We start from the raw sequence: 547,241 nt of genomic DNA, 5'->3' as shown, positions 1-547,241 counted from the left end.
GTTCTTGTACCGTGACTATCTCCTAGAACTTCACATTGCACCTCCATCTCAGTTGGACTTGGATGAGAAGGAAATTCAGCCCCACTCCAGCAGAAAATCCCCATTTTCCCTCCATGCCCAGGAACAGGAAAGTTTCAGACAATATAGTAAAGCCAGAGGTAAAAATGATCTTCCATATCATTTACACCATCAATTTATTGGGGTTTGGAGAGCGGCAGTGATGAAAATAAAGGGTGGTAGCCTCTAGACCTTTGTCCTGGTCATAAGCGATCCCTGGTTTCATCTGCGTTATCATCCACATGAAGAGAAGTGAAGACAGACCATCGTGTCCGTCATGAACAAAACCGTCTTAAACTGAAGAGGCTCCCTGAAATGGAAAGAGTGGGAAACACCTGGTAAAGGGAGTCTTCTGGATCTTTCTGGAAGGAAATTATCCAACACCAAGAGCAGTAAAAACTGATGGTGTGAGCTTTACGATTTGACCATGATGGGTTCTAGAAGCAACGCTGCACTCTTCTCCCCTCCCCCGCCATCACCACGTAGTAAGGTTTGGGCAGTAATGAGGAAGCAGCTTTCTCCCATAATCTATATCACAGAGTGCCATGTGTTTTCAGTCATTAGTTACAAGGATTCAGTTAAACTCAGTAGGTTTAGGTGATCCTGCTTGAGAAATGTAATATGCGTTCCTAAGTACTTTGAACAAACTCCAAATACGTTCAAAGAGGAGGGTTTTCAAACTGTGTGTAGTAGCTAATGGAATTGTATTTAGTTGGATAGGAAGATCTGTCGTTTGGGGTATTTACTGTGCTCTCAGGTTACTCTTAAACATAGAAGCGAGTGAGTCTTATGTGCACGGTTACATGCAAACAGAGCTTGAGAGGAATCCACAGACACTGCCCATCACCTACACAAGACCCGTCGCCATCGCCTTTATCCCACTGAGCCCTGATTTTTGTTCACATTCACCCTAAATTCCAGGGCAGGCTGAGCCTTCCTCCTGCTGCAGGGGTCAGTGCTGACTGATCCAAGCTAACTAGGGTTATTCCGTTTCCTGGACCTCTGATTCACCAAGGGATGGACCCAGTGCACAATTCTGGCCAGTAAGTAAAGTCTGGAACTTCTGGGAAAGTTTTCTTTGCCCTTAAGAAAATGGAAATATGAAAGATACCTATTTTCCTATCTCTGAAGGTCACTCAGATGTGATACTGGGTTCAGTCAACTTGTGACCTTGAAGAAGAAAAATCCCAGATTATTGCAAAAGAGCTGACATCATTGAGCTACTGAATGAACTTCCCTGGGATTACCCAGTGCCCAGACTTCCTGTGAAGTGAGATCATACACCTCGTTATTTGTTAAGTCACTTTTAACTCGGTCATTTGTTACTTGCAGCTGAATGTGTCCTAAGTAATAACAACAATCATCCCCAGAGGCACAGAATCTTGAGATGCTTTGGGGTGGAGAAAGAGTAACTCAGACTCACAGAGAAGATGTGGCTTGCCTTAGTTATAGAAGCCAGATCTGCTCATGGGACTATGTGTTTTCCACTCTACCATGCTGTCATATAGGGAGTTGCTTGTTAAATTAAATCCGCTGGCATTCAATTTCATTTGAATGATTTTCTTATTACGATTTTGATGTCATTTCAAATAAAATATTTAGCTTGCCTAACCAGGGAATGGGAAATCTTTAGCCAGAGGGTTAGAAACTAGACTCAGGGACTTCCCTGGTGGTGCAGTTGTTAAGAATCCACCTGCCGATGCAGGGGACATGGATTCAAGCCCTGATCCAGGAAGATCCCACATGCCGTGGAGCAACTAAGTCCGTGTGCCACAACTACTGACCCTGCGCTCTAGAGCCTGCGAGCCACAGCTACTGAGCCCACGCGCCACAACTACTGAAGCCCGTGTGCCTAGAGCCTGTGCTCCCCTACAAGAGAAGCCACCACAACAAGAAGCCCGCGCACTGCAACGAAGACCCAACACGGACAAAAATTAAAATAAATAAATAAATTTATTTAAAAAAAAAGAAACTAGACTCAGCCTTAGAATTTATTGCCTACCACTATGAATCAAGCAAATGTCAGAAAACTGAGAAAAAGAATAAACAGTGAGACAGCTGCCTCCTGATCTGTCACCAATATATGGCAAGGCTAGACATGCCCAACGGTTACAACCAAGCCATAAATATATATTCTATACTTAACCCCACGATCTTAAAAGTTGTTTGATTTTCATTATTGATGTTTGCACACCCTCCGGGTCTTACATTCTAAGTCCATTATCTTGTACCGTCATGGTATTAGAAAAAAGGAAAAGTGCTTTTAAAAAAATTCCATTTTGCGTAGGTTCACAGACCCTTGGCCCACTACCATTTGCCTCCTGAGTGTAAGGGAATTAACGCATTTATAATACAACTGAAGACGCCCAGCACGAAGGTACTCCAGAGGAGACAGGACCGAGTTTATGAGTGCTGGGAGGGCTGTGTGTCTGGTGAGAATGGGGGCAGATAAGGGGAGTTGTTTAAATAGTACAGCTTCAGAGTCTAGCAACAAGTGCTTTAAAATATCTGTTATAAATAAGTTGCAAACTCATAACATATCCTTTATAATGCCAGATCCACCATCTCTGCCAAAAAGACTTTTTGGGCAGAGAATTCTCTCTCTCCTTTAGCAGCCTGAGCTCTACCTAAGAAGCTAACGTATATTGATGCCTCACCACCGTTATAGGAGGCTGGGAGTGATTTCCATTCACCTCCTGCAAATAACCCTCCCTCCGACCTAAGATGTGGAAAGCCAAACCGAAAGGTCCTCTGTGTTTGGAAAAGTTGCTGTATTTGGATCATGGCAGGCTTTTTGTGGCAAAGATGAGAGCTGGTGAACCCAGGAGAATGTCTGATGAAATGCTGACAGCTACGTTATCACTGTTCACATCTTCCACTGTAATGTTGCCAAATTAGCAACCAAAGCCACACAGAGTTAATATTCTGCTTGGAAAATAGTCTCTCCTCAAGTACTAGCAATACTTGCTTTTTCACAACTCTCTAGAGCACAGGGTCTTCTGGGAACTTCCCTAAGGACCTCTGTGGGCCGTGCATAGTGGCTGCGACCTCCGTCTTAGAGACCTCAGTGATTCGTCCTAGAGAATTGCCAACAGGAGGTTTCTCTAGTTTTAAAGTCCCGTTCCTCTAATTAGCTGTTTCCCAGATTTTTCCATGGAAGGATATTTCTCCAGTAGCCCACCAGTTTATTTCTAGACTTTAAAAGACCCCTCTCAAAGAAGTCACATGGGAATGAAAATAAAACTGAAGGTCAGGGATCCGTGGCAGACATGCATTTAGGAAGCCCATCTTGTTTCTTAGACAAGAGAATTTCCTTTCTACTTTCAGTATGTGCTGAGTGGAAAGGAAAGAAGCGTGTCTGGGAAGGCACATCCTCATTTAGTCACTTATAAGATCTCATCTTATTTTAGTGACGTTTACATGCATGACTGGTAATTAAGTCTTATTAAATCAGAATTTCTTTTGCATTTAAATATGAGCTTTAATTATATAAAACCACCATTGCTGTAAAAATGATGGTAGGCATTTCTTTGAGCTTTGAGTGCCCTCTACTGGAACAAGAAAAAAGTGAAAAATCAATAGCACAGAGGTCTCGGTAGGGTTTTGTCCTAACGACTAAAATGGTATTATTATTGGGGAAATAATAAGAACTGCGAGAACTCAACCTATCTCATTCACAGTGACCTGATCGTGATCAAAATTTTTTCTAAAAATGACTTATTTAATGGAGCTCATGGTGCACATCTTGCGGGTTTTACATTTACAAAAACTCCTGAAAGTATGGACAAGAAGCACCTTGGTAGCTGGTTGGCCTGCTGTCTTAGTTCCAGTGACTCCAAGTCTCCATGCCATTAGTTTTTGGTTTACAGCCGTGGCCTCTGAAGTGGAGTTAGCGCCTGGACCAGTTTTCTTTATTAAACTTTTTTCTTCCAAAACCTTGCATGATTTCAACTTCATTTGGTTGCCACATTTCCTAAGTCAGCCTCACAGGCCTTTCACCCTTTCTGCTCTTCCCACTTTCTCCCTGCTCTCTTCTTTCTTTCATATGTAACCACCCCTTGACCTGTCTGCTCCGCTCTGACCTCCGAAATGGCCCCTGTGCACCACAAAGTTCCTCTTTTCATCGCCACCCACCGAACATCGTCACGCCCACTGTCAACAAGACCAAGCCTGGACTCCCTCCCTGGTCTCTGTTTAATCAGACTCTCCACCCCTCCCTATTCCAATTTATGTGCTAACATGTCTGGACTTCATGGTTTATTATTTCAACCACATTGTCATCAACCCACTCATTTCCACCAACCCTTTGATCGTCTGCTGTATAAGCTTTGCAAGTAATCTATTCTACAAAAGCCTGATGATTCATTCTAACTGACTCCAATTTCTAAGCTTTGAAGCACTGCTGAAGAAAATCATATTGCTTTGTTCATGGGCTGATGATGAATTCTTTGGGCTAATCTCAGGTGAGACCTCAGGAATGCTCAACCATGTTCTTTCTTATCTGTAGTTTGCTTACTTTTCTAATCCTTTAAGGATCACTCAAACCTTGCCTTCTCCCATCATTCTAAACACTCAATTTGCTTCTTAATTTTCAGAAAGAAACTGAGGCTGCTGGACCTTAAATTCCCATATCCTGCACTTCCTGGTTTCTTTATATCTGCATCCTTCCTCCCTTCTGCAATGGGAGATTAGCATTTTCTCCATTTGCTTTGGATTCTACCCCCTCTCAACCCCCTTTTTCTTTTCTCTCTTTTTTGTTTTTTTGCTTTTGCAATGATCTGTTCAGTTTTTCTCTCTCCCCAAGGTACTTCTTCCTTAGACTCAGACTATAAACATTCCAGATTCTCCACCGTTCCGCTTCCCCCACCCAAAATGTATGACCCTTTCCCAACCTTGACTCTCCCACAGATGACGGCCCCGTATTTCCCCGGCTTCACTGCGAAGCTTTTGCAAAGAGTAGCTTGTATTCCTTGCTTCTACTTTCCATTAAACACTCACTCCTCTATACAACCCACTTTAGTTTTATTTTTCTATCACAAATCAGGAACTGCTCTCTCAAAGGCAATGAAAGGCCTTTGTAACGTGAGGTTCCCAGGATTACCTACCTTGTTCTCAGTCATCCTTAGCTGATGTGCCAGAGCCCAAGACTGGTTATGCTCTAATCCACTGCCCAGCCATTAGGAAGAAGGAAATGATACAGAAAGAGGCATCCCTTCCCCTGAAGGACGTTTACCAGAAGTTGTGCACACCAGTGTGACTTAACTTCAATTCAATGGCTTGAATGCGGTCACACGTCTAGACCTGGATGCAAGGGAATATTCTGGCTGGCCAAATATCCAACCAAAATTGGAGGTTCTATGACTAAGGAAGAAGGAAAAAACTAATATTGGGGCATTTTGAAATCTGTGTACTAGATGCTAAACAAAGGTACAAAGAAATTAATGAGAGTGGGGCTTAAAAATACAATGAAATGCACTTATTTTTTTTAACTTCATGGAATTTTGATCTGATATTTTGTGTAATCTCTGTTGTTTGAAAATGAGTGAAGTTTTGTATCTTAATCTATGCTTCATGTTTTCTAAATGTTTTATGAATATATAAAAAGAGGACATACTTTTATTCTTTTAAATTAAAAATAAATAGATACATATTAATTTATCCTTATGGATATTATATACATTTCACATGCCAAAGATTTTTTTAAAAAATAATTTTCTTTAACAGACACTGTATTAATGACTACAGCACTCTGACATTTTCCTAACTTTTTTCCTATATTTGAGATTTTTTTTTTTTTTTTGCAATATGAAAGTGATTTTTTTTTTTTTTTCAGATCACAAGGACTCGACAATTATATCGACGGCAAGGGTTTTACTTTCTATTCTGTAGGAATTTTCAAGCTGTAATTTTTTTTTTAATTCCACTTTGGTCATAGTAGAGTATCAAGTTACATATTTAAACTTATACATCTCTCATTCTCAGTAATTTTGGAACCTGATACTATTCATAAGGAATTTGGTGCATTTTACTTCATGTACTCTTCCCTTGTTCTACTTCTTAATTGCTATTAATTGACCTGGGATAACAGATCCATTGTGTTGTTACATGATGAATTACATGATACGCCATTATATTTTAAAGAACTGTTTTGCCTTGTGCATTATGTTTCTAATTTATATATACATGTATAAATTACGTGTAATGTAATCACTCTATATGCTCTATTGGTTTTAACGTCTACTTTGAGTCCTTTTACGTTTAACTTTTCCATTCTTGAATAGTTGCTCTTATTTAAAATCTCCATCTTCATCATTTGAAGTACATCTTTACGTTTATTTTGTTCTGCTTTGTGTTAGTAAAGGCATGCAGAGTTCCATTTTATGAGTGCATTTTGAGAATTTTTGTATTGCTTCGTACATACTACTACTCAATTGGGGTATGATATTCTTGTAATGTGTCCCAGATACATTACTCAGAAAACTTAAACAAATCAGCTGTAATATTATTAGAACGAACACGGAAGTTTGGCAACATGGTCGGTTGTGATATGTGTGCATCAGTGGTCTTTCCTAAACCACAGGAACTGGTTTGTTGAGATGTGTCAACTTAAAGCACTACAAATAAGAAATGTGTTTTATTCATTTTTTCTTAATCTCCCCTTAAACTTTGTCTTCAAAGTTTACACTGTGGTAAATTTCCCATCTATATCTCTTAACAATATCTTGGGCAGATTCCATAATATTTTCATTACTAAAATGCATCCAGATTAAAGATTCAATCATAAAGTTGATTTAAACAACTGTATCTTCTTCCTAACATAAGTTTGATCCATAACACTAAGACTCTGAAGTGTAAATTAAGATCTGGTTATCTTTTTAAATTACACTCTCCCCTCTGCTCTATGGAGAACTTTGTAGGCTTGGAGACAGCTATGTTAAAACTGCAGAGGGTGATCCCAGGCTTAAGGGATTAACACATAAAATAAATAATAAGATAAAATAAATTAAAATGTTCTCATGAAGTAAAGAGTTTGATGTGTTCTAGGAACTATTAAAGGCCAAAGTGACTTGGGGTTGGTCAAAGAAAAGTCCAAAGGCATGAGATGTGGTTGAAGACCTAGGCAGAGGCCAGATCCTGGAGGACTATGAAAGCCATAAAGAGACTTGAGATTTTATTCTAGCCTCAGTGGGAAACCATCAGAAACTTTTGGACAAAGGAGATAGGTGCTCTGATTTATACCTTTAAAAGGCATCTCTGACCACTGTGGGGAGAATAGTCTGTGGGAGGCAAGAGTAGAAGAAGGAAGACCAGTTAAGGAAGGATGGTAGTGGTCCAGGCAAGACATGCCCACGACCTGAATCAGGGTGGTGTCCAGAAAGATGTTGAGAAGACTCCAGATTGTGCATATATTTTGAATATTCAGACAACAGGATGTGCTGATGGACTTGACATGGTGTGGGAAAGAAAGAGAGAGTGAAGGATGACTTCATATATTTGACCTGAGCAGTTGATGAATGGAGGTGCCATTGACAGAGGATATGGTACAGGAAGAGACACTATGATGAAAATAAGGAATCAAGAATTCAGTTTTAGACGTGTTTGCTTAAGAAGCCTATTGCATTGGAGTGGAAACGTTAGGTGGGTCTGGAGTTCCCAGAGGAGCTCTGGGCTGTAGATATAAAGGCATAACCATCAGATATATATGTATATAGTATATAAAGCCATGGGAATGGAAGAAATCACCAAGCAAGCATATATTTAGGAGAGAAGAGATCCAAAGACTAAGCCTTGTGGGATCCCAACATTTCGATGTTGGGAAGGTGAGGGGGAAGACGCAAAGGAGATTGAGAAGGAAGGACCAGTCCAACAGGAAAACTGGGGTGGTGGCCTCGAAGCAGAGTTAGAGACATTTTAGAGTATATTTCAAGAATTGTGTTCAATCACTAATCATTAGAGAAATGTAAATCAAAACTACAATGCAGGGCTTCCCTGGTGGCGTAGTGGTTGAGAGTCCGCCTGCCGATGCGGGGGACACGGGTTCGTGCCCTGGTCCGGGAGGATCCCACATGCCGCAGAGCGGCTGTGCCCGTGGGCCATGGCCACTGAGCCTGCGCGTCCAGAGCCTGTGCTCTGCAACGGGAGAGGCCACAACAGTGAGAGGCCCGCGTACCGCAAAAAACAAACAAACAAACAAACAAAAAAAACTACAATACGGTATCACCTCACCAGTGGCCATCATCAAAAATTCTACAAACAATAAATGCTGGAGAGGGTGTGGAGAAAAGGGAACCCTCTTGCACTGTTGGTGGGAATGTAAATGGATACAGCCACTATGGAGAACAGTATGGAGGTTCCTCAAAAACTAAAACAAGAACTACCATATGACCCAGCAATCGCACTACTGGGCATATACCCTGAGAAAACCATAATTCAAAAAGAGTCATGTACCAAAATGTTCATTGCAGCTCTGCTTACAACAGCCAGGACATGGAAGCAACCTAAATGTCTATCAACAGATGAATGGGTAAAGAAGATGTGGCACATATCTACAATGGAATATTACTCAGCCATAAAAAGAAACGAAATTGAGTTATTTGTAGTGAGGTGGATGGACCTAGAGTCTGTCATACAGAGTGAAGTAAGTCAGAAAGAAAAAGACAAATACCGTATGCTAACACATATATATGGAATCTAAGAAAAAAAATGGTTCTGAAGAACCCAGGGGCAGGACAGGAATAAAGACACAGATGTAGAGAATGGACTTGAGGACACGGGGAGGGGGAAGGGTAAGCTGTGACAAAGTGAGAGAGTGGCAGGGACATATGTACGCTACCAAACGTAAAATAGATAGCTAGTGGGAAGCAGCCTCATAGCACAGGGAGATCAGCTCGGTGCTTTGTGACCACCTAGAGGGGTGGGATAGGTGGGGTGGGAGGGAGATACAAGAGGGAGGAGATATGGGGATATATGTATATGTATAGCCGATTCACTTTGTTATACAGCAGAAACTAACACACCATTGTAAAGCAATTGTACTCCAATAAAGATGTTTAAAAAAAAAAGAATTGTGTTCATATCTTCTTTAGTAGCCTTGGTTTCATCTCAGGCTAACAGCTTACTGAGAACAGGAAAAAAATTTTCCTGTTTCCACATCAAAATTATTTTAGAAGTAGGCTTTTCCTTGCACTTCCTGGACAATAATTGCTTTTCCCTGTGTGATGTTATTTTCTCAAGACCTCGCATGTATATGGCTCCCTTTCCCACTTACAGGGCAGTCACGTCATATCCAAATTTAACTCGTGCGATTTGAATTCCTTGAAGTGGAAGGAAAGAGGGTACATAACAGTGTTGTGGGTGATTCTACCTGCCACTCTACTCTATGCATATGCCCAAGATTAGGGGAAGTGGATGTGAATCTCATGTTCTTCAGGGGGTATACTCACAAAGCAATACGTTATGAACCTTTGGGTGGACAGTGGAATTTTTCAATATAATTTCATTGTACATAATATGAGCCCTATGTTCGATGTGATCTCGCCCTGCCTGAACCAGAGTGGGATGCAGACTGTCCAGGTTAAGTCTGTCAACAGAAAAGGTGTGTGGAATACTCTTAGCTTGAGTCCTGGCAGGTCACCCTCACGTCCTTCTCTACATTGTGCAGCCATTAGGCATCCTCTGTGTGACTGAAGTGGAGTTTTCTTCATCCAACACTCAGGTTTTCTGGCTACGTTAGATTCAACACACTTTCCTTTCTTTTTTTTGCGGTACGCGGGCCTCTCACTGCTGTGGCCTCTCCCGTTGTGGAGCACAGGCTCCGGACGCGCAGCCTCAGTGGCCATGGCTCACGGGCCCAGCCGCTCCGCGGCATGTGGGATCTTCCCGGACCGGGGCACAAACCCGCGTCCCCTGCATCGGCAGGCGGACTCTCAACCACTGCGCCACCAGGGAAGCCCTCCTTGTTTTTTCTGAAGTACAGTTAATTTACAATGTTGTGTTAGTTTCTGGTGTGCAGCAAAGTGATTCAGTTATACATATATATATTCTTTTTCATATTTTTTTCCATTATGGTTTATTACAGGATATTGAATATAGTTCCCTGTGCTATACGGTAGGACTTTGCTGTTTACCTATTATATATATATATTAGTATGTATATGTTAATCCCAAACTCCTAATTTATCTCTACCTCCCCTCACCCCGCTCTCCCCTTTGGTAACCATAAGTTTGTTTTCTACATCTGTGAATTTATTTCTGTTTTGTAAATAAGTTCATCTGTATCTTTTTTTTTTTTAGATTCCACATGTAAGTGATATCATATTGGTATTTGTCTTTCTCTGTTTGACTTACATCACTTAGTATGTCCATCCATGTCGCTGCAACGGGCAGTTTCATTCCTTTTTATCAACCAGTCAGAATGGCCATCATCAAAAATTCTAATAATAAATGCTGGAGAGAGTGTGGAGAAAAGGGAACCCTCCTACACTGTTGGTGGGAATGTAAATTAGTGCAGCCACTATGGAGAACAGTATGGAGGTTCCTTAAAAAACAAAAAATAGGGTTGCCATGTGATCTTGCAATCCCACTCCTGGGCATATATCCAGAGAAAACTCTAATTGGAAAAGATACATGCACCCCAATGTTCATAGCAGCACTATTCACAGTAGCCAAGACATGGAAGCAACCTAAATGTCCATCGATAGATAAATGGATAAAGAAGATGTGCTGTGTGTGTGTGTGTATATATATATATATATATATATATATACACACACACACAATGGAATACTGTTCAGTCAACGCACTTTCTCTTGATCCCTGACATACTCAGAACATCTATGTTGGTGGTTACTTTCTCAGTTTTCTCAGAAATAGTCCGTCTTCTTCCTCAACAACAGCGCCTCTACTGCTTCTATTGAGGTGACTACATCACTCACAGCAGTACTGTTCAGGGGGGTGAATCTTTTGGTTTGTTTACTTTGTTTTATTTATTTATTTATTTTAGAAAACTTACATTAAACAGCACATTGCACTAGTCATTTCTCATTTTGGCAGCATAACAGTCCTCTGTGTTTGTTCAAGGAAAAAATAAGCAGTCACTTTAAATATGTCAAGTGAGACAAGCACATAGGGGTTTGGTTGTTGGCAAGGCAAGCTGTCAGCATCACCTCTATGGATGGATAAAGCTGGGCTTTTCCCTCTCCTCTGCATCAGTAGATTCATACCGAGGCCAAATAGCCATCTTGAAGAGGACAAAATGAAGCTTTGAGGTTCCAAGTTCTTAGAGGATGTCTGATGGCCTGGGGTGGCCCTGAGTAAGACCAACAGATGACAAAAAGGGGCTCCCAGGAGAGTTGGATTTAAAGTCAGACTCAGGGCCCGTGTTGATGGGAAGAGCTTCACCTGGCTGCAGAAGTTCTATGACCCATATGGACCCGTGTCTGGGTACCACAGTGTGCCCTGGGGAGACCATCTGTGCATGAGTGCAAAGTGATAGGATTACGTCTTGCAGTTTGGACTGGCTTGGTGTGAAGCAACCCTGGATGAGAAGAATCCTTCCTGTGGGGAAGCAATTTCCCTCATACCTTGGATGCAGAGGTGGGGTCGGGGTGGGCTTCAGTGCCTTGGAGCTCTAGGAGTAGTGGAGGCCTTGCCCTGGAAAGCTTGTCTTCCTGTCTTGGTGGTAACACCATGCATTGGCGACCGCACTAGAGAAAGAGTCTCCCTCAGGGGAAATGGCCAAACTTTCCCATTTCCTCCTCTGTAAGGGTTATTAATTGCTACCGGTCCCCTTCCAATGAGAAAGCATTGGTTGGGTACCTCCAGAGGGCAAGCCTTAGTAGAACAGAGATAGGGAGTCATATGATTTGGACATAAGGAGGAATGAGACCTTATTTTGCACAAGCTGGGAAGTGGGTCATATCCTCCTAAGAACTTTTATGTAGAGTTTGGATATCTCCTCAAAGAAAGATACCTGTGACCCCAAAGGCGGTGACATTGTCTTTACCAATGAGGAGGTAGAGTTTCTGGGAAGCAGAATGCAACTAAAAGTCAGATCCAATTGTCTGCTGCTCAACTGATGTCATTAAAAATGTGTGTCTGTGGCCAAGGAAGTAGGAGTTGCACTCTCAGCTCTCAGGCAGAGAAAAGAGTGTGGTGCCCGGATCTATCCCGAAAGCCCTGCTCACTCAGATCCCTGGTCCATGGGGAGGGAGTCGCTTCCATCCTCTTCCCACATGACAATCAAAATCACACCCCAGACTTCACTTTTCTCACTTCTCCTACACAAGGGCTCATGCTTGGGCATAAGATAATGAGGACAGGCTCTGTCACCCACAATGTGGCAAGATAAGATGTAGCATAGTCAGAAGAAATTATTTTAAGGCCCCTCCCCCAGAGTTTGCGCTGGTGACTCAATTCATCCCCTTTATGGCTAAATGGCTGAGAGCAGATCCGGGATCCTCAGATGTCCTAAGTTTTAATTCTGGCTCTACCACTGACTTCATTTCTGTAGTAGGTGTACTATAAACGTCTCCAGGCATGTGGCTCCTGGAAGATGATATTCAACTCTAACTCACCTTACCACATTAGGAAGAACACCAAATCTTATTGTGAAGTCCCCTGGGAAGTTGAGTCTACATCTGCGTCCTCCTCCAGGCTGCCAGACATCAGCCCCTCCCCCAGCCCCTCCACAGCCCTCCACCACCTCGATGCTTTGTGAACGTTCACTCTCCACAAACGGAGATTTCCCCAAACATAATTGCGGCATTGTTTTTTAAATCTGACACTTTTTTAGTAATGTTTTTAAAACATGACTACTAGATCTTTCTCAGCGTTAATCCTATGAAAATCGCACCGGCTCTGTCAAGTAATGGGTTTCTTACATTGGCCTATGAAACCCATCCTCTGCCTCATACAGTTTTCAGTCCTTCATTCTGTCTCCGAGAAGGTAATCATGGATCCCAAAGACATGGTGGATGTTCCACCAAGGAAATGAAAAACATTGAGTGTCAATGAAGAGAAGAGAAACTCTAATTTAAACAAGAATAAACAGTGGACTTATGGCATTGAACTTGCCGCATGAGAAGGAGGAAAAACAGGAGGGGAAGAATGTCGTACCGGAACGAATGAGCTATTATCTGAGCCAACAGTAAACTTAAAGGTCGAGGAAGAACATTTTTTTATTCTTGTGCCTCAGTTTGTTAATCTGGTAAATAGGGGTAACAAATCAGCCTCCCTTAGTAGAGATTTATATTTTTGCCCAGTTTATAACTATAATTAGTTAGTAGTCACTCACTAACTACAGAACTATAAACGCCCACCAGGCACATTATACATAGCTTCCCATAGAGAATAAAATACTTTTATTGGTCCCTGAATGACTTTACCTATAGATTAAATGTGTCTGAAGGTTGTATTTTCTTTGCTTGTTTGTTTCCAGTGAGGTGAGTAATGTACATTACTGCAGTAATGTCATATTTTTAAAGCAGTGACCTATTTAACCTCTTTATTGTAATATTTATATGTAGGATTACTGACTCCATAAAACTCTAATAAATTCTGAGCAACTGGTTGCTAAAGGTTTGAGACTTAAACATTAAAATTCCACGCATTCACTAAATATTCCCAAAGACATAGAAATACCTGGAAGTATATAACCATTTTTTTGACATTTATTTGAATATAAAAGAAAGAGATGGCTTATATATCCATCTAATTTCATTCCCTGAGTTTCTGTATGAATCAGATGATAACTGATTATACATTGGGTAATGCAAATTGTTTCCCAAAATGAGTATTAATATTGGATCACAATTCTTGAACCACAACCCCTGCAGGCCAGACTTCAGAATTCGTTGTATATATTTTCAGAAAGGCAACGTGAGCACGTAGTGTATATTGTGCAGCACCCCCCATTGGGGCCTGGGAGAGGTACTCGAACATATTAACTTTTATACAGTGAAATAAACATGTAAAGCTTCAAGCTAAGTGGGAGTTTCTAAGTTCAAGCTACTACCACCAAGTAGTCTCAAATCAGTTCAGATAATTTACCTCAAATAATAAGTTTCCAGAGTTGCCCCTGACGCAGAATTATGTGTGATTGTGGATCTGTACTCTTGAAAGCATTTGGGACACTCTGCAGCCACCCACAGGAAAGTCTTTGAAAATTTAATGGACACCCAGGGACGATACAATATCACACGTATGTTAACAACCGTGGGCTCACGTTTTCAGGAACTCACCAAATACGTAAGCCAAGGACGTTTCCTGCCTTGGGCCCCATGATTGAAAATAAGTAAATTCATGATACTGCCCAGATGGAGTTGGAAGAAAGGCAGGAAGACAGCCTTAAAGGAGAGAGAAGAGGACCTGCCAGAGAGGGAGGGGAGAAACCATGCGAGTATGTGTTGACCTCAGGAAACACCTTGTTTTTTTTGTTTTTGTTTTTGTTTTACATCTTTATTGGAGTATAATTGCTTTACAATGGTGTGTTAGTTTCTGCTTTATAACAAAGTGAATCAGTTATACATATACATATGTTCCCATATCTCTTCCCTCTTGCGTCTCCCTCCCTCCCACCCTCCCTATCCCACCCCTCCAGGCGGTCACAAAGCACCGAGCTGATCTCCCTGTGCTATGCGACTGCTTCCCACTAGCTATCTGCCTTACGTTTGGTAGTATATATATGTCCATGCCTCTCTCTCGCTTTGTCACAGCTTACCCTTCTCCCTCCCCATATCCTCAAGTCCATTCTCTAGTAGGTCTGTGTCTTTATATTCCTGTCTGTCTGTCATACAGAGTGAAGTAAGTCAGAAAGAGAAAGACTAATACCGTATGCTAACACATATATATGGAATTTAAGAAAAAAAATGTCATGAAGAACCTAGGGGTAAGACAGGAATAAAGACGCAGACCTACTGGAGAACGGACTTGAGGATATGGGGAGGGAGAAGGGTAAGCTGTGACAAAGCGAGAGAGAGGCATGGACATATATATACTACCAAATGTAAAATAGATAGCTAGTGGGAAGCAGCCGCGTAGCACAGGGAGATCAGCTCGGTGCTTTGTGACCACCTAGAGGGGTGGGATAGGGAGGGTGGGAGGGAGGGAGACGCAAGAGGGAAGAGATATGGGAACATATGTATATGTATAACTGATTCACTTTGTTATAAAGCAGAAACTAACACACCATTGTAAAGCAATTATACTCCAATAAGGATGTAAAAAAAAAAAAAAGAGGAAATGTGCAGTTTAGAGGATAATGAGAAACTGTAGTTTCTTATTGCCAAAATGATCAGGAACTCAAAAATATGTCCATAAAATTTTTCCCTTACATAGTGGAGAATGTGGACATCAATTAGCAGATAATGACCCCAAAAAGAGAGGCTCCCAAGAATTCTTTGAGGGTTCACAGAATTGCTGAAGTAAAGAAAAGGTCAATTGTAAAGAGAAAGTATCTAGGGAGCTATGGATGGAGGTGTTATTTGGAATAAACTAGAAAGGTTTCCTTTCATTGGAAAGCACTGGTGGGAAAATGAAACACTGGCAATGAGAATGAGGGCAATAAAGAAGTAGGAGGGGGAAATCACCAGAAAAGGGAAAGAAGTTCAGTTATGACGTTAGAAGAGATATAAATAAGGGAAATATAAATAATCGTGTGAATGGGCAGTTATCATCCTAAGATTTGCTTCCTTAAAATATGTTTAAAACAATGTCAGGGCTTCCCTGGTGGCACAGTGGTTAAGAATCTGCCTGCCAATGCAGGGGACACGGGTTCGAGCCTTAGTCTGGGAAGATCCCACATGCCATGGAGCAACTAAGCCCGTGCGCCACAACTACTGAGCCCATGCACCACAACTACTGAAGGCCACGCGCCTAGAGGCTGTGCAGAGAAGCCATGGCAGTGAGAAGCCTGCGAACCACAACGAAGAGTAGGCCCCGCTCGCCACAACTGAAGAAAGCCTGAGCGCAGCAACGAAGACCCAAGGCAGTCAAAAATAAATAAATAGAAATAATTTTTTTTTTAAATGAGAGAAACAGGGCTTCCCTGGTGGCACAGTGGTTGAGAGTCCGCCTGCCGATGCAGGGGACACGGGTTCGTGCCCTGGTCCGGGAAGATCCCACATGCCGCGGAACGGCTGGGCCCGTGAGCCATGGCCGCTGAGCCTGCATGTCCGGAGCCTGTGCTCCGCAAAGGGAGAGGCCACAGCAGTGAGAGGCCCACGTACCGCAAAAAAAAACCCCCAAAAAACCCCGAGAGAAACATTAGTGAAGTCTTTTTTTAACGGAATCAGGAATTCCCTGCCATTGACTGTGGTCATGGAAGAACAGGCACTGAAATCCTTCTTTGGGATGAAAGTACTTAACTGAGACATGAACATGAAATTTATCTAAGCTCTTTATTCTCATGTGGAAAGCCAACTTGAGCTGAGAAGGGAGGAGACTGAAGACTGATATTGACAAGTTGCAAATCTCCAGATGGAATTATGAATAAGATGATGTAGCCAATAGACCTCCTAGTCGTTAGAGATGTTAAGAGAGAGCAGTCCCAAGCGTTCAATTTGCTACACTTTAGATTCACACAAACAGCCACCTCTACAGAACACTGACCTACTTCCAGAAGATCTGTTTAGGAACATGCTCCAAAACCTTTTCTCTGAGGGAGCCAGACCCCCATTTGCCTTTGACAAATGTTTTCTTTTGGAGTCTGGTTTGCAGGGAGCGGAGCGGTCCTCACTTGAAGAACCATTGTGACCCATTCAGACGCTACTCTGCAGCAGCACTGCATCTGAGGAACTGTAACACCAAGAGCCAGAACCTCTTCTCCCTTCCTCACTCTCACTACACACTGAGTGATTACTGCAAAACCAACAGTGGCATCTCAAGGGTGGCAAGGAATCACATCAGACTAGGCAGGACCATTTGTGTTCAACAATGATACTAAGTCATAGTGACAGAAGAAAGAACAGCAGAAAATAGGCTAGTAGATTTTTCAGATTCTCAGTTATCTCTCAGAGAGGTTGCAACATCTTACTGGTTTCCTCATTAATTAGTGAATTAAATAATGTCATTGGTGAATTCAGTAAAGTTGCAGGTTACAAGATTAATTTACAGAAATCTGTTGCATTTCTATACACTAATAATGAACTATCAGAAAGAGAAGTCAAGAAAACAATCCCATTTGCAATGACATCAAAAAGAATGAAATACCTAGGAATAAATTTAACCAAAAAAGTAGAGAACTGTACTCTGAAAACTCTAAGACATCAGTGAAAGAAGTTGAAGGCAATACAAATAAATGGAAAGATATACTGTGTTCATGAATTAGAAGAATTAATAATGTTAAAATATTCATGCTACCAGTCTCTGGATACAAACCATCTTTTTCTTTGTGTTATTAAAATGATTTGGTTTATGGAGATGGGTTAAAGGATCTCATCTTTCCTATTATTTAGTGCCGGGCCCTTTATTTTGCTAAATAAATTTGACGTAATGTAAAATAAACTGAAATAAAGCAGAGATTTCTATTGCCAGCAATACAGAGGACAGGAACCCGGAGTGGTTCTCTTGCTACACATTCTATAGTAAAAGAAAATTGGTAATGTGAGACTGACAGATTGTAAAGATATCTCTAAGAGAAAAATAAAACAGAACAAAACACCTTACGCTGGAAACCGGCTTTTGGCTCTGAAGCACTTGTGAAGCCTGGGACCCACAAGGAGGTGACAACTGTCCCAGAATAACAGTTCCCTGGCTGAATTAAACACAAATGCTCTCTAGAAAAAAGAATTCTCAGCTTAGGCCTCCAGTTAAGATCAACCAAATGCACAAGTGAAAAAACTTCAGGCAGGAGAGTTGGCAGAAAACATATACAACACCAAGAGATTTAAATGTTCATGGAGTTTAGATATTGTAATTATAAGACAGAGTACATAAAGTAATTGTACACAATGTTTAAATAAATTAAGGAGAATTGTTGAACTGGAAAACAGATTTTAAGAAACTATTCAAAATGCAGCACACAGAGACAGAGAGGGAAAACATTAAGAGCTTTAGAATGAGAAGTTTGAACATATATCATATTAGAGTCCCAGAAGCAGAGAATAGAGAGAATGGAGGAGAGGCTGCATGGAAAAGATACAGAAAAAGAAATATTCCAGAGAAGATGGAAGAAAGAATCTACACTGAGAAAAATCACAAGGAATCCCAAGAAGTCAAAATAAAATTGATGTAAGTATTGATTTTAAAAACAACATCTAGACACTTTATATTGCAAAACCTCAGAGACTGATGGTAATAATAATAATTATTATAATTAATAATAATAATAGTAGCTGCAGCCAGAGAGAAAAGGTAGTTCATCTACAAAGGAACAACAATTAAACTGGCAGCAGGCTTCTCATCAGCAATAGTGGAAGCCGGAAGCCAAAAGCCAGTGGAATGGTATCTTCAAAGTGCTGGGGACGAGAGGGAGAAGTCCAATCAGAATATCGCATCCAGAATGTCTCTTATACAAGAAAGGCTGAGGGAAAATTAAAGACACCAGCAATGCATGAGAATTCCAATTTCTCCACGCCAATACTCGTTTTCCATTTGTTCGATAATGGACAACCTAGTAGGTGTCATGTAGAGTTTTACAAAAGGCAATTTCTGTCTTCTTTTACATTTATTTACCCTAGGAAAGAATAAATCGAATTTCTTACTTATTCCATTAAGGTTTAGAAAGAAAGAAGAATTGTGGTTTTCTCAGGGTACGTGCCCAGTAATGGGATTGATGGGTCATAGGGTAGTTCTAGTTTTAGTTTTTTTAAGGAACCTCCATACTGTTCTCCACAGGGGGTGGGAGGGCGAAGCTGGGGTGAAGTGAGAGTAACTTTGACATATATATACTACAGAATGTAAAATAATTGGCTGGTGGGAAGCAGCAGCATAGCACAGGGAGATCAGCTCGGTGCTTTGCGAGAACCTAGAGGGGTGGGGTAGGGAGGGTGGGAGGGAGGCTCAAGAGGGAGGGGATATGGGGACACGTGTATGCATATGGCTGATACACTTTGTTGTACAACAGAAACTAACACAGTATTATGAAGCAATTATACTCCAATAAAGATCTAATACAAAGAAATAATGAAAGAACAGTCACTTTTCTTTTTCTTTTCTATTTTTACTTTTTCTTACATTAAAGAAAGTGAATACTTTATCTGTGTATGTTTGTGTGTATACACCCCCACACACACACATACAATCACACTCACATCCCTTGCTATGGATGAATGGCTGTGGTTTTCCAAAATTCATATGTTGAGGCCCTAGTCCACAACGTGATGGTATTTGGAGGTGGGGACCTTAGCAGGTAATTAGATTTAGGTGAGGTCATGAGCATGGATCTCCCATGATGGGATTAGCGCCCTTACAAGAAGAGAAAGAGGGCTTCCCTGGTGGCACAGTTGTTGAGAGTCCGCCTGCCGATGCAGGGGACGTGGGTTCGTGCCCCGGTCCAGGAAGATCCCACATGCCGCGGAGCGGCTAGGCCTGCGAGCCGTGGCCGCTGAGCCTGCGCGTCCGGAGCCTGTGCTCCGCAACAGGAGAGGCCACAACAGTGAGGGGCCCGCGTACGGCAAAAAAAAAAAAAAAAGAGGAAGAGAAAGAGACCAGAGCCCCCTCTCTTTCCACCTTCACACAGGGAAGAAAGACATGTGAGCACAGAGAGAGGTGGCTGTCTACAAGCCCAAAGAGAGCTCTCACCAAATACCAAATCTGTGGCACCTTTATCTTGGACTTTCCAGCCTCCAGTACTGTGAGAAATAAATGTTTGTTGTTTAAGCCACCCCGTCTATAGTATTTTGTTATTGCAGCCAGAACTAAGATATACAAATGAATTATTTTTTGTAAAAAACTACAGCCACCATTGACTCCTATCCAATCTTATTCCCCTTCCAGAAAATAATCCTATTATCACTTTTCTGTATACCCTTCTTGGACTTTTTCTATGTATTTTCATATGCTTACATAGTGACCTTGGGGCATGTTACTTAACCTCTGGGCCACAGTTTCCTCATCTGTAGTGTAGATAATAATACTATACATCTTATGGAACTAGTCTGAGTTTTAAATGAGATAGTATATACAAAGCCATTAGTACAGCGATTGGCACATGGGAAGTTTTCAAACATTCTTATATCTCTAGCTCTATATACAGTTTGGTTTTATGTATTTTTATTTACACAAATAGAATCATCCTTTATGTATCTTTATGAAACTTTCTCATTTAGCAAGATAGCTAAGACATCTTCTGTGTCTAAATATACGATTCTACCTCCTTCATTATAACTATTGTGTAATATTTCATGGAATGAATACATCACAGATAAATTCACCATTGCTGTGTGTTAAGGTTGCTATCAATGATTTAGGGTGAGAGATAATACTTCAGTGAACCCTGTTGTGTAAACATGTGGATTTTTCTCCAGGATAGATACCTACAAGAAAAATTCCCACATGGCAGGCTATAGTCAATACTAATTTTAGTAGATATTGCAGTGTCTTTAAAAAACATGAATTTAATTTGTATAGGAACAAAATATATCTTTCCCAATTATATGAACTTGAGTCTTTCCACTTTTACTTTGGTCAGATCTAAGGATTGAGCTTGTAAAACTTACCGTGAAGCATGCAAACCTAACTGGTGACAGCGTGTATGGCCCATTTGTCACTGAGACTCTCACCCACACCGCTGCATTTACAACAGTTACGTGGGGTCACATTCCTTCCTCTTTGGAGCCATAGGTGTTGGCTCCTCCAAGATTCTCTGTCTCAGAAAGAGGGCACAGTTCCCTATAGAATATAAAATTGGAGATCACGTGGATTGTTGAGAGGATTCCTACAAATTCCCAGGTGTAGAGAACATAGTCATAGTAATCAGTGTTGTTATTATAAGAAAACAGAACAAAATCTGCTGGGAGCACTTGGGCTGCCTTTTTCTGCCTTCTTCTACCCACTCTGCACTTCAGCAACTAATAACGTTTTTAACAGAACTGGGGACAGAAATGAACACAAGCCATCCTTTCCTGCATGCCTTTCACACATGAGCTTGCACCAAGCCAGCGCACTGAGAACGTCCCTCGAACACCAACATCTATGTACAAACTCTCCAGCCTCTGCTGAGAACTCATTCTTATTTTCAGTGGTTCTCAGTGGAAGGAAGCCATTCCTTTTCTAGAAGAAAATTCAATTGCTATGACCAAAGAGACAAAAACCATGACACGTGGGCTTCCCTGGTGGCGCAGTGGTTGAGAGTCCGCCTGCCGATGCAGGGGACGTGGGTTCGTGCCCCGGTCTGGGAAGATCCCACATGCCGCGGAGCGGCTGGGCCCGTGAGCCATGGCCGCTGAGCCTGCGCGTCCGGAGCCTGTGCTCCGCAATGGGAGAGACCACAACAGTGAGAGGCCCGCGTACCACAAAAAAAAAAAAAAAAAAAAAAAAAAAAATGACACGTTATTCCCTAAGTAAAAGCCCTCAGAATCTGTAAAGATACTTATTTTATTGCCAATCAGATTTTCCATCTCTAATGTCATCTTTTCATGTTTTAAACTCAACTCTTCTTTACACTCTTTATACAAGTTCTTTCCAAGTTTTCTTGTATCCCTTTTGGGTGTGCGACTAAGGCTTTTTAAAGCATCCAATCAGAGAGCAGTTTTATAAAAATGTTATCTTTTTTGCTTCGGAATACTTTGGGGGATTCCAACAGCAAGCTTTTAAAATGAAAAATGTGATACCATACTTATTGACTTATTGAAAACTTATTTCTGTTCTAGGTGTTAATTTGCCTTCCCAGTCCTATACTACCTCCTGTTAAGTCATGCTCTCCAAAAATGGGTGACATGACACACAGTAGAGGGAAAGTAGAGAGAGGAATGAAGAAACACAGGCAGTGATAAAGAGGTTTAAATGTTTTTCTTTCCTAAATGTCTCTCTAATTTTAATTAGTGTATAATTAATAAATCATACAGAATAGGCCAACCTATTTGATTATATAAAGCACAGTTTACAAGTTAACTCGCAGGCTGCATCAGGAAGTCTTGCTGTTCAAAGACAGATGTTCTTTGGTATTTTTCTGGCTCGATTTCTCTTTTCAATTGTCAGGGTGTTTGCTGGCACATACTTTAAGATGTTTAGAGGTTAGTTGTGGCCATGCACTCTGCTTAATAACTATGGATCTGTTGGGGTCTTGGGGGAAGAGTTTTGGGGGAGGTATCCTTCTTCCTACCCAACTTAAAATTTGATATCTGGAGAGATAGATGAAGAAGTCAGAAGAGAGCAAACGGCAAGTTTCTCATCTGTAAGTTTGTCTGGACGACATGATTTACATACAGTAGAGTGCTCTTGCTAAGACCTCTTCCCTGAATGAGGCCAACTTAGCCGATCACAGGCCATGCTGGGCAAGAGCAGGTCTCCATCAGGGTGACCCATTCTGATGAGCGTCGTCCTTAGGACAGGTTGATCCCAAAGAGAGAAGGAGGAAGGGACTGAACCAAGACTGAGAGGCCAGAAGAATAACTCAGGAAATTCCTTCACATGATAAGAGAGGTGGAAAATAGGTGTAATTATTTTATCACAACATTTGGCTTTCTGATTTTTTTTAATTGTGGTAAAATACACATGACATAAAATTCACCACTTTATTTTAAAGTGCATAATTCAGTGGCGTTAAGTGCATTCACACAGTTGAGCAACCATCATCACCATCACCAGAACATCTTCATCCCCCCAAAAGGAAATCCCGTACGCTTAAGCGATCACCCCCAATCCTCCCCTCCCGGCCCAGCGCCTAGCAACCACCAATCTATGTTCTGTCTCTGTGGATTGGTCTATTCTGAATATTTCATATAAATGGAATCATATAATACATGGCATTTTGTGTCTGGCTTTTTTCACTGAGCATAATGTCTTCAGGGTTCCCTCTTGTTGTAACATATCAATACTTCATTCCTTTTTATGGCTGATTAATACTCCATTGTATGGCTATACCACATTTTATTTATCCATTCATCTGTTGATGGATGTTTGAATTGTCTCTGTCTTTTGCCTACTATAAATAATAGCGCTATGCACATTTGTGTCCAGGTGTTTGTTTGAATATCTGCTCTCAGTTCTTTCGTGTATATAGAGTGGAATTACTGGGCAATATAGTAATTCTATATTTATCTATTTGTAACATCACGAAACTGTTTTCCGGAGCGGCTGCATGATTTTACACTCCTACCAGCAATGTAAATAAAGGGTTCCAATTTCCCACATCCTCCCCAAACTTGTTTCCTTTCTTTCATCCTTTCTTCCTTCTTTCCTTTCTTCCTCCCTACCTTCCTTCCTTCCTTTCTTTCTTTCTTTCTTTCTTCCTTCCTTCCTTCCTTCCTTCCTTCCTTTCTTTCTTCTTTTTCCCTCTCTTTCTTTCTTTTTGTTATAGCCATCCTAGTGGGTATGAAATAGTATCTTGTGATTTTGATTTACATTTCCCTAATAACTAATGATGTTGAGCATCTTTTCATGTACTTGTTGGCCATTTGGATGTCTTCTTTGGAGAAATGTCTATTCAAGTCCTTTGGCCATTTTTAATCAGATTATCTTTATGTTGTTGAGTTGTAAATTGTTCTTTATATATTCTGGATAAAAATCCTTACCAGATATATGATTTGCAAATATTTCCTTCAGTTCTATAGGTTGTCTTTTCACTCTCTTGATAGTGTTCTTTGAGGCACAAAATTTTTAATTTTGATGAAGTGCAATTGGCCTTGTAGAGTGTTTAGATTTAGAGTAAGAAGGATTTTGTTTGGTTGTTTTGTTGTTGTTGTTTTTATTTCCTCTAATGAGGATGGTCATGCTCTTCTCTCTTCAAAGTTAAGTGAGGACAGTTCCAAGGGAGTCACTGAAGCAGATTGGGGCTGCTTGCAACATGGGGTAACTGGCATAAACTCTCCAGTTGGATGTCTACTTAGGTGGTGAAATTGCTTAACAGACTCTGCCTAATTAGCAAAAGAAATGAACATAAAAGGGAGGGCAGTCTGGCAAGAGGGGGTGTCAGTGGGGCAGCTCGCACCTGCACACTTTGGCATGTCCTGGAGGCATGTGTCTCCTGTGGGGTGAAGTGGAAACCACAGAAGATACCTGGGTCAAGCCTGTCTTGCCCTCCTTCCCACTTAGCAAGGGGATCCCAGGAGGAAAATGTACGTGGCTGTGCATGGTGGCAACTGACAATGAGTATTGGCTCACTGAGCATTGATTCACTACATAAGGAAAGTGTGCAGTTGGGAGGTTTTGTGAAGCTCTTCTGGGAACTCTGAAGAGTCTACATCTGGATGGCCACCCCACAGAGGGCAGTGCTGTCAGTTGGTGTTAGCCATGGCAGCAAAGGCTCCAACAAGGAGAGGACTGGCCATGGCCTGATCCCCCTAGAGGAGCAGAGCTGTCACCTTCCACCTTCTTCAGGCTGACACCTAAGAACCAGGTGACGAAATTGGACCTGAATTTAAGTTTGAAATTTTAAATTGGAGAGTACTTGTAATAACTGAAAGTGACTAGAAATGTATGGAATCTGAAAAGGAAATGGCGATGCAAAGAGCTTAGTGGAAAGAAGTGTGCGGAGGGAACAAAATGTTTCATATTAAAAATAACGATTACACATGCTTATAACACATGGATACTAGTTTTCATAAAAGTGAGATCACACCTCATACTCTCTATGGAATTCAGCTGCATATAATGTACACTGACCCTGTCCATAAACATTTGTCTAAGACATCATTTTAAATAGTGGAATATTATTCCGTTCCATGCAGGTAGCACAATTTACCGTTGGAGACTTAGAGTGTTTTCATTCTTTTCTCATTAATTTACACAGTTATAGAACAAATAGCATTTTCTATTAATATTTGCACACATTCTTAAATAATCCCTCCGGAAACAATCTAGAAATAGATAAGCTGGGTCAAAGTGTATACCTACGTTTGTCTGTTCCTAAAATGCCTACCGAGTAGTGTATTCATTCATGTGGCCACCAGCACTAAGAGAGCCTGACCTTATCTACTTTTTGACTGTCTAGACTTCTTACTGAATTGTTCTTTGACCTTATTTCATTGTACTGTTTGCATTAAGGAAGGTGCTGACTGAAAAGAATATATGGCTTTGCACTTAACTAGCCACATAAAATACCTGCACTCCATGTCTGGTTAGGGAGATATTCTCAAACTCACTGCTGCCCTATGTCTTTCAGAAGCTTGCCCAGATAAACAACAATACACAGAGGGCTTATCTTTTCCTTCTAGGTAGTTTGAAACACATCTCTAATCAGCCAGCTGATTAGAGAGCTGAGTTCCTGGATAGCATAATTCTACCACTCAGTTTCACCCCACGCCCGTGGATTGTTTGGTCAAGTCTAATCTGTATAGTATAGTATAGGATAGTATGTCATCATCCTATACTAAAGGAAATTAGAAGTGACAACGGAAATCTGTCCCATTTACAGAGAGGATGTTGTCATTACTTCGTACAGTCTCCTTCCTATGGGGAGTCCTGGGGGGAAGTTGTTTTAGTGTCACTATAGGAAACGATTGCTCTTTTCCTGAACTGATTTGGGTTAACCTCGTGGACGCTGAAATTTAAAGACATTTCTAGAAAAATCAGATGTTAGCCTACATTGAGCAAAAGGAAAAGATTTCAAGGTACAGCTATTCCATTCTGGCTCTGGGCTACTTTGCTTAGCCTCTCAGGTATTTTATTTCTTATCTTGAAATAGAAACACATCCTTCTTGTCCTCCTTGAGTCTTCTTTTAAGGAAGTTTAGAATGAAAAATAATATAAAATGGCAAAAAGGTAATTCCACTAAAAATAAGAAAAGTGGAGCTCAGGTAGCAGGCACCTGTTTCTAGGAAGATATGCAGAGAGATGGTACCTTGGAGAAGGGGGTTAGCAATCTGGGATAATTAAAGGTATTTCAATGGTGTAACGTTTCAGTCTGGGACTTTTTAACTAGAAAGATGGGTAGCTTTGCTTTGCTACTTTGGTTAAAGAAATCACAGGCTTTGTGATGGGAAAACAGCAGCATAAAAATGCCTTTGTCATCTCAGCCAGAAAAGCCATGGGAAGCCCAAATGAGGCATGACAGAGGGCTGGCTGCTCTGGACTAACTAGCTCTAAATTCCATATTCCAGAAGCAGAGCGATTAGAACCCCTCAGGTTTGGGTCTGTCCTGCTCCGTGGGGATCGGAGAAGAGGGAAGTCAAGATGAGAAACAGCGGGGCAGGCAGGACGCAAAGAGGTGCTGCTCAGGGAAGCTTGTGTCTGTGCCTGGAGCACCCCTGCTCCAAGTTTCCTAGGAAACATGATGGCAAAGGGCAAACTGGAGGGCACAACCCACCAATCTCATGTCCTTTTTTTCTCTTGTTGTTGTTATTCCCGCCATAGATTTTGTTTTAGTCCATTTCTTCAATTGATGAGTGATTTTGGACTTATAATTTATCTTCTAAAAGGATGATTTCAATATTCGATACAAATAAGCTAATTAAAAGAGAAGGAGAGAGAGCAAAGAAAAAACCAGTGCTGGAGTTGGGTGGGAGGTGTGTCTGCGGTCCTGGCTGCATATGTCCAAACACACGCTGCTTATTCACTTTACTCGGGATGGGCTCCTTTTTGATGTGGCAACAGACGACCTCGAATCTCAGAGGCTCAAAACAACAAAGATTTGTTTCTTGCTCATCCACATGTCCAGTGAGAGTTGGGTAGTTTTCTGCTGCCCCATGTTCTCAATCCAGGACCTCAGCTGATGGTGCGGCCACCCCTAGAACATTGCCCAACACGTTGTCAGAGGACACCAAGGCCACGGTGAAGCTCAAACTGGCTGTTAAAGGGCTGGCCAGAATTGGCTTTCACATCTCATTGGCCAAGGGAAATCCTATGGACAAACCTGTCTTCCCGCAGATGAAGGAGATTCCTTGCACCCAGAAGGAGGGTCAGAATACCTGTGAACAGCTCCAATGAATACCATATCCTTTTCTTCCAATTCAAACACAAAACTCCATTATGTATAGCAGCTATGACCTTCAAGGAACTCTTACAAATGTCCCGAATACTGCTTATATGGGAATTTGTCTTACAGAGTTGGACCAAAGAGACGTCTTGCCCACAAAGGGTACCAGATCTAATAAGAGAAATGTTCCAGGTCCTTCATCTTAAAGGACAAGTGGGGGAAGAAGAACGAAGCACATTTGAGGAAAGAAGAATGAGTGAAAATTCATCTGTAATGAAGACAGTCATACCTGCCTGAGTTAGGTCTCCTTAACTGTGAGATTCCTATTGGCTGAGTGTTCGTAAAGCCAGGGTCAGGCAAGAAGATGTGACATGGGCATCCCAGACATACACGGAGGGGAAGGAGAGGGAAACTCCCCCCTGAGAACCACAGAAATTCTGGGATGAGAAATGGAGCAAAAGGCAGGAGAGGCAGGAGTTCGGAAACCAGGGGGGAGCTTTGAAGATCATGGGGAAAACTGAGGTCAGGGTGTGTTTGTTTCAATTGTATTAGACCTTGGAGGAGATCCTCTTGGAAGCTGCTTCTGCAGGACCCTGTAGGGTTCCTGGGCACAAAAACTTTTCTGTACCCCCCATCCCGCACCATTTCTTGGTTACAGGAAGCAGGCTTTATTCATCCTCCATGACCTTCCCTGAGTTCCAACGGTCAGGTTCAAACAGTTGCTAATTAGGGAAAGGAGGGCATGTGGAGACAAGGGAGGGGCAGTCAAGAAACAATAGTGCAGCGTTGCAGCAAGGTCCTGGTTCTGTGTATCAAGGGATTCACAGAACAATATCTTTGAGCTGTTTTGCAGATACTGACACCCACACCAGGTGGGAGAAGTTAACTGCATGCTGCCCATAAGCATGAAGACCCCAGAACGGTTGGAACCAGAAGGTTGATGATGGTGACTCCCGATTGCCTCACCACTAACCTATCAGAAGTATGTCCATGAGCTGATTACGCCCTCGTTGAAACATTGCTATAAAACTCCTCACTAAGCCCTCCAAGTTGGGACACAGAGTTTTGAGGGCCTGCTGTGGCCCCCTTTGCCTGGCAAAGCATTAAAGTTATTCTTTTCTACTTCACCCAAAACTCTGTCTCTGAGATTTAATTCATTACTGGGGTACAGAGGACGGATTCGGCTTCACAAGTGGCATTGGCCCTGAGGGGTTTATGCACTTACATGAGGCAGGCTGGGGCTATGTCAGCCAGGGAGGCTGTCAGACCCTGACCACATCAATGGTGGCCAGGTCATGTTCCACCAGGGACCAGCTCAAGTTGCAAGTGACCAGGAGGACAAAAGATGTCATCCATAGGCCCCAAAGAGAAACCAGCCAGACCAGAGACACAGAAAACTGCTTTCATCCATCCAGATACCATAGCAGGGAACCGAAAGAGGAAGGAGTTTTATGCAAAAGGAACTGAGTTATTTAGAGAATGTTCAACTTCTGGGGTCAGACCAAGATCACTGAATGGAAATAGGGTGCCAGGAGGAAGCTTAGCTCACCTAGAGTGGTGGTTTTCATCACATGTTGGAAGTGCTGGGCCGGGAGCTTTCAGACAAGGCTGTCACCCTGCTCCCACCCCAGTTATTAAGTCAGGATCACTGGTGGGGGCTTGGGTGTGAGTGTAGGTGTGCACATATGCAAAACCACAAATGTATGTAATTTCCCAGTGTCTATAATGTAAAAGTATGAACTATCTAATCAAAATAAATGGTGTTAGGTAAGCAAGCCTCAAGGGTCTACTGTATAGCACAGGGAACTGTATTCAATATCTTATAATACCCTATAATGGGAAAGAATCTGAAAAATTTTATATCTATATAACTGAATCACTTTGCTGTACACCTGAAACTAACACAGCATTGTAAAGCAACTCTACATCAATTAAATAAATAAATAAAAATAAACTAAAATGTGGCTCTTGTAGATAGCAAAAAAATAATAAAAATTAAAATAAAAAATAAACAGTGTTATAGAAGGGCATGCCCCAGCAGACACTCTGGCTCCTAGAACGTTCTCCAGAACTGATGCTGTGGGCTTCCATTATCCCATGGGAGGTGCCTAGCACCTCCACTTCCTGGCTCTGGTATTCGGCTCCAGGCTCTAAATTCAGATCCTTTCTTTCTCTCTTTGTCTCAGTCCATTTGGACTATCAGTAATGCCACATCTGTGCTGTTGGGCCCAGCCCTGCCACCTTCCTCACCTAGTGTGGCCCTCATTGGCAGCTCACCCCAGACCTGGCAGTCCTTTGGGTGGAAAATAGACAGGTGTAGCCAAAAGACCCAGCTGCCCGCAGGACTGGCGATCACCCCCATGACAACAAAGGCCACGTGGGGCCTGGTCAGGGCATGGACGTACCTTCAATGGACCCGCTGATTCTCGCTGCGGCGGGTGCTAAATGTGGGCCCATTGTTGCCAGTTCTTCTGCAGATGGAAAGCTGGAATTCTAGATTCATATCTGAAATGTACTGATATTTAAATATCAGTAACTAATTAATTTGTTAAAACAGTGTATGTGCTGGGGGGGAAAAACGCATAAGCGATGAGCCAGTCCTGGTCAAAGAGAGACGGGTAGCAGATTCTGGCCACAGGGAACCTTCTGGAGTGGAAGGAATTGCTGGAAGAAGGACCTGCAAAGGCCAAGGTTCTGTCTGGCCTCTTCCAGCAGGTGGATCACGATGCAGACAGTTGATGGAGCAGGCTGTGACCACCCTAAAAGTTACGCCTCCCCGGGAACAGTTTTACAATAATGATAATAAAAACCAACAGCAAAAACAGTGATGATGATGATCATTTGTTCTTGCATAACTCCTTTAAGAAGCCCTTAACACTTTATGGAATCCTTTAACCCTTTCACCATCTATAAGGGGGAGGAACATGGCAAGTAATAATTCCGTTTTATAGCTGGAGAAAACAAACGTGGGGAAAAACGTCGCTACTTATGCAACTCCAAATCCCACAGTCTTCTCAGAGGCAGAGAAAAATCTGTGTTTTGGGACAGTACTTCATTTATTATATTGAATCCATGTTTAAAAAAAAACTTTCAACGTGGCACATTTGTTCACTTTATCCTTTGTGACTCTCCTTACCCTTCCCCCCATCCACACTGCACCCATCCTTCTGGACTACGTTCAGGGTCAGCTGCTCTCCATGGAACCTTCCCAGGCTGTTCCAGGCCCTGGCCCTCTCTCCCCACTTCCTCTGCACCGTGGCATTTAGGATGGAGTACAATTCATGTAACAATTACTCATGCCCTGTCTCCACAGAGATCTTATTGCCTTGTGTTTTGATTTAGCTTTTCAAATGCTACGTAACTGCTGGTAACTCCCTCCGGACTGGGATGGAATCTTATCCAATCTAAAGCAATAGGGTTGAGAAAACAGAGCTGGGTGGAAACCCCACTCTTCCCCTTACCAGCTGACAAATCTCCAACTTCTCTGAGCCTCAGTTTGCTCATCTGTAAATTGGGGATAATAATACCTACCTCCTACGGCTGTGATGAGAATGATATGATTGAATGTAAGTAAAGTACTAGAACATTACTGTAGCATACTGTGAGCATCATTTATACATTAGCTGTATTTTTATTATTATAAATTATTATTTTTACATTGATATAAGTAGGTTCTAAGATTCCGTGGTTAAGATGCAGCAGTAAATTTCATCATTTTAAGCCCCATACTAATATACTAATATTGTAGGATGTCCCATTTGATGGCATATGATCTGGTTTGGGCTTATTTTATTCATCCATGCTCTAGATAGATGGATAGATCAAATGTCTATCTATCTATCTATCATCTATCTATCATCTTTTTATATCACATACACATATTTAGTGCCTACTATAGGTACAACACGTGGGGAAACAACAACAGCGGATAAGATGGGCAGGGCTCACGTGCAGACATGGTATATCCAGTCTGGCAGGGAATAAGGATATTAAACTAATTATCACAGGTGGGCTAACTGTGGTGAACAAAGAGCAAATGCTATGCAGGGCATATCAGAGGGACCTAACCTAATCGAAAGGGCCTGGGAAGACCTCCTTTAACCTTCAAAAGGCATCATAAAGCCACATAGCACAGGGAGATCAGCTCGGTGCTTTGTGACCACCTAGAGGGGTGGGATAGGGAGGGTGGGAGGGAGACGCGGAGGGAGGAGATATGGAGATATATGTATATGTATAGCTGATTCACTTTGTTATACAGCAGAAACTAACACAACACTGTAAAGCAATTATACTCCAATAAAGATGTTAAAAAAAAAAAGCATCATAAAATTCCATTCCCATAAATGGCCAATGGATTTTGGTAGAAGTAGAAAAGCTTACCTTTGAAGCTTGAAGCCTTCCATAGTTGAAATAAATCGACCCAAATCAAAAACAGGTAACAATTCCAATATTCTTGCTGGTGAAATTTAGATGCAGCTAGAGAGGGAATTGATGAGAAAACTCCAGCATCACACACGCCAACCATCCTTGGCCATGTCCCTACCAACTGTCCACCCATGGGGTGGCAGGGATATGACATCTGTGTATCAGCCAGAAGCTACCTATAAACATCAGAAGAATTGGGAGTTCGCATCCTAGGTGGCTATCAGGTATAGAGACTTTTGTGGATAGCTGAGCGCCCTCCGGTGCCTGTTCTCACTACCCTCTGAAGCTTAACTCCAGCCACGCTCTCATTAGTTACCTGGCTCCCTCTGGGCTTACCTCCAGGCACTGGCCAGGAGTGAATGAGGATAACATGGAGGTATCAAAACGGCAGCAGGAATAAAGGAGGAGGGCTCTGTTGGGGTACCAAGCAGAAATGACTATAGAACAGCTTTCTGCTCTAGACCCTGGGATCCTCGCGTCTAAGGGGGCTTTGAAACTCCTGGTCCCTGGTGAGTTACGTATCCACCTTTGGATACATCACCAACACCTGACAAACTTGCCTTGACACCTGGGATTGAATCCCAAACTAAATATTTTTTGAGGTTACCAAAACATTCCACTACCTTTTTCTGCTGTATAACATTTCAAAACGTCAGCACTTTTCTAGCTAGACTTTGGCCTTGAGATTGAAGTTCACACATGCTAAGGGAATGGCTGTTGGTTTAATTTCAGTCCTACTAGAAATCCCAACGTTGTTTGGACCTAGTTCAAATCACAATAATACGTTGGGCTTGTTTTTGACATTTCATCTGAGACTCTCCAAAAAATGTCTTTGGAAAATATGAATTCACTAAACATCTCCATGCCCTTAGGGAAAAAAAACAAAAAAGGGAAGTTTTGAATTCTTCTCTCCTGATTATAAGTATAAAAGTAGCTGCAGGAAGGGAAAAGAAACCATTGCTCGGTCAAGGCTTCCTGTTGCTGGGAGGAGGACACTGATGTGTTTGGATGCAGAGGGAGAGGGAGGCAGACGAAGCCAGGCGGATAGGCAGAGCTGTATCCACAGGGCCTGGAGAATCAGCTTAGCAGCCTTGGTCTTAGGACAAGATTAAGGAAGAGATTTAAGCAGAGGCTTGACTGGGAGAAGTTTTTTCCAATTGCATTTTTTTCAGAGATCACTACTCTGTAGAGAAGCAGCTGAGGAGGGAGGCTGAACGTAAGAAGAGAAGCTGGGAGGCTTGTGCGGTACCCTGGGCAACAGGCATTGGTGGCTGTAGATACAGAGAGAAGTGTGAATTTCAGGGGACAAATCCATAAGGCTAGCTGATGGATTGGCTTAGGGAAGAGGGAGAAGATGGTGTCAAGGATGACACTGAATGCCTGGGAGAGAAAGATGTGCACTGAGATGTGAGAGATAGAGGGGGACAACCACAGGGTGTGATGCCTATAGATGTCCAACGTAGAGATGGAATATTCTCCTAGGAGGTTATGATGATATTAAGAAGGCGATTACTTCCTGAATACCCTGTGGATGGTGCCTCGCCACCATGCCCTAGGATTAAATTAACTGAATGTATCAATAAGTTATCTTTATAGATGCCAGGTGTTGTACAGCTGATGTCATCTGCATTACTTAATCCAACATTCTAAAAGACAAACAGCTTCTGCCAGGCCAGTCTGACAATCGCTCACTTTCAGAGGAGTTCCAAGAGCGTACAAGTTGCAAAAAGCCATTCAGCTGGTCACAACAGAGCCTGGATTCTGATCTAGATCTTTCTGACTCCAAAGCCTAAACTCTTAACCACAATGTTTTGCCGCTCCTTCACAGAGAGTCTAAACACGAAATGCCTAGGAGTTTGACTGAAATAAATAATTTAGCTTCACAGAAGGAAAGAAATATTATAAACCATATTTCCCAACCAGCCAGGAACTTTACAAATACGCGTTGTGGCTTACTAGAGGTCTGGGTGATGTACCATACCTGAATCAGCACAATATCGGGTGCTGTTTATCAGAAAAAGAATTCACACCACGTGGCACTGACGGGTGTGTTTGTGGCATCTGAGTTATGAGGGCCAGCATGCACGCTCCCGTCAGCAAATGGGAAAGTAATGATCTGCCTCATCGACAGAGAACAATTTACTTTTCCCCTAAATGAAATATTATTAGATTTCGAAGTGCATTAACGTAAAGAAATGCACTGAGAAAATGCTTTTTGCGGCCTCTACATGTGTTGAACATATGACCGGTACCCCCGGTAGCTCCAGCTCACATTTTGGCCAGTTCCTGAGAAGTTTTGCTCAAGGGAAGAAGAACGCTGAGGTGTTTGCACGGCAACATCACTGAAAGCGCAGACCCGAGAATCAAGTGGGAAAGGGCGGTTAGACAGGACCTTAAAAAGAAAAGGGAGACCAGTTATTCAGGAAGAATCACTAGATTACGGAAAAGTACATGTAACAGGGATGAGAGAGACAGCCTTTTCCCCAGCTTTGCCATCAAACAGGCACTTTAAGCTCCGTGTTACTAAAGGTGGACGGAAGACCCAGAGAAAGGATGCAAGGCTGGGGCTAAGGAATGTCTCCCTTCACTTATTAACAGATTTAAGATGCCTTGTCAGAGAGGGGAACGTGGGAAGGAGACTGAGAACACCAGACGGGGGGGACCATTCTGGGCCTCTCCATATCGGGCTGGAACAGAGAAGAGCGAGACTCTAATAACAAGAGCCTTGATTTTGTTTTTCATTTTGCAAAAGTGTTAAGTCAGTGAAATTAACAGAGCGGGGGTGGCGAGGGAGCGGGGTGGTGGGAACATCTGCAACGTTGCCGTCTAGTCCAGGAAAAGGAAACGACCCCAGGTGTCCCAGGTCCATCTCCCCTGATTAATGAGGCATTGCATCCCCATCTCCAAATTCTTGAACTCAAACGTCTTCCTGTTGCTTTCACGAGTGCCACACTTTTAGTTCAAAGAGGACCCTGTCCTCCTCTTTCGTCCTCGTCTCCTGCGTGGCTTCCTCTCCCACACAGAGGCACATTGGGGTGAAAGAGGTGCTGACAGCGTTCAGCATCCCATCTGGTGGAGCCATTGAACACACTGCCTGCCCAGAAGGAAATAAGCCTCACGCAGCAGAGAGGTGCAAAGATGCTTCTTACCTTGGTCTTGTCTGCTATGTGCAATAGGGTCTCAGCGGCGAAAACTCAGGGAAAGCCTACCGATTCAGGTTGTGTAGATGCCCAGACTTAGAGAATAGATCCTGCACTCTGTCATGAGAATCACAGGCATTTCTCAAGCTATTCAAGATTGATACAGAGCCATTAAAGCTATATGTAGATTACATGTGTATAAATTCATCATATAAAGGAGTAAAGTGAGGCAGAGATTAGTACTTTTCAAAAATAAGGATGCAGTAGTTTCTGACATTTTCCCCTCTGACTGTGTGTATTTTCCCAGTGTTTTTGATTTTTTAGATCTTACATGACGTCAAGCAAGGAAGGCACTGGTTAACACTGTTGGGAGGATTGCAGATGAAAAGAAGCAGGAGGGTATCACAGTTCCAGTTAGAAGGAAGATTCTTAGCTACACTGAAAATGGTGAACACACGCCCGACCTTGGTCCCGTGCCTCAGCTTAGAGGAGGCACAGGAACAGCAATACGTGACAGTGTCTTTGCTAGCCCTGAAGGCAACAGAGGCTTCTTCAGCAAGGATTTCTAATAATGGGTGGAGAACAGCATCCACATCCTTTTTCCTGGAACTGCCTCTGCCTCTAACTGACATTGTTTATGACTTGTTTACTCTATTAATAAGCTCGTTTTAATATTTGTCTCTCCATAAAGTAACGGATATGGCAAGAAAAAGACAACAGCTTTTTGGCAATCAATATTTATTTTTTATTTTAAAAATTATTTTAATGCTTTTTAAAAAAAAATCCACTACTTTTCTGTTTTCATCCTAATTTTCACTGCAGTTAAGTTTTCACAGTTATATCCATAAACTCTAATGGAGATGACAGTGGTTTCTGATATGTCTCCAGTTCCTTTACAGAAAGAGGGATTTGGAATGAGTTCTTATCTGGTCTAGACATTGTGTGTCCTCCATTATTCATAACTGTTGGGCCTGGTATTCTGGGAGGTCCACTTCCTGCTTCAAAGACCGATGACTTAATCTGTTGCTTAAAGAGGAGCCTTTCTCAATGGGCTGCTATGACTGTCTTTGTTGACTTCCATGATACTTTGTCAAGTTTAACAACAACTGTGCTATGGATTTCCACCCATAGCTTGAGACATCTGAGTCTAAATTTCTCTCTGTGCTCGGCGTTCACAGAGAGAACTCTGTGCTTGGAGTCCCTACTGCAAAGAGATCCTTTACTGAAGAGAAACATGGTAGTCAGGCATCCATTGTGTTACAATAAACAGCAGTTCCGTTTCCACTCTGCCTCAGACAGTAGCCCAGTATACAACTGCTCATCACTTCCTGCTCAATATTATATATTACATCATACTAACACCTCCTTCTTGTTTCATCCAAAGATAGTGCAAATGGCAGGAACATTCCATCTTGCCTTCTCATGTGACATCCCCAAGAACATATCACTTTCATTTTAGATGACAAACGAGACTGGTCTCCAAGCTTCTTTGAATGGCAGGCCTGGCATGGTCACTTCACGAGGGAGCTGTCAGCTCTTAACTGAGAATCACTCCTTGAAGTGATTTATAACGTTGCTATAAAAAGCTTTCCTTCCAGCTAAAACTTGTACTTCTTTCAAGTTTTATGACAAACACACATGGGCCAAGACGAGGGTGTACTTATGAGAACATGAACACTTGCACACGTGCATGCGTGTGGACGCGTGCGCGCACGCACACGCACACACACACACACACACACACACACACACACCCCAACACTCCTATCCCCTATTCTCTCATGAAGAAAAGAAAAGGGAAATTTTCAGAATGTTTTAAGACAGTTTAAAGCAGGTGGAGACCATTAAGAGCTGCTTCTTGGCACTAACGTTGACTTTGATCACCGGCACCTCTATTTGGAATGGCATATGCAGGACTGTTCTTTTGAATTCCATGCTATTGCGCTCATTCCTTCATCCCTAACCTTGCTGATGGCGATAAGCAGCAACCAATCCTAATTCCGTTAAAGTACCTCCCTCCCAAAAGCCAACTCCTCAATCTTACCAAAATGTTTAGCCTTGGTGTTCAACCTCCTTTCTGCCACTCTTCCATGTATTTCAACACCCTCCCACATACGGTGAGACACTTTCCTGGTTCCACTGTCCTATGAGGGAGAGCTAACAGGCGAGCTGGCAGGAACCTATTTGGTCTTGCTCTATGATGCTTACAGGAATGAAAAAGAGCTATATTCATCAAGCTAAGAGGCTCAGTCCTCCAAGACTTGCCAGAAGCAGGGCTCTGGCCTCTAAATTGATTTCTGTGTTATTGGGCTTCAATTAGGACCTGCTACATCCTGCAGAGAAGCCAAGAGTTAGATTAAAATCCTCAGTAGAATGCAGAGAGAGATCCCATTAGCCAACCTCCCCAAGTACAGTTCCATCCGGAGACCCTGAACAGCAAAGGCAGAGGGAGAGGCAAGCTTCCTTAAAGGAGACAGGCAAGGCACGAAAGGGAAGGTAACAGTTCTTGTAGGGTGACATCAATTGCAGAGGAACAGTGAGCCACCTTCTCGGGGGCATACTTGCTCCCTGAAAAGTAAGGTGTTTGGTAAACTCAACTAGCTCATTCAGATAACCTGCTTGCCACCACTTGCAGGAAACAATTAAGCCCACTTTGCATTGATGTACCAGGTAATCCACTGAAGGACTTGGACTGATGACAAGCATGTTTGTCATCACAGATTGAAGCACTCATTTCATTATGAAATGGTATACTCCATGCCCTTCTCATATATATATATATATATATATATATATATATGTTTTTTTCGCGGTACACGGGCCTCTCACTGTTGTGGCCTCTCCCATTGCGGAGCACAGGCTCCGGACGCTCAGGCTCAGAGGCCATGGCTCACGGGCCCAGCTGCCCCGCGGCATGTGGGGTCTTCCCGGACCGGGACACGAACCCGTGTCCCCAACATCAGCAGGCGGACTCTCAATCACTGCGCCACCAGGGAAGCCCTATATTTGTTTTCTTAACCACTAAATCACTACTCCAAATCAAAGGTGAGCAGTTCGGGATGGGAACACATCTCCAGGCTGCTGTAGCTATTGCCATCTTATTTGAGAGCGTTATCTTGTAATATGACTTTCACTTCTACCCTGGGAAGAGTATGGTGACAGGGATCTCTCTCACTTAAGGCTCAACAAAATCAAAATATAATGGGTTAAAAGTATGTCCACAGAAATAATATATATCCTATATTTATATAAAATATTTTATATTATATAGATTGATATATATAATTTATATATAATTTTTTCAGATTCTATTCCATTATAGGTTATTACAAGACATTGACTATAGTTCCCTGTGCTATACAGTAGGTCCTTGTTGCGGGGTGCTTTTAATCTTATTGGGTGTCTAACACAGACAAGAGGATGCCCTTAGTCAGTGTCTGTAACATTTTAAGTATATATCTCAATACATATGTATTTATTTATGAATCACATTTACTCATTACTGTTATTAATAATATCTCCAGGCACAATATATTCTTAGAGCCAGATTATCCTCAACAACAGGTCTTGTAAATTTCTATCTAAAAAGTTTTCTTGGTAATTATAATTATTTGGGCCAATTTCCTAACAGATTACAATATGCTGTCATGTTTTTAACTTCCTTATGTGGCAGAAGGGCTTGGAGGAAAGGTCATTGCCCTATCCATTTTTAGGATTTTATTTGGGTTTGCATTATTAGAAATAGCTTCCATTCACGATTTTGCAGAATTTTTAAAAGATACTTGCTATTTAGTTTAAACTCAATAATATAGTAAAATAAAATGCAATAGAATAAGATTATAAATGTAAGTCTTAGTGATAGCAAAAGACTGAGGCCCTGCCTGCTGTCCCTGTGGCCTCATACCCACACTTGGAGAGAGTGCCGTGAGAATCTGACAGGCACACCCAGAGGCTTAATGTTATAAGTTAGTAAAGCTTATTTCTTTTTATTTTTACATGGAAATGGAAACATATCTCCAGGCCTGTCTTCCCAGCCCTCAATGGTAAGTCTTGCATACTTATCAGGAGGCACATCCTTTTAATAACCAACGTAAGTATCTCATTCGCCATAATGATAGATCCCCTATAGTCAGTTAATAAATCTGCACCGGAAGAGAACATGCTGATCGGGAATTGCAAACAATCTGGGCAAAGTGATAGGTCTCTCTTTTACAGTAAAGTATTCCCAGAGGCAAAGGCAAATTTCTAGACCTGAAAAGCAGGCACAGATCCAGGGGCATGGTGAGGAGGTCAAGGGTGTGCCGCCGTCTGCTGGTAACCTACATGCCAACCAGCATCCCCAGGGCCCATTAGGCCATCATGCTCTAAATTGCAACCAGCCACTCTGTCCTTTGCACGTGGCGTGTGACAGGCTTTTCAATCCACTAGCTATAAAATGGGGGCTGTAAAAAGACCACACAGATCTTTATAGTTGGTACACTGTGATGGATTCTCTCCCCCTAATGCTTTATGAGAATTTTTGGAGAGGGCAACAAAGGTGGAAAACCTGTGCTTCAGTCTCATCAGACCAATAACTGTTTCCTGAATTAGCTCCTGTTTCCTTCAGTCCCCCTGCAGTGAGAGCCCTGGGCCTCTTCCCCCGGTTTGACACCCCCAATCACTGGTAGTTCAAAGGGAATCTTAGCCACGAAGAATTTCTTGTCTCCCATGAAATGATCTTTCCTCCTCTCTACTTTTGTGGCACTTTGTCCCCAGTACAGTGTGTATTAGCTTTTTGTGAGTTTCCTTTTCCTCATTCAAAGTTAAACTCCTTGAAATAAAGGTCATGCTTTCTATTCCTCCAAACATGGATTGTGGTGCATTGAAAAGTCGGCACTCAGTGGCACGTGTACAAATGTATTATACTTCATGCTTTGGGGATCCTGGGCACACTTTTCTACTGCTTTCTTCTCAAACAGTAGATTCAACAGCTTATATTTTGGTTCATATTATAAAAGATCATATTGCCAGATGGATAATAAGATATCCGAGATGAGAGTCCACAAAAAACTTAATGAATTATCTGTGAAGAGTTGAATTAGAATGTAAATTCCATCCACATTTGCCAAAAAGACAATTTCAGAACTTCAAAGGAACATTCTTTCAAAATATTCTTTTAAACGTCACCCCAAATACTTTGGCAGCAAAACAGAGCTTGTAAAACAACTATTCTGATGAGTGAAAGATCAGCTAATCAGAACTGTTTGGTAGCCTCTGGAATACAAGGGTCTTACAAACTAAGGAGAAACATTTGCAGTGTGACAAAAACTTAGTTTGAAAAATTCCAGCAAAGTAGAATGTCTTCGTCTTCTCAATTCTTGAACATTCCTGTAATGCTTCTATTACATGTCACTGTTTGATGCTATAGAAACAGTATCTTCCCCATAACAAATAGTGACACATGGTCAACTCCACCAAAGGTCCATGACCATCAGAAGTGCGACATTCTTCTTGCCAAGGCAGGAAGCCCTGGTTGAGAGTCTAAAGCCCAAAGATCAAAGGGTGACTCCACCCTGACCCACAGCAGGACTCTGGGCAAATTTCACTCATGTGTCCTACACTATCTCCATTGTTCAAAGAAGAATCATCACTGCTTCAGATGGAGGTCCTGGACACGGATAGGAAAATACTGGAAAGAAGCTCTGAAGTCTCTAGGAGAAAAGGATGATTAAATGATAATGACACACCAGTAGATTTTCCCAAGGAAATTGTGTTAGCAGGGGAAAATAGTACGGTCAAGAAACACCATCTAATGTCAGTGAGTCTATAACATATTCTAAGTGGAAAACAATGACCCTCAAGTTTTCACATTAATGGGGTAAAGAAATTTTTAAAAAATGTTTCCCAGTCTCAATGCAATATAAATCTTTTGCAAAAGGAGACACTGAGGCATAGGTCAAGAAACAACTCAATGAAGATTGCACCTTGTTCTGCACACAAGGCCTGGACTTAGTTGTATGTCCCATGTAATGTTACTGTAATACTTAGAGGAAAGAGTTTTTTTTTTTTTTTTTTTTTTTTTTTACTTAAATAGGTCTAGATTTATCACTCTTAAGTAGAAGGTCATGTGTTATAAACACCATTGTCAGCAGACAGGGTAGAAGTATGAGGTCATGGTAAGTCAAGGAGGAGTATCAGTGACCCCTTCCCCCAACATAACCACACTTCCTGCTTAACCACAGATGGTCATTCTGGTTGCCCCCCTTATCTACCATATAAAGAGACTATTAGCTTAATGCATGATAATCTTTTCCCTCTTTTCATGGAATTTTTTTAAATTTTAATTTTATTGGAGTATAGTTGATTTACAATGTTGCATTCGTTTCAGGTGTACAGCAGGAAAGGGCAATTACTAAAGAAAATAATAGCTTCCATCTTCCTGAAAACAGTTGTGTAATATACTCATTTCTTTTGCGATTTTTAAGATCAAGAAACCAATGGACATACAGAACTCCTTCAGTAGAAAATAATTACTCCCTCTCGTTAAGCAGTAGATGACTGCGTTCTACATAAGCCACTTGCCTCCCAGCGTGAGTAATTGGTGATGGTCTCCAAGGGTCCTGCACCCTCGCTGTGCTGTCCTTGATCCAACCCTTTGATGTACTAGATATAAATTCACTTTTTCACTGAATCAGCATGTGTTACATGTTGGCTTCTTCTTCCCCAATTGTTTTGGTTTTCTGCACAAGCATGCTTACTTTGGCTAAAATCAAGACGTCCCACCTTCTGGATGGCCTTGTCCGGTCTTCTGGTCCCTGGAAGCCATGATGGAGAAGGAAAGAATCTGGTTCCAAATTGATATTTGTTTGTTATTTTTGGAGCTCTCAAGTAAATTACAGGAAAATTGATTTTCTTTCATGACCTTCTGCACCTACTCAACCCCTTCTGTTGCTCTTACATGCTTTTATTTCCTTCTATGTTTAGGTTTTTATCTATGTGCCATGAAAGATTAATAGAATTGATGGAAATCATATTGCCTAATTAGAGGGAGTTTTTGAAGCTTATACAATGAAACTTCATTTCCTATCTAAGATCTCCAGATAAAAAATTCCATTTCTTGCTGAGACAGCTATTTGGATATATTCACTTGTCAGGAGGACTTGAATTACCTTATGCTATTAAAGGAAGGGAACACTTTCTCCTTGTCTCTGATCTTTAGGGTGGGTGTTCACATACAATGCCTGTTTCTAAATTACGTCTAGTTATTAACCAAACCGACTAACTATATTCCACTGGCTGCTCAAATATTCAGTTTTATCATGCCACGACTTCAAAATTATGGTTGACCTGGAGCTCCAACCTGAAAGAACTTTGTCCTTTCTCACCATGGTGTCATTTTGTGCATAGCTGGACCCCTTTTTTCTCTGCTCCACCCTGCAGCAATCTTTGGATAACCCCTACCCTCTCAAGGAGGTCCACTCTCCTTGAGAAGTGGCCACAGACAGGAGCCCTGACCTCTTGGCCAATTAGCTCCATGGTAACAACCCTCATGTCCCAACAAAGATTAAACCCCAACTTTGAACAATACCTCACCAAAAACTCAGATATTAGAGAAGGAAAGTGCAACCCTGGACTGGACTTGGTGACTTTCAGAGTCCACAGTCCTGAACTGTCTTCAAGGACCCTTATAAGCAGTCTGCCTGTGTCCCCTTCCCACCATCACCAATAGGACTAGCTGGCCTCACAATCCAGACCCAAGTACCCTTAGGCCCAGAGAGGAGCATCCCTTCCCTCACTCAGAGGACGTACATCTCCCCCCTTCTTATTTTTATTTTCCCAGGCTGAACCACCTATTAGACTAACATTAAAAATATTAATTTCCTCCAGAGGAAAACCCCAGCAAGAAAAACTACAACAGAAAATCATAGTTAAGCTTCATTACATGGTGGATTATTCTGACAGAAATAACCCTGTGTGAGACATACCACACGCCTGGTGGAGTTGCCCCTCTTTTCTTAGTCCTTGGGTCTCAGCTCAAGTTCTGGAAAACAACCACCACACACACAAAGCTGCAAGAATACTGTACAGCTTGAAGCCAAGCGCCCTTAGAGTGAGGCAGGCCTAGAAATGCTGGAACATGCACCCCTCCCCCATCCACCCCCCCCCCCCCGCCCCGCCAGACAACTATGTCTCCCAGACAGAAGTCTGACCCAATGCTCCCCCCAAATTTATATCAAATAGAACACTTAACTTCTCAGTCTCAAACAGCTGTGTTTGGGTTAATCCTGACTTCACATTTCCCTCTAGAACGGTGGGTGAATATTTGATTTATATTTTTGTAAATAAATGGCAGACTCAAGTGGTTTTCCCAGACCGAAAGCAACAATTTGCCTCTGAGGTAAAGGCATGTCACTACCCTTAGAGACTGGAAATTGCTTGCAGCTTTACATGTTTCCCTTCTGTTCCCAGCTACTAAAGATCAAGTTTCTAACAATATCCTAGGGTCGTTGCCAGCTAGGGTAACCCATTGCCTGTCTGTGGAATGAGGGCCATGGCTATTTTGGGTTCTCCACTGACTACACAATCATCTACACCAGTGGTTCTCAAAGTGTGGGCCCCAGACAAGCAGCGTCCACTGGGAACTTGTTACACGTGTGAACTGGGGGGTCTTACCCAAGACCTACCTACTGAATGAGAAACTCTGAAGGTGGCCTCCAGCAGACTGCACTTTAGCAAGCCCTGCAGGTGGATCAGACCCCCGGTGTACCCCAACCATAGCACAAAGCTTTAATGGGAATGATCTGTTCAGTGGGCAGATTTACTGGGAAGATGCATGTGATATCCTCCAAGGGCACTTTCTGGGTCCTGGCGCTGCCCTTGGACCTGGTGAAGATGGTCCCTGCCCACTGTGCACCAGAGATCACAAACTCTACAATAAAAGCTCCTTCATGTTCCTTGTCTGTGCCGAGAGATTTTAGGAAGTTTGGTCCCTATTTGAACAAATATGGATTATGGGAGACAATAGTGAGAGCGGAAATGAACTCCGCTCCGAACTTCCTCCGGGGCAGAGGAAGCAGGGTTGAAAATGCTTGTGTGTGTGTGTGTGTATGTGTGTGTGAGAGAGAGAGAGAGAGAGAGAGGAAGGAGAGGGTGTAGGGGTGGGAAGGGTTGGCTATGATTGCAGCCACTGCCTCAGGAGAGCAGAATATGTGCTTTTATTTAAGTTGGCTACCCTCCATCACCCAAAGTAGATGTCTAGCAGACCAGTTCCCCAGATATTTGTTCTCTTGCTGACCTATTCTTAAGATTGTGTGTCTCTAGAAGCCCCTTGGAGCAACCTGTAAGACCCGAGTCAGACAAGTGTAGCCTAAGGGAAATGACCCAGTGCAGCCTGTCTCCCGAGGAAGCTGGGGTAGGTGCTCACCCCAGATTCCCCCAGGACAGCCCAGCACTCTTGAGTTTGGGCCCAGCTTCCCCCTTGCTCTGCCCCGGGAGGTCCATGCAACCTCTCAGGCTGAAGACAGCAGGGCTGGCCCGGGTGAGAGCATTGCCCAAAAAAACAAGTGTGACTCCCAACGAGCAGGCAGTGGGCCCAGGGGTGGAATGACAAGCCAGGCCATAGACATGGTTCAATTTGTGACTTTTTTTTTTAAAATTTTTATTGGAGTATAGTTGATTTACAATGTTGTATTAGTTTCAGGTATACAGCAAAGTGAATCAATTATACATATATCGACTTTTTTTTTTTTTTTTTTTTTGCGGTACGTGGGCTTCTCACCGCTGTGGCCTCTCCCGTTGCGGAGCACAGGCTCTGGACGCGCAGGCCCAGCGGCCATGCGGGCCCAGCCGCTCCGCGGCACGTGGGATCCTCCCGGACCGGGGCACGAACCCGTGTCCCCTGCACTGGCAGGCGGACTCCCAACCACTGCGCCACCAGGGAAGCCCCTATCGACTTTTTTTTTTTTTTTTTAAGATTCTTTTCCCATAGAGGTCATTACATAGTGTTGAGTAGAGTTCCCTGTGCTATACAGTAGGTTCTTGTTAGTTATCTATTTTATATATAGTAGTGTGCATATGTCAGTCCCAATCTCCCAATTTATCTCTACCCCTACTTTCCCCTCTGGTAACCATAAATTTGTTTTCTACATCTGTGACTCTCCTTCTTTTTTTTTTTTTGCGGTACGCGGGCCTCTCACTGTTGTGGCCTCTCCCGCTGCGGAGCACAGGCTCCAGACGTGCAGGCTCAGCGGCCATGGCTCATGGGCCCAGCCGCTCCGCGGCATGTGGGATCTTCCCAGACCGGGGCACGAACCCGTGTCCCCTGCATCGGCAGGCAGACCCCCAACCACTGCGCCACCAGGGAAGCCCTCTACTTCTTTTTGTAAATAAGTTCTTTGTACCTTTTTATTTTTTTTAGATTCCACATATAAGTGATATCGTATGATATTTGTAACTTTTAAACATTGAGCCATGTGGTATATGAGCCTCCCTTTATGTTCTTGTCCTAGGCGATGTTGAAGGTATGCCTAAGATTAAATAGAATTATTGAGAAATTAAACAGAGCTCAATTACTTAAGCTATGAGCCGCCACCATGTGTGAAGCCCAGTGCTTGGCACTTGGAAAGACGATTGAGTCTAACTCTGTCCTCTAGACCCATACCACCTAGGACCTGAAGGCTGATATGTGTACTGCTTACTTACCACGCACCAAAACGTAATAACAGCTCCAAGATGTGTACGGGGAGAGTCCTATGAGAGCACCACAGAGGGAGAGGCAGTCTTGACCTTGAAAAATCTAAGAAGGCTTCTAGGAAGACCTGAGATTTCTGGAGCTTACCAATCTAAATTTCCCTTTGGCCTCAGAAACAACTGTGGGCGAATGCCTCATCCCTGTCCATGCTTGACAAAACCTAGTAAGCATTATAAAGTGGCTTCCAAAACCCCGTGCCTTTCCCTGGACCTAATAGTCTAGCTCAGGCTCCAGAGGGGAGTTGGGAAGGGCCAGCCAATGGTGAGAGCTCACATCCTGGTCACAGCATGGCATCCATGAAGTGGCTTTCTGCTGGTAGAGAAAAGAAAGTTTTCTTCCATGCTGTATTTGACATAAAACTTATCTGCCTAGAATGACATCATATACAAGTCACTTTTTAATAAAAAACTAATATGCCTCCCAAAGCAATTTTTTTTGAAACTGTCAAGGAGACTAACATCTTATTCCCGTACTTTAGGTCATAAATCAAATGAACTAACTCAGAGACTGACAAACTGTAACCCAGGGACCAAATCTGGCCCACCACCTGTTGGTGTAAATAAAGTTTCATTGGGACACATCCACACCCATTAATTTTAAGATCAGCAGAGTTGACAGTTACACCAGAAACTGCATGGTCCACAAAACCTCAAATAATTGCATTTAAAAATTGCCACTCCCTCTCTCATCCAAAGTCAACCAATAAGCAGAAGGAGAAAGCCCGCAAATTCCCCACCAAACCCCGATCTCTGCCCTGAATAGCGACAGTTTATAGTTCAGGGTTGGAGGGTTTTATAACTTCTAATGAATGAAAGCAAAATGTCAAGCAGAAGGCAGACTACAACAGTCATATTTTTGGAAAAAAAACAGAATTCCCCACAGATAGTCTGAATGGAGAGACTTCATGAAAGGTGACCTGCAGAGGAATGGACAAACTTAAAGGAATGGACAAGAGACGCTGAGGCAGCCAGAGGTAGGCAACAGAGGGAAGCTGTTGCCACCCAGGAATGAAGAAACGAGGCAGGAAAGAGTTCCTGCGCCCAAGGAGGAGAATCCCCCTCTGGGAGCTATGGTCATGGAGGGCACAGCTGCCAACAGAAAGGCAGCTTCTAAGTTGGTTGGAATGTTACCCCAGTGTCTTCCTGTGTCCTCCCGTATCCTGCTGGTGATTCCCACTGGCTGAACCCACCTGGAAGCCAGAGAGCACCAGAACTAGGGAGGCAGCCCAAAGTGGTCAACTGTTGGGCTGCAGAGAGGGGCAGACAAGAGATTGGAGTGTAAAAAAAAAAGAGATTGGGGTGTGTGGGGAAGGTGACTGACCAGAACCCAGACCCCAAAAAGCAATGTGATGTGAAGCAAATTAATAAGTATTAGGGTACGTTGATTAGGGTTTCTATTACAAGTGTAGAAACCCAACTCAAAGGAGAACATGTTTTAACTCACATTACAGGAAGAGCAGGAGTTAAAGGGCTTCAGGGAGGGTTGATGTAGTAGCTCTTGGTCATCATCAAGGAGATCTAAGGATCTGCATCTCCCTGCTCTACTTGTCTCAACAAGGTCAATTTATTCTAAGGCTGGTTTCCCAGTAGCAAGGAAGAAAACATCCCTCTCTGTTCATGTCTGAGGTTGCCCAGGGATGCGGAGATGAGGAGGTATTCAGTGGTGTTGGAGGTGTTTCCTCTCCATACCCACCAGTTATGTTTGTGCACATAACCGTATGTGTATGTGTATTCTCTTTCCCTTTCTTGCTCTCCTCTCTCAACTAGATTTTTTAAGCTATCCTGAGCTCTCCTGACATTTCATTGGCCCTGGTTGGCTTAGACTCAACAATTCCTGAACCAAATACCGGCCAGGGGGGAAACTACCTTCAGTGGTTAGACTCATCATGTGAAGGATAGAACAGTTGGGGGAGGGAGGGAGTGTCAACCACGAAGTCTACTATTAAGATATGATGATTATCTTCTTTCAGGTGTGTCTCCTCTGTCTGCATCTCTTCATCAGCAGGTATTTGCTGCCCAGATCTTCATCTGACATAGGAGGCTCCTTCTGGCAATGGGGTAGTTTATACTGGGTACCTGCTTACCCAAGTAGGTATTTCCTTACCCAACCAGAAAAACCAGAAAAGAACTTATGGAAATATCTTTCTTGGTAGGTTCCAGTCTTTTTTTGTTGATGGTTGCTCAGCAGTTAGTTGTGGTTTTGGTGATAGGAGGTGAGCTCATGTCCTTCTACTCCACCATCTTGTCTCCAATCAAAAGAGAACTTACGGGAAAAGAGAAAGTTACCAGGTCTAATTAAAGTTCTAATTAAATTTCCTCCGAAGTCTTTGGGAAATTACCCATCCTTCGTGGCTTAACTTCCTTCTGCATAATTAAGATATATGATGGTTGCAACCCCACAGCAAGAGAAATTACATAATGTGGGTTCGGAAGCTTTAACAGCTGAAATTAATTTGAAGGCGTTTTAAGAGGTGCGAGGTGTTTTTCACACCTTTACCTGCACCTGGTAGGTGTTGGGTCCCATTGGTGAGATCTCCTTTTGGTCCCCGATTGATGAGTTTTACATAGACGTTTCAAGGCAACTTAAAACTTGCCTCCATGAAGATTTCCCAATTCATCAGGAGCACCACTGACCTAATCCTAACCTTCTTCCTATCCAGAAACAGCCTGAGATTTTAATCTAGTTTATACAGGAAACTGTCAACGAAATAACTTACGTATTGTTCCCAGATGTTGAGATATTGAGCAGAGGTGCTCCGAATGCCGATTTCAATTAGGATCTTGGAAGTTACTTTTCACCGGCAGTTGGGTCCCTGTGGCCAGTGGCTATCACAAGGGCAAAGCCCCCTGTTATATTGTAGAATTCCCATGGAATATATAACCAACTAACGTTGGATAAAGCTGCTTTAAAATTGGGAGGCTATTTTTCCTACATATTTCTAATACTTGGCTGGGCTGACCAAATTGTTGACCCTGACATGTGGGCCAGAGCAGATTCCATATTAAATTCAAGGCTTTTAACATCCAAACACCCATTATATGGACAGACACAATGGCAACGTTCTTGGTAGGTGCTGGAATATCCATTTCTAACATTATTTGAAGCACATACACTCAATATTTCTTAGGACATTAGAAACTAACGTCCTGGCCAGTATAAATAAGTCAGGACCTTGGCTACTTCTTTGAAAATCCAAAATTCCCCTTGCTAAACCCAAGTTTATAGTTTCCAAGTCATTTCTCTTACAAAAAAATTAATCTAAAACTTTGATAAACCACAGCACTTTTATGAGTTTCCATAGTGGCTTTTCTGTACACATTGCACTAAATTCCCTATGAAATTATTATTATATTAATCAGCAGTGACTCATTTAAAATTATAGTTTGTGATCTCTTATTTTTAGAAAAGGTCCAATGTCATTTTTATCACTGCCTCAAGTTTATTTTTTACTTAAAATTCACATCACAACTCAAAATAGGAAATGTCACTGAGAGTTGTTTTTCAAACCAAGAATTTTGTTTCCAAAAAGAGAGAATAAGAAAACAAATGAACGTGATAATGCCAACAATTATGTTATGTGATTTTGATAACCAAACAGTTTATTATGACTGCTTTTGTGGGTGGTACCAAATATTTGAACAGGTTTTCAAACCATTTGGTGATTTATTAAATATTAGTGATTGTTACTACAGGTCTAGTTTTATGACCTATGGTGGACTTTTTCTGTATGGAAACCAGGACACCTTACCAGGCTAGCATTCTGCTCTGAAAATGCTACCCAGTACCTGACTCACCTTTGAATTACTTACTAGGTTACTTTAGGGCTCCAAAAGGGAGAAGATACTGAGAAAGAAAATAGAGTTCAAGGAACTAGGAAAGGCCTTTGAATGGTCTTTGCAAAGTTAGTTAGATATCTATTAACAGACAAAAAATTAACAGCCAGTTAATATAAAGGAGAAAACTCAGGCATACCCAGTTATATAGTTTTAGGGGTATCTCACCTAAGTAACCCTAATACATTCTTTAATCAAATAACAAGAAACTCACGTATGATGCTTAAAAGAAACCCCTAGAACCCCAAAATGAGTAGACAATCACTTTCTTCTCCTCGTTTAGTCATATCCCCACAAAAATGGAGAGATGAATCTGATAACGGGTTAGATTAAATTTGTCACTCTAAACATACACGTTACGGTCGTCATCACTATAAGCAGTGAATAGAAAAAGTGTCTTTAGCAACTCATAAAATTATTACCAAGTCTGGAATTTAAGAAAATGCTTGTAAGAACGTGATTAAACAATAGCATGAATTCGTTGATCACTTTCAACTGCCAATTCTTCAAAAAATGACTAATGGCACAAGCTCTGGGTCCCAGTCATACTTTAGAAAGACCAAGCTGATCTGAAACAGACCCAGGCAATATACATCATGTCAAGTCTACTAAGTATCAACTTACATATTTGTCTTTGACTCAAAAAGGAAACCTCTCCTCTCTTTCTGAGAGTCTGCTGGTTCCGTGAGGGCAGGGATGGCAACAATCTTCCCCACACTCAGCAACATCTACACAATAGCTATACAATAAATATTTGTTGAAGACATGACAGAATGAATGAGTGAGCATCAGACTGAAAGTGCCCAAGAGTTCCCTCTGTCTCTCCCTCTGTTTCTGTCTCTCTCTCTCTCCTTAATCACTACAGAAACTTTGACAAGTTTACGAAGCATCTCTCCGATGAAACACAAGGATGCCGTTTACCTTCAGGGTAACGTGGTGCTATGATCTTATAGGACCTGCGTCATAGGCTTGGATTTATGATACCAGCATTCAAGAGCCTATTCCTTCTGGCTACTTTGTCTTTAAAAACGAGAGAGAGAGAGAGAGAGAGAGAGAGAAACAAAAACTAAAACTAAAATAAAACTCAAAATATGAAGATGGTCTTGCGGTTCAAGTAGCCAGCATTTAATTGAGAGAGTAATAAAATCTTTCTTCTACCCAATCACGTTTTTATTTTAACAAGTATAGAAATACTTATTCAGATAGAGTAATATTTAAGCATTAGAATTCATAATTATATTCAAATAGCACAAGAAATCTTGACAGAACTATTTTATTGTTTTTTAATTAAATTTATAAATTTATCAGTAGTTTCTTATCTGATTTTTCTGCCATGTTGAAAAAGGCCTTCCTCCTATGAAGATTAGTTGAAAATTCTCTTCCAGTATTTTTGTAGTTTGCCTATTTTGTATTCATTTTAATGTAAGGAGAGAGATAAGAATCCAGTATGGTATTTTTCCCTAATAAATATCCAAATGTTGAACATCACTAATTTAATAACCCATATTTTCTCACTAATATTCAGTGATGACTTTTTCACATACTAAGTCCCCATATGTCTCTGGATCAGTTTCTGAGCAATAATATTTATCTGTTTGCTTATTTATACTCTCATGCCATGATGTTTTAATTACTGTAGATTTACATCATAAATATACCTAATATCCTCCAATTAATTTTTCTCTTCAGAAATTTCTGGCCTATCCTTTCACAGTTATTTTACTCATGAACTTGAAAATCAGTTTATCGGGCTTCCCTGGTGGCGCAGTGGTTGAGAGTCCGCCTGCCGATGCAGGCGGACGCGGGTTCGTGCCCCGGTCCGGGAAGATCCCACATGCCACGGAGCGGCTAGGCCCGTGAGCCATGGCCGCTGGGCCTGCGCGTCCGGAGCCTGTGCTCCGCAGCGGGAGAGGCCACAGCAGTGACAGGCCTGTGTACCGCAGGAAAAAAAAAAAAAAAAATCAGTTTATCTAGTTCTAAAAATTATCCCAGTAGTATTTCTGTTGGGCTCACATTAAATTTATAGATTGATTGAGGGAGAACTGACCTCATTAAGATATTGAATTTTCCTACCCAAGAATATGATATGCCCTTTTTGTCTGTCAGTGATTTAAAATTTTTTTCACATAGATTTTGCAAAATTTTTTTTTTACAAGTTTATAGATTGTAGTTTTATTTTGTGTCATCCCAACCTTCTAGCTTCCGAAGACTTCTCTTTATAACACATTCAGCGGAGAAAGTGTAGAAACACTTAACAAATTGGTTAATATAAATAAACCAAGACTAATTTGAATGTGTTTTCTTTTTAAATTTTACATTATTTTCATATAATATATGCTGACAAGGTTAAAGAAAAACTTTTACAGGCCTAAAGTTCTCTTCCCATGTAAACTAGGTATCATATAAATAACATTAATCCTTTTTTAGTTCTAGAGTCAGGAAAGAGGATGACTTGTCTTTTTTGTTTTTAGAAGAGTCAAATTTTTTTATGAGAAATAGCCAAACCACTCTTACACTTCTCCCAAATTAAAAAAAAAAAATAGAACAACAATCAAAGCAACAATTTCCAAAGCAACAGCAAACAAACCTAAACATATAGAAGTTAAATTATTATTATTATTTTTCACATCTTTATTAGAGTATAATGGGAGAGAGACTCAAGAGGGAGGAGACACGGGGACATACGCACATGCACGGCTAATTCACCCTGCCACAAAGCAGAAACCAGCACACCACTGCAAAGAGGATGACTTTTTACAAAGATAATGTTTATTGCCAAGGCTTCTTCCTATTTATGGTATGATCTAGGAATTTCAAAGGGATGCCTTTACTGATATTTTGATTCTATTTCCTATGGGAAGAGAAAACACAATTCTGACCTTTATCGTGGTATAGTTTATGTTCACAGCTATTAAATCCATATTCCTACTGAATCATGTGTTTCTCTGCTCCATTTGCAATGCAAAGTGAAGGTTTGTCACTGCCTCATTAGTTTAAATCATCAGTCAAATATGCCTGTGAGAACTAGGTAAAGAAATATAATTTTCATCTGACATGAGCCTACTGGGCTTTTTTCCACTAAAAAAGGGAGCGTATGCCCAGCTTTATCATCAATGTTTTAAAATATGAAGTTCTTGCAATTTAGGGTTGAATGAGTCCTCCATACTTTCAGGCTCTTTTTGTGATGGTTTTTAAACTGCTTGAACCTGCTTTCATTTATGCCACTTTTAATATAGAGAAATAATAGATTTGTCAGTGTCTCCTTTAAGCTGAGGGAGGAAAACCTGTATTTCTTAGAGATATAAGCAGAAACAGGTTTATCTGGATAACCTTATGCTCATCCAGGTAATCCTCTCAGGAAATGCACTGTTCAGTGTTGTGTGCTTAGAACAGTTCTTACCTGAGCCATCCTGTGACTTAGGGGAATAACATTCCATCATCCTCTGATGGCCCTGTGACAGTGGGAATGTTCCTATGATATTTGTTGGCAAACAGGAGTATTGAAACAGCAAACAATTACATCAACAACAGTGTAAGATAGCCAAGCTTCCTGGGCATTTGGATCTTACAAATTGAAGTCCAGAACAGATGTGCAGTAGTTGCTAGGTCAGTAATTACTGAGGGTGTTTTCTAGATGGAGTCTGCGGGAGGCTTAAAATCCACTACCTTGAGAACATCAAAATTTTAATTTTATTCCCAGGCATTTTATCTTTCTTATTACCACTGCAGTTTTTTTTCTGTTGATTTTTCTTTTGGTCTAAAATATATCTCTTTAATTTTAAAAGTAGTTCTATTAGAACTGTGTCCATACCTTTATGCAAGTAATTTGAGATTGTAATTTATTATTTTTAATTTTTTTTATATTTTTAATTTTTATATATTTTTAATTTTTAAGGGAGTATAGTTACGTTACAATATTGTGTTACTGTATACTGTACAGCAAAGTGAATCAGCTGTATGTATACATATATCCCCTCTTTTTTGGATTTCCTTCTCATTTAGGTCACCATGGAGCACTGAGTAGAGTTCCCTGTGCTATACAGTAGGTTCTCACTAGTTATCTACTTTATACATGGTATCAATAGTGTATATATGTCAATCCCAATCTCCCAATTCATCCCTTGGTAACCATCCCTTTCCCCCTTGGTATCCATACATTTGTTCCCTATGTCTGTGTCTCTATTTCTGCTTTGTAAATAAGATCGTCTATACCAATTTTTTCAGATTCCACATATATGCATTAATATACAATATTTGTTTTTCTCTTTCTGACTTACTTCACTCTCTATGACAGTCTCTAAGTCCATCCATGTCTCTCTACAAATGACCCAATTCCATTCTTTTTTATGGTTGAGTAATATTCCATTGTCTATATGTACCACATCTTTATCCTTTTCTCTGTTGATGGATATTTAGGTTGCTTCCACGTCCTGGCTATTGTAATAGTGTTGCAATGAACAAAAGGGAGATGTTGTATTTTTTAAACGTGGCTTTAATCAAAGCCATGTAAACAGAGCTCAGCAGCTTTTAAAATAGAGATATGGAGGGGGTTTGCAACTCACCCAACAGTAGGCATGGAAAAGTTTAAACTGTAAAATGGTGAGATAAAGTCATTACAGTCATCCCTCGGTATCTGTGGCGCATTGGTTCCATGACACCTGGGGATACAAAAATCTGTGGATGCTCAAGCCCCTTACATAAAATTCCGTGAATTGGGAACCCTGCAGATATGGAGGGCCCACTGTACTGAGAAGTTTGCAAATGGGATAAAGAGATGCCATGGACTCCCCTGGCCACTATGAATTTGGGCAGTTTTCCATGTAGAATCAGAACTATTAGGAATCTGGAAACTGCTTTTATCCCACCTGAAAGGGGAAGAGGAAAAAACAGTGAGCTAGAACAGAAGGATGAACTCTTACACAAATAGACAGACTAACGATTTCCTTTATGATAAGCAGCAGCTGCTGGCATTTTCCAGGAAGAAAAGAAGGAGAGAAGCTCTTAAAGTCCACAAGTGCATGGATCTGGGGTAGAGCATGATATAGGCTTTTTATGAAAATAATGCTAAGAAATTGAAAACAAAGCAAAACAAAAGCCCCCTAATATCTAGCTTGATATTAAGAGTTGTAAAGAGGTGACTATCCCAATGCAAATTCACATCAGACACTAAGAAAGGGATCAGCAGAAAATCCAGAATCTGGCCAACGACAACCGCAAAATGAATGGAACTTAGACAAAGACCCTTAACTCTACCATCCTTACATGTCTCACCAATTCTACTAGAAGGAATTAGAAGTTGTAGTCAGAATAAAACTTTGTTACTTGCAGTGTGCTGTATTAATATAATGACTCTTCTCACTATAATTGAGTAGTTTGCATACAGTCTCATTCCATAGCGTGGATTTGGTCATTCTCAACTAATTTTTTGTGGTCTTTATAAAGTTCTGTGCTAAATAATCCCCTTTGTATACTGGTATAGATAGATACTAACTTGTTTGAATCCCATCTGAAAATGTAAGGATTCTGGCTTCTGTACAGTGAATTGGTTAAATGGTAAACCAAACCCATAAAACAGAACACATTTTCATAGAATGCTATTGTACCAGGACATATGTTTCCCTATGTCTCCTAGATATTACATTTTGGTCATATGGAATCTAAATACTACTAAGAAATACAATATAATATTGACCAGTCTTATATCTGGTCAACTTGATGATTCATCTATTTTTTAAAGTAATTTATCCATAGATACATCTGTGTTTTATGTGTACAATGATATTGTTTGTAAATCATGACCCTCTTCTCCAAACATAATGCTTTAATATCTTTTCTTGTATCATTGTGTTAGCTAAGGTCTCCGATATGATGTTGACTATAGAAGTGATAGGGAGGAACATTATCTACTACCTAATTTTAAAGGGAATGGTTCCCTACCAGCAGTTATGCAATAAATACTTCAAAAACATAATTTTAAAAAGATAACATTTATAACAGAAAATTACTATAGAAAAATCTGTCACGTTTCTGAGGATAAATGTAGCAAAATATGTATAAGACCTGTACACAAAATAATCCTTTCTCAAGGGTATTAAAGAAAATCTGAATAAATTGAAAGGAATACTATGTTCATGGTCAGGAAGATTTAGTTCCCTGAAAAGGTCAATTTGACCCTACTTGATCTGTAGATTTCTTACAACCTTGATTAAAATCTCATGAAACTTGATAGGTTGATTTTAAAGTGTCGCTGAGAGAACAAAGGCCTACGAATGGCAAAAACACTTCTGAAGAGAGTGATTATGGAAGACTCATTATAAAGCTGTAGTAACTGGGCAACCTAGAGTTTGTCCAGGAGTAAATAAATTAGCCAGTGGGAGAGAATAAAGAATCCAGAAACAGCTGCACTTGATATTCAAGGGCTTTTGAAATATGACAGAGTGTGGCACGGCAGATTATTATGGAAAGAAAGCTTTCTTACAAATGAATATGGAAAAATTGTCTGCACAATTTATACCTCAACTATAAACAAAAATCAACTCCACGTGAATTAAGTGCCTAAATCTCAAAATCAAGATCTTAAAGTTCTTAGGAAGATATTTAAGTAAAAATCTTCTAGACTTTAGGGTAGGATAGACTTTCTTAAGCAATCACAAAAGCATAACTATAAAAGAAAATATTATTAAATCTAACTCCATTTAAAATTGAGAGCTTTTGTTCATCAAATAATACCATAAAATTGAAAAAGATATTTACAACACATGAGCAAAGAACATATCAGAATATATAAAGAACCTTTATAAGTAAATAAGGGAAGAAAAACAACCTAACAGAAAGATATAAAAATAGATAAGCTAACATTTCATCTAAGTGAAATACAGACAGCTAACAAAACACTTAAGGCGCTCACCTTCACAACTAATCAGCGAAATGCCAAGATTGTGTAAGGATGTGGGAAAAAGTCTACTCTTACGCTGACAGAAAAGTAAATTAATACAACCACTTTGGAAAACAGGTGGGTACTATTTAATGAGCTTGAGGATGTGAATTCCTATGATCCAAGAATTCCACTCCCAGGGATATGTGAGTATTTACAGATGGTTCTTGCATGGCATAATACTGTATTGTGATACTTTTGCATATTAAAACTTTGTCCTCACTTTGCATACTTCCATGGCAACTGAAGTAATGCAGAACCTGCAAAGTAAGGACGCAGTTCTGATATGTACATGTTTTAGTTAACATGGTTCTGTGCAAAGCAAGGACCTCCAATATGTGTACATTTGTGTGTGTGTGCACTCACGTATACAAATTCAAAGGAAAGTTATGCATATGTGCGCCAAGATAAAGAACAAGAACATCAATTACAAATTGCTAATAATATCTAAAACCTGGGGGAAAATCTGTATGTTCATCAAAAGGAGAATGGGTGACTAAATTGTGATCTATTTAGATAGTGGCATATTATACAGCAGAGAAAAGGACTGCATTAAGGCTATACAATAATGTGGATACGTTTTATAGCATAATTTGTACAAAAGAAGCAAGATAAAAGAAATCATACATATAATTCAGTTTATATATAATTCAAAACTAAACTCTTGTTTAGAAATGCTTACACAGGTAGTAAAACTGTAAAGAAAAAAGAGAAAATGATTATCACAGAAGTCAGAATCATGGTTATTTCTCCTAGGGAACGAGGAATTCTGTTTGGGAACACACAGAGAGGTTTCTATGGCTCTGTGATTGTCTCATGTCTTGTCCTAAGTGTTAGTTATATATTGTACTATAAAGTGTGGATGTTTCGGAATTTTTTTCAACCACAGAGTTTTTGAATTTAAGTGAATGGTTTCCCTTGCTGTGCAAAAACTTTCAAGTTTAATTAGGTCCCATTTGTTTATTTTTGCTTTTGTTTCCTTTGCCCGAGGAGACAGATTTTAAAAAAATATTGCTAGGATTTATGTCAAGGAGAGTTTTGCCTATGTTTTCTTCTGGGAGTTTTATGGTTTCCAGTCCTATATTTAGGTCTTTAATCCATTTTAGATTTATTTTTGTATATGGTGTGAGAAAATATTCTAATTTCATTCTTTTGCACATAGCTTTCCAGTTTATTCAGCATCACTTATTGAAGAGACTCTCTTTTCTCCATTGCATATTCTCGCATCCTCTGTCATAGATTAACTGACCATAAGTGCATGGGTTTACTTCTGGGTTCTCCATTCTGTTCCATTGATCTATGCGTCAGTGCTCGTGCCAGTACCATGTTATTTCGATTACTTGGCTTTATAGCATAGTCTGAAGTCAGGAAGCATGATATTTCCATGTTCATTTTTCTCAATATTGCTTTGACTATTCAGGGTCTTTTCTGGTTCCATATAAATTTTAGGATTATTTGTTCTCATTCTGTAGAAAATGTCATGGGGTTGAACTTCTGTGGTTAACAAGGCTACAAAGTAAAGGAAATAATTATCCCCTTGTGATGGACATTGCTTAAGCAATGTCATGTGCCTGGTGTCATAGTTCAAAGAGGGCACCCATCCTGGTTCAAAGTTTGTGTGGGGGGTGTGTGATCTGAGAATCTGCATTCCCATGAATTCCTGAGCTTCTATGCCATAGTGAATAATTTCTGCCCCATAAAAGATCATGGAGAAGCCTTGACCATTTTCTACCTGCATACCACATCACTATTAGAGTCTTAACTCCCTGCGTCTTACAGAGGCAGTTGGCTTTGCACAATACTATTACATGTGGCATGGTAACCTGACTCACAAGAAAGTGTAATCCTAAGAATTTTTCTCACCCAGTTTGCAAAACACTAAATCTGTATCTAACTTAAAACATGCAGCCCATCCTCTTGACTCAAGGCTGAGAGAGAGTAGGGAGAAGGGAAGGATGTTTGCCCTTTAACACTTAAGAGATTAGGTCTTGTTCTGGCTGTTGGCTATATTGTGTATGTATATGAGTGTGTTTAGAAAAGCTCTTCCTATTGAAATCGTGGCTTATAGTTTTATCTCAGGTCAACTGGGATTTTTATGTACGAGGCCAATGCTTGAAATTTTCACGCTCAAAATATTTCCAAAAAAGAACGGTAACTTCTCTTTATTTTTTATTTTTATTTTGTTTGGAGAACTCAGGGGCTTGCATCCTTATACGAAGCTAGTGACAAAGTTCAAAACCACGCAGCAAGTTGTCACTCCTGGTCCCCTGGGAGAGCCACTAGATCATATCAGATCCCTGTCTCCATGCTCAGGCAAGCCCCTCTTTCACATCTTCCCATTGATGTCTTTGGAAAGAGGTTTCCGGGAATGGTAGGGTCGGATGGAGAAATTGGCTGGGAACTTTATGCCTCATTGACAGGAGAGGAGGGTGGGGAAATTCTCCCAAACTGCAATGTTAACTCATTGCCTATTGTGGTTACTTGGGACTGTAGTCAGGAAAGTTTCAACGGGCTGGTAAGGAAGTGGGATTTTTTCAGCTTTCACGCTTGTGCAATGTGACTTCAGAGGAAATAAACAGAGAAAGCTGATATGCGTGTGCATGCGTGTGTGTGTGTGTGTCTGTGTTCACAGAAACAGAAGATCATGTGGAAGTAGATGGGTGTGTAATGAGAAAGTAAGGAAATGGATGAACCATCGTCACAGCTCGTGAACATGACCGTGGGCTTTTTGGACAGTGTACGTCCTCAGCAGCCGGCGTCCAACAGTTAGAACCCAGACTGAAGGCAGGAGCTGCACAGTGACAGGTTGTGGGATAAGGATGCACTGTAGATGAATTTAGAGAGAATGATGCTTTGGTCCATATGGAAAACTGCACTCGGTTGCCACTCCCAGTCTAGGAAATGAAGAAACACTCTGGCGCAGGGACTGATCTAACCCAGCCTTTCCGTTTGCCTCCAAATGACATGTGCACACATGTGCAGACAGAAACTTGAACTGAGCGGAAGTGAGAGGTGACGAAAGTCCTGCTGACTTCTATTGATTCAAAGTGGGAAGAAGAAGAGTGAGTGGACCCGAGTTTGGTTTGGTAACAAAAGTATTTGCCGCCAAAAACTTATGAGGTCTAGGGAAACTCTGGTTACAAATCAATTCAGCGCAAGCTGTCCCTCTAGCAACTCAGGGCATCAACAATGTACTCTAGGTAAATAAGCCATGTGACCCCTCTATTAGCTCTGCAGCCTCTTAAAAACAGCATGCCTGAATGCAGCATCTTTCCAATAAATCAGGGAGAATAATTACCATTATCATGATCATTCTAATGAGGAAAACAGAACAAAGGCATCAAGTAATTTACACCAACCAGACCACCCTGTATCTTCTGGGTTTGCTTATCTTAGAAATCCATTACAGGTGAAATAAATTCAGCTGAAAAGATCTTATGCTTGATTGCATAAAGTCAGTTATACGTTTTTATTTCATTTCATTTTGAGTCACTCTCAGGAAGGCCAAGAGTCGTTCTCTTTTGAGTTAAGAGGACGAAAAATGACGATGAAAATTATCCTTAGGGGCAGGGGGAAGCAAGCAGAAGTAAACTAGTCAAAAGGAGAGAAGAGTTTTTTGTGAGTCCCCTGTCTCCCGGTTTCTAGTTCCTTAAAGTACCCATAAATGCTAGAGTGAAATACAAATGTCATCTGTCTTCGTGGAAATTGAAACATTCTAGGAAGTGTAAAATTAGGAAGTTTAGCAAATCTACATCAACACCCCTCAAACTGAGAGCATGTTGCTTGATTCCTCATGACAATTATTTCATAAAGGGGAAATTCCTATTTTTCAATCTTTCTCAAAGGCGAATAATCTAGTAATTCCCAGAAGCTAGGATCCTAGTCAACCTCTGTCTGAGTCCTGAAGAATTTCCAAGAAAAGGGATTTCTACTAGATAAGACTTCTGTTGGCTTGACCAGCCTACAAAGAGTTTCAGATTTCTTGGAATCCAAGGAGTCTTGAGGACCAACCTATGCCAAGGGCCAGCATATTTCATAAAATCTTTGTGACAGCGTTCTGAACTTTTTTCCAAATTGCAGTAATATGTGTGTTAATTAAGATTCATTTAGTCATAAGCTATAGTTGTTAGCCATGAGTTCCACGTTCAGAAACCAATAATGTATATGAAACAAAATGTCTTTAAACAGAAACACACTTAAAACTGGGTTACATATTGATCAGTTGATGAAAATATTGTGCCCAGAAACTTGCAGGAAGCTAACCTTGCATTTATCCTAGGAGCAATGGCTCAATATTCCCTAATTCAGTGTTTTTAGTACTTTATAGAACGTAACAGCCACAGATAAGGAGAATCAACTATACATACATATAAAGAAAAGAAGAAAGAAGAAAGAGAATGATTACAGGTATCCCTCCCCACTTTTTTCTACAAATTTTTATTATTTTTAATTGCCTTAGGGAAGAAAGGTTAAAGCATGGAAGAAAAGTTGTATCACCAAAGAATATATTTTAATGATTCTACTTAGAAGTAAATTTCAAGCCTTACATGTCTTACAGTTGAGAAGATTTATTTTACATCCATTTCAGTTTCCTTATATTGATAAAGCTCTCTTTCAGGGGGTGCAAAGAACAAGATTTTCCAACCCACCACACAAAAGCCTTGAACTGACTTACTCTACAATTCATACTGAGAACATTGGGTGATTGTGACATTCCTTTGACCTTGACACACTTTGTAAAACATTTCATGAAAGATGCATCTGTGAGTTCTTTTAGTCTGTGAAACAGCCCCTTTTTCATGTCAGCTATTATTTTTTTTCAGAGGGAAATTTCATTAACACCAAACATTCTTTCAAATTAAGTAAGAACTTGTGTTAGAACAACAATTAAGATTCTTGTTGGATAATCATCCGTAGTTAAGCTTACAAGGCTGACCAAGGAAGAAAAATTAAAAAGAGAGAGAGAAGAAAAGAAAGAGAGAAGACATCACCCCCTCCCAGAACTCACTTTTAGCCAGACGTCAGGACCTGCAAGATTGTGAACACTCTTCTATATTTAGTTACCCGATATTTTGCGTAGCTCTGAGATTGCAAAGCAGTGTTTTTCCACAAATTCCCTACAATAATTTTTCCTAAGGAAACTCTAACCAAAGCACTCCCTATTCATTCTATTTTTCCAAGGCTACAGAGAATCACAGAGTTTCTCCTGCTACAATTAGATCCGCCCTTAGAAGGGTGGGGGAGATTGCCAAGCAGGGCAGCTCTAGTCTGGTCAAACCCAGGACTAAATTCATGATGTGTGGATGGACACTATTCAAAGATTCCCACTCCTGAGAGGAAGGGTGAGTCATAGGACTCACCCACCCCACAAAATGCAACAAATTCTGAGAACTTCCATCAGATACAACTGACACCTTTTCCTTGGACTTCCACCTTCCCAGATGGAAACCCACGACATCACCATCACTACATGCCGGGTGACATCTTTGAGCACATTTATTAGCACCACTTGCAAATCCCTCCCCCAATATACTCCAGGAACATAAATGAATAAACCGTTTCTCAGATGTAGTTTTTGATTTAGAAATCTTAAGAGTTAGATTGAGAGTATCCTCAACAGCCGGTTCTGGAATTGCAAGAACTCAAACAGGTGCTCTTGGATTCTACCTCTCCTGCATTCTGGGAAGTGTGTGCCACCGTTGAATCTGCTGTGGATAGGTTTCTTCCACACTTGCTGCCATAGCGCTCCATCATATTTCCCCGTCCATGGCTGGCTCCCAAGCCAGCCGGTCCTACCTGTCTCCCATACCCTCGCACCCTTGAACACAAGTGAAAGGAGTGTATGTCCTTTCTCTTGCTTGTGGGCACTGATGGAAGGTAGCAAAGGAACACTGATAAAGCCAATTACAGAGCTGATAGCATGAAAAAATGATAGGGCAACAGCTTCTTCCAGGAAGTATGCTATCAACCCAGTGACAAGAGCATCTTGAGCTAAGTGGGATGAAGCCATAACATGATCAGGGAGGTTCTGTGAGTGTTGAGAATGTCAGGATGGAGGAAAGCAGATGCCACAAACTGGAAACTTAGGAGCACATATAAGGATATCTAGGAGTTCCCTGATAACAAAGAGAAAATTGTAAGGAGTAGAAGACCAAAAATTTCAGGGGTGTATGTGAAGCCCTTAACTGTTGGGTTTTTTGGTTGTTATTCTTACTGTGAGTTAATGAAAGTCAGAGCTCATCACTCCTCCTCTTCAGGGTGTCCATTGCATCTGGAAGAGAATCTACGCCTCTTACCAATCTCATCTCACTCCCTACACTCAAGCGAAAATGGATCCATTCTGTTCTCAGAACATGCCAAAGCCCTAAGCATCTCAGAGCTCTCCCACCTGGTCCCCTCTGCATGCTGGGGTGCCAGGCACCCCTGGGCTTTCTGCACAGCTGGTTCCTTCCTGTGCTTTAGATATGGCCACCCCTTGTCACCCTATAACACAAGCCTTTCCTACTTCAACTGCCACCTCTTACTCCCTCTAATACCGTTATTTATTCCTAACTAGCCCTTCTCGCAACCAAAAATTATTGTCTTGATTTAGCTCTTAAGTCCGAAGAGTTTGTTACTGAATCCCCATTGGCCAATACATAGTAGAAAATCAACAAATATCTCTTAAATGAATACATGATGAATGGGGACTGAAAGAAATGAATTAAATTATATTAGGCCAGTATGGCCTGGGGAAAAACAAGGGTAAAGCTGAATTCTGAAATAAAACCAAAGAGTATAAGTATTATTCAAGCAGTGTGGAATATTTAAAAAGAGGCATTGTGTGAAATCCTAGAAAACGAGACCATTGTGATACTTCCTTGTCTTTTGGCTCCAAAAGATTTCTTTAGAAACTCACAGATTACAAATTTCTTAGTTCTGAATCTGACTCATCCCCACCCAGATCTGTAGTGCTGTTTTTATGAACTTTACATGTAAACATTGAGCTAAGCAAAATTTTCACCAGCAAATATTTAATGACTTCCCCCAGTAGGTCCATCTGAGTAAAGAGGTCGCTATGAATATGAATTACCCTTCATGACTTTGCACATTGAACTCAACATGGTGCGTGAATGAAAGTTCCACGTAGCTCCAAGGAGTTGGCCTCACCCTTCCTCGAATGGAAAAACGTCTTAGTTATGAGAAAAGTAAAAGAAGTCTGTCCAGTAGACAGGATTTCCCCTCCACCAGTGACCATGCTTGCAAAACTTTGGAAATTCATTTCTTCTGACCATTCTTTTTTAACAAAGCAGTCTTCAGAAAATGTCCTTTTTTAAAGTCCTTTTTTTTTTTTTTTGTTTTGGGGGGTACGCAGGCCTCTCACTGTTGTGGCCTCTCCCGTTGCAGAGCACAGGCTCCGGACGCACAGGCCCAGGGGCCGTGGCTCACAGGCCCAGTCGCTCCCTGACATGTGGGATCTTCCCGGACCGGGGCACAAACCCGTGTCCTCTGCATCGGCAGGCGGACTCTCAACCACTGCGCCACCAGGGAAGCCCTAAAGTCCATTTTTATTTTTATTTATTTTTAAGGCAAAAGGCTAAAATTTTTAGGCCTTTGTGACAGGTTTCTGAAAAAAGTTCCTTGCCTTTAATTAATTTCAAAATAAATGCATTTCCAGTCAGTCCACACACGGGTGTAAAACAGACATTATTTCTACAGAAAGAAAAAGGAGGTGGCTGGCATGAACCATGCTCCTGGCTTTGTCAAAACCTAAATGCAGATGATATTCATGTAAATAATCACAAATATGTATCTCCCAAGTAAGGAAGATCTGTCTGAGACATCAGTACAGAGAAATATAGATGTGTATATACAATTGGAAACGTTCATTTCTGAGGACTTAAATAAAGACATGATTCATTTAAGTCAAAGGAATAGAGAATTTGCAAATATCACTGACTTTACTCCAGGTTCCTGAAGTTTTCATGGTAAAGTGGGTGGCTTTACTTTTTTTAAATGTACAAATGAATAATTTTTAAATTATTTATAATTTTCGTACAACAGCACCCAGATACCTTATAAGCCCCAACAAATAGATATGAAGCTAGTTATAATGCACTTTTGAAAAATGTCCTGTATTTTGGAACTTTTTTTTACAATACAGGAGCTTCCCTAAGAAAGATACAAACTTTCTTGAACCCCTTAAGATGTTACTAGTCAAAGCTCACCATTTGGAATTAAAATTTCCAACTCAACAGCAAAAGCGAGCTTGTAGATTTCATCTCATTTATTGAGATTTAAGGAGCAAGGAAGAAATGATTGTTTTTGCAACTTCAGTTTATTTCCACAAAACGTCCATAAGAATCTTTCCCACCACATGCTCCTTTCCATTATTAGGCGCCTGGCTGGGAGGTGTTTAGTTTGGCAGCTTGCCACGTAATGTTCATTTGGGTCTTGGTGGTACTGAACTTGACAGAAAGCAAAGCACAGCGGGGAAAAGGTATTTTCCAATCACTATTTTCACATCAAAAATACAAAACCAAAAATCTCTCTTGCAAAATGCAGAACTAGACTATGCTTCTTTGCCATTCTTCTATGATGGCAAACCCAGGTATCCTGCCTTCGCTTATACCTCCCAAAGACTGGCTGGGGAAGGAGGGTATTTCCCGTGGCCACAAAAAGGGTCCCCAACCTGGAGGACCTAAATCCTGCAAACTCACAAAGTTTGGTCTGGTAGAGCTCCAAAGCACCGCTCTTTGCCATGCCCCATTTCCACTGCAGGTTTAATATCTGTGAACTTTGACAGATGATTTCAGATGTCTCACCTTACAATGCAGATCCTAAGGGTAGCTGTGTTGTAGACTTATTGAGCAGGTTTAGAGAGATGATCTCTGGAAAGCTAGGGCTGGCACAGTGACCACTGCATAAACACGAGTGTCATTGTTGAGAGTCTTCAGAAATAGGATCTGAGAGCAGTATTAACGATATATGGGTGAATGCACTCCGGGCATCAGCTGTAAGGGAGTGAGGACAAAGGGGATGGGCAGAGAAAGGAGGTGAAGGACAGTGAAGTTGCATCAGGACCACAGATGATTCCACAGTGAGCATGGGAGCTGGGATGGCCCTCCCAAGAGGTCCCAAACTGAGGCAAGGGAGTGAGGCTGTACCTTCACATCTGACCAGTCCTCACCTGGAGGCTGTCCCCAGGGACGAAGGTAATAGCCATGGGCAGGGCTGCTCTCTCAGCCCAGAGCTGTTCCTAGAGAGAGACATGGCTGCGAGCCAAGCCAGGCAGCAGTCCAGCAGCTGGAGGAATGTGTGCCTCAGTCCAGTAGGGGCTGTGTGTCTGGGGTCCACCCCAGCTCCACCCACAATCCACCACTGTGTGATTGGTGCACTTCCTTCATGTGCTTATGTTTACTCCAACTTGGTAAATCTCCTCCAACATCCTGCAAGGCTGCTTCTCCAGGGAAAATTACCCCAGGAAAGTTAGTGGGATGGAAGACAACCTTGCTTCAGTATCTAGTCTCGGGATCTACACTGGTGCTCATTTCACCCTTCTCTGTGCCTACCTACGTTCCCTCGACTCCTGGATGGTACCTTCTACTCCAGTAGTTTTTCCCAGACTCCCAGGCCTGGGAAAGTTGCTGCACTTGTCCATTGACTAACACAATTGGGCAGAAGACTATCAAGAAATGCCTGGAGCTGGGAGTAGAGGGAGACTGCCTGAGAAGGGGCACAAAGAATCTTTTGGGGGTGAAGAGAAGATTCTATATCTTGACTGAGGTGGTGGTTACACAGGTGTGTACATGTGTCAAAACTTTTCCAACTGCACCCTTTACAATGGGTACAAGAGAACTGATTTTTCAAAAACTGACTGCACGAAGCCTCTCTGCCACTTATTCCGGAGACAACTGGAGCTGTGGGTGGGTGACAAGGGGTTACTCTTTTCTTAGCTCCCACAGTGATCCCAGAGTTACACATCAAAGAGCTCCCCGCTCACCACAAAGTGAAAATGACAAGGCTGGCTCCTGCAATGATAGTGACTCCCCAGACTAAAGAAGCCACAAAAGGTCACAAGAACTCTCAACTCCAATATCATCATGTATTTACCCAGGAGACCTCGTGGCCATTTTGACCATGTTACGTTTTCCCACTGCTTCTTCCCATGTGGGTTCATTCACTGAGACACCCAAAAGTCAAGAGTCTTACTCAGTGTTGGTGACAGTGAGTCAATGGCCAACATTCCCCCACCACCTTGCTCCCATTCTCTCTCTTCCTTTCTTCCATATCGCAGAACATCTCAGGATACCCTAAAATTCATTTACTCAGGAAAAGTCAGCAACTACATTTTCATGCAGTAAACAACCGACAGGCTTGGGACCCCAAGAGAGCTGCTGAAATATTTACATGTTTTGTAAATATTTAGAGTAACGTTCACCTGAAAAAAAAGGACGTATTTGCTTATTAACTCACCCTAATAAACTTGACATGGTGAAAAATGCCAGTAGGATCTCTGTGGCATCTTTATTCAAGAAGACGTCTGAATTGCATCTACTGTACAACCAACTGTGTAAATTCCAAAGTTATTAGACAGAATTGGTGATCCAAATGTCAGGAGAAATCATCTCATTCATTATTCATTATTCATTCAACTAAAGAGGTCACTTTAGTTGCCTCTAAAAGACATGCTGAGCTCTGACGGAGGTAGTTTTTTTATGCTAAATTGGTAATCACACTTAGAACATATTCAGTAACTAGAGGCAAGAAACAGAATGTGCTCTAGCCCACTATTCACAATCCTAGTCTAGACGTTAAAAGGATTTCAAAAATACAGATTCCTAGGTCTCAGTACGAAGTTCCTACTTAGTAGTGTTGGGATAAATCCCAAGAGTCTGTATCTTTTAAACGTTCCTAAGGTGATTCTAATGAATTTAACCCAGGCTTCTTGACCTTAACCCAGGTTTCTCTGTAACTTTCCTCTTCCTTAGTGCTGTGCTCGAAGAAACCCCACCATACGTTGTAGTCTACAGGAGTGGTACCCAAATGGTTTGGGTCTTTCACTCCTGTCACTGAGTGCACATCCCTGATTTGGGTATATTTATTTAATTACAAGTGTACGAGTGCATCGTATTTCAAAAGAATCATGTTTAAATCCAGAAACGCTTACCCCAAGAGTAAGCAAGTCATTCAGCTGATCTCTAGACGTGGGCATCGTCAATGAAGAGACTAGGTATACCAGGCTTCGAGCCAATATTACAAATATGTATTTTTCTAGGACAGGACACATTGTTTTCTTGTACTGTGCATCTTTGTCATTTTGAAATGGCCGTGTTTCCTAGTGAATGTCCATATTGCTATTTAAGTGAAAAAAGCAATTTAAGTTTGAGAATTTTTAAACCTCTTCCTTTAAGAGGTTTTCCTAATATTTGTAATCAAACCATAGAATGATAAGTACAAATGTTTACTTTTTTATTACTTAGTGACATTTTCCTAAACAAGCAGGACAAGAATGAAGCAAGAGAAACCACGAAGGCATGCTTTTGTGCAATGCTGGAGAGGTCTAGATCGTTGGCCAGGCAAGGTTGCGAAGCTTCCATCGAAAAAGCCTCCTAAGTACGTGCCCTTGTGTCAGGGTTTAAGTGCCTCAGAGTGCTGCAACCAAAGCAAAGAGTTCCTACGTTTGGCTGACGATGCCTGACAATGTCCTTCCCTGTGGTCAAGGTTCAACCATAGGAGGACAGAGCAGCCCCAGCCCAGCCACAGGCCATTGATCACAGCCTTTCTCTGAGAGGTTCTCAAGATTCAGTGCAGAGCTCCCAAGCTCCACTCTAAATTCCCTTTTGCTTTTCTTCCCCTTTCTGTTACCAAAATACAAGTCCATATTAAAAATAAACAGTGTTGCCTTGCCATGAATCTCTGTTCTCCTTTAAATGGTCTGACTAGTACCAGTGAGTCAGACCTCCTACTGTTCCCCACCCCAGGACAGATCACTGGGCCCTCTCTGTCGTTCCCCTCCCTTCTGGCTGCCTGTTCCGGTTCTCTCCCCTCAAGTCTTTATCCCAATCTAATTACGATCTTTCTGGCTGGTTATCAATCCCTCTCTCCCTCTGGGCACCTCCCTGGGTCTCTCCCAGGAACTCACTTGGCCTCACTTTTCTGTTTCTTTCTGCTTCTCTCTTTTGCCATCACTCTAAGTGGCCCTCTGTTTCCCCAGATAAACACAAAACAAGCATGAAAAGTGAACCACAGGAAGAATAAACCGTTTTATTAGAGCATCGTGCCATACAAACCTGGGAAGAACCCCTGCTCGTTCTGGCCCCGTCAGCATCCTCTGTCATGGGGATGCTTTCGAGCTGCCCTTAGAGACTCACTTCCTCTCCACAGTATTTGCATCCTTAATGCACTTCGAAGACAAGCTCTTGGCATCCATGCAAAAGCAATCTGTGCTGTGTGGAAGATATGGTCTCTAACCTCAGGTTGAACTAAAAAGCACTGGAAATTTTAAGAGGTTGTTTTGACCTTTCAGGGTCACTTAGGATGAGGATGTGCCTGGCAGTAGTTAACGGCAGTTTGATTGGACTCCAATGCTGTTTCTAAGTCTCTCCTTAGAATCTAGCCAAGCTAAACACATATTCTTTTCATCTCTACTCGCAAGTCCAGCCTTCAGCCCCAGGTCTTCAGTTATTCCTCGGTTCCTCTCTGGATTCCCTCCAGTTTGTTGACAAATCCTCCAATCTCCATTCAAAATTACTTCTTAATTTCTCTCTGATAGCATCTCCCAGCGTTTCCTCAAGATCAGCGTTTTATTCTGTTTCTGCCCACACAGAGAAAAGAGCACAAAGCGGCTTGAGGCAGCTCATGGAAGGACCTTTCCAAAAGGCAGATGGATGCTCTCCTGGAGCTGGCAGGATTCTTTGTCTTCTCTTTTTTTTTTTCTTTTGAAAACGAGACCTTTTCTTGATTTTAAAATCCATATCGATCATTGCTGAAAACTTACAAAATACAAATAGGCAGATGAATATGAAAACTCATGGGCGATCCACAAACTACAGATATTTCTGTTAATATTTTTTATGTTTTCTTTCTTTCCTTTGAATAGACATTATTTTTTATTAAAGTATAGTTGCTGTACAATATTATATGTTACAGGTGTACAACAGAGTGATTCACAATTTTTCAAGGTTATACTCCATTGAGAGTTATTATGAAATATTGGCTATAGTCCCCATGTTGTACACTATATCCTTGTAGCTTACTGTATACATTATAGCTTCTACCTCTTAATCCCCTACCTGTATACTGTCCCTTTCCGCCTCTCTCCCCACTGGCAGCACCAGTTTGTTCTCTAGATTTGTGGGTCTGCTTCTTTTTTGTTATATTCACTAGTTTGTTGTATTTTTTTAGAGTCCACATATAAGTGATATTATACAGTATTTGTCATTCTCTGTCTGAATTATTCCCTTAAGCATAATGCCTTCCAAGTCTATCCATTGCTGCAAATGGCAAAATTTAATACTTTTTAATGGCTGAGTAATATTCCATTCTCTCTATATACACCACATCATCCATTCATCTGTTGATGGACACTTAGGTTGATTCCATAGGTTGGCTATTGTAAATAAATGCTGCTATGAAATGGGGGTGCATGTATCTTTTCAAATTAGTGTTTTCTGGATAAATACCCAGGAGTGGAATTGCTGGATCATATGGTAGTTGTAGTTTTAGTTTTTTTTAGAAACCTCCATACTGTTTTCCACAGTGGCTGCACCAATTTACATTCCCACCAACAATGTACTAGGGTTCTCCTCTCTCCACATCCTCTCCAGCATTTGTTATTTGTGTTCTTTTTGATGATAGACCGAGAAGACCAATTTTTTAAAAATTTAATTGCATTTTAAGGACATTTCCCCATGTTGTTAACTCCCATGTTTCCATTTCATTCTTCCAACTATCACCTTATGCATGAGAATCACACTACTTTCTCTGTAATTTTTGAAAGCACAATGCAGATTGTAACTGGTAGGTAAATTCCTAAACAGTTCTCTTTCTTTTTCAACATTTTCTTGACTATTCTTTTATTTGTTTATTTTTCTAGATAAATACTAGGTTTGTTTTGTTGGCATTTGGGATAGAATGTCAAGCTTGTTTCCTACTTCTCTGCGTATGTGTAAAGCAGGCCTAGTGCGTCAAAGAGCTAATGCCCTTAGGAGAGGTTCCTAACCAATGATGGACAGAAGTTAGTGGATGAATACCCCCTCTTCCCCACCCCTCGGATGGGGCAACTATTAATACACTCTGTACAGATTCCCGGGTAAATTCATCCTCAACCCCAGAGAGGTAATCTGATCATTTGGGCAGTCTTTCTTGGCTTCCTTTTTTCTGCCACTTCCCAGGCTTTACCCCTCTATTTCTGTACTCTTCCAAATAAATCACATGCACTCAAAGTCTTATCTTCAGGTCTGCTACTTTGGGAACTCAACTTCAGACATTTCCTCTCCATTCCCACTTGAGTTCAGAAATTTTTTATTTTTCACCTGAACAGTTGCAATAATATCCTAACTTTCCTCATGGCTTCAATCTCTCCCTTCAAATACTTCCTTCAGATAAATATTTCTAAAATATAAATATGATCACAGTTTTCCCTGGCATAAAACTCTTTAGTGGTTCTTATTGTATGTAGGATAAAATATAAACTCTTTAGCATGGTTTATAGGGCCTTCCATGATCCCATGACCTTGCCCATGTTTGCCTTTCCATCCCTACATCCAACCTCTTTCCACTACCACTCTGTGCCAAGGGTGTACAGTGCACCATGTCTTTCCAATCCTCTGGGAATTAACACACACCTAGTATCCTCCACTCAGCCAATGTCCAGCCATTAAATTCTCATTCATTCTCTACTTCTGCCTCAGTGAGTGGTGTTCCGTCTGCAAGTGGGTAGCAGGAAGACCTCCACGTATCTCCATCTGTGTGCTAGTCACACTGTACTCTATCTGTCACAATGACCATCTCCCCTACTACGCTAAGGATTGCTAGAGGGCAGGCACTCATCTCCTGGAACCATGTGGCCCCAGCATCTCCCCATCACTCCACACATGGAAGGTGCTTTAAGAAAGGGTATTGTAGTAATCAATGACTGAGTGTGTGAATGTGCAAACTCCAACAGCTGTCAAAGCTGGAATTCGAGCTTGAGTTTGTCCTACCCCAAAGCTTGTGTTCTTCCTACCACAATGTGCTCTGTGAGGAGCCAGCCTGCACATGACACTGGTGCTGAGACACACAGATGCAATAGATTTGCAATGGTCACGCATTTTAAAGTGTAAGATTCTACCACCCCCCTCAGTGGTCAGGAAGAGTGTGAAAGAATCTGAAGTGCCTTACTCTTAGCAGCTTCACCAGATTTCTTTTCTCTTTTCTCTTGTGTCAAGTCAGAACTCCCTGCATTTTTTGGCCCCATAAAACCCTACTTCTTCTTCTCCCTAATCAAAGGGAGAAGAAAAAGTTGTCTGGGGAGAATAGAGCCAGGAAGTAAGATCATTCTAAGAAAGACATCAGAATTGAGCAGCTCTCTGGAAATGACAGGAAGTGAGGCAGGAAGTTGGGAAGGAAGCCTGGCTTACCTGCTGCTACTCTGGGCAGAGTGAGGATGGAAGGAATTCGGATTAGGATTTTCCTGGTAACTCAGGAAACATTTCCTCTGTACTTCAGTCATTCCCTCGTTGACTTGCCCAGTGTTACCTGAACCAGCAATTAAAACTACTGTTGAAATTGCATCACGAATGTGGAATTCAGACAATGCTTTACTCTCTCAGATTTTGGCAAGACTTCCTTCTTCCGCATTCCCTCTCCTAACGTTGGAAAGGGGAGCAGGAATACAGACAGTTGAGACTTAGCTAACATTTACAGTGGTAATGAGAATATCACTGGTGCTGCCTTGAGGTCCTTCTTTGGGTGAAAGCCATCTGCTTTTTTCCTGAGCTGGTGCTCTATAAATCCAGAGACTTCCCAGTCCCTCAAGACACCTGCTTCCAAGGGGTACCAGGTGGTTCAAACCCCCTTTTCAGTAGGTTTTCTAGTTTCCTTCTTCCTTTACCAGGTGCCCCTCTCCATGTGGTAAACCTTGCTGTTGTCGTGAATGGGTCTTTAATTCGGTTGCCAAAATGGATTTAACTTATATTTGAATATGCACAACTGTCATGGACTTGACATACAATTTAATATTATGTTAATATTGTTATTCATCTGACATTATTTCATTACAATTATTTAAAGAGGTTACCCTCCATTGCCCCTAAATGAAAACTTGAGATGGCCCAAGAATTTTCTGCTTAGAAAATAGACATGCAGTAGATCTTAACTGATAACTATAAACGTCTTGATTCTGAAGTCAGAATGTCCAGACCAAGAATTAATCAAAACACCAAAGTTTTCAATGTCCTTTATTTCCTCCTTAGTCTTGAGAGCTGCAGTCTCAAGGAAGATGGTAAGCACTTCTTTCTTTTCTTACTGACATTTGCCTCTCCGCTGACCCTGCACTTGCTAGATGTTTTCTGATCAGGTCAGAACAGGCAGAGGATTGAATGGAAAGAAGAAATGAAAGCCTTATTGACCTTGTACCCTTGGGTCTGGCAGATGAATAAGGATTATGCTTTCCCTTGTTGACACTTTCCTCATTCTTTGGAGTTTCCACCACCAAGGACTTTATTTATGCTGATTACCTTGATCCTGAAAGAAACATTCCATTCCAAGTGGAAAACCCCTATGCATCTCATGTTAACCTTCAGCTTCCTACTGTTGGGTTCCTTCACTTTCTTATGGACGACTCCCAAGACAGCCACATGCCTGGCCTTGCACTCTCTGTCTCTGTCTCTCTCCCTGCTCTGCTCCATAAGAAATGAACAAGTGTCCCCTGACCCAACAAGTGCTAGGATCACCAGCAAATTTCACTCCAGCAACTTACATCTTGTCATGACAGGCTGACAGTGTTCTAGTTATCAAACTGTTATTTTTATCATATCAGGTTATTATGTTAACATACCTTTATCCTAAAATATCACTTTGTTAATCTAATGTTTTGGTTATACCCTTTTCAGAGTCTATCCTCTCAAAATAAATTCTGCTCTTCGTCTTGAAGACTATAAACTAAATCTCTAAATGAAAACTAAACTTCCAACTGACTAATTGATAATATAGCCCAGCAGGGCAGGAAGCCTTAATGATAAAGAGTCAGGACTAACTTGAACTAGAAAATGGGCTGGTTCTTCTTCTCATCTTCACAGCCCTCCCACCCCTAGCCCCGCACACTCATGCATCACACGCACATACTTCCTACAGTCACTCACTCGTCTGCTAAATGAGTCAATGAGCAACTACTGAATGGCAGGTACCGTGATGAGAGCGATAACCCAAAGATGGATCACACACAGATTCTACAGGGAGCTCACGCTCTAATAGGGAAGAAAAGGCACATATAAAAACATTGGTCATGTAAGGTAGAATGTGAAACCTGTTGTAGATCATCTTTTGAGAGACTACGCTGTGATAATATAACCACAAGCTCTCAGTGGCTCTCATCCGTTCCTGTGTGGGGAAGTCCTTTATGGATCTGCCATGTTTTGGGTCCATAGGCTGCCAACTTTCCTGGAATCAGGCAGAAGGAGCAGCCCCTTCTGAGACATGGTCCCGTGGACACACCATGTGGACGCCTGTAAAGCTTCTGCACAGAAGTGACATGTCACTCTGAGGCAGGAGATAGATGGGCCCCAGGCTGAGCCTCTGGTGTCTGTCCCCTGTGGACAGATGCTCCAAGATGAAGATAATAGCAGGAGGATAACAGGAGAGGCTAGGCCCTGCCCAGATAAAAGATAGAGACCACATAGTCCTCATTGTTGAGGTCAAGGAGACCTTCCCGACTACATATGCACAGCAATGCTCCTTGGAGGTCAAAAGGGAATGATGTCAACCTACCCGTAGGCCTCTTTGCAGGAATCCATCTTGGCTAAGAGATGTGCGTGCACACGTGGGAGGATGCTGAGATAAACCAAATACGGACTCAGAACCAGGCCAAGCAAGATGATTGGCCAGGGGAAACCCAGAAGAAATGCCCCATATAAGTGATTCAAACTACCACAAGGGCGCAACTCTCTCTCTCTGAGCTGGCCCATGTGCGCCTGTTCACACGTACTTTTTCCTCCTAATAAACACTTTACTTGTTTCCCTACTTTCCGTTTCTTTGTGGGAATTCATTTCTACAAAGTCAACGGGCCAGGGGCCTTGTCACTGGCCACTGGTCCCTGGTGGTCTAATAGCTAGGATTCAGCACTCTCACTGCCGTGGCCTGGCTTCAATCTTTGGCCGGGAACCAAAATCCTGCTTCAAGCCGCTGCAGGCCAAGACCTCCTGAGATCAACTCCCTCTCACATTCCAAGGGTCTGAGGAAGTCACCAGCCATATCTCATGTCAATGGGGCACCAGGGAGGGGACACAGGGATGGGTGCAGTTGTGAGAGCAGCGAATATGTGTGAAATAGAACACAACCTATCACACATATCGTGGGAGAGGGTCAGATGAAGTGCTTTGGGAATCTGGAAACCTGAAGAACACCTTTACCGGAAGGAAAGAAAGGAGACTTCCTGAAGGAGGTGATGCCCAGCTGGGTTTTGAAACACTAGCAGTGGGGATGAGAATGGGGAAGGAACGGGTGAACCTGGAGCCATAGAGGCAAAGTCCTGAGCACCAGTCTGCTGATGCAGCAAAGGAGCGGGTGGGGTATGGGTGTAACAGGAATACAACTGAGATGTGATGGTGCGAGGTCTTAAATTCCAGCTGAGGTGTCAGGACTGCACTGCAGAAGCAATGGGTGGCGAGTCAGAGTCAGGGCAGACAGTGATGTTTCACAAGCCGGGGGATGACACGGGTCGAGCCATGCAGCAGCAGGTAGATTAATCTAGTCTGACACAGAGCTTCCAGGAAGGTACATGGATTTAAGAGGCTTGGTTCTCTCTCTCTCTCTCTCTCTCTCTCTCTCTCCCCCTCTTTCTTACACCTGCTCACTTCCTAAGACCAGTTCAAATATTCTTTCATTTGTCCTTGAAGACTGACCTTCTCAAGAAAAATTATGTGATCTTTTTCTCTATAGCCATAGTCCTTTTACATTTATAGTTTATCCTAAGTTGTGTGCACCTGGTTTTTGCAGAAACATGAGTTCTCAAAGACAGAAGTCTGGCCTTTCTTCATTTTCCGATCTTCCATTCCAGCCCTGGGCTATATGCAGATTTGTTTGTCAAAAGTACAGTTTGGCTGAGAAAAGCTATAGAGGCCCAATTTGAAGATTATTGCAATAGTCTATTAATACGGTGAAAACTGGAATAAAAGAGTCCAATGTGAAACATGGATTCGAATTTATGTTTGTTTGTATGTATCCTTCCTTTGCTTCCAGTAAGTTCTGAGGAGATTTATTTATATTTTCATACCCCGCCCTTTGTGTTCCCATGTAACACTGTCTGAATGAAGTCAGACCCTTACCTAAGTCTGAACACACATGCTTAATTTGACATGAACTGAAAAATCCTGTGGAAACAAAATGCTTGGGTGAAAAGAAGCCTGCTTTTCACGTCAAGTCTTGTGCAATCGCTATAGAAGTTGGTCAAGGGGGAAGCTCAAATAGGGAAGTTCCAAATCCTGAAACCCACTTTAATATCCACAAGGTCAAGTCACCAAAAATATTTTCTTGCCTGAACTTGTCAGTTGGCAGAGATTTGCACATTAATGATATCTCTCCAAGGCCTTCTGGATTTTGCAGTTTTCTGCTTCATGAGAACTGGAAACTTATCTCAGGGAAAGCCTGAGTGCTGAGATTCAAGGGGAGAAGATTAGTCTGGACTCCTTGGAAAAGACACCAGAGGTGACCTCATCTCTCAACATTCTCTCTCTGAAGGAAATAACAGGAATGGTGTAGATGACACAAATCCAAGTCCTATATTTGGGCACAAATGAGGATTACTAAGGGAATACAAATCTCACTGGTCCAGTGCAGAGGATGGTCTGCATAATCGTTGCCAAACACCCATGAGTTTGTATGAGCAAGTGTGTTCATTTCCCTGCCGAAACAAATTACCACAAATTGGATGGTTTAAAACCATAGAAATGCATTATTTCATGGTTCTGGAGACTTAAATCTGAAATCGAGGAGTCTGCAAGGCCATGCTCTCTCTGAAGACTTTAGGCGAGGAATCTTTCTTGCACTGCTTGGTGGTTGCCAGCCATCCTTGTCATTCATTCCTTGGCTTATGGCATCATAACTCCAATCTCTGCCTCCACCTTCACATGTGCAATCCTCCTTCTGTGTCTCTGTCTTCTCTTCTTATGCGGACAGAGTCATATTGGATTTAGGTCCAAAACTAATGCAGTATGACCTCATCTTAACTTGACATCTGCAAAGACCCTATTTCCAAATAAGATCTTGAGTGGAAGACACCCTTCAACCCGGTACAGTGGGTATATGAAGGACCAACTAACGTACAGAGAGGTGAATTTGGGCTCTTTGTTCCCCAACATACCTGCAAGCCAACCTCATAAAAGGCCAGCACACAAAGGGCTGGAGATCTGAAGTCGGGTGGCCATGTTGACACAGCCCAAGACAAGTAAAAGTAACTAAATGCATATCTTCAACCAACAATTGTAGAATTCATTCCAGCTCTCTTTGTGTATCAATGAATTTATGCCCTGTTTTATTCAAAAAAGATTTGAAGTAGTCAAGTCATAGATATTAGAAGGATTTTAATATTCCTCAAGGAAACCAGCGTTCGCTGAATACATACTGTGTGCCAGGCACGATTCTAGATGCCTTGCACACATTATCTCATGGAACTCCCATATTGCTCATGACAAATTAAGAATTATTTTCGCCATAATACAGGTAAAGAAACTGAGACTGAACAAAGGGCTTCTTTTTTTCAATGTTAGCCCCACAAATGTTGAATTATTCTTCGTATTCAAGTGGAAGTAAACATAAAACTCTATTTTTTAAAAGTCATTGAGGGCTTCCCTGGTGGCGCAGTGGTTGAGAGTCGGCCTGCTTATGCGGGGAACGTGGGTTTGTGCCCCGGTCCGGGAAGATCCCACATGCTGCAGAGCGGCTGGGCCCGTGAGCCATGGCTGCTAAGCCTGCGCGTCCGGAGCCTGTGCTCCGCAACAGGAGAAGCCACAACAGTGAGCGGCCTGCGTACAGCAAAACAAACAAAAGTCATTGATAACGTTTTATGAAAAATATTTTACTTGAATTGACATTTTCAAAGGGTGATGGATCCTGATATTCATATTGTTATTTAGGTCACACATTATTTAGGGCATAAATTCTGTTACTCTTCTTCCTAACCTCTGTGAGATCTCAGTACAAAGAGAGTACAGACAGCACTTGATGGTGGAATTGTAAATAATTTTTTTAAGTCCTTAAATCAGAATTCATACATTAACCCCAGTCAAACTGGAGAAGACTATTGGCAGTGGGGGAATAAATTAGGAATTTGGGATTAACATATACACACTACTATGTATAAAAAAACCCAACAGGGCCTACTGTATAGCACAGGGAAGTATACTCAATATCTTGTAATAACCTATAAGGGAAAAGAATCTGAAAAAGAATATATATATATATATATATATATATATAATATATATATATATATAAGAATATATATATATATATATATGAATGAATCACTTTACTGTATATGGGAAACTAACGCAACATTGTAAATCAACTATATTTCAATAAAAAATAAAATTAAAAGAATATGGGAAGTCATGAAATCCAATTCAGCTCTGAAATCTGCCATATAACGGTTATGCCATTTTGAAAAATTCATTCTCTAAGTCCTTATCTCTCTCATTTGTGAAACCAGCATTGTGCAGCTATATCTTGAAAGATCCTTTCACCTTATGGTTATAAGATAGTTTTTTTTTAAGATAGTTTTACAATAGATTTTTTTTTTTTTTTTTTTTTTTGCGGTACGCGGGCCTCTCACTGTTGTGGCCTCTCCCGTTGCGGAGCACAGGCTCCGGACGCGCAGGCTCAGCGGCCATGGCTCACGGGCCCAGCCGCTCCGCGGCATGTGGGATCCTCCCGGACCGGGGCACGAACCCGTGTCCCCTAGCATCGGCAGGCGGACTCTCAACCATTGCGCCACCAGGGAAGCCCTACAATAGATATTTTTGAACCATAATATATTTCTTGACCTTCTGTGCAAAAAGTTGTAATTGGTGAGGAACACATTTTAAAGCATTTTAAATTCAAATTCTCATTTGATCACAGAGATCACTTTCTTTCAGACCCAGGTTAATTTGTGGAAGTGTGTGGTCCCATATTGAGAATAGATGAAATATTATTTTACATTATATTATATTATATTATATTGCCTCAATGCTCTCTACCACTAACACATACCTTTATCCTTAATGCTTATTCCCTTAAGAATATCGTCTTCCTAGTTATTTAAAATTTTGAACCTGTGTCCACCTAAGGAGAAGGTGCTTGCTTAAGTCTATGTTTTGCTTCTTATGGGTAAAGTTATTCCCTAGGACTGCCTCTAAGATCTCCTCCTCTTGGGGGGAAACCTTGGATCCATGTGTTTGGCCGATGATTAAAGCAAGCTCTGTTTACAGGTTTTTCTCTTGACCCAGTAAAGTCAGAGAGAAGAGAAAGAATACGTTACTTCTCTGATTTTTCAACCCTAAGAACGTGGACACGATGACTCCCAAGGATGAACACTTTGGAGTCCTGTTAGCAAGCACAACAGAAAAGCCTTTAATAAGGCTGTCTTTTATTTGCAGCCCTTGAATAGATCTGCTTTTTAGATGGAGGATAAGATTTTTTACAAGGACTGAGGTTGCTAGGAGTAAACGTTACCTAGGGAGGCTGGGAAGCCAATGTGACTGATGAGCAGATGCGTGGATTCGCTTGTCTTATAGTCAGGGAGCCTTTTAGAGTCTCTGCATTCTCTCATTACCAACCCTTGAATCTGAGCCTTCAGTATCACTGGCCGCCTGGAAGTCCCAGCAAAAATTTATCACGTTTAAAACGCATGGATTGAAGTCATTCAAAACAGACTATTAATTTTCTATCATCAAATTTTTAGTGGTTCTCATTAATTTTATAAAAATATAAATGTATGGGGCTTCCCTGGTGACACAGTGGTTGAGAGTCCGCCTGCCGATGCAGGGGACGCGGGTTCGTGCCCCGGTCCGGGAAGATCCCACATGCCGCGGAGCGGCTGGGCCTGTGAGCCATGGCCGCTGAGCCTGCGCGTCCGGAGCCTGTGCTCCACAACGAGAGAGGCCACAACAGTGAGAGGCCCGTGTACCGCAAAAAAAAAAAAAAAAAAAAAAAAAAAAAAAAAAAAATATATATATATATATATATATATATATATATATAAATGTATGGCTCTATCTAATTATCTAATAATGATGTGCTAACTTCATGTGCATATACATTTGGGGAAATATACTGATTGATCCAATAATTCAACAGTTGGTTTTGACTGAAAAGTAAATAATTAAAAGAGAAAAACTAACTGATCTGTTTTGAACCAGGCTTCTCAGGCATTGGGGCGTGCTTGTCACTAAGAAAAGTCCAACAATGACAAGCATTTGGACTGGGAGGGAATTTGAAGACTCCAATTGTGCTATAGTGAGGCTTGTTCTTAATGGACAGTGTGAATCAGTTACAGAAGTAGTTTCATCATATTAGGAACCCAAAGTCTCAGGAGAAGCCATGAACAGATTATATACAGAAGGCAATAGCAACTTTTTAATGTTAAATCTGAAGGTGATAATAATATAGTCAATTCTACAGACAAATCATCAATTATAAGAATAACATAATTTTTTAAACCAAAGAACATAGGGAAGCCACAATCTCCATATTGAAGAAAAGAAGAAAAGGAACAAACCAGAGATTAGTCAGCTGGAAGGGTGGTCACTTGCGGAAGGATTAGTTTAGAATAGTACCGCTAGATACCATCTGGGCATCTGCTCGGCTGTATTTCATGTTGTGTGATTTGCCCCGATACCTATAGCCTTGGTGTACGTTCAGGCCACTCAGGATGGCTGTTCTCTTGCTCTCTGTACATCCCCTGCTGGACCAGTCTCTGCCTCACCCACACCCTACTCACGCGAATAGAGCCTAATCAGTAAATGTCTACAGACTTGCCCCTGGCCCAGCTAGTGATCCTTCTAATCCTTAGATCAGAACTAGTGCTACTATGATGGTTTATCAAAGGGGTTTGTCCCTCTGCTGGTTCCCCTGGTAACTGATGAGCCAACCTGGCATAAATGCCCTCTGTACCTGGTAACTTCTCCCTCCCCCAGGTAGCGAAGACGGATGCCACGTCCTGCCCAATGTCTGCCACACCGGTGGGGCATCCCTCCAGGACCTTGCTTCACACATGTAAGATCCCCATAGGAATTAAACCATTGACGTCTCTGTCGCCGTCACTGGGCTCTTTCTTCTGTCTTGAGGCTGGGCAACTACAGGGCTTGCAGGCCTGCAGGGTTCAGCCCAACACCTGGGCTCCTAGCAGCTTCCTTACACTGTCTCTTTGGCCACATCTTAAGGAGCTGCATTTTCAACTTTTCCTTGAATTTCAAGGGAGGCCTGGTATCTTTCCAATACACTTATTTTTAAAAGAGCTCACTAGAATTGATTTCGAACACTTTTGATCAAAAGAAATGTGACAGGAGAGTCAGCTCTAAGCCTGGATCCGTTTCAGGAAGGGTAAAGTCGGCTATGATGCTGCCCATGGTCATGGGTGGGAGCGTCCTTTGGCCACTGTGACAGGCAGCGTACTCACCATGCTGGCCCTTTCCTTCCCGTAGGAGAAAGTCACTCTGGACAGCTTACTACTCCCAGAGAGGACTCATCAGTTGTGACACCTGTTTCTTGAAGCTGTCCTAGAATCAACAAAGTGAGAGTGAGACCACAAGTTACCCTTTGCTAAGCATGAGCGCCGAATCCCAGTCAATGTCACCGGGCTCAGTCTCCTTCACCCTTGCTACTCACTTCCTATTGTGGAAACCACATCATATGGGTAATGGGCAATTGAGCTCAGTACCACTTGGAATTCATTTGGAATTTACGGCTTCCCCCAACTCCTGTTTTCTGGATTCAGGCTCAATTTATGGCTTGGAACACAGTGTTTCCTACAGGAAAAACTTTGAAATGTGCAGAAGTAAAAAGGGCTCTTGGAGAATATTAAATATCTCTTACAAAACACCATGCTGATGAGTAAATGAGAGTGTAAATGAATCCAGATAAAAAGTATTGCGTTTCCATTGAAATACTCAGGGGCTTAAGAGTTAAGGGGGAAAGTTTTGTGGGGAAATGTGTTTTAGGTTATGCTAAATGTAAAACGTGTGCAAAAGCGCTTGAGATGTTTTTCCTAGATTAAGATGCCGTCACATTACTCCTTCTCAGTAATTAGTAAATGGGACAAGTAAAATTTATGTGTAAATTCAACGCAGTTCATGAGCATGAATAATGATCTCAAACTCCAAGCTGCAATTAAGCACAGAATATTTGCAGAATTGCCTTGGAGTAAATTCCAGACTCTAAAGAAGTTGTGAATTAGGCCATGAAGAAAGAGACGACGGCACTGACTTGTGGATTTCAATTTTATTTTTAAGGTGGCTTTCAAATTGTTTTGAATTTAGTCATTTCAGGAATGTTCATGGGAGAATAAAACTGAATAAGCTACCTAAAGTGGGGACACACGGCACATTTTTATCCTCTATAAGCCCAGAAGGGGACAAAAGCAATTGGACTTCGGCACAGTGCAAGGAAGCATCAGATGGTGGGGGGGTGACTCTTGCAAACCTACGATCCACTGTGCCACCTCCTTGCACCCTCTTTTTACGAAAGACCCACGTTAGTACGTGCTTTCACTAACCGAAAGAAATCGGAAGAGGATGTTTCACTTCTACGAAAAAAGGCAAAAAGCAAAAATAGCATCAGGGTTTGTTCTGCATCTAGTCACTATAGAGGCAGCAGACGCTCTGAGCAGTGAGAGCGGCCCTGTCAGGCTCCTCCCCCGGGAACTACACTCAGCATCTCAGCATCAAGCCACCATCACCTTGACCTGTGTCTGTGAGCATCCATGCTTCATCTCAATTTATTTTGTGCAGCCCTTAGCAAGATGTGTCCTAAAGTAATTGCTTCTTCGCTTTATCATTTCGGCTTACGGAAGGTTTCACAGGAACACTCTACTTTCGGATACCGGGGGGAACCTGAATAGCACACTCTCTGATGTCTTGTTTCCTCTTTTATGTTATTAATGTGAGCACTTCTGCCCAGTGTATGTAAGGCATCATGGGTAGTTATCACTTTCTCTTAAAGTAAGGTCCACTGAAATCTCTGTAGCAGACGCTGTGATATCCACTACAGAGATCCGGCGTTGAGCACTACGTCTTCTGTCCCCCAGAAGATGATGATATCAGAGAATGGAGATGACACGTGATAAACCAGTCCAGCTTTGAGGATACCGAACTAGAGAAACAAAGCTACACGAGGGTCTGGAAGAGGGTATGAAGAAACATTGATCTCTTCCTCTTCTTTAATGAAGCATCTATAAGAAATTTACATTTCTATTGTCCTCATTTTCCGAATTCCTCACTTCTCTGCCGCTGAAATAACATCTGTCAACCATTCACTGCCGTATTCTCTCTGAAGGCCTTTTGCCTCTACGCTTCCCCGGGTCCCAATCAAAGTTTCTTGGCGATAATGTAAATTTCCTGTGTTATCCTTCCCTGAATCCCCATCTCTTGTTTGCACATCGTAATATGTAATAATTGTTTGTTATGCTTTCAAATAAACAAAGGGCTATTGTGAACCGTATTCATTAAGTTTCGTAAATTGTTTTATTACGTTAAATGCATAGTCTTCAATGTAATAAATTCAAATTTCAAGAAGACAATTGGGTAGAATTCTCTAAAGGAAAGATAGAAAAGTTTTGCCCGTGTGGAGTGAACTTAATTCTTGTGGGAATCTAAACAGAATTGTGCATGCTTTTATTTGGTTGGTAAGGATAATCCCAACTCAAATTTTCAGCAAAACAGGGTATTCCTCCTGGGAAGACAAACTTTAAACGAAAATTGTACCCCTCACATCTTCATTATGACAGACACCAACTTTGAACATAATTTGCTTGTAGTGTTTCCAAGCAAAACACAATTCTGTGGAGGAATTGCAAAGTGAAGAGGAGGTCCCTGTGAAGTTTTCTGAGGAGCAAAGACTTCACAGTTGGACCATTTTGCTTCAAGTTCTTATTCTAAACATAATCTACTTATTTAGTCAGAGGGGTGGGTAAGGTCAAAACCAGACCAATTTTAGCCTAATACCATCAGCGAGAAGAAAAAGCTACTGGGATCATGTGGGTGGGCTTCCAAATTGCCTTTTCAAATGGTTTCCCTGACAAATGGCTGGAGTCCAAGTGAGTATGCGGAGGAGGTATCAAAATAGTACTTCCAAAAGCTCCCAAATGGGGCCTATTTATGGGGCATTCTGAAATGTTGTAGCTACACCAATCACAAAGAGACCATGATTTCAAGAGCTGGCATAAAAATAGAGTTTTAGGAGCTAAGAAATGAATTTTAGGAGCTAAGAAAAGGGCAATGAGGTAGAAGCTACTTCTCCCGAGGCAGAAGGTACTTTCCAACGTGGCACTGCTGGTTACGCATCATTAGAAAGCAATCCCTTTGAAGTGGAAAAAGTGGAGAGATGCCACTTCCTGGAAACTGGGCAACTTCTTTGAGCTTATCTTTCAGTTGGTCATGTCTAGGAACAAGCCATATCTTTATTTTTCATAATTCCTTAGAGAATGATCACTACTGAATACGTCTGCAATGCATCATTTCTTTCTTCCATTATCCGTTTCATTCAACTCTCATTGAGCATCTGTACATGCCCAACATCGTGAAGGATAATGGGGATGCAAAGATAATTAAGATATAGTCCTTGATGTCAACGAGCTTACTGTCTCATAGAGTAAACAGATGTCCCTAAGGTGACTATCTCAAAAGATGAGACGCTAAACAGTGTTTCTCCACCTTGGCATTATCAATATCTTGCGTCAGATATTTCTTCGTTGTACAGGACTGTCCTGTGTAGCATGGAAGGTTCACCAATATCCCTAACTTCCACCCAGTAGATGCCAGTAGTGTCCTCCCCAGTGTACTGACCAAAAGTGCCTCCAGATGTTATCAACTATTCCTGGGAGGCAAAATCACACCTGGTTGTGAACCACTGCACCAAAAGCACATTCAAGGAATTGTGGACCCACAGAGAATAGACTCCTTATTCCATCCTGGGGAGTCAGAGGAAATGACATTGGAGCTGAATTTTGGAATTCATTCAATAAAAATATTGAACAACAACACTAGATGCTAAGTGTTTGGTTATGCATGAAGGATAATAGGAGTTTCCAGATGGAGGGAAGCGTGTGTCCATGGACCAGCACAATGAGAACAGGGCACTGCAAAGCATTTGATATCTGTGACCTGTGGTATGTGGGATGGGCAGCAGGGAAAAGAAACCAGGGCATGAACGATGACCTATTGCAAGAAAAGCCTTGGGCCTCATGCCAAGGGGTTTAGGAGTCTGGAATTACCCTCTGAGTGTTGAGAGGCTACTGAAAGATTTTAAGCAAGAGATTTTTTTTATGCATAAGTCACATCGTGTGTACAGTTGGCAAAACAGCCTATCGAAAAGTCAAACATCCTGTCAACTACCGTCTTCCCCACACAAATGGCCATTATGTTTGCGCCTCTCTCAATGAATCTCTCAGATGAAGGCTCAGCACGAGGTTCCCAGAGTTTACAGCTCCTGGAGGAAAATTCATTTCTGCCCCTTCCTTTAAGAGTCCTGCCTTTACACTAGCCGTGAGATGAACGATCATCGCTAAAAGCGCTAGGAGCACTGCCATCCGAGCTGGAAAAGAAGGAAAGAGATGGAGGAAAAACCCAAATGGATAAAGGGATTTGTAGAGCTCTGTTTTCCTGATGTTCTGATTTCTAACTTCCAGCATATACGTTTTTTTCTTTTTGAGAAGGAAACTCTGCTGTTTGGATCTAGGTGGTTTGTGGCAGCCTGCCAGGCTCCCAGATTAAGTGAAAGTCATTACAAAATGTTTTACACACATGGGAAGCACAGGATTGTTTGGTGTTAGTTTGGCCCTCCAACATTAATTCTAATTATCTCAAAATGCAAACATGCTCACATTTCCAGCAGATGACATTATTTTCTCCTTGACATCAGACATAAAAGAAAGAAAAATAAACAGAGAACGGTGACAGCATTAAGCTGGTAGTCATTTTTCTTTAATATTTCAAATTCAATTCCAGACCAGATTCTCTGTTTTGTCCTAGAGATTAGGGTAGGGAGATTGCCGTTTTGGTCTGATGAAAGCCTTTCCTTTCCAGTTAGCTTAATTAAGGGAAAAAGGGAGGGAGCCAGGAGGAAAACAGTCTGGTTTAGATCAGGGTTAGAGTTTTCATTTTTTGCAAACACGCCACAGATTTTTGCTGTTTTATGTTTTCAATGTTTTTCTGGATCTTGGTAGGAAATCCAGTTCTGTTTTCTAAATGAACTAACCCTATGGGTCCGGTGACTTGGCACTTTTGGTAAATTTGTGGCATTTCTGATGACAGCAGACCAGAGTCAGAAAGAGTCCGTAGGTTCCAACATGGTCTCATAAACCTGGGTGATGATGGTTAATCACCGTGGCAAACTGATCGACATGGGCATCCTTGCCCTCAAAGTCTATAAATACCACCAGTGATTCAGAATTAGACCACTGATGAAAACACTCTTACACCATTTTAAAAAATCACTTGATGCGTGAATTCTACCTGCTGTGGAAACAATGCTATAGTCAGTTCATAACCTGTGTTTCAAATATTTCAGCTTAATGCTGGGTCTCATTGCATCTTCATTGTTATATAATATGCTGTTTACTATCTATGATATAAAGCATGCTATATGTGTTCAGCTCTATACTTAGGGTAACCAGTTCCTCCTGATTTGTCTGAGACTTTTCAGATTTGCCTAAGACTTTCCTGGTTTCAGCGCTGAAAGCCCCTCATCTGGGAAATCCTTCAGTCCCTGGCAAACCAGGATAGCGGTAGCCTTATTATACATTACATTGCAAATTATAATTTGTGGGGAAAAGATGGTGGTACACGAAGTATACCAAAGCCTCCACTTCCAGAGACGGGGTGTAATTCCTCTTTGACATTGAATATAACAGTTATTTTGTGTTTCCTAAATTTCCCTCATTTGCACACTTTGTGAAACTGACACACTATTCAGTCAGTGTTAGGCTGGGTGAAAGTTTCCATTCGCCATTAGTACTAGACAACAAGCAACAGATGGAGACCAAGGCAATCCTATGTTTCTTATTTCTGATGTCCTACCAATACAATGGAAGACTTCTTTTCTCATGAATAATTTGCATTCATTTCATAAGCACACATGGGACATTTTAAATACCTAGCACCATAGTGGACGTTGCCCTCAGTGAACTTGCCATTTGAATGAGGAGAAACCCACTATCCATCTGAAGGTGGTGCGTTATGAATATATACATTCTGTAGCTGGTGTTGGAGAAGGGCTGATTAATCACGTTTGTCTATTTTCTAATTATTCATTGATTTAAACATTTATTGAATGCCTGCTCTGGGCAAACTGTACATTAAAATAAGAAAGAGATGAGGGAGAGGGTCAGAAGAAGTTAAAATATTTACTTTGCTCATCAGGGAGATCAGCTGATACTGCTTAATTTTTGACACTGGTAATTAGAGGAATCATATTTTATTTTCTTTACTTTATTGAGGTATAGTTGACATATAACATTGTATTAGTTTCAGATGTACGACATAATGATTTGATATTTGTATATATTGCAAAATGATCATCACAGTAAGTCTAGTTAACATCTGTCACCATTATAGTTAAATTGTTTCCTTGTGATTAGACCTTTTAAGAGCTACTCTCTGCAACTTTCAAATACTAAGATCCTGCCTGCCACGCAGTGCAGCCAAAAATTTAAAAATAAAATAAAATCAATGAAATAAAATCAATAAAAATCAATATCAGATAGCTTCAAGGAACGAATAATTTCCTGGCCATTATAAAGAAGAAAAAAGGATGATGAGACCATTCTCAATTAGTTTTCTCAAGTTAGTAATAAAATCTGACAATGGTATGAAAAGGGAGGGGAAGGAGAGACAGACAGACAGACATGATGCCAATCCTGTTTGTCAATTACATGTAAAAATTCTAAATCAAATAGTATCCATTCAATTTGACTGTCTATTAAAAGGATAATACAAAGTGACCTAGGAGGTTTAATTCCAGGAATTACAAAGTTATTTAATATTAGTTAACATATTCGTGTAATATCTGCATCAGTTTGTTAGTTTTACCCCCAAATAATCTATAAACTAAATGCAATTTAAATAAAATATAAATGCAATTTTTTTTCTTGGAATTTGACAAATGAATTCTAAAATCAATCTGGAAACACAAATGGCCAAAGATAGCAAATAAAATATTGGGGGAAAAAACAAATAAGGAAGAACTTGATCTAAAAATGTGATGCTATAGTAATAAGAATAGTTAGTCCTGGTACCATAATAGACAGTCCATGGGACCGAACTGCATGTCCCAAAGGAGACCTACTCGTACACATAGAAGGATGACATCCAGCTGTTTCATGTTCTTTGCATCTAAGGGGGCCCCTGTGACAAGTTCTGGCCAATGGGATGTCAGCAGAAATGAAGGATGTAACTTCCAGGCCTGACGTATAAAAGGACCTATAGGACCTACCATGCTCTCTCTTACTGTAAATGTTCTGAGTAGGGCTGATTTTAGACACATTGTCAGGAGGAGATGCTTGTAGTCAGTTCTCATGAGCCTGAGTGAGCTAGCTCCAGGACACACCACACCTGCCCACATCTAACGGTATCCACACTGGATATGAACGTGCTGGGTTAAAGCTCTGAGACTAGCTAGTATTATTCTAACTAATATGCTATATAAGTAATCTAGTACTTAGAAAACTATAAGAAGCAATCTACTTCATTTTAATGTAGCTGCTATATTAAAATTTGACAATATAATAGAAGATAACATAAACATTCCTTTGTAAACACGGACACTAAATAATTGTCTTACATAATCCTAAACATTTTAAACAAAACCCAGTTAGTCCAAGAACAACCAACAAATAAGTGTTTGTGAGCAAATTGAATTTATTATAAGAATGCAAGATTGGTTTAGGATTAGAAACTCCAAAGTTTATCTCAGTGGGTGCAAAAGGAAAAAATCATATTAGCATTATAGTAGATCCTGAAAATGCATTCTCCAGCATTCAACACCCATTCTTCATGTTAAAACAAAACAAACAAAAACTCTACTAAGAATAAGTGGATGTTTTCATAACACAAAGAAGAATATGGATACTAAGCCAATATCAAAATTCATGCTGAAACATGAGAATTCAGGAACAAGATAAAAATGTCCATTTTTTCTTAATTTAGTTAACACTGTTCTGAAGTCCCAGCCATGCAAATTGGACATGAAATAAAAGTTAACATATAACTCTTGAGAAGGAAGAAGAAAAAAATTCCTTGTACTTAAAAGTGTTCACCCAGAATACCCTAAGATTAATGGAAAATCTACTAGAAAAAATGTATAAGAAAAGAAAGCACAAACAGCTGTTATATCCTGTCTTGTAACTTTCAGGCCTGGATTGGAATTTGGTGATGCAAGATGCTTCCATACACACCTGCCAACAATGTAGTTGGAGAGCAGAATAATTACATGAAGAGGTGCCTCTGACTGATTCTCAATTTCTTTCTAGCCTATGCCTTCTCTTCTCTCTCTCTCTCTCTCTCTCTCTCTCTCTCTCTCTCTGTCACTCACACACACACACACACACACACACACACACACACACACACACACACACACACAGCCCTTGGCCATCTGCTAAATAGCTAAAGAGAAGGATAGAATACATTTTTCTACTTTTTTTTTTTTTTTACTTATGGAGGAGGGTGGAGGTAGAGACCTGCCTAAGTAATTGTTTTTGACTGGAACTATTTTAAGAGAAAAAAAAAAAAGCTAATTTTTAAGCTTCATCTAGATTTTCCTATTTTTAAGGATGGAGCCTTTCCAGGTTTAGCAGGTCAGGCTAAGGAGTATGACACCAGGGTAGAGCATGGTGATCCTGCTGGGTGAGGCAATGCAAAGGCGGGCTTGGAGTCTGATTTGGTATGGAGAACAAAAGTCCTTAGCATTAGAAAAGAACAGATATTTTGGAGGAATAGACCAGAATCTGGGTGAGAGGAGAAGAGAGTGAACAAGTCCTGCAACATAGTGGAAAGTTAAGGAGAAAAGTCCACAAAGCAAAGCAAACTCCTTCCTAGCTCATTCATCTTCTCTCTTTCATAGCTAAGCATTCTTTTTTTTTTTTTTTTTTGGTGTAAAGTAAGAAAAAAATTTTATGCAATTTTTAAAGGTTACTTTCCATTTACAGTTATTACAAAACACTGGCTATATTCCCCTTGTTGCACAATACATCCTGGAGCTTGTCTTACACCCAATGGTTCGTACCTCCCACTCCCACACCCCTGTATTGTCCCTGCCCGCCTCGCCACTGGTAACCGCTAGTTTGTTCTCTGTATCTGTGAGTCTGCTTCTTTTTGGTTGCGTTCACTAGTTTGTTGTATTAAGTTGTCCTCACCGGTGTCTACTTTCTCACCTCCAACTCACTCCTCAAAGAACTCCAATCTCGCTTCCTCCGCAAAGACATATGTGACCTTGCCCTTGTCCAGATGAACAACTACATCCATATCTTCCAACCCAGCATCAATGTTTCTGCCATTTGACTTGACTCTTAGTAGAACTGGGAAGTTAACAAGGCACTTGGCTTCTCACCCTTTCTGCAAATCTTTCTCGCCTGACGTCTCTGCTTTCCTCTCTTTCACAGCATGTTCCCTTTTGGCCCACTTTGCTGGGCATAGATAATCCCTGATGTAGATAAAATATGTGGAGTTACGGGTACAGTAAAAATTATAGAAAAGAATAAATTAAAAATAAGGTGGCATTATATATAAATAGTGGGTCTCAGGTAGTGACCGAAAATGATCCTAGACTTGAGATTGGGCAAACCTCATTTCATAAAAATGTATAATTAAGTAGAGTTTGATTTAAATGATAGTGATGCTAATTATAATAGTATCCCTCCTTGGGGTCACTTGTGTTTATTCTGCATGAGAGAGAGAAAGGGGATGAGAATATAAAGCCCAACACCCACCGTGTTGTTGATCTGCATCCTTATTTGGGTAAAAGGTCGCAGATGGGGGAAAAAAAACTCCCAGTGGGGATGGTGGCAATTCCAGGCTGCCTCATATTATCTGGCCAGATGCACCTAAAGCCAAAGAGTCAGTTTGCTTTTGTTCTGCCACAGACTTCGATTCCCCTGCTGCACTGGACACACAGATAAGTGCCCTTCTCTGCACCCACCTTCACACACAACTGCTCCCCCAGCAAGGATACCTCTCAAGTTCTTGTTTCTGCTGTAGCCTGTTCCCTGCCTCTTTCCTCCAGAGCCCAAGAGTCTATTTTCCACCTAAAGCTAGTCAGTGTGGCCACCTGGAGCCACCTTAAGGTCCAGAGGGTTCAGGGAGCCCCACAGCCTTTCATACAGTTGGTTAATGAAAGTTCTCTGCTAGGCTGGTAGGAAACCAACATGGTATAGATACAACCCTAAGTCGTGGAGAATTTAACCATGTGACTGGAGGAGACCAGCCCGACATCTATAAAAAGGAGAATAGCAGTGCAAGGAAACGTCAATAAAACTTTATGATCTACCAGTATGCAGGGCAGAGAGATGAACAGGGGCACCACGGGGACTTCGGAGACCCAGGAAGTCTTCGTGGAAAGATGGGGATTGAGCTGGACTTGAGGGGTGAGTAGGATTTAGAAATGTGGTGAGGAAGTAAAAGGGTTCGGGTGACAAGGACGGGAACTGAGCTGACTGCTGCTTGCTTTGTTTTATTTTATTTATTTATTTTTTTGCGGTACGCAGGCCTCTCACTGTTGTGGCCTCTCCTGTTGTGGAGCACAGGATCCGGACGCGCAGGCTCAGCGGCCATGGCTCACGGGCCCAGCCGCTCCGCGGCATGTGGGATCCTCCTGGAGCGGGGCACGAACCCGTGTCCCCTGCATCGGCGGGTGGACTCTCAACCACTGCGCCACCAGGGAAGCCCTGCTGCTTGCTTTGAGAAGGGGTCCACAGCTCTCCACATGCAGCAGCCTTCACCCCGGAGAGAAATCTCCTATCTGACTTCACTCGGAATCCAAATCTCAACACGGTTGAATCAGGGATGGTGTACGTCAGAGGGTGGTCTGTAGCTTGTCTCCACTAACTGTGATCAAACTGGATCTCTCTTCTTTACTTCATTGTTTTCTTTTTCCTCGTAACTTCTTCTGCGGTGACTCCTGCCATGTCCTCTGTATAACATTGTTCTGGTGGAAGACACGTGTCTGGACGGAAGTTGCTGGAAGTGGAGCCGCCTGTGGAATTAATCAAAAGAATTCTCTGCTTGTCACTGCATCCCCAAAGATGCTCTCAGAAGCTTATCTATAGGATGGGATTACAAGGTTTAAATCAGAAAAGAAAGCTACAAAATATTGATAATTGACCACTGACTCAGTAGGGGTACTGCCCAATCAGAGTGGACTCCAGCTAGTAACGATGCAGACTGACTGCGTAGCAAACAGGGGCAGATCCAGCCAAGCCCCAGTTTCCACTTGGATTCTGCAAAGAGTGAGCAGAAGGTACTGGTTGTTTGGCACCATTAGAGACACAGTTCCCCAGAGAACACTCAGCAGGACGTTTGCTTCCCCAGCCCTTCCTCGGGTCCTTGAGTCCTTGTCTGCAGCCTTCCCGTAAGTCTAGGCTTCCCGATGTCCAGTTTACACTGCAGTCTGTGTGCAGTTTCCCCTCCCGAGCACAGCAAGATCGGTTAAAATTATTCTCCTCACTCCTCTTACAATGGCCTGGAATGGAAACTCCAGCCCCTGTTTCAATTGTCCACACATCATTTCCACAGTCAGCTCCACTTGCAGGGACTTCCGTCCCCAAAGACCTACTTGCATTCACAGTCCCCACTTCTGCCACCGTGCGGTTTTGTTGGTTATTTCACTGGGATGTGTGTGTGTGAGTGTATGTGTCTAAGGACTTTGCTGAGTTCAGATTTATCAGGAACTGGGATGATTGGATGTGGGATTTTTCAGTCACATTCATGTTCAGGGGTTACCCTAAAGGGCTGAAGTTCTAAAGTCACCTTCTCCAGGCCCCCCTCCTCAACCCACCCTGTAACTGCTGGCCCTCCAGGAGACTCTGCCCTCCAGGCAGAAGCAGTCCCAGTTAAAGTTCTTCCTGGGGCATTCAAGAACCAAGTCCACCCTGAACCACTGCTTCATGGGAGTGAGAAAACACATTTGAGCTCATCTAGCTCTTGAACGCACCCCATGTCATGTTGAAGTTTTTTATAGCCAGCCAAAGGCTACTTCCAGCTTCTAGGAAGAATGTCTTTAAAGTCCTCTGAGAAAGTTCAGAAGACTTCTTGAACATCAAATAAGTCTTACCACGCAAGGTTCCGATGAGTTACTGTAATTGCAAACGAACCAGAAGCAGATTAAATTTCCTCTTAAAATACACAAGGGGGCTTCCCTGGTGGCGCAGTGGTTGGGAATCCGCCTACCGATGCAGGGGACACGGGTTCGTGCCCCGGTCCGGGAAGGTCCCACATGGCACGGAGCGGCTGGGCCCGTGAGCCATGGCCGCTGAGCCTGCGCGTCCGGAGCCTGTGCTCCGCAACGGGAGAGGCCACAACAGTGAGGGGCCTGCATACTGCAAAGAAAAAAAAAGAAAAAAAAAACACAAGGGATTGAAAAATTGAAGAAAAAAAGCGATTGACAAAATATAATTGGGGCTTGTCAAAGGCCAGCCATTTGGAAAAATCGCATGTAGCATGTGCAGAGTGTCGCCAGGTCAGCTAGTAAGAGACTCTGTGGAAGTCCAGTGTTGGATGACAGTTGCAGGTGGGGCTTGGGCCCTGCTGGAGAGATTCTAGAACACCGCTGGAAACTAAGAAGGGAGGATGGAGTGGAAAGACGTGGAGAGGGTGGGGTAGAGCAGGGAAATGCTTTGGAGAAGGTCCCAGAGGCAGCTGAATTTGCAGAAGCATTCGGAGAGTAGAAGTTCCCACCACCCCCAGGCCACAGCGCCCCCTGCCTGCCAGGTGTGAGAAAATCAGATTGGTCTTTGAAAGACGCCCTGGACTAGAGGCGGGCTGGGCATACAGACGTGTGTGTAAAACACAGTGGCTGATCGGTGGTTTGTGGCCATCTAGAGGGGTGGGATAGGGAGGGTGGGAGATACAAGAGGGAAGAGATATGGGGATACATGCATAGGTATAACTGATTCACTTTGTTATAAAGCAGAAACTAACACACCATTGTAAAGCAATTATACTCCAATAAAGATGTGAAAAATAAATAAATAAAAAAAAATAAAAACACAGTGGCTGATTATAAGATGTATGGGAGAGGTGGTTTGCCCTAGAAAGTGGGCAGAATTTTTATTTCTACTCATTGGCTTCATTTTTGAATTCAGATAAAATGAATATCTGATGTACAATATGAAAAAAGTGCTTTGTTTCAAACTTCTCTCCTTCAAGTTCAAAATAAAAAAAACACAATTTGTGGCAAGCAACAAGAGTTAAAGGGAGATGAAATCATCGATTTGACTGAAGACTCTGGCACTGAGTGGTTTAGCCCAAGAGAAAGAAAAACAGGAGGAGCTCGCTCCACCTCTAGAAACAGGAGGAGCTCGCTCCACCTCTAGAAAGAAGCGGCTTAAAGTCCAAGCCAGGTTATTGCAGAAATTGGAAGCAGCAAAAACTTCCCTTTGCCTCTTGGTCAGGCCCCTCCTTCCCTGTGCAGGTACCGCAGGAAGAAATTCTCAGGCTAAGGCCAGCCTGCCTGCTTCTCTCGGGCAACCTCCTCTTGGCCTGTTACTGGCTCTCAACTGATGTGGGCTTCTGGGGACCCAATGAAACCATAGGCCAACAAGCAGCCCTGTGTGTTCAGCATATCTCTTGCTAGGTTAAAGCATCCCTCCCATCTTAACCTCACAGCATGGTGGTGGGCCCATTCCCTCCATCTCCCAGAGACAGTTACTCAATATGTAAATTTAAAGTGTGGCCAGATAGAAGAAGGTGAAAGAACCTCCTCAGCTTTATTCAAAGGAATGATGGATAAATAAGAAACTTATAGAAATGGTCCCTCCTTGAATGTTTTGCAGCAGCTCTGTGCGTCCTTTTTGGCACAGATTGCAGAATCTTTGAGGCCACTTGTATTCGGGGTACACTTAATAATGTCATAACCTCATAATTAACATATCAAATATTCTCTTGCTTTGCTTCTACTCTGCCTTGTTGCAGAGCTTAAACAAGGGAACTACAGATAAGAAACTATTAATTATGTGAAAGAGAAAGAAAGGCTACTTATCTTTGGGGGCAAAATAGATCTGCTGAGCATATCTAAGAGTTATAACTATTTTTGCATAAAATAAATAGTCTCCTTTCTGTGTCCTCTGGAAGGCGTGGTACGTTGTCATTTATCTTACACTCCCAGCCTGCACCCTTGATCCTACTGTAACCCTTATTACTTACAAAAGATGAAAGCAAGATCAGAATTTTCTAGAGCTGAACATCGGATGGCTGTTTTGTTGGAATAACAGTCAATGTCCTTGAAACCATTTCACTCTTGATTACTGGGTGATTATGATTCTCTGGTGTTTATCACTTGGTTTCAAGTCCAACTGGGTGATGCTGTATTGGGGAAATTGTCATCGATCTCATGTCAGTCCTCCAGTGGCCCGAAAGCCCCCATCACCCGGTAGGCATTTAAAGTAAGTCTAGGAGTCCTGGCAACTTCTCAGCCCTGATTGAGCAAGTACACTTCAGGGGTTCCAGCTCCCAACCTGATCTCACTGATAAAACTCTGAACCTGGACAGGAGAAGCCAGGGGCAGCGTTCCTACCTGATTCATTCCTCACGGTCAAGTTGACAGAGCAGTGGTGAACTTCTGCTTGCCTTGAGGACAGGTACATACCATACCAGACCATGTTCTTAGGACTCCTCCTGCAGCTTAACTAAGTAAGATAATATCAGAAACAGCAAATCTGAAGAGCAGATTTATCCACACAGAGTCGCAGCTCTTGGGAGTGAGGAGAGGTATAGCGTTTTGTTTCCCAGATCGGGTAGAGAGACTGGGGTTGAGGGTGGGCTTCAACCAGGCCAGTTGGATATCTGGAAGAAGAGATAAAGTGCATGCATTTGGGGATGCAAAGGAATGTGTTTTCATTTTTCCCCAAAAAGCTAATCACAGGAGAGCTTTGCAAAGTTGTCCAAGGACACACTTAAAGAATGATAGATTTAACATTTGCTTTCTTTGGCCTGGAAGTTTCCCAGAGTCTCCTTATGTCTTTTCTTGATTCCTAGCGTGCCTTCTAAGGGGTTGAGGGTGGGGATTGTAACTTGGCCTAATCTTCCTTACATGTAAATCCCTAAACTAAAGGGAAGATTGGATTATACACTCAGACAGAAGACGAGAAAGGAAATGAAGAGGAGAAAATCACCTGAAATGGCTTCAGTATAACAGCTCTGTGATTAATGAAAGCACCCACTGAATAGGGAAGAAGTGCTTGCCTGAAAAGTCTTTAGTTACCGTGTAAACAATAATCAGCCTTCGCTTTGTCATCATCAGTGTTGCTGCTAATAATACTGCCACCGGAAATCAAAGAGCGTCTACAGCCGCACTTGCTGCTGTGTTTTGTCACATGTGATGTGGACCCTTGAGTCACAAATATAAGCTGACGTCTATTTATAGAAACCATTTTCTCAGCGGACTCATCAAAAGTGGGGAAAATAGTGAGACAACCTTGATAAATGAAGAAGAAAGGAGAAATAAATGACTCTCTCTGGGGTGTTTCCCCAGCTCTGGCTTCGAAAGGAGGAACAAAACGAGAGTGTCAGCAAGTGTGGGTGAGAGGGTGAGAGGGGCAGGAGGGGATCTGAAGGTGCCTGGACCCACACCAGATGGCCACTGCAGCTGGGATGTAGCCTAAGGGGAGACCAGAAGGTCAGAAAGGGAGGAATTCGCATCCCAGTGTTGGGCCACCTTCTGATGGCCCTAGTTTTAAAATGTCCACTTTATTTCATTTAACAGTGAACTGATATCATTTACCTCTAAGGAAGAGAGGGTCCCCAAAACTGATCTGAGTTAGTAAAACACTAACTCTTAAGAAATGTAGTCCAATTTTCTAATTGTCTAGGCATCCCTAGACAAGTGTATTACGAGGCAGAAAAATGGGTACCACTACTCCATTTTACATAAGACGAAAGGGGAGCATCAGTACACTTCAGGAAGTAGTGAATTCACCTGTCCCTTAAAATATGACTATGCAATTGTCACAAAGCCATAGTAAATGGTTTATGAAATGTAGTTGTATTATATTTTATGTTACTCTGCTGTTACAGAAGCCATAACATTTTCACAAGGCTTTTTTTTGGGAACTACTCTCAATGATTACCAGCATACGACAGTGGTCCAGCTCTCATCAGCACCAGGGGTTAAGCTCCTGCTGGAGGCCAGCCAAGGAGCCAGCCCCCAGGGATGTGAGGTGCGCTTCCCACTGGCCGCTGTGCTCTTGCCCTTCAAACAGACCAAGCCCAGCTTCTGTGAAAAAGCCATTTGTGAACACTTCCGGCCCTTCCGGCCACGCCACCCAACTCAAGTCCTGGCAGGTTTCCGACTCACCTGAGTGATCTTCTGCCTCGCTGCTTGGGGAACGACGCATAGAAGTTTATCGAACAAACCAATACTGAAGGAGTTATTGTCATTAGGGGGACCCACGCGGTCAAAGGAGGTGAAGGCCAAACGGGGCAGCATGTTCCAGGAGCCCTGGGCGTGAGGGATCTCCGGTGCCCAGGAGGGGAGGATAGCTTGTGCAGGTTATGAAAAGATGAAAGTCACCCAAGTGTTCACATTACGCAGTCATCACCAGGGCGCACTTCTACTGTAAGAGGACCAACCTGACCACAGTCTGGAGGACAGTCAGTGGCTTCTGAACGTTTTCTGGAGCCTGAAGATTATACAATCGGGGAGCCCTCGTAAAGCCAAAGGATTCAAAACTGAGGATATATAATTAGGTACAAAAGCACACACCTATTTAGAATGAGAATAAACCACAACAAAATACAAATTTTACATTGTGAAAAAACACACCACAAACATGGGTTAAAACATGGCAATTCCAAGAAATCTCTTTTGCATTAAAAGCGAAAAACATGGTATGGTGTCTTTATAACTGTATACATAGCATGATGTATTCTATTCCGGAAAGGAGAGAACTTCTGTTTTGACTGGTTGTTACTGAAAACGAAGTCCTCTGCTTACAATTTTATGTAATGGATGTTTGTACAATCTTTACAGACTGGCCTCCTGCTCTGTGCATCTTAAATTTTGCTTCTCTTTGAAGCTGCACTAACTTTCGGTGTCAGATGCTGTAGGACACACTCAACTTACCTCGTGTCCCAGAGCTGGGTACCTCAGCCCAGGAAGCCAAAGGAGTATTCTTAGAGGTCATTTCTACACCAGAATGGCTAGCTATAACTTCCCTGCAATTGGAAACTACCGCCAATCACAAAAGTATCCCCTACTAAACCCAAACCAAATGTATTCCCAACTCCACTTCTTTTTAGCTGGAGCCCCCAAATGCCTGTGACTACACAAACCCCACCACAGTAGCTAGGTTGGGGAAGTTGGAATGGAAACAGAAAACAGTCTTAACCAACGGTGAGTGCATTTATCTTACTGTTAATACACTTAAAATATATAAGTGACTATGTGAGCACATCGTTAGGGCTACTCTGGCTCTTGGAAGGGGGGCTGTGTAGGGAGAGGCCCTGAGGCTAGTTTATTAGCTACAAGATCCTTCTCTAAGGATGTTGAATGTGGTCTCACTGCAGCTGAGGACACCTGTCTGGAGGAACAGAAATGACCTAAGCAGAGGCAGTGTCCTTGTAGCGAAAGGACAGGTGATTGGTGATGCTTAGAGATGGAAGATGACAGAAAAGAGGGTGTGGCACCATCTGGTCTGATGCTCCCTCCTCTTGATTTGTCCAAACATCCAACACCCAGTGGTGATATGCCAGACAGGGAGTTCGCCAGAGTGGTGCACTGTTAAATTTTTGAAATGATATCCTTTGGGCCTGATTTCCTGCTGTGGACCCCCATGTTAGTAAAAATACAAGCTGGGTACAGACAGAAGGGAGAAAACCCATCTGCTAGCCCGTGGACCTGATCCTGGTCCAATGGGGGGAAAGGGGAAGGCATTTTCCCGTCATTATGGCTACGCTACTGAAGAATCCATGCACCTGAGGACAGGAAAGCCGACGAAAGGGGGAAACCACACTGAACATTTTAGATCGGCTATATGGGGATTACTCGCCCACAGGCAGTCAATCTTTACACTGAATCTTACAGCCAGAATGCTCTTTTCATAAGTTGTTGCTGCCTCTCAAATAATCCCAAAAGGAGAGTTACTGGATGTCCCATAATGAATAAAACTGCTGATAGGAATGGAAAAAGTTTATGAAGGATTTTTCAACCCCAAATACCATATGCGGAGTTAGAACATTTTATTTATACCTTTGCCTGATACTTCGCCCACGCACACAGGATTAAGCAAGAAATATACGGCCGCCTGCTGGTCCGGAATTCTCTTAGGCGTTCCCTCCTGGCCTGAAGGGAGCACCGTTGACCGGGGCCAAACGTTTATCCGTAGCACAAAATTCCTTTTCAAGTTGAAAGGCAAAGTAATAGAGAATAAGGTCCAAAATAGTAAACATAGTCCCACATATTTAGTTTTGTTTCAGTCTACCAATAAAAATAAGCCAAATGGCCCTTTCTGGCATAAGATGATAAGTTAAAAAATAAATCCATAAAGTATTACATAATAATAAGATAAGAACAATTAAGAATAATATATTTCCTTTTAAAAACCTTGATGGATAACCTTTAAGATGTTTGGAGGGTTGTGTTCAGGCCACACACATGATGGGCAATATTTTTTCTTCCTTTTTTTACAGAAAAAGAAAGCTAATTTTGCTTAAAATAGAAGGAGGTCTACGGGTCTCACATTTAAGCATTTTTTTTAATCACACAAAATTATCTTTATTTCAAGGAAATGAGAACAAAAGCCAAAAGCACAGCAGCATATGTGCACATACACCAGCAGTGTCTTCAGACTCAGAGGCCCCTTGCTAGAAATAAAACCTTGCGTTCCGGCCTTTGTGATTCCAGAGCCTGTGTGGAGCCAGAGTCTGGAAGGGGGACTGGGGTACAAAATCTACTAGGAGCAGAATTCCAATTCCGATCTAGCTTTCTCCCATCCTTCCTTTAAGGAGTCTATATGTGACTTTGACCTCAGCAATTTCCATCCCTTCAACCCCCTTTTCCAGAGGGTATGGAAATGGAATGAAGGAATCACACTCGGCCAGCCTCCAGGGACAGGGGAAAGAGAGTAGAGCCTCCTCTCCACTGAGATGGGTGTGGAAAGAGCAGGAAAGGCTGGGCGCTTGGAATCTCTTTTGTCACACGGCCCTTCCTTTGGGGCAAAACATGGTTGGAATAAGGGTGAGGCTTGAAGGCAAGACTACTGTCTACCATGAGTGGGGCAATGTCAAGGCTGCTCATCGGACACGGTCTCCTTTAATTCTATCTAAATCCCTGTGAGGTGGGTGCTACATGATCCCCATTAATGGGAAGCAAACAGAGGCTAGGAGGCATTAAATGACTCACCTGGATCACCTGTGTGAGGGTTCATTTGATGTGTTGACTTAACCAGGCCAAGGTATCCAGATATTTGGTCAAACACCAGTCAAGTTTTTGCCGTGAAGGTATTTGTTGGATGTGATTAACTTCTTCTTCTTTTTTAAAATTTATTTATTTTATGTTTATTTTTGGCTGTGTTGGGTCTTCGTTGCTGTGTGCAGGCTTTCTCTAGTTGCGGCGAGCGGGGGCTACTCTTCATTGTGGTGCACAGGCTTCTCATCGTGGTGGCTTCTCTTGTTGCGGAGCATGGGCTCTAGGTGCATGGGCTTCAGTAGTTGTGGTATGCGGGCTCAGCAGTTGTGGCTCGCGGGCTCTAGAGTGCAGGCTCAGTAGTTGCGGCTCACGGGCTTATCTGCTCCGCGGCATGTGGGATCTTCCCGGACCGGGGCTCAAGCTCGTGTTTCCTGCATTGGCAGGCAGATTCCTAACCACTGTGCCACCAGGGAAGCCCAGTGATTAATTTCTAAATCGGTAGACTTTGAGTAAACAGATGACCTTCCAGATGGGCGAGGGCTTAATGTCCTTGGGCCAGAGAATAAGCAGAACAACTGTACACCAGGTCCTAAGTTGCCACCTGCTAAGTGCAAACGAATGCGTCTCCCAAATCATCAGCCTTTGCTTCTGCGGAAGATTTATTCAGCTGAGGACACATATATTGCACAGAAATACACAAACAGGATCTCCCTTCCTCAGCGTGACCAAGAGTGGTCCCAAACAGGCCCTAAGCGCACTCAGTTCCTTCCTGGGCGTGGCTGAGGGTCAGGACTAAGAAAGCCACCACCTGCAGCACAGATAAGTAAATGGACCCCGCAAGGCCCAGAGGGCTCGGAGCTCGGAGAGAATGAGTATTCCTGACCCAGATGCTTAGGGCTCTCAGCCGCCCTGCCAGCCTCAGCCCACCACCGAGGAGGGAGCTTCACCCCTGGAGTCTGCACTGTGCTCCCAGAAACTCCAGGCTCCCTCCTGACCACCTGAGAGAGGCTTAGGGAACCGCTGAGCCAATGTAGCCATAAAGGATGACTCAGCTCCTTTGTGCAGGCCGGGGGCTGGGCTCCCTCGGAGGCTGGCTAAGTGCTTTCGGCAACACCAAAGGGAAGCTGCGGCTGCAGGCCAGAGTAAGAAGCTACAGCTCCTTAGGAAAAGAGCAACAGCTTCCTGGCGGACCCCGCAAACACAGCGTTTCAACCCGCCTGGGGCACTGTTTTCACTTAACCCATCAGGGTGTGTGTGTGTGCACGTGTGCGTTTTACAAATCTGGGGGGAGGAGGGTGGAGAGGATAAAGTAGGAAAAAACTAGAGAGAGGAAGGGAATCATTTCCTCTTCTCTCCCCTCCACTTTGCATCTCAGCATTGCGTTCAGAGAGCTTCCAGGCAGCAAAGTCATGTTTTTCTAATCGCAAAACCTTGGACACAGAACAGTTCATCCATGTGGCAGGTGCAGAGTCCAGATTGCTCCTGATCTGTTTGCCTTAGCTTCCGAGCGGGGCCCTCCCTTTCCCCGGCTCTCTCTCCGGGGCGCAGCCTCTTCGCCAGCGAGGCGGCCGCCTGAACAGCTAAGCACCCAGGAATGGGGATTGCAGGGCAGGACAGATGGGGTGGATTCCCAAGAGCAGCGCCTGGAAGGCTCACCCGCAGGCCTGCAAGTGGGGCCCTGCCGGGAATAGGCTCCCCAGCGGTGCTGTGATTCCCCAGCAGCCTGGCCAGCTGTCTCAGGCTTAGAAGAACCAGGGGGGCTGGGCTGCTCTACCTCTGACGGCTCCTCAGCAACACTGGTTCACTGTCACTGCAGGCCAGCTTCTGCCCCAGCCCCTGCCCCGCCCCTCTGTAAGCCTATGCTGCCAGCCAATGTCTTTAGGGCGGGAGGCCAGGCTCCCTTACTTCCTCTGCCTTCTCCTGGGTGTAAGGTGACAAAGCAAGGCCTCCATCCGCCTTTGTGTGGCCAGAGAAGCCACAGATCATCCGACTGGTTTTGTTTCCCTGTTCACGCAGTGTAGCGCCAAATGCAGGGTCCGTTCCAGCAAATGCACGGAAACTACAGCATGTACTGGGTGGAGTAACCATGCTTCCAGATTCCTCTTTCTCTCCTATCTTCCCTTTGCCTTATTTCTTCTGTTGCTTTCATTTAATTTTTTTCTTGCTGCTTTGTGTCTTTTTGGCTTCCCTAAATTCTCTTTAACAACAAGACCGGAAATCAGCCCTCCAGGTCATCAGGCAGTCTGGTCTGTGGGCCTCCATGCTCCCTGCTCTCCCAGAAGCTTCTATAAAGCACGACAAGACCTACAAGATGGGTCTCCTCCAAGCTCGCTTCTCCATGCCACGCACTCTGCTGATGCCAGCTGAGAGTAGCAGGTTGAGTTTCAGAAGAAAAATGTGAAGCCTGGAGCTGGTTGACCTTGAGCTGTGACTTTGAGCTTGAAACCTCAGATTAGATTCTCATAGCGTAAGTGGAAAGAGCTACAGACCTGGACTGTCATTAACCATGTCTTTTGCCAAGCTTCTCACTAGTGCTGAAAACTCAGCCTCTGTGCACCTGTGCCGAATCAGATCTCAGAGACAAGAGTTTGAGTAAAGTAGAAGAGTTAGCTTTACTGCTTTATCAGGCAAAGGGGGAAACCACGGGCTCGTGCCCTCAAAAATTGTGTGCCCTCACCCGGGGGGTGAGCAGCTGGGGAGGATTTGTTGAGGAGTTTTATAGCAATGGTTCAAGGGCAGGGTTGTGTGCAGGGCCTGCATTCCATTAATCTGGACTCAGGTGGTTTCCTGATGAGCTTCTGTGGTTCTTGACGTTATCAAACTGTGACCTTCTCTCTGGAATGAAGAATGCTTCATGAAGTAGTTAACACCTTCCACTCGTTGGGGATTTTAGTTCTGCAGAAGAGCTCAAAGATACTGTTATGTGTAGCCCTTGAGTCGGAACCAGGACCCTGCCCCAAGGCTGCACTATTGTTTCTTGACTTGTCCTCCCTTGTCTCTGCATCCCCTCCCTTCCCTGATTAGCAACTGCTTGAACCTGCCCTTTGGAACTCAGGGACGGTCATGGCGGCTGAAGCCTATTACCTACAAACAAGAAACAGGGGACACAGAAAGGCTTATGCGCCCAGGAGCCCCACAGGGTCCTACTTGGTTTCACTACCTTGGCTCCCTGACGTCCTCAGCTGTAACATGGAGACCAACACCGACCTTTCAAGTCGGCTGTGAGGAGAGCTCGCCCACCTCTCCTGACCACGCCTACTCCTGCTTCCCAGCAACACCTGTATCTCCCCACCTGCAAGGCCCTTCCTCACCCCTCTGCCACCTGCCACCCATGCTTCCGGCTCAGGCTTCTGTACCTACCTCCTTTGTGAAGTCTTCTCTAACCAGAGTAAATTACAGTATCTACTGTCGACTGAAAAAAAAAAAAAAGCACAACCAAAGTAAATTACAGTACCTACTATCAACTGAAATAAAAAAGAAAGAACAACCTAAAAATTGAGAGTTATGTTTTATTTGGTGGACAAAACTGAGGACTTGTTCCTGGAACACAGCCTCTGAGGGACAGCTCCCAAGAGGTAAAGGGAGAAGCCAGGATATACAGGACTTTTTGCAACAAATATCAGGTAGACGGAACTTCAAAAGATTACTGTTAATTAAAGAAAATCAGATATCTCAAGTTAAAGAATTTAGCAGTTTTCTATATATGGGAAGATGCAAGACTCTGGGCTTATTGAAGTCATGCCTTTGATATGCAGCTTAACTATCTAGGAGCAGTATCCTGATTTTCCCCATCCTGAATCCCCTCAGGGTGTATAGTTGGGGGTGACTGCAGTGGCTGAGAGCTTGGCAGTGGGCAGCCCATTTGTCCCCATCCTGAGTTCCCACAGGGCTCACCCTCCGGGATTGCTTGATGCCTACGACAACATCTTTTGTTTACTGACATAGCAGGCAATATTTTTCATTTCACACAAATAGGACCTTATAGTTTACAAAGTGCTTTCTATACACAATCTCTTGGGATCTTTATTGGCTTTTCCCGATCAATCCAGATATGTGGGTGGATCTAAGAAAACTCACGTTAGTCACGTTAGTGGATTCCTCCTCTCTTTAGTGCTCTCAAGGAATGTTTGTCTTGTCTCTCCAACAATATTCTGAGCATGCTGGGGGTACAGATCCCATGATTTATTATCTTCCCCGTATCACAACATCCTCACACATATTTCACACTCAGAATAGAATATATGTTGCCAAGGACTTGGTTATCTCCATTTCTAACATCAGGGCTTCTGGTGGATGGTACACCTCTTCTGAGCCATTGATGGGGGGATCAAAGTCTGGAAGAGGCAAGAGAAAGTTTCTTTTGTTAGCTTTCCTGAACTTGAGATTGCTGTCATAACATCTGGAATTAATATACAAAGTGTCATGGATCACCTGTTGTTATAAGTACCTAAGCTGAGAAAACTCACTGTGCTATTTTCCGGAAACAACAAATAATCCTCCTTCCCAAAGTTCCTCTCCTTCTTTTCAGTTTTTTTTCCCCTGCGGGGGCAAAAAAAAACCCACCAAGGCCAAAGGAAAATGCTTACATGTATGTTTTTCCTTTTTTTACACAAACGGTAACATATTTACACAAAATTCTGCACTGTACTTTTTCCATTTAAGAATGTGTCTTGAATACATTTCATACTGATACACAAAGGAGCCCCTATTCTCCTTTATGGCTGCATAGAGTGACTCCATTGCATGAATGCCCCATGGTTTCTTTAACTAGGCCCGCTTATGAGCATTTTCTTGTATCTAGTCTCTTGCTATTCAAACAATGCTTCCATGAGTAACTTTGTGACTACCTCAGTCCCTCTGGAGAAGCCAGCAAAGCTGAGAAGTATAGAGATGACTGGGGACAAGGAAAAAAGGGGCAAGGGTCACTAATATCAGGCAAGAAGCAGGACCAACCCCAGTTCCCAGTGATCTGCTCTGTGGACGACCCCATCAGCTTTCGCCACTGAAGAAACCAATGGCTAGAACAGCCACCATGGACCCCTGCAGATTTCACCAGCTTTTGCCCCACACAGGTATTTGCATTGACAGGCACCAGTCACCTGAGTCCCTTTCCACTTCCTCCCCTACCTGCCGGATCCCGGGATCTGCACTTGCAAGCAGCCAAGGCCTTCGTGGCTACATGAATGCAAAACACCAGCCCGGGCCCCTGCGGCTGACCCTCACTGCTGTGCATGCACTCAGGGCTGATCCCTCCAGCGCAAAGGGATCCCAACATGCGCACCTGCATGTTGCTAACCTGACATCCACCAGGCTCCATGCACCATTCATCACCACTACACATGCCTTATAAGAAATGATGTAATGATTTCTTCAAGCTGAAATAAAGGGAGGCTAACGAGTAACATGAAAACATACAACACCCTGTTAAAAGTAAGCGTATACCCTAAAACTGTAATGTGGTTATGTGCTAACCACTTAACTCAAGCATAAAGGTTAAAGGATAAAAGGATTAAAAATAGCTAAGGTACAATAATGGTTCATGTATATGCAATACAAAAAGATGTAAACTGTGACATCAGAAACGTAAAAGAAGGGAGTAAAAGGGTTGCGTTTTTCAATGTGATTGAAGTTAAATTGTTATCAGCATAAAATAGACTGTTATATCTGAGATGTTATATCTATGAGCTACGGGCGTCATGGTAACCACAAAACCTACAGTAGATTCACAAAAGATAAAGAGAAGAGAATCAAAGCACACCACTGTAGAAAATCATCAGTTCACAAAGGGAGACAGCAAGAGAGGAAGAAAAGAGTAAGAGGAATGTAACAATAAGAGGGCATTAGTAAGTCCTTACCTATCAATTCCTCTAAATGTAATTATATTGAATTCTCCAGTCAAAAGACAAGAAGTATATGGATGAATAAAACAAACAAACAAAAAACAACAACAAAAAAACCAAGACCCCCTTATACGCTGCTTACAGGAGACTCACTTTAGCTTTAAGGGTACATATAGGCTCAAAGGGCAAAGATAGAAAAACGTATCCATGCAAGCGCAAACCAAAAGAGAGTAGATGTAGTTATACTTATGTCAGATAACATAGACTTTAAGCCAAAGATTGTAACAAAAAACAAAGAAGGTCAATATATCATGATAAAAAAGCTCAATTCATCAAGAAAATATAATCATCAAGAAAATATAATCATGTACATATGTGCAGCCAACATTGTAGCACTTGGAGCATCTAAATATATTAAGCAAATGCTGACAGATCTGAAGGGAGAAATAAGCAATACGATAATAGTGGGGGACGTCAATACCCCACCTTCAACAATGGATAGATCAACCAGACAAAAGAAAAAAATCATTCATTCAAGACCCAAGCTTCAGATACTCCTTTCCTGAAGCAAGTATATGCTGTTTCCCAGACAGAAATATACTTGACAATATTCCAGGTCGTAGGGGGCACTGTTAACTCTCCTTTGCTCACTCTCAACCCCAGAATCTCAACTACGATTGTTGGTGGGCTCCACATGACCCCGGGGTTGTAACTCAACCAAACAATGCTCTAGAGGGTTTTAAACTTGTACTTTTGAACAGGAAACATTGACACTTGCGAGTCAAAAAATATATGAAGGATCTTAAATATTGAATCTAAGCAACTTATAGAGAAAAAATATTAAAATACTAGAGTCTTTCTGTCTTAGTTAGATGAGTTATGATTGAGAAGGCTGTGTCAGACATTTCTCCCCCTCTTCCTGAGCCTGCATCCTCTTGTACCGTCATACTGCTCCACATTATACAATGGTGCATTTCTTGGGGGATGTCTTAGGAAATTTACTATTACTTAGACTCTATAATTTTTAATTTCACACTTAAAGGACAAAGACGTGGGCAACTATTCTTGTGTAGGTTTAGCTCTTCCATCTCCTTCTCAACTATGCACAGATCCATGTGTGATGTGGGTGATATTTTTGAGATATTAACCCAGTACTGTTTTATTCCTGCAGTACACTGGTTCCAGTATCTTGAAGTGACCACTCACCTACCCTCCCAATGAGTCCAACGCATTCATTGATTTCCGGAGAGGAAAGAGCCCATCCAAAAATGCAGAGACAGTCTTCTAAGAGGACGCACTTTGCTGCTTGCCATAGGCAGGATTTTGTGCACCATATCCAAGCCTGTGCATTTTAGATCACAGAAACACTCCATAAATCCTCCATCCTTCTTAGCAAGCTTCACACTGACAACAGAATGAAAAGTAACAGTAATAGTCCCTGGAATGGGGCGATTTGAGCCCCACGTATAACTGATTCCCTCTGTTGTACAGCAGAAGCTAACACGACATTGTAAATCAACTATACTTCAATGAAAATTAATTTTAAAAAAGAAAATTACTAACAAAGAAAGAGGGAAGGACTACTTGTTGGTTCTGTTTATTCATAATACCTACCTGGTCTTTTCAATCTTTAAAAAAAAAAAAAGAAGGACCAAAGGATAGATTGTTAGGGGAGAATAGAGGAAGAATAGAGAAAGATACAGAGAGATGACACAGAAGGGAGAAGGAGAAAAAACAGTCACATTCATATGTGAGACATGCCAGCTGGTTCTGACAACTGGTCTCCATGGAGGGCTCTGCAAAGGATGCATAACACAAATGTCTGTGACTCACAGTACCTTTGACTGTCATCTCTTCCATACCTCAAAGGCTGTTTTACTTGTCATTTCATATCATCGATTCATATAGTATGATTCACTGTCAACTGCCATTCATTGCAATTACTTTGGAATGACTCTTTTCCCTGCAAGTCTCTTTCCCATAAACTCAAACATACTATCCTGTTTCCCCAGATGTGTTAGTCTGTGTTTTCCCAAATTCTACCCAGTTATATTTTCCTTGCATTTCTTCCCACAGACTAACGATTACAAACTCTCGCTATGCAAGAGTTGCTGGTAATATCTTTGATAAGCCATATACATACTCCATTAGTCAGTGAGTATTACACTACAAGTGACAGATAACTTCAGCTCAGTCAAGCCTAAAAAGGACTTTAGTTGCTCACACAACAAAGAAGGTCAGGGGTATAGCTGGGGACAAATGGACAGCCACAGCTCTGTCTGTCTCTGCTTTGCTTCTCTGCTTGTGGATTTCAGTCTCTTACTACCAAAGGGCTTTTTGCCATGCGGGGAACATGAAGAAAGCAGTTCTGTTACATACTCACAGGTTTTCGAGCAGAGGGGAAAAGGATCTTTAAATAACCTCCAACCAAAGTGAAAAATTCTGGCGATGGGTTTTAATTGGCTTAGCCTGGGTCCTGGACATGAGGGAATCAGGCGCTGGGGAGGGAAGGAAGGATGATTAGGCTGGAAACTCACAGATGGAAGGGAAGAGGAGAGTGTCGTCAGCTAAAGAGGAGGGAAGAAGGAGTGATATGCAGACAAAAATAATACACGAATGCTATACTAACAATTGTAGTCCAGATCCATAACCGTACAGAACCTATAACAGTGAATTAACATCCACAGAATTAGGGAAAATATTTGCAAAATCTATATCTGACAAGGGTCTAGTATCCAGAATACACACAAAAATCTTATAACTGAAAATAAAAAGAAACAGAACCCGATTTAAAAATGGGCAAATGACTGAAATAGAGGTTTCTCCAAAGAAAATATACGACTGGCCAATAAGTACACAAAAAGATGCTCAATATCGTTAATCACTAGGGAAATGTAACCAAAACTGCAATGAGATACCACTCATGAGATAGCACAAGGAAATAACCACAAGCAAAAAAGTAATAATAAGTGCTGATGAAGAAGTGGAGAAATTGGAATCTTCATACACTGTTGATGGGAATGGAAAATAGTATAGCTGCTGTGCCAGACAGTTGGGCAATTTTTCAAAAAGTTAAACAGAGTGTTACCAGGTGACCCAGCAAGTCTACTCCTAGGTATATACCCAAGAGTAGTGAAAACATATGTCCACGCAAAAACGAGTACACAAATGTGCATAGCAGGATTATTCTTAATAGCCAAAAAAAGGAAGCAAACCAAATGTCCATCAACCAATGAAGGCATAAATAAGTGTGGTCTATCCAACATAATGGAATACGATTCAGCCGTAAAATGGATGAAGTGTTGATACTTGCTACAACAAGGATGAGTCTTGAAAACATGCTAAATAAAAGATGACAGACACAAAAGGCCACCTATTGTTTGGTTTCATTCATAGGAGATGTCCAGTATAGGCAAATTTGTAAAGAAAGAGAAGCAATTGCTAGTTGCCAGAGGCCTTCTTTTTGAGATGATAACAGTGTTCTAGAATTAGATACTGGTGATGGTTATGTAACCTTGTGAATACATTAAAAACTATGGAAGCAATTCATGTTAAAATAGTTAATTGAATACCTTATGAATTAATATTAACAAAAAGGTTAAGTGTATAGTGTATGAAGTAATTCACATTAAAATGTGGATTTTAGGGTGCTTGTATCTTTTCAAATTAGTGTTTTCATTTTTTTTCTGGCTCTACTGATATACTCAGGAGTGGAATTGCTGGATCTATGGTAGTTCTATTTTTAGTGTTTAGAGGAAGCTCCGTATTGTTTTCTACAGTTGCCGCACCAGCTTACATTCCCACCAACAGTTTACAAGGGTTCCCTTTTCTCTACAGCCTCACCAACATTTGTTATTTGTAGACTTTTCGATGATGACCATTCTGACAGGTGTGAAGTGGTATCTCGTGGTTTTGATTTGCATTTCTCTGATGATTAGCAATGTTGAGCATCTTTTCACGTGCCTGTCAGTCATCCCTATGACTTCTTTGGAAAAATGTCTGTTCAGGTCTTCTGCTCATTTTTTTAAATTAATTAATTTATTTATTTACTTTTGGCTGCGTTGGGTCTTTGTTGTGGTGCACGGGCTTCTCATTGCAGTGGCTTCTCTTGTTGCGGAGCACGGGCTCTAGGCACACGTGTTTCAGTAGTTGTGGCACGTGGGCTCAGTAGTTGTGGCGCACGGGCTTAGTTGCTCCACGGCATGTAGGATCTTCCCGGACGAGGGCTCGAACCCTTGTCCCCTGCATTGGCAGGCGGATTCTTAACCACTGCGCCACCAGGGAAGGCCCTTCTGCTCATTTTTTAAATCAGGTTGTTTATGTTTTTGATATTGAGTTGTATGAGATGTTTATATGTTTTAGATATTGACCCCTTGTGGTCATATCATTTGTAAATATTTTCTACCTTTCAGTAGGTTGCCTTTTTGTTTTGTCGATAGTTTCCTTTGCTGTGCAAAAGATTTTAAGTTTAATTACATCCCATTGTTTATTTTTGCTTTTATTTCTTTTGCCTTAGGAGACAGATCCAAAAATAAACATTGCTACGAATCATATCAAAGAGTGTTCTGCCTACTTTTCCTCTAGGAGTTTTATGATTTCAGCTTTTACATTTAGGTCTTTCATTCATTTTTAGTTTATTTTTGTATATATATATATGGTATAATGTATATTAGTCATAAAAAGGATGAAATTCTGCAATTTGCAGCAACATGGATGGACCTATGAATATTATGCTTAGTGAAATAAGTCAGACAGAGAAACATAAATACTGCATGATATCACTTATATGTGGAATCCAACAAATAAAACAAACCAATGTATATAGCGAAATAGAAATAGACTCACAGAGATAGAAAACGAATTAGTGGTTACCAGTGGGGTAAGGGAAGCTGTAGGGGCCAGATAGGGGTATGGGACTAAGAGATACAAACTATTGTGTATAAAATAGATAAGCAGCAAGGATAGATTGTACAGCACAGGGAATTATAGCCATTATTTTATAATAACTTTTAATGGAGTGTAACCTATACAAATACTGAATCACTATATTGTACACCTGAAACTAATACACTGTTGTAAATCAACTATACTTCAATAAAAATAAATAAATAAAATTAATTTACTTTAAAATTGTATACTTATATGAATTAATACCAACAAAAACTAATTAAACAAGTTTTTTGGTCAATTATGACTATCATTTAATTAGGTGTTTATTAGACATGATATTTTTGTGTCTTTCGCAATTTGAATGAAAATTTTAAGTCCCAATACCAAATGATTTTGTTAAATGTACATGTATTAATTGCTTCTTTTTCCTACAAAGAATCAGAAAGAGCCTCTAAGAGCTCTTGTCTTTATATACATATGTGTAATAGATATAATATACATATTACATATGTATACACATTTATACATATGTGTTATATATATTATATATATATATGTATTTTTTCCCCCTTCTTGAATTTATATTTAACCCATCCTGGAAGGATTCTTGTCAACACTTAAACTCACTTAAGGAATTTTAAAAGATTCCTTAATCACCTATGGTCATGAACTCCAGGGTAATTTTTCAAGCTGTAATAGCAGTATTACTCCACCAAAAAGGCTTGCGTTATAATCCTGTTAATAGATTTGCAAAGAGAGTCTCAAATATTTTGCATCATCCAGCATGCTACTAGTAGAGAGGAAACGAGAAATTATAAGTCCTAGGGATTGGGCAGAATAGTCAGGGCTGTTATGCATTGTTCCTGCCTGAAACCAAGAGATACGTAAATATGAGAGGGAAGGAGGCAGAAAGAAGAAAGAACCTCTTGGAAATACTGTTGTATAAATTCCTTTTGATCAGAAAATAAGCCATCATCGAGGCAGGGGTCCAGTTTAACTACATATTTCTTAAAAGTTCAAACTACCATTGCCTTACTCATTTAGAAGAAATTTAATAATCAACATGTAAGTATTAAATTATCAAAATGACCATTTATATTATTTAACCTGGCGCTCCTAGCGTACAAAAGCAGTGATGAGCATTATTTATGTATTTTGCCATGTTTACTGTTGAAGGAGATGGTGGACAGAAATAGCACTGGTCTTGGACTCAGAAACTTAAGGTTGAAGTCTAAGTCCATCATGGGCTAACTATATAATCTTTAGTCACTGAATCTATTTGAGTCTCAATTTTCCTCTCTATGCAGAATGGGTGGCCCTATCCTTGCAGATCTAGCTCCTTATCATTTAGGTCTCAGGCTAAAATGTCCCTGCTCTGAGATCCTTCCTTGACCACCCCATCTGAGGTATCTGCCCAGGCTCTCTATCTCACAGCACCTACGTGTCCCTTGCATTTAAGTAGCACCTATGACTCTTCCATCTTATTTCCTTATTTAATTACTTATTATGTATTCATTCTTTCATTGACTGCCACCCCTGGTAGAATACAAGTTTCCTAAGAGCAAAGAACCTACCTACCTCGTATGCTAGTGCATTGTCAGCGCCTGGCACAAAATAGGCACTCAATACATAGTTGATGGATGAATGAACGGCTAGGAAAAAGACTCATACTAGCAGCCCTGCCAGCGTTCAAACGCTCTCGTGAGGATCAGAGAGAGGAAGTGGGTGTGACCATAGTTTTTGAACGTACACACTCTGCACGTGGAAGATTTTATTACTCTGATGTTAGTTTTCCTTGAAGGTTAATCACAATGTCTACCTATAAGAAGATGAATTATTTTCATATCTAATCAGTTCTACACATGGAAAGTAAGATAGCCCTCCAATTTTCTGAGGCAATTTCACTTAGAAAAAATGAAAACAAAATGAAATTCACAAGTATAATTGCGGCAGGGTCTGTGTCTTTCTGAATTACGGTTTCTTAGCAAGAGTTAGTCTAGACATCTTCATTGGTAGTCAGTGGAACTTCAGGAACTGAGTGTTTTCCCACAGCATTCCATAAGAGGTCACCAATAAAAGGGAAGGCAAAAATATAGCATGCCTGTATGTGTGCATGTGAGTCCTTGATGTTTCCTCTCATGGGCTATTTTACTCAACTGGTCAAGTGATGACAAAGTAGGTGGTCAGTCACAGACCTAACCTGATGATGCAACTCTGGCTTCTGCTGTCTTTTTCCAAGTTGACGACACAAAGTCCCACCTCTTTTCCTCATGATTTATAGAAGGCCATAGAATAACTAGCAGGCTGGAGGCTTGCTCAACATGTCAGTGCCTTAGTATGAGTTCTTTAGCCATTGAGTCCCTTGCTTTTCCTAATGGGACTTGATGATATGGAACAGTTGGAGACGTCAGTGTGGAACCTTCTAAATCCACAGAGCTTCCTGAATATTGTGAAAATATAGTGGTTAAGCCTATAAGCTTTGGAGTCAGCCAGACCTGGGTCAGACACTCAGCTCCTTCACCTAGGAGTTCTGTAACTTTGCCGAGTTCCTTACTTCCCTGAGTCGCAGCTTCCTCGGCTTCGAATGCGATGATAATGTCAACTAGCTTGTAGAACTGTTGTTAGGATTAACAGAGAAAATGCACACGAAGCCCTTCACACAGCGCCTGGAACATCAACTGTGCCTCGTTATTGTTAGCTGTTATATTACAAGGAAGCAAAAAACGCAGATTGAGAGCAAAAACGAAACTCTTGTAAAGTATAAAATCCAGGATCCAGGATGCGTGCAGGAGTGGGAGCTGCTCCTTGATGGAAAGTTAGTCTCTAAAAATCCTTCTTCGGTTGAGAATTTTTCTCAAGTGTATGGGTTTAATGCTCTGTTGAGTAAACAGTAATTAGATATGTAATGTTCATTTCCATTATGTGCAGAATAGATATTAATGTATATTTTTAAAATTTATAAAGTGATAAGGGCCACTGAAATCAGTTCTTTAGCTCTGAGTCTCTCCTCGGAGAAGTCACTTAGCTTTCACAAGCTTCAGTTTACTATTTGTGATACGTAAGGATAAGACTAGATCGTTGGTTCCCAGAATGAATTTTCCAGAACATTAGAACTGTTAGATATAAGTAGTGTTTAAAGGTAAAATTATGTTTGGAAAACCTCAGGTAGCAGGTGTCTTTAGCATAGGACTTCCCAGATGCGTTGGGCTCTAATTTACCCAGGGGAATGTGGTTTTCTATATTCCTTAAACATAATTGATGGGAGGTTTTTTTTTTTCATCATTGAGCATCTTGTGAGACAAGAGTTCTGAGGAATATTTTATGAAATACAAGGCTAGATAACACCCAAGATCCTTTCCAGCTCTAAATTCTAAACCTCTGATTCACTTTTTCCTTCTCCAGGCCCAGACTGGACTTGGTCTGAACCATGCCAATGGCATTCTTCTCCATGCATTTTCACCAAGCTGCCAGACATTTCCTTAACCATCCTGCCCTTCCATTCCTTGCTTCAGAGCTCGTCAATCATCACCACTGCTATGTTGTATCAGGAAAAATGATGCAAGTATTACCTACTTAGAAAGTCTCCTTGCCACATGTCTAACTTCTAAATCCAATCTCTCCTTAAAAGTACAGTTGAGAGTTCCTCCTGGATGTAGACTTTTTCTTCCATGAATCCAGAATTATTTTTGTTCCAAATTCTTACAGCATTTCCTTTTTTTATTTTAACATCTTTATTGGAGTAGAATTGTTTTACAATGGTGTGTTAGTTTCTGCAGTGAATCAGCTATACATATACATATATCCCCACATCTCCTGCCTCTTGCGTCTCCCTCCCTCCCACCCTCCCTATCCCAGCCCTCTAGGTGGTCACAAAGCACTGAGCTAATCTCCCTGTGCTATGCGGCTGCTTCCCACTAGCTATCTATTTTACATTCGGTAGTATATATAAGTCCATGCCACTCTCTCACTTTGTCCCAGCTTACCCTTCCCCCTCCGCATGTCCTCAAGTCCACTCTCTAGTAGGTCTGCGTCTTTATTCCCGTCCTGCCCCTAGGTTCTTCAGAACCCTTTTTTTTTTTTAGATTCCATATATATGTGTTAGCATACGGTATTTGTTTTTCTCTTTCTGACTTACTTCACTGTGTATGACAGACTCTAGGTCCATCCACCTCACTACAAATAACTCAATTTCCTTTCTTTTTATGGCTGAGTAATATTCCATTGTAGATATGTGCCACATCTTCTTTATCCATTCCTCTGTCGATGGGCACTTAGGTTGCTTCCATGTCCTGGCTGTTGTAAATACAGCTGCAATGAACATTGTGGTACAAGACTCTTTTTGAATTATGGTTTTCTCAGGGTATATGCCCAGTAGTGGGATTGCTGGGTCATATGGTAGTTCTACTTTTATTTTTTTAAGCTTCTATCTAAACAAGAATTTCCTCCACAGGCAAAGCTTGGCATTTGGGGAGGGAATAAGTTCCCTTTTGTTCAAGTGTCTCACACAGTAGAGATCTTTAGCATCACCAGCCCTTGCCCATTCAGCCTAAAGCACCTTCCAGTCACAGTGGCAGCCCAGGTCACCCTAATTTCCAAATGCCCTCTAGGAAGGTCTGGCAGGCTGCTTGCTCTTGGGAACCATTGCATCCATTTGTCAATCAGCATCTGTTTGTCAATCAGCACTTATGATCTTTGACCCCTACTAGATCATAAGTCCCTAAAGGGCAGGGATTAAGTCCTCTGAGTATCCTAAAGTGTCACTCACACAGGGCTTCCTCTACAATCGAAATTCAAAGCTGGGCGAACTATAATATCCCAAGATGGTATACTAGAAAAAGCACTGGATTTATAGTTACTTGACCTCCTTGATTCATCATCTATAAAATGGGAGCATCATAGGGTAACATCTGCCCAGAACCTTCCACAACCTGGCACAGACTCTATGCAAGGCCCATGCTAGGTTCCTTCAGTTCCTTCCTTCTCTCCCCTTTTCCTTTATGTCCTTTCACATCATATAAACAAATATTCTTTTTCACCACTAAGCTGGGAAGAGAGGCAAAGGGACCACTCAAGCCCCATTCATATATCTGTCACTGGACCCAAATAGTCAATTCCAAGTCATTTTTCCATAGTACAGGGTATGGTACCACCAGAGGATGCTGAGAATTTCTTTCTCCTAAACTACATTAGTTATGTAAGTTGCTTCTGTTCAGAAAGCTAAAATCCTTACACCATTGGGTTAGGCAGAGTGTTGCTCAGGACTGTGAATAAACATCAGTTCCCACGAGAAGAACGTGTGTTACTCGTATGAGTCACAGACGCTATGGGGGAAACTGACCTGAAAGAGAAGGAAAGCCACACGTCTATGATACATTTTTGGGGAAACTCGGTAGGTTAGGATGCGTGATGCCCATGACCAGAAATTGTCTGACAACACTCATCCCAGATGAGGACCCCCTTCTTGTACACTCAGTGACCACAACTGATATAGATTCCACAGAGTCAAAGGAAGTGGCTTTGGACACAGTTCCCATGACCTGAAATCTCAGATTTCTAAAGAGGTGGATGGGGTGGGCATGGTGCTGGGGGGATTACTGTCAGCCGTGCACTCACACAAGAGTCAAGGCGAGGTGAGGCCTACACTCCTACACTCCTGGGTCCCAGGGAACAGTTTTCCTGGGCACCAGTGCTGGACTTTCTGATATGACATGTAGCTGGGAGGAGTGCACATACAATAGTCTCCTTAATTGTCATAATAACTCAGAGAGGAAATGATTATTATCTCCATACTACAGATGAGGAAAATTATAGTTCGTAGAAGGTATGTAACTTGTACAAGTTCATAATGCCAATATGGAGAGACTGGAAATACCCTTGCTTATTCTGTGTCGTGCTCTTTCTACATCCTGTTAATGATAAAAATGGTCCCTACAGGAATCCTTACAAAACTTACAAGTAGATTGTAAATTTAGAACACAGAAATGAAAATGAAGAACCAGTGTTTTTGCCATGAATAGATTCTGCTAAGATGTTTCCAGAATTTAATTGGAGTGACTCCAACTTTTACCCTGACACAAAATAACTGTTTAGTTAAATTCCCAAACCTTATTGGAGGCACCCAGCTGCTAGAAATCAGTAACCCAGTGAACTAAGGGCTAAATAAATATACCCTTAGTTCTCATCAACATTGAGAAAATGTTGAAATGACAGTAGAAATTGAAAGCAGCACTTGTAATAAACTCTCCCAAGAGCGTATTTTGCTTCTCTCCACTTTATCAGGAGCCCTGGTCTGGGAGTTACGTAAAGTCAATTTTGCCTCCAAGATAGCATTCAAGTTCATCTCCACATACCGCTCCTTCCTTTGGATTAAATTCACTTCTTACTGAACTACAGCCAATAATAGACCTGTGAGTAGTAAATTCTCCCAGGCTTTGTCCAAAAATGTCTCTATTTCACCTTCACTGTTAAATTATAATATCGTGGTGTGTAGAATTCTAAAATGACGGGTTTTTTGCCTCCACGCTTTGAAGATATTTTCTCATTAATTTGTCTCATTTTGCTGTTGAGAACCCTTCTGCTGGTCTAATTTTTGTTCCTTTCAAAAGAATCTGTCTTTTCCTTCTGATTGTTATTAGAATTTTTCTCTTTGGTAATTCTAAAGTTTTGATATAATGTGTGGATGTGCGGATATATTTTTTTTCAACTTTGGGTTTACTTCTTCAAGCCGTGGCTCTTCAATCCTAGATTTATGTATTCCTTCAATCCTGGGAAATTATCAATCATAGCCTCTTCAAATTTGCTCCTATCTCACTCTCTAGTTTATTTCTTTTGAGAATTGCTACTAAAGAAATGTTGAATCCTCTCTTTTCCATAACTCTTAACATCTTATTTCTTCATCTTTTTGTGCCACTTCATCGGTGATTTTTCCTGCTCTGTCCTTCAATTCACTCATTCTCTCTACAATCTCTACCATTTCAACTGTCTATTAAGGGCTTCAGTTCAATGACCATACTTTTCATTTCTAGTACTATACACATACTTTATTTTTTAGTGTCTGTTTTTTAAATATATTTGTATTCCTTCCTTTATTTCTTTAGTAACACTCACTAGATTTATTAATAATCGTGTGTATAACCTATGTCCCTTAGCCTGCTTTGGCCAGACTGTAGGCTGGCTGCATGTGGGGAGCTGTGTGAGATATAGTGGGTCATGGTGGACTCTAGAGGTCAAGGTAAGATATTTTAAGCAGGGTTTTAGTAGCAGACTGGAATGACCAGATATGCGCTTCAGATAAAGTTCTCTGACAGTAAGTAGTAGGTATGATGGCACTGGGGAGGCAGAGGTCAGATTCTGGGAGGCTCTTGTATTGTTCCGGAAAAGACATATCTCTGGCAGTTGTCAATGAGGCTAGCGTGGTGAGAAAGATACTCTATGTCTCTCAGTTTGACCTTCCTTGAGAAAAACATCATTCAGCATCCTGTTTATAACAGTTCAACTATGACTAACTAATATAACTTAGTCACTTTTTTGACTTCTACAGGTTATATACATTTCCAACTCTTTCTTTCTTTCTTTTTCTCCACAGCAATTTTTAAAAATTTTTATTTTATATTGGAGTATAGTTGATTTACAATGTTGTGTTAGTTTCAGGTGCACAGCTAAGTGATTCAGTTATACATATTCATATATCTATTCTTTTTCAGATTCTTTTCTCAGAATATTACACTGTAACATTACAGAGTATTGAGTAGAGTTCCCTGTGTTATGCAATAGGTCCTTGCTGATGACCTATTTTATATATAGTAGTGTGTTTATGTTAATACCAACCTCCTAATATATTCCTCCCCTGCACTTTTTTTTTGCTTTGACACAATTTTACATTAATTCTTGTTTCCTTTCTACAAAACCATTTTAAAGGCATTTTAATGATTGAGAACCTCAGGTTTTATGTGAAGTTGCTCCTGTTGTGAATAAACAGGGAGTTCTTTATTCTGGAATTTTGCTTGTCTTTTCCTCCAGGCCAGTTCTACCTGGTGACAAGATACAATTTGAGGTGAAGTCCAACCAGTCCTCATTTGGCTTAAAAAAGAAAAGAATCTTAGGCTGCCCTGTGGCCAATAGTGCTTGTGACCACAGCTGGCCATCAGAGAACATTTCCAGTATGTAGATCCTCAGGCGTTTCCCGGGTCCACTTTCCCACTCAGTGTCCTGTTTATCTCCAGTCCACGCTGACTCAGGGCCGGCAGCCTTGAGGGATGGATGCAGAGGTGATGATGCTACTCAGCTTGGCTTCTTGAGCCGGAGGCCAATTAGATATGCAACAGGCAACATGGATGTGAGTTTTGGCCGAGATGAGGCCCCGAATGAACTCTCGTGGGTTGAAGATTCCTAGTCAAGAGCAGTCCTTTTTGAGAATTGAGGTAATCTGTTTTTGGCAAAACAGCGTTTCTTTTTTTGAGAGTGAGAAGAAAAATGGTGTGGGAAAAGCTTTGGAAATCTCGCAAGACCTCTTGGACATGAACTATGTGTTACAAAACACATTTTTGACCAGTTGAGTGTTAACCAATCAAAACCAAACAGATTGTCTTTCTCGTGTTGGCTTCAAAATGCAACAGGGGAAGTGTCATTGCTGAATATGACTGGGAACTTGCTGAACTCAAGCGTTTGCAAAAGAGCGTCAGAGTCCATATAATGAGAGGACAGAGCTGGGTTTGCTGGTTCCTCTGTGCAGGATGTGATTGCAACCTCCTGGGAGAAAAAAAAATGAACACTACCAAATCAAAAGCAGCTCCAACTGTCAGTGGAGGGTGGTCCAGAGGAAAATTTAGAAGAAGAAGGAGATTCATTTTAAACCATAATGAATTCTCTTTGTCATTGAAAACTTATCCAAAAAACATTTCATGACAACTTTGACAGGCAATGATCTGCTGGATATACAGAGACTGTTATTTTTTGCCCTCAAATAGCTCTTAAAGTCTCCTTAGAGAAATAGACTTGTAAGTAGAAAATTACAGTATGTTGTGATTTTATAGACTTTGTGGAGCAAGGAGAAAAGTGCTGATTCTGGTGAACTTGGGAATGATCTCACAGAAATGTTGGTTTTGAAGTGGGTCTCAAAAGGTGTTCAGGCATCCCAGGAGAAGGAAATAGCATATACAAAGACTTGAAGTCATGAAGGAACGTTGTGTCTACACAGTTAAAAAGGGAAAGCGTGTGCAAGTTGCAGGAGGTGTGTCTGGAGGCCTTAGGTCAGATTGGAATGGCTCCTTCATGGCATGCTAAAGGGTTACTGGAGCCCATAAGGCAGTGCGATACTTGCTTAAATAAGAGTTTCAGTCTTCAGTTTACAACTTTAGTTGTTCAACAGACATATGTGCTTTATTTTCACATGAAAAACATCACAATCTTAGGTTGCTAATGCCATATAGGGGGACAAGAGCATTGCCCTCTGTATCTAACAGGATTAAGACTAGAACACATCACAGAAAGACACAAAGATTTAAAAAACAGAGCAAGAAAGAAAGTCCAGTTCAGAGACATGGAGGATCATTTAAATACTCAGCTTATGTCTGAAAGGAGTTCCACGAAAAAGAATGAAAGGAATGGTAGGAAAGAAGCAACATTAGAAAAGAATTTTACAGAAATGAGGAATAAGAAAGTCTTGAGATTGAACATAGATACCAAATACCAAGAATAAAGATGGTCTCACACCCAGAAGTATCAATATCATTATAACATACAAAATAAAACAGATAAAGGAAATAAAATCAGATAACGAGAAAATCTTAAAGCCTTTGAGACTGATAAAATAAATGATAAAATAGTTCCTAGAAAGGAATGAAAATTAGACAGCAGCCTTCTCAAAGATGTCTTCCAAGAGTAGAGGAAAAATAACCATTAAGCTTGGAGCTTATACCCAGCTAAACTATTATTGAAGAGTGGGAGGAAAATGATGGCATTTTCAAACTTGTAAAGATTGTGGAAGTTTACCATCCAAAGAGTTCCTCAAAAGAACTTCCAGGGAATATGCTTCTGAAAGAAGAAAAGCAAGGGTAGAGATACAGAATAAAATTTAACAAATAAGAGTGATCACATATTTTCTTAAATATTTATCTTTAAAAGTTTTGTGTTTATTATTTTTTCTTTGTTTTATTTTGTTGTTAATATCAATTTATTGTGATCATTATCTTTTAAATGAAAAATTACTAAATGAATTAATGGGTCTTGGAGATCTGGTAGCCCTAATCGATCTAATATGGAGCATTCTATCCAACAAACATAGAATATGTGTTTTTTATCAGCAATACTTGAACTTTTAAATGACATAGTTTTAAACGAATGTTCCTCAGGATATTTCTTCTTCTGAACATGTGTTTTCTCCTATTTTTCACTCGAATTTACTCTCTATGATGTACATCTTCCATGTGTCTACTGAAGAGTCATCAAGACCGTTAGATGGTGTCTGCTGTGGTTGTGATTTGAGGCTGATGTGTCTCCCGGGAGCTTCCCAACTTGACCAATGTCTTCCTCTTCAGCCTTTGAACAGTCATTAGTAGAAGATTTCATCACCCAGATGTGAATTGAAATTAAACTTGTGGCCTTGAGTTCTGAGGCACTCACATTAGTTTTTTGAAGAAGAAAGTTTCTATCTAGGACCATGCCTACTTTTGGAGTAAGATTCAACAAGTCAGAGAGCAAGATTCTTTGTGCTCTTTGGAAATCTTCCTGAGAGATAGTGCAAGGAATGTAGTGTAAGAACCCCAAAGATGATGGATATTCACCAGTGCCCCTTAATGTCATCACTACCCGGAGTACATTAGCCTTTTATGGTCTTTCCCAAAGAGAACATAATTAAGTTATCATAATGGGTCAGGGTAATGTCTTCTGACTCAAGCCCATCACTCCAGAAGCTGGGATGCTTCCTGTTTTTACTTTCCCAGTGACATAGAACAATGAATATGCTGCCCTTTGTGAGTGACAGTGATCGTACGGTCTTACGCTAGGCTGGCCATTCACTGTGCTGTGATAAGAAGTTTCCATGGAGCCATAACAACCACTTGCAACCTCATACTCCTTCACAATTTACCAAGCCCTTCCCTAAACTGATTTCACGTGCTATAACCCAAAACCTGACGACGTAGGCGAGAGGGGTATTATTATCGCTATTTGAGGAATTTGAAATTAAGAGAAATAAAGGCCTCTGAGGTACATTGCAAGCTGGCTTCTTGGGGGTAGAGTACAGCGTCCACTGCTGTCCAGGAACATATTCCATTCTACCAGGTGGGCTTGATCACACCTGTCTATACTCAGATCATGTACTGGGCTAAGAGCACATACTCTGGGGCCAGACTGCTTAGTCTCAAATTCTAACTCCAGCAAATAGTCTAAGCTTTGTGGCCTTGGGCAAGTCTCTTAACCTCTCTGAACCTCAGTTTCTTCAACAGTAAAATGAGGACTTTTTCTCATTTTACTGAAAATGAGAAACCTTCTAAGGTTACTTACAGAAGTTTCCTTAAGGTTTCTTACAGAAACCTCCTAAGGTTTCTGCAGGATTCATAAGGTAATAGTACATTCAAAGTGCACAGAGTAGTGCCCAGCAAGTAACAAGGGCTCTATAGGTGTTTGCTGTTGTGAGGTTATTAGTAGTAGTAGTAGAGTGACGTTAGTGGTGTTGTTATTAGAGCGTCAGGGCTGTTAGGCTCAGGCAATGAGCTCCGTGTTTAGGCGCTGTGACCTAAACTCCTCAAACATGTCCTGATAGACGGTGAGCTTAAAGGGAAACAACTGCTCTGTTGATGACACTGAGAAGCTCGTGTAGCAAACTCACTAAATAAAGGTGGGTTTTTCATAGATCGAAGGGTTAGACAGGCACACAGGGTCGTCTCAGAGTGGCCACGTTCTCAGACTCTAAGTTCGCCACTGCAGTCAGGGTGATTTTTCTCCGCATTAGATCTTTTATTCATCTCACTAATCTCGTCCCTCCCTCCTTCCACGTGCCTTGGTGTCCCCCCAGCCCCAGCCATTTTGGATTCGTAGTGGAAAGGCTGAACTCAAGTACCTGAAGCTGAGAGCCCCGCCCTGCTGATGAAGGGAGTCAAAGATCAAGCCACTGTGGCCTGTATAGGCTCCCTGTCTTTCCATCACCTGGGTCATTTCAGTCCAGAACACTCTCTGATCCAAGTGCAAAACTCAAGGGTGCCACCATGTGCAGATTGAAGCCAACAGGAAACCCTGGATAGTTTGAACTTTCTCGATTGTCTGGGAAAGATTTTTATTGCCAAACGTCCCTTTCTGATCTTCCCTTGTCTCCACTCCCTTCTGTAACCTGAAAGTTCCCTCCTCTGCTCTTATAGGTTACCTGCATCCTCCAGCCGGAGTCAGTTTTTGCCACTGGCCTGCAATTAGACGGTCAAGGACGCAGATCCTTCACTTCTTGGGTTCTGTGAATAATTCTTGTGGTTTCTCATCAGAACTACCTGCCCTCCAGGCACCTCCCTCCATAACCTCATTCTATTCCTCTTTCAAGAATCCTAACTCTTTGTTCTCTCTCCAGCCCGTGCTCTTAGGCTCTGCTAACAGTCCCTGGGCTGCTGGCTTTCTGCATCTGACTTTCTCTGCCCTTCCTTAGAGAGTGCGTGCGCATCTCTGATCTTGGACTTTGGACCTGCATATCCTATCTGCTCCACTTTCTCACTTGTACTATTTCGCACTCCATTCCAGAGACGTCCCTCCACCTGGCCTTGCAAAAGCAAAGCCTGATTCGGCGTCACCCGGTGTGTCACCGCACATCATCCTGACTATGCCGTCTGCTCCCACCATGAAAAGTCACTTTCCCCCTTCCCACGATATGCAAAATAACAGGAAGCCAAATTTACACTATTCAAGCAAAATTATTTGGCTGTCAAGGGGTTGCTTACCCATCAGTTTTTGGCGTGTTTGAGGACGTGTCATCCTTTGCTGTCCATGAAGTTCAGGTGTGCAGATAGCTCACCCCTCTCACTTTGTACATCAGCCGAGGGATGTACCATTGTTACCCAGAAACTGGGTTCACCTCTTGGTGGGTGTCGAGCCCATAGACACAGCCAAACCAAAGTGCTGGAGAAGGAAGGATGCATTACTTGCAGCAAGTAAGGAGGACGCTGGGTTTTTTCCCCAAAGCAGTGTCTACCCGAACAGCAAAATTGGGGAAATTTTAAGCTAAGGTCACATGCATATTCATGAAGGGGTTTGAGCAGAGGAGAATTCAGCATAGAATTGGGGCAAAGGTCGAGAGAGTCCAAGCCTTAGTGGCTTGAAGTCTGGAGGGTCAACACCATCCTTCCGTCCTCCACTTGGGTGGGGGTCTTAGTTCCTGCAGAACTCCAAGATATATTATTATGTGTATCCCTTGAGGGGGAACTAGAAATCTGCTTTATCTCTGCACTATTGTTTGACCGCCTTTTTTTCTGTTCCTGCATTCCTTTGTTCCCTTAAGATTGTTAATTACTGAGAACTGCTCCAGGGCAAGTACTGTGGCCAGGTTTAAGTACTGTGGCCAGGTTTAGATCACAAAACGTCTTAGGCCAAAATGGCTTCTCTTATGTCAAGAAAGCCATGCTTGGTTCCCTTTCTCCGGGAATGCCCTAACCTATCTGCTTACACCACTCCAGAGAGTTTTCAGTACAGCTCTCTAATATATCTGAAGATTATAACCACACATTCTCAAGCCTTAATTTTTAAGGAAAATATAATTGGTGACAGGCAAATTAAACGTGAGTACATTTCAATTAAACATCACATTTTGGGCTAATACTTCTTTAAAGTAAGTGTATTGGGGAAGAAATAGAAGCCTCATGATAGATATAGTATCATATTTGCTCTGATGTATAGCTAATGTGATATTTAATTAGGTCTCCATTTCAAACCAGGGACTCAGATTCATGGAGAATCCTCTCTTTTCTCTCTACCTACATTTTGCCATCGAAATATTCTGCCGCCGCATCCCATCCGCCACTCCAGATTGCCTTACAGAAGTCCATGCTATAGCCATGTACGTTGCAAAGACATGTACACACTGCTGTATTTAAAATGGATAACCAGCAAGGACCTACTGTATACCACAGGGAACTCTGCTCAATGTTATGTAACAGCCTAAATGGGAAAAGGATTTGAACAAGGATACATGTATGTGTATCACTGAATCACTTTGCTGTATGCCTAAAACTAACACAACATTGTTAATCAACTAGATTCTGATATAAGATTAAAAAGTTAAGAAAAAATCAACTTCATGGATAAGTGCTCATAATGCTTGGTGTTTGCCAATTTGGCAAGGTCAAGGAGTTATGGAAGTTCTGTAACGCCGATGTGCTCAGGAAACATCTTCATGTTCTGGTCTGCTCATATGGGAGGTACTTTCCTTTCTTTATATATTTTTATATCAGCCTATATATAAAATGTGTGTATATATACACATACACATGTATACATATATATATATATATATTTTTTTTTTTTTTTTTGCGGTACGTGGGCCTCTCACTGCTGTGGCCTCTCCCTTTGCGGAGCACAGGCTCTGGACGCGCAGGCTCAGCGGCCATGGCTCACGGGCCCAGCCGCTCCGTGGCATGTGGGATCCTCCCAGACCCGGGCATGAACCCGTGTCCCCTGCCTCAGCAGGCGGACTCTCAACCACTGTGCCACCAGGGAAGCCCAAGATATATATTTTTTATATCAGCCTATATATAAAATATGTGTGTATATATACATACATATGTATACATAGATATAGATAGATATAGATATAGATTTTTTTTTCTTCCAAGTCCTCTATCTCCAAAGGGCATAGAGGGCATAGATTATCTGTTCAGGGCATCTATGCACACATCCTGATACCTCAGACCCTTCAGTTCCAGGACTCATTTCACAAGACTTTCAGGTCCAAGACTGGGTCCACTGGTATTTGGGCATTACGATATGTATTTTTTGACTCTCAGTATTATCATTGCGTCTGGCAGGTTTATTCACACAGCTCTTAGATGCTGAGTGAAAGTTTACATAATTGAAACACTCAACAGCTTAACTGATAGAATAGAAAATTCACTGGAATGGTAACCATCCTCATCCCACTCAGGCAGGGATGTGATCTGCAGAATGAGAAAAAGATAACAGCCCCCAGTGGAGGCGCTGCACAGACACCCTGATCTGAGAGCTGTCCTCCCACCCCCACGTGGGTACCACTGCCCACTGCTGATGCCCGAGGTCCTGCTGTGAAAGACCGAGGCCACATCCACATGTGCCTGACCGAGCACCCCCATCACAGCCAGCTGAGCTCTTCTGAGCCTCTGGCATTTGCCGGAAAGGTGAGTACTAGTCAACAATACGCTGCTCATGAGAGGAAAGGCAGAGATCCCCATATATGACAGTGGCATCCCCCTTAGAGCTTTAGCTGTGTGACTTTGGGCAAGTTAGTAACATGCTCTGTGCCTCATCTTCTCTTCTATAAAATGGGAATCATACTGTTATTGATTGAATCAGTAATGGGGGAATATTTATAATAATAACATTCTTATGGAATAGAGCTATACAGTATGTATGGAATAAGTAATCGTAGGACTTAGAGTTAAATTCTCCAAGCCTCACTTTCTCATCTGCAGAATCATGATAATGATAACACTTATAGAATAGAGTTGTGTGGATTAAATGAGCTGATGTGTGTCGAGTATTTATTTGGTAAACAGTAAGTATTCAGTAAATATTAGCTACAGAATCTTTCTAATATTCTGGGCTTAAGAGGAACAAAATTGGATGGCAAGTAATGGATTCTCACTTGGAATCTTGATCGTGGGTCATAATCAGAGTCCTTGAGTTGGTTGAGAAATATTCCCAATACAGTCAGAAGGAGAACTAACCTCTCCCCCTCTACTTCTTCCCGTGTGAAGTGGAGGCTGGTAGAAGCTGGGAACCACGTCGTCGATGAGGAGAGACCACTCTATTTCAGGAAAACCCATCTCTGGCTTTTTTTTTTTTTTTTTTTTTCCCAGGTGGGGCAGAGCTGTGAGCAAATTCTTCCTGGCTGAATGAAGGGAACACATCCATAAGTTGGAGACACAGACCTATGAGGTGTGCAACTTCCTGTTTCCCTGATGGCTGCTTCAGAAGCATTCATTTGGGAAGTTTTACAGTTTCCACTTCTTGTCACCCTCCATAGCTCACTGAAGGATGGATGGGGTGAGTCAGGGAGCTGCTCTGGGAGAGCCAGCTCCAGGAGGCTCACAGCCGGCCTGGCTTTCTCAGTAACTCACAGAGACCCATGACCTTTGTATCCTGACCCTGCCTCTGGAGAAGGAAACGTGGCGCCTCAAATTCACAGACCCAGAGCAACCGAAAACCATAAGGTATTTCGTGCAGGTCGATGACTAAACCATTCAGGGAAAATGAATACCGATTTTTCTTACAAAAGTATCTCTTGGGATAGTAGCCCACACTGATGGCTCAGCCCCAGGACGTAACTGTGTAATTAACTTGGTCTGGTTTTGACCTCTCCCGACTTCTCTGTGGTCCTTGCTGATACAGACATAGGCGGCATCTGAAGCTTCCCCCCGCCCCCCCCCCCCCCCCCCCCCCCCCCCCCCCCCCCCCCCCCCCCCCCCGGCCCGCCACCGCCCGGGGCTTCAAGCACTCATCCGTCTTGGTCGGTTTCCTTTTTGTCTCATCAGGGCTCCTTAGCCCCTACGGCATCCTCTAGCCTCTTACTCTAGCTGCCCCTAAAATGTCTGGAGCATCAGGGTTTCATATTTGTTGTTTTTCACATTTTAACCTGGGCCAGTGTTTTTTAATCTTTTCTGGTTACAGACCACTTTAAAGAATCCAATAAATTCTATGGATTTTCTCACTGTAAGAATTCATGCTCTCACTCTGAAATGTGGCACATAATTTCAGGGGATCACAAGCCCACCAAAGCATCCCCATAACCTCCCCAGCATCCGTGTGGGAAAGGAGAAAATCAGCCCCTGACATCCAAGAACTGGTCCAGCACTTAAGGGCTGGTAGAGGCTTGTGGGCACTCACAGCTGGTCTGCATTATGCCCCCGGTGGGTGGGTCCCCGGCAGTCTCACCAATGTCAGCCAGCATCGGTGTCAGGTAAGGTCAGTTTTAGAACTTGATAAAGTGAGACAAAGCCAGGCTGCTCCAGACTTTCGTCTAAGCACAGACAAAGCCAAGATCGCTGTGTCAATGACAAAACACTGCAAGTCCCCCTCTTGACAAAAATGAGTGACTTTACCACTTACGTCTTTATCAAGCACAGTTTTATCCTTGTTCTGCTCTTCCCTCTCTAGATAAGATTTACATAGGGCTTCCCTGGTGGTGCAGTGGTTGAGAGTCCGCCTGCCGATGCAGGGGACACGGGTTCGTGCCCCGGTCCGGGAAGATCCCACATGCCGCAGAGGCGGCTGGGCCCGTGAGCTATGGCCGCTGAGCCTGCGCGTCCGGAGCCTGTGCTCCGCAACGGGTGAGGCCACAACAGTGAGAGGCCTGCGTACCGCAAAAAAAAAGAAAAAAAAAAAGATTTATGTAGATACTCAATCATAGAATTGACCCTGCCTTTTTTTTTTTATAGTTTTGTATCTTTATTGCGATATAATTCATATACCATACACTTCACCTATTTAAACTACATAATTCAATTGTTGTATATTCAGAGTTGGTCAGCCATCACAACAACCAATTCTGGAACATTTTCAAATATGTTTCATGGGCAGGAGGGGATTTATGGATCTAAGTGATGTCACTCAGCAGGACAGCAGGGAATCTCTGGGTCAGACAGCAAAGGACAGCGAGGCTTGGGATTTTTTTATAGCCCTGAGGCTTCTCTGTGCTATCAGAGGTTGGGTGTACTTTGGCAGGGTATACAAAGCAAGCAGGCTCTAAGTGGCTAAAATTATTTGAGCTATGTTTAATACAATTGAACGTGTGAAATTTTGAGTTTGACTCCAGTGGGTTTTGAGCTTATCAGTCTCAGCTTGCTGCGAAGAATAAACCATCTAGGGGCTCACATACAGAGGCCATCTCTGGCTCATTGATGTAACAGTTCTTCAGAGTATCACATTGTTCTTTGAGCAGGGCCGTGAGCAGATCAGAACTCCATAACACGTTCAGGCTGCAGTGAAAACCGTCTTTCCGTGTGGGCTATATGACCTCAAAGCACCTATGGCTTCAGTGGGGTCTGGTGTAGAGTTTCTGGCAAGCCCTGATGGGAAAATCGCAGCATGCATCCCTGCGACGGTTCTGGCACAAGGCCATCTCATCTGCAGTAGAGAATTATACACTGTTTGGAAAGTAGCTCCTGTTACTGGGATATCTTAGAGGGCAGAACGATAGGACATCACGTGATCAACTATGGAGCCAGAACGGCCCATCGTGAGCTGGGTTAGATCCATGAGGCCGTAAGGTCAGGTGGGCTCATCAACAATTCACCTTACGTTAGATGTGGCATGTCCAAGACCGGAACAAACAGGGATGGGAAGAGGGTGCAAGTAATTGCAGGGGCGCATGGCCCAGACCCCCATGTCAATGATCACTGCTGTATTGGAATCTCCTCTTCAGCAGTTATGATTGGCAGAAGAGGAGGCAGGCCAAGTTTGGTTCACAGAAGGGTTGGCTAAGTATGTGGGTGCAAGGTGAAAATGGACTATATCCTGAAATACGGCCAGACTCAGATAATGACCCTGAAAGCCAGTGGTGAAGGTGGATCCTCCTGATGGGCAGAGCTTGGGTAATGCACGCGGTCATTCACTTTGTGTGGAAGGAAAAGTGATCTGAGGTGAGACTATAGACAGACTCATGGGCAGTAGTGAATGGTTTGACTGTCGGTCATGGCCATGGGGAAACAGATTAGCAGATCAGGAATAAGGAGTCTGTGGAAGAGGCATGTGTGTCAGCCCATGGAGTGGGCATCATACATGAAGATTTTGTATCACATTTTAATACCCGCCAGAAAGCAGCCCCCACTAAAGAGCCTGTAGACAACTAGACAGACAGAATGACCATAAGACTCAACAACGGCCACCTTCTGTCACTGGCCACCTCACATCTGGTGCAATGAGCTCATGACCAGTGTATTCAGAAGGAGCTTATGCATGGCTCCCACAGCCAGGTTCCCACCCAGCAAGTCTGATTAGCTACTGCTGCTGCCGTACGTACCAGCAACAGACACCAGTGCTGAGCCATGGAATATGGCAGCATTTCTCAAATGCCTACTTGGTTGCAAGGTGATTACACGAGACCGTTTCCATCCTTGAAGGGGTAGAAAGACATCTTGATTGGATACGCAGATATTCTGAGTACAGGTTCGTTTTTCTTGCTTGCAGGCTCCTATCCAAAGGCTTGCAGAGTATTTGACCCACCAACATGGGATTCCGTAGAGCATTGCTTCAAACCAAGCGTGACAAAGGAGCTGTATCAGGATGTCACAGGACCCATGATCCTAGGCATATCACACCACCGGAAGCTGCCAGCCTGAGAGCAATGGAATGATCAGCCTTAGCGCCACCTTGGAGAGGATGCCATGTAAGAATGGGACACGCCCTCCATGTGAAGTGTACACACTAAATCCTACACTATGTTCTTACCCTGACAAGTAGAATACAAAGAGTCCAGGAAGCAAGATTGAAATAGGCAGTGTCTTGCTCACCATTATTCCCAAAGGTCCACTTGGGGAAACTGAGCTTTCCATTCCTAAAACGTGAGGCTCTACATAAGTAGAAATCCTGATTCCCAGACAAGGATCACAAGAAACATTGGAAGGACCCCATTCAACGCTGAGCTCTGTCTGAAGCCTGATAACTTTAGGCTCCTTGTGTCAGGAGTCCATCAGTTCAGAAAGGAATCACCTGACTTGCAGGTTTCATTGGCCCTGACATTTAGAAGGAGGTACGGTTGCTGTTATGCAATGAGGGCAAGAAAGGGTTGACCCCACGTGATCCAGCCATCTCTCGTTACTCTCAGACCGAATTTGGCAAGAAACAGAGAAGCAGCCGTGGTTGGAGAATGTCATGGTACTAAGGGCTCAGATCCCTCAAGGATGTGGGTCTGAGTCACTGACCAGTAAGCCACAAGACCAGCAGAGAAACCTGACCTAGGACAAGTGGGTAAAAGAGTATTCAGAAAAGAGATGATCAAGTCTGCGTAGCTCGACCATCACATTTTCATGGAAAGGAAGTGAAGTTCAGAAAAAGTAAAAGATTTACGTTAAGCTACATGGTTAGTGATTTCAAAAGGGGTGGAATAGGACTCCAGTGTCATGACTCAGATCACTGAGTTTTTCTCTCCTGTCTTTGTGGGCTCTGACACTGTTTCCACTACTTACTTGCTGTGTGACCTTGAGCAAGTTCCTAAACCTCTCTGAGGTTCACTCTCCTTATCTGTAAAATGAGATCTAGTAGCTATCTCTCAGGGTGTTGGAAGACATAGATGAGCTGGTGCACTTGGAGACATTTGCAGAGTAAATAGCTTAACATATAATATCCAAGATACAGGACACCCTAAGTGTGGAGCTACTATTTCTAAATATGAAATGCCTTGATTTCTATCAGCTTTCCCTTCATAGAACTATCCTATCTCTTGCTCTTCTGCCTCCATACACAGAAGCTTTTATGGCAGGAGGTTCTATGGAGGAGAGAGAGAGAAATCAGAGAGAGGACTAGATACCTAGAAATTCCTACCTCTGGCTCCTCTGGGCGGGGAAGTTAGGGCAGGGTGAGGGAACATTCCAGGGTACAGGATGGGGATGTTGGTGGACATGGCTGGGTGTCCCAGTGGAGGTAAGCAATGCCTCCTCAGATACTGTGGGAAATTCACTGCATGTGCCTGCAAGTCCACGGGCAAGAGAGAATGCTTGCTGTTGGTGGAGGTGATTGAACATGGCCAAGTTTAAACTCCAGGTGAAGGGAATCACTAAGAAGGAGTGAGGACACAGGCAAGTGAGTCATGGTCACCTCCCAAATTACGGGCCGTAATGACCACCTCCACACTGTTCCAGACACGTAATCCAAAAGAAGAAGCACGAGAAATAGGAAAACATATCATCTTGTACTCCAAAGCCATGCATGCTCTGCACTGGAGAGTCTGGACCCCTAAATCATTGGGGGAGCCTCTCAAAAATGTCGATCCCTAGCGGCCAGCAGTTTGGATGGGCCAGTGCCCAGGAATTTTTCTGTTCGAGCAGCAGCCCAAGGGATTCTAACGCGAAGGATCTTTGAGGGGCCCTTTAACAAGCCCTGATTTGCTGTCTCCTAGACAGGCAGCAGCCAACATATAGGAAAACTTATGGAACCTGCATGTAAGAAGTAACTCCACGTCCAGTGGAAAAGAGAAAGTCATCTGGTATTTCTCTGTATCTTCTCTCAGCCTCTCTCCATGCAGTGTCTCACTGGTGCGTCCCTCTGCACTTTTGCTCCATTCACTTCTTTGAAGATTGACTTCCTTTGCAAGGCTGTCAATTTCTGATCCACCTTAATTTTGCCTCTCATTGGTACTTCATTTGCTTGGTACTAATTCCACATGGTTTGAAGGTTGACTCCTTCACGCTAACTCACACAAGTGCGTGCTTTTTAACTATCACACAGACCGCCTCCCAGGTGGGGTTGTGCAACCAACTAGTGTGCAAATAAGTGGTAAACACAGAAACTGGTTCTCATCATTGACTGCTGGGATGAACACTTGTAAGAAACACAAAAGACCTAGGAAGGGACTTCCCTGGTGGCGCAGTGGTTGAGAGTCCGCCTGCCGATGCAGGGGACACGGGTTCGTGCCCCGGTCCGGGAAGATCCCACATGCCCGCGGAGCGGCTGGGCTCGTGAGCCATGGCCGGTGAGCCTGCGCGTCCGGATCCTGTGCTCCGCAACAGGAGAGACCGCAGCAGTGAGAGACCCGCCTAAGACCTAGGAAGGAGTTTTGTTAGGTAAGATGAGCCTGGACATCTTGCCGCCCTTCCCGGCCTTTAGAGGTAGCTGACATGCAATAAACGCTGCGGACACCAGGGGGCGATGTGTGACCACCGTTTCTCCCTGGGCTCCCTTCTTCCACACCTCAAAGCAGTTTTATTCCAAAAAAACAGGCCTCCACTTCGCTGGTTCTAAGTCATGGACCTCACTGACTCTCTTTACAGAACTTCTCCGGAGTGATAAAACTGAACTTCCTGACCAAAAAGTCCACAACAGCTGCAGTCTGAGTAATTCTTTTTTTTTTAAAACTTTTCATTTCACACTGGAGTATGGTTGATTCGCAGTACTGTTAGTTTCGGGTGTACAGCAAAGTGGTTCACTTATACGTATACACGTATCTATTCTTTTTTCAAGTTATTTTCCCATTTATGTTGTTACATAATACTGAGGCATTCTTAGTGGCAGGAAAATGTTTCCTTGGTTGCCCAGACAACTCGGAGAAGGGTATAAAGACAAAGAATCATAGATCGATCGTTACCCGTCAATGGGCAAGGAAGGGGTGGCTGACCTTTGCCCCGAAGGTGCTGGGTCCTGTCTGGGACAGTCTATTATGTTTCTTTTCTGTCTTTCTCCTTCCTTTCACCTAGAAGTAAATCATTTCTGTTTTGAGAAATGAACAAGGCCATCAGAGATGAACTCTGAGTATGAGATGCCCACGCACAGGCGCTCCGACTCCCTGACCTCCTGGACGTTTGCACACGATGTCTCCTTGCCCTCAGCATGGCCCCAGGACAGCTAGTCATCCTCGTGCCACTCCCCCCCATCCACGGTCTCCCTTCCCCAGCACCCTGGGTCCGGCAGCCCCCATCTCACCCCGACTGCCCATGACCTTGTTCTGCCCCCTCTCATCTCCTCTCCCTGGCCTTTGCTGCGACACCTCACCTGAAACCCCACCTGCCTCTCACCCACAGATCCAGCTCGCTCTGCACGTCCAGGGTCAAAAGACCCTCCTCCCTCTGAGTCTGTAGCCCTCTCCCCTCATCTGCTGTCCCCAGGGAGGCAGCCCAGTGAACTGGCGGATGCGTGAGCCCTGCCCCCACCCTGGCTGAGCACCCCACCTCGCTCCGTAAGACCAGGTAGGGAACCTTGGGCACTTGCCTTAATCTCTCTTACCTTCTGCTCTTCAAATTCCTTAATTTCCTTATCCATGGGCTTCCTCTAGGGCACCCACGGTCATCACCATGACCTGTGATTGTCACCACGACCTGTACCTGTCCTTTCCTTTGGGAGGGCAGGGTTGCCACATACTTCCGGCTGTACAGACTTCTCTTACATCCGTGTTGGAAAAGATTACCTGGACATGACTATAGGGGTCACAGCCCATTAGTTTAAACAGTCCAGGGAATAAGGGGAAGAGGACCTTGTCAAATGGTCTGGAGTGAGTGCACTAGAGAGAAAACACACCTCCTTTGATCCTTACAACCCGTCTGCTAGATAGAGAGCAGCCCCATTTTACAGATGAGGAAACAGAGGCTCACAGGAGGTTAAATAACTCACTCAGAGTCACCTGCACCTCTGGGGTGCAACTTGAACTCATAGCTGTGTTTCCAGAATTCATCCTCATCCTGTTGCAACTCGTGGTTCCTTGCAAATCTGCTCACACCCCGTTCCATGGAGGCACTGACCGAGGGCGTCCTGTTTATGCCTTCAAAAAACAGAGCCACAGCTGTATAAAGAGAAGGGAAATGATAAATACACGAGGACACTCTAGGAAATACTGGATTGGATCACTCCGGGGACGGGGCAAACAGAGAGGCTGAGAGCTGTCCCAGTCCGCTGGACTGGATGGCTCTATCCAGACTGTACACAGGTGTGGTCAGCAGTGGGGCTACTGCCACCCCACACCCGCCTCCCCAACCCAGGCAGCCCAGGGAAGCTCTGCTCTTTGTATTTAGTAAAAAAACAAAGACAGTGTCTCTGGTTCCGATGAAGGGAAATCACAGTATCAGCGAGAGAGATGTTTCTCTAAATAAGTTATTTTTTTACTTCTTTTTTTTTTAATTCAAGTATAGTTGATTTACAATGTTGTGTTAGTTTCAGGTGGACAGCAAAGTGATTGATATATATACTCTTTTTCAGATTCTTTTCCCTTATAAGTTATTACAAAATATTGAGTATAATTCCCTGTGCTATACAGTAGGTCCTTGTTGGTCATCTATTTTACATTAAATAAGTTTCATTTCATAAAATTTAGAATTCCCAGGCGCATTTGAACTAAGACCCCCCTCTCCCAAGATACTATTTTTTACCTAACGTTCAACCTTTCCATTACACTTTCCGACAGGGAAACATTTCCTATGCGTTGGGTCCACCTGTTCTTTTTCCATCAGCCAGAGGGCAGAGGTAGAGGTGGAGGTGGGCTTGGGGGCTCTTAACCGGGTAGGAGGAGTGGGTGTAATTCCTGATTCCACCACGGGGTGGCAGTAGCAGCTCAGCATGTAGGGGCTGAGACGTTTCAGTTTTGCCCCCTGAGAAGCCACTATTGAACGCCCTCCGGGCTGGCTGTACCCCCGGGGAGCTCTCCGAATGTGGGATGAGGGGAGTGTGCAGGGAGGGAGAAAAGTGGCGGTCAAATTTTAGAAATTGTATCTGATGGCTGAACGTTCTGCACGTGCACTTCACCTTCTTTTCTCTCATCGACCTCGGGAGCTAGAGATGGCAGCAGAGGATCAGGAATTTTTCTCTTGCCATCGCGGTGCAACAGACCCTGCCTTTGGATCCTCAACTCCCAAAGACCAGCCTGTTCTCATTGTACTTGGGGTTTCCTTACTCCCAAAGGGATGGCTTCTAGACTGGGGACCACTGACTTACTCTGCCTTCTAAACGCTCTCCCAAAGCACACCCCCTACTTTACCTGCAGTTTCCCTTCAGTTCTGGTCCTCGGGACCAAGCCCAGGTTCCTTCATCGGGGGTCGTAGCCCTGAGTTTTTGCTCTTGTCAATCCCCTCCCTTCTCTGGCCAGACTTGTCTGTTTCCTGCCCCCAGCCGCGGGGTCCACTTTGCCGTCTCACACCAATTCCTATACCTTCCTCCACCACCCCTGCATCTTCTGAAAGACACCTACCCGTCCCGACCTTCGCTTGTATCCTTAGAGCCCTTCCCTGACGTCCAGAGTATTAACGTGCACTGCTTGCCTGGTGCCACCGGCAGCGTACAAGACTCCGCTCGCCTTGTTTTCACTGACGCTGGCAGCTCTGTCCCTCCTTGACACCCCGGGCCTCTGCTCTCACAACACGTCTCACTGTCTCCAGGAATTATTGCGTGCTTTTCTTTCTTCCCATCTGGACTGTGGGGTCCTTAAGACAGGTCCTTAAAACAAGAACTTATTATGTTCTTTTTGGACACACCGGTAGTAAGTACTCAATAAACACTGTCCTTGACTCTCTGGGGGGCTAGTTCTGGAAGTCCCGAGGCCTCTCTCTGCTTGTCTGTCCCGCTGTCCGGGGAGAAGTGCAAGGAAGCCAAGCCGGGCACTGAACCAATAGCCCCTGCGGGTTAGTATGTTGGACCAAGGGCCACTCAGGCAGCTGTTGGACAACTGCGGGGTTAACGTGCAGACACTGTGCGTGATTCCAAGTAAAGAAAGCAGCAGGTGGCGTGGATGTCATGGAGGGGGGCAGCGGGAAGGGACTGGGTGGGAGACGGCAATGCTGAAATGCACAGGAAGGCACGGGAACGTGGGGGAGGTGTGGCCGGGCACCGCCTCTGCACCAGCATGTTAAAGTTTGGCCGTGGTTCAGGCCATCTCAAAGTGTCTCCATCATAAAAGCCCCCCACCCCGTTCCAAAGTTCCACACCCCCAGGCCACGCTCCCCTGGGTCTCGCTTGTCAGCCGCCTCTGGTCCAAGCTCCGGCCAGAGGGTGATACGGAGGCTCCAGGGGAATCCAACACGCTGCCCTGAGTGACCTAGACTGTAGGCCCCTCAGCCGGTCTGCTCTCCCCCGAAACCTCGGCCGCCGGCTCCCCACACCCCCATTCCTCTACCTCAGCCACCTCCGGGGGCGCAGACCCCTGTCCTGCCAGCGCCTGTGGAAGCATGTGTAGGGTGGTGCCCATGACAGTGACAAGAGGGCAGGCAGCGCGGGCGGGACTGCAGGTGACTCTTTCCAGCCGCTGAGATAACGGGGTCCTTGGCCCTCAGCGTATCCCTAGCCTTTCCTGCGGACGCTGCCAGCAGCCAATGAGGTTTCCGCTGCGGTTTTGCATATGCGCACGTGGCCTGCAGGAGTGAGCGGAGGTTCGGAAAGATTATCAAGGTACCCTGGAACCTTGGTGAGCATTTTCCAGCCTTGCGTGTTGTAGGACCTGGGGTAAGTGGAGAGGCACGGATTACCCATCTCGTCCTCAGCAGCCTGTAGTGTACGTTCCTTTATCTTCTGATCCGGCTTGTCTGCCTCCTGGGGAGCTCAGGGACTGAGCTGCTGTAGCAGCTGGAGAGCTTCACTGGGTCTCAGTGCCAGAGCCCCTGCTCCTGTGACTCCACCTTTAATGAGTGTGCCTCATTTCTTGCCCATTTTTCCAGTAGCCACCAGGCACAGAGCAGCGTTTGTCTGCCTCTTTCGTATCTTAGGCTGAGTGTGAAAATCGTGATGGTATTACAGATACACAAGCTCAAAGAAAGAAAGAATGTGGCCAGCCTGCAGCCGAGAGGTAGGAGGACCTTGGCACAGAAGCAATGGTCCCATCTCCTGACCCCCCGTCACCGGTCTTTCCATTCCCTTGCCCATAGCCACATGTTTTACTATAATTTTTAATGACATGGAAAAATGGTCATCATTGAATGTTACCTGTATAAGGAAGACCCAGAACTAGATCACAAAAAGTTGACAGCAGTGATTTCTGGGTGGTTGACATTTTTTTTCTGATTTTTTTTTCTGTTTTCCACAAAGAGTATGTATTCATTTTATGATAAGAAAATAAATGTTATTTGGAACAAAGAAATGCATCCCCAAAAAGCCTGGGAGAAGACACACCAAAATATTGAGTGGCTGTCTTTGCAAAGAACAGGGATATGTTTCTAATCATCAGACTTAACCACTGGGTCTTATTCTACAGAAGATAATTTATCTTAAATTCTAAATACTTGAAGCATCCAAAGACCAAAATTAGTGATAAAATAAGTGTGAAGAAATGATCCTCCGCTTTCAAAACTACTGCAAGCAACTAGCTGAGGATGAAGTTGGAATGGTGTTTGGTGAGGCTCCATGGGGATTGTCTCTGAGCTCTGATCTTGAGACCAGACGAAGAAGTGTGGATCCTGCTGCCCTGCTGTGGCGGAGGGCAGAGACGGAAAGGGCAGCAGGGTGGATCTGGATTCTGTAAATGTATCTGTGTGTGTGTGTGTGCGTATACATGGTAATAAAATGTCTTATTAAAAAGTCATACTTGGGGAATTCCCTGGCCGTCCAGTGGTTGGGACTCGACACTTTCACTGCCGTGGGCCTGGGTGCAACCCCTAGTCAGGGCACTAAGATTCCCCCAAGCCTCGTGGCATGACCAAAAGAAAACAAACAAACAAATAAATAAATACAGTAAGGTGCGAACTTTCGAAGATGCTAACGTGCATTCACACGTCCAATCGCGTAAGTTAGTTCATGTGTCTGGCGTACATTGTCATGTGCGCGCATCCTCTTCAAGTAGTTGTGCTTTTGTGTACTTTACTGTACGGTACTGTAGAGAGTACCGTAGTACAGTATCTTTATTTCAAGCCCAGGATATCCAGATTAAGTGTAAAAGCAGCAGTATATCGCCGACTGTGTTAGTTGGGTACCTAGGCTAACACTGTTGGACCTACGGACAAATTGAACTTATGAACATGCTCTCGGAACGGAACTCGTTACAAGTCCGCAGAGGACTTGTAAATAAGTCATATTCTTTTGCTCTCCCAGGATTCAAAGATCTAAATTCTAGAGGGCTTCCCTGGTGGCGCAGTGGTTGAGAGTCTGCCTGCTGATGCAGGGGACACGGGTTCAAGCCCTGGTCTGGGAAGATCCCACATGCCGCGGAGCGGCTAGGCACGTGAGCCACAACTACTGAGCCTGCGCTCCGCAACGGGAGAGGCCGCGATAGTGAGAGGCCCGTGCACCGCGATGAAGAGTGGCTCCCGCTTGCCACAACTAGAGAAAGCCCTCGCACAGAAATGAAGACCCAATGCAGCCGAAATAAATTAATTAATTAATAAACTCCTACCCCCAGCATCTTCTTTAAAAAAAAAAAAAGATTAAATTCTAGCACTACTGTTTACCAGGAACCTGTTGCATCTCAGACGTTTGGGTAAAATACCGGCTTCAGTATTTGCTTCTGTGGACCTGTTGATTCCTCTGAGGTCGGTCTAGACGGAAATATCCTTTTAGTGTTCTGTTCTCAGTCTGAGAACTCTGACCCAGGTGCACACGTCTGTTGGCTTTGTGAGTCAAGAGTTGGCAAGCAGTCAGGTTGGCTGGCGGGTAAAGGCGTAAATGCATCCCTTTGTAAGATCCCTGGCTCTGGGGACCTCCATCTTCCTGTACATTGTGGGTCTCCTTTCCTGCACTTCAATCATGTGGAATCATTGCCCGGGTGAGGGAGAAACATGTGCATTGAATGCTCGCTGGTTCCTCCACATGCCAGGCATTTTTCTATCCACCATCTGAAGCCCTCCTCGTGATAACTCTGGGGTAGACAGAAATAACTAAGCCACATTTGCAGATGACACCACTGATGCTCAGAGGATGACATCTAGCTAGCGGAGGAGGTGCTGGCCCTCTGTCCCCATGCCAGCCAGGGCTGGCTCTTCTCTGGTGAGCCAGGACCTCAGAGCTGCCTTTCTAGGCATTTCCAAGGAGCTCTCTGTTGTGTAGTAAAGAATTTGGGGAGACTTAAGCCCTTGGGATCTCCCCAGTGATAACAGTGCTTCTGTTATTCACGAGCCCGTGGGATCACACTTGAGTTTATGTTCATGAGGTGACACTTGGTGTCTCCAAGGTGACTTCAGGGCTGGGGGCTGGTCACCAGAGAAACCAACCATGAAATCAGAGGGTTGGGACTTTGAGCCAGCCTGGCGTCTGGGCAGGGGATGGGGGCTGGAGATTGCTTTTAATCACGTGGCCACTGATTTGATCAATTGTGCCTACGTGATGAAACCTGGATAAAACCTCTGGGCGCCGAGGCTCAGTGGAGCTTCTCCGTGGGGGCCACACTGACGTGCCCAGAAGGTGACAGGCGCTGACTCCACACGTGGAGGAGCACGGAAGCTCTGCATTCAGGGTACCCCCAGAGACCTCAAGCTATACATCCCCTCCTTTGGCTCTTCCTGAGTTGCATCCTTTGTAATAAAACTGTAAACATAGTAGAGCACTTTCCTGAGTCGTGAGTCATTCTGGAGAATTATCGACCCGAGGGGTCACGGGAACGCCTACATTTGTCACTAGTCAGTCAGAAGTGCAAGTGACCTGGGGACCCCCTTGAACCTATGGCGGGCTTTCTGAAATGGGGGCAATTTTGTAGAAGACTGAGGTCTTAACGTATGGGATCTGTGCTAACATCACCATCCAGGGGGAGGGGCCAGCTGGGGGTGGGATCAGAGCAACCCCCTTGCCTGTACCCCTTTTGTACTTCTTCTTTGAAAGGGAAACCCTGTGTCTGAATGAAGCTGGAATCCTGGTGCACAAGGCCAGTAAGGAGGGACTGAAATCAGCTTATTTTCGAAAACCTTCCTTTTGGCTGAAAGTTAAGCCCAGTTGATTTAAGAGAGCCTCAGAACGCCTTTCCAACCAGCTGGAAGGCCGCCGTGTTGGAAGCCGTCGGCCTTTCAGTCGGAACAGTGGAAAGTGATACTAAATCGTCTAAAACTGCACAGCAAGTGAAGACAGCCCAGGTCGAGGCAACCCAAGGAAAGGCTGTTCCTTGACCTTCTGTCTTGAAAGTCAATGGAACATTCTGTTCTTCTCCCAACTGCCTTGGGATTCGGAGACAGTGTTGTTTGTTTGCCCTGCAGGTAGGGCAGAGGTAGTTGAAAAAGGATCACCCTGTTACCTGTTACTTCAATTCAAGGGATGCAGGAAGCTAAGCTGGAAGGGGAGGGAGCTTGGATGGGGTCCTTGGGGTTGCTTCTTTGCGTGAACTTCAGAGGAAATCTTTACCGGGATGGTTCATGACATCATCTGTGTGGGTGTGGATCAAGTGGGAGGTGTCCAGGGGCCTGGGTTCAAGGAGCAGCCAGTTTCTTAAATGTCACAGGGTTAAGAATGACTCTACCATGGATTTGTAACTGGTAGACACCCGGAGAGCCTGAGATAGTCAACGTGCAGGGGAAAGAAATCCTCTATCCGGGAGACTAGACCATCGCTGACCTGTAACGTACACGCTGGGCTTGTTTTGTTTGTTAGCCAATATTATTTTTCTTGCCTAACAAGTTTGATGCTTATTAAAACATTACCTCTGGGCAATGCATCTTGGGGTGTTTCGGATAAACATTTGGGGGCACCCAGAATCATCTTCAAATGAAAATGCAAGGATTTCTTGCCTTGACTCCCTGGGGACATGGCTACAGACCCTTATCTTGGTGGTCAGTGAAGCCAGCCTGGCTCCTTTCCTCTGCCCCCCAAGCCCTGGCCGGCCTCCATCCCCTCGCCTCCGCGGGGGAGGAGGAGAAGTGAGGTAGCTAGCTGCTCATCGCCGTCCAAACAGCAACGGAATTCCTTGGACTGGCTGTTCAGTACTCCTCTGCCAGCTGGCTGCCTCTCTTTCCTCTGGGAACTCAATGAATCACACCTCTGCAGTGCATTTGGCCCTTGCAAGCCCTGAGGGCTGCGGGCCTGCGCCTGCCAAATGGGAGGAGCCAGGGCCCAACTGCTGAGCACGGATCACATGGGCCGAGACTGAACACGGGAGGATTCCCAGCTGCGGGGGAAGATCTCTGATCTGGAGGCCCGCGGGGCTGCTCCAGGGGCAAGCTGACCCTTTCCCGTCTCCTTAGGGGTCCTTGTAGGAGTGCAGGGGCTCCAAGGCAGGCCCAGCAAAGAAGGAGAAGTCTGTGGGGTTCTCTCCTGCCTCCCTCCCCCTGGCCTCAGAGAAGATAAAGTTTCCTAAGCCCTCCAGCTGGTAGTCAGGGAAATTAGTAGACACCAGGGATGCACTGGGTCAAAAATACGACCAAACACATCTCTGGGGGCTTTTAGTTCAATGGTTCAGGCACAGAGAACCCGTGATATCCCTTTACCACTGGCATCAGAAGCCCTCATGCCAACTCCAGAGCTTTTTTCAAAGCAGGGACAGGCTAGGGGTTTAGCTGCTTCTAATTGGGGTGGCTGGGGAATCTTTCTTCAGCTAGAGCTTGACCAAGAAGTCCGATCAGACAGAAGCATCTCGGGAAGAGAGCACAGCCAATCCCCCCGCTTCCCTGCCCTGGCCCGGCAGTGGCTGTGGACCCGGCAGCCGCGGGCCTCTCTCCCGAGGGGCCGGCGCTGGGGCGAGGCTGGCCGGCTCTCCGGGTCTGCCAGTACTTCTTCCAGCTTGCTTGGCCAGCTTTCAGGCCACCTCACACGTACTCACAGAGCCCGGGCCTGGGAAATCTCCAGCAAAAGGGAAATTAGAAGCAAGAAGGAGGTGTGAGCTGAGCCCTGCAGAGCTGCCGTGGCAGGTGGGAAGCAGAGATAAGAGTGGGGAAGCACGCCTGTTACTTTGTTAAAATAGTCTCCTAATATGAAAATGTAAAAAAAAGAACAACCAAACCCTCTATGCACTCTTAACTGGAAATACCACATAAAGTTTCTTGTTCACTTGGTGACGAGCCAGTGGTGGAGAGCTCTGCTGGTCCCTGTTCTCCCTAGCACTCCAGCTCCCTTGGGCTTGCTCTGCCTTTGCAGGGCTGGGCTGGACCCCACCTCCTGGGGAATGGGAGGAAAATGGTGAGGGGCCCTCGCTTGCCCGCTCTCCTGTCTCCCTAAGGCACAGCAGCTCTGGGCTCTTCCTGTCTGAGTCCAAGGGCATTACCTCCACTCCCCCTCCCTTCCACATGCCACCCACCATCACCGCCAAAAGGTATTTAAGTTATTTTCCCCCCAAAGATCACAATCATCTCCCACCTGAGTCTTGTCCCCCGGTCAGTTGGATCTGGATCCTGTAGGCACGGAGCAGGCGGTGTGAACGGGTGAGCCTCACACGACTTCATGCTGTTCCCTCCTACCTTCCACTCCCTTCTTTACTGTCTACTCGTTCTGAAGGCCCAGTTCAAGGTCACTGGTCTTCCTGACACGTGCCAGACCATCCTGTGTCTTCACAGGTCTAAGTCACGGTTGAATTCCCTCAGCCTCGAGGTACCCATACCTCGCTTCTGTCTAAACCTGCCTGCATCCTTCAGTCCTTCCCTCATTTCCCTGGAGAAGCCTCCATCCCACGGTCCAGGTAGTTCCAATGATGCTTGCTTTGTTCACCGCGACATCAAGCACCCCCTCTCCTCTGCCTCTTTCCTATTGGATGATTAACACGGTCAAGCCTTTTGCATGAAAGAAGGAAGGAAGGGAGGGAAGAAAGAAAGAAGGGAAAAAGGAAAAATGGAAGAAAGGAAGGGGAACAACTACAAGAAAAATCCAACTTTCCACCTCTCCAGTCTCTTTCCCTTGGAGTTAATGTATTTCATACTCTCCGAGGTGCCCATGACACCACTGCAATTGTAATCTGTCTCTTAGAGGATAGGAAGCATGATGTCACAGCTTAATTGCATGCTTGCTTTTTTATCAGTATGCGGGCCTCTCACTGCTGTGGCCTCTCCTGTTGCAGAGCACAGGCTCCGGATGCGCAGGCTCAGTGGCCATGGCTTACGGGCCCAGCCGCTCCGCGGCATGTGGGATCCTCCCGGACCGGGGCACGAACCCATGTCCCCTGCATCGGCAGGCGGACTCTCATCCACTGCGCCACCAGGGAAGCCCCTCAGTCTCCCTCTTGTTCAATCCCTGTGCCTGTTAATGGTGCTCTTATCCTTTGCTTCATCTCTCTCCTGTATACCACAGGCTCCCAAGTCTGGGTTGGTACTTAAATCTCTCTTCCGGGCACCTGCCTACAGTATGTGTCTCCTTGTATTTTCACTCCTTAAGCCAGAACTTCTCAATCTGGAATTATTTTCTCTCCAAGGGACATGTAGCTATGTCCAGAGACATTTTTGGATGTTACAACTTGGGGGTAGTGCGTACTGGCTAGGGATGCCACTAAACATCCTACAGTACATGGGACACTCCCCCACCACAAAGAATCCTCTGGCCCCAAATGTCAACAATCCCGAGGTTGAGAAGCCCGGCCATATGCACCTCAGATGGATAACGCCCCAAACGGAACCTGCCCTTGAGTGTCTTCTTGTTATGGCACGCCGTTGTATTCTGTGGTTACATGTCTGTCCCTCTCACTGCGACACAAGCCTACGGATCCGCTGCTTTATTCATCTTCCCGTCTCCAGTCCCTAGCAGGGAATCTGAATGGGATAGTAGACATCAAGGCAGCGCTGCTGAACGAATGGAATGTGTAACTCTTGTCTGTCTAATATCCCCAGATAAACTGTAAGTTCTCTGAAGGCGGAGACCATCATAACCTACCGCTGGGCATTGAGGAAGGTTGGAAGCTCTAAGGGAGGGAGTGGAAGATTCAGGGAAGGGTGAGAAAATTTGGAGAACCTAAGATTCCATGCCTCTGCTGGGTGAGTATGGGCCACAAACCATATGGAAAGAAAGAAAAAAAAAAGCCTAAAACCAGATTCTATTCTAGATTCTATGACTATTCCTAAAAATAGTAAAGAGTTTGAATAACTAGGTAGAGAAGGCATAAACCAGGTTTATGCTGGTAAACTGAAATTTTAAGAAAGCTAACATTAAAGGAGAGATTAGCTCAGGTTGTATTTGGAATAGTGATTATACCATAAAGTAAAACCTGTGAAAATTAATGAAAGGGAAACCTCAAAGAAAACTGGAGTACAGAATACTACCACTCCTTGTCAATTACCCCAAACAGGAAGATGTCAATTACAGACCCCCATAGGAAGAGACAACCTTGTACTCCCAAACAGGAAGTACAACAACTTTACTGCTCCAGTAGGAAGAAGGAAGATTTTCTTCCCGACCATGAACAAATGCAGCTCAGCCAACAAGGGGCCGTCATCATCCCAATGCTCACTTTCCTCCAGTGAACTTTCATTTTTCTCTCGTTAATGACTTTCTTGTCCCACTCTCTTTTCCATAAAAGCCTTCCATTTTGCGCAAACCTAGGCGTCTCTCTCTGCCTCCTAGAGGATATGGTGCTCCACTCATGAGCAGTTTAATAGAGCCAATTAGATCTTCAGATTTACTCAGTTGAATTTTTTTTTTTTTTAACAAACCAAAGGGGGAAAACTGCCAAGAAAATAAAGAGAAAGCCATGGAGGAAAAAAAGGGATGAATAAGATGTTTTGGCACTTGGTTAAAATTTTCCATCTTAATACCGGAATTCTCCTGTCATATTCTTTTCTGGGTAACACATAACATCTTGGAACCAAAATTACTTAATATAAATCTTTATGAAATACCAAATGGATTGCAGCTTTGCCATTTTACCTGACTCTGCCTCCTTCACATCTCCTTTACAGGAGGCATCTTTTAAACAAAGCTGTGAGTCGTACCTGCGGTCTGCTCACATGAACTTACAGGAGTCTGTCATACGCCTCATTCCCAGGAGTGTCCCATTTCATACTTTTTCCTTCTGTTAGCCTCATTTGTCTTATTTATTTTAACTTGCTACCTCGTACGCGTCTTTGTAAGCTGACAATTTATACCTAAGACAGGGCATAAGTTCCTATTTTTTTCTGAACGCATTTGGACACCTTATGGGAAGGATCTAGTTATGAAAGCAAAGAATTTTGGATTTATGGGAGGAAATTCTCCTTCGTGAATGAGAAAAGCATGAAACATCCCTATGACTGGACGATCTCTGCTATAGGACAAGGAGAGAAACATTCACCACCCACGGGACAGGAGGTTCCCTGAGACAGTGCTATTGCACCTGTGTGTGTGTGTGCACCTGTGTATGAGGGCTGCACCCATCTCTGTAGCCCTGTGATAGTGACAACCAGGACCACCTGTCCTTCTCAGAAACAACCAATGCCTTCAGCTGGTGGCTCAAAAGACACCTGATACTACTCAGGAAGAGGAAGGGAACTCTTTTGGAGTCTTTTATAGTGATCTGGAGAAAACTATCGCAAGCTGACAAGAAAAGACAAATGAGAGAAATAGCTTATGTTTCTGTCTGATGTCAGTTATTAAAAACCACATAAAGGTAGGCTTCTACCATGTCAGATTTTCTCTTGACATGTGGTAGGGTATCTCTGAAATGAGAGGATAATATATAAAAGAGGGACAAGTTTTTAGACATTAAACCTATTCATGTCTTTCCTCCTAGAGTTTGGCAGAGAGAAAATTAAGAAAATCAGTCCAGGTTACAACTGGTGTGCCTCCCAGGTCCCCTGTCCTCACACCCTAGCAGGGTGTACTGCCCCATTCTCCATCTTTGGGATGAGGAATCTGGGTCTCAGAGCAAAAGTTCCCTCTGCGTGTGTGTGTGTGTGTGTGTGTGTGTGTGTGTGTCGGGGGTCAGGGGGCCTGGGTCTAAACAGGTTCTGGATTTTTCCAAAGAAAGCCCTTTTCCCATTCAACTGTGAATTAAATAAACCACCTACAAGAAATTTCAGTACAAAGAGTTTTTTATTGACATTGTAAGAAACATTGTTCTTTCTCTTTGTTATAAAAAGACTAAGTGGTTCTGAAAGCAAAAGTAGAGTCCATCTGTGGCGGGGCTGCAGCCCCGGGCTAGAGGTGGGCGCGGGTGGGCATTGCACGGGCTGCAGGCTAATCCGAGGAAGGCCCGGGGCCGGCCACATCCAAACACTATGCCTACAATACTTAAATGTATTTACACGTGTTTCTTTTAAAAAAAGGATTACACATTTTATTTTTTAAAAAATCTAAAAAAGGTGAAAACAATGAACTCGTATTTTATCTTACACGTTTGCAGGATACACAACAGTAACTTGTCAGAAGAGGACATCCTCCTATCAGTTCAAAACAACATGGGAAGCCAGGTTACAAGACAGCTCAGACTCTGCTACAATCGTGTGCTCTTGTCTGGGGAGCACGCAGCCTCGAGCCCTGACTGGGCAACACCACGTGGTCCCTCGCTTCGACAACATTAACATAAAATAAGGCACATACATCGCAAGAATCGAAACTCTGCAGCTCAAGAGGGTGAGCCAGTGAGTGAGGAGCAGGGACAGTCTGATTAGTTCTTTAGAAAACAAAATGGATTCGACATGCTTAACATGGATGCCAAACGGCGGTACCGTGTATAAGCCTGCATTAAAAAGTAGCCAGGGCCCTAGAGAGTTGGCGTTATCTCCCTAAATGCAAGGGACAGGGAAGTGGAGAGAAGACTGGAGGCTGGGGATGGGTTCCATCACAGGAGATGCCAAGTCTACAGAGATCCATGTCCAGACGGGACACTTGTAAGTGGCCCCAGATCTTCCTTACACTATCACAACAGATTGAAAACATACACTTTCCTCTTCCACCTCTCCTTTCCTCCATCTTTCTGAGATTTCCATACTGAGAGAAGCCAAATACTGAGCTGAAGCATGAGTGTCTCCTGCAAATCTGAAGGCGGGAGCAAAGAAAACAAAGTATGAAAAGAAAAAGATAGGGGGTAACCCGGAGAATCACCAGAAACCAAAGGAAAAACAGAGGCACGAGGTGACAACCGTGCTCATCCCAGGCTCCATCCATCCTTCCATGTAGTGGCAAAGGTGACATGGGAAATTATAGCAATTGATAAATGCAGGACACATCTAGGAATGCTACTGGGGAAAGGATTCAGATGGAGGAGAAGGAAGACAGGGATTGGATTAAGCCACAGGGGCGTGCGAGCTCAGACCAGGACCTGGAGATTTTGAGTTCGTGGCAAAAACAAGATTCATGGAATGGATTACTGATTTTGTAACCAGATCATGACCTGTTTGAAGAACACAGAAAATGCCTTGATCTTTCCATTGAAAAGTGGTAGAGACTCAACTCTCCTCGCTCAGATCACTACTTGTCTTTTGATTTTAGACTCTGTTCTGAAGTGGATGTTTCCTTTGATTTAAATGTAGGTGTTGCACGGGGAAGGGAGTGGGGATGGTCGGAGAACCTCAGCATCTCTCTGCTTTCATTTACTTGAAAGCAAACCGACTGTCTTAGCCAAAGTCCCAAAGGGCAATTTTACTTCCACACTGAGATTCTTGGTCCAAATGAGAGAACGTAAACATGAGAAAAATGGACTGCTCCTAGTATTCTTTCTATTTAATACTTTTATTTGATTTTGTCTAATACTCATTTAAATGGCAGGAATAAAGGGAAAAAGCCACATAATGGACTCATGAATCACTTTGGAAAAATCCAACTCCAGGGTCAAGGGGACAGAATACAGCAGGTAGCCTGAGGTGTCGATGTTTTATTTTCATAGCTTACGTAGTTTTAAAAGTAAAATGCTGGATAATCCACATACTCTGTGCACACCTAGTATGTCTTTTATGTGTAGCAACTGCACCTGAGGAGTAGTTGCACTTTTTAAATCTTTAAATGTTTTAATCCAAAAAAGTCCAGATTAAGTCCACATGAAGGACAAACTGCATACAACACTTAACTTCTTAAATGGATGCATCACTTCATAGATAGGGTGCAAAAGAAAGGTATCCACACAGCTACAATACTTCTTCCCCAGTGCTTTTAAATACTAAAAATATTTGAAGCGATTTATTCCAAATATCTTTGTGAGCTTTTTTCTTTTACAACCAAGTTTTATAAATCCCCTAAAATAGGGCACTTAGAATAGAAATACTCCTTCACGATAGTGGAATTAACATATGTTAATGACATAGCCAGTTGTGGGGTCAAGTACCTATATACTCAGAACTAGATATCATCAATTCTCAGTTATCTATGAAAATGGGGCAAGAGATGGAACTATCAACAAATACGCAAACCCACAAATATTCCCCAAACAAATTCTCCACGGTTGCTTGAATCTCCAGTCCACCTACCTTCTTACCAGAACAGATGAAAGTAACAGCATATGTCTGAGTGTCACCCAGCGCCCTTCCCCGTCTCCCTGGAAGAGCACTGAACATTCATGGACAGAAAGAGAGACAGGAGGCAAGGTCGTACAGACGTACCCACCCCAAGCTCACGTATGGACAGGAAGAATTTTAAACCCCAGTGGTGGGCACACCATGTCATGTGCAGGAGTCCCAAATTTCGACCTGTGTGTATCTGTCTAAAGCATGCTCTGAACTGAACTGTGGGCAAGGAGCGCCTCAAAAACCTGTGACCTCTGATACAGTACACTCACAAGAGATTCCCGAACTCCCTCTCCATGTTCTGATTCTCGTGCCCAGTGTGGGAATTAAAAAACAAAAGAAACAAAACACGAAAACAAACGTTGAACACACGTAAAGGAAAATGGAAAAAAGCTGGAAGTGTAACCCCTTGGTCACAAGCACACCAGTTCCTATTTCCTTGGAGTAACAGAGAAACATGTCAAATCCTTTCATCTGCCCTCTCTCCAGAAAGAAAGAAAGAACATGCACATCACACACTTACACCGGTTTACTAAAAAAAAAAGGAGGGGGGCAGGCTTACAGTTTTTAAAAAAAGAGGGTGTTTCGAGTGTAACAATACTGATTCAAAACTGAAATGGAAGACAGTTTCTCCCTAGAATACTTTAGGGTTTTTCAGAGTCCTTTTCCATAAAAGGAATATACTTGAAACACATCCCAGTTAGGTGAGATGAGATTGCTAAAACATATACAGAACTAAAAAAAACAAAAACGAAACAGCCAAAAAAAAAAAAAAAAAGGGTCAATTTAATCTTTTAAACTCCTAAAGTTTCAGGTCTCTTGGCAGTCTTTTTTTTTTTTTTCCCCCTAATGCCTACTGCATAACTGCAAGGAATTTGCTTTCTTCCGCGAGGGAAGTCAGCAGAGAACTCATGTCCCCGATTGCCATGTTGGTGGTGCTCAGAGACAGAGCTGGCAACGGGAGGGCGGCGCGTGGCGTGGTGAGGCGGGACGAGCTATGAGAAAGGTTCTGAATGATACTGGGGCTCAGGGCTCCTGACATCAGGCTGGCGTGGTCCGCGTCATCTATGATAGCATCGAAATCAATCTGCACCCCTTCCAGGTCGTGGCTGTCGAGGCTGTCCACTGTGCTCGTCACCTGGTTAGCACCTGGGGAGAGTAATTCAGAGTTTTCGGCGCTCGCCCCCTGGAGCAGGCAGTTGGCTTCTGACACGGAGAAGGACCCAGTTTTCATGTCTTGCTGACCGAAGCCAATGGTTTGGTCATAGAACTGACCAGAGTAACTCTGCACATTCGAATAGAGCTGATGGGGCTGCCCTGGCATCTCCATCTTGATGCCATTCACCCTGCAGGTCTGACTTGGGTCACTGAGCTGTCCTGGCTGCAGAGCGAGGCCGCCCCTCGGCCCAGCCTGGCGCCGGCTGCCCCCGTAGCTGGCACACGGCTGGTAGCCCCTGACGGCTGCCAGGCTCGACGGCTGGATGCCGGTGCTGGGAGGCCCTGGCAGGCCGCTTTCTGGCCCTTGATAGACGTGGATATGTGAGGTAGCGCTACCGTGCCCCAGCATGTGCTGCCCGGGGCGGCCTGCCCCCTGGGGGTGCATGCCGTCACTGAGGAGCTGATGCGCCAGGTACCCCTGTCCCACCGGGTCTGGGCTGGGCATGCCGTTCACCGTGCTGCCAGCTGACTCGTTCGGTGCCGACAGGCCAAAATCCGGCTGGCTCCCGCTCCCTTGCACGGGGATGCTTTTCAGCTTTGCTGCCTGCATCCCGGCACCGCAGGCCCCGTCGAGCAAGCTGGGCTGCCGGGCCAGGCAGTTCCCATACTGCTGGGCCTTATAGGGCTGTTCGTGGAAGGCGTTCCCGTTGGTGCCCGCAGCTCCGCCGCCGCCGCCGCCGTGGCTCACCAAGTGCTCCGGGCCCCCGAAGGAGCCGCCGTGCTCCCCGGGGGTCGGATACCCCCCAGTCGGGCCAGCCCCGCTCCTCAAGGGATTCTGTGGGTGGACGCCCACGTGGCTGTACAACCCGAAGGCGCGGGCGTGCTGCGCTGTGGACCGCTGGCCGCATTTCAGCTTGGAGGAGGACAGGTCGGCGCTGCCTGAGCTGACTTCGTTCCACTGAATGGGCAGGTCGGATTTACCGGCATCAGTGCAGGGCGGCTCCAGCCCGCGATACTGCTGGCTGGCGTGGCTGCCGGGCAGCCCAAGGGGGTCAAAGTCGCCGGGCCCGCTCCCCAAGCCGGGCCCGTGGGGGACTTTGCTGTCATCAGAGACGGTGCCCGGGAAGTGCTGCCCATACCCGACTGGGTTCTGGGAATTTAAATACTGCACCACGTCGTCGGGCAGGAGATCCTCATCGTTCAGGCCCACATCGGCGTCCATGGCCAGGGACTCCAGGGTGACGTTCTCAGAAATGCTCGGGGGACAGGGAGACGCGTGGAAGTGTCGGGACTGGCCCCCGTCTGGCCGCGTGTAGTTCTGAAGCACTAGATTACGCTTCTCCAGGGATGGAGGCAACACCGGAGGGTTGAAGCTGTTAAGGCTGTTGAACCGCTGCACCCGGGGCAGGGAGAGGCTCTCGGACGCCGTCCGCACCGGGTCGCTGGCTCTTCTCACGCTATTGCCCAGCGCATCCTGGGGCAGCAGCGGGCGCCGGCCGTACCCGTGCGCGCCACCGTCGCTGCATCTCCGGGGAGGATGTACGGGAGGCAGGGTCCCCGCGGGCTCCCTGCCATCGCCCAGCAGGGCCATCCGGGTCTTGAGACTCATTCTCTCCATGTTGGGCAGCGGGGTGGGCGGCGGACCGCCCGTGGCAGCGGCGTACTTGGCCTTCAGGCGGTACTGCTGGGCGGGCGTGAGGCTGAGCAGGCTGGGCAGGCCGTCGCCCTGGCTGGCCTCGCTGGACCTGCGCGAGGCGTCGGTGGAGATGGGGTCGTAGGAGTCGGCCACGCTCACGTTCTGGGGCCGCCCCTCGGCCTGGGACGCCTCGCTGGACCGGCGGCTGGAGAAGCAAGGCGAGATGCCGGAGGAGCGGCGGCTGCTCAGGTAGGCGGAGCTGATGGTGCTGGCGCTGCTGTCTCTCCGGTTGAGCAGGTTCAGCATGGTGATGTCCACCCCAGAAAGGTCGCTTCTGTTCGGGAGAAGGGGCGGGGGCCCGCCCAGACTGCAGCTGGTACTGGGCTGCGTGCCTGCACAGAAAGCCGGGGAGACAGGGGTTCATTTCAGGATGACTTAACACAGGTGTCGGCGAACAGTGACTCTTTTCGGTTTCTGGGGCCGGGCGGCCTCGGCCAAGGTTACCCATCGCTGCCCTGCAGCACCAAAGGGCCTGGGGACAGTAGTAAAGGGGTGGGTGAGGCTGGGTGCCAATAAAACTTTATTTACAAGAGCAGGTGGGAGCTGTACATGGCCCACGCCTGGTTTAAAGAAAACAGGAACAACTCCCTGGATGAGTTAAGCTCCTTCACTGGTGCAGTGTAAGGGCCAAGTGAAGGGTCCCTGGAAGTATATACAGTGCTCAAGTTATAGGAAGTACCAGGGCAGAAGGCATATATGTAAGCTCAGGGCTTCTCCATGACATCCTATGCGGGTGTAGCGCACCTGAGCAGGTAGGGTGGGGGAGGTTCACCCTTGGGCTATGTTGCAGATTTTGAGTGTGATCTCAGAAACACAAACTGACTGGGGGCCGACGGTGACAAAGTGGGCTTGCCTTTCTCTGAACTAGGCCATCAGTCACAGTGGCTGCTGACTTCCTGGCTGCAGACTATGGAAGCCAGAGACAGGTGCTAACCCGGGATGCCTCTGTGGCTGGGATTTCCTTCCCCTGGTCTGAGAGGTATGATTTCACCATCAGAATACGAGTCATGCACAGTCTTACTTTTCATTTCAGGATTAACCTCTTACTGCCTGCTTTTAAAACATGGACTCTCCAGAAAGGCAACACTAATATTTATGGTTCCAGCATCATTTTAGGGCTGGTGGGGAAACAAGCAAATGCAAAAACCAAGGGCCCGGGTCTGCTTAGTGCTCCGGCTGCCCCTGAGAGAACAGAAAACCCTGCGCAGACACGAGGACTGGCCAGAGCTCACCGTTTCCTATGAGAGGAGAGACCGCAGGGGCTTTGGGGGGTAGAATGGGATGCAGTCGCGGAAGCATTCCATTCACTTGTTTGAGTCTCTCTAGCTTGACGTGCTCCATCCATTTGGTCCCTGCCGGGTTCCTCCGGGCTTGCAAAGCGAGGGCTGTGGTTGCAGTGGAAATGGTCGAGTCCATGATTGGGGTTTCGTCAATGGCACTGAGGTCGCCCATACCACCTCCATCGGTTACAGGAAGCTCGAGCCCACTGTTGGAATAGTTGCTGATGGGGGACTGCTGGCTGCTGCATGAAGACTGACCACCAGGGCTTGGCTGAGATGTCTGTGCGGTCAAGAGGAAAGGAAAGAAAGGTCAGCCGAATGATAAAGGCCAGGGAGCGGAGGACGAGAGATCACGCAGACCAAGTCCTGCGGGATTCTCAGTGGGTGGGATGAGGAGAACTACGTTCCGGTGAGTGGAGGTGGCCTCCCTCAGCCTCAGTGACCGCGCCGCCGGCGGACGTGCAGCGGAGGAGATGGACAGCGGGGGTGCCGGATATGATGTATCAGCCATGGAACCCTGCCCCAAATGCCGGCTCTGCATCACACTTCCTTGTTGGTTCCCACCCCACCTCCATGACTTTATCCTTTGGGCAAATTACTTAGCCACTCTAAACGTCAGTTTGCTTATCCAGAAAATGGGGACAACTTATTTATCCTAGGGATTGTTGTGGGAAAGAGGTGTAAAGCCCTGAAAACACACAAAGTTCAAAAAAACCTGGATGACAGTAATTAATTGGCTCGGAGAGCGTTAGCAGTTATTATAATCGCTTTAGTCCTCGGAATATATGTTCCAAGAGCACACGTTAACTCCCCTCCAGCCAGCCCCTCTATACTATTCCAGGCTGTTGTAACCTCTCTACTTTCCTTCTACATTTTCTTGCTTTGTAGAACTCCAAGCAGGGTGTAGGTAAAAGCAGTTGTGAGAGGGAAAACTTCAATCACTTGGCTTCTGCTATAGCCAGAGAGGATCCGCATTGCACTAGGAGAATTGGGCCCGGTTTCCCTAACCCCAACCAAGTGGACTGGGTAAGCCAGTTCTGCAACTCGATGGGAACTTAATCTGGTCCACTGGTTCTCAGGGAGAGAACGCCCTCCACGGGCCCCTGGCCGTGGGGACTGGAAAGCTCACTGTCTCCACATTTGGGAGCCCTCTATAGAATGGCCTGCATTGAGCAGTCCACACAACCTGGAACTGGCCCATCTAAAATTCCAGTGGTGCCCTGGTGGATAAACATTCTAATCCTTTAGGCAGAGATAAGAAAAGTGATGTTCAGAGAAGTTCAGTGACTGCCCAAAGTCACAAAGCGAACATTGTGATGACCTAGACTCCCAGACCGGCCTCCCTTCCATTCTTCTGTAGCACCCTCTCCGGTGTTACCTAAAAACTAAAGCCTGACAGCAGCCCAAGAGCAGGGACAGATAACTATACACACTCCAGTATAGACGGCTGTGGTCTCTGGTGGAACCACAGCGCTGTCAGCAAGGGGTCTGGACACAGTCATTTTCCGTGGAACGGTTTTTCTGAGAACACAGTACATACACCCAAGCAAATGAACACTTTCTAAGCGAGCACCACATGGTACACTAAGCGTGTCCTGGGCAACCAAGCAGAGAAAAATAAGATACACAAATGTGATCGTGAATGCATGAAGCCTGTCTTACGTTTTTGCTTCTGCAGTGTCCTGAACGGCCAGACCACCTGCTCCTTCGCAGAGAACTTAGATCATCCAGGGCTTTGGATGTCTTTTACGCTTGGATTGTCAAATCAGCATGTGTGTGTGTGGATGTGAATCTGTGTGTATGTACACACGCACATGCAGGCTCACACTTCCACAGGGCCTGGAAGAAGGCTCACACGCACCTACAATTAGAAAATGCGTAAAGGAGCGCAGACGTTTCAATATAGATTAAATTGCCCACAAGTGTATTCAGATCTTGCTCTAAGAAGGTGGTGCACGTCTGGTCCAAGCATAAATTTACACTAGTCAATATGACAATTAAATAGTCTTTGAGAACATCTGCTTGGCCGGCCCCAGTGTGATTTATCATGAAAACCTAGACAAATAGAATGATGGATTTCAACATCTAACTCCACATTTCCACATGCTGAATGTTCAAAACACATCACTTCTATGTTGGAAACATATCTGAGTAACGTCCACTACTAAAAATATCACAAAGGACAAAGACGAAAGAAAAGTGAAACAAATAAAAGTTAAATGAAAACAAAACAAAGAGAGCAGAGAAGCCAAAATTCCCTCACCTTATTACCCACTGTCCTTAGGAAGTGAGAAGAAGACATTTAGGAGCATTACACAGAAGAGAAGTTGGAATAATAAGAAAAAAAGGAGAAAGAATTTAATTTATAGCATGATGAGCAAATCAAAGACAAGTTTTTGAAGAAAGAATATTAGAAATGTATTTCTGTACCTTAGTAAATGCCTATGAAGATATCTACTTATATTTACATGTGTGTGTACATATTCATAAAATGGTCTCCCGTGGAAATTTGAGCCTCAGTTTCCACACCGGTAATATAAGGGGTCTAGTCTCAGTCTCTGTGAACTCTTTCCAGCCCTTTGTTTCTATGATTTAATTATTTTACAAAATATTTCACATCTTGGAGAACCTCAGATGTCACTGAGCAAAATCACTGTAAATTTTTTTTTTTTTTTTTTTTTTTTTTGTGGTACGCGGACCTCTCACTGTTGCGGCCTCTCCCGTTGCGGAGCACAGGCTCCGGACGCGCAGGCTCAGCGGCCATGGCTCACGGGCCCAGCCGCTCCGCGGCATGTGGGATCTTCCCAGACCGGGGCATGAACCCGTGTCCCCTGCATCGGCAGGCGGACTCCCAACCACTGCGCCACCAGGGAAGCCCCACTGTAAATTTTTATTTCTACCAATTTTCTTTTTAAAGAATGGGTGTTTGGAGAAGAGATAAGTTTTCTTTTCTTTTCTTTTTTTTAAAACTTTTTTTGCTATGGATGTACATTAAAAGTACAAGGGATTCTGGGTTCCTAGGATGATGTCCTAAAAACATAAATCATTGTCTTTCAATGACATAATCTAGGAGACCACAAATTCACTTTCCTTGTTTCATTAAACACTTGAGGATAAACGGTTGAATCTTTTGCACAATTATTATATAGGTGGACTTTATTTTCGGAAATTGATAAATGCTCCCCCCCAAAAAAAGTACATAAAACACAGTTTACAAATTGATTAATTCAAAAGTATAGTGATCAGTCATAACACGTATATAAACTTCTTACTAAGGTGTTTTTTTAAAAGCAAAGTAGGGCTACCCACTGGGAAATAATGATACATCTGGATAGATTATTTGCATGATTTGGGGCTAGACTTAGTGTCACCTTCTAAGACTCGAAAGAGTTTAAAGACAAACTCAGTAAGTCATTAAATTCCACTCTATCGATTCTGAAGTTTTATGTGCATTAATTCCCGCCCAGACATACCGCTTAGGAATGACATAACTTAGGAATTCATAGGATGTCCATACAATTCTTGGACTTTTCTAATTTTAAGCAAATGCTTCTTTGAACTGAGTAGAAATCTGCCTGTCTGGTCATTTCCATGCATCTGGAAGTCTAAGCCTGTGACTTCTACCTAGTACGTTTCTTCCACATCCCGAGATTGACAGACTAGAACCCAAAGCGCAGAGCTGACCGCATTATACATATGCCAAATACAAATGTACTAAATCTCCTCTGATCGCTACTCTCTTCATTTTTCTCGTTGTCTTTGGAAAAATTTTAGATAGTTCATTCTGGCCCAGGCATAAGGCAAAATCACCAAGTGAAGTTTGAAAGGAGCTGCAACAGTAGCTTAATCCACGTCTCCTATTTGTCATCCAACCATATGATTTTTGCTGATGACATCTTTCAAATCCCTCCCTTGCTTTCCACCTCTCCTCAGTTCAGGCACCACTGCAGATATGGTCTCGAAGTCTATCAACCAGTCTCTAGATTGGCACTGGGGTTGTCTTTTCTAACAACTTAGAAAACCTAAAAAAATCCCTTTATATCCTCCCCCACTTTTTCCTCTAGCACATTCCCCCGGGGCCCCAAGGCTGGGGCCTGGCCGCTCCCGGTCTTGCTCTCCAGCATGCGGTCCTTCGCCTCTCTGAGCACTGAACCTGGCGGCCACCTGCCCCCTGCTTTCCCGTCGTGTCCTCGAGTGCACTAGCTCCGAACTCTGTGACCCGGACTTGTCTTAAAGCCCCATCACACTGAGTTGCGTTTGTTTCTTGGTCTCCCTATCCCACTGGACTACAGACCCATAAAGAATAGGGGCCGTGGCTTATTTATCTTGGGGTCACCAGGGCAAAAAAGTCAGGAAATATGTTTACAGAAGGACTGAACGGAGGATTCTCTGCATTAGAGACCTGCTGAAAAGGTGCACTGTGGTGTCTGTCGACCCGCCGCAAGGTGGGATGCTTCCAGATGGATTTCAAAAACCAGTTAGGAAACCCTGGAACTCTTTTCTGAGCTGAGCTCTGCCGTGCAGATCAACCTGGGGTAGGCCATCCGGCTCAGGGAGCTCTGACCTCCGGAAATCAAACAGTGGGATGCAGTGAGAACGGGGCAGTGAAGTCCGCCCCTCACACCCCTGCCCTCAGCGCCCTACCTGGTCCCTTTAAACACCTGGGAGAACTTTGGGGAAAACCGGAAGGAAAGCGAATGACATACCATGGGCTTCTCCGCCTTGACCGTTTTCACTTGGAGGCATTCTTCCCGCTTTGAGGTAGTGTTGCTGAGGTCCTTTTGCTCCCCGAGGGCTCCCTGAGTCTGCCGGCCGGGTGACCTAGACTGTGAGTGGCCGCCGGAATCTCGTGGCGCCGGGGGCCTGGGATGCACGTCCCCACGCTGCTTCTTGGTGACGTGAGCCTCTGGGCCGTGCACGGTCTTCACGTGTTTCCGGAGGGAGCTGGGGTCTGTGTAGCGCTTGGTGCAGCCGGGGATTTTGCACACGTACGGTTTCTGCCAAATGCCCCCAGGATGAAAGAAGAGGTTGTTATCAAAGCGATTATTCCCCCGCCCGACGGTCTTTTGTGGCTACTCGTTATATTTTTAATTCTTTCAAAGCACGCTCACAAGGCTGTGAGGTGTTCGAAACCCTCTAAGTGGTGCAAAGGTTTAATAAACCTTTAAGAATCCAGCTTGAATACATTATTATTTTAGAGAGTGCTCAGGGTGCGTGGAGAACGTGTAAATTGCGCTTATGTTCTTGGAAGCATTTATCCTGTGAGTAGGAAGAAGTATCGTGGTGTCACGTGGTGCTCAAGGGATAATTTGATGATGAGGATGGTGGTGATGATACTGCTGATGACAACAGAAGAAGGCTAAAAGACACCCATCCTTTAATGAGAAGAACGCTTTGGGGAGAGCTGGTGTGAAGACCTTTCTTACAAATGTCCTGGTTCTCAGACCTAGTATCACTCTACCTCCTTTGAAAATGAGCTCTTTACACATTGACACAGTAAAAAAAAAAAAAAAAAAATTGCCTGCAGCCTCTCCCGGGTTAGATATCACTAAAATACTTTCCTTTGGGTTGTATTACAACTGCGGGGGTTGTTCAGGGCTCAGAATATCCAGGGCCTTTCTCATCTTCGAAGTCGTAAGCCCTGTCCGAGTGTCCACGAATGCTTACTCGTAAACCGATGAGGGCGGATGGATGTCGTCCTGGAGACGAGGATTCCTGCATGAGGCTCTGCTCGCGAGTACTAAGATCTAGAAATTAGGTACTTTTCTTTTCTACGTGGGCCAGTGATAAGCCTACAGATACAGTCATAAAAAATTATATGGACCCTTATAGCTGAGTATTTACTCGCATCACAGAACTCATGGCATTGTATTCATGACCAACGTCAGAACTGTGATTTCGTTTACTTCCCTTGAAATCTAATATATTCAAGGATACTTATATGAGTCTATATTTACCTCTGTGTATACCAGAATATGTGCTATTAGGTAAACAATAGTCATAAAAGTCATGCTTAATATAATGCATCCATTACAGTTATATTAAAAAGATTCCCTGTCTTATAGAATGATGCTTTTTCCCTAAAAGCCCAAGAACAGACTGAGAGCTACCTAAAATGATGAAATGTCCTAAAGGAGTGAAATAAAGATTCCAGAAATTATCTTGAGAGACCTCACCTCCAAATCTGCGATTCTTTTGGGTAGAATTGATTCCCATTAACCACAAATTACTTCTACTCAGGAGCCTGTGTGATTTGCAGCATATATATATAATGAAATGAGCACATCAAATTCTATGCATTAGGGACAGAAGAATGGCTCTGATGATTAGTGCTATTACCGTATAGCATCTGACCTCGGCCCTGTGCTTTGCTCACTCTGCTGCTGTGACAGACAGACAGGAATGCATGGGGTAGGGAGAGGGAACACAAAGCCAGGCCAGTGTTACATGTTTGAAGAGCTACTCTTCCCATAAATATCTGCAGGTACATATCACGGGTTAGCTTGGAAATGGGAACACAGCTAGAGGTGGAATGAATCTGCTAATGTTCATGAGCTCCTGCATTTCCAGGACCAACAGAACATACAAGTACATGTGTGCCCATGTGCCCTCGCATGTGGACATATATAACAGCCACCTACAAAAAAACTCCAAGAACACAGGGTCAGGAAACTTAACTTCACAAGAAAACACATTAACTCAGTTACGTTTCTTGGCCCCCAGATTCTGTTGTGATGAATGACTGAAATGCAATCTAATGGTAGGTAAAGATAAATGTTGTCAGGATTCTGAGTTACCCGTATTTCCTGTCCTGGATACTTAACTTTTGGTACTGTCATTGCCTTCTTGACTCCCTGAACTGAAAGGTATTTTGTGAAAGTGGGGATACTTATTCTACTTGACTGTGTAGAATGGATCCAAATAAAATTTTTGGTAAACATTTAATGGCCCCTACTATAGGCAAGACTCTGAGCACAAAGTTTTATAAGACAGGATCAAATCTCAAGGGGTATAAAATATGGTAGGAAAAATAAGACAGCATGAATTATCTACAGTACAAAGTGTGGATGCTAGAGAAGGATGTGGACAGATGTGGACAGATCACCCTTGGGATGATCGTGGGAGGCATCAATTTCGTTTCTGTATCTGGGTATAACGCCCGGATCATGGGGTCAGGGTACGGGCTAAATCAGACCATGTGCACGTGGTGCTTACCACGATGTGATGTGGGGCACATAATAAGTGCTCAATAAACAGAGATTTGATTAGGAAGAGGCGTCGTAGTTGGGTCCTGAAAGACAAACAAGATGCTGAAGGATAAAAATGAGGGCAAGAGGATGCAAAAAAAAAAAAAAAAAAAAAGTAGCCAGAGCAAAGGTCCAGCAGCAGGACCACTTCAGGCATGCAGGCATGGCTGTCTGGAAGGTGCCATTCATGGTCACCATTGTGAGAGGTCAAGGGAATGGTGAAAGGGAAGGCTTGGGTCCAGTGAGAGCAAATACAAGCCTAAGGAGTCTAAACATTTCCTATGGGAAAAACGGAGCCACTGGAACTTTCTGGAGAGGAAGATACAACCGAATCAGAGCTCCAGGAAACTGGCTTCGTCTGGTTTGGGGAGGAACGGGAGCTCCCTGTTCTGGAGTAGGGAGCCCGGTCAGAGGCCACTGCGATGGTTCAGTGACCCTAAATGGGCAGGGCAGCCATGGGGGCGAGAGGGAGGAGACCTAGATTACCCGAATGGGTATCGCTCCCTTCCTGTTCTATTCCACCCTGCTTGCCTCATCTAGAATAGCAAAGTGCTCGGCAGATAACTAGCTATCAATATTTGTTCAGTGAAAGAACTAAGATACAAATAAAAGAGCAAAGAAATGAAAGAAGACATCTAGATTTGTCTACAATTGCTTGATGATGCAAGTCTGGATTTCCTGGATACACTTAATTTTGGTGTATCTGAAACCGTCCATCATTCATACGCAAGAACGAGGGCTTTCTCTATGTGGAACAGAGAAAAAATGATTTACGTGTTTGTGAATAAAATTATATTTATGTGTTTATGGCCAATGTTAATAATTTATTTTAGGTAAGTTGCTCAACCTTGGTGAAAGATATTGTGGACCAAGGTATGTTTTCATCTCATGATGGATATTAAACTCTCTACAACATTGCACTTTTTACTGCACAGAAGAATTCATGTTTAAATATAATGCACTTAATTAAAGCAAAGAGACATGGGCACACATTTGAAGTCCATAAAAAGATACAAAGCTCTGTCACTATGTTTATATGTAAAGTCCTAACATACCCAGGGACCAAACTGATCCACAGTAACAGGAGAGAATCTACAGGAATGAATGCCCTCTAAGTTTCCAGTCACAATTGTACTTAAATACATGAAATGTAAACATATTAATTAAATTCTAAGTTAATCAAATCCCCTAAAACATTTTAAATTGAGATTTAATTCACATCCCATACAAATAACCCTTTTAAGCTGCACAATTCAGTGGCATTTAGTACGTTCACAATCTTGTGCAATCGTCCCCGGTATCAAATTCCAAAATATCTTCATTATTCCAAGAAGAAACCCTGCACGTATTGGCAGTCACCCCTATTCCCCCTCGCCCGGCCCCTGGCAACTACCAATCTACTTTCTGTCTCTATGGATCTGCCTCTTCTAGACCCCCTAGAAGTTGGTACAAAACAAGTACAGCGGATTATACCGCAACTATCGCACACTGTAAAGCATTTTTGACGTAAAAGATGGAGATGTGGCATCTCCTCTAAAACATCTGCAAACGCTGGATCAATAATGAGATCCTAGAGGACTCAGGCTTCCTTATTCTACTATGAACCATTGAGAAAGCGTCTGTATAAGGGAGCTCATGTGTGTGAGTTTATGTGTGAGTGTGCTTTTTTTTAGTGTGGCTAATCCTCTTAGAGATGTTTTTGCTCTGTCAGTTAGGTTGAAAAGAAACTTGGTGAGGACCATCTCTGCCGCCTTCAAGCCAATGGCCAGTAAGCTGAATGGTCCACTTTTACCAAATTCCCTCTCCCAGCTCTCCATCTGGAAGATCAAGAATGGGCCTAATCGGCACTTTGTAGGGTCAGATGAGAGTCATGCCAAGGTCAAAATGCTCCTCTCACACAATTTCAAGCAAACTGATGACCTACTTTGTGGGGCAGAACTACATCTCATGGGAACAAATTCTGGGTAGCTAGCCTATTTCTACCACAAACGTGGGGAGCCTTTGTGTTAATCTCTGGTACATTCAAGCGAAGACTTCACAGAGGAGGAAGAATCTAAGCTAGATCTTCAAGGAGAAATTGGAGGTCTGCAGGCAGACGTGCATTAAAATGTAAACAAAATGAATTGGAAATCATTTTCGCTCATTCTTACGCTTCTCTGAAATTTGGGGGGATAAATATCTAAAAATAACAACACAACAGGAACCAACTACGACCATGAAGCCTTACTCAATATATTATCTTAAATAACTGACTAGAAACCATTCTGGGTTTCTAGCTTCCAAGATCCTTTGGAATTTAGGATGTCTGGAAGCCCTATTTAGCCAACGTGGGTTACTCTGCAAAAGTCTTTTTTGATATAAGCGCCTTTGAAGATACCACCTGGAGAAAGCAAATAAAAGTGGCTGTCTTAGCAGTAAGCTGTTGGCTGTCAACACCTTGCTTCTGAATCTCTCCTTGGTGCTTACAGGGTCGTCCTTTGAACGCATTCCTGTTCTCCCAGGCAGAGCGAGTGGATGGAATTCCAAGTTAAATGCTCCTGCTGTCTGACCAGTAGGTGGCAGTACCGAACAACGTGAAACTCGTTCCCCCTTCACCCTGCGCGTCTCTCCCATCCGGGCCCAGGTTTCAGGCCTACCTTTGGGGCCCCAAACCCACTCGTGCTGGGAGTGGCCAGAAGCAAATACAACGGAACAGGCTTGCGTTTCCAAGTACATTCCCCAGAGGATTTTTTATTTCCACCACAAGCTCTGGACCCAACACGTGTCTCCTGGAGGGGCCTTACCTCATTGGAATGTGTCCTGTTCTGGTGCTTGGCGCGATCAGAGGCATTCGAGAAAGCCTTGTTGCAACCTTCGTGCTCACAGACGTACGGTTTCTCTCCAGTGTGAGATCTCAAGTGTGTTTTCAAGTTTTCGAGTCTCGAGTAGGCCTTTGTGCAACCTTCAAACTGAGGAGGAAACAGGTAAATCTGGATGATCCCACACGATGACGGCTGATGTATCCCACTCGCTCCGCGTGGATGAAAGACAGGGACGTTTGGGGGACTTGCCTGGTGGCGCAGTGGTTAAGAGTCCGCCTGCCGATGCAGGGGACATGGGTTCGAGCCCCGGTCCGGGAAGATCCCACATGCCGTGGAGCAACTAAGCCCGTGCGCCACAACGACTGAGCCTGCGCTCTAGAGTCCGCGAGCCACAACTACTGAAGCCTGCGCGCCTAGAGCCCGTGCTCCGCAGCAAGAGAAGCCACCGCGATGAGAAGCCCGCGCACTGCAACGAAGAGTAGCCCCCGGAGAGTAGCCCCTGCTCGCCACAACTAGAGAAAGCCTGCGCGCAGCAACGAAGGGCCAACGCGGCCAAAAATTAATTAATTAATTAATTAAAAAAAAAAGACGGGGACGTTTGGAGGGTTGGCGGCTTTTCAAAACCAGTGAACAAAAGTCCAGTGAACTCTGCCTTTACTGGGATTCAGATGGGGCTCAGGGCCGTTCGAGAGAAAGCGTTTTCAGGGCTAAGTAAAAATCCTGGACTTTTTTTTTTTTTTTTTAAAGGCCACTCAGTGTGGACAATGGGTTTCATTATCTGCTCAGGGATCTCCTTGAATTCCCACTGATTTCAGATTCAGCACAAAGTTCATTAATATGGCTTTGTGTGCCTACAAAGGCACGGAATTCGATCCTGTTTGTAAAGGGCCTTTAAGATGTAAAGTACCAGGGCTGAGCCTTGCCTGGCGGGCACCTCAGTGAAAGAAGCCTTAGCCTTGCGGGAATCCCAACCCTTCCTAGGTCTGTACTGGGCCATGGGGACAGACGAGGAGGGCGAGGAAAAACTCTAAAGCCGTTAAGGGTTATAGTTTTAAAAAGTCAACTTAAGCTTTTCAAGTCCAAACTGGCCCCTCTCCGTGCTCCCCAAGGCTCTGGTGTGACAGGCACTGGTGCTGGGTCAGGTCCAGTGGCCCGATGCTCACTCGCAGTGCCAGACGGCACGTCCCCACTGCCACCTGCCTGCCTGCCACTCTGCAGAGCTGGGCTGTCTGACTCAGTTGCTGTTAGCCACGTGGGGCTATCTAAATTTAAAATTTTAAGTTAAAATTTAAAAATCAGTTCTGTGGTTGCTCTAGTCACATCTCAAATGCACATGTGTCTCATGGCCACCGTGTTGGACGGGGCGGGTCTAGATCAGTTCCTGCCAGCATCCCCCAAAGCTGTCAGCATCCTTTCTCCATGTCTCACCTCCCCTCCGTTTTGGAAACCCCTCTCAAAACCCCAGGAGTTTATCACAAACAGCACTCCAACCCTCTTCTCCCACCACTCATCACCTTGCACGGCCCCTGGAGTACAAGGAAGGGCCCACAGGTGCAGGACTCCCCTAAGTGGACAGCTGGTCCCCGCCCCTTCGGTACTCACAGTGCATTTGTGAGGCTTCTCCCCCGTGTGCCTGCGCATGTGCACTACCAACATGTACTGGGCTTTGAAGGGTTTCTGTTCTCTCGAGCAATCTAGCCACCGGCACACGAACTCCTTCTTTTCTCCATGGATATGGTCGTTATTTATATGCTGGAGTTTGGAAAAAGAAAGACAGAAATAAAATGGAAATGTCCTACTCTTTTCTGAAGGCAAAAGAACGGAGTGCCCCAGATCCTCCAACCTTAAGTCCTAAAGACTCCACGGTACCTTTACTACACTGCAAACCTTTACTATATACCTTTACTATATTGAGGATGTTTCTTAAGTAAATTTGCTCTTACTGACTGTGGAGGGATACTTCCTAACTTGTAGGAGTGACCCGGTTTGCAAGAAGCCTGGTGTCCCAGAAAAAGTCCTTCAAGGGCATCAGAAGAGCAGAAACGGGGTGAGACACCCACGTCCTCTCTGGTCCTCCGTTATCTTTCATCGGCCAAGTCGGGGTCAAGGTGAACTGACCACAGAGGTGACTTCCAGCTCTCACTCCCTCCAGGCCTTGGGTAGCACCTTGGGTTAGTGCTGTGGCTCAAGACTGCAGAAAGGGCACACACACACACACACACACACACACACAGTCTGTAACAAGGACCAAGAAAAACCAAAGCACTTTTTCAAACGACACTTTAGTTCCAATTAGTGGGCTCACCCCTTTGATAAGAATCACAGAGAAATGTCCTTGATGCTGAAGATGAAAGCCAGGTGATGGTCAACAAAACGCTTAGTGTCTGAGGGTCTTTGCTGTCCTCATACACAAAATAAAGGAATGGATTCCCTAGTTTCTAAGGTTCTTCCCCGCTCTAGAATTCTGTTAATTTGGTTTTTAAAATGAAGACGAATTTCCCCGAATTCCAATTCAAAGTTTTAGGATCATTTTTTGATAGAGTTCCTTGGATTCATACATCAAATGTCCTACAACTGGGAGACACGTGAACTCTACAGCAGCGCCAGAGGAACAGGTGGTTCTTAATCTGGACCAAATTCAAGTCTACTCCAGGAAGATGAGTCTATGACTTTAATGTCCAGTCACGGATGACGGAGGCAGTGTGCGCCCTAGGTTGATACTGTTGTTTTCATTCTCTGGTCACTCTTATTATTTGCCTTAATTCAAGGCCTTTGTGAGTCCTTTCTCCCACATACGTGGAAACACATCACTAAAAAATATGTGCAATGAGAGAAACCTCCTCTGGGTTCCCTGAGCCCCGTAACAGTGACATGACGTTTAATTACTTTCCTGCGTAGGCTCTGGTTCCTAACTGAGTGGTCTCTGGGGAGCTGGTGGTAAAATTCCACCATCACTCGACCTTTCTCAGTTATTCCACTAGGCAGCTGGCTGCCGCAGGGGGAAAAAAAAAAAAAAAGCAGTCTGTTGTGCTGTTTGGGGAGTTTAAAACTGGATGCGGGCAGAGAAAAGCAATTGCTGTGTACTCTCCTCTCCTAGAACAGCTCTCAGAAAGCCCGAGAAACAGGGGAGAGTGGGTGACACAGCCCAGGGCGCAGGCAGACAACTAGGACTCTTTCAGGAGCTCTGAACACAACGAGGAAACCACACAGAATCACTCAGGTTCACGACCGCATCCCAACCCCTGGCAGACAGATGTGTGTTTCTTATAGAAAGCCAACTGCCTCAGTATGAGTGTTTCTTAAACGTGATGCTGGGAATAAGTTCATCTGTATCACTTTTCTGGGTTCCACATATAAGTGATATTATACAATATTTGTTTTTCTCTTTCTGACTTACTTCACTCTGTCCGACAGCCTAGAGACACAGACATAGAGAACAAACATGGATACCAAGGGGGGAAGGGGGGGTGGGATGAATTGGGAGATTGGGACTGACACACATACACTACTATATATAAAATAGATAACTGATGAGAACCTACTGTATAGCACAGGGAACTCTACTCAATGCTCTGTGGTGACCTAAATGGGAAGGAAATCCAAAAAAAGAGGGGATCTATGTATACGTATAGCTGACTCACTTTGCTGTACAGCAGAAACTAACACAACATTGTAAAGCAACTACACTCCAATAAAAAATTTTTAAAAACGTGGTGCAGGGGCACATACGTGGATGAAGAGAACAGATGTGCCGGCCAGGGGACAACACGCCATCTCTAAATTTATGCTTCGAGAACATGTCTGCATCTGTTCACATCACCCAGGATTGTCCCAGGTGGGTGCTGGAGCCCAGTCTTTAAGCCCACATGATACAGAGAGGTTCTATGAATTCTCCTTTCCAGGGAAAGCAATGAATGATCGCACAAGTCCACTCCATACAAATTGCTCTTGGTTCCGTTTTTTTCCAAGTTATTAGGCATCAAGCTTCCTGGATGAAGAGGCATGAAAAGAAAATGAAGGAAGGAAGGGGGGGAGCGAAGGAGGATGGGAAAAAGGAGGCAGGCAAAGTTAAAACTGGGAAACGGTCTGAGAATCTGGGCTGAACCTGCTCCTTGAGTCGCGATCTACGCCTTTCGGTTTCACATTCTCAGCAACCGACAGTGGCCCGGGTACCTGGCGGGTCCTCCGTAAATATCTGCCGGACTGATCGGCTCATGTGAGAAACTGAACTTTCTCTGGACCAGAGAAATTATACTTGATGCTTTTGCCTAGCTTACTTCAAATGCATTTCATCCAGTATCCGTACAGTAAGGTATTAAGGCAGGTGTTCTATTACTTTAAAATAAGATACCATCAAGAATTCAAAAGGACTTGAACGATTCGAATGATAGCCCAGTGAGAACCCCGTCTTGCCGGGGAGAATAAAACAAATACTCAGCGACTGCCGACATTTCATTCATCGCCCACATATGGACACGTATGTACTGGGTACCACTCCACACCAGGCCCTGTGCTGGGGAATCAGACAGACCTGAGTCCTGCCCTGAGGAAATTACAGGGCAGGGACACGGAATTACTGGAGAGACACGGAATTACTGGAGGGGCACGGATAATGGCTTAAAGGACTATAGTACAATTATAGTTGTGATCAGCGTTTTGAAGGGAAATAAGAGAGTTTTAGAAAAACAATGAACAGGAGGTCCCAAATCCGTGGGGAACACCAGAGACCAGGGTTGGCTTCTCCAATGAAGCGGCGTTTGAAGTAGGACCTGAAGGATGAGTGGAGACTTGGCAGGTGTGCAGGTAAGGGTGTGGGTGGGGAGAAAGATGGACGGAAGCCCCTGGAGGAGGACAGAATTTAGTGCCTTTGAGGAACAGGGTGAGGAACACGCAGGGCAGGTGAGGATGGGCCAGGCTGAGGCAGGAGGCTTCCAGCACTGCCACTGCTTGGTGTAGTACGAAGGCACGCGTTTCCAGGGGTCCAGTGGATACCAGTGAGGTAGCCAAGCTTGGGCCCACCTAAAATGCAGAGTGCTGGGTCAGGTGTCCAGCAGGGAGACTGTAGGATAGACCCCTGCATAGAACTCAAGTGCACCCCACCAGAAAGCCAGCACTTGGACGCCTGCCCCAAGCGACCTGGAGTCACTCAGGGGAACGGGGATGACCGACACGGAAGCACCACCAGCAGCTAGTGAAGCAATGGACCCTGTCTCTTGCCTTCCCCATCATGCTGAAGGGAGCCAGACTCTAGGAGGAGAGGGAAGAGGTCCCCTCCTGGATGGGTGGTGCGGTAGGGGAAGAAGAAACAGCCTGCCAGCCCCCTAGAGCTGTGAGCCTGGCTGGTGTATGGAGGGGAGGCTCTGAGTGGAGAGCAGGTTAGAGGTTTAAATCGGATGGGACTTTAGTAACCAAAAGCGGCTGAGACGTTGTAGAATCTGCCGACCAGGGTGCTGAGGTACCTGCCACCGAGCTGGGAGGGTAGAGCTGACAACAGGCTGGTGAGGCCAGTGACTGCAAAGCGCAAACCATTTCAGATTAAAACCTGGCCAAGCTGCATCGGCCTTGGCCTCTGGGACAATATCTGAAAATCCCAGTGGCGGGAATCCAGTGCCCATCAGTAAACACAGCACCCCGTCTTGTCTCCGTGTGGGGAGGGACAGGCAAGCTTCTCGGGACCGTGGAAGCAATGTCACTTTCAGAAAGGTTAGCACCTTGGGAATTTTCCCTTTCTGCCCCGTAGAGGAGACCTAAGGCCTGTCTAATATGCTTTTGTAATTTTCTGAAACCGCTCTTGAGGGCCAACTTGGATTGAGATTACAAGTTATTTTTCTTTAAATGAGATTCTATGACCTCAGCCAGCAGGGAACAGGTCCACCTTCCTTGTCTTTAGGGTCCAAATACTGAGCACAGACATAATCAATTACTTCAAAGAAACACAGAAATCTTTCTGTTTATTTAGGTTATTTATTTATTCATGAAAATATTTACTTTATATTGGGGTATAGCTGATTAACAATGCTGTGTGAGTTTCAGGTGTCCAGCAAAGTGATTCAGTTATATACATACATGTATCTATTCTTTTTCAAATTCTTTCCCCATTTAGGTTATTACAGAATGTTGAGCAGAGTTCCCTGTGCTATACAGTAGGTCCTTGCTGGTTATCTATTTTAAACATAGTAAGTAGTGTGTATATGTCATTTTGCACCTTTGAGCTTAAAACATTCCCCGAAGCTAGATTTCAGGTGAAATTTAAAATTCTAAGAAATCATAGATTTTACACGTCCAGATGTCCTAAATATTTACTCTGCTAAAACGGCTGCTTTGGCCTCTGCAGTGGGGTGCTCATGGAGGGCTCCTCTTAGGGCAGATCTTATAAAACATGAGCTCGGAGATGTGGGGGTGGGTGCATTGGAAGATGCCCCCCAGACCAAGTTGTGATAAGCTGTGTACCTTTGGACAATTCACCTATTCGGGCCTTAATTTTTCTCGTCTGTAAAATGAGCGTGATGAACTCCATCAGATGTCCACAAACTTTTTCTGTAAAAAGCCAGAGAGTAAATATTTCAGGCCTTTGCAGGCCAAAACGTTTCTGTTGGGGCAGCTCTCATCTGCTGCTGGATCAGGAGAGCAGCATAGACAGCACACGGTGCAGCTGTTTGTTTATGGAGGCTGAAAAGTTCACATATCCTGGGGTATCCGTTACATTTTTTTTTCTAATTATTTAGAACTATAAGAATCATTCTTAGCTCATGGGCTGCACAAACACAAGCAGTAGCTAGATTTGGCCTGTGGGCCATTCATTCGCTCTCCCTGAACGAGATGACTTCAAAGTTTCCTTTCTGGGCTAACAGAGCCCTTGACAGTCTCGGTCAGGCTGGCTCTGAAGCCTGAGGAAGTAAAATTAGAAGGAGGTATGTTTCAGCGCCAGAGCAAAGGGAAGGCAGTAAAAAGGAATAAAAGTCAGGGTCCTGGGATAACACGAGGGGAGGGAGATAGACAGATGTCCCCCTCTGCATCATGGTCCTGGGACTGGATGGAAAAAGCACCCCTTCTTTGCTCACCAAAACCCTAGGCAGTTAAGAAGAGTCGTACGCAGCGAATTCTTAACACTCAACAAACAGGTCGATCCCCTGGGACGCCGGCCTGAAATTTGATGGGCCTGTGTTTATTTGTGGTTTCACTGAAAATTTGCCTTCCTGGCAGTGAAAAGGTTAATCAAATATATAAATAATTTAATTGGAAGGAAAATAATGCATGATTAAATTCCAAACTAATCCAGCACAAAGACATGCAATTTGCCAGAGGCCTGAGCGCCAGAAAGAGATAGATGGTGTAAATTACGGCGGTGGATGCCAACCCTCTCCGCGGGGCCAGTCCGGACGCTCCCTGTCTGAATAAACAGGACGAAGATGCCGGGACCAGGCACCCCCAGAAAGGCTGAATCCAGACTCTGAGCTTTCCGATGAGATGGGATTGTAAGCATTTGCCCCAGGAAACTGATGGCTGATGAAACAAATAAAGCAAATAAAACATCTCAGGAGCCCATAGCCAACCAACCAAGCTGGTATTTGGCCATCGTGATCATGTTTGTAGCCAGATGAGCTAAGACCCAGGATTCCTGTCTCTTGCACTCCCCATGGAGCTTTGGGGGCAGGGAGAAAGGTGGGGGGAATCACTCCAGTTGGCCTGGCCATTGGGGAAGTGGAAGGGACATCTTTGTTTTCAGGGCTTCTCTCTGGGAAGCCCAGCCCGTTGGCGTCAACCTCGGAGGCTGCAATGGTGCAGGAGGGAAACTGAAGCTTTTCTTTTACCAGCAGCAAAATGGAAGCCCACGGTGATTTCACTGGGCTGATCAGGGTCCTTTCTTCTTGTTTCTTATTGCACTCTGAGTTCAGAGCTGACAGTTCGTCCTCAGTCTATTCCTAATCCTTCAGAGGAAACACACACATGCTGTCCATCTATCCCGAATGTTCACTGCTCCCCAAATAAAGCTGCTATTCAAGCAGTTTGTGAACCTTGGAAGCACACTTCTGCTTCCTTTTCTAGCTCCCTCTCGTTTGGCCTGATTCCCCACCGACTCCCACCCAGAAAGCATCGTCCCGTGGATGGGCGAGCATCCTCCATTCTAAGCGGCTTCCTCGGAGAAGAGGCTACAGCGTGGCTCAAAGGTGTGTGTGGAAGGTTTGCACCTCCCCGTGCACACTCGGCCGGGCTAAGGTTAATCAGCAAACACCTTGCTGTTGCTTGCGATTCATTCTCTAAAGAAGCCAGGCTCCTTAACGTCAGGAAGGTAAATTCCTTCCACTGTTGTAATGAAAATATTACGGTTAAACACACCTAAGCACAGCGAAGGCAGGAAATGTAAAGCTTCAGACTCAAACGTCACCATCATTTCCATACGGCTCCCCCGGGCATATACATTACACACCAGTCTTTCTGTCAGTATTTAGTGTTTCTCAAATAACACGGAACTTTTTCACCAACTTAAAAGAGTTGCTACATGGTTAAGTTGCCAAGATTTTCACAGCACAAGGTACATGTAAAAGCAAAGAGTTACGGTCTATAGAAAAATAACGTTCAGGTAACTATGATCTCTCTCCGCACACAAATGTCGTTTAACAGAACTTGATCGTTTGAAACTTCTCAGGATTGGCTCAGGAAGTATGTTAAGAAAGGCTTCTAGTTTGGCGTGGGATGGGGTAGCAACAAGTAAACAATTTTAAGGAAGCTCAATTTTCAGCTGGTTTCCTGATTTTATAATATCAATCTATGACTAGCTCTTGACCTGGTAGCCCAGAGATTTTTCTGCAAAGGAGAGACAGGGAAAAACAATTTAGAATCAAGTACATTCAGACTGATTCAAGGGAGGGGTTGAAATGCTTTGCCTAAAAGAAAACTGTCTCCAAGAATCCCTCAAAACTTTCCATCTGAAAGGTGGCATACACCTTCTTGTTTGGTGTATTTTTTTTTTTTTAAAGTTGAGAGAGTAAGTAGCAGAGCTAGGACTAGAACCCAGGTGTTTTTATTATTAATTAATTAATTTATTTTTAGAAGATGTTGGGGGTAGGAGTTTATTAATCAATTAATTTATTTTTGCTGTGTTGGGTCTTCGTTTCTGTGTGAGGGCCCTCTCCAGCCGTGGCAAGCGGGGGCCATCCCCCATAGCGGGGCGTGGGCCTCCCACTATCGCGGCCCCTCCTGCCGCGGAGCACAGGCTCCAGACGCGCAGGCCCAGCAGTTGTGGCTCATGGGTCCAGCCGCTCCGTGGCATGTGGGATTCCCCCTAAACCAGGGCTCGAACCCGCGTCCCCCACACTAGCAGGCAGACTCCCAACCACTGCGCCACCAGGGAAGCCCTGTTTTGTGTATTCTTTGACACACGTAACATTTGCAGAAGTTTTACAACTGTCATGACATGGATTTTATTAGGGAGAACCTGTGATAGGACTCCTTAAGGCTTTACTAGGCAGAAGTGAAAAAAGCAGGAATCAGAGACTACCAGGGCTGAAACAGGCCTTTTATCTCAATATGCACTTTAATTTTAGATAAATAAAATAATTTAAATGGTTTCAGTGGCACCCATCATTCTTCCTGGCAGAGTATTTAAAAAGCTATAATTGTTTGCTGTGGGAGAGATCTTCATGAAGACCTCACAAAATGACTGTTTCAGTTCACACTGGCTAATAAAAATACCCAAGTATCTTTCAGTTTTTTGATCTAAGTATAAAATTATACAGAAAAACACTCAAAGGACTCAAGAGTTTGGGTACAGAACTGCCCTCTCTTCCTAAAAGTAGAATTTTTTCCTATTTTTGATCTGTGAATATTAGAAATTAGGGTGATATAAAAATTAAAATGTGTTTCTTGGTTGAGAATAAATAAATATATGTGCTTCTTCGTTAACAAGGAGTCCCCCTGACAGTTATTAAAATCTTGTTTCTATCTATAAATTTGTAATGATATTATTTTATTTTATGGGTAAGAAAGGCAGTGTTCTTTAAAAAAGTTAATGTCTGGACAAAGCGCTTTGCAGTGTTGAATTTAGAGAATGGAAACCAACTCTCAAGTTGTAAAAATGAGTAGAAAGATGGAGAAAATGAAACTATGTGCAGAGTTGTAAACAAAACAAAATGAAAACATCGTACGCTAATAGGTAAATTCATATGTACGTTCGAGGAATTTAATGCAAAGTAGCACATGATGGAAAAACTGGTATTTTCCTAATGCATGCGATAGGCTAAGATTCACTAAATGCTCGTGGAAAATTCGAGCACGGGTAATTCAGAATCTCTACGTTTTTACTTTTGTTGTTACACTGAATTAGAAAATAACTAGGTATAAATGGATAATCTGATATAATCTATCTAAGCTGATACCCCCTCCCCCATAAGAAGTGCATGTGTTACTGGTTCAAACTCAAGTACACAGAATAATATACCGGCTTAATATTAAGCCAGTATATTAATTAATGATTAAAATGATCTAATATTAAGGAGATTTCAGTTTTTGAGAAGAATGTTTAAAAAGAAAAATGTATATATTATTGATTCATGTTATTGATTTCACTTAGGTAAAAAGAAAACATTCTCATTCTTGAAAATGGATTAAGGGTCTCCAATTCCTTGTGAGAACCGACGCGCTCTTTCTCTTACAATTCTGCTCTCTGAATTCTAAGTTATTTTCCTAAAACATGGATGTAATTCTCTTTTGAGAGGGTTCTCTTACAGTTTAATAAGGTGGCTTTTGTTGAAGAAGGACTCAGAATTTCTTTTCTTGGAAGAGCTGAGAATCCCATTGAGATTTTAAATAGAGATGTAATGTGGTTTCATCACACCCTCCAAGCTTCTAAGACTCTGTTTACATCATTTCTCAAGTTACTGGGCACATTTAATTATTTATCTTCTTCTTCTAAATATCAACTTTTGTTTCGGCCCAAAAGGCAATAAAAACACAAACTCTCCCTAAGCAAATTGATTGGGGGCCTGGTTAAAAAAAAAAAAAAAAAAGAATCCAAAGAGTGAAGCAGGTAAGGATTGAGTAGTACCCGTTCTAGAAATAGTAAGAATACTACTCATTCCAGACAGGCAAGACAATTTCAACTGTGTAATCATGGAATGAAATAATTTGGAAAACCAGTCTCTCCAAAAGCATCTTCTATTTCATCTCTTTGCAATGAACAAATCCACCAAACAGTAAGTACCAAGCTTTCTGACCAAAAGTGTAGCTCCAAAACAGAAGAGGCCGGAATCTCTGGCAAAGGCCCCCACCTTCTGTTCCTCAACCACCTCCTAGGCTGAGAAGAATGGCAGGGACAAGGGATCCAGGGAAGGTGGTCCTCTCCCAAGGACCAAATGAAATCAGTCACTCACATGTAGGAGTCATTTCTAAGAGTCCCCTGTATCTGGAAAGCACTACCATCCATGGCAACGGCCTTTATTGCCAAGCAAAAGATTTCAGAAGCCGCACTGTGTCCTAGAGCATTAAAATCCTTCCACCTTGTGGGCTTGGATTTCTGCCACAGACAGAAAGGAGGGTTAATGGGTGGTGTCTCCGTGTACTAAGAATTCCAACTAGTATCTGCATAGTAGTTACACTCTGCAACTTATTGTCACAATAATTCTTCTGTTATAAAACCTTGAAAGGTAGGTTAGATAGGTACAATCATATAATTACAACAGCACATCTTGCACTTTTAATGTGAGAAGCTTAATGTTTTCTCACACACACACACACACACACACACACACACTCCGTGACTAGCTGTAAGAAGAAGGAAGACTCATTTTTTTTTAACGTCTCCCTGAATGCAAAGGTAGATACAAACTCTTCCTGTTTGTGATATAAAATATTAAGAGTACCATTATCTAGAGGCATACAAAGTATTAGCCTTTAATTACCTCTTAATTTTTATTTATTTATGTATTTATGTATGTATGTATGTATTTTCTGATCAAATTTCTTTTTAAAATTTTTTTACTGAAGTATAGTTGATTTACAATGTTGTGTCAGTTTCAGGTGTACAGCAAAGTGATTCAGTTACACATGTATATATCTATTATTTCCCAGATTCTTTTCGCTTATAGGTTATAACAAACTATTGGGTACAGTTGCCAACTAAATTTTTATGATCGCAGCAATCACCAGGAACCTGAATATCCAGGCATTGCTCTTTGTAAAGAGCCTAAACACACAGTATGATTATGAGAAAATTCAAAACTCCAGAAAAAATAAAGGTGAATTAAAGATGCGATTTGACTCTGACTCTTCACTACCCTTATAAAAGCAACCGTGTTCCCTCCACTCAAGTCTGATTCTGAACATTCCAGCAATCAGCCCCTGAGCCGGCATCCTGTTTTGTTCATTTCGATGTCATAATTTTAATGGCTAGAATCTTTGTGAAAGTAATAACAAATGCAATAAAACGTATTTGGATTTCAAATCTATTTTTAGTATCTGGAGAAGAGTCGAGTATCTTTTGTTTTAATGAAATCCTTTGAAGATATGGGATAGAAAAGTTATTCTGGGTCCAGCCCAGTCCAAACGACGTCCCTGGCCAGGACCCTACCTGAAGGTCTTCTGCCCATCACCTTGCAAAGGAAGAATCCTCCTGCGTGAAAAGTGGCAGGAGAGTTCCTCGGCAATCAGAAAAAGATTCGGTGTGCGTGTGTGTGCAAAGAAGGCAGTGGTGACTGTTGATGGTACAAACACAGGCAAATCTCAAGAACTATTGGAAGAAACGAAGGAGGCAGGCAACCAGGCAAAATTATCCATTTGGAAATCTGCCCACAGTCCTGCTGGGCTGACTCATTCATTCACTATTAACTCAATGCTTATTTATGATATGACAGTTACCGCGCTAGACGCTGAACAGCCAAGACTGAATAAGACACGTCCACTGGATCTTGTCCAAGACTGGCTGTCAGAACGCAGAAAGGAATACTGCTTAAAAATTAGCTTTCACATCATGGACACCTTTGCAATTAAGTAAGCCACCCAGAAGAATGCACGAGTCCCCACATCATAGAAAACTAGCAGGCCCGTTGCCCAGAGCTTTTCCAGGCCTGTCTTACCAAAGCAAAATAAAAAGGAAACCCCTAGACCTCTCAGCTTTAGCAAGCTTTCAACATGTAGAGCAATTTACCATTTTTCAATCAACTCTTAACTTATTCACATGCTACCCTCCATGAGGCGGGGTGAATGGCTTTAAGCTGCAGACCCCAGGCAACAAAAAGGTTTAAGCAGGTCAGTGATCAGATTCGTGTTTAGAAAAGGTAACTCTAGTAGGTGTCATAGAGGACCTGGACAGCAAACCCATTTAGGGAGCTGCTCTAATTACCCAAGAGAGATCTGTGGCCTTGAACTGAGGGCAGAGGCCATGAGGATGGCGGGAAGGGGCTCCATTTGAAAGACCCTTGGAATAACGTGTGCAGGGTGAATTAGAGAGAGGTATAATAGGTGGTACCAAAGTTTCTAGCTTGAAAGATTCTGAGACAATAACTGGCATGGGAGGTCAAACAGATTTGAGAGAGATTCTGTTCCTGTTTGAGACATGACATATTGGAAGTGCTTCCAGGACATCTCCGATAGAGAAGACAAGTCTAAACATAAAGATTTAAGAAACAAAGAAAGGTTGTAGCTGAAAAACGAGGGCAGCTCCCTTCCCTGCCCCATATTGTCTTTGGTGACCCCAATACCCAGAATTTTAAGGATTTCACAAAGCCCAGTTTGAAAATCCCTGACCTACGGAGACTGTACAGAGGATGAAGAAGGACAGCAATTAGAAAAGATGGGAGACCGGTGTTGAAGAGATAGGGAAACAAAAAAGGACATAAAGGAGAAAACAAAGGAGATAGAACAAAATGGCGGCGACTGGGGCACATCGACCGTGTTGGGTGGATTTGGAAGACTCCTGGGCAGATGTTGACAGATGAGTTAAAGCAGTAAAAGTTGTTTTCTTCCAGAGGCAGCTTCTCAGTTCCAGTAAGTCTGGACGGATCAGATAGGAAAGAGAAAATGTCTAGGAACATGTGGAGAGCGTGAACTTAAGAAGGGAAACCACTGGCTCATTTGTCATTCCCAGGCTGGAAGGGGCTGAAGAATGGTTGATAGAAGTCGGCAGTCTTCCTTTTTTAAGCTATTTGCTGTTTTGAACCCTTTTTGTTTTCCCCAAGGCTGTCTATAAAATTCAGTTCTGTGTAACAGCGTTCATCAAGGAGATAGGCAGAGCTGAAGAAGTAAAGACCACCGGCATCTTGCAGTCCTGTGCACAGAGTGCAGGAAACGGAGCATCGGTGGGGACCGAGTGCCCAGCAAGACAGGAGATGGAATGAGAGGGAATCCAAGACCACCTAGACCATGCAGGGTGGGGGGGACCGGACAGAACGTGGACGGAAGTGCAGAGCCAATGCCTTAAAGGAAAATGCCACTTCAGAGGCTGGACAACCTGGCCGGAAAGGCAGCTTGGAGACACCTGGGTTACATCTAGGATGGGGCCACTAATTCAAGATTATTTTACCTCCTTCAAGTCTTCTTGGAATGCTGCTTCCCTCATGAGACTGACCACCCCATTTATAACACAACCTCCTCCCCCCTGAACTGTCCACCCCACTTTTCCTGCTGCTCTCCCCCCGCTTATCACCCCTAAATACTATAATTTACATACAGAGATTGTGTATGATTTATTGTCTGCCTTCCCACAAGAATGTCAATTCCACACAGGCAGAGATTTTTATTGATTTTGTTCAATGATGTTTCCCAAGTGCCTGGAACCGTGCCCAGCATATAGTAAATGCTCAATTAATATTTGTTGGAGGAATGCATTATTGGAAATACCACGTTTAGAACTGATGCGGTCCCAGGCGTCAATATACTCCCAACCTCTTAGGTTTGTGCTTTAAGAACCAGAAGCCACAGGAAACAGAAGCAATTTCCCGTGATTCCTCTACTCCCAACAATCGGATAAATCTCAGCATCTCATATGCCTTTAGGGTCCACCAAGCAAAGCCCCCTTTTATATTTCAATTGTAAATTGAGATTTTGAACTAGTAATGACATAATTCAAAGTTATCTTAGTTGGTTCCTGTTCATTATTAAAGAAAAGGAATTCTAAGCTTTATTTTTGCCCACCATGACAATGTTGACGTAACTTTGGGGTAAAGGCTCTAACATTTAAGTGGTAATCCTAACTTTCAATGTTATGTTCCACTGTTTGTAGAAAGCAAATCATCTTATGTTTTCCCATAGGTTTCTTTTGAAATAATTCAATAAAGCTTCCCATGAAGGAGAGAGAAAAAGGCCAAGTTACCTTGTGATTAAGCTACACTCTATCTCACTGGAATTTGGCCCCCTGGCTATTGTTTTTGTGGATAGTTTATACTGAGGTTTCTTCCTAATGTAATGCTGTTAAGTAACAGAAGACTGAAGGGCATATTTCCTCTTTAATCTGCTTGTGGAAATCTCATTAATGAAATGGAAATTTTGCCCCCTTCCATGACTAAAGTGCTTGAAGAGACAGAAACAAGGAAGTAAGGTTGCTCCTATAGAGTTTCAGCTGGACAAATAAACGAGGAAGGCATTACACTGAGATGCAGGTTTCAACCTGGCAACTTTTAAAAACATTTAAAAAATTAAGGGTATGTGTGTACGAAGTGATTTGTGGGCTCTCCAAAAGAGAACTGGGAAGCCAGCCCTCCTCGCACTACTTTTCAGATGGTGAAATCACTCCTGGGGGAGGATGACTCTCCTTGAATTTCAGCCATTTATGCATTTTTTTTTTTTTTTTGCTTTGCCTTTCACCTCCCCACCAAAGTAAGAATTTCATTTCTCAAGAAGTGCTCAATTATTCCTAAAAATATGTTTTTAATTTGAGGGCTTGATTCTATAAAGCATATTTTTATAAGCACGTTTTCCTAGGAAAATGTGGCCAGTGTATACTGAGTAATCATGCAACTTTTAAAGTTTCATCTGACCCCTTCAAGCGAATGCATGCCTCTGACATATAGGTGGCTAGCCTAATTGTCTCCACATTGCATATCTGAACAGAATATTAATACAGTGTGATTATAACAGCACAGAAACTGGCTAAAAGTTTATGAATGTTAACACTCTATAGGGGAACAATAGGGAATGCACTTGCCCCCAAACCAGAGACTGAAGCTAATGGAGACTCAATGTTTGGTCCAAATTTTGTCACCTGGTTATTTCAAGTAACAGTGTACTATATGTTTGTTATCTTTTCTAGATGGTCTGCAGAATGACTTCTGTGAATTTCACTTTTCAGGTAATTCAACCACAAGTACTGAAACAGAGCAGGACCCTGTCGGGCTCCCGGGCACAGAAACCTTTCTGTGTCCCCCGTTTCTTGTTTGCAGGGAATAGGCTTCAGCCTCCATGACCCTCCCTGAATTCCAAACAGCAGGTTCAAACAGTTGCTCATCAGGGAAGGGAGGGAATGTAGACACAAGGGAGAGTCAAGAAACAATAGTGCAGCCTTGGGGCAGGGTCCCGGTTCCCCCCAAGGGCTACACATAACAGTATCTTTGAGCTCTTCTGCACGGCTAAAATCCCCAACAAATGGAAGATGTTAACTATCTGATGAAGCATTCTTCATTCCAGAGAGAAGGTCACAGTTTGATAACCCTCAAGAACCACAGAAGCGCATCAGGAAACCACCTGAGGCCTGATTAAAGGAATGCAGGCCCTGCACACACCCTGATCCTTATCAGCAACCCAACCCTCGAACCACTGCTATAAAACTTCTCATCAAGGCCCCTCAGTTTGGGGACACACAGTTTTTGAGGGCATGAGCCCATGGCGTCACCCTATGCCTGGCAAAGCAATAACGCTATTCTTTTCTACCTCACCCGAAATTCTGTCTCCAAGATTTGACTTGGCACAGGTGCACAGGGGCCGAGTTTTCGGCATCAAGTCCATTGCACAGGGCCATGGGAGGTGGCACAGGCATCACGGCCATTCTTGCTTTGTCCCCATCTTGGCTGTTTCTGGGCACATGGCCTGTAGGCTCTATGCGCGGTACATTTGTTCACACAAATGCTCGTGCCTCGCCTGCTCGTCCAACGTCTCGCTGTCTGGCTCACTCCTCCCCATTCTTTATCTCCCTCAGGAGGCTTTCCTTGACACTGGGAGAGGTTCGGTAACTTACCAGAGAGTGTGCCATGAATTCCTGGCATAGGCAGTAAGAACAGAATGCAGGGCTAAACTTTCCACCTACACAGGGACGGAACTTAGAAAAAAGGTGGCGAATTCACAGCCAAAAAAGAGTTGGATCGTGTGTCAGAAATAAAGGGCCAAAAGCTCACCAGAGGGGGGATTTCCCAGAGTTGTTTTTTTTTTTAATGAAATGCTACAGAAAGTACACTGACAGGAGAGAGGGACCTGTATCCTTAAAGGAGGAAGGGAAAGAAGAAAACACATGCGTTCCCGCAGACAGACAGACAGACAGACACACACACACACACACACACACACACACACACACACAGTGTATCCTGTTTATACTTTGTGTGTATTCCAAGATCCTAGAACCCAGGGTACTATCAAAACCAATAACTAGCATTACAAGAGTTAAATAAGTTATCTTTGGTTGGAAATGGCCTTGACCTCTAGCAACTGGTGGTCTGGAAGGAGCTATCAAATCAAAAAGAAATTTCCCTTTACTTCAAATGCTAAGTTTGCTGTTTTTGGATCCCAGGGTCCGTGGTTCAACTCCCAGAAGGGACGTGTTAACACTGCATAACATCTGATGGAGGAAGGATGGCTAATTTTAGGAAATTCATTTTCAGAAGCTAAATGCCTTCAAATTACATGTACACACATCTATACAAACTGCAAATCCTCTTTATTTCTGTCTTGAATCATTCTTATTAAAACGAGCTGGGTAATTTTCCTAAGGTAATTTCTCACTTAAAAATTACTGGTTTAGAATAATGATGGTTTTCCCCTCATGACTGCCTGAGAAAGCATCTCCTCCTATAGTCATGGCCGATACACTTCCCCAGTGGTTTTCACTGAACGTCAGCCGTTCAAACATTCCCAACCTGTACCTTTAAAATGCTCAACACAGAGAATTCCCTGTGGGTTAGTCAACTGCTGGCTCATGTACAAAGAAAATACTGTATTTTGCTCTGAAGAGCTTTCTGCATCAATTTAAACACAGTGAGACAGACACAATATCCCAGAGAGAGGAAAACCTACCTTATTACATTCCTGACCCGAGAGGAAGGATTTGCCCTGAGGACATAAAAGGAATCCATAGGGGTGTGGGGAGAGTTATTTAATCCTAAACATAAAAACAGTTCATAATGTGGCATGACAATGCTTTTAATCGCTGACATAATTGTAATATGTATATATAATATGATACAAGGAAGGCAAAGGCAGTTTGCTTCTCAGCCTTAAAGGCTTTCTTCGATACCTTCCTTTAGGTCTTCTGCATTTTGTACATGCTTAGGGGAATTTTCAGGGGGAGGTAACGTGATATTATAAGGATTCTTTCTCAGTAAGATCACATCTTGTTCCGATTTGAGTCGATGCATCTGTATGCGGTAAGTGTGGTCAAGCAAAACTTTGAGCTCCGTGAATGCAGTGTTTTACAAGTCTTCCCTGATTTCCTGTGCAAGTCCACGGGCCATGAAATGATGGGCAGAAGACCGGGATTTTTATTCATACTGCAAAGCTGCAGGGAGGGATGCGGCATCTCAGGTGTGAGTGCTGTGCGCGGTTCCCATTTCCCTTTTATGGCTATATAAAAAGTTTTTTTTTTTTTTTTTTTAAACGGGAGTTTAGGTTTGGGCTTTTTCTCCCTCTGATGTTTCCATACACGACATAATCTAAACCTCAACTGCCATCTCCCAGGAAAGAACTGCATCCTTGCCTTACTGGTTGGGAGGCTGATAAAGAAAGGGGACATTTGGAGAAGTTCAGCTCCCACCCCGCCTCTTCAACGTTATTTATGGAAAGGATTTTTACAGCATCCTTAAAAGCGGCTATGTGATGGCTGGACTGCCAACTTTGCAGGTCAACTTTTTTACGCCAGGCTGCCTGTGACCGAGGGGTTGGCAATGTTCACATTTTATTAAAGTGAATGTTACTGACGTTCCCTGGCGGAGCCCACGATCATTCTAGATCACGGAGTATCAGAGCCACTGCTGCTCTCAGCAGTCCTAGGATTAGACGAGCAAAAAAGAAAGCGTACAACACAATGGAAATTCAACGAGAAAGAAAGAGGTGGAAAAGGATGAGCTGGCGTCCCAGCTGGACGTTAGGGTTAAGTGTGCCCTAACTCTGAGATTTCGCTAATGGGACCTTCTGCTTTACATTGGGGATGGGTTTATTTTGCACGAGCGTGGTTTTCCCCCCTTCCAGGCTGCTTCCTGAGTCGAAGGACTGGATCTCATTCATCTTGGTGCCCCACTGGCCTTTACTGTGACTTCCGCACGGCAGGTGCTCAGGAAACGGTGCTCAGCTGAACGACATGAATCCAAGATACGACCCCATAATCTCAGTTTCCTCATATTTCATTGTAGCTGGAGTCGGCTAGATGCACTAAAAAGATTTTCTCAATCTAACTCTCATATCCATGTTTTTCTTGCTGTGCTTTGGACGGAAACTTAGGCTCTAGGGCACAAGACAGCTCCTAGGTGCCTGCTGCCCAGACTTTTTTTTTTCTTCCTTCCCTTCTTTTGGCAAGAGTCAAGGATGAGGCATTCTTTTTGGTTCAGATGTTGTCATTAAGCTGGTCCACCAGGTCATCTCAGGGTAATGCTTAGAAAGAGGAGGTAAATGATGGAAGTGGTCATTAGGGACTTGGGTGAAGGGCTGACTTCATTTATTTTACAAGTAAACTGAGACGGCCGAAGTAATCAATATATGGTACCTCTTCTAAGGGAGTCTCACCGCGGGCTCAAATTCCAAGCATGTGACAGAGAACACTGTATTTTCTTTGTACATATTTTCAAAACCAGCTCCTTTACTTCATCTTATCTGAAGTGCCCAGAAAGCCTGTAAAAACCATTCAAAGGATGCCCAAGAGTGGACGCAACAGCTGCTTCTCACCCCAGCAGGATGTGGGTTATGTCAAACAAACTGGTGATGGGGCTTCCCTGGTGGCTCAGTGGTTGAGAGTCCGCCTGCCGATGCAGGGGACACGGGTTTGTGCCCCGGTCCGGGAAGATCCCACATGCCGCGGAGCAGCTGGGCCCGTGAGCCATGGCCACTGAGCCTGCGCGTCCGGAGCCTGTGCTCCGCAATGGGAGAGGCCACAGCGGTGAGAGGCCCGCGTACCGCAAAAAAAAAAAAAAAGAAAGAAACGAACTGGTAATGAAACAGGAATGGGCCTATTCCACAACCATCCGTTACATAACCTTTCCCTTCTTTAGTGCCTCAAAAATAAATTCCATTTCTCACCTTTAACACCTCTCACCAGACTATGAAATACAAAATGCATGACTTTTAGCAAGGAAGTAACATAAGGAATCACAGCATTTCAATAGAGCACTTAATTTTATTGGCAGAGGTTCTAAATGGTGTTAACATAATATTGGCTCCACAGAAATTACACTGACAGAGCTAACTTCATGCTCAGGCCACGGATATTCTCACCTTCTACATTACTCACCAAATTATCCTTCAACTTCGGACATCAGCAGTCAAATCGCCTTTCTGTTAAGTACAGCTTTGAGGTGAATATGGCCTAACAACTTTAATTATTTTGTTTCTTTCTCTTCTGCCTGAAAGTATTCTTTTTCACTCCAAATCTACTTCAATGGCCCTTCCCTTTCCTGCATTTCCTCCCACATCGGTTTTCAGCTTCTGTGGAGTATGATGGGCACAATGATTGAACTCTCCTTGAAGTGTATCCACAGTTTTCTATATTTAGTGTCAAGTGACCTAAAAAGTTGCAAGTTGATTTAGTTTATACATTAGATGATGCAGATGAGTGGACTTTCTTGTTGAAAAGAGGGTACCATACCATTTTCTTCACTTTCCATTGGACCTAATTGCATGATAGGAAGTTGCTATCAATAAAAGTCTAACTTCAGGGACCTCCCTGGCGGTCCAGTGGTTAAGACTCCGTGCTTCCAATGCAGGGGCGAGGGTTTGATCCGTGGTCGGGGAACTAAGATCCCACATGCCGCGTGGTACAGCCAAAAAAAAAAAAAAGGTCTAACTTCAGATGGCATAAGAAGAAAGGAAACCAACTCGATTAACATGGGAGACACACGAAAATGATGGAGAATGCCTGCTTCCATCACTGTATACAGAACAACGGTAGCACTGAAGACTCACGCCATAGACCTGTTACTAAGGCAGCAGAGTCTTGACTTAAGTAATGTGGTTCTTTGGATATATCTTCTGAACCAGACCTCACAAATACCCAAAAAGGCAGAAAAAGGTTTTCATTGATTTTACTGCATTCCATTGGCCCTGGGTTCCTGAGGCTGTATGGACCACAGAATTAGGCAATTACCCATCACTAGACTGTCTATGCCATCACTGGATACACTGAGTCACGTTGCTCTACAGAACCAGAAGTAGGAGGGGGTCAACCACACGCTGAAAGCATCATGGTCTATGCCTCCTTGCTGAGCTGCCGTGGACCCGAGGGCTACGCATGGGGGTCCACAACTGACACGTTGTACCCACAAGAGAAGACCCAACAGTGGTCTCTCATCTGGATGGACAGAAGGGACAGTCCACCTGTTCACAGAGGGGACCACCTGATCCAAGCACACCCTCTGTTTATAGCGTTGAAAGACGGACAGCATGGACGGAGAGTAAGAATTTATATGTGTGTTTGCTAATGTGCCCATAAAGAAATTCCAGACAGATACAAAACTTAAGAACAGTTATTACTTGTAGAGGGAGCTGAGAATTGGGAGACCAAGAAAAGATGGAGACTGGGACTTCCCTGGCGGCCCAGTGGTTAGGACTCCACGCTTCCACTGCAGGGGCCACTGAGTTCCATCCCTGGTCGAGGCACTAAGATCCCGCAAGCCCCCAGGCTCAGCCAAAACAAACAAACATACAAACAAACAAAAAATACTAGTCTAACCGCATTCTTTCCTACCAGGGCACTCTAGGGGATCCCAGTTTTAATGGATAAATAAAAATGATGTGTAGTTATCATATCAATTGCTAAAAAAAAAAAGATGGAGGCTTTTTGAGGCATACCTGTTACAACTTGTGGCTTTTTAACTACATGAATGTATTTCAATTTGAAACTCTACAAATAATATTTTAAAAACCCCAGAAAACACAAAGTAATTAAAAAAAAAGCCTAAAACAAAGGCATGGGCGGAGACGGGAAATCTGCCGCCACCCTAGGGGCCGGATAGCACACCTTACATTCAGGTAGAGGCCAACGACGTCCACCATCACAGGAGGGCCATGAACATTTTTCTCTTACCAGCAAAAAGCGAAGGACTGTGAAAGACTCAGAGTGAGGACAGAGTTTATAAAGGATGAATTGAAAAACAATCAGGAAAGAAAACTAGAAATAGCTGCTTGCTGTTCCCAAATAGGATAAAAGAAGCCAGGATGCCTGCACACAAGACGCACCCAAGTAAAGAAACAAGCAGGTGGGAAGCTGGCGGGAAGGAAGATGTTTCAGCATCCTCTGGAATCTGCTATGGACGCAGCAGGGAACTGGACGGGGAACAGAGAAACCACATCAAATCAAATCAAGGTGTGGAGCACAAACACATATACACCCCCAAAGACAAAAATAGAAGGAAGAAAGTAGAGGTAAACCAAATAATTGCAAATGAAATGGCCTAAGCATAAACCAGACCTGAAATGAGTGTAGAAAGACCTAGATATACTTGGCATCATTAAAAAAAAATTCAAGAAACAAACAGAAACAAGATATAGCAGTATCCTTCCATAGAGGAAAACACAGGTGAACAGAACTTTGCTACATGCTGGTCAGAAATAGGACTGGAGGCCCTGCTCACATATTAAAGGACTGGATAATCCAGTGGCAAGAAATGATGGAATGTTTAATCCAGCTTTTCACTGGCCACCCATTAGTGGAAAATGTTGAATTATAGGGGTATAAGAGAAAATAAAATTTCCCCCCCCAAAACTTGACTCATCTAAATTGTTACTAATGTAGGAAGGAAATTTTTAAAAAAGTTTTCCCTCTTGACAAAAAGATGGAAAAAAAAGAAAAGATCTCAAGAAAGAAGCCATTACATGAAAGGATGAAGAGCAGAAGTCGAATGAACACTCAGGGCAAAGTATAAAGATTGTTGAAAAGACTGTTATAAACGTAAACATATAGGGACTTCCCTGGTGGTACACTGGTTAAGAATCCGCCTGCCAATTCAGGGGACACAGGTTCGAGCCCTGCTCCAGGAAGATCCCACATGCCGTGGAGCAACTAAGCCTGTGCACCACAACTACTGAGCCTGCACTCTAGAGCCTGTGGGCCACAACTACTGAGCCCTTGAGCCACAACTACGGAGCCCGCGAGCCACAACTACCGAAGCCCACGTGCCTAGAGCCCGTGCTCCGCAACAAGAGAAGCCACCGCAATGAGAAGCCCGCACACCGCAACGAAGAGTAACCCCCGCTCACTGCAACTAGAGAAAGCCCGCGTGTAGCAATGAAGACCCAATGCAGCCGAAAATAAATAAAACTGATTTTAAAAAAAAGTAAACATATAAAACCATAAGCGAGGTGACTTACATAGTAAAATTAATACATGTATAATAATTGAGTCCATAAGCCCAAATTAAATTGGCAAACGCAAGGAAGAATAGAAAAAGGAGAGAAAGAATTGCTTAAATAATAAATTATTTGTCCTGCAAAATAACGTGCAGGTAGGGGATTTTTTGATATCTCTTTTTCAGTAATTAGAAATTATGCATTTAATTGTGTATTTAATAAATGTATAGGCAAGTATACCAATATTTAAAACACTCTATTAACTTTCAAATTGGCCATGGTAAAAATAAAGAAAATACGGCAACACACATACAGACACACATCCACACACACATACAGAGAAAACACGAAAAAAAAAGACACGAAAATTCACATTCAAAGTAAATGTCTCAAATCTACCCACTATAGGCAAACTCTCTCAGATGGTAATAAACATAGCTATAAATGTCAGGGAGTCACTGAAAACAAAATTAGAGAAATTGTTAAAAAATAAACAGGTGGGTGTGCTATTAGTGATATTAATCTTAATATTAAACAAATTGAACAACAACGTTGTACTGATAAAAAAAGTACAATCCTTAAAGGAAAGCAACACTTTTCTCTACCAAATAACCAAGCACCAAAATATAGAAAGCAAAACCTGTTAAAATTATAAAGAATATAGCTAGAAACATAATCATATGAGATTTAATACACCAGTACCAGTTTTAGAATAAGTAGACAAAGAAATAGGGGTGACAGAAAGATTCTGACTAACACCATTAAGACAGCTGAACATTGCCTAAGACTATCTGTACTTGTTCGAAAGAATGTTCAAAGAACTGAATGTGTATCACACAGTGAAAATAATCTCCACAAAATATTAAAAGCAGAAATTGCACAAATCTCTACTGACTAGATAAAATTAATACAAGTTTAAATGTGCTAATAAACAAACAAAATCCTAGGTCCAGGGAACACACAAACCATAGTGTCCTTGTTGGCACAGTTATTAAGAAGCCATTTGGCTCTGCTATGTACTGGCGATGTGACAGTGGACAAGCTACGGAAACTCTATGACTTGGGTCCTTCATCTATAAAATGGAGATTTTAGGTTATGAGTGGATGAAATGAGTTAACACAGCATGCTCTTAGTACAGTGCTTGGCACATAATACCTGACTGAAAACCAAGTATTGCTGACTGTTAGTAGTAGTAGAAGCTACATTATTACTGAAATGCAGGGTCCGTAAAGACAAGGATTTTTGACTCTTTTGGTCACAAATGTATCTCCAGAACCTAGAACAGTGCCTGGCTTATAGCAGGGGCTCAAATATATTTGACAATTAAGTGACTTCTTATCTACTGAAAGAAATAACCCATAAAAATAACTACAGACGATTTTGAAATAGCAGGACTGTCAAACTTTATGAGAGTCAAAGTGAATTAAAGTGAAAGTTAACATCTTTAAGTGCATTTATTATTTAAAAAGAAAAAAATAATAGTTCATTTTAGAAATTATAAGGAGAAAGCAAAAATCAGCCCAAGAAAGCATGATAGAGAATAATTTAAAAATAAAAACAAATAAAAAGATACAAATTAAAATTTAAACAGTAGAATTAGTAACTAATCCCAGAAACGGATTTGGGGGGAAAAAGTAAAAATACAAGATGAAACCAATGACATACCCAAGCAAGTGGGAGAAAATACAAACCACAAAAACAGACAAACAAATAAACAAATAAGGTGGTACAATGAAGCACACAAAGGGCATTTATCAAAGAGTTTAAATAGCCACAGCGTGAAAACAGTAAAGTTGAAAATCTCAATGAAATGGGTGACTTTCTGGAAAAATAAACGTAATTCAAATTGACTCAGTGGTAAAAAACTGCGAAGTTCCTCAAACCATAAGAAAAAAATTTTAAGTCACCCAATGATTTTATTCTCAAAAGACTCTAGATCCAAACAGTTTTACGGGAATGTTATTTCAAACATTCAAGGACCAGACTATTATGCTATGCAATGCTCTCTGGAGATGGAAAAGATGAAAATGACTAAGAACATTAAAAAAAAAATCTAGAGTGACTTTGATACCAAAGCAGCACAAAAAAAGAAAAGAAAGATATAAATCTCAGTCATAAAAATGGGGAAATTATAAATAAAAAGAACAAACTAAATCCTATAACATATCAGAAGAATAACTCATCTGGAATATTCTGGAGTGACAAAGAACTATATTCTACTACATGGTAATCTCTTTAGGTGGCAAAAAGTTAATAAAGTAACTATAACCATTCAAGATAAAATCTGTATACATTTAGGAACAGAAAGAAGGGTACTTCCTTCACATGCGCAAATTGTATCCATCTTAAACGAACGGATTATATAAAGACTGAAAACTAGAGGGACATTCCCATTAAAGCCAGGCACCAAGCAGCAGTTACCAAGAAATATAACCAATGCAATGAGACAGAAACAAAATATATACCTATTAGAAAGAAGGTATTATTATTATTTACAGATGATAGAAGTGTATTATTAGAAAACCTGGGACAATAAAATACAGAACCATTAGGAACACCAAGATTCAGGAGGCTGAGTGTACACACAATAAAAATAAACAAACCCAGTCCCTTTTCTATTAAAAGCAATATTTCTATTAAAATTTAAATTAAATTGTCTATTTAACTTAAAATTAAATTTTAAATTAAATAGAAAATTTAATTTTCTATTTAATTTAAAATTTAAATTAAAATTTCTATTAAAAGCAATAATGAATGGGGGGAGGAATTTCATGCCTAGGAATGGGTAAGAAAAAGAGAAGAAAAATATCAAGTTAGAAGGCTTAGAAATAAAAAAATATATCCCATTTCTACATGAGAAAACTGAATTTTTAGAGGATAATAGACTCTTTTCGTTTGAGATTTTAACAAAATTCCAGGCGAAATCCCAATGGTATATTCTTCTAAATTTAGTCAAAAATCATCCTTAAGTTACTCTGTTGAACTCAGTTCCTTTGTTTTAAAGATTTTATCTGAAGGGAACAATCCTAATTAGGAGCAAAGAATTTTACACAAAGATGTTTATTATTTCCAATAGTGAAAAAATGTTGTAAAAATCCTAGATGTCAAATAGCAATGATTAGGTGATTATGGTTATATCTATATGATGAAATCAGGGTACAAAATATAAATTCACATACCAATACACTCAGTATATTCTCAATTTCTAAGAAATAGATTAAGAAGAGAGAACATCTATAAAATTTTTAATAAAAGTTGCCTTTGGTTTTGTTGATTTTGAAGGCATTATGGATTATTTTGGTCTTTTTTTTTTAACAGTCATCTGAACTTTAATGTTTCCATGTTGCTTTAGTAATACCAAACCTTATTTAATACTTAGGTGAATATAGTCTTTTCTTCAAGGGCTCTCCTCTGTATATCATTAGTATAACATTCACCATATTCTAGAACTATTAAAGTTTATTTTAAGAATGGACAGCAAAGTGTTTAACTGATTGAAAAAGTATTCTTCACCCCGAATTCAAACACACACAATTTTCTAAGCCATGGTGTTAAGGAGAAAATCAATATTCATTAATGCATTCATTTAACAATATGTACAGAATACCTACTATATGCCAGGCCAGTCTTGGGAATGAGTAAAAAAATATTCTACTTTCATGGTGCTTACAGCCTTGTGGTGGAAGGCAGACAGTAGTACACTGATTAAAAAAGAATGTTTCAAGAAGATGTGGTATATATATATAATGGAATATTACTCAGCCATAAGAAAGAATGAAACAATGCTATTTGCAGCAACATGGATGGGCCTAGAGATTGTCATACTAAGTTAAGTTAAGTCAGACAGAGAAAGACAAATATCATGATATCACTTACATGTGGAATCTAAAAAAAAATGATACAAATGAACTTATTTACAAAACAGAAATAAACTCACAGACGTAGAAAACAAACTTATGGTTACCAAAGGGGATAGTGGACAGGTAGGGGAGACATAAATTAGGAGTCTGGGATTAACAGATATACACTACTAAATATAAAATAGGTAAACAACAAGGACCTACTGTATAGTACAGGGAACTACATTCAAAATCTTGTAATAACCTATAATGGAAAAGAATCTGAAAAATAATATATATGTATAACTGAATCACTTTGCTGTACACTTGAAACTAACACAACATTGTAAATGAACTATACTTCAATAATTTTATTTTTTAATCTAAAAAAGTAATGTTTCAGATTATGAGATATGTAAAAAGTTACAAAGCAGGTTAAGGGAGTGATGGAGGGGTCACATGAGTCATTTTCTACAAGCCGGTCAGGGGAGACCTCTTCGATACTATGAGAACTTCAGCAGAGGCTTAGAGGAAGGTCTGTGGATTCTATGAGAAGACTGATCCCAGCTGTGGGAATGGCAGGTGCAAAGGTCCTGTGGATGGTGTGGCCTTGGTGTATGATTAACAGCAAAGGAGCACATGGGGCTGGATATGAAGGAAGGATATGAAGGAAAAACAGTATTTGGGCTGTGAAAATTAATAGGAAGAGCCATTAGACACTACATTAATTGCATATGTTTAATTACCTCCCCAAACCCTCTTAAATTTTACACTGCATTGCAACTAAAACATTTGGAAAGAAACTTCCAGCATGTTGGAACTGATGAATTCTTTGAGTTTAAATGCATCTATAGAGGCCAGCAGCTTTATAACGTTTTATGAGTACAGACAAAGCCCTTAATCCCAAGATCCAAATGACAGGTCTGCAAGTCATGAGTGTATTGGAATGAAGACTTCCAATGAAGCTGGGAGCTTTGAGAACAAAATAAAATGCTGGAGACCTAAGCCATCATCATCCTCTGTAATTACTCGCTGCGTTAACAAGACTCGAATGGATACCATCGTATGCCTGCACTGCCCTGGTTATTTCTTTGGCTTACACACATGGATGGATGGTGCCTAAGGACCAAGAACTCACCCCAGGAGAAGCACTTTAAACTTCCACTGGGCCCGCGGGGCGAGGACAGGGCTGGTCTTTTGCACACTTGGCAGGAAGCAGCCGACACCCGGCTCTAGAAAAGGGCTGCTTACTCACCAGGGGCCTCCTTGTGTCTGTTACTGAGACGCCATCCACCTAGGCTCTGGCCCAACAAACCACTGACCAGGGTGGGAAGGGAGGATGTGGGTTGAAGGCAAGGACATTTATTTTACTACCTCCCCAGCTTCCTGTTCAATTTCTCTTTCTCCCTTTGGCTGCTCATCTCTAGTCTCCAAAGTCGAGTCAGCTGGGAGGCTCCAGTTGGTGAAAAGAGTTGATGGAAGGGACGGGGGTGCAGAGGAGAGGGGGATTAGGCAATTTTGGCAGGAGGAAGCGGATACTTCAAATCACTTCCTTCTCAGAGCCCCGAGTTCAGCATGGTCAAAGGATACTACAGCTCTTAGAATCAAATCTCATGCACTTTTCTACCATAAAGAAGCTAATTGTTTTACCACTAACATCTCATTTGAATGTGTCACCCCTCAAAAGAGAACAAAACGAGGTTTTTTTTTTTTTTTTTAGTGTTTATTTTATATTGGAGTATAGTTGCTTAACAATGTTGTGTTAGTTTCAGGTGTACAACAAAGTGATTTGGTTATACATATACACGTATCTATTCTTTTTCAAATTCTTTTCCCATTTAGGTGATTACAGATTATTGAGCAGAGTTCCCTCTGCTATACAGTCGGTCCTTGTTGCTATCCGTTTTAAATATAGTAAGTAGTGTGTATATGTCAATCGCAAAATGAACTTAATAAATTAAGCAGGGAACAGGTTCTCAACTAAAATACAGATTCTCCTGTACTTAAGACAGTGTGTAAGGGACCAGAGCTCTAAGCCACATAGCCCAGCGGGCCAGGCTCTCCTGCCCCCCAAGCCCCCAGCCCCGGTGGCGCACCTGCTCCAGAGCCAGCGGCGGCAGGGCAGAGCAGGGCTTGTCTAGGAGCTGGTTAGAAATGCAGGTTCCCAAGTCCCCTACCAGCTCTAGGGTGAGGCTCCGGACTCATGAGGGTGGGATAAGTTCTACCTATTTACAGAGTTTAACTAGGGAAAGGAGGGAAGATGTAAGGCATCCAGGGAGATGAAAATACAGGAGAGATCATAGACTCTTAGCCCAGAAACGACCTGAAGAACCGGCAGAAGCCAAGGTCACTGAGCCGGGCTGGCGTTAGACTCAGCCAGAAAGGCCCTAGGGGGCCCAGGAGAGCTCCTCAAGGATGAAGACAAAGTGTGTGTGTCTGATCGTAGACTGGCGAAGCATGCTGCTCAGTTTGACTAACAGTTTTTGGAAGCAATATGCTCTTTTTTTAAAAAATAAATTTATTTATTTATTTTTGGCTGAGTTGTGTCTTTGTTGCTGCGCGCGGGCTTTCCCCCGTTGAGGGGAGCGGGCGCCACTCCTCGCCGTGGCGCGTGGGCCTCTCATTGTAGTGGCCTCTCCTGTTGTGGAGCACGGGCTCCAGGCGCGGGGGCCTCAGCAGTTGTGGCACGTGAGCTCAGTAGTTGTGGCTCGTGGGCTCAGCAGTTGTGGCTCGCGGGCTCTAGAGCGCAGGCTCAGTGGTTATGGCCCACGGGCTTCATTGCTCCGTGGCATATGGGATCTTCCCGGACCAGGGCTCAAACCCGTGTCCCCTGCATTGACAGGCAGCTTCTTAACCACTGAGCCACCAGGGAAGCCCTGAAGCAATATACTCTCCATGGAGGAAGAGGTGCTCTGATTTCCACCTGGCACCCAGTTTCCTCATCTCCCTACAGACCAGGGACAGTCCATGAACTGGCCGCTGGTCTGCAGACCAGACTCAGCAACCCTGCTTCAGAGGGTCTGGTTCTAGCCTGTTCCAGCTGAACACCTATCCCCCAGGAAGAGGAGTCAGAGAGGCCTGAATGGAGGAGCCCAGTGCCTCTTCTGGACCACACTCTAGATCTTGGGATTCTGGAATTCCCTGCACAAACAGACTCTGTGCCTGATTCTCACGTCTGGACAGGACCCTTCTTGGGGTCCCTCCTTCGGAAGACAAACCAGGCCATCTTCCCAAGTATGTGTGTCCCTGGACCAAAGGCTAGCTATTGAGGGGGGGATAGGGATGGGGTCTGGCCCAGCAGGTGGGAGTCTCCATGCCTCTCCAGAGCCTGAGGGGGAAAGAAGTGGGGGTGGGAGACAGTCATCCCTGGGCCACCACATCCTGGCACAGGACTCAGAATCCTCTCTTAAATCTGGCCTTCCCCGTTGTTCGGACAACATGTTAGACCAGGTCAAAGTATAAAATATTTTATTGAACGGTTTCTTAGTTTGACTTACAGCTGCTAAGTATTGAGGTACACAGCATGTGAGCCCCTATTTGTACTCCTGCAGATATTAGGGGGCAGGCCTAAAAATTCCCGACAGGGACGGAACCTCCAGATTTCGGCGGCCAGGGTCATTTTGGTTTATTCCCAAGTTGGAACACATGATTCCAAAGAAAACACCCGTCCCTTCAAGTGGACCAAACAGATGGCCCCCAAGTTCCTCAGGGGAGAAATTACTGATGCTTGGACCCCTAAAGGGGAAGGCCATGGAGACAGTGGTTGGTAAGTGCATTTCACGTTTTCTTAGTACTTTAGGTAAAGAACGGTTCATTTTGATTTGGTTCTTTTTACTAATTTCTTAAGGTTTTTCAGGAATTTCTGATGATTAAAAACACACTGATGAGGACTTCCCTGGTGGCACAGTGGTTAAGAATCCACCTGCCAGTGCAGGGGACACGGGTTCGAGCCCTGGTCCGGGAAGATCCCACATGTCACGGAGCAACTAAGCCCATGTGCCACAACTACTGAGCCTGCGCTCTAGAGCCCGCGAGCCACAACTACTGAGCCCGCATGCCACAACTACTGAAGCCCGCACGCCTAGAGCCTGTGCTCCCCAACAAGAGAAGCCACCACAGTGAGAAGCCTGCGCACCTCAACAAAGACACAACACAGCCATAAATAAATAAATTTATTAAAAAACACACTAATGGGAATCCTCCAGATGTTCTGAGCTCAGCCCCTCAAAATGAAGGGGTCACCCTTATCTCTTGATTCACAAAGAAAGGAGGAAAACGAAGGGCTGGTTAGCTACTGAGGAGCAATCAACATCCCCGCAGATGCCTTAGCTCTGCCCAGAACACAGGTGATGGGTGAAATAAATCATCAAGATAATGAGATGCAGGAAGGAAATTAAAGAAAAAAAAAAAGAGGAAAAAAGGAGAAAAGCAGAACCCAGCAAGAGTTATCTGTTGCTACACAACAGAAAGAGCAGAAAATTTAAAGTGCATTATGTAATCTCTTGCGTGTTTGCAATAAACACAAAGACAAGACTGGGCCTTGCTCTGATACAGACTGCAGTCTGGACAAAAAAAAAAAAAAAGGATGCCAACACTCTGAATGATCAGGCTAAGTTTTATATCCTTCATGTTGCAAAAGACTCAGGCCACATAGGCACAGTCCAAATCCGAGAGGGAACTGAGGTATTCTTTGAGGAAAAAAAATTCCTTTTCTAGTATTCAGAACACATTTGATGATTGTCCATGTCAATGGCCCTAGCACTAACGCTTTTATCGGAAAGTATCTCAGAAAAAAAAAAAGGGATGTGATCTAAAAGTACGCAGCACACAAGACTCATTTCTAAAGCAAATTCTACGGGCAGTTTTCATAAATGATAACCACAGCAGGACTAGTCATACTAAAACACAATGAGAAAAAACCCAAAATTCCAAGACGTTTTGGATTAGAGGTAGTTCTGGAATACAAGAGAACTCTCTGGCCTGACGACTCCCCAAATTTTTATCCCGAGTTTGTTATCTGAGGAACTCAGAGATTCAGCTTTCAAGTGCTTTGTCCAGCTAATTCATTTTACTAATTAGTAATGTGTTTTATAACAAAATATTTTTAAGTAAGGAAAGGAAAAGCTTGGAATAAATAGAGAGGAAAGACTGTTAGAACTGCTCTAAAACTGAGATGATTTCATGAATTCTTAGTTAAGGACAAATACCAACCTATTCCTCCTCTGAACACAGCACATGACTGGCTTCAGGAAATGTCTAAAAAATAAAACAATTTCTCTCAGACTTTAAAAGGGCTAATATTCATCTAGTCCAGAACCCAGGGAGGCTCTGAATGACCTTCATGACACTCCACACCCAATGGTGTCCAATTTAAATACCTAAGCTTGAGTTCCGGAACTCTCTCTTTCCTGGGGTAGCGTTCTGGTCAGCTCTTACTGTCAAATTAGTTTTCCTTATATTAAACCTAAACCTGTTTCCCTATGGTTTCTACGCATCGGGGAAAGATCAGATCCATCTTCTACAGGATGGCAACCCACCCACCAATATCTGAAGGCGGTTATCATGCCCCCAGCTCTCTCTGTCCCCCTGTAACCCCCAAATCTCTCTTCCTTGGTTCTATCAACCACTATTCACAAGGCACGTCTGGGTCTATTGCTGCTGGATCCAATCAGTATTATCTTTAGAAATCGGAATGCTGAGCTCAGTGGTATTTTCTTGAAACAATTTGAGCGTGATTCTAATGAAGTGTACTTCTGTTTCTTCTGCAGTTGAGAATCCCATAAGCTAGTTTTGGGGGCAAATCTCCGTGTCTAGTAAAAGTGAATTTAGAGTTCATTAAAGGCCCTATGTTATTATCATCATTTTAAATCTCCATGGAGTGATTTCGGTGTTTTGATTTTTCAGGATCTTGATTCAGGCACTAACTGGATTTGAAAATTCCTCATAAACAACTTTGATGATAATTGCATTCTATGACATCATCCTGGAAACAAACATCAAACTGCTAAGCAAGACGGGGCTGGGGGCAAGCCCAATGAATACGCCTCTTAACTGCTGCTTAGTGCAACCATCGCTCTCTGTCTCGGCCAAAGGTGCTTATTAAACGTTTTGCTGAGGTCCCAACATGTATTTACTGCATTTTCGTGGCCAACCAGCCTCACAAAATTGCCAAAGAAAACATCAGCCCGGTCCAGTGCAATGTTTTTCTTGGTGATCCCAGAGGGTCCCAGTGATTACTATTTCATCTTGTGATAAGACAAAAAACTTTTAACAATAAAAATATAGTTTCCTCCAGCATTGACTCGACATCCTCCGCCTGTCATTTTCAGAATTCATTCTCTTGCCCTCTTTGAAAGTGCTGAATGATATCACCAACTTCAATCTCCCAGCCCGTCACCCACTTTTTTGTAGCTGCTCAAAAATTTCTCATATTGGTTCCTGGTTCCATTTGTAATGAACTTCAGTCCCCTGGCATCGGATAAACCTCTCTGCTTGAGAGATTTTGTCACTCGGCTGGCTTCTGATCCCCTTTGCCAATCATGATCTCCATCCCTTTTCAGTTGGACAGACACTCTTCTTCTTTTTCCTGCTGTCCCCCCGTTTTGGATGGGAAGCCCCAGAGGACAGGCCTCGTGTGAATCGCTGATGTACCCTTAGTTCCCAGTCCCAAGTGCGTGCTCATTCCAATGAACACAAAGGCAAGAGCAAACTAGAAAATGAGCTGTTTGGCTTTCACAGCCCTGTGTCACCTCTAAACCATGAGTTCCAAGGAATACGCCTCCCCTTCCCCAGATTCCACAGCAGCCCTTTTGAGGCCCTCAACCTGCCCACCAGCCACTGGATTGGAGGCGGGTCAGATATGTCTATGCCACACCTCTTTCTTGTCTCCACGTATGCACTTTCTTTCTAGCTTCTGTATGGATGACTTAAAGTCTAACTTTATCAAAGAATTCCACTGGGATCTATATTTTGCACACTTGGTGCCTGCTTTCTTCGAGAAGTTGCGGTTACTCCGTCAGAAGGGCTTTCTTGGGTGACCCCCAACTCTCTTGCATTCGCTTCCCCTCCAGGGCCTCGTGCTCTTTACGCAGGCCCATCAGGAAGCTTGGCTGTCCAGTCTGAGTAGCACCTCTGTAGCTGGTACTGAGCCTTGGTACCAAGGGACTGTCCTGCTGGCTGTTTCCACCCTGGAGAAGTCCCATCCTTGCCTCCGTCCATGTGAAGGGCTACAGCATAAAGCCAAACTAGGAAACAACAGCAGAAGTGCGGGGTGGGAGTGCTGACTGACAGCTTGGGGTTTCAAGTTCCAAGAGTTCTGCCTTCTTGCAGTGTTGTTTCCAGTCCTAAGTTTAATATAATCAATCACACATATTCTCTCTCAAGCAAAAGACAAATGCATGTTTTGGATGAGTGCATGAGTTTTACCTTGAGTCAAGATGATCAGCCCTAGATGGGCATCTGACTTTCACCTCTGTTTGGATTAAAGGGGTCTGATGTTTGTGATGAAGAGTTATATTTACTTTCAGTGGTTTCCAACTTGCAGTACATGTGTGTGTGTGCTGGAGGCAGCTTTCCCCTGCAAGAGGAAAATGGAGAGAGAGACAGACAGATAGACAGACAGACAGAGGCGGACGGTGTGTTGGGGGCAGGGGTGAGGTGAGTGAAGTGGGGGATGGTAGAATGCATAAATTTAATAGCTTAGGAATTCTAAAGGCCAGGCCTTCATTATATGTGCCAAGCAACCATTTAAAACAAGAGAATTCGTCTATGAGTGAACAAATTAATTGGTACCAAAGCCACTCACTAACCAGTTTGGTGGCCTTAGATAAGGTCCTGACCCTTTCTAGACTTCACTGTACTTGGTTTAAAAAAAGGCAGGTAGTGGGTTAGGTCGTTTTTAAGATTCTACATTTAGAAGTGATCATAAAATTAATAGCCACAAAAAACAAATAAAGTTAATATCCAGCTGTGAACCCGCAAACAAGCTACTGTGAAAGGACTATGGTCAATCCTCCTGAACAGAACTTCATCTGAATCACCCTTTAAATATAAAATTTGGCCAACCTGTCAGTCTATTTTGTTTGGCCAAGCCCACATGACCTAATGCTCTGAATATTTAGTCTATGCATTTGTCCAAAACAGTCCCACCCCTTTGGGGGGAAAAGTGGTGACAGTAGATGTATGGTCCTCTTTGCCGAGTGATGCCCACGTGCCCACAGAAGGCAGAGCCACCAGTCGCTTTGGAGAGAAGCACCCAGACAGCCAGCTTGAGCCTGCAGCCCAGGGAGGGTAGGCAGAGCCCAGGCAAGGTGGGGAGGTGGTGCTGGGGACAGAATAATGAGTACATCCAAGGGGCTAATGAGGTTAGCGGTAAGACCCCCTGAGAAGGCAGAGCTTGTGCAAGACAGCTTAAAACCTGCTGTAGGTTTGGCAGCTTCTCAAATAAATTAAACATAGAAATACCATATGAGCCAGCAGTCTCACTCGCAGAAATACACCTGAAAGATTGGAAAATAAACGTTGAAATGAAAAACGAATGCTCGTAAGAACACAGTAGTCACCAGGTGGAAAACATCCAAATTGTTTCCACAGATAAAAGGATGATAAACAAAATGTAATACAGTCAGACAACGGAACATGATTCGGCCATAAAAAGGGATGAAGCGCTAACACATGCTACAACGTGGATGAACCCTGAAAACACTGGTAAGTGGTAAAAGGAAGTCACAAAAGATCATATATTATACGATTTCATTCCTACAAAATGTTCAGAATAAGCAAATAATCCAGAAACAGAAAGTAGATTCGTGGTTTTCAGGGGCTGTGGAGGAAGAAGAAAGAGCAGTGATTGCTTAATGGGCATAGTCCCCTTTTGCAGTGAGGAGGATGTTCTGGACCTAGGTAGTGGCGATGGTGGCACACAATTGTGAATGTGCTGCATGGCGCTGAACGGCACACTTCAAAGTGGTCCAAATCAGGACACCCACTCTCACCACTTCTATTCAATATGGTACTGGCAGCCCCAGACAGAGAAATCAGGCAAGAAAAAGAGATACAAGGCATCAAAATTGGAAGGAATGAAGGAAAACTGTCTCTGTTGACAGATGACATGATTTTATGTATAGAAAACCCAAAGAGTCCACCCAAAAAACTGTTAGAACTAATAAACAACTTTAGCAAAGTTTCAGGATACAAAATCAACATACAAACATCAGTTGTGTTTTAACACACGAACCATGAACCACCTGAAAGAGAAATTTAAAAAGCAATCCCATTTACAATAGCTTCAACAACAATAAAAGAGCTAGGAATAAATTTAAAAGAGGTTAAAGGAAGAAGTTAAAGATCTGTACACTGACAACTGTAAGATACTGATGAAAAAAGTTAAACAAGACACAAATAAATGGAAAGAGTCTGTTCTTGGATTGGAAGAAGTACTATTGCTAAAATACCCACAGTACCCGAAGTGATCTACAGATTCAAGGCAATCCCTATCAAAATTCCAATGGCATTTTCCACAGAAATAGAAAAAAAAAACAAAACCAACTTGAAATGGATTAAAGACCCCAAACTGTAAAGCTCCTTGAAGTAAACAGAAAGAAAAACCTCCTTAACATTGGTCTGGGGAATGACTTTTGGATATAACACCAAAAACACAGACAACAAAAGCAAAAATAAACAAGTGGGAGCGTATCAAACTAAAAAGCTCTGCAGAGCAAAGGAAACAAAATGAAAACACAACCTACATAATGGGAGGAAAAAAACTGCAAACCGCATATCTGATAAGGGATTAATATCCAAAAAAAGAAGCCATCCAACTTGATAGCAAAAAAAAAAAACAAACCCCAAACCCCAAATAATCCAATTTAAAAGGATCTGATTAGACATTTTTCCAAAGAAGACATACGAATGGCCAACAGGTACGTTAAGAGGTGTTCAGCATCACTAATCATCGGGAAATGCAAATCAAAACCACAGTGAGATTTACTCTCACACCTGTTAGAATAGCTATTATCAAAAAGGCAAGAGATAACAAATGTTGGTGAGGAAATGGAGAAAAAGGAAACTCTGTGCACTATTGGTGGGACTATAAATTGGTACAGCCATCATGGAAAATGGTAAGGAGCTTCCTCAAAAAACGAATATTACTCAGCCATTAAAAAAAGAAAACCCTGCCATTTGAGACAATATGGATGAACCTGGAGGGCATTATGCTAAGTGAAATAAGTCAGATAGAGAAAGACAAATACTGTACGGTGTCACTTATATGTGGAATCTAAAAAAATAAAAAATAAAGTGAAACTCATAGAAACAGTATTAGTCATGGTTGCCAGGGTCTGGGGGAGGGTGGGGGAAATGAATAGATGCTGGTCAAAGGGTACAAACTTTCATTTATAAGATGAGTAAGTTGAGGATCTATATACAGCATGGTGACTATAGTTAGGAATACCCTATTGTATACTTGAAACTTGCTGAGACAGTAGACCTTAAGTGTTTTCATCACAGCACAATAAAAGGTAACTCTGTGAGGTGACAGATGTGTTAATTAACTTGACTGTGTTCATCATTTCACATCGCATATGTATATCAAGTTATCATGTTGTACACTTTAAACATATACAATTTTATATTTCAATTATACTCAGGAAAACTAGAAAAAAGTTAAATAAAATGGTCAAATGGTAAATGTTATGTTACGTGTATTGTAACACAATTAAAAAAGAGAGTTAAACAAACAAACAAACAGACAAAAACCCTGCTGCTGCCCAGTGGATGAACTGGCCAGGCCCCCCACCAGAATGGTCCTTCCATCCTCCGGCCCACTCTGGCCGGTCTGCGCATGCCCGTGCTTTCCTGCCTCCGAGCAGAAAGGCTAGTCCTAATGAGCTCAAGTGTCAGCACGATATAAATTACAGCAAGGGAAAAAAAGAAACAACTTGATGCATGGCTGAGGATCTAAAAGAGGAATGTCCACCATTGTTTGTGATTATGGATCACATCACAATCTAATAGCAATTTTTATTTAATCAATAATTTCCATGCTGAACAGACAGCCCTGTTACAGAGAATCGACAAGCAGGTACTGATAGCGACAAGCCTCGTTATTAATCTTTCCTCTGTCAGCTTATCAGCCAAACTACTGTAAAAGGCACCACCAAGATGAATTTTAGAAGCCACTTCTCTCCTTTTGCCTCCCTCCCCCGCTTTTCTTTTTCCCTCTTCCGTAACATATCCTGTAATGGAGACTACATTTATTTGAGTCACCTGAGGCTTGAACGGCATAAAAGGCAGTTCATATTAAGCAATTTCACAAATCGGGAGAACCTAGACCATAGCTCAGGGTTAGCCATTATAGGCTAATAAATCATACTTTCTCTTTGAGTTGTCAATCGCCGAAAAGCTTTGTACAAACGTACATCTGTAATTCAGTAAAGGCTTTCATCTTGAAATAAGATGCTCTGGACTGATAACAAGAATAATCCCTTCTTGATCAAGAAAAAAAAAAATCTGCATTTTAGCAATTAAAGCGCCTGCCAGAAGCCAAATGACTCAGTACTGAAACTCCAGCAAAGTTATCTCTGCTGAACACAAGGAGAATACAAGGAGGGCTGTGTTTTCTTTGCAGTCTGTTTGACTGCTTTATCTGGCCGGTAGGAACTGCACCATATCTGGCCAAGTGGTCCAGGAGAGGGAAGGGTGAACGCTTTCACTACTGCCAGGGAAGGATGCTGGGGAAGACCTGCTCTTCCTGAGCCAGGGTTCTCCTGCTCATCCTGGAGAGAAAGCTTGGCTCCTTGGGACACATCACGCTTGCTGAAGGTAACACCCAAGAAACCGAGGTCCCTCAAGGTGAAATGGAGGGAGCAGGTGAGACAGGGCTGGACCAGGTGTGTAAAGAGACCTCCCACCCCCAAATCCTTTGAAGCTGACAGAAGAGGGCTGGCACAGTTTCCTTTTCCTGACTTGAAAGACATTTTCAGAACTTGAGATCATGTACCCATAACCAGAAAATAGGCACAGAGAAAAACAAAACAACAAAGAAAGAAAACTGATAATAGTAGCAATAAAACCATCACTACCCGGGTGCTAAAATCTTGACTGACACCATAGGAGGCATCTTCCAAAAATCATCAGAGATCACTGGTCAACAACCCTGGTCAATCTACTTCTAAGAGAGACAACAAGATTTGAAGAGCTTTAAGTAATGAAACTACCTGGTCCACTCACATAAGAGACAGGAGTTTCATGGGCAAAACCACCTCCCAGGTGCCCAGTCAGCAACTGGAAACCTCGAACTGATCTCTGAACAACGTCTACAATGCCCACATTAGCTACGAAAACCATAATTGTGAAACATCTCCGAACTCTACTCCCAGGTTAAAAAAAAATAAGTTAAAATAATTCCCACTTCTGAGTCTTACTTCCGGCCCTGCCCCACTCGTACCCCTGCCCTCTTCAAATACAGCTGTGCAAAGCTCAGCCCTCCTCTTTCTAGAGCTCATGCGGGCTCAAACTTTCTCATCAGAAACATCGATTCTCCTTACTCCATCTGGAATATAAGTCAGACTGCTAATCTAGCAGTCAGGTCACCCATGAAATGGTGCTTCTCTGCTCCATAACCTTACTTCCCACTACCCTCTGCCTTCCAGACACACTTGGTTCTAACATAACTGCATTACTTACCACTTTTCAGTCCAAAGGCACAGAATGAATCCTTTTGTAATTATATTTCTGACCCCAAGAAGTGTCAAAAACCCCAGCCTTATATAACCGACTCATAGATAAAATTCTCCCATATATTCTGCATCCATTAACCTCTTCCTACTGTCTTTTCCACATGGAAGCTCCAGCTCCTCCCTGCAATGGTCTTTCCCTATTTAAATCCACTTTCCTTTTCAAGACCATGTTCAAATCTGATCTCCACAAGATCTTTCTCTCAGTCCTTCTTCTGCACCTTCACTTTACTTGTCTTCCCACTGCTCTGCCTGTACATCTATCGTCTTCCTAACAGCCTGCTCTATTTCTTCCTGAACATCCTGCCCTGTATGTTCTCCTTACTCAAAGGGATAAACATAAAAAGGTGTATCAACCCCAACCCGAAGTCCATAGGTCTGATGTGCATGAGACTTTTTTCTTCTCAACACTATGCCTGCAATTTGTATAGCAGCCACTAGGTGGTGATGATGATGATGTACTGTAACAGGTAAGATCAACAGCCTACAGAGGTGAGAGGGCACAACTGAATTACCAACATACTTATAAACTTCTTTATTCTGGTGAAAAGTCTCCTTAATCTCTCCATTAGGTAGATTTATTAATGCTACTTCTCATGGATTCTATCCTTCCTTATATTTGAATAATGCTTCAGAGTTTACAAAGCACTTCCATTACATGATCTCATTCTATCCTTACAAACAAAAAACAAATCAAAAAAGCTTGTGAGGAAAATCAGATAGATGTTATCTCCATTTTTGATGAGAAACTAATGATTGAAGTTGTAGGGTGACTTACTCAAAGTCAGAAGCAACTTTTGGCAGATGTAGGGATAAAAGATAAATCTCCAACACACCATCCAATGTTCTCTCCACACCCTCACTCACTGATGCTAGTTTTACTGTCAACTGGGGGGCTGCGGATGGCTTAAGTTTAAGGCCTTGGCCTATACATAGTCTTTTGAGAATATGCCACTTACAGTTCTCTTCTCTAGCCAACACTAATCATTCTAGAAACGAAAAAAAAAAATCCATCTATGGCAGTACTTAGCTAATCTTAGAAAAGCCTAAATGTCTCTGAATCTTCAAAAAGTCCTTGCACTAGAAAATTGCTTTCTGTTCTTTGAGCTCTGTTTTATGTCAAAGCAGGAGCCTGATCTCCAACCCTGCTTGCCATGGTCTCAGAAGCTGAAGTCTGAGTGACTTCCCTCGGTCTGCAAAAAAAAGAAAAACAGTGATGGAATTTCTCCACCAAGACAAAGGGCTTGGCTGGTTATGGGACTTCCTGAGAACTACTGTGTGTGCCTAACCTTAGCAAATGTGGTTTTAAAATTAAGTTCTGCCAATTAATGCACACCACACACACACACACACACACACACCCCACGTACATGCACACACAAGCATGCGTGCACATGCACACACGCAATATCTATAAATGTAATACAGAATGTGTATATATATATATATTTTTATAAATATATATATAATACATATAATCTTTTGCTGGAGACTGTTTAATGAGGTTATCTTTTCTTTTTAATCCGAACATTCTAAAGTACATTTGAGCAGGAGAAAATTTATCTTTAATCACAAATATACTTTTTAAATTTTTGTTGCTTTTTTCTTCCCACACTGCAAGAGGAAAGATTAGAGCAGAACTGGGGGTAATTCTCCCTTCCCAGGGGACATTTGACAATGTCTGGAGACATTTTTCGTTGTCACAATGGAGGAGGGGCGCTCCCAGCATCCAGTGGCCAGAGGTCAGCAATGCTGCTAACAGTCCTACAAGGAAGAGGAGAGTCCCCACGCCAAAGAACCCCCTGCCCCCGTGTGCCCAGGCTGGGGAGCCTCGTTTTAGGGCAACCACTAAGGAGAACTTTCAGAAGGATGTCAGCACAATTGAACTCATAACAAGATGAGGCTCTGAATCTCAACACAGCACAAGCAAGTCCAGTGAGGGATCTGGAGTACAAGGAAGGGACCCAGGGACTTCTCCAGCCCTTCTCTCCTAGGTTTCATGAACTGGAGGCCCGGTCAGCATCTTTATGCAGTTACTCACTTCATGGTGACATGCCAACGCAAACACTGCCCGAATACCAGCCTAAACCATGTTTTCACAGGCAACACACATGCACTTAGCAGCCGGTAAATACCTTTACACTTTTTACTTTTATATGGAGAAGCGCTAACACTTTATTGAGCATAATTTTTAAGCTAATTCCCCCAACTGTTTTATGAAGTAAATACTATTATTATTCTTGTTTCAAGAGAAGGAATGTAACATGCCTAGTGTGGAAAGAAGGTTTTGAACCCAGGTCTGTCAGCTTTGAAACGCAGTGCATTGTACTATAGCAGGAGAACAGTGGTCAGCCAAAGTTTTCTTTCAGATAAGGTGCTATTTCTTCTTACAAAATCATCACCATCATCCTCATTGTCACCATCCTTATCCTCATTGCCATCACCATCATTATCACCATCACCACCATCGTCATCACCATCACCATCATCACCATCACCATCACCATCACCATCACCACCATCACCATCACCATCATCATCATCACCATCACCATCACCATCGTCATCATATCTCAAAAGCTGACCTGCATATCTGGTCTGCTTTGCTTTGACTTTAACCATATTTCCCACGTTTCCCAGAAGGCTTTCTGGGTACCCCTCATACACTTCTTCCTCTTCTGAGCCCCTAAGATCACAACTACACTCTATGGCTTCATGAGGTCCAACTTTACATTGTTCACTATGCTTTTATGTTTCCTTGTCTCCCCCTCCCAATGAGAAGGACCACTCCAGGAGGCTCTGGTCTAAGTCGCGCTAGCAGGTGCCCACCGCAAAGCTGGGGCAGTGGGTAGTATGAAGGCTGCACCCAGGCCCTCTTCTAGTGAGTTGCCGTTTGTCAGCTCATACTTTTGCTGACAAACAAGAGGATACGTGGTATCAGCAAGATCTGCTATTGGCAAGTAAACTTTAGTGAGGTGGGCAGCCCAGCCCAAAGTGACACCATCTTCTCTTGTATAAATTGCGTCCATACAGAATATTCCAGGGAACTAATTATTAGCAGAATCCAGAATCTCACCTAGAGTATCATTCAGAACCAATCAAAAAGCTTTTGATAGAAAAATCCTCCCCAAAAGGCAGTAAACAGTTATTCGGATGAAGGTTTTGATGAAATATTTCATGGGGTCTAAAACGGATGAACAAATTTAAGAAAGTAACTAAGATATGATTCGATACCCATTATATCTTATTTAAAATATTGATTTGTTGTTCTTCATTCACGGGTGAAGGAGCATTAGTAAAGAGAGAATTTTAATAATTCAATCATTGCTCAAGTAATTAACATACCACCCCCTAGAAAAATTAACCACAATTGTTCTGGAGTGCACTTAATCTACAGAGTTGGAGGACTTTGGAAAACATACAGTGAGTACCTGTCTGCTGCGAAACCTCGTCCATGGCAGGCTTTGCATCATCCTTACCCCCCTGCCTCTGCAGCTGAAAGTGGGGAAGAGCGCAGCTCAGCACCCCAAGTGACTGCCAGCCAGTAGGTTTGTACCTGAAATGAAACCTGCCTGCCATTCTTAGCCTAAGGACGATCCACTTTGAACCCTTCCCTTGCTTTTACTAAAACCAAGGTTAGAGAGGTGAAATGTCTCGGCCAAGTCCCATCCATTAGAACCACACTGGGGGAAGAGAACGGGATCTCCAGCTTCGGTCAAATGCACACCTCAGTTCAGCAACAATGAATATGAAATAAGCCTTAGAGCTAATACACAGAGGCCACAAAACCCAACAGCGCCACTGCCCACCCCTCCCCCACTCCGCCCTGCAAAACACAAATACGTGAAACAGAGAGACGAGTCACCTCTTTGAGACCCTCCGTCTGTTTCTCATTAGGCCTCCTGCATGAGATCTCTGTTTGGCCTTGGACGTGGGGGACGGCACTTATTTTCACGGCTGTTTCACAGTATGATAAGTGAGAAAATAACGTTCTAAAGGGTCAAATGGTTCCAGGGAGGTCATCCCAAGGGTCAGGGCAGAGATGGCGCTGCCACTCAGAATTCCGCTGGTGCCGGGAGGCTCTCACTGGTGGACCACACAGCCCTCCGTGCCCCCCACTCAGTCTAATCTCCCGAGTGTCTTTATGGGAACAATTTCTGCAGGTGCAATTTAGCCAGTAACTTGAAAAAGAACGTGACCCTCGGGGCACGATTGTCAAAGGATGGCTTTGAAGTTGGTGGTTCTTCGTCTACATTTTTCCATGCAGTTATTTCCAAATAATTAGAGTCACTAAATTAACTAGCATCGATGTAGGGAAAATGAGATCAAAATCTTCACTCCTTCATTTTAGGTTTTATGTGCACACAAATCTACGTCTGCCTCTTATCGGAGGCCCCCATCACATCTTAAACTCCATCTTCTCTTAGGGAAAGATACACAATGCAACTTAAGCAAAGGGATCAAAATTAGCTGGAAAACATTTAAAATGCAAATTTGGGAACACGGTATTAATATGAAAGTAATGTCTTCACCACATCCTAACACTCTCCCGTATTTCTACGGACGCATCAATTCTTTGCAGATTAGGTGTGCTTCCTTTGTATCTAAATCTCTACGATATTAAGAAGAAAGCCTTTCATTTTCATGCTGCCGATGTATAGAATGTGTGTTCAAATGGCAGCAAAGGTGATTATAACTGTGTTCTTCTGATAAAGGAAACTTCAGCACGCTTTTAGAGATCAAAATCCGCAGCATATGAAAGCATTTAAAATCCAAGGAGGTGGCTAATCATTGTACAAAAGGGTGAATTTTTGACACCACGTTTAAAAGATACAAATGAAGGAGTACAGCGACGTACATGCCACCCAGTTGAAGCTGGGGACTCACATAAACACCTCTCGTGTTCTCTGCTGTTCGGCCCTACAGGCAGGAGACAAGAGCCCGCACAGTGTAACTGCCCAGGCCCTCCCTGCAGATAAGGTTATTCTTATCCGGAATAAGCGGAATAAAACTGGTAAAAAAATAATTTGACCTTTGGAAAGAATATTATATGTGTTATTCCTTAAACGGGAAGAAAGGGTTGGGTTGGTGTAATAGAAGTTAAGCGAATTACAGTGACAGAGCAAACAGGTGGGCATTAGCTATGGTGATTATACTATTTTTACTCTTTCGGATACCAGCAGTTATGTTTTCAAGCATAACTAGACGCCTGGCAGTGGTGACGCACACCGAGGTACATGTTCCTCTTTCTTCACATGTATTCCTTTCTCCTCTTCTTAAAAAGCCTCTCAGAACATCAGTGGTACACACAACGCCATTCAGAAGCAAAGAACCTGAGACTAACTTGGGCTGCAGGCAATGCATGCTGGATATTTTTCAAGCATCCAAGGGCCAGAGCTGGAACTGTCTTCCAGGACAGAATGAATGCAAGAGGGAAACGGGTCTCAGGAAGGCTGGGAAACCTTTCTCATCTCTGTGAGAAGCAAGGCCAGCAGACAGAATTTGAGTTGTTTTCCATAGTAAAAAAAGCTAAACCAACAAAACAAAACAAAAACAGAAACCACACTGGGCGAACCGATATTCTACGACTTTCAGAATCAGATATAAGAGTCGTGCGTTTGGGAATATATAATGCACGACAGCAAAAAAAGAGGATCTAATTCATTTGGGATTGAAGGGGAAGTGTGGACTTTTCAAATTATTTTGAGATGTTAGACTATGCGCTTTCCAGCTATCAAGGGAAGAGAAATGGCTGGCATCTTGACAAATCAATAATAAATTCCGTCTTAATCGAAAGCACTTTAATTAATTTTTGTACTCTATATCCTTCTTACTCTCTTATTTTAACTGCTACTAAGAAGGGGACAAAGTACAACAAAAAACCAGCTAACAAAAATATACATCTGTCTCCTTAGCTTCTGGGCATAGAAGTAAATTTATGACAAATTTAATACTAGCTGGAGAGTCATGAAGCCCAATTATAATTATCTTGCTGGGAAGAGAAATTAATTAAACATCCCAGTGAGAGAGACTCCACAGCAAACCTGGAATCAACACACTACGGGAGAAGGACAGGGGCTTGAAATAGAGGAGAAGAGAAGGCAAAGGCAATATTTAGCCCATCTGTTCGGACAGTAATGGGATGGGGTCATCTTTTCAAGAGAACACGGAGTGCATTACGCTGAAAATGAGACTACCTGGCGGGCAAAGTCGGCTGAGTCCCTAATTCTCCTCTTCAACTCTGATTTGCTAATGCGAAACACATGTCTCCCTTCTGCACCAAGTTCAAATGACTCTGGAATTCCAACCGTGCAGCTCAGCGACTGAACCAGAACAAGGGGAGAACTTGTCAGGATTTAAGAGCTTTCAGCAAAGCCCTTCAATTGCAGCCAGCACCCTATTCCACGGGAGGATATCAATTATAGATAGTGACTTGCTTTCGCAGGCAGTCGGGACTGTCAGACACTAGATAGACAACCATGAAGAATCATGAATCTTTCTATTAACTGTAAGAGGGGGAAAAAGAATGGGTCATGGCTATAAATAAGGCAGAGCATCAGAATGGCTTAACACCTTTTGCTCTTGGTTGTCTGTAGCAGGAAAATTCAACTAATTCACAAAATGTCCTCTCTCCAAGGAGAGTCATAGCAATGCAAATAGTTCATGCTTCCTCTGTCCCTAAAAAACTGGTTTTTGCCACTGGTCTTTTTTCCATCTGCCACCCAAGTAATTAGGTGGATTTCAACTAGCTATTCATTCAGTCTACAAAAAATAATACACCAGGCCGCTGCTGAAGCCACCAGATTCACCGTGAGCAGGAAGGCGCTTATATGTCTGTCACGTGAAGTAAAATCAATTTACACGTACAAATCTGGAATTTCTACACGTCAGATGATGAGTGAAAAGGCAGAGAATAAGCGATATAAACCAGCATCTTTATGTATGTTATTGTAAGTTAAAATTTTTAATTCACTTAACTAAGTTTCCTTAACTCATATAATTTATCTCAGACTAAAATTCATATCATAAAGATAATACATTGGATTTTCTCCTAATCCTGACACGAATTTCTTCTTGCCAATTTGGAATAAAAAAATTCCGGTGTACATGTAATTCATTTCCTAGTTTTTATAAGAAAGCAGACAACATGGTGGCCATTTGGTTGACAGGCTAAGCAGCCTTGCCTTAAAACTACTCAGATCTCTCTATTAAAGCATCATCCCTACCTAAAACCTTTTGCCACTGAGATTAAATACAAATACCTGCAATAACCACTGTCTTTGAAAAGCTTTCATGTGACATAGAAGGCAGGGAAAATGTGATGGTATAACCACAACCCCTCAACATGTTATCTCAAGACTGGCCTTTGATGAGGAACATAATTTCTTTTAAATGTAGACTTGGAATTTCCTTCCTCATTTGCTAACAGCTGAACAAAAATCACAGCGCTCCTTGGAAACTGCAATGACTTATCCACAGAAAAGGCACCATGAGACCGTGTCCTCTCTCAGAAGGATGTTTTAAAAGGCAAGCAGCACTGCCTAGCAGCATCTCGTTTATGACGGCAGGTTTTGTACCACCAGTTCTTCTCATGTACGATGTTCACTCACTCTATCACTGAGGGTATTCTTGGCATTCTTTCTTCTTTGGGTTTATTTCCCCACATTAAAAGAAAAATTCCAAGCTTTTTTTTTTTTTTTCCCTTTAGTGTTACGATGTCTGTGGTTTCCATTAAAACAATCAGCAAGAATAAAAGGCTGTTAAGTCAGGCTTGGCTTAAAAATAACACTTGCATCAAATTAAAGAGAAAGAATCAAATTAAGTTCATGGAAAAATCTGGAAATATACCTTAATTAAAAACATTTGACTTTCTAGTTTCTTGCTGTGCAGAGAAATCTAGAATTCTCTCTATACTATTACAAGGAGACATGATCAAAAAAGAAATGGGGGGGGGAAACCCTGAGGTCATGGTAAGTCCTCAAAACATTCTGTATATGATGGATCTCAAAACCTGGCAAACCATATATTTGACACTATAATGTAACTGCAGCATGTGGTATATATTAGAGGATAAGGACAAATAGGAATTGTATAATCTTAGTGTTTAAACGGAGGAGGGTTATCAAGCGATATAGATCATCTAAAAATAAAAAGTGACTGTAAAAGTAAAGAGAATGGAATGGGGGTGTGTATGGTGTGTGTAGGTGACGGGGCGGGGGGGTCATGAGGAAGTTACTGTCAGATGTGCTGTCATATTTAAAGCTTATGAAAGGGCTACACACAGCAAACCATCCTAATGCCTTAATGCAACCCTGTGCTTTGACATCGTGTCATCCTTGATGATGCGAATGCCCTTCCATCTCAACTGCTCCTGGCCCCATGTGCCAGGGAGATTCTACTGGCCTGAGAAAGTACCAAACAAAGACGAAGCACGGGCCAAGGAAACAGGGCTAATGAGGTATGTAGACGGGGGTACCCTGCATTATTTGAAATAACTGGCAAGGGAGTATGGGAAAGACTTCTGAATCTGGTGTGGGAAGGCGAGCTGAGGTTCTCAGTCAGACCACATTGCAGTTTTCAAAAATATACATCATTAGACACATTTTAAAATATATATTGCTTTTTCCACGGAACTGTGAGGCCCGCAAGGATTGGCTTCAAGTCAAGAAACTGTGCTAACGGCTTATCGCAAACCATTACCCACTTCTCATAGCAAGTACCAACTGACGCCTAAAATCATGGGAGACTCCTTAGCTGGTGAGGGTCGGGGAGGGGAAGGGAGGAGGGAGAAAAAGGACTTCCCCCACCTCTATGATTTTTTCGATTGCTACTGGGTCTTGGTTAAAATCAAACTTGGTTAAAAGGTTAATAATAATTCATGTCCAGCTTACTATTACTCAATAACCATCAAAGTCGCTAACTCAAAACAGTGTTTTCTCGCTTATGGGATCAGAGTCATTACACTCTCTCTTGAAGACGTTATTGAATTTTACACTCAGCTTTAGCTGACTGAACAGGTCAAGCACAGTGGCTCAGAGTTCTCTTTATTCTCAGAAAGTCATCAAGCCCCCTCCAGTTTGCTAGGCTGCTAGCTGAGAAACTTGACTCAGCATGGGGTCAGGGGAACTGACCCCGCAGGAAAGGTCACATAGCTGTAAAGCCCCCTTCCCGGCCCCCTTCACTCACATGCACCAGCTGCTCCTGGGTGTCGAACTCCCGAGAACAGCCCTCCCAGTGGCAGTTTGTCTCATAGATGACTTCAGGCTCCTGTTTGCTTTCTTCTTTGTCCCCTTCCTCCTTCACCAGGGTTGTCCCTTCAGGCTGTTCCTGAAAGGCAGGGGTGGGGAAGGGAGGAGAAAGAGAGACAAAATCAGACACGATGGGACGGCAGACAGAAGAGAAAGGGAACTCTGCTCACTATTATGTAACAACCTGAAGGGGAAAATGCGTAAGTGAATCACTTTGCTGGACACCTGAAGCTATCACGACATTGTTCATCAACTCTACTCCAATATAAAATAAAAAGTCAAAAAAAAAAAAAAAAGAAGAGAAATGAAAAACCTGATGTAGGCTTGTCTTCCTCCGGATGCAATTTTTGGGGGAAAATAAAATAGAGCCCAAGTCTATCAGCTGGGTTTTGTGAATTGAAGAAACCAAAGATGGAATCATTTGTGTGCATTTTTTTCAGATTTACTCAATATGCCTTCGAAGGTTGTTAACTTGTGATTAAAGGCAACGGTCCAAACCAGAATGTCGGTAAGGTATTGAGGCTAAACTTTGCTGTCCTGAATACCAAGGTGAGAGCAACCTAAGATGTCATCTCTTAAGAAAAGCAATGAAACTAGGTGATGTAGTCTTTTATCCAAAAGATTGTTCTTTCGGTTAAATTCTTTTCAGCATATTAATTTGTTTATTCTCCTATGTTGGAATCCAGGGAAATGGTTTACTGCTAATTCTGTTTCTGTTCTCCCTGCCACTGGAGGCTGTGAGAGGCACTGTGTGGATTTCTACAGGGATGATGTCTTCTGGGCTCAGCTTCCGGTCTCCAAGCGTACACTCCCTGCCCAAGAACCATAGCATCAAAAGCTTGTCGGTGAAGTCTTTTCTAGTCTTCTAAGGCAGCTTTGCAGAAATGAAAAGACAAAGGATTTCCAGAATTCTGGGAGATGATGAGGTGTGCAAATTCGGGATCTAATCTGAGGTTAGATGGTAAAAGCTGTATACAAGTGTTTAGGCATAACCAGCAACATGCAAGAAGAAGGATGGCTCTCAGAGCCCATGACACCCATTCGTTCCATCTTCCAAATGCTCCCTAAAAAGGAAACGTGGGCTTAAGCACTCTCAGGTTGGGGCTGAAGCAGCCTGAACATTGCACGGTCCAGATTCTGTGGACATCCAGACTCTCGTCCAACCCCTATCTCTGGGAATTATACTCATTGAGCTCCGTATCAGGCCCAGGGAACCTACGAGATAGGATTACGAGCAGAATCTACACATTCTTTTTTTTAAATTAATTAATTAATTTATGGCTGCGTTGGGTCTTCGTTGCCGCACGTGGGTTTCTCTAGTTGTGGCGAGCGGGGGCTACTCTTCGTTGAGCTGTGCGGGCTTCTCATTGCGTTGGCTTCTCTTGTTGCAGAGCACAGGCTCTAGGCGCCCGGGCTTCTGTAGTTGTGGCATGCGGGCTCAGCAGTTGCATCTCGTGGGCTCTAGAGCGCAGGCTCAGCGGTTGTGGCGCACAGGCTTAGTTGCTCCGCGGCATGTGGGATCTTTCCGGTCCAGGGATCGAACCCGTGTCGCCTGCACTGGCAGGTGGATTCTTAACCACTGCGCCACCAGGGAAGCCCGAATCTACACATTTTTAAAATTGAGGCTCAGGATCTATGTAACAGCAGAGACAAGACTGGAATTTTTAAAGTTGTCCTTTCAGGACTTGGGGTAAAGAACAAGAATCTAAGTAGCCTTAGGTTAGGTTAGTTGTCGCTGGATCCCTCCTGGCTATGCAGGGTCTCCTGGCCAGTAGCAAGTGGCAACGTAAGAAAAAATAAGAACATGATCATTATAAGGAATATCTCTGGTCTGCCCAGGCTGAGAGCCAGGAGCTTGTAATTCTGGCCCAAGATCAAGGCCAAGGACTGAAGCCTGTTCACATCCCTGGTCAACAATAAACACATCCACCCACTTACTCCAGTTTATACCCCACAAAGCTGCCTGCGTTTTCGTGTGTCTGCTTCTGAGCTGGAGAAACAAACCTAGTTGTACTCCAGCCCTGGCCTTTTGTTACACGTGTGGGTAACGCCCAAGGCCAAGAACGCGGTAGACAAGCCAATGCTGTGAAAAGACGCCAGGCTGGAGGGAGCCAGAGCCGGCGCCTCCCTCACCTGCTGGCCCCGAGGCCCCGGGCTGGGGAGGTCTTCATCGGCTTTGATCTTGGAGCGTTTATTATGCACCAGGTCGCCGGTGCTGGTCACGGCGGACTCACTCGTGGGCTTGTTCTGTGGGTCACATTGGCAGGGACAGAGACAAAAATTAACTTCGGATCAATGAGTAGGACCACAGCTAAAACACACAAGTCGAGAATAGCGAGCGTCCTTGGCACCAGAATGACGACAGATAGGGCTCGTATTTGCACGTAGCAGAGTTCAGAACATGTGCTCAGAGCCAGGACATACTGAAAAAATGGTACAAATGAACTTATTTACAAAACAGAAATAGAGTCACAGATGTAGAAAACAATCTTATAGTTACCAGGGGGAAGCGGGGGAGGGAGGGATAAAGGGGAGATTGGGACTGACATATACACACTATTATATATAAAACAGATAACTAATAAGAACCTACTGTATAGCAACAGGGAGCTCTACTCAGTACTCTGTAATGACCTACATGGGAAAAGAATCTAAAAAAGAGCGGATACATGTATATGTATAACTGATTCACTCTGCTGTACGGCAGAAAGTAACACAACACTGTAAACCAATCATACTCCAATATATATATATATTTTAAAAGCCAGGATATACATTCACGAGACAGCTCTTTGTTTTTAACTCTTAAGTAGCAACTCCCTGGGGCTTTTTAAGGCTAGAGGAAAAGAGCTGGGATCCAGGCTTTAACGAACTCTAATAGTGCAGGGGAAAGGGACCGGATGACAGCAACCCACTCATGGGATGTATTTTTCCTGAATGGGCTATAGACAGCACAGGGTCAGAGGGAAGCCCGAGGCTGAAATGACTCTAGTGGAAGAAGCTCTCGTTTCTTGAGGAGCATACACACGGCACAGAATCTGAAGATGACAGCCCTGGGTTGGGACCACAGGCTGCAGGATGGAAGCGGTGAGGATGCCACTGGCCTGCGCGTATTCATAGCTGATGTGGCCCCGTGGCTCTCCTCTATGATTCCCAAGACAGACCAGGTCATCGAGCTGTCTCTCTCACCTGTGAGGACTCGGAAGGGCCGGAGGTGACCTGGACAGGGTTCAGAACCGTAGGGATCCCGGGAATAGGCCTCTGTGTCGGGAAAGTTGGGGCGGGGTGGATGAGCGGAGGGCTGTGTCCAAAGGCCGAGCCTAAGCTCTGCTGTCGGCTTAAGATCTGCTGATGCATATGGAGAGACACGGGTGCAGAAGGGTAGGTGAAGCTCAGGGCAGGGCTGCGGGTGGGAGATAAAGGGAAAACCATCATTTACACGGGACACAGAGACCAGTGCACCTTTATACCTAGTTTTTTGTCCCCAAATCGCATCAGGGCTGTGCATTTAAATTAGAAGGTAAAAATGATCGACGAACATCTTGAAACTTCCTAGAGAAAGCTGACGGCTCAGACAGGACACGCATGGGCGTTGGCACAGACACGCAGACCTGAGATAAACTTCAGCAGAATGGAAGCAAAAGGCATCGGCTCAATAACAACTATTTATTGCAATAACAAACTTTCTATAACAAAGAGAATGGGTGACTACATGCTTTATAGTACTTTTCTCAGCTCCGCATCCCACACGTTCCCGTGTGTGGAGCAATTCTTTTCATCTATGCTCCCCCTGCACGCTTTCATAAGTCTCCAGATCTTATTACAAGAAGAAAGAAAATCAATTGGTTAAATGTGTTTTGAACACCATGCTTGTCATATCACTCATTTGTTTGTAAAGATGGAAAGCTTGGTTCATCCTGAATGCCACCTAAAGAATTTCCATCAGTGCCGTCTGGTTACAGAAGCTGATGGATTAACCTCTCCTGGCTGGAATCGGTGATCAATGGGCTTTGATTGAGGAATATTCCAATGGGAGAGCATCCGCTCCCTCTTGCAGCTAAGGAGCATTAAATGTCTATTAGCGCCCATTATACATGCTAATGCCTGTCACCACTTCATTATGCCAGAGTATTTCCCGGGCGACAGGAAGTTCTAAGGAAGTCACACCATCACCTAAAGATTTCTGGGCTAGTAGGTGGTGCCACATTGTCCTCTGCACCACCATAGTTTAAGAATCCAATCCTCTTAAAAGCATGAAGCGCTCTCGAGGAATCTGCCGATGGCTTTAAAGAAATGCGTGAAACACTGTAATGGCATTTGTGAAAATTTCTTCCTTTAAAACCACTCAGTGGGGGAAAAAAAAATATATATATATATATATATATATATATATATATATATATATATATATATAGATATTCTCTCCATCCTGCTGTGTAAAGCCCAGAAAGAATCAGGGTTTCTTGCAAAGTCAAAGGTAGAATTCATGCAAATGTCCCAATCTGGTGGGTTAATTACTATTGCTGTTAAGCGCATTAACTGAGACTATAATAATTACAATAACAAAATTCAAACCATTTCAACAACTTTAAGTAGTAACGCCGAAGACATACTCCCTTCATTAATGTGACTCCACGTTTTGCCCATTTGACTACAATCCACAAAAAGGTGGTTTCAATGGGATTACATTACTATTATTCCTACGGAGAGCCTTGCATTACAATAGCTTGCCCATTTAAGACTGAATGTCGTTAAGAATACCCTAGGAGAATTTCACAGGGCTCGGAGGAACTCTCCTTTCATTCTGTATTGTATTTCTTTAATAAAGGAGAGCAGAAACCTGGTGAAAACAGTCATTGTTCACAGTAAGTTAGGGAGAAATCACTAATAATATTCTGTTTCTGCAGCGCTATAGTTTCTGCCAGTGTTTCGGAAAGCAACCATGAATGATTACAGCAAGACTCAGCTAAGGTAGCTGTGGGGATGATTGATAGGGCGTTAATCAAAAGATGCATATCTGCCGCAGAATTTGTTCACAAGCTTTCTTCTAATAGCTGATTTCATGTTCACTGAGCTCTATGCCAGTTTGTCCAATTTATTTTTTGGTGTACAAGCCATTCATCAAAAAACACAATGATTTAACCCACCCCCCCTCCTTTCCTTTTGGTGAATGGGTATTACTAAGTGTAACCACCTTATTCTGTTCATTAAAAAAACAAAGGAAAACTAAAAGACCCCACTACACACATATTTATAATGTGATATGGACTTGGCACAAACCTCCATGCATCTTTCCTGAGTTTCATGAGCTTGAACGAGCAGATGGACTTGGGAAGGGGGTCCCTTGGGTCATGTACACCTCTCATTCTGGGGGGCCCAATATTGGGGGGCTCAAAAAAGTCAGGACCCAATTAAGAAGCGAGACCATTTGAGAAAACGTTTCACAAGGCAGAAAATGCCCTCAGTTTTGTATGTAATGCAATTTACAAATGTTCGTAGCCAGACAGAGCAGGTCGATTTTTACTTTTAAAAATATGCAGAAGACAAAAGGAAGGACCAGCTTTGGTGCTGCAGCCCCCGTCCCCAGGTGCAAAGTCTCTGACCTCAGATGCAGGAGAGGCTGCGACAGCTTTCAACCCATGTGGGTAACATCCCCTTTTGGGGCTGCATTTTCGCTGGTCAAAGCAGGGGACAGGAATAAACCTTCCCTAAAATCCATGTCAACTATCAGATTCCAAAGGATATGAGAACATACAGGATGGACCAGCGATTTTTAGCAGTCTCTGATTATTCATAAGGAGGGACTGCCAAGGGAAACCCTCTCTCCTCTGCGTGCAAAGAGCTGGGCAACAGTGCTCACAGGGGAAGACCTCGTGTCACCCCACAAGAGCGGGCGCTGTCATCAGCTCCTAGAAGGAAGGCTGCTTGCTCCGGATTACAAAGCCTGTGCATGGAAAGAACGTCCGAGGACTTCCCACCGGTGGCGGGGGGGCCAGGGGATTGGGGCCACCACCCCCTGCTCTCTGACCCCAAGTGAGCTGTCTTCCTAAGCTCTGCATCCCGGTACTTGCTGTGTCTTTCCAGAGGCTAGCCTAGCTGCTTCCTTTTGGTCACTCAAATTCCAGCTTAGGTGTCACCTCCTCAGACACAGGGACCTCCTAAGCCTGAGGCCCCCATCAAAACAAGCCCGCTCTGCAGCTCCTCGCCCCATGATGCTCTGCTGTTTGACACTTGTATTCTCACTGCAGGATGAGGCTCTCTGAAACCATATTCTCTCCCTCCCTCTGCAATGGAAGGTCTAGGGGATCTGGGCTCTGGTCTGTCTTGTCCCCCACTGACCCCTGGTGCCCGGAACACTGCCTGGCACGGGGCAGCCCCTCGAGATGAGTCAGTGAGTGACCGAACCACCCCCATTAGGTATGAGTTTCTTGCTGCTGCTGCAACACATCACCACAAGCTTCGTTGTTTTAAAACAAAATACACTTGCCATCTTAGAGCTCCAGAGGGTCAGAATTCTCAGATGGGTGGGCAGGACTGCGTTTCTCTGGAAATCCCTGGCACCTGGCCTCTTCCCGCTTCTAGAGGCTGCTTCCATCCGCGGTTCATCGCCCACCTCAACCCGACCTCCTCCTCTGATTCCCTGTTAACTCCAACACCCTCCTGCCTCCCTTTTATAAGGACCCTTGTGATTATACTAGGACCACTTGATCATCTCCTCATCTCAAAACCCTTAACTGGACACCAACGATTACCTACTGCATGATTCCACTGGCAAGTTCAAAACTGGGGAAAACTGGGCCACACGCTGTAAGTTCAGATGTGTTAAAGTCTATGTGGTAACCTTTGGAGGTAATCTTTGGTGTCCAGCTTCTTTGGTCCCAATTGTGTTTGTGATATCTTTTCATGTTGCTGCATTTAGTTGAACGCCAATCATTTCCTTTGCTGAATAGTATCTTAGAGTCTAAGTATAGCACGCTTGCTGTGTACGCTCCTTATATGTTCTATACACATTCTTTTGCTGCATCTCAGGGTGTTGTGGTTTGCTATTACACGCAAAGCTGCTACGAAGACTATTAAAAAAAAATAAACAAACAAAAACTCTTAACTGAATCACAGCTACACAATTCTTTTGGCCCTGTAAGGTGATATATTCACAGCTTCCGGGGAGTAAGATGTGGACATCTTTGGGGGCCATTATTCTGCATACCGAACTCAGAACAGTCACTTCAAAGAAAAGCAATTTGACAACGTGTTTATAAAACAGTACAAAGGTAGTAACAGTACAAAGGTCCTCTGTGCATTTTTATAGAACTTCAGCAGCTGAGGACAGACTGCTGGTTTACAGAGGTCAGAATTTTCTTTGAAAAGTAAATTCTCTTTTTAGAAGCCCCGAAAAAAAATCTTCCTAAACAGTTCATGTATTCGTTCCATAATTTCCTAGAAATACAAAGTATTGACATTGTTGAAAAATTTTATACATCGCTTCTGTCTCCTCTCAAGAAGGACACAGTCGGGCTTCCCTGGTGGCGCAGTGGTTGAGAGTCCGCCTGCCAATATAGGGGACGTGGGTTCGTGCCCCAGTCCGGGAAGATTCCACATGCTGCGGAGCGGCTAGGCCCGTGAGCCATGGCTGCTGAGCCTGCGCTCCGGAACGGGAGAGGCCACAACAGTGAGAGAGGCCCGCGTACAGCAAAAAAAAAAAAAAAAAAGAAGGACACAGTCTAGTCTAAAACATGGTCCACCTGAACTTTATGACCTCAAAGCCTTTACATTTCTGCTCACCCTGTTCTTTTCTCTGGATCAACTGAAGAGCAATTAAGTTTATGTTTTGATTTTTGAATTCTCTTCACTCAACATTTAATCAAGTATAATTTAAAAAAATTTTATAGCATTTACTTCTCTTCTAGATGACTACATGAGAGATGGGATAATTAAAAACACACGTTTATAAGAATGTGACTTGCAATTGTTAATCTATATTTAATCGATAAGATCGCTAGAAAGTGTCAGATGGCCCAGATCTTCCCAAGCAATGTGCTAACACAGTCACCCAAAAGTAAGTGTTAGGGAGGAAAGGAAAAAGAAGCGCCAAGGTGATAAAGTCTGAGGAATACAGCCCCGGGGGTCCCTGGAACTGCTTAATACTTGAATGTGTGTTCCAAGTGTCCCAGCCCCGATATGGTTCGTAGCAACATTTGGAGGAGATTTTAGAGACTAGCGTTCCTCACAGAACACTTGGAGAAACAGTCTTCTAGGACAACAGTTAGAACAGTCTGCAATAACCTATATGGGAAAAACATCTGAAAATGAATGAATATATGTATATGTATAACTGAATCACTGTGCTGTACACCTGAAACTAACAACATTGTAAATCAACTCGACTCCAATAGAATTTTTGAAAAATTATAAAAGGAAGAAAAAAGAAAGCCAGAATAAATTAATTCAAATGTTAATCTGTCCTGTATTTTTCTAAAAAGCAGAAAATGAGAAAAATGTGGATTTTCGATCTCTGACTATAGTGTGTGTGGTGTCCTCGTCCACCAAGTATAATTTTCACCCATCAGAACCGAGTTACGGCTACCGAAGTCTTAGTTTTATAAAACACCTTAAAGGAGCACTCGTTACATGGTAGGCAGTGACTTGGGGACTGAACTCTAAATAAGGATAACTACTGAGGTCAATTTCCCTTTTATTCTTTGCTCTGAGCTGAGTTAAAAGTGATCAGCAAATCGCTGTCTGAGTGGGAGCTATTTCTTCTATTTTCCAAAAATTTAATGTTAAAATTCCCAAAGTCTGAATCGTTAAGAAAGTTTTGACGTATTTATTCTCCATCACAAATCCGAAGTAACATTTTGTCAATACACTTTTCAAACTGGGGTCAAATTTTGCAAACCGGGTCTTATTTCTGAATATTGCAGTAAATAGCCCAGTAACCCCTCCCTTATCTGGAAGTCTTCTGTCTGGGAATCTCAACAACTATGCTCAATCTGGTTGAAATCTGGGGTGTAATTAGAAAGACAGGATGTTAAACAACTAAAATAAACATCATAATATGTTTAACTGAATAACTGAATCAATTTGCTGTACAGCAGTAATTAACACAACAACTGTAAATCAAATATACTTCAATAAAAAAATTTTTTTAAATAAAAAATAAATATCGTAAAATCCACACAGTCATTCATTAATTCAACCAGTTTTAGCTGAGTACTTTCTACAGATCCCTTTTATATATCCAAAGAATAAAATAATTATTTGTAACTGGAAAGTTACGTATTAACTGTAATCAATACATACAACTTTGAGATCCATAATCACGCTTGACTTTCACAACAAACATTATTTTTTTCACACCAAGGAAGTGATGTGCGTCAGCATTTGTACAGAGCCTCTCTGATCAATCTGTAAATTCACATTTAATTACAGAAGTGCTATATTAGTGGGGGACACTAAAAGTTCATACTGTAGAAGATCATTTGTTAAGATGTATTCAACCCTATTATACATACAGGCATTTCAAAGTCATTAATATTCAAGTCAAAAAGATAAAAACCAATTAAAGTAGCATGTGAGACAATCCTGAAATGTCTTTTAAAAACACTTCAGGAACTCTGCATATGGTAGAGGATAAGAGGATGGGGGATGGGCTGGATAACTGAATACCAGTACCATAAATAAAGCAGCATGATGTGGGCCGCTGTAGTCCTTCATGTTGGGAGGGCAGATAGAGCCAATTACAATACTGAAGAGGTCTGTTACTAACTAAAAGTGAATGTCAAAAAACTCGGGGGAATTCCCTGGCGGTCCAGCAGTTAGGACTCTGCGCTTCCACTGCAGGGGGCACGGGTTCCATCCCTGGTCAGCGAACTAAGATCCCGCATGCCGTTCAGCATGGCCAAAAAAGAAAAAAATAAATCGGAAGTATAAGAAAGATGGCAAGAGGATGGATCACCCAGCCACCGCATGCTTACAGGTAAAAGTTTCTTTTTATTGTTTAATGACGTCAATCCACATGGCATTTACCCATTTTCCAAAAAAAAAAAAAAATCATAGTTTTTCCTTAGAGCTGCATGGAACATCTCCTTCCACTGAGTCTCAGGGCTGGGGTTCCTCTGTGCTAATGTGGGGAAGGACGAGGGAGGTTGCCGGGAACTCAGCCGAAAGGCTCATCATCAGTTTCCAGGTTCATCTCTGGAAACCCTCCCTGACCTGGAGGACCAGGCATGGAGCTGGGCTGGCCTGAGATTGATGAGAGAATTAAACCAGAGCAGAGCCCTGACATGGGTGGTCACGGGAAGGCCTGAGTCACAAAGGCACCATCTCTTACCCAAAGTGAAGAGGAGAGAAGAGTATGTGGCAGCTATATATTCTTAGGAAATGTTTTAAATGTAAAATCAATGCTAACGACCGATACACACATTTTTTTTCAACTGCCCTAGTTGGTCAGTTTTCTTCAGATGTGAATTTTTAAGACTTCCTTAAAAGAAACTCATGTGATGCTTTTATAATGTATTTCTTCAGGTCGGGCATTGGGATTAAGAAACTTCATGCTGCAGTCTAAATGTCCATCAACAAACGAATAAATAAAGAATATGTGGTGTATATATACAATGGAACACTACTCAGCAATGAAAAAGAATGAAATAATACCATTTGCAGCAACATGGATGGACCTACAGATTATCATCCTAGGTGAAGTAAGTCAGAGAAAGACAAATATCATGTGATATCACTTATATGTGGAATACAAAACATGCTGACACAAATGAACTTATCTACGAAACAGAAACAGACTCATAGGCATAGAGAACAAATTTATGGTTGCCAAAGGGGATACCAGGAAGGGGGCAGGGGAGAGATAAATTAGGAGTTTAGGATTAACATGTACACTCCACTATATATAAAAGAGGTAAACAAGGCCCTACTACATAACACAGGGAACTATACTCAATATCTTGTAATAACCTCTAATGGGGCTTCCCTGGTGTCCGCCTGCCGATGCGGGGGACGCGGGTTCGTGCCCAGGTCCGGGAAGATCCCACATGCCGTGCAGCGGCTGGGCCCGTGAGCCATAGCCGCTGAGCCTGCGCATCCGGAGCCTGTGCTCCGCAACGGGAGAGGCCACAGTGGTGAGACGCCCGCATACCGCAAAAAAAAAAAAAAAAAAAAAAAAAAATTCTAACCTATAATGGAAAATAATTTGAAAAAGAATATATATACACAAATGTATAACTGAATCACTTTGCTGTATACTTGAAACTAACACACCATTGTAAATTAACTATATTTTGATAAAAGAGAAAAAAAAAAAACTTCATGTTGCAGTTAACCCAGTTTTCTATAGGCTGACGAATCCAATGACGCTATTTCCTTTTCAGTGTCCCATCTCTCCTATTTCTTGTTCATGAAACCAGTACTGGAGGTGGAGTCAGGCAACAGTCCACACTGTAACATGGGGGCCCCCAAATTTCAGAAACTGGCTTCAAGGAAAGAGAGAGGAAGGGGGAGAAGGAGGCATCTAATCAAAACCAACTTTGTGGTTACTTTGTGGTTGTCATACTAATGAGGTCGTCCACTTTCTGGTTCCAGCTGTGGAATTTACTGTACCACAGCTGCCATTCAAAGGAAGAACAATGCTTCCCGGTTTTGCAGAGAACAGGCCAACAGCCATTATCATCTGTATACATGTCGGTATAGGGACACACACGCATGCACGTGCTTCTATTTGAAAGTAAAAAAGTAAAGCTTCCACGTCCATCCATAAAAGCCCCCCGGGGCAAGTTCACTGGAAAACCCAGCAGCCTCGGAAGAAGTAATGAGCCCACGCGTAAGGACCCACATGCTCACAAAATGAGTTAAGTATCATCCCAATGTTTACACCGAGGCATATGCACTCTTTCAATATTGCTTTGGACAAAAATACATTAGGCTTTCTAGGATGCAAGAGTCCTAAAAGGCTTTAGAAGCTGGGTTGCCACTAAACAGACAAAACCTCCGAGAACATATATAGCAGTAACACACTCTCCAGTGAGATGTGGCCTGAAGCACCCAAATCACGTAACTGGTCAGCCATGTAGAAATGGTCAGAAAAAGCATCACCAACGCTTTAAAAACATCGCCAGACATTATTATATGCCTCTTATAAATAGCATCTCCTTCCAATCCTTTCAGTCGTACCTCCCATTGGAGGATTTTTAAGAGAGAAGGATATAAGGGGAATAGGAGAGGAAATTCAGTTAGACCTGGCAGTTTCGCCCACGTAAGCAGTTGAGCACCTTTGATTCAGCCCATGAAACTCCCCGGTCCTTAAAACAAGGCAGCCTCACCGGGGCCTTGAAGGCTTCCTACGGTTCTGGGATCAGCGGTCCACCCTGCTCACGGTCTGGCCCTGCCCACCTCCAACCTTGTGCTGATTGGAGGCCTTTCCCTTCCGTGAGTTCCGTGAGGACAGGAATCGTGTCTCTCATTCATCTCTGCAGCCCTCACGTCCTGCACAGCAACCAGCACACAGTTGAGTATGCAGTCAAATATTTGCGAAATGAAGGAGTAACGGATTAAATGGAAGACTACCTCAAACCAATGGCCACACCTGGAAGTAAATGAAAACTGTCCCTTTGAGTGAGGATTCATTATTTTCACTGATTCTAGGGGAAGAGAAGGTTGTCTCGTAGTTTTTAGAAGATGCAGTCAGAGAGTTTCAAGGACCCTGGTCACTGGGCTGTGGATTCATCGATTCTTTGATGTTTCCCACCCAAGTCATCTCGTGTTGTTTGTCTGACACGCATGAGTTGACTCATGGCAGGTAAGAGCGCAGAGTCAAGCTGCTGTGGAGGCTGAGGTGATTCCTACCATTCTCAGGAAGTGGCACTGGACCTGCCAGATGCATCCTCACTCTGGGGCCTGATGTCTGGGAGGGCTGACGCCACACAGAAGAAAAGACCCCTGCTCTCTGGTCACCGGGCAGAGCTGGTCAGTGCCAGCCACAGAAAACACGCACTGATTTGTGAAGCTGCGCTCTGGGCACTCAGCTCTCATCTTCATTGAGATGTCTGTCCTGGCCGAACCAGACCTGAAACTACTAAGGATATGAAGCCATCTTCATTTTCGCCGTTAAACCCAAAGTGAGAAAGCTTGTAACTGGCGGGTTAGAAATGAACAGATTACTCATTTCTTCGTTCCCTTTACTTTTGCTAGAAGATGGAAGATGAGGGTCAGTTGAAGCACTTTCTCCTCCGATGGGAGCTCGATTTCTAGGGGAAGGTATTAGCAGAGGTCAAACTATTTCCAATTTACGCCATTAACTGGATATTTATAATACTAGCCTTAACCAGAGAGGGTGGGGCTTAACAGGCTGTATGGGATAAATGTGAATCAGCTAGTCTTAGACAGGAGTCTTCAGGGTGATGGAGAGTTAGAACTTTTTGAGACAGTTAACTATTTCACAACATCCTTTTAAGTGCACGGAGTTATTTTTCTGAATGATGTTCTCAGTTATGACATAAAAAAGACTTTTGCTATACATTTGGACAATATGTTTTAATCAGTTAGCCGTAATCAAGTACTATGTTTTAAGATGTAGCTGAGCTTTTGTGAATAAATATGTGCTTTATATAGAATTCTTATAGCAGTCTGAATTATTAAGTAAATACATAAACATAGGAACCATATACAAACTGAGGATGGACATTTGCTTTTTTATCCCTTTATTTTGTGTCCATCCCTCTGTATCTCCATGTAACTGTCAACCTACGGATATACGATATACTATCCACATATACGCTATAACCTTCCGAAAGCCAGCATTATTCATCCACCACATGGAAACTTCCTTTTAATAAGGAGGGCGATTAGAATTCTAATGGCTCATTAAAGAGCTCCTTCATTTATTCACTCCAGAAATACTTGTTGAGTGGTATCAAGGTGACAGGGCACAGATGTTGTGAGCTGGGAAGTGTGGCCGTGAACAAAACATACACAGTCCTAGACCTTCTGGCATTTGTATTCTAGTAGAGGGAGACGTATAGCAACTACCAGATGAGCAAGTAAACAGAAGAATTTCGAACGGTGGTCCCTACTATTACCAGCCTCTTAGAGAATAGCATTTGAACTGGGATACACGCGTGAAGGAGATTTTTTTAGAAAACTGAATGTGTGTCATTACACACTGAAAAACATCTTTAGAAACTGACCCCATTACTATATGCACTGACAACACGAGAAGCAGATTAGGAGTAGAAAACATGTAAGTGTGCAAGTCAAACGGGTTTGGGGCAAACTAAAAAGCAAGGAATTGGAGGGCTGGTCCTCTTGCAAAACCCTCCGTGCTGATGCATAAAACAAGAATAACACTACCCTTTCCAAAACTGCTGTCAGATGAAAACAGTGAGCGCTTCTTGTGCCTGCTGTGTCCCTGGGTACAAAGCAGAGATGAGATGCACTCCTGTATCTTTCCCTCTTGAGAAAGTTACCCTTTGTAGATTTCTTCATGCTGCTTCCCTTCCCGTCAGCCACCGGCCCTACCACTTACTGAGGAGTCCTCCCGTCGGTCTTTAGATTTCACAAAGCGAAACTTGGAACAGAGCAAGTGAAGCACAAACGCTACTCCGGCTAAAGGACTGGCAGGTGGTGCCGGTCGTAATTCTTCTAATTATTGTATTGTTCCAGCGAGCCGATCTCATCTCGGGTTATCTGTGTTACTTTATATGCATCAGAAGCTACATCTTATCCTAGCACACAGGGGCTGTGTACTGAAGAATGAGAGGTCAGATTGCAAGAGAGAAGACAGACTGGTGAGGCGCTGAAGGGAAGAAAGACCTGTGTGCCCGACGGCCCTGGTCACCTGACCGCAAACGGGTCTCCTGGGGCCTGACTGGACTTAGGAATCTCTGCTTCCAGCTCAAATGAGAATAATCAGATCTGCGGTAGCTCCTCGGAGGCAGGGGACAATGATTATTCCAAGTCAGGATACTGACAGCCTCTCAAGGACTGGTACTAGATTACCTGGGAAAGGTGAGGAGATGAGGAAACGGGTGAAGATGCCAGGGTAAGAATAAAGACAGCACTGAGACTATCTGTGTACCGCTTTCGAATCTAAGTCCTGTAGAGGCTGTGAAAAGTCACGGTAGCTGGGCAGAGAGCAGAAGGGAAGAAAAAACGCTCACCAAGTGATTCTGTGTGAATATCATTCCTGTGAATTTCACCATGGACCTCATTTCCACCACTTTGATGCTATGACTTCTAGTCGAGCCACATAATAATGATATGATTTCAGCAAACTGAAATAAGGTCGATGGCCACCTATGAGCCCAGGGAAATCTGCCAGGAGTGCAGAACAGCCAGGCCATGGTTTGGAGATGGGCGTACTTCCTCGGAGACAGATTGGGGTGATCACATTGCAGGTAGCATGGCCAGGCCCCAGTAGCTCATCCTCGGGACAGACCACCAGGAGTAGTTCTCCTGCGGCTCTGCCCGTGGGCAGGGGTCTTCATCCAGGTCCTGCCCATACACACCAGCTTTAATAAAAGGTACCCCTTTCCTCTACAGTGGCTGTCTTGTCTGTAGTTTACAAATGTGAAGACTGAATTTCAGAGCCTACAGGCAAGTAAGGTCTGCACAGCTGGTGGCAAAGCTGGAATCTGACTACAGTTTTGCCCGACTCCAAAGCCTCCCTTCGTGTCTACATCGGCTAATCCTGAAACAATCCCCTCTGTAAGTACGGACTGCTATCATACAAGCAGAGTTATTTGCTCTGTTCCGTGTTTCCACACTTTCCTGACCATATTAAAAGACAGATGCTGCAGAAAATGACATCATATCAAAATGGGGATTTATAATATTTCAACGTTAACTTGCCTGCCAAGGAGGATTGTTGATAGCTGAACAAGCAAAGAATTAAAACCGTAATGGAAACATTAAGGACAAAAAATAATGGTAGTCATCATTTCTAGTAAATATGGTATGTGACTATTGCTGACACATTTTTTCTTTTTCTGGACTGTTAGGGTTTCCCTAATATGTATATTCATCATGGAAGACCCATCAATCCCTTTAGACTTAAAACCCTTCTGTCCCCTTTTCTTTCTTCCTCCCAATGCACACTTTTCCCCCGTGAGACAAGACTCACGTCTGGTCTTTTTTCTCTTTTTGGTCATGTCTCACGGTCTGTGGGACCTTAGTGTCCCGACCAGGAATCGAATCCACACCCCCTGCAGTGGAAGTGTGGAGTCCTAACCACTGGACTGCCAGGGAAGTCCCACTTCTGTTTTTTTGATTTCTGTCCCTGTCCTCGCAAGTGTGCCCAAATCAGGTACAAAGTTGGTTTTCCTTCTAGGGAACTATAACTAGTAAGAAGATAAAAAGATTGCCATTACTCACTGTCTCTAGGAAGGGGATTTCATTCCTGAATAAGTACGATTTCTCTAAATGGGCTGCTAACTGATGTCTGCAAAATAATTCTTTTCGGCCCAATAATTGGCTCTGGAACTCATCGTAGTGAAATGTGACCTGCATCCGCATCCCGGGTCCTCCCCGGTGTCCTGTTGCAATCCTTCCTTGTAGGTAGTCAGTACCGCAAACGCAAGGTGCAGGCGAGCAGTGACGTTTTGTTAAAGAAACACATCATGGATTTGGGGAAAATACATACCTGATTGCACTTGCAGATAAGTGGCCGTAAGAGCCACTTGCTGAAGAGCTGCTGCGGGAATTATTGAGAATGGTGACCAAGGAGTTGGGAGACGTCCTGATCATGGTCTGAAGGTCAAAGCTATGATCGGACAGCGGTGATATGGACAGTGTACGTTTTCGGCTTGGCCTGGCTGACAGCCGGGGGCTGGGGAATCTGGTGCCTGTTGTATAAACAAAACAGAACCTGATTACCTGCGGCTGGACTCTGTACCCATTATCTGCTCCGACTACCCCGCGTGGAAGAAGTGAAGGATAAGAAGCCAGCGTGGAAGAAGTGAAGGATAAGAAGCCAGCGACTGGCGTTGACAAGTACCTCTCTCCTCCACTTGTGATCTACTGGGTACAATTGAGGAAATTAGGGAGAAATATTTATCTTCCAGGGGCTTACCTCGGGGGAGCTCTGTTTATTAATGTGCAGACAAAATGATAAATTGCTAAACAAAAGGGAGAGACTTTTTATGTGTTCTCCCTCTCATTTCCAGTGATTTATGAATCTGACAGCTGCTTAGATATGCTCATCATTAATTCACCGCCAGCGACAAAGACAGTGGTTCCCACAGTCGCACCGCACTCCACCCTCCCCACCGCAATGCACACCGTTTTAAGGCAATGAGCCGAAGGGAAAAAAATGAATTAAAGTATCCTAAGATTAAAACAATCCAGCTTAGTTATGCCCGCATTTCCCCATGATTTCTGTAGTTATCTGATCCACGGAATACTTACGGCTTTACTGACAAAACTGATAAATACGTTATCCTAAATTAATGGTTCTCGATGCGGGGTCGGGGGGGGGGCGATGTTGCCCCCAGGGGACATGTGACAACATCTGGAGATATTTTGGTTATCACAACTCACGGGGTGCTAGAAACATCTAGAGGCCAGGGAAGCTGCTGCACACCCGGGAATGGGCAGGGCAGCCCCCCCGCCATGAAGAATCGTCTGGCACCCGTAGTGCCGAGATGGAGGAATGCTGCCCTAAACTCCCCATAATCTATACAGCCTAAGTCCCAAGAAACATTTAAAAGCTTGGGACGTGGTTTGTTTACAGATTTTCCAAGGTTGGGGGAGAAAAACCCTGCAAGCATTGTAATAAGATAACATGAGTCAATTTTAAGCCTCTGGTTATTAGATCAATCAGTCAATCGATTAATTAATTCTCTGCATTTATAAGAGTTTTGAGACTTCAAGAAGATTCCACTGATGAAGTTCTATTCTGGAGGTTAGTAAATCACACTTAAACACCTGCCAACTTAATACAATGCTTTTTACATGGAGAGTTAAAAATTAAATGTCCATTTGCCTTCAATTTGGTAGATGGTAGAGATGTGAATTAGGGCAGAGCTATGAATGTGGCCCACAGGCCCACTCCTGCCTTTTCTAAGGTCACATTTATATTATAGAGTCATCAAACTAAAGTTTAATGACAGAATGAGAACATAATACCACTAGGTAAGAGGAAAATCAAACATGATACTTTTAAGAAATAACGGAGGGTTTCTATTTCAAAGCATGGGTACACCTGCTTACAGGGACATGGCAATTTTGGGGTGCCCGGAAAACTGAAGTAGAAGGTAAGCCTTCTTTACAGAAAAAGTCTAGGCACTTGGTCTCCAGAAAACTCATTGGGAATATTTTCTTCACCAGAGATGGACCTGGATACAAGATTACAATCCAACATATGCTTTGAGATAATTTAATGAAGTGCAATAGATGGATATGAAAGACTCTATAGATAATATTATAGAGATGAATAGATATACTTTATAGTGAATAAAAAATAAATCACAAACTGGAACTTAGTACCATCCATGTATATGAAACTGGAAAACCAATCTGAATGACAAATGTGGTACCTACTCAAAGCTTTCTTTCAGGCACATTGAAAACTGAATTTCTTCATTTAGAATAGTTTCATTACCAACCTGACTTAGGCCATAGTCGTACAAAAATAACAATCCCACTATGTTCACAGCTCTTAGTATTTAAACCAGCATCTTACTTTTATTATGGCATAAATGTCTCCTTTTTACTCACTATGAGAGGCTAATTTCATCCTAAAAGTTTTTCAGTGAAGAAGTGCATTCCACTTCCAAAGGATTCCGAGGACAAACCAGACGTCTGGTCAGTTTCCATATCATCCTCGAGAGTAACCATTCTCAGTGGGATTCAGTGATCCCTGGCAGAGTTAGAAGTAACAGGACATTCCAGATAGAGCTGACTTCCTGATTTTTTAAAAAACACTAAATAGATAAGGAGGCTGTCTGAGGACTATAAAACACCAGAGGCCTATATCCCCATCACATCATCCAAGGACAGAGCCCAGGGCCTGGCTTCATCCCTTCCATGGAAGCCTCCAGGTTGCCCAGGGCCTGGATGGTCCGGCTCCTCTGCTTTTCCCTCCAAGATGGGTACTTATTTAAGTCAGTTTCCACCAGTATAAATAGTGTGGTTTTCATGAGTGTCTAGGATTTCTCTAGGATATTCCTTATAGGGATTACTTGCTCTCCTGTCTTTAAAGGTCACTAGAATCCCAAAAAGCAGAATTAGAGCCATAAAACAGACTTGTTCATTCTAATGTGCAACACACAAATACTCTATCCTGAAGCTGGCTGACACCCAGGTAGGCCCATTTAAAAGTCAGGTGCTCATCTGAATCCAGTTTATTGCCGTTTCTGCTAATGGAAGAGTCCTGAAGAGCTGTAACAGTGGATCAGAATGACCAGCTCGATCCCAGTTTGCCTCTGGTTTTGCTACTGCAGAGCCAATGTAGGAATTTAAAGTCATTTCACTCCTCCCTTGCAAAAGTCTCCTATGATTTAAATTTAAAACATAACATTCTGGTTATGTTCTATTAAACTAAATGCTATTTCAGCTATTTTAGAGGGCAGGGATATAGTACTTTACGCACTTTCCAACCCTTTATCATGCTCTTCCCAACCCCCTAACAACGAAGCATAGAAAGAGAAAGTTGTCAGCATTTGGGGCAGTGACCTGGGGTCATCTGTTGAAGGGAACAGCTAACCTACGAGGTGTGGATTTCAAAACTGCTGAAAGAGAAGTGGCCCAGTTCTTCACTGATCCTACGGCTTCCTTCTTAAATCTAAGCCCTAGCATTCTTACTGTTCCAACACAGATCTCTCCTATCTGGCTTTCTGTTAATTGTTTTGTTTCTCTATTCTAATAAAAGATTCTGACAAAGAAAAAGGAGGTTTCTTTTTATGTGATGAATGATAGGACATCTAAATTCCTAGTTAATGACAATCAATTTACCACATACTCTGGCAAATTAAAATGCCTTTAATTAGTTTTTACAAAGTAAAAGGGTAGCTTCATCCTTTATTTAGATAAAAACTGCCATTGCCTGACTAAACACATTCTCATCAAATAGAGAAGGCAATATGGGCTGACCTTTCAAGGATTCTCTCTTATTTTAATTCTCTATTTGCAGATTTTTAAATAACTAATTTGCATAATAACACTCAACTTTTTTCCCCAATAATCCCTAATTGAAACGTGGTTATGATGAATCTGAAATGGAAACTCTCTCTTCTACAAAGCGGAAAACAAAATCCCTGCGGAAGATGTAACACATTTCTCTTACTCTGTGTGTGGTAATGAGCTCCCCATTGGAAACCCACTCAAGCTGTGTTCGTATGTAACACAGCTAAGTTAGCTCATGACAGTAAGGGGACCAAGGCTGTAGATTTTATGCCCTGTGGACCAATCATTTTCTCTCTATTCTAAATCTGAGAACTGAATTATCAACCACTAATAGAGAGTAGACCAAGGTCCACCCATTGTCACAGAAGAATCCAAACAGACCCTACATGGAAAATCACAAATTAATCACTGCTACTAGAAGAAACAAACAAAACCTCGAGCATATGTCCTACTCAAACTCATACCGTCATCGTATTCAAAGGGTTTCGTTATGTACACCTTGGTTGATGTTTCAGGTTCACTTCCTGGCACCTGGCAAACGGATGTGGACTTAAAGAATCCGAATAAATAAGAACTCTTGGATGTTCTGAAAAATGATAATCATAGGCTCTTGTTTACATGTCTAGAGAAGTGACACAAAGGACATGTCATAAGCCTTGAGGGACCCAAAATAAAGTGATATAAAGTACAACCAATGTTCCCATTTTCTTCCACTGCTAGGTAGAGGGCTAAAAGTAGGCCTTCCCGATGTGGAAATGTTTTTATTTTTCCTACGTAAAAGGTCTCAATGAGATAGAATTTTTTAATGTAAAGAAAACATGTGGAAAATGAGAAAAAAATAAGTCAATGAAAAATGTAAAACCAAGTATAGGTCTCTTTTTTAGTTAATTTATAAAGCATAAAATCTATAAAACCAAGGAATGACTGGACGAAGCACATTCATCTAATCAAACACGTTCCCTTATTCTGCTACCAAGACAATCAGGGCTGACTAGGTTTTTGAGTATCTGCTAAATTACAATCGCCTGTATCTTCCAGTTCACTGATATGAAGTGAGTTAAGCGGGAGTCTCAGGATGGCCACATCTGTGGAAGCTTCCGGGGAAACCAAGGCAACCAGAGTCCCAAGTATTGGTGGTTCCTCCTCCTCCGGTTTGAAAAGTTAGGTAAGCAACCCATCTTTGTATCTTCCTCTCCCTTTCATGAGTTAGCTTGGCCATGCCCAGGACTACAGAAGAGGGGCCCGCCACTTACTATCCATGGCATGAAGATACTCCATGTGGATGGCCCCTGCGCCGGCGGTGGCAGCGGAGGGGATGATGTCTGCATAGGGACTGCGCTGGCCGGCTAACAGAGCCATCTGATGATAGTATTCCGCTGGGCTGACTCCAGCGTGGGGGGCTGGATGGAAGAGGAGACAAGAAAACATGGTTATTAGTTGAAAGAAGGCCAAAAAGAAGCTTTTCCTGAGACATCCCAAAGCCCGTTTGCCATGCAGCCCACATCAGCCATTCCTTTTACGGTTCTTTCTAGGAAAACTTCCTGAACTCAAATCGTGCTTTCACTGAAGTCTCCCAGATATCATTGATTCGAAAATAAAACTGAAGGAAAAGAATAGAAAAAATAAAATACATGATAAAACTTTCGAAGTGAGTTTGAAGAATCACCAGGAATTCCAAATGATTAAATTGTATTGGGCTGGCCAAAAAGTTCGTTCGGGTTTAAGTAAAAATAAAAGACATTCTTCATTTTCACCGAGAACTTTATTGAACAACGTATTCATTAACCAAACGAACTTTTTGGCCAACCCAATATATGTGTGCATGTATCTGTACACTCATTCCCCTATTTTGCTCCCCCAAATAGAAGTGTCTTGGGAAGATCCCACATGCCGCGGAGCAACTAAGCCCGTGCGCCACAACTACTGAGCCTGCACTCTAGAGCCCATGAGCCACAATTACCGAGCCCGTGTGCCACAACTACTGAAGCCCGCGTGCCTAGAGCCCATGCTCCGCAACAAGAGAAGCCACTGCAATGAGAAGCCCGCGCACGGCAACAAAGAGTAGCCCCTACTCGCTGCAACTAGAGAAAGCCCGCACGCAGCAACGAAGACCCAACGCAGCCAAAAATAAATAAAATAAATAAATAATCTTAAAAAAAAAGTGTCGTATCAAATCACTGTATGTGCACAGTTATTTTTTCACATTTCTTACAGTCGTAAACAACTTAGATAACCATGACGTCCTTCACGACATACTTAACATACATCCTTAAGCCTTCTGGCAGGAGGGTCTGAGTCAGCTCTCAGGAACTGGAGGACCCTGGGTCACGAGTGGAAAAGGCAGCACAGCTGGCTTTAATAACACATGACGGTGGCAAGCTGCAATTTTGTGTTCCATAATTTTAAAGCTCTTTTTTTTCTCTTTTTTTCATTACAAAATCAAAAAGAAATACACCTATCAATCTGGAGCAATTTACTGGCAAGCGTCAGCTCTATAGCAGTGGGATAATGATCGGTTTCTGCATGCCAATTTATGTGCCAAAGCTGCAGGACGCTGTAGCAGTTCTGAGGGTGGTCTCCAAATACACTAAGATGTGGATGCAAATCCCAGCTCCACCTCTTACAGCTTCACAGGAAGTTGCTGGGAGCAGTGAAGGCAATGGTGCATGGAAAGTGCTTAGCACATAGCATTCGATCAATAAAAGCTAATTTTATCATTATGATGTAGAAACACTAGCATTCTAGTGATAGGTCTGTGTAGGCTTTACATTTGTGTCCATGTACTTTTTAATTTTTTTACTGAAGTACAGTTGATTTACAATGTTGTGCTAGTTTCAGGTGCACAGCAAAGTGATTCAGTTATACACACACACATATATATTCTTTTTCATATTCTTTTCCATTATAAGTATTACAAGATATTGAATATAGTTCCTTGTGCTATACAGTAGGTCCTTGTTTATTTTATGTATAGTAGTGTGAATCTGTTAATCCCAAACTCCTAATTTATCCCTCCCACCCCCTTTCCCAAACCATATGTTTGTTTTCTATGTCTGTGAGTCTATTTCTGTCTTGTAAATAAGTTCATTTGTGTCATTTTTTTTTTTTTTTTTACGGTGTGCGGGCCTCTCACTGCTGTGGCCTCTCCTGTTGCAGAGCACAGGCTCCGGACGCGCAGGCTCAGCGGCCATGGCTCATGGGCCCAGCCACTCTGCGGCATGTGGGATCTTCCCGGACCGGGGCACGAACCCTTGTCCCCTGCATCGGCAGGCGGACTCTCAACCACTGTGCCACCAGGGAAGCCCTGTGTCATTTTTTTTTAGAGTCTACATATAAGCGATATCATATGATATTTGTCTTTCTCTTTCTGACTTACTTCACTTAGTATGATCATCTCTAGGTCCATCCATGTTGCTGCAAATGGCATTACTTCATTCTTTTTTATATGTGTCCACATACTTCTCATACGTCGTAAAGACAGAGAGATATATACAAAAATCACAGACCACAAGAGACAAATCTTAGTGACCTGACTTGGGTATTAATTGGACTCCTGAGAGGCAGAACAACCAACCAAAGAATATTTTAGTCATATTCATCATCAAATACTATGGAAAGCAGATGACAAAATGTTTTAACTAGAGGTACCAACTTCAGTGGCCCCACTAAATGTCCAGAAGCCGGGCAACATTCCAAGCCCATCGTCAGCTGACCTCTCGACCCCTCTCTCCCTCTGTTCTTATTAGTCACTTCCATGAACCCCCAAGTATTCCATGGAGGTGACTTTCCATTTTTCCCACTAGAAAACCAAATCCAAAGCAGAACGAACTCCAATCTCACTCTTTTACAGTTTTCTTTTTACAGTGTGAATCTTGTCGAAATGGCAAAACTTCTTCATTAGGGACCTTGCAAGTATATTCACTGCACTGAATCAGAGGGAGAAAAGCGAGCCAGCAGCTATCGCTGGAGCACAGCTTCTTGTATGAATGAGTGGATATTTACTGAAAAACCTCAGGAAGCTTCCATCTACTATCCCCACCATGCACGGCCAGCCTCGGGAAGCGTCTGAGTGGAGAATGTGGACCGTGCTGCTGGGTGAGACGGACTGCATAGTGTGTCTCTGTGCCCCAACACAAGCATCAGAGATCTGTGGTTTGCTGCAGAGAGCTCATAATCCTCTACCTGTCATCAATACAGCTTACGCCATCCTGGACCTTAACTCAGACGCTAGCAATTGTGGGCAAATGAGTTTGTATATGTGTGCGTGAGATGGGAAATGCTCTTCCTGGACCAAAGGAGCATTTTATCATTGGGCACTTGTGTAATGCACAGGTCCAATTTAAAAGAGTCAGGTGACAAGTAATTGGGAGGCCAACAGAACAACAGGAATTTGGTGCTTTGGAGCTTAAGATGAACATCAAGTATAAGAGAACTAAAGTCAAAGTTTGTTTCTTGTCCCACCGCATCCCTCTTGCAGTGTTCATTTGGTCAAAGACAGAGGGAGCATACAACAGAGCCGGCCCATCATGTTCTCTACGACCTTGCAGCTCAGAGCGTGGTCCCTAGACCAGCAGCACTGACATCACCTGGGAGCTTCTCAGAAGTGCAGAACCTCAGGCTGCACCTGGACCCACCCCAAAGAGAACAGTATTTTATCACCATCTCCAGGGGATACCTATGCGCACCGGAGTTTGCAAAGTGTGGCTCCAGTGGACACATCTGTATACACGTGTCCTTCAGACATGCAGCACAGAAAAGTGTTCATCAGAAGGGGAGCAAAATGTGCTGGTTACACATGCACAGTGTGGGAATGGCAACAGGGCCAATCCAAATATACGTGAAGCCACAGAGCAGAGCAGTGAATGAGCGCAAGGATTTGGGCGTCAGCGCCTTCTGGCTCTGAGTACCACCTCTGCCACTTACTAGCCAGTGAACCAGGTTTCAAGTTACTTGGACCCTCTGCCCTCATCCTCACCTGAAAATGGACATAATATCCCACCCTCATGGAGGTGTCATGAGGCTGAAATGAAAGCACGTAATCACATCACTTAGCACAGCGCCTGGCACACGGGACTCAAGAAGCATCAGTTCCTCTATGCCACGTTCCTGCAGAGGCATGACGTATAGAAGCAGACAGGCTGGTCTGAGACTCACCATCTGTGGGGCTCAGCCCGCGGGCGGCCGAAATCATGGAGAGGGACGGGCTGCTGTGTAGGGACCGGATGTAGTCCATGTAGGGGTTGATGTAGGGATGCGGAGGGCTGAAGGGGGACTCAGAAGGTGCAGCGGGATTCCGATGCGGGGAGATCCTGATGAAGGGCAGGTCGGAATACGTGGGGCTACTAGATAAGGCAGAAGGCCTAGGGAAAAAGAAAAGCACACACAAGAGGTATACGCATGAGACCAAGAGCTCCGTAGGCAGAGGCTGTCTGTGAAAGAAAATAAGTAAAATTTTATGTGAACTCAAGGTGTCTTGGGGGAAAGAAGATCAGGCAAATACATTTCCAGCACTAGGACCTTAAGATCATGGTGACATCGTGTAGGTAGAATGCTACTATGCAATTATTTGGGCAAAGAAAACGGACCTCTGAGAAGTTTCCTGGCACTCAGAATATAGGAGAATAAAGCCCTTTGGTTTTCCTCATGAGAAGAAATTCTAAACAGGCATCTGAGCTTAAAGTAGTTGCTGTGATTCTATTTTCCATTTGACCTGGATGTTAATTTTACCATTGAACGTCTCTCTCACCATCATGGTACTGCATTAAAAAAAAAAAAAAAGAAAAGAAAGAAAGGAAGGAGGGAGGGAGGAAGGAAGGAAGCTAGGAAGGGAGGGATGGAGAGAGAAGAAAGGAAGGAAGATTCTTCTCGTCTGGGAGTCTGTGCATGCACATGGCAGAGATGCCTACAAATGAGAAAAGAGACTAATTGCAAAAGTCTGTAAGAAACATGAAATTGACACTCTATACATAGGTGCTCCGGCTTGAGCGTTCTGGGTCTTGAGGTTGTGAGCAAACCCAGTTTCACAGATATGGGTTTCCCTGTTTTGAAGGCAGCCCCCCTGCTCCGTGAGCCGCAGCCCTGGGAGGCAGCTTCCTCTCACAGCCGTTCTGCACGTGGCTGGCTTCCTGATCAGCCGCGTTCAGTGAACAATCCGTAACGAAGCGCTCCTGGGGTTAGAAAGTTGGAAAAGGTCAGGGTTTTGATCAAGCTCATGCCTTAGTTATAACGAGCCAAGGTAGAATGTAAGCTTCTGGCTGATGAAAATAAATGCTAAGGCACACCTTGCTGCCACCATACCTCATCCACTCCAGGGAATTCCCTCCCCAGAGCCACCCCCAAGCCCCAGGGACAGGTATTTCTAGAACGGCCAGTCTGTGGAACCCCCCCCTCGCCGCCCTGTTCCTCCTCTAATAGAAAACGTTTTGTGTGGATAATCCAGTGAACTGGCTCTGACGGGCTGAACACTTGTACTTTCCCTTTTTTCATTCACAGAGAATACGGCCATAAAAAGGCGAGACCGTGATAGAGAGGGATGTTCTGAGAACTGCAAACTCCTCTTGCGGCGCTGGCTTCAGGAGTGAAAGGAAAGGGAGGACAAACACATTCTCTCCTCCCGCCTCCCAAGCAAAGGCACATGCAGCCGCAGCTGGGCTCTGGCCCCCAGCCCCGTCAGAACAGAGTCCTGGGAGAAGCCAGCTCCTCGAAGGGCACTGAGTTAAATGAACCCCAAGCTCAGATCATGAATCTTCTCAGTAGAAAATCAAAGAGGTTAAAACACACGGGAGGGAGAGGATTTTCTTACTTGTTCCTTCTTACTCTTTTTTTCGTTTTGAACTTAAAAAAAAAAAAAAGAGGCTTTTTATTTGTTCTTCAGATGTCACTTTGGGTGAAATAAAATAAAAATCCAGAGTTTTCTAAATTTACATGTTGGCAGAGTGAGAAGTCACCACCTGAAAATAGCTATTTCTTTTCCAAACAACTTGAGGCTTTCCATACCCACTCAAAAATCAGTAAAAATTCCTTGTTCTTAAATAGAAATTGGCAAGACCTATGAGTCTATCCTATTTTAGCTCTTTACTACAAAATAAGTTAGCTCTGTGTCACTGGTTAAGTCTGACGCTCCATTTAGACCTGTCACTACCTTAGAGCACACCAGACGCTCGAATTCATTCATTCATTTTCTACCACAAAGGAAAATCAATCCTTCCAATCCGATTCGCAAGGGATGATTATCAAGGAACAGGCTCATTTGTAGATTTATGATGAGAGACAGGTGCCGCAGAAGTATAAAAAAGCAGACCTTTCAAGACATCCATGAGATGATACCTCCTAGACAAGCTTTTCTTAGGATCCACGAGAAACTCAGTCTGAACACTGTGAAGTAAAAATCAGTGAAGCAATGACATTGCTAATTGGTTTCTTCGTGAGGCAAAAAACTGTAACCTGTAATTTGTCTCAAGTTCTAGAATTGAGCATGGTAGTAAGAATATTCCCAGAAGCCTAGATTCCATTGAAGAATCATGGATGGAAAAAAATCGGCACTTAGAACAGCACGAAGATTATAGATATCGGGCTGGGGTGCTCACCAGTCCCAAAGAAGCAGGCAAGTCAGGAGACAGCTGATGCTTTTCTCTCCTCGCAGATCTGTGGATGCCTGATGTCTGCCTCCCCCCCTTTCACTTTCGTTTGATCTGTTCTCACAGGAAGACTGAGGGGAACTAGTCGATGAGTAAGGAATCAAGATCTGGACACATCTTCCCCAGCAGGAATGCTCAGGCTCCATCCTCCCTTCCACACCCCTCAGGAGCAACAGCAGAGAAGAGGGTTGGTCCCTCCAGGATTTGGAGATGAAGTCAGGAAACTCCACGCACTCTGGTGAATGTCGTACCCATGCCTGTCCCTCCCCTCCGGAGATGATGCTGGGAAGGTACGGAGTCACCTATTTCTCAACGAGATGGTGGGACATGCTTTCAGACAGGAATGCAACTAAGAAAGCTGCAAATGGAAACAACCTAAGTGTCCATCATCGGATGAATGGATAAAGAAGATGTGGCATTATATACAATGGAATATCACTCAGCCATAAAAAGGAACAAAACTGAGCTATTTGTAATGAGGTGGATAGACCTAGAGTCTGTCATGCAGAGTGAAGTAAGTCAGAAAGAGAAAGACAAATACCGTACGCTAACACATATATATGGAATTTAAGGGAAAAAAAATGTCATGAAGAACTTGGGGTAAGACGGGAATAAAGACACAGACCTACTGGAGAACGGACTTGAGGATATGGGGAGGGGGAAGGGTGAGCTGTGACAAAGCGAGAGAGAGGCATGGACATATATACACTAACAAACGTAAGGTAGACAGCTAGTGGGAAGCAGCCGCATAGCACAGGGAGATCAGCTCGGTGCTTTGTGACCGCCTGGAGGGGTGGGATAGGGAGGGTGGGAGGGAGGGAGACGCAAGAGGGAAGAGATATGGGAACATATGTATATGTATAACTGATTCACTTCGTTATACAGCAGAAACTGACACACCATTGTAAAGCAATTATACTCCGATTCAAAAAAAAAAAAAAAAAAAGAAAGCTGCAAGATATCAACTGCCCTAAAGAAAAGAACCATCTAGTAGTCAAAGGCCAGCCACCCCCAGAATACAACAGGAAGATGTTTAATGAGGGTCATTCAGGGAAGGGTCATCAGGAATTCTCGGGACAGCTGAGTCAGACCATCAGAGCAGTGGTACGATGGGAGGGCTCAGGGCTGAAGGGGAACCGACGTGGATGGGACAGCAGCTGTGGGACCCTGGCCGTGATACTCACCACCTTCTTGTCCTAAATAGTCCAATGGGGAGGATACCTACCTCCTGGGGGTCTTGGTCAGTGAATATAACTAAAGCCTCATGTACTGAGCTAGTATCTAATAAATGCTGAAGACGTGCATACAACTTACTTCACAAACTATACTAATATATTCCACTCCTAATATACACACATATACAACAGAGACAAACATATATATGTACAGATACACTCATACATGCACATAAACACACACACGCACATGAGGGGTGGCAAATACAGCATACTATGTGATTTTCAAACACTGAACTATTGGAACCCTTTTTTCAAAGCAAATCGTATGGTGTGAACACACCTGTCTGCTTTGTTCCCCAACCTGTCAGTCTCCCGGGAGCATCTCCTCGGGGTTCCCAGGACCTCCACTCAAAATCATAACACCGCACAAGGTGGTTAAGAACATGCACTCAGTTATCGTTACAGGCAAGAGCTCTGAAGGACCTGGACTTGAACTCAGGCTCATCCTTGACTCTGTCACTGAGGCGTGTTTCCTTATACACAACGTGGAACAGTGACAGTGCTCTGCCAGGGCTGCTGTCACCACTGGCACAGGGCACTCATGTTCTTGGTGGTTGCAAGAACCATCCATCAACTTTTTTGTGTGTCACCTGTTTTCAGTTCAGCAAACAAATGTCCAAAGAGCAAGACTTTTGGAGACTGGTGTTCTCATGTCCTTGCTGTTCAATTTCTCACTGAAAGTTGATGACTTATTCATTCTGTCTCCAAATCAGGCTCTTGCGAGTTGGGCTAGCATGACCCTCCTCTAGCACCGAAGACTGACAAGAATGGCTTTCTAAGTCATCAAAGCCGAGCACCCAGCCTTGAACTACAATGGCCGTGGCAGCCACCTGACATGGATGTAAACATACATAAACTACAGTTTTTCCATAAAGCTGCTTTTAACCTTCCCTAACAGAGTCATTTCCAAATTCTTGGCATCTAGATCGTTGGTCATTTATTTTGCTTTTAACTGTAAAGCAAATCTGAAAGGGAAGACGTTACATTTAATAGGCAGATGTGTATTCACCGCTGGAAGAAAGAGCCATTCAAGTTGACGGCCAGAGGGGTGAATTCTATTGAAGAAAGAAGAGGTGGGAAATGTCAGGAAGGCAGTCACCAAGTTTTCCATATAAATGACATATATCATTTCACAAACTACCCTAAAGTTGACCTGGTAAATATTTGTCAAGCTTTTGCTAAACATCTTCATGTGTGGATTATAGGCGCACGAGGAAAAAAAATTATAGGTGTCACTTTCTCAGTTTATATTTTTAGTAGATACACACAGAGATTGAATTGAAGATTACTGTTGGCCTCTCATGACTCTCTCTGCCTTTGTAGCTTTCGGTTCTCTCTTTTCTGGGGCTGTATGTGGCTCCGTGGTTGGAAGGCAAACACAAACCATGGAGGAAAAAAAACAAAAAACAAACAAACGTTCCGGGAAGAACACTGAAATTTAGAACTGCTCCAAGAACAGGGATCCCAAGCTATTTATGTTGTAGCCAAAGAGTATAGAAATAGGCCTGTGACCCCCTCAAACTAAATCATAAAACTGCTGTCTAGGAAAAAGATGTCCAAGTTGTAGAGGGTTTTCTGGGTGGCCAGAGCATCACCGAGGGGAGGAGCTATGGTTCCATGACCCCTGCATCTTGGCTCATGCATTTAAGACCCCAGCCTGCCCATCGAGGGATAACGTCCCCTATACTGCTTCCACCTCTCTGTCTTCCCAAGGCCATGAAGACCCAAGGCGTGGCTGCCATTTTGTTTCCATATCGCCCAATGGATAAATGAAGTATAGCTTCAGACAAGAAAGCAGATGGGAATTATTTTTATGTTCTCCCCAAAGACAATAAAGTAATATAAAGTTTGCGTTTGTTTGTGGAAATAATTTAACTTTGGATTAATCCTTTTATAAGGTCATGAAAATAGATTACAATGAAAAGAGTAGAGATTCTTATTAGAGTCTTTTAAACATTATACTATGATAAACTTAAAAACAAAAAAACATGTATTGCAGAGAGTAACTGGACTTCTTAGTTAAAATGAAACATCATTATATAATCTAATTTGTTACTGCCTTTTCATCTATCTTATTGGGTTACTAAAATGCCAAGATTAAAATCACGGTATTCCATCACTTGCATTACCCATTATGAGAGCATTAAGCAAGGTTTATAGGTTGGATTATTACAATTCGCTTTCATGTTGCTTGGAACACTGGAAATGTACACACACCCCTTGCATTCTGCGGTACGCATGAGAGCTTCAACTACCCGAAGACTGAGATGCTGGGGGTTTTTTTTCTACATAAGTTAATTTTTGTTTAATTTTGTTCTTTCCGTAAAAAGTACACACTCTTCATATTTAAGTAGTGGCTTAACAGACAACAGAGGGGAGCTACCCCTTATAATGTATTTTTAATCAACTAATTAATTACTCAATAAGCACAGTTCTAATAAACCAAATTTGTAATAAAACATGTTGCTTTCCATACAGCGACAGAAACAAATAACGAAAATGTCCGCGGCTCATACACCAGACACCGTTGGAAATCTGCATAGTCCTGAACTTGGTCTTTTTCTCTATTCAAGGTGAGGTTTCGGATAACTGCTGCCCCGGAATCATCACGCGCCCCTGCGATGTACACATGGGTGTGCTGGTTATTTCCCACTTTGCCAGCCTTCAACCCGGAACCTCTGCATGCCCTGAAGGCTGCACTCTGTGGTCTGAATCAGCAGGCTCCCTTTCCCTCGGGATTCCACTACGCAGATGCACCGGCAGGAACTGGGGGCAGAGGGGAGACAAGTCAGGGTAGGAACTCCCCTCACTTCCTTCCACTAGTTACAGTTCTGCTGCTGGCATTCTTCCCCGCAAGGGCCCCGCTCCCCAAGTGCGACCCTTCTTCCTTGGCTCTAGCCCTCATTGCCCTTGTCCTCTGCCTGCACCTTCAGGCTGGGGCTGGTAACCTCCTCAAACTTTTGCTAGTCCCGGAGGCTCTACTATCACTTTCCGAGCCCTTAACCTTGTCCACACCTCTGGAAATATCTGCTCCATGGAACTGCCAGGGAAACTGCTAGCTGATAAGATGGTTCAGTTTCAAATCTCATTTTCATCTTCTCTGCAGGTAAAGAGTATTTCCCATGAATTTTTAACTGACCTAGGCCTTTTACAAGTTTACCATATTGGATTTCAATTTTGAAAAGCTACATGTATAACCACACAGATGAATATTTCAATGAGATGTTCATTCGATGTACATTTTATTGAAAATACATTTACTAAGAATCCATTATGATTGTAGCACTTTGGGGGATTTCAAGAAACATAATATATGGTCATTTGGTCCCTGCTCTCCAAGAGTTTATAGTCAAATGGGGGGAGGCGAAGGCACACACACATAAAGTGTATAGAGAACAAGTCTTATCTGATGGGTCAAAATGCGTCAACAGGAGCCTTCCAGGATGCCGTCTGGTTACGTAAAATATGCAACATGAACTGTGCTACCAAGAGTAGATAAGATTTGGATAGAAGTAGCCACTGAAGGTGAAGGGACATCACTTAATGTACACGTTAATGCTAAGAGGCTGAATATTTTCTCAGAGGGAGAATTCAAGGGCTATGGTTGATTTCTTTAACAAAAAAAAAAAGAGAGAGAGAGAAAGGGAGAGAAATATTTGTTTTAATGGGGAAACATCATTTCAAGGGATCTGAGAATGACCTTCTTATTTTTTTTATTTTTTATTTTTTGCAGTACACGGGCCGCTCACTGTTGTGGCCTCTCCCGTTGTGGAGCACAGGCTCCAGATGCGCAGGCTCAGCGGCCATGGCTCACGGGCCCAGCCGCTACGCGGCATGTGGGATCTTCCCGCACCAGGGCACGAACCCGTGTCCCCTGCATCGGCAGGCGAACTCTCAACACTGCGCCACCAGGGAAGCCCAAGAGCTATACTATTTAATGTTTAATAAGAAAATATACCTAAAGCCTTTAGCCGGGGACCTGTTACGTGGTAAGTTCTCAGTAAATGTTGGCCCCTGTGACCAACACGCTCATTCCTACTGCTGCTGTTGCTACTAGAGCTCTGGGTGGTCAAGGCTAAAGCCACGCTGCTTTCATTGCATCCTCGTGCATTCCTTTCCTCGGTTCTGGAGCCGGCCTGGGTTCAGCTCTCCTGACATCCTTGGTGTCATCTAGGAGGGTCCCCCCGAACCTCTTTGGACAAAGCAAAGAGATTAGTGACTTTACCTGACCATAGTAAAATGGATGGGATTTTTTTTTCCCCCCTGAAAGTAAATTCAAGGGCATGATTATTCTGTAACTTCACTGCCATGAAAAAAGAAAACGTGGTGATGAGGGGACGAAAATTTCGAAGTCTGATTTCTCTGACATTCCTGCCAACTTTCCACTGATTCTAATAGATTGGAATTGTTTGGAATTTGATGAATTACCAATACCCCCCAAACAGCAGGCAAAATGGCAAACTAATGTCCTTTTCCAAGAAGAAAACACACTTCAAAACAGAAAGATGTTGAAACACAGCAGTGTGGAGTGACCAAGGACTGAGTCTCATGAAATTACAGCATCTAGAAAATCTCTGGGTCCTATGGCGTTTGTTCCTCAGTGTTACATTTTCTTTCTTCCCTTTCTTTTCTTTCTTTTTACTTTCTTTCTTTCCTCCTTTCCTTCTTTCTTTCTTTCCTCCTTTCCTTCCTTCTTTCTTTCTTTCTTTCCTCCTTTCTTTCTTTCTTTCTTTCTTTCCTTCAGGTGTTAACGTTTTCTGATAATATAGAATTCTATCAACCATGACACCCTCTGGTAGGATTTGAGCCACAATACCCGTCAGGTATAAGGAAAAAGGACAGTAAAGTAGTACACAAGATTCGATTAGAACTGCTGATTTAATTAACTAAACAAACAAGCCTGTGCTTGTATCATTTACCTGGAAATTTCCACCATTCAACGTCAACAGATACTTAAAACACCTCAAGAGCCCCAGGATTTAAGTGAGAAGCCTCCCAGCTGGAGGCTTCAGATACTGAGTGGACATAATTAATTAGAAACAGGAAGTTAGGTTCCACAGTTTAATCGTTGCTTCACGTTGAGTCCTCTTATAGATGGTATGGAGGACATTTATAACAAAGACAGGGTGCATCTGGAATGCTGACCCAAGGAGGGATGAGGCTTCTGTTTTAACCGATAATTTTGTAAACATTACTTCAAGAACCAGCTCGAATAAATCCTTTATCCACAGCAGTCTGGCACGTTGAGCTCAGGTGTGTCTTCCAGGACAGGAGCTGGTGTGGACTTTTTCTCTGGGACCATCATCATCATAATCCTTGTAATTATGATGATGACTGTTAACTACAGACTAGAGTGTTTACTGGGTTGTCTCTTATCATCCTTGGCCAGATGCCTCTGACTCACACTTTCCCTCATGCTTTAAATCACCCCTATTTTAAGTGATAACAGAGATGTCCATCAAGGAACTATTATTATCTAAATAGCTCTCCTCCAGAAGAAGACCCCCCAGGTTTGCCAGGGGCCTCTGGCTTAGTAAAGGTGAAAGTAAGAGGCCCTTTTAGAGTGCCACGCTCTTTCGATTTAACTGGAATTAGATCTTCTGAGACTCTACTTCATGTTGATCAAGACTTTATATCCCAGGCACGCTTCTTGATATTCTAGACTTTTAACCCTTCTTGAAATGGAACAGGACCCTATGGTCTTTGCTCTGCCCCCGCAACCCATGTCCTCTGCCTGCCTTTTGTCTGTGGAAAACTTTAGCCAAAAAATAAGTTTCATCAGAGGAGTGAGAAAATGGAGAAACAAAGGAAAGCAGTCAAAGGAGACCAAATAATAATAATTTAGTCGTTAAGCGTAGTCAAGGACTTTTAGTTCCTTCTCAAGGGCTATAAAATAAAGCAAACTTTCCTTTCCACCAACCTTGCCTCTTTATTGGCTTTTGAGCGGTGAGCAGCCGGACCCCACTTTCAGTTACATACTGAGGGTGTCAAACTTTTCCAAAATAAGTTAAATATGAAAGGTGTATATCTAATGATCTAACGTCCTGGGGGAACAATTTGTCTATATCATTCCATAGGAAAGAAGCATTAAGCTCTACATAAGGACACAGCAACGTCCTAGGGTTCTTGTCATCCTGGCTTTGGAGAACTTTGCTGCAGGCAAAGGGAATAACATCATGAGAGGCTGAAAACCCGTCTGACCACTGGAAAAGGAAGCACACAGCCTCTTGCAGCACTCTGTTCTTCCCCATGAAAGCAAGTCTTCTGACACCGCAAGTAAGGATGGATTGAACTTACTGGGAATATCTATATGATGTGTGGAAATCACCTGTTCAGATTACCCTCAGAGAACCTGCATGGGACCACAGCCTTTCTGAAGACAGCTCTTTGGGCTTTCCTTTTCTCATCTGTAAAACGTGAGGATCTGGATGAGATGATCTCCACTCCACCCACCAGGGTCAAAGTATCTTTTGGTCCTAAAATCCAACGTTTTCTATGATTCAAATCATTTGTGTCCGTCTGCCTTTGAGCAGCTGTGACAATTCATGTGACCAAGTCTGTAACTTGAATAAAGTTTAGTTTGAACATTTAGTGACACTTCACTTGAGTCTCATTTTCCTTCTTTGCTCCCTCTTCATTTTTAAAAAAGAATTTGATTGAAACATAGTTATTTACAATGTTGCGTTAGTTTCAGGTGTACAGCTGAGTCAGTTATATATATATTCTTTTTCTGATTCTTTTCCATTATAGGTTATTATAAGATATTGAGTATAGTTCCCTGTGCTATATATGGTAGGTCCTTGTTAGTTATTTATTTTATATACAGTAGTGTGTATATGTTCCCTGTGCTATATATGGTAGGTCCTTGTTAGTTATTTATTTTATATATAGTAGTGTGTATATGTTAAGCCCAAACTCCTGATTTATCCCTCCCCCTGCTCCCCTTTGGTCACCATAAGTTTGTTTTCTATGTCTTTTGCTCCCTCCTTTTTTTTCCCACATTCTATTTTTTATTTTTTAAACATCTTTATTGGAGTAGAATTGCTTTACAATGGTGTGTTAGTTGCTGCTGTATAACAAAGTGAATCAGCTATACGTATACATACATCCCCATATCTCCTCCCTCTTGCGTCTCCCTCTTTTGAATGGCATTGCCATCATCACTGCGACTGATGTCCCCCTGCTCCTGGCCACTCTGGTCTTCAACTTTGATATTTCTCCCTGGAGAAATGAAAGCGTCTGGCTTTACGCTGATTGGATTTGGATGATGATGGATGAGCAAAAATTGCGACCATGTGAACGGTTCGGTACTGAGCCTCAGCTTAAACCCTAAAGGAGCTTTACCAGTGAGTTCATGGCTATTAGATGTTTTTATATTAACAACACTTTTCCCATCCAGGTTTGTGCATTTTATCTTTATTCTTTCATATCCTGAAATTGCTTGGATAACAGAGAGGGTTTATATATTATACACACACACAGACACACACACACACACACACACACACATTTCTAAGAGCAGCCTGAACTTTTAGGGGAAATTGAAGAGGCTTTGTGTCAAGTACAGCTAAATCCAGCCTTTCCATATCAAACCTCTGCTAGAAAATTACTGTGCAGATGATAAGGCAGAAAGATATAATAAAAAGTGACTCTACTCAATTTACACTGCAATATTGGTATGACTGAATATTTCTCATTCAGGTGCCTGATAAAATCGCTAAACTGTATTGCAGATAAATAAAGGAGGCTTCTGTCAAGAATAAACACCATTAATCATGAAGTCTTACCCTCTGAGAGCCCGTGCTATGCATCTGCACGAATACACCAACACAACCAGCAGGCAACATATACTTCCTCGCTTTATACCCTTTCAGGCTGAAGTTGGCCTCCTTTTTCATTTCGTATGATTCAGGCAGCAAGAGCATTTTGAAAACACTCTCTTTACATTTTAACTTTACACTCTGCAACTGGGTCCTTTATTACAACATTGAGGAAACATCAGCTGGGTTCTTGGGGGAAAAAAATCCTCGACGATGAAATAATTTTTTGGTTGATTACAAACCTACACAGTCAATATATATATGATCTATACTGTATTTCATCAAAGCTAAGATGCTATTGATCTAAAGACCCAGCATTATTTTAGGAACCACTCAGAAGGATGGTTCTTCCTTATCACCTTCAATTTTTACTTTATACTTATGAAAAGAGTTCTTTCAGGCTTATTCGGACAGAGGCTTTGTCATATATCACTGCAGTACTTGCAGAAAAAGGAAAATCTAAGGCAAAGTAAGTTTATTGAGATACCTGTTGCTGTACACCTGAAACTAACAAAATGAAACTAAATTAAATTTAAAAAAAGAGATACTGGAAACTTCCTCACGACTGCCACTTCCCAGTAGCAATCGTAAAATACAACAGACTGTAAGATACATTCCAATTTCAGAGATGTTAAAAGGTGATGAACTTAGAATAGATGGCTTAAATATGGTGATAGCCACGTATTCGGTCATTCTGCCATTTGTCAAACACTTATGACGTGCCAGAGGCTGTGTTATGTGCTACCTATTTGCTCCTTCATTGAATACTTGATTCACATGGGACTGAATAATTCAACTGGGCTTGGACAGAGTAGGTAATCTGATAGCAAATACCCAAGCTGGATTCAAATCAAGTCTATAATTGTAAACACAAAGGAAAATTACTCCAAGACAAATACAAGTACGTGCATCCATGCTTAAATGCACTTATATTTTAGCATTATTGAGGCTTTTACACAACCAGGACAGTATGATTTTCCAGTGACCTTTTCACTCCAAAGGGAATTGATTTGAACATTCACAGATTCACGGGGCACACAAGGCGCCCAGTGGCCCTGTGCGCTGGTGGCCCAGGGATGTGTAAGGCATCACTAGAGAGTGTGGGGAAAAAAGCAGGAGGTACCACCAGAGTTTGTGCAAGACTCTCCCAGCAGATCTTCACAGGAGGAAAGAGGGTAGGAGAAAAAACTGGCATGTGGGCATGTACATATCAGGGCCAGGATGTTTTCATAGATTCCTCTTCTAAGGAAAAAAACCATGAACAAACCGCAACTTTCCATAACCGTGGGATGTTAGAAGGCATCTGAAAGATCATTTAATCCAATGATTTTACTTCACAGATGAAAACAAGGAGACCCAGAGAGGTCAGGGCCCGTGTTCAAGGACCCAGTGGATCTGTGGCAGAGCTGAGATGGAAATGAGTGAGGCCCACATTTATTGTGAAAACAGCTTATACAGAGGCTCATCCGAAGCCAATCGAGTTAGGTTGGAATCGAGTTAGGTTGGCATTTTCAGGAATTACACTTTGAAACCCGGAAAAAAAGCATTATCATGGGCTAATGTCACCAACATTCTATTGGGTGGAGAGGAGGAATGCTCAGAGGCGATTACTCAGCAAAGCTGTAATCCAGTCCTACTTGTAAGGGATGTTTCATTGTGTTACACAGGAAGTATTCCAACAGCTGTGTTTTGGCTCCCTGGGGGATCTGTTTTCAGAGCCCACTCCAAGGAGGAAGGGCCTCTTGTAGCCAAAAGAGGTTTAATTCCCATCTTCCAAACAAATCCTCCCCGTGTAAAGAAGCACCGTGATCCCGCAGAGTGGATGCATTTATTTGCCGAAGAGAACACAGACTCTCACAGAAAGACTGGGCCCCGCAGTACGCAGCCATTCCAACTGACACCAAGAGCTCAGTTCGAACCAGGACCAGCAAGAAGATAAAGGATCCCAAGAAACCGGAACCAGGCCCTGGCCACACGGCTCGGGACCTTCCCCAGTTCCTTAAGGAAGAGCTTCTGTGTCTATACGGGCATTCACACTGCATATAATTTTCATCACAGATTGCATGTTCAGTCATCTCTGAAAAACTCTTTGGTCCTCTTTCGGGAAGTTTCAAGTCAAAACCACTTCCAGGCACATTGTCAACAAATGGAGGTTCCCTGTACCTGCGTGTCAGAGTCAAGTTTCTCATGGGTTAAAAAATGGTTCAAAACAGGTGAACAGACCCCTTAGAGAATTCTGTTCTTAAGACAGCTGAAGTTTTTCTGGCGGTACTGCAATGCTTTCACAATACCTATCATGAAGGCATAATTCATTAAAGAATCAAATATTTAAACTATATTAGTAGAGGTTAAAAAAACCGTAATTCGTAAGTCTGTTCACTGCCCATCTCTGTCTCAGTCATAAATTGTACTTCAGAAAACATATACGCACAAGAAAATATAACGGCTATGATTAGGATATCTGCATAATTTTCATGATTGTTGTTCGTTATTTCTACACAGACATGCATTTTGTACAAAATAATTATGAAATTCCAGATGTAGATTTAACTTGAATGGAGCTAGCGGGCTCCCTCCCACCCGGCCCAGGACAATTTATGTTACTGAATTCGGCATGAGTATATGAACCTGAACTGTCCTCTTTCAAGAGCCTGAGTCACGGTGAAGGGACTAGTACCCTCCTTCCGTGAGTTTCAAGCTAGCGATGATTCAACAGCAGCTATGTTTTTATTTTTTTCATATAATGTATTTATTTATTTTACATCTTTATTGGAGTATAATTGCTTTACAATGGTGTGTTAGTTTCTGCTTTATAACAAAGTGAATCAGTTATACATATACATATATCCCCATATCTCTTCCCTCTTACGTCTCCCTCCCACCCTCCCTATCCCACCCCTCCAGGCGGTCACAAAGCACCGAGCTGATCTCCCTGTGCTACGCGGCTGCTTCCCACTAGCTATCTATTTTACGTTTGGTAGTGTATATATGTCCATGCCACTCTCTCGCTTTGTCACAGCTTACCCTTCCCCCTCCCCATATCCTCAAGCCCATGCTCTAGTAGGTCTGTGTCTATGTTTTTAAACCAGAATGAAGCACTACTCTCTCGCTAATGAGGTTACAAAATGTCTTTAGGTCTCCGTGTTAGGGGCACTTACAAGCACTCTGCTTAGCAGAGGTCCACGGCACTTGGAAGCTGTGGACTAATCACCCAGGCCGGAATCAAATGGGCTGGAAGAATTCGGAGACTTGGCTCCGAGGAATGTAATTCATGCAGAAAAGCGCTATCAGAGCGAGGCCAGGGAACCTCGTGGGAAGAAAGCAAAATAAACAGTTCAACAAAGAAAACAAAGACGGGCCAATAGCCTTTTCTAAAGCTTGAGTACACTGAGACTTCAGTGGGGTCCCCCAGACAAAGACCTCATCAAAGAACACCCTTGCAAAGCAAACAGACCCTGAAGGACGTTTCCCTCCTGCACTGGGGGAGAAGGGACCAGACTCTAGTTTTCTGTCTTTCCAATTCAACTTCCTCTCACCTTCCTCCTCCCAGCAAACAAAGAAACACCAAACAACAATAATCAAAATAACGGAACAGTCCTATGTTTGTCTGGGTCCAAAGATGGGGGGAGGTGGGGAAGTCCAGCCAAATTAAAAATGGTGCAGTGTAATTTCTGACTGTGTTTCAGGTCACGGGAAGGCCCTCACCAGTGTACGACCCGTCTTGGTCAGAGACACACAGCCTGCTCTGCACACCCCAGAGATGGAGAGAGACTCATGAAGGGCTCAAGGACTTTCACTTTGAAAAGTCTCACAAGCAGCAAGGGACATCACCACCCGGGTGCGGGTGCCTGTCGACTTGGAGAGAATCCCTCCATAGAGCTCAGTGCAGCCTTAGGCCTGAGGTTGGGCCTCTGCTTTCAGCAACCCCCATACCCCCGATTCCCTGACATCTGGCAAACTCTTGAATTGGACTCTTCTTCACTCCATCCAGTAACTATTGATACATGTATCTCAGCAGCCCTGAAATCCAAAGTCTGAGTGACCGGATTTTGATCATTAAAACAAGATTAAAATACTTCAGGCTGACTTTCTTTTCTCCTCTTGACTACTTCCATGAAGAAGAGATCATGCAGTCTTTTATCAGCTAAGCTCCAGGACAGGCTGAGATGACCACGAGAAAAATGGACAGACGTCAGCACCGTGTATGTGTGTGTGTGCGCTTATATGTGTATGTAAGCATGTAAATATATATATATATATATATATATAGTGTGTGTGTATATATGTATATGAATATATATGTGTGTGTGCTTATATGTGTATGTGAGCGTGTAAATATATATATATAGTGTGTGTGTATATATGTATACAAATATATATATATGTGTGTGTGTGCTTATATGTGTATGTGAATATATATATAGTGTGTGTGTATATATGTATATGAATATATATATGTGTGTTTTGGGGGTGTATATGTGGATCTGTGTTTATACATGTATGTGAGTGTGTGTATATATATATAGTGTGTGTGTATATATGTATATGAATATATATATGTGTGTTTTGGGGGTGTATATGTGTGTGTGTTTATATATGTATGTGAGTGTGTATATATATATAGTGTGTGTGTATATATGTATATGAATATATATGTGTGTGTGTGTTTTGGGGGTGTATATGTGTGTCTGTGTTTATACATGTATGTGAGTGTGTATATATGTATATGAATATATATATATGTGTGTGTGTTTTGGGGGTGTATGTGTGTGTGTTTATATATGTATGTGAGTGTGTGTATATATATATATAGTGTGTGTGTATGTATATATGTATGTGAGTATACATATGTGTGTGTGTGTGCATAGTGAAATAACAGAAAACGCTTACGTTAAAGAAACTGAAAATGTTAATATTAACACAATCTCATAGAATCCTAATTTTCATGTGTTATAGCCCAGGTAAATACAGTAGGAAAAACCTTTAAAAATCAGAGACCTCTTTAGAAGTCTGACTGCCTTTTGTCCTGATTTAACCTTTGAATCTGTTTCTGAAAACTTTCACGGGTGTGCACAGTTTATGTTGAAAACCACGTATGCTAGGAAGATGGGGATTTTGTTCATGGGGGAGTCACAGATCTCTTTGAATAGAGGCAAGAAGCATTTTAGGAAGCTAGCAATGCTTTCTTCTTCAGACCCTGTCTTCAAAATGTAAATCATATTCAAGCAACAGGGTTTGGTGATTTGTTTTTCAAATCACTTGGCAGGTCATTTAACCGTCAGTACATCTCTTTTCCCACCTTACATAATAAAGATACTGTTCACTTCTGGTGAGCTTGGCAATATTTGAATACTATTTGAATGTATTTGGAAGATGGTGATTCTCTAGTTAGTGCTAAACTCATTCTAGGTAGTAGAAGACACACATGAACCTTGTCAGGCCCTGGGAATTATTTAATGCACTGAGTTAATATAACTCCCTCAGGCAGAAGCTCTTACTACTTAGGAATGACTGGGGCCTGGGGGGTGGGTGGGTGGTGTCAGGTTCCTTAGGAACTATTCACAGGTACCCACTAGCAACCAGGGCTGAGGGACCCTCACAGGTGAACTTGTAAAAGAATGCCTTCAACTGCCTGCCGCTCATTCATTTTGGTATTAATGAATTAGATTTTCAGATGGAGGCTAAGTTCCTATTTCCTATAACAGTCCCAATGGCAAAATTTTTAATGAAATTATAATCTCTCTGTAGTTGGATAAGAAAGTTTTAAATATCTATAACTCATAAACATGTGGGATGTTTCATTACCCAGAAAATTAGTGGTTGAATATTAGAAAATCTATAGCTTTGGATTAGAGATCCTTATTTTTTTCTTTACTGGAAAGGTACAGTCAGCCCTCTGTATCTGGGGTTTCACATCCATGGGTTTCAACCAACCATGGATAGAAAATATTTGGGGAAAAAAAATTTCTGTAAAGTTCCAGAAAGCAAAACTTGGAAACTGCAGCATGCTGGCAACTGTTTATGTTAACACTTACACTGTATTAGGTATTGTAAGTAATCTAGAGATGATGTGAAGTTTATGGGAGGATGTGCATAGGTTATACTAATACCATATCGTTTTATATAAGGGGCTTAAGCATCCTTAGATTTTGGTATCCAGCAGGGGTCCTGGAACCAATTCCCCACGGATACAAAGGGAGGACTGTACTCTCATGCCCTAAGGCAGTTCCTGCCACTTCCTACCCTTCTGAGTTCAATTTCCCTAGCTGTGTGGAGGGAGAGAGAGAGAGACAGGGAGACAAACAGAGACGGTGGGAGAGGAGAGATGGAGGTGAAGGGTATAGATCTCTCATTACACTTGACGTTTATCAACACCAGTGTTACAAACATTGATACAGTGTCACCAGTTCCGCTGGGTTAAAGCAGGAGGTAAACATGGGACCAATGCACCATTTAACTGGTTAATTTTTACTGCAATGTCACGATGCCCATTACTGTTCCGATATGCCTCTGACAAAGATCACATCGGAACTAAAAATGGTCCATATATTTATTTCAAATTTATTTTCAATACTGTTATCTAATGCATGTTCTGCAACACATCACTACCCTTGGACTCAGAGGATGAGTCTGAAAACACTTACCTCTTGCTCTTTCCTTTTAGTATGCTTAGCTGGCTAGGATCACCAAAGATGCAAAAATCTAGCTAATTTGTTACTTAGAATTCAAAAAGTTAGCAGGCAGGTTCCTGGAAACAAATCTGCGAACATTGTAATTTTTTTTTTTTTTTCTGTATGAATTTCACTGGGGGCAGGGGTGGAGATGCAGCAATAACAAAAAGAAATGAGTGACAGGCAGCCCTGTGTCCCCAGCCTTTGTTCCCCTGGGGAAGGGTCTGAAATGAACTCAGCCTGCTGAGCGGCTATAGGAAATGGCATGTCTTTGTTTAGGTTTGGAAAAAGCAGGTTCTGTTACCTAAGTGAGGGAGGGATGGCCACAGAGGAAGAGCTGCAGGCAGCTTGGGTTTGGGTGGTATTTATCACCTAAAAACTAACCGGAAAGTGCCTTCCCATTGGGACAAATTCTGTGAAAGTTCAATTTTCTCCAAAGCATACTTTGAAAACTAAATACAACGATGGCAGTAAATTTCTGTTTTCTTTGAAGCCCGGCTTAACATGAGTGGAAGCATTGTACACAAAGAAAAAAGTCTGTTACAGTCTAGTGCCCCCCAGGCCCCTGCAACAGGCTGGACGGCAGGCTCTATAGAGCTGGCAGCTTCTGGTTCAGTGGCCGTGAATACCTTCAGTCAATATCTGCTCCCGGCCGGACTGCTGAGCCCAGCACAAAGAACACAGGAATTTATCCAAGAAGCTGGCTCTCAGACTCTCTGAATATGCACTATAATTAGGGCCTGCTTTCTCTGTAACCAATGACCGAATTCAATATTTCAGTCATTAGAAATACTGTAAGACAAAACTATTCTACATAGGATGGATAAACAACAAGGTCCTACTGTAGAGCACAGGGAACTATATTCAATATCCTGAGATAAACCATAATGGAAAAGAATATGAAAAAGAATGCATATATATGTACAACTGAACCACTTTGCTGTACAGCAGAAATTAACACACTGTACATCAACTATACTTCAATAATTTTTTTTAAAGAAAGGACTATTGCAAAACAGAAAAAAGTAGTATGCCCTTGGAGTACCATTTATTTTCCTCATGTTCATTTCTTAATGCAAAGTAAAGTGTGGGTGGGTTCATCTGCATTGATACCGCCAGCTCATCAAAATTTTTAAAGTTTAGGAATTGAAACTCACCAATATTTTCATACTTAGACTGGGAACTGTGGATGTACGTGGTCTACGGTAGTGCTTGAAAATGAGGCAGACTTTACATTTTTTCAGTTGATCATAAGAAATGATACCCAAACAATAAGACTTATTTTCTTTTTTGTGAACTGATACGATATGCAACAAGAAATGTTGGGAATAGCAGTGGGAAAGCCTGAAAGTCGAAAATATGGTGCATGGCATCACTTATAAAAAAAAGAAAAATAAGGCAGAGAAAGCGGGTAGTGAGGCTAGAAAGGGGGTGTTATTTTAGATCAGGCCTTGGGAAAGTTTGTATTTTAGACTTTGCGGGCCATGTCTTTCATCTCAGCCGCTCATCTCTGCCCTTGATTGCTAAAGCTGCCATAGACAATAGTAAGTAAGCGGCAGTCACTAGATTCCAATAAGACAAGCCATGGGCCGAATTTGGCTCACAGGCCATAGTTTGTCAATCCCTGTTCATTAGATGGTTCTTCATTGAAGACCTCTCTGATGAGGAGATGCCTGTGCAGGGAATTGTATGAAGTAAGGGAGCAAGCCATGGACATCTTAGGGAAGAAGGTTCCAGGCAGATACACGTTATGATCTCATCCAACATGGCTTACATTTTATAGGGTACACGGCTGTCATCGCTGACCATTATTTATCCATGTGTTCATATGGTCTTCTCAAATGCTACTGTTTTTTTTCAATATTCTACCAAGTGGATGAATCACAATTCACCTAATACTCCATGTAGCTGGATATATAAATGTCCAGCTGTTGGGGGTTACAAGTTCTACAGTAGCAAACCTTGATGTGTATCTAATTCTGTTTTGTTTTGCTACAGACAAGGCTTCTTCCAGCTCTTCTCCTCACTGCCATGTTCCTATCTTAGAATTCTGCAGAAGACGATGACAGCCAGTGACACTGAAAATTTCCTATCAGGTATTGTTAGAACTATTTGGGCTCATCCAGTAAGCATAAACTAGAGCACCAAAGGCCCCAGTGTTCGTTTTCACGAGCAGAGGATGAAAGTCAAGTGCAAGGAGTGTAGTGTTTGATGTCTAGGTTTAAATAATGGCACAACCATTAACTTCTCTGTGTCAAGGTTTCCATATCTTGGAAAGGAGGCTAGTGATAATAACTCCATCCTAGGGCTGAATATTCTAAGTACTATGTGAGATAGTTTTGTAAAGTTTCTAAAATTGTGCCCACAGTAAGTAGTCAAAAATGTCAGTTATGGGGGCTTCCCTGGTGGCGCAGTGGTTGAGGGTCCGCCTGCCGATGCAGGGGACACGGGTTCGTGCCCCGGTCCGGGAAGATCCCACATGCCGCGGAGCGGCTGGGCCCGTGAGCCATGGCCGCTGAGGCTGCGCGTCCGGAGCCTGTGCTCCGCAACGGGAGAGGCCACGGCAGTGAGAGGCCCGCATACCGCAAAAAAAAAAAAAAAAAAAAAAGTCAGTTATGGCCATTATTGTATTTTTTATGTGAATGGTCTTGTCATTTCTTTTCCCCCCTTATATTTGGAATTTTGGTATTCATATTACATTATCAATTAAAGATTGATAATTTCATTAATTTTATTTCCACGTGAGGGGCCTGAGAAGCAGCCATTAAGTTCAATGGTACCTAGTCACATAAGGTGACCTCAGACCTTCACAACCAGTAACTAATTTAATATCAGGGAATTCACTTGGCAGTGGAGAGCATCTGACATTGCAGTAGGTATTTATATTAACATCATCTTCAGAAGGAATCAAGTTTTTGATTTTGAGTCCTCAGTGTGCTAGCTTTGTTGGCATGAGGTGACACGCTCTACCAAAGTAAACCAAGAAAAACAAAAGAAAGAGGATGGCAGTCATCCTGCACTGGCCTAAAAAAGGAGAGCCCATTATCACCATGGAAAACAATATTTATCCAGGAGCCACTCTGCAAAGGCACGGGCTCAGCCTAGCAAATGCAAAGACATACACAGGTGGTCTGTGCCCCCAAGAGATGTGATTATAACCTAGTTCATTTTCTTTTCTTCTCTTTTCTCTTCTTTTTTCTTTTCTTATTTTGGAGGGTGGAGGTGAGTGTTACAAAACGTTAGCTACAGTATTTGCTGTATAGGCCTATCTGTGAGATATTATGGGTCCCAGATCATAATAAAGGAAATAATAATCATAATAAAGGAAATAAAGTGCATCACATGAATTTTTGGTTTCCTAGTGCACATAAAAGTTATGTTTCCAGTATAATGTAGTCTATTCCGTGTGCAATAGCATTATGTCTAAGAAAAAGCCAATGTGCATGGCTTCATTAAAAAATATTTTATTGCTAAAAAATGCTAACTATCAGTGAGCAAATGCCGTTGGAAAGATGTATCCATAGACTTGCTCAGTACAGGGTTTCCAGAAACCTCCAATGTGTAAAAAACTTAAATACCTGCAAAGCACAATAAAAAAAGGTATGCCCGAAATCTGATATGTCATCACACTTTATCAGTCTCAATAACGTTTACGGTAGAGCACAAACACGGGGGAAAAGGACTTGCCTGTGTTAATTTTAAATTGTACTATTAAAATATTCCAAACAAGTTATGCCCCCAAATACAAACACAAGGTTTTGCTCAATCTCTACATTTTTTTTTTTTAACATCTTTATTGGGGTATAATTGCTTTACAATGGTGTGTTAGTTTCTGCTTTATAACAAAGTGAATCAGTCATACATAAACATATGTTCCCATATGTCTTCCCTGTTGCGTCTCCCTCCCTCCCACCCTCCCCATCCCACCCCTCCAGGCTGTCACAAAGCACCGAGCCAATATCCCTGTGCCATGCGGCTGCTTCCCACTAGCTATCTACCTCACTGCGTTTGTTAGTGTGTATATGCCCATGACTCTCTCTCGCCCTGTCACAGCTCACCCTTCCCCCTCCCCATAACCTCAAGTCCGTTCTCTAAGAGGTCTGCGTCTTTATTCCTGCTTTACCCCTAGGTTCTTCATGACATTTTTTTCTTAAATTCCATATATATGTGTTAGCATACGGTATTTGTCTTTTTCTTTCTAACTTACTTCACTCTGTATGACAGACTCTAGGTCTATCCACCTCATTACAAATAGCTCAATTTCGTTTCTTTTTATGGCTGAGTAATATTCCATTGTATATATGTGCCACATCTTCTTTATCCATTCATCCGATGACGGGCACGAGGAAAACATAGGCAGAACACGCTATGACATAAATCAAAGCAAGATCCTTTCTGACCCACCTCCTAGAGTAATGGAAATAAAAACAAAAATAAACAAATGGGACCTAATGAAACTTCAAAGCTTTTGCACAGCAAAGGAAACCATAAACAAGACCAAAAGACAACCCTCAGAATGGGAGAAAATATTTGCAAATGAAGCAACCGACAAAGGATTAATCTCCAAAATTTACAAGCAGCTCATGCAGCTCAATAACAAGAAAACAACCCAATCCAAAAATGGGCAGAAGACCTAAATAGACATTTCTCCAAAGAAGATATACAGACTGCCAACAAACACATGAAAGAATGCTCAACATCATTAATCATTAGAGAAATGCAAATCAAAACTACAATGAGATATCATCTCACACCAGTCAGAATGGCCATCATCAAAAAATCTAGAAACAATAAATGCTGGAGAGGGTGTGGAGAAAAGGGAACACTCTTGCACTGCTGGTGGGAATGTGAATTGGTTCAGCCACTATGGAGAACAGTATGGAGGTTCCTTAAAAAACTACAAATAGAACTACCATATGACCCAGCAATCCCACTACTGGGCATATACCCTGAGAAAACCAAAATTCAAAAAGAGTCATGTACCAAAATGTTCATTGCAGCTCTATTTACAATCTCTACATTTTTACTGGAGGCTTTCCCTGTGAATGAAAATAATGAAATCACTATTACGTATTACGAGCCCATCACCAAGTTTTAAGTAGATGGCTAGGTTGAAGGCTGCTTTTGAATGATTATTAGATGAATTCCCACTAAGCAACTCACACAAGGTGCTGAATCCAGGGAGGGAGGAGAGGACGGAGGGAAACTGAGTAGTAGTTCTGGTCATCCACTTCTACTTTCTTTCTCTAAGCTTTTACCATAATACTCTATCTTTTCCTAGCGCTTCCTCTGTCTGGAAAGAAATGTATTTATTCTTACTCCAAACTTGCTACTGGTCTCCCTGCTCGGAACCCTAAAAGGCAGTCATAACCATGGTGGCGGCGGGGGGAGCCTCATTTATTTCCAAATCCCTCTCTCTCCCAGCTCATATTAATGATCTACCGTGTCCTGTCCTCTCCCCAGGGGCCAGGAAGTGGACCACTTTTAGTGGGAGAAGCAGCTCTTCACACTTTGGTGAGATAATTCCAGTGAGTCAGGCAGCCTTGGAAAGAGGCACGTTGACTCAACTCAGAGAAGAAAGAGCTGCTGAGTAGAAGAGAACACGAGTACTCATTTCCCCCAGGAGAGAAGAGATGAAGCTGATTTTGTAAAATGAATTAGTTAAGTGGATGGTGAAGTGCGATAGACTGTCAGAGTGCTGGCTTGGGATGCAGCGCTGCTCGCATCCACAGCACGAGACAAGGGTAGCTCTCAGCTCCACTGTCAAGATCTGTGGGGCTCGAATTATTGTAATCAGTTAGTAACTGAGGCTGATCCTGCTTTTAAAAATGAATTGCCAAGCTCAGCAGAAGCAGACGGACAGTCCGCAATTCATATTGGTCCATAAATGGGGAAACTTGGGCTCAAAACACCTGTATGGAAAAGATCGATATTTTGGGGACTTTCCTGGCGGTCCAGTGGTTAAGACTCTGTGCTTCCACTGCATGGGGGCACGGGTTCGATCCCTGGTCAGGGAACTAAGATCCTGCGCGTCGTGCAGTGTGGCCAAAAGACAAAACAAAACAAACAAAAAAATTACTTTCAAAAGTAAGCGTGCTTAAATGCATTCTAACACTAAAGCAAAGAAAAAAAAAAGCACACACTCAAAATGCAAGAGAAAGAGCGCTTTCTTCATTAATGTGAAAGTAGTCACTTGAAGATACAACTGTTTCTAGTGGAGAGGGATGTAATATTCCCATTGTCTAAATTTCCAAGTAGAATTTTATTTTATTTTAAAAATTTATCTATTTTATTTTATTTTTTTCAACATCTTTATTGAAGTATAATTGCTTTACAATTGTGTGTGAGTTTCTGCTTTATAACAAAGTGAATCAGCTATACGTATACATACATCCCCATATCTCCTCCCTCTTGCGTATACATATATCCCCATATCTCCTCCCTCTTGCGTATACATACATCCCCATATCTCCTCCCTCTTGCCTATCCCACCCTCCCTATCCCACCCCTCTAGGTGGTCACAAAGCACAGAGTTGATCTCCCTGTGCTATGCGGCTGCTTCCCACCAGCTATCTATTTTACGTTTGGTAGTGTATATATGTCCATGCCACTCTCTCACTTTGTCCCAGCTTACCCTTCCCCCTCCCCATATCCTCAAGTCCATTCTCTATGTCTGCGTCTCCAAGTGGAATTTTAAAACAAGTAGTAATCCTTAGCCTAGAGAACACCATCAATTTCCGTAGGTTACAACGATAGCTCCTGGAGTTATGCAACCCCACAGCCCTGATGGAAACAGTGCAGAGCAGGAAGCAGAGAGAAGACCAAGAAGTAGAAATAACCACATGAAATTTCTGCCTTGACCATGTGGCTACAGGTTCAGGTTCTATCATTAACGCTCCAAACGATCTCAGCAACGTCATAAAATATACTCATTGATATTTTTCTAAAACATTGTACTTTTTCCTACATGGCTTAATAAAACATGGACTCTGTGGTCAAAGCAAATGATTTGAGAGAGAACAAGACACTCCAATTAGCTGTTGAACGTAAGTTCTGGTGAATTCCGTGGAGAATAACTTTCAGAAGAAAAGGGAACATTCCCCATATCCAGTGTTTCTTAATTTTCAAACTACTTGAATTAAATAAACATAAGGCAGGAATCATACATTTTTCTGACAACCTTTACATGACAACTCAGGGAAAGATGACACTGACGTTCCATGTCCCCCTTAGAAATCCCACATCTGAATTCATGATTTCGAGTTAAGAAAGGAAATCCTAATACATTCTAACATTATTTCCAGTACTGTATTGGTAACAATTTAAATGTCTATACTCTGTCTAACACTGCCTGACCATACACTCTGGAGAACACTGTGACAGTAAATCGGGTAAGCTAAAGGCATTCCATTTAACAAACTGGGCTCTTTAACACACACTGACGCATTTCCGTACATATTTATAAGGCTTGGTGGTTATTATTAGGCTGTAATTGCAGTTGTTCTAACACCTAATAAGCCATGGTTGGAAAAACAAAGGCAGGTTAATTTGTGATTTCCTGTACTCATTCAGAGGCAAATTAAGTGTCAAACAGCTAATACAGAGCATATTTCATTTTCTGAGATTCTAATTTAATTCTGCACCATATCATTGACGCCTTAATACAGGCTGGTTTATCTAAAAAGAGGAGCAATTTACAAACCTCTTTCAATAGAATCATTAATGATAGGATACGATAGCATCATTATCGCAGTGTCTGCCATCCTTCTAAACAGAGACCTGTTGGCATTTCCATCATCAACACACATCCTGTTTCAGGAGACTTACAATTTAATTGTTGAAGTTGACACCACAAGAACAATCCTGTGCACGAAACAATGAGAATATCCCCAGATGTTGTCTACTTATAATTAAAAATATTTATTCTGAAAACTCCGTAAGCTCACTTGATCTCATTTTCTAGAAGCTAATTATGAAACAAGCATTTTGGAATTCAACTTCTAGATAAAATCATTTTATTTTTCCAGGCTACTGCTTTAGCCCCTTGGCAAAGATGCGCTTTTAAGATTTTAGTAACCAAGCTATATTTGCCTAGATTACCCTCCACGCCTAAAATGACCTTGAAGGTCTACTGAGCATGCTTTACTGAGTGCCTGGCCGAGGGTTAGGCAATGCCTGCAATCTAGCAGGGGCAGTGACCGCTAAACAATAACTGACCAGGCAAGAGGATTTGGCTGCGATAAAGGTACACAAGGTTCTCTGAGGAACAGCCTCTGGGACAGCCAGCAGAAGTGATTTTGAATTAGGCCTTGAGGCTGAGGAGTTTGACCAGTGTTTGCCAAGCAGGGAGGGGAGACCACTGAGGGTGATACAGACAGAATGTCACATTATAAGGCACAGAGGTGAGACTGACCCTAGCTTCCCAGAGCCTACTCCAAAAGCTCAGTGTCTCCACCCAGGACCCCGCTACACCGAGCAGTCCCAGGAGACCACGAAGCACGTGCTCAGCACGCCCTGTGCCCAGCAATGACACTCCCCTAGCACCTCCAGAGCGTGTGTTGGGAGGCTCAGGACTATCTACAAGCCGTACATCATGAATCTTTGGTAACTAAACATTTAGGCAGCTAGAGAACAATTTAGTCAATTGCTCCAAAATTATCCTAAAGCTTGGCTGAAAAAGCAGGAAGGACAACCATCCCTCGGGATCTGAAGGGCACTGGTTCCACAGCCCTCACGGATACCAAAATCCGTGGATCCTCAAATCCCTTATATTAAATGGCACAGTGTTTGCGTGTAACCTATGAACATCCTCCTGGATACTTTAAATCACCTCCAGATTACTTATAATACCTAATACAATGGAAATGCTCTGAAAATAGTTGCCAGTGTGCTGCAAATTCGAGTTCTGCTTTTTGGAACTTTCTGGAATTTTCTTCTCCAATATTTTCAATCCAAGGTTGGTTGAACCCTCAGATGCAGAACCGGAAGACACAAAGGGTTGACTATATTAAAATCTATAAAAATCCCCGCTCAGCAGTCCTGTAGAAAATGCAGCCCTCTCCCCTAGGATTCTCCAAACTTGACCCGCCTTATCCTGTGGTGTTTTTATCTCTAGCGAGCTAATTCTTTGGATACAGCAATTAGGGCCTAGAACATACAGTGTGATCTATACGAGGGCTTGCTGTTCTTACATTCTGCCAAAGAACCAAGACTTGAGATTTTTACTGATAAATTCATATTTGAATTGAATTACAAGGCAAACCATAATGAATGCAGAGGAACTAGTTTATTCTATCATATAAACTCACTTTTTGAAATTTCTCTGTAAGATGAACTTTTAAGAGTGAAGCACTCTGAAATCCCATAGAAAATCTGATTTAAATTACTTCAGCACTTCAGAGACTGGAGTCTGGGAGAAATCATCTGCATCTCCCAGGCCCGGTGGGCCCTTGCTGGCTCTGTACCACAGGGCAGATCCTCGTCTGAGACCCTTGTGGTCCCATCTGTACTGCAAAACTTTGGTAGAACAGGATGAATTCCATAGCAGGTTTCGGCCTGAAATTATAATTTCCTTCCCTTTGTATTAGGGGGCTTTCAATTGGCATCTTGGTTTTATTTGAGTGTATTTTTAGCAGGCTTTAGAAGACTGTAAATACTTACTTGTGTTCTAGTGAAAAGTTGAAGAATAAAGTCACAAGTTTCTGCATTCTCTCTCCCTAAATATCCACTTCTCCTTTAATGCTTATAGAAATCTGAACACAGATTTATGACTTACCTCCAGGCAAATCTGCTCTGAAATTACAATTCAGTAATGGGAGATAGATCCAGAAAACTGTGGATAAAATATTATATGTGTACTTGGGCATATAGTTAGGGTTGTTAATATCAATTAATTCTGTTCACAGAGGAGGACTTGTTTTAAAACAACTTCATTTTTCTTTGGCGTATATGTAATTACACAGCTATAACTAAGAGCCATGGAGATGCAATCTACCATCCAAATAACTAGCAGTATTCTTCAAAGTATTGTTGGGGCTTTTCTAACTTTACTGTCTCAGAATGAAGGGTGATTACCAGATATGACTAAATGTAAAATCAAGGCCATTCATAACGGTCAGCGGCTCCCGAAGATTGACTCCCCTTGTTGTAGTATAGATCAGGTTTCTGGACAATACTGCAAACGAAGACCATTTTAGTTTAGGTGAGGGCTATCCTGACTACCTGATCATCTTTCCCCCCTAACCTGAGTAAGATCACATTAATTTCCAGGATATTTTCTTCTTCCTTTTTTTCTTTTTTAATTTTTATTTTATATTGGAGCCTAGTTAATTAACAACGTTGTGTTAGTTTCAGGAGTACAGCAAAGTGATTCAGTTATACATATACATGTACCTATTCTTTTTAAAATTCTTTTCGCATTTAGGTTATTACAGAATATTGAGCAGAGTTCTCTGTGCTATACAGTAGGTCCTTGTTGGTTATCTATTTTAAATATAGGAGCGTGTATACGTCAATCCCAAACTCCCAATTTATCCCTCCCCTGCACCTTTCCCCTTTGGTAAGCATAAGTTTGTTTCCTAGGTCTGTGAGCCTGTTTCTGTTTTGTAAATAAGTTCGTTTGTATCATTTTTTTTAGCCTCATATATGATATCTGGCTTTTCTTCTTCCTTTTCTAATGTATGTTATCACCCCCATTCTCTCCTTTTATCTTTGTGTAAACTATGTGCTCGATCACATTTGCCATTTTGTTTGGGTGACGTTCCCATCAATCAAGTGACCGTTGGTGTACACACCACAGGGGCTATGAAAATTTACCATGAACATTTCATTATGATGCATCCTCATCCCTGGAACAGGACCTTCCCGTAACAGACATTGGAGCATGAAAAACTTCACACCCGCTCTCGACCAAATACATATCCTGAGTGGTAACCTTCCATTAGGCCCAATTTTTTTTTTTTTTTAGGCCCAATTTTTTAATTTAGTATTTATAGCCCACGGAACACATGTCAGCAAAACTATATAAGAAATACCTGCCAGCCACCTAGTGTGACAGGCATTCTTCAGGAAGCAGCGGGGATTTGCTTCAGTGAGTCCAGGAACATACAGGCTTGCTGTATTTCAAAAGTAAATCTTAGACTTCTATCACATCTTCAAAGACCAGTAGCTGTGCTGGTAACAAAAATCCTGAGATGGTGAAAGCCAGAATTTTGTGCTGTTTCTTTGACGGGTAAAGTGGTAATACTTACACGTGCAATGGAGGGATCGGAGACGGATCGTAATGGTAACGGCCCTCATGGTGTCTTGCATCGATTGGTACGGGAGGATGGAATGCAGGAAAGAGATGAGGAGGGTCTGAAAAAGAAAGAAAGTACAGCCTGTATAAATGGAACCCTCTGAAATGGAATGCCAATCCATGAAACCACACTGCTAACACAGTCTTCACAACTGATGCCGAATCTACCTGAAGAATGTGTGGGAGAATTCTTTACAGCTCAGAACCAAGCAGATACTAATACCAGCACCCGAGGCAGTAAAGCCTCTGGATGCAACTTGGACGCAAGCAGCAAAGCAAGAAAGAGAAACAACACGTGCTTCTACTGCGAGAGGCCGGCCAGAGGGCAAGGGCCGCCACAAAGCCAAGAGGAACAGACTCCAAGACGCTTTTTTATTTTTAATTTTTATTTTTGGCCTCGCCACGCGGCTTGTGGGATCGTAGCTCCCCAGCCAGGGATTGAACCCCGGGCCCTCGGCAGTGAAAGCACAGAGTCCTAACCACTGGACCGCCAGGGAATTCCCCACTTTTTAATTTTAAAATGACACTGTCAAGAGAGTTTCAGACAAAGACGTAATATCACTACTAGCTTTCATTTCTCCCATACCCATGATGCTTTGTAAGGAAAAGAGTCATGTTCAAAAGTCCCTGCTAGGACAGGAGTAAAGACGCAGGTGTAGAAAATGGATTTGAGGACACAGGGAGAGGGTAGGGTAAGCTGGGACGAAGTGAGAGAGTGGCATGGACATATATACACTACCAAATGTAAAACAGATAGCTGGTGGGAAGCAGCCGCGTAGCACAGGGAGATCAGTTCCATGCTCTGTGACCACCTAGAGGGGTGGGACAGGGAGGGTGGGAGAGAGATGCAAGAGGGAGGAGATATGGGGACATATGTATATGTATAGCTGACTCACTATGTTATAAAGCAGAAACTAACACACCATTGTAAAGCAATTATACTCCAATAAAGATGTTAAATAAAAAAACGAAAGTCCCTGCGAGAATCCATGGCACGTGTACACACACACACACACACACACACACACTTTTTTGTTTGTTTTGTTTTGCGGTACGCAGGCCTGTCACTGTTGTGGCCCCTCCCGTTGCGGAGCAGAGGCTCCGCACGCGCAGGGGCTCAGCGGCCATGGCTCACGGGCCCAGCCGCTCCGCGGCATATGGGATCCTCCCGGACCGGGGCACGAACCCGCGTCCCCTGCATCGGCAGGCGGACTCTCAACCACTGCGCCACCAGGGAAGCCCCACACACACTTTTTAAAATTTTAAATGCATGCTCCCCCTCCATCTTGTTCTAGGTCAGGCCTCCGGAATCCCAACACAGGGACAGCAAATGTATAGGCTGGCCAGAGAAATGCTACCTAGCCTGACAGAGGGGGGTTTAGCGCACACTGAAGATCCCTTCCCTGCAGCCCCAGCATTCCCCTGGGACCCACACCAGCCTCCCCTCCCGCTCTCAGCCATCACTGTTTTGGGGTTCCCGTGTATGCACGTACTTAAAATAGTTCTCTACCTCCATTTACTCGCCCTGATTACCTCTGACAAATCTGAAAATAAGCTTTTTTTTCTAAATAGTAATTCACTGCAAGAACTGAAAATAGTTTTACCAGATTTTACCATGAGAAGCACCACCAAGACTAAAGTTTTTCCTGAGTTTCAAGAAGCAGTAAAGAAATCCAAAATCAAGAGGTGAGCCTCCACGGCTCAGAGCCCGATAAGACAGCAAACATACAGGAACTCGGAACTCGTGCTGCAAATGCTACCCTCCACATGTGGTCGTCCTGGAAGCCGGCATGTACCTATCATGTCGCTGCTGCTCAAGAAAGACTCCCAGGAATTGACGTGTACACCAAACGTGCCTCAGAAGGGCTTTGAGCTTCTGCTAAAAGTCTGAAGATTTCGCCTAGTGTGGTAGGCGGCAAAGGCAATTCCAAATGACGCCCTGCACACAGGCTCTGAGCGACGGATGGAAAAGTGACACAGAACCTCCACGCGGGGCAGGGGAGTGGGCGTATCAAACATAGATTAGGGTGTGACTGCACCTCCCACTGTGAACTTCCTTAAGTCCTGGGGGTGACCATTATACATGTGTTTGTTGAATTCAAGTGGTTTTCATTTTCCTCCCTATACATTTCTCTTTTTTCCAAATTTCCTTCAACAAGCATCTTTTAGAATGTAAACAAAAGAACTTAAAAAATAATAATTATGATGTCTTACTTTCCTTTTTTGAGACTTTTCCCCTGTTGCCTTCCTTTGAGAATCTAAGAATATGGTTAGGAGAAAAAACCAGATTTAGAACCCAGAAGAAGAGGTTCTACAGCACTGAAAATGTCAATTACTCACTGTATTTTGTGCTTGTTATACGATAAAGCAGGGAGGGAGCGATACAAAGGAGAAAAGGAAGTATCTTAGTAATGTCTCATCACTGTCACCATGATATCATAACGTACAACGATGCTGCAAATTCAACAGGTGAGGGATGTGCTGACTGCCTGATCACACTTTATACATTTTATAAAGTCCATATGAAAACATCATTTATATTTTAAATGCACCACTTAGGATTTAATATGAGAGGATGTTGGAATTGGTTTTTTTGGTAACACAAATCTTGATAGTTTGTGTGCTAAGTTGAAAAGTTTACCCAGCAATGTCCTGCAGAGCCCAAATGTCCTATTTCATTTAACCATTTTGTTAGAAAATGATGTATCTTTCCTAAAACAACATAAAAGTGAGTGGAGTAATCTTTTTCATGAGTTTGAAAGTCTGACACCTACTCAGTGAATGTTTCCTGATTTTAAATTTCGAACAGGCCCAAATGAATCATTGGCATTCGGGATCAGGTGGGCCTGAGGTCACGGGGATCGGGGGTCAGGGAGATGGCGAGCACACCCCAGCCTAGTTCTTTCTCTTCTTCGCCTGTTAGTGGTCACTGCTGATTCGAACACGGTTGTTTCCAGCAGACTTCAAACTTAACACGTGTCATGGGGCTCTTGGAACCTGGAGGAATAAACCTACTAGAACTGGGTGTAAATTAAGCATTCATACCGTCTGACACACCTGCTAAGGTTTTTCCCACACATCATTTTACATGGCGTTTTTTTTTTTTTTTTTTGCGGTACACGGGCCTCTCACTGTTGCGGCCTCTCCCGTTGCAGAGCACAGGCTCCGGACGCGCAGGCTCAGCGGCCATGGCTCACGGGCCCAGCCGCTCCGCGCCATGTGGGATCTTCCCGGACCGGGGCACGAACCCGCGTCCCCTGCATCTGCAGGCGGACTCTCAACCACTGCACCACCAGGGAAGCCCTATATGGCGTTTTGAGGGACTTTGTGACAACCATGTCAGAGTTGGAAGATATTTTCACCTCTTTACTTCCTGGCTCTTGGCTGTATGCTGTGTGATTAAATTCTCTGCAACAGATAAGTGGGTGTTAACTGTATCTGCTCTTCTCTATGTGGGTGCAGCTGTGAATTAAGAAGAAGCACAAATCCAGATTTTTCATACACACCAGGGCTCAAAATGTGTGAATTGATTCTACATTCAATATATGCCTCATATATCCAGGAAATAACAGTCATTATTTTTTATATGAGTATTTATAATAACATTGCAAAGATTATATGCATAGGGGGTGAAAACCAGGCACATAATTCAATAAAATCAAAAGCATGTACCCAAGCAGTATAAATCTTTACCCCAAGGAAAACTACAAGACTATTACAGATATTTAAAGGCATTGCCATCCTTTTATTTTTAAGAAATTAACAGGATTTAAATTCACTGTCGCTCTCACTCTCTCTCACCCTCTCTCTTTCTTTCAGAATGAGAGAGAAAATGACCCAGCATTGAAAAAATATTTAAGAGAAAAGGGTTAGGGTTAGGGTTAGGAATTCCTGGGGCATTTAGTAGTCATTTCTCACTGTTGAGTGTGCTTTGTGAGTTTGAAAGTTAATTCTGAATGAAAGCATGCGATGCATCTTGCGGCACTGTTTACTCGAAGTGTTTATTTATGTCCCAAGGAAATTTATGAATACCATATTCTGGAATCAGGTTAAATAGAGAGCCAAAAAATATGGATACGATCTGATTTCATCAAAGACATCTGATTTTAGTTTAAGCATTTTTATTTCTATTCGTTTCCTTCTCGATTTAGTTGAAAATAACTACAATTACTATTGGTCTCCTGGACCAACGAAGTCTGTGCAAACAATTACACCTCATGTCAGTTATCAGTGGAAATCACACCTCTTAAGCCGCTTTCTGGTAAACGCAATGGAACAGCCCTCTTCCAATTCAAGACACGCTTGACCACAGCTTAACAGTAAAAACGAAGAATAAAAAGCAGGACGAGCATGTCCTTTAACATATGTGGCATCACATGACATTAATCCCAACACACCTCTCAAAAAAAGAAAATGCTTGCCACTCCTCAAACATGGAGTGCTTCCCTTGCATCTCAGCTGGTCGTTTCTATGCGGAAGATCGCAGTATATTCCATCACGAGCCCAAGAAGCTGTCCAAGAAAACCCACAGGACGAGAACAGGCCTGTGTCGCCAGCAGCCGCCATAATTACCCACCTCCCGGTTTATTATTTACACATGAGCAGCACAGCTGCAGAGCATCGTAACTCAGGGGTATGTGTAATAAGTCACCGCACCGCAGCCATCTCCTGCTCTGGCCCTTGACAAAACACCACATGATGACTTTTCCAAAGTCGGGCAAAAACTGCTGAAGCAGAAGGAAGTGCCGCTAAACCTGGCTCCCTCCTATTTATCATACAATTTCCTGACTGATGGTTCCACAAACCAGCTGCTAAGTGCTGTGTACTCTGCTGTCAGCAAACTAACGGGCTAAATGGAAGACAGGGAGAATAATGTGCAGAACTGGGGGAATCAATTTTACTGAAGGAATTAACACTCTGCCAGGTGGGGGAAGTCTGGGGAGCAGTGGGAAGCAGTCAACTGTCCATGCTTTGGGCGGCAAAGATGATTTATTACAGACTCGCAAGAGGTTTGACTATTGGACCAAATTCCTCTTAGACTAAACGGAGATTTGCAGAGTGCCTATTATCCTAGGCACGAGTGGAAGAGTCTTTAAACCCCATAAATATGTAACTGGCTTGACACATGTTTAAACTGAAATGCATAGTAACAATATTTGTGCTGGGTATAGTTGTCAGTATTCGATTTCACACTGGCTGTCGTCAGGCTGTGCGGTGAGCCTCTCATTAGGAATGAGAGGCATTGATTTTTAGGTCTCCTCACAACAGCCTGGGTTGATCATAAAACCTGTGGCCAGGAAAAGACACTGGGAGGTTTATCTTCAGTTGCTGCATCCTTCTCCCAAGAAATAGTTTTAATATCCTCAGGCTATGAGATCTCTCGGAGGCCATTCTGGGAAACTGTCTTTTAAGGTTTCAAATTTACATACAAAAATTGTAGATTAAAAAAGAGAGATCAAAGTCCCCTCCGTTTGTGCCCTGAAGGAATAATTCACCTAATGATATTTGAGTGGCCTGAAAGTGCCCAGGAAACAGTGCAGGAAGACCCACAAGAGTAAACTGCCCAGGGCATAAATTCTCCTGGCTTATTTAAATCCTGAAGTCATCTGTTCACTGACTTTGGAATTTACTCTAGACCTGCACTAGAGATGATTTTTCTTGTCACTAGGGTCAGCCCCGCCTGTAGGAATGTCCAGTCCCCTCCAATTCACTCAATTGCCTGCCATCAGTAGAAATGTTAAAACCCAATGTGGGCAACATCCACTTTGCCAAAACCAAAGGAATCATCCGGCATCTGTCAAAGGAGAGGTCTCTAGAGGGGGAGAGAGGGGCCCTCACCACTCCAATGAGATGGTGGAGTGTCACCCAAGTGTCATCTCTGCCTCTTCCCCCCGCTGAGTGTCTCCAATCATTACCTTGACACCTGCAAGACCTTTTCCAGGGCTCAGTGGCCTAAGGAACACATCACCATGTGGACGGACTCCACACCCGGACTGACTCCCCATTCAGACATCCTTGTGTTCCTGCCTGTGGACAGGATTATACCGTGGACAGGAATATGCCTGTGGATAACACAGCGCCAACAAGGGGCTCGTCTGCCCCTCTGAGGACAGCCCCGGGATGCCTGACCGGGAATGTCTAAAGCATGTGGCCCTGCTGGTCTGCTATGAGCAGAATCTAAGGCGTGGAACCCCAAAGGGACCAGCTGTGGGCTTGCTGGACATCCAGGTGGCATCATCCCATGAAGCAAGCGCTTCACGGAGTATCAGGAATCTTCTTTCCAGTCCTACATGCATGTTGTGTGCAGCTGGAAGCATCTCCAGAGTCGTTAGTGTAGATCATCTTGTTTATAAGACCCTCTGTAATGCGGTGCAAGTTTTAAGGAAATGCAGTTATAGTATACTCGAGACATCTGATAGATGCCTTGCATAAAAAAAGATCTATAATTTTGTCTCTTTATACCATGGCAGGAAGTTTAACTTGTGGAGCATACGCTATGGGGGGGAAACTCCTGCACTGGGCAGTTTTTAAATTTCTTTTTTAAAAATTAATCTATTTACTTTATTTATTTATTTTTGGCTGTGTTGGGTCTTTGTTGCCGCGCGCGGGTTTTCTCTAGTTGCGGCGAGCGGGGACTACTCTTTGTTGCGATGTGCGGGCTTCTTGTTGCTGTGGCTTCTCTTGTTGCGGATCACAGGCTCTAGGCGCACGGGCTTCAGTAGTTGTGGCACATGGGCTCAGTAGTTGTGTCTCGCGGGCTCCAGAGCGCAGACTCAGCAGTTGTGGTGCATGGGCTTAGTTGCTCTGCAGCATGTGGGATCTTCCCGGACCAGGACTCAAACCCGTTTCCCCTGCATTGGCAAGAGGATTCTTAACCATTGCGCCACCAGGGAAGACCCTGGGCAGTTTTTATAAATAAAGTTTTATTGGAATACAGGTGCCATTTCGTTTGCATACTGCATATGGCTGCCTTCAAACTGCAAACTGCAGAGACACAGTTGGAGAGCTGCGACAGAGAAACACATGGCCCACAAAACCTAATATATTTCTTTTGGCCCTACAGAAAACGGTTTGACAAACCCTGTCCTTAGCATATCCCAAGAAAGTAATTCTCAGAAATGTTTACAACTCAGAAAAACCACACACCATTTTTTTTTATGGATACGTAGTTTCTGAGTGATAACACTGTATGTGTGAAACACCGATATGCCTATTTGTGTGACTTAAAAAATCTCTACAGTAGAAGTGTCCCATCTGACAATTATTCAGAAAAAGGATACTTACCCTGTGATTTTATTTATCAAAAATAAATTCTAAGATAAAAATGATAATGGATGAAATTGACTGTAAATCTAGCAAATGATGGCAATAAACACTTAACATTTGCAAATTTAAGTTTCCTTATAAGTAAAACATACACGAAGTTACGTAGAAGGCTGATTAACAAAACTATGTTATGTATAAAACCCAAGCAATTTTTACTTCTGGCAACCACCCAACATTCCTGACTCCTCTTTTTTTTGGCCTCACCGCATGGCATGTGAGATCTTAGTTCCCTGACCAGGGATCAAACCCGTACCCCCTGCAGTGGAAGTGCAGAGTCCTAACCACTGGACTGCCAGGGAAGTCCTTTTCAGATAGCAATCTATTATTTCTTCTGTGCCAAGCATGCAGATATATTAAATTAATCTAATGTTTTAAATAGATCTAAGTGCTACCCAGCACTACACTCTGGTCATATCACAATCCATCCAGGCCATGATCCTTTTACAAACATAATTATGTGTTTCCACAAGAAAATGACAAATAGCCCTCTGCAAGTAAATTAACAAGAAATCTGTCTTTACCACCTCAAACGTATCCTGGGTAGTGAACAAACAGTTGAGCTCGCCCCTTCCTGGTCCCTTTTAATTTCTTTTAGCCACTAGTCTTTGCAAGTTTCTCAACTAAAAATCACATCCATTGGATTCCCAATGGCAGAAATAGACCACATCTGCCTACTGACCGACCAATAAAATCCTTCCATCCACAGCCTGTGGAATGCGCCTTGCCTATGATCCCATATATACGCAGCCATCATATTTTTGTTGTTTCCAGCTTTCCTGCCAAGATCAGAGAAAAAAATAAACAGAGGGAAAAGCAGCAAAGAGAAATAAGAGAAGGTTTACAGCCATTATACTGAAACTGCAAAACTGTCCAAGGGAGATCACATGAAAACATATAAGGAGCCACTATATTTAAAAGTGACAAATCCATTTACTTGAACTATGCTAATGGTGTATTTTCTTACAAAAGCATGGAAATTCTTACCAGTGACAAATTCTTATGTGAATGACCATTTTTTTGTATAGCACAGTTTAAAAGCCAAATTCATAGCTTCAAAAATACACATTTGGGATTCTTTTTTTTTTTTTCGGTACGCGGGCCTCGCACTGTTGTGGCCTCTCCCGTTGCGGAGCACAGGCTACGGACGTGCAGGCCCAGCGGCCATGGCTCACGGGCCCAGCCGCTCCGCGGCATGTGGGATCTTCCCGGACTGGGGCACGAACCCACGTCCCCTGCATCTGCAGGCGGACTCTCAACCACTGCGCCACCAGGGAAGCCCAACACATTTGGGATTCTTAACGCTGATGAAGTGAAGGCAGAGAATGAAACGTTTCCAGGAAAGCATCTGGTATCTCAGCTCTAACTACAGAAGCCTTAGAGACACAATGAATTCAGAGGTTGCCTGGTTTAGCTAGTAAACCAACAATTAACACTGATGATGAGATCTAGAAGCTGTGTCCTGTCTAAAATAACTCAAAAAAGAGCTTCCAAATGTTTTTTTTTTCAATGTTGCAAAATTAGCAGAAGCAGGTAGCAAAATGTAAAAGCAAAGGAATACAATGCTTTACGTTTCATAAAACTCACGTCCGTTTCTTCATGGGATCCTCTTGACACCCCTAAAATCATCACTTCCAAGGCTTTATTATTATCCCCCTAAGTCTTGTTTCTCTTTATTTCCTATTATCACACGATCCTGAGGGTTACAAAGGGAATATTCCATTATCTGCTCAGAAAAGCTAAACGAGGTACCCAAAGTCACAGAAACCAAAGCCTTGTGATGCAAGTTGGTGTTTTTTCTATTCCACCACCAGAGCTGGCACTCCCAGCACAGCCCCAGACACCGTCGTGGAGCCCCACCTCGATGTTCAAACCCTGCTCCGAACCAGGAATCAGGAAGAGCTCTCAGGCACGCAAACCCCGGCCTCCTGCGTGGTAACTGCCTGGGCTGTGGCTCAGAGCATCAGAGAGCTCACCTTTACCTTCCTCTCCAGAGTTCCACAGCAGAGAACAATGCCGCTAAGTCAAAGAGAAACCACCCATCCAAGTCCACCCTGAGAAATATTTTGAAGGCACTGGAAAACCAGCAGTGACCTTCAGGGTGTGTTGGTCAGAGTCTGCGTAGCCCTTAAATAATGAATGAGGTCCACGTTCATTCCGCTCAAAATCAGGCGAGAAGCTGTCGCGGAGTAGATTATAGACTCTTCCTCCACCACCCACCCCATTTTAGTTCCTGTCCATCAACAACTAAAGGTCTTCGAAGGTTTGCCCCATTAATAGAAATTAATAATACTAAAACAATCGTGAGTATAAGGACAATTAGTGAATACTTTAATATATGTCAGGTGCTGGGCTAAATAAATAAGCCTTTTACACTCATGAGCTCATCTATTTCTTCCTTTGACCCTGGAGAGCAGGAATGAGTATGCCCATTCTTCCAGACAAGGGAACTGGTTAAGGGCCTTATCCAAAGAAATGAAATGCAGGGACAGAGTGGCAGAGCTGGTGTCCTTTTTACTCCAAAGCCCCTACTCTTAGCCATTCTGCTTCTTACCATGACACAGTCAGAGCTCAGGCTTCTTATCATCTCTTCTCTAAACTATATTCTCCAGACTTACATCCCTAAGCCTTAGACTGGACCATGGTCCTTCCTGCTCCCCAGATCTGCAGTGGTCTAGGAGAGCCTTCCCAGCCCCGCCCAACCCTTTACCATGGCATTCAAGGCCCCCAACCCCCAGCTACATTCAGGGTACTTCCCCGTCCGAGATGCGGGGCTGCCTTCATTGTTATGGCTTATGCTGCGCCTTGCTTGAGAAGTTCTCCCCCTTCTCCGAATCCAACTCTCTCTTCAAGACTCAGTGCAAATGTCACCCCTTCAGTCAAGCCTCCCTGAGTCCCTGTGGGAACCACTTGCTCCTTCTTCCCTTCTTCATTCTTCAGGTTATTGGGGACCGCCCCGGACAAACTCTATTTACCCACATCTCCTCTCTCCCTGATGCTAAGCCCGCTGAAGGCCCTGTGTTCCTACTCAGAAGCTCTCCCTCACACTGAAGCCCACGCTGTACGCACAGCTGTGGCGGATAAACACACACACAGGAGGGGCACTTGCTGTGTTCCTGGACCATGCCAGGCCACCTGGGGATGAGGCCCTGCCCTGACACTGCTGTCAGACCAGAACCATCTGCGTTCCCTCCCAGGCTGTCTGGGGCTCGAGGGCAGAAGAGGCTCACTGTACCACACACCCAGTAGGAACTCAATTCATGTTTCTTATCAGAAAGGTGAAGGAGGAAGGAAAGACAAGAAAGGAAACTGAGGCCAAATAATAGCCGCAGTGAACCAGGCCCATCTGGCACTGCAGGACCCTTGCATCTACCTAACAGGCCAAACCAGGGCACCCCAAAGGCCCCACCATCTTTCCGAATCCTCCCCACGCAGCTTCCAGGCACCCCATGCCCAGAGCCAACTCCAGGCAGATGCCTGCATACCCTGAGCTAAATCATAGCTCTGAAGTTCACCTTCTATCCCTGCAAGGCTGCCCGCTTCCCGCCAGGCTGGAGTCACCTCATGTGGACGTGTGGTGTCCTCACCCCATCCCACCCTGCCATCCCCCTAAGATGGAGCAGACAATGGTGGGCACTCCGCGATAACCGCCCTACGTTGGTTCTTTTCCAAGACGCTGAATGTCCTTTCCCACCAAGGAAACGTGGACGCTCCAGTGAATTCAGGAGACTTGAGCAGGCTGCTAACACCCATATGGAAAAAGCTCTTTGACACAAAAGGTTAGAGGTCAAAAGTTTAAAAGCTCATGACAGAAATGACAGGGGCCGCTTCGCCCCCTCTCCCCCTTTTATTGTCAATAACATCAAAGGCCCTGGTCTGTTCTTAATGCTATTATTGTTACGCCTTTGGAATCCATTGAAATTCCAGCACGTTGATTGCACACTGGGAGCCCTGAAAGCCTCCACTTTCCTGCCCCTTAAACCCTGAATTCTCACTGCCGCTAAAGCACCATGAAGCAGGAACACACAAAGCTTTTAAGCGAAGAGTTTATTTAAGTGCTTCTTTCCCCAGGATTGCAAAATAATAAAGCACTCGACGTGAAGTGATTCCCTTGTACGGATGAGCAAGGAAATGAGAGAAGAGGGAGAGAATCTCCCATTTCTAAGGGGGAAAGAACGCACGTACCAAAACATTCCCGATTTTTCTTAGATGTCTCTTTTCCCTGCAATCTTACATCAGCCACTAGGCATACATGGTACACACGCCCTCAAAGACGTCGGCTATGTGAGCATGTATCAGATGGTTATCATATGAGGGAAATAAGTTTCTGCTTAAAGATGGTGCTCTGAGTGCCAGCTGTGGTATTTGCACCTCCAGCATCCCCACGGTTAATGATTAGATAGCCAAAATTTGGAAGCTCTCAATACCTGAGGCTTCCTCTGGCCCATGAATAAAGGCTGAGTTTATAGAATTATTACACTGAGGCGGGGTGGGATGAATTGGGAGATTGGGATTGACCTATATACACTACTATGTATAAAACAGATAACTAATGAGAACCTACTGTACAGCACAGGGAACTCTACTCAGTGCTCCGTGCTGACCTAAATGGGAAGGAAATCCAAAAAAGAGAGGATATATGTATACGTGTAGCTGATTCACTTTGCCTTACAGCAGAAACTAACACAACATTGTAAAGCAGCTGTACTCCAATAACAATTAATTTTAAAAAAAAGAATTATTACACTGATAGCATGGACCAAGAAAGGAGAAAATTCAAAGGAAAAATAAAATCAAAACCTATTTCAAGTTCATCCCAATACCACACCTGAACTCTCTGCCCACTTTCATTGGAACGTGAGGCCCATTTGACTGTCAGCCCTTCAACGGCCACTGTCATGTGACTTACCTGACCACCTCCTTCCTTCCCTGTCCACGCACAGCCCCCCGAGCTGCACTTGGGACCCCTTCCTCCACCCTGATGCTGCCCTGTGCACGCTCCTGGGTGTGTGGACAGAAAGCCCAGAGCTGCATGCACGGGGGTCCACAACTACCACCGACCTCCACTCCCCAGGGTTCACACCTGGGACTTCCTTTCTTGCTGGCTACCCTTCCCTTCTTCCCTCCCTCACTGGACTTCTTAGCTTGATTTTTTTAGCCCCATTCCTTTCGGGATGCCGGATGAGTTTCAGGATTTCTCTGACCCACTGTCCCTGAGAGCATCTGCTGGCATGGCAATGCCCTTGGACAGTGAAGCTACACTGCAGACAAGAGGCACTGGCCTCCCCGGGCTTCTGGTACAACCCCAGCCCTGTCCACAGAGGACAGAGGCCATTCCTGTCCCTCTTCCTCTCATGTTTCCTACCGTCCGGACGAGCTGAACTGCTCAAAAACCTCCAAGAGGAATCCACATCGTCAGCACTCTACTTCAGGACAGGGAGCAATGGAGATCTGGGGGGTGTCAACAAACCTTCTAGTGTGTTCAGGTGGGCACTCCTTCCTGGAGAGGTCAGTGGTCTCGAGACTGCTTTCACTGAGCAGGGCTTTGTCTGGGTCATCTGCTGCCTGTGTTTCCCTAAGGCCCAAGCTCTCCTGCCCTCCTCCCCTATTGCCACCAGGACAGCCTATGCCCCTTCTGCTTCCATGCTACCCCCTACCTCTGCTGTGATGCTTGACAGCTACGCTGCCTCAGAGGGTGACCTAACTGGCAGTTCTCCCCAAGGCCCTCCATCAGGACTCGACAGCTTCTTACCTTGTCTCAAAAGACCCAGGCTCCATATGTTTTCAATGTGATCTCCATGTGGGTCCTCTCCTTCCTGTCCCCAAAGTGACCCTGGTTTCCAGACCAACTACACGGGACCCAGTCTTTACAAACTATACTTGGTAAGTATCTAAACTTCAGTGATGTCCATCTGTGCCTATGGGCCCCTGAGGACAGACAACATGGTCTACTTCTGGAGTCCATACCTACTTCTGGTACCCCAGTCCACCTACAGTCCCAGGGACTATAGCCCCGATACATGGGTATGCACCTTCCCCGGTACTAGTGGGCACATCCTTACAGAGAGGACCCCATCCTGCACCTTCTCAATGAGCTTCCACTTGTCAGAGAGTGGAGCCCAGACACATTTCTAAGGAGCAAGGATGCTTCTCACACTTTGCTGTTTGCAAGTATTAACAAAGACTCAAAGAGTGATCATATGAGAACCCCAATGTATGTAAAACAGAGCATGGGTTTAATAACTAATACCACTCAATAGACAAAACTGATGATGCCCTACTGGTCATCTCGGAGCCAATATACATTTGCACATGTATCACCCTCGCAGTACGAAACCTTAGAAAACCCATCCTTCAGTTTCACCTTCTCAGAAATCAGGAGGAAGCCAAACACGCAGCACACTGAACAATGCACGCTGTAGCCCTCATAAGGCATGTCTGTTCTCCATCTGCACGTGCAGCTGAAAAGGCTCCCCGTTTTAAACCATATTTTATAGAAGTACATAGAAACAAATGACTATCATCATAATAGAGATTTTTTTTCACTCATAAAATAAAGCCAGTAAGATTCAGCCCTCTTTACTCCACAGAATTGTCCAAGAGGCCAAGTGACAAAGGTGAAGGTTGTTCATAAAATCTAAAGACCTCACGTTTAGGGGTTCTTTTTATTTCTAAGTCCTTCGTCTTCAATCCAGACACCCAAATGGACGTTGATAGTTGGCATCTCCCCATGAGCCTCTTCAGCTTTGGACCTGATCTGATTGCTTCCCCCACGTCCCTCCCTTGCGCTCAAGCCTTCACTGATCATGAGGATGTGAAGGTTCTCCACCCTTTGTCTTTAAGTAATTTCTGTGGCAAATACTCAACTCTGTCCCCCAGATTCCAGACCAGCCATACACTGTTGTCAGCTCAACCATTAGGGGAGGGAAAAAAATGACAGCCACAGACACATTCAAATAATAAATAGCTATCATTGTTTGAGCATTCACTCTGTGCGCAGGGTTACCCTAAACGCTGTTCAGATATTTTTTATTTACATTACAAGACAACCCAGTGAAGTAGGTATAACTACCCCTACTTCACGATGAGCAGTCATCAGAGAAGACAGGAAGTGAAAGGCACTATGAAAAAAACAAGACAACGTGCCCAACATGGAGTCGCTTATGCTAAGCTCCACCAAACCCACCAAGCTGAGACCGAATTATAGTTCTGGCCTCCCCCAGAAATGGAACCTTAACCTAGTCAATCAGAAATCACCTGGTCGGCACTGGTGACGTCATCCCGTCCCCTCAAGGAAAATGACCTCTGTCGCAACCATTCCACTTTCTGCTAGTGTCACTGTCTGTCCCCGCTCCCTTCTGCCTATAAAAGTCTCTTACTTTGTACCACTCCTCAGAGCCCCCTCCTCTCCGCTAGGTGGGATGCTGCCTATTCATAAATCGATGGAAAACGCCAGTAAGATCTTTAAAATTTACTCAGTTGAATATTGCTTTTTGAACAGCCCTCAGGTAGGAACTGACAAAGCTGGACCTCAGGTCCAGCCTGACTGCCAAGCCTTCTCCAGAGCGCCAGCTTCCTGGACATGCAGCCCGGGCCCCCATTCAGAAGGCCCCACGATTGGATTAATGCTCTGCTGTCACCCTCCTGAAATTCTTCATAATTTCTGAGCAAGGACCAGAATCTTCTTTGGACACTGGGTCCCACCAGTGACGGACGTAGCCTGCCCTGCATACAGCTACACTTCCCCTCCTGGGTACTCCCGCCACTTCACGCTTCCCCATAACAAAAGCCACGAGTAGCTAAAGGGCATCACTCACAGACACCTTCACCCCACGTCCCGAAGCAGGAGAAGGGCGGGCCTTCCTTCTGGGGGCCCCGTCTCAGCCGTACATCCTCTGGGGTCCATCATCCCCGCATCATCTCAGACACTTCTCCCAGATATCGGGGACCCGGCTCACATGTAGCAGGTCCCCAGCTGGCTTGGCCAGGTGGACCCAGGCTGGATCCCCTATGACACTCTCCCTCTAGCCTTCCCCATGGCTAGCAAAATCACCCCGCCATCCCCCAGCCATCCAGAGGGGCTAATTGGTTTGTTTTCATCGAGACTGAACCAAGCAGACGTCCCTCTACACATAAATAAATCACAATTACTAACTGCTAGACTGGAGCGGCTCTCTCCTCCTCTGTGGCCTTGGCAGAGAAATTCCCAGTCCCACCGGGGCAAGCAGAAAAGCCCCAGACTGGCCGGGCAATACCCGCTGGCTGGGCTCCGTTTATTACTTAAACAGTAACTTAACGACTCTTCCCGGAGGTGAACGAGGCCAAACTGTTTTCCTTCACTTCACAAAGCAGAGATGCGTGGCTTATTTGAATGTCTCCAACGTTTACTTTAGTCCCCCAGTTAAATACCTTCCTCCAAGCAGAGTCAAACAAACAGTTCACTTCATTAGAAAGGCAAACAATTTAGCAAGAGAATACCAGCACTTGAGGGGGACCCGCACCGGGCCCAGAAACCCTCTGCCCTGGGAAGGAGGCCTGGGCTGCAGCCCTGGAGGGAGGGCAACGCGTGCAGCTCACTTCAAAAGCCTTTTCACAAATACTTCACACATTCACTGGTAATTAACAGATAACCCCGAAGAGATTATCGGCCCAGAGGCTGAGGGCCCTTAGAGGATTATCCAACTGGGCCTCTCTCTGGCGAAGGCAGAGCCTGGAGGGCACACCCTTTTTCTCTAGGAGTACGAGCGGATCGAGTCTTCTAGGAAAATGCCCAAGCGAGCAGCTACCTATCCCCAGTTTAAAATAACGAACCCACATCCCATGGAAATAATATTCATCTGAGACACAGCTGCAAAGTTGGGCCTGGGCAAAACACCAGGGCCAGGGCAGCCAGGGGTAGCACTTGAGAGAAAGTGCAGGAAAGGACCAGGACAAGAGAGCCAAGACCATGCTGGGCGTGTTCTCAGGATTCCAGCTCAGAAGCAGGAGTCAACATTCTCCCAACAAAAACTTGGGGTAAACTGGGGGACAGGTCACGTGCCGGTTAAACTGGTGCTTCTCCAGTAGCTGTGAGAGCCCAGAATGGGGTGGGCGGCCCACTGAAGCATGCAGCACCTGTGGACAGCAGGCTGGTCATGACTGCTTCAGCCGGGCCCTGCAGGCCTGAGCTGGGAACCCCATGGCAGATGGGATTGACCCACACCTGTCCCCAGCTTCCTCCAGGCCGCTGTATCTCAGGCCTTCATGTCACACCCACCCATCCAGGGCACAGGAAACCACCTGGGGCTCATATTAGAGAGTTAGGGATTGACATATACACACTGCTATATTTAAGATGGATAACGAACAAGGACCTACTGTGTAACACAGGAAACTCTGCTCGATATTATGTAACACGCTGAAAGGGAAAAGAATTTGAAAAAGAATAGATATATGGATGTGTATAACTGAATCTCTTTGCTGTACACCTGAAACTAACACAACATTGTTAATCAACTATACTCCAACGTAAAATAAAAAGTTAAAAAAAAAAATAAAAAATAAATTAAAAAACAGAAGGGATCCACTTTCTTTTTTCTCTAAGAACACACATACCTGCCACCACTGCCCCACACATACACACACATCACAATAGGAGACGGTAACATCAAACAAAAATGGTCCAGGCCAGGCACGCATCCCCATTATACTTGAATTTGTGGTTTCACCCATGTCCTGCTTGTGCCGAAAAGGGTCAGAGTAAGCAATTCCAGTACTTATGGCTTTTAAGAAGTTGGTAAACCTCAAATGCCAACTGCAATAAATCATACAAATCTCTATTAAAACTATAAATCACTCATGAAATTTAATACTGTCATGAAGAGTAATTAAGTGCTAATGTAATAAATCTACAAAAGAAAAACACACACACACACACCAATGCGGAACCTAAAGAGCAGGGGAATGCTTATGTCTTAGAGCTTTAAGACAAATCTTTGTGCCCCCAAAAGGAAGTCTCCCTGTTTCCCTATCCACATCCAGTGGTCCTCGGGGGGGTAAAAAAAAAATCATTAAAGGGGGCTTCCCTGGTGGCGCAGTGGTTGGGAGTCCGCCTGCCAATGTAGGGGACACGGGTTCGTGCCCCGGTCCGGGAGGATCCCACATGCCGCAGAGCGGCTGGGCCCGTGAGCCATGGCCGCTGAGCCTGCGCGTCCGGAGCCTGTGCTCCGCAACAGGAGAGGCCACAGCAGTGAGAGGTCCGCGCACCGCAAAAAAAAAAAAATCATTAAAGGGCCACATGACCAAATAAACTCAGGACTGAGAGCCTATGCCATAACGCCCTTCTTCAAAGCGGAAAAACAACACTGAAAATCTGCCATAGTTCTGTGCTATCCTATGAAGGAAAAGAGAAAGGAACGAAGGAGAAGTAATGTCAGGGACAAGGAACAGTGACTCTGTCCAAGAAGCATCTTGGGTAAAAGGAAAGTTATAGGAAAGAGTCACAGTCGTTCCTGTAATGTTACCACCTCACTTGTGCTGTCCTTCAAATAACTGCTTCCCTGAGAAATCATCTGTTCTCAGCTCTTCAACTACTCTGAATCTTTCCATTTGAGCTAGGATAGCTAGAACCCGGAATTCTTTCCTGGGCTGCTTCAGTCATACTGTTATCAGAAGGGGGACCCCTTCCAGGGCCCAAGAGTGGGCTCTTGTCTAACGTTCGAAAATGAATTGTCTGAGGTGACACACGTACTGACAAAGCAAAAGACTTTATTGGGAAGGGACCCCCCGGGCAGAGCGCGTCAGGGTAGGGGAACCCAGGAGGACCGCGCTGCCACGCGGCTCGCAGCCTCTGGTTTTATGGTGATGGGGTTAGCTTTCCGGGTTGTCCCTGGCCAATCATCTTGCTTGGCCCATATTTGGTCTGACTCAGGGTCCTTCCTGGTGGCACGTGCATCTCTCAGCCAAGAGGGATTCCTGCGTGAGGGATTCTGGGAGGTTGGCAGGGTTTATTATGGGCTGTGACCTCCTCCCTCCTTTCGGCCCCACCCGAGTTCTCCCAGTTAGTCTTCAGCAGCAGCCGTGTGCTCCTTATCGGGACCTCCTGGTGTGAGACAACTCATGCAAGCAGTTATTACTGTGCCTGGCCGAGGTGGGCGGTTTCCCTCACCCGTTCCCTAAAAATACCAGCTCAGGATTCAATCACTGGTTGATTACTCCATACATGAATAAGTAAAGATGGATTCACATACAAGCCTAACCAGCACTGCTGGGTCCCAGGCACCATGGGGGCCCTGGAAACAGGGGGAGCCTAATAATAGGCCATTCTGCCCAAGAGAAGCCTGGGGATCCACTGGTCACAAAGCCAGGAACAAGGACACCAGCTCAAAGAGTCCTGGTGACAAGATGGCACTCAGGTGAGCAGTGAGTATGGGGGGGCCGGTGGGGAGGGAAGAAGGTCAGAGAAACCTCCTCTCCTTGAGGAAAAGCCTTGCGCAGAAAGATGAGTAAGAGCAAGCTGAGAGAACCCACAGAGAGAGGGCGTGAAGCAGCAGGGTGTGTCCGGTGACCCTGAAGACCCAGAACCGCTTTAGAGCACTGGTCCTCAAACGGCAGTGTGCCTCTCGTCACCTGGAGGCCTCCTTAAAAGGCAAATTGGCGGGGCCCACCCTCCAGAGTCTCTGATTCAGGAGGCCTGGGGAGGGGAGGAGAGCGAGAATCTGCCTTTCTAACAAGTTCCCAGGTGACGCTGAAGCTGCCGGTCCGGGGGACCGCACTCTGAGAACCACGGTTCTAGAGCCGCGTGGAAGAAAACAAGGCCAGGCCGCGGAGCATCTTGCATGCTGTGCCAGTGAGTCACGAGGGCTGACACAGGAGACTGAAATGATCAGACGTGCATTCTGCAAATATTACTTTGGTGGAAAGGTGGAGAACGGGTTGGAGTGGATGAAATTAGGTGGGGAAGAGACACAAAAGCCCTGACACTGAGGCCGGGCAGTGGGACTACAAGTGAATGGTTGGAGACTCCAGTGAAGAAGGATGAATGGATATGGGTAAGAACAGAAAAGAAGAAGGCTGGGCTGACTTCTAGGGTCCCTGTTGACAGTGGTGGGAACCGAGAGAAAAGGTAGGCAGAGGCCTGGGAAGAACCAGCAGGCAGCAACGGGTTCAGGGTGGGACAGGTGGGGTTTGGGGGTGTGGAGGGAGGTGGATTCAGGTCTGGAATCCCAGAGCCAAGTCTGCCCTGGAGTAGGAGATGCCATCGCAGGGGCAGTGGATGCCAACGGAGTGAGTGAAATCGGACAGGGGGAGGGTACCGGACGAGATCAGAGGACGTCCGGAGGGACGGAGGATGAAGCTAAGCTGGGATCAGAGCCCCCGGGGAGCCGGCAGTGAGGGGATGTGAAGGGGTACCTCCCGAGAGCAGAGGACCCGCACTGCGGTGGATGATGCAGTCGTGGGAGCTGGGGACGTGGAGACCGTGACACGCCCCAGAAGTGTGGCTGCAGAGGGAGAAGAGAGGGCCGGAGACGGGGCAGCAGCTAGAGAAAACCGAGGGTCAGGGAGGAGTTTGGTGTGGGCGTTTTTTAACAGTTGAGAGGCATCTGAGCACACTGTAAGCGGAGGGGAATGACAGCAGTCACAGCCTGGGCTGGAAGACACAAGTCAGAGGACAGCACGGATGCGTCAGCTATCCTAGAACCCAGGACAGGAAGCAGGTTAGCCCCCGTTCAAGGAAGGGAGAGAATGGAAAGGGGCTTCCAAGACGCTTTATTTATTTATTTTCGCTGCACCCGAGGCATGTGGGATCTTAGTTCCCTGACCAGGGATCAAACCCTTGCCCCCTGCATTGGAAGTGCCGAGTCTTAACCACTGGACCGCCAGCGCCACTTTAAAAAGCGTCAGGTAAAAAACCCCGATCTTTTCCACCCCAGGCTCACGTGAGGAACGTCAGACCCAGTGGCAATGCAGAGTCAGAGGTGGCTCTTTCATTTATTTATTTATTTGTTAACCTCATTGGAGTATACAGTTGATTTAGAATGTTGTGTTGGTTGCTGGTGCACAGCAAAGTGATTCCGTTGTACACATACATATATTTATTCTTTTTCAGATTCTTTACCCATATAGGTTATTACAGAGTAGTGACACAGAGGGCTCTTTTAAAAGTGCAGTCAGAGTTTAACAAAAAAAAGATGGTGTACAGCCCATTCCTTCTAGGAACTTCTGCTAGGAGGATGCATTCAGAATGGTCAGACCCCTTGCCTCCTTCTTACCGCCAAGCAGAATTGCTGTGATCAGCCAGGAGCTTGTGCCCCAGGGTCCCCCCAGATCCCTCACTGCACCTCCTTTGCCCCCTGAAAGGCTCATGATGGGGCCGCATCCCTTTCTTTCTAAAGAGAAGCAAGGAAGAGATTCCAGCAGCCAGGTCAGAGCGGCAGAGAGCAAACAGGATGAGACCGAGAAATCTACAAGGGAAATCAACCGAGGAACCTGATTCCAACCAGGAGGAAGAACCAAGTTCCAGGAGCTCCTAAGCAGTAGTCTGTCTCAAAAGACTGTCGCCTAACAGTTGCATGTGAGTCCAGAGTCCTTGGGTTCAAGACTGTACCCGGGGAGAGAGGCAGAGGCAGGTAGGGCCTGGGGGTTGGCTGCAGTGGCCGGGCCAGGCGGGTTTTAGGAGGTGACGGCAGCTGCGACTGCTCTGAGGCCAGCAGAAGGGACGTTTAATAAAAGCTGTGGTCAATTTCAGCCCCTTCAGGGCCCTAAATTCGGTCTCTTTATTTACAGCCCTACACATGCTGTGGGGAATCAGAGGGGCCAGGAAAGGAGCGTGCAGAGAGGCAGAGACAGAAAGAGTTAACAGGAAACAGCTTTTCCAGGCTCAAACATTTCAAAACCAGTGAATTCACTGGTACTCCCTGCTGCTTTCATTGCTTTCGCTCAACAGCTGGAGAAAATGTTTGATCAAAATATTTGTACTATTGTGTTTAAGGGAAATGACATATGACAGCTCATTATCCCAAACTCAGAATCCCCACAGCATCTGTCGGAGCCACCCTATTAGAGACAGTCACTCCCCCTGGAGGATGGAGAGGCGTGAGGGGAAGATGCGAGGCTCAGAACAGCAGGCATCAGACCCCAGACGGTCCCAGCCCCACAGGCCCTCACCCAGGCTCCGATGAGACAGGAGAGGATGCTGGAGGGGGAGGCGGGGGAGGCCCAGGCCACGTCCCTCCCCTGGGTATCAGCAGCCCTCCTAGCCCTCCAGAGCCAGAAGCAGGAAGCCCACCCCACCTGCGGCTTCCACGACCAAGGAAACGGCCAGGATCTCCCCTCCTAGACATTACTGGGTGAGACTGTTTGGCAAGCTCCCCGTACTGATCTAAATTTTAACCAAATCTCTCTCCCAAGCCTTCTACCTCCAGGCAGGTTTGAAAGAGAAAAAGATGACTTCTTAAAAATCATCCTGCCATTTTCTCCATCCTGAAGCGAGTACTGACATGACTGCGTGGAACCTGTCTTTATGACCCTCGGTTCCTTTCCATGACATCTTTGAGGAAAGCATCTCAGGTCTGTTCCTGCCTTGTCCTTCCAGGATACCCCAGTGACACCCTATAGAACAGATGCACGGGATGCTCTATACTCGACACCCAAGGGAAGGAAAATCATCTTTATTCACCTTATTCAATTCCCAATCCCAGGAAGCACAGGATATTATCTTCTCAGGTAAGGAGGTTCCTCCTCAGAGAGACAAAGCACAAGGCCCCCAGCCTCACAGCTGACAAGCAGAGGAGCTAGGATCCAAACCCCAAACGTCAGGGCTCTAGGGCGTATCTGTTTTCCACTGTATCCAGTTGCTGCTACCCACAGAGAAAGGAAGAAGTATGCTGAGTGCCCACCAGAAAGCTGGAGGGAATGCAGCCTTCACTTCCACACACATTTAACCAACCCGAATCCAAAGACAAAAAGGGTCACTCCATGGACAGATGAACGGATAAAGAAGACGTGGTACATACAGACAATGGAATATTATTCGGCCATAAAAAAGAATGAAATAATGCCATTGTGGCAACATGGATGGATCATGGATGGATGACCATACTAAGTGAAGTGAGCAGACAAAGACGAATATCATATGATATCACTTACATGTGGAATTTTAAAAAATGATACAAATGAACTTATTTATAAAACAGAAATAGACTCACTGACATAGAAAATAAACTTATGGTTACCAAAGGGGAAAGAGGGGGGAGGGATAAATTGGGAATCTGAAATTAATTCTATATATGGAATATACACTACTATATATAAAATAAACAAGAGCCTACTTATAGCACAGGAACTATATTCAATATCTTGTAATAACCTATAATGGAAAAGAATCTGAAAAAGAATGTGCATATATATTATATATATATATACATTATGTATATACACGTATGTATAAATAAAACTGAATCACTTTGTTGTACACCTGAATCACTGTACTTCAATTATACTTCAATACAAAAAGAAAGAATAAAAAAAGTTCACCCCTGCCCCCCGCCATCTCTCTGTCTCTAGAATGTACTAAAGAGAGACCCATAATAATGGAAAAAGAAGCCCCAAGTGTCAGCCCCATTTCAACCACTAACTGATTCAGGACCTTTGGAGCCCTCCCTCTGGAGGTTTCTGAGTCCCCATTTCCTCCCCTATGGAATTTGGGAGGCGATCCATTCTTTGCTGCTTCCTGGTGTACCGACCCGCGGAACCTACAGCAAGGAGCTCTGAGGACATCTCCAGGGATAAGTTACACAGATGATCCCATTTCTTTGAACGTCCACTTTCTCAGGTCTCAAACCTGCTGTATCCAACCACAGGTCATTTCCGGAATCCAAAGCAAACTGAGATACTGCATATAAAAGTGCCTGTGACCTGGAAAGTGCTGTGTCAATTTAGGGTCTCTACCATTTTTCATTAGCATCATGCCTTGTTTTTCATAGTGCTTTTTACTGAAAAAATTTTAAATGTCCCTAATTCCCTAATGAATCCGATTGCTGAGCTACCCCGAGAGAACCCAGAATCAACACTGTGCTCCAGACGAGTCCAGCACAGGATTCTCTTTATCCTGCCTGGCTCCAGAGAGGACGTGTGGCAAAGGTCACAGGCCATTTCCTACTCAGTCTCCTCACGTATTGTGGGGCTGGAACACCTAAGGTTGGTTGAACAGAAGCGGTGGCTTCTGGGGACTTCCCTGGCGGTCCAGTGGTTAGGACTCCAAGCGTCTGCTGCCAGGGGCCCGGGTTCAATCCCTGGACAGGGAACTAAGATCGTGCAAGCTGTGCAGTGTGGGCCTCCTCAACACCAGAAAAAGTAATGACACTTCAATAAAGCAGAGCTTCTATTAAAAAAAAAAAAAAAGAAGGGGTGACATCCATGTGTGGTCCTGGGACTCTAACAGCGGGACATCCATGAAAATGGTCTCTGCAGCTCCCCCTCCAGGGACTGGACCCCTCTCACAGCTGCACCCCCATCAGCAGCATGGCCTGCAGAGGCCAGGAGAGCTCTGCCCCCAAAGACTTCAGCCTTCACCAATTTCTATATTACCCACAAAGGGAATCCCTGGAATCACCATTTGCAGAGAAACCAGAAGCTGTACCCATACCAACCTCATGTCTGATGAGCTTAGGGCCAAAAATCAGGAGTGGGAAATACAAATGCAAGGCAAGATTTCACCCTCTGACCATGACGCTAACCTTGAATGATCACTTCTTTTGAATCCAGTGCCATCTCCCATATTGTATTTATGACAGAAAATCCATCCCCCAACCAATTAATGACTCAATCAATCAATACATAAAATAGAGCGCACAGAACAGTTTTTTTTAGCAGTAACAATATTTGTTATGAACTAGGTTTGTTTTCTGCTGTAACATCACAATTTTCAAAATTAATATATAATGTTGTAAAATTTAATGGGAATTCCCTGGCAGTCCAGTGGTTAGGACTCTGCGCTTTCACTGCTGAGGCCCGGAGTTCAATCCCGAGTCGGGGAACTAAGATCCCCCAAGCCGCGCGGCCAATAAATAAATAAATAACATTTAAAACAAAACATGTGGGCTTCCCTGGTGGCGCAGTGGTTGAGAGTCCGCCTGCCGATGCAGGGGACACGGGTTCGTGCCCCGGTCTGGGAAGATCCCACATGCCGCGGAGGGGCTGGGCCCGTGAGCCATGGCCGCTGAGCCTGCGCGTCCGGAGCCTGTGCTCCGCAACGGGAGAGGCCACAGCAGTCAGAGGCCCGCGTGCCGCAAAAAACAAAACAAAGCAAAAAACATGCTTTCAAAACACAGTCTGATATTCTAGAAGCTTCTGTGAAAAGCATGTACACACTAGAGTACTTTATCTCCACGAACATGATACTCGCTTTTGTGCAAATCGAAACCAGTCAGTTAAGACCAGGGGATCCCCGCCAAATGTCTTCTCAGGAAGCTAAGAGTAGTGTTCTGCGAGCTGTCCAGTGCAGCCAAAGCACAAGGAAAGGTCCCTGATGATTGTGAAAATTCAGCAGCACGTGCCCATCTTGTATGCTGCCGAACAAGGATGTCATGAGTCACCTGGTATTGTGGGCTGAATCATGTCCCCTGAAAAGATACGCTCAAGCTCTAACCCCTGGAATGTGTGAATGTGATCTTATGGGGAAACACAGTCTGTGTGAAAGTAATCAAGTTAGATGAGATCGTTAGGGTGGGCCCTAAATCAATATGACTACTGTCTCTCTAGGAAGAGGGGATTCGGACATAGACACACACAGGCAGAAGGCCACAGGAAGACAGGCAAAGACTGGAGTGATGCTGCCACGGCCAAGGAACACCTGTGGCCACTAGAAGCTGGAACAAGCAAGGAAGGAGCATCCTCTCTAGAGGTTTCAGAGGGAGAATGGCCCTGCCAACACCTTGGTTTTGGGCTTCCAGCCTCCAGGACTGTGAGAGAATACATTTCTGTGGTTTTAATCCACCCCGTCTGAGGTACTTTGTTATGGGAGCCCTAGGAAATGTCACTATCTCGTTTTAGGAAGGCCAGGGTACATCAGCAACTCTTGGAGAGAAGTCCACGTTCTGTTCTCCTGTTGGGCAGGAGTAGAGGTGAATATTTACAAGAAACAAAGAATATAAAAATTCTCAGGGGCTTCCCTGGCGGCGCAGTGGTTGAGAGTCTGCCTGCCGATGCAGGGGACGTGGGTTCGTGCCCCGGTCCGGGAAGATCCCACATGCCGCGGAGCGGCTGGGCCCGTGAGCCATGGCCACTGAGCCTGCGCCTCCGGAGCCTGTGCTCCACCACGGGAGAGGCCGCAACAGTGAGAGGCCCGCGTACCGCCAAAAAAAATTCTCAGAACATCTAAGGAAAGAGAAGCACATGGCAGGAGGCCTCAGTCATTTTTTTGGCCAGAGGGTATCCATTCTTTCTTCTCCAAAAATCTGATTTCCTTTGGGAAATTACTCCTTTACTGTATTCAGGCTCTGTAGGAGGGTCAATCAAAAAGCCAGGAGTCTCACCATCCGGGAACAGCCAGGGCACCTGGTGCTGATAGCTGAGGTCTCTCCTGGGAACCGCCTCAGGAGGAGGAAAAGGAGAAATGGCTGGAGTTCGTTCCCCCTGGAAGAGACCACCCCTCTTTAGAGCCCTCCTGCCACTCCTGGCCTCTAAAGCCACCTGCTTCTTTGGATTTTCTGATAGATCAAAACTCCTGATGCCATCCCAGCAGTTCCTATTGGTGCAAGAATTGCAATCCGTTTTTGTTGCTTACCATCAAATCACCCTGGCTGATGGGAGAAGAAAACCCACAACTTAGCCGCTGAGCAGCTGTAGCAGCACCATGAGTCACTTTAGGGCCTCATCAGGAAAGTCAGGATAATACCCTACCTGGCTGGAGGCAGGCTCTGGGTCAGGTTATCCCCAATTCTCTTCCTATGCTTGGGATTAGGTTGCCTGTGATTCTAAACGTTTCCGCTTAGGAAGTAAATTTCAGAAGGTTTGGAAACAGGGATCTGAACCACAGGTAGAGAGCACTCCTCTCTGGCTTGCCCCAAAGTCGAGAAGGTCCTTTTGAAAGCTGAGTCCTAAAAACCACCTGAATACAGGTACATGGGTGCTGTCTCAGTGAACCAACCATAGCAGTGCAGGGACTCAACTGAGGCACATTACAACATACATCAGATTCCAAGATCAAAATGCTTCCAACTCCACTCTACAGATTACACCCTGCATTAGTCATCCCTTGCTGTGTAACAAATGACCTCACATTTACCAGCTGAAAACGACACTTACAGTCTCACAGTTCCTGTGCGTGTGTAATCTTAGCTTGGTGGTTCTGGCTCAGGATCTCTCGTGAGGTTGCAGTCAAGCTGCTAACCCTGGCAGTGGTCATCTTGAGGCCTGACTGGGAAGGATGTGCTTCCCAGGTCACATGCGGAGTCACTGGCAAGCCCAGTTCCTCCACGCGGGTCTCTCCGTAGCCTGCCTAAGAGGCTTTGCGATGGGGCAGCTGTCTACCCCCAGAATGGGTAGTCGAAGAGACAGTAAGAAAACCACCCATGATGGGGGCCACCATCCTTTATAACCTAATTTCAGAAGGGACGTGCCATCACTTCTGCCATACCCTATTTGCTAGAACTGTCACGAAGTCCAGGAAGAAAAAGTAAGCCCCACCTCTTGAGTCAGGAGAATCAGAACTGTGTGGACATATCTGTAGAACCCTACAGGGCTGTAAATAGCTGAATTTCTTATCTCATCTCCAATTTATCCAGTGAAATGATTCAAAGACCAAATGTATCTCATTAAAAAGGAAGCAGGGGGCTTCCCTGGTGGCACAGTGGTTGAGAGTCCACCTGCTGATGCAGGGGACACGGGTTCGTGCCCCGGTCCGGGAAGATCCCACATGCTGCAGAGCAGCTGGTCCCGTGAGCCATGGCCGCTGAGCCTGCGCGTCCGGAGCCTGTGCTCCGCAACAGGAGAGGCCATAGCAGTGAAAGGCCCGCGTACCGCAAAAAAAAAAAAAAAAAAAAAAAGAAGAAGCAGGGCTAGGAGCTGTGCTTTGACTGTGGCTTTCATCCAACTTCTGATCGTAGCTTCACGCGACCCAAGATAACGGGGGAGCCTCCGTGAATCCATTTTGGAGCTTCCGCTCTGGCCAAGCCCTGTGCCAAATGCTCTACACAAACCATCTCACTGGATTCTTTTAACATTCTAATCAAGTGGGCAGATATTTGAATCTTCTTTTTTTTTTTTTGCGGTACGCGGCCACTGTTGTGGTCTCTGCCGTTGCGGAGCACAGGCTCCGGACGCGCAGGCTCAGCGGCCATGGCTCACGGGCCCAGCCGCTCCGCGGCATGTGGGATCCTCCCGGACCGGGGCACGAACCCGCGTCCCCTGCATCGGCAGGCGGACTCTCAACCACTGCGCCACCAGAGAAGCCCTGAATCTTCATTTTTTCAGCTGCAGACATGGAACCACAAACAGGTGAAATAACTTGTCCAAGGTGGCACAGGGCCAGGCTGGGACCCTAAACCTGTCTCTCAAGCTTCAGAGAGAAAACGACATGTGAAAAGATTCAGAAAAAAGTAAGCAGGGGAAATAAAAGCACCACAGTTTGATAAGCCATTTGCATTAACCATAAATAATAGCGAAGTCAATAAAAGAAAAGAGTAATGATGCTGATGACAGGTGTGCTTGCTCTAGGACACAGGTCAAGTGAGCGCTGGCTAACCTATGAATATTCACTGTGCATCCTTTTCTTTATTGTTCACTATAATATGTGTGAGGACCTGGTACACCATGTGTATGAGGATGTTTATTACCTGTACTTGAAGGGAATACAAGGCTTACCTAGAAAAATGGTGCCTGATGGGCCAGTTGTGAAGAATCTATCATACTCAGTAAAATCCTGAACTTAACGTCTTTGACGATCTATATTACACCTAAATCAAAGATTGATGTTAGAAAAGGCAATAACACATCACATGAACTTACCTGGATACTCAGTATCCAGGGTCCTTTAATACCCAACCAAAATGTCCCCCACTCTGGGAAGCTGGCTGACATCCTTTCTTTCCAGTTTTACTCTCACGCGTCAGTTCTAGTGCTGCTTCTCACTTCCCATTACTACAATGGGCAAAAAGACAGGGAAGAGAAAATGTCTTACTAGCCTCTGAATCCCATAAACCCAGTAGGGAATCTAGCACCTAGGAGGCATTTCCAAATATTTACTGAGTTAATGAGATTTCCAGAGACTACCACATGTAATGGTTGTGAGATTATGAAACCATCACTTAATAAACACATTTCTGAGGTTCAAATTCCTGGCTTCCAAATGTTTACAGGTGGATAGATATAGGGAAACATTTAAAGTTACAAGGTATTGCCAGTGTTATGGACTGACTGTGTTCCCCCAAAATTCATATATTATTACCTTAATCCCAGTGTGATGATATTAGGAGGTGGGGCCTTTGGGAGGTAATTAGGTCAGGAGGGTGGAGCCCTCATGAATAAGATTAGTGTCATTTTAAGAAGAGACACTAGAGTTAACTAGCTCTTTTTTTCTGTCATATGAGGACACAGTGAGAAGATGGCCATCTATGAGCAAGGAAGTGGGTCCTCACCAGACACCAAATCTACCAGCACCCTGATCTTAGACTCCCCAGCCTCTAGAACTGTATGAAACAAACTTCTGTTGTTTATAAGCCAACCACTATATGGAAGTTTTTTATAGCAGCCCACATGGGGGGGGGTGGTCACAGAAAAGCAGTTTTAATGAGCAGGGTGTGAGCTGACACCCAAGTGCCTCAGCTCATCCGAGGGGCCCAGACACCCCACCAGGAAATCAATTTTCTCAGCACACACCTAAACTTCGAGCCTTCCTTTGAGTCCCTAAAGGTTTCTCGTATCCCTTTTACATTTGGTTTTCAGCCAAGCAGGCGAAATTGTAGAACAGCCAAAGGAGGCTGGGGTGGGAGCAGCTGGGCAGGCAGGAGGGAGCACGTGTTTTCCTGATCTCACTTCCCAGCGGTTCTGCCATCACACAGGCTCTCCTCACTGTCCAGCAAGCACCCTCTTTTTATGGCCTGCAGTGTCCATGCTGCTGCCAGCATTTGATACCTGCACCTTCTCTGAGAAAGAAAGGTCCAGAGGCTGAACACGTACGTGGCCTCAGGACTGGGATGATTCCTGTGTAAGGCTTCAGGGCCCACCCTCCATCCTGATCAGATTCACAGCATCCCTACATCTGTCAGTGACCCTTGAGCTGCCACCACTGAGGCCACAGCAGCAGAGCAACAGGATCCCCAGTCACAGCAGGTTATAGGGTTAGGGTTAGGGTTAGAGGATTAAGTCAGCATCAAGGAACAGAAACTCAGTCACTTCTGGTTTTATGGCCACATGAACAGGGACAGACCCTGAACAAGACATCCTGCCCAGGTAAGCTGCGCTCCCTGGTGGCTTTATTCTGTGGCTGGAAGGAAGAGTTCATTATTTTAGAATCCTTTGCAGCAGTGGCCTCCAAATAGTGGCTGGAAATCTGAATTTATGTTGGATGAATAGAAGCTAAAGAAAGCTAACGAGGGACTTCCCTGGTGGCGCAGTGGTTAAGAATCTGCCTGCCAATGCAGGAGACACGGGTTCGATCCCTGGTCCAGGAAGATCCCACATGCCGTGGAGCAACTAAGCTCATGTGCCACAACTACTGAAGCCCGCGTGCGTAGAGCCTGTGCTCTGCAACAAGACAAGCCACTGCAATGAGAAGCATGTGCACCACAATGAAGAGTAGCCCCTGCTCGCCGCAACTAGAGAAAGCCCATGTGCAGCAATGAAGACCCAACACAGCCAAAAATAAATAAATAAATAAATAAATAAATTTTAAAAAAAGAAAGCTTTTTTTTTTTTAAAAAAAGGGGCCTATTTTGTTGAACTGATGGCAACAGCAGATGATGTTTTTGTTATTTTTTTATGTTGCCAGCATCCCAACTCATCCCAGCCCTCTTGTCCGTATTTGGTATCCCTAGGGTGGTCTCTCCCACAGGATTTTTTTTAACTTTACTGCCAAAATTTGGAAACTACTGATTTGAAGTAATTAAGGAACAGTGAAGGGTTCTGAAGAAAGAAGTGAAATGCAAAAGTGTCAGGACAGATAAAAGCAGTGGCACTAAGTCATAAATGAACTTGTCAGTGAGCAGAGTGTATTAAATTTAGGGAACTAAGAGCATTTGGCCTAAGAAATAGGCCACAGAAGATTTAATACCTATCCTTCTCAATGCTTCCAAAAAAGTGAAGTGGAGGGAATGTTGCCAAACTCATTTTATGAGGCCAGCATTACCCTGATACCAAAACCAGACAGGATACCACAAAAAAGAAATCTACAAGCCAATATCCTTGATGAACCTCGATGCAAAATCCCCAACAAAGTATTAGCAAACCAAATTCAACAATAAATTAAAAGGATCATACACTGTAATCACACGGGATTTATTCCAGGGATGCAAGGATGGTTCGACACTTGTAGATCAATCAATGTGATACACCACATTAACAAATTGAAGAACAATCATATAATCATCTCAGAAGATGCATAAAAAGCATTTATTGACAAAATTCAACATCCATTTATGAGAAAAACTCTCAACAAAGTGGGTATAAAGGGAACATACCTCAATTTAATAAAGGCCATATATGACAAACCCATAGCTAACATCATACTCAAGAATGAAAAGGTGAAAACTTTTCTTTTAAGATCAGGAAGTAGACAAGGATGCTCACTCTTGCCATTTCCAGTTAATATAATATTGGAAGCCCTAGCCACAGTAATTAGGTAAGACAAAAGAAATAAAAGGCATCCAAATTGGAAAGGAAGAAGTGAAATTGTCACTATCGGCAGATTACATAGTACTATATATAGAAAACCCTACAGACTCCACCAAAACTATTAAAACTGGGGCTTCCCTGGTGGCGCAATGGTTGAGAGTCTGCCTGCCGATGCAGGGGACACGGGTTCGTGCCCCGGTCTGGGAAGATCCCACATGCCGCAGAGCGGCTGGGCCCGTGAGCCATGGCCGCTGAGCCTGTGCGTCTGCAGCCTGTGCTCCGCAACGGGAGAGGCCACAACAGTGAGAAGCCTGCGTACCGCAAAAAAACAAAACAAAACAAACAAACAAAAAACTATTAAAACTAATAAATGAATTCTGTATGGTTGCAGTATACAAGAATCAACATACAGAAATCTATTGTGTTTTTGTACACTAATAACAAACTATCAGAAAGAGAAATTAAGGAAACAGTCCACTTAAAATTGCATCAAAAAGAATAAAAATACCTAAGAATAATTTTTTCCACATCCTTATTGGAGTATAAATGCTTTACAATGTTGTGTTAGTTTCTGCTATACAACAAAGTGAATCAGCTATATGTACACATATACCCTCCTATCCCCTTCTCTTGAGCCTCCCTCCCACCCTCCCTATCCCATCCCTCTAGGTGGACACAAAGCAGGAGCTGATCTCCCTGTGCTATGTGGCTGCTTCTCACCAGCCATCTATTTTACATTTGGTAGCGTATATATGTCAGTGCTACTCTCTCACTTCATAACAGCTTCCCCTTCCCCCCCATGCCCTCAAGTCTGTTCTCTACATCTGCGTCTTTATTCCTGCCCTACCACTAGGTTCATCAGTACCACTTTTTTAAATTCCATATATATGCGTTAGCATACAGTATTTGTTTTTCTCTTTCTGACTTACCCTAAGAATAAATTTAACCAAGGAGTTGAAACACCTGTACACTGAACTGTAAGAGATTGACGAAAGAAATTAAAGAAGACTCAAATAAGTGGAAAGATATTCCATGTTCATGGATTGTAAGATTAACATTGTTAAAATGTCTATACTACCCAAAGCAATCTATGGATTCAATGCAATCCCTATTAAAATACCCATGGCACTTTTCACAGGAAAAAATTTGTATGGAACCATAAAAGACCCAAAACAGCCAAAGCAACTAGAGAAAGAAGAATAAACCCAGAGGCATTGTGCTTCCTGATTTCAGTCTATACTATTGCAAAGCTATGGTAATTAAAACAGTATGGTATTGCAGGGGGGGAGAAAAAAACAGACACATAGATCAGTGAAACAGAATAGAGAGCCCAGAAATAAACCCACACATTTATGGTCAATTAATTTACGACAAAGGAGGCAAGAATATACAATGGAGAAAAAGACAGTCCCTTCAACAAATGGTGTTGGGAAAACTGGACAGCTACACATAAAATAATGAAACTGGACGACTGTCTTATGCCAGACATAAAAATTAACTCAAAATGGATTAGAGACTTGGATGTAAGAACTGAAGCCGTAAAGCTCCAAAAAGAAAAGATAGGGGGTAAATTCCTTGACATTGGTCTTGGCCTTGAATTTTTGGATCTGACTCCAAAAGCAAAAATAACAAAAGCAAAAATAAACAAGTGAGACTACTTCAAACGAAAAAGCTTCTGCACAGCAAAGGCAATCATCAACAAAATGAAAAGGCAACCTACTGAATGGGAAAAAAATGTTTGCAAATCACATATCTGACAAGGGGTTAATATCTAAAATATATAAGGAACTCAAAGAACTTAATAGCAAAAAACAAACATTCCAATTAAAAATGGGCAGAGGATCCCATTTTGGGAGTATTTATGAAAAGAAAACACTAACTTGAAAAGCTATCTGCACCCCCATGTACACTTCAGCATTATTTACAATAGCCAAGATATGAAAACAACCTAAGTGGCCAGGGATAGATGAATGGATAAAGAAATTGCAGTATATACATACAACGAAATATTATTCACCCATAAAAAGTAATGAAATCTTACCATCTGTGACAACATGGATGGACCTTGAAAGCGTTACGCTAAGTGAAATAAGTCAGACAGAGAAAGACCAATACCGTACGATCTCACATACATATGGAATCTAAAAAACACAACAAATGAACAAACAAAACAAACTCATATAGACCAGTGGTTACCAGAAGAGAAAGGGGTTATAGGATGGGCAAAAAGGATGAAGGGGGTCAACTGTATGGTGATGGATGGTAACTAGACTTACCATGGTGATCACTTCGTACTGAAACTGATGTCATGTTATATACCAGTTTTGCCTCAATAAAATAAAAATACGTCATGGTACAACCAGGGTTGATGCAGCAGGCCAGGCAAGGCCCCAGCTCCTCCCTTGTTGCAGCCTGAGAACAAGGATGGGGGTGAGGGACGGGGACCGGAGGAGGAGGGGCCGGCGAACAGAGCAGGAGCTGGCAGAAGAGAACTGTGGAGGGGAGGTGGTTCTCTTCAAGGCTTTTTTGTGAATGGGTGGGTGTGTCGCGTTCATTTCCTGCACATTTCAGAGGAGGGAGGAACAGCCACAACAGCTGAGGGGGCTGAAACACTGAAGGAGCCTGTCTCTGGGGACACTTGGCATCTCTGGCGCCTGTTCAAAGAACCGCTCCTCTGTAGCAACCTGAGGGGTGTTTTGTTTCATTTTGTTTGTTGCTGTTTTTATTTTTTACAAATAATCCATCTCGCCTGTGGTGCATCGGATTCTTTAATGTTTATCCTCATCACAGGCAAACTCACAGTCTGGTTAGGGTACATCTGAGAATCCAGGGAGGTTGTAGGTGCCCGGCATTCATAAACGCCCAACTGCTTCTCAACCACATATATTGCTCCTACAGGTCGACACTGAACAGAAGTCAAAAAGAATTCCTGGGCTCAGAAGGAGAACGTACAGGGTCATGTCCCCACAAGGCCAAATATTCAAATGTAAAGTGGAAAGTGCAGCAAATCCTCAAGATACTTCCAAGATCGGAATGCTTGATGAGTTGAATGGAATCTGTCACTATGAGTGGCAATGTTCAGCACTGCATTTAGCGCAGCCCACCAATAAAATTGCAGGTGTGTCTAGGCTTAACTTTGTCAGTTCTGATGAACCACTGATGAAATGAAATGGTATACCTTTCTCCAGACTCATGACCAGCTGCTATATGGACAATATCTTCACACATATTAGAAAACTATGCCTCTTCAGGGGAGACCCAGTCCCCTGGCACTCAACTTGGTGAGCTGATGGTATCTTTTTGCAAATTAGAAAGATGGACCCTTCCTCTGAGTAGAAGCATAGTTTGGTCAGCAGAGTACCTGCTCAAGTTCAGTCCTCTTACTTAGGTCCTTTGTACAGTGAACAGCCCGGACAACTGTACTCAGCGACCCTACCTGTCCAAACTCAACTGGACTAAAAGTGTGACCATTTCAAAGCAATAGGATAGGAAATGGCCCACGATAAGACTTCTTCTTTAACTTGAACCACAAAAAGAATCAACAATCCCTGCTCCATGAAAGGAAAAGGAAAGAAAAGAAAAGAAAAGAAAACTGTCCTAAAATGGCTTAACTTAACATAATGAAACCATGGGACTTCGGAACCTGGAGGTACCTGAAGAGCTACCTGTTTAATCCACTGCCTTGCAGGAGCCCCCAACATGGTGTCTGAGAACTTGGTGTCTGAAAAAGCCATCCACTCCCCTCTCACATTGCTCTATGGACGAGAACTCCAACCCCTCCACACTGGCAAGTATGCCTCCCTCTAACTTTCACCCGTCAATCAGTCCCAGCTCTGTATTCTGAAGGCACTCACAGTAAGTGTAATTGCTTTTCCTTGTGATGGCTGTTTAAGTAAATCTAATCATCCTCCCCCACCCCGCCCAGGTTTTCTTTTCCAAGCTGAATAAAAGGCCCTTGCTAACCCTAACCTTAACCCCAACCCTAACCCTAACCCTCAGCCTAACTCCTAATCCGACCCCTCCAACAACGCTAAGGTAACTAACAGTGTCCACAAGTGTATCTGTGGTGCATCCCGGGAACTGCAGAGCAGCTGAGATCCAGATGAGAAACAACCTTGCTTCCACGAACAGGCAATCCCACGTTTTAGAAAGTAGAATTTCTGAAAGTCTAGCACTTCGGGAAATTTAAGGAGCACACGGACCCCATGGGCGGTAATAAGATAGAGCTGATGTTTTTGGCTGATCTACACCCGAGAGCCACGAGAAACTGGAATGAATAACAGTGTAACGTACTGCATCTGAAGCCACAAAATTAGACACTGAGATGACTGTAGGAAACCCAGCGGGCACTGGCCTTTTCCAGCTGAGCTTTCTGGGCTGACAGTGAAAATAACGAACAGAACGTAGCAGAGTGGAAACGGCCTTTGTCCAGAGAAACCTGTTTCCTGGGAGGGAGACTAACACCATTGGACAAGAGGTTTCAGAACAGTGAAGAATCAGCAAATAAGATGAAGCAATACACACTGATAAAGATACAAACCCCATATCCCGGAACTAGACCGCTTATTGGTGAAGAGAAACACAGCACTCTAAACTTAGCACTATTAGCAGTCACTGTGAACGACAGTTTTTCCACTGGAAGAAGAAAGATTTTAGCTTCACCTTGACACCTGGGAATACTGACCAAGAACACAAAAAATTCCGAATACTTTTGTTACAGGATGCTGGCTGGTCTGCTTTTGGATACTTTAATATAGGAAACCAAGTACTACTTTCCTATTAATGGGACTACATGTGAGGAATATGCATATCTTTCTTACACAGTGCCTCGTTTTATTACAACAGCAAAAATCGTATATGTTGCCTGAACGTAGGTGCGAACATTGCCAAAAGCTACAAAGTGGTAAGTGAAAGAAACTCATAGAAAATATATGTAACAAAGAGATAGAGGAACCAACCTCCATCTTTCTTCTTCCTTCAGATATTTCCAAAGTGTATTGGTAGTTTCTGAGCATAAATAAATTTTCAGTTTTAGAATCTAATTGGATAGAAAAAAATCCTCTTGCAACCAAGTTTTCTGCAAACCCTACATAGGATACCTGAGTAAGGGTGCGTCCCTACTCATCCATCCATTCATTCACTCATTTATCTAAACGTCAACAAATACGGACTTTACCTACTGTGCCAGGCACTGTGCTGGACACTCAGAACACAGCCTCAGCGGCACAGATGTGGCCCTTGCCCTCCTGCCCTTAGCGAGAATGAGGGAGACAGATGTCAATTCATCACACAAGTAATTACGTCATTAAAAACTGTGCTAAGTCCAGTGAAGGCAAAGCCCAGGGTGAAAAGAGAAAACTAGAGGGCTTCCCTGGTGGCGCAGTGGTTGAGAGTCCGCCTGCCGATGCAGGGGACACGGGTTCGTGCCCCGGTCCGGGAAGATCCCACATGCCGCAGAGCGGCTGGGCCCCTGAGCCATGGCCGCTGAGCCTGCGCATCCGGAGCCTGTGCTCCGCAACGGGAGAGGCCACAACAGCGAGAGGCCCGCGTATCGCAAAAAAAAAAAAAAAAAAAAAAAAAAAAAAGAGAGAGAGAAAACTAGAGTAAACCAAGGAATTCAGAACCAACAGGGAACCAAATGGCCTGCCCTCCTGGTACTCATAAAGCACAGGAAGCCAATCATCGGTTGCTTTTGTGAATACTAGCGCTGCCAATTCTCTTAAGATGTTCTGAAACAAAAACATCAAAATAAAATTATTATTAAAATAAAATGACCAAATATTATGAAAAGATTATCAATGATTATCAAAATTAAATTATTTTGATTAAAAGATAAGTAAGCCGTACATCGACCTTAAATGATGGAGAGAAAGGAAGGGGCTTGCGATAAATCAATAGCACAGGCAGGTTGTCTTTCTTTCAGTAGATCTGTTCCTAAAGAGGGATGTTAATTTATTCAGTGAAGGTTGGTTCAGCAGGCAGCATGACGCCCCGGACATTTCCTTCACCAAACAGATCCCGCTGCCGGATGGTAGCAAGCGAGTCTGGGGAGACGGGAGAGTGGGGATGTCGGAGCATCCGGCACAGCACAAGCTCTGGAAACCATCACACTTGGGCTCATATCTCAGGTCTACCATAATTTTGCCAACTTTGGAAAGCTAGTCATCTTCTCCAAGCCTCAATTTTCCTCCATCATTGCTATCAGTCGTAGTAGGAGAAGGAGTATGAAAGAGTACTGAGGACTCGCCGCACAGTTGGCTGGAACAGATAATGACAAAGTAATAACCTGAGGCCTTTCAGCTATCCTCCAAACTAAGCTTTACAGGAGAGGTTTCTGGGAGGAGTAAGACCGGGCAGAGGCCTGAACAGGAGCAGGGCATCTATGCATGGTTTTGGGATCAGAGGGCATCCTGATGTGGGGGATGGCAGCACTGAAGCAAGCTAAACAGTCTGATTAAAGCAGAACGTTTTCACGGGTGCCCAGTGGCAGTTGAAGGTCAGGCCAAGGGGAGACAGGGCCATGGAGCACGAGGGCAACATGCATCTCTGGGCGTTTCGAGAGTAATAAGGCAGCAACATTAATAGAAAGCCAGAAGACCGCCACTACGGTGCACGCGTGAACCGGACATCAGGAGTAGGACGGAAGAGATACTTCAAGAAATTTTATCTTTTCCAAGGGGACAGGGGAAGCCTAAGGAAGGGAGAAAATGTTTAGAATGTCAGGAGCTTGAGACCCAGCAAGAGGAGCTCTAGTTCTAGAGCCCCTCTAAGTACCCAGGAAGTTAAGCACCCTTTGTACTGGAGCAGTTCACCCAGCTCTACCCTTTGTCCGATCACACTCTTTCATCCGGGAAAAAGGACCTGAAAGCAGGTGGCAAGGGTTTCAGGCTTCAGCACAGTCCATAAGGTGACGGCCAGGATGGCAGACACACTGGGTAAACTGGAAGGGCTCTATCTGGATGGCCCACCATGGGCAGGGCACGGCACAGGCTCTGTAATGGAAAGATCCATAGCTTGGCCATCCTGGGACCCAGCACCAGGGTATAACGCCTCGGAGATCAAGGTAACACGAGCCAGATGGGAACAACGTAAAACCACCAAGGATGACAGCAGAGCCTGAGAAAAAAGAGAATGTGCTGGATACCACCAACACCTATGAGCCTCAACTGGGGAAACGTCTGATGGTATTGATGAAAACCAACACCTTTCCTGTGGCTGATACGGCCCTGATGTATCTGGGGTCTAATGAAGAGATAATGAACCCTTTCTGGAAACCAAGTCTTTTTCCTGTAATGGACTGTGCCTCACTGTGTATATCTGGGCACCAGGAAACTGTGCTCACCGTCGTCAGGCAAGGAAGTCAAGCAGGGAACTTCAGTTGTTGAGGGGCAAGGCTTGGGTTCAGTTCTTTGGGGATTTAGGGAGCTAGATTAGGTGACATGACCACAGAATATACCTCCAATCCCAACTCACATTCATTTAACTGATAAATAATGATGATGTGACACTGGGTAAATGCCAGGAGAGTTTATGGGCTAGAAACACGTTAACCCTTTGAAGAAGGTACTACTGTCATCGCGTTTTACAGATGAGGAAACTAAGACCATGCATCCCAGCCTGGCGGGGAGAGAAGAGGTATCCAGGAACGATAGAGCCTGAGGAAGGATGGGTATGCAGCATGACACGTGAGAAATACAGAAGTGCTTTCTTAAGAGCAACGTCGGTGGAGGACTGAGTTGCTTATTAGGCAAAGAGGTGTAGGAAGAAGAAAAGTGTCCCTCGGCCATCTCTAGGTGACACTCTCTTACTGTGACGTGGAAGCCCCAGAACCCTACAGTCATGTTTTGCTCAGGGGCCCTTCCCTGGCCAGTATTAACTGTTGCAGAAATCCATCCATGTAGATGTGCCCTTGTGTGTATGCTGGGGCCGGGTATCATTGAAACAGAAATCACCAATATGTGATTTTCAATAATGAGGAAACAAGAGAAAGGGGACGAAAATTGGGAACAATGCAAGCCCCTTTTCTGGGCCCCAAATCATTTTCCTACGCTTTCACAATCTTCTAGCTATCCTGCATTTTCCTTTCTCCAAATAGAATGCTGTAAAAATCGTCTCTCTTCTCGTCCTCCATGCACCTGGATAGCTCACGTGACCTGGATGCTGCTTCGCTCCATCAGGTATGCGTTATGTGGAGGTTGTATATCCAGCTCTCTACGGCCAGAGTGCCCCAGGGAGCCAGCCTCATGAACAGTGGTAGACTGTGAAGCCAGGTACGTGCTAAGTTGCTTGGGCAACAAAAAATTTCTTCTCTAAATGAGGTCCTTTTATGGCGATCAAAGGCACACCTAAGTAGTTTTATGCCCTGATTTATTTCTTATCCCACCTGACAGTGAAAAGGACTTGGCAGTGAGGTTTTTATTTTCATAGCACATTATACAATTTGGGATTGGTGGCAACTAACAGGTGTCACACCTACCCACGACGATATTAAAAATAGGACTGAGCTAGAGATTGTGGGGGGGCTTCCCTGGTGGCGCAGTGGTTGAGAGTCTGCCTGCCGATGCAGGGGACATGGGTTCGTGTCCCGGTCGGGGAGGATCCCACATGCCGCAGAGCGGGCTCGCTGAGCCTGTGCTCTGCAATGGGAGAGGCCACAACAGTGAGAGGCCCACGTAGTGCAAAAAAAAAAAAAAAAAAAAAAAAAAAGAGATTGTGGGGGGCCGTCTTGGGTTTTCCCTCAAAAGTCCTGAAGAAGAAAACACTGTCAGTGAACAGTCTTCAGTGGAGAGCTCAGCACCAGTGCAGAGGTGACCACTGTAGATACTTCCTTAATTGGTAAAGATTTGTCTTGAAATCGTTCTAAAGCAACAAGGTGAAAACATGACAAAAAAATCTTTTCCATGAACATACATTTCTGCAAAACCTGCCTTGATGGAAACTATTGGGTCCCAAACACGTCACATGTCAGAAAAACTCAAATTCAAATGAGAAGAACAATTTCCATGTGATACACCAGCAGGTCTAGGTCCCCTATTTAAGTGCTCAATGAAAACCTCTAAAATCTTGCTGAACAGCAACCCATGAGCTTCCAGGGTTTAATGTGATGTCATCAAACGTGAGTGTCAGTTAAAAGACATCGAGGAAACAGAGGAGGGGGGCAAGATGAACCACTTGTAAGCTACTTTTTCTTTTTCTTTTTTTTGCGGTACACGGGCCTCTCACTGCTGCGGAGCACAGGCTCTGGACGCGCAGGCCCAGCCGCTCCGCGGCATGTAGGATCTTCCCAGACCGGGGCATGAACCCGCGTCCCCTGCACCAGCAGGCGGACTCTCAACCACTGCGCCACCAGGGAAGCCCTGTAAACTACTTTTATACTAAGAAATTCTGGGCCTTTGAAAATGGTGAATACACTAAATAAACTAAACACCTTCACCAATACCCAGAGGATTGGGCCCAAGTTTTAGCTCTGCAGAGAACTGAATTAACCTGAAGGTTTTTTATCCCCTTTCTAAATATGTGGGAAGCTTTTTTTTAACCCATTCATAAAAGTTACCCACTTGCTTTTACTGTTATATGAACAATTTAAAAAATTCTAGATAGATCCCCTGAGAGGAAGGAGTTACCAGACTGGGACAAAGGATTCTGCAAATCAGATTAGGTTTTTCATCTGTTATGAAGGTTATTTTGTCATATTTTCAGGAATATTAATACAAAACATATCAAAACACCAACAGAATCCACAAACACACATAGTTAAAGCTATATCCCTTTCAACATCCCATAATTTGCTAAGAGGTCAGGCTATGGTCTCGCAATGGTTGAGTGTGTCATTTTGAAGCCCCTTCCATCTTAGCAACTGAGAGCAATTCTCGCCTGTCCATGAAGTTATCAAGGCACCCACTTTGGCCAATGACAGGCCATCCACAGACAGATCTCACTCATGAACTAAAAAGTGTTTTTCCTCCGGGGTGGGGTAAAGTCTCCAATGCACTGACGCACACTTTCAATTGTGGGTGAATGCTCAATCTACCAGCTAGAGTTCCGTACTTTGTTGGGAGTTTCAGGTCTTTGATCCAATACTAATTTTTGGTGTTGGCATTTAAAAATTACTGTGTCATGCATGAAAAGATGCTCAACATCGTTAATTATTAGAGAAATGCAAATCAAAACTACAATGAGGTACCACCTCACACCCGTCAGAATGGCCATCATTAAAAAGTCTACAAATAACGAACGGTGGAGAGGGTGTGGAGAAAAGGGAACCCTCCTACACTTTTGGTGGGAATGTAAATTGGTGCAGTCACTATGGAGAACAGTACGGAGGTTCCTTAAAAAACTAAAAATAGAGTTACCGTACGATCCAGCAATCCCACTTCTGAGCCTATATCCAGACAAAACTGTAATTCAAAAAGATACACGCACCCCAATGTTCACAGCAGCACTATTTACAATAGCCAAGACATGGAAGAAACCTAAATGTCCATCGACGGATGAATGGATAAGGAAGCTGTGGTACATATAGACAACTGAATACTACTCAGCCATAAAAAAGAATGAAATAACGCCATTTGCAGCAACATGGATGGACTTAGAGATTATCCTACTAAGTGAAGTAAGTCAGACAAAGACAAATATATGATACCACTTATATGTGGAATCTAAAATATGACACAAATGAACTTCTCTACAAAACTGAACAGACTCACAGACATAGAGATCAGACTTATAGTTGCCAAGGGGGACGGGGAGGGAGCAGGATGGACTGGGAGTTTGGGGTTAGCAGATGCAAACTATTACATTTAGAATGGATAAACAAGGTCCTACTGTATAGCATAGGGAACTATATTCAATATCTTGTGATAAACCATAATGGAAAAGAATATGAAAAGAATGTATATATATACACACATATGTATGGATAACGGAATCACTTTTTTGTAGAGCAGAAACTAACACAACATTGTAAATCAACTATACTTCAATAAAAAAACTTAAATTAAAAAATTCCTGTCACGGAATATGGATCGCTGAGATTTCACTCAATGTGTTGGTCGGAAGGACAGGAGGAAGGAGAAGAAGGCAAATGGCACAGGAAAGAGAGAGGACTGAGGAATAAATGAAGGGTCTTGCAGTTCTATTCCACGGACGCCTTTCTAAGCAGTGTTTTCACTCCCACCACCCAGATGCACCCTTACACGTCTGAGTCCTTGATTTGTAACACCTGCAGCTCTCTGACAGGTAGTTTTACGTGTTGCGGTACTAGGACCAAATGCTTTTTAGTAACAGTTTTGAGAATGTCAAGCCACTTAGACACTAATAGCTGCAATTCGGTTTTAAGAAAAATGACAACTGAACACCGCAAACGGGGAAGCCTTCCCATGTGATGGGCGCGATCCAGTCTCCCTGAAACGGGCGCAGGAGGGGGAGATGTCTGAAACTCAAGCTTTAAAAAAGACCAGGACTCTTCAAGAGAAATAGTTTTGACTTGCTTGCTGCCTGCTTTTGCTGGTGAATGGAACAAATGATGTTTCAGGCTGCAGCTGCCAGGTGACATGAAAGTACTTCTGGTAAAGCGTATGATCTCACAGGCCATACATGCTAATTTATGGAAGAGTTTAAAGTGATGGGTGTGGAGCTGGTGCACACTGAAATGCCATTTAAAAAACAAAAAACAAGTTGGGACTTTGATGCCCCACATGCCACTGTGGATTCTGTGGTCTAGGATACGCTGCCCCCAGTAACAGACTTCTCTGTGTCAGGACCACACCGTAGTTTGTTAAATGCACACTCTAACAGCAGCGTTCGTTGTCAAACACTGCAAATGCAGGTATATGGGCAAGAGCTGCCAGAATGTTCTGTCACGCATGAAACACAGAAAGATACGACGAATTTGTCTTTAATATGGGGATGCTTTTAAAAATAGAAGCGCAAAATACCAAGCTCAAGTTTGCAAATATTCGCATTCTCTCTAAAGCTTAATAACCTTAATGAGATATATTCAAAGGCTTTTTTCACCACTGATTGATTTAGGTTTTTTTCATGCAGAAGTTAACTCCAAAATAGCTTATACAGAAAAAAAAAAAGAAAAGAAAAGAAAAGGGACTTCCTTGGCGGTCCAGTGGTTAAGAAGCTGTGCTTCCAGTGCAGCGGGCACAGGTTCGATCCCGGGTCAGGGAACTAAGATCCCACGTGCCGCCTAGTGCGGCCAAAAAAAAAAAACCTAAATAGCTCTTACACAGCTCATGGTGTTGAGTCCTGGCCACCTCCTCCCAGCAGATCTGGGAAGACAATCTACTTCTCCCCGATTTCCAGGTGATAAACCTGAAGTTTAGAGGAAACCAACCAACCGTCGGAGGTCACAAAGCCAGGACCTGGCAGAGCCCTGACTGAAAATGGGCATCCTAGTTCCACTCGGTCTTAAATAATATGCACCAGCTGGGTATCCCCAAATCTTCACACACTGTACCCCCAGCTGGTCCCAGCCACGTTCTGAGTTCCACAGTTACATTCCCACCAGGTTAACTTGCTTGTCTGATATTGTCAGCATGGAATGACAGACTGTCACCACTGTTTGGAAACAGAAACTGCAAAAAACAGCATTCTGAAAGCATCCCGAAACTCCAAAAACCTTCAGTCTGCTCTCACGTAAAGTCTCCAGATGCGTGAGGCCGGCAGGACTCGCATCAACTCCCTTGTGGAAAAAGCAGTGGAGCTGGGCTGGGAGAGGAGGGAGGGCCGGGCTAGCAAGCCCACCTTGCAAAGTCGAGAAGCTGAACCCAGGTCTTCTGACTTCTGTAAAGGAGTCGTTCCCTCTGACGTTTATTACTAGGGAAAGGGACCTTGTTGATGAATTTGTCCAATGCCTTGCATTTCTAAGAAAACCAAAAAGAACATTTGAGGAAAGCCATTTGTAAATATCAAAACTCTGTTTTTCTCAGACTGGGTTTTGATTCCCACGAGGAATCGCAAGAGTTTCCGTGGAATCAGTGGGGCTGCAGTTTCTTTCCACAAAACAGAACTCAAAACCTTAGAGCAGGTAAACCACACTGACAAGCATTCTTGGTGGTCCCACTACACTAAGGATGTAGGGCTGTCTAATTAGGGCCAGGATGCGCTCACCAGACCTCATGTAACATAAGCCCTCTTCTGAAATTCAGTGACAGGAGTTTGGGAGGTTCTTCCCATGAGCACGATGGCTTGGGAGCGCCTGTTTTTAGCTGAGCATGGACCTCGTCGCTGAATTAAAGCAAAAAGTACTACAAGTGGGATGGATCTAGACACACCTTCCCTTATCCCCAGAACCCCCATCAAAATACACAGTCATTTCTCTAAAAATGCCACGAGGGCAGTGGTTTGGCATGAGCATCTCTTACAATCAGCAGAAATCTACTAAATCTTTCCAAAAGGCTTATTCTAAACAACATTCCACAGCAACACAGGGGCCCGATTTTGATTTCAAAATAATTTGACTAGGAGCACATAAAGTCACAAGCACATTAAGCACAATAACTCTCTATCCCCCTTTTCGGTTCCCAATATGAAATTTGCTGGAATAAAAATTGACAGCCCAAAGCCCCCTGGGATGTGTTCCAGACGAACTGAGTCATCCACACATACAGACGCACAAATACACACCCACACACCCCCCGGAACCCTTGCACGAACAGAGGGAGTTCTTTCCCTCTATGTTTGACAACCCGGAGAAGAGGGTTCAAAGCAGTGGACTGCTTATAAATGCAACTTTCGATTTAATTTCGGGGGTTGCTAATTGGGGAGCAGTGGGAAAATGCTGGTGACTTTTTGACTTGAGCAGCCCCACTGCCTTGATTAAAAAATCTCAGCTTTCCATCTGCAAGACATTTCTAAGGTGGACTCCTCAGAAATTGTTAAGGTGCAATTTGTGCACAGTTAGTTCTTTGTTTAATCGAGAAATCTACCCAAACCCTGATTGGGCTGATTTCCCTAAGGCCAGGAGTGAAGGTTATTTCCTTATGCCTTTTGGGAGCGGCAATCTCGCTAATACGTTTCTGAATTATTCCAGACCGAGCCGAGGCTGAACAGGAGAACAAAGCCCTGGTTCCACAGCAGAAAGACTAACTGAACTCCCAGCTGGGAAGGTTTAGGCAGAGATTTATAAGTACAAACACTGAAGAAATTTGCAAGTAATTGCATGTATTTGCTTTCCATTGTGGGTTGCAGTAAACCAGTATTTATTAAACTCCACCAGCGACGTCCTGCTTATTGGTCCCCCTCTCCTTGATGCTTTGTAAAGGAGAATAAAGTGTTTGGCTTTTTTCATTTCTTTACATTAAGAGGCCAAAACGGTATTTCAAAGGCTGTAAGGAAGAGGCTGAAATTGGACACATACGCAATGGCTGTTGGCCCTGACTTCACTTGGAATTCAAGCGCACCCAGGGCTCTGCATCTGTCCTGCTGATTTCATCCTGTGAATCTTTCACTTTCTGTTTAAATTCTTAAGTTTCCACGAATCCATTATTGGGGGATCAACAGTTACCATTTTCTCCTATGGAATTTCCATGATCATTCTTGCCCTGCAGCCTGCAAACCTAAGGGCTAATCGGATACATTGTTCAAACGGTATCAAAGGACAGGCTCATAATGTCATAGGTTAATAAGGGAGGGACTTAAACAAGTAACAAAAAAGACATGTTAGGTTCACTGGCTCCTGTCTCTGAATCCCCCTCCCATGAGTTGCTTTGGGTTTGAAGAGTCAGAAGAAACCAAGCAGGTGAAAATCCTCCCTCTTCCCGACTTGGACCACAGCTCTTTCCCTGCTTTGCTGTTCCCATTCGAACGAGGGACGCCAATCATTTGACAAGATGCTCTAACACAAAGGTTCTCAAACAGTAGCTGCGTCAGCCTCACCTAGAGAACTTGTTCAAATGGATTGTTGGGTACCAGTCCCAGAGTTTCTGATTCAGCAGGTCTGAGGCAGGGCCCCAGACTGCATTTCTAACAAGTTCCCTCTGGGATGCAGATGCTGCTGGTCTGAGACCACACTTTGAGGACCACTGGTCTAGCAGACAGATGGGCAGAAGCTCAGAGCAGCAGAGGTGGGAGGTATAAAAAAAAATAGCAAGTAATGACAACTAGATTACATTTCATCCTCTTTCCTCGCAGAAATGAAATATCAGTGTATGTTATTTTAGCCAACAAACGTCAGTTACCATCCACTCATACACTTGGTTGAAGACATACTGCCTCCGTCTAGGATTAACAAGGGCCCTCTCACCTTTCCTTCCATCTGAAGCCTGCTAAGGATCCGGATGGGAGCTGCGATCCCATCTGGGGGACAAGAACACCCTGTCTAGACATCTGCTCTTTTCAGAGCTGCGTCGTCCTCACACAGCCCCTTCCTCCTTCAAGACCAGTGGCCCTGGACACCCGGGCAGCACCTGGTATGCAACAGGGCACTCACTCAATACTAGCTGCTGCCCTTCAAAAATTCGAATCCCTGGGGTAAAACCAGAACACGCCGACAGTGGCATGCAGGCAGGTGGGTGCCTCTTCTTTGCCTCGAGGCTGCAAACTCTGCAGGACACCTTGCATTTTCTTAATTTTCACATCCGTAGTTAATAAGTCCCGTATCTTAAAATGAAAAGATCCCAAGCAGCTGCATCACGTGGATGGTTGGTGAGACCAGTAACAGGGTAGCCGCTGTGCCCTGATGGAGGCCGTGTCTCCTGCAGACTGGCATCTGCATCTTTAAAACGAGTTGCCTCCAATTAGGTGACATGAAGGCAAACAAATTCGTGACCATCAAGAAATGACAAAATGAAAAATGCTGTTCGATACAATGGGCCAGGTAAGAAAATCAAACAGCTTGCTTTTTTAACTGAAATATTTTACAGAGAAAGTTCTGGCTTTTACATACTTTTTCTGATGATAAAACCATCACATAAAATCAGACTTTGTATGATCTTTATTAGAGAAGAAACACCAAGCCTGTATGTATGACCAAACTGGCCAAAAGTGATACTGCTGGGGCAGGAAACTAACCTGCTCTGTGCCCAGAGTAGTCTGTTTTGTTTTCTGTTTTATTGAGATGTAACTGACATACAGCTTCCTGTAAGTTTAAGGTATACTGTATAATGTCTTGACACACACACACATACTAGGAAAGGATGACCACGGTGAGCGTAGTTAATAGCTACCCATCTCCTCATATAGTTACAACAATTTTTTTCTTTGTGATAAGAACTTTTAGGATCTACTCTCTTAGAACTTTAGGATCTAATCTTTTAGGATCTTACTCTGTTTCAACTATACCACCCAGCAGTGTCAACTCTAGTCATCATATTGTACTAAAGTTGCTTAGGAGAAGTAGATACTTCACACCAAAAAGGTCTCCAGATCTGCTCCATCCCGCACAACAAGCCTCTGAAGAAGGTACTTGGTATCAGTAAGAAAACTGAGGTGTTAAGTGACTCATACAAGATATCTCAGTAAGCAAATGGCTGAAGAGCTGAACTGTGTTCTTTCTGCTTCCAAAATCACATCGGATTTTCCTCTGAGCAACCAAGTCATCAGCACCCATCTTTCCTTTATTGGAAGCATGCATAAAACTGGCCTATTTTAAAAGATGAGCAGTTATTAAAACCGACTAAGGAAACGCAGGCTTACTAAATCTGCTATGTATCAAATGACGTATCAGAAAAGACATCACATTTTTTGAGGATCAGATTTCCCTAGAAACTGTAGCAGGGTGAAAAATGATTGAATATGGAATATTTTTACTAGAACGAACCGGAGTATCTTTGAGACCTTACAAACAAACTGGACAAAAGGAAAAACTTGGATGTTAAACACTGAACTTGTCCTACTCCAAACTTATTTCACACTGCTACTGTTCTGGAGTGTTTATCACAAACATTAACAAAATGTTAGCATTCATATAAAAGAAAATTGATTGTTAAGTCCATTACGGCATTTATTTTAAATATGTATGCCTGAAGTATGTATTAATCAGCTTTTTAATTAACAGCTTCCACTGTGGTGGGATCACTAGACAGATCAGGCCAGCGTTTTTCACCAGTCATGGCTATATTTTCCCATTTCTGGAGATAATCAAACTCAATCAACATTTCTACATCCTGAAACTAGCAGTCTCAGTATTTGAGACCTTACGTTAAAACAAATGCAAAGTCTTGGCCAAAAAAAGTAACAAGAGAGAAATAATTCATAAATTTGGTTGGTATTTTAGCAAATGACAGTCTTTTTGTATTTAGTAGGGTCTGTGTTTTTGGTGACAACACACATTCAAACACAAGTGTATTAAAATGCATACAAAGGTATATGTTTCTATTCCTTAAAGAGAAATTCAGATATACAGAAACACAACTGTACAAATTATCCTTAAGCCAGTTGCTAATTCAGTTTAGGCACAATACTTGGAAAATAATACATAAAAATTTTCCACAGCATCAAATAATTTGGTATCCAACTTTCTCTACCACATAGGAAAAGTAAAGTTGTTTTGTAAGTATTCAGATTTATATTTAAGCAACTATCAGAAATAAAGTGTAATTCAAATAGGGATATAATATGTAACAATCAGGTGAGTAAATTTATAGAAACTTTTTAAGACAGAAAATCTACATGTTTACCAATTGCGAATTTAAAGATACTGAGACAGACATCTGACCTTTAACTCTTTTTATTTTTTGCACTATCGTGCAAATTTTATTATATATGTATCTCTAATATTGTAAAAATTTTGCACGCAAATATGTTCGTTCATATTCAAGTATCCAAGTGTGGTGAAGAATATTTTAATAGTCTACATAACTTGGAAATGTAAAATATCTTCAAAAGTATTTTTATGTTTTATGTGGTTTATGAATTAATTAGAAACATGTGCGAAATCACTTTTTCTTAGATGATCCATATTCAAACATAAACATGAGAAAGAAATTAACAAATGTCACCATGGTTTAGATTGATACTAGAAGTTAAAATAAAGATGTGAATGTCTTCTAAACTCAAGAATTATTGCTTTTCCTAGAAATTATTTAGAATGTTAACATAGAGGAAAATATAATTTTTTTAAAAATTTGTGCATATATATGTTTTCGGTTTTGTTTTTATTGATGTATAGTTGATTTACAATGTTTCAGGTGTACAGCAAAGTGATTCAGTTATGCACATATATGTATTCTTTTTCAGATTCTTTTCCATTATAGGTCATTACAAGATATTGAATATAGTTCCCTGTGTTATACAGTAGGTCGTTGTTGTTGATCTATTTTATACACCGTGGTGTGCATCTGTTAATCCCAAGTCCTTAATTTATTCCTCCCCCTCCCCTTTCCTCTTAGGTAACCATAAGTTTGCTTTTTATGTCTGTGAATCTATTTCTGTTTTACAGACAAGTTCATTTGTATCATGCTTTAACTTTTAAAGCAGTGGGTCTCACACTCTTATTGTACGAAAACTTATTAAACACACAGAATCTCAGACTCAGTTCCTGGAAATTCTAACTCAGCAGGTCTGGCGTGAAGTTCAGGATTCCTCATGGTTCTATAAGGACCACAAAGTTAGTTCTGATGCTGCAGTTTCAAGAGTCCCCCTCGAGGCAAGGCCCCAGAAGCCCATCACGTCACCATCTCTGTGTGACCACCCCCCAAACTGCCTCTTCCCATTGTCTTGCCTTCCATTAGACACTTGTGCGGGTAAGAAAGTCACCCCCCAAAACTGCTCTCTTGCGGGGGGGTGGGTGGTGATTTTCCTTTTGATCACTGGTAAGTTTCAAGCAATGTAAACACACAACAAAACAATCCTTTGCAGAAAAGACAAGCACATGCTTATTATCTCTGTGATGTCTGGTGGCCCATATGACTACATCTTTTTCCTTCATTGTATTGACTGCTGAGGATTAACTGGCTTCTGTTACTTTAAGATTATTTCAAATCTGGGAAGAGTCTGACCTGCACAAAGTAGCATGTGGATGACACTTAGTCTGGGAGCGATGACCAGTCAGGGGGCTAGTTTCAATCCAAGTGCCCCCTTCTCTGAACAACCAAGCTGACACCAGAGGAGCTGGGAAAAGGTAGTTCGTTGGATGTTAATTACCTTTCAGCCACTGACAATGAAAGCACCCTGAACCACCAACAAAGGGATTAGAAGTCCCCGTGTTCCACTACTAATTGCCAGAACTGTCCCGTCCCCAAGTACAGTAAGCTGAGTGTGGCATCAAGGGACCAAAAGTCAGTCCTCCACTTACTCCCCTTTAAACACGTCTCAGAGTTCCCCACTTGCCCCCTTAAAGTGCCAGTTGAGGGTTTGTGAAAAGCTCTGCTTGACTAAAAGTCGAAAAGTGTCAGGACAAAGTTTACTTATGAAATTCGGGAGACAGTTTTGTCGAGCTGCTATTCTGTGTGTGTTATAATGAAAAGTTCCAAACATACGCAATTTATGCAAATAGATGTTTTCCTAGGTGCACCCGTGGAATCTTTCTATACACAGTGTGTTTTTCAGGGCAATGGGTCAAAAGAACTCACTATACTCTAGAGCCAAACAACATCATGATTTCTTTCTAAAAAGGGACAGGCTAGACCGGGGAGTAGAGGGAAAACAATATACATTAAAAAGCTGGAAAAGCAGAATGAATGAGTAACAGAAGCTGATGATTTAGTGATAATGGTTCACTGCCTCCAAAGAAGAGCTCAAGCTGAGCAAGACAAAAACCTCAGCCATTGCCAGAAAGGGAAGCAAAGGATGCTGAAGGTTTGCGGTTTCAGTATCAGCAACCCGGGGACGACAGAGGGAAAACAGAGGTTGCCCTGGTGCCTTGTCCAGGTGGTACCATGGGTCCCCGGCTGCGCCTCTGGACAAAACCATCCATGTAAACCGTAAAGAGCATTAATCGTCAAGGAGCACTGTAATGAGACCTTAAAAGGCTGAACAACAGCAGACTATCACAGAAGCAGGCAGTCGCCCGTTCCCCAAAGTCTTGCTAGCAGAGTTACATCAAAGCGAACGGGCACCAGATAGCAGACTGCCGGAGAAATCCCTTATCTCAGCTCCAGCGGATGCGGCCGCTGTGATTGTCTTGAACTGCCACCTGTCCCAGGCATCTTTGAAGGCAACGCTAAGCCTCTGATGGATCTGACCTCCTTGAGCTGAGATCCTTTTATGTCTTTCTTCATTTTCTGCCCTGCTACATTCTTCCCCCGCCATGCACAGGACATGAAACAAAGGGAGTTCTCACTCCTGACTCACTGTCTCCAGCCATTTGAAAGCAAAGAAAAACAATGTTAAGGATTATACTCCGCCTGTAATAGGGAGCGGTCCTCGGGAGACAAGCCTCTTATTTTCGAGAGTGTAACTAGACCGAGTTTATGTGGAGGAGCTCTACAGTCGGGGTTCAATGGTGCTGGCAGCCAAAATCCCAAAGCTGCATATCTGTGATAACTTGAAAACACAGGAATGATCCTGTGGAAACTGATTAATAATCTCATTTTTTAACAGGAGGACTACACATTCTTAAATATTAAAACATGCTTCCCAAGTCAGTGCACACTGGGACTTGAAAAAAGGATGGCAACAAGCAAATGTCCCCAAACCTGATTCAACTTAAAAGAACTTAAAAAAAAAAAAAAAAGGTGTTTGGAGGGAGAAATATTAAACACACTCATATACCACAAGTGAGAAAAGTTTAAAAGCTGAACTAGTTTCCTGTGGGGCCTTTCTCAGAGGCTGGAAGAATCTGACATTTCCGAATCATACCAAGAGGAAGGGCAGTGTCTGTGTATCTCTGAAAAGGTCTTCCATTTAAGGGAAAGGAACACTGCTTCCATCCAAATCCATTCAATACAAGCTTTCTCAACAACCTACTTACACTGTCACACAGATCTGTCTCCACATATGCCTTTAATAATACTCATTTCTGTGACTATTTCTCATGTCTAGTGAAATTCTAGCACTCCTTAGCGACTGATTAGGGCTGGTATTATTTTAATAGGTGGCCTCCTCTCACCAAAGATTTCACACAGCATTAAAAATCTGTGCAAAAAAGGTAGAAAATGCTAACTAAATAAAAATCCAGTCAGAGAACAGTCCAGATGGTCAAGACCTAGAGAAAGCGAAATAGAAAATAGGCAGGTCATAGATCTCATACAGTTAGTATAGCTGAGCAGCACATTTAAATCTGAGTTTCCCGGTAGCCAAAGGGAAAGGGGAAAGAGTCAGACACATGATATTTCTTTTGCAAGAAGTCAGATACCCTCCCTATCTTATCGTATATCATGGTCTTGTGTTCTGTGTGTACAATGGTTAAACACTTTGGAAAAGTATATACCTGTGAAATAAACCAGCAATTCTATAGCTTCTACCATAGCCTGCTGGTCTGGGTTCTGAGGACCCCACAGGAGAACACAATGAGGGTCAGTTCAGTGCCAGCCCGGGTTCCAACCACACGTCCTCACACTGCCCGCCCCCAGCTTGGCCTCGCTAACCGATTCCAGCTCTCTCAGTTGGGATGTCTAGCTTTTCCATTTTTCAGCAGCTTTCCACCCCATGGGCTTGCTCTCTGATGGACAGCCTATCTTCCCACTTCTGACACGGCTCACCACTGCAGGCAGCCCTGCCAGTAAGCAGCCTTTTCAACTTGGGCTTGAGGGCCCCTGCAAGGGGTGGACCACTGCTCCCAGGTCTTATCCTGCCTCATCCTCTTCTGTCCAAGCCAGGGTAAAGACGTTTTCCCCTGACTCTACAGCCCATTACACGATCTTCAGGGATGCATGGTTAAGAAAAGGAACACAATGACATTTACTTCATGTGAGGTGGGCGGTGTGTGTTTAAAGCTCAGAAATCCATTCGCTGCCCTCATCTCAATGAGATCTGACTTGTAAAACTGTTTGCGGACTGTCGTCCCTTCTACCCAGCACACGTGTATCCTCAACAGTTCACTACGCCCATCTCTTAAACATGGCCAGCTTCCACCATGCAGACTCGATTCAATACAGCACCAACTTAACTGACAGTACCTGGGACAGGTTGAAAATAACTTTTCCATTTTAAACGCAAGATACGTCTATATAATATTACTGATTTCTCCAAGTTAATGATTTCTTTGTGGGGACCTTAAAATAGAGCATGTTAAAAAATAAATTAAAAACACAGTGTATTAGCCAATGGCTTTAAAATAGACTTAATATGCAAAAAAGAAATAACTAAAGGGAAGAGACACATCTGGGAACATATATATATACGGATGTTAGGAGAAAAACTTTCCTGTGTAGCGAGTCTGTAGTGAATGGGCACTCAATTTAAGATCTGATTTGACGATATCATCCATTTTAATTCTTTGTTATGATGTTAGCCAGAGTTGAACTATTTGTAATTTAAATTTCTACTAAACTACCGTATGAGTTGCTTTTTTAAAAAAAAGTCTATTTGGGTAAAAAAAATAAACGAGGGGAGACTTTTCTCAGGAAATGAATGACTGGCCCTTCCTGTGGGAAGGATAAGACTTTTTAAAGACTTTTTGGCTGGGATGTTAGTTGCCTTTGGGAAGCTGTACTACTTAAATTTTCTTGTACATTACTCCATCAAATATGTCACAATGACCATATGCCTTGTATTTATTGAAGTAGGGTTCTACCCAGATGTTGCGGTTCAATTCCATTATTTTCAAGCTTCTCAAATTTGTAAAATCATAAAGAGAATAAAAGGCATCCCAAAAGCTAAAAGTAAATTAAAAAGAAGGATTCAGTGGCATCAAAAGAGATCCTAAATGGAAGAGGAAAGTCCATGAGCTACACTCTCCTTGTGTATGAGCATCTTCTTTAGGCTGAGAACCCAGACAGAGGAGAGGTGAAAGTAACTGCAACCATGCAAGGTGAAAGTAACTGCAACCATCGTCTTTCCCAGAAGGGAAGGCGATTCGCTAGGTGTTTGAGTTCATTCTCTCACGTCATTCCCATTACCACCTTAAGAGGTTGCCATTTGTGCCCCCACTTTAAAGATGAGGAAACCAGAGTTAAGTGCTGGTTCAAGGTCAGACTGTCAGAAGGTGACAGAGCTGGGACCAGACCCTAAGTTTCACCGACTCTAGATCTTTTTGCAGCAGATCAAATAGGCAAAATATTTAATTTACCACGTCCAGTTCGAGATGGCAGTCTGGGCAAACACATTTCTCACCCACCCCTCTGAAGAACTCTCTGGCATAAATAGATGGAAGTGGATGTCGGATGATAAAAATATGAACAAATAATAATAAAATTTACTGAGTACATATTTTGTGCGAGGCGCTTCTAAAAACTTTATTTATATTAACTAATTTAATCCTCAAAACAAGCCTATGAAGTAGGTGCTGCTCTTATCATTGCCAAGACGAGAAAACCGAGGCTCAGAAAGGCTAAGGAATTTGCCCAGGATCACACCGTTGGAAGTGGCAGAACCAGGATTGGAACCCAGGCAGTCTGGCTTTAGAACCCACACTCTTATAATAAAATCAGAACAAGAAATATCAATGACTTTCTACAAGATGCAAAGAAGATAAGACTGGAATTATAACTGAGGCTTGTAGAGGGGGCCTAGATTATTCTTTAAGGGAGCAAAGATAGAGGTGGTGGTCAGTCCAGCCAAGGAGACTTTGACTGGGCAGAACTTTACATGGAACACCGGCGTCTCTCCTGTGCCTGTCTCCTGCACAGGTGGCTGGCACATTCCTGAGCTATAGCTTTATGTTTCTTCTTCAAAAAGCAAATGCACTAGTGTTGAGCAGAGTTCCCTGTGCTATACAGTAGGTCCTTGTTGGTTATCCATTTTAAACGCAGCAGTGTGTACTATGCAACAACCTAAATGGGAAAAGAATTTGAAAAAGAATAGCTACATGTATATGTATAGTTGAATCACTTTGCTGTACACCTGAAACTAACACAACATTGTTAAGCAACTATACTCCAAGATAAAATAAAAAGTTTAAACAAAAAAGACCCACAAATGCACTGGACTGGGAAAGCGAGTTCATTATGGATTTTGGAGGCTTCTTCCAGTCCCATGTCTCTCACTCAAATGCACTCCCCACGAGAGCCATACCAGCTCTTACCACTGCAGGTTGCCATGACCCCTCATCGGTCCAAGCCACACTGGCTCTCCTTGCTCCCCAGAATCAAGCCCTTCCCGCCCTGGCATGTGGACAGCCCTGCTTCATCTCCCAAAGGATGATCCTGGCCATAGATACGCACGATTAGGACACTCACTCCAAGGAAAGGAAACCAGGATAGCCTCCTTCCCCAAGGTTTTAACACAAACACATACACTCAGAATCGCTAGGCCTATGAGGAGCTGGAAGGGCATAAACAAGAATGACCAAGATAAACAAGAAAACCTAACCCTGGAGGAAACTTTTAGAGGGTTCTGAGAAAGTACTGCATACAAAAGACAAGAGCGAGATGCTGAGAAAAGGGAGCCGTAAGAGTTTTCTTTTTAAAAAGCCCTTAGATATTAACAATATGATTGCTGAAATGAAACTGTCACCAAAAGCACTGAAAAATGAATTCAAGCAAATTTCCCACAACACAGAACCGAGAGCAAACAGTGAGAGAAAAGATAAGAGACACAGAGAAAAAGGACGTCAGATATTCAACTAAAGCAGAGTCTCAGAAAAAACAGAGAAAACAGGGTGGATAAAATGACTAAAGATATAATAGAATAAAAATCATCCCAGAGATATGGAATGCATCTTCAGATTGGAATGGTCCACCAAGTGATAAGCAAAACGAGCAAAAAGTTAATTTAATTTAATTTATTTTAGAATACCTACATCTAGGGACATGCGTTCTGACTACCAAGTTTCCCAAAAGTTTCCAGAGAGGAAAAATAAGCCACCTACACAAGAATACAAATCAAACAGGCATCAGACTTTTTTTTTTTTTTTTTTTTTTTGCGGTACGCGGGCCTCTCACTGCTGGGGCCTCTCACTGCTGGGGCCTCTCCCATTGCGGAGCACAGGCTCTGGACGCGCAGGCTCAGCGGCCATGGCTCACGGGCCCAGCTGCTCCGCGGCACGTGGGATCCTCCCGGACTGGGGCACGAACCCGCGTCCCCTGCATCGGCAGGCCGACCCCCAACCACTGCGCCACCAGGGAAGTCCCATCAGACTTTTCATCTACAACTTTCTATGTTAACAGATTTTTAAAGTTAGAATTCTGGCTCAATGATCAAACAAAGCAAGGGCAGAATAAAGATATTTTCACACAGGCAAGAACTCAGAAAGTACACCCTCTGTTGTTGAAAAGTTACTTGATGTACTCCAGTAAAATAAAAGAATAAACTTAGAGTGACAAATTTGTCAGACCCAGGAATCAGTGGTTCCAACCCAGTTGATTGTGAATGGATGTCCTGAGACACCTGGTCCAGACTACCTGGGAGAACGAAGTGCCCAGGAAAGCTGGATATTCCACCTTAAGGGCAAAAGATGTGGTTGGGAGGTTGGGGGAAAAAACGTAAGGATATTATAAAGGCAAATAACAGAGGAAAAGCTAAAGCAACTACAAAAAAGCAATACACTAGGTATGCAAGCTATTAAAACACTTGTTCTTTATACTGGACACATCACTGTCAGGAACCACAAAGAGGTAAGTGAGATCCTAACATTCTACGGTGTGACAGGGAGGAGAGTTGCCACAGCTGTAAGGCTAGAGATGCTTTATTGATTTTCAACTTTTAAAGTCAACTTATGAACAGAAACATAGCAGATGAGGTGCTGATTGTAAGATACATGGAGATATTACAACTTTGACACTATAATAGGAAAGGTTGGCTTCAGGAGATTGCAGGGGAGGGGGAGGCGGGCAACCTTAATATCCCTCATCTTTTGAACTGGAAAATCAAAAGTTACTATGAGGGCTTCCCCGGTGGCACGGTGGTTAAGAATCCGCCTGCCAATGCAGGGGACACAGGTTCGAGTCCTGGTCCGGGAATCCCGATCCCACATGCCACGGAGCAACGAAGCCCGTGCGCCACAACTACTGAGCCTGCGCTTTACAGCCCACAAGCCACAACTACTGAGCCCACGTGCTCCGCAACAAAGAAAAGCCAGCACAATGAGAAGCCCGCGCACCACAATGGAGAGTGGTTCCCGCTCGCCGCAACTAGAGAAAGCCTGCACGCAGCAACAAAGACCCAATGCAGCCAAAAATTAAAAAAAAAATAAATAAAGTTACTATGAAAAGTTGATGAAAAAAAGAAACAGAGGTTTAAGGTAGTCTTTAAAGTTATAAAAATCACCATTAGGCAAAACAATTAGCACTAATATAATATTAATATTGAAAGGAGAAGAAGCACAGTATTAGAAAATTAAAAGTTAACTGTCTTATTGGAGAGTCAATAAACTGTACTGAGTAAAATATATCTAGAGCTGATATGTCAGGAAATAAGGGTACTGGCACATTCTGGAGCTGTAACTGTTGTCTATCAAAACAATTAAAACAGAAATATCAAAAACTGTCCTTGGCCTGGGGTTGGAGCAAGAAGGGTGGGGCAACCTTAGCTTCGCATCCTAAGCTCTTGTGAACTTTATAATTTGTTGAAACGAGCATGAGTTATAAATGTAATTTTAATAAAAACATAATAAAATGTTAAATTATAAAGAGAACTTCAAGGTTTCTTTCCGGATCTTTTCTAGGGATAATAACAAACGAATATTGGAGTAATCAAATAATCCCCATATATGAAAAGAAAAAAAAGGGTCCGCTTTTACAAATCAGTTTTTCCTGTTCAGTTTGTACCTTTGCTTGCACCTGACTCAGCTTTCCCAGTTTGGAATATCACTCTGGGGTGGAATCCTAGTAAAATCCCTTTATAACTCCTGAGTGGATTGGAGGCTTATAGCTCCACAAGTTACATTCCATTTTGGCATCCTCAGGATATCAGCTCTAACTGTTCAACTAAATCAGACATCACTTGACAGAGATGAGCCAATATTCACAGGTTGATTTTGTAAAGCATTTAGCTGTGAGTAGAAAAAGACCCTAAAAGGTATTTAAAATCAAATAAGCCCTCAATGAACACAAGAATCTTCACTTACACTTACCACTCTATCGAGAATCAATTGTGGGACTTCCCTGGTGGCGCAGTGTTTGAGAATCTGCCTGCCAATGCAGGGGACACAGGTTCGAGCCCTGGTCCGGGAAGATCCCACATGCCGCGGAGCAACTAAGCCCGTGTGCCATGGCCGCTGAGCCTGCGCTCTACAGCCCACAAGCCACAACTACTGAACCTGCGCTCTAGAGCCCGTGCTCCGCAACAAGAGAAGCTACTGCAATGAGAAGCCCGCGCCCTGAAACGAAGAGTAGCCCCCGCTCGTTGCAACTAGAGAAAGCCCGTGTGCAGCAACGAAGACCCAACGCAGCCATAAATAAATAAATAAATGTGTTTTTTTTAAAAAAAAAGAATCAATTGCTTTCACAGACACAGAAAATGAACTTATGGCTACTAAAGGGGAAAGGGGAGGGATAAATTAGGAACTTGGGATCAACAGATACACACTGCAATATAAAATAGATAAACAACAAGGACCTACTGCAGAGCACAGGGAGCTCTACTCAACATCCTATAATGACCTATAATGGAAAAGATTCTGAAAAAAGAATATATATGTATATATATACATTATATATAAAACTGAATCACTTTGCTGAACACCTGGAACATCGTAAATCGACTATAGTTCAATTTTTTTAAAAAAAGAATCAATTGCTTTAATCCTTTGCATATCACCATATCCCACTGTTATTTCCAATGCGAAAAGCCTCTCCTCCAGTTTCAGAACACAAGGCCACCCGCAATATTCATTTCTAAAAGAAAAAAACCACACTTTTTTAGGAATATTTACTTTAAAGCATGAAATTCTTTATGAGCTTACCTACAAAACAGAAATAGAGTTACATATGTCGAAAACAAATTTATGGTTTCCAAATGGTAAGGGGTGGGAGCGGAGGGATGAACTGGGAGACTGGGATTGACATCTACACACTACTATATGTAAAATAGATAACTAATAAGGACCTACTGTATAGCACAGGGAGCTCTACCCAATACTCTGTAATGGCCTATATGAGAAAAGACTCTAAAAAAAGAGTGGATATACGTATACGTATAACTAATTCACTTTTGCTGTACACCTGAAACTAGCACAATATTGTAAGTCAACTATACCCCAATAAAAATTTTTAAAAACGAAATTCTTTAAAAATACAAATAAAACTTAAAACAAAGTTTTGTTTTTTTGAATTTTATTTATTTTTTATACAGCAGGTTCTTATTAGTTATCCATTTTATACATATTAGTGTATACATGTCAATCCCAAGCTCCCAATTCATCCCACCACCACGCCCCACTCCCCCCGCCGCTTTCCCCCATTGGTGTCCATACGTTTGTCCTCTACCTCTGTGTCTCTATTTCTGCCCCGCAAACCGGTTCATCTCATAATCCCTAAGCCATCAGATTAGAGAGGGAAAAAAAAGAAAATGAAGCTCCAACTTCTCAGAATCTATTTCTACCTCGGCTCTTTGTAAAACTAGGCTGGCAATCAAATAAAGCAGTACTCGGGGAGAACTCCTTTACCTTGGTCTCAGATATTATTAGCTACGTAGGACAAGTAAGGATACGACACACATCTTTAGTATGGCTGATGCCTCCAAGGTCATGAACTTCAAAACCCATCACAGGATGCAGAATGCAGAGCCTCTAGCCAACCTGCATCCGGGTCTCACTCCCAACCCCACCAAGTGCCCACCCACCACCCACTCCTGTCGGGAACTCCCGTGACAGGAGTGCCCATGCTTCCACACTACATCACCCTGTAGGACCTCGACTCTTCGAAGAGGCGCCAATCACAGCCCTCATATCAGACTCTGTTTAACAGAGTTTCTAATTGGAATCTTCATATTCGAGACAGAAGGCAGCAGCAAAGAAATCCATGCCTAGACTCACGCTTACCTGGTGACTCATTAAGAGAGAAACTTCAGAAAATCTGAACATTAACAGAAGGAGACTAGCATGAAAGGAACAAGGCTGTGCTGTTACCAAAAAGAATGGATTTTTTAAGAACATCCTATTGGATTTCCAAAAAGGCAGGTCTATAAGGCAGGTCTACGTAAGGCAGGTCTCCCAGCTCTTCCTCTGTGGGGTGGTTAGCGCAAGTGCGGACCACTCACCTCGGTCACAGGTGGGCCATTTCACAGCCTAGCGAGCATGTTCCCAGACACTAAGAACACGTGGCCACCAATATGAAATATTAAGATGCATAACCAAGCATGAAACGGACTCACGTTGAAGAAAAATCTAGTGCAAATGACCCCAAACTGCCCTTGAACCTTTCATGACCTGGGCTCAGTTCCTTGTTCCTATGAACCATCAGAAGATGGAGAAGAGGGGCTTCCCTGGCAGTCCAGTAGTTAAGACTCCGCGTTTGCACTGCAGGGGCTGTGGGTTTGATCCCTGGTCATAGAACTAGGACCCCACATGACGCAGAAAAAAACAAAAACAAAAAAAACCCGAAGATGGAGAAGAAAGGGAAGGAGCATTTTCGTTGGCACGAAAATGCCAACTAAAACTTCTGCCTGCCCGAGATCAGAGGGCACGCCTCTAAAAACCCAGAAAACCTATTTTTTACAAGCTTCTTAGACTTTAAGGGCAGGAACTGTGTGCCGGACGAGAGCCACTGAGGACGCTCAGGTTCCATCGGTCAGGTGGCGGTGGGGGGGGGGGTGACATGACCGGTGACAAAGCCTATCTATGTACCCCCTCGGGAGCCGTGACAGCGCATGCAAGCACACATCACCGGAGGGCCCTGGTAAGCTTGTTAGAGAGTAATAAACTCCCATGCTTGGCTGAAATGTTAGCAAGGGTAATGATCAACTCACGTGAAATCTGTCGCCCCCAAAGTCAAAAATTCAGGGGAACATTTCAGATTGCACTTCAGAACGCCTCATAAATTAATGGCAGTCAGACATGAAAGTTTGTAACAGCTGGAACAGGTCAGGCGGAAAGAAAATGCAGCATTGGCCTATGTGTTACGTGAATGTCCTAGAGTCCATACATTTGATATTTGGAAGGAAGAAGGGAAATGTTAATTAGGAGAAATTTCATACCGGATTTAAATGTGCCATGGAGTCAGAGCTCTATTGTAAAACCCTGCTGGAATCAGAAATCACCCTCCCCGGACCCGGGTCGTGCCTTTCATCCTGCTATTTTATACTTGTTGATATGGGGCTTAATTGTTTTCATGTGTGGTTTCGTGCGATCTCTCCCCAGAATATAAAATCGAGAGCCAGGGTCATACTTTGTATTTCTACTGTGTGTGGTGCTAAGTTAACACTGGGGAATCAATAAAAATATCTAAGTCATCCCTCTGCCTTCTCTAAAAACCTTAAAGCAACTGTCCATAATTTTTAGACTGCTCTAGTTATAAGTATCTCAGGGGATGGTAGTCGCTCTTGAAAGTCTCCACATTAATGTTTCTTATTCTCCTGATACAGGGGAAGCATTATTACAACTTGCATCTTTATTACCAGATTCAGATTTATCTCAAGTCAGATCAAGTCCCCTGAACTGTAACCCTATGCAGACAGGGTCTGATAGTCATATTAGTCTTTAAAGCAAACATCAGTCTTGCCTGCAGGTCCTTGAGAGAAAGGGATCCCCCTGGTCTCCTCCTTGACTGTCTTCATGCATTTGCTTCTGTCTTTTCTTTCCTTAGCATCTATTTCCTCATTTGAGTCTCTATGCGTCTCTTTAGCCTGCACTGGCTCTGTTATTCGTATTCAGTCCCTTTCATCTTTTCTCAAAAATCATTCCTCCAGCTTCTTAATCAGGCTTAACTGCTGTTCCCCAGGATTATTTCAGTGTATCTGAGACACCAAAGCCAGGAGACCCGGAACTGCCCGTATCAGTGGGACAAGAAGATGCCTTTGTGTGAAAAGACTATGGTTCTCTCTCTCTCCCTCTCCGATATAAACATTCCAAGCATACTTATAAATAAGGGATGCTCTTCCCCTGCCGCTTCCTCCCCTGGGTGGGGCAGGGCGGTCCACTGCTCTGATGTCACAGGAGAAAACAGGCGAGGGATGGCATGGTGGCCTCAGTGCAGCTGGAGAAGCTGTCCCCAGACTGGCCTAGGTGGGTCCAGATACTGCATTATTCTGGTGACACGTGAAAGCCCCAGTTACGTACAGAGGCTGCTCTTCGGAATGGAGAGTTCACATAACGAATCCATCTTTGATCCAACAGACAGCCTATGGCCCCAAAGCCCCTGCAGCTATCAGGGAAACAGGGACACGGTGGGGAGACAGAGTTTATTTCACAAGACAAGTAGGAGAGCAGTGCACGTGGGGCCTCCCTCACTGGCTCCCAAACCCTGGGCCGTGGAATCTAGACTCACACTGGCCCTGGGAGCAAGCCACGTGATCACTCCAGATCTCAGCCTCAGTTAATGCAGGTGCCAAATGCGTTTGTGCGAAAACTAAATGAGATCGTGTTATGGGGTCCTTAGCCCAGCGCCTGGCACACGATAAATGCTCCACTCATGGGCCTGTGGTGACTGCCACTGTTTCCCCACACACTTATCCCCCCAAAATAGAGACACAGAAGACCAGGAGGCCTCCCCATGTTCAGGTCATAGGTAACTTCCAATTCTTTGGAAGAGTCTCAGCTGAGAAGCAGTTTCTCCTTCTCTCCCACGTAGCCACGCCTGGAACATAGCAAGGGCAAAGGAAGCCCCGAGCACACCTGTGTTCTCCATGTTAGGATCTGACAGTCCAGACCTAGAGACCCACGTGGCAGGCAGCCTGCCCTCCCAAGACCCTCCAGACCCTTGCCCGTCACCGTTGGCAACACCACCATCTGGTTCTGGAAGAATCCCTAAGTTCCCTGCTGAGCCAGCCCGCCCAGGCCCTTGTATAGACCTGGACTGCCATTTTGAAGTCTCAGCAGTTATGGGGCAAGAGCTAAGGATTTGAGCTCTGGAGGCAAACTCCGTAAGTTCGAATCTTGGTTCGGCCACTTTGAACCAGGTACAAATGGACAAGTGACTTAGCCTTCCTGGACCCCAGTTTCCTCATCTGTCCCTGGGGAAAATCATGGTGGCCTCTCATAAGGTTGTTGCGGGGATTTAATGAATTCAAGGACGAAGCCCATGCCGTATGGCACAAAGTGAGGGCCTGATTTCTGCCTCCTATCATTTCTAAGCCAGAGGGACCAGTTCCCACCTGGGCTACTGCAACACCTCTTGACAGTTGTCTCCCTAATTCTACACTCCGCCCCTTCAGGACAATCCCCACACACGTATCCCTTCAAGTAAAAAATCAAATCACGTCACTCCCTCCACTGGCTTTCCATTTGCCTACAAAGATCCCCTCAACTCATCTCCCCCACCTGCCCACCACACACCCCTTCTCTCTGATCCAGGACGTGGCCATGGCAAACCCACGAATTCCACTTTTTAAGTGGAATGCTCTCCCCTTGGACCTTCCCAAGGTTGACTCCTTTTTATCACTTGGGTCTCAGCTGCAAAAACACCACCCAGGAAGGCCTTCCCTGTTCTGCCCGCCCATTCCAAGGTGCCATGCTCCACCCCGAGTCTCTCCCCAGCACGCCACCTGTTTTAGTGGACTCAGTGCACCCACTGTGCCACCCTGCTGACGTCTCTGCCCCTGCGTTTGGTGTGTATCTCCTCTGGCTGGAATGTGGGCTCCACGAAAGCCCGGACCTGATCGGTCTTGGCAAATGCTGGCCCCTCAGGACCTAGACAGTGCCTGACTTGTAGCAGACTCTCAAAAAGATGCATGGAATTTTTGAAATGAGAATGAAGATCAGGCATCGTGTACCCAGTGGAGTAAGACTTGAAGCTGGGGCACGATCAGAATAGCTGGGGACACTGGAGGCACTCAGGTGCCTTCAACCGCTCATTGACCATCTCTCTATATCATCATTTGTGGAACGTGATGGGCAAAAATTATGCGCAAGACATCATTAAAGATAAAACACAGAGGCTATACAGAAATGCATCCTACAGCATTACATGCTGTGGGATGTACATCCTGTACATTAAATATAGACGTGAACTACACATCTGCTCAAAAGAGTCAACCTATGTGGTCAGATTTGTCGGGCCAAGCTGGAATCACAGATGCTGGGGGAGAGTGGCGGGGTGGTGGGGGAGTGATGGCATCTTATGACATTCCTTACCTTAAGGGGAAAAACAGGGATTGGGGGGGAAATCTGAAATCTTGCCGAATTCGAATGCAGGTTTATTTCACGAAAGCAAATGGAAAGAAGAGGTGGTGTCTGTTTCCCAGGATGCTCCATGCACACTTCTCTGCTCCTCTCTAAACTAGAAAGCAGGGCCCCCTTTGATCCCACTCACAAGTCACAAACACAGTCAGGATGCAGATTCTGCCCCCCCCTCCCCAAGTGGACGAGTAAACACCCAGCTTCCTAGAGTGGGCTTCCTCTGACCTACACAATGCCGGCTGATTAGCCCCGCAGCCCTCCATGGAGAGGCCCGGTTCCTCCTCAGGGGTCCCCCCATCTCCCCTAAGACTATTTCTGTCCAGGCCAGATTGCGGGCTTATCCCACCCCTGGAAGTCTTTGTTCTCATTTTCTCCCAGTGGTATTAGCTACTTGATTTCCCAGCTGAATTTCACTTTGTTATTTCTGGCCCCTCTCGCCAACCTTGCCGTGGGCCCTTTGCACAATTCCTCTAGCTCAACGGACGTTAGGGGATTTGCGTTTTCCAATGAACTAAAACTCAAGTTTTTTTTATTTTATGGTGAATCTTATATTCTGAAGTTAAAACGTGTCTTGCTACAGAACACTCCTGATTCACTGGAAATGAAACCACATTTATTTCCCAATGTTTGGGATTTGTACTTTGAGACCCAGCTATTGTGATGATCAGGGTTACCTAATACAGAAAAGCTCAGCAGTTGGAGAACAAGTAGAAATGGATTTTGTTGTCTTCGAAAGAAAATATAACACACGACTCAGGGGAAGCAGCAGCACGTCCTTGAGGACCACGGGATAAGTCAGCCAGAGAAGTCGGGAGGGGCTGGGGATGGAATCACAGTGGCAAATCAGAAAGAGGAGGTGAATTAAACTCTGCAACAAATCCTGGGCTGGTGACGGGAAGCATAGTTACCCAAAGATCTGCTTAAATACGCAAAGGCCATGAAACAAGTCTTAGGGCTCACCGTGGATTCATGCAGAAGAGGATCTGCTCCCAGGGAGCCCACTGGCCCGAACCTCTTCAGCCTGTCTCCTGCCACTCCCTGACCTGAGCTCCACCCACCAACCCCAGAGTCCCCTTGGGTCCTCACAAGTGACATGTTTTCCTTTGGCCTCCACGCCTTCAAAAACATTCCTCTCTACCTCTCTATCACAGGTAGAGACGTCACTTCCTCCAGGAAGCCTTCCTGACCCATCAAGGCTGGGTGAGGTATGTGTGTTACCTTCTCTTCAGGGGCCCTGCATCTATCTTTTATGATACATCCTTTGTGCTGACTTTAGGCAAGGAAGGGCTTATCTACTTGACTTATTGTCGCATTGGCCTGAAGCTCCATGAAGCAATGACCTTGTTCTTTCTGTCCAACACTTGTCACCACTTAAGAGACATTCAGTAAGCATGATTCACTAACAAATGACTGACAGGGGAACCAAAAATACAAACAGCTCAGTGAGTCAAGAACTTTCTTCATTTTTTTCTAAGAGGAAGAAACTCGTCAAAAACTGAGGTTAACAAAAAGCCAGGAGGCCCCCCAAAGAAGGGGAGATATTAGGAAGATAAGAACAGTGCATTTTAGGAGAGACCCAATGTAGAGACCCACATGTAAAAGCTAAAAGGACTGAAAGTTGGATACTTTTCAAAGAGTTCCACAAGAATCCAAAGTCTATCAGAACGTAAGAAGGACAGAGCCGTAAAATGCCAGACCGGTTGCCCTATATTAAACCAAACTGCACAAGGCACAAAGAGAAAAATCCAGCCCTTTCACTAAGCAGGATGAAGATACAGCACAGATTTATAGGTACAAGATCAAGAAAGCTAAAGCAAGGCAGGAGATGCAGCTTTCAAGAGACATCAAAGGTAACGTTCTTTAATTATACAACAGAAAGGAGGGGGCCAAGTATAATGTTGCCTCTGTTAGAAAAGAGGCTGGAAGGCTGTTAGCAGATGGCTATGAAATGGCAGGCATTGCTGTGTTTCTCATGCTTTTTCTCAAGGAAGGGGGGAGGGACGGGGGGAGGGAAAGAAATCATAAGCAACTAAAAACATTGCCGCTTGTGTTGGGTGGTGGGCGGGTGGCCAAATTAGAAAAGGAAAATAACTCCGCGGAATATTTAAACAACTGGATTCACGATCCCGATCTATTTGTCGATGGAGGATTCCACGACCATGGATTACACGCATACTTGCACACTAATGAGTGGGAAAGATGCTACCGAGATCGTAAATTGCCTAGAGACGAATCACCGAAATTTGCTAAAGGGGAAAACAAATATCATGGTCACCTTAACTACAGGAAAAGAGACCTACCCCTTCGATTTCAGACAGGCTTCAAAACACACAGGAGGGGCGAATCTCCTGTGAGAATCCCGTGGTGTTTACAATGAGTTGGTCCTCATCTAACTCTGGGAGCAAAGTGTCAATCTCCTCCAAAGTACCGCATCCCACCTGGTCTGAGCATCCTGGCAGCTTTAAGTGTGCTATAGGTGGGCAGAAGCAAGTATTCTTGGTGTTTATAAATGTATAAATGTGTTATAAACACTTGAAACCCTGCTTACGTTCGTTCAGAAAGGATGGGGGAGGGGAGCCAGTGTGGATCAGAGGTTGCCTATAACGGGTGAATTATAAAACGGATGCAGAAGATTCAGTCTCTTCAGTTTGCCAAGGAGCCACCTCTGACCGGCAGGCGCTGGACTAACTTCATCTCCGGTGTGACTGAGGCCAATCAAGGAACCGCTCATCCCTTCTCTGCATTAACAAGCCCTCCCAGTCCTGCCTAGGAACTCTGGTGGATAGAAGAACAAAGCACTGCCCGGACTATCACCTTTATCCTAAAGGAGATCCGGCCAACACACACGGACCACCCAAGGATATAGCTGTGATGTGTTTCAGGGTGAGAGTTACACGTGAACTTGGAGTGCAGGGTAGGGAAAGATCCTTGTGAGATAGGACTTAGAGAAGTCTTTCACAGGAAGTGCATCTTTAGTAAAGAATAAGTAGGACTTGAAGGTGAGGAGGAAAGCCAAGAAGTATTCTGGGAGGACAACAGTGTGAGCAGGGCGGCCTGAGCAGTGGACCTCAGGAGCCAGACTTGCCTGCAGGGGGCACTATGTGGACAACAGAGGGTGAGAGGGCAGGGCCAGGGCACCGACAGGCCAACGGGTTCTCTCTAGAACATGATCTCCCTTTGCCTTTCCTTTCTATTCCTCTCCTAGAGGAATGGCCTTCGGGCTTCTCCCTGGTCCCCTCTAATAAGTATGTCCTAGTAAGTAATTCAGTGGATAAAATCAATAGCTCATTTTTCCAAAGGTCACATGCTCCTCTCCGCTTTGGGTCCCAGTCTCAGTCGTTATCTCAGAAGACCCATGCGTGGAATCACAGTCACGTCAAGTATGAGAGTAGTCAAGATTCAGCGGGGAGAGTGGAATCTGCAGCCCCCTCAAAATGATCCCTAAATTTCTACTGCTTTCTGCAGAGCTGCACTGCAACGTAGCTCTGTAAAAAAACATCCATGGAACTGGCTCACTGTTGCTGGTCTTAAAACATTACCTCCAGGTCGTTGAAAGAAAGCTTGGATCCTTACATTGAATTTCTAAGAGGACAAAAATTAGCAGGGAGCTATTCTTCAGCTCACGAGTAAGTTCTGCAAAACTTCCTAGACTTGCTTGCATCTCCCCACTCCAGCTTCCTTACAATTCAAGACGACCAGCCCAGGATACAAGACACTTGGCAAAGCCCCCAGAGTATGACCCAACCTCAGTCTTTCTGGTAAAACCCTCTAGTTTTCAAGGGGGGAAAAAAAAAATCCCAACACTCCTGATTGGCTTGTCAACTGTTCTCCAAAGACAGAAACGACAGCCTGGATGAGAACAGAACTGTGTGCTCGGGGAACTGTCACCGCCTTTGCAGTTTGGTCAACACCAAACTGTTCACTTGTGCCTCGTAGGCATCTTTGTCTTTCACAGCCTCCAGATGACACTCCGAGAGCAAAAGAAACATGAGCAGGTACGTCTATTAAATATGTAAAATACACCTCTTCCCTTCCCCTCACTTAGCAAACGTATTTCTAAAGAGTGTGGAAAGTCACCCAATATAAAGACAGACAGGTAGAAGAAACATCTTCCATGCCCTTTTTTTTTTTTTTTTAGCACGTCAGAAGGCAAGTGGGCTCAGCACATCAGCTTTCCACAGAAGACAAATGCCAGCCAATTAAAAATTCAGTTTCTTTTCTTTAAGCTAATTCCTCAGGTTTTGCTAATTAGCAACTAATAGTTCTGTCATCCGAGCTGGGAAACATAAGGAAGAATACCAGCGGTATGTTTTCAATCAAAGCATTTACATGGAGGAATGAATCATATTTTCCAGGAGGAATTACTGCTTGGGAGCAGTTGGGGGCAGAAGCAAAGCAGTCTTCACACAACTATAAAACTGTAAAAGAGACCTGAAATTTTAGAAAAGGGGGCATCTTTCTAAACCCTCCCCGCCTTTAACAAAACCAGCAGGGGATCTGTATGACATGACTGGTGATTCCAAGAAACTCCCCACCAAGACCCCTGCAGGGACCGTTAAGAAAACTGGACTCCGCACAGTGAGACAGAAGACAATGCAACACATGTTTTCTGTAATGGGGAAGAGAATGAAAGTTAAGTGTCGGCCAGGGCACAGGAATGCTTTAACTATTATGTCACCTGCCTTGTAAGTTTATAAAAGAAGAAATGCACAGTGGTTAAGTGAAGGCGGGGGGCGGGGGGTGATGGTGGTTTGAAATATCTGGCTACAGATGAAGCAGGAGTAGAATAAAACTGCTGAGAAATCTTTGGGCCGGAGATGGGGATCCTTATCCTGACTCCAGGACAAGGAGGTCAGATTCCCCAAATCTGGCCCCTCCCGTGCTCTCCCCAATTATAAAGCGTTAGTGATCCTGCAGCAGCCAGCCTGTCAGCACCACCCCAGGTCTGAGCCATGCAGCTTGAACATCAACTTTCCTGCCTTGACATACACCCCATCCACAGCTACCCTCGGCGAGACAAACCCCCCGATCCCCCAGTGAGGATTTTATTCCAAACACATGTTGCAAATGTTTGAAGTGTCCGCTATCCTGGGGTTTTCTTTTTCCTTTTTTTTTTTTAAGTGCAACCCACAAAACCGAAAATACTTTGAATCCCGCCTAAGCGCAATTTGTGAAGATGCAACATTGCCTACCCAAGGATAACAGAGTGTTGTGCAATAAAAATTTTACAGATGTCCTTCTGAGGGGAAAAGCGATTTTCCCTTTTCCGGTCTTACAGGAAGCCTGCCCACACGTTAGAAATACAAAGTTAGTATATATAGAAGCACAAATTAGGCATCTTGGAACGTCTGCATTTTCCAACCACAGAGAAACGCAGGAATTACTGTGAGAGTTCACATGCCCAGATACACTGGATTAGAGGAGTCTTTCCCCTCCGACCGTCTGGTGGGGCTGGCAGACGACTCACAGGAAAAGGGAACGGCCTGAAAAGATGCTCTGAACCGTCAGCTACCGAAGGTCTGCAATGAACTTATGTTCTAGACAAGGCTGCCGACTGAGACAAGGTAAAGAAACGTGGCCAAACTTTTACGGCTCATTTAAAGAAGAGGGTACTTTTCTCACACACTAAAAGATTCTTAGAAGATGTGTCAGTTTCAGCTTCCCATCAGTCGTTTATCTGGATAATTAAATCCACGGGAGGTGGATAAATATTATTACAAGGTACCTAAAAAAACGTTCATTATACTGGTAGAAGATGAAATAAGCCAACAGGGTTCTAGAAACATCATATCCCACTGACCCCTTGAGGCTTAGTTTTAGGACATCTTTAAATTATTTACCATGAACACCTAACCCTATACTTTTTATTTTTCCACATGTATTAAGTTTGTACTTGTTACATAAAACACTTTCTGCTAGGAATTTAAAAGGTTAAAACTCCAACTCACGTAAAAGCTTTAAAATTTCTCTACTCCCCAAACAGGAAAAAAATGATAGTCGGTCCACTAAGGTTCATCGAGAAAGGATTCTGTTCACAGGGCCACGGCACCCCTTGCTAACCGCACACCCTTTCCCTAAGGGTTACAACTCACTCCATCTGTAATCTGTATTTATAGAAGATGCTAACCTCAGGGACGGAGGAAAGCAGGTCTGGCGCAGACAAGCCCGTCTGCACTGAACCGAACACAACTGCAACTCTGATAAAAAAAACAAACAAACGTCGGGGGCTTCCTTGGTGGTGCAGCGGTTGAGAGTCCGCCTGCCGATGCAGGGGACGCGGGTTCGTGCCCCGGTCCGGGAAGATCCCGCATGCCGCGGAGCGGCTGGGCCCGTGAGCCATGGCTGCTGAGCCTGCGCGTCCGGAGCCTGTGCTCCGCAACGGGAGAGGCCGCAACAGTGAGAGGCCTGCGTACCAAAAAAAAAAAAAAAAAAAGCAAAACAAAAAAACACGTTGGTTTGGAGAGTGAACGCATCACTTACAGATGGTGGTGAGGGCATGGATGATGATGATGACGACGGAACGGAAGGAGGGGCAAGAAGGAGGAAGGAACAGGAGAAGAAAGATGGGGCAGAGGAGAAACAGCTACTGTAATGATTCCGATGCATTCGCCATGAGCCAGAGATGGTACTCAGTATTTTATTGGCATTGTCTCGCTTAATTGTCACAAGGACGCCATGGGACTGGGGGTCTTACATCACTCCCATTCAACAGTTAGGAAGGGATCCTTAGAGGGGCCTGAGAGCACAAGCCTACTTGGCAACGGTCACACGGCCAGTAGGCGGCGAGGCTGGAACCTGAGTGCCCTGGTTGCTGAGCTATAATCCCTAGGTCTCCCCATCCATGCGATGTATGTAACGATAGCATTTATTCACGTCCAATGAGTGAGTACGTTGAGAGGGTGGGTCAAAATGGCGTTTGGTGACAGACAACCTACCTCGGTTATAAATTACCGTGTGATTTTAACAGTGATTTGAAAATGCAGTGGGAAAAGCTGAAGCATAACCAACCTATGGGTGCGATGTCCCCTAAACAGGTGACAGTGGACAGTTCCAAGAGCCACCGAGAGTTCTTCAATGCCCCGGACTAGTTCGTACTCCACTGGAGGCCCGGGAGTGGGGGGGGGGGGGTCGCACACACGGACCACCGAGAGGGGAGGAGGGCCTCAGATGTGCAGAGATCCCGGCCCCTCAAACGACGGGGAGAGAATTCAATGGGCAAACCGTTAGAACAAACGGGCCGAGGGCAAGCTGCAAGTTGGACGGCACAGACAGAAAGTTAGCAGTCATCTGCCTACTTCGGGCAGCTGTCCTGACCAATTAACTACCTCACCAATTAGTGGGCATCTGGAATCGAACACACAACACAAATATGAGATGGGGAAAGTTGGAAAGTTGTGTTCCCATGGAAGGGCAAAAACAAGACAGGGAACGTGTGGCGAATAATCTGGACTCGATCTTTTCTCAAAAGTAAGCGCACTCTCCGGGAATATTAACATAGGTCGAGAGTACGTACAGTCCCTCCAATTTTCTGCATGGATGAGATCTAATGCAGACCCATCCACAAAAATACAACGTAGAAAACTTAGGAATGTGCTCGGAGAAAAACCCTACCCACACTGTTGTAAACTCTCGTTCCGAAAATAAAGGAGAAATCAAATAAAATGAAAGAAACCTCTAAAGAGGGAAGGAAAGGAACATACACACTACGCCGCCTCCTTATTTCTGTATCCGTAAAAGTAACAACTGTAGCCACAGGGCTGATAAGCACTTTTTAAACAGAGAAGTTGTAGCCTTTTTTAAAAGCGAACAAGAAGCCATCAGACCTTTTCCTCCATGCCTCTGACCACTTAAAAGAAATCTCCCTCCACCGAAGAAAATAATGTATCTTCCATCCTTACCAACAATATACTCTCGTTGGGGGGAGGAAGAAGGAGCGTTTACTGAGACTGAAGGTTGTGCGAAGCTCTTTGATCTGCACCCTGATGAGTGAACATTCCCCTCTGCTTCAAGCCAACTAATGAAGGGATGAAATTAGCTTTTATCCTGGGTACTTTCTTGAGCCAAAAACCATGCACTAATCAGCTGTCCTCACTCATCAGTCATCTGGCTAATGACCTTTTGCCTTAAAACACTAAAATTTCTGAACGATGTGGAAAAAGGGAAACGCAAACCAGTCCCCCCTCCCTGGAGCGCGATGGTCCGTCTGGAGTCGGAGCAGGTCTGTATCCTGGCAAGGTGATAAATCTGTAATCAAGAGCTGCAAGCCTGAGCATCTCAATGTGAACTTCATTACTCCACCACCGAATTACATGTCTTTTAACTAGAACCAGGCCAGAAATAAACTGAACCCTTGTATATGTTCCTTTACGTTTCTGCCTTGGGAGAAAACCGTTGTATAGGTGTGTTCGGAGCCCTCATTAATTTCTTAAACTTTCTGAGTGATGGAAAAGGAGCTTTCCGAGGTCTTCTGGTCTGCTGATTCCAGAAGAAGGTAGGACACATGGAAAAATCTTCCATAGGAAGGGATTCAGCCTCGGTTGGTTAGAAGAGGTTTGTTCCTCCTCAACAATGAAGCAAAAAAACAAACACACACAAATCACTGAAAAGGGGGAATGGCTGCCGTTAAAGACATCTGCTAATGCCTCCCACTTCAGTAACTGCCCCCCTCTACCAGTCTTCCTCTAGCAGCATCTACTTGGGCGGAGCAAACCTGGTTCTAGCTCCCGGGAAAGGTCCACGTGGATTAATCACAGATGGACACCTTCCTGACGGCGGCCCTCCAACCCCCTGCGAGGCCTGAGAGCTGCTTAGGGATGCACGGAAATGGCTTTCCCTAAAGAGAGGCATGGACAGGATGTGGGAGAAGTAAGCAGTAAAGCAGACAGTCAATTAAACGTTTGTATAAATTCCATTTGTATAAATTAATACACGCCAAATACCTCATTCACTAAGCGCATGCACACACGTGCCCACACACGCCCACACACGCAGAGCCTGCCGCGGCTCCTACGGCAAGTGCCACGGGGAGGGGACCACTTACGGTAGTGAGGCTCCATGTAGCCGTTCCTGGGGTCCATGGCGAACACAGCGCCGCGGTAGGGGACGGAGGGCTCGGCCAGGTGGGGCAGGGACCCATGGATCTCCTTCTTGATCAGCGAGGCCCTCTCGTCGCTGGATGTCGAAGGTTCCTCGCTGATCTTGCCAAGCCCCGGCACGCTCTGTGGCTGCATGGTGACTGCGTTTCTTCTCTCTCTGTGATAGGTCTGTCCAGGACTTTCATCCTCTGAAGAAGGAAGGGAAACGGAAACTCTGTGAGCGGCCATCAACTAGGGCTCCCTCTCCGTCCATCTACCCCCGCAAAAGAAGCCTATTTCTCATTCTTGGCAACTCTGAAAGCTACACCACGACGGGACAGTCTCAAGCCAACACTGCTTATGAATGAGGGTCCAAGATACGAATCGAAGGAGGAAGGCGGGCAGGAAATGAGCCTATTCACTTGAGATGTAGGGGGTCAGCAAATTCTCATCCCCGGTTTCCAGCCGAATCTGCCAGGGAGGCTCAGCGGGGACTCTCCAGTATCCCCGCGGGTCCCACATGGAACTGGAAGTTTCGCCAGCCTAGGGCTGTGGATGTCCAGTTTCCCCTGGTCTGAGGAAGCCAGGTCTCCGGGTGATCTGGGAAGCGAGGGACCTCTGTTCCTCAGAAGAGGACCCGTTAGAAAGCGATCCCAAAGTGCTCGTGATTTGGGGTTTTTTTGAAGTCAGATTTGTGACCCACTGAGAAATGAAACAGAGCCAGACATGGGACAGAAAACCCATTGGTTCCAAGGGATAAAGATGCCAATCATGGAAACCTACAGTGCCCCTTGCAGGACACTTCCTGCTTCCGCCCACAGAGCAGAGCTGAGGGCTAAGACGAAAACGGGGTGAGGCTACGGGTGTGGAGGACATCAGTTACACTGATCTACATCCATGCTCTGGTGGGCTCCAGACGTCACTTCCAACATGTAAGCAATGGCTTGCTGAAATGCCAGCTCCCTAATACTTCTCCTTTTCATCTGTAAGAACTTTCCATCTGTCCACTATGATTCTCTGCCAATGTGATTGGACGACCTTTCTGTAATAGCAGATCAAAGAGCCGAGGCACAAAATCAAACTGAGCGGGCGATCGGAACCCACAACTAGTGGACCGCTTCATCTGTTAGAATCATACACACACTCTAAACTACGCCCACACAAGCTCTGTGTTTAATCCACAGACTGTGCTCTGGCAGACAAGTGCTGATAGAAACCAAGCTGTTGGGACACTGCTTAGACACCTCGTTTGAAAGCTGTTTCCTGTTCCTGATTCTCAAAACAAAAACTATATTTGGGTATAAATAATAATACTGTTGTACTATTTAGATGAGCAGATTCTGAACTCATCTCATCTCAATACACAAACCTCTCTTCTAAGTATCCCAGAAAGCAGGTGTGTCTGGCTGAGAGCCTCTGAACGAAACAGAAGAAGTATGCCTTAGCAATTTCACAGCTCTTTTGACAAATTCAGAAGAATAGCTATAAATTTGAACGAGCGTGAAAATACAAACTAAAGGAACAACTACTGTTTTGTGATGCCTAATAATTTGAACTACGTAAAGCCAGTAGAAACTCTCATTTTTCTGCCTATGTTTGGGACTTGAAGAAATAAGCAATGTATTTTTTTTTTTTTTTAGCCTAGCAAATGACTTCCAAAACTGAACAGGCAATGCGGTATGTTCTGGACTTTACAGTAATTTTGCTGACTACTGCTGGATAACTGTGAAATATTATTCTAGCGTTATTCTGTGCAGATCCTCACCCCAAAACCTTGTAATGATGGGATAAATTATGAGTTTAATCTATCAAGTAACTACTAAAAAAGAAAATGGTGCAATCCCACATTTTCACCCATTGATCTTTACAAGAGCAATTCCAACCATGCTTTTGCTAATTTAAAAACAAACTCAAAAAAAAAAAAAACCTACATTTTTATTTTCCCTTCTGACTAATACTTTTAGGCCCTAGGCCACTCCCATACTTCATCAGCAGTAAAGTTGCAGGCTATAGAACGAGGGTTTGCAGTGACGTAAAAGCAGAAAGGTGTCAAAAACACTTCAAAACTCTTAGTCGGTTTTATAAAAATTCCTATAATGCACAAATGACCAAAGTCATGTTTTCCACTAATTTGCGCCTACACAAATTCCCACTTCCAACCGTATAGCGCTGAGGGGCAAATTCTGCAGAAGGCACCTTCATCTGGAAAACCAGGAAGCCCCTATCAAATGGGGCTGTGACACATAATTAGCATCCTCTGCGCAAGATGACTAACCAAGCCCTACTAATCTGTTCCAGGTTTAAAACAGGATTCCCTTGACTTAATCTTCCTAGAAGAAATTAACTTTTCTTCTCTTAAAACGGCATCCCTATAACAGAGTGAGTTTCTTCGACACGATGCCTCTACGGATAGCATCTGCATCCAACTTCGCGAAGCACTGAGTAATTGGCACGGTCTGATCACAGCCCTCCCACCTTCTCCCCACCGGTGGGCGAAGGAAGTCGTGCGGCGGGGTACGTGGAAACAGGGGTGGGGGGTGACGTTTTAGCTAAAAATTATTTTCTTCGTGAGAGTTAACACAACATGCGTGAATATCAAATTATAACAAGAAATCGGCAAAGTTCAAACATTTGATACTGAAAACAAGAATGAATTCCCTTAGTAAAGTACAATGCAGGCCAGAATTTTTTTTCACGTGGAAACTTTCATCAGACTGACTTATACAAGAGTCAATGCTCCCAAATGTTCACCTCCCCTCCCAGAACATTCCAGCAGACGATTATTTCATGAAGTTCATCTCGTGTACTGAGTTGATTCTGAGGGGCATTCAGATGAAAACTTGACAGTACACATGCCCCAGAATACAGACAGCTAAGAGGCTTGAAGGCGTGCACTCTACAGTGGAAAGGAAACTTTCCAAGCAATATTCCTGCCTGCTCTTATAAATTTAGCAACCACTTCAGCAAGCCAAAAAGACGAGAGCTGTCTAATCCTGCTCAGTTGAGCTGAGTTGTTCAATAAAGTTTGAGAGTCAGAGCAGACAGGCTACGCCAGGCCAAATTATTGACAGAAACATACTGTCCACCATGGCAACAAGCAGAAGTCGGCTGCAAAAATGTAAGCAAACAGCCCAGTCCTCCAGAAGCATCTGCCAATGGACGTGAACAGCCAAACACAAGGCGACTGTTCATGCCTCTCTCCGTTCAACAGCTGCTAGCTCGGGGGTCACACTGAGACATGCAATTCACTAAAAGCTTCAGGAGAAAATTATTTTCAAAACTGTCATCGGGATCCCACTTGGGACCCCCTTGCCTTCTGTAGAGCTGTGCTCCAGGGGAAGTTAAGGAATTCCTAACCCCCTAGGGAGAGCTGCCCCTGCATCTCACTTTGGAAACTGTCGCAGATCTTCCACGCTCTTCCAAAGGCAACCCACATGGCATGGGACACGCTTAGTGCCATAAACTCTCCAAACTCAGAAGTGGCCTTGTGGCCAACGCTGCTGAGACCGTTTACAGTGAAGGTTTAAAGGAAGTAATCGTGTTGCCTGAAGCAGGACTCAACACACACACGCCTGTGGACGCTCACAAACTCCTGGACGATTTCTCCTCGCGACCCAGGAAACAAGTGCTCTTTCGCCTCGGAATGGAAAGAACAGTTTCAGAGGATTCTTCAGATAGAAAAGTAAAACCCTAGGCTGCATCACTAACTACGAACACCTCCTGTCCCCCTGACCGAATTAGCGGATGAGGAACTCCCGGGAGGTACACGTGCTCACCTCTGAAAGGAACACGGATTTTAAGCTGTCCCTTGAAATCTCGTTTTAGAAGCATCACTCCTCTCTTCCCCCAAGACACAGGAGACGCAGAGCAAAAGAGATCAAAATACTTACAACTCGTCCCAGGCTCTGGCTAGCTACTTTCTGCAAACTTCTCTCGGTGGGCTTTCTCTAGCGGTGCAGACCCTCGAGGAACATTCTCGGTGTCTCCCTGGCCCCCTGCGCCTTGGCCCTCTCCCTCTCCCAGGCAGTGCTTGCTCCCATTAGAGGAATTAAAAGTGGTTGGAGCCATGCTAAATTTAACAAGCTCATTAGTATTCTTTCTGAGTGCTTCGGAGTGAACTCTCTCTATTCAAGCCCGCTCTCTCCAGCAGAAGGGTCAGGCTGGCTAATCATTAAATCAAACTAATGTCACCCTATCACAATCAGCCCGAGAGAAGGAGGGTTTATTATTTCAGTTTATGCTAAATAAACGGTTTTACAAACGGTCCCCAAGCAAGGTCAACAGCAGCTTCAATTACAAGACAAACTTAACAAGAGTTGCAATAAACCAAGGATCCCGTATTGACTTAAGAACAGGCTCGATGCCACATATGGCCACTAGCAAGGGTTGTACAGGAATGCATGCTGGAAAATAAAGGAAGAGGGGGAGCTTCTTTCTATGCCAGAATTCGCCACTGCACAGCAACTGCTCATTCACCTCTCTCCAACCAGCTAGATGCTCAGCTCAATTCACTGCACACAAAGGCTGGAGCCCAGACCTCAATGGACCGAGGGAAACACATCAGAACTAGGCTCTCTATTGTGACTGAATTTCTTAACATCTTTTCAAAAAGCGGAGAATGCCTTGAGGCTAAAGGAAGAAACAGGCTAATGGTGAATTGGGAATTCAGAGCAAATTTCAGAGCCCTTTCCTCCTAGCTTTTGAGGTTGAAAGCAAGCTCTTTCCTTTCAAGTTTCAAAGTCCTTTTTCCTCCTGCAGTGTCACAGAAGGATTTGAAAAGAAGGTAATTGTGCTCGCAGTCTCCCTGATCAGAGCTTACGTCCTATTTCTGGTATTTCGGAATACTTCTTGCAATAATAGTGCATATAGCTCAATCCCTTAACCGGCCTGCACTCTGCAATTGCTCATTAAATGAACAATTGCGGTATAAAATGCCTTTTATGTTCAAGGTCTGGATATAAGATAAGCATTCTAGGACTCTAAATTTGGTTTACTAAGGAAACTCTCCATCATTAAATTACAAAACTGAAGTCAGAATATCAGGTTTTCCAAGAAAAGTGGCACTCAGATTTCAGTGAGCCCAAAAGACAGGGCGGCTGGGGAGAGGGACAGAAGCCACAAAATGTTAAGGGGGGGGGCGGGGAAGACTGCATACTCGAAAAAGATTTCGAGGCGAATGGGATTCGAACAAGAAAATAATATTTCCGTGTTTAATAAGGTCTGCGTTTGTGAAACCTCATCATTTGCAAACTGAACGATATAATCAAGTCGTCTTCAAATGGATTAAAACACAGGGCTGAGGCTTCATCAACACGTAGAGGGCTATTCCTGACCCCTCACCAGCAGACGTCGCCCCCTTCCTTAAGAAAATAAATAATCCTTTTCCACTACAGAGCGCTTTATCATTTAGATCATCTCACTTGATCCTCACCAGAACCCACTGTTGCAGCAGGACAAGGTGTTAGGTCCAGCTTCCTAATCAGAAACAGGCAGCCACATCCCTGATGAGTAAGTGATGTAAGAGGAATCCCAGCCACGCCTTACTGAGGCCACAAAGTCCTGTTAACAGGACGAGACGTCTGCTCCCAGGCAGGTTTGGGGAATGATACCTGGAACTTGGATGCACTCCCAGCCTCCACCCCCATAACCACCATAAAAGGGGGAAAAAAGTAATTGCATTTTGATGCACAGACATTTTCAAACCTTTGATACTCTCCTATTAAGTTTTTATCAACATAAGTCTACTCCTGGGAAGCACCCAGAGGGTCCCAGTGACAAATCCACAGGGAGACATCCAACCTCAGGGTCTTAGTACCATGAAGCATCTTATCCCCACAGGCATGAAGACACACATATGCCCTACACAGGCTACACACAAACACACACACACCCTTTCACACGCTGAGGCTCAACCAATGGCATCTGTGTGTTGCTGCAGTTTTTAATGTGCTCCCACAAGCCTGGGGCCCCAGCTTCCTCTTCTGAGCAAGCAACAGAGCATCGTTTTCTGCTCTCCTCCCAGGAAATTGCCAGGCTGTGTTTGGAAAGAGCATTATTTCATGTTTTCCTATTATACATTGGTGGCATCTTGTCAGCTTTTATTTCTGTGGCTATTTACATTCTGATTTTCTTTGAATAAAAACCAGTGGAACCCAAGTCCTCGCCTCCCTGTTTCAGAATTCTCTCTACGACTTTGACCAAAGAGAGATCAGAAATGAAAGAGAAGAGGCTAAGTACATTCGTAAGCATTGTAGAATTATGCCAGGAAGTTGGGGGCTGGGGGGAAGTTCCTGTAGTTTTTATAAGCAGAATCTTGCCTCTTTCCATCCTGATTGCAGGGATGCCTAAGCCAGAGGCTGCTCCCTAGAATGTCTCAGAGTTTGGCTTCCAAGGGGAGGAGTAAACAATGCCTTCTCTGAGAACATTTCCAATGTCCTTGGGGTCAGACGTCGCCCTTATGCGGCTACACATACATCTCCCATTCACAATGAGTGATGATAGAGGGAGTGGCCCAGATGGATGGGGGAGAGCTCTCCGCTTTGTCTGCAACCTTTAAACCGACTGCAAGGCCTGCAACACGAGCGGGCTGCCGGGGGATGTGAAGCTTTGGAGAAATTCAAGTGGCAACCCTCCCTCAAAGATCATGGGTTCAAGGATTAACGGGTAGCTCTCTCTCCCCACTTTCGTCAACCAGGAGATCCCAAGGGGGAAGGAGAGAGAGTACAAAACGCCCTCAATCAGAGCAGTACGAATGCCATAATTGTTTTAACATTTCTAGAGTTCTTTTTGCCAAAGTACAAAACATAGTCCAGACTGACCCATATCCCACCAGCCCTTCACCAGAAACTATTTGCTCCCAAGTGTAGGTTAGAACTGAACCCAAGGCAATTTCTGGCCTCACTCCCTACTACTCAGCTTACAGAGCTCCACCCAGCTTCAAAAGGGGCTCCTGGGATAGAAAGAGTAGAGAGAAAGCAAGATGAGACTTTAGATAAACGGAAGGGCAAACCTGACATGGCTGTTCCAGGGCAGCAGAGAGCAAGCAGCCTCTTGCCTTTTTAAAAAGATCATACAATAAGGGCTCCTTGCCATCTGAAAAATCAGGAGCCAATCACACCATCAGCTTCACATATGAGTCCTCACCAGGCATGCCCTGTGGCCTATAGGGTTTTCATTCTCTTTCCTTGTGCCTCTCTCTGAACCCTCACCAATCAGAGGTCCACACCCCTGCCCACCTCTGGGAGGATGCTTCTCGGCGTTAATGATGTGCACAGCAAAGAGTCGCTGTGACCTGGTCCACTATCACCCAGCACAAACCCAGCCTTACGAACCAGCTTTCAAACTTCCAGACAGAAAGCACTAGTCAAGCCCCACCTGTACCTCGGAAGAGAAAAAAAAAAAAAAAGACCACAACAGGCCCCTGAGGGTCCCGGCAGGCTCTCCTATAAAACAGAGATCTTCCTTGTTTTCCTTGAGCTCGCGAAGACCCTTCCTTGCATTAAGAGTTCTAAAATGTCATGAAGCTTCTTCTATTAGCCTGCTATTAGTTGCTAGTCGCTGCTTACACAGAGTGAGTTAATTAGTGACATCAAAGGCAGTACAATAAATTCTCAAGAGGGCCCCATTTTTTTCCCTTCTGCTTAATAGTGCATTTATGCCTATCTGCGAGTAACAGTCTCAGGAACATTGAAGTATTAGAGATTTCTTTGAGAACTTAGTTTGAGTGTTTTTTTTTTTCCCGTTGCGGAGCACAGGCTCCAGACGCGCAGGCTCAGCGGCCACGGCTCACGGGCCCAGCCACTCCGCGGCATGTGGGATCTTCCCGGACCGGGACACGAACCCGCGTCCCCTACATCGGCAGGCGGACTCTCAACCACTGCGCCACCAGGGAAGGCCCAGTTTGAGTGTTTTATAAGCAAAGAATGAAGAGTCCCTCTTCCTTGCTTTGCACCTACAGACCTGAGCAGTTAACTTTCCATAATGACATCTGCAACCCACAGTCATAACAGAAAGAGTGAAATGTCTGTTCACAAGGCTAGAGGGTCCAGGCTGCTGCTGCCAGCTGCATCCTCCAATGGGACCAAGCCTATCGATCGCCCTGGAGATCTACCCCAGCTCCTGTCCAACAGGAGGACCCAGGGCCTGCTCTTCCTTTATTTATTTTTTATTTTTGGCCGCACCAGGCGGTTTGTGGAATCTTAGTTCCCCAACCAGGGATCGAACCAATGCCCGCTGCAGCGGAAGCGCGGAGTCCTAACCACTGGGCCTCCAGGGAATTCCTGCTCTTCTTTTCAAGGTAGGCAGGAAAAAATCTCTGTGTGTGACAGCTTCTTCTGGCCGCACTTTTGAATGGCAGTTCCCAGGTTCGCGCCCACCCTGTCCCCGTCCCTACATCAAAGTCCCATTTCCTAACTTTTCCACCATATTTTAAATTGCAGGGGTGAGCACAAATTTAACTGGCTTCATCTGGTGTGTTTACGTTGCCTGGTTTTTTGTTTTTAGAAGGCGGGGTACTAAGAAAGCCTGAGCATATGGTGGTATTATATTTTTAATAACATTTTAAAGACCACGCTTACTCCATGGGAGGAATCAGACCCTCCAGAGAGGGCATTTAAATATCAAGCGAATATCATTACTGTACTGAAAGGAGCTGGAGGTTCCACCCGCGCTGGGACAAGATTAGGGATGGTCCAGGGCCCTCGCCTCTGCTGACCCAGCCTCCGGGCAAGGCCAGGGGCTGCCTGGGGTCAGGTTTCTAACCACAAAAGGTCCCTCTAGCCACTGCCCACTTTGACCTTAGTTATGAAATGTGCATTCGAGAAATCCGAATGAAAACACCACGTTTTGATTCTTCACGCTCTTACTAGAGAGGTCAGCCTACTTCTAGCTACTTAGCCACAAAGGTCTGCAACTTTGGGAAACACTTTCCAGGAATGGCTCAGATACTATGAGTAAAGCAGGAATGGTCACAAAACCTAATCTCCCCCAAAGCCCATGTTTACGGTCACAGCCAAGACAGGATGCTTTGGTACCCCCACTGCTCTCCCCTCCTCTGACCAACTGGACGGGGCAGACACCAATCGTCCACTCTCCTCTGCATGAGAGTAGAAACCAGGACACAGTCAGACCTTTCTTCTGCCCTTTTGCTAGCTTTCCAGACACATTCAGGAGAACTTAATGTCCCACCACCAGGGGAATGCATTTTTATATTCAAGAAGTCCCAATAAAAGCGATTAAGGAAACAAAAGACCAAATTCATCCACATTTCCAAAATACAAGTAATTTTAGTCTCACTCATTCTTCCGACCAATTCAAATCCATTAACCATGTACCAGTGAAATACAGCTAAAATTTGTTTACTATGACATAGGGAGGGCTTCACCTGTCTTGCTTACTCTTCACTGTATCCTGATCAGAAAGACAATGTCATTCTGCTCATTTGCCAGATAAGAAACTATGGTACAGAGAAGCTGGGTTAACTTACCCAAGTTACACAGACGGTTCACAAGCAGAGCCTGGAGCCCAGGCAGTCGAACTCTAAAGCTCCCACGTAAAGATCTAGCTGTTGGACCTCTCTACTCAGCGTCAAGAAATACAAGATAAATTTGAATTTGAATTCTGATCAATGCCCTAGCATACGTCTGCGAACTTCTCAACCATCCAACTCCGCTGCAGCATAAAAGCCGCCACAGACAAGATATAAACCAATGAACATGGCTGTGTCCCACTACTTTATTTACGGACACGGAAATCTGAATTTCATGTAATTTTCACATCACATTGAAAAATGTGAAGAGCCATTCTTTGCTCGTAGGCTGTACAAAAACAGGTAGCAGACTGGATTCTGCTACACTGGAGACTAACTACTACCCTAAAGGAACTTACACACCTTTGCTAATAAAGCCTGTACCCCAAAACAATGAGGAATATTACAGTCAAATTGCAAAAGCAATAATATTGAGTGTTAGGGAGGATACAAAGGGATAGTCACTTTCTCACACTATTAAAATATTTCCATCATCGGCTGTATCAAATGATCCCACTTCCAGGATGTATCTTAAGGGAAAAAAATCGGAAAAGAAAACAATGTATATTCAAGGATATTCATCCCAGTGTTATTTACAGTAGGGAAAACTCAGTAACAAAATTAAGGTCCATTATCTTAGGATGGAATATTATATCATTAAATACAGTGCAGTCAAGGATTTTAATGAGTATAAGGAAAGGATTTTACTGAATGCCAAGTACTGTTCTAAGATGTTACGTGCCAGTCCTATGAGGTAAATACTGTTGTGCTTCTCATTATACAGATACAAAAACTGAGGCATATTTATCCAAGAAAACACAGCTAGAGCCTGAACTGGAATTCAGAGTTCACTCACCTACTAGACCACCATGCCTCCAAATTTTTTAAGAAAGGAAGACAAATATATAATTATTTCTATGCAAATTTTTTTAAGTTTAAAAAACGCACCAAGATAGCATGAAAATATTTCTATGGATTATTTTTCCTTTATGTTTCTGTATTTCCCAACCACTTGAGACTGCAGATATAGCCGATTTCTTTTACTCTTGGTTTTAATTCTATCCTAAGTATGATCTTCACAATAATTCTCTAGAGAAGTCCAAATTAAGTACACATATATTGAAAAATTATCCCACACGTTTGTCTCCTGTAGTCTTGTTTTAAACTACTTATCCCACCTCTTAAGACTGTAAGCGCCAGCTAGGCTATTTTCACACGCATTAATAACACCTTACAATGATGCTGCGATTTATGGAGATGTCAATAAATTCCTTTATTTAAAATTATGCGACTTTTTAATTATTTTGTACCTATACATGAGTGTCTTCCAAACAAGTACCAAAAATGCCCTAACATCACTTCCTGCTAAACTTGGGAACTCAGCTTTCACCAGGGCACCCCCTGAAAGGTATAAAGGGAAAGTGCATTCGAAATTATCATTAAACCACGGCTGCTGTTCATATTCCTGAGCTTGTACTAAAAGCCAGTCGTGTGCCCAGGGCAAAGGCATTAATCCCATTGGCTGCTCACCAGTCTACCAGGTACTCAGTCCCATCCGCCCAGTCATTCAGGTAAGTACCCTGAGGCTTAATAAGTTTAAGCAAGCCGCCTCAGGCCATCCTTCAGCGCCAGGTCTTGGGGACTTTCTCATCTATTATCCAGGATGAGTGACTCCTGCCAAGTGTCTACCGTAAAGTCTCTGAAAGCTGAGCACTGATTCGCTTGTCATTTCCTTATACGTATAAGTGAAGATGATCGTTATTGTTAAAATTATTCTACCTCTTCCTATACAAGTTATCAGGAAAGGAGACTTCAGTCTGTAACCGAAGGACCTGTTATCCAGGGTCTCCAGGTTCTGAACGGCTATTTGTGCAAAGGAACATTTACCACCATCTTCTGGGGGACTGTGTTGCGGACTTAGATGCCAGAAGCCGTCTGAGTATTTGGTTTGTGTTCAAGTTAACAATAGTGCCAACAGTTAAAGCTGTGTGTAGTTTATGGAAAGGGGCGTAAGTCGAATGGTTAAAGAAGCATATGGCTTATAGAAAAGAGGGGAAAACGTGCGCTTGGGAGCAGCTTTGCGTGGATTATTTACCAACAAGCGAAAGGCCCGTCATGTGGCCCCCGAGTATACTTCCCCTCCCACAGGCCGGAAGGGAATGCTGCGTAAGTCGATAACACCAGGGTCACAGTGAGCTGAGACCCTCTCCCCCAAGAAAGACGATTATCGAATTATAGCAAATTTCAGAGAGTTTTTTTTTTTTAATCAAGAACAAAACCAGACTCCTTAAAATGCACTATTAGGAATTGTGACCGTTCCTAAAAGTGCCAGATAGATTTCCATCCCTGCACTATGCAAACTAACACGCGTCTTTTCAATTTCTTTTAATGATGGGCTATGCAATAAAAATACAGCAGTGCTTTGTTTAGCCAAAATGAGCTGAAGCAAAAAGTACCAAAATAAATAAATAATAAACGTACATGGGCCACTTACCAAAAATCAAATCATCTAATTCAACGTTTTACAGGAGGCACGTGCAGCATTCTGAAAGCAAAAAAATTCTCATAACACAAACCTCTACTTAAAAATTCCTGCCAGGGGCTGGAGCCAGGGCAGGGTGTTCTTTCTTTTTCAATTTTTTTTTTTAATGTTTGGATATTAATGACATCAAGTGCCATATCGTATATATAATAAGGCAACATGGTATATAATAAAAGGAGTTAGAACACCTAGGTCCCAGACTTGCCTCTAGCATTCATGGGTGTGTGACCCTGGGTAACTTAAATTATATCAGATTGTCAGTTGCCTCACTTAACGAGCAGACAATAAAACTTGCCCTGCTTACTTGCCAGGGTTTCCTGAAGGTTAAACAAAATATGAAAAGGATCTTTATAAATTATAGCATCTATGAATGCCGGGTACCAGCACTAATCTCCTCATTATCTGTTTGATAATCATGCCAAGCAGGACAGTGGGATGCAAGTGCCCTGGGTCAGGAGGTGGATGGCTAAGTTTCCAGGACTGATTCTACTGTTACACTGGTTGGACTTCAGGCGAGTCACAGGATTTCTCTGGGCTGCTGCTTCCCCTTATATAAAATGAGCCATCGCCAATCACCAGGCTGGAGGTCTTGGGAGAGAATAATCGCTGTTTCACAACCAGAAAGAGGATCCAAGTTAATGACCTATAATTTAACTGGCCATCTCTTTCACCCACTTTTTCAATGTATCTTGGATCAGGCCCATAATCAACATTTACAAAGCATGCCTGCTTGAAATTTGCATTGAAAATATCAATCTCTTCTCCGCTTGGTTCGCTCCAATGACTTGAGACACTTGAACCTTCCCAAGAAATACATTTGCTGTTTCTCCCTGAACAATACTAAAAATGATCAGGCAAATTCTCTCAGGATGATTGTTGGCAACTTACACCCACAGACTGTTTCTGCATGGCCTGTGTACTAAGAACGGACTGAACATTTTCAAATAGCTGGAAAAAAATTCAGAAGAGGAAGAATATTTCATGACACGTGAAAAGTATATGAAATTCAAATTTCAGTGTCCATGAATAAACTTTTATGGGAACCCAGCCAGGCTTACTCATTTTCGTATTGTCTGTGGCTGCTTTATCCCTATAAGAGCAGAGGGCCCGAAGGGTCCACGCAAATCCTAAAATATTTACTAGCTGGCCCTTTCCAGAAAAAGTGTGCCAACCCCTGACTTGCCCATCTCAGGACCCCCATCAGTGAAACGATGAAGCACACCTGAGAAATACATACCAAAAATAAGGCAGCACCATTTCAAAGCAATAGTGTTGATGCTTCCAAACCTTACGGTGGGTACTAACATCATCCTACTTTACAGATGAACGAAACAGGCTTAGAGAGATGAACTTCCCCAAAGTCACAGGTCAGTGAGCTGGCGATCAAATCAGTTCCCTATAATTCTAAACCTGACAATTTATATGGCGGGGAAAAGAAGATTTGGGCCTTTCTCATAAACCTTAAGGTAGAAAACATTTCCTGACTTTTCCCTCTCTCAGTGTGTTAAGCACTGTGATAAGTAATGAATTTTAAATAAAAAATCTGAGATGTGTGTGATTCAAGATCGGTTTCCTTATCCAGCTTAGGGTGTGTCTGCAGTTGTTTTGAGTTTTGTTCTTTTCAGAACAATCACAAACCAAACACGTACACTTCGGTCAAAAGTGCCACAGTCTCCCTGAAAGCTGAAGGTGACACAGGTCATTTCCCACACATCAAGCTACTTAACGTGCCTTTTTAAATACAAGGGAACGTGCCCTCTGCTGAGCCAGATATAATCCCTACTGATCTGTTTTTGAAGGCAGGATGACCCAGACTGGCACGTATTTTTGCTAATAAGGATGGAGGAGGAACCTGCAAACAGCGAGCTTGGAGATTTCCTGTTCCCACCAAATTGGGAATCTCCCAACCAAAAGGCAAAAGCAAATTCAGTCAGGGTTCCGAGAAAGTGTTTCGGCAACTTGTGTGAGAAATTGCATCCAGCGGGGTATAGGGTTGCTTGAGTTGACACAAAGCATGCAAACTGGCCCAGGCCAGCCATTCTCTATACTGGATTCATACAGATGCAACCATGTCAAGGTGTCCGTGTGTCCCAGCAAAGCAGACCAGTAAAAACGAATGGCTGTTGCCCTCGCAGCCGTTATGACTGTGATTTTTCTAGACTTGGAACCACCTGAGAAGAGAAACACAGGCCACAGGGTTGGTGCTGTAGACCAACGGACAGTTAAGTCAATGTCGGGAGGAGGCTATTGGAAAGGAAAAGGAGCTTGTTCAGCTGTTGGGTGTGGGCGTATAGACCAGGCAGACATTCTTGAAGGAGGTTTGGACAAGATCCGGTTTGGGAAAGTCTTTGCTGAGTCTCCTCTAATTCAGACCTTCAAAGAGGCTGGTCAACTTCCCTCTAACCCCTCGGGGATACATTCAACTCAACAGCATAGTATTAACGATGATTCTGGAGCTCCAAAACCTTGCGCCTTGGGGTTTGAAGGCACCTGTATGATTTTTTGTTTATTTCTTTTTGCACTTTTCTTTCTTCTTTCATTCACATCTTGCTGACCCAAGTGGAAATTCCTCTTTCTTGCCAGAAAAGCTTTACGTTTCCTGCCAAGCCATTCAGATAAAAATTCTTCCATCCTCTTCTCGTTGTCTGGTCCAGTTCTACTAAAGCTCTCAAGAAGGGCTGCAGGAAACAGCAACCAAAACATATAATCCAGGCACTTTTATTGTCCTGGACAATTTTACTAATTCTATTGGGTCTCTTTAGTCTATTCTATCATTTGTAGGGAAAGGAAGAAAAATCCTAGTACGGTCCAGCTAGCCAATGTAATATCCCCTCCCTGTAAAATGAATGCCTCTCTCAGTTCATTCAACAGAATGTTAGCAAGCACTGCGACTTCAAGCCAGAGAGAAGTTGCCTCCCCTGGGCTCTCAAGCAGCCAGCCTCACAGAGCAATGAGTAAAGGAAGCTCATCTTTATTTGTCTTCCTTCCTAAGCATTATGGGCTCTGGACTCTTGGGGAGGCGTGGCCCAGAAGAGGAAGAAGCAAACACTTTTTTACACTTTCAACCTCATCTCCAAAGCTACACCACAAACCTGTCCGATAACGGCAGTATTCACAAATTACGGATCTGCCACCCAAACACGGATTCTGTGCGGTACTGACCCCTTTCTATAAGAGTCAGGCCATAGTCTGCCTTGCCAAGGGCCTCATAAATTACTCGGAATAAAACCAAGACAGGTGCGTACCTCCGGGAACCTGCCTTTCCTTTCATTCTGCTCCTCGTCTGCCCCATATTAAAGAGTGCCCTTCCAGGCTCACCCTTGACTGTCACACCCCTCCCGGTGCCGGCAAGGAATGTTCATCCGCATCACCAACTTGCCTCTGTCGTGTAGCTGCCTCTCTCTGTTCAACTTTTCTCCGACAAAGTCTTCGTTGGACCCCACACCACCTCTATCCAATACACCATCTCTCTTCTGTATACACCAGAACCACCGAGCAATAATCCTAAACTCTCCTGACCCCCGCGTCTCTTTTCCTTGACCTTCTGTAGCTTGCACTTAACTCCTGAATTTGTCTGTAAGGTTTCCAAGAATTCTCATTTGGCCAATTTAATGGCTTCCTCTCTGCCCTGATGCTTCAACACAAACTTCCACCCACTCTTTTCAAGTAACCTTTGTGTACTTGTCTTTTTCTATCTTTTACATTTGAATGTGAATTTATTTCCAAAACAGAAAGAGACTCACAGACATAGAAAACAAACTTATGGTTACCAACTGGGGGGGGGGGGCGGGTTGGGGGGGGTTGGTTGAGGAATACATTAGGAGTTTGGGATTAACAGATACACACCACTATATATAGAACAGATAAACAACAAGGACCTGCTGTACAGTACAGGCAACTATATTCAACATCTAGTAATGACCTATGGTGGAAAAGAATCTGAATCACTTTGCTGTACAACGGAAACCAACATAGCATTGTAAATCAACTACACTTTAATAAATAAACAAACAAATAAACGAATAAAGAAAGAATACATTTGAATGGCTCCAAAATGTGAATATCCCAGGCCTTTGTAAATTCCTTTAATGGGTCTATCTGGATGGACTTGGAATTCATTGTGGGGTGAAAAATCAACGTGTGTGCAAAAATGTAAGTTCTAATTTAATAGCATAAACAGAAAACAATCACTTAAAAAAAAACCTGTACATACACTTGCACTATAAAGTTTTGAAAGGTGGCGTTTTAATATGGTTGCATACTTCCGTGTTTCAATGCATTTCTTAAGAAATCTAAAAACAGGTTTAGATTTATGCAGTAAAACTCCACATTCTAGGAGCAGTTTTTTTAGTGCAAGAGAAAGCAATAATGAAATGATGAAGGAATTAAAACTTACTCATAGATTGCAGCTCCTGACAGGCAGAGCAGATCAGCTGCAAATCTTTGGCTTTAAGCAAAACCCTACTACAGAAACCACAGAAACCACCAAAACTTTTGGTAAAATACTTCCTTATCCAATGTGAAGTGTCTTGCTATTTGTTCTATTTGAAGGTTTTAAGAGTTGAAATAATTTGCAAAAACATCAAGAGGTTCATGGGAGCTAGGAGGATTTTTATTCAATTACTTTTTAAAATATCCCCCTCATAAATACATATTCCTGAAACCCAAATATGGAATCATTTCTCCACATAAACAATGAAAAGTGAGAACGCAGAAGTCACAAATTAGCTTAATTTCAATGATCAGGTCATGAAATATAAATGAGCTGGACAATTTATCATGTCATTAAATCAAAATACACTGCTGGTGCATGTGGGGTTCTCCTTCCCCACTTGTGCCATGCTTAGGCCTAGTCTCATTGAAATCTAGTTACTGGTGGTATCAAGTCTTGAACTTCTTTTGTGCTCTGCCACGCTGATCGCAGAAAGCAACACCTAAAAGTCCCCTTAAAAGTGAACAAGTAGGGACTTCCCTGGTGGCTCAGTGGTTAAGAATCCACCTGCCAATGCAGGGCACCCGGGTTCGAGCCCTGGTCCGGGAAGATCCCACATGCCACGGAACAACGAAGCCTGTGCGCCACAACTACTGAGCCTGTGCTCTAGAGCCCGTGAGCCACAACTACTGAGCCCACGTGCCACAACTACTGAAGCCCGCGCGCCTAGATCCCGTGCTCCTCAACAAGAGAAGCCTGCGCACCGCAACGAAGAGTAGCCCCCGCTCGCTGCAACTAGAGAAAGCCTGTACGCAGCAATGAAGATCCAACGCAGCCAAAAATAAATTAATAAGTAAATAAATCATTTTATTTACAAAAAGAAAAAAGTGAGCAAGTAGATTCCATAAAATTACTGAGCAGCCTAACATTCTGAAAAATTCAATCAAAAAAGTAAAACCCAGTCTTGCAAAGAAGCTTCAAACCATAGAAGAAAATACAAAAGCGTTGGGAAATGGAAATGTTGCGAATCCTAAAATTGCGTGTATTCAAACTTAACTTTGAAAGTGCAAAAGCAAACTCTTTGGGGATTTCTGAAAACCGAAGCAATGTTAAAAGTCCAGATGATTCTCACTCCAATGCCTAAAAACCTTCTAGAAACACATGTCGCTTCTCTGCTCACAAACCTTCCAGGAAGCTCACGGGTCTACACAACCAACCCCAAACTTCTGGGCCTGAATAAGGGCTCCGAGTGAAAGGGACCACCTTCAGCCCTCTCCTTCCCCATCCTCTGAGGCTGCTTCCCTCCCCACCCGACACCGACAAGGTATCTCTCACACTACTCTGCAATGGGCTATATACTCGTACATCTCCATTACTAGAATATAAGCTCCTAGAGGGCAGGGGCTGAATCTTGCTAGCTCTGGCATCTCTTCTGCCTGGCATACCACAGGTACTAGAGCATCATTCTGGGGATGAATAAATAATTGAATGAATGGGGTGGGACTTGCAGTTACTGTCTTACAGTGATGTTGTTTCCAGGGCTGGCAGCTCAGCATCTATCTGATTAGAATCAAGCCCCAGAGGAAAGGACACTGGGGTGTCCATGTGGGCCCTGGCAAGGGGACCCCAAGAAACAAGATGCCCAAAGTGAAAACACAGCTCCAAACCAGGGTGGGGTGACAAACAAGGGAGTGAGCGACAGAGGGGAGTCACCTATGGCAGCCTTTTGCCAGGGGCCGGTTCTGATTCTTTTAAGCCCCTGTTTACTGTTGCCAGGTTATCAATGAAGAAGATTATCTTGCTATTCATCAATTTAAGGATGGTGTCCTTCAAGGACAGATAAAACATTGTGGACACTAAAGCAAGGAGAATGAAAATATGCAAACAGATAAAGGGCCAGAGAAACGGATAGGAACTACCCTACCCCAGACTTGGCGGAGATTTTTCATGCGTTCAATATTCACCTCATGGGAGTTGCTGTGGAGATGAAAATTTAGCCCATGTAGATGAGAGAAATACAAAGTGATTCGTAGTTTACAGAGATACCGACAACATTGGAAATACGGCAACAAACATTTTGGCCCACCTTGAGACATTGAATTGTCATTAGATGTGTGTTGGAAAGCATTGATGACCGTTAAGTAGATATACATACAATTGATGGATTAAAGACTAACAAAAAGAAGTTAAGAATTGAACCTTTTTCTACACATTCAGAGAAAAAGAGAGAGAGAGCAAGGGAGGGGTAAGGGAAATAAAGGTAACTCTTCCAATTCCTTAAAAGGTAGGGCATTCTTATGTAGCACATGGATTTTTTTTTTTTTTTTTTAATTCTGGGCCTTTCATCTTCACTCTGGTAGGACTGCATTTGCCATAGGCTGATAAGTGAATAGGCAGAACTTCAAAACTCATGTCAGCCAAAGAATCTAGAGAGAGAAAAAAAATCAGACATAAAGCTGGTAAAAGGCAGCTATAAATTTTTTTAATGCCTTTTATTTAATTCTACCAGAAGATCACACAGCAGCGTGATCTAGATTTGGTACATCTCAACCTCAAGTCACGCACGCACATGGCTTCCATCCAATTTCTTGCCCCAAAGATGTGGTTTTCATTTAACTAGTAAACCGAGAGAGGTTGCTGTAAGACCAATACATTAATAAACTCTTTCCACTTAAGACAATTTGAACCTTCCATTTAGTAGGGTGAGTCAAGGACTGAAGAAGAAAATAACAGAATGGAAAATGTAATTCTTCATGTAGAGATGAGAGCCCAGGCTGAAGCCAACAGTCATTATCCACAATTTATATCAGTACCTTGTTAAGGGAACTTCATTACTCTCATCCTTACTAAAAGGAACAGCAGGAAAAGCCAAAACAGAAACACTTGCATTTCAAGTCCATGCTGCTCTATACTCGGCTCGAGAGGTAGTTGGAGAGGACAAAAGAAGCATGTGAGCCCATGCAAAGTTTGTTAAGATATCAGCTCCACTCCCAACACCAGGGGTGCCGAAACACATGAACTAGAATATTTACAGCAGTACCATTTGTAACCAAACGTCTGAAACTGCCCTTGCCCGTCAATGGCAGGAAGGATTTGTCAATTGTGGCATTATTCATACAACAGAATAGCATAGAACAAGGTGAATGAACGCCCAAAACTACACAACATGTGGATGAATCCTGTAAACATAACGTGGAGCAAAAGAGGAGAAGCCAGATAACATATTTATAAAGTACAAAAAACAGCCACAGCTAGTCCATGCCGGTAGAAGTCAGGGATGGGGGCTCAAAGATGCTGGTGACCATCTGTTTCTGGGTTTTGGTGCTGGTTTCATAAATATGTTTGGTTTGTGAAAATCATCGAACTATGCAACTTATGATATGAGCATTTTTCTACATGCGTATTTCCTTCAGGAAAAAGTGGTTAAGTATCAGTTCTAAAAACTTCCAGACAGTTCTTAAATGTCCTCTTCTTCAGCTCTGTCTCATGTGCTCCCATTCATAAGCGTTCTTTCTTAAATATGAAACTTGTGGCTGTGTATTTTAGGTAGCTTATATCTGCCACATAGAAAAACTGTTATTCTAGAACAGTATGGAGGTTCCTTAAAAAACTAAAAATAGAGTTACTATATGATCCTGCAATCCCACTCCTGAGCATATAACCCGAGAAAACCATAATCTGAAAAGATACATGAACCCCAATGTTCACAGCAGCACTATTTACAATAGTCAAGACATGGAAATGACCTAAATGTCCGTCGACAGATGAATGAATAAAGAAGTTGTGCTATCAATAGATATATACAGTGGAATATTACTCAGCCATAAAAAAAGAACGAGATAATGCCATTTGCCGCAACATGGAAGGACCTAGAGATTATCATTCTAAGTGAAGCAAGTCAGAAAGAGAAAGAGAAATACCACATGATATCACTTATATGTGGAATCTAAAAAAATGATACAAATGAATTTATTTACAAAAAGGAAATAGATGCACAGACAGAGAAAACAAACTTACGGTTACCAGAGGGGATAGCGGGGTGGGGTGGGTGGGGGAGATAAATTAGGAGTTTCAGATTAACATATACACACTACTATATATAAAACAGGTAAACAACAAAGACCTACTGTAGAGGACAGGGAACTATACTCAATATCTTGTAATAACCTATAACGGAAAAGAATCTGAAAAAGAATATACCCGTGTATATATATATATATATACACACATATATATATATATGTATAAGGGAACCACTTTGCTATACAATTGAAACTAACACAACGTTGTAAATTAACTATACTTCAATTAAAAAAAATTTTTTTTAATGTTACTCTATCATAAAAAGAACTCCCCAAATGGGGGGTGGGACAGAACTGACACGCAGAGGCAATTCATTGAAGAAGAAATTTAAATGTGTAAGAAAATGGCAACCAGTTTTCTACTTCATTACATAATGAAAGAAGTGAAAATTGAAATATGATACTGTTTTGTGGTTTTGCCTTGATACCAAATTAGGAAGTGCTGGTAAAGGCTGAGTAATGGAGAAAACACTGTTATCAGTGGGTAAAAGGAGTATATTTTATATACGCACATCTTTGTACACCTCTGTGACAAATCTTAACTACATATACTGCTTGACCCAATCCTGCCCTTGCTGGGTACGTACCCAAAGCAGTAATTTAGGTTCCTGGCAAAGACTTAGCTACAAGGATGTTCACTGAAACATGATTTATAAGAGAAGGGATGAAGTTCCTAAATGACCACAGTAGAAGATTAATAATCTCCACAAAGCAGAGAGAAAAGGGGCTGGGAGGGGAGAGAGCAGGGAGTGGGTACCAAAATGTTAGTAGCCATGGTTATCACTGGGAAGTCGATGATGAGTGTTTTTACTTCTCTTCTATTTCTAAAATTAAAAAAAAAAGCTTTAAAAGAATGATTAATTCAGAAATAAATGTGTCTTTTCAGAGCTGTTTCAAGCTTAAATATTATAGCCCTAATATAATTTCTTCTATATAGTACTTATTGGCCCTTTAAGAAAGCCTTTGGTCTTTTTGAAATATGAGTTAATGGTAAAGAAAAGAAATGCCAGAACTCTCCCCGTGATTGCCACAATCAAGTCTTTGCTTGGGCATTTCTTTGCTAAACCCCCCTTGGGGGTGGCAAGGAGGTATCAGACATTCTGTGAGTTCATACCCAGTTTAACCCTCATTCCCCAGACAAAATATAACCTGTGAGGATTCATTTGTTTCTCTTCCCTGCAGCAACGACCCAGTTGACTCAGCACACGGTTATTTATTAATCATTCTATGTGCAATTGCATGGTTCTATAAAAGCTGCAATGTCTTCCATTGCCAACTCACACCATTTCCGGGCCCTCCTGACCCTATGTAGCTCTGGGCACTGTATTATCAGTTCACCCCGCCCAGCTTCTCACCTCTGCTCCTAGTAAGTGTCAGATTCAAAAGCAACCTTGATTGCAAAACTTTCAAAGATTGTTCAGAAGTCTGGATGGGATACGATTTCACGGCCTTTTCTATCGTAGGAGTAACCGTATCATGGGTTTCACTAAGTGGCATATTTTTGCCTTCTGTAAGGGGCAGAACCTTCCCCCTAAGTGAAAACTTCAAGACTTTAAAAGTCCTTTCCTATGAGGAACTGAGAAGGACGTAGTGAGTCTAAGTACTTAAGGAATAAAATAGGAGAATTTCCAACTCCTATGTCGCTATGCTGAAGCCATGTGAAAGATACATACGTGTAGAAAAAAGACTAGAAGGAAATGTACTAAAATGTTCATTTTCATCCACACGTGAGTCATAGAATAAGGATGATTTTTGTTTTCTTTAGCTATGTTTTTCAATATTTTCTATATCGATTAAGTACCGCTTTTGTTATTAGAGAGCCATATTCACATGCTACAGGCCACAGAAAGTGTAATGAGATAAAAAGAATAGAGAACTGAGAATAAGGGCCCTGGGATCTGGGGCTTCTCACAAACACTCAAGTTTACACAGTTTCCAAAGCTTTCTTCCAAAGGCATTCCTTCCAAGGGTATTCCTTCCAAAGGCATTCCTTCCAAGGGTATGCAGAAAACATGTGACATTTATTATCCATGTCGAGGTTGAAGATACAGGGGAGAATAAAGAAAGGACCCAAGACTGGGGCATGATCTGGTTTCACTGTTTCTACCAAAAACTCTCTCTTACATTTTAATGATGCTTTTTTGGCAGGGAGGGTAGGAGAAGAGGGTGTATTTTTCACCCATAAAAGTGGAACAGAGTGTGCCCTCACACTGACTCTAAGAATAAAATCCCGTTAACTGCTCCAAAAGTAGAGGAGAGCGGGTTCTGCAGGATTCACACGTGCTGTTCCAGTTCAAATATCTCAGTTCAGCCAGATCCCCTGCGTGCCTTCCCTGCCCCACCACTGCCTGTGGGTGACGAGATGCAGAACAATCATGGTGGTCACCATGGCGTATCCCTAGAGTTGGAGAGTCTGGGAGACAGGCATTTCTGTCAACCAGCAGAATTAGCTGGTAAAATGAAAAAGTGTTAAATGCTTAATGGGCTAAAGGGAGGAACTGGTCTCAAAATCATCCCACATCCTGGTAAATGTATGGGTTGCACACATTTTTACTGGCCCCCTTCTTGGTCATAGCCCATCTCAGAGGCTCTGTACCTCAGTAATGTGTGCAGTGGAGACGGACAGCACTAAGGCATCCCAGCTCTCCCGGTCTGTGCTCGGACCTGGGCTTCCCACCGGCTGCCCAGGAGGAAGGGAAAAGCCTTCAGCAGCCGACCTGGGATTTTCTCTGGAGTACAGGGAACACAAATCATCATTTACTGTTAACACTTTATTTTTTATTTTGCACGCTGCACCAGGCACATGCCCCAGAGATGCTCATGAAATGCCTGGCTCACCTGGAGAGACGGAGCCTTTCATGAGCACCAGGCTGGGCTCGCAGAGCTGCCCTGGACAGACACACGGGCAAGAAGTGTTCTAAAGGAATCAATCGAAAAGCCTAACACACACTGAGAGCGTTTCCCTCCCTTCTCTTTCATTACATCCCAAGCAACTAGAAGTTACTTACTTCTAAGGCCCAAGTCTGGCTCTAATTTCTAAAAAGGGATTTTTTTAATTGTACGAGTGCTACTTTCTGAGTCTCTGCAATCAGTCCAGCAGCATGAATGAATGAGTATCCTGCACAGAGCTGGATAACGAGTTTGTAGTCAATGTTTGCTTTTGTGGAAAGCTGCCCATTTATTCAGATTTAGAAGCAAATAAATATTATCATAGTCTCCTACCATTTTTTTCCTGTATTTTCCAGTTCTCCTTCCCTTTCCTCATGTGAATCCCAAAATGGGCCTGCCAGAAGACTGGCTCCTCTTATGAGCACAAAGGGTTTTCTGAGTCACTGATTCTCCCAAAGCAGAAAGAACCTCAGGGAATTCTTTAGGAACATTCACCGAAATACAGCCAATGGCCCTCAGGAGGGGTCTGTGTTCACTCCAGTGTGGAAGCGACCCAAGAAAAGTGATGGTTGTGAAAACCTAAGGACCAAAACAGACCTTGTCCATTTCCATTTCAGTTCTTACAACTTTATCTTTTTGGTCATTATACACTGGACCACTGCCTCATGGCTTCTCTTTCTGAGACACATTGAAGAATTATAGAAATCTTGGCCCATTATGTTAATTCTACAAAAACACCCTCATTTTATATTTCTTCCAAAGGACAAAAAAGCGATGGAAAGTAGATTCCTTATGGTATTGGACTAAAAAAAAAAATTGTAGAATGGTTTCATGTACTCTATGGGATAAAAGGCTTGCAAATTGCACAAGTCTTTAATAGGATATAATATAAAATATAAATAGTCTAAGTGTTCAAAAACTTCAAATGGCTATTTTATCAAATTTAAAATGAAGTAAAGGTGCGCATTACCTGTTACTATCTGGGCAACTAGCTTTTCTTTTCCGTCTGACTAATTGCACCTAAACCACATAACCTCCTCCACCCCCCAATAAGACACACAGAGATCTCTTTTGAAGATCCTTCTCTGTGAGAAATGGGGAACTGACCCCCCAAATTCTAATTTCCTGACTCTTTGTTTACTGGGTGGTCTGGTTCAGAATTGGGTCTAGAGATGTCAGCTTTGTGTCAAAACTTCTTTCAACTGAATTCACCTTTCAGCCAACCCCAGGGACTTGGCTGGCTTCACCCCCAATGCCTATTTATTCATTTCCTCCCCTTGAAACGTTAAAAGCGTCCTGTCGTTAACCAGCTGGTAGACTTGAGCAAATCCTCATAAATCAGCCCTTTGCCGGGGTGGGCGACCTGGGAGTTCGTGGTGGCTCTTTGCTGACACAGAGAAAACTAAAGCACGTTTCGGTTCACAAAGGAACCTTCGCGTCTTCGCAGGCCGCCTCTTTCATCTGTCGGTTCCGAGTGCGTTTTTGATGAACTGTGCTCGTCAGCCGCCCCCCCCCCACCAGGGCCGCACAGAGGGTGATAGCGCAGGTCTGGAGCTTGGCTGCCAGGGTTCAAGCCCTGGCCCTCACTACCCTCGGCGCACGAGTGATCTCCCCAGCGCCGTTTCCTCATCTGCAAAGTGTGACGATGGCAGTGCGCTTGCCGTGAGGATTAAGGGGATGCCGGTGACACGTGATCTCCAGATGTCAGCTCTCAGCCCAACCTCTCCCCCCATGCTGACAGGCACTCTGTCTGCAGAGGCCTGGGATAGCTGTCCTGCCTGATTTATATAAAGGCAGCCTGCTGCCTGAGAGGCACATCTTGTGCAACCTTTCGAGTATATTAAGGTCCAAGAGAGACCTCGAAAAACTACTAGATGACCAAAACCTATTACCCAGCCATAAAAACAATGAAAATAATGCCATTTGCAGCAACATGGCTGGACCTAGAGATCATCAAACTAAGTGAAGTAAGTCAGACAAAGACAAATATCACAGGACATCACTGATATGTAGCTAAAAATTGATACAAATGAACTTATACACAAAACAGAAATAGACTCACAGCCGTAGAAAACAAACTCATGGTTACCGAAGGGGAAAGGGTGGGAGAAGGAATAAATTAGGAGTTTAGGATTAGCATATTCACACTACGATGTGTAAAAGAGATAAACAACAAGGACCTGCTGTATAGCACAGGGAACTCTACTCAATATTGTGTAATAACCTATAATGGAAAAGAATCTAAGAAAGAATAGAGAGAGAGAGAGAGAAAGAGAGAGAGAGAGAGAGAGAGATGTATAGCTGATTCACTTTGCTGTACACCTGAAATTAACACAACACTGTAAATCAAGTATACTTCAATTAAAAAAAAAAAACACCACCACACCACCTAGGTGATGTTCCATCCACCTGTGTGTCTGTGACCAACGGAGCGATACACATGTTTTTTTTTAAGTGCTGCCGTGTGCCCGTGACACTGGCAGAACGAAGTGCTCTGGACCAGTTCCCCCGAAATGCTCGCCTGCCGCAACTCAGTCCAGCTCTGTGAGCTGAGGAATCAAACTCCACCTCTTTGGGCCTCTGTTTCCTCATTTTGAAAAATGTAAGTGATAGCAGCCTCCCTTATACAACCTGTGGGCGGGAAATGAGTTCAGTGCTTACCAGCTTGTATAGAAAAGCAGAAGCCGTTCTATACGAGTAAGTGGGTTCCAACTCATACACTAAGATGGATAACAGTACGAACAGCAATACCACTAGCCATTGAATGTCAGGCTGCACAAACACTTCAGAGCTCCGATTTCCTTAAATCCTCATCACAATCTTATTATTCCCATTTGCCAATGAGAAAACCAAAGCTCGAGAGAGAAAGGAAGTTCCTCAAGGTCACACAGCCATCCGATGAAACCTGGGTCTGTCGAATCCCAGAGCACACGCGCTCAACCCTGGACAGTACAAGCCCCAGAACCTTCTTACTGCGGCAGGTCTGAACTTGTCGACTGAGCTCAAGTCACAGACAGAATGATGGAGAAGGATGGCCACACAGGCTGGCCAGCCAGATTATCAAATCAGGCGTTGTGACCAACGAGCACACAGATGCCCTGGGCAGCCTGACCGAAATCCTACTTCAACTGCATTTAACATTTTTACTCAAAGTCCACAGAAGCTGGTGCTGACCCAAAGGTGGCCGCAAAGATTCACCAAGGTGCCAGGTTCCAAGCAGAGGCGCAGAGAACGCCCCTTCCACCGTACTGTGCGCTCCTTTGCCCCGAGGTCCTAACAAATCCTGTTTAGGCCCATAGATCACACAAAATTCCTCAAGAAAACAGATCTGTCTGCTCAGTTTTCTAATCTTTCTCCTCTGCCCCCATGCAGGATCAAAAGCAGTCCTTGGGGCCAAGAATCCTGAAAGTATCTTTCCCCCCGCCACTCCCCCTGACAAACACACACATATGTGACTTTCTCCTCTTTCAGAATCTCTCTCTCCGGGTGCTTGGCCCAGCTTGGCCCCCCGAAACTCCACAGTTAGTGGGAAAAAAGCAGAATAAGACAGGAATTCATGCACACAGATGCCCAAGGCAGCACAAGCCCATCGGTCATGCAAATGGACTCCCAGCCATTTCCTCACCTTTCATGTGTCTCTGACAACCTGCTTCTCTAGCCCTAGGCTATGGAGCAAAATAAAAGGTCCAAAACTTAGTTCAGTGAGGAATTCCTCCAAGAAGCTACCTCCTGAGTCTTCAGCTAGTTGTGCTGCCTGCTCTGGACTTGGGTTGAAGGTGGATTATTGATCATCGCATCCTCTAGCTGCCCAGCTCCGAGGCTCCACTGCCCAGAGGGGGCTGAGGAAGCAGGCCAGGCCCGGGGACCAGGAAGAACACAGAGGCTCTGCCCTCTCCCCTCGGCACTTGGGAAACCTTTCCCGCAATCGCGAGGCATCCGCCAAGCTATTGGACAGAAAACACATACTACAGTAAGGAGACGCCCCTGTTTGTTTATTCACTGACTCCTGTCCAGTTCACGAACGTGCTGAGCTCCCACTGGGGGCTTGTTTTTTTAATGAAATATATTTATTCTACTCTCCCCTTTTCATTTCTTGAGCTCAAGTCAGAATACCAAAATAAGTTTGGCAACTTTTTATTTCTATATCAAATGTCATATCAGCCTGCTCTAGACTGAAAAAGTATGCACATTTACATGAAAGAGTTGCTCGACTTGTGAATTCTCTAGGATACTTGCAACCATCGTGGTCCAAATGAAGGCACTGTCCTGGGATGCTTGAAATTCAAATGACTTTCATTTAAATTGAAAACAATACTTAAAACTGCATTTAGAATCAAAACCCTTTTGTTTATAAAAATCCTAAGGAGTATTTCTAGGTAAGGCAGAAGTATTTCTAGGATAACAAGACCAGGTTTGACTTTGGACTTTATTCTTTAAACAATTGTAGAGAATGGAGGGAAAAAAACAGGTTGCTGTTGTTTTTCCCACTCTATTTCAGCACATGTCTTTTAAGAATAAGGATATTCTCCTATAGAACTACAATACCATTATTATACCAAAAAATTAATATTAGTAGAATAATTTTGTCTAGTATATACCTATATTCAAAACATGGCACATGGGGACAGCCGATGAGACAGGCTTGGTCCTTCCTCCTGGGACCTTCCTGAGGTGCTAAAAGTCCAAGGACACATGTAGTAAAGGGCAGCGCTGGGTTAAAAACTCAGTCTGACCCCAGGACCCAAGTCTTTGATCCATGATCTCCACTTCTATTTGTCTGTGGCTTTATAATGTAGAAATTTTAAATGTTCAATTCGATGGAAGGAGGATCATGAATAAGCAGTTTATCAAAGAGATACAGAAACCAAAGACAAACGATAGAGTGAACCAAATTATAAAACACAGATGAATCAGCAGAGACAAGAAAGGAGTATTTTTTTTTTTTTTTTTTTTTTTTTTTTTTTGCGGTACGCGGGCCTCTCGCTGTTGTGGCCTCTCCCGTTGCGGAGCACAGGCTCCGGATGCACAGGTTCAGTGGCCATGGCTCACGGACCCAGCCGCTCCACGGCATGTGGGATCTTCCCGGACCGGGGCACGAACCCACGTCCCCTGCATCGGCAGGCGGACTCTCAACCACTGCGCCACCAGGGAAGCCCAAGGGGTATTTTTAATAGCGCAAAACTAATGTCAACAATTCCACGCCCCCCAGTAGAAATTCTCCGAGCCTCCTGATCTCTCGGCTTGTCCAGTAAGACAATACAACAGTATCATATGCTGATGGGATGCCTCATGCATAATTTTTCCCCCAATTTTTTGTATTGTGGTCAAACACACAAAAGGTTACGATCCTAACCCTTTTTTGTTTTTTTTTATGTGGACCATTTTTAAAGTCTTTATTGAATTTGTTACCATATTGCTTCTGTTTTATGTTTTGGTTTTTTGGCCCGGAGGCATGTGGGATCTTAGTTCTCCGACCTGGGATCTAACCGGCACCCCCTGCACTGGAAGGCGAAGTCTTAACCACTGGACCACCAGGGAAGTCCCTATCCTAACCACAGTTCAGTGGTATTAAGTACATTCATATTGTGGTAGAACCCTCACCACCATCCATCTCCAGAACGGTTTCCATCTGCCTCATGTGGAACTTCTGAAGAGGCTGTGCTTCAGGCAATATCTATACTCACAATTCTATGAACATTATTCATTAAACCCAGACATGGGTGAGACTGGGCCAGAGCTCAGTTGTCCCAAGACAGATACCACATAGCTCTGCCTTCATGGGCTCAAAGTCTACTAACTGAATGAGACACATAATCAAATGATAGCAAATGCCGCCCAATTGAGAAATCAAGTGGAGAGAGCAGATGCGCTGCCTCCTGGGCCCAAGGACATGGAGGACCCAGCCGGGTCGCAGCTGAGAGGATGCTTGCTAACGATAGCAGGCAAATGTCACAGGGGGCCAGAGGTCACCCACACCACTGCTCTGCTTTGAAACAAAAAGTTCCGGGGAAAGACAGGACAAAAACGTGCATCCCCCAAAGCACAACGTTTTAAACATTAGCTCAAGTTTCAGGCACATAGCTTCCGCTGGGGCCCCAGTTTGCGGTAAGTAGTCAGTTGGTCCTGTCGTGAGAGCAGATTGCAGGCCACCGAGCTGCAGGAGCTGACGTCCACAGTCACACGTGAACGTTCCTTTGGCCGCTACCAGCACTGCAGAGGCCACGGTCCTGATCACGTGGAACGTACGCCTTCGAAGATTGCCTGTTCTTACCACCTAAGGCAGAACACAATAAAACAAAAAGATGGCGCCTATGATCACCAAGGAATTGATCATCCCCTCTCAAGAAGAAAGGAGAGCTCTTCCGGGAGGAGCACACCGAAGGGCTCCGTCAGATTGAACCAACGCCTCTTCATTCATTCAACACATCTGCATTAAGCTCCTACTACGTACCAGAATCTAGTAACTAGACCCCGTCCCAGGCCCTTGGGCCTTATCGGTCAACAAAATAGATAGGACCCCCCTCATTGGGAGCTCAGAGTTCAGTAGTGGAAACAGGCAGCATATTAGAGGTAGCAAGAAATACGGAAAAATAAAAAGTACAGTAAGTCCCCTACATACGAACGAGTTCCGTTCCAAGAGCAGGTTCTAAGTCCAATTTGTTCGTAAGTCCAACCAAGTTAGCCTAGGTACCCAACTAACGCAATCGGCTATATAGTACTGTACTGTAATAGGTTTATAATACTTTTCACACAAATAATGCATTAAAAAACAAACACAAAAAATAAACATTTTTAATCTTACAGTGCAGTACCTTGAAAAGTACAGTAGTGCAGTACAACAGCTGGCATCCAGGGGCTGGCATCGAGTGAACAGGCAAGAACACTTACTGACTGGAGGAGGGAGAGGAGGTGGGAGATGGTAGAGCTGCAGGATCGCCAGCAACAGGAGACGGAGGGCAAGCTGCAATTTCACTCATGCCTGATGTTGATGGCATAGGTTGAGGTTCCTTGCTGGATTCAATTGTATCTATCCTCTTGAAAAAACAATCCAGTGATGTCTGGGTAGTAGCTCTTTTTTTCTCATCACAGATGACACGGTAGCACTGGATTGCATTCTGAATGGCTGCTGCAACCTTCGTGTACCGTTCTACGTTTGGGTCCTGTGCCTCAAAAACTAACAGCGCCTCCTCAAATAAAGAAAATCCCCTTGCCATTTCCTGAGTCGTGAATCTCAGCAGTACCAGCTACATCACCTCTGCTTTTACACTTGCTCCTGGACATCCTGGGCTTGAACTAAAGATCCTGTACTACTGTACTCTATACAGTACTGTAAAGTACACAAAAGCACAACCACTTGTAGAGGATGCACACACGTGACAATGTACATCAGACACGTGAACTAACTTACGTGATTGGACATGCGAACGCACGTTCGCATCTTTGAAAGTTCGCAACTTGAAGGTTCGTAGGTAGGGGGCTTGCTGTAGAGTGATACAAACAAAATCAGGTGATGGGAGTGGGGTAGGACGCGGGGGAAGGAAGCAAGGCAATCGTGGTGGACCTCCCTGGAAAACTGGCATGGAAGCAGAATAGATATGGAAGAGGAAGGAACAGCTAGATCAAGAGGCCCCGAGCACGAGCTTCCCTGTGTGTTTAGGAAACAGCCCAGAGGGAGGCCAGTGTGGATGGAGCAGACAGAGTGATGGGGAGAGTGTGGGCAGAGGGGCAGAGCACGCAGGGTCTGGGAGGCCTTTGTGAGGACTTTGGCTCCAAGTGAAATGGTGACCGGCTTAGTGAGCTTTGAACAGAAGAGTGATGTAATCCAGTTTATGTTTTTAAAGGCTCACTCTGACTCGGTGTTGATGAGAGACGGTAGGCAGGCAAAGATGGGAGCAGGAGGCCAGGGGCTGTTGATGTAATCCAGTTTATGTTTTTAAAGGCTCACTCTGACTCGGTGTTGATGAGGGACGGTAGGCAGGCAAAGATGGGAGCAGGAGGCCAGGGGCTGTTGATGTCATCCAGGAAGGAGCTGAAGGTGGCTCCCAGAAAGGTGGAGAGCAGGGAACAGGTGGTTCATGAAGGTGAAGCAGCCGGAATTTCCTAACAAGCTGGACTTGGGGTGTGTGTGTGCATGTGTGTGTGTGCACGTGTGTGTGTGAAAGAGAGAGAGAGACACAGAACATGGTTCCAACATTTGGGCCTAAACAACAGAAGGATGGCCTTGGCATCAACAGGAGATCGGAAATGGGGGGCCCAGCAGGTTGCAGGGGGCTCCAATCAGCTCAGTTCATCAATGTCATGCTAAAGGTGTCTATTAGATATTGTAACAGAAATGTCTAAAACATAGTTGACTATATGAGTCTGGGCTTTTTGGGAGAGAAGTCTGGACTGAAAGCACAAATCTGGGAGTTAAGAAACCGATGTCACGTCCATTCCTAAGGCTGCTTGCTTTCACCAAAGGGATGAGCGGAGAGAGAGAGAAGAGGACCGGGGACTGAACTCTGGGGCCCCCATCATTAAAAGTCTGGAGAAAAGAGAAGAAGCCACCGAAGGAGACAGACCAGCAGGCGACAGAAAGCAGAAAGCAGGTGGAGAGATGAGCTGGATACCAAGGAAAGAAGGAACACGGAGGAGGAGGGAGTGACGAGCTGGGTCAAATGCCGCTGACCGGCCAAGATGGAGACTGAAAACTGCCCACTGGATTTAGCAACGTGGGGTCACTGATGAACTTGACAAAGCAGCTGCCACAGAGCGAGAGATCAGGGGAAAGGCCAGAGCAGGTGTAAAACGGGATGGCTGAAGAGAAGCCGCGGACAGTGAATGTAAACAACTCTTTGAAAATTTGCTGCAAAAACCCGGGGTGGCAGTTGCCGGCGGTGATGGGGATCAAGGAGTGTTGTTTGTTTCTTTTAAGAGGATGGACGTTTATATACTGATAGGAGCGATCCAGCAGAAAAACAAAATAGCTGACATAGAAGAGAGTGAGGATGGTGGTGGGAGTGATGGCCCTGAGGATGATGGGAGTGATGGTGGGAGAGATGGGACATCTGGAGGAACTGGCATTAGGTATCACCTGTGAGAACAGGGGCAGCCGACAGTGAGGGCACCGAGGCTGGGAGCTGAGTAGACATGGTTGCAGGAGGTTGGCTTCCATCAGTAAAAGGAGAAAAGTAACATCATCAGCTGAGAAATGAGGCAGAAGAAAGAGTTATTGGAGTGATGAGTAGAAGACAGTCTTCCAGAAAGAATGGGAAAGTAAAAGAACTGGGGGAGGATGCTCCCAGGAAGTGACATTTTACGTGTGATTACCCTTTATACGGTCTACTAAATAAAAATTAAGGAAAGTGAGTGGAATAATGTTATTTCGTTCTAACAGCATGCTTATTTCTCAGGAATGGTCATCGTTAACTGCAAACATTACCAAAAATGTTGAAAAGATGCGCTTACATACTTAAAGACCCAATATTTTATATGGACCTGATACTATTTAGTTCACTTAAAGATAACACATAACTGATATTGCCAAGGGCTGAGGTATATCACTGACGCTTAAAAGGAAGTGAGACCTGTATCCTTTTTATAAACTCGATGGCTTCCTCAATATCCAGTTCCCCTTGGAATTTAGGGATGTCTGGTATAAGTAGTAAGAAACAGTCTGAGACAATCTCAGCTCAGAATTATACAGCAGAATCACAGCTCAAAGTGTATAGCCGTGGGCTTCCCTGGTGGCGCAGTGGTTGAGAGTCCGCCTGCCGATGCAGGGGACACGGGTTCGTGCCCCGGTCCGGGAGGATCCCACATGTCGCGGAGCGGCTGGGCCCATGAATCATGGCCGCTGAGCCTGCGCGTCCGGAGCCTGTGCTCCGCAGCGGGAGAGGCCGCAACAGTGAGAGGCCCGCGTACCACAAAAAAAAAACCGTATATAGCCGTAAAAGATTTTAGAAGCATCAGGAAATTCAGGACTACTCTTAAAAGACTTTTTGCAAACCTGGGCCTGCACAGATATTTCCAAATTGCAAAGGTACTCGAAACACTTGCCCATTATCTGGACCAGTGGCTGAAACTTTTTCTGTAAAGGCCAGAAAGTGATATTTTCAGTTTTTCACATCATCTCGTTACAACTATGTGATTTTTCAATAAAAAAGCTACAGCATGTCCAAACAAATGGGCATGGCTGTGTTCCAAAAAATTTCTATTTACACAAAGAGGCAGTGGACTGGACTGAATCCTCGGATTGTAGCTTGAAGACTCCTATAATCTAGAAGACAGGCATCCTCTAAAGATAATGTCAGAGTATCATGACTTCTTATCTGCACTAAAATTATTACTACCTAACAAAAGGAAGCTCCAGATGCAATTCAGATGATCATGGCTGACATGATTTAAATCCCAAGTAAAACGTCCAAAGGCTATTTCTAGTTTATATAGATCTCTTAGGATAACTATACAAACATCTTTCACCTGTAATTTCAAAATGTGATTAAAAACTTCCATGAGCCTACACTATATCCCTCTGCAATTATTATACCCATTTTCCGGACAGTTAATGGCCTGGGTTGGAAAGTACGATGGAAATACTTACAAAAAGGGAAAAGGTCTTATACGTCCTGCTAAACAAAATCAAGCACTAACAAGCTGGAGAGCTCAGCCAACACACCCAACTTTCCAGAAACTGATGGTTCCATCTATTAACCGGGCCAGAAAAATAAGACTATCATCTTCGGATGGTGGAACTTCAGAGTGGTCCTTTCATTTTATTTTATTTTATTTTTTAACATCTTTATTGGAGTAGAATTGCTTTACAGTGGTGGGTTAGTTTCTGCTGTATAACAAAGTGAATCAGCTCTACATATACATATGTCCCTACATCTCCTCCTTTAGATGGAGTAGCACTCTTTTTTCATGTTTAAGCCCACCTACAAGTTTCTCTGCAAAAATTCTGACTCTCCTGAGCACCACAGTTTACAATGTGACCCCAAGATTCCAAGTCAATCTTAGATTCTAAGGTTTAGAGCACACTGTCTAGAGCTTTCTATGATGATGGAAATGTTCCATATCTGCTCTGTCCAATACGGCAGCCATGTGGCTATGAGCACTTCAAATACGACTAGTGTGACTGAGGAACTGAATATTTCATTTGATTCCATTTTACTTTATTTAACTTTTTTAAATTTTTATTTTATATTGGAGTATTGGTGATTTACAATGCTGTGTTAGTTTCAGGTGTACAGCAAAGTGGTTCAGTGATACATATATATCTGTTTTTTCTCAGACTCTTTTCCCTTATAGGTTATTACAGAATACTGAGTAGAGTTTCCTGGGCTGTACAGTAGGTCCTTGTTATTTATTTTATATATGGTAGTGTGTATCTGTCAATCCCAACCTCCTAATTCATCCCTCCCGCCCACCTTTCCCCTTTGGTAGACCTAAGTTTGTATTCGAAGTCTGTGAGTCTGTTTCTGTTTTGTAAATAAGTTCATTTGTACCATTTTTTTAGAGTCCACATGTAAGCGATAGCATCGGTATTTGTCTTTCTCTGCCTGAGGCTCTTCACTTATGAATGGCCAAATATAGCTAGTGACTACCAAGTTGGACATAGCACAGTTTTAGACAGAGAAATGAAAACGCCATCCCCCCGGCCTGCAACGCTGTTCTCCACGGCTCCCCCATGGCTGTGTCTTCTGGTGTTCATGGCCCCTCGGTCCCTCACCATCTCAGCCTTTTCCTGATCATCAGAGCACCCGGTCCAACTGGTACCCTCGCGTTCCCTGTGCACAGACTGTCTCTCGACTAGAAGGCAGGCCTGGTCCTCGGTGCTGAGCTCAGTGGACTCAGGACAGCGCCTGGTTTCCGTCAGTGGGCAGTGAACATGGTGGCTGATGGACTGCTTTCCGGAATGAATGGACGAGCAAGCTAACGAACGAAGGAACAGAGCCACAACATATACAGCGGTGGATGCCAAAACGCCCAACCCAGATCCCCCGTCCTTGAACGACCCAGCTGGTGTCAGCCAACACCCTTCAGCTCAGCCCGTGCAGGGTTGCCCGAGCTGCAAGAGCTGTCTTGCTCCAGGTCGCCCTTGTTCCTGGAGCAGCCCTCACCTGATAACTCATCGATGCGAGAGGATGAAGGTCTGGCCATCTCAGCCCAACTCGGGACACCTCTTACGGTCCATTCCAGTTGCAGAATTCCCTGTGGGGTTGGCCAGAGCTGGGGCTCGGCCTGCACTGCATCTCGACCTCTCCCTGCCTCTGCTTTTGCTCCTCCCCCCTCTTCCACAGGGACCATCTCAGGCACACTGTGTAAAAAACAGCCTGCAGGCAAGACTCCATCGCAGAGGCTGCTTCCCAGGCCACGTAACCCGCCACACAAACTTCGCCGTTAAGGTGGACGCTGGCCCCCATCTGCCCAGGCATGCAGGTGTGCAGGCTGGGAAGGTCTGCACACCTGGCATCTTCTGCCCTATGCTACTGGGTCCCCTCTTCTGCCTGGACCGACCGCTTTTTATAACTATGGTGCCCAGGGTTCAGGGCCCACCTTGCTGTGGTCATGCTCTTCCTGTAGACATTTCAGACCACATTTTCCTGGGGCCGTCAGAATCCACACTTATTGAAATGGCCAGAATTGGCAAATTTAGAGTCAGAAAACAGATCAGTGGTGTTCAGGGCTGTGGGAGGGACGGGGGGAGGAGAGTGATAGCTGAAGCGTTCGGGATTTATTTATTTTTGAGGCGATAAAAATGTTTTAGAGGTGACTATGATGATGGTTGCACATTTCTTGAAATATACCCAAAACCGTTGAACTGCGAACTTCAAATTGGTGGACGGTATGTGTGTGAGTCATCTCAATAAAGCTGTTGAAAAATGTAACCTTGCATGTACAGCATAGTGACCATAGTTAATAATTCTGTGTTGTATATTTGAAAGTTGCTGGGAGAGCAGATCTTAAAAGTTCTCATCACAAGAAAAAAATATGTAACTGTATGTGGTGATGGATGTTAACTAGACCTAACTGTGGTGATCACTTTGCAGTATATACATATATTGAACCATTATGTTGTACACCTGAAACTAACGTCATGTTACATGGCAATTATATTTCAAGAAAAAGGTGAAAAACAAAGGAAAAAATCTACTAGTGGTATTCTTTCTGTAACTCAGCCACGTATTATTTTCTCAGACTCATGGGAAGTCGTCTAAAAAGCGGCTTCCCCCCCAAACCCCGGCTGCTTTCTTATTCCCCATCACTCCTTCATGCTCCCCTGCTTCCTTTTCCAGCATCCATTCCGAGAGGATTCAAAAATATGCTCGGAAGCCTTTCAAGTGGCAGTTTGGATCCCACACTCCAAGCCATATTTTTTTAATAATGATGGCAAGATGCTCAGGGATGTTTTGGGTGCAGTTCTCAGATGCTACAGAGGAGCTTTAGCTTCTGTCTGCAGCGCTAAGGAAGTACAAATATCCAAATGCTTTCTGCGTGCAATTTGGAAGCGCCCAGATGTGCTTCAGCTTCCCTTGCGCAATCCGATGCTGTACAGATGTGCTGCTCCGGGGCACATGTGCATGACCCTCTAGCCCCACCAGTGGTCCTCTCCAGCTTGCAACAGTCCTCCTCTCCGGGGACCACACTACTAGTCAAGGACGAAGAACCGTGATTATAAAACAAAACACAGGACTTGCTTTCTTTCTTGGTTGACCGTCTATACAGATGCAGCCTCGCAGACCCTAGGGTCCTGACCTGTCCCTGCTGTCAGGATGCACCAGTGCCTGGACCTTTTGTATCATTTTTTTAGGTTCCACATATAAGTGACAACAGCAGAGATTTCAAAATAGCTGGCTGGTGACGAGTGTAGACGGGGCCTGATGGGAGCAGAGACTGAGAGTTTAGCCTCACTGTCACTATACATTAAGCAAATGATCATACAAGCCTAAGGTCACCAGCGATCCCAGGTATGAAATTCCGCCTTAAAATGGGACTCGGCACATCAGAACCAAGTAGCATCCTTCCAAACCACTGTTCGATACTGCAGAAGCCAGAATTTGAAACAAACAAAAAAAACCAGTCAGACCTTATCTCCTCTCATCAGCTTCCCCTGAAGACCCACCTCAATGAAATAAGTGATTCCTCGCTCTTCTGTCTCTCCATAGCACTGTTAAAACCTCTCAACCACAATATCCGTTGCACGGTATTATAATATTATAATATATTATATTATATATAATTATATATAATATACGGTATTATAACAGAATTTTTACGTATTCTATTTCACCCAAAGTTTGAATTTCTTAAAACCTGCCCTCTCCCTTGCGGTCAGCATCCCCCGGGACCAGCACAGCAGTGCAGATTTACAGTAAAGACAAGGAAGCTCTCGACTTTACTGGAAAAGGGAACTTGAAATATCCTCTGCCATTTTTAAGGCAATGCCACATGCGAAAAGAAGGCCCAGAAGAGAGAAAGCTGGGAAACCACACGACCACACAGAGAAAACTGCAGTGGGATGAGGACCACCCGACTCGGGGACCCCACCTCTGGCCCGTCCACGTGACCATGCTACGGAACATGAAATTGAAGTCCTCCATTCTGTGTAGCCACTGGAAGGCCCACGACATTCACAACAAATGAATCCAGGTGGCTTAGTGAGCCTAGACAACACCATCTTTAAAAATAACATATCCTACAAAGAGGTACAAACTATTAGGTATGAAATAAGCTATAAGGATACATTATACAACAGGGGAAATATAGCCAATATTTTTAATAACTATAACTGGACCTTAAAAATTGTGAATCACTATATTGCATACCTGTAACTTATAAAATATTGTACAGCAACTATACCTCAATAAAAAAATAACTTATCCTAGATGTAAACACCTCAATTTTTAGTTAGTTCAAACAGACCTGACTTCTGGTTCTACATCATATTAGCTTTTAAAATCCACTACACCTCCCTTCCATGAGTTCTGTATTTTAGGATTAAGTAAAAGGATAGATAAAGAGAGCTTTTATTTATTTATTTGTTATTTACGGCCAAGACTTGTGGCTTGTGGGATCTTAGTTCCCCCACCAGGGACTGAAGCCAGACCCACAGCAGTGCTGTGCCAAATCTTAACCACTGGACCGCCAGGGAATTCCCTAAAGCAGAGGTCCCCAACCTTTTTGGCACCAGGGATCGGTTTCCTGGAAGACAATTTTTCCATGGACGGCAGGGGAGGTGGGGTTGGAGGGGTAATGGTTCAAGCAGTAATACCAGCAATGGGGAGCAATGGGGAGTGATGGGGGAGTGATGGGGAGTTATGGGGAGCGATGGGGAGTGATGGGGGAGTGATCGGGGAGCGATGGGGAGTGATGAGGAAGTGATGGGGGTGATGGGTGAGTGATGGAGAGTGATGGGGGGTGATGGGGAAGTGATGGGGAGCGATGGGGAAGTGATGGGGAAGTGATGGGGATGTGATGGGGACTGATACGGGAGTGATGGGGAAGTGAGGAAGTGATGGGGAGCGATAGGGAGCGATGGGGAAGTGATGGGGAGCGATGGGGAGTGATGGGGAGCGATGGGGAAGTGATGGGCAACAGTAGATGAAGCTTTACTCGCCCTCCACTCACCTCCTGCTGTGCCGCCCGGTTCCTAACAGTCTGCAGACCTATAGCGGTCCACGGCCCGGGGGTCAGGGACCCCTGCACTAAAGAAAGCTTTTAAATGTTTTGGGCTGTCTAGCATAAAAATGACTAAGTAGCATTAAAGGTTAGCAATAGGGCTTCCCTGGTGGCGCAGTGGTTGAGAGTCCGCCTGCTGATGCAGGGGACACGGGTTTGTGCCCCGGTCTGGGAAGATCCCACATGCCGCGGAGCGGCTAGGCCCGTGAGCCATGGCCGCTGAGCCTGCGTGTCCGGAGCCTGTGCTCCGCAACGGGAGAGGCCACAACAGCGAGAGGCCCGCGTACCGCAAAGAAAAATAAAAAAAGGTTAGCAATAAAACTATAAGGAAAGCTATTTGCCTCCTAAGTAAACACACAATAGATTTTATTTTTTAAAATATTATAGAGAAGTTTGGCATGTAGGATATAGCTATTTAACATCTATATTAATAAGGAAGAAGACATCAAGAACAAGCTTATCCAGTTTATCCCTGAAGATGATACCAACATAAAAGAAAGGGAACTGTTCTGTAATCAATCATTCCTATGGTTGCTGGGTAACATTTTACTTTTCTAATCAGATTTCCATTCCTTTCTTTTAACTGAATACCAAAAAACAATAAAGGCAACTGTTCTGCATTGAATAGTGTCCCCTCCCAAATTCACATCCAGGAGGAACTTCAGAATGTGACCTTATCCGCAAACAGGGTCACTGCAGATGTAATTAGCTATGTTAGATGAGGTCATGATGGATTAGGGTGGGCCCGAAATCCAAGCGGTGTCCTTAGAAGAAGACCAGCAGTCACACAGACACACACACAGAGAGAGAGAGAGGCAGAAGAACACCACGTGAAGATGGAGGTTGTTTGGAGTGATGTGTCTACAAGCCAAGGACGGCCAGCACCCACCAGCATTTGGAAGAAGCAACGCAAGATTCCTCCCCAGAGCCCTCAGAGGGAGCATGGCCCTGTCCACACCTTGATTTCAGACTTCTGGCCTCCAGAACTCAGAGAATAAGTTTCTGTTTTTTGGGTTTTTTTATAAACACATATTGGATTATTTATTTATTTATTTTTAATAGATCTTTACTGGAGTATAATTGCTTCACAATACTGTGTTAGTTTCCATTGTATAACAAAGTGAATCAGCCATATGCATACACATGTCCCCATATCCCCTCCCTCTTAAGCCTCCCTCCCACCCTCCCTATCCCACCCCTCTAGGTCATCACAAAGCACCGAGCTGATCTCCCTGTGCTATGCGGCTGCTTCCCACTAGCTAGTTATTTTACATTTGGTAGTGTATATATGTCCCTGCTACTCTCACTTCACCCCAGCTTCTCCCCCCACCCTCCATGCCCTCAAGTCAAGACATTCTCTATGTCTACGTCTTTATTACTGCCCTGCCACTAGGTTTATCAGTACCATTTTTTTTTTTTAGATTCCATATATATGCGTTGGCATACGGTATTTCTTTTTCTCTTTCTGACTTCACTCTGTATGACAGACTTCTGCTGTTTTAAACCACCTAGTTCGTGGTAATTTGTTACGACAGCCTGAGGAAACTACTTAGAAAGGTCTCTATCATTTCGTCTGTTGCACTGTAAAAAGATTAAAAATATCAATACACACGTGGCTGGTGAAAGGGGAAGCTGGTTTAGGCTTTTTGAATATGTATCAAAGCCTCAAAATGTGATTATTCTTTGATCCAGCAATTCTACTTTAAGACATTTATACAAATAATCAGAGCTAAAAAATTAGCTACAAGGATAGCCACCACAGCACTGTTATTTATAATAGTAAAAAGAGAACTAAAAAGCTGACTCTGTAAGCAACAATAAAGGATTGATCAAATAAATTCTGGTGCAACCCACCAGTGTAATAGTTGGAAGGAACGACAAACTTAAAACAGAATGACCATCAACTAAGAGAGAACATGCAATGTACAGAAATTCTAAACATTCATTCAAGCCATGTAGATGGTACAGAAAGTCAAACTGTCAGAAAAAGATAGAAATAGACATAAAACCACTAATGTGAACAATCGAATCAACAGTGAACATTTCAGTGTTCCTGTCCTAAGCGTTAATCAAACTCTTATAAAAATAAAGGTTTATTTCTATTCTCCATTTTTAAAAAAAATTTTTTTCTTTTGTCCGTGCCGCGTGGCATGCGGAATCTTACTTCCCCGACCAGGGATCAAACCCGCATCCCCTGCATTGGGAGCACAGAGTCTTAACCATTGGACTGCCAGGGAAGTCCCTCTATTCTCCATTTATAAAAGGCAATCAGGAGAAGCTGCAATCAGCCAAAAATGGATAAAATGATTGGTGGAGAAAATTAGACATAGGAGATAATATAATACATATCGTCAAGCATATAAAATATCACTAAGAACACCCACTTCGTACTCCAATGGCTTTGAAGGATAAAGAAGAGGAAATAGGTTAAAAAATAGCAAGTAAAACCTGATGACACAGAAGTGATAATATTCTTACCAAAATCTTACAGAGTCCTGGAGTAAATTACCAAGAATAGCAAGAGTCTGTTTTCCTCCCTGCTTATTGGTAACAACAGAATAAACCATTTCCTTTCTTGGACTGTAAGAACCAAAAGTCTAAAATCAACCTACCTTTGAAGTTTTTTGAAAGCTATCATACCATATTATCTTACATCTTGATAGATTCGGGTATATATCCTATAATGAACATTCATACCCATGTGATACACATGTGTGCAGACACACACACAATTTCATGCCTCACAAATCTATAGGGAAAATAAAATACATATTTACAGTTGCAAATAATATTACCAACAGTCATTTTATGCAGTAACAAAACTGGTGTCATGAATACTGTCTTACTATTATAAGACCCAATATATGGAATCACACACTAAATTTTTAGAATTTGAAAAAAAAGCAGGAATAATGATAATAATGCAAAAATTATGAAGTATCAAACTGAAAATTATTAGAATTTATAAATACAGTCCAAAGCAGGTTGTTTGTAGAGAAGGGGCACAATAAACTAAACTACCTCTGGCGAGCCTACATAAGACTAAAAGATAGAAGATACAAGCACAACTTGAGAGGGAGATATAAACATAGATAAGGAAGAGCTGCCTTTTAAAATGAAGCTACAAAAATTCTATGCAATTAAATTTTAGAATCTTGATTAAATCTAAGGGACCAAAATTGATGGAAAATATAAAAGATCCAATAATAATGGAAGAATCTGAAAAGTCATTTAAAATTATTTCCAGGCTTCCCTGGTGGCGCTGTGGTTGAGAGTCCGCCTGCCGATGCAGGGGACACGGGTTCGTGCCCCGGTGCGGGAAGATCCCACATGCCGCGGAGCGGCTAGGCCCGTGAGCCATGGCCGCTGAGCCTGCGCGTCCGGAGCCTGTGCTCCGCAACGGGAGAGGCCACAACAATGAGAGGCCCGCGTACCACAAAAAATATATATATATATTTCCAATGAATAGTTTTATGTGTGAGTTTATTCAAACTTCCAAAGGACAGATGATTTCACATTAGAAAAAATTTTCTAGATGAAAACATTTTGGGGAAAAGTTCTAATTCATTTCAAAAATTAATGCAATCCAAATGCCAAAATCTAATGTTGTGAGGACAAAAAAAAAAAGAAAGCCTAAGAATTAAAACTATTTATAGACAAAACTACTAACTTTCTAAATACAATATTGGCATATCAAGTCTAGAAAGTCTAGAATCAAACAGATTTTATACCAGGAAACATGATTTTAGAAATATTATGAAATATATTGAAAACTACAAGACATTAATGAAAGAAATTGAAGACGACACAAATAAATGAAAAGGTATTCTGTGCTCATGAATTGGAAGAATTGATATTGTTAAAATGCCCATACTACCCAAAGCAATATACAGATTCGATGCAATTCCTATCAAAATTCCAATGGTATTTTTCACAGAAATAAACAAACAATCCTAACATTTGTATGGAACCATAAAGAACCCAGAATAGCCAAAGCAATCTTGAGGAAAAAAGAACAAAGCTGGAGGCATCATGCACCCTGATTTCAAACTATATTCAAAAGCTATAGTGTTTAAAACAGTAGGGTACTGGCATAAAAACAGACACATAGATCAATAGAACAGAAAAGAAAGCCCAGAAATAAACCTATGCATACACGGCCAATTAATTTACAACAAAGGAGCCAAGAATACACAATGGGGAAAGGACAGTCTCTTCAATAAATGGTATAGGGAAAACTGGACAGTCACATGCAAAAGACTGAAACTGGACCATCTTATACCATACACAAAAATTAACTCAAAATGGATTAGACACTTGAACATCTTGACACAGATCTTTATGATAATTTTTTAATGTAACTCCAAAAGCAAAAGCAAAAATAAACAAGTAGGACTGCATCAAACTAAAAAGCTTTTGCACAGCAAAGGCAGCCATCACCAAGATGAAAAGGCAACATCCTCAATGGGAGAAAATATTTGCAAATCATATATATGATAAGGGGCTAATATCCAAACTGTATGAAGAACTCATACAACTCAATAGCAAAAAACCAAACAAGCCAATTAAAAGGCGGGTAGGACACCTGAATAGACATTTTTCCCAATAAGACATACAAATGGCCAACAGGCTCATGAAAAGATGCTCAACATAGTCAGTCATCAGGGAGGGACTTTCCTGGTGGTCCCGTGGTCAAGACTTTGCCTTCCAATGCAGGGGGTGCTGGTTTGATCCCTGGTGGGGGAGCTAAGATCCCACATGCCTTGGGGCCAAAAAACCAAAACATAAAACAGAAGCAATATTGTGACAAACTCAATAAAGACTTTAAAAATGGTCCACATCAAAAAAATCTTTAAAAAAAATCATCGTGGAAATATGAATCAAAACCACAACAAAATATCACCCCATGCCTACTAGAATGGCTATTACCAAAAAGACAAAAAAATAACAAGTGTTGGTGAGGATGTGAAGAAGGAAGTGTACACACAGCAGTGTGTACACTGCTGGTGGGAATGTAAATTGGTGCAGCCACTATGGAAAACAGTATGGAGGTTCCTCGAAAAAATTAAAAATAGAACTCCATATGATCCAGCAATTCCACTTCTGGGTATTTATCCAAAGAAAACAAAAAACACTAAGTCAAAAAGATATATGCACCCCTGTATTCACTGCAGCATTACTTACAATAGCCAAGATATGGAAACAACCTAAGTGTCCGTTGACAGATGAATGGATAAAGAAGATGTGTTACATATATACAATGGAATATTATTTGGCCTTAAAAATTATGAAAAGTATGAAATCTTGCCATATGCGATAACATGGTTGGACCTCGAGGACATTATGCTAAGTGAAGTAAGTCAGACAGAGAAAGTCAAATACTGTTTGATTTCCCTTATACGTGGAGTCTAAGAAAAAATTAATTTAAAAGAACCAACAAGCTCATAGATACAGAGAACAGATTGGTTGTTGCCACAGGCGGAGGGTGGAGGCGGATGGGAGAAATGGGTGAATTTTATTTTTAAGTTTAAATAAATTGAATTTTAAAAAAGAAATATTATGAGAAAATGTATAAAGATCATCAATAGGTCAAGGGAGAATAATCACGTATCATAAAAGCAAAAGATGCTGAAAAGGTGTGTAATAAAATTCAACGCTCATTCTTGATTTTAAAAAAAAAGTACCAAACCCAAACCAGAAAGATATTTCCTTTGCATGATAAAAAAAACATAGGAATAATATTAAAGTAACAGCCAAGATGGTTATCATCACTATTAATCTCTATTATCCAGGAAGTTGAAGGCAGTTCAATGTGATATAAAACAGAAATCAAGTACACAGCAATTGAAAAGCAAAGAAAAATATTATTATTGGCACATAGTATTATAGTCTAACCGAGAAAGCCAAGAAGATGTAACAGAAAAACTATTAGAGCAAATAAGACATTTAGTGTAGCCGTACAATTGAAAATAAATATGTAGAAGTCAACAGCTTTCCTATTTACCAGCAATTACTAGCTAATAGAAATAGATATTTTTTGAACACGTATGAACTGCCAGAAATGGTGTTAAGCCCTTAACATCTATTAGCTCATTGAATTTTCACTACGGCCCTGAGAAGTAGACACCATTACGATCCACATTGGATAGATGAGAAAGCCGAGACTCAGGAGGATTCCATATCCTACCCAGGTCACACGGTAGCACATGACAGAGCCAATATGAGACCGGGCCAGTGAATAAAAAGGCCTCACTTCCACTCCATCTCACCTCTGCCTCCCAGTTAAACTGAAGGGCTGTGAAACTTTTGAAAATTGTAAAGCACGACAGAACTTAAAGACTCTTTCATTCAATTAAAAAAATTTAAGGGGCTTCCCTGGTGGCGCAGTGGTTGAGAGCCCGCCTGCCGATGCAGGGGACGCGGGTTCGTGCCCCGGTCCGGAAAGATCCCACATGCCGCAGAGCGGCTGGGCCCGTGAGCCATGGCCGCTGAGCCTGCGCGTCCAGAGCCTGTGCTCCGCAACGGGAGAGGCCACAGCAGTGAGAGGCCCACGTACCGCAAAAAAAAAAAAAAAAAAAAAAAAAAAATTTAAGGATGTCAAATAAATAAATACACTGAAGGGCACACTCCTACCTCAAGCTTTTAAAAATGTCAAGAATAAACAGAGCAAGAAATGCATGCAAACCATATGAAGATGTTAAAAAAATTAAAAACTTTCTGACAATCACCAAGAAGACCCTTTCTCAACAAAGACACACCATATTTCACAATAGGTAAATTGTACTTTATAAAAATGTCAATTAGCCCCCAAATAATAAATAGATTTAATGTAATTCCAATCACATTCTACAAGGAAAATATTACTTTTGTTGACGTGCTTTCCTTGGTGGGAGGCAGAATTTAATAACGTGATTCTGAAGTTCCTCTAGAGGACAAAGAAGGGAATATCCAGCCAAGAAATTCTAATAACGGGGATTAAATTCTCCTTTAAGATGCTAGTCTTTGTCATCTCCAGGCTTGTGTCCATATAGTTCCTTGTTCGCACAAGCAATTTCCTAATGGAGTTCTACGGACACCTTTGGTGGCCCCTTTTAAGAAAGATAAAGAAAGTACAAAAGAACCCACAAAACCTAATAACGACAGACAGGTAAAGACTCATAAGAAAATATGCTAAAATTTAAAACAGCTAATGTGTTCAACTGATGAAATGATATTTGATATCTACTCTTTGGTCTTCAAACTTTCTTTATAGTTAGAACCTTTATCATTAAAAGTTAAAAATAAAAAGAGCAAGAAGGTGGGAGAACAAATGTTAAAAAAAATAACTGAAAAATTATCTTAAGAAAACTTCTTAAAAAGGTAGCAGAGGTTCAGAATGTTTAATCTGAAGAAGCAGAGCTCAGGAAGAATTCAACAGCTGTATTAAAAAAGGAAAGGACTGTCAATCAGCTATACTTCAATAAAATTAAAAAAAAAAAAAAGGGATGCCCAGTATGAATTCTGTATTCCCTGACATCTCTTCACAGAACCACGCCAGCCCATGCTTCCTGTCCCACTTCAGGGCCACATCGTCCACCAGGTTTCCTCCCATCATCCAAGCATCACCTTCAGCTGGTACCTTTGCACCAACTTCTCTGGCACTGTGCCCTCTAGGTGTGTGTAAGCCGGCCTATAGGGGTGGGCAGAGCTGCTGCCCCGCTTCCTAGCTCTTTGAGGACCACGGTTCGGATCAGTTGGCTCTGGGAGCAGAAGCCAGGACCCAGAAACGTTGATGCAGAGACTGTAAGCCTCAGAGCAAGTTTAAAGTTTCAAAAGACAGGGTACCTTCAGCTGGTACCTTTGCACCGACTTCTCCGGCACTGTGCCCTCTTGGTGTGTGTAAGCCGGCCTATAGGGGTGGGCAGAGCTGCTGCCCCACTTCCTAGCTCTTTGAGGACCACGGTTCCGATCAGTTGGCTCTGGGAGCAGAAGCCAGGACCCAGAAACATTTTTGATGCAGAGACTGTAAGCCTCAGGGCAAGTTTAAAGTTTCAAAAGACAGGGGACCAGCCACATCAAATAGGTGATGATTTTTTGACTCAGCTCCAGCTTTTTTAAATATTATGTTTCTAAATAAAGTAAATGGATACTCTAGAGAAATAGCTCAAGGAAGGTCACAGAGCAGAGCAACTACTGGAGACTTGATAAATCAAATAAACAATGAGACCGGCACAGGAAAGCAGAGAGCGTGCTCCAGACCCTCTTGCCTTTTTTGTTTTTCCATTAAGGAGCTGTTCTTATAAACAATGAGCCCATTCAAAAGGGCTTTTTAAAAATCCCTGGAGGAAGCTTCTATCTCCTGGACTGAAAGCGCTGCCCACCCCACGCCCCCAGCCTGAGAGCACCCGTCTCCTGAGCGCCATCCTGCCTTCACTTGGATGGAAACAGCTTTGATCAGGAGCTCCAAGAAAAAAAAAAAAAAAAAACTCCTGAATCCAATTACTCCGGAATTCTACTGGTAGCAAAAGGTAAGCGAAAAGCAAAGACCTCCTTCTAGGATGAATTTGCTCTCGGTGGGGCTTCGTCTCCATGTGCAACACGCAGCATGGATGTTTGGTTTTGTTTCTGAAACAAAAGTTTTGAAACTTTTATGTAGAACTATCTGAACATCTATGTCCACCAAAGGCCAGGTTTCTGAACACAGAAATGTGTCTGCATGGCTGGACACTCCCATTACTTTTCATGTGTTTTTTTATTTTTAAACATTTATTTATTATTTATTTATTGCTCGTTATTAGTCTGGTTTCCTTGGATTCTTTGAGCTAAACAAACTCAACAGGCAGTCGGCGCATACAACATCCCACCGTCCTTCTGTTTATTTTTTTAAATTATGAAATATTCCAAAGGTACAGAAAAGGACTAAAATTGATGAGGTACTTATTCATGTCACCTACAACTCAAATGTTAAGCAATGCTAACAGGTTCTCATATTTGCATCAGATAATTTGAAGGAAATAAAACAGATAGAGCCAAAGTCTCCCATTCCCTGCCCCTGAAAGACGACTTCTTCTTTTTTTTTTTTTTAATGTTTATGTTCTTTCTTTCTTTATTTTGGCTGTGTTGGGTCTTCCGTTGCGGTGCATGGGCTTCTCATTGCGGTGGCTTCTCTTGCTGTGGAGCACAAGGTGTAGGGCGTACAGGCTTCAGTAGTTGTGGCTCGTGGGCTCAGTAGTTGTGGCTCGTGGGCTCAGTAGTTGTGGCGCACGGGCTTAGGTGCTCCGAGGCATGTGGGATCTTCCGGGACCAGGGCTCGAACCCGTGTCCCCTGCAGGCGGATTCTTAACCACTGCGCCACCAGGGAAATCCCAAGGCTTATTCTTTTCCCTCCCTCTCCAGAAATACAAACACAGCAAATAACTTAAGTCTTTCCTGCGGGTAATTTTTACTTTTTTGCCCATGCCAATAATATCGATTTTTATGTTTTAAAAATGCATAAAGGACAGTCCCTTGCCCTAGTCCCAGCCACTAGCAATTCTGTACAGCAAATCGCTTTTAGAAAAGCCTTCCATCTGACACCCACTCTATTTGTTCCAATAACGATCAACCTCATCATAGGCACATTTTTGCCTGTACAACATCAAACTGAGGATAACAAACTTAGGACAGAATTAAGAAAAGGAAACAAGACTCATAAATATTTACAATTAGAAAGGATAGGCCCCAACTTCATGGTTTACATTCTCAGAAAATCCATCCCATCCTCATTTAGCAAAGTGCCTCTGGAAAGACGGCATTTCTTCCTCAATCTGGGCGTCAGGCGCTGCTCTCCCACGGGGTTCAGGCCCACTTTCATCTCTTCTTGTTCTGCTTCTGTGAGCTCATGCTTTCTCAATGACCATCAGCATTTCCAACCCAGGCCTCTTTTCTAATGTGCCCAACACTTAGATGCCCTCAAACTTAACCTGACAAATTGAGGCCGTCATAGTCTCCCAGCCTGCTCCCCTTCCTGTCTCAGTGAATGGTACACCATCTCCACAAGGAGCCCAAGCTAGAGCACTGGGTAGCATCCTTGACCCTCCCTCCTTCACCTCCACAGTCCTATTAAACCCTCCCAAATCTACGTCTCTGATGCATTCCACTTCTCTCATCCGCACCGCCACCAGTCCATTCTAAGCCACCACCAGTTTGCATGTGAGTTAAAGCAGTAGCTTCCAACAGGTCTTCCTATCTTTTGTGCTGCCCTCTTAACCTACTACTATATACACGACAGATACACTGATATAACCCCAATATAATCCTATCTTCCACACTTAAACCCTTTGTTCTCTGCCCTTAAGATAAAATCCACAAAAGACCTCCTGGACCTGCATCACCAGGATTCTATTTATTTACCCCGTCTATCAATACTCACCACCTCCCTGCCCAGTCCCCAGTTCCATTAAGGTTATTTTAGCTGCCTGAATACACAAGGATCCCTTGCACCTCTGAGAAGTCTCACCTACAACCCCTTTGTCTGGACCATAACTTCCCTCTGTACCTACTCAGCCATTCTTATTTTGCTTTCACCCAGTTTTTTTTTTTTTTTAACTTTATAGGTTTCCGCTTGAATGTGCCTTCTTCCAGGAAGTCTTCCCTGATACCCAACTGCAGTCCTAATAGCGCCAGTGCCCCTGCGGTCTGCATTATGAAAGCAATTAACTTAATTAATCAGTATACAGACTAGACATTTCCTGAGGGCAGAAATCATTTCTGTTTGATTCACCCCTCAGTACTTAGCACAGTGTTTGGGACAGAGGAGGTTTCTGAAAAGTATTTACTGAACAAATGGATGGATGGATGGATGGATGGATGGATGAGAAGATTCAATAAATCTGGTGTGCTGTCTTCCTCCTCCAGAACCCAGGAGCCAAGTCAACAGACATACTATGTCATTTTCCATGTATCTTGGCTCTAGCTACAATACTGTAATTGAATTTATTTCCATTTTGATCACTTTTCAAACATCATCTGTTGCCAGGTTGTCCAGGTGGAATGTCTCTAGTAAGCTAAACAAAGTTAAACGCAAAAATTAATGGTTCAAAAAGCAAAAACGGCCTCCCAGCCTCGCTAATATAAGGTAGCATGGATATTAATAATAATTGATTAATTAATTAATTAAGGTTTCCAAGTTGCTTCAGAAAACAATGCTGACTCCATTCAATTAGTTAGGATTAAAGATATTTTCCTTGTCCTAAAAAAATAAGGGAAATATGTTTTAAAGGGACCTACATCTAAATGTATTGATAGATACACTGTAAATCTCTCTTAGCAAAAAAGTGGTAAAGAAATATAACTGTGGGTCAGCACTTCCAATTTAACTAACAATTCTCACCAGGGTTAAATAAGAGCTTTGGAAAATGTGGAGGGGAGGGCAGACATCGGAGGGACTAAATATTTTATCTTCTTACAAAGGAGTCTTGATTAACAAATAATGACAGAAGATGTACTTCCCAAAAAAGACCTTTTAAAAATCTATGTTTAAATGGGACAACACCCAAAAAGTATATTACACAAAAGCACTGGCCAGTATTTACTTTTAAAAGCATTAAAGATTTGATTTACATAAATTTTAAAGAGGTCACCACTTTTGTCATTCCAAATTACTGCTACAATTTCCTCTTAGCTTCGACTTATGAACCGGATGAAAACTATTGTTTCCGGAATGAAGATTCCCATTTTTCTCTAAAAACTCTGTTGGTAAACTTGATAAGAGATCATCTTCTAGGTGTCTTCATGTCTCATTTGAGATGCTAGGGAATCCTGTAACTTTCTCATCAAGGGAAGAAAAAGGGAAAGAGGAGAAAAGAAGAAAAAGAAAGAAATCAAGTTTAATATTGGTGGGCAACGTGTTTTTTTCTGGAACAAAACGGGAAAGAAGCCAGAGAGTGAAAGTTTCCAGCACAAGAGAATTGAACATGAAATTGACAACCTTGCAGGTCCTTGATGGGCATCATTCTATTACTACTGACAGTAGCCTCAAAAAGTATTATTATCCCCGTTTTACAAATAAGGAAACTGAGGCCTAGAAAGTACCTTTCCTTGGGCCTTACTAGCTCCTGCCACTAAGGGCAGAACCGAGACTCACATCCAAGTTTCTCTGCCTATATAACCTACCATTTCCCACTACAGCTCTCCCCATACATGTATCCCGCTTAAGGTCATAAAATTTAGTTGACCTTTCCTGATCCGTAGAAAGATCACGTCTTCACAACCCATCCGCAGCTATCCAATGTCTATGCAGCCAAATGAGTAATTATGTAAAATAATTACTCCGTTGTAGGCTTTCTCTAATTTACCAATACCAATCAAGACGCTGCACCTCAGACACCAAAGCAAGGTGAGGCCAAGTAAGGCAGATTCCCCAGCTGAGCTAAAGCCCTAAAACAATGGCCACTTTCTAGAGAATGCAGGGATCTTGCGTTGGAAGCCCTTTTCTTATTGTAATCCTCTGACTCACTAGATAACCAAAGTTACTTGCTAGAGAACGGAGGTATCTGACCACTGGACAGCCCTGAAGCTGTATGTTCAGATACCCACGAAGTCACTCTTCATTATATAACATCAAAGCAAAACCAAACATCCTGCTACTAGAGCTGAGAGCCCTGCTGAGTATACAGGGAAGGGTACTGGCTTCTGCTCACATCAAGATGGACCACGTCAGTGATCCCATTAGCAGGAGGACAGTTCACTACTCGTAGGCCTGATGGCCATCTCAGACTTCCCCATCTCAGCCCTGAAAGTAAGCACCTGCCTTCGTATTCTGGACTAAAACCCTATGTGACCGGGTGTTACAGCACCTGTGAGGACCCCTGAAGATTCCTTCCATGTTTCTGGAAGGTTCCACATAATCTTTATGAAGCCTACACTGCTATTTCCATGGAAACCAGTCAAAGGTGGTAAAGATAGACCCGAATTGGGAGCAAAGTTGAGCGATTTTGGTAACTAGAGGCGTAGCTGTCCAAAACATACGGCACACACATCTGCTCGGCAAATTAAACAGAACCCACCAAAACCTGAAGATCGATCATCTGTAGCACTGTGTCCTGTAAAAGGAGTGAAAATTCTAAATCCCTCCAGCTGTGGTTTAAGGTCATTTTTAGACCCACTCATTCATTCAACACGAATCTACTGAGTCCCCATCCTGTGCTGGCCACCGGTCCAAGCAGAGGTACCATGTAGAGAAGACCAAGGGGGCTGCTGGTTCTCAGATCCTGGTGCGGAGACAGACAGTAAACACGCAGATTTATAAAAAGTAAAATAACTAACTTCACAGAGCTACGTTCTTTGAAGAAAAAAGAAAGGGAAATGTGATAGGGAGCACAGGGCGGGGGCAGGGAGGAAGGCTGAAGCACTGGAGGTGAGCAGGTGGGCACGGGACAGGACCAAGCCCACGGGGTGGGATTTTTTCCAACTCCGGTACCCATCCCAGGAGCTGCCTCAGTGCTGGAGCCGATCCCGGGGGTGCTGAACCCAGGGGATGTGGGAGGACTGCATTACTGCACTCACAGGCCAAGACAAGTTTTCTTTGTTCTCCAAAGGTCCTCTACCTCATCGCATGGAGGTTTGGCAAGATCTGGAACCAAGGCCTTCTAGGCAAATAGCTGTGGTGCCTTTCAAGATGATAAAGGCTGCAGAACTCCCCTCAAGGGATTGATCTGGTATCTAAATCCTTAAAAATCAGTACATCCTTCTAGGATCTAACTTTGATACCTTGAGAGCCACATGTGCAGGCGCGCACACACACACCACGTACACAGATTCATTCTCCTGCACAGGAAATGTTAGACCCTTATAGTTTAGAAACAGTCAGATGAAGCACAATCTATGGTATCAAAACTGCATAGCTTCCAATCCTCAAACCTCTTTCAAAAAGTTTCTTTTAAAAAAAAACTTAGGAAAAGACTGGGGACAATCTCACTGCCAAACAGAATGACAAAGTGTTTTCCCCCTAAATTTCCTATGATGATAGATAACAAATGGCATCTATAAAGCAATCACTCAATAACCAAAAACAAAAGAATACACTGCAAAGATGAAGAATGGTTAGAAAATGCCAGTGAGACATGCGAGAGGCGGCCGTGCTTTGAAAGCGTACGGTTTGATCCAAATGTTAGATGTGGTTTGAGCTGCTCACCACAAAGTTGGGTTACTAACATTTCTAAAATTTCTGAAAATGATTTTCAGGCTGCTCGCCTGCTTGGGAGCAGATGAAAATTTTCCATTGTTGATACACAGACATTAGGATGTAAGGTAAATAACAGGCCCCAGGCAAGGTACCTAGTTCTAATAAATTTACAGAAAGCACACCAAAAGCACAGTAGAACTCTGATTTTTCCTCAGTACACACCTGCAGAGGTGGGTAGACGGCTCCTGCCCCCCTCCCTTCAATCCCACTGTCTCCGCAGCAGGCTGCAAGGCTGGTGGGGCAGGCGAGGCACAACCCCCCATGCTTCCCCTAGGCTTCTCCTCCTCCATTCCAATCAGTTTGTTGCCATATAGTCACAGCAATTTGACGTGAGTTATTATGTGTGACGGCTGTCATTCAAAATCAGAGGACAGGTGAATGAAAGACTGTGTGTGTGGTGTGCGTGTGTGGTGTGAGTGTGTGCCCCCTCCTTTTACCTAAGCCTTGTGGAGCTGCGACATGGGGAGCTCTGTGAGGGCAGAAGCCACATGACATCAGTTTTATCCTGTGATGATGGGCTGAGGTGAAGAAGAAATGTAATGAGGGTAAATACAGTGGCCTTATCCTTCAGCCAAAAACATGAATACTCAAGTCATTTGCAGTCCAAGGTAGCAGAGCTATGCCTTAGCGGCAGATGGGAAAGGATACCTAGGGATGCGCTTCTCGGTCACGATCAGCTGTGGAATCTGGCTACCCAGACCCAGCTCCGATCTCACGTGGTAACGGGAGCAGCATCGTTCAGCCATATGGTGCGCTTTCGTTCTGAGATGCGTGTTCAGCTCATGGGGACAGACAGTGAACACTCAGACACCCCAGAGGCCTCAGCGCCTTATTCTTCAGATGTTTGTACGTATCTGTGGGAGAACAGTAGCACTAACTCGTGTGGATGCAGAGGCCAGAGAATCACTCGCCCTTCCCAAATCCATCACCTAAAGTGCCTTCGAAGGCAGCAGGGAGGGGAGGGCGCAGATGCGGCTGAAGTGATGGGAGGTGGGTCTTTGCGCCACACAAGGAAGGATATTCTAATAATAAAAATGCTCTGAAAATGGAATGGGCGGCCCTGTGAAGGCTTCATCCCTCCTGAGGAGTGATGGCGGCAGCACTTCCTGGGCTCTTACCGAAAGATGTGTACATCGAAGAAGGATGGACTTCAAGACCTAAGAGTTCGCCATCTCTAGGAGCGATGGTTCACAGATTCCTGCACCTTGGGTGGGCGAGAGGTGCCTGTGTACTAGAGCTCTTAACCATTAAGAAAAATATCTCTCTGAAACCTCCTACACTGTTGGTGGGAAGGTAAATTGGTGCAGCCACTATGGAGAACAGTATGGAGGTTCCTTAAAAAACTAAAAACAGAGTTACCATATGATCCTGCAATCCCATTCCTGGGCATATATCCAGAAAAGACGAAAACTCTAATTTGAAGAGATATATGCACCCCAAAGTTCACAGCAGCACTATTTACAACAACCAAGACATGGAAGCAACCTAAGTGTCCATCAAGAGATGAAAGGATAAAGAAGATGTGGTACATATATACAATGGAATACTGCTCAGCCATAAAAAAGAATGAAATAATGCCATCTGTAGCAACATGGATGGAACTAGAGATGACCATACTAAGCGAAGTAAGCCAGACAGAGAAACAAATATCATATGATATCACATATATGTGGAATCTAAAAAAAATGATACAACTCATTTACAATACAGAAATAGACTCACAGACACAGAAAACAAACTTATGGTTACCAAAGGGGAAAGAAGGGGGAGGGATAAATTAGGAGTATGGGATTAACAGATGCACACTGCTGTATATAAAATAGGTAAACCACAAGGACCTACTGTATAGCACAGGGAACTATATTCCATATCTTGTAATAACCTATAATGGAAAGAATCTGAAAGATAGATGGGTGGATAGACAGATAAACTGAATCACTTTGTCGTACACCTGAAATGTTGTATATCAACTATACTTCAATTTTTAAAAAATATTTTTAAAAAGAACATGAAAAAAAGAAAAACATCTCTCTGATAAAAACCAAAAAGGGAGGGGAAGGATTCACACAAGCCTTTTAATGCTGGCCACAAAAATGGTAATGAATCTGAGACATACAGCCCACTCATTAGAAGTATGACTCCAGTGACCCGTTTTCACATCTGAAGCATCTTATCCGTGGTATGCTTGCTCCGCACCTCATCCTGATGGGACACTGACTCCTCACGTGACCTGGGAGACGGGGGAGAAGACACACGGCCTGGGCAGTGGCCGTAAGGGGCATCTGGGCATTTGCTGGTCAGGGAGGCGGATACATGTGGCCACAACATAAGCACCGTCCGTGCAGATTCGCCCCAGCCCCCAGCAGGGCCCAGATCTGTACCGCAGATGGGCTATCATTTCAGCATCCTCCTGCCTCTTCAGGGAGGACCCCATAGGAGGCAGAGAACGGAATGGATTGGAAAACCTCTCTAATTCTCTTAACATCAACTATGTCCCGAGAAGCTTTGCTCCCCAAAGATTCTGAAGTCAGCTTTCCACTAACCCTACCTTTTCACCTGCAAAACTGATGAAAATCACTAGCCAGTTAAAAAGTGTTAGTGGCATTTGTTGTTGTTGTTGTTGTTGTTTGCGGTACGCGGGTCTCTCACTATTGTGGCCTCTCCCGTTGCGGAGCACAGGCTCTGGACGCACAGGCTCAGCGGCCACGGCTCACGGGCCCAGCCGCTCTGCGGCATGTGGGATCCCCCCGGACCAGGGCACGAACCCGCGTCCCCTGCATCGGCAGGCGGACCCCCAACCACTGCGCCACCAGGGAAGCCCCAGGGATATATTTTTATATCTGTTTTATGGATGCTGGAACTAAAATTCAGAGAGCTCAATTGAATTGCTCAAAAATCACACAGATAGTAATTGGTGGAGATGGGACTCAAACCTAAACTTAAATTCAAATATTGAATTTAAGAATGATGAATTCTATACACTGAAAATAAAGCTGGCAAGAACTGTCTTCTTGTGTCTGAAAGAATGCTTCTCATACTGGGCTCTGGTCTGGCCATTCAGATTGAGAGAGGTCGTACAGGTGTCCAGGCTTCTTCTAACTCTCTCACGACTCCTGGGCACCGTGGGCTAATGAAACAGAAGAAGCTCCTTCAGGCAAGACTTTTCAGGAAAAAAACTGACATTTATATCTGGATTGGTTCAAGATGAGCCTGTCTGAAGACACAAGGAGACACTAAAATGCATGAACCTTTCCCAGCAGGATGGAAGGGTCCCCTGGTCTACGTGTTCTAGGATCTGAAAGACGACAAGATAATGAACATCTCAGTATTAACTAATAGCAATGAAAAAAGAAGTAGCCAAAACTTGCTAGGCAATTGACAGATTCAACCAGCAAGGGAGAAATTGTTGTTGCCACAGCTGTGAAACTGGTGAAGTTCCTCCTTCTAAAACCGAACGCTTGGCCAAGCTTGGCCACCAGCAATGACACGATATGGCTGCCTTAAACTGAGTGTTTTCGGTGCCTTTTAAAGTATTTTCGGATACCGTCATTTGTACTTCAAAGTAGTCCTTTTTTCAGTTTGTTGCGTTGAGATGGAATCATATGTTTCAGTTTTCCATCCAAAGGCAAAAAAAGCACACAGATTTTAGAGAGGAAAAACATGTATGCTGTGCGCTGATTCAAAAACAGAAAAAACACACACTCAGTGGCATCTACGCAAAATATATATATAGTGAGAACTTCATAGTGGTTGGCAACTAAACTTCACCCGACAGAAAATGATCATTTCTCATATACTGCCATTCTTGATCTTTGATTCAAGACGCAAAAATATAAGAGTCCACCACTTCCTCGGTCCCCACCCCATCCCACCTTGGTCAAGAGGCCAAGAGCCAGGAGAGCAGGAGACCGGGGCAGGCCTGCTTCTGCCCAGCCAGGAGACCTTGGAAAAACCAGTCTCCCAGCCCCAGTTTCCTTACCTGTAAAATGGGACCCAGGCTGGGTTTTGCGGTGAATGGAATGACATCTCAGCATAAGCACAGGAAATTTCTCTGAAAGACCCAACACAAACTCCGGGCCGTGGCGGCAGTGAGGAAGTATAAGGCACAGGCTGGGAGCTCGTCAACCAGAACGAGCCCTCCTTCCCAGACATCCACGCTGTCCACAAGAAGCTCCTTCTTTGGTTTAATAAGATGGTCATGCTTTCTGAATTCCGAAACACTGAACCTATTTTGGTTCAAGGAAACAAAGATGCCTAAGGCTCGGCCCCCTGCTCCTCTGAAGCTATTTTTCAGGAAGTAACTACTAGGACTTCACACGTATATCTGTCCCCACACTGAAATCCCCAAAGCTGTCACTCCAGCATCATTAATATAAGAAAGAAAGAAGTAGAAACCATGAAATTGCCTAGTTGGTCCTGCAAGTGCACAGGGCAAGTCTTCCCACAGGGCAAGGGATGCCTGGGTGTTGGGGGTCTCCATGGGGCTTTGCGGGGGCATCACCTGTACTTCAGACCTCTCTGGCTTCCTCCTTCCAGGCACCCTGTATGCTGACCTTCTCCACTTACCTACCAGTGGATTCTCCCAGGAAAATAATCTGCTTTCTTTTTTTTTATTGGGGTAGAGTTGATTTACAATGTTGTGTTAGTTTCCAGCGTACAGCAAAGTGTTCAGTTATACATACATATATATTCTTTTTCAGATTCTTTTCTCTTACGGGTTATCACAGAACACGCAGTAGATTTCCCTGTGCTGTACAGTAGGCCCTTGTTGTTTATCTATTTTATATATAGTAGTGTGTATATGTCAATCCCAACCTCCTAACTCATCCCTGCCCCCTCTTTCCCCTTTGGTAACCATATGTTTGTTTTCTATGTCTGTGGGTCTATTTCTGTTTTGTAAATAAGTTCAAAAATAATCTGCTTTCTAGAAGGGGCAGCGGGTGGGGAAAGTGCTATTTTGTGCTCCTGGTCTAGTCCTTGGCCGTTTTCTGCTGGTACTAACCTGCCACCTCCTGCATGGTTTTGACACACCCAGCTACTTGATGGGCCCTTCAGGGCGCAGATTTCCTTCTCTAGCTGCCAAGATCGTCAGCATGAGGTCAGATCACTACTCCTCCCCCACCCGGCCTTAGTCAATGCTCCTTGACTGTTCTCTCCTGCTGGGCTCCAAGCCTTTAAGCAACATCAACTGCGGAACGGAAGGAAGATGAGTGAGTGGGTGTGTGTAGGTGAATGTGTGTGTATAAAACTCAGCTCTAAGTATCTCTCCAGCGTCCTTCTATGTTGAGACAAATTCAAATCCTAGCCACTCATTTTAAGAAATGCTAAGCAATGCATGAACAAAACCCAAAACAACAGCTATTTTAACATGCTTCCCTTATAAAAGAATTTAAAATTCCATACAAAAAGATACGAGATCAGAGTAGACTTAGATACACACCCAAGTGAAAAGCAATCTGTGTTTTTTTTTAAAAAAAATTAATGTTTAAAACTTACAGTAAATCAGATTACAACAAGATTTCGAAGATAGAGGATTGGCCTTTCTTTGGTTAATGTTTTCCCCAAAATCTGACCTCACCTGAAATTCATAAGATCTCTTTCTTTCTCTCTCTCTCACACACAAACACACACACACACACACACACACGCAAGACAGCAATTCTACTAAAAGCAAGCAATTCATGTCAGGGCCGTAGTCAGTACTGATTTGATTCATTCTATGTCAATGATAGGCTAGCAGAGTTGGTTAGCATCCTATGAAGGGAAGCAAGGTTACAGGTCTCATCTCTACAAGGGCTACCTTGTAACTGTACCCTCGCACGAAAGAAAAAGACTGAAGTTTGTGAACCTTCCGGACACACATGTGTATCACCAGGTGGACGGGGTGAGAGTGCAGATGGGAAACACACAACCATCCTTCCCTGTACCCTCTAGACCTCTGGGCTGCCAACCCCTAACACTAGGCCAGCCACCTGGTCCCTCTGCTCTGCCAGAAGCTGCCACGAATGGAGGGGGTTTATGGATGCAGTCATAAAATGACCCTGCCTGACCACAGCTGGGCCCCCGATGCGACTAGACAACCCTCCTCACGTGTCCTCAGCACCTTTTCCCATTCCTCACGAGAGATCTGCCTGGCCTACAACCGTCCCCGGTACTTTTCTTCTATCATCCTTCACTGAGAAAATGGGAAAAAGTGGGAGCAGCATCTCTTAATTTCCCTCCCCGCCCCCTCTAGTTTTATCCACAGATTCTACCCAGGAGTCCCATCTTTCTCAGATGAAAGGTTCCCTTTCCACCTCATCCCCCAGAGCAGAGATTCACAGTCTGAATGCACACTGGAACCACCCAGGAGCTTAAACTACTAGCCCCGAGGCCAGAGCTGCGGATCCCAATGTCCTAACTGCAGGCCGGCTGGAGAGGCACTGTGCCCAGGGCACCTGCACAGCCTCACCGCTCAGCATCACCGTCCCTACACCTCTGCTCCCTCTTCCTTCACCGCCCTGCACCTACAATCAGACTCAGACCTTCCATCCTAAAAGCACATTCCCTTAAACCTGCCTCTATTTCCTGCTCCAGCAGCTGTTTCTCCCCTTTCCTTCCTTTAAAGAGTGACGCGCTCACGGCACCTCCCCTTCCCACGCTCCCATACGCCTATACTTACATCCGCTGTGTCTTGCCCTCCAGTCCACCTTGCTCTTGACAGCTGCATGCGTTTCAAGTGCCAACTGCCAGAGACGGTGTTTTCTTCCCAGCCCTCAATCTTCCTGGCCTCTCTGACACATTGGAAACCACATCCCTCTGCCCCCATCCTAAAAACCTCAGCCTGTTTGTTTTTTTTTTTTTTGCGGTACGCGGGCCTCTCACTGTTGTGGCCTCTCCCGTTGCGGGGCACAGGCTCCGGACGCGCAGGCTCAGCGGCCATGGCTCACGGGCCCAGCCGCTCCGCGGCACGTGGGATCTTCCCGGACTGGGGCACGAACCCGTGTCCCCTGCATTGGCAGGCGGACTCTCAACCACTGCGCCACCAGGGAAGCCCAGCCTCAGCCTCTTTGGTCCTGGTCCTCTATCTCAATCTCTTCTTCCCCATCCCATGTTCCTGCTGAGTCTTAGCTATGGACGTGGTCCTTTCTCCAGCCCATTCCCTCATTCCTGTTGCCTTTACCACCTACCTTCCTCTGAGATGAATCTCGAATCTTTATCATCAGGCCTCATCTTTCTCCTGGCCTCTGGATGTTCAGTTCAGATAAACACCGGAAATCGAAACATTTACAACCGGATTACTTCCTCCAAGGCGTGCTCATTTCTCTGTCCACAATCCTACTTTCTCCTTTGCCTTCCTCTGCATGGTGTCCTTTGCCCTCCACTTCGCCACCAGGTCACTGCAGCCTCCTGATGGCCGGGATGCCTCCCTTCTCCCCCCAGGGCAAGCCATCCTTCTCACCACGGACCAACGTGTTATCTTTACGCAGACGACACCCTGTCACTCCCCTCTTCCCACTCTCCTTAAGGATGAAGCCCAAACTTCTGAGCTGTGCATTCGTGGGCCTCTACCATATGGACTCCATATGCCTCTTCAGTAGCATTTTCCATCATCAGGCTCCCTACCCTCAACCCATGCCCATCCAATAAGCAACCTACATTGACTGGAATCAATTCCCCAAATCACCAAGAACGTCCTTACTTCCAAGTGGCTGCTTACATAGCTCCCTCTACCTGGAACATCTTTCTTCTTTATTTTATCCTCCAGCCCTCACCGTCCAGAGTCCTGTCTACCCCTGCCTTAACCAATTACATTTAAAAGATCTAATTCAAGTGAGGAGACTTTCCTCGATGCTCGGTAGGTATGATTTATACTGCCCCAAATCAGTGTGGTTACACCTTCACTTTTAAGTATCTTTAGAGCAGAAAGCATATTTTATTCAAGAATGTTGACTACAGGCGGGACATCAGGAAAATAGAACCTTTCATTTATAATTGCCTGGACTTGGGTGCAAAGGAAACTCGGGAAACTCGGATGCTCCAGGGTTTTCTATATTTTCTTTCCCTGCATTCGGTCCCCAACCTCTTCCTGAGCTTTGTTCCATATGGGTATGCTTAAGAAAAAAAAAAAGAAGAAGAAAAGGTTCTTATTAGACAGAAATCCCCTGGGCAGGGCCTAGACATGAAAAGTTCTATTGTATGCGCCATTCCCCAAGACACTCCTGTGGGGAAAAAGGGAGGAAGTTCGAATTTCTCTGGGGGCTGGCAAATTTTCTGTGCGTATTGTCATCACTCTGGTGAATGTGTATCTCCCCAGACAGAAAGGCAACAAAATGCTGGATGATCTGAAATTTGGAGAATAAACAAGAATCATGTCTCTAAATTATTTCCAAAAGCTTTAGGCAACAGGTTGTGGGCATGCTTTTAAGTGTATGAAGTTGAGGCTTAAGGAGCTACTGGAATTACACCTTTGAAGGCAACACTTCCTATCTTCAAAGGCACGAATATTCTGCTACTTGGTGTCCTTAAAGGTGTCTGTGATTCGCCTCTCTTTATGAGTTCTGCTGGATCCACGTGCATCGTGGCAACATGGCACACACCGAACTGACACCGGACCTTTCACAGACCTCTCTCTTCCACGTGGCCACAACCAACATCCACTTACATCCTCTACGCCCGAGTCGTGAGTGAACCAAGGTTACTCCAAGGTCAAAAATGAGAGTACCAAGATTCCTTTGGCCTTTTCCATTGAATCAATCTTCTTGCAACAACAAACAAACAAACAAATAACAGAGACCCTCAACCCACTCCTAATCCTTGATCCTGGCACTGACTGATTTCAGTAGAAAAAGCCACCACGTAACAGATACCACTGTCAAGGCACAGAGAGGGCAGCTGCTGGCGCCTGATAAAAACCCAGCCTGATGCCAAGAAGCTGGAGCATCAGATCTGTCCTGAGAGAATACCCGAGGTATTTACATTAACCCAAGTACTTATCGATGTACCTGCAACTTTCAATTCAACACAGATGAGACAAAAGTAAAACTAAATTGCTTCCAGGACATGTCAAAGTCTAAAAGGTGAAAAGAAAGCAAACACCTGTTAGGTCTTGCTAACTGTGATTTCCGACGTATTTTCTTATAAGTGACAGATTTTTTTTTGTTGTTTGTTTGTTTTTGCGGTACGCGGGCCTCTCACTGTTGTGGCCTCTCCCGTGGCGGAGCACAGGCTCCGGACGCGCAGGCTCAGCGGCCATGGCTCACGGGCCCAGCCGCTCCGCGGCATGTGCGATCTTCCCGGACCGGGGCACGAACCCGCGTCCCCAGCATCGGCAGGCGGACTCTCAACCACTGCGCCACCAGGGAAGCCCTAAGTGACAGATTTTTAAAAAAATACTTCTGAAGATGAATGCAGAACGCGGGCGCCAAAGAGAGTGTGCCTTTATGTGCGCTTTGACGTACGTCTGGGAAGACAGTAACCTTGTGAAAATGAGGCAGAAAAGCAATCAATGCTGTTTCTTATAGCCAGTAGAGTTACAAAGCCTAGATAAGCTTGCTGAATATAATTCCAAATAAAACCCCAAAGGGGAATCTTTTCATCATGACATATTTCAGAGAATAATATAAGTAACATCAGGATACCCACCGCCCAGATTTAACACATGTTAATATTCTGCCACATTTGCTTAAAACCTTTTCTCTTTCAAGAAGTAAGATGGTACAGATACATCTGAACCCTCCCCATCTCATTCCCCTTCCACTCTCCCCAGAGGCAACCTCTAGTGCTGAAATTAATTGCATCCGTTCATGTTTTTATACTTTTACTACGTATGGATGGATTCATAAACAAGTAGTTGCAAATTTTAAAAGAAGTCCTAAAATTCTTCTAGAAGCAAAAACTTGGAAAAGAGCCAAGAAGCATTTGAAAAGGAAGAATCATAAAAGATAACGGCACTCTCAAATAAAATATATGTCATAACGTCTGAGAGTGTGGTACTTACTGGCTAAAGAACAAACAGGTCAATAGCATAAAAGAGTTCAGAATAAGAAGCTATAAAATATTTTAAGGCAATGTCAGATATAGGTATCATTTCAAATCAGTGAGAGAACAACTACTAAATAATTATTTACCCTCAAAGAAGTACAAATTTTTTAAAAAGTTTCCGACAGACACAACAGAGTCTTCACAAAAGAGCATATTAAGATGACCAATACATACCTAAAAAGATGCTTAACTCCCTTAGTCATCTGGAACCAATTAAAACCACAACTGAATACTACACAGCCAACAGAATGGCCAAGATGAAAAATACAGAAAATACCTAGTTTGGCAAGAATGAGGAAAAATTCTGTACAAGCACTTGGGAAAACTACTGAACAGTATCTATTAAAGCTAAATATATGCAGCCCTAGGATGCAGCGATTGTATTCTAGGTACCTAACCAATAGAAATGTGCACACAGGTCCACCAAAAGGCAGGTACCCAACAGCCAACCCTCCTCACGCTGGAAACCATCCAGGTGCCCCTCAGCAGTAGAAGGGTTGAACAGAGCCAGCCCTTGGAGCCGGAGAAGTAACTGACCAGGACGTGAGACATCCTTTCCAGACACTGGTAGTGGTGGGGTTTTTTGGGGATTATTTTTATTTTATTTTTTTTAACTTTTTATTTTATATTGGAGTATAGTTGATTAACCATGTTGTGTTAGTTTCAGGTGTACAGCAAAATGATTCAGTTATACACATTCATGTATCTATTCTTTTTTCAAACGATTTAAATTGTTACATAATACTGAGCAGAGTTCCCTGTGCTATACAGTAGGTCCTTGTTGGTTACCCATTTTAAATATAGCAGTGTATACATGTTAATCCCAAACTCCCTAACTATCCCTCCCCTCCCTTCCCCCCGGTAACCATAAGTTTGTTCTCTACTTCTGTGAGTCTATTTCTGTTTTGTAAATGAGTTCATTTGTGTCATTTTTTTGAGACTCCACATGTAATGGGTATCAGATATCCTACGATATTTGTCTGACTTACTCCACTCAGTATGACAACCCAATCAAAAAATGGGCAGAAGACCTAAATAGACATTTCTCCAAAGAAAACATACAGATGGCCAAGAGGCACGTGAAAAGATGTTCAACATCGCTAATTATTAGAGAAATGCAAATCAGAACTACAATGAGGTATCCCCTCACACCAGTCAGAATGGCCATCATCAAAAAATCTACAAACAATAAATGCTGGAGAGGGTGTGGAGAAAAGGGAACCCTCCTGCACTGTTGGTGGGAATGTAAATTAGTGCAGCCACTATGGAGAACAGTATGGAGGTTCCTTAAGAACCTAAAAATAGAGCTACCACATGATCCAGCAATCCCACTCCTGGGCATATATCCAGAGAAAAACTGGTAGTGTTTTTTTTCTTGATCCGCGTGCTGTTTACATGATGTGTTCACATCGGGAAAATTCATCAAAGCTGCTCACTTACACTATGTGCACTCTTCTCTCTGCATATTACACTTCAGTGAAAAACATTTTAAAAATGAGGTGACGTTTTCACCGATCATATTTCCTTTAAAAAGATTTCACTCGTATTAATAAGCATTTCTGAAAGTGAGCACACATCAACAGCTGATGGAAATATAAGTTGCGACATTTCTTGGAGTTAATTTGATAAGAGGTATTCAGAGCATACAGATTGTTTAAGGATTTTCACCACATCCTTATTTACAAGTGGAAGAAGAACATAAATGATAAGAGGAGTGGGTGAATAAATTACATCCCCATTAAAGTCAGGTTGGAGAAAAGTAGCACATGACATAGGAATATCCCCCGAACATATGGTCACCTGAGCCTGTAGGACTTGACACAGAAAATGGAGGGAAAAAACCTGAAAATATACCAAAATGTTAACCAAGGTTATCTCTGGGTGGTGAGATTCCCGGACACGCCCATGTTTTTCTTTGTGCATTTCTAAATTTCCCAATGGGCAGGTATTCCTTTTATAAAACTCAACACACACACACACAAAAACTTCAAGAGAGAGGAAAGCAGAGAATAAGAAAGGTAGTTCTAAGGTCTCGGGCTGTGGTGAGCACGTCCTTCACTGCCCACACCCCTTTACGTTCCACTTTCACTGAAACGCTTTCGAAAATGCATTATGATTATGATTAGGATTAGGATTTTGGACGCTTGGAAGCACAGCTTGTGGGATCTTGGTTGCCCGGCCAGGGACTGAACCCAGGTCCTTGGCAGTGAGGGTGACGAGTCCTAACCACTGGCCTGCTGAGGAATTCCCTGAAAATTATTCTAATTATTTCCTGAAAATCTATCTAATTATTCTGAGGAATTCCCTGAAAATTATACTAATTATAGTATAAGGAACCATCTCACCTTCCTTGGAGGGTGCAGCATCTCCCCAAGGCAACCTGTGAAGGGCGGTGTCTTCTGGCCTTTGACTCTGCCCCCTTCCCTGGGCTGTATCTGAACAGCTCCCCCCTATAAATTCCATTCTCAAAAAATAACGACAAATATGGGTTACTTGAGAGATGCAGTGTTTAGGAGACTAGCAATCAAAGTTTATTGTATTCTTGGTTTTGTTTCTTTTTTTTCCACTCCAGAGTTTAAAGCGACTAAATTAGCATCAAAGAAATTTGCTAAAGCTCTCAGCGAGGCCGTGATAAAATGTAACGACATCAAACCAGATGCCAAACAGAGAACTAGGCAGACCCCTCTCGGAGGATGTTTGGGACGTTTAAAAGAGGACTGTGGTCTGGGAAGAGTTAGTCTCACACAAGAGTCAAATGTTCCTTCCAGCCATGCCCAAGTACTCCCAGGAAGACCAGTGCAGGAAATCAGGTCAGTAATGAATGATACCAGGTCTAAATCAAGGACACGCACATCTCAGATTTCAGAGGATCCACTGCTTTTGTGGCAACTCTGTTTAATTATCCGCAATTCAGTCAAAACGGGGCAAAAATCTCCCTACCCGTGCACCTGAAACTAATAGCTATAGACAGCCCTCCAAAATACTTGGTATTATTTTGACTTAACAGTGTGACCACACATCTTGGCCTAAACACAATCTTCGGTGGCTTTTAACCCAAGAGGGACACATACATGTGACTGATACAGGTTAAAGAGAATGGTGGATTTCCCTTTTTCAACTGAGATTATGTTAACTCATCCCTTTCAAGTGCCTCTCATCTACCTGACATCTTTCCTGTCTTTTTTCACTCTTCTAAATTCCTAGGGAACCTTAGGTGAATGTCGTAGACACAAGAGTTTCGTGGGGAAAAGCTCTTTAAATCAGATACTCAAGTTCTTCGTTTAAAACAATAAAGTAGGGCTTCTCTGGTGGCGCAGTGGTTGAGAGCCCGCCTGCCGATGCAGGGGACCTGGGTTCGTGCCCCAGTCCGGGAAGATCCCACATGCCGCGGAGCGGCTGGGCCCGTGAGCCATGGCCGCTGAGCCTGCGCGTCCGGAGCCTGTGCTCCGCCGCGGGAGAGGCCACAACAGTGAGAGGCCCGCGTACCGCAAAAAAAAAAAAAAAAAAAAAAAAAAAACCAATAAAGTGATGTGGAAGCAGTCTTTTGACTTCCTAATGTGTGGCCTCTATAAAGTAAGCTGGGTCACGACTATGGTTATCACATCACATTTTACGTGAGAAAGATTCATTTTCATCTCCCCTCACCCTTAAGAGGCTCTCTTCTCATAGACCATCATCCTTTCAAAGAGCAATTCTAATCATTCAATCAGTATTTCCCTGAAGGAAGTCAGAGCTCCAAAGCCTACCTGCAGACCCGTGGCTCTGGCAAATACTAGGTTACAAGTCTCTTTAAGAACCTGAAAAAAGAGGATATAGGCTCACGCCCATAAAGTCTTGCATAAAGTTATTTCAGAGGGTTGGTCCATTCTCTGAAGCATGAACGTCAAGGGTTCCTGGATTCCCAGTGAAGCCCCCATGCTGTAAAAGATGGTTCACTCCTCTTACATGCCATGCTGGCCTAGAGGTATCAGCCACCAGACTCAATGGTACTTATTCCTGAGTGCATGGTACTAGGAGCTAGGCTTTCCTAGGGTGTGGGACACTGACATCACCTTCATGAGAAAGAGTTTCTCTAAAAATTTAACTCTCAAGGACCTACTGCATAGCTCAGGGAACTATATTCAATATATTGTAATAACCTATAATGGAAGAGATTCTGAAAAAAGAATCTATCTCTATATATAGATATATATACATGTATATGTGTGTGTATATATGTAAAACTGAATCACTTTGCTATATATCTGAAACTAACACAACACTGTAAATCAACTATACTTCACTAAAAATTTTTTTAATTTAACTTTTTTAAGCACATATAATCTCTCACTTGTAACTAAAAATACCCCCCCCAATTAAAACAAGGTACCAAATTATACTAGCCCTTACATGTAAGATTTGTACTTGTATCATTAGTATACTCACGTATCATGAAGGTTTCGTATTTATTTTTATTTTATTTTATTTTTTTGCGGTACGCGGGCCTCTCACTGTAGTGGACTCTCCCGTTGCGGAGCACGGGCTCCGGACGCACAGGCTCAGCGGCCATGGCTCACGGGCCCAGCCGCTCCGCGGCATGTGGGACCTTCCCGCACTGGGGCACAAATCCGCGTCCCCTGCATCGGCAGGCGGACTCTCAACCGCTGCGCCCCCAGGGAAGCCCGAAGTTTTCATATTTAAACACTGACTTTCTCTGCACCCTCCTCCCACGCCCCCAGCAGTGTGAAAACCATTGATCCAGTCTAGTCTAGAATAGAAACAGAACAGTATTTTGTAGCCTGGTCCTAGCAAATATAACCACTTCTTTCTTAAGGTAAAAAAGGGTTTTTTTTCTTCTCAGCAACACGCTCCCGATCCTGAACTTCTTGAAAGATCAATAAGCAAAAGGAACATCTTTTTAACTAAATTATACAGTCTTCTTCTTAAAAAAAAAAATACAAAAAAGACTTCTGAAGTCTTTTCTTCAACGGACAGGGATGAGAGATTTGCAAACCACCTTCTTATCCTTCTTTTGCCTTATTGTCTGTTTTGCTCGAAAGAGAATCAAGATAGAGATATTTTTCATCTGTTTTAGCTAGATGAAGGCCGAGTAACAGGTACACACAGAATCTGTGCCCGTCTTCAGTCTGAAAAACCCAAATCAAACCAAACAGGAGACCACCGCATGCTGCACCAACACTAGACACAGCAAGAATAAGCATCAATAAAATTTTTTAAATAAAAATGAAATAAAATAATTCCTGCTACCAAATTGTACACTACCACTCTCCTATTACCCAAGATTTAAAAATCTGGGATTCCCCAATATTCAACCAATATATATGCTGATACGTGTGTGTATGTGTACATATTTATAGACATCTTTTTTTTCAATTCACCCAATTTTGGGGGTCAAGCTGATGGATGAAAATATTCTCAATTTGTGTGAAAGTGATCAAAGAAAATGCTTTCAACTGATGTGAAAAAGTTTCCCGTTAAGACGGTAGCTATTTTTCTCAAGCATGATTCCTTTTAATTGCGGAAAAGAGCCCAAAGGCTTTGTCAAGGGGCACATGTTTTCTATAAATCAAAACATAAATAAATGTGAGCTTATTTCACTAGGCGTACATATGGTTTTTGCTAAGCAAACTCTATTTATAAAACATTGTTAGCCTCCACCGGAACTGCTGTCAACATTTATAGGAAAGGAACTTTTCTACTGCTCTAAATCTTGCCAGAATTTGAAAACAAGCCTAGAAACATTAGTTTTTTTAAAGACAGATTTGATTTAAACTTAATGTGAAATGGGCCACTGTGTGTTTTCTAGTTTTTAAATGCTTGGAAGAAATCTTCAACTGAATATTAGATTCCTGTTTTACCAGAAAATGTTTACATTGCTGGAAGTCCCATTATTTTAACCATGCCTTTGTTGTATGCTTTCTAGAAGTTCTCTTTTGGTTACGGGCAAGAGTCTGGGATTCTTTTTCTTATCACTGCCAATAGAACAAAAATATTCTGTGAAAGGGGAGTCTTTGACATCCATTAAAGCTTAGTATTCATAATTGCCTCACCATCTCTTCCCAAAGGCTCATTTGCATGATCACTTCTCTTTAGATACTCACCCTACACTATAAACACATTTATCAGTCCTACTCAGAGAGCAGTTCTCAAAATGAAGCTCTCTATGAAAGAAATTAGCTCTAAGCAAGCAGGAGGCAATAGTCCTTGACAATCAACAGCAAACGATAGAAGGTAACAGTCACTTTAATATAATTCACGTTCTCCATTTTCCATTCAACTTTTCTTCCTTGGGCTGCAGAGCCTCCCAAAACAGAATTTTTTTCAATGCTTTTGCAATCAATCCCCACCCCAGGTGGATCTAAGCCAATAGTTACAGTACAGTCAAGAGCAGTTCCAGAAAGAGATCTCTCAGGCTCTCTCTCGGTTTTTTTATGATTTTCTTTCAAGCTGCATCTTCCCCAGTTGTAAGATTTGTCACCTCTTGGCATGAAATGCATTGGTTTTTCTTTTTCAATGGCAAGAGGAAAAATGTTAGATAGTTCCATAAAAATAACTAAAAGAACTTAAAAAGTCCTAAAATCATAAATTTCCAAGGTAATAACATATTTAAATATATTTAATGTTGACCTAACATGTAATTACCTATATATGCTTAAACGGCTTTGGAAACAATGGGACTGTTTTCACTCTCAAATACTATCCCAATTTAAATTCCCAAATACTTACCCCAATTTATATAGCGAACTCTACTTCTCTGCAGCATACTTAAAGGGGAAGACTGCTTATAAAAGGCAGCCATGGTTCCAATAAACTTAAAAAAAAAATAGACATAGATAGACAGATCCAGAAGAAAAAGATATCATTTTTTTATATATCATTTTTATATATCATTCTTTTATCTTTTTATATATCTTTTTTTTATATATCATTCTTTTCTCTAATTTTACAGAAATGAAGAGCTAGCTACCCTAATGGTAGACACTAATGAATTGGAAATGATAAGGAAAGGCAGAATTCTCTAGAACTTCTGTACCTAATCAATCACCAGAGACCAGTGACATCATTAGAGCCTTTGATCACAGCTCCTCTTTCAAGCTCAGATGGGACTGGATTGATCCTTGCTGGCTCTGAGAATGGAGAAACACCTAAGAATACAATTCACCATGAAACATGAGAGTCATCAGCATCTCTTCCCCTCCTTGGAGAGGAACAAGAGAGCACATTCCAAAGCAGCCCAACACCAAACAATAGAGCCCCCTCATTAAACCCAAACCGAATTCCCATCTTACTAGGATTCCCAGAGCGCTTTAAGAGAGGGACAGACAATAAGCTACTTTTCCTTCAGTTTGGTCCTCCTCGCCCACTATACCCACCCAGGACAAGCCCCAAATCCCTTCACCCTAGGGGTGGAGGAGAGAATCTGGGGATTTTTTTCCCCATTCTCCCCATTACAAAAGCACTTAATTCAGAACTGCCCTTTCTACTTGTGAATTTCACTTTATAGGTCTTTACTAAAAAATGCTGGTGACTTGGACAAAAAGACAGTCTTCAGATACAACGCTGGCTTTCTATAATTTCAAAATACTTGGATTGCAATCACTCATAATGTTCTGATCTGAAATGGTCCCTTGGGTAAGGAAAACTTTTCATCGACCTTGACGACTTGAGTTCCATAGTTGTTTGTTTTTTTTCCCCCCCTCCTTATTGGTAATCCGAATCTAATTGCGTTTCGGGAACACTGGTGGGGGGGGTGGGAAATGTAGTTTATTATCTCCCTCATCAGATGATCAATGATTTCATTAATAAGACAGATAACAAAACTGTCATATCATCGACACTGTTATGAAAGATGATCCTAGCCTCCCGCTCCATTTTCCAAGGTCCGGGGTTCTCTGTGGCAGCTCTGAGTCCATTCAATATTTTCCACAGACAGAGAAAAGTGAAAATCCATTTTGAAACCAATTTCAATTAGGATCCAGAAGCTGTTATCACAGGTGTCGCAGAATGGGCCCGTAAGTGGAAATGTCGCCTATCCATTCTGAAATGAAACCTTATCAGGCACTACAAAGATGGCTGGGGACAGCCTATCTGTAAATTACTTTTCGTCCTGTGTTAACTCAACCTTAGTCCTGTCATATGGAATTCTTTCCATCTACTAGTAATAATCTAATGACTAACTAGACACAGCACCCAAATGGCTTTCAGTCGGACAGGGCTGTCCCCTGAAACATGGGTATAAAAAAAAAAAAAAAAACCACACTCGGGCCAGTGGGCCAGCAAAGGGCTAGGCGTGCTTTAAATGATAGAACTAAAAGTTTATTATGGGAAATAAAAGAAGCCCCGTCTCCACCCATTGCATTCCTGGTGATTTTTCAATTGCAAACTCCAAGGCCCCGTGATTTCATTAATGCAGCACCCAAGTCGGGAGGCTTTTCTCTCACATCTTTCAGACTCCTTTTAGCAAATTATCCCATGACGGCGGATTTATTCAGTCAAAGACCTCGGACTTTGAGAGGCAACAAAAGAATCAAGAGACTTTCTGGTCCACCTGCCTGGCGAATGATGAGGCAGGGAAAAGTCTCCCCCAGAGAAACCAATCAAACCATTGTGTGGCACAGTCAGACCTTTTCAACTGTCAAGCCAGAGAGCAGGGGAAGAGATGAAAGAACGCAGGATGAAGCTACCATTTACGGAACCATGTGGGAATGGTCTCCTAAGATTTAATAATTGGGATGGAACTCAACTTTCTACAACTAAAGGGAGAAAAAAAAAAAAAAGAAAGAGACCAAGAAGAGGAAAGAGTCAAAGAAAGAGAAAAAAAAAAAAAAAGAGTGAAAAAGAACAGCAGCCTAAGTCAGAGTAAGAATAACTTTTATAGAAAAATTTCCCCTACCTGAGATGAAGTCCTATCTATAAAAGTAAAGGGGAAAAGAATGATTTACCAAAAAAAAAAGAGAAAGACTTAACAAAGCCTTGGATACTTTCCTTCTAGGTTAGAGCTGCATTAAATGTTCTCATTCTAACACACTCCTGCTCATTCATAGTAGCAAAACAACAAAAACAAAAAACCCTCATTAATATGACTGCCTTGTAGTTTTAAGTATAAAATGGCATCTTCAACTGGCCTAAAAGGAAACAATACATTGACTGGACACTCAAAAAAGACTCAGACTGGCAGAGACAGAAGGTTATATGTTTCTGGGCAGTGTTTAAGAACATGTTAGTTCTACTACTAATTCTATATGACATATTTAGATAGAAAGGAAAAGAAAACTCACAGTGAGTATAGCGAACAGGATCTAAAAACTCACGGATTTTTTTAAAAACAAAAAAACCCATAACATCAAGCAACTTCTACAGTTCTAACGCTTTCTATTATGATCAGTGACTCATAAGGTAACTATTACTACACTGAGTTTAAAAACAAGTATTTGTCAAAATTTGGGGGGGACGGGCCTGGAACCGTTCGTTCTGTGCCTTGACTGTGGCGGTAATTACAGAACTTTATGGATCTGTCAAAAGTGTACACCAAAAAAAAGTAAATGGTGCTGTATGTAAAGTTTTAAAAATAGAAATTACAGCAGGGGGATTTGGCAAGATTTCCACGTAAATACGACAAAGGGAAGGGTTTTGCTTTCACCATCACCCACCTCCTTCTCTGCCTGGGACCCTCGTGGTTCCCAACGCTCCCGGTCTCACCCTCTAGCAGCCCTGGAACAAAAGCCCTCCCCCCAAGTAGGGGCTCAAAGTGGTACCCAGCAGAAGGCCACCGAGATACTTCCCCAGAGAGACACTGCCCTCCCACAGGCTGCATTTTGGCCCCGAGTTTCAACTCTTTGGTTCCTGTTTCTGATTCTGACCAATTTATCTCTGAAAATGTGGAATACTCACATCACTGGATCACAAGAAATCAGGGCAACCCAGAAACTTCCCACAAGCTGAACACATAATGCTGTGGCTTCTTTTCACTCCCAAGTCTGGAAAACTGTGGCAAGAAGGGGTTGAGATTTATTCCTGATTTCTCGGAGCACCCAAGAATTGTTTTCGGAGGAGAAATCCAATAGCTATACGCAAGAGAAAAGAGCAGCCTTGCCCTCAGGGAAGCCCATTTGCACAGAATTACTGACTTTATCCCATAATGGGAAGGCGTATTTATGAATGAGGGGTAGGCCTGAAAATGTGATTCTTTAAATCCAACTTGTGCCAATTTCAGGATCAGTGATTTGAGGTACTGTTTCCTGATCCCAGCTCCTACCATTTCCTTGTCTGTGAAGCTAGGTCCTGATGGCCCCCACATTTTAAAGATTTTCTGTAAGCCAACACCCTCTAACTCTCTCCATCGGATTCAAGCTTAACCATGCACAGATTATTAACAAATGATATTGTGTTGAAAGGAGTGAGATGAAAAGTGTCACTATATTAAATCCTGCCAGATTTTATCCAGAAGAGGCTATTACTATTCCTAAAAATAGCTACCATGTTTGAGTCCTTACTGTGCCAGCCTCAGAGATGTTAAGTTATTAGCCCAAGATCACACAGTGATAAAGTGGCTGAGCCAGGGTCGAACCCTGGCATCCACACCACTGCCGCTCTGCACATGCCCCCTGCCCCACTGAGCCGAGGAAAGCTCTGGCAGGTCTGTGTACTCTGTAGGCTGGGGCCCTCCAAGCCCAAAATACTAAAGGAGGATGAGGTGGAGGCAGGGAAAAGACAAACCAGGTGCCATGTCGAAAAGTTTCAAGTGTTATGTGGAAGGTGGGAGGGATGAATAAATGGGGCATAGGGAAATTTGAGGGGTGCAACTAGTCTATAATGGCAGCTACAGGACATTATATATTTGTCAAAACCCATAGGACACACAACACAAAGAATGAACCCTCATGGAAACCATGGACTGTAGTTAATCATCGTGTATCTATATTACTTCCTCAATTGTAACAAACGTATTACACCATTACAAAATGTTAAAAGGGAAACTGGGAGGGGGGAAGGGGTATATAAGAACTCTGTGTACTTTCTGATCAATGTTTCTGTAAATCTAAAACTTCTCTAAAATATAGTCTATTGATAAAAATAGTAATACATAAAATAAGCCTCCCAAAACCAAGTGTTATTAGGTAGCTCCCCAAAGGACACAAGATCATATGGAAAGATGGAGGGCAGAGTCGCATTTGAGAAGAAGGTAAACATGCAACGTGCCCCGATGTTAAGAATAAAGGTCATTCTATGCAGGAGCAGTGTGACGGCAAGGAGCCCTTCCAACTGGCTAAAGCACAGGTTATAGATGGGAAAGCAGAGTCGCAGTAAATCAGATTGGAGAGACTGGAGAGGCAGACTGGGGTCTGATTTTGGAAGATAACTCAATATTAAGCGAAGGGTATTTTTTTTTTTTTTTTTTTTTTGTGGTACGCGGGCCTCTCACTGTTGTGGCCTCTCCCGTTGCGGAGCACAGGCTCCGGACGCGCAGGCTCAGCGGCCATGGCTCACGGGCCCAGCCGCTCCGCGGCATGTGGGATCCTCCCAGACCAGGGCACGAACCCGTGTCCCCTGCATCGGCAGGCGGACTCCCAACCACTGCGCCACCAGGGAAGCCCTAAGCGAAGGATTTTGAATTTTATTTTATAAGTAGCTGGGACTCACTGAAGGTTCTAGAGTAGGGGTATGGCATAACCGTAAAAAGATTAATTGGGTAAGAGCAACTCCATGAATCAGGGCCGAGCGATTGGAGAGAAGGTCACTTTAACTGTCTAGGCATGAGGTAGTGAGGTTTGAAATAGCATTGTGCAGTAGGGTGGCCCAAAGGGACACGTGGGTGAATAATTACAGAGGAAAATCTACCAGGACCTCAAAACTGGTAGGACACGGGAAGCCGGAGGTTGGAAGGGGTCAAAGGTGACCGTGGGGTTTCAAGCCTGGATGACCACAGGAAGCTGATACACTCAGCCAAAATAAGAAGACAGAGGCTGCCAGGTAAAGGAACACATGAGTCTGGAGCTCAAAAGAGTCAGCGCTCTTATGAGAATCAGATTATTTGCCATGAGTTAGTTGGCTTAAAAACATGAAAGCTCTTTTAAAAAGCGTAAAATTTAATGCAGCACAAACTACCCTATAAATGGGTACCACGAACCTGAAAGGAAACAGTTTACCCCAAAAAAAGACTCAAGAAAAGGGATGTACCATATGCTGTTTCTAGTGTTAAGACATATAATCAATGGTAGTTTTCAAGGTTAAAGAAATCAAAATAAATTTTCTCAAAATTGCCTTCCCTATTTTCTGGCTTGAGAAGGCATTTGGAAGGAAGGTAGAGAAAAAAAAAAATTTTAATAGTTCTTCCTTAAGATGTGTAAACTCGGTCATTTGGGGGCTCTGTGAAACACCTTGAACTATTTTTCGGACAGAGTCCAGCAAATTTAAAATTACTTTTGCCAAACGTTTTCCCCTTAATTTCAAAACCTATGTATATTTTCAAGAAAACACGATCGTTTTGTTTTGGATTCGTAACATTTAATTCATCCCCATGCTTTGTCTTAATAACGATGGCTAAGCTCTTACCGTGCGCAGTCCTACCAGAAAGGTACAGGCATTGCCTCACTTAATCCACCTGGAGATGCTGTGAAGTGGGTCTAATTAGTATCTTGCTAAACAGATGAGGAAATTGAGACTTTGAGAAGTGAATTTGCCCACACGCACCAAGCTAGTCCTTGGTGTTGCCAGAACTCAGTCCAAACTTTCAACCCAAACCCCAGGGGTGCTCCTATCCAACACCCTACAGTGTGAAACCACGTTATCTGAAAGTCCTTTCCATCTATCTGTCCATCTGTCATGTGCTAGGAAATGGGATGTGGCCAAGAAAAAAGGGATTGAACATCTAAAGGGACAGGAAACCTAAAACTCACAACCTACAGGCTTTCTGCTGTGAACTGTCCACCCACTTCTGAGCAGAATTAGGTACATAAACTCTTACCATAAAAAAGGACAAAAAGAGACAAGAGATCTTGGCGGTGAACAGCCGATGAATTCCCAACTCTTAACAAAATTCTGAGCTATCTTACTCCCAGCCAGGAGACCAACAGATATCCTGATTAACACTCATAGGAGTTACTGGACAGTCTGAAAGAAAATCACAAGGCCAGGAAGTGACCAAAAGTTAAAATTAAAAAAAAAAAAAAGTATCTCTTACATATTTGCAAACCACAACACTTTCCCCTTAGAAACCTCAAAGAATTTTTTTTTTAAGCAGAGGAGAACCAAGCCCTCCTTTTGAAAGAATCAAAGTGAACAGGGAACTTCCTCTCCATTATTAATCTATCAACTTTGGTTTCATATTGCATCACCATTAAGATAATTTCTGCTTTGTATCACTTTAAGGTATGTTCCCAATAACTATCAGATCTGATAAAAGATCCCCAAAGCAGGACCTACATATGCTTATTATTAGCTGCTTTCTCTTTTAAAGCAGAGTGGTAGGTTAATAAGAAATATCAGATTACTCCTTTAAAAAAAATCATAGGCCAAAAATGAAATAAAACATTTCACACTGAAAAGTCAGTATTTGCAAGTCGTTAAAGGAAATTTTATAGGACAATGAGAATGTTTAATACGTTGGAACACCTAGATTAAAACATGTCTATTATTTACAAAACACAATATGCAGCTTGGAAAGTAATGAATCCATACCTGAAAAAAACAGATCATTAAGGCATTTTACTTAAGGTACTAGCATATTAACAGATTTGAGATTTTTAAGTAAACCATGACACCTAAGATATGAATGCACACTTTATATGTGAAAGACACCATCTTGGACGCCAGAAATGATCATTTACGTGTCAGTTGCACTGAACAAATATTCAGAAAACTGAATGTCTTCTCTTTTGTCATTTATGTTTCATAAATAACACTAGAGCTTAAAATCAAACTATAACACATGAAGCAAACACTGTGGTTCCTGAGTAAGTATACTGAATGCTTCATATGTTGATATAGGTTCTTAAATGTTACAAAAATCAGTTTGGCTGTGTTTTACCCATAGAAGATTTAGAACAGTTTTTCACTTGTGTTATTTTAAATTTCAAGGTTTAAAGGCAAATCCTTCCTCAAAATGTCGTTTAAGGTTTTTGAACCATACATTTTGGTTCGTGTGTATGTGTGCGTTTAAACAGAACTCTGTATGACTGTTATTCTAGGAGTAGATACCTGGCTGAGAAAAGTAAGAAAACAGATCTGTAAGGACATGCAGAGGAATGTGCATGGTCTGGCTGGAAGGCTCACAATCAGGAATAAACTGCAGCACATAATGGCTGGAAAAGTTAATTAAGTCAACGTAACAGCGCCAATAGCGAAACGTTTTTGTTTGTTTTATTTTAATCTTGAAATTGTGGACGGGAGAAGAAATACACAGGTTACCTCCGTAATATATCTTGGTGAGGAACTCATTTTTCATTGTTCATTTACAAGTCTCTGAATTGCAGAACTTTGTAAGGAAAGCCTAAGAACCCCCTGGGAACAGTAGCAATTGGTACTACCTATTATAGGATCCAAGTAATTTTCACTTCCTTTTTGTGAAGAGCCTCAGTGGAGGTATCCAAGCCCTTCTGAAATGTTTGCAGAGAAAAGACAGAACGGGAGACAGACAGAATAGACAGACGGATGGATGACCATAGCAATGACAGTATACCAACCTTTGAAAGCTTGCCCCCCACACCAGCTCTTACACCCAAACCAAACCACAGACCAAAGCCCCCAGACTAGCTGTGTGACCAGAGCTGAGAGCAAAGGGCAGCGTGCCACCAGGTAGAAGCTGGCAGAACAGAGAATTTGGGCCATTCCACACCCTCCTAAGCATGATCCTGGGGCCATAAAGAGGCTCTGAACTAGTTAGATGAATCCTGCCGAGGACTTTGTAAAAAAAAAAAAAAAAAATCATTACAATTATTCGCATTGCTTATGGAAAGCAATCACAAAGAAAAAGGTTTATTTGTTTCAATTTTTCCCACCTTTAAACTTGTTTGCTGGTTTTCCTGGAATCTTCCAGCAGGATTGCCATTGATATTTCAAAAACCACTTCCATTTTTCTTTATTTGGTTGGCTCTTTATTTTATTCCAAAACAAAAAGCAGTCAATCTCTTACAAGAAATAGAACACTGAAAAAATGGTCAGAGCTCACAGGATTCTAGGACAGCTATCATTCACGCAGAAGCCCTGCAAACCTGACTAATGAGGTTTTTGCCCCAAGATAGGACGTGTCTTACACCCATTTAGGAGGTGCTTCAAGGACCCGAGCTCATCAGGGTGGGAAGCCCGTGGAATTCGGTTTCGGAGTCAGTTCTGTGGTTACTTCGGACTCAAGGACTAACTTTTATAAACCATGACTGTTTCTTCCCTGGATACTTGTTCCCCAGTGGCTTCCTGGCTGCTGGGCTGATTCGGTTAGTTCTGTTCCTGGTCACCCTAAGCAGGTTAATGGGCAGAACTCATGGTCAGAGCAGCTCCAGACAAAGGCAACGGCACCAAATATCTGCCCAGCAGGTGTCCAATGGCCGGAATCGCCCAAGTGGCAGCACCTTCGTAAGGACAGATCGCTATTGTTACTCTGCTGAAATTCCCAGAAAGGACAGTGGTTTACGGAGGCTCCACGTGGTGCAGCCTATTCTCACGCACACACTTACACGCTCACTCACTCACACGCACTCACACTCACACACACTGCTATAAAAATCACCCAACGTTGATGCTGCGTGAAGCATGATATCCAGAAAGCGATTATTCCTACAAATTTGCTATTAAAATTACCAAATCACCTACATGGCACAGACTGATTCTATTTCTGAAATAGACGTGTCTAATTTTTACAAATTCCAGAGAAAAGGAACAAGGGCCACAGCATGCTTTTTTAAGGAGAAAATATGCCTTCTATAACCTCATCACAGGAATAATGCAAAAATCTGGCTCTATTAAAATAAGCTCTAGTCCTGAGTTGAAAGACCACGAATCAAGAAAGAAATACAGTTTCGTATGTATGTAAAGTAAATTCATTATTTTAACTCAGACATAAATAGATCTCCCTGAAGGATCAATTCAAAATGGGACTCATTAGCCGAAAGGTTTAATGCCAGCCCCTCCCCTGGCCCGGTCAAGCCAGCAGTGCGCACTGGTGACATCGGGGAAGGAGAAAAGTGAGCAGCACACACTGTGGACCGGGATGGGCACAGAGGGCAGGGCCAGGCAATGCCACAGTTCAGACAGGAAGGTGCAGCTTTTTTATTGGATGTCTGCCCTCACAGCCTATACTTCTGGGCTGTTACCTTCCAAAGCAGATTCTCACTCTCCCATTGTATGTAAAAAATTGGAGGGGCTTCCCTGGTGGCGCAGTGGTTTAGAATCTGCCTGCCAATGCAGGGGACACGGGTTCGAGCCCTGGTCTGGGAAGATCCCACATGCCGCGGAGCAACTAAGCCCGTGCGCCGCAGCTACTGAGCCTGCGCGTCTGGAGCCTCTGCTCCGCAGCAAGAGAGGCCGCAATAGTGAGAGGCCCGCGCACCGCGATGAAGAGTGGCCCCCGCTCGCCGCAACTAGAGAAAGCCCTCGCACAGAAACGAAGACCCAACACAGCCAAAAATAAATTTTAAAAATTATAAAAAATAAAATTAAAAAAAAGTGGAAATCAGCCTAGTCAAATCTTTTTGGAATAAATAAAATATAAATGCACAGGGAGGGAGGGCGCAGGTTGGCTCAGCAGATGCAAAACCTTGTGCCCAGGTAGGCAGTGTCCAGGACTGAGACCAGCCCATTCTTCCTAAGGGCACATGGCAAAGCGGAGAGCGATTCGCAGAGGCCAGGGGTGGCTATGAAATCTACGAAAAGCCAAGGCGCTGCTGGCCTTCCAGAGCCGAAAGGCAGGGAAAGGAAGTGAAGGTTACTCTTAACTTATTCAGTCTGTTTTTACCAGAGGGGGCTCTGGAATTTATTTTCAGTGCTCCATGCTTGAATTGAAATGCCTCTCAACACTTTGCTTAAAATATTAAAACATACAGCATGTAAAACAGTTGGCTTTCTGTATCTCTAAACGCAAATTAAGGACGTTAAATTTTTATATGCCAACAGCAAAACCTGCAACTCAGAAACTAGATGAGGCTCAACCGTTAACAACTTTTAAAATCCTTTCGAGCGGACTCCTTAGGGTTTGGGGTCTGCAGGGGACCCTATCACTAATTTGGACAAGGCAACTCTTGTGTCTTTTGTAATAACTGATAACTGATTATTCCGACGAGTAGAGACTTTCCATGTGAAATGCAGAGTATTTTGAACCCCAGCCAGACTCATCAAGATGATTTCCAAAATGCCAAAACAGGAACTTCCTATAATAAATAACCTATCACATTTACATCTCGAATTAGCAAATCTGGAAGAAAACGTGTAGTTTCAGCGCCAAAACAGAGATGGCTAAAGCCTGGCCACCCCGAGCCCGCACCCCAACCTCCACCTCCATCTGCGCTCTTCAGCTCTCAGAGCACAAACACGGGTCCAGGTGCAAATGCTCAACTCGCAAGGAATGCAGAGCACAGAAAAGGACTGTAGGCTTGGCTGTTGGTAATCCCCGTGGCCGCTCACCATTGGAAGTGGTGCTGGAGGCCACGGCTTTCTCGCTGACGTCTGGTCGAGTGGAGTATTTCACTATGGAATTCTCCACTTTCTTCTTCTCAGTGGTCGTGGAGCTCTGGGACTGGGCCTCCATGACGCCTTCTCATTACTTCAGCTCTGGGCGACCAGGAACCCCTACAAAAACAGCAGCGCCATCAATTTCAAATAAGAAGGGGAAAAAGGAAATCCCACTCCGAAGGCCACTTCACCTGTCACCTGAGGAGGTGCCTGGAGCATCAGCTGATTCAAAATCTGGAAGCCCCTTACCCGCTGGCTTTCTTGCAAAAAGGCCTCAAAGTGCTAGTAACAAGCCAGGCGAATTCTGTCTACACGTGCAAAAGGAGGAGAAAGGGACTTGTCCACAATGTGGGACTTCTCCCCAAATCCTACTGGGCATTTGTTATTAAATGGTCTAAATATCTCCATCTTCAGCTGTGTTTACGGCGAGAAGTCCAAGCGTCACATTACTCCTTCAAGCCACATCTACAAATGTCTCCGACATTTATAAGAAAGTGGCCACTTTTCTATGAAGGGGCAGTAGGACAACTTTCCAAGCCAGGGAAGTTTTTTAGTTATTAGTTAGATGTTTTAAAGAGTGACCGACAATTTCTCCCATCCAAGCCCAACTCCAAATTCTGAATCAGAGAATTCTGGTCGATGATTTTGCTTCCCTCACCAAGATATGTGAATCGCAACATGCCTCTTAAACCTAATTCTTTCAGGAAAACCATACACTTTAAGCTTTCTTAAAACAGCAGAACGTTTCCATTCATTTAAGTTACATTTTTAAAACAAACAAAGGTGATAGAACAACACACTCTGGATCCCACAGGAAAAGGCAAAAGATCACCCACAGCAAAGGCTGGAACCACTTAAGAAATATTAAAACTCAGCTAAAGGCAAGGGCAGTTAGTCTGTCTTTCACCAGCTTCATTCATGTGATAATCGTCCTAACTCATCATTCATCAATTTTCACTCTGTTTGGTTCCCGTTCTTTTTTAGCAGTCATGATCTACACCTACGAAGAATACAAGAGAAGATGACAAGTCTCCTCTCTACCACGTTTCCCTCAAGCTCTCTAGATTGTGGGCATTTCTTCCGTGGAGTCACCTGCCTGTTTTCTACATTTAGCGGAGGCCACCGTGTTCCATCAAAACAAGGATGAGAGAAATAAAACAAGCGAGTGCTTCACAGACTAAAAGAGTTAAAGTACCAGACGGAAGATTTTTAGTCATCCTTAACTCAAACTTGCAAGGGAACTGCAATCTGGGATAAGTAACTGGAAAAGCTGAAGGCCCAGAGGCCTCATGGCCCTGGAGCACCAGTTCTTCCAGTAACTTCCATTTCTTTTCTTGATTATCCAGTGGCATTCACCGTAAAACACACAAGTTATTTACACCAGCTTTTCTAGAATAAAAAAGACAAAAAGACGCCCTAGGTTAAATGTACATATCAATTATAAGATCCACTCTGAATGCAGAAACATCCCTCAAAGAGTCCCCACAGGGGCTTCCCTGGTGGCGCAGCGGTTGAGAGTCCGCCTGCCAATGCAGGGGACACGGGTTCGTGCCCCGGTCCGGGAAGATCCCACGTGCCGCGGAGTGGCTGGGCCCGTGAGGCATGGCCGCTGAGCCTGCGCGTCCGGAGCCTGCGCTCCGCAACGGGAGAGGCCACAACAGTGACAGGCCCGTGTACCACCAAAAAAAAAAAAAAAAAAAAAAAAAAAGAGCCCCCATAGATCACAACAGTGAAGGAATATAGACCTTCTTTTCTCAAGGCTGCCACGGTACACAAGTCCACAGGGGAGGGCTTGATTGGCACCCCCTGGAGTTGTCCAGTGCCTCAGTTTCCTCATCTGTCACATGACAGTGTCACACAGTGGGACTTCACCTTGGGGGTGGGAATGGGGGGTGTCCAGTCCTCTTTAAGCATATGTTAAAACTTACGGACCCTCTCCCCCCAGAATCCCCTTAAGTGCACCAAAAACTGTCCATTTGATTTCCAAGGGATCACAGGCCCTCCAAACCAGTTAAAGAACCCCTGAAGGAGAAATTCTCAACCACCCCTTCTAGCTCTACCAAGCTCAGAATGAGTCTCTAAATTTTTTACATGCTCCCCCCAAACTGACTTAAAGATCATTTTTAAAGCATGCCACGAGAACAATTCAACCCACTCCATGGCACTGTTTCTCAGCGTGGTACAAAAGCCACCTGCATCAGCCTTGTTTCGGTGCTTGCAGAACATTCAGAGCTGCAGGTGCAACCCCTGAGGCCTCTGAGGTGACCCCTGGAACCTTTATCTGAACAGCACTGGTGACTATCAGCTTCAGTGAAGCTCGCAGACAACTGCTCTACCTATTTTTTGTTTGCTGCTCTGTACCCAATACTGTAGGTGGTCCTCACTGAAGTCTTGGCACATTGGATGAAGTACTGAATTCCAACAGCCCAAAAGAGCCTATCCCAACTGCCATCCCGATAATGAACTCTGCATCGGTCGGGAATCTTTGTTGAATGTCCGTCTTCCCCTCCGGACCCTAAACTCCAAAGGCCGGGCTATCTACTCAGCACCTCATACCTGTAAGAATATTTACTGAGTAATAAGCGATCCAGCAATGATCCCATGACCCAGACAATTCAGCGGTGTCTTAAATCTTAATTGTCATAGATTTAGCTACATAGCTTTTCTTTTATAGCCTGTGTTTCTTTGTAAACTGGCAAATTATATCAAAACTAAAAACTTTAATAGGAATATTTAATTAATCAAAACACTCCATTCTCAACCATTTTGGAGAAAAGGGGGCACTTACTATAATTGTTTCCCTCAAAACACAAATACAGTTTTACCAGGTCGAATCTGGATGGAATTTACGAATACTGGACACAGAAACAAGCTAATGGACCAGAGTGGGGAAAGAAAAAAAAAGCCATGAAGAGATGGGATTCTTGTCTCTTCCTTAGGAGAGGGAACTAATTAATAGTAGCGAAGAGACAAGTCACCAAAGCTCCTTGACAAACTTGGTTTTTGTGGAGTTGTTGGTTTTTCCCCCAAGCGAAAGACTTCATTTTAACAAAGCAATAAAAACCCTCCAAATACTCATCACCAGAGAGAGGCTCAGTGAGAAGAGGTAAAGCCCCAGGCGCTGATTGAAATTGCACTAATTAATGGTCTTGGAGAACACTAATTCCTCCCCCCACCCCCTGTTCAAAATGGATTTTTAAAAAAATAGACCCTTGGTCACTCAAAAGTCTACCCCCTTCTTCTATTTTGACAACTTATTTTTGGATCTCATTAGTTAGTAACTAATTATTTAAAAGTGTGGTTTATGCTTGGAACAAGGCTATAAAAATGGCAACTTGCCAAGGCAGACATCTGCTTCCTGTATATCCCTATAAATTATATCAGCTTATTTTACTGATAAAAACCCAACTTTGTCCCTGTCAGTTACAAAGGAGAAAGTTGGGTTTTTTAAATAAATTTATTTATTTATTTACTTTTGGCTGTGTTGCGTCTTCATTGCAGTGCGCGGGCTTCTCACTGCAGTGGCTTCTCTTGTCGCGGAACACAGACTATCTAGGCATGTGGGCTTCAGTAGCTGTGGCACACGGGCTCAGCAGTTGTGGCGCACGGGCTTAGCTGCTCCGCGGCATGTGGGATCTTCCCGGACCAGAGCTCGAACCCATGTCCCCTGCATTGGCAGGCGGATTCTTAACCACTGCGCCACCAGGGAAGCCCTAAAGGAGAAAGTTTTAACATTCTAGACTCTCACACCTCATCAAAACTCTGCACCAAGAGTTAGGGAGCAGAAAAGAGTGCTTGCTTCTAGCTGGGGTGGCAATTTTTTCATAGACTACTCAGCCGAGTTGGGAAACTCAGTCCTGAGTTGATACAGGAAAGCATGAGGTACAGAAGTGACCCGTAAAAATTCCTGATGGAATCCTAAAACATACATAACTAGGGCCGTAGCCTATAGGACTCCTTATAAAACCTGGCGTTTCCTAAATAATAAAGTATAATTTATTTAGAACGTAACTCTCAAGGAGAACTTTTTGGTTCTGCTTCACTTCAAAGATCTTTCTCTGAGGAAAACATGCCACTGGTTTTTAGATGTGAATGAAATGAGACTTTTAGACCCTGCTCCCTTTCTTACAGGGCCAAACTGTTCTCCCTCAATCCTTTTCATCACTGCAACATTACATGCAAGATTTGCTGGCATGCCCCTTGACTTTTTATGCTTATGAAGAAAAAGAGCAAAAAGAAAAACTATTTGTAGCTGATGTTTGAGTCCCAGCAGCTTGGGTATATGGGAAAAACAAACACAAAACAAAACAAAAAACCCTGCAGCCAGGAAAAACCGCTCTGCTAAGATGACCTGCTAAAGCCTGACGTTTCACAGGTAAATGCAGGAATGAAAATGCCTTCTTGAACGCAAACAGTCATGGCTTTTCCCCATTCAGCTGTCCCTGATCCTTCTGTAATTTTCCCGAGGCCTAAACCCAGGGCACAATTATTTCCGGACGCTCTTTTAAAAGTAATCCCTCTCCTACTAGCAACCTGCCCACAGGAGGGTCTTTCCTTTCTAGATTATAAATCTGAACTTGCGTCAACCTCCTACCAAACGAGACGTCCTATCCTGGAGCCACTGACCAGGTGATGCTGTAGTGCATGTCTCCACTTGAAAGGCAGCCAAAGAAAAGCTGCAACATTTATTACCAATTTGAAGAAATGGCAGGGAGGGGGAAGACCTGCATTGGAAACAGCACTCCCCCACCCCACCCCTGCAAAGCCTCGGTTGGCCCTCTCTTGAGAGTGGCCACTTGGAGCTGCAATTAAAAAAATACAAAAACAAAACCCAAAAAAACCCAAGAACTTTCATCTTTGCAAAGATAAGTTGTCATTTGTGTGCTTCTTTTTCCATTTAGTAAGCAGTGGGCTGTGGTCAGTGCTGCCTGGGAGCGCTCGCAACCTGCGCTTCCACGCCAGCTTCCTTTCTGTTCCCCGCACGGTTCCAGGGTCCGCGTCTTCACATCTCGGCCGCGTCTCCGCGTCCCAGCCGCCTCCCCCCCGCCGGGATCCCGGCGTCGCCGTGCGGGCCCCGCTCCCCGCACGCGGTCGCAGTCGGTGCAGCGGAGGCCTCGGGGCGCCCGCCTCGCCGTCTGCTCCCTCCCCGGCGCGGGCAGACCCGGCCGCAGCTCCCGGTCAGCGCCCTGAGCCCGGAGCGCCCGGCCGCGCAGCGCTGGTTCCTCGGAATCGGCCGGCCCCGCTCGGATCCGCCCTCCGGCAGCGTCCCCCCGGAAAGCGCAGAGCAGGGGCCGGACGATCGGAACCCCGCAGGGCCTCCGCCGCCCAAAGAGCAGCCCTCTGCACTCTGCATCGCCCCGGTCACCGGCTCCCGGGGCACTGGAAAACTCTCGGCACAACTGGGCAGCATCTCCAGCAGACAGCGGTCGGTGGCCGCCCCGCATGCAGTCACACAACTGCTTCACTGGCTGAATTCGGAGAGAGGCAACTTTCCGGGCACTTTGCAAGGCAACACCCTCTGTTCGGCACTACAGTACAACACTGCGGAACCCTTGACGTCTTCAGGAAAGCCCTGGCTGTGTGCGTCACTTCACCAAACTTCTAACTCGCTTCACCGGCTCCTAACCCTGTTCCCAATGTTGTTCGTTCATCAGCTGCCCCACATAGATTAGGTGTTGTGAATGGTGTAGGCACAGACCCATCTCATGGGCTCTAGGGGAGGAGGGCCCTCAGTGGGGTTCCAAAGTTCAACCTTAACCACGAGGCTTTAGACAGTAAATGGAGAGCGTGAGAAATCGCAATTCTGGGAACATGTGCAAAAATCAGCCTTTCCCCTTGCAGATCTCTGCAGTGAACCCTGGGAATGCGCATACAAGCAGGATTCCGTGATGGGTTAAACCCTTACAATGTTCAAAAGGAAGCGCCAGGGCTAAAACCAACGTTTGAAATGATGTTTGAACTGTATAAAACAACTTTCTAATCGAAGGTGAAATGAAACAGTAGCTATAAACTGATATAATGCATCCTTTGTGAACTGCAGACTACTTCATTTATTTCCCTAATCCAGCTGGTTTATTTTTCAGTGGCCTGAATTTGGGTTTTCCTTTTTTTTTTTTTTCTTAATGCATTTAAAGATTTAAAACAACTAAGTTAAAAGCCTGATTCGTGGCAACCTGATCAGTTTCTGATGGGTTAAAACAGCTATTGCCAAGGAGGGATCAGAAAAAAGAGGCATTCCAGGAGGAAGGGGCAGCACTTTGAACAGCATGGCGATTAGGCCTTAAGTGAGTAATGATTCTCTGCAACCCAGGGAACTCCTTGCTCAAGAGGAATAAGACTTTCCTCCAGAGAAAGTACCTTTACTTACACCTGCCCGTATATTAACAAGCTGAATGATCTTCCTAATATGCTAATATTTCAAAAATCCAGAAGAACTAGCCTGTGTAAGGATTTCTAAGGCGCTGCCACCGTAACACTGAAAAGTGACATTTCTCTCATACTGTATCACTTACTAGCAGATTACCTGCTCCTTCAAGACACCAGTCTGAGAGCAACCGTTTAGGTAAAATTCCTATTAAATAGTTATACCTTCCTGCAGCATTAAAATTCAGTTCCTAAAGAACATGACTGCTCTAGGAAAAGTTTTGGGTTTTTTTTTTTTTTTTTTGAAAATCAAGAAGCACAAACTAATGCTGATTTTAACTTTTGAGCAATTCTGGAAGTGAGAAACAGCATGAGTTTCCATGAGCCAAATTTAGGGAATTTGAAACATTTCAGTGGATTTCATGTAATCATGCTTTACAGAAAACCTCTTATAGGTTGGTAATGTGGTTGATGTTTCCTGGTGCTCAAAATACCTTTCTGAACTTAAAATCAATTAGATATGCATAACTTCTGTGACACACCAACAGTTCCCAAGATTCCTAAGGCTTCCTCTCCCTCCCCTGTCTGCACTGCCTTTCTTTCCGGCAAGCTCAACTCCGTAAGTTCTTAATGAAATCTTCATGAATTTTTAACTATAGTATTTTTAAATGTGCAATTATTTTACCTTTACATGAGATTCCCCCCGCCCCCATAATTAGGAAAGCCGGAAGCCTAAAGCCGTAACTGCAAGTAAGAAAGCCCTATCTGTTCAAGTTGCCAAAAATGGTCTTTCGTAGCCTAGAGGGTTCCCCAAATCTGCTGCCTATTGCTTTCGGATCTTTCTTTCCCAGTTTCTGAAGCTCCTAATCTCAGATAAACAGTGTTCATGACAGACGTCCCTCGAAAGGGAATGGAATTACTCTAAGGGGAAGTAATTGCCTGGCTACGGACTGAGTTTGGTTTTAGTAGATTAACTACATCTCAACTTTTAAGAAACCCATATATTTAATTAACTTCAACTACTGAAAAGCATATTTGACGTGAAGTCATCACTGCTACTAGCGTTAAAATCACAAATTGCATTCTGCGTGCCAGTTTTACTTTTCTGCCATGTGTATTTAAAAGGAAAGATCATCGGCTACTCTGACGTTCTCTGCTGCCAGGAGGACTTTATGAGAAACAGTTGAAGGGTAAAGGTCTCTATTTCATACTTGTTACTGTTTCTGAGTTTTGCAAAAACTATGAAACACCAGTTCCGTGTACTTTGGTTAGGCTTTGCAGGAAGTGCCCTGCATAGCAGGTGCCATGAAGGAATGAGCTGGCATCCCCGACTTTCTGTGGGCTTGCTGGAGACAGACAATCCCAGACAGAAAAGGACATCTTTAGGTCAGTTATTGGTCTATAGATCCCGCTAAGCTCATGAAAACTGCATTTCCCTTAAACCTACGTATATCACGAAAACAGCATGACTGATCAAAGGTGACCCTTGTCTCACTTCCCTAGGGTGTACAGGTATTAAAAGTTTTCATACATTTTCAGAAGAAAAAAATCCCTAAATTTAAAGATCCTTCTTAGAGAACTTCTATAACTTTTGGCTCCTAGAATCAGGTGTGCCTTTATAATCAAGCTTAAGAGATAGAATACATGTTCTCTGCATAGGAATATACTTTTAAACCATCACAAATAGGAGACCAATATCTGCTGGGTGTTAAAATCAGCTGGAGATCTCCCAAAGGCACTTATTTTTTTTGTCTGGTACTGTTCATCATACTTCATCCTCCCGATTTTTAAACTGGGGATTCTTGAATCTTAACTGCAACTTGAAAAGCACATTTTTCATAACTTAAGGATTTTTAATCAGGGCTTATTCAGTAACAATTCCCCCCTGGTCCACTCAGCCTATCAACTTTGCAGAATTCTACAGCTGTCTTACTTTTTGGCCCCTGCCCACCAATCATGTACAAAACCGCCAATGTAAACTATACCGAACGATGCACCCTCCCAGTGAAATGCCCTGGTGTGGAATGTCATTTGAACCTCACAGTTCAAACAGCAGATGTTGTCCTGAAGTGGCGTGGCCTGGTCCACGCTCCATTCAGATTTCCAGACATCTTAGTTCATTAAGGCTTCATTCTTGAGCCACTGCCTGAGGTTCCTCGACACACAGGTAACTCCCTTGAGACTGAATTATTCTTTTCTAAAATACCACAAGCTGAAATCGAGAATATGGTTTAACTGCTTCATTCCTTCATTACGACAATTTGAGAATTAGCTTTCATCTGAACTGTGAGTTTTCAGTCTCTTTTCGTAAAAATCCATAGTTTGTAATGTACAGCACTCTGGAATACTGTTAGGTGTTTTCTGCAATCTCCCCTCAAAGTTCAAGTAGCTAAAGCTGCAGATTTCCACATGAAAATAAACAAATAAGATGTCACACTGCCTTCTGAAGGTACTCCAAGAGCCAGAGATTTAAATAAAAGGCCACTTATCTCCCATTATTTAATTTCATTTTGCAGCATAAAAATTACCCAAATATACCAACAAATGCTGATGTTTCAAACATACTCCTGTGTCACATACACACACACACACACACACACACACGCACACAAATACGCATGCCAACACCCCCTCCCCCCCAAAAAAAAAGTAAAGAAAAGAAAAGAAAAGCCCACTAGCGGTTTGAGGCTGGCCATCAATCCAATTTACTGCAGGTACAATTTACATGTACACTGCACGCCGCAACGAAACCACAGTGTGATGCCAACAGGCCCCTTAAGAAAGTTTTCCCCTCAATCTCTGGAAAGGAGCTTTAAAAGAAAGCAAGGATTACAGTCAGCTAGAAGGTAGGGAGGGGACTTACCTCAAACCCAGCCAAGCAGAAATCAAGAGCAGTAATTCTACAAGTCGACAGAGTACACTTTCAAGGCTATAATGGTGTGAAGAGGTGCTGGGCCACATGGCCTGGAGGCAGCGCTAATGCCCTGATGACTGATGCTGGCCGGGCATACAATGAATTTGGGGCTTGAAAACTAACAGAAACCATGCAGTACTTTGACAAATGGGCTTTCACAATTTCATTCATTGAATAACCTTTAAGCGCAAAATTGGCTCGAGTTCTCTTGGGAATTATGTGACATGTCTTGGACGATGATGTGAGTATTTTCCTTTTTTAATTATGACTCCGTATGCAAAATGCAAAAGCACCCTAATGTGAGGACACAACTCCAGATACTGCAGATGCATATGTGGAGCTCAACACAATATTGCCTTTCAGGAGGGGACTGGAATGGTCCAATGCCACCTTATTAACTAGGTAATGGCCTGTTCATTCAGTTTCTTTAGAGAGCCATAGATTTTCTGGGACGTTCTGTTGGGTTGAAATATACACACAGAGAACAAAAAACACTTTCACATTAAAGGAAAAAAAAAAACCCGAAAGTGGTCATGAGTAGCTAAGAAGTGTGACACTAAAATATAGTGCATTTACAATTACAAGTGGAGAAAGTCTAAGTTTAAGGGGCGAGGCAAAGGAAAAGTGCCTTGAAACAATTGAGACACCATGTAAGGTTTGCAATCGAATACACTTGCCAACACAGTTAACATCCAATTTCTTCCCAACGGCTCCCCTCCCTTAGAACCCTGTAAAACCAGCCCTTAGATGGAAAAATCGTAATTTTGGCAATTTCGAAAGAGGGCATGAAATATCTAGAGTGTCTCTAAATTAGCAAGTACCACTTACTGTTAGAGCATTGCCTTTAACAGCTTCTAAAAACTTAAGAAAAGGATCTTAAAACAGGAAGCTTGGTGAGCTCCTAAACCTGTTATTGGAGCCAGGAACACATAGCATATTTAATCTGCAAACTGTGCGAGTCTACAGTGATTTCAGCAAGATCTGAGGCATGCCCTCAAGGTTTGCTGGGATCTGGGATTAGGGGGTTGATAAGAACCTCTACTGCCCACGGACATGTTTTTCTTCTGCAGTTAAACACAAATGCACACAGACGTTTGACTGCTGCTTGGCGTTACCGCTCAAGTTCTAAAAAAGCTTTGCAGCTCCTTTTGCTGTCAATATATCAAAGTTAAAAAAAAAATCATCAAAGTGTGAAATTTCATTTAAAGTCTTCGCCAGTCTACAGCTCTATTTCACAGGCCCATCAAATACAAGTAGAGATGAAAAATACACTGAAAGTGCTGGAGAGAAGTTTGTGGTGCTCCCCCTGCCCTGTTGTTGTTTATTCTGTCTCCCTTTATTTGCTTTGAAACTAGAACAAATCAATTTTCATCTGGAAAAATGACAACAGGAAGTGAAGGGCAGCATCTTCTAGTAGCCTTTAATGAAAAGACAACCTGAAGTCATTATTAGAGTGGAATCTTGTGCTTAACAAATGAAATAGACACACACACACACACACACACACACACACACACACGCACGCGCAATTTCTTCTACAGTCATGTCAGCATTTTAATTGACTCTCATGATATAAGTTGGCAGAAAATTTCTTGAATCTTCCAAAACAAATCAGACTGACTATAGAATATGGATGCCAGCAAAACTAAAACCTCCTTCAAAGAATTCTTTAGCTGGGGATTTACAACAATTGCATAAAGAAGAAAAGGCTGACTTTTAAGATAATCTACTATAGTCTAAAAGCATTAACATTCCATTACTAAGGTTTTCTTGAGGATTTCATGACTCACTGATTCACTTTTCCTTCAAGACTGGTTTTTCTTAGTACATTACTGTCTCCATATAAGTGAGTGCATGGCACAATGATCATTAAATTGTTTCCTTTCGTAAACTCCCAAACCCTATCCTTAAAAAAGGGGGGCAAGGGGAATCTCAGTAAGCAGGATACCTCACATAGATTGTAAGGACCCCTAAATGGCAAAGCACAGAGGAAGTCTGAAACCCTTACAGCATGCAGGTAATTAAGAAAACTGGCCAAGAAACAAAGGAAAGTTCAACTTTTAGGCTTGGGCATCAAACTGATAAATTAATGATTCTTTCATTAAATAAGTAATGAAATAATTCACCAGAGTCATTCTTCATCAGTACTGAATTTTCTCATTTCTGTCTGTAGTCCTTTGCAATTTCGACATACTGGAAAAATGTGTTTATGTCAGGGTTCGATCAAGGAACACAAACATGTTAAAGGTACCAGGAAGTCGTAGGTATCTGAGTTGAATCTACTAGCCTTTCATAAGAATACAATCTATACCGTTTAAAGTGCTTCCGCGTGTGTGAAATTTCACTGGACACCTCTCACGCTGGACCTACTCAGGCATCTGAAACCAAAGCTTCCCTAGGCTGACTTCAAGAATCATATACCCTCAAAGGATCTTCCCTTAGGCAGGCAGTTTCTAATTAAATAGCTTTTAGTATAAAATAAACCTCTTCTCCCTATAAGTATGCTATTACAACTAATTTATATGTTAGTTCATGTTTGTTTCAGGTCTGACTATAGTCCAACTGGCCAAAGTGCTTGTGTACCAGGTTAACACCAATATTTCCTAACATAAACAAATTCTTTAGATACTTCACACAGTTTACATTGTAAAGCCAATCACCACTGCTTTAATAAAGGCCCTCAACTGAAATACTGTTCTGCTTCAGAAAGATGAAGCGATTTTGAGGTTATTACACTACTTTGAAACATAGCATTTTCCTCCTTCAAAATAATCTTGACACATGTAATTAAGAAACTGTCAGACCATTATTAATTTTTAATTTAAAACCTAAATGAAATAATTACAGGAATCAATCAATAAGGCACCTATTCAAATTACAGAGCAATTACATAAATACTCAAAATTAATACTTTAGGCCAATTCTTGAAGATTTCCGTCTATAATATGCTAAGACTTCAAACAACACAAAAAGTGTAACATGGGGACCACGAATAGTTCCTGCCTTAAACAGACAGAAAGGACCATGGCAGAGGGCCACACCGGCCATGCCCAAGGCACTCACGCTGGAACGCTTTTTAAAAGTTAACTGATTTCCACCAGACACTTATTTCAGGGATCTCAAAAACATCCCAATTCTGTCCAAAATCACATTGGGAGGGAAAAGCCTAATTACCACGAATTTCCAGCAAACGGCTCTGCAGAGACGAACTGGGGAGAAGAAGGAAGAAAGATAAAGGAGAGCAGAAGGTGTTTTCTAGAACCAGTCCGGCAAATGGCACTGCGCAGGTCTCTGCACAGCCGCCGACCCTCCATACCTCCGACTAAAGGGCTCTTTTACTTGGAGATGCGGACAGTCCATCATTTCAAACTGAAATGGCAGCTGGAAAATGTGGAACAGCTGGCAGAGAGCTGGGAGAAAATGTTTTACATAAATATATGTACATATAAACTGGCAGAGGGCCACGAGCGCTGTACCCAAGGCCAGAGTCTGTTCGGGACTGCACACCCGGGAGATGAGACCCTGGGGGCGGGCGGGAGGAGTTGCGGGGAGGATGCCTCCTCCATGCTCTGTCTACACGGGGTCAGCAAGGGAAGCGTGGGTCCAGCTGCTCTCGGGATGGCATCTCCCAAATGAGGTGTAATCAGGGACGTGAGCACAAAGTTCAGGGGAGGATAAAAGGCCTGGGTGTGCGGTGGAGCTTCGGCATCTGGCAATCTGCTTAGAAGTCGCTTCACAAACTCTCCAAGTTTGGGTAAATATTTATTCCCTCTCCACCTCCTCCCGGCCCTGTGCCCTCTGCAACTGCAAAAAGTAACTGTCCCCTGCAGAGTGATTCATACCCAACTCTGCTCGGTGAAAACGCGGCCTCTTAAATGATTATTGCAGGGGCCACGGTTACCCCCCGCCCAACTTCCACAGCTCACTCCCTGCAGCTTCTAGTGCTTTTCTTTCTTTTGTTTTCTTTTTTTCTTTCTTTTATTCTTTTTTTTTTTTTAATGCTGTCCCTGGAAAAGAAAAGAAATGAAAGAATCCCAAATCATCCACAGATGGTACAGCTTTCACTTTTCCTCTCTCAGGACGGAGGCGCGCCTCCCTCGGATGGGAAGCGCAGGCTGGAGGAAGCCCCCGCCGCGGCGCTCCCCGCGCGCACCCACCTCGCCGCCCGCCGCCTTCCGCGCCCGGCCCCCCGGGGGGGATGCAACAGTGCGAAGGCGGGCGCCGGGGCCCCGGGGGCTAGCGGAGTTCCTTTAAGTCCTCGGGGTGGGGAGTGGGGGCTTGGGGCCCCGTCGCCGCGGCTGCTGCAAACTTCTTCCCCCACCCCGCCCTGCCCCAACTTCGGGAGATGAAATTCTCCAGTCCGTCTCCGGATGGCCGCGCCGAGTCAGACGCTGGGAAGGCGAGCAGGAGGGGGCGAAGTGAACACTCGCTCCGACGCCTTACCCGCTGCTCCCGAAATCTGGGCGCCTCGAGACAGCCATATTCAGTTCCTCCCGCGCCCCCCGTCGGGGACCCCCCCTGTCGACCCGGAGGCGCGGGCGCGGCCGCCGGAGCGGGCTCCCGGGTGCGGAGCCCCGCGAAACAAAGAACTTCAGGCGGGACGTACCTGCGGCGGCGGCGGCTGTCAAGTCCCCGAACTTCCCATAGACCCGCGTCCGGGGCGCGGGCGGGCAGCTCCGGGCTCCGCGCGGCCGCGGGCGGCTCGGGCTACGGCGAGCGGCCGGGCAGGGCGCGGGGGGTGCCGGCGGCGGGCATGGTGCGGCGCAGGCGGCCGCCGGGCGCGCGGGGAGGGCGGGTCGGGGCGGCGAGGGGGCGCGAGGGCGAGGGTGCGAGCGCGCCGGCGGCGGTGGCGGTGGCGCTGCCCCTGCCCGCTCCCGCCCGCTCGTGCGGCTCCGGCATCGGTTTCAGGGATCGTGTAATCCGATCCCTTCTGACTCACAGGCCCTGAGTGACAGTTCTGATTTGGTTCACCCGCGGGAGGGAGGAGAAAGAGAAAGAAAGAAAGCCCCCACCGCACTCCCCTCCTGGCATCCAATCGACTTTCTGGAATAAGGTCCCATCCCGGCCTGGAAACCCGCGCGGGCTTGGAGGCGCCCCCCGCCCGGACCCGCGCAGCCTGCGCTACTCACGGGTGGAAAAGTTGCTCTTCGGCTCTGCGCTTCCCTCCCTCGCGCTCCCTCCTTCCCTCCTCTTCCTCCTCCTCCTCCCCGCGCTCCTCCTCCCCCAAGTTTTAACAGATGTTGCCGGACTCTCGGCTCTCGCTCGTGCTCCCTCTTCCCCCGCCCCCGCCCCCGCCCCCGCCCCGTCCCTTTTCTTTCGGCCCCTCTCCGGCGGCGCGGTGGGGACGCGCCGAGCAGCAGGACGCCTGCCGCCGCAGGGGGCGAAGTTGGGAAAACTTGGAGGAGTGCGGCTCGCCTTACTTTTGCTTTCTTGCTCCCTGCAGGCCGCGCCGGGTGCCCGCGCTTCCCCGCCCGCCGCGTCCCCGCGCCCGCAGCGGGTCCCAGCGGCGACGCGGGCGGTGGCGAAGAGGCGGCGCGGGCCGGGGTCGGGGGCTGGCGGGGGGGGAGCCCGGGCGCCCCGAGCCACGCGCGCGCTCCCTCCCCGCCCTCCGCCTCCTCCGCCCCTCCCCGATCCTCACACGGACACATTCAAGCCTGCCCCTCCTCTTCCCCCTCCTTGACCCCGCGCCCGCTCGGCGCGCCGAGGCCCCACCCACCCGGCGAAGGGAAGGGGGCCCGGGCGTGAGGTCACCGCCGCCCTCCCCGCCCGCGCTCGCCACACCGCCGGGACGCCCCCGCCGGCCCGCGCCCCGCGTGCCCCGGCGGCGTCTCCCAGCTCCCATCGCCTCCCAGCCCGGTTCTCCCGCTCCCTTTTCTCCCCGCTCCCAGTTTGGGCTCCCTTTTTCTTCTTTTAAGGCCTCTCAGATCACAACCCCCCCTCCTTGGCTCGCCCACTCCTTGTACATTTCCCCAGGCCAACCCTGAAACTCCCCCTTTCGCCGAAGGATGCTTTTGAAAGTTCAGGGTTTTTCTCTCCACCGGACTCATCTGCCCTTTGGGGCCAAATCTGGGAAGTGGGAGCTCCCACTACACAGCCTGCTGTCCCCATGGGCTACTTTATAAAGGACACAAAAACAAAGACCCCGGGCTTGGAGCCTGGACTCCAACGTGGTGCTTTTCCCTGAGCTACAAAGTGTCTCTGTCCCTGATTGATTTTCAGCGGCCCACACCAGAAAAAAAATTATTTTCCCTCTATTCTCAACCGGCCAGCCTGCATCCAACTGTTCCCTTTCAGTGTACTCAACCTGGACCTGTAACCCAAAAAAGAGAGTTCCCATGGGGGGAAACAAAGGGGGGGGGGAGAAAGAAAGGAAAGAAAACCCCTGTGGCATCCCTAAATCCGTTCTTCGTGGGGTAACCTGAGATTCCACCCACCCACCGGCCGCCAGCAGCGCCTCGGAGCTCAGGGTGCACTTGTGTTGACTCGAGGAGCATCTTGACTGAAGGAAGAGCCGTAGGTGGATGAACGATTAGCTATTAGGATCTGAAGAGCATTTTGAGATTCAAATGCTTAACTGGAGAATTTTGAAGGGAACTGATGGTGGTATTCACTACTTGTTTCCTGGGACTTGTTGCTTATCTCAAAGACTCCACAAAAGCAGACCCTGACTTAAGCTTTTATGGTAGAAGCAGTGAAGATAAAGGAGGGCTGAAGGTCCTTTTTAGCCGTTCATTTTACGATTTCTCTCTCTACCTCACCATGCTTGGAAAAAAAAAAACTCACCACTGACTCATCATACAGAGCAGGGGTCTCAGGATACATGGGTGGTGGTCCCAGCTTCCCCCCACTAACTGGCCTTAGGCCCGGGAGGATTGTCTGAGCCCATCTGTGGGATAGTGATAGGAAAACCAGGCCACATACCTCCCAGGATTTGTAAGGGTTTCCAATGAGATAATGCGTGTGAAAGTAGAAAGGGACACAAATGTGTAAGAATTATTATTATACTTCCTGTATATACTCCAGCATCAGTCACAGTATTTTTTTGTATTCAAGTACTGCTTCTGCCTCAATCACATGAATGCAAATAATACATCCTGATAGCCTCCTCTGTTCACCCAATGGCAAATAAATAAATAAAAAGCAGACAGACAGCCAATAAATCAACAACTGGAATAAACTAGATATTTTGACTTTTACTTAAAAGTCTTTTGCACATTTTGGATCGTGAAGATCTTGATTCTCAGTTTTAAAAAGACAAGAACAAAGAAAAAGCAGCTCATCTTTCCCCCTTATGCCCATCAGAATAGCTAAAAACAAGAGGAGAAATAAAGCTGGTGTCTCCTGTGTGTTCCTGTGTCCTCACCTTAGATTCTTGACAGAAATGAACAGTTTTCTGCTTTAGTGGTAAACATATACGTGAGGTGGGAACATTTGGCAGAAATAGTAGCGGAAATAAAAAACTTGGTTATCCCTCGTGTGAGTTAAATACTGCCGTAATGCAATGACTTTCAATCTATATTAACACAAAAATTATTTTTCCAAAGGAAATCTTGTATGGAATCCCAAAATACAAAAGAAGGCTACTCTGGTTGCAGTTGGGTGGGATCTCAGGGCCCAGCCCTCTAGCCTTGTTTTCTTCAATGACTCCTGAGACAGCTCTAAAAACCCCAAAGTCACCCTGACACTCAATAGTGTAACCTTGCAATGATAAACAGGCCCTTACAGATTTACAGGCCTTCGTCCATGTCTAAAATTCCACCATTATAGAGTCACTTACTGAGAGCTTTCATCAGTTCTCTTTTCAAACGCAAATGTCCTAATACATTTTAACATATATATATGTTAAACATATATATATATATATATATATCTTCAAAATGATGAAGCTTATAAGACAGTTTTTGTTTGTATGTCTTTTGGCAACAAATTGGATGAAGCAGGAGACTTGAAGATCTTAGTATGAGTTTCCTAGGACTGCTTATAACTAAGGACCACAAACTGGGTGGCTTAAAGCAACAGATATCCATTGCCTCACAGTTCTTGAGGCTAGAAGTCCAGGTCTCAGCAAGGCCGTGCTCCCTCTGAAACCTCTAGGAGAAGGTCTTTCCTTGCATCTTCCTAGCTTCTGGTGATGTCTGTCAGTCCCTGGTGTTTCTTGGCTTGCTACTGCTTCACTCCAACCTCTGACTCTATAGGCGTATGGCGTCCTCCCTTTGTTTCTCTCTCTCTCCTCTTCCTAAGGACACCAGTCAGATTAGAAGCCCACCCTACTCCAGCATGACCTCATCTTAACTAAGTGCATCTCCACAACCCTGTTTCCAAATCAGATCACCTTCTGAGAGAGTACAGGAGTTAGAACTTTAACATATCTTTTCGGGGGGACACAATTCAACCCATAAAAATACTGAAAGTGACAGAAGAGGATGAAGGATCTGCAACTGAGAGGACAAAGGATGAACCTGAGAACAAACTTTGCATGCTCCTCTGTATTGTTTTGCCCTGTCCTGTGTGCTTATCCATAATGACTCTTCTTGCCCTCACTTACTATTACAGCTCTTCCATCTCTCTTCACATAAGCCCCCTATTAATTATTGGGGAATTCCAAGTACAATTTCATGTGTATTGATAAGCTCCCAGCTGCAAGTGACAAAATTCCAACTCAAATTGCCTTAAGTTAAATTTAAAGTGGGGAATGGGTGTTTTGTTGACTGAAAAGTCCAGAAGTGTCTAGGTAGGTTTCAGGCAAGGTAGGATCCAGGGGCTCAAACAGTGTCAGCCGAGTCCTGTTTCCATCTTTCAGTTAGGCTTTATTCACACTTCAGGCAATGTTTTTTAGGCAACCAAGGATGGTGGCCAGAGGCAGCTGCATTTTACACAGTCCGTCTTACTGTTTGCATTCCCAGGGAATAATCACCTTGGCCAAGGGGATGCAATATTCCTCTTGGCCAGGCAAGGGGGAGAGTTGCATGCCAGGTGAACAGTTAGCATAAGTCCTCTATAAAGCCCAACATGATAGCCACCATATTCTTCCTCCCTTCCTGTAAATGCAAGACTGTCACATTTTCCACTGCTCCCCTCCCATACATGCAGGACTGTCACCTCTGCTTCAGTTGCCCAACGTAGGGCTGCCTACTGGGAGGTGACACATTCAGTCCACCATGTTCTGGGGCATCCTCAGCACGCTGAAGTCAGTGCAGCCCACATCTGTGTGAGGAGAAGGATTTTCTTGTTCTTTGAAGTTATACGTGATCACAAGTTTTCTTAATATTTTGTCCTTGTGTATGAATATCCCACCAATTTCTTTTTCTGAAAATAGCTCAAGGATTCATACCTTTTTCCATCCACAAACTCAAGATAATAAATGTTCATAATGAAAATGCAAACCTTCACATCCGTATCCCCGTGCATCCACCCAGCTAGCCAGCCACCCACCCACACACTCACCCGTCCATCTCTCCATCTGTCCATTCATCCGTCCATTCATCCATCCATCCACCTCCCCATCCACCCACCCATTCACCAGTGATGGTTTACTATTGGACCAAGCCTATCTGCCACATACTGTCTACACTTATGGTGAGTTATTTTCTGGGAGGCTTCTCAGTCTGGCATGCAAATAGACTCCTTACAGACATCATAACCAGCCCAGCCAATTTCCAAATGTTTCCGAATTCAGCAGAGAACATAGCTTAATGCTGAAACTAGGACCTTTAACATCTGTCTGTCTGTATGTCTTTCGGAAGTTTGTAGGTGCCAGTTAAGCAGTCTCACCACTTTGAGAAATGATGAGAATAGAAATACCGTCCGGGCTGCATTAGAGAACTAGACTCCAAAGACAATAAGGTTTCTTCCATCCAACCATGCTCCTCCCAGCTGACCTATCCCCCGCCACGAGTGGGAGCAGCTGGAAAAGGCAGACCTCCCTCCCAGCCAGGAAGCCCTGACTTTGGAGCTATCTCATGGATGTCAGTACAAGGAGAAGGGGAACTCGGCCCTTGGAGGGGTGCAAAGGAGATACAGCAGGAGCCAGCGTTCCAGACCCCAGTGTCGCTCTACTCATCGTTCTCTCTCCCTCCCCCTCTCTCCTCTGACTCCTAGTTTCCTAAAGTGCTCTCTTCCGATTCACCCCCAGGGCCAAGACAACTGATTCCTAGACTGAGCTGATCTGACGTCCTGAAGGCACCTCAGCCCCTTTAGGTTTCCTGCTGCACCCTTCTCATTTCCTGGACGTGGTGTTTCTGCATGCACTGCACCCACCAGTGTGCATGTAGGGAAAGTACTGGGGGACCCAGGCAGACACCCCTAGCCACACACACACACACACACACACACACACACGTCTTGCAAGCGCCCCAGGGAAAGAAACCCTCTCTGAGTTGGCCCAGAGTGGACAGCCCAAGCTTCCCCACGCTGACTGGCCGCTTGCCAAGAGGGAGAATGCTGTAAAGTGCATCGCACAGGTGCCCTCCAAGGGTCTCTCACTCAGCACCCGCATAACTTATTCCTGCATCTTCCTACAACATTGGGATTCTAAATGTAACCCAGATGTGGGCTGTGTCCCTCTTCACCTTGGAGATGTAGCTATAATTGGCTTGGACCTCAGCCAATCCCACAAGTTGGGAAGACCTAAAACCCTCCCTTTGGATTGCAGCAAAGTTCAGACCCCCCTGTGGATGCTGCATGACACTGCCCCTTGCCCAATCCACAGGAAACCCACCTACAGCAGGCACGGAGGGAGCTTGGTACATTTTAGTGATGATTTGGGTAGCTCAAGGGTGATTTTTCTCCATCCCTCTCTTTCAAAAATAAAACTAGTTTTTCTCTCTGTGTCTCAAACAAAGCAGTTGAGTGGCCAGCATCTGTTTCTTGAGGTCTCACCCTCCGTCCCCAGGAGCTTATTCACATGACATGCTGGTTTCTCTTGCCTCTTCCGTGTCTCTTTGCCCAGGATCTGCCCCACTGCCTTTGTCATCAGCTCCCAGCCACGTGGCAGCAGTGCTCGGTACTTCTTGGAGTTTCCATAAAGCTAAGGTAACAAGCAGTGGCGCGTGGGACACGTGTTGTCTGCCGATGTCTATTATTTCACGTGCATGAGTACATTTTGCCCTGGACTCTTCATTTCGCCACAGCTTACTTGCAGCTACACATGTTTGCATCATCTGTCTCCTTCCTGAAAACATTTTGAGTTTGCTTGGTTTTGTCCTAAATAATCCACTGACACATACTGTAGGTTTTACCGAGTGTTTTTATAAACAGGCTATAAAGGAGGGGAGGTAACATCAAACACATCACACCAGATATCGGCAACATTTCCCTCTAAACTTTCTGTCCTTCATTTGTCTCCGGCTGTGCCCCTACTACATTAATTTATCTTCTCCTGATCGGTACCCAGTCCCACTGATTTCCCTTTTCTTAGAGCAATCTGCTTCTGCGCCTCTAAATTGGGTGTTCTGAGAGATTCCAGGACTCATCTTCCTTAGAAAATGGCTTAGGACATCCATAGGAGCTCATGAGCTCATCTTATCTTTTGACTCTTACTCCCTTAAACCTCCACACATACACCCGGCAACTCATCAGTGTATTTCTTTTCCAAAGGAGCAGGAGGAATTCCTATGAGGAGTTTTGGTGAATGAAACTTCCTGTATTTGCTACATAAGAAACTGACAAAACTGAGGCCATGAACCTGGGAATGTAATGAAGAATTGGGATATTTCAAGAAAAGACAAGAAGCAGTGGTCATTTGCTTGGGAACCATTGTATGGAAAGAGGGACCTCCCCCACCTCAATAACCGTGGGGTTCAGAGGAGGAGCTCTGAGACCAGAGTGAGGGGTTAACATGAATGTGACGGGAAGAAAAATGGAGTCTCAACCCCCAAGTAGTAGCAAGGCCAGCCAGCAGCAGCAGAGATGTTCCAGCAGAGCTCATCTTGGCCATGGGAGAACATTCCTCAACCAGAGAACCTAGTGGGGGACAGGAAGGATGTAGGACCTCTGTGTCCCAGTATCCCACCAGCTGAGAGCTCCGAGCCAGTGATTACTTTTATACCTTTGTTATTGTAACGCTCCTTTCATGGCTCTTCCAGGGTCCATTGTGGCTGAGTAGAGAAGCACAGCCACATACAGAAGGTGGAAGATAGGACCCTCTCTCTCTCTCTCTCTCTCTTTCTCCCCATGTCTATCTCTCTGTCTCTAGCTCTTTGTCTCTATCTATCTCCATCTCTTTCTCTACCTATCCATAACCTGTAACATATGGTTCAGCTTTTTATGATAATAACTAACAGTCTCACTTCTTTGGGGCTTTCATATTAGTCAGAAGCCTCCGAGACAGAACAGACCTGGATTTAAATCCTTCCTCCACCATCACTAGCTTTGTAACTTTGCCAAGTCAACTCACTCAGTTTGCCCATCTGTACATTGGAAATAATGATATCCATCTCCCAGAGTTTTTGTGAGAAGGAAATGAGATGGCAGATTAGAAAGGGATGGGCCTGCTGTATGGAGTAAGAGATGCCAAGAAAAGCAGATTTCTTCTTTCTCCTTTTTATGCCAACTGAGCTCCATGTTACCAGTCACAGCCTTTTCACACTCAGTAAGGAAGACACTTGAGAGGTAGGGTTTCCAGTCTCTGTTCTACTTCCCCTATAAAAGTGTGACTTGTTTGGAACAGTTTTTTTGGTTTTTGTTTTTTTTCCAAAATAGTCAAAGTCACAAAACTATTTCAAGAGTCTATTACTCACAAAGAGCTCTTGGGAGAAAAATTTCTCCCCCAAAGAAACCACCTGCCAATTCCAGATAACCTGTTACTCTGCCATGCTCACAATCGTTTATAAATCATTTACCACTACAACCTTCAAAAGCAACAAAGGTCCACAGCACCCGACCCTTGGCTACTCTAGATTTTTCTTTATACAAACCATCAACAGGCCTGGCCTGCAGGATCGCTGTGTAGGCAAGGCTCAGTGAAGAGGTGAGGTTTCCTTCCTAGTTTGGGTTGCTTACACCCAAGGGACTCTGGTTGATTCTCCGTTCGATCATGTATTCATTCAACAAACGTGCAGGGAGCATGTGCTATGAGACAGGCCGCCCAAGTTCACTGGGCCTATGGCGGTGAGCCAGTGATCACATTCCTTGCCCTCACAGAGCTTAGACTCTAGAGGGCACCATGGAGGACAAGAACAGGGCAGTATGTGACAGATTTCAGGGTGGGGGGGGCTGCCATAAATGGAGGAGTCGTGGAGGGCTTCCCTGAGGAGGTGACTGAGGCTGAGACCCAAGGATGCAGAGCAGTGCTGAGTCTGGCGGTGTGGTCCAGGCAGAGGGAAGCCGAGGAAGGAGCATGGCCAGAGGCTGGGAGGTAGGCAGAGCCTGCCAGATTCCAGGACAGAAGGTCAGTGTTGGCTTTGCTTATATTCCACTTGACCCAGGAAATTAATCCCGCGGCCTTAGGTGATGTCAAAAAGGGTTTCAAGATCCTGGTTTTAAAGGCATATTATTATAATGAAGTGTCCATATATGCTTAGCTCATAATTTTACTCCTGCGTGAATTAAGAACCGCACACTGCATTTATTTTTCTTTCCTTCAAGTTTCACATCACATTTGAAAGTGTTGATTCTACATGTTGCTTCAGTTCCCAAGACACCATGGAGAGAAACATATGCTCCACTTATTTACCATTTGACATACCGAATAAAAAATATTCCTTCTGCCCACTTCTTAAGCTCCACCAATATTAGATATGTTTTAGAACAGAAATATACAAGGTTACATGTGGTATCTATCTGTGGAGCACATTTCAAAGAGAGGCACGCCATGAGCACATTTGTATGAAGGCAGTAAAGTAAAATCAAGGTTGAGCTTGAAATACCAAATGCACCGCAGTCTTAGTTGCTTGTTAACTTGAATTAACGGTGCTTGAGCTTCTGCAGTCAGATTTCCTCTGCACTTGCAAAATGAAGTGGAGAATTGAGTAAATTATCTTTATATGGGCCAGGCAGTTAAGGCAAAACTTGGTTAGTTAGCCTGGATTATCCAGATTCTGGTCTTATCAGAAGGCTGTGCCAGAAAGCTGGAATAAAACACCTTTCTTTTAAAAAATGTGATTATTTAAAAAATAATCACAGTGTTGATAGGAAAGGTGCTAGGGAGATAGTCAACAAGGTTAAAAAGTCTCCCAGAGAAGAAGCCAGGCCATGAAGATTCTATTCAAGCTTGCACAAATAAGAGAGATCTGGGCAGTAATTAAATTCCTGCATGTTTCTCAAAACGGAAGGGAGGGTGCTCAGCTTGGACAAGGTACCTTTCACAATAAAGGTTCTGTTAAGAACAGGTTTTAGGGGTTTTAGAGACTAACTCTTTATTTTGTATTGTCTATTATACCATGCTCTGGAGCAGGAATGGGCACAGACACCAACGTTTCCTAAGGGAAATGATTCATGTCCCAGAATCCTAACCGACAGCTCCAGCAGGCTTTCCAAGAGTCTTCACAAAAGTGTCTCCTGGTTTATGGTGGACTGGGCTTTCCCATACTTATCTCATTTCCACAAGATCCCAAATACAGAAGTAATGGAAGGAAAAGATTTAGTCCATCCCCTTACTATCGAGTCAACATGGAGCTCTCTTACACTTAAAATTCAGTTTGGTGTTGGTGACGAAGCCTAGGATTAAAGAATCAAAGTCAGTCTTAGTTCTGCCCCTTTTCGGCCATAAGTTTCTGGGCAAACTACTCAACCCCTCTGAGCTGCAGTTCCCTAGAGGTAAAGCCGAATCATAAGACTTAGTTTATAAAATGATTTAGAAAATTCAGTAAGATAATACTTATTCCCTGCCTGGCACATAGACACTCAACTTGATTTCTTCCCCCCCCTTTTTAATGATACTTAGAGTAAATCCATGGTAGGATCTCAATAAACTGTCTTAAATGAGTAAGATAGATAGATAGATAGATGAGAGGTAAACAGATAGATGATAGGTAGGTAGATAGATAATAGAAAGATAGATAGAAAGATAGATAGATGAGAGGTAAACAGATAGATGATAGGTAGGTAGATAGATAATAGAAAGATAGATAGATAGATAGATAGATAGATAGATAGATAGATAGATAGACAAATGACAGGTAGATAGATGGAGTGCCATGAGAAGAGACAGACTATAAAGACATGAAGCTTGATGTATTCTGCTCAAATAGGAGCTGGCGACCTTGAGTGCCATAAAGGTCACAGAGACTAGAAGGAACATCCTCAGCTCAAGCTTGATTGAAATTAGGTTGGGCAGAGACCCACGTAGAGTAAACTCTTAAAGACCACATTCTCTGGAGCTGGGCCCCTTCCCCACACCCTCTGTTCCTCCCTCACCAACTTGCACCTAGTATAGATCTACCATTGCTCATTCAAAGACTTGATGCATAGATCTAATAAAACCCGAATCCCTGGGATCTGTTTCCACCCCTGCCACGAGGAGAGGGGTCCCCACGCCACACCCATTCCTCTTAATAGGGGAATAGAGAGTCCTATCAGCCCACCACTGACATCTTCACAGGGTTCAACCAAACCCACCTCCTGGTCCCAAACACTGCTTTTCGGCCCTCAGTTTTAACTCTCTCCCAGCTTATCTCTATAAGCAGAGGAATGGTCAAAACAGCATCAACTCACATGTGAAAATTCATTCATTCATTTATTCATTTACTAACAAGTGTGTATTTTCTACTGGACAAGGCTGTCTCTGAGCACTACACATAGCCTACTAAGAGTAAAACAGGAGAAACTGAGTCTTATCATGGAGCCATATTGATTTTAAGAGAACACACTGTACAGATGTGAAAAATAGAAACACATTGGACCTACAACACTCGCACCCAAAGGAATCCCCAATATTATGTTCTCCTCTCTAAACAACATTTTTGAAGGCCCCCAAAACAACTGTTATCTTCAACAGTTCATACAGTTTTAGTCCTTTGGGAGTTAAAGGTTTATTGGATCATCTTTTTCTTAAGGGACCATCTTCTTTCTGCTGGGACTATCTGGCAAAATTTTATGATGTCCCTGACACCTTCTGAGGGTGGGTTTATATGCACCTGATCTGTTATGCACCAGCCCCCCAGGCAAGCTGGTCTGTAATCACAGGCCTTTGAACATGGTGGCTCCTGCTGTGGCCTCTCAGATATCTGAAGTTCATGGGTCTCTTTTTACTTGTACGTCACAGAAATCCAATGGCTTGAGTCACAAAGGGTAAATCATTAGGAAGATAATATAAGAGCAAGTTCCAGGAAGAAACGATGCAGATGACCTTCAGAGCATCTCTTATCTCTAGATTTCTCTGTGCTTTGGCTAGAGTGTCTTGCTGAGAACTGGGTTTCTCCAACCACATGGTAGAACACATGACCTCAGGTGAGAAGAAAAGAAAGTTTACCACTTGTGGCTTCAGACCCTGGAGAGGGGATGGCTCTCTTATCTCAGATTCATGTCAAAAATCCCATGGGATGAATCCAATAAACCTGGATGTAGGAATTAGGACTTGGTGATCGGTTTGCTTTGCAGGGAGTGTCTCAGAGTGTAGCCTAATTTCCACTTCCTCACGTTGGTGATGAGATGGTGGCATCAACCTCATGTAAAGTACAGGATTGAAGAGCATGAGATGGTAGAGATGAGGGGAACTGTAGTAGGCAAGGCAGGGTGAATATGTACCATTTTGATATTTCAAGTTTGAAGTCTGTGTGGTAACGAGTTAGAAATATTCTGAGGATACTAGATACGTAAACATGGAGTTGAGAGAAAGAAGCCAGACAGGTTTGAGCTGGAGATAAATTCTAAGTACTTTGGAATCCTAAATACCTATTAGTGAAAATTATGGGAAAAGATGGATCCAACAGGAGAAGCAGATAGACCCGAATAAGACAATGTGATCCAACCCTGGGCAATGATGACACTTAAGTGATTGACTAATGATGATACAGCAAGTGAGACTGAGAAGGTGAAGCTGGAGCAGTAGAAAGGAAACCAAGAAAAGAAGCATTGGATATCCCTGCCCTGTTCACCCCCACAGCTCCCAGCTAGTCAGTTTCTGTTCCTTGGTGGGAATCCTGACTGTTTGAATAAACCAGACACCACGCCCCCCCCCCCAAAAAGGAAGGAAGGGCTGTTAAAGAATGAAGTGGCCACTGTTCAGATATAAGGAGAGGTTAAATGACATGAGCATGAAAAAGCAGCTATCAGATTTGGCAATTTGATTTCCTGAATCAGCATTTAATGAGCATCTAATATGTGCCAGGCACGGATGCTGGGGAGGAGGTGAGGAAGGAAGGCGCTATGGTGCCTCTCAAACATTAGTGTGCATCTCAGTTACCTGGGGATCTCTGTACAAGGTACAATCTGCTTCAGTGGCCTGGGGTAGAACCAGAGGTCCTGCCTTTCTAAGAAGCCCCAGGTGATGAGATAATGTTTACCTGAAGGTCTCATTTTGAGCACTAAGAGTTTAGACACGATGACATGATAGGTCATAGTAAGTCAGCTTTGATCCTCAGTGAAAAAGTGGGACCTATTGGTGCCTTTGGAAAGCAGCTTCAGGTGAGTGGAGGATTGAATCCAGTAGACAATAGGTGTTCAGAGAGTGGGGATGAATTACTGTGAAGAGGAAAGTTTGGCTTGGTAGCAATGCAGCTGACCTGGGAACCTCTGGCTGTATGTGTACCAGTTTGATTGACCAACCATAACAAGTAGGAAGATTTTTCCAGATAACATCTTCTGTCCCTCAGCCATACCTTCCCTCATTCCCTTTTGAAAAACATGGTATGTACCGTTTTTGAGGTCCCTCTAGTCTTGACCAGGTATATTGCTTAAAATTTGGTGTATCCCAGACATATAACTGTAAAAACAAAATCAAAAAAAGGTTGTACTTGAAATGTTAACAAAAAGACTCCTTTGGGAATTTGGGATGTGGATTTCTTGGACCAGTGACTTACATGTTAATGTTTTCATTACTATAGTCTAAATACAGTCTAATACAGTCTAAAATTATTTGCACCATAAATTTTGACTGATTCTGTTCAGCTGGTTTTACAGGGGGCAGGCCTACCTAATGTCTGTTTTCTCAAAGCTTGGGGGTCAATGCAGCGGCTAACGTTGTTTCTTTTGTTTTGAGGGGGGAATTGGCAAGGTATTTAGAGGTGGCTGGTAGACGGGAGAAGATGAACATTGTAACCTGCGTTCTCATCTCGGGACAAGATGGTGTAGTAGAAGGACTTTGAGCTCGCTTCTTCTTCTTCTTCTTTTGTTTTTTTTTTGCAGTACGCGGGCCTCTCACTGTTGTGGCCTCTCCCGCTGTGGAGCACAGGCTCCGGACGCACAGGCTCAGTGGCCATGGCTCATGGGCCCAGCCGCTCCACGGCATGTGGGATCTTCCCAGACCGGGGCACGAACCCGCATCTCCTGCATCGGCAGGTGGACTCTCAACCACTGCACCACCAGGGAAGCCCCATGCTCGCTTCTTCTTAAACTGCATTCTGCAATCACTGAAATAAAACGTGATGTTTTTCCTCCATCCCCCAGCTGCATGGGGCTGGGGTCAGTTCTAGCTTGCAAACAAGGTTCCCCAGGACTGATGTAGACAACTTGGTGTGAGTTTCCAGGCTACTTCTTGATTAAGAACTACCATATGATCCAGCAATCCCACTACTGGGCATATACCCTGAGAAAAACCATAATTCAAACAGATGCATGCACCCCAATGTTCATTGCAGCACTATTTACAATAGCCTGGATCTGGAAGCAACCTAAATGTCTATCAACAGATGAATGGATAAAGAAGATGTGGTATATATATACAATGGAATATTACTCAGCCATAAAAAGGAATGAAATTGGGTCATTTGTAGAGACATAGAAGGACCTAGAGACTGTCATACAGAGTGAAGTAAGTCAGAAAGAGAAAATCAAATATATATTAACGCATATATGTGGAATCTAGAAAAATGGTACAGATGAACCTATTTGCAAAGCAGAAATAGAGACACAGATGTAGAGAACAAACTATGCACACCAAGGAGGGGGAAGGGGAGTGGGATGAATTGGGAGATTGGGATTGACATGTATACACTGCTACGTATGGAAGAGAAACTAGTGAGCGCCTGCTGTACAGAGCAGGGAACTCTACTTGATGTTCTGTGGTGTCTTATATGGGAGGGAAATCCAGAAGGGAGGAGATAAGTGTATACATATGGCTGATTCACTTTGCTGTACAGCAGAAACTAGCATAACATCGTGAGGCAACTATACCCCAGTAAATAAAAAAAAAAAAGAACTTCTAACCACGATCCTGTACAGTCATCACCTAATGTATTGAGAGGCTTCAAGCAGCTCATCCAGCTACAAACATCCTTAGATCTCAGGGGGGATCAAAGCAAACAATGTTACAGAAAGAAAGAATGCAGAATATTCCATTTCTTTTCAATTCATTACCAGGTTTCTGCATCTTTATTCTGTTTCCATTGAAATTTGTTGCACATGACCTGGTACTTAATTTTATAATGGGTTGACACGAAACCCAAAGTAGAAATCATTGACATTGCATTGGGCAGAGGGGCTACTGAACACTTCCACCCATTCCTGCAGCTCAGCTGTTTCCCCAGGGAAAATAGGCATTGCATGTTCTGGCCTGGAGCCCCAGCTCTGGGCAGACTCCCTGCAGGAGTTTCTCTTTACAGATAATCACGGCAACTCTGCCTGAAGGAAGGGAACAACGCAGTGGCAGTACAGAATAAAATGTGAACTTGCCCTTGATAGAATTACAGTTCTACTTCTCAACCTTCCGAGCTGATCCACCAATCAGAACAGACCCAGAGCTCTGAAAGACATATGTACATCTAAGAAACACAATGAGTATTTGTTTCGATGTCTGGATCCGCATATAGGTCAATGGATGGAACACTCTGGAAAAAATGATTCAATATTTTCATTGTCAATTACAAGAGGTATATTATTTAATGGAAAAAATAATTAGTGCCCATTTAAAAGTCATACCAGTGTACTTTTTGTCTTTTCCTAAACACCCTCAAATCTCAAATTGGTAATAAACTATAGAACTATAAAAGTTTCTACAGTTTTTCCCTCAATGCATCCCTGGAAATCTTCTTGAGAATCAAATCATCATAAAGTTGCTCAGATTTTCCTATAGGGACAATGCCGTAATTGGGAGTTGAGATATTGACTAAGGATTTGGAGTCAAATAAATCATAAATATGGCCACTGATCTACCATAAATGCAAAGCCGTAACTGCTATAAACCTCAGTGATCACTTAACATTTTAAAATTATGTTCTAAGTCACAGAGGCCTATCATTTTATGACTGTAGGGGACCTTTGGGATTATCTTGTCCAGCCCCCAATTTGGAGATAAGGAAATTTAAATCAAAGTGATTAGTTTAATGTACTTAGGAGCAAAGCCAGGACCACGGCTCCATCTTTCCTCTCTGCTAAGTTCGTCCCCGGCGACACCCTGCAAAATTAAACATGTAAATACCTATGAGAAATGGGAAAACATATGCATAGAGGAGAGGGAAAAGTTATTTTATCATCCGTGTGACCCAATATTAGTATTTTTATTATAATAAGATATTGATTCGACAGCTATTTCATAATTCTGTTATCCTTCTGAGCATTTAGGAGGATATTTTAGGGGACAAAATGATTCCTTTTCCTGCTATTTTTTTTTTAACATCTTTATTGGAGTATAATTGTTTTACAATGTTGTGTTAGTTGCTGCTGTATAACAAAGTGAATCAGCTATACATATACATATATCCCCATATCCCCTCCCTCTTGCGTCTCCCTCCCACCCTCCCTATCCCACCCCTCTAGGTGGTCACAAAACACCGAGCTGATCTCCCTGTGCTATGCGGCTGCTTCCCACTAGCTAGTTATTTTACATTTGGTAGTGTCTATATGTCAGTGCCACTCTCTCTCTTCATCCCAGCTTACCCTTCCCCCGCCCCGTGTCCTCAAGTCCATTCTCTACATCTGCGTCTTTATTCCTGTCCTGCCCCTAGGTTCATTAGAACCCTTTTTCTTTTTTTTCAGATTCCATATATGTGTGTTAGCATACGGTATTTGTTTTTCTCTGACTTACTTCACTCTGTATGACAGGCTCTGGTCCAACCACCTCACTACAAATAACTCAATTGTGTGTCTTTTTATGGCTGAGTAATATTCCATTGCATATATGTGCCACATCTTCTTTATCCATTCATCTGTCTATGGACACTTAGGTTGATTCCATGTCCTGGCTATTATAAATAGTGCTTCAATGAACACTGTGGTACATGTTTCTTTTTGAATTATGGTTTTCTCGGGGTATATGTGCAGTATTGGGATTGTTGGGTCATATGGTAGTTCTATTTTTAGTTTTTTTGTTTGTTTTGTTTTTGCAGTACGCAGGCCTCTCACTGTTGTGGCCCCTCCCGCCGCGGAGCACAGGCTCCGGACGCGCAGGCCCAGTGGCCATGGCTCACGGGCCTAGCCGCTCCACGGCATGTGGGATACTCCCAGACCAGGGCACGAACCCGCGTCCCCTGCATTGGCAGGCGGACTCCCAACAACTGCGCCACCAGGGAAGCCCCTATTTTTAGTTTTTTAAGGAACCTCCATACTGTTCTCCATAGTGGCTGCATCAATTTACATTCCCGCCAACAGTGCAAGATGGCTCCCTTTACTCCACACCCTCTCCAGCATTTACTGTTTGTAAATTTTTTGATAATGGCCATTCTGACTGGTGTGAGGTGATACCTCACTGTAGTTTTGATTTGCATTTCTCTAATGATTAGTGATGTTGAGCATCCTTTCATGTGTTTGTTGGCAATCTGTATATCTTCTTTGGAGGAATATCTATTTAGGTCTTCTGCCCTTTTTGGATTGGGTTGTTTGGTTTTTTGATATTGAGCTGCATGAACTACTTTTATGTTTTGGAGATTAATCCTTTGTCAGTTGCTTCATTTGCAAATATTTTCTCCCATTCTGAGGGTTGCCTTTTTGTCTTGTTTATGGTTTCCTTTACTGTGCAAAAGCTTTTAAGTTTCATTAGGTCCCATTTGTTTATTTTTGTTTTTATTTCCATTTCTCTAGGAGGTGGGTCAAAAAGGATCTTGCTGTGATTTATGTCATAGAGTGTTCTGCCTATGTTTTCCTCTAAGAGTTTGATGGTGTCTGGCCTTACATTTAACTTTTTAATCCATTCTGAGTTTATTTTTGTGTATGGTGTTAGGGAGTTTTCTACTTTCATTCCTTTACATGTAGCTGTCCAGTTTTCCCAGCACTAGTTACTGAAGAGGCTGTCTTTTCTCCATTGTATATTCTTGCCTTCTTTATTAAAGATAAGGTGACCATATGTGTGTGGGTTTACCTCTGGGCTTTCTATCCTGTTCCATTGATCTATATTTCTGTTTTTGTGCCAGTACCATGCTGTCTTGATTACTGTAGTTTTGTAGTATAGTCTGAAGTCAGGGAGCCTGATTCCTCCAGCTCCGTTATCCTTTCTCAAGATTGCTTTGGCTATTTGGGGTCTTTTGTGTTCCATACAAATTGTGAATTTTTTTGTTCTACTTCTGTGAAAAATGCCATTGGTAGCTTGACAGGGATTGCATTGAATCTGTAGATTGCTTTGGGTAGTATAATCATTTTCACAGTGTTGATTCTTCCAGTCCAAGAACATGGTATATCTCTCCATCTGTTTGTAATGTCTTTAAGTTCTCTCATCAGTGTCTTATGGTTTTCTGCATACAGGTTTTTTGTCTCCTTAGGTAGGTTTATTCCTACGTACTTTATTCTTTTTGTTGCGGTGGTAAATGGGAGTGTTTCCTTAATTTCTCTTTCAGATTTTTCATCGTTAGTGTATAGGAATGCAAGAGATTTCTGTACATTAATTTTGTATCCTGCTACTTTACCAAATTCATTGATTAGCTCTAATCATTTTCTAGTAACGTCTTTAGGATTCTCTAGGTATAGTGTCAAGTCATCTGCAAACAGTGACAGTTTTACTTCTTCTTTTCTGATTTGGATTCCTTTTATTTTTTTTTTCTTCTCTGAGTGCCATGGCTAAAACTTCCAGAACTATGTTGAATAATAGTGGTGAGAGTGGGCAACCTTGTCTTGTTCCTGATCTTGGTGGAAATGGTTTCAGTTTTTCACCATTGAGAATGATGCTTGCTGTGGGTTTGTCGTATATGGCCTTCATTATGTTGAGGTAGATTCTCTCTGTGCCTACTTTCTGGAGGGTTTTTATCATAAATGGGTGTTGAATTCTGTCAAAAGCTTTTTCTGCATCTATTGAGATTATCATATGGTTTTTTTCTTTTTTGCATTACGCGGGCCTCTCACTGTTGTGGCCTCTCCCGTTGCGGAGCACAGGCTCCGGACGCACAGGCTCAGCGGCCATGGCTCATGGGCCCAGCCGTTCCGTGGCATGTGGGATCTTCCCGGACCGGGGCACGAACCCGTGTCTCCTGCATCGGCGGCAGACTCTCAACCACTGCGCCACCAGGGAAACCCGATCATATGGTTTTTATCCTTCAATTTGTTAATATGGTGTATCACATTTATTGATTTGCATATACTGAAGAATCCTTGTATTCCTGAGATAAACCCCACTTGATCATGGTGTATGATCCTTTTAATGTGTGATGGATTCTGTTTGCTAGTATTTTGTTGAGGATTTTTGCATCTATGTTATCAGTGATATTGGCCTGTAGTTTTCTTTTTTTGTGACATCTTTTTCTGGTTTTGGTATCAGGGTGATGGTGGCCTCATAGAATGAGTTTGGGAGTGTTCCTCCCTTTACTATATTTTGACAGAGTTTGAGAAGGATAGGTGTTAGCTCTTCTCTAAATGTTTGCTAGAATTCACCTGTGAAGCCATCTGGTCCTGGGCTTTTGTTTGTTGGAAGATTTTTAATCACAGTTTCAATTTCAGTGCTCGTGATTGCTCTGTTTATATTTTCTATTTCTTCTTGGTTCCGTCTCAGAAGGTTGTGCTTTTCTAAGAATTTGTCCATTTCTTCCAGGTCGTCCATTTTATCGGCATATAGTTGCTTGTAGTAATGTCTCATGATCCTTTGTATTTCTGCAGTCAGTTGTTACTTCCCCTTTTTCATTTCAAATTCTATTGATTTGAGTCTTCTCCCTTTTTTTCCTGATGAGCCTGGCTAATGGTTTATCAATTTTGTTTATCTTCTCAAAGAACCAGCTTTTAGTTCTGTTGATCTTTGCTATTGTTTCCTTCATTTCTTTTTCATTTATTTCTGATCTGATCTTTATGATTTCTTTCCTTCTGCTAACTTTGGGGTCTTTTTGTTCTTGTTCCTCTAATTGCTTTAGGTGTAAGGTTAGGTTGTTTATTTGAGATGTTTCTTCTTTCTTGAGGTAGGCTTTTATAGCTATAAACTTCCCTCTTAGAACTGCTTTTCCTTCATCCCATAGGTTTTGAGTCATCGTGTTTTCATTGTCATTTTTTTCCAGGTATTTTTTGATTCCCACTTTGATTTCTTCAGTGATCTCTTGGTTATTTAGAAGTGTATTGTTTAGCCTCCATGTGTTTGTACTTTTTACAGTTTTTTTTCCTGTAATTAATATCTAGTCTCCTAGTGTTGTGCTCAGAAAAGATACTTGGTACAGTTTCGATTTTCTTAAATTTACCCAGGTTTGATTTGTGACCCAAGATATGATCTGTCCTGGAGAATGTTCCATGAACACTTAAGAAGAAAGTGTATTCTGTTGTTTTTGGATGGAATGTTCTATAAATATCAATTAAGTCCATCTTGTTTAATGTATCATTTAAAGCTTGTGTTTCCTTATTTATTTTCACTTTGGATGATCTGTCCATTGGTGAAAGTGGGATTTTAAAGTCACCTACTATTATTGTGTTACTGTCGATTTCCCCTTTTACGGCTGTTAGGACTTCCCTTATGTATTGAGGTGCTCCTATGTTGGGTGCATAAATATTTACAATTGTTATATCTTCTTCTTGGATTGATCCCTTGATCATTATGTAGTGCCCTTCCTTGTCTCTTGTAATTGTCTTTATTTTAAAGTCTATTTTGCTGATATGAGAATTGCTACTCCAGCTTTCCTTTGATTTCCATTTGCATGAAATATCTTTTTCCATCCCCTCACTTTCAGTCTGTATGTGTCCCTAGGTCTGAAGTGGGTCTCTTATAGACAGCATATGGATGGGTCTTGTTTTTGTATCTATTCAGCTAGTCTATGTCTTTTGGTTGCAGCATTTAATCCATTTACATTTAAGGTAATTATTGATATGTATGTTCCTATTACCATTTTCTTAATTGTTTGGGGTTTGTTATTGTAGGTCTTTTCCTTCTCTTGTGTTTTCTGCCTAGAGAAGTTCCTTTAGCATTTGCCGTAAAGCTGGTTTTGTGGTGCTGAATTCTCTTAACTTTTGCTTGTCTGTAAAGGTTTTAATTTCTCTGTCGAATCTGAATGAGATCCTTACTGGGTAGAGTAATCTTGGTTGTAGGTTTTTCCCTTTCATTGCTTTAAATATGTCCTGCCACTCCCTTCTGGCTTGTAGAGTTTCTGCTGAAAGATCAGTTGTTAACCTTATGGGGATTCCCTTGTATGTTATTTGTTGTTTTTCCCTTGCTGCTTTTAATATTTTTTCTTTGTATTTAATTTTTGACAGTTTGATTAATATGTGTCTTGGCATATTTCTCCTTGGATTTACCCTGTATGGGACTCTCTGTGCTTCCTGGACTTGATTGACTATTTCCTTTTCCATGTTAGGGAAGTTTTCAACTATAATCTCTTCAAATATTTTCTCAGGCCCTTTCTTTTTCTCTTCTTCTTCTGGGACTCCTATAATTTGAATGTTGGTGCATTTAAAGTTGTCCCAGAGGTCTCTGAGACTGTCTTCAATTCGTTTCATTCTTTTTTCTTTTTTCTGCTCTGCGGTAGTTAGTTCCACTATTTTATCTTCCAGGTCACTTATCCGTTCTTCTACCTCAGTTATACTGCTATTGATTCCTTCTAGAGTATTTTCAATGTCATTTATTGTGTTGTTCATCTCTGTTTGTTTGCTCTTTAGTTCTTCTAGGTCCTTGTTAAACGTTTCTTGTATTTTCTCCATTCTGTTTCCAGGATTTTGGATCATCTTTACTATCATTACTCTGAATCCTTTTTCAGGTAGACTGCCTGTTTCCTCTTCATTTGTTTGGTCTGGTGGGTTTTTACTTTGCTCCTTCATCTGCTGCATATTTCTCTGTCTTCTCATTTTGCTTAACTTACTGTGTTTGGGGTCTCCTTTTCACAGGCTGCAGGCTTGTTGTTCCCGTTGTTTTTGGTGTCTGCCCTCGGTGGGTGAGGTTGGTTCAGTGGGTTGTGTAGGCTTCCTTGTGGAGGGGACTGGTGCCTGTGTTCTGGTGCGTGGGGCTGGATCTTGTCTTTCTGGTGAGCAGGGCCCTGTCTGGCAGGGTGTTTTGTGGTGTCTGTGGCCTTATTATGATTTTAGGCAGCCTCCCTGTTAATGGGTGGGGTTGTGTTCCTGTCTTGCTAGTTGTTTGGCATAGGGTATTCAGCACTGCAGCTTGCTGGTCGTTGAGTGGAGCTGGGTCTTAGCACTGAGACGGAGATATCTAGGAGAGCTCTCGCCGATTGATATTACGTGGGGCCAGGACGTCTCTGGTGGAACAATGTCCTGAACTCGGCTCTCCTACCTTAGAGGCTCAGGACTGACACCAGGCCAGAGCACCAAGACCCTGTCTGCCACATGGCCAGGTACGTGGGGATTTTCTTGCCTTTTGGGAAGTCTGAGGTCTTCTTCCAGCGTTCAGTAGGTGTTCTGTAGGAACATACTTTTTGGGAGGAAGGGATCTCCACGTCTTACTTCTCTGCCATCTTGAAGGTCCCCCTGCAATAGGAGACGCCACTGAAGACGCCAACCCCGGCAAGAGCTAGAGGTGCAGAGGTATTTTTTCCAGAGGGTTTGCAGCTTGCTTTTTTTTTCTTTTCTTTTCCTTTGTGCTTCGTCTAGTTTTACTTGTTCCCAGGATGCTTCATGCAGAGGCCTCACACCCTCCACTTCAGATCAGAGTGCCTAGTGAGAAATGCCCTTTTTATCCTTCTTAATAAACTTTGCGAAGCAACTACAGCCTTTCAAAATCATTCCCTGACAACAGGGGCTGGCAAACCTCTTTTTCTGTAAAAGACCTGATAGTAAATATTTTAGACTTTTCAGGCCACACAGTTTGTTTAACTTCTCCACTCTGCAGCCAGAGACAACAGTAAATGAATGGGTGGGCCTGTGTTCCAGTAAATCTATTTATGGACACTGACACTTGAATCTCATATAGTTTTCATTATTTTCATGTGTCACAAAATGCTATTCTTCTTTTGATATTTTTTCCCAACCATTTAAAAAGATAAAACTCTTCTTAGCTTGCAGCTGTACCAAAACAGGTAGAGGGCCAAATCTGGCTTGTGTGTGTGCTAACCTGTCTTAGTGGGGAAAAAAGTGGTTGGGGATTCAAGTCTGAAAGACCTACTTTCAAATTGGTGAGGCCACTGTGCAAAGCAGTATGGAGGTTTCTCAAAAAACTACAAGTTGAACTACCATATGGCCCGGCAATTCTACTCTTAGGTATATATATCCCCTCCACCCCCCCCCCAAAAAAAAAAAACTAATTGGAAAAGATACATGCACCTCAATGTTCATAGCAGCACTATTTACAGTTGCCAAGATATGGAAGCAACCTTAGTGTCCATCAACGGGTTAATAGATAAAAAAATGTGGTATATATATACAATGGAATATCACTCAGCCATAAAAAAAGAATGAAATTTTGCCACTTGTAGCAACATAGATGGACTTCGAGGGTATTATGCTCAGTGAAATAAATCAGACACAGAAAGACAGATACCTTATGATCTCACTTATATGTGGAATCTAAAAAATACAACAAACTAGTGAATACAAAAAAAAGCAGACTCACAGATACAGAGAACCAACTAGTGGTTACCAGCGGGCCGAGGGAAGGGCGGGCAATATAGGGGAGGGGAAATGGGAGGTACAAACTTTTGGGTGTAAGACAGGCTCAAGGATGTATTGTACAACACGGGAAATATAGCCAATATTTTGTAGTAACTGTAGATGGAAATTAACTTTAAAACTGTATTAAAAATTTTAATGCAAACTATAAATAAATAAATAAAAGACCTACTTTCAAAATGTACCTTGACGTTGTTACTTAACTTTTCTGCATCTTTGTGTGGAAATGCAGGGGCCACCACCTATCTCACAGGGTGGCCATTAGGCCTGAGTGGGGTACCACATGGAGGGCTCAGCTTGGCGTCTGAGCAGAGCGGATGCTGAATACGTGTTAGCTCCCTGTCTTGCTTTCTGCTCTTCTAACCCCCATACAAGTACACACACATGTGCGCACACACACGCGCACACACATATTTTACTTTAAAAAAGTGAGTTTCTTTCCTTCCTTTCATTTCCTTCTTCTCTTTCCCAGTTACCCCATGGCACTGAAATACGTAAAGGATCACACAAGGCCCACTTGTGAAAATCAGTGTTCCGTTTGGAAAATCAGTATTCATACGATGGACCACTTGTTTTCCCTTTGCTATTTTTACTCCTGAAAATGAAAACAAAACAGTCCCAACAAACCACAAACAAATAAACCTGACATCTTCAGGAGTCCAAGTGTAGGAAACGACAGATGATGTGAACTTAGGCAATTCGAGGCAAGAATAGGAAAGCTCTGACAAACACATATTGCATTAAGGCAGCTGGACTCCAATTTGCTGACCACATCAGAGTCCAGAACCTCCTGCAGCTGTCACCCGGGAGTCATCACCATGCTGAGAGGTGTGGACCAGCCCTTGCTACCCTTTCTCAGGCACTGGCTCAGAGCCCAGCTTAACCGACCTCCACGCAGCCAGAGCGATCGCACTCGTGACATATGCTCCACCCATTGCCTGGGCATCAAGAAACTTCTACCCACATACAGCCCAGCCCATGGCTAACACCAAAGTTCCCAGACTTTCTTCTGAGCTACAGACAGTGCTAGGAGACAGAAAGTCACGAAAGGGCAGCTGAATGAATTTGCGTGGGAAAAAAAAGGGATGCTATTTTTCCCAACATGAAGGTCAATGGGAAGTTGGGATTGAGAGAATGAGTAAGAAAATATCATGGATACTTACTTCTGTAATCAGACTTCTAACACCTGTTAGGAAAGTCACCTGTCTTCTTCCTGTCTTCCAGAGTCATTGCTATGGAAACAGCACAGAATGGGGTTCTTCCATTTGGAACGTTCATTCATTGACTGGTTATTGAGTACCAGACACCATAACAGGCGCTGGGAATTCACAAGCTAATGCAACAGTTCCTGCTCTGAAGGACCTTGCTCTAAGGGTGCCGTGGTGGGCAATAGACAAGAAAATGAAAATTACCAAGCACTGCGCTAAGTGCTATGTCAGGGGTGACACTATGGGCTCCATGAGCTCCTAAGGGAGTGGTAGCTTAGGCTAGGGTGGACAGGGAAGGCTAGTTAGAGGAAATGACATGTCAGCTGAGGTCATACAGTTGAGTATGACTCAGGCAGGCAAAGGCAGGATAAGGAAGGGCAGAGAGGAGAAAGTGGGAGAGAGCAATGACCATAGCTGACATTCTTGGGGTGCTTACTATATGCTGGACATAATTCTGACCTGTTTATCTGTATTACCTCAATTCTGTGGTGCTTACTATTATGATGCCCTTTCCCCATGATAAAACAGAGAGGTTAGGTTGCCATCTCAGTGTCACACAGCTAATAAGTGGCAAAGCTGGGATTCAAACCAGGCATCCTGGTTCCAGAGCTTTAGTTCTTAACCTCTGCACAGAGAAAACAGCAAGAGAAATTATGGTGGGTTCAGAAGTAACTGCAGCTTATCTAGTATGATTGACTGGGACCATACCTATGAAGTAAGTGCATCACAAAATGAACACCCTTCACATAGAAAACGCTGCAGAGAGGGCGTCCTCAACTTTTTTCTCATTGTACACACACAGAAAGTGACCACTGGATAAAATTTGGGGGTGTCTATATGATGCTTGACGAAAATTACTTACATTTTCTTTATATTATGTAATCATGACTAGAAAAATAAAAAGTATTAAGATATTAATATAAAATTTATGTAAAAGTTCTAAAATCTTGTCAACATTTTTGGTGAAAAACTTGATCTTGCTTCCACCAAGATAACTTTTTAATAACAGGTTTGGTGCTTTAAATGTCCACAAGGAACTCCACTCAAAGAGTTCTCCATGTTCATTTCTTCAAAGTCCTGTTGGTGGCCATCAACAGAAAATTTGTTCACACCAGCAGGTAATAAAACGTTTTAGATGTTTTATTTTACCACCATGCAAAGAGGTAGAAAAGTTGAAACTATATTAAGATATCTAAGAGCTCTTCTTTTTCTTTCATGGACAGAGGTGGAAATGAGAATGGATTTCCAAAGCAGGCAAACCGTTAGTAATAAAGCATTTCCGATGAAGCTTGAGTCAGCAGAAGGCACGTGGGGTGTCAGGGGGGCCACCATGCAGCCAGCTGAGGCGCCCGAAAGGACGGTGGCAGCAGCCGCGCCTGGACAGGTGTATTCCCTTAGACGCAGGCAGAGTTTCCGGCCTTCGTCCTCTGCCCCTCTCCCCTCAGCATCTTGAGCTGCTGGCCACGCCCCCGGTGCACCTGCCTGCACCGGGAGCGCCTTGTCCGCGGTGCACAGTGGCACCCTCTGCAGCTGCTGCACCGGGGATCAGGATGTCCGCACGTGGTCCGGCCTGAGTCAGGGCTCCTGACTCCTGCCGTGGGACAGCGGTATGACATCAGACTTCCTCTGCCATGCTCTGAGGAGCCCCGGACAAAGCTGCTCACCGCCCGAGGCCACCAGCCTGGCTGCCCCATGGCTAAACGAATCGATTTCTGTTGGCACCTCTGCAGCTCATTCCTGGCTCACCATCTGGGAAGTTCTGAATTACATAGTGCTTAAGCGTGAAGGCTCTGGAGCCAGATGGCCTGGATTGGAATCCCAGTTTCTCCTCTTCCCAGCTCTGTGTCTTTGGGGTAAATTAATTAACATTTCTATTTCCCAGCTTCCTCATTTGTAAGCTCAGAGGCTTTATGTGAATTAAGTGACCTTGCACGTGAAGTACTCTGAACCTGTTCCTCAGGGTTATGACTCCCCAATCCTTGAGTTCAACATCAGTTGCTTAGTGACTGAATTTACTATTTTGTTATTTTTAAAAATTATCAGGACCTCCCTGCTGGCACAGTGACTAAGAATCCGCCTGCCAATGCAGGGGACACGGGTTTGAGCCCTGGTCCAGGAAGATCCCACATGCCATGGAGCAACTAAGCCCACACACCACAACTGCTGAGCCTGTGCTCTGGAGCCCACGAGCCACAACTACTGAGCCCACGTGCCTAGAGCCCGTGCTCCGCAGCAAGAGAAGCCACCGCCATGAGAAGCCCCTGCTCACCACAACTTGAGAAAGCTTCCGCGCAGCAACAAAGACCCAATGCAACCAAAAATAAACAAACAAATAAATAAAAATAAATAAAATAAAAACTATCTTTTTTTTTTTTACTGAAGTATAATTGATTTATAATGTTGTGTTAGTTTCAGGTGTCCAGCAAAGTGATTCAGTTATACATACATCTATATCTATTTTTTTCAGATTCTTTTCCTTTATAGGTTATTATAAAATACTGAATATTGCTATACAGTAGGTCCTTGTTAGTTATCTATTTTATATAGAGTAGTGTGAATTTAGATATTGGTTTAATTGTCTTTAAGCTCGAAAGCTTTTTCTCTTTTATTCTCAATCACTTAATATTCACTTATTTATCTATTCATCTCACAAACATTTATTTTTATTTATTTATGGTACTTGCTACATGCCAGTCCTGGGCTAAGAGCTATTGATTAGAGATGAAATATGGTTCCTGGATTCGTGGAGCTTATAGGCTAGTAGGGAAGAAAGATGACAAACAAATAAATATATGTATAGAGACTAACTGTGCTAAATGCTATGAAGGAAAACACAGGACACAGGACACCAGAAGAGAATTTAATGGCGGCATTAAATTGCTTAATTCTGTTTGGAAAGTGGTAGACGGTTGTGCTCTGAACAAAGGACATTTAAACTGAGGGCACGTGAATTGAGTTAGGAGTTGGCAAGGACGTGGACAGGAGCCGAGAATGGATTCTAGTGTTAGGAAATCACATCTCCAAGGTTTTCAGTCAGGAAGGAACTTGGTGTATGTAATAGAGAAACCCGTGGGCTGTGTCGTGAGCATGTGTGGATAGGAGTGGCCTGAAGTAGGGCTGGAGAAACAAACAGTGGTCGGATCTTATAAGGCCCTATGGGCCACCTGGGGGAATTTCATCTTTAACCCAAGGTATGAGGGGTTTTGAGTGAAGTAGAAATATGATCCAAAGTGTGGTGTGTGTAGATGAATTGAAAGGCAATGGAAGCTGAAAGCCCAGTAGGTGTTACTTGTAGTCACCCCAGGTGAGAGATGATGGTGGTTTAAACCAGGCGGTGGCAGTGGAGACAGAGGGAAGGAAGTGGATGATTATGTATTCTGTAAGTAGTATTGACAGGCCCTGGTTAAAAACTGGATGTGAAGGCAAGGTGAACAAGAGGGAGGAGAGAATTACGGTTCTCAGTTGTCTTTCTTGAGCAAGTAGATACCATTTTACTGGGATTTGAGAAGAAGTATAAAGAACTGAATTGTGAACATACATTCAGGTATTTGTGAGATAGTTATGTGATGATGTCTGGATATATAGTGGACTAAAAAAAATTTTCTTTTAAAGAGAAGAGAGTCATTGATGTATAGGTGGGATTCAAAGTCATTGGGATGGATGAGGTAGTCAGGGCAAGAATGTAGCATGAAAGACGAGGGGACCCAGTTCAAAGCTTTGATCTCCAATGTGGAGAGTGAATGCAGGTGAATAAGGCATCAGCTAAGGGGTGGTCCAAACGGCAGGAAGAAAATCCTATCTTACAGGTAAGTTAGCATGATGACACAGGAGGACAAGAAAGAGAGTACTTCTAGAAGACAGGCCGTCCTACTGAGTTGCAAGCGGATATGCTCATCAACGACGTCAAGGAAGGTAAGCATTTGAATGTGCTGTGGATTCAGCAGTAAAAGTTATTAGTAACTTTAGCTAGAGAAGTTTCTGTGAAATGGTTAGTGAAGAGCCAGACTGGAGGAAATGGGAAGTGAGGAAGCCAAAAAATGTTGGTTTGAACCTATTTTCTCTTTTATGCACTGCCCTGTATTTCCCCTTCCTTTTATTGCCAAAATGATGGAAATGATTGTCTGCATCTTCTGTCTCCATTTCCTAACTACTCATTCCCTCCTCCATCCTCAGCCAAGCCCATGAAATGTATTTCCCACTTCTGGAAGGCATCACTGGCCATCTTCCTGAGAAGCCCCAACATTTCTGACTTCATTTGACAGGAGGGAAAAAAATCTCATCTGTTTTTGTTAGGCATCTCAGGTATCAGATGCAGAGGTAGAAGTCATAAGCGTGCACTCTGGGTGAGCTAACAGTGGGAGCTATAGATAGATAAATAACTATGATTAAGTCGGACCATTGCGATGGGTGGAACACTGAGTATTTCATTGTCTAATCAAAGAACAGTGGTTCTCTCTTTTTTCCTATCTTAAATGGACCAGAAGCGTGGAGGTGGGTTAAAAGAATATTGTAGTGATCCAGGAGGGAGGTGCTGATGGCTTGAACTAAGAGAGACAGTGGAGAAGGAAAGAACACATTTGGAAGAGAAACAAGGTTCATATATGAAAACTCTTGATGGTTTTCACGTAGCTACGTGATCCTTCTTCACCTGGGGAAGTGCCTCACTCTGCCCCCTTTTTTTTTTTTGCTTCACATCTTTCTCTTGCCCTTTGGTTCATAGCAAGACAAGTTCATGACAGAGAAATTCCATTTTGGTCCTTTCTTTTCTCTCTTTATGCCCCCTTAAAAAAATCCATCAGGTCCCTTGGCATCAACTTACATCTTGGTGCTGATGGTTCCTAAGGAGCCTACTGGAAGTCCAAAGTCAACACAAATGCACAGCAATTAGAATGTAACATCTTTCACCTTGGCCTTTATACTAGCCAACTTTCTAAATTTTCCTGTTTCCCTCATGGGTACTAATTCCCCTGGTCACTCGAATTCCTAACTTTGCTTTAATATAAAATTATATCCCTCTTCTAAAATTCCCCTTAAGCAGTCAGCAAGTCGCTTCCATTTTGTTTTTTTTCTATAAACTAGCTCTTAAATCCATCTTTTCTTCTCCTCTAGCACTCCATCGTTTACCACAGTGCTTGGTAGCAGGACCTCAGTATTGATTGATCGATTGACTGACAGTCTACCTAAGTTTATGCCTCGACCACTGCCACAGCGTTCTAAAATGGCAGTCAGATGCTCGTCCCCCACCTTTTTAAAATTTAATTTTTGGCCACGCTGTGCAGCATGCGGGATTTTAGTTCCCCAACCAGGGATCGAACCCGTGCCCCCTGCATTGGGATCACAGAATCTTAACCACTGGACCACCAGGGAAGTCCCCATGCTCCCTCCCATTGATGGGAAGCCTTCTACCAGCTTTCCACTGCTGATGGAATAAGGGCCAAATTCCATACATCTGACCCCCACCCACCTGGGCAAATTTGCTAGAGCCTAAAATGGTCCCAGAGAGTGGAGGGAACCTCAGGCACGCCGGAGAGAATATGAGCATTCCTTTTTCCGTTCTATTGGTCTTTGGGGGGGAATTCTCCCCACAGAACGCTTTGAAGCATCCTGCAAATGACCATTTACTGTTGGACTATTTCACCTACATGTCAATAACACTTCGATTCTATGATTCTCATTTCCTCCAAATATTGTGCTTCCGCATCCCAGGCCCACATTTACTTCTCCACCGAGATACAGAGAGGACCACCGTCTCCCCAGCGACGGACGCCAGGGGTTATTCTTGACCCCTCCCTCTACCTCTCCTCATTGTATACAATGTAATTTCTGTCTGGAGTCAACTCTACAATTCTACTGCTAACCCTAATGTTAGATGTGACATTTTCCCCTTGCCTTCTTTCCCCCCCACCAGATTTTATTCAGGTAAAATACACAGAACATGAAATTGACCACCTTAACCATTTTAAGTGCATAGTTCCATGGTATTAAGACGTTCATATTGTTGTGCATCGCCACCATCCATCTCCAGAACCCTTTTCATCTTGCAAAACTGAAACTTTGTACCCATTAAATAATAACTTCCCGTGACACCCTCCCCCCAGCCCCAGCAACCACATTCTACTTACCACCATTCTGTTACTATGAATATACAATGGAATATTATTCAGCTTTTAAAAACAAAAGGAGATCCTGCCATTTACAACCACATGGACAAAACCGGAGGGCATTATGTTAAGTGAAATAAGACAGACACAGAAAGATAAATATTGCATGATCTCACTTAAATTTTTCACTTATCTTCTAACCTGGTTTCTTTAACTCCAGATTTGCCTTTTTCTCTAATCCATTATCCATCTGTAGCAGGGGTGGCCAAATTAGAATTTGAAGGAAAAGTCCTGCCTGCTGCTTGTTTTTGCAAATAAAGTTTATTGGTACACAGCCAAGCTCATTTGTTTACATTTATCTCTGGCAGCGTTTGTGCCACAAAGACAGCACTGCATAGCTGGACAAGGACTGTGTTGCTCAGAAGCATAAAATATTCATTATCTGGCTCTTTACAGAAAAAGTTGGCTGACCCTTGATCTATAGTAATGAGTGATTTTCCTAAAAATCCATATAATGTAATCACATTACTGCTTAGTTTAAAATTTTTCAATTATTTCTCATTGCTCTTAAAGTAAAACCCAAAAAAGTTACTATAATGAAACCTAAATCATCGGTCTATCCTGATCTCATGCTACATTCCAGCCTTTACTATACTCCATCTGCACTGGCGTTCTTCGTTTACCTCACAACCTGCTGATCTCGTTCTTGCATCGAAGATCTTTATACATGTGATACTTTCCTCAGAATTACTTCCCCTCCTTACATCACCCCTACCTTACATCTTGGTGACTTCCCCTGCAGGAAGCACGGAACTCCTGCAGTCACCCCCTTCATACCTGAGAGATCTCTGCATTTCTGTTTCTTTGCTTGGTCTAGAACAGCTCTGATTTACTTCCATTTTTTCCCCACTAGTTCTCCTCTAGTGTCAATTATTGAAGAATAGTCTTCTGCTTCTACACACACATCCTAGCAAGCATAAATCTGTAATCAGTTTGGGAAGTGATTAGAAAGAGAAAGGTACTTCATTTGTTGCAGTAGTGTTGGGGCAGAAGATAGGATGCCTGGGGGGAGGGTGTCTGGCCAGCTGCTCAGAGAGAGCCTTGTAAGAGCCGATACCACCGTAATGGGGTCCACATGTTCCAAGAGCTGGACTGCGGTGGGTGAGACATGCAAAGTGGATTTGGTCAGTTTTCCACAGTGTATAAAACTCAGGGAAAAGAACTCGTATTAACCAAACTCACTAAAAAGTGGTTGTCAAAACCAGCATTTCTGTTCCTCATTTTTACAGAGCAATAGGGAACATGCATCTGTGTTGTAGCATGTTTATTCTTTTTCATTGCTGAATAGCATTCCATTGTATAGGTGCCCCACATTTTGTTTATTCATTCGCCACTTGATGGACATTCATCTTGTTTACAGTTTGGGGCTATGATGAATGATGCTGCATTCACAGGCATGTCTTCATGTGTATATATGTTTTCATTTCTTTTGAGTAGATTCCTAGAAGTGAAATTGCAGGGTTGTATGGTAAGTCATATTTGACTTTTTAAGAAACTGATGAATTCTTTTCCAAAGTGGTCAGACCATTTTACATTATGACCAGCAATTTACGAGGGGTCTAGTTTTTCACCAACACTTGATATTGTCTTGTCTTTTTTTCCAGTGAGTGTGTAGTGGTGTCCCATGTGGTTTTAATTTGCATTTCCCTAATGACTGTGAGCATCTTTTCATACGCTTTATACCCATTTGTGTATCTTTTTAAATGAAATGTCTATTAAAATCTTTTGGCCATTTTTAAATGAATTATTTGTCTTTTTAATGAGCTATGAGTTCTTTATGTATTCTGGATGCAAGTCTTTTATGAAATACACAATTTATAAATATTTTCTCAATCTGTAGCTTGTGTTTTCTATCTGTTGGAACACAAAAGTTTTAAATGTTGATGAAATCCAATTTATCAGTTTTTTTTCTTTTATACTATGCTTTGGTGTCCTATCTAAGAACACTTCGTCCATCCCAGTACCTTGAAGATCACTTCTTATGGTTTGACAAGTTGTATAATTTAGCTCTTAGATTTGGGTTTTTAATCCATTTGGGATTAATTTTATATATAATGTGAGGTGAGGGTCCAAGTCCATCATTTTGTATGTGGCTATTTAATTACTGCAGCACCAATTGTTGAAAAGAGTACACTTTCCCTTTTGAAGTGTCTTGGCACCTTTGTTGAGCACTGAATAACCATAAATTTGAGGATATATTTCTGGACTCTCATTCTTTCCTACATCATATTCCGGTCTTTTGATTTATTTTTCTCCTTGCTATGTTTCATCCATTTGCACTTTTTTCTGGTGAAGGTCCATGAGTAATAATCTGTTTTTGTTTCTCAACTACTGAACATGACTTTATTTGGTTCTCAATCCTTAATAGTAGTTTAGAGAAGTTTAGGATTCTAGGTCAATAGCTCCTCCCTCCCCTCCCCCTCCCCCTCCTCCTTCCTCGTCTCCTCCTTCTCTCCCTGTCCTTCCTCTTCTCCCCTCCCCCTCCCCTTCCTTCCCCTCCTCCCTCCCCTCCCCCTCCTCCCTCCCCTCCCCCTCCTCCCTCCCCTCCCCCTCCTCCTGCCTCCTCCTTCCCTTCCCCTCCCTCCCCTCCCCTCCCCTTCCTCCCCTCCCCTCCCCCTCCTCCTCCTCCTTCTTCGTCTCCTCCTTCTCTCCCCCTCCTCCCTCCTCCTCCCCTCCCCCTCCCCTTCCTCCCCTGCCCCCTCCTCCCTCCCCCTCCTCCCTCCTCCTCCCTCCCCTCCCCCTCCCCTCCTCCTCCTTCTCTCCCCCTCCTTCCTCTTCTCCCCTCCCCTCCTCCTCCCTCCTCCTCCTTCTCCTCTCCCCCTCCCCTTCCTCCCTCCCCCTCCTCCCTCCCCTCCCCCTCCCCTCCCCCTCCCCTCCTTCTTCCTCCTCCTCCTCCTTCTCCCCTCCCCTTCCCCTTCCTCCCCCTCCTCCCTCCCCTCCCCCTCCTCCTCCTTCTTCGTCTCCTTCTCTCCCCCTCCTTCCTCTTCTTCCCTCCCCCTCGCCTCCCCTCCCCCTCCTCCACTCTCCTCCTTCTCCTCCTCCCCCTGTCCCTTCTCCTCCTCCTTCTCAGCACTTTAAAGATACGACTTCCTAAACCTTTGGCTTCACTTGCTACTTGCAAGAAAACTGCTGTCTCCATAAGTGCTATTTTTTTGGTGGGTAAACAGTCTCTCCTCTCTGTTAGATTTTGACACTATTTTTATCTTTAAAGTTCTGTAGGTTCACCCAGATCAGTTGAGTTGTATATATTCTGGACACCCAATTCATACTTTCTAGGATGACTCATGTCTTTCTTTAATTCTCGTAAATTCTAAGCTAGTTAGTTTTTAAATCCTGCCTTGCTGCCATTTCCTTTGTCGTACCCGTCTGGAATTCCTCTCAGGTGCGAGATAAAGTCTCTCAAGGCTACATGTCAGCTGCTCCCACCTCTTTTGCCCATCTTCCCCAACCTCTCCTCCTTCTCCTCTGCTTCCCTCACTTCTTCCTGGTTTTGCCAGGGAACAACTCCTCTGTAAGTCATGAGCACAAGAAGCAGCTCTGCTTCGAAGACCCACAGGTTGTAACTTGCCCACAGTCACACACAGGTGAAGGGGTTAAGCACTCTCTCAACCATTCCAGGGCAGCACCTCCTGAAAAGAGTCTGTTAATGGGGCAGGTGGAATGGGTCCCAGTACCGGCCAGGTCACAAGTGTGCAACTTAGATGAGCTCAGTCTACCTGGCCGCAGGAGTTACCTGCTCTCGGTGCCCAGCCCCGTTCTACTCCTCTGGTGGAATGTTCCAGCCTTGGAGTCTGGTTGACCTACTCTGTCAGCCTGAGGGGTGGGGGTGGAGCGTGGGAGCCTGGTCTTCCGCCATCTTCTTTTCAAGCCCTGCTTCTGGCACAAGTCCTCTGCCCTCCTTACTCTCAGGCCTTCTCTATTTGCTTCTTAATCGCCTTTTCTTCTCTTGAAAACTTTCCTCTTGCATATCAAAAACTTTGGCTCTCAAAAGTTTTGTTTTGGATCTGGGATCAAGAACTTATTTTGGAAGTTAAAACACCGAACACTGACAATTTCTTTCTCTCTGTTTAAACTGTCCTCTTTCTCCTTCAGGTTTTGTGGGAGCTGAACAAGGAAGAGAAGAAAAGCAAAGCACAGGCATTTGTATTTCAAGATGCTTTTCTGACATGGAATCTAAAATACACTGGAACAGAACCTGGCATACAGCGCTTGTGCAATACGTGTTCTCAGTATACTTATTTATTCATTATTATGTATTTATTACCATTCAAATTATTTTTAAGTGCATAGTTCTGGAGTATCAAGAACATTCATTTTGTCATGCAACCAATCTCTACGACTTTTTCATCTTGCAAAACTGAAACATTATGCCTATTAACCAATAACTCCCCATTTCCCCATATATTAATATATGTTAATCCCAAATCCCTCATTTATCCCTCTCCACCCTTTTCCCCTTTGGTAACCATAAGTTGGTTTTCTATGTCTGTGAGTCTATTTCTGTTTTGTAAATAAGTTCGTACCTTTATTCTTTAAGATTCCACATATAAGTGATATCATATACTATTTTCCTTTCTCTGTCTGACTTACTTCACTTAGTATGATAATCTCTAGGTCCATCCATGTTGCTGCAAAGGGCATTATTTCATTCTTTTTTATGGCTGAGTAATATTCCATTGTATATACATGTCACACCTTCATTTTTTTTTTTTTTTTTTTGCGGTATGCGGGCCTCTCACTGTTGTGGCCTCTCCTGTTGTGGAGCACAGGCTCCGGACACGCAGGCCCAGCAGCCATGGCCCACGGGCCCAGCCGCTCCACAGCACGTGGGATCCTCCCGGACTGGGGCACGAACCCGCGCCCTCTGCATCTGCAGGTGGACTCCCAACCACTGTGCCACCAGGGAAGCCCCCTTCTAGTGTATTTTTCATTTCAGTTATTGTATTGTTCATCTCTGTTTGTTTGTTCTTTAATTCTTCTAGGTCTTTGTTAAACATTTCTTGCATCTTCTTGATCTTTGCCTCCATTCTTTTTCCGAGGTCCTGGATCATCTTCACTATCATTAATCTGGATTCTTTTTCTGGAAGGTTGCCTATCTCCACTTCATTTAGTTGTTTTTCTGGGGTTTTATCTTGTTCCTTCATCTGGTACATAGCCCTCTGCCTTTTCATCTTGTCTGTCTTTCTGTGCATGTGGTCTATATGCCACATCTTCTTTATCCATGCATCTGTCGATGGACATTTAGGTTGCTTCCATATCTTGGCTATTGTAAACAGTGCTTCAGTGAACATTGGGGTGGATGTCTGCTTTTGGACCATGTTTTTCTCTCAATATATGCCCATGAGTGGGATTGCAGGATCATATGGTAGAAAAGCTCTCATCTTTGTGGTAAATATAAAGTAGTCACCTGATGGCTATGGTGTTCTACAATCAGGAATCGAGTACTTTGGGGTGAAATACATTTTTTTCCAATCTGAATGTTATAGAGATACAGGCAGGTTACTTTATTTCTTATTCCCTTAGAATTTATTTTGGTAACTGTTCTTTTCCCCTTAGGAATACAGACAATTTTCATATAAGGCAATCTGAGAGACTGTTAGAGCTGTTATGAATTTTGTTATGTAGAAATCTGCAGTTTTGAGTCATGGCTTTCATACCAAAACCCCTGTTCAGTGAATCCACAGGATTTCTTCTCTGGAAACTTCTGAAGAGGCTTTTTAGTCTAATACATTATATCTAGAGCATGGCATCCACTGCCATATAGATTACTTTTAGTTCATTAATTTTATTCTTGCAAGAATTTCAATTTAAGTTCTTTTGGGCTCTGTGTTTTTGTTTCTGATTTGTGTTGAATAGCTCCCGCTTATACTATGAGTCAGAATGAGTCTAGTTTCTCATCATTTGAAGGCACTGCTCTGCATTTAGACAATCCTCTTAGTGATCTTAATAATCAGCAAAGAGTACCATTGTGTAGCATGCCAAGATCAGGACAAAAATTTGTTATTTTCCCCTCCATCCCACCCTGGCTTATTAAATCATCAAAAATGTAACATAAATACCCAATTGCTGGTAAAGGTGCCCTGAAATGGGAACTGTCCGCCGTGGCAATTAGCAATGTTAATCTGCAAAGAACCTACTTTGGAAAGAAATGTGGCAGTGTGAACTGCCCCTGCAGATAGCCATGTGTGAACACGGTTCTACCACACATCAACGGTGGGACTTGGGCAAGTGCTCACCTTCTCTAAGGCTGAATTTCCTCTTCCATTAAAATCAAGATGATAATAATACCTAATTTAGAAGAGTCATTGTTAGGACTAAGAAGAACCATAATAACTGCAGGGAATCTAAATTATGAAACCAATCTAAAAGTAAAAGATTGCATATACAAAAGTGTTTATTTGAGCATCATTCATATTTTAAAACTTTGAAAGTCACTTAAATATCCATCAATAAGAGAGACATTAAGCATATTACTGAATAGCTTTGGGGTGGAATGTTTTGCAGCCATTAAATGAACACTTATGAAGATTATGCAGCAAAATAAAATGAACAGAAATCCCTAAACAACATAAATTGAAACAATGTATTTATAGCATGATTAAAACATATAAAATATAAATGTGAAAGAAATAAGGAAGAGAGTTCATGTAATGATAATAGGGGTGACTTATACATCTTTCCTGTTGTTAAGTTTTTCTACTACATTATTATATTGCTTTTTATAATTAAAACACAATAGCGTTATTACTTTTATTTTTCCTATTTATGAAAAGATAGTTACTTGAGAGAATGCAGAAAAATCCTGAATAATAAAATTAAAATTACCCTTAATTCTGCTGTTAGTATTTTAATTTCCATTGCTTCGTACTTTTTCAAAATTAGCGTTGCTTTAGTTTCAATTTATCCCTCAGCCTATTTCTTGGGCTGTTGTTTTTGCATCTTTTCTTTATCTTTGATCTTTCCATACAAGCCTATTCTCCCTTTTTTCAGGAGCTGTAAATTCCTGTTTTACTGAGAACACCAAGAAGCCCTTATTTGAAATGCCCTTGTGTTTCCTGTCAAAAATCATTTTCAGAGGTGAACTGTGCCTCCAAAACTTGCAGATAAAAATACTCTTTTTCGGGCTTCCCTGGTGGCGCAGTGGGTGAGAGTCCGCCTGCCGATGCAGGGGACACGGGTTCGTGCCCCGGTCCGGGAAGATCCCACATGCTGTGGAGCGGCTGGGCCCGTGAGCCATGGACGCTGAGCCTGCGCGTCCGGAGCCTGTGCTCCGCAACGGGAGAGGCCACAACAGCGAGAGGCCCGCGTACCGCAAAAAAAACAAAAAACAACTCTTTTTCCTTGTGGTGCCTTGTGCATTTTCTCCATTCCATGCCACTGTGTGCTTGTTTTCTCTTTAATTATCCTTTAATAACATAAGACCCACCCAGACCCTTGGTCCCATGCACTTGCACTTGAGTTCATATAGATTCCTCCCAGATGGAGAGCCTTAGGGGCGGTCAATGCTGTCAGTTCCTTTCTTACAGGCATTTATCTTCTTCTGTTCTTCTAGAATCAAAGGGAATATTCATTTACCTGTTCTTTGCTTAGTTCTCTTAGACTTAGGGAAACCTTTACATTTTGTCTAAAAAGAGGCTCCTTCAACAGATACACGCATGTAAAACTCTCAGTCCAGGGCACATGGCCTTTGGGATCTTGCTCTCTACCTACCTGTGAGTCAAATGTATTCTCTTCTGTTTTCCCTTGGGTTTAGTACAGAAAAGGGAAGAGTCCACTTAACAGGAAAGGTTTTTGTATATGGCTGTCATTCAAATGATCAGAAAATCGGTCTTAGGACTGCATGTCTCTCCCATTTAGTACCAGAGCCATTTAAGACAATGCCTCTTCCAAATGGACAGGAAACTCTGTCCATGAAACAGACCTTCTTCTCCCATTACTGGAACCTCTAGACAAATGTAGAAAGAGAATGCTGGTAGGAGTGGGGCATGGAATGGACATGGTGAAAGCAGAAGCATTTGTATCTTGGCAATGATGGCTGGACAGATTTTCTTTTTCTCCACAAGCTGTAGACCATGGATGTCCCAGTTAGAAGTAGATAGTGGGAGAAATTTTAAACTTCTTCCTACATACTTTGGGAAAGGGGATCTTATATTTTAAAAGGTAAAGCACGTAGAAACAAGTTCTGTTTCTCTATCCAGCTCTCACTAAATCTGCTTGGTAGTAATTTTAGCAATACTTCCAAGACTTTTCCAAAATATTGCCTGTGATCCTTGGCTTTCATAGCTGCTTTAATTTTTTTTTTTCTAGTCGTTGTAATAGAGCTATGGGAGAAGACACTCAAAAATGCCTTTTGAAACTGGATGTTCCTGCTTTCAATTTAAATACTTTGTTAAATACACTTTAAAAAAAATGACAGTGTCTGGTCTATTCTAACTTACTAAAATTTCTAAAATGGTACAGACACACACATATATACCTCACAAAAGGAATTAGCCTGGTTAAATTAAAATTCTAATTTTAATTAGGTTAAAATTCTAATCTTTGAGGAATTTTCCCAAACTATAAGGCTAGTGGAGAGGGATTTAAGAACAAGGGTTGGTAGCTTACCCACCCATCACCTTGTTAAAACACAACATTCTTGCTCAAAAAATTGATGGAAGTAAGGAGACAAAGCATTTCATCTCTGGCTTCCCTACTCTGTGACCACTGCCTCAGACCCAACCAGAAAGCTAGACGGTCATCACTTATGGGGGCTGTTCACTGCCACATTTTTCTACATCACTTCCTGAAACTCAACAGGAATACAGGGCAGACTGCCTTTGTATCTTGTAGTCAGGGCCATGAAGTTGTGTGCTGAGGACAGAGATGGGAAGAGTTCATGAACAGCATTAGCTTCTGTGTATGTCTGTCATTGTCATCATGGGACAATCAGCTGCAGCACCAGGCCCAACTAGAAACAACGCCTCCAAGGAATGTTCTGGAAGCTCTGCCCAGGACACAGACCTTCCGGGGCAGGTGTGAAAAGTGATTAGACCACCCCTTCACGGACTACCCAAGGAAAATCTTCAAGGCAGCATAAAGGCTGAAGTTAAGGTCACAAATTAAAGAGAAGATTTTGTTCTGTTTATATCCACGGAAAGAGACAAGGCTGGGAGATAGAAACTAGGCCCAAAACATCACGCTGCAGGAGGGAGCGAGGGTGTCTGAGGGGCCTGACCTGCCATCTGGAAGGAAGAGGGAGGGGATTAGAAAAGGCCTGCACCCTGGGGGTGGGGAGGGATCTGAGCTGAGAATCCCGGGCTGAGGACGGACAGTGCATTCTGGGGAATGTAAATTTCTACACTCCTGACCAGCAGAGAACCTCAGGCTGATTAAAACGATCCTGAAGTAAATTCTCCTCTGCATGTTCAGAGGACCAGCCAGGAGAGTCAGGAGATTCCAGCTGCAGGGCAACAGAGTCACATGTGTCTGTTTACAGCTTGTTTATAAGCTTTCGGGCAAAAACATTTTGGACAGTTCTCCGTGTACATCAGGACTTCAGTTGTCTGGAATCCGCACAGAATGATTCATTCTGGAGAGGCGTATGGTTTTAGTGATTTAGAAGACTCCTTTCCTCCCTACCCCCAGCTCCGTTATCTCCCTTTCTGTCTTAGTAGAAAATAACTCTGAGATAAGGAAGCATTAGAGGGGACTAAACTACATAAGTAAACTTGCTAGAAGCACCTGTGAATTGTTTCTTATTTACTTTACAGGAGAAAATGGTTAGCTTCTATCACAGTGTTATATTATGATATTATGCTCTATAAACTTAAAAAATAGCCCAGTAATTTCATTATAGTTACTTTAATAGTATAAACAGCACAAATGCAGAGGGCTTGTGCAAAACCAAACAAGGGAGCATTTTTTGTATACGTTTTTATAGAGAATGAGTCATGTGTGAAACCCAAGACACGCATGTGTTAAAGCTCAGTAACTGCAAGTTTTATGTCAGAATATTATTGATGCAACTATGTCTCACCATGCTGTCATTAACCAAGCAACCCACAACACAATGAACTACTAGCAGAAGATAAATTATCATTTATATTTTAAAAAGCAAAGAGAGCAACAATTAAAAATTACAACTGACTCGAGACAGCAAAACTAACAACAAAGTGGAAATTTCTCCCCAAATTGGACATTTTGTAACCTACGTGTACATGCATGGTAGGACCTTTGCCAAGCCACAGAGCCTTGTGTGATGGTCATGTATTTAGAAGAATACTGATTTAGAATCTTCAAGAAACTCAGGGAACTTGCTGATTTTAGTCTCTGAACACCAAATTTTCGTTATCTTTAATATCTCCATTAGTAAGTTATAAATAAATAGCACCAAGTGCTAAGGATCTATGAAATTATGTTACTTACCCATAAGAACTCACAAATGGACTTTCAGATTTGTTAGTAGGACCTTTATGAACCATACTTCAAGAAACTATGAGCTGGGGCTTCCCTGGTGGCTCAGTGGTTGAGAATCTGCCTGCTAATGCAGGGGACACGGGTTCGAGCCCTGGTCTGGGAGGATCCCACATGCCGCGGAGTAACTAGGCCCATGAGCCACAACTACTGAGCCCGCACGTCTGGAGCCTGTGCTCCGCAACAAGAGAGGCCGCGATAGTGAGAGGCCCGTGCACCGCGATGAAGAGTGGCCCCCGCTTGCCACAACTAGAGAAAGCCCTCGCACAGAAACGAAGACCCAACACAGCCAAAAAGAAATAAATTAATTAATAAACTCCTACCCCCAACATCTTCTTTAAAAAAAAAAAAAAGAAACTATGAGCTGTAGGATCCTTCAATCCCACTCCTGGACATATATACGGAGAAAACTATAATTCGAAAAGATACATGCACCCAGTGCTCATTGCACTATTTACAATAGCCAAGACATGGAAACAACCTAAATGTCCATAGACAGATGAATGGATAAAGAAGATGTGGCACATGTATACAATGGAATAGTACTCAGCCCTAAAAAAGAATGAAATAATGCCCTCTGTGGCAATATGGATGGACCTAGAGATTATCATACTAAGTGAAGTAAGTCAGAAAGAGAAAGACAAATACCATATGATATCACTTATAGGTGGAATCTAAAATGTGACACAAATGAACTTATCTACAAAACACAAACAGATTCACAGAGATAGAGAACAGCCTTGGGGTTACCAAGGGGGAGGGACTGATTGGGAGTTTGGGATTAGCAGATGCAAACTATTATACAGAGAATGGGTGAACAGCAAGGTCCTACTGTATAGCACAGGGAACTATATTCAATATCCTGTGATAAACCATAATGGAAAATAATGTTAAAAAGAATGTATATAGATGTATAACTGAATCACTTTGCTGTACAGTAGAAATTAACACAACATTGTAAATCAACTATACTTCAATAAAATAAGAAAATTAAAAAAAGAAACTATGAGCTGGAACATTCTGCATGTAGGAGGGAAGACCAAGGTGTTGCTTGGGGTAAGTAGGCTCACTTAATACGAACCTTTACAGCAGACAAAACCCAGGTCCCAGGAAATGAGATACAGAATTAGGTAATCACTCCTCTCCCACATGTTGAGAATTGCTCTTTAGAGCAGCCAAAATTTTAAGAAGCATTTTTAATGGAAATTATCCCAAAGATGTGTCCTAATCGTTTCTTTGCCTTTTAACTAGAGTATACTCATGCCAATTAAGTTGTCTTCATCATTGTAAATAAAGTCAGTTGTTGCAAAATGCTGTAATAAAATGATATTCATAGGGTTGTCTAAGAGTGGGATACTTGCACATAAATTACATAATCATAATCTGCTCCTTGAATCCAGAAGTTTTAATAGCTTTTTTGCAGGCCCTGTTCTTACTGTCAGCTTGTCAGTTCTTACTTCTTGTTTGTCCTGTCATTCACCTGGTCCAGTCTTCGAGCTGGCTGCTTCTGATCAGAATCAGAAACTACCATCCTGTAAAGAACTGTTATGTTTTAAAACATATTCTCAGTGTGCTTGGATTTTGAGTAAGTAATAGTTTTAAAACACTTTTATTCTTCTATGAATATAATACAAGAAATCAAGTGCTTGGATTTGGAGGCATTCTTTTGGTCACAAAAACGTCTTTTATTTGCTTATATACTTTATCAGTTTTAGTACTGATATTACTGATTTGAATAATAGCTACCTTACTTTTGTAAATGACACTCTTCAGTTTGTAAACATGGTAACCCATCTTTTCTCAAAGGGTGCTTACCAAAGTTCTTATAGGTCGGCAGAGCTAATCATCATACTTCATTCATTCATACAAGTAACTAATATTCATTTATGATGGTCCGTGGGCCAGGCATTGAGGAAATCAGGACTTGGAAAAGTTATATAACATGACCGAAGCAAATGCCCAGTGGATAACAAAGCTAGCTCTGATTGTAGGACTCTGTTCCCACGTAATATGAGGTCCAAATGGTTGCATTCTTTGGAGGTGAGGGGTAACTGTATTATTTAACCATCCATATTAATTTTCTGAATTGGAAACTTTTATGTAAAGATAATTAAGGCACACATAAGCTCAGAGCCTTCATCATTTATAAAATCAGAGCCAAGATGGTCAGCCCACTAGGCTACTAATGGGATACGACCATCGGCCAGGATGTGATTAATCACTGTACAGTACTTGTCTCTTACATACGACGTTTAAAAAACCTCTGCGATGTTTAGCTCTGAAAACCCCAAATAGGCAGAAACATCCCTTCCCAGTCACTTTCTTGAAGGCATGGAAGTCTTTTATCTAGTAAGGTGGGTGGGTGGTTCCTTCCCAATGTGCAAAACCCAAAGGCCTCTCTGACCTTTTCATCTCTTCTTTAAAATGTGGATCCTCTGACTCTGTCTCCCCTGCTGTGCTTTCCCAGGCACAGGTCTTTTTAGAAGGCCTTAGATTTCTAAGAATTATCAACTTTTCTCCTGGAAAATGATCTTTCTTGAAAAGAAGATATGCCCAGGTCCTTACCCAGATGGAACTGAGTCAAAACTTGAGTATAAATAAATGTCTATCACACGCCCTTTTCTGCAATGCTAGAAGGCAAGGACTCTGGCTAAAAGGAAAAGAACAAAAAAATCTACTTTGATTTACAGAACGGTACACCTGGAAGGAAATTTAGGAATGGATGTTAGGAAAGTAACTCTTCTCCTTGGCTGCTTGACAGAACTACCCAGGGAACCTAAAATCTCACCCCTCCAGAGGATGATTCAGTTGCCCCCTGTCTACCCCCAGGGAGGTGGCAGAGTTGGACCACGCAGAGATGGATCCCCACCGGGAACACATTTCTCTGCTCCAACTTCACCGAGCATGGTGATATCATAGCCTAAGTGCAGTGTGCTCATGATGAGTTGCCAGAAAATGTAGACGATATTGGACAAGCATATTTCTGGGAGTAGAGAACAAGAGATCAGGAGCAAACTTTGTGTTTAGAAGAGAGAAATCAGAAATATTGAGTTGCTACTGGCTTCCTTCATAGTTGAACACTGAATGCAAAAGAAAGCTGAAAAAATCATGGGGTCTCTGAAATGACAGCAAATATGAAACCTGAATAATTTGTCTTATGATTTGATTGAAAATGTATGCTTTAACATTATCAACCTTTTTTTTTTCTAATTTAACAGTTGTCATCGACCTATTTTTTTTTCCTATAAGTCAGCTGTGTCTTAACTCATTTAATTACCCAAAAGACACTCTGATGTAGGTATTATTATTTCTCTCCACCAAGGTGCAGAATTGTTAAGGAACTTGTCTTCCTATCAGTCACAGAGCAACCTTCCACCCAGTCTGCCAGACTTCTGAACCTCAGTTCTTCAGCCCTGTGATATTCTGCCTTCCAATGACATAAACCATCTTGAACACTGAATTATTTTTTGACTTTACATAAGAGCAAATTTATTTATTTAAACTTGATTAGAGATATCAAACAAGAAGAGGAATTAAAACCCAGGCCATCATGTCATACTCTACTTGGAGATATAGACAGACACATCAAGTTTACAATTAGGAAACATCCAAATTGAAAAGTCTGCCTAGCTCAGTGATTTCATCAGTAACCACAAATGTGCTACTCTTTTCTAAGAAAAAAGTCCATAACTTTTTTCGAGGACTCCTGGTAGCAGGAGTTACCCTGCTCTCCTGGCCTGGGATTCGCTGAACACTGAAATTTTGAAAAGATCTTTTTTTTTGCTCCCTAGCTTTCCAGAAGGAGCCAATTTTCAAAGCTATCATTGTTAAACATTTATTTACACTGGTCAAAGAAACTACTTTTTCTAAAAATCCTTCAGGCTTTTCTTAAATTAACCAGTGGAGATGAGAGATGATTCAGTCTGATTCCTGCAGAACTACACTTGATGAAAGCCAGCAGGCACTGGGGATGGAGATAAAATCTCAGCACATCTATGTGCTCTCCTGCTACATAGAGAGTAGAGAAGGAGCTTATCCCAACCACCAAGGAAAAACTCAGGGCAGCAACTCAGCCACGTTACCTCTTGACAAACGTGGTGGCCAGATTAATCTATGTGGGTCAGAATAATGATCAAAGCCAAAAATCTAATTAAAAATATACTGCAAAACAACGTGCTAAGTGAAAGAAAAGCAGACATAAATGACCACAATGTGTATGATGTTGTTTATATAAATTACCCAGAGTGGGTGAATCCCTACAGATAGAAAACAGAGAAGTGGTTGCCAAGGACTAAGGTAGGAGGGAATGGGAAGTGATTACTTCCTAAGTGCTGGGTTTCCTTTGGGGGTGATGAAAATGTTCTGGAATTAAACAGTGGTGACGACTGTACAGCGCTGTGAATGTACTGAAAGCCATTGAACTGTATGCTTTAAAATAGTTCAAGTGGTGACTTTTGTCTTCTTGTGAGTTCAGAAACATTTTAAATTTTCAACTAAAAAATGAGAAAAATATTGCAGCACAAGGGAAGGAAACATCTTCTGAAAATGCAGGGGGAAACGTGCCTTTGAAAACAATTTATTATGTAAACCAGAAAAAAAAAGCATTCTCAGTAACTTCAACTGACAGTGAGAAGTTATGACTTCTTGAGGCAGGTGCAGAGAAATCCAGTGGGAGGATTTTCTGAGCTGTAAGACAGCAGAATGTTGTAAAAAGGAAGCTATGAGTGATATGGGAAGTTTGAAATATAATTAAGATTGCAGAGCAAAAGTTAAATCCAGTTGGAGCTGCTCAATACATGAATTGCCACTATGCAAAAATGAATGATTGATGCAAAAGACAAAAAAGACCCCAAAGTTGCAATGCTCTCTTAGAATGTAAAAAGAAAGAACAAACATAAGAAAATGATGACAGTGTAGGTAATAAATACTGCAAAGAACGGCGGAGCTCAGAACCTAACAGAATGGATGATCGAAAACACAATTGAGGAACTTTTTCTGAGCTAAAACAAAGGCCTAAAAATAGAGATAGAAAACACCATATTTCATGTAACATTGTTAAAAAGAGACGGTTTTTTATATACCTTATGTGTTTTTTTTAAGCAAAGAAAAAGCATCATATGAAGTAACCAAACAGGAAAAACTGGTTGTCTTCAAAGAAATTTGAGCTAGACACAGGTTTTTCTGAAACATAGACTATTAGAAGATGTTGGAACAAATTCTATAGAACTTTAAGGAAAAACTATTGTGAAACAAGTACATTTTCCCAGCCAATTTATCATATGTGTGAAGACAACAGAGAGACATCTGGAGATAAATAAGAGCCCAGAAAATATAAATTCATATCTTTCTTTTGAAAATTGCTCGAGTCAAATGGTATAGCCACTCTGAAAAACAATCTGGTAGTTTCATATCAAATGAAACTTGCAATTACCAAATGATTTCGCAATTACAATTTTGGCATTTATCCCAGAGAAATAAAAACTTAGGTTCACACAAATCCTGAACACCAATTTTCATAGAAATTTTATTTGTAATAACCCCAAACTGGAAGCAGCCAGATGTCCTTCAAAAGATGAATGGTTCAACTGCGCTACAGACCATAGAATACTACTCAGCAATCAAAAGGAACAGACCGTGGATGCATGCAACGACTGGGATTAATCTCTAGAGAATTACGCTTAGTGAAAAGAGCCACCTCCCGAATGTAACGTACTGTACGATTCCATTTATACAACATTGTTGAAACGAAAAAGAAAAAAGGAGATGGAGGACAGATTAGTCATTGCCGGGGTTAGGGACTGGATAAGGGTGAAGGTAGGGGGGAGGTGGGTGTGGTGATCAAGGGCAGCAAGAGGGATCTTTGTGGCGAGGGAACTGCTCTGAACCTTGACCGTGGTGGTGGACACACAAACTTACACGTGATAGAATTGTGTCGAAATAAACACACTTCCAAACACAAATGAGTGAGTACAAGTAATAAGATTGGAGAAATCTGGATAAGATCTGTCGATTGTATTGATGTCACTGTCTCGGTTATGATATTGTATTGAAGTTTTTCAACAAGACATTAGGGTAACCAAGTAAAGCGTAAGTGGGATCGCTCTGTATTATTTCTTACAACTGCATGTGAAATCACAGCTATTCAACTAAAATTTCAATTAAAACTTACTTGACGTATACTCTCCTTACTGAAAGTTGAATCAAATTAAGATCTCAAGGATGAAAATTTGGAAGAAAAAAATAAATATTATTACAGGATCTAATTCTCGTCAAAAATAATTTCTGAAAAGGACTCTGTAAAATGAAGAAAATTAATAACAATCTGGTTTGAAAATCTCATTTTATATTAGTAAGGAATGGGAAGTGAAGGAAAGAAAACTGGAACAAGATTCTTTTTCCAACAATGAGGAGTAAAAAGATAACTTTCCATTTTTTATTTCAATAGAGGAGTGAGTTTTTTTTAACTTAAATGTAACATGAAATAGAATTGCAACAGGATGCATACCTTTCGAATCTTTGGGGAGGATAAATAAACATATAGCAAAACAAAGACAAGGAAGTGTAAAAAGCAAGTAATCATAAGAAATATTGAGAAAGTGTAAAAAGCAAGTAATCATAAGAAATATTGAGAAATATTGAGAAAATATAAAGAAATATTGAGAAAAAGAAGATAATAAAACTAAATAAATAATTGTCCCAAGTAAGATAAAAAAAAATTGTCAGATTGGGCTAAAAAAATATGGAATTATATGCTGCTTTAAAAAGACACACCTAAACTGTAATTATGTAGAAAGTTTAAAATAAAAGGTTAAATAAATATTTATTCAGCAAGCACAACACAAAATAAAACATGATGGGGTTGGCATTGTCAATTTAAGAAAAACAAGTCACCCCTAATATTTTCAGGGCCTGAAACAAGAGTACAAACAGAGATCCTCATACCATATGTCTCAATATTCCAAGGTTAAAAGTCAAGCCAACCAACTGTTAAATAAAATATGTTCTCTCCTACTTTGACACATAAACCTTCAAAACAAATTGGAAGCCCAAGGACGGAAACAGAATTCTTGGGCTCCTCCATGTTCCATGATGGAAAGTGGCAAGAAATCGTGGTCCCCTGGCCTGTCCTCTTCATGCCCCACGAGGGCCTGGCATGTGTGTGACCACCCAGCCTGCATGTCTCCCCCACCAAACCCCATCACCTGCCCCAGGTCCATCCATCAGGCTAGGAATGTGCACTTTGGAAGATGACCTTGCAGAGTGACCGCCCGGGTTGTGATCTGCTCCTTCACTTACTAGCGGACCTCCCAGAATTTTCCCCAGCGCTGCATGTTCTTACTTAACCTGCCATTGTCCAGGGTCCCCGCAAATGGTACTGGGAGAAACAGGCAAGGGGCTGAGGGTCCCCACTTGGAGCGCATTCAGTGCAACTTTGCTTTTAGCTGCTTTACGCATATAACATCCGCTTCACGTTTTGTTTAAAGTCAGGAAGAATCCAAAGCCTAAAAAGAAATAAAATATGGGGGTGGGGGAGGGGTGGATTGGGAGTTTGGGATTAACAGGTGCAAACTATTATATAGAGAATGGATAACTAACAAGGTCCTACTGTATAGCACAGGGAACTATATTCAATATCGTGCGACAAACCATAAGAGAAAAGAATATGAAAAACAATATATATATGCATATAACTGAATCACTTTGCTGTACAGTAGAAATTAACACAAATTTGAAAATCAACTATGCTTCAATAAAAGAAAAAGAAGAAAAGAAAAGAGACTTTCAAATTTCAATTTGGATGAGTAAACCAGTTCCCTAACTTTGGGGAATTAAAATATCCAAAGTTTTTTTTTTATGATAAAACCCTTCCCCATTGTATCTATCTGGCTAGTTCATATTCTTCCATGAAAAGTCTCTTAGATGGGAAATCTTTGTTTATTTTTACTTTCTGTCATGCCAGTCTGGATTTTCTTCCCAGGTGTTCTAATAGAAGCCTGTGTGTAGCTCTAGCATCCTGCCCTGTGTTGCACTGAACATCTCTAGATGTTTTGTTGCCGAATAAGATGATGAGTTCCTTCAGGAAGAGGATTTCTTTCTTTACCACCATGTTCCCACAGAAGAGAGGCTCACTAATGTTTGTAGGATTAAGGGATCTTCTGTGCAACTTCTTGTTCAAGTTCCTCCAAGAAAGGCAGATGGAGACCTCGCAGGGAATCATTAAGTCTGTATTTCTCAAAATAAATCACTCACAAATCCATCCATTCTTTAGGCCCTGGCTTTCTGTTGCCAGAAAGAGCTCCACCTCTAAAAGCCATCAAATTTTGCTCTAGCCAGTCCTCAAAGCTGCAAAGAAATACCTACAGCCAAAGATAGAGAAGATAAGTCTGATCATTGTTTTGCTTGGGCCAACCCTAGCCTCTCAGGGCCATAGAGATTGGGGCTGTCATGAAGGTCTTAGGATCTCCTTGGAAGCCCTTCACCTCCTAGCTTCAAGCGGGTCACATTTCCTGTTTATCCCCTACTGTCTACCTTCTGAAAGTTACATTTCCTTAAGGTAAAAGAAGCAGATGGTGGTGGTAGTTTGCGCTGGGTAGTACTTGTATCCTGTGCTAAAGAAGGTGATGAGTCAACAACGATTGAGTGAATGAAAATTAATCCAATAATTAGAACATGCTGGAGAAGCTTTGCCTTTTCGCCAGAGCTTGAACCGGCAGGCATAAGAATTACTGAGACAGTTCAACAAAGCACAGATTTGCTGGCAGTCTCTCCAGAGAGCTCAGCAAGCATCCCCAAAGCTGCTGATGTCACCTGTCCGTGGACACACTTCCCAGAAGCAGGGCATTAGCCAAACCTTCTCTTGGTTGTCTTCCTGGAAGGGTTTGTTTTGGAGGATAAAATGTACTGTTAGCTGGTGGAAACATGGGTCTACTTGCATGTTCCCTGTTAACCTGTAAAAATGATGAGCAGATGGGCTTCCCTGCTGGCGCAGTGGTTGAGAGTCCGCCTGCCGATGCAGGGGACACGGGTTCGTGCCCCGGTCCGGGAGGATCCCACATGCCGCGGAGCGGCTGGGCCCGTGAGCCATGGCCGCTGAGCCTGCGCGTCCGGAGCCTGTGCTCCGCAACGGGAGAGGCCACAACGGTGAGAGGCCCGCGTACCGCAAAAAAAAAAAAAAAAAAGATGAGCAGAAATGCTGGTTTTGACAACCACTATTTTAGTGAGTTTGGTTAATACGGGTTCTTTTCCCTGAGTTTTATACACTGTGGAAAACTGACCAAATCCACTTTGCATGTCTCACCTGCCGCGGTCCAGCTCTTGGAACATGTGGACTCCATTACGGTGGTATCGGCTCTTACAAGGCTCTCTCTGAGCAGCTGGCCGGACATCCTCCCCCCAGGCCTCCTATCTTCTGCCCCATCACTACTGCAACAAATTTAAATACATTTTTTAATCACGTCCCCAAACTGATTACAGATTTATGCTTGTTAGGATGTGTATTTAGAAGCAGAAGGCTATCCTTCAATAACTGGCACTAGGAGAACTAGTTGGAAAAAGATGGAAGTAAATCAGAGCTGCTCTAGAGCCAGCAAAGAAACAGAAATGCAGAGACCTCTCAGGGATGGAGGGGGTGACTGCAGGAGTTCCGTGCTTCTTGGAGGGGAAGCTATAGCCAAGATACAAGGTAGGGGTGATGTAAGGAGAGGAAGTAATTCTGAGGAAGAGGCTAATTACTCACCCCCCAAACCCAGAGCTGGCTTGTAATGAAGGGCCGATTATAGCTGGGAAATTACCTTCTTTTGATTCTCACGCCTTTAATGGTGCTACAGAAAGAGAGTCTTGGGCGCCCTGGCTCCTGTCCAAGACAATATTATTTAATAATCATAGGTGCTCAGTTCTCTCCTGGTTGAGTGTGCAGGGTGGGAGTTTGGTTCCTAATGTCCCTTTATGTTCTTTTAGTACCCTTCACCCCCACTGAGTGACCAGCATATTATTTATCTTTAGTTATTTAGCTTGCTTTGTGAGTGTGCGTGTGTGTGTGTGTGCTGGGGGATGGAGGGTAGCAGTTGCAAATGTTAGGGTACTACTTTAAGACTGGGGCAACTGAAGCATCAGAGAGTGTGTGCTTTGCTGAAGCTCACATCAATGGCTGTCAGTAGCTGCTCTTCTTGGCATCCCAGGGAGGTTTAGATGCCCAGTGGATGGCGATGCTTTCAGATTCTTGTCGTAGGAATGATTCATCTCAAGACGCTATGAGTACGTGGTTTATGTTTCCTCACAGAATTAAAAGAAATAGAAGCTGACTTCTACTTCTAAGAATGGTGACATGCTTACCAAACAGCTTGGGTCATAGTCATTCTTAAAATTGTCATGTGTCTGTCTATAAGTTCTTCTTACAGAAGAACTTATATTTTAGGCAGCCAACCTAAAATCAAAGGAAACATTTCAAATCTTCTACCCCAATAAGGAAACACTGTAGAATGGAGATTGGAAGCTAACGTGAACTCCAGGTCCTGAAGCCACTACAGGATTGTTCCAGCAAATACCAGCCATGGGTAGATCTGCATGGCCCTCACCCTCCAGCCTTTTCAACTTCCCCTTTCGGACATTGATTATGTCTGATGGAATCATTTTTCCTAAGGTGCTGCAGAGATAGGGTAAGAAGGAAGAGTGGGTCATCTCTTCCCCCCGCCCCCAGGGGCTTGTGGGGGACTCAGAGATTGAGCAGGGATACTTGGGAGACACCATCCAGCTGAGCTCTGCTCCACATCCCCCGACAGCACTGCCCATTGTATAAAGTGGGCGAATGCCAACTGCTACCTACATCCCAGAGCTTCTCAGTCATCATTTATAGGAGGGTGTGAAGAGTACATTTTTCATTCTAGTTGGTCTCCTAGATCATGAGTGTACAGCTCTTCCCATGGCATCCACACCTACCTCTTAAATCTAATCAGATTTTAGATGTCTGGAAATAGACACCCTCATCCACTTCCCCAAGTGCAACACAGCCCCCAAACGAACCAACCAACCAACCAACCAACCAAACCACAAACCGAACTCATCCTTTGGTTCCAGATACAACATTTCTCCTAACCAATGCCTAAATAGTTGCAGCTCAAGGGACGAACTTAGCTTGAACATCAAATCTGAATTGCATACTATCTGTCTTTACTACATCTCTCTTGAAATCCGTTAACTATCTGGATTAAGGTTTCGGCAATGTCATTCACTACTTCAAGGTAAGGGCAGAGCTGGCTACATGGGAACCTCCACACAGACTAATAATTTGGGGGACCTTAATATGATATTTAAAAACTGAGTATTTGACATCCATTTCGGGGAGAGGACTGTCAAGGACCTAGAGTCTTATGCATAGACTCCTCCCAGGAAAAAAGATGAACCTCAACACCTTAGCGGGCAGTTACAGGTTCGTGTTGTCATGGACCTTTTTTTCCTCCCCTCCGGGAGCTTCAGCCCAGTGCACCCTGTGAGTGGTCCACCAAAGTTCTTACAGTCATGTCATATTCTCCATGAGAACTCTATAAAATAAGGTTTTCCCCACCTCTCTTTATTTCCAGGATAGTTCGTGGTCACAGTAGTATTTTCCTATTCCTTTTATACTAGAAGACTAGCTACCTCCTGGCCTGCCCCTTATCAGGTTTAGCTCTGCTAATGGCAATGCTAATTAAGAGCCTTTGCAATGAACAGCCCAGTAAATTCTGCCCCATGTTTAACCTAGTCCTCAACTCAAAATACTTGTCCAAATACAAAACACACCACTATAGCTTGAAATTCAAATGTCATCTCCTCTAGTTGGAAGCACTTAGTTCTCTATCTTGTTAAAAAAATCCAAAAACCCACCTCAGATGTTATTGTTGACTCATACAGATAAGCCTGTTACAGCTATCTGCTTTGCTATCTAGCTTAAGTGGTGAGAATTATTTCTCAAAATATCAACATTTTAGTTATAAAACTGACCGGCAGCCCTCTTAATTAATGTATCACCAGGGCTAAGAGCTTGGGGTCAGAGGAGCAAACCACATTAGATCTTTGTGGGGAATGTTAGGCTTTTCATTTAATTCCCAATAACTTATCAGGGAATAGCATGGGAGACTTACAACAGATAAACTTGCCACAAGAGTATAACTCTTAAGCTGGAGATTCAAAAAGCAGAAATCAAAGAATCATCCTGAGCTTAGTATTATTCTACGATAGTTTTATAGGAATCATAAAAAACAAGCTATAATGATAAAGCTAGACTCACTGATTATTTACTCTAGATAAACAATGAAATGTTTAGGAAACCCAGTCATCTACTAGAATTCTTTTAAGTAGATCTGTAGGTTATCTGGGATCGGACCGAATGTTATCTCTTCCACCTTTTTAAAAAAATTTATTTATTTTATTTTTGGCTGCGTTGGGTCTTTGTTGCTGCATGGAGGCTTTCTCCAGTTGCAGTGAGCAGGGGCTACTCTCCGTTGCGGTGCATGGGCTTCTCATTGCGGTGGCTTCTCTTGTTGTGGAGCACGGGCTCTAGGTGCACGGGCTCAGTAGTTGTGGCACATGGGCTCAGTTGCTCCGTGGCATGTGAGATCTTCCCGGACCAGGGATCGAACCCGTGTCCCCTGCATTGGCAGCCGGACTTCTAACCACTGAGACCCCATGGAAGCCCTATCTCTTCCACTTTTGAGCTGCATTGAAGGAAGTTTGGAGAAAAGGAAATTCCTTCTTTAGTTTTTAGGCAAAATGACTAGGATGAGGAATACAAACTACCATTTTCTAAAGTGTAGTTCGACACCTACTATCAGGTACCATATACAAAAATTAACTCAGTATGGATCATAAACCTAAACATAAAATCTAAAACTAGTGAGTCAGAAATAGAAAAATACATACCGTGTGCTAATGCACATATATGGAATCTAAACAAATGGTACTGATGAACCTAGTGGTAGGGCAGGATTAACGACTCGGACCTAGAGAACGGACTTGAAGACACGGGGCGGGGGGGAAGGGTAAGCTGGGACGAAGTGAGAGAGTGGCATGGACATATAGACACTACCAAATGTAAAACAGATAGCTAGTGGGAAGCAGCTGCATAGCACTGGGAGATCAGCTCGGTGCTTTGTGACCACCTAGAGGGGTGGGATAGGGAGGGTGGGAGGGAGGCTCAAGAGGGAGGGGATATGGGGATATATGTATACATATAGCTGATTCACTTTGTTGTGCAGCAGAAACTAACACAACATCGTAAAGCAATTATACTCCAATAAAGATATTAAAAAAAAAGAAAAAACCTATTAAACATCCATAATAAAACATAGAACAAAATCTTTGTAATCTTGGGTTGAGAGAAGATTTCTTAGATATGATACCCAGAGCACAGTCCATAAAAGAAAAAAAAAAAGATAAATAGGGTTCCATCAAAATTAAACACTTCTGCTCTCTGAAAGTCACTATTAAGAGAATGAAAACTAAGCCATAGACAGAGAGGAAATATTTGTAAAGCAAACATCTGACATAGGCCTTGTATCCGGAATATACAGATAATTCTCAAAACTCAATAATGAGAAAATAAACAACTCAAAAAAAATGAGCAGAGGTTTAAATAGACACTTCACCAAGGAAAAGATATGAATGGCAGGTTAGCACATGAAAAGATACTCAACATCATTAACATTAGAGAAATGCAAATTAAAACCACAGTGAGGGCTTCCCTGGTGGCGCAGTGGTTGAGGGTCCGCCTGCCGATGCAGGGGACGCGGGTTCGTGCCCCGGTCCGGGAGGATCCCACATGCCGCGGAGCGGCTGGGCCCGTGGGCCGTGGCCGCTGAGCCTGCGCGTCCGGAGCCTGTGCTCCGCGGCGGGATTGGCCACAGCAGTGAGAGGCCCGCGTACCGCAAAAAAAAAAAAAAAAAAAAAAAAAAAAAAACCACAGTGAGTTACTAGCATACACCTATTAGAATGGCTAAACGCAATAGCAACAACTACTCCAAACAAAACACAGAACCAAACATACCGACAATATGTTTACTCCAAACCCTGGAGAGGGTCAGGGGTAACTGGAATCCTTATACAATACTGGCAGGGATGCAAAATGCTAGAGCCACTTTGGAAAGCAGTTTGACAGTTTCTACTAAAGTCAGCATAATATTTCCCATAGTACCCCGCAAACCCACTTTTATTTACTTAGCCAAGTGAAATTAAAAGTTATGGTCACATGAAAGCCTGTACATAAATATTTATAAAGCCTTTATTCATAATGGCCCTAAACTGGAAGTCTTAAACAGATAAACAGATAAGCAAACAATGGTATATCCATACATTGGAATACTACTCAGCAATAAAAAGTCAAACTAATTTATACACACAGCATCATGGAAGCATGTCAAGTACATTGTGATAAGTGAGAGAAGCCAGATTTAAAAGTCACATACTCTATGATTCCATTTATAAGACATTCTATTATAGAAAAAGAAAAACTGTAGGAACAGAAAACAAGATGGGTAGGGCTGGGAGTGGGGAGAAGCTTTAAAGAAATTTCTTACAGTGATGGAATTTAGCTATGTATTGATTGTGGTGGTAGTTGTTTACTGTGTCCATTTGTTAAATTAATAGAACTGTCTACTAGAAAGAGTATATTTTACTGTATGTAAATTATATCTCAATTAGAACAACACTAATGTCAATTACTCAGAAGATAGGGTCTTAATTAATTAAGAAAATGTCTCCCCTTAATGCTTTACTTCATGGTCATTGGTGAAGCTCTGGGCTTATAAACATGGCCCTGCTTTAGCCAAGCACCCCAGAGAACTTTCCACCTTTAGTCCTCTCTTCTGTTTCTTCAGTCTCTCATCATCTCCCAAGAAGAGGATTGCAATAGCCTTCAAACTGGTCTCCCTTCTTCCCCTAGGTTGTCTTTGATCTGTGCTCCATATTTGTTTTTCTTTCATAGCAATACTATCACTTATTTTTCTGTCTAAACCTCATTAACAGCTTTCCCTTACCCTAGGATGAAATCTGAAGTTCTTAGCAAGGTTAACAGCCTCACTCCTGACCACAGACTCTGCTCCCCTGCCTCCCTCGAATGCACACAAACTACCTGCCGGCATTTGTTCACATTTCCACACTTCCATCCTGCTCTTTCAGCCTGGAATTCCTTTCCACATCTTGTTTACATGACTAATTCCTACTCATCCTTTATGACTCAGCTAAAGGCAGAGCACAGATACTTCCCATTCCTTCCATAGCATCCTGGGCATGGAAAATATAATTGTGACTTTTGTATCTGCTTATATTGTTCTGCCTCAACTTTATTCAGGTTGTTTTCTCCTGGTCTCACCCAAGGTCCATTCAATAAATTCACTTACATCATTCACCAAATCCTTATGGAACACCTCCTTTGGGAAAGGCATGCATTGTACTACACAATTGGGATAAAGTCCCTGCCCACAAATAACCCAGGGCCTCAGAGGAGAGAAAGACTGAGAGCAAGTTAATGATACTGCACCCTGAGAAACATACTGATAGAGGAAGATACAAGATAGAGATACCATAGGATAATGATTAATAGTTTTTGCTGAATAGCTAATTACTGTGTTTTTTGAAATGTTCTAGGACCCCATGTAGACATGCCCTAATATGACTTTATTATCTTATTCCAGAAGAGAGATGTTCATTCCTCCAGTTCTTTTAGCAATTCTGAAAAGTAGGTTAGAAAACCGCCATTTTACTAATTTGGAAAATGGGAACCAAAGAGGTTACCTTATGTAGTTAGATCTCAAAGCAAGTAAGGAGAACATTTGGGAGTGGAACTGGGAATGCAGAACCCACGTTCTTTCGCCCATCACGTTCCCTTTACTTAGATCCGCCACTCCCACCCCCGTACCTTTGGTGCTTCCCCTCACTTTGGTTTCTCTTCTTAAGTCTCTTTGGCTCCTGACCTCACCTTCTATTTCTAAAGCTCTGACTTCTTTTTTATCATTAACTTTTTATTTAATATTAGAGTATGGCTGACTAACAATGTTGTGTTAGTTTCCGGTGTACAACAAAGTGATTCAGTTAAACGTATACACGTATCTATTCTCTTTCAAATTCTTTTCCCAATTAGGTTGTTACAGAATATTGAGCAGAGTTCCCTGTGCTATACAGTAGGTCCTTATTGGTTAACCGTTTTAAATGAGATATGACAATCTCTAGGTGACTTCTTTTTTGACACTTTGCTAAGCCCAAGGACATAGCTTTTCCTACTGCAGGATGATTTGGGTAACCAATGCCAGGGTTGACATTCAAAATACTTAACCAGTACTTCATGGGCACCCATGGTTCACGAGGAATACTGATTGATTCATCACACTGGTACCTGCTGGCCCAGGAGCTACTCCTTTGACCAAGCTCTTGCTAAAGACCCATACCCTGGCATTTATCCACTTGTTTAGAATCCCTGCCAGCTTTGGCACCTGGTAAAAGAGACTTGGAAAAAGTATCTCATTATCTAGAAGTTTCGGTTTTCTTGCAGAAAATGCCAATCCAATATGATGGATGTTTAAGTGGAGAACTTTACGAAGAATGACGAGAGCTTAGAAGAGAGGATGGTTAAGCCCACATGAGAAAATTAGAGTACTTTCACATGAGAAATAACACTGGAGTGACCTTCACACATGAGAAGCTTCACTCCTATGTGCGACTCAGGAGTTGCGGAGGATACGACTTATGTAGAAGCAGGGTGATGTGAAGGAACACGATCAGTCAGGAAATGACCAGTAGGTCAGCATGAGAGAGAGCAAGAGAGATGAGCACCTGCAGTGGGGGGAAGGGCTTGATTGATGGGCCAGATGTAAAAAGTCTTGTATGTGCAACGTCACGAAGGTTGTGTGCTACACTTATCCTGAAGAAAAAGAAGAGGACTAAAGACCTTCAAGCAAGACAGTGGTGGACCTGGATTGTCCCATCAGAACACATGGAAGTTCTGGGCAAGACCAGTTGCTGATTCTCTCTGATGGTCTCTCGAGAGCGGGATCTCTCCTAGGTTAGTGCGGTCGTATGTAACCCACCGTCTAATTGCTTCTCTACTAAGATCTCCAAGCTGGTGTGTTCAGATGTGAAGTTTTATCAGTTATTTTAAGGTTAGCAGGCTCTGATCTTCTATCTCAATTCTTAGGATATGGTTTTAACAGACTAAATATCAACCTATGTACAAAACAATGTACATCTGGCCTGTAAAATGAAAGCATTCTTTGCCTGCTATTAACATACCTGGAAAGAAATCAGTTATCAAAATTAAGAGGCTCAGGGCTTCCCTGGTGGCGCAGTGGTTGGGAGTCCGCCTGCCAATGCAGGGGACATGGGTTCGAGCCCTGGTCTGGGAAGATCCCACATGCCGCGGAGCAGCTAGGCCTGTGCGCCACAACTGCTGAGCCTGCCCTCTAGAGCCCACATGCTATAACTACTGAGCCTGCGCTCTAGAGCCCGCGAGCCACAACTACTGAAGCCCGTGTGCCACAACTACTGAAGCCCACGTTCCTAGAGCCTGTGCTCTGCAACAAGAGAAGCCACCGCGATGAGGAGCCTGTGCCCCGCAAAAAAGAGTGGCCCCCGCTCGCCACAACTAGAGAGAGCCCACGTGTAGCAGTGAAGACCCAATGCAGCCAAAAATTAAATAAATAAATTTTAAAAATTAAGAGGCTCAGAAGCTAGATGATATCATACATTTGCTTATTTCTCTAAGTTTACAGAAAGCTTTCATATCCAGCACCTCACTGGCACTTTACAACAATTCTGTGGGGTTAGCAGATAAAACCAAAAGCTGGAGATAAAGGCTGAGTTAGTATCAGCTCAAGTACAGACCAAATTTTAATATTTACTGTGTTCCTTTGACGTGAAAACTATCCATTCTTGACATGTGGTGCAATTCTGGCACACACTTTTGGTAGCAAATATTGTAGCTCCATCTGAGTCCACTCACTCAAAAAAAAAAAAGGCGATGTCATTATTAGCATACAGCGATGTCTCCATACCCTGAGAGCTGCACTTCAGGATTGGGAAATCCTGGGAATACCATTAGAGTTCTCTTTTCTTCTCTTTTCATTTACTAACAGCTTTATCGAGACGTCATTCACATGTCATAAAATTCATCCATCTAAAGTTTACTGTTCAAAGGTATTTAGTATATTCACAGAGTTGTGCAACCATCACCACAATCAATTTTAGAAGCGATTTTAGATTTAGATTTTTAGAATTGATTTTTCATCACCCCCAAAAGAAGCCCCATATGCCCGATAGCAGTTACCCCACATTTCCCTTTAAACCCCCCTTGCTCATGGCGACCACTGCTCTGTTCTCTCTCTCTCTCGATTTGCCTGTTCTAGATATTTCATACAAATGGAATCATAAATTCTGTGGCCTTTTTGTCTTACTTCTTTCACTTACCATAATGATTTCAAAGTTCATCCGTGTTGTAGTACGTGTCAGCATTTTATTTCTTTTTATTGCCAAATAATATTCCATTGTATTGATATGCCACAGTTAATATTCATTCTTCAGTTGATGAATATTTGGGTTGTTTTCACTTTGGGGCTATTATGAATATATGTAAGCAAATTTCCATGCTGACATATGTTTTCATTTCTCTTGGATATATAAGCAGAAGTGGAATTACTGGACCATATGGTAACTCTGCCCTTAATATTTTGAGGAATTGCCAAACTGTTTTCCACAGTGGTTGTTGTGGACTAAATGCTTATGTCCCCCCTAAATGCAACTGTTGAAGTCTCAACTCCCAATATGAGTGCCTAGAAGGTATTTGGAGGTGGGATTTTTGGTAGGTAATTAGGTTTAGATAAGGTCATAAAGGTGGAACCCCAGCATGGGATCAGTGCCCTTGTAAGAAGAGGAAGAAAGACCAGAGCTCCTTTTTCCTCCGCATGTATGGTTGTAGACAGAGGTATCTGTCTGCAAGCCAAGAAGTGGGTTCTCACCAGGAACCAAATCTGCCAGCACCTTAACCTTGGACTTCCCAGCCTCTAGAACTGTGGGAAGTAAATGTCTTTTGTTTAAGCCACCCACTCTGTACTATTTTATTATAGCAGCCTGAACTGACAAAGACAGTGGCTGAACCATTTTACATTCCCACCAGCAACGTACAAGAAAGTGTTCCAATTTCTCCACATCCTTGTCAATGCTTGCTATTTTTTGCTTTTTTGATTATAACCATCTTAGTGGGTATGAGGTGGTATCTTCTTGTGGTTCTGATTAGCCCCTGATGACTAATGGCATTGAGTATCTTTTTCTGTCCTTATTGTTCATGTGTATATTTTCTTTGGAGAAATCGCTCTTCAGACTGTCTGCCTGCTTTTCAATTGGGTTATCTTTTTATTGTTGAGTTATAAGAGTTCATGATATTTTCTGGATACAATTATCTTATCAGATATACAATTTACAAATATTTTCTATCATTCTATGGGTTGTCTTTTAACTTTTTTTCATGTTCTTTGAAGCCCAAAAGTCTTAATGAAGTCCAGTTTATCTATTTTTATTTTGTTGCTTGTGGTTTTGGTACGATTTCTAAAAAGTTGTTGCCTACCCCAAGGTCATGAAGCTTTACTTATATTTTTTTCTTTTCTTTAATTTTTATATTCCCTGCAGCTTTACTGAGATATAATTGACATATAACCATAAGTTTAAGGTATACAATATATTGATTTCATACATTTATATCTTACAAAATGATTACCACTATAGCATTAGCTAACACCATCATTGTGTCACATAATTACCATTTTTTTGAGAACATTTAAGAATTACTTTCTTAGCAACTTTCAAGTATACTACTCGTGTTTTCTTCCAATAATTTTAGCACTTACATTTATTCCATGATTCATTTTGAGTTAATTTTTGTGCATGGTGTAAGGAAGGGGTCTAATTACATTCTTTTGTATATAAATACCCGTTTCTTTTTATGTTTGGTCATCTGCTTCATTATACTGTTTCTACAAACTAGTTTATTTTTTTTCTCCACATGTTTAATACATGAAAACTGATAGCTCCCAAGGTTACGTGTTGTAGCCACCTGGGGAGAGGCTAAACGCTACTTGTGGTCTCAATGTCAACTTTCAGGGAAAGGACTCTGGCCCAATTTGGTCCAGCTCTAAGGCCCTGGACTCACTGACAGTACCCGAAGGAGTCAACCATGGGTACCAACAGCTCCCTCTGAACCGTGCAGATCTGGAAGAAAGGAAGGAGTACTTGCAGAAAGGTGGCTGGGACTGGAAAGACTCTCATCAGGTATCCTACGCATAACTGTGTTTATTCATTAAGCATCGAGTCATTAAACAGAAGGAGGGGAGGAGCTTCAAGATGGCGGAAGAGTAAGACGCGGAGATCACCTTCCTCCCCACAGATACACCAGAAATACATCTACACAGGGAACAACTCCTACAGAACACCTACTGAACGCTGGCAGAAGACCTCAGACCTCCCAAAAGGCAAGAAACTCCCCACGTACTTGGGTAGGGCAAAAGAAAAAAGAAAAAACAGAGACGAACAGGGACGGGACCTGCACCAGTGGGAGGGAGCCGTGAAGGAGGAAAAGTTTCCACACACTAGGAAGCCCCTTCGCGGGCGGAGACTGCGGGTGGCAGAGGGGGGAAGCTTCGGAGCCGCGGGGGAGAGCACAGCAACAGGGGTGCGGAGGACAAAGGGGAGAGACTCCCGCACAGAGGATCGGTGCCGACCGGCACTCACCAGCCCGAGGCTTGTCTGCTCACCCGCTGGGGCGGGCGGGGCTGGGAGCTGAGGCTCGGGTATCGGTTTCGGATGGAGCGCAGGGAGAGGACTGGGGTTGGCGGCGCGAACACAGCCTGCAGGGGTTTGTGCACCACAGCCAGCCGGGAGGGAGTCCGGGAAAAGTCTGGAGCTGCCAAAGAAGCAAGAGACTTTTTCTTACCTCTTTGTTTCCTGGTGCGCGAGGAGAGGGGATTCAGAGCGCTGCTTAAAGGAGCTCCAGGGACGGGCGCGAGCCGCAGCTATCAGCGCGGGCCCCACAGACGGGCATGAGACGCTAAGGCTGCTGCTGCCGCCACCAAGAAGCCTGTGTGCGAGCACAGGTCACTCTCCACACCTCCCTTCCGGGGAGCCTGTGCAGCCCGCTACTGCCAGGGTCCCGGGATCCAGGGACAACTTCCCCGGGAGAACGCACGGTGCGCCTCAGGCTGGTGCAACGTGACGCAGGCCTCTGCCGCCACAGGCCCGCCCCACATCCGTCCCCCTCCCTCCCCGCGGCCTGAGTGAGCCAGAGCCCCCCGAATCAGCGGCTCCTTTAACCCCGTCCTGTCTGAGCGAAGAACAGACGCCCTCCGGCGACCTACATGCAGAGGCGGGGCCAAATCCAAAGCGGAGTCCCCGGGAGCTGTGAGAACAAAGAAGAGAAAGGGAAAACCTCTCCCAGCAGCCTCAGAAGCAGCGGATTAAAGCTCCACAATCAACTTGATGTACCCTGCATCTGCGGAATACATGAATAGACAACCAATCATCCCAAATTGAGGAGGTGGACTTTGGGAGCAAAGGTATATATATATTTTTCCCTTTTTTTCTTTTTGTGAGTGTGTATGTGTATGCTTCTGTGTGTGATTTTGTCTGTATAGCTTTGCTTTTACCATTTGTCCTAGGGTTCTGTCTGTCCATTTTGTTTTCATTACTTAAAAAAATTTTTTTTCTTAATAATTATTTTTTATTTCAATAAATTTATTTTATTTTACTTTATTTTATTTTCTTCTTTCTTTCTTTTTTTCCTCCCTTTTATTCTGAGCTGTGTGGAGGACAGGCTCTTGGCGCTCCAGCCAGGCATCAGGGCTGTGCCTCTGAGGTGGGAGAGCCAGGTTCAGGACACTGGTCCACAAGAGACGTAATATCAAACGGCGAAGATCTCCCAGAGATCTCCATCTCAATGCCAAGACCCAGATCCACTCAACGACCATCAAGCTACACTGCAGGACACCCTATGCCAAACAATTAGCAAGACAGGAAAACAACGCCGTCCATTAGCAGAGAGGCTGCCTAAAATCATAATAAGGCCACAGACACCACAAAACACACCACCAGACGTGGACCTGCCCACCAGAAAGACAAGACCCAGCCTCATCCACCAGAACACAGGCACTAGTCTCCTCCACCAGGAAGCCTACACAACCCACTGAACCAACCTTAGCCACTGGGGACAGACACAAAAAACAGTGGGAACTACGAACCTGCAGCCTGCAAAGAGGAGACCCCAAACACAGTAAGATAAGCAAAATGAGAAGACAGAGAAACACACAGCAGTTGAAGGAGCAAGATAAAAACCCACCAGACCTAACAAATGAAGAGGAAATAGGCAGTCTACCTGAAAAAGAATTCAGAATAATGATAGTAAAGATGATCCAAAATCTTGGAAATAGAATGGAGAAAATATAAGAAACATTTAACAAGGACCTAGAAGAACTAAAGAGCAAACAAACAGAGATGAACAACACAATAAATGAAATTAAAAATTCTCTAGAAGGGATCAATAGCAGAATAACAGAGGCAGAAGAACGGATAAGTGACCTGGAAGATAAAATAGTGGAAATAACTACTGCAGAGCAGAATAAAGAAAAGAGAATGAAAAGAACTGAGGACAGTCTCAGAGGCCTCTGGGACAACATTAAACACACCAACATTTGAATTATAGGGGTTCCAGAAGAAGAGAAAAAGAAAGGGACTGAGAAAATATTTGAAGTGATTATAGTTGAAAACTTCACTAACATGGGAAAGGAAATAGTCAAGTCCAGGAAGCACAGAGAGTCCCATACAGGATAAATCCAAGGAGAAACATGCCAAGACACATATTAATCAAACTGTCAAAAATAAAATACGAAGAACAAATATTATAAGCAGCAAGGGAAAAACAACAAGTAACATGCAAGGGAATCCCCATAAGGTTAACAGCTGACCTTTCAGCAGAAACTCTGCAAGCCAGAAGGGAGTGGCAGGACATATTTAAAGTGATGAAAGAGAAAAACCTACAACCAGGATTACTCTACCCAGTAAGGATCTCATTCAGATTTGATGGAGAAATTAAAAGCTTTACAGATAAGCAAAAGCTAAGAGAATTCAGCACCACCAAACCAGCTTTACAACAAATGCTAAAGGAACTTCTCTAGGCAGGAAACACAAGAGAAGGAAAAGACCTAAATAATAAACCCAAAACAATTAAGAAAATGGTAATAGGAACATACATATCGATAATTACCTTAAATGTAAATGGACTAAATGCTCCAACCAAAAGACATAGACTGGCTGAATGGATAAAAAAACAAGACCCGTATATATGCTGTCTACAGTATGCTGTAAAATTTGCTGGACAAATTCTTAGAAAAGCACAACCTTCTGAGACTGAACCAGGAAGAAATAGAATATATGAACAGAGCAATCACAAGCACTGAAATTGAAACTGTGATTAAAAATCTTCCAACAAACAAAAGCCCAGGACCAGATGGCTTCACAGGTGAATTCTATCAAACATTTAGAGAAGAGCTAACACTTATCCTTCTCAAACTCCTCCAAAATATAGCAGAGGGAGGAACACTCCCAAACTCATTCTACGAGGCCACCATCACTCTGATACCAAAACCAGACAAAGATATCACAAAGAAAGAAAACTACAGGCCAATATCACTGATGAACATAGATGCAAAAATCCTCAACAAAGTACTAGCAAACAGAATCCAACAGCACATTAAAAGGATCATAGGGCTTCCCTGGTGGCACAGTGGTTGGGAGTCCGCCTGCCGATGCAGGGGACACAGGTTCATGCCCCGATCTGGGAAGATCCCACAAGCCACGGAGCGGCTGGGCCCGTGAGCCATGGCCACTGAGCCTGCACGTCTGGAGCCTGTGCTCCGCAACGGGAGAGGTCACAACAGTGAGAGGCCCACGTACCGCAAAAAAAAAAGAAAAAAAGGATCATACACTATGATCAAGTGGGGTTTATCCCAGGAATGCAAGGATTCTTCAATATATGCAAATCAATCAACGTGATACACCATATTAACAAATTGAAGGAGAAAAACCATATGATCATCTCAATAGCTGCAGAGAAAGCTTTTGACAAAATTCAACACCCATTTATGATAAAACCCCCCAGAAAGTAGTCATAGAAGGAACTTTCCTCAACATAATAAAGGCCATATATGATAAACCCACAGCCAACCTTGTCCTCAATGGTGAAAAACTGAAACCGTTTCCACTAAGATTAGGAACAACACAAGGTTGCCCACTCTCACCACTATTATTCAACATAATTTTGGAAGTTTTAGCCACAGCAATCAGAGAAGAAAAAGAAATAAAAGGAATCCAAATTGGAAAAGAAGAAGTAAAGCTGTCACTGTTTGCAGATGACATCATACTATACATAGAGAATCCTAAAGATGCTACCAGAAAACTACTAGAGCTAATCAATGAATCTGGTAAAGTAGCAGGATACAAAATTAATGCACAGAAATCTCTTGCATTCCTATACACTAATGATGAAAAATCTGAAAGTGAAATTAAGAAAACACTCCCATTTACCATTGCAACAAAAAGAATAAAATATCTAGGAATAAACCTACCTAAGGAGACAAAAGACCTGTATGCAGAAAATTATAAGACACTGATGAAAGAAACTAAGATGATACAAATAGATGGAGAGATATACCACGTTCTTGGATTGGAAAAATCAACATTGTGAAAATGACTCTACTACACAAAGCAATCTACAGATTCAATGCAATCCCTATCAAACTACCACTGGCATTTTTCACAGAACTGGAACAAAAAATTTCACAATTTATATGGAAACACAAAAGACCCCGAATAGCAAAGCAATCTTGAGAAAGAAAAACGGAGCTGGAGGAATCAGGCTCCCCGACTTCAGACTATACTACAATGCTACAGTAATCAAGACAGCATGGTACTGGCACAAAAACAGAAATATAGATCAATGGAACAGGATAGAAAGCCCAGAGGTAAACCCACGCACATATGGTCACCTTATCTTTGATAAAGGAGGCAAGAATATACAGTGGAGAAAAGACAGCTTCTTCAATAAGTGTGCTGCGAAAACTGGACAGCAACATGTAACAGAATGAAATTAGAACACTCCCTAACACCATACACAAAAAGAAACTCAAAATGGATTAAAGACCTAAATGTAAGGCCAGACACTATCAAACTCTTAGAGGAAAACATAGGCAGAACACTCTATGACATAAATCACAGCAAGATCCTTTTTGACCCACCTCCGAGAGAAATGGAAATAAAAACAAAAATAAACAAATGGGACCTAATGAAACTTCAAAGCTTTTGCACAGTAAAGGAAACCATAAACAAGACCAAAAGGCAACCCTCAGAATGGGAGAAAATATTTGCAAATGAAGCAACTGACAAAGGATTAATCTCCAAAACATACAAGCAATCATGCAGCTCAATATTGAAAAACAAACAACCCAATCCAAAAATGGGCAGAAGACCTAAATAGACATTTCTCCAAAGAAGATATATAGATTTCCAACAAACTCATGAAAGAATGTTCAACATCATTAATTGTTAGAGAAATGCAAATCAAACTACAATGAGATGTCATCTCATACTGGTCAGAATGGCCATCATCAAAATATCTACAAACAATAAATGCTGGAGAGAGTGTGGAGAAAAGGGAACCCTCTTGCACTGTTGGTGGGAATATAAATTGACACAGCCACTATGGAGAACAGTATGGGGGTTCCTGAAAAAAATTAAAAATAGAACTACCATACGACTCAGCTATCTCACTACTGGGCAGATACCCTGAGAAACCCATAATTCAAAAAGAGTCATATACCACAATGTTCATTGCAGCTCTATTTACAATAGCCAGGACATGGAAGCAACCTAAGTGTCCATCAACAGATGAATGGATGAAGAAGATGTGGCACATATATACAATGGAATATTACTCAGCCATAAAAAGGAACGAAACTGAGTTATTTGTAGTGTGGTGGATGGACCTAGAGACTGTCATACAGAGTGAAGTAAGTCAGAAAGAGAAAAACAAATACTGTATGCTAACACATATGTATGGAATCTAAAAAAAAACAAAAAACAAACAAAAAAATGAAAATGGTCAGAAGAACCTAGGGGCAAGATGGGAATAAAGATGTAGACCTACTAGAGAACTGACTTGAGGATACGGAGAGGGGGAAGGGTAAGCTGGGAGAAAGTGAGAGAGTGGCACGGACATATATACACTACGAAACGTAAGGTAGATAGCTAGTGGGAAGTAGCCACATAGCCCAGGGAGATCAGCTCGGTGCTTTGTGACCACCTAGAGGGGTGAGATAGGGAGGGTGGGAGGGAGGGAGTTGCAAGAGGGAAGAGGTCTGGGGACATAGGTATAACGGATTCACTTTGTTATAAAGCAGAAACTGACACACCATTGTCAAGCAATTATTCTCTAATAAAGATGTTAAAAAAATAAGAGCAGAAGGAAGAAATAGAAAGTGAGCGTCACTCTCATCTATAATAATCCTTAAAAAGACATGACATCTAACGAACAGAACTGTTAAGTCTCACTGTGTAATTGAAACATCACTGAACACATAGGTCCATTAAATATTAAAATTGCTTACACAGGGGTCAGCATTTTATGGCAGTTTTCTAAAAAACTTTTATTTTGAAGCATAGTATATATGTATATATGTACATATATACATATATATATATAGATATTCTTTTTCAGATTCTTTTCCATTATAGGTTATTACATAATATTGAGTAGAGTTCCCTGTGCTAAGCAGTAGGTCCTTGTTGGTTAGCTATTTTATACACGGTAGTGTGTACACGTTAATCCCAGCCTCTTAATTTATCCTTCCCCCCTTTATGGCAGTTTTTAGCCTCAAATTAAAAAGTTTGAAGGCAACCTGCTGCAGTGGGTAGGTGGGTGGGTAAGAGAGCATTAATGCCAGAGTCAGTCCAGATTGGAGGTCTGACTGTTGCCTCTGCTTGTTATGTGATCTGGGTTCCTCACCGACAAGATGTTCTGACGGTGCCTGTCTCATCCCCACAGGATTGTTGTTAGGGTAAAAGTACCAAATGCAGGTGAGAGCATGCTGAACGCTGTGAAGACAGTATAGTGCAGGGTATTATTACGGATGCAAAGGGGCAGGAAGCCAAGAATGGAAGAGAGGATGTCGGATTGCAGAAGGAGGTGGTTAGCAGATGATCCAACAGTTCAGGAAGTTAAAGTTCAGGGCGGGGGAAGAGGAAAAGATAGGAAGATAGAAGAAGAAGTACTTAAGCTGCTGTAAATAATTATGCTATATGTCTTGGATTTGAAAAGGGATGTCACCATTGTGCAGTAGTGCCTCTAATGTGAGATCCATATGTGGTTAAATATTTCTGTGTACCACAGGTTTCTCAACATGGGCATGATTGACATTAGGCCCAGATAATTCTCTGCTCTGGGGGCTGGGCTGTGTGTGGTAGGATGTTTAGGAGCATCTCTGACCTCTACCTACTAGACAGACGCATAGCTCCCTGAGTTGTGACATTTTCAACCACCTGCCTTGGTTGAAAACCACTGGTGTAGGGTAAGGATGGGAGGGGTAATTCCTGCTCAGCACGAATGTGCAAAATTTTGATGACCTGCAAAATCCCATTCCAGGTGGTTCCTAGCTGGACAGTGCATCCCAAGGGTCTGCATCACTGGTGGTTCTCAGTGTTCTCTCCGACTGATTGCATTTCCTGCCTAGGTGGGTACTTGGCCACTGGTTCCTCTCGTTCAAATCCATCTGGGCTGGGTCTTGCTGGTTTCCTGGATGCTTTAACAGTTTGGCACTTTTCCCTCTTTTCCCGAAACTTCTCCTCTCACCGAGTACCATGGCATCAGCTACAGTGAACTTTGAGTCTTCCCTGGAGATGCAACGCCCAGATATGACTCTGCATTTATACTTAACTCTTCTCCCATCCAGGAATGCCTTCCCCCACTTCTCTGCCTAATAAACTCCTAAAAGTCTCTTTTTAAGACCTAGCTCATGTTTCATTTCCTCTGGGAATCTTTTCCTGAAAACTTCAGGCAGAATTGGTGACTCCTTCCTCTGTAAGCACTCAGTTAATATTTTTATTGCAGAACTTTTTGTACTGAATTTTAACAGTTTGCTTTCATTTGTCTCTCTTACCCATAACAGATTGGATTCCTGGAGGGTTGGGACTGTCTGCTTCACTTGTCATGCCCTCAGCTTCCATCACTTTCCCTGGAACATAGTAGGTACTTAACACTGATCAGTGTCTGCAGGACAAAAGAACGAACTGATGTGAAGGTAGCTCCATTGAGGCGTTCATAGCACAAGTGGATGGTCAGTTTGGATAATTATCGCTAGTTTACGGATTTCAGTTTTCCAACAACTGATGAAGTTCTTTGGTTAAGAATACTGAAAAACAAGAAAAGGAGCTAAGCTGAGCAACATCACACAATCCTATGGGTGAGTACATAAAAATCTACCTCCTAAATAATTTAGACCCGCACATAACTAGTTACTACAATAGGCAGAGTGCAGGTAAGATCTTGTTTAATCACTCATCCCTCCTGGGTGACCACAGTGCCTGGAGGCCTCGTCTCAGTTGGAATAATGGTGTGGGACTAAGCCCCACCCCCGGTGCCTGACTCATGTGGTCTGTTCCGGGATCTCGTGCTGCTCTGCATTTTCTCAGTGCCAAGTCCTGGTCACAGGGCGTTTTGTGCATCTGTGACTCCCACTGCTGCTGTTACCCTGGCAGCTCTGGGCCTCTGCAGTTCGCCCTTGCACCACGCTGTGCCCAGGCAGAGGGCGGAAGCCTGCCTTCATGAGTCCGAATTCTGCTTGCGGTGTGCTGCCGTCCCACCCCTGCTAGCTACTTTCTCACCTGTCTGGCCTCAGACTGGCCATCCTATGTCCCCTTGCTGTCTAGGACTCCCACGTCTGTGCTGTGCCCCTCTCGATGTGCTCAGGTCACGGCTGTACATCTGCTGGGGTTTTTTTCTCAGCACTTTGGGAGGGGCTGTTTATCCCTGTGGTTTCTGGTGGGCAGAAACAGCTTCAGGGCAGACTCTTTAGGAAAAACGCTTCTTAGAAACAGACCTCCTTCTCCTGGTTTCTTCCTGCCATCCGCATTTAAGCCTCCTTTGTTGTATCTGGATGGAAGGAATTATTGTGTCTATTACATGCTTCCACTTGGTCAGCTGGGATGAGAGAAAGTCTCCAAAAGTCTTCGGAAATCTTTGATTTAAGCAGAAGATTATGTATGGTAAACCACCATTTGGGGAAAAATAAGGGAAACACACACTCCCACATTATACATAGAATATTTTTGGGAAGGGTACATATAGGAGTAATGAAATTTGTTGCTTAAGAGAGCGGGCCACTGGATAGTGGGGAGACAAGGGATAGGAGGAAAATTTCAATGTATCTCATTTTACAACTTTTGACTTTGGAACCAAGGAACTGTGTTATCTAGATGAATAGTTCACAGAAAAACAAGTTTATAAAGATATGAAAAGATGTGCAAACTTACCTTTAATAATAAGTGTAGGACTTCCCTGGTGGCACAGTGGTTGAGAGTCCGCCTGCCGATGCAGGGGACACGGGTTCGTGCCCCGGTCCGGGAAGATCCCACATGCCGCGGAGCGGCTGGGCCTGTGAGCCATGGCCGCTGAGCCTGCGCGTCCGGAGCCTGTGCTCCGCAACGGGAGAGGCCGCAACAGTGAGAGGCCCGCGTACTGCAAAAATAAAAAAGTGTAAATTTAAATTAGAGGCCAATTTTTTACATATTCAGTTGGCAAAGATCAAAACACAAAGTAATACAGAGTATTGGTGAGAGTTGAAAAACAGGTTCTCACACACTGTTGGTGGGATGTAAATGGATTCAACATCTTGGAGATCAGTAGCTACAACATGCCCTATGACAGAGCAATGTCTCCTCCAGAAACTTACCTACACATATTCAATAATTTTGAAGTAGGGATAAAAGTAAATGACATATCAAGATATATGTAATATCTATACTTACTATATTGATATGAAAATATCTGTGATTGCTATTGGTGTCGTTTTGACGGTTACTGTTAACATTACTGTGGTTTTTTGCCCATATTGATAAATCGAAGGAAATAACAAATTGAGTTATAAATTAGTAAAACTAAACATGCATTTTTCCCCCCCATTCAAGTTTCTGAACTTTCTGGAGTTGAGCTGCAGACTCTTCAGGAACCTGTTCTTACCGCAGGCTAAGAACTGTTCTAGAAGTTCTCTTGCTTTACTTTCAGCATACGGCGCCACAGTCTATTTGGAACTGAGATTTGTTATAGAGTGAGGTAGGGATTAAGATTCATTTTTTTTTTCCCCACATGGATTTTCAATTTTCTCAACATCCCTGACTGAAAAGAACATCTTTTTTCAACTACTCTATAGTGCCACCTTTGTTATCAGTCAAGTATACCTATGCATGTGGGTCTGTTCTTGGATGCTATATTTCATTCCATTGTTCTATTTATTTTTGCAAAAATTTCACACTATCTTAATTACTGTAGGCTTAAAACAAGTCTTAATATCTTGTAGAGTAAGTCCTCAAACTTGTCCTTTTCTCTTGAACATTGCCTTAGCTACTTTGCATTTTTACACAAGTTTTAGAACCAGATTGTAAAGCGTCACCAAAACCAAACCAAACCAAACCAAACTCCCCAAAACAGTAACAACTGCTAGGCTTTGACCGGTATTACATAGAATCTATTATTCAGTCTTAATTCATGAATATTTATTTAGGTCTTTATTTTTTGCTTAGTATAGTTTAAAAAAAGATTCAGTATTTTACAACAGTTTTAGTAACGTAATGAGATATTACAGAGAATTGCTATATTACCATCTGCCCCGCGCTAAGTTTCCCATTATTAACATCGTACATTAGTGTGGTACATTTGCTACAATTAAAGAATTATTACTGATACATTATTGTTAGCTAAAATCCAGACTTTCAGTAAGATTTGTTTTGTACAGTTCTATCACTTTTGACAATGCACAGTATCATGTATCTGCCATTACACTATTGTACAGAATAGTTTCATTGCCCTATGAAGCTTGTGTGTTTCACCTATTCATTACTCCCCATCTCCTCCTGAAGCCCAGGCAACCACTGATTTTTTTTTTTTTTTTACAGTCTCTATAGTTTTGCCTTTTCTAGATGTCACACAGTTGGAATCATAGAGTATGTTGCCTTTTCAGACTGACTTCTTTCACTTAGCCATATTCATTTAAGGCTCCTCCAAGCCTTTCTGAGCCTTCATAGTTCATTTCTTTTTATTGCTAAATCATGTTCCTTTGAATCAATGTACTATAGTTTGTTTATCCATTCACCTATTGAGGTACATCTTTGTTATTTCAGATTTTGGTGATTATGAATAAAGCTGCTGTTAACATTTATGAGAAAGTTTGTGTGTGAATATAAGTTTTCAACTCAACTAGGAGCCTAATTGCTGAATCTTATGGTAAGACTGTGTTTAGCTTTGTAGGAAACCGCCATGCTGTCTTCCAAAGTGGCTGTACCATTTTGCATTCCTACCGGCAATCAATGAGAGTTCCCGTATTTCCACATCTTTGCCAGTATTTGATATTGTTTTCTGGATTTTTTGCCATTCCAGTAGATATGTAGTGATATCTCATTTTCTTATTTTGCAATTTCATAATTATATATAATGTTGATATGCTTTTCACGTGCTTATTTGCCATATATACATTTTCTTTGTTGAGGTGTCCATTTCGATCTTTCACCAACTGTTAATTGAAGTGTTTGTTTTCTTGTTATGGAGTTTCAGAGCTCTTTGTGTTATTTTGAATACACACCCTTTATCAGATGAGTTCTGCAAATATTTTCTCCCAGTCTGTGATTTACCTTTCATTCTCTTAAACTCTCAATAATTATATATATGTATGTATATCTATACTTTTTTGGCTTGGATTTTTTGCATTCTTTGTTAGATATATTGATGTGTGTTTGATATCACAAGTGATGTTATTACAGATTTGATTGCTGATATATAGAAATAATATTACATTTTATATGTTTATATCAAGTATCATTTCTAATAATTTATCTGTAGATCCTTTTGTTTATGTTCTCTTTATCAGTTTTAGTTATCGTTATACTAGCTTCATAAATGTTTTGAGGTTTTCATTTTTGCTCTCCTATTTTCTGAAATAATATATGTAGCATTTTGATTATCTGGTGTTTAGATTTTTGGTAGAACTTCCTAGGAAATTTTCTGACTTGGGACTTTTTTGTGGGGTTGTTACTGATAACTTTTTAAGTTCTTCTACATAAACTGGATGGTTTAGACTTTCTATCTCTACTGGAGCAAACTTTTGCAAATTGTATTTCCCCAAGGAAATTACTCTTTTCATTGGATCTTGGTTTTCAAATTGCATAGAGTTGTTCAAAGTCCTTTATTATTTTGAAAATTTCATCTCTTTTAATGGTTACTGCTGCCTTGTCATTTCCTGTTTTGTATATTTTTCATTTCTTTCCTTTCCTTAAGTAAATTTCTACTGTAGAAATTTGTAGTTTGTTTCTGTAGGCGATTTATTTCCTTAATGAAACAGCATTTTGGTTTATTCATTAGTTGTATTTGTCTCTGTAATTTATACTGTATTTATTCTGCTTTTATTATTATTTCCATCCTTGTCTAGTTACACATTTTTCTAGTTTTGTAGAAGCTATCATTTAATTCTTATAATTTTATTCTTCAATTTTGATTGCTGATAGGCCACTATTTAAGGCTATTATTTTTCCCTAATCAATTCTTTAATTGTATTCCATCTATTTCAATATGTAGTATTGTCATTTGTTAGACCTTCTGCAATTTTAGTCTTTTTTCATTTTTTACATGAGTTCTTTAGAAGAGAGGTGTTCCTTTAAAAAAATTTCCAATGCATTTAAAATTTTGTATTAATTTCTACTTAGAACTTGCATAGAAATTGTTGAAATTTCCTTTGTGATCTAATTAGATATGATAAATCTGGAGAAGACATCACTACAAAAATTATATATATGTATGAAATTTTCAATATATGGCCCCAAATATTATTTTATGGATGATATTGTTTAGGACTTTTATAGCATAATTTATTTTTTGTCCACTTGCCTACTGTTTCAAAATCTCCTATTCCGAATGTATTTTTGTTCATTTCTCTTTGCATCTGTTGTAGTCTGCTTTTTAAAGAGTCATTTGTACTTTCTGCTTAAGCATTTATAACTGTTGTGTCTTCATTGTAAATTATTGACATTAGCATTAGAACATATTTTTCTTTACCATGTAAATTTAATCTTATCTGCTGTCAGGCTCTCTATCCTTTTTTTTTAAATTTAATTAATTTATTTATTACTTTGGCTGCGTTGTGTCTTCGTTGCTGCACGTGGGCTTTCTCTAGTTGTGGCGAGCAGGAGCTACTCTTTGTTGCAGTGCGCAGGCTTCTTACTGAGGTGTCTTCTCTTGTTGCAGAGCACGGGCTCTAGGCCATGGGCTTCAGTAGCTGTGGCACATGGGCTTCAGTAGCTGTGGCACATGGGCTCAGTAGTTATGGCACATGGGTCCTAGAGCACAGGCTCAGTAGTTGTGGCACACGGGCTTAGTTGCTACGTGGCATGTGGGATCTTCCTGGACCAGGGCTCTAACCTGTGTCCCCTGCATTGACAGGCAGATTCTTAACCACTGTGCCACCAGGGAAGCCCCAGGTTCTCTATCCTTGATTTCATAATATTTGCATTTGCCTGGTGTACATTTGCCTATGTTTTTTTTTTTTTTTTTTTTTTGCGTGTATCTTTTTCCTTTTTTTTAACATCTTTATTGGAGTATAATTGCTTTACAATGTTGTGTTAGTTTCTGCTGTATAACAAAGTAAATCAGCTATATGTATACATATATCCCCATATCCCCTCCCTGCGTATCCCTTTATTTTTAACCTCTCAGGACCACTTTATTTTTTGGTGTATTAATTGCATTCAGCATAGAGCTGAATTTTGCCATTGGAAGAAATCTGAGGGTCTTTTCTTTTAATAGATGTTTTATGTCCTTTTATGTTTATTTGTAAGACTGGTACGTCATATTATTTTATGTTATATTTATTGTGTGTCATTTGTTATATTTACTGTGTTTCTTTCTTTATGTTATCTGTTTTATTTGCTCCATGTTATACTTCCTTTTGATATTTAGGAAAGTTTGTATTTTTGTTCTGTTGCTTACTTTATTACTATTACATTATATAATGTCCTTAGTACTTAGTTTTTTTGCGGGTGGGGCTTCTACTATTTAGTCTGTTTTAAAACATATCCTTTGACTCCCCCCATTTTCTATGTAATAATAAAATAGATTTCTTTCCTACTTTCCTCTTTTTTTCTCCCTATATTTCCATTTATTTTGGTTGTTTGTTATAACATATAACATTTACATACTATTTTTCCTTCCTTTTCCCACTTTTGTTTTAGTCTTAGATCTACAATTTGATATATTCAATTGTCACTGACAGCCCTTTTGCTGAAGTTTATCTTGTTGTCTTTTAATCATATGAAACTGATCCTCTACTTGCTTCCTTAGGAATGGCTTGTAAGTACCATATTTACTGAGATTATGCATGTGTAAAATGGGTATTACAAGGAGAGCTTGGCTGGATATAAAATTCTTCATTCATAATTTTTTTCCTCAAGTTCCTTGAAAATTTTGCTGTCTCACCTTGCATATTTCTGTGGCAATGTCTTTTGCTAACCTGCATGTCTTTCCTTTGTGACTTGGTTTTTTGCCTACAGATACAGAAACACTTTTCTAATATTTATAATATATATTGGAGATGACAATTCAAAACCAATTTTTTCAGGTACATGGTGAGCTCTTTCTTTTCTGAAGCTTTTGTAGATTCAGATTCTTTTATTTCAGGAAATTTTATTCATTATGGTTTAAAATATGTATTCAATTCCATTGCTTTCATTTTCTTTTATCTGCTCCCCTATCCCCACCCCCATTCCCATCCTGGGACTCCAGTTATATGTATGTTGGATATTTGCCTGTCTTTTTACATCCATTTTTCTTCACTCTGATCCTATTTACCTCTGACTTTTTGTTATTTTTTTCTTAGTTGTTTTTATTCCTCTCAATTCCCATTGTTATATTTTCAATCAAATCTATTCTCCCTCTGACATATTCTAGTTATGTTTTTATTTTTTAGAGGATTTTGTCTTTTTTAAAAGAAGTTTTTTCCTGAGTTCTGTCAACTCCTGTTCCACATGGTCATGTTTTTATGTCCTTCTGCTTTTTGTTTTAAAAATTTTCCCAGTATAACTGAAAAATACATATATTTTCTTGCCTAAAGATATTTATTTTAGTTTGGGGTAGTGTATTTTGTGGTTGTTTCGTGGCGAGAATTTTCATCAGCTGAACTATTTGATTTTTATTTTCTGTTTTCTCCTATTATTAGCTTGTATGGATGTTATTTGCTGTTTTGAAATGTCTTTTTTTTTTTCTGGACAAACAATTGAAGGAAGATATGATGGGTTTGGGTAGCTTAATTGATTTATTAGTTCAAGAACACCCTTTTCTTTAGCATAATAATGTGCAATTTTAAAAGATGATAGTTCCCTTTTCTTTGTGGGGGGGGCGGAAAGAGGTTGGTATATGTTCTGAATTTGTGATTTGTTTTCTGTAAGCCCTTAATTTTCACTGCTTATAATCTCTCCTTTCTCATGACCACCAAATACTACCACCACTTTAAAATCAGCCCCCTCTGTGCTAGAAGTGCTATCTTCCTGAGACCCCAACATGTGGTCCTACACTCTTTTCTTTTTCTTTTAATTACCCATATGTCAGAGAAATCTGCTAGGTCTTAGACGTATTCTAAATATTTCTCCATTCCCAGTTGAACTCATTTTTGAGGGGGGCGGTGATACAGTTTAATCCTTAGTCATCACTTTTAACACCAGGATACACTTTCCTGTTTTATTTACTTTTTCAGGCTTCCTGTGCTGCTGCTCCAGCATGTGCTCTGGAGCTGGCTCTGCTGGTTTTGCAGTTTGTTTTCTTACCCACATGGAATTTTATGTTTGTAGTCTTCTTTGTTTCTCAGTCATGTTCTAGGCATAGGTGGCTTAATTTGCTTTCTTTGTTGTTCTTTATAGTTTTTGAAGTATTTTTTAAGAGATTCAGATTTAGGTGTTTGATATTATCCAATATCCTAGAAATCATTCTCCTTTACTACCTCAGAGGTATATTTCCATTGTTTTCTGGATAGTTTTTTTCTATTTAGAAGCTAGATGTCAGAATGTCACTATTGGCAGTAAGTCACCTGTCACTTTCCTCTGACAATTTAAAAACTCTCTCTTTTCTGTAGTTTTTAGCACTTTTACTGTGATGGGCCTAGGATTTCCTCCTGCCTGTTGTTCATAGTGCTTTTTGACTCTATGGCTTTATGTGTTTCTTCAGTTTAGAAATATTTTCAGTCATTATCTTTTAAAATATTGATTTCAGCACACTTTGTCTCCCCTCTTCTTTTGGAAATCAAAGTACACGTATTTTAGGCCCCTTCTCTCTTCTTTATACTCCTCACCCTCCTTTTTCTATTTTCGTTTCCTGGATATTTTTTTCTTTCTAGATATTTTTTTCTGACCAAATTTTAGTTTATTATTTCTCTCTTCTAGTGTGTGTGTGCTATAAATCCTATTTATTGAGTTCCTAATTTCAGTTATTGTATTTTTAATTAGTAGAATTTACATTTTTAAAATAGTTTCCAGTTCTTTTGCTAAAATTTTCAGTGTTGTCTTTTCTAGGGTGACAAACCTTCATTTTGCCAGGAATGAGGGGTTTCCTGGGACATAGGACTTTCAATACTAAAACAGATCGGGATGTGTTGATTACTTTATCTTCCGAAACATAGTAAGGAGCATTATTTAAAAATCTGAATTGTATACCTCCAACATCTATTTCTATCACCTATCTTTTTTACCTGCTGCCTTTCATTCATGGTATCTTGTTTCTTTGTATGCCTGGTTACTTTTAACTCTCTGTTGGACAATGTAGTTTCACAGCAGTTTCTAAAAATAATTTGAAGCCTAGTATGAGATTCTCCTTCCCTACAGAGAATTCATGTTTGTCTTTGTCAGAGATGTGAGGGCACCATCACTCTAGGAAGCCTGATACTTTAGGAAAATGGGATCACCTTAATCCAACAATGATTCAAAGCTGAGCTGAATCCCCTGCAAGAACCTGACTATTTCAATTCATTCTTAATTCTAAGACCAGATGTTTGAGGTCCTAAGAAGAGTGCTAGGAGTTTTCCAGGGCCTTCTCATTGTGTTGAGCCCTAGATTCCCATCTCTATTTTGATAATTTTGTGAGGGTACTAAAATGTTACTTAGCTTTTGAGCCATTCCCTTCATTTTCAGCAAATACCCCCAAGGAAAATTCTTCTGAGTTTTTATCCTCAATCAGATCCTGGCATGGTAGTTTCTCACTAACTTATTAGCTCTCTATGCTTTCAAATATATTCTGAACTACTTTTTTAAATTTTCTGATATTCTGAACTGCTTTTCTAACTATTTTAGCAAGAAAGTTGGTTCAAATGACTAAATCCTCCACTATTTCTGTATTTCTTAAAAAAAAAAAAAAACACATTAGTGAATTTGAAAAATCTTTACCTCCCCTCCTGGTTTTAGTGTTACATAAGCAAAAGAGAAAGGTAACTGGAGACTGAGGAAGGAACAATTAAGTCTATATTTCTCAAAATCAAATCACTCACAAATCCATCCATTTTTTAGGTCCTGGGTTTCTGTTGCCAGAAAGAGCTCCACCTCTAAAAGCCATTAAATTTTGCTCTAGCCAGTCCTCAAAGCTGCAAAGAAACACCTACAGCCAAAGATAGAGAAGATAAATCTGATCATTGTTTTGCTTGGGCCAACCCCAGCCTCTCAGTGCCATAGGGATTGGGGCTGTCATGAAGGTCTTAGGATCTCCTTGGAAGCCCTTCACCTCCTAGCTTCAAGTGGGTCACATTTCCCGTTTATCCCCTACTGTCTACCTTCTGAAAGTTACATTTCCTTAAAGTAAAAGAGGCAGATTGTGGTGGTAGTTTGCGCTGGGTAGTACTTGTATCCTGTGCTAAAGAAGGTGATGAGTCAACAACGATTGAGTGAATGAAAATTAATCCAATAATTAGAACATGCTGGAGAAGCTTTGCCTTTCGGCCAGAGCTTGAGAAGTAGTTGAGACTTGGGTAAGATTAGGATAATGGATGTCCCTTGAGGCAGCCACGGATTTCTAAAATATGCAAGAAAGTCTCTCTCTCCTCAGAGGAGTTCTTTCTGTAATCTCCCTATGCTCCCTATGCAGAAGGGAACAGAGGTGCATTTCATATGGCTGATGACACTTCAAAGGAGTTTGTTTAGACTCGGAAAAATGTGGCATTTGTTTTTGTAACCTCCTGGATTCCAGTTACCAGTTAGAGAGCCGGGAAGCACGCATTGTTTTCAGGTTTTCTGTAAGTAACCACCACATCTTGTAAGCAGTTAAAGCTTCTCTTGTCACATGGCTCCACTGGGACATATGATGATCTTTTCCATTTACATAGGTAGTTGGAGGCCATCCACCTCAATTGATTAGTTAGATTTGGAAAAAAAGAAAGAGTTTGGTCCTTGCATCAACATCCTTCCCAGATTTCTGTTGTTGGGTGTTGTCTTAATTGAATAAAAATTTGGTTTGAAGTCCCTTTTTTAATGATCTCTGGTTTTGTTTTATGTCTGGTTTAGTTTCATCTGTCCTCTTCCCTCTGCTGTTTAAAATTAAGTTTATTTAAATGCAAAGAATGCACTGTTTATTCAAACAAATAGTATCTTTATGTGGAAAAGGAAAAAAAAAATCCAGACTGGTTTCATTGTTACTCTAGTGTCTCAGCTTAATAACTCAGTGGTTTGTTTTTTCTCTTTTGTGTGCATTTTTGCTTCCAGCTGTGCTGCACACACAAAACTGCGCTGTGGTGAGACTCTGGTAAACTATATCACTTAAATATTCATTGCACAAACAATGGCTCATCATCTTCCAACCTTCATGAAATAATATTACAATGACTTCTTTAAAAGAAAGTTGAACAACTGATTTTCTGTCCACATAAAATTTGTCTTGAGTGCATGATTGTGAGGGTTTTGTTTTCCTTGGGAGTGAGAGTGTAAACAGTGTGGAGAAAACATTTCCTTTGATTGTGTTACCTGCACTGTGATATTTTTCATTTTGCTTCAAAGTCTTCATGTAGAAACTTTTAGAATTCTCAGGTGTCCTGTGGCCCTTTGCTATTCTGTACTCTATTATTTTTAGGGCCACCATAGAAGAGGAATGTTACTCTTTCTTTTTTCTATCCTTGTAATTAGTAACCTTTCTTAATTCTGCTGGGAAAATTTGGGGGGGGGTTAGTGAGGAGAAAGAGAGCAAGAATTATTCAACATCAGTCTAATGGTTTACTCTGCCCAATATTTTATCTCATAAAATTAACACAAAGGAAACATTTTATGGGAGATCATTATGATCTCTTTAGATGGAAATCTTCAAAATAGCCTTACTTTTCATCAGAACACATTATATGCCATTTGTTACCTCACTGTGTGTAGACGTACCTTTATTTCTGGCCTCTATCACTTCTTGGAGGAAAAGAATTCCATAAATGTATAAAATGATTCTTTCCTTTTTTAAAAGAAATACAGACTTTGATTTTTTTAGGGGGGTTTTGGGTTCAAAGCAAAATTGAATGGAAGGTACAGAGATTTTGCATTTATCCCCTGTCCCCACGCATGCATAGCCCCCCTTATTAACAACATGCCCACCAGAGTGGTACAGTTGTTAAAATCGATGAATCTGCATTGACACATAATTGTCACGTAAAGTCCATAGTTTACATTAGGGTTCACTCTTGGTGGTGTGCATTCTGTGGGTTTGGAAAAATGTATAATGGCATGTATCCGTCATTATAATATCATACCAGAGTAGTCTCACTGACCTAACTCTGTGCTCTGCCTTTTCATCCTTCCCTCCTCACTAACCCCTGGCAACCACTGATCTTTATATTATCTCCATAGTTTTCCCTAAATAATATTCCATTGTCTGGATGCACTATGGTTTATTATTCATTCACCTACTGAAGGACATCTTGGTTGCTTTCAAGTTTTGGCAATTATGAACAAGGCTGCTATAAACATCCTCAAGTAGGTTATTTTGGTGGACATTAAGTTTTCAGCTTCTTTGGGTAGATACCAAGGAGTGCTATCGCTGGATCATATAGTAAAAGATGTTTAGCTTTCAAAGAAACTGCCAGGCTGTCTTTCAAAGCTGCAATACTTGCATTTTGCACTCTCAACAGCAATAAATAAGAGCTCCTGTTGCTCCACAGCCTCACCATTATTTGATGTTGTCAGTGTTCTGAATTTTGACCATTCTAATAGGTGTGTAGTGGTATCTCATTGTTGTTTTAATTTGCATTTTGCTGATGACATATGATGTGGAGCATCTTTTCATATGCTTATTTGAGATCTGTATATCTTCTTCGGTGAGGTGTCTGTTAAAGTCTTTGGCTTTTTTTTTTTTTTTTTTTTTGCGGTACACGGGCCTCTCACCATTGTGGCCTCTCCCGTTGCGGGGCACAGGCTCCAGACGCGCAGGCTCAGCGGCCATGGCTCACGGGACCAGCCACTCCGCAGCATGTGGGATCCTCCCGGACCAGGGCACGAACCCGTGTCCCCTGCACCGGCAGGCGGACTGTCAACCACTGTGCCACCAGGGAAGCCCAAGTCTTTGCTTTTTAATCAGCTTGTTGGTTTTTTTAAATAAAATTATTGAAGTATAATTGACATATAATATTACATCAGTTTCAGGTGTACAAGAAAATAATTTGATATTTGTATACATTGTGAAATGATCACAATATTAAGTCTAGTTACCGTCCATCACCATACAAAATTACAATTTTTTTTCCCTTGGGATGAGAACCTTCAAAATCTACTCTATAAGCAACTTTCAAATATGCAGTACAATAGTGATCATAATCATCATGCTGTACGGTACATCACCATGACTTCTTTATTTTATAAATGAAAGTTTGTACCTCTTAATTCCCTTCACCAATTTTGCCCACCCTCCAAACCCCGCTTTCTCTGGCAATCACCAATCTATTCTCTGTATCTATGATTTTTGTTTTGTTTTGTTTTTTAGATTCCACGTATAAGTGAAATCATATGGTATTTGTTTTTCTATGTCTGACTTATTTCACTTAGCATAATACCCTCAAGGTTCATCCATGTTGTTGCAAATGGCAAGATTTCATTCTTTTTTATGACCCAGTAGTAGTCCATTGTATATACATAACACATCTTTATGCATTCACCTATCAATGGACACTTATGTTGTTTCTATATCTTGGCTATTGTAAATAATGCTGCAATGAATACAGGGGTGTATATCTCTTTTTGACTTAGTGTTTTTGTTTTCTTTGGATAAATACCCAGAAGTGGAATTGCTGGATCATGTGGAGTTCTATTTTTAACTTTTTTGAGGACCCTCCATATTGTTTTCCATAGTGGCTGCACTAATTTACATTCCCCCTCAACAGTGCACAAGTGTTCCCTTTTCTCCACATCCTCACCAACACTTGTTATTTTTTTGTCTTTTCGATAATAGCCATTCTAACAGGCATGAGGTGATATCTCATTGTGGTTTTGATTTGCATTTCCCTGATGATTAGCGATGTTGAGCATCTTTTCTTATGCCTGTTGGCCATCTGTATGTCTTCTTTGGAAAAAATGTCTATTCAGATCACCTGTCCATTTTTCACTCAGATTTGTTTTGGTCACTGAGTTGTAGGAATTATTTATGTATTTTTATTTTAACGCCTTATCAGATATATGATTTGCAAATATTTTCTCCCATTCCATAGGTAGCCTTTTGGTTTTGTTGATGATTTCCTTCGCTGTGCAGAAACTTTTTAGTTTGATGTATTCTCAGTTTATTTTTGCTTTTATTGCTCTTGCCTTTAGAGTCGGGTCCAAGAAATCTTTGCTAAGACCAATGTCAAGGAGCTTACTGCCTATGTTTTCTTTTAGGAGTTCTATGGTTTCAGGTTTCAGGTCTTACTTTCAAGTCTTTAATCCATTTTGAGTTAAGATGTAAGATAACTTTGTGGATGTAAAATAGTGGTCCAGTTTTATTCTTTTGCATGTGAATATCCAATGTTCCCTATACCATTCATTGAGGAGACTATTTTTCCCCATTGTATGTTTTTGCCTCCTTTGTAGTAAATTAATAGACATATATGTGTGAGTTTATTTCTGGACTCTCTTTTGTTTCATTGATCTATATGTTTTTATGCCAATACCATTCTGTTTTGATTAGCTTGTTTGCTTTCTTATTGTTGAGTTTTAAGTGGGTTTTTTTTTGGTTTGTTTTTGGTGTATTTTGGATAACAGTCCTTTATCAGATGTGTCTTTTGCAAATATTTTCTACTATCCTGTGGGTTTTTTTCATCATCTTGATAGTGTCTTTTGTGGAGCAGAAATTTTTAACTTAATGAAGTCTAACTTAACAATTCTTTATTTCATGGATCATACCTTTGGTATTGTGTCTAAAAAGTCACTGCCAAACTCAAGGCCATCTAGGTTTTTGCCTATGTTATCTTCTAAGAGTTTTATAGTATTTTGGGGTTTTTTTTCACATTTAGGTCTGTGATCCATTTTGAGTTAATTTTCACGAAGAGCGTGAGGTCTGCATCTAGATTCTTTTTTTTGCAAGTGGATGTCCAGTTGTTCTAGCACCATTTGTTGGAAAGACTCTCTTTGCTCTATTGTATGGCCTTTTTTTCTTTGTCAAAGATCAGTTGACTATATTTATGGGCTTTCTGTTCTATATTCTGGGCTTTCTGTTCTATATTCTGGGCTTTCTGTTCTATATTCTGGGCTTTCTGTTCTATTCCACTGATCTAGTTGTCTGTTCTTTTGCCAACACCACACTGTCTTGATTACTGTAGCTTTATAGTAAGTCTTGAAGCTGGGAGGTGTCAGAACTTTATTCTTCAATATTGTGTTGGCTGTTCTGGGTCTTATGCCTCTTCATATAAACTTTACAATCAGTTTTTCAATATCCACTAAGTAGCTTGCTGAGATTTTGATTTGTATTGCATTGATCTATAGATCAAGCTGGGAAGAACTGGCATCTTGACAATATTGAGTCTTCCTATCCATGAACATGGAATATCTCTCCATTTATATAGTTCTTTTTATATTTTGTTCATCAGAATTTTGCAGTTTTTCACATATAGATCTTGTAATTTTTTTTTTTTTTAGATTTACACATGAGAATTTTATTTTGGGTGGTGCTAGTATAAATTGTATTGTGCCTTTTTTTTTTAACATCTTTATTGGGGTATAATTGCTTCACAATGGTGTGTTAGTTTCTGCTTTATAACAAAGTGAATCAGTTATACATATACATATACATATGTTCCCATATCTCTTCCCTCTTGCATCTCCCTCCCTCCCACCCTCCCTATCCCACCCCTCCAGGCGGTCACAAAGCACCGAGCCGATATCCCTGTGCCATGCAACTGCTTCCCACTAGCTATCTACCTTACGTTTGTTAGTGTATATATGTCCATGACTGTATTGTGCTTTTAATTTCAAATTCCAGTTGTTGATTGCTGTTATATGGGAAAGCAATTGACTTTTATATATTAACCTTGTGTCCTGAAACCTTGCTGTAATCACTTATTAGGTCCAGGAATTTTTTTGTCAATCCTTTCAGATTTTCTAAATAGACAATCATGTAGTCTGTGAACTAAGACAATTTTATTTCTTCCTCCCAGTCAGTATATCTTTTCTTTACTTACTGCATTAGCTAGAACTTCCAGTACCATGTTGAAAAGGAGTGGTGAGAAGGTATCCTTGCTTTGTTCCTGGTCATAATGTGAAAGCATCAAGTTTCTCACCATTAAGTATGATGCTACTTGCAGGTTTTTTGTAGATGTTGTTGATCAAGTTGAAGAAGTTTCCCCCTATTTCTATTACTGAGAGTTTTATCATGAATGGATAGTCAATCATCTTTTACTTCTTTCATAAGACAGCTTTATTAATATATAATTCTTACACCATAAAATTTGTTCATCTAAACTTTACAATTCAATGTTTTTTATTACATTCACAGATTGTGCACATCTAATTTTAGAATATTTAATCACCCCCAAAAGATACCCTGTACTCATTAGCTCTTATTCAATGTTCCCTCTTCCCTCTAGCCCTAGGCAACCACTAATCTTCTTACTGTCTCTATAGATTTGCCTATTCTGGACATTTCATATAAATGTAATCATATACTATGTAGTGTCTTGTGTCTGACTTCTTTCATTTTGCGTAATTTTTTCAGGTTTTATCCATATTGTAATATGTGTCAGTTATTTGTTTTTATAATATTCTACTGGATGGCTATAATACATTTTATTTATCCATTCAGCAGTTGATGGATGTTGTGTTTTTTTCTACTTTCTGGCTACTATGAATAAAGCTGCCATGAACAATCGTGTGTAAGTTTCTGTGTGGACATATTTCATTTCATTTTGGTGTACATCTAAAAATGGAACTCTTAGGTCATATGGTACCTTTTTTTTTTTTGAGGAACTGACAAATTGTTTTCCAGATTGGGTTCATCATTATACATTCCTACCAGCAATGTATGAGTGTTCATATTTCTTGACATCCTTGTCCACACTTGTCATTGTCTGTTTCTTTTGACAATAGCCATCCTAGTGGGTGTGTAGTAGTATCTCATTATGGTTTGATTTGCATTTCCCTAATAACTAATGATGTTGAACATCTTTTCATAGGATTTTGGCCATTTGTATATCTTTTTAGGAGAAATGTTTCTTTAAATCTTTTGTCTATTTTAAGATTGGGTTATTTGCTCTTCTTCCTTTACTTTTACCTAAATTTTCCTTTATGAAAAGACTTTTGAGATGTCTCCTTGATCTACTATCCTGGCAGGATTAAGTATTTTCTTGTTTACAGTCTATGATTTTCTTTATACCAATAATTTCACAATCCTTTTAGTCTAGCTTAATAAAACAGTGCATCTAGCCCTTTGGTCATTTTAATTGCTTTTTCGTGGACTTTCTCTGATTTTATGAAGTTGTTCTTGAGGTATATGGATAAGCATTGTAGATGACCTTTTATTGTTGTGTACCCAGGAAGGGAAATATTCCTTTTTCCTGATAATATCTCAGAATGAGCCAACTATGGGGCTTCAGGTCTTTAGAGAAGTGTCTGATACGAATTTTGTGTCTTTCCTCTGACATAATTGATACCTTGCATATGGTCAGTTAGGTTTATACATCCCTCATACAGGTGGAATGGAGACAACGAAGCCCAGAATTTATAATAACAACAAGCAGGCCTGATTGAGAAGGCTGATTCTGCTACTTACAGTTTTGAGACCTGGAGCAAGTTACTTAATCTCTTAATAAGTAAAATTGTGATAACCATAACCACCTCTTAATATTATTGTGAGGATTACGCTGATAATGACTGAAAAACAGCTTCCAAAGTGACTAAAAATAAGCTATGATTACTCAACGAATACTATTTTCCCACGTGTCTACATGGAATTCTTACTAGCTTTCATTCTTACTTGTTGCTTTTGTGTGCTATTATGCTATTTCATCTTCTCAACACTTTAAACCCATTTTTAGGCCTAAGAATTTTACACTTCTTATAGAATATGCTGTGGTCTGAATGTTTGTGTCCCCTCTAAGCTCATATGTAAAATCCTAACTCCCCCCTCAAAGATGTTGGTATTAGGAGGTGGGGCCTTTGGGAGCTGCAGAGCCTTCATGAATGGGATTAATGCCTTCACAAAAGAGGCTCTGGCGACACCCCTGGCCCCTTCTACCAGTGAGGATACAACAAGAAGACCCCAGCTATGAACCAGAAAGAGGGCCCTCATGAGCCCATGACCATGCTTGCACCTTGCTCTTGGGCTTGCACCTCGATCATGGACTTCTAGCCTCCAGAACTGTTAGAAATGAATTTCTGTTTTTTATAAACTACCCAGTTTGTGGTATTTCATTATAGAAGTCCAAAACAACCAAGACAAGACGTTATAAAACTTGCAGATTAATCTAATCCTAATACTGATTCCCCAGACCCATTTTGTGAATTCCTTTGTAATTTTGAGAAGTGGTTTTGTCACTGTCACTGTAAGGATGGCAAAGTAGCCCTTGCCAATGAATGGTTACATGTTAAAAACAATCTTCTGGCATATGGCTTCAATCTCCCAATTTCTTAATTATGGATTGAGTGGAATTCACTTTCTTCTTGAAGAGGGTCTTTCAGAGACTTTAGACTTCATTTCCAGTTTTGACTGAACAGAGTTCACTCTGATATTTATTTTCATTTCACTTCTGGCTTAGTCTCACTTTTTCTTGGATCTCTACCTTTTCTTCTTTAGATCCCAGTTTCATTTTTTTTACAGCACACCCTCAGTCACCCTTTCAGAAAAGGTGTGTAGAAAAAAAACCTGACAACTGTGCTGACCATAGAATTTTATGTTAAAAAGTCATATCCCTCAGAACTTGAACCATTGCTCTATTTCCATCTATCATTCACATAAGGACTCTGCTATTCTGATTACTGTTTATTTGTAAACAAACACTGACATCCCTCTGCCTTCTGAAGATTTTAGGATACTTTTTCATCCTCATTGTTCTAAGATGAGTGGGATTTGTTTTCAGTTTGAAGACTAGCATCTTTCTTAAGCTTTGGGAAATCTCCTCTCTCTCCTTTTTATTTCCTCCATTCAGTTTTCTCTTTTCCAGAACTCCTGTTAAACAGATGTTAAGCTTTGAGTTTATCCCTGATACTTTTTAAACTCTTTTTTTATATTTTCTATTTCTGATATTTTTGTTCTAGTTTCAAGTTATTTTCTTTGAATTTAATTTTTAGAGCTTCTATTAAGTGTGTACATTTGTTTCGGAGGGAAGGGATCATATTTTCATTCCCACAAAATCTTCCTTATTCTCTGAAGGTCATTTTTCAAACTAAAATCTTTAAAAACGTTTTACAGATCCATTATCTTCAAAACTTCTTGAGCATATTAATTATATTTTTTGAAAAGTTTTCTTTTTGTCTTTGGATAATAAATATCTGTTTCTCTTAGGGTCAATCATTGTATTTGATCACCTTTTAATTTTGTACTTGATTTTCCTCAAATATCTGAGGATCTTGATTGTCCATTCACACTTATGAAGAACAGGTGTAGATGTTTTTCCCCAACTGCTGTTTCTCTTCAATTCCCACTTCCAGTTTTGTGTTTGTGGGCAGGGCTCATCTTTACACTTCATTCAGGGGCAGCTGTATCAACCAGGGATGATTTTGTCCCCCCAAAATATTTGGCAATGTCCAAAGACATTTTTGGTGGTCACAAATGGGGTTACTACTGTGTTACTAGGGTAGAGACAAGGGATACCGGTAAGCATCCTACAGTGCAAAGAAAGCTCCCAAGGAAGTATCCAGCCTAAAATATCAACAGTGTCACTGCTGAGCAACCCTGTTCTCAGGTATAAGGGCAGAAAGTATAAGCAGGCTGACCATTCTCCTTGGTGCCAAACACGGAACACCCTTCTTTGGGGTGCCAATATTTGGAGTCTCAGCCTTTCCAGGGCACAGTACTCAATCTCTTTGGAGGATAAACTTCCAGTTTTGCTATGAGGACTGAGGCTATTATTTCCAGTCTCTCAGCGCTATGAATGGGAGAATGGGATCAGCTGTTCTGTGGGCAGTTTTTAATTAATTACCTACCCCAAGGGTTTATGCCACATGGCTCACGTCTATATTCTGTACTTTCTGACTTTGGGCTTGGAAGTTCTCTGGTTCCACTGAGGAGAATCAATGTTTCCCACCTTTATTGCAGCCTTTCCTAAGCACATTCATAGCTACTGCTTTCTTTCAAAGCACTCCTATCTCTGTATCTTCAAGAAATTAATCAAAAATCTGTGTTTTGATGGTTTCCCTCCTGTTCTCAGTGCTACTGTAGACTAATTCACCTTTATTCACTTTCACTCTTATTTCAGTAAAAGTTTAGAAAAGAAGATAATCACGCATTCTCTCTTATGGCTGAACTTAATAAGCACATTGAAAGTGCATCTAATTTCAAATATAAAAGATAAATAACTTGCTTTTTTGGTGAATATAGTTTTAACTTAAACTTGACTTGCTATGGATAATTTTTTCTCTTCTAAAGGTCAGGATTTTATTAAACAAATGGTTCCATTTTTTCTTAAATTTAATAACCATATAATAGCTTTTTAGCATTTCCTCTTCCATCAGAATATTAAACTTAATATTATAAAATGCAAATGCTGCCTCTCTCTGGGAAGGAAGCATAGATGAGGTCCACCTTCCACCCTCTGACACAGATCTGATAAACACAGTCCTACAATTAACCTCCTGACTGTCCATCGTGGACAATTGGCATTGACTGGCTGCTCTCATTCTCTGGGTAATCCTGATGACGTTTGATGGAATCAATGGGGCTTGGGATGTACGCACATAGACCAGCTCTGTGATGTTAAATCTTCTCTCTCCTAGGAGAAATGGTCATATCCCTGGTTGACCATAGTCTTAGCACTTACCCCAACCAAGTCAAGAAAGCAAAAACCCTGAGGATTGTTGTGTGGGGTACTTAACCCCACTCTTTCTGTTTCCATGACTAGCAACTTCTGGTAGTAACACTCCTGGCCTCCTTCTATACCCTCAGTCCTATGTTGCTGGTGAATTTTCTAGAAGAAAATGAACTCAGCTCCTTCTTTCTTTCTCTTTCAGATCTTCGTCTTTGTAAGAGGCATACATTCTGGTCTGTTCTGTGCCACATAGTAAGGGACCTAATTCCAGGGCCTGAGGTTGTCTGGCTATACCTGAAACTGGTTGGGAAATTGGCCTAATTTAAAAAGGGGTATTACCAAGGCATTTGAGTCATAGAACTAAAGCCATGGTCTTCAACATGATCAGTCAGGAATAAACATAGTGTTTTCCTGTTGATATGACTGACTCCTGTGTCTCTCTCTCAATGGACTTTGAACTTGGAAGAAGAGAAGAGGTATTGTCTTAGTTTGTTAGGGCTGCCATAACAAAGTACCACAGATTGGGTGGCTAAAACAACAGAAATTTGTTTCCTCACAGTTCTGGAGGCTAGAAGTCCAAGATCAAGGTGTTGGTTTCTTCTGACATCTCTCTCCTTGTCTTGTAGAAGACCATCTTCTCCCTGTGTCCTCACCTCATCTTCCCTCTGTCCCTGTCTGATTTCTAATCTTCTCTTTTTTTTATAAGGATGCCAGTCTTATTGGGTTAGGAATCATCCTAATGACCTCATTTTAACTTAATTACCTCTTTGAAGACCCTATCTCCAAATTTGGTCACGTTCCAAGGTACTAGGAGCTAAGACTTCAACATATTAATTTGGGAGGGGGGCACAATTCAGCCCAGATAGGTGTTGGATATTGGCTCCTCCTAAAACTCCAGCTGTTATGTACAGATGCACTTCTGGCTGGATCTGTGTGTCATGCTCCTATAGTCTCATAGCATCTAATGTAGGCATGGGTCAGAATTTGTTCTCAGTATAGCTATTAGTTATTAGTTCTAGACCTTATTGTAAGTTTTAACCCTTTGCTTTTAAAACGACTCACCAAAATGACTTAATATGGGCCTAATAAAGTTAATGACATAACCAAATATTGTAAGAAGAATCAGGTCATTCTAACCTGGAATAGAATGTGACCTCAAATATTTCAACCACAATTATAAATTACCAAAACTGTATCATTCAAAAATGAGTACTTTATTAGTACTTTATTTATTCACATAATCAATTCACTCTTATGAAAATAAATGTGGACTCAGTATGTCAAAGGACCTTCAGTTTTCAAGTCACAGAGAATTAACATAAGGCCCTGGAAGCATCAGTAGAAAAATCCACGGGGTACTGTGTTTGTACTTGAATCCTGTAGGAAGGAAACATGCAAGTTGAATAAAAAGGGTCAGCGGAGACTACATGAGTGGGACAGAGAGTGAGCACAGAGTGTCCCCAGAGGCTAATGGGTTGAGGCAAATGAGCAGGATTTATATGGTAAGACTTCCAGGAAGAAGGTGTTATTGGACGGGGCTCTGATGAGTGTGTGGGATAAGGCCAGACAAGGAGGTTGAAAGGAGTAGAGAGTTGGGAATTCCCTGGTGGTCCAGTGGCTAGGACTCCCCACTTCCACTGCAGGGGGCGTGGGTTCGATCCCTGGTTGGGGAACTAAGATCCTGCATGCTGCATGGTGTGGCAAATAAATAAGTAAAATAAAATAAAGAAAAAAGAAAAAAATGGAGGGTCTGGTCCACAAAGACACAGGGTCAGAGAAACAAGGTATGTTCACAGTTTGAGCAGCAGAGGGTTCTTGGAGGGGAAGGTGGGAGAACAAACTACAGTAGATCAACTGAAAGAAATCACATCCTTGAATTCTGGAACAGCTTTGGGTGTGAAGGCAGTGTTTTATAACTGCTATCACTGGCTTGGGGAACCCAGGTAGCTCATTTTAGGGATGGAGAAAAGTGCGTATGTAGGTGGCAGAGATCAGGCCAGACTGGTGGGCAGAGCCTGGTTTTGCAGGGCCTTGTCTCTGATCCTGCGTTGATTTCTTGCCCTTCTTTACCAGACTACCCTTTATTTTTACTCATTGAAACTCATCACTTCTCCAACCATTTGTCTTAAATTCTCACATTGTTTCCCCCAAGTTGATCTTGTAGGTAAATCAAGTGACTGTGCATTTTCATCCCTACTTACATCCTGGAGATTAAGGCAAGGAAGTTGGAAGCAGATGACTAATAATTGTTGAGACTTTTGTAGAAGTGCCCTTATGTGTTAACTCTGACCCTCTCATTAACAGTTCTGCGGAGGTGCCTCTGACACAGCTGTGCACAGGCTTTGGGCATGCTTTAATTAAATAGGCGTGTTATTTGTTTCCTTCCTTGGCATTTAAAGAATAACCCATCAGTGAAGAACCCTATAAAATATTGTGCCTTTTTATTGACCTTTCAGTTCTTCACTGCCAAGAAAATAAAACTCCTGTGATCCAAAAGAGTTGTGAGATGAAATTTTGAAGTGCTCTTCCCACCTTCTTTGGAATCTTTCATCTTTTCAGTTGATGAAAATAGAAAAGATTGTTGTGAAATCGTTGTTCAAATTTAAGACTAACAGAAGAGTGGCTTTTAGGCGGCCCTAGTTGTAGGTGGAAAGCAAAGACTTTGCTTGCCAGGTGCCCTATCTTTACCATGTAGCATTCTCCAGGCTTTTAAACTGGCCTGTTGCTTTGAGCACTGCAATAGCCTGACTTTCTTATCTCCTTGCCCTACCAAAGCAAGGATCTGATTCTTCCAGGGTCTGCTTCTTTAATAGACTGGAAAAACAAAAAGAACCCAGTTGTGTATGAGGAATCACATATGTTGCTCCATGCCTGTCAGTATAGCTAGATAGTATTATAGAAGAGAAGAGGGTCATCCATCAGAACTAGAGCCAGATTCTGCCACTTGTATTCATCTTTTTAATAAACTGTTATTAAACATCTATGTTCTGGGCATTTTCTAAAGGTGTGACTTTATCAGATTTTTTAACATCTCCATATTTCTGATTCCTTGCAGTGTTTGGGGACAGGTAAAGTGAAATAACATTTATTTAAGTATTGGCTAGTGTGTGGCATGATGGAGCCTCCATGAGTGTAGATACTCCTTCCTCCTCTTCATTAACTTTTGAAGATTAAAATTTAAACATGTGTGGTGTCCCAGAAGCATATGAAGTCAAAAATTCCCGGTTCTTATCTTGCATCCACTTGCATTTACTGAACTTGTGCCACTTTTCATAACACCTGTGAACAGTAGTGTCCTCATTTAAAGGCAGAAGGTATACTCCAACACCTACACAGAGGCCCTTGGCAAAGACTGGGAGATTATTGGTTCCAGGCATTTAAGGAAATATTTGTCTTATCATTAGCTGACCGCTAAATTAACCAGGAAGAGATTTCAATGGCACACACAACAAACAACTCAGAGTTTACAGAATGAGTTCAGGGAAGTTGCCAAAAAATAGCAGTGGCAAAGCAATAACAATAAACAGCAATGACAACAAACCCTGGGGAGGGAGAAGAATCTGACAGTTGCCCTATAGTATTAGTTAAATCGTCCAGTTTTTCAACACAAAAAGTGAGATATGGAAATAAAAAAGAAAGTATGGCCCATATACAGGAAAGAACAGCCAATAGAAAGAGTCCTGAGGAATCCCAGACATTAGACTCACTAGACAAAAAGTTTAAGTCAGTTATTTAAAATATGTTCAAAGCACTAAAGAAAACTATGTTTAAAGAATTAAAGGAAAGTGTGTAAAAAATGTCTCACCAAATAGACCCCAAATTTCCCAAATTTGATGAAAAGCATTAACCTGTGGATCTAAGAAGTTCAACAAATTCCAAATACGACAAAATCAAAGAGATTCACAGCTGGACACATTGTAATCAAACTGTCAAAAGCCAGAGCCGAAGAGAGAATCTTGAAAGCAGTGAGAGAAAAGCATCACGTACAAAGAAGCCTCAATAAGATTCACAGCTAATTTCTCATCAGAAATCATGGAGGAGGGCTTCCCTGGTGGTGCAGTGGTTAACAATCCGCCTGCCAATGCAGGGGACACAGGTTCGAGCCCTGCTCTGGGAAGATCCCACATGCTGCAGAGCAATTAAGCCCATGCGCCACAACTACTGAACCCCGCACGCCTAGAGCCCGTGCTCCGCAACAAGAGAAGCCACCGCAATGAGAAGCCCGCGCACCGCAACGAAGAGTAGCCCCTGCTCGCCACAACTAGAGAAGAGCCCACGCGCAGCAACAAAGACCCAACTCAGCCAAAAATAAATAAATAAATAAATTTATAAAAAAAAAAAAAGAAATCATGGAGGCCAAGAGGCAGTGGGATAATGCATTCAATGTGTTGAAAGGAAAAGACTGTTACCCGAGAATTCTACATCCAGCAAAAGAATTCTTCAAAATTAAGGAAAGGAAAAGGACAAGGAGGTCTGCTCTCACCATTTGTCTTCAACATTGTACTGAAGTTCCTAGCCAGGGCAAGTAAGCAAGGAAAAAAAAAAGGAAGAAAGAAAGAAACAAATTCAAACTGGAAAGGAGAGCTACTATTTTTCAGATGATCTGATCTTTTATACAGAAAATGCTAAGGAGTTCAGAAAAACAAAAAAACACCCTTTTAGAGTTGTTAAACAAGTTCAACAGTGTTGCAGGATACAAGATCTAAATACCAAAATAAGTTGTATGTCTATCAATGAACAATCTAGAAATAAAATTCAAAAAATTTCATTTAAAATAACATACAAAGAATAAACTATTGAGGAATGGAATAAATTTAACAAAAAATGCAAGACTTGTACACTTTAAACTACTAAACATTTTTGAAAGAAATTAGATAAGACCTAATGAAAGGACATTCCATGTTTATGGATTGGAAGACAAGATTGTTAAGTGTAAGCACCCCCCAAGTTTGTCTACAGAAGTAATGAAATCCTTATCAAAATCCCAGCTGCATTTTTTTCCCCAGAAGTTAATAAGCTGATCCTTAAACTTGTAGGGAAATGTAAGGGACTCAGTATAGCCAAAACAATCTTGAAAACAGAAGAACAAAGTTGGGGTACTCATATTTCCTGATGTCAAGACTTACTACAGACTTGCAATATTCAGCTTTGCAGAAAGACAATGTGATACTGGCATATTAATGGACATATATCAATGGAATATAATTAAGAATCAAGAAACAGACCCTTACATTTATGGTCAATTGATTTTCATCAAGGATGTTAAGACAGTTCAATGGGGAAAACAGTCCTTTTAACAAATGGTGCTGGGTAACTGAATAACCACATGCAAAGGGATAAAGTTGGACACTTTCCTCACTCCGTATACAAAAATTAATTCAAAATTGATCAAACACTTAAATGTAACATCAAAAACTATAAAACTCTTAAAAGAAATCATAGATTTAAATCTTTGTGATCTTGAATTAGGCAATGGTGGATGTGATTCCAAAAGCATAAACAACCATAGAAAAAAGGAATTTTATTTCCAAAAACACTAAACATTTTTGTGCACCAGAGGACACTATCAAGGAAGTGAAAAGAATGAGAGAACATATTTGCAAATCATATATCTGATAAAAGGACTTGTATCTAGAATATATAAAAATATGTACAGTAAAAACCCAAATAACCCAATTAAAAATGAGTAAAGGATTTAAATAGATGTTTCTCCACAGAAGATATGCAATGGGTCACTAAGCACATGAAAATATACTCACCATCATTAATCATTAGAGAAATGCAAATCAAAACACATGAGATGCCACTTCACACCTTTAAGAATGGCTATACTTTAAAAACTGGACAATAACAAGTGTTGGCATGGATATGGAGAAATTGGAAATTTCATACACTGATGGTGGGAAGTAAAATGGTACAACCACTGCAGAGTACAGTTTGGCATTTCCCCAAAATGCGAAACATGGAATTTTCACGTGACCCAGCAATTTCACTCCTAAGTATACAGTCAAGGTTAATGAAAATATATGTCCGCACAAAAACTCATTAACAAATGTTTGTATCAGCATTAATCATAATAACCCCAAAGTAGAAATAACCTAAATGTCTATGAGCCTATGATTGGGTAAACATAATGTGGTATCTATGTTATACCCATACAATGAAATAGTATTCAGCTATAAAAAAAATAAAGTATGATACATGTTACAATACGGATGAATCATGGAAACATGCTACCTGAAAGAAGCCAGACACAAAAGACCACATATTTTGTGATTCCATTTACATAAAATATTTAGAATATATAAGTCCACAATATCAAAAGTCGGTTAGTAATTGCCTATGGATAGGGTGAGGGAAAAATTGGGTGTGACTTCTTATAGGAATAGGGTTCTTTTTTGGTGATAAAGATGTTCTAAAATTGGTTGTGGTAATGATTACCAACTCTGTCAATATACTACAAACCATTGAATGGTACACTTTAAATGGGTGAATTATGGTATGTGAATTACAAATTTATGAGCATAATGTCTCTTTCTGAGCTCCAGAGGCATAGTATCCACTTGCTCACCTTAAATCTCCTTTTGAAAACCTCAAAGATGTCTCAAAGACAGTATACCCAAATTGGATTCATAATTTTCCTCCTCCCCTCGTGTTCTTCTTTTAGAGTTCCGTATCTCAGTTGTATAACTCAGTTCTCTCTTTCGGTTGCATAGTTCAGCAACCCAAGAGTCATTCTTTACACTTCCTTCTTTTTAAAAGTCTTGCTTATTTTACTTCCCAGATATCTCTTTTATCCACTTTTGTACATCTTCACGTCTCCACAATAGTAAATCTGGACCATTTTAATTGTCTCCTAACTAATCTTCCCATATCCATCCTTAGCCCTTTCAAATCTGTTTTCCACATTGAATCAGGGTCCATTTTCAAAATGCAAATCTAATCACGTTACCCTCAACTGAAATTACAGACCCGCATTTTAAAGACCTTACATGAGATGGCTCGTTTCTGCTCGTTCGGCCTTTCATACCTGATTCCTACTTTAAAAAAATTAGCGAAGGTTTTAATAGATGGCAAAAAAGTATTAATCAAACTATGGGTTTCAATGTGAAGACATTAAAAATAGTTATGCACGAAGCACACCACATTCAGCACAGCACATTCAGGGGTTCATGAATAGGTAGATAATTTAGAGCTGTTGCGTTTAAAATGGGTTTTTCAATAATATTTTTAATGATAATGCTTGATAGGATTCTTGTAATGACTTTGATTATAAATTCATGTTTCAATTAAAGAGTTAGAAACCCAATATTTAGTTTTTTCATGTTTCCCCCATTTTTTGAAATCAGAGGAAGCCCTTCTTCAAGTGGAGTCATATTAGAAAACTCAATGTGAAGTGAGAAAAATAGCTGCCCCGGTGAGAGGGTAGGGGAATCTGGTCTTCTGTAATCTTGAACTTCCTTTTCGGTTCTGACCTACATTCTGAATTCTCTAGGGAACACCACTGACATCCACTGGCTTACCCTGTCAAGCATGATCAGAAAAGGAGCAATGCCATGGCTTTGGTTCTTCCATCTGCATTAGTATTTCCTCTAAAATATTTATTTGGGGCATCTTCCACATACCTATTTTTTTATATCATCACTATTATCTCCAATTCCTCTTTTTGTTTTGTAGTTTCTTTCTGTTGATTTATATTAATTTCCATTCCTTTCCTGGCCACCTGTACTCTATTCGTTTCTCCCATGAGAATCATCTCAAGGGTCCTCCATGACAATTTACAGAAAAATCCATCATTTGTGATGCACTTTTTCATTTGGTAAGCTGAATGGTGCCTTCAGAGGCACTGACTGTTGACCCTTTCACTAACCCTGTAAATGGTGCTGATTTGCCCATGGAGCACACCAAGATAAGCACACAAAAGCCAATCCTCACAGCAAGTCTCACTCTACTCTTTCACCAGATGATGTCTTCTCAAATGTCTAGCTTCCACTCCTCCAACATTTTCCCCAACTTCAAGCAATACTGTTTCCAGTAGTGTGCTGATAAATGTTGGATAACAGGCTATCCTGGAGGAGTAAAAAGGGCTGATTTATAGCGTTTGCCTATTTCAGTGGTATTTACACCCTGGCCGATTTTGAACGACCAATACTGCCACTGAACAGTGAGGTGAGGAAGAGATGTCTCATGGCAGAGCATTAAAAAAAAGATACAACAGATCTCTCCACCATACAGACACGAGAAATGTAATAAATAACTTCAAGAGCACAGGTAATAGTATGTCCGTCATATAGATACAATAGATGTAAATAACCTCACAGGTAGTAGTAAAATAATTAGGAAGTGGGGAGTTTTGAGTATTTATTTGTTTTGAATATAATTTAACTCTTGTTTTTTGGCTGCACTGCACAGCTTGTAGGATCTCAGTTCCCCAACAAGGGATTGAACTCGGACCCCTGGCAATGAAAGCCTGGAATCCTAACCACTGGACCACCAGGGGATTCCCTATATAATTTAACTCTTAAAGATGGCTGTGATTAACAACTGTCTTGCAAGATTCCTGAAAATTTAACACTTGGCACTGTGAGCTGGTATGAGCCAACCCTACGACTATGCTATGTCACCAACAGCCAACAAGTAACTAGAGAAGGAAGAGATGCAGGGACTGTCTGTATCAAAGAACAGCATGAAGTAGAGAGGGCAAGTGGGTTTAACTTGAGTGTTGACTCCTAGCGGTCCTCAAGAACTTAGAAGGCTGCATTAAAAAGAATTCTGAAACTTGGTTATGCAGAGAGTCCCATAGTCCATAAGCAGTGCTCACTGTGGGCTAAGAAGAAGGACGTGTTAGATTTTATTCCACATATTTTTCATCCTAAGCTTATTTTCCTACCTTAGCAGTAGAGATGTATATGGGAATAGGAGAGAGATTACACTCTCTTTTCACATCTATGCACCGCCTGCCAATTCTCAAATATGGTTCTTGTGGTCTTTCCAGGTACCAGAGATACCTCTTTACCCCCGCCTTTTGGTGTTTGTTGCTGCATCCCAGACCCTGCCCTTCACACCTCATCCTGGCCCTCTGCCCTGGTGAACATGATGGTACTCTAGGGAATGTCACTAAGGACACTGGTTGACATTCTGGGGAGCTCTAGCACTTGATGCCATGATCTTGCCTCTCTGGTCCTCTAGTCCTTGATTCCATACTCTACCCTATGATATCTGCTCTGCCCCCTGCATTTGGTGGCTCACATGGAATCCCTTCTAGGTTTTACAGACTTCAACTTCTTGTTTGCCTCTCAGCTCAGCTGGTGTCAGGCTCCCTATGCCAAGGGGAAGAGACATTTTATTACCTAACCTGAGGTTCAAGGAATCCTTCTCGACCAGGTGAGGCTTCTTGCTGCCTCTCCCCTGCCTCTCATAATTTCCTCCCTCCTTCTAGCCATAGGAGAGAGATTCAGTAGCTGTTCACAAGGCTCAATGTTTTCCCTTTCGTATGCTAACCCTTGGCTTTAAAAAATAACTGGAAGTTGTCTGACTTTCACTACTTGCATGACAAACTGTCTTTCACTCTGAAATGGGGCTGAAATCTGGTTTACATGCTTCTAACAGGAAGGGTTCTTGGATTTCCAGGAAGATGAAGAGCAAACAGAAGGACAAAAAGAAAAGGCAGCTGCCGGAGCTCTTGCCGCTTTATGAAGGGGAATTATTGCACATTTTAGTTTTTTAATTTTTTAATTATCATTGAATGCATCAGGCATTTGATTTCCAACACCAATCCTTAGATCCTGGGCTGCCCATAGTTCAGTAGACACACTGAAACCAGAGGTAAGAATAGGTGAACAGGTGGCAGGAATCATAAAAGGACGCCACCAGAAAAATGATACTTGAAAAATGATTCTATAAAATTATAGAAAGTAAAGGGGTTTTTAGCACACAAACGTGATGAGCACCCAAACAATGATTTTCTGGAGTCTGGGAAGGATGGATGCTGATTTGACCAGTGCCATTTACAAGCTCGCTTTTAACTAAGATCGAAGTTCAGAGCCTTTGAAAGCTGGGGGAAAATATATAAGATATAAAGTTTCCCAAAGCGAAGGAGAACAAAGGTAAAGAAGATGGAATGTGACTGCTTTACAAACATGGCGTATAGGAAATGCCTTGAACAGAGACAGAATGGAAGTAACTTCTGCTTCTTATGTGCTATTTACTTGAAGAATGTTTTATCTTAAACATATCCTTCTGTGCACTGTTTTCATTATCCTCATTTGGAGATTATGAGAACACTTACTTGGTTTAAAATTCTTGTCTTTTAGTCCCTTAAGACTCATCAAATGCTGGATTAGTGGAGGAGGGTAAATAATATTGGAAAAGAATTTTTTTGTTTTTACTGAATCACAGGGAACATTACTCTTAAAAAATGTTCTTAGGAGAGAAAAGGTCTTCTCACAGTGGTAACGCTTCATATTTTAGAAGAAAATGTGCATTTAATTAAAATTCCATATGACAATCATAGTATATTATTTAAATACCAAATGATTCTTAAAATCACATTTAATTGTGGTTGAAAAAATATAACAGATATGTACCCAGGAAACAGCTGTTAAACATCACCCAAATTTCCTTGATCAGCTTTGTTTTTTTCTCAAGCATTTTCCAGTTATAATCAGCCTGGTTTTAAAAAGATTTTTATACACACACACACACACACGCACACCACTGATGTTATGACAAATTTTGTTGAACTCAATGACAATTTTGTGAGGGTTCTCAGTGATTCAAAAGTAATACCCACCAAATCAAGCCTGGAGTTTCCCTATCTGCATGGCTATCTTTACTAGGAGGAGCCGTAACAGAGCGCAAGACCCTCTAGAGAAGATCAACTATGGGTCATTTGAAGATGGAAAAAAGAAGTCTGTAGACCTCAGATGAATATTAAAAGACAAAGAAACTACAACTGCATGGTTTAGTATGTTCTAAAGGGTTTTGTAAAGCCAGCACTGCTTCTGCACAGCTCTGGTTGTATTCTGTCAAATCTGTACATTACGCCGAAAGCATTTGGCTATCCACTTCTCACTTTCCAAAATAGCCAACAAAATTAATCGCTCTCTGAGGAAATCGATTTTGTGTAGCCGAACATCTTCGTGCCATTCATCAAGGTGGACCTTTGATTCAGGGATTGCAAAGGAGATGGCTGCTACCACCAGATCTGTAGGAAAATTTGCAAGAGGGGACAAAATAAGGCTTTTAGAAACCTCTCTCCCTTTTGCTCTTTGGTGCACTTCACCGACTCTGTGTGACTTCTCAGGATGCCAGTTATCTTGACTCCAGATTCTGAAGGTCCTTCCTGGCAAACCAGTCCCTTCCCTTGCATCATGGTGTCCCATCTAAATCTACTCTTCACCAGAAGTCTGCAGCTATTTTTCTTTCTGTTCCAATCCCCTCCCCCGCAAATCCCTGCTCAGTAACATCCAGACAAGTGGCAAACTGTTTAAAATAACTCACACCAACAGACAAACTTGCAGCAACTTATCTGCAATTATGAAGAGGAGCCACGCAAATGGATCTCCCCTCTCTCCTCCCTCTTCGCCTCCCTCTGACGCTCTTTTGTTTTAGAAAAGCAACCCAGGACTTCTGGGTAAGAATGTTATGTCAGAACAAGAGTCTTAATTCCTCTCCTTCCAGATCCCCATTAAAATAACCGATAAAGGGGCTTCCCTGGTGGCATGGTGGTTAAGAAGCCGCCTGCCAATGCAGGGGACACGGGTTTGCGCCCTGATCCAGGAAGATCCCACATGCCGTGGAGCAACGAAGCCCATGCACCACAACTGCTGAGCCCACGAGCCACAACTACTGAACCCCACGCGCCTAGAGCCTGTGTTCCGCAACAAGAGAAGCCACTGCAATGAGAAGCCTGTGCACCGCAACGAAGAGTAGCCCCCGCTCGCCACAACTAGAGAAAGCCCGTGAACAGCAACAAAGACCCAACACAGCCAAAAATAAATAAATAAAAATTAAAAAAAGTAAATTAAATGACCGATAGAAAAAGAAGAGGAAAAACTGCAGCCAGTGCTGATGCTTGGTCAGGCTGAAATGTGCACACAAAATCTCCAGGAATTTCTGCATAAGGAGGATGAATTGAAAGAAAAGGCAAGCTCATGACTCACCCTCAGTGGAAGAGGGGCAGTGTGCAGACAGAGTAAGTGGCAGAGACACAGGCAGAACCTGCTAATAGCCCTTAGGTTAAAGGATCGAGGGCCGACATGACGTTAGACCATCGGGAGGTCAGGAGCACATCTGGATTCCTTCAGTGTGTTTGAAAAGTGTAAGCTGCTCCCAGGGGGGAAGTTGGTGCAGGAGGCTTCCTGGCAGCCCAGCCCGGGCGAGGCAGCCATGCTTGGGGGCGGGGATGTGTGCTGGATGCTTTTGTGCTTAAATCCTCAAATGCATCTGAGCTTATTTTCTAAGGATACATTCTTGGAAGGAGAATTACCAGGCCCAAGGCTATGAACATTTTGACGATTACTGATCAGAAAATTGCTCCATAAAAAAATTGTCCCCGTTTACACTTGCGCCAAGCAGCAAACTGCTGTCCCCTTTTCACTAACCCTTCACCAATTTTGGACACTAACCATAGGTGAAAAATGACCCTCACAGTTGTTTAATTTGTACTTGAGCATTAATATAATTGAATTCTTTTCTCCTTTAATGGGTATGTTTTCTTCCCCCCGCCATTTCTTTTTCCATTTTGGGGCCCATCTATTTCACATTGATTTGTGAAATCCCTACCTTCCAGAGAAGGCACCAGCTTCAGAGAAATATGTCATGCCAGCTTTTTATTTCCATGTTTGAAGGCAGAGAAAATCGGATTCCTAAAGGCTGGACAATAGAAATGGACCCATGTAAGCACACCCAGTAGTATAAACGTACTGTTATAATTCACTGCCTTGCTTCTTTTTTTTTAGTATGGGGATCTGGGTATATATGTTCAGGTACAGATTTTGCGAGCCTCATATCAGATCACCTTGTCTGATAACTGGGGAGAACCGGACATTTTCTTTTAAGGAGTGGCTCGGACAGAGTAGGATGGATGCTTGGCATATGTTCATCTCTTGTTTCTCCAACAATATTAACAGATCCCGGGAGACACAGGCTCCAGTTTGCTCATCTTTTGATCACTCCCCCATAGCCTAGCAAGGTGTCACAAGCTGGGCGCTTGATCCATAAAAGATGGATAGGTAAGTTTTAAGAGGCTGAGGAACAGGACCCTGAGCCATGAGGACAAACATGCGGGGAACAGAGGGCCCCCAAAAGGAGAGGATTCTGGCAGTAAGAAGCCAAAGATAAACACTGCCTGTTTTATAGCTTTGCCTTGGGAGATTTAAGTTCCAGACCAAATTCCACTCTTAAACAAATATATACTATATGGTTCACAAGGAGTTTTCACTGTCATCTTCTGCAGCCTTGCACTATTCGGTTTCTTATTAATAGCCACACTCAAAATGGTCACACACACGAAAGTGTCACACGTCTCTCCCCGGTGCCTATGGCTTTAAGATGCCTAATGCTGGCCGAGCAAAACACCGTGGCCGCCGCAGCCCCTGCAGTCCTTAGGGTCCTTAAGTTTGTCTGGCTTTCTTAAGTAAGGGATTTCATTCTGTGAAATGAGAAGAAAGCAGCTTGCGCTGGATACCTGGCTATCTTATTCTTTTCTTACTTCTTGACTTATTCCTGAAAATGCTTTACAGATGCTCCACTGGTAGGCTGCTGGGATGGGGGGCGGGGGGACTCAGGCCCTGGAGGCATTTCTCTCATCCCATTTGAAGACCCTAATGAAACGCGCTGGTTCTGGAGCTATAGCAGCTTGCTTTTCTCCACAATGGAATTCCACTCTCTAATGAGTTCCCCTAAATCTGCCATCAGATGACTTTATTGACTTTTTAGATCATAATTAACCAACACTCACTTTTTGCTTTTATTTTGACTCCCCTCCCCTCCCCCCGCCGCCCCCATTCTGTGATTGAGTGTCTGGACCCAACCTAAGTCAGGGATTCCGACAGATATTTAATGACCAGACACCAACAAGCGACACTCTCTCCTTGTCACTTCGGAAAGAAATATTACTGGGTGTGGGGAGAGTTGGAGGTAGAAAAAAGCAGCCTGGAGTATTTTCCAGAATCACTTGCTGTCTTAAAAGGTACATAGGAGGAAAGCAACCCATCAATGGGTAATTGACACCGTTTGTGACATTTTTATTACTGTTCAATTAGAGGAGGTGATGGAACAGTCGGTTACCTTCTAGACCAGTAAATTCTCCAGCCCAGAAAGTCTTCGCTTCATTAGAAGCACATGCTGGTTAAAGTCGTAGATGAACTAAGGCTAAATCAGTGGCTGCCTTTTCCTTTTCGTGGGCTGGCAGACTGAGATAAAATCCTGTGATGAATGAGCAATTAGACAAAGACCTCATTATTTCTTCTAAAGGGACATGTTCTCTTCAGCACCCACCCCCCATCACTTAAAACGTGATTTCCAGAGTATCCAATACACCGCCTGCGTTGGGGACCACTGGCTAAATAGATACTGCATCTTAACCCATGTGTGCACATACACCACACAGCCTGCACGCCTTTTGTGAAGTTTTCTTTGAAAGAGCAGAGAGGTATAAGTGCTTCACGATTAAGAGTCGAGACCTTGCACGTAGAGGTTATAGGTGAGTCAATTAATTAGCGAGGAGGTCTTAACGGGCAGAGCCGTGAGTCCCATTTTCCTGATGGGAGATCCATGGCCCAGAGGAAATTAAGATCAGTTCGACATGAGGACTAATTGCACAGATGTCACTTAAAGCCAATAAACAAACATCCTTTGCTCTAAAGCCAGCTTTCTGCTCTCCAGCCCTTCTTTCCTAATCATCACAATATGTCCTTAGTAACCCCGATTCCACCACGCAGTGCTGCGTCTTCTGGGCCAGTTTATTTAACTTCTCTGAGCTTTGGTTTCCTAATTTGTACAGAGGGGATGGTGCTTCCTTCCTTGCAAGGTTTTGGGTAAGGTTAAATGAGGGGTTATTGCTAAAGTGCTTTGGACAATGTTTACTGCCTCAGAGTAATTGTTTAGTCTCGGGATGCCAATAATAAACAACCGTATTGAGAATGATAATCAGAGCAGATGCAAACTCTTATATAGAGAATGGATAAACAGCAGTGTTTTACTGTAGAGCACAGGGAACTATATTCAATATCCTGGGATAAACCATAATGGAAAAGAATATGAAAAAGATTGTATATATACGTAGAACTGACTCACTTTGCTGTACAGCAGAAATTAACACACTGTTGTAAATCAACTAAACTTCAATAAAAATAAATTGAAAAAACAGAATGATAATCAGCATCTCTTGCTCACAGATGACAAACCCACTGGGTTTGGGGCCCTAGAGGTATGTTGGTCCCAGCGGGGACTCAGCGGGGTGGCCTCTTGTTCCGTAGCCGCATCCCAGCAGTTACAGAGTGATCCTCAGAGCAGAGCCGGAGCTCCCGAGTCCTGTGTCTAATGTCTGTGTCTGCAGGACGGGGCTTGGGGGCCTGGCTGATGCACACGTGCACGCCTGGCGTTTGCCACTCTGGTTCCGATTATCTCAGACTGCTTCTCTCCACGGCTTCCACTTTAAATTTGAAGCACACCTTGAGGGGGACTCATGCTGAAGTTCAAAGGCGTCTGGTAACTGATTAAAAGTGTCCTTCCCGGGCTTGTGGCTCCCTCTGTTCTCTCTTGAAACAAGACGCTGGCCAGAGGCAGAGGGACCTGGGAGGTGCCCGGAAAGGGCAGCGCGGGAGAGGGTGGTGGATGGGCTCCAGCCGACACTAAGAGGGTCCCGTCTCGTGGCTCCAGCCCGTCAGCTCCTTGGCTTGGGGCTGGGCTGGGTCGGCACCTGAGGCTGGGCTCCGGGGGTTTGAAGAGGTATCCGTGTTGCCTACTGTCGATGGAGAAACTGCTTGCAGCTATCATTGCAATTATTGTTATTTGAATGACTCCTTGATCAGAATTTGAACAGCTGGAGTCTAGGGTCTCCTAGAGCCCACCCTGCAGCCACCTAGAGCCCCTGGAGGCTGGGGGGTGGGGGTGGCCGGAAGTCTGCCCAGGCTTGCTAGAGCTTGGCTTTCCAAGGTCAAGGTCCAAATCAGGCTACCCTTGCTGCCTTGGGGACAAAATTAAATCATGCAGACATATTATCCTAAGAGAAACTCTGTACTTTTTAAAACAGAGTCCTGTGCACGGTCCTTCAGGGAACTGAGATCATGAATGATAATTCTTTGTTGTTCGAACTATTTCCAAAATCTCTTCTGAAAAGTGGATCCTCGGCTGCCTCAAAATGATGCTCAGCTACTCCTCTTGCAGAAGCGCAGCGCTCAGAGGTCCCCAGGCAGGCTTGCCCGCAGGCAGACATTGCTGCAAGTTCTGGGGCTTCTGTTTGGGCGTGGGAGCTTGGGAATGTCACTTTACCACTCCAAGCTTCAGCTTTCCCTGCTACAAAGTGGCAGGGAGGGGAATCATTCTTCCTGCAGGGACTTGTTAGGAGGATAGAGACGGGTACGGTGATGGCCCTTGACACAGGGACGATGAGCAGAAAGGATGCTCAGCATAATGATGCTGGTGATGTTGTTACCATGATTCTACCTCTTCCATGAGTCCCAGGAATGAAATGCTTTAGTAAATGGTACAATGGGGATAAAAGAAGCAAGTGATAGAGCATCACAGGGCATCAGGGCCAGCAGTGTGCTGTGCTTTACGCATCTTACCCTGCTTGGTCCTCGCTCCATCCTGCCAGCTGGGTATGACTGGGCATTTTGCACAGAGAGAAAGAAGGCTTGCATCAGTGAGGTGGCTTACACATTCAATTAACTGCGAAGGAAAGTGGCTGGGATTCAGACCCAGGGCTGTTGGACATGACAGCTCATGCTGTTCTCACCAAGACTGCAGTGTCCATCCCTTCCAGAGTCAGGCAGCGCATAAGCCTTTCAGCCACAGGGTGGTCTGTCCCACTGGGGCCACCCTGCCTGGGGAGTGTACTACCCTCCTCTGTTTTAACCCCTTCCTTTGCTCATATCATTTTCCAAGCATGGATTTCTTCTCCTTCCCCAAATGCCTCCTTTTCCTCATTAATATGTACTCCCCTTTTCTAAGTCAGTTGAGCTATGACTTTTCTGATCTTCAGGGTGGGGCTAATGACCCTTTTTGGATTCCTGTCACTTGCTACATGTACCTCTGTCATCACACCTGCCTCCCTACCTTGGAATAATCTGTTCCTAGACCTGTCTTCCCACCAGACTGTAAGGTCCTCAAGGGTGACATTCATGCTTATACTCTGATACACAGGGCAGACCACAACAGAAGCTCAATGCATTTTTGTTAAACTCAATTCAACTTAGAATTGTGCTTCCAAGCTTATGTTCCTTCATTCCTTTATTCATAGAATAGAAATGGGAAAAACAGTGAGAATGATTCTGCTTTGATCATGGGGCAGTGCTCACATGGGCATACTCCATATCTACTGAAAAAGAGCTCGATTCCTAAATGCACATAAAGAAACAGGACACATCGACCCAACGTGGCTCCACAATACATTTAACTAAAGTTAGATTCCTCACCAACCTTGAGGATTTTCATGTTAAAAAAAAGAATAAAAGTAAATAAGACTCCTTAAAGTAACCGAAGCCAATAGTACATAAATTAGAAAACAACATTTCCACCACCCTCCAGTCTCAATTTCTAGAGACAATCACCACTAATATTCTGGGATATCCGTAATAGTTACTATCCGCTATGCATCCTTTTAGACCAACATTGTCCAACAAAAGTTTCTTCTGATGTGGAAATGTTCTATGTCTGCACTTATACAAAATAGTTACTAGCACTTGAAATGTGGCTAGCGCGATTGAAGAATTAAGCTTTTAATATAACCTGATTTGAATTAATTTAGATTGAAGAATTAAGCTTTTAATATAACCTGATTTGAATTAATTTAGATGTATGTGGACATGGCTGGTGGCTGGTGGCTGCCATATTGCTGTGGTCTGTGTCTTTTTTTTTAATTTTTAAAATTTTTTATTGGATTATAGTTGATTTACAATGTTGTGTTAGTTTCAGCTGTACAGCAAAGTGATTCAGTTATACATAGATGTATATTTATTCTTTTGCAGATTCTTTTCTCATATAGGTTATCACAGAATGTTGAGTAGAGTTCCCTGTGCTATGCAGTAGGTCCTTGTTAGTTATCTATCTTACATATCGTAGTGTGTGTACGTGAATCCCAAGCTCCTCTTTGTCTTTCTTTGAATATGCAAACTGATATGTTCAATATAAGCATAGATTTTTCAAAAACCATATTTTATTTATATTGGTCAAAAAGGAATGCCAGGAAACTGTTAGTGCCAGGAACTTGGTGGTCTTGCTCGTTAGGACTTGCTTATTTGTGGAACTGAATAGTGGTCTTGTCATTCTGTTCTAGGACCTATAAGGGAATGTGCTAAGAAAGATGTCCACTCACAGGTGTGATATTGGAAGCAGAATTCATGGTAGTTGCATTGTGATCCTTTGTTTCCTTTTTTTCTTTTAAAACTGAGAGTGCAAAGAAATACAATCAGGTGGCAGAAGAATCTCCTTACTGTAGATGCTCTTAACTGTAATGACAGTCTTTAAGAGGTTATAGAATCTGTTTCTCTAATGCTTATTATAAAATAACACAAAAGGTCTTAATAAGCAGGGATGTTTAAGTATTAGTCATGCCTACAGCAGGGGGATGGGCAACATGGTGGGTTCTACCAGCTTGACTCTGATAAATTCCATATTCCATTGATAAATCCTAGCAAGACTTTTTTTGGAGAGAATCATTTTTCTTCTTTATGACTACAGTGAAAAAATGGTTCAACAAGTATGTATTAAATTTTGACTTACAAAAATACCATGATAAGGGGAATCAGGCCAGCTACATGAGCTGTCAGAGTGGAAGGAGGGAAAGATTCAGATAGGCATAGCAAACAGGCCCCCACGGTTCTGCCCTTTAGTGAATGCGTTAGGTGATTGTGTATCATACTTGGGGTAGCATTAAACATCATGTTTTCAGCCCTGGGATTTGAGGCCCTGCCTTACCAGAATTGGCTTTTCCTGTTAGTGAAACCGAGCAGGACCCTGTGGAGCTCCTGGTCATGGAAGCCTTTCTGTGCCCCCCATTTCTTGTTGGTAAGGAATAGACTCCAGCCTCAATGACCTTCCCTGAGTTTCGAAGGGCAGATTGAACAGTTGCTAATCAGAGAAGGGAGGGGCAGCCAAGAAACAATAGTACAGCTTTGGGGCAGGGTCCTGACTCCACCTCAAGGGTTACGCATAACAATATCTTTGAGATCTTCTGCAGAACTAAAACCCCCAACAAATGGAAGATGTTAGCATTTTTCATTCCAGGGGTCGCAGTTTGATAACCACAGAAGCTCATCACGAGACCGCTTCGGGCCAGATTACAGGAGTGCAGTCCCCGCACGCACCCTGATTCTCATCAGCAACCCTGCCCTTGAACCTTCGCTATAAAACTCCTCACCAAATCCCACTCCCCCGCCCGACCCCCCGCCCGGGTTGGGACAGAGTTTTTGAGGCATGAGCCCGCTGTGTCCCCCTTTGCTTGGCAAAGCAATAAAGCTAATTTTTTCTACTTCACCCAAAACTTTGTCTCTGAGATTCAATTCCACACCAGTGCACAGAGGCTGAATTTTCGGCATCATTAGTCACATTCATGGGTCCATTGCTCAGTTGCTTTACCATGGTTGTTCTAATGCATCCCAGTCATGAATTCAGTCCCCACATGGACCTGGGGCAGCAGTCTGAAACCAAGCCAGCTGCCATTTGTCTCAAGGAGATTGGGGGACTGAATACGGCAGGCACTGAGCAGAACACTCGCCCAGTTCCTCCTAAAATCCAACTCATCAGCCCTTCATTTGTGTAGAAAGGGTGAAAGTATAATGTAGTTGAATCCAACCCCCATCCCCCCAAAAAAATCAATGGCAAGAGCTTGAATTAAACATGGCCTAAGAAACAGACTCAATTTTTATTCGAAATTTGAAATCATCTTAATGTCTCCTTTACTTAACTCACAATTGCAAGACATTGGAGTCTATAGGACAGGTTATTTGGGGCTCTGATCAGAAAGAGAGGGAGAGAGAGGATACAAGATTACTTTGCATCTCCATGGATGGGAAGGCCTCTGTCCCTTGGAGAGCCTGATGAAGATGGAGTTCCTCTTTGGCCTTCAGGTCACTGTGGTCTCTGGCTGATGATTCCCCAAAGCTGATGATCTGTCTACTGAATGTGGTTCAGAGGCCTGTGGCCTGGGTCTTGTGACCAGAACGTGGCTGTTGGACCAGAGCCTCAGTATTATCTGGGACGCTTTGAGAAATGCAGAGTCTCAGGACCAAACACTGAATCTGAATCTGCGTCTTAAGAAGCACCCAGGTGGTTTGTACGCACATTACATCGGAGAAACACCGTCTCCGAGCTTCATCTCTTAAGGGGATCCTGTTCGGACACCAAAGTCCTTGATTATAGAATGTATCTTGCATTCTTTCTGATCTAAATCAATTTTTTCTTTCTGTGTACCTACCACGCCTGGCATTTACAAAGCATTACATTTCTCTTCTTTCCTCCAAGTTCTCCATCCGGAGATTTGCTGAAATGCCGCCGGTTTTGCTCTGGGAAGCCAGGTGGCTGGCTGTATTTGAGACCAAGATTTGCTGTAAGTTGATTACTGTCTGTGGCTCCGAAAAATTAAGTGGAAACATCTGTTCTAAGGTCAAGACGAATTTAGTTGACACTCAGGACCGATCCCTGAAATCCACACACAACACAGGCCACAGGGCTGCTGTGGAGTAGTGCCCCTGCCCAGCCGGCAATGACAGCAATCACTTCCTGGTTGCTGAGTTTTCTTTTTCTTTGAATTTTTGAATTTTATTTAATTAATTATTTTATACAGCAGGTTCTTATTAGTTATCCATTTTATACATATGAGTGTATATATGTCAATCCCAATCTCCCAATTCATCACACCACCACCACCCCTGCCACTTTCCCCCCTTGGTTTTCAAACGAAGGAGAAATGCACAGAGAACATGCAATGGTGTAGAGGGCTGTACAATTTTGCATGCAGAACAGAATACAGTGCGAAAGACCTGTGTTTCCTGAATTCAAATTCTCTTCATCCCTTCATGCAGAAGAATATATCACCGGGAACTCTTAGAAATCTTTTTCATTCCATAATGGCTGTCATTTGGATTTTGACTGATTGCATTCTTGCCTCTGGTTCAGTGCCCAGATACCACCTCAAATCTACAGTACTGGATCTCCATGGATGGGCCCGGGCACCTCTATTTATTTCCAACTTTATAGGTAATCTTGACCCATTAGCACAAGTCCACGGTTCGGGGCTGTACTGGGGT

General features: G+C 43.1%; 1 protein-coding gene across 3 annotated transcripts; it reads right to left on the bottom strand.

Moving 5' to 3' along the window:
• Window positions 1-149,446: 149,446 nt before the first annotated feature.
• GLI3 (GLI family zinc finger 3) lies at window positions 149,447-436,423 on the bottom strand. Of its 3 annotated transcripts, none has more exons than XM_019940662.3 (15): window positions 435,782-436,421; window positions 421,851-422,015; window positions 340,850-341,092; window positions 267,370-267,475; window positions 237,909-238,114; window positions 234,008-234,154; window positions 229,273-229,474; window positions 215,817-216,030; window positions 214,761-214,874; window positions 212,566-212,706; window positions 164,720-164,869; window positions 163,100-163,264; window positions 157,776-158,066; window positions 153,022-153,349; window positions 149,447-152,121 (listed from the first exon to the last, which is right to left on the bottom strand). In XM_019940662.3, exons 2-15 carry the CDS (start codon window positions 421,972-421,974, stop codon window positions 149,789-149,791), a joined length of 4,764 nt encoding a protein of 1,587 aa, XP_019796221.1. In that variant the 5' UTR covers window positions 421,975-422,015; window positions 435,782-436,421; the 3' UTR covers window positions 149,447-149,788. The 3 variants fall into 3 exon arrangements, with proteins under 3 accessions (XP_019796221.1, XP_073665636.1, XP_033718764.1); XM_073809535.1 differs by lacking the exon at window positions 435,782-436,421 and adding an exon at window positions 417,205-417,350 and having other exon boundaries at window positions 421,851-421,973; XM_033862873.2 differs by lacking the exon at window positions 214,761-214,874 and having other exon boundaries at window positions 435,782-436,423.
• Window positions 436,424-547,241: the final 110,818 nt, after the last annotated feature.

The sequence above is a fragment of the Tursiops truncatus genome, chromosome 9 (assembly GCF_011762595.2).
Source record: "Tursiops truncatus isolate mTurTru1 chromosome 9, mTurTru1.mat.Y, whole genome shotgun sequence".
NCBI lineage: Eukaryota > Metazoa > Chordata > Mammalia > Artiodactyla > Delphinidae > Tursiops > Tursiops truncatus.
This window is presented reverse-complemented; position numbering and strand designations above follow the sequence as displayed.

Bases quoted from the DNA above. Each gene is read 5' to 3' on its own strand.
- GLI3 (XM_019940662.3), bottom strand. From the start codon at position 421,974: ATGGAGGCCCAGTCCCAGAGCTCCACGACCACTGAGAAGAAGAAAGTG. The intron at 238,115-267,369 runs GTAAGTATTACC...CTTTTTCCCTAG, and splicing joins CCGATCCCTCCATTGCACGT to GCCTTCTGCCTTATCTAGTA. The intron at 229,475-234,007 runs GTAAGTGGCGGG...TTTATACAACAG, and splicing joins GTATCTTCATGCCATGGATA to GCACCAGATTCCCCAGCCCC.